This window comes from Delphinapterus leucas, chromosome 9 (assembly GCF_059928025.1).
Source record: "Delphinapterus leucas isolate spDelLeu-1000000601 "Yukka" chromosome 9, BTC_Dleu_Yukka2, whole genome shotgun sequence".
NCBI lineage: Eukaryota > Metazoa > Chordata > Mammalia > Artiodactyla > Monodontidae > Delphinapterus > Delphinapterus leucas.
The window spans coordinates 23738165-24314880 of NC_143137.1; the positions used below are offsets into that span (position 1 = coordinate 23738165).

The following is a 576716-nucleotide window of genomic DNA, read 5'->3' on the forward strand; positions in this document are numbered from 1 at the left end:
AAAAATAAATTTCTTTATTTTTTGGATGCGTTGGGTCTTCGTTGCTGCACGCAGGCTTTCTCCAGTTGTGGCGAGCGATGCCTACCCTTCGTTGTGGTGCACGGGCTTCTCATTGCGGTGGCTTCCCTTGTTGTGGAGCACGGGCTCTACGCACGCGGGCTTCAGTAGTTGTGGCTCGCATGCTCTAGAGTGCAGGCTCAGTAGTTGTGGCGCACAGGCTTAGTTGCTCCGCGGCATGTGGGATCTTCCCGGACCAGGGCTCAAACCTGTGTTCCCTGAATTGGCAGGCGGATTCTTAACCACTGCGCCACCAGGGAAGTCCCAGGACACATCACGATTTATCCACTCTCCTACGATTCTGGTTTCTCATTATTACAAACAATGCTGGGGTGACAGTTCCTGTTTACAATCTCCTTATGCATATGCATAATGATTTCCCTAGGGGATGTGCCTGTGAGTAGAATTGTTGGCTGTAAGGATACACCCCTAAGCTCTGCTAGATTTTGCCAATTGCTCTTGAAAGAGATTATACCAGTTTACACACTTAAAACTGTAAACATGTATTAATACTAAATGTTTAATAACTGACAATGTCATGATGTGCAGTTAATGTGCAAATTCCTGATTAATTTTGACATTGAGCAGTTTTTCAGATTGGCATAGTGACCACTTGGGCTTCCACTTCTGTGAAATGCCTGTTTGCATCATTTGCCATTTTTAAATTATACCTTTTTAAAAAATGATTTGTAGGACTTTTTAATATATTCTAGATGCTAACTCATTGTTGGTTATTTGCATTGCAAAAACATCTGTGTCTTGTCTTTAATTGTGTTCATAGTATCTTTTGTTGTACACAAGTTCTAAATTTTAATGAGGTCAAATTTATCAATCATTTTTTGTAAATGGGAGGTTTTGTGCCTTGTTTAAGAAATCCTCCTGGGGACTTCCCTGGTGGCGCAGTGGTTGAGAGTCTGCCTGCCGATGCAGGGGACACGGGTTCGTGCCCCGGTCCGGGAAGATCCCACATGCCGCAGAGCGGCTGGGCCCATGAGCCATGGCCGCTGAGCCTGCGCGTCTGGAGCCTGTGTTCTGCAACGGGAGAGGCCACAACAGTGAGAGGCCTGTGTACCGCAAAAAAACCAACAAAACAAAACAAAACAAAAAAAGAAATCCTCCTAAAAAACAACAAAAAAATGAAAGCCTTCCCCTCCTAACTGGAGATCACGAAGATACTCTACTATATTTTCTTCTAAGTATTATGAAGTTTTGCTTTTCACATTAAAGTCCACATAGAATTTTTGTATGGTATCTATGAAGACTGATTATCCCATAAAGATAATAATTTGTCCCAGCATCATTTATTAAATAGTCCTTCTTTCCCCACTAATGTAACAACCTCTCTCATTTATCAAGTTTCCAAATATGAGTGGGTTTATTTTTTGGACTCTAGCCTATTCTAAGCCATGGAGTTACTTTTCTGTCTCTGTGCTAATACCTCACTGTCTTACTATATAACTTTATAGTAAATCTTCATATCTACTATGGAAAGTCCGCTCCACCCCTTGTCCCTTGTTATGCCTCTTCACAATTGTCTTAGCTCTTCTTCTTCTTCTGTTTGTTTTTTTGTGGGTTTTTTTTTTTTTTGGTCTTCCATAATAATATTTGAATAAGCTTGTCAAGTTCCACACACACAAAAAAATTCACAGGAATTTTCATTTGTACTGCATTGGATTTATAGATTAAGTTCAGAAGAGATGACACCTTTATGATATTATCTTCCAACCCATGAATATTTTCCATGAACATTTAAAAATCTCCATTTTTCAGATCTTCTTTTACGTCCTTCAATAATATTTTGTCATTCTTCTCTGTAAATGTCTTACGTATCTTTTGTTAGATTTATTCCTAAGTATCTCAAAGTTTATTGCATTGTGAATTACTTCTTTATTGTATTTTCTAATTAGTTATTACCTATGTATGGAAATAGTATGGATTTTTCTATGTTGACCTCTTTCAGCAATTTTCTGAGTTCACTTATTAGTTCCATTTGTTTTTCTGGATATTTTCATGGTAAAGAATTCCTGGGACTTCTATTTCTAGAAGAGGCAGCCTAGATACTGTGACAAGACTTGTGGCCACAATCATGATTATCTTTCTCAAAACAGTTCTTATTGCACAGCTGGGATTGCAGCAAGTAAGGGAAACTTCTAGGGGACCAAGTGAGCTGAAACCAAAGTGTGAAATTATAAGCATACAGGAATGATGGGATTGCCTTGAGTGCCAATGTCCATGCATAACTGCAACAAGATAAACTTTGCAAGACTAAACTTTCATCCAGCAGCAAGGAGGAGCTGAACCCAAGACACCTGCAAAGAGCTCAAACACCGATAGATGGCTAAAGTGGCTACAGCCCTGTGTTGGTACATCCCTTGGCATCCAGAAAAAACAAATGCAAATCTTCTCTAGAGAAAGTCATCTTCAATTAAGGCCCAAAGATTTCCACAGATTAGTATCCCTCAATGTGAACTCACAGTAAAAGATCTCCAAAGACACAAGGAAGAGCTCCCATTAGTGAGAGTCAAGAGAAAAACCAACAGTAGGGGCTTCCCTGGTGGCGCAGTAGTTGAGAGTCCGCCTGCCGATGCAGGGGACACGGGTTCGTGCTCCAGTCCGGGAAGATCCCACATGCCGCAGATTGGCTGGCCCCGTGAGCTGTGGCCGCTGAGCCTGCGCGTCCGGAGACTGTGCTCCGTGACGGGAGAGGCCACAACAGTGAGAGGCCCACGTACCGCAAAAAAAAAAAAAAAAAAACCAACAATAGAATTAGGTCCTTAAGGATATTGGATATTGGAATCTTTAGATAAAGTAGCTGTAGCAAGTGTATAAAGATATGAGAGACTGAGTCATGAATATAGGCTAGCAATGAAAGACTATCAAAACTGACTGTGAAGAGTTGCAATTACTGATAAACATATAGTACTTTTAGAAATGAAAAATGAGATTTTAAAATTAAAAAGTCAGAGTGGGGTAAATAGCAGATTAGACCCAATTGAAGACTTAGTTGAAGAGAGAATTAGTGAACTGGAAGAGAAATACAAAGATATGACCAATAATTCAGCACCAACTAGGACATAGAAGCTATGAAAAAGATTAAGAGATATGAAATAATCTGGTATATGTCTGACAGGAGTCCAAGAGGAGATAATAGAAAGAATAGAGGAGAATTGAAGAGATAATGGCTGAGAATTTTCTAAAATTGGTGAAAGACATCAATCTTCACTTTTCCTAAGCAAGATGCATTAAAAAGAAAAATCCACCCCTAATGTGTTGGATGGAGCATCCATGCATTCTTCAACACTTCACCCTTCAAAAGGTGAAGACTAATTCCCCTTCCCTTGAATGTGGGCTTACTTTTTGACTTTCGTACCTCTTAGTTTTGTTTTCTATTTTATCTCTCTGCCTTTACACAGAGGAAAGGCCATGTGAGGACACAGCAAGAAAACGGTTGTCTGAAAGCTGAGGAGAGAGGTCTCAGCAGAACCCGACCATGCTGGCACCTTGATCTTGTACTACCAGCTTCCAGACCTGTCAGAAAATAAATTTCTGTTGTTTCACACACTTAGTCTATGGTATTTTGTTACAGCAGCCTGAGCAGACTAACACAATAAGGATTGTATTTCTTTTCTTTTAATCATTACCTTTATATTTTTAATATGCATTTTAGTAATAAATTATTCTAGCAATGTCAAAATTTAGTACTTCTACTCTCCTAAACATAAACCCATTAGCTTATTTTAACCACCACTGAACACCACACCTCCCTATGACTTTATTGTCTTTTTAAAATTTGTTTCACCCTTTTTAAGTCACAAAAACTATCTTTTTAAAGTTTAATAACTTTACTAACACGTTTTATCAATGTCTGGGCTCACCATTGTTTATTGCATCCCACATCTTCCTTCTGGGTTCATTTCTTTTCTCACTGAATTGCTTTTTCTTGTGGTGAACATCTATGAGAGGAAAATTCTTTTTGTCTTTGTGCGTCTGGAAGTGTCTTTATTTTATCTTTGCTCCTGCATGGTAATGTAGCTGCATGTAAACTCAAGGGGTTGAAGATATTACTCCATTGTCTTCTGACAGATAGTACTGTTGATGGTAAGTCAGCTGACAGTCTAATGGACTTGCCTTCAGTTGTATTTTATCTTTTCTTTATAATACTGCAGTGGTCTGAATGTTGAAAATCCTATGTTGAAATTCTAACCCCCAAAGGTGATGGTATTTGGAGGTTGGGCCTTGAAGAGGTACTTAAGTCATGAGGATGGAGCCCTCATGAATGGGATTAGGGTCTTATAAAAGACACTTCAGAGAGAGCTCTTGCCCCTTCCACCATGTGAGTATACGATGAGGTCTGTGACCCAGAAAAGGGCCCTCCCCTAACCATTCTGGCACCCTGATCTCAGACTTCCAAATGGGCTCAGAACTGTGAGAAATAAATCTCTATTCAGTCTGTGGTATTGTGTTCTAGCAGCCCCAAAGGACTAAGACAATAGCTTTTACGATTGTCTTGTTATTGTTCCTGTTCTAAGTTTCAGTACAGTGTGTCTAGGTGTAGACCCATTTTTTTTAACCTTGTTTGGCACCTTGAGTGCACTTATGATCAAAGGATTCATGTCCTCTTCAATCTAGGAAATTCCCAGCTTTATCTCTCCAGATATTACTTCTCCCCCCTTCCTATTTTCATACGTTGGAGCCTCTTCCTATCATGCATGTGTCTTAATTAGCCCTTATTTAAATCTCTTCATTCTCTGCTGCATTCTAGGCTAATTCTTTTGTACTATCTTCAAATTCACTAATATACCCTTTGTTTCCGTTGTGGAATTTATCTTATGACATTTTTATTGGCTAATTTTTCTCATTTCCAAGATGTCTATTTCTTGGCTCGCTTTTCCCTAATAGAATGTCTTGTTCTTTTAAAAAATTTTTATTTAATAGAAGTTATTCTTTCAGTCATCTCCTTGAGTCCCTTCAACATATTTACTTTAAAAATTTGTCAAACTATTCTATAAGTGAATGCAATCTTCAGTGACTTTGTCTTGTTTCATTGCTTTTGTTGTCTTTCTTAGCATTAGAATTCCTCATATGCTTCATAATTTTCAGTAGAAGGTTTCAGTGGTTTGGGGTTTTTTTCCCTCTCCCTCTTTGGCATTTTTTGTTGTTAGAGTCTCTACTTGGCATTCCTGGAAGCCCCAGCTCAGAACTAAATCTTTGAATAAATCATTGCCCCTGCCTTTGTGGGGAATGTTAATGGGAAAGAATGGACAATAAATAAATCTATAATATGCCAGGTGGTAATAAGCGCTATGGAAAAAATAAAGCAGGATAGGGGACAAGAATCACAGAGATGGGGGTTCATTTGAGCAGAGGCCATCACGCTTCCAGGAAGCAGGCTGAAGCCAGACTGCAAGAGCGCTGGAGAGCACCATTCCTTCCGGGCCGGGCTCAGCTCTCAGCCCCACGCCATCATGCAGCCCTCTCCTACTGTTGCTAAACCTCTGTCAACACCTGTGTTCAGACTGCAGTCGAGAGCCACGCATTTCAGAGTGCGCAAGGAGCGGAGGACCGGGGACCTCCACAGGATTCTTCACTCTAAAGTGGAGCAAGGGGTCAGTGGCGGAGCCTGGGTGAAGTGAGGCGGGTGACAAGGGAGCAGCCCTCCAGGGTGTGGGTCCCCTGCTGGGACCATCTCATGCAGAGACCAGGAGCTGCTAGCAAGGATGGGTCACGAGAGCCTGTGGAGTTGAGGAGCTGCTGGGCTGTAGGCTGTGCAGCTGGCTTGGGGAAGAGAGAGGGCAGAAGCAGGGGGTCGTTCTAGGACCTCAGCAGGGACCCAGAGAACCTCTGGGGGAGGGGGTGGGCAGGAGCTGTGAGAGGTCCTGCCCGGGTCAGCCTGGTCCCAGGTAGGACATACTGTCTGCAGTAAGCATTTACTGAGCCTGGCCCTGGGTGCAGGGCACTGCTCCAAATGAGTACAACAGCCACTGCCCTTGAAGGGCTTACATCCACTGACGAGACAGTGGATGGAGACCTGTCTCCACCAGAAAGAAAAGGTACCATAGCATTCCCAGCTGAGGTTAGTCAAGATATGCCAGTTCCTGTTCTAAAGTCTTAGAGCATCTCATGGCTACTCTTGTGGTAGGTAGGTCCCATTTCTTGGTGTAACTGGGAAGAAAAAGAGGATTAAGTAACTTGCTCCAAATCACCCAGCTGTTAACAGGGATTTGAACTTGGGTCTGTAGAACTGCCCATCCCCCATTGTCAACACAACAGAAGAGGGGCCCTAACCCAGACTGGGCGTCTGGGGGAGCTGGCTAAGGACTCTCCTGGAGAAGTGATGCCCAAGCCCCATAGAGGGATACGCAGCCAGAAAAGGCCCACGTCTGAGCACGGGGGTGTGGGGGGGTGTCCCGAGGGAAGAGAGTCCCTGGGAAGGTTGGAAGAAAGATGCCCTACCCTGGCGCTAGCTCACCTTGCCTCTGGCCCTTGGGTGCTGTCCTTAACCTGAAACCAGGAAACCGACCAGGGCAAGGAAATTCCCCGGGGTCTGGGGCCAACCTAGCTGAGCCTTTGAGCAGAAAGAGGTAACACAAGGCCGGTGGGACAGCTGCTCCCCGCGCTCCCCGCCCCCGGCCAGCACATCCCACCCTACCTCTTCAGTCATTTCTTCCCCAGATAGAACGCATAAGGCCGTCTGGGCTTGCATCGCCCTCTTCCAGCAGGCTTCTTTTAATATGTAAAAAGAATTATCCCCGTCTGGGTATAGAGTAAGATAGAACAAGTTAAAGCTCGAAATTCTCAGTGTAATTCGGTTTATGACTCAGTCAACAAAAACTTGTTAAGGACCTGCTGTGCTTCCGAGGTAAAGCCCATCCTCCCGAGGTGCGTGGTTTGCAGGGCACCCACCAGGCCGGGGTCGCCTCTGCGGTCCTCCCGCCGCCTTGCGTGCCTGCCGCGCCGCAGACTCTGAGCTCGCGCGCCCCCTCGTGGAGCCTTGAGACAATGCGCGGCACCGCCCCGGCCCCGACGACCTGGGACAGGCGGCGGCTCACCCGGGGCAGAAGTGAGGCTCCCTCCAAGCCAGGAGAGGGCTGGGTGCGACGGCCTGGCCAAATCCTCCGGCCCCCTTGGGTCCCCAAGGTTCCTTCCCACGCTGCAGATGCGTCGTCCCCGCAGCCCACCCGGGAAGGGGGTGGCAAACCCCATAGCTACTGTGAATGGACTTCTTCCTCCTTCAAACCCAGCCTCCAGCTCACCCTCCCGAGCTCCAGGCGGGAGGTGGAACGAGGGGACCCACGGTCCATGGCCCACCAAGACCCCCCCACCCCCATTCCGGAGTAAACATCTCACTGTCCGCTTTTGACTTGAGAAGGTTCAGAACAGGGGCTTTTCCAAACACGACCCCAAAATGAGGCTCCTGCTTTGAGGGTATCACTCTCTCATCCGTATTTGCTCTCATCTGGCCTTTTAAGACTCACACTAAGGATAATCAGGAATGCTGGTAAAGCTCTAGTTAGGAGGATGGTTGTTCAGGTAGTAAGGATCCCCTGGGTAGGCATTCCCCTCCCCACCCTGCCCCCAGTATCTGTTTGTGTCCACATTTACAGGAGGGCTGAGACACCTTCTAAAGCAAATCAACCTGACCTTGTCTGAGCTGAGGTGCTGAGGCTGGGACACACTGCTACGATCTGTGGGCTTTGGCAGAGGGGGCTGCTGGATGGGACCGCACTACAGGCAGAGACCATGGGGGTCTTGTACACAGGCCTCTCTAAGAGAGAAGGGAGTTTGGACCAGCCAGCCAGATCAGCCATGGGTGTCGGCACCAGCACGGGCCGGGTGGCTGCTTGCCCTGGAACTTATCTTGCTTCATCCACCCCAGGAGCGTGAGTGTGCCCTGGAGAGAACTAGGGCTTCGGGATGAGTTGTTCCCTGACTCTAACTCCTCAGAACCCAAGCCACCTTGACCTAACTCAATGTACCCCTGAAGGAGCACCCTCCTCCCACCCAAAGAGCCTCCCTGAGTCTATGGCAGAGGGTCCCTAGCACTAGGTGCTGCAACCCAGCCCAGGGGCAGCTTTGCGCAGCCGTCAGGCCAGCAGCCATAGACCCCCGGCGCCACCGGCTGTGACAGTGAAGACAGGGGCAGTTGTCTGGCTGAAACAGAAATGGCAAGGGCAGCGGCTGGGGAGGGCTGCGGCAGGATTCAGAGCAAGGACAAGTGATGGCGAAGACTGGTGTCTAATCAGTCCAGGACACCCCTTGGTGAGTCCAGAAATGCCTGCGGAAGGGATCTTTGCAAATAATAAAAATTCCTGTGTGAACAGGTGGAAACATCCAATCTTCCACTGAGGAGATTTATGAATAGATGATTACATGAACACAGTTTAGGCTCACCTTAATGATGTCTGGGTCCTTTAAAGACCATATTTTTCAGAAGCAGAAAAAAGTTTTAATTTTTAAGACTCCCTGACTAGTTAAATCTGGTCCAGGATTTAGTAGGACACTGAAAACCAGCAATGTTCAACAAGATGTTGAGAGAGTCCAATAAATAGCATCTCTCTTCTCTGACTAGGTTCTAGAGAAATTGAAAAATAAGACAGGAACAAGGAGGTGGAGAAATAAAATGTCACCTTTCCTGATGACCAGGCCTGCCTAAATTGCAGGACTCAGCCTGAGAAGAAAAAGCCTCACTAACTGAACCCCAAAGGGAGGCAGACTCGCTTACTCATTCCCGGGCTGGGATGAGCTCATGTCCAGGAGGAAAAGAGAGTAAAGGGTGTTGAAAAGCTAGCAGTTACACCAACGGAGCCTTCCTTACACACCCAGGAGTGTGGATGAGTGTTCCCTGTAGTAATAGGGATAGACTTCACACTGTTTTATATGTTGGTTGGTCCTTTTTTGGAATCCAGAATGTATTTTCTCCATATGAACTGTTTTACATATGACCTTGAAAAGTCTGTTGAACCTATAAAGGAATAGACTTTTAGTACCAACTAAAGCTCTGGCCCAGGGGAGAGAAGCATGCAGAGGGAAGAGACAGTGGTAGCCATCCCAGTGTCCTTATTCACCCCAAATGCCCACCTGGGACACTGTTTTCCAACATGTTTCCCTTCCACTCCATCAATTCGACTCTTATTCCTCAGGGTGGGAAACTTTGACTAGGAAGTTAAACAATTTCACATTAAACCGTAATAACTGACAAACCCTTCTCCTTTTACAGTTAAAAAAATGTTTAAGCAGAACAAATATTATTAACTCAAACAAATTTCTAATACAATTAGTAGAATTTCAGAAAGAGTGTAAAAGTGAAGTGAAAATTCAAGCAGTTAAAAGAAAAGATCTTTGATAGCATATGGGGAAGGAAAGCAGATGCCGCCCAGAAGACCGAGTGTAAAAAGGATGAGAACAGGGAAGCTCTGAGTTGAATAATTAAAGACCTAAATAAATGGAAAAACATCTGTATTCATGGGTCAGAAGACTTAATATTGAATATTGTTAGGATGACAATACTCCTCAAGTGGTCTTCAGGTTGAATAAAATCCATATCAAATCCCAATGGCCTTTTTTGCAGAAATGGAAAAGCTGATCCTAAAATTCATGTAGGATTGCAAGAGACCCCCAGGAGCCAAAACAATCTTGAAAAAGAACAAAAAATGTTGGAAGATTCAGACTTCTGGTTTCAAAACTTACAACAAATTTACAGTAATCGAAATAGGGTGTTGCTGGCCTAAGGATAGACATATAGACCAATGGAATAGAATTGAGAGTCCAGAAATAAACCCATACATCTATGGTCAATTGGTTTTGACAAGGGTACCAAGGCCATTCAATGGGGAAATAATAGTCATCTCTTCAGCAGATGGTACTGGGAGAACTGAAAATCCACAAGCAAAAAAAGAAAGAAAGAAAGAAATGTATCCTTACCTCACACTGTATACAAAAATTAACTGAAAATGGAGCAAAGAACTAAAGGTAAAAGCTAAAACTATAAAACTCTTAGAAGAACATATGAAGGTAAATCTTCATGACTGGGCTTGGCAATAATTTCTTAGATATGACACCAAAAATACAAGCAATTAACAACAAAGATAGACAAATTGGACTTCATCAAAATTAAAACTTTTGTGCATCAAAGGACACAATCAAAGAAGCAAAAAGACTCTTAGAATGGAAGAAAATGTTTGCAAATCATTAATCTGAAAAAGGTCTAATATACAAAATATATTAAAAACTCTTACAACTCAACAACAGAAAGACAAAGAACCCAATTTTAAAATGGGCAGGGAGTTCCCTGGTGGCATAGTGGTTAAGAATCTGCCTGTCAATGCAGGGGACATGGGTTCGAGCCCTGGTCCAGGAAGATCCCACATGTCACGGAGCAACTAAGCCTGTGCACCACAACTACTGAAGCCCACAGGCCTAGAGCCTGTGCTTCACAACAAGAGAAGCCACCACAAGGAGAAGCCCGCACACTGGAAAGAAGAGTAGCCCCCGCTCACTGTGACTAGAGAAAGCCCACGCACAGCAATGAAAATCCGACGCAGCCAAAAATAAATAAAATTTAAAAAATAAATAAATAAAATGGGCAAAGGAGTTGAATAGACATTTCTGAAAAGAAGATATACAAATGGCCAACAAGCACATAAAATGAAGCTCATCATCATTAGTCATTAGGGAAATACAATAAAAACCACCATGAGGGGGCTTCCCTGGTGGCGCAGTGATTGGGAGTCCGCCTGCCGATGCAGGGGACACGGGTTCGTGCCCCGGTCCGGGAAGATCCCACATGCCGCGGAGCGGCTGGGCCCATGAGCCATGGCCGCTGAGCCTGCGCGTCCGGAGCCTGTGCTCCGCAACGGGAGAGGCCACAACAGTGAGAGGCCCGCGTACCGCAAACAAAACAAAACAAAACAGACAGAAAAAAAACACAATGAGAAACCACTTCACATCCACTAGGATGCCAATAATAAAAAAAAAAAAAAGAAAGAAAGAAAGAAAAAGGAAAATAACAAGTGTTGATGAGGATTTGGAGAACCGTTATACATTGCTGGTGGGAATGTAAAATGGTTACAGTCACTATGGAAAACAACTTGGTGGTTGCTCAAATAGTTAAACATAGAATTACTGTATGACTCAGTGATTCTACTCCTAGGTATATACTTAAGAAAATTCAAAACATGTGTCCACACGAAAACTTGTATGTGAATGTTCATAGCAGCATTATTTATAATATCCCAAAGTAGAAACAACCAAAATGTCCCTCAATTGATGAATGGGTAAACAAAATGTGGTATGTCCATACAATGGAACATTTCTCATCCATTAAAAGGAATGAAGTACTGATACCTGCTACAACATGCACGAGCCTAAAAACATGCTAAGTGAAAGAAGCCAGACACAAAAGGCCACATGTTGTATGATTCCACTTATATGAAATAATTGCAAAAGGTAAATCCATAGAGACAGTTAGCACATTAGTGGCTACCGGAGCTGAGGGGAAGGGGAAATGGGGAGTGAATCCTTCATGGTTTGGGGGTTTCCTTTTGGGGTAATAAAAATATTCTGGAACTAGATGGTGATGATGGTTGCACAATATCATGAAAGTACTAACTGTCACTGAAATGTGCACTAGTATGAGAGAGCATTAGGAAGCTGTAGGGCCAACAGCTGGGAAGTAGTGATTAACCCAAGAATTAATAAGCAACGGCAGAGGTGGCAGAGCACACTGGAAGGAAGGGAAGTCTCCATAGCAAAGTCTCCAGTTCAAGGCATCAGACACACACTTATTTCTGCCCCACCTAGATCCCATTAATATGATGAAATGCTGATGAAAGAAATCAAAGAAGACCTAAATACTTGGAGAGGGATATTGTGTTCAAAGACTGGAAGACTCAACATGGTGAAGATGTCAGTTCTCCCCAAACTGCTCTTTTGCAGAAATAGACAAGCTTATTCTAAAGTTTATCTGGAAGCACACAAGCCCTAGAATAGCTAAAACAATCTTGAAAAAGAATAATAAAGTGGGAGGAATCACCCTACCTGACATTAAGGTACTAAAGTAATCAATACTGTGTGTTATTGCCAAAGGGATAGACACGTAGATCAATGGGACAGAATAGGGAATCCAAAAATAGACCCAACACAAAGATATTGGACTGATTTTTTTTACAAAAGTGCAAAAGCAATTCAGTGAAGGAAAGATTGCCTTTTCAACAACTGGTGCTGGTGCAGAGACCAAAAAATGAACTTTGAGCTGTCTCACACCTCATACAAAAATTAACTCAGAACGGATCACAGAGTGAATTGTAAAATGTAAAAATTATAAAAGTTTTAGAAAAAAAGTAGGAGAAAATCTTCAGGATTTAGGGCTCGGCAAAAAATTCTTAGGCTTGATGCCAAAAGCAAGCTCCATAAATGGAACAATTGAACAACTGGACTTCACTGAAATTAAAAACCGTTGCTGTGAGAAAGACCTTATTAAAAGGATGAACAGACAAGCTACAGATTGGGGGAAAATATTTGCAAACCATATTCCTGACCTGCAAAAGGGGGCTCCCTAATCCCTGGCATTCCTTCTCCATTTCCGTGTTCAATTCACTCCCCACTCTACAGCTGAACAGTTCATATTTTCTCTCCTCTCCTCAAATTTCCAACACTTCCTCACCCTTTTTTTAAAAAATAATTTTCTGATAGCTTTTATTTACTTTTATTTATTTATTTTTTGCTCATTAAAGTTTTTTAATTTTATTGAGGTGTAGTTGATTTACAATGTTGTATTAATTTCTGCTATACAGCAAAGTTACTCAGCTATACATATATATATATTCTTTTCCAGATTCTCTTCCATTATGGTTTATCCAGGATATTGGATGTAGTTCCCTGTGCTATACAGTAGGACCTTGTTGTTTATCCATCCTATATATAATAGTTCGCATCTGCTAACCCCAGACTCCAAACCCGTCCCTCCCCTACTTCCCTCCCCCTTGGCAACCACAAGTCTCACTCTTAACTGATGGATGCCCTTGCTTCTTATTTCACTGAGGAAGTGTAATCAACCGGAAGATGATTTCCAGGTTCCCCAGCAGCAACTACCCCCCTGCAGCCTGCCCTTCCGGTGGGCAGGACCTCCATTCCTATCAGAATATTCCAACCCCTTTGCCAGCTCAGAGACTTTCGTCTGCAATTGTCACCTGTCTTCTCCATGGTACATCAAATTTTTCTATTGGATCCTTCCTATTAACATACAAATATGCCATAATAAAAGAGTCATTTTAAAAGAAAAGTATTACGCCCTTGACCTCGTATCCCACCTCCAGGCATGATCTCGTTTCTCTGATGTCTTCTGCAGCAAAATTCCTCAAAAGATACATCTTGGACTTCCCTGGTGGCACAGCGGTTAAGAATCCACCTGCCAATACAGGGGGACATGGGTTCGAGCCCTGGTCCAGGAAGATCCCACATTCCATGGAGCAACTAAGCCCGTGCGCCACAACTACTGAGCCTGCACTCTACAGCCCATGAGCCACAACTACTGAGCCTGTGTGCCACAACTACTGAAGCTCACGTGCCTAGAGCCCGTGCCCCACAACAAGAGAAGCCACCACAAGGAGAAGCCCGCGCAGCAACTAGAGAAAGCCCGTGTGCAGCAACGAAGACCCAACGCAGCCAAAAAAAAAAAAAAAAGATACATCTGTAGTGGCTCTCTTCACTTAATTTTTCCTCATTTGTTTTTATGATGAAAAAATTTTATCGTGAAAAAATTAAATACTCAAAAGAGCGAGAGAATGGTATAATAAACTCCCATATACCTGTTAAGAGATTGAATTGTATTCCTCCCAAATTTGTATGTTGAAGTCCTAACTCTCAGGACCTCAGAATGTGACATATTTTGAGATAGGGGCTTTAAAGAGGTAATTAAGGTAAAATGAGGTCATACGGGTGGCCCAGTTCAACATGACTGGTGCCCTTACAAGAAGAGAAGATTAGGACACAAACACAGACCAAGGGACGACCAGGTGTGGACACAGTGAGAAGGCAGCCTCAGAAGAAACCAAACCGGCTGACACTTTGATCTTGGATGTCTAGCCTCTACAACTGTGAGAAAATTAATTTATGTTGTTTAAACCTGTGGTATTCTGTTATGGCAGCCTGAGCTACCTAATACAACGCCCATCACCCAGATTCAGTAATTATCAAAGGTTTTTCTCTACTTGATTCGTTTATCCCCTCTTTCTGAAGTATTTTAAAGCCAACACCGGACTTCAAGTTATTTTATTTCCATGTGTATCTGGGGAGAAAAAGCACATTTCCTTATATAATCACAATGGCTTCTTCACACTTAGAATATTAGCAAGAATCACTTGATAATATCTGACACTCAGTCTTTACTCAGATTTCCCTGATTGTCTTTAAAGTGTCTTTTCAGAGCTGTTTTGTTGAAATCAGGATCCACACTGGTTTATTGTGTCTCTTAAATCTCTTTTGCCTAGATTAACCCCTCCCCCTGAATCCTGCCCTTTTATTTCTCATCTCACTGACATTGAAAAAACCTAGTCAGTTGTCCTTTACAATGGCCCATATTCCGCATTTGACTGTTGGCTTTCTCATCTGTGTATTCTTTCTTGTGTTTTTGTTCGTTGTTTTCTTTTTGTTTTCAAAAATATTTCAAACTTAAAGAAAACGTGCAAAAATAGTATAAAAAACTTTTTATTGAACTGTTTGAATGAAAGTTGCTGGTATCACGCCCCATCACCCAGGATTCCTTTAGTGTACATTTCCTACAAATAAGAACATTCTCCTACAACACACCAGCAAACTGAAAACGTTAACATGGATGCATCACTGCCACCTAATTTGCACACTCCATTCAAGCTTCACTGATGTCTTTATATATGTCTCAATAATGTCTTTTCCATCAAAAGGATCTAATCCAAGATCATGTGTTTCACTTAGTTGTCATGTCTCCTCCAGTCTAGAATAGTTCCCCGGTCTTTCTTTAACCTACAGGACATTGTCAGTTTTGAAGATCACAGCCAGTTATTTTGTAGAGGTACCTCAGCTCGGATTTGTCTGATGTTTTCTCATGATTAGATTCAGGTTATGCATCTTTGGCAGAAGTATCACGGAAGTGATGCTACATTCTTCTCACTGAGTCCTGGCAGGTGGTACACGATTTCAATTAGTCTCATTACTGATGATGTTAACCTTGTTAGTTGACTGAGGTAGTGACTGCCAGGTTTCTCCACCGAAAGCCACTCTTTCCCTCTTGGTAATCCATAAGTACTTTGAAGCTCTGTTATATCCTGTTACTTTTCAAACTTTCACTCACTAGTTTTAGCACCCATTGATATTTCTTGGCTGAGGTCGTTATTACTATGAGGGTTGCCAACTTTTCTAATTCCGTCATTCCTTCTGTATTTATTAGGTGGCATCCTATTATTAAAGAAAAGCTTTGTCATCTCTATTCTTCCCTGCCCCCAGCTGCCTTGTCTCTCCCCCTTTCTCTGTCTCCGTCTTTCTGTGTCTCTGTGTCTCTCCCTCTCTCTGTGTCCCTCTCTCTCTTTCTATCAGTATAAGCTCATGGATTCCTACTTTATTCACTGAGTTATAATCTGTTGTTATTATTATTTTATTTAATAACCAAATAGTCCCAGATTTGACAACTGAGCGCTCATTCAGGCTGGCCTCTGTGTCCCTCTGACATGTTTTGAGCACGTCCTTACTTGCTGGTACAAGATGTTCCAGGCTTATCTTGTACTTTTCTTGCTTCTGCCTTGGAATCAGCCATTATCTCCAAGGAACTCTGGTTCCTTTTAGGGGACAGTGGTATTTAGAAACCAAGATCTGGGCAGTCAGTGTGCTTTTTGATTTTGGATTGCATTACTTCCAGGGCCTCTCAGTAGACAGAGTTAGAAAATCTCTCTCTCTCTCTCCAATATGTCAGCATCAATAGGAGATTGGTTACATACGAGAATTGATCAAATAAGCAAATATATTGAGGATGATGGGATTCAGAGTTCTCACAGGTGGAAAAAGTTCAAATACGAAAAAGAGAAAATTAGAAAGAACCCTATGATGTTGGACTGTAGTTAGACACATCGGTATGAACTAATGGCTTTCAACATAGATATGGAAATAAGTATAGATGAAAATTTGTGTAGAGAGAGATATATATACAAATAGGAATCAATCAATGACAAAGTAGGGTTGTTGCAGAAGAATTTGCAAGAAAAGAGTTGAATAAATAAAAGCTATACCATGTTCTTGAGTGGGAAGGGTCCACATGGGACTTGGACGTTTTTTATTAGGTTTATGCTAGATACTTTAGAGTTCACATTGCTATTAAGATGCCATCCCTGGGAGTACAGCACATCCTGAGTCCAAGAATATAAAAGCCACATGCTAAAAAAAAGTAGAGAAGAAAGAAGTTCAGTTTCTTGTTGACATCGTGGGGTCTTTGCACCAGCTTTGGTCTGCATTCTTGTGAATTTACTTATGCAAAACTAAAATTTATATTATGTTAAGTGCCTGTTGCCTCTGTTACTCAAAGTTGGTAGAAATCCCAGTTAAACTTCCAACAAGATTTTTTTGTGCAACTTGACAAACTAATTCTGAAATTCTTGTGAAAGGGTAACACACTTGAATTCTGGGCAGTGAAAGAAGTGAGAAAGAGGAAAGGGCAGTGCCTATAGCAGGAAAGTAAAACTTTCCCCTAAATTCCCCTGTAGACTTCTGCTTGCTTCCTCTAGACCAAAACTAAGTCCCATGGAGCCCTTACCTGAAGAGGAGGCAGGGAAGTATAGTTTTACCTGGATGTATTATTGTCATAAAAATATGCTCCAAATGAGTTAAAGACCTAAATGTAAAAAGAACTGTTTTAAAATTATTAGAATAAATTATAGAAGACTATCTTTTTTACTTTATAGCAGGGAAAGCTTATTTAAACATGACAGAAAGTCTACACGTCAAATCATAAAGGAGATTTCTACATAAAGGAAACTTTACAACTCAAAATTTAAGATTCATACAGGGTACAAGGTACCACAGACACATTTAAAAGGCAATCAACACACTGATGGCAAACATTTTAAATATACAGAAAAGGAATTAAAATCTAGCATTTGTAGAATATCTTTATATCAATAGGAAAAAGGAAAAAACATCCAATAGAAAAAAATGAACAACGGGTATAAGTACCCAATTCACAAAAGAGAAAATATAAATGCTGATAAACAAACGATGTTCATCCCAGGAGTAATCAAGGAAATGCGACTCAAAACTCCACTATTTTAAATCACCAACTTGGAAAAAAATTTTCTTTGTAATATCAAGTGTTAGTGAGGGTGTGTGGAAATGGGCATGCCCATATAGCGGCTGGGGGAGGGGTGTTAATTGGTGCAGCCACTTTGGAGAGTGATTTGATAGTATCTATTTAAAATGGAAAACGTTCATATCCTATAACCTAGTGATTATGCTTCTGTGTCAACACTAGAGAGACAGACACATGTGGAAATACTCACAGATGTGCACACAGGCATGCACAAGAATGATCATTGAGGAATTTTTGAAATAACAAGAGTGGTATAGGGACTTCCCTGGTGGCGCAGTGGTTAAGGATCTGCCTGCCAATTCAGGGGACGTGGGTTTGACCCCTGGTCAGGGAACTGAGATCCCACATGCCACGGGGCAACTAAGCCCACGCGCAGCAACTAGAGAGCCTGTGTGTGGCAGACTACAGAGCCCATGCACTCTGGAGCCTGGGCACCACATCTAGAGAAATCCACATGCCATAAGGAAGAGCCTGCACACCGCAACGAAAGATCCCGCATGCTGCAATGAAGATCCCGTGTGCTGCAACTAAGACCTAATGTAGCCAAATAAATAAATTAATTTAAAACAAAGAGTGGTAGTATTTTTTAAAAAAGAGTGGTAGTAATTTTAAAAAAAAGAGCAGTAAAATGTGATACCTTCTTAGGATAGAAGACTACACTTCAGCCAAAAGGAATGAACCAGGTTTAAACGGATCAGTGTGAAAAATATCACTGAGGGAAAAAGTCAGTTGCAGATGTAGGGTTTCAGAAAGTCACCCCCAAAATATGCCATTTTGACATATTGATTATTTTGAATTAAAGGAACTTGAGAAACAGCTGGTGTAAGACGTACACTCTGACCCTCCTTTATCTCCCTGAAAAGCAGGCGATAAATCTCCCATGTGAAAGGTACCTTCTCTGTACTGGGAGGGCAGGAGGTACCCTTATCACCAGAGACAGGGAAGTTAGGGCTGAGAAGGTTGTGAAAACAAACCTTGTTACTTCTTCAGCACTTTATTACCCCAAGTGCAAGCCTCTTTGTCTTGTCAATTCTTCACAAATACATTGTTTCTTTGTCTAAAAGGTATAAACGCTTCCTGCTCTGGTCATTTCTTTGAGTCTCATATCTTTGTGGGGCTCCTATATGTATGTATATAATTAAATTTTTTCTCCTGTTAATCTGTGTTCTATTACCGGGGGAAGGGGAAAGGGGGAAGGGGTCTCAGCCAAGAACCTAGAAGGGTAGAGGGAAAATTATTTTTTCTTCCCTACGTAGAATACCTATGATACCATTTGTATATTTTTATTTTTATTAATTATTATTTTTTTGCGGTACGCGGGCCTCTCACTGCTGTGGCCTCTCCCGTTACGGAGCACAGGCTCCGGACGCGCAGGCTCAGCGGCCATGGCTCACGGGCCTAGCCGCTCCGCGGCACGTGGGATCTTCCCAGACCGGGGCACGAACCCGCGTCCCCTGCAAAGGCAGGCGGACTCTCAACCACTGCGCCACCAGGGAAGTCCCCATTTATATATTTTTAAAAGCACTCTCCCAAAATAATACTATATATATTTTTGTGGGTCTCTCTAACGGAGTAAAAAAAATGCTTTTGACTCTGAAGGACCCACACCCAAATCATGATGGTGGCTTCCTCTGGAGACGGGGAGGAGCAGAAGAGCTGGGCCAATAGAGACTTGAGATTTATTTTGATAATTTTTAAGGTGAATAGATTCATGTATTGATTTGTAACTGAGATGAATTCAAACTCCAAATAATAAAAAATATAAATGTGTATCAGAATGGTTTGCATATTGGCCATAGGTTTTTGTGCATAATTGTGTTCAATTGATAGCATACAGGGTTCTGTATGGCTCTCAGGCCAGTAGTTTTCAATGAATCCTTCTGCTGTCTTCCCAAAAGGCTCCTTCCAGCTCTCCCTGCACACAAGGGCTGGGCCTAATCAGATCCCAGAATAGATAGAGCAGGGAAGCAGGATCCTTGGACATCTTGATGTGACAAGGCCTGTTTTAAGAGGCTACACAGCCTCTGGGTGCCCTGAGGGATCTTGCTTTCCTAAACTGTCCTGATTTCCACAGCTCACTTCCCTGGATTCTCTCTGCCAGTGATCTCCAGGGTTACCTGCTGTGTGTGGCAGCTGAGATGATGGGGCTCCGTTTGTAAGTGTGAGGGCTGGAGGCCCTGCCTGGATGGTCAGATTGATATCCACAGTGCCCTGGGTTCCAAACCCAGGTTGTCTGTTCTGTACCAAACACCCTAAGTCTGTAGCAGCTCTTTCCTGCTGCTGCTTCCACAGAGGGTGGCTCCAGGCTGGGCTTGGGGGTGGGTTGCCCCATCTTTGCCACACGTGCTGGGTCTGCTCTGGCGCCAGCTTGGAGGGTTGGGCACCGAAGCTGCGGGCCTCAGGGGCTTGTGGGCTGCCTGGGGGCCCTGGAGGCCCACTTGATGGTTGCACTGTCCCCACTCCCAGAGTCTCCATTATCCCCAGAACTTTTACTGCTGTCTTCCCAGCCAGGAGCACAGGCCACCCAAGGACCACTGTCCTCTCGGCGCCGGGCAGACCACACTTGGATCACCCGTTTGTCTCCAGCTCCAGGGATAGGCATGACACACCCAAGAGGTATTTGTTGCCTGATGAAATGAGGAAAAGGGGCATAAAAGGAAGGAGTGCTGCACGCACTGGTGCCGCTGGCAGAATGAAAGTCAGAGAGAACAAGAGAAGCTCTGTTATCCGTCTCTAGCTCCTAATTCTCCCCACTGCTCGGCGAGGTAAACTGAGAGCAGGGGGCCTGTCCCTGTGTGAGGGTCAGGGACTGGAGCCTGGGGTCCTCTGGCTACCTTCAATCCCATCCATTCCCTGCTTTTCCCCAGGCTCAGTCATGTGACCACGGAGCACAGCAGAGGTGGGTCCTCACCCACCCTCTTGTGTCTCCCCCTAAAGTGGGGGAGCCCTGCGCCCTGGGCCCGAGCCCTGAGGGGAATCAGGATCCCCCAGCTCTCCCCGAAACCCTGCCCTCGCCTCCCCCTCCCTCTGAGTCCATCCCTGGCAGGCTTAATTAACTTCCAGAGATGCTGATAGCCCTGGGTGATGGGAGCTATAAAATTGCAAAGTCTGATAAAAATAATAATGAGAATGCCTATTAGTCTGTGCCTGAGCCCTTAAGGAAGGCTAATTAATTAATCGTCCTCCTTGCAGCCTGTGGAATCTGGTTTGTTTGGGTCTGAAGTGCCCATGGTGGCCTGGGAGGGAAGGCTCAGCTGAAGGGTCTGTGCCCTGCAGAGTAGCTGGGCTCCACCACACCCCAGTCCAAGTTAGGCCTTAGAATCCCAAGGGGTCAAGATGATTGCAGACCTGGTGGTGCTCTAGCCCCACGGCTGCTAATCAGAGATGTACCTCCTCCAGCCAAGGGACCTGGGAGTGGAGATCATCCATACTGGAGTCAGTATGGTAGCTACCTGGTAGCTAATGGTGGAAGCAGACAGGATGAAGGAGGTAGGGGTGGGTGCGACCAGCTTGGAGCCTCTGGCTTCCTGTGCTCCCCCCCAGCACCTTCCTCAACCAGGAGGAGTCGCCAGAGGGCAGGTGGGCAGCTGAGGGCCCCCCTGCACCACCACTAGGAAGTGCTAGAATCCCGCCCAAGGATGTCTCTTCTGCAGCCCGAGCGCTCCACAATAATTTGGCCTGAGAGATGAGCACCGGAAAGTTGCCCATTTAATTTAATTTATTTCAATTTAATTTTAATTTAAGCTAGTCCGCCTTTGCTTCTCCAGCTATCTTTTTTCACTTCCAGGGTTGTTAAATTATTGCAGCTCGTGAAGAAAAGGAAGATGGAAAATGGTCAGAGAGCCCAGAGGAGCCCAGCCCCTATCCTGAGAGCCCCTCCCCTTCCTGCACCCCACAAAGTGCCCCTCGTGTCCCCGCGGGACCCTCTAGGCCGGACTGAGGTGGGGGTGGGGAACCGGCACCTCTGACAGACCCAGAGCCCCATTTTCTACCCCAGAGTGAAAGCAGTAATATTACTAACAGTTCATCGAGCCTCTGCTATGTGCCACCCCACCTTACCTCATTTAGTTCTCACTACACCCCGCTGGGAAGCAGACATCATTCCCATCTTTCAGATGAACCACCTGAGGCTTTGAGGCCGAGTTGTTTGGCCAAAGACACACAGCCTCTAAAAGAGGACAGGGAGAAGGGACTGGCTGTGTGTCCTTGGACACGGGAATTGCCCTCTCTGAACCTCAGTTCCCAAACTGCAAAATTGGGGTGATAATAATCATTCCTAAAAGGGTTTCACGGGTATACTGGCCTCAAAAAATTCAGTAAGTGCAAAGAAGTTACCAGAAAGACTGGACTTAAAATGTGGAATGTTAGGAAGATTTTTCTTCTAGGATTAAAAGCAACTTCTGGGGACTTCCTTGGCGGTCCAGTGGTTAAGACTTCGCCTTCCAATGTGAGGGGGTACGGGTTCGATCCCTGGTCAGGGAGCTAAGATCCCACATGCCTCGGGGCTAAAATAACCAAAACATAAAACAGAAGCAATATTGTAACAAATTCAATAAAGACTTTAACAATGGTCCGCATCCAAAAAAAAAATCTTTAGAAAACAAAAGCAAGCAACTTCTGCCTTGGAGGGTGGAAACCTGGCTTTGTCTTTGGGACCAGACTTCCCTTTGCTCTGAAATGAGCCCTTCAGGAAGCCATGTAGTTGTGTGGGTGAGACAAGGACCTGCTCCCTGTTGGAGGATCGGGTGTGCAGACACTTGCTGACCTAAAGGCCTAACCCAAAGTGGAGGCTTGGTCTGTGGTTTGGTCCTCCCTCATCTCATCTTTGGAAGAACCTGCCCTTGCAGAGGTAGAGAGATTTTTTAAAAAATATTTATTTATTTTACTTATTTATTTGGCTGTGCCAGGTCTTAGTTGCGGTACACGGGATCTGCGTTGTGCCATGTGGGATCCTTCAGTTGAGGCATGAGAACTCTTAGTTGTAGCATGTGGGATCTAGTTCCCTGACCAGAGATCAAGCCCGGGCCCCCTGCATTGGGAGCGCAGAGTCTTAGCCACTGGACCACCAAGGAAGTTCCAAGAGATTTTTTTTTTAATCTAAAACCTAGAAGATATCTTCGTCTTTGTCCAAAGCCTCAGAGCCTTTGCATGAGCTTCTCCCTCTGCCCAGAAATCCCTTCCCCAGCTATTCACATGGTAGGCTGTCTCCTGTACTTCAAGATTTTATTTAAATGTCACCTTCTCAGTGAGACCTTCCCTGACCACCGTATTTAAAATGGTAGCCCCATTCCCCTCCTCCCATAATATCCACCTTTTCCCTGGTTTAGTGCTCAGCCCCCGACCTCGGCACTTGGCACCTTCTAACACACTGTATTATGTATTGATGTGGTGTCTCGTGTGTCTCCTCCACTAGAGTTTTAGGGCCATGAGGGCAGGGATTGTGCCTGTTTGGTTTACTGCTGAATCGGCAGTGCCTAAAATAGTGCCTGGCGTTACGTAGCAGGTGGTCAACAAATATGCAACTGAATTAAACAGAAGCTTTTGCTCATTAGAGATGAGGAGCAGAAATGGGAATATGGTTGGGGGATGAGGCGGCCAAGACCGACATTCACTTCGCCTCACATTGGAGGAAAGACCTAGTCCAGAACTCGGATGGGCTTCACCGGCACGCCTGGGACGGATGGTCGGTGACCACATGCAGGGATGTAACCGCATAGACCCGGCTCTGGAAGGACGTGTCTGGACTCTCAGGATGGTCTTGTCAGGACAAGGTCAACCACAGCCTTTTTGGGTTGCCTGTAAAAGGTACGGCTGGTCCCATAGGAAACAGGGCAAGTCTGAGAGTGGGGAGGTTTCTGTTGAGTCAAACCTAGCTCTCATGGAACATCCTTAGGGTGGCAGAGAGCTGGTCTCTGCCATACAGTGCAAACTGTGCCAGTCAGAGGGCCAGCCCACCCAGAGCAGGTTAGGGTCTGTGGGCTCCAAGGACAGCCACTTCTAATGGCAGTTGGCAAGTCTGTCCAGGTTTCAGAGGAAGAGCCACAGCAGAGAAGAGTGACCCCTTCCTAAGGTTGGAGTGAGGGCCTCAGCCGTAGTCACCAGCAGAGACCTAGGGATGCAGAAGAGTGGTGACTGGAAGGAGAGGCAGCAGTGCATCAGAAGATGAAAACAGAGCCAAGACACCCAGAAGGGCCTTTTCCAGAGTGAATGTGTATAATGTGTGTTGGCTGGATTGTTTAAGAATATCCAACTCTGATAAAAAAAAAAAAACAACAACATAAGAGAGACTATCAAAGCAAATAGCTGGTGAAACATTTTGAAGTATAGAGAATCTATGTATGTGAACAGAGAGACAAAGAATGGAACAAATAAGAGTATTACTGATAGATAAGAAAGATTAAAAACACAGGCGTCAAATACCCATGATACACTAAATATACATGATGCTCCCAATATGCTCAGTATTCGCAAGGTCTTAATCTGGCTCCCCACCGGTGACACTCATTCTGGCTCCATGTGTGCTATGCCCAAGAAAATTATTAAGTTCAAGCATCCCAGATGCTAACTTCTATTAACACCTACTGTGGAAAATACCTTTAATAATCTAAATAAAGCACCAAGTGGGTTTGAATCTTTAAAAACATGAATAGCTGCTCTACAGGCTCATTGGTGAGCCAGCCTTGCCTCTGCACGTCTCTGATAGAGCAAGGGTTGGCTCCAGGCACCGCCATCCACTGAGCCCCTTTGCTCCCCTGACCATCAGTGACAAGACTGATGCAGCAGGGAGAAGCAGGACATGTGAACACTGGCACCCAGGATTCAGTGCTGTGCTCCTTCTACCCGCGGGCACCCCAGCCTAAGTGCGCTGACTTACCCATCTCTTTCCCCATGCTTCTCACGGTGCATTTTTAATTGATTTAATAAGCCATGTAATTCGAGAATGTTTATCTGGTCTGTGAGCCTTTCTGTCCCGTGAGCTCTGGGACAGCTAGTCTGACCGTGCATGGAGGTAATTTCCTGTGTGACAATGTGACATGGAGTACCTTTGGGATACTCCCCAATAAACCTGGGGGAGGGAGGGCTTTGGGGAACTCAGGGCATGATAACTTGGATTTGAAAGGAAGGGCTAGCTCCTTTTGTGGGCATAGTCTACAAGTGTGGCAGACTGCCCTTTCCAGGATGGTATCTCCCATCCCAGATCAGGTGGGGAATCCATGTCCCCTGACCTTGACCCCCAGTGCACCTTTGTGGCTGGTGAGGCTGCAAGGTAGTGTTGGGCGAGGACGGTGGAAGCGACATTACATGGCTTCCAAAGCCAGGTCAGAAAGCGATAAGGCTTCTGTTCACTGGCTGGAGTGAGTTCTCACTCTGGAAGTCTTCAGTTGCCACATAAGCAGTCTGACTGCCCTGAGGCTGCTGTGCTGTAAAAAAGCCCAAACTGACTCACAAGCAGAAAGGCCACAGAGAAAGGCCATGTGTGGGTGTTGATGGAGATTCCAGCCTCTGTCAGCTTCAGCTGCCAGACACGGGAGCCAGTGAGCCTCAGAGCCCCCAGCCCCCGGCGTCCTGGTCGGGGGAGGCCAGGACCCACCGACTGCAAAGAGGTTTGTCCCTGGAGCTGCCCTGCGTGCCCCTGCCCAGGCCTCCTCCCTGCCAGCCCAACGCTGCAGGCGGGAGAGGAGTGCTCACACCCTTGGCAATGTCCCTTCCTGAGGGGCGGCCGATGCCTCCACCACAGGCCCTGCCCAGCCAGCACCCCTGTGGCACTCAGTGGCCCTCACGGGGAGCGTAGCCAATTCTGATCAGGAAGTGGCTTTTTGGGACGCATCTCTGACCCCACGACTCTCCCAGCCTGCATGCCTCCCCTCAAGGTTGGTGGCGCTCGGTGACAGCGGAGACCTGATGAGTGAACCAAGGAGAGCCGAGGCCTCTGCGGGGCGCTGGGCCCTGCTTGGAGCACACGTGCTGTTTCCTATCTGTCCATCTCTCCATGCCCTTCTCTTTCTTTCCCTTCAAAATAATCTTAAAAACAGCAGCTTCCAGCCCCATCTTCGGCCTCTCATTTGCTCTCAGCTCCGTGTGCATCTCTTGGTTTCAGTCCATTTAATTTACCTCGAGGTGTCTCTCTTGTCCCAGTTCCCCATCCCCGCCCCTGCCCCAAGTCACTCCGGGGGATTCTACTGAGCACCACACAGAGAAAACTGCTTCATGGCACACCTTGGGGACTTGCCCCATCTCGATCTTCCCAGTTCTTGGTTAAAGAGTTGCCCAGAGGATTCACCGAGGACCTCTGAGGAGTACAGGCAGCATAAGAGAGGGGTTACAAACATGGCCAGGTCCAGATCCAACCTCACGGCTCACCAGCTGTGTGACCTTGGGCAAGTTACTCAACCTCTCTGTGCTTCAGCCTCCTCATCTGAAAAAAGGGGTGTAGTGAAACTATTTCACAGGGAAAATGAGTGAATGCCTGTGAAGCATTTGGAGCAGGGCTCAGCGCACAGTGAATGCTGTGTAAGTGCTATTACTATTATGCTGGTCCCTGTACTGCCAGTGGTGGAGGGTACAGATGGGGCTGGAGGCTTTTGCTTCTGCTGGAGGGGTCCATGTGCCTGGAATTCTTCTAGAAGAGGACAGAAGTACCCTACCTTAATATTCACCATTAACAACCCTCCCCCCACACCTTCGCCTCCACTGAGCCCAAGTCTCTCTCTTTCATTGCTCTGGCCCGGCTGGTGGTCTCCCCACTTTCCAGGTGAGGAAGAGGCCATGCAGCGATGGGGCGGTGGCCTGCTCCAGGTCAACCAGTTGCGTCAGCTCCCGCCTCCGTACTCCACCCTCCCCGCCCACCATTCTTTCTGCCATCGCCCCATCTCCTGCTGCGGCCACCGTGGGGGCAGGATTCCCGGGAGCTCTGAGTTCTCTGTTCACGCCAGCCCCAGAGCCTGGAGACACCAGCTGTCTGCAGGACTTGATTCCTCCCCCGTCCCCTATTTCTGGCTTTGGGGTGCTGAGAGCCTTGGGAAATGGCAGCCCAGGAGGGAGTCTCTCCGTTTGGGGACCATTTCCAGCCGAGCCTGGAAGGAGGCTGCTGACGAGGCCTGGCCCCTCCTGGGATGAGTTGGTGAGGGAACAGCTGCTGTGGTGGCAATGAGACAGTCACAGTTTTCCACACAGGGCGTGTCTCCCATTTGGAGAGGGGCGCCCGGGATGCCTCAGTCCGCCCTCGCCTCCATTTATCCAAGCCCTTGCCATCCTTCCAGCCCCTTTCGGGTGCTCCCTGGAAGATGCTGACCTCCCTTCCTCATGGGATCTTCGGCTGGGCAGCTTTGAGGGTCCTGTTGATACGTGATGCGGTGATTTGCTCGCCTCTTTCCAGTGTCCCTCTGACCCCAGCCAGGCTGGAATGCAGGGCCTGAGCCACCCCCAACTCTGAATCCCCACAGTCTCTGCTTCCTGGGGATGTGGTACAATGACTGTCCGCTGATGTGACCGAAAAGGAGGTGACCTGGAGACTTCAAGAATCTTGTCTAGAAGCTGGGGGTCTTGGTAGCGGGTCTACATGCCTCATAAGAGCCGGGAAGACGGAGCCATCATCACCAGTGCCACCTCCATCCCTTGCTTTTGTCAAGCCCTGCCTTTCTGAGCTGTGACTTACTCTCTCTCCATGATGAGAGGTCCATGACAGGAGCCAGAGAGCCGCTCGGTTCTTGTGAGGGAAGGCGGGGCACAGGCTGCTACCAGGCCCTCGTGACACATCAAAGATCAAGAGGAACCTTGATGGAAAATGGCAGAGGAAAGCTGCCTCCCTCCCGTGGAGCTCCTCTCGACAGATACAGCTCATGCTGTGTAGAACCAGGCAGAGGGCCGGCGAGCTGGACCAGGGATGAGGGGCAGACGATGACTGTTTATAATTAGTCATAATCGTCTACCACAAACACTTGTGGAACCCTCACCACCCGGCAGGCACTGGGCTTGGTATCTATTCACTTGCTCCTCAGAACGGCCCCATGAGACAGAGACGATTTATCATCCCTATTTTATAGATGAGGAAAATGAGTCACTCGCCCAGAGACACACACATGGCAGCAAGTGGCAGAACAAGGACTTGAACCTGGGAGGTCTGACTCTTTATCGGCACGTTAAGAGCAACCTTACCCCACCCCCAACATCAGTACTCACTCGCTCACCCTGCCTATGGAATAGCTCTCTGCCAAGGCTGCATGCTCAGTCCCGTACTGCTCCCGTCTCCCTGGACCCATTTGTCTCCATCAGCTCTTGACATAATAATGCTGTGTAACAAAGCACTTAAAAAAAATCTCAGTGGCTTGCAACAAAAATCATTTATATCATGAATCTACAGGTTACTGCAGCTTGGCTGCATTTATTAGATGCCTATTACATGCCAGACACTCTTCTCAGTCAGGGACCTTAGGATCTAGCCATTCAGCAGGGAAGATACACAAGACAGTCATTATAATGAGAAATGTAGGCGCTGATAGAAGTTGTCCAAAGTGACACAAAGAGAAGTGACCAGTTTTCCTTGGGGATGAATTGAGGATAAAGGGTCACATGTGAGCTGGTCTTTGGAAAGTCAGAAGGATCTCAAGACAGTGAAAGTGGAAAAGAGTGTTCTAGAAAGTGGGAATTGCCTTTAGCAAAGGCACAGGGGGACAAAGAGACCGGGGTGTTTAACTTTCTGAGGAGCAGGGTGGGTGGGCAGGCATGGGTGAAGGACTAGGTCAGCCACAGATAAGGAAGGGTCAGGCCGAGCAGTCTGAGAAGCCCTTGAGATTTTTTTAACCTGTAGAGTGGAATTAAAGAGGAGAGAAGGCAGGAATATGCTAGAAGAGATTGGCAGTTCTCCAGGTAAGATATATTGGGAACCTGGGGCCAGCTAGACCCAGCGCTGGGCAGATGGGAGCTGGGTGTGCGTGATCCCAAGGTGGGAGGGGACAGAGGGGCTCCATGTAGCGAGTGATGGAAACGTGACACAAGGAATATTTCTGTTTCAAAATATCCCTGTTTCAAAAGATGCATTATTGAAATGTGTTTCATCAATGGAAACATAATTGAGATAAATTCATGTTCCAACCGCTGATCCCAGGGGGCGATGCTTTGCAGAACCCTCGCTCACCCAGTTCCTTACTAGAATGTTCATTCTTTGCTTGAAAGTGAAACAGCAACTCATTCTTTCTTTAGAGGCACAGGTGTACAGGCTGCACCCTTCTAGAGCCTGGGGCCCAGTGCCCACCGTGGGGTCTCTTCTCCGTGGGTCATAGCCCCCGTTCAAAGAGAGCCAGTGAGGCGAGGGGTCTGCGCGTGTCTCCCCACCAAGTGCAGACAGATGGATCCCAGGACCTTTATCTTTGGGCTCCTTAGGTGCCCAGCTCCAACACGGGTGCTCAGAAAGCACCCTTTGCAAGTGACGGCTGGATGCTCAGAGCTGCCGGGAAGCCATCTGGGGCCGGCTGAGCCAGCCAAGGGTCCCAAGGGAGCCCCCACGACCACGACCCCCACCCCCACCCCACGCCCCGGCCCCGAGCCGGGAACCTCCCACCTTCCCCTTCTCATCCCTGTGCCTCTGCTCCTCCACTTGGCCGCCGCCGCTGAGCCTGAGACTGGCTGTGCTGGGGACAGACACCTGCTTGGAGATGCGAATCCCAAACCCACAGCCGCAGCTGCGGGGAAGGAGGGTGTGGCCGCCGCGGGGAGAGGCTGCTGATTTTCAGCCCGTTTATTGGCTGGGGCTCTGCAGGCCGAGCCGCCGGGCTCCCGCCTCTCCCCGATGCTGTTCTTTCTCCCCGCCAGGGTTGGGAAGGGGTTGATTTTCCAGGCAGCCACTCCAGCACCGCCCGCTGCAGCGGCAGGCCCGGGGGAGGCTGCCGTGTGTCTATTATTTATGATTGCCTGTCTCACGGGGCATGAAATCACCACGGGGGGATGCGAGCTCCGGGCTGCCCTCGTCTCCCCTGGCTGAGGCCGAGGGGCGGCAGCAGGGTGGTGCCACTAAGGGGTCCCGGGCTCACGGGGGCTCCCGCTGCTTCACGCCCTCTGACCCGGAGGGGGCACCTGAAAGGCAGGCACTGCGCAGCAAGAGGCCGGTGTCAGCTGGGAGGCAGGGCTCCTGGCTGGTGCTGTGTGCGCCCAGCCCTTCATGCCCACCCCCCTCCCAGGTGGCTCGGAGCCTCAGTTGCACGTTTCTGCCAAGTCCACAGGGCCGTGCTCCCTCTTAGGGAAAGCTCTAGGGGAAATTCCTTGCCTATTCTAGTCTCTGGTGGCTTCTGGAGTTCCCTGGCTTGTGCTAGAATAACTCCAGTCTCTGCTTGCTGAAGGGTAGCCCCAAAAGACGACTGGAAGGGTTCAGGATGTGCCATTCTAAATCCGCCACTCGGCTGTATTGATTATTTTAAACTGTAGGCAACTGAAAAGCAGCAGGTGCAGGAAGAGGCTTTCCCTGAACTCCCCCTTACCTGCCTAAGACAGGGCCTCCCAAAGGACCTCCGTTGTCATCAGTCCCCTCCCCAGGGGTTTCCTCAATCAAGGGGAATTGACTCTTATCACTTCCGTTTGCTTTTCTCTTGTTAACCCGTCTTTGACTGGGGGGCCTCAGCTAAGAACTCAGAAGGGTAGAGGGAAGGTGATTTTCCCCTCCCACACTGTCTCCTTCATGTGGCCTTTTCCCTGTGTCCCTGTCTCACATCTCCCTCTCCTTCTATAAGGACACCAGTCAGTGGATTTAGGGCCCACCCTGAATCCAGGTGATCTCATCCTGCAATCCCTCCTTAACCCAAGTACAAACTTTATTACATCTGCAAGGATTATTTCCAAATAAGGTCACACCCATAGGTTGGGCGTGGGGAGGGGGGTGGACTTGGACATATCCTCTGGGGGACACTATTCAATCCACTACAGCCAGGTCCTCGTGGAGATGCTTCTTAGTCCTCTCCCCTAGCTGCAGTGTGACAAGGTCAGAGGGCACAAGGCTGCTCGATGAAGCTGTTTGCCCGAGAGCTGCTTCTATGCTGGGCTGCTCACTTACCTCCTAGTACTGGTGCAAATGAGAAGTAGGGCCAGTGTCTTGAGCCACGAGCTCAGAGGAAGGGCTTACAGCAAGCCCTTCTCCTCCTCCCTGCTGGCAGAAAAGCCAGAAAAAATGAAGAGATAGGAAGAAAGGGAATTGAATTAAAGAAATACGAGGCCATCCCCTGGCGGTCCAGTATTTAGGACTCAGCACTCTCACTGCCAAAGGTCTGGGTTCAATCCCTGGTCAGGGAACTAAGATCCCAGAAGCTGCAGGGTGTGGAAAAGAAGAAGAAGGAGAAGAAGGAGAAGAAGGAGGAGAAGAAGAAGAAGAAATCCAAGCCTTACAGAATGCATGGCCTCCTGGAGTAGAAGGGGGAGAATAGAGAAAGGGGCAAGTGGGGAGACCTCCAGGCATAAACCCACCGTGATGCTGAAGCTCCCGGACCCACCCCTACTGGGCAAGGAGGGGTCAAGTATGAACTGACACCTTGGGACCCCTGGGCAGCTCCTGGCAAAACTCAGACGCCTCCATCATAGACCTTTTAAACTGAGATACCTTCCCTGGAGAGCCTAGGACCTCCCCCTCTAACATCTTACCTGCTTTGAGTGGTTCCCTTCGGCAATCGCACACCCCAGGAGCTCATCCTGCTTTCTCCCATCAGAATGTATCCAGCACATGGCTCATTCCCTTAAGCCTTCTTTTTTCAGCTTTTCAGATGAGAGGGAGCTAATCCTATAAACAAATTCAAACCAACTTGGGAGTTAAAGACAGAAACTGTTAATGACTGTTAACAACAAAATGGGGCAGGGGGGCGGCATATTTTATACTTTAGTGGAGAAGAGACAGAGAAAGGAATCAAGGAATCCCTAATGGTGGCTTTCTGTCCTGCCATAGGTGGTGAGGCATATCTTTTCATTGAGGGACTCTATCAGCGCTCTGGACACTGTCCCCTGTGAGCTGGCCATACACGCACAGCTGCTGTGGGGCAGCCACCAGCTCCCCTGCCCTGCACATTCCGGCCACTTTGTGGACCCTCCTGCCCCAGAACAGGTCTTGTTGGATCAGTATCTGGTCCCATAAACACGACTCAGGATCTAGTTATTACTGTTTCCTCCGATTTAAAAAGATGAAGCAGCTAAGTAACATGCCAGGTCACACAGCAAAACTGCCTTGATTCCAGCCCAGGTGTTCTGACTCCGGAGTCCCTGCCATTTTCTCTGATTTAGGGTGTTGTTTATTTATCCCCTGTCAATGGCACTGTCTCTCCTGCCCAAAGCCAACCATTCTAAAATGTAGAAGTGCTGGCAAAATTTTTATTTTTTGATGTGCATGTGGTTTTTTTTTTTGTTTTGGTTTCTGTTTTGTTTTGTTTTTGAATTTTATGTTTTTTATACAGCAGGTTCATATTAGTTAACTATTTTATACATATTAGTGTATATATGTCAATCCCAATCTCCCAATTCATCCCACCTTCACAGCCCCCCACCCCGCTTTCCCCCCTTCGTGGGTGTGCCTGTGTTTTAATCTTGAGTGCTTCAGAATTATGGATCTCATTCCCTTTCTCGCTTTTTCTACTCAGCACTGCTTTTAAGACTCTTGAAAGTTTTTGTGAACAGCGATTTCCTTGCTACTGCAGAGGACCCGTGGTTTGCTTCCAATGCATTTTGCCCATCCAGCCTCCCAGGGATGGGCTCTCCATCTCCCACCACAAGGAATGCCGCCATGGGCATCCTCACATCCGTCCCCTTGTGAGGCTGTGTGTGAGGAGTTTGTGGGGGGACATGCCAGGAGCAGAAATGCTGGAGCCTGCATTTGCCTCAGGACTGCCGTTGCCCTCTCCAGAATGGCCATTTTGGTCTACACCCCACCTATACTACTGCATGGATTCTCTTCCACCATATCGTATAGGCTCTCTGGCCATGAAATAGTGTGTGGTGTCAGGTCAGAGTGTCAAGGCTGATGTTGAATATAGGTTCTGGTGAACCAAAAACGTGAGAAGAGAAAAACTACAGAGATTTGCTGCATAGAAATAGTAATCATAGTCATTGATATCCTGCTACATTTTGGCCAAACTACCAGCCTGTCCAATAATTCCCAATATGTGCCAGTGCTGGACGTCTTCTGTTTGCACGTCCAGATCTACTCTCCACCCTTCTCCACTCGGCTGTCTTCTCTGAGGCTGACCCATCTGGGCAGTACCAACAGGCTCCCTTGGTCTCTGGCTCCTGGTTTGGGGTGGCCGTTGGGAGGCACTGGCTGGAGACTGGAGGATGGGAGGAAAGTAAAGTAGGCTACTATATCCCATTAAAACCTTTCTCATTCCTTTTGACCTTCCTTCTTTCCTCAGCTTTTCAGGTGACAGTGAGTCTGGTCCCCTATCTGATGGCCTTCGTCATCCAGTGACTCTCTCAGGGTTCCGTTAACTGCCCCTGCCCTTGCCCTCCAGGTTTTGGGTAACAGCTCCTCTCTCTTGCCAGCCCTGGGGTCCTGCACCATCTCTTGTTGATTTCCCTAAACTCTGCCCACACACTTTGTGTATATGCCTTTATTGAACAGAATGTGTCACCTATTTCCAGGGTCCATAGAGTGTTGGGTTAGACTAGGTGATACTGAAGGACAGTTTCAGCACTCTGCATTTATGGACAGCTACCAGGTCCTCTCACATGCCTGTCTCAATGCCCCAGTTAGAGACATTGCCTGGGCTGTGACCTGCCCTCTAGGACACACTTACCTTCATACCTTCAGCTCTCTCACTTGCCCCTTTCCCCAGTGGAGGCCTCTGGTCAGTGCCACGCCCCACACCACTCCATCCCACCCCCAACTCTTCCCTTGTGTCCCTTCGGCTCCCTGGGTTTACTGCCATAGCTTTCACCCCCTGCCTGCATCAGGACTGTCACAAGATTGTGAGCTCTCCAAGTCAGTTACGGGGTCCCAGGTTCTTAGCACAGGGTCTGGGCCATAGCAGACCCTCAGTGTCTGTGGAGGGCTTGCTGGTCCTGTGGTGTTTTCTCTAAGCACTGGGCTCCTTTCTGGTCCAATGAAGATGGTGGTCAGCATCTGTCTGCCCCCTCCACTACCCTGTCCTGGACCCATGGCTTGTCCCATCTTTGGGAAGGAGTCAATGACAGAAGCTGGAAGATGTTGTTGGAAGATCATGGTGGCGGGGGATGGGGGTGGACAGCTGACACTTTAACTGCATAATTATTTCCTCAATACCGATGGTGCTGTGGAAGATGAGGCCTGCTGCCTGCAGGATGGATGGTGTGGGGATGGGTGAGTTATATTTTCCCAGATAAAAGCACCGATTGCCTATAAACTCTGATTCGGCCTGGTGTAAAAGCCACTTTATTGCCCATCCAGAAATTACTACCCATAAAAAAGCACATTATTGTGATGTAAAAGTAGATTTTTATATAATTTTTTCATGCCACCACCTTGTAATTCCTCACTTCCGAGCACCCTGAGATTGCGCTGAGGTTTATTTTTCTCTTTTAATTGTTTGCCATGGCATGCCAATTTATGATGAGATATTCTCCCTGAGATCAGAGCAAGGCCTGGGCATAAATAACAGCCATTGCCTCGTGGCAGGCAAGGTGCTGGGGCACCCCAACTGCCATGAAGCAACATCAGGCTCCACGTGATGCCAGTTTGGAGCGTGGCGGGGTGCAGATTCATATTCATTTGAAGCCCTGCAGGAAGGCAGGAAATGGGGAGGGACTGCATCCCTCCCACCTGAGCAGAGGGAGGGTGCAGCATACCCCCACCTCTCTGGCCCCCTGCTTGTGCGAATGCAGCTGAGGAGAACTGGCTCTGGCTGTGTTTCAGCCCTGGTCACCTGATCCATGTGTCTGATGGGTCTGTGACCTCCTTGTTCTCCCATTGCATGGGGAACCCATCCCATCTCCCCATGAAGCTTCCCCTCAGAACTCTGAGCTTTTCCGCATTGAATCCTTTGGTCTGGGTTCCCTCCCAGGTGGACAGCCCACAGGGGCGCTTACTTTGGGAGATGAATGACTGCCCTCCTCTGCAGAAAACCCCGGTTGCCCACCCAGTCAGGCTACCGCCTCTCTGCAAAGGGCAAAAGACTGCTGACCCTCCAGAGACTTCCTTGCTTGCCAAGGGCAGAGGAGGTCACTTCCCTGTCCTTACAGCTTTGATGGTGGGTGCTTTGAGTACAGCACCAAGGCAAACCCGGGCAGCTTCTCCCACACTGCACCCCAGGGGACCCTGGGCAGCCATTCACTTCCCTTCTGGCCTGAACCTGATTTCAGGTCTGCACTAGACCAAGGAGGAGTGCCTCCATCTGCCATCCAAAAGCTACTGGACAGTATCTTCTACATGGTCAGCTAGTGGAGCACCTTGGTGCTTCTGGTTGCCTCTCCTCCATCGGTAGAACTGCTGCGTTTGTTGGGGATGAATGAGTAAATGAAAGAATGTTTAGATCAAAGGCCCTCAAACTTTGGCATGCATCACAGTCACCTGCTGGGCTCCACCGTTTCTGTTTCAGTTGGTCTGAGGTGGGACCTGAGAGTTGGCGTTTTTAACAAGTTCCCAAATGCTGCTGTTGCTGCTAATCCAGGAACCACATTTTTAGAACCACTCAAGTCATTTGTGTCTCTGTCACCCTGATGGGTAGGAGGGGTTACTGAGAGTTGGGAGTGGGAGATGGAGAGTAACTGGGAGCCTGCATCACAGTTCCTGGGATAGATGTGGAGAATATGCGGGGAGAGGGGAGAGGAAGAACAATTACCGGAAGTGCACAGAGACGGGGGGGGGGCGGGGGGGGCGGAGCGGAGCGGAGGGGGAGGGGAGGGGAACGGGAAGAGGATCTGAACCAGGAGACGGTGGGCCTCTCTGGGGCTGGGGTCGAGGGCTTCCGGCGCCTGGTGGAGACTGCATTCTGAGAGCGGCCCGGGGGCAGAAGCAGCAGAGGGCCCAGCCTCCAGCGCCCTGCCAGGGTCGGGCGGCTCAGGCCCCACTGTGCGGGGACGGCATCCCGGACACGCCTGGCTGAGGGGATCGAGCACGCGGCAACCCCTGCTGCCCGCACCTGCTACCCTCTTCTGCTGCCGCCCAACTTGAGGTGGGACCCGAGGAGTCGGTGAGGGGAGAGGCGTCCTGGCCAGTCTCACGCGCCACTGCGCCCGTGGGCCGCGTCTCCGTCTGGCGCGCGCGAACACTTGCGAGCGATCAGCCAGGTGTCCATCGTTAGGTGCATGGGCCCGGGTGCAGCACCCATCTGCGGATGGGGATGGGGGTCGGCCGAGGCCCCCCGGACTCAGGGTGGAAGGCGGAAGTGGGAGAGATGGCGGCCAGCGGGGAGAAGGCGGCGGGCCATGGGCGCACATGCGGGATGCCAGACGACAGGTCCCAACTCCGGCCCTGCAGCGAACTAGTTCTGCTACCCTGGCCAAGTCACCTCCTCTCCTCGGTCTCAGTTTCTTCATCTGTAAAATGGGGCGATAATGATTTCCGGTTCTAAGGCTCCACGAAATTTTGATGTGGGAGGCCCAGAGAAGCTCCCACACAAACCAGACCTGTGATGCCCTAACCTTTGCTCGCAAGCCAGCCGAGGGTGTCCTCAGAAGAACCGTCACTCATGGCCTCCCTCTGGCTGCTTCTCACTGACAAGGCATGGGCTAGCAGCACCCAGCTGCATCTACCTGCCTTCCTCCAGGTCTTGTCTCCCGGCCGCCTCGCCTTGGCCCCGAGGGGGCGCTGTTTACCGAGTCTGGGCGTGGTCACCGGGGTTGAGTCTTAGTGTCTGCGGCCTTGGACCGGGTACGATCTCGGATCACAGCAAGGTGGCCGTGGGATGCAAGCATGTGATGTGCTTGGCACAGAGCCTGGCACAAGGGAAGAGGTCCACGTATAAGACCATTTGGATAATGGGATCCTGACCAGCCCTAAGCTTTGTCAGGCCCTGCTCTGCCCCCTCAGCACAGTGGACCTGGATCCAGAATTTTCCAAAAAGAACTAGGGAATCATCAACCTGGAGCAATATAGAGCTTAAGGATTTCCCTTTTTTCCAACAAGTAAAGGCTGGCCACTGACTCCCAGGCTACCCTGTTCAGCATGAGTCTTGCTGAGGCCTGGTGAGAAGGTAAAGGGGGCGGGGGTAAATTGATATGGCATCCTGGGGGCTCTGACCGTCTTTCCTCTCTTCCCTCTGGGCCTGGTCCCATACAATACCCCCTGCCTGGGTTGAGCTGCACTTTAGCTTTTCATTCATTCATAAATCATTTATCAAATACCTGCTACTGGTAGAGACTGTGCTGGGGATAGGGAGACAGATGAATAACGCACGGCCTGCCTTCTAGAGGGTTTCTGTGACATGGAGGCCAAAAGTCCTTCCTTCATAGGGCTACCCATTAGTGCTTAGCCCAGTGCCAGGCACGTGGATGGTTGGCTGTCGCTCACATCACGATCACAATGGGGCCGTAGAGTCTAGAGAGAGCCTGCCAACACTCTCAGCATCGTCCCTGGCACTCCTAGGGCAGAGAGATTCTCCCCTAGGTCAGGTTGTCCTGCAGAGCCATGCTGGAGCGTGGCTCCTTCCCTCAGATTTCTGGCTCTAGGTAGCATGAATCATGTTCTCGCCCTGTCTCCAAACTCAGGCCTTGGTCACCTCACTGGTGCCCTCTGTGGGGGCCAGGTGTGTTCTCTACCTCCCTCCTCCTGGTAGGCTGGTATGGGGCAGGGCTTGCTCCCCACAGATCCTACTGCCTAAGAATCTCCTGCGCGCTTGTTAGAAATGCAGACTTGGGGCTTCCCTGGTGGCGCAGTGGTTGAGAATCCGCCTGCCAATGCAGGGGACATGGGTTTGAGCCCTGGTCTGGGAAGATCCCACATGCCGCAGAGCAACTAAGCCCGTGTGCCACAACTGCTGAGCCTGCGCTCTAGAGCCCGTGAGCCACAACTGCTGAAGCCTGCGTGCCACAACTACTGAGCCTGTGCTCTAGAGCCTGTGAGCCGCAACTACTGAAGCCCACGCACCTAGAGCCCGTGCTCTGCAACGAGAAGCCACTGCAAGGAGAAGCCCGCGCACCGCAACGAAGAGTAGCCCCCGCTCGCCATAACTAGAGAAAGCCCGCTGCAGCAACGAAGACCCAACACAGCCAAAAATAAATAAATAAAATAAATTTAAAAAAATGCAGACTCTTGGCCTTGCCCCAGACCTACTGGATCAGAACCTGCATTTTAATAAGATTACAAGCATGATAAAGTTTGAGAAGCACTGTTTTGGGCCTGCTGACCTGAAAGGCCTGCCCCCGCCAGAGGAGAATGGAAGATTGGTCTTCAGGAGATGCCCACAGCTCAAGGACCAGATCCTTCCAGGTTTGGGGCCTAGCTCCCCATCTCTGCCTTTAGGGTCCTCTCCTGCCCCAAGAAAACTGGTCTTACTGTAGTTGACCAGATGCAAAGATCTGAAGATGACACCCACCCGGCAGGGCAGGGGACTTGATGGGCTCAGCTACGGGTCTTTAGTGCTCAGCACAGAGTAGGTGCTTTTGTTTTTTTTTTTGGTTGCGCTGGGTCTTAGTTGTGGCATGTGGGATCTTTGTTGGGGCGCACAGCCTCTTCGTTGTGGCACTCGGGCTTCTCTCTAGTTGTGGCATGCAGGTTTTCTCTCGCTAGTTGTGGCTCGCGGGTTCCAGAGCATGTGGGTTCTGTAGTCTGCGGCACGTGGGCTCTCTAGTTGAGTCGTGCGGGCTCCGTAGTTGTGGCACGTGGGCTTAGTTGCCCCGCAGCATGTGGGATCTTAGTTCCCCAACCAGGGATTGAGCCTGCGTCCCCTGCATTGGAAGGCAGATTCTTTACCACTGGACCACCAGGGAAGTCCCTAGGCGCTTAACTCTTGTTTATTAAATTGCAACACATTCTTTGTGACTGGAACGCAGTACAGTAATAGGGTAAGAACTGGCTAGGTTGGGCACCACTGCCTTGAGAGGGAGTTTCCAGGCTTCTGTTCTAGGAGAAGCCGATGCCTGCTGCCAAGGATGCTATGGAAGTGACTCCTACTTTGATGGAGTCAGAGGATTCCTGAATCCCCTCCCCATAAAGCACCAAGACAAAGACAGCAAATATGTGGGACACATATGCCCACCCCCCCTTCTTACACTCTTGGTAGACATCAATAATTGATTGCAGTTGACTTTCTGGCATGACCTCAGAATCCTTTTCTACACAGCACCCCAGGGAGCCAATATCACTTGATCAGATGCGGCATCATTTGAGATCTCTGCCTCAGGCCTCTCCTCGGGAGCTGCCCTCTACAGATGAGGCCAGACGGGACAAGGAGGCCAGGCCAGTTCCCAGTGATGCCCACTGCTCCCGCCCTCCCACTGCACTGCCCAGAGTGGGTGCGCTGCTGCCCCTGCGGAGACCCCTCTGTAAATCTCCCCCCCCAGATGTTCATAGCTGGGGGGTGAAACCCAGCCCCAGACCTGTCTCGATCACACAGGCAACTGTCCCAAGTGTACGTGACTCCCACCTCCCACCACTCTGCAAACTGGAGAGTCAGGGACTCAACCGAGTGACCTCAGCTCCCTACCCCTCCTCTGACACCTCTGGCTCCCATCTGGCCTGAACCCCACAAGGCTCTCACGAGCAGGAGGCCTTTACGTGCCTGGATTTTGTAGCGTCATCACGAATTCCTTTCACCCAAACAGTTCTGCCCAGACTCCCACCTTCGTCGGACACTGGCTACCCAGGCACGGGCAGGCTGCCGACGCTGTGCCTCCCTGTGTCAGCTGGCATCACGAAACACTGGTCTGTTTCGGGGTCTGCACAAAGGGCTGTACAAATCTCTCATTGAAATCGGATAGCAACTATAAATGCAGAAACGTTTACGTTTTTACCTTCAGTTTACAGATGAGGAAACAGCATCAGGGAGGTTAATTAGCTTCCTGAGCCTGAGGCTCCGCAAGAAGTTTGAAACCCAAACTGTGAAACATCCGCTGCAGGACAGGCTGGAGAGAGGGCAGCCTGAGGGGCTGACACAGGCAGGGCGGGTGCCTGCGGCGGACGCGAGGGAGGACCGCTGTGCAGCCTGCCCTTTCCTCTACTGTGAAGCCTCTGAGGCTCAGAGACACTCCTGACCACAGGTGAGCCGTGCCTGCGACTACATCGCAGAGCCCAGCAGGGTACCGCTTGGACTCACCACAGCTCTGGCCTCTCCTTCCATGCAGACAACTGAGAACACGGGCTCTGTCCCCGGGCACTCACTTGGCCTGGACCAACACTCAGGTGGAGACAGGAGACCTGCCCCAGGGTAGAGGGGGTGGTGGCTTCCTAGGCCCCGGGCACCCAGATGACTCTATGGATTGAGGCTGCCTGCTCGCTGAACTGCCTCAATGTCACTCGCTCCCATGGCACAGCGGCTGGGCCCAGGGCCTAGAATAATGAATGCGTCAAGCTGGGATGATGAATCTGCTGCCAGCCCGGCAGCAAAGCCCTCATGCAGTGGGAACAGGGGCCTCCCGCTGGGGCCTTGTCCAAGGTCCTGAAGCAGCCGTGGCTGGGCTCTGAAGCTCGGATTCTGCCCAGTGTCGATTCAAGCCCCGAGCTTCGGTGCTCTGGCAAAAAGACTGTGTGCCAAAAAAACAGTCTTTTAAAAGACCCTGGCACCAAGAATAGCCAAAGCTATGGGGACAGAGGTAAAAACTGTCATTATCTTGGGTGGCAGGGGCCTAGGGAACGTTCTGGTATGCTGACCTTCTAGTTTGAGTGATGGTTTCAGGGATGTATAGACGTGTAAACGTCCAGGAGCTGTACACTTACAATCTGTGCACCTTACTCTAAGTTTTACCTCACCTTGAAGTTATCCAGCGACTCTGAAGTCAGATGTCTTACGCTTTTTCCTAGGGGGTGGTGAGGCCTTACTGGTCAGTGCCCAGGGCTGGCGAGGGCGGGCCTGAGCTTTGGTCTTTGGTTCTGTGGCCGCACACACAACCCTGGAACCTGGCACGCAGCCTCCCCAGCCAGGGGAGGGTTTCACTCAGTGTGTTCCCTTACCTAGACCCACTCTCTACCTGGTAAACTGCAGAAGCTGTCACTTTGTCCTTGAAACCTTCCCTGGCAGAGTGAAGTGCTCCTTTTTTAGGTTTCTCTGACCATAACTCCACTTAACTCCCAGGAAAAATTCACTTTCTCTCCTTTGAGCTCCCATGCCACCTTACTAATAAACATCTATAAACCCACCTCCCAGACTGAGTCCCGGGACATTCCCAGTAACTGACATCCTTCCTTATCCCACCCCCAAAGGGTTTCCTGCTCCCTCTGGAGGTGACCACCACCCAGACTTCTGTGTTTATCACCCCTTTGTTTTGGTTTTGTATTTTATTACATACATCAAAGGTGTCAACGTGTACCAGTTTGCTCAAAGAAGTGCCAGTTTACATTTGTGGTCCAAATGTAAGGAGTTAAGTGTCCCTTTACATTCTCAAAAACATCCCATAAATCTTATGATCGCTCAACATACACATACGTGTAAGCAACGTATTACTTGATTTTGAACTTTAGAATAATGGCATCATATGGTACGAAGTCCTCTGAGATGCGCTTACTTTACTGTTTCCAAAATTCACCCGTGTTGTTCTGTTACCACAATTCATTCATTTTCATTGTGTGGATATGCTTGTGGTGTCTGTTGTGCCAGTGATTTGAAGTAGGAACAAACCTGCATCGACCACTCTTGCACGACTCCTGGTGCGGGTTCTTACGGTGCAGGCGGCCCTTGGCCAGACCCGGCAGGAACTGCTAGCGCACGGGGCGTGCACTCCGTCAACTTGACAAGCGACCACCACAGCATCTGTATAGACCTCTATCTACTTCCATGAAGTTAACGAGGCTTCTCTATCACCAGTACCTACCGTCCTCATAGACTGTAAGCCCCACGAGGCTAGGGCTTAGTCCTCTTTGTATCCCAGCCCTCAGAACAGTGCCTGCAACTGGTAGGCGCTCAGTAGATGCTGAAGGCCTGAATGTTCAGGGGGCTCTGGGTGGCTCCCCTTCTGAGAAAACAACTCAGACACTGCTGCTGGCAGGGCAGCACGAGCAGCAGCTTTGCACAAACCGTGGGTGTTGTAAGCCCGCTGCAGTTACAAGCGCTCTGCGCCTGTGACAGGAGGGGTCCCCTGGCCTCCCTCAACTGAGCCAGGTCCCCAGCTCGCTTCTGGGTCTCTGACGGCCAGGCCCACTGAGACGGGTACCCACCAAGGTGAATGCTAATGATGTAGAGAAATATCACAGGCCTGGGGACCTGTTTTCTATTTCTGGGCCTGCCATTAATAAACTGGGTGACCTTGGGCGAGTTACTGTCTCCTTCCTCATGCTGCAAAATGACTTTGGACAGTGATAGCCAATTCTTGAACTTGAGAAGTCATCAGAATCACCTAGGAAGCTTGTCAAAAGTGCAGACTCCCAGGCCCTGGCCCACAGGAACTGAGGTCTTGGAGTGGGAAGTGATACATGTATATTTACCTGAGAGTGAATTAAAAAAAGATAATGAGAAATGCTTGTCTCCGGTGAAAAAACAGTACACAGGGATTTATAAGATACACTCCCCACCCTCAGTTGTGCTACCTACAGGCAACCGCTTTTAATCATCTATTTTAGATCTTTCGGTGGTTACCACCTTATTGTTAAACAATAGGCCAGTTCTTGTTTTATCAACTTCAAACATTACCCATTGTCTTCCTGTGATGAGAGATGAGGCTTGAGCTCACTCACCCCACCCCCATTCCCAATATAGTCCTGGCACTATTCTTGGAAGCTGTTTTTAACAAGCACCCCAGGTGATTCTGAGGTAGCTGGTCTGCCAGCCACACTTAGAGAAGGAGTGACTTAGCGAGACGTCTGGGTAGAGACACTGAAGTCCCCTGTGACCATCTCTTAAACCCCTGGTTTTTCTGCTTGGCTTCTAGAACTTGCTAATAGACCCTTTCCCCACCGCTGAGAGCTCTGAAAGGCCGGGTATGGGAGACACGCTGGCAACCACACTGTTCTGGGTTTGTGGTGGGTGGAACTGCCCTGCCCTGTCATCTTGCTACACCTTCTCAAAATGTGTCACCTCCTGTCCCCCAGCTGTATAATTAGGACGAGCAGGTCTCCCCTTTAGGGACTGGCATGGCTCTGGCAAGATTGCTGAGCATCTCAGTTCTTTACAGCCACCAAAGAGAAGTATCTTCACACAGCGGAGCGCACAGAGATGAGAATGCACACACTAAGGCTAACGTAGATGGGACGAACCTCCCAGACAAGCCGAGCGAGAGAAGGCAGGCACGTAAGGATACATACTGCACGACTCCACTTACGTAAAACTCAAACCCAGGCAAAACCAAAAAACAAAACCAAAAATGCAACAAAACAGGTGAAATTCATCCACTGGGATAAAACGGGACTTGCCTTTGGGGGCGATAGTGACTGAGGGGCAAGCTTATGAGGGGCTGGTGATGTTCTAGGTTTTGTGTGTTTACATGGCTATGTTCACTTTGTGAAACCTGAGCTGCACAGTTACAATTTGTGCACCTTTCTGAATGTATATTTCCTTACAGGTGTTACCAATAAAAAGAGAGGGAAAACCGAGCAGCTCTCCTTCCTTCCCCCTGAACAATCCCCTCCCTAGAATGGGCCCGGGCAGGCAGAGGTGGCACAGTGAGGGGCAGGGGAGGGGCTGGCTGCGATGTATCTCAGACTTCCGGCCTGGTGCCCCGTAGAGCGGAGCGGCCTGATGGGTCAAGGAAGTGGCTGGAAATGAGGCCCACGCACGTTCCCTGGGAAGGCTGACGAGATACTAGCCGACCAAGACTCAACGTGCCACCTTCCCCACCTGCTAGCAGCTAAGCTGTCTGGGGGAAGGGTGGCGTATGGGCCCCGGGCCCGCCTCCCCAGGCTGCCGGCCAACCCAGTGTAAATATTATTACCCTCCTACGCAACTGAAGGGCGTTAATTATTAAAACACATGCCACCCAGGGTAGTGCACTGTAATTAGGTTCAAATTAAATTAGCATCCTCTTGTAATTAGGACATCAATAACCACTCTTGAGGCACCAGTTCTCCAGCCCCTCCCTGCTTCCCATCATGGGCTAAAGCAAGAAAAGGGGTCCACTGACTCTCTCCCTGGGATGGAGAAATAATCAAACCAATAAATAAAGTGGAGGCAGCCTTGCGAGCCCTTCCCTCCACTGCCTGCCTTCCCTACTGGTCCTGCCCACTAGCCGGGAGGAGGGAGATGAGTCACTGGGGAGGGGTCTCGGGCAGCAGTACTTCTCCCTAGTGGCTAGTCTAAACCCTAGAGTCTGCAGCATCAGCCCTCAGAGACTAGAAAACTTCCAGAGCCTGCCCAGATTAGCAATGCTGCTCTCCTGCCATCCATTAGCCCAACTCGGCCCTCCTCCTCTGTGATGCCTCCCCAGCCACCAGGCGAGGGCCTGGCCCTCGTCCTCGTGCGCTGCCACTACTGTGGCTTGTTATGGGTGTTTCAGCATCTGGTTCCTCCTCCGCACCTCAATTGCCACGCCCCCGAGCCTGTGGAGGTTGTCTTGGCACTCACTAGACCCATCGCTGTGCCGGTGCTGCTGGGTCTTAATCCGTGTTTGGTGGGTGGATGGATGGATGGATGAATGATAGGTGCTCAAAAGATTCTGTTGTTCAACTGGAAAGGTGGATGGGAAGGCAGAGCTTATGATCCTGACACCAACAGCCATGTTTTGCAACTCTAGCGGGAGAAGGACCTTTGGAGGTTTTTTTTTTTTTTGGTGGTACTTGTGCAAGTGCTGATGCTGACTGGCCTCAACTGGGGATGAAAATAAAATACGCCAATGCACCTGCACGCTCTTGAGTGCCTCCTTAAATTCTGTACCCTAGGCGCCTGGCTCGCCTCACCCTGGTCCCAGCCCTGCCCAGGACAGACCTCAGCAACTCAACCGATGTCACTGAGCTGGGGCCAAAACCAGCAGCAGCAGGGCCTTCTGGCCTGGTGAATATTCTGACCTTTGTCTAAATCAGCCTTGGAGAAAGGTTCAGGCATCATTTCAATTGGAGAACCATGAAGGGTTTATCCTTGGGCACAGATGTAACCAAGGCAACTGTTAAGACAGTGAGATGACTTCAGACCCTTTTACAAAAGAGTGAGCTGGCATCTCGCCCCTCTGCCAATTGCGTTCAGATGAATGCACACCGACCTACCTCTGGGCCCTACCAGGAGGTAGAGAAATGGGTGAAATGGGCATTTTCTTTTCCATGACCAGCCTCCACGATGCAGAAAAATGAAATGAGAGACCATGGTGGGAGTGGGCCTGCCTGCGGGGGCAGAACAGCTTCTCCGGGAGTGGAGACAGATGGAGAGGCTCACACCCATTCCTGCGGACTTCTCGGGCCGCACAGGGGCTGTACAGAGTCACGGAAAACAGTTTACTGGACCATAAAGGGGTTCTGATTCGAGGAGCATAAACACTCGTTCTGACCAACCCAGCGGTTCCTGAGGGGATCCACGTGCAGATGAGTCAAAAAAAGAAGATCCCCAGCCTTCTGCATGATGGCCATGGTGCCAGGTACACCCACTAGGCCCCAGGAGTTGTTTGGAGCTCTGAAGGCCTGCCCTGCTCCAGGAGTATAGGAAGACAGGAAGGAAGGAGCATAGGAAGACAGGAGTCCTGGATAGAACCCCACGTGACCCCTGGGCCTGAATGAGTGGGTGTGGGGCAAAGCTGCCAGGAGCCAGAATTTTCTGGGACCCAGGACCTCGTTTAGGAATGAGAGCTGGCCAGCCAGGCCCCATCACCTCCACTGACTTTCCCCGAAGACTTGACCAAAGGACCAATCTTACATGGCAGCTTGGAGCATCACCCCAGATCAGAATGTGGGGGGGGGGGAGGGGGGGAAGCGGGGCTGCCAAGAAGACGGGCCTCCGTTTGACACCAGAGTATGTGCCTGGGAAGGTCAGAGCCACAAGGGTGGGGCCCTGGGGTTTGGGAGAAAGGGCAGGTCCCCTGGACACTGCAGCTGCTGGAGTGGTGAGCCCCCAACACGCGTACACCTGCTTTCGTGCCCTGAGAAGCATGCAGGCCCCTCACTGCACACACCACGGTGGCCGCTCTCAGGGCTCCCCCCTCAGGGGCTAGGAGTAGCCTGGGGTTTCTGAGCTCCGTGGCCAGCTCCACCTGGAGGACTTGGGAGACACCCTGTCAAGTCAAACAGACCCAGAGCTAACCTGGGGAGACGAGCTCTCCTCAGCCTGCTGCCCAGACCCCTCTCGGAGCCCTCATCCTCCAGCTCCATTCTCCAGTGGACACACGCTGGAGGGAGCTGGGCAGGGACCGGGGGCCACTGACCTTAACACATGCTGTGCCAGCCTATCTGGCATTAGCCTTTCCTTCTGCTACAGCAAGAAGAGGGGAATCCCCTCATCTCCCTCGGCAAGTCCCTTCTGGCCCCCTGCGGGGGCTCTGGTGGGTCCTGCCAAAGGACAGGCCCAGCAACTTCCCGCCTGGGCCTGGCGGGGCCGAGCCTGGCCTTTCCTGCATGGAGTGTCCTGGGCACTGCTTGCCGAGCTGCTAAGGTTCTTGAGGGCAGCCACGTGCAGATGAGTCAAAAGAGAAGATCCCCAGCCTTCTGCATGATGGCCATGGTGCCAGGTACACCCACCAGGCCCCAGGAGTTGCTTGGAGCTCTGAAGGCCTGCCCTGATTCCCACGACGGGCTATGTTTCTAGGGGGTGTGGCCAGGCATATGGACTAGACCTCAGGGGTCATTCAAGTGCCCAGGTCTCCGGCTGCCTGGGGCTGACGAAACCCTGGGCTCTGGCCTCCACCATGACCAATAAGGGCTGCAGACAGCATGTACTATTTTATTGGGCCTCAAAAGCTTTAAATACAGAAATGGGGAGGGCTGGCAAAGGGGCAGACGTGGACACGCTGGCATTTGAGAATGGACGTATCAGAGAAATCACATAATCAACAGCTGGACAGAGAGCTGGGGAAAAGGGGAGTCTGGGATAGAAGTGGGGTGCCAGCTGGCCTTGGGTGCCAGGATCATGCCCTCCATAGGACAAAGTCTTTCATGTTTCTTCCTGATCTGAGGACAAGTTTTAGAAAACAAACCCCTAAAGAGAAACAAAATCAGCTGGGAGAGACAGCGGCTGGCAGTGCCTGTCCTCGCAGAAGACAGTGGCCTGTCCCCTGAAAGCCTTGGGCTCCCCCACCCCCCGTCCCCAGCCCAGATGCCACCCTACAAGACATTCCCATACACTGAAGCAAAGCTGGACCCAATCTATGCCCCCATTTGAGGGCTGGAGCTGAAAACCCCCTCCCGGCAGAGGAAGAGGTACTGGCGTGAGTGGTGATGGGGGCCAGACCCGATTCCCTCCTTAGCGGCTGTAGCCAAACTCATCTGCGTCATCGGCTCGGAAGTCTCCGTAGCGCCACAGGTTCAGCTGCGAGGAAACAGAAAATGGCTCTTCAGGGAGGTGGGACCTGCTGGGACCCAAACGGCCAAGCCCCTCTCTCAGCACCCTCTGGGGCTCCTGAGGCAAAAACTCACCCTGGCGCTCTTGGCTGACTCCTGGGCGTTCAGGTATTCTGTGATCTGGCGGGACAAGAGGACAAAGGGGTGGTCAGGGTGAGGCCCAGGTCACGTCACTCCCCTGCTCATCGGGTCCCTCCACGTAAAATCCAAGTGCAGAGTCACAGTCTCCTAGCTGTTTCACCCGTCTGAAACACGCTTCCCCTTCCTGTCCACCTGGCTACCTATCCTGCCCCTTCACGTCTTTGGTCAAGTATCGCCTTCTTAAGGAGGCCTCAAATGACCCCATTTAAAATCACCACCACTCCCTCCGACGTACTCCTGAGACCCTTTCTTTACTTCTACTTTCCCCTTTTCCATTGCACTTATCGTCTAACATTTAATTTTGTTGACTTATTATATTTATTTTCTTTTTTGTCTCCTCATGCTTGAATGTAAGCTCCATGGAACGTTGTCTCTTGTTCACTGAGATCTGTCGGTCCTCAGTAAACATTTATTGAAAGAATGAGTAAGCGAACGAATGAACACATTAGGTGTTTCTAGACACCAGCGACGTTATGGGTAGCTTCATATGGCAGACACTGAGAGCTCCAATTTTATAGGGAAACTTAAGCTAACTCCTAGGAGTGACCTAGGAAACTGGGGGGAAGACTAGGGTCAGGCCCCTCCTGTCCAGATGAGGCACAGAAGTGACTCACACTGAGGTCTTGTTCCAAATGAGTTAATCAACTTGCAGAACCAGAGCCATGGATCCACAAACCACCAATCATTATGTGGGGAGAGAGGAAAGGCAAAAGACGGGGGAGAAGGGGAAGCAAGGCCACAGTGGAGAGAGAAGAACAACTGGTTTCAACCCTGCCGCTCGTGTCCCTCCACTCAGGAGTGCGGGGGAGCTGGGCGCTGCAGAAGGGCACGAGCTTCCCACCGGCCTGGCCCGTCCCTCGAGGCTGGCGTGTCGTGGGGATGAGGCTGGGGGAAACTGGGATGGGAGCGGGGCCGAGCGGGAGAGGCCTGGTCCTCGTGATCAACAAATGAGCAGTGCACGGAGGTTTCCCAGGCGTCAGCCCCCGATCCTCGTGGCCCACCCTATCGAGCAGCCGGGCTGGCTGTGCTCTCCTCAAGTCATGAATGGGAGACTCCAAAGGCTGATCTCTAGGGCCAGATGTCTCATGAGCGAGGGAGGCAAGGCTCAGGCCCAGCTCTAAGCCCTGCGCCTCTCCAACAGGCTGGAGGGGTGTCGTGGCAGAGTGGCGCTGAGTGCTGGGAGCTGGTTATGGACTGGGAGAGGAGCAGGTGAGGACGGGAGACAGCACAACAGGCTGTGACCTTCTCCATGCCACCCCTGGCAGAGCTTCCTAGCCTGTCACCGGGGGTGCGGGCAAAGGCAAACTTTCCGCTCCAGTTTGCAGCTGTGTTTTCAGCCAAACCGGCAGCCAATTAATTTGGGATGTAATTAGCTTTTAAAATTTTAAACCCCAACAAACCCAAATCCATTATCTTTCCCCAACAGGAGCAGCAAGACGGTGGGTGCCCCACTCCCCCTCTGGCTCCCGGTGCAGTTCCCTCCCAGTCCCCCCATGACAGCGGTGGGAGGCGCGAGGGACACCCCGCATCCGCAGCACGTACCACCTTCTGGAACTGTTTCTCCTTGCGCACCTCCACCATGACCAATCCCTCCTTCACCAAGCCCAGCCCCACGTCCCCCTTGGAGTCGGCAAACTGCAAGGTGACGTGGGGACAGCCGGCGCTCAGGTGCTCCACGTTGAGCAGGCACTGCGTGTTCTGGATGTCCCGCACCACGCTGTCCACGGCGTCTGTTCGAGCATCCTCCTGCGGCAGGGACACACCCCGGTCAGCGTGAGAGGCGAGCGCCAGCCACGAGCCGGTGAGGGCCCCAGGTCCTGTTCACGGACTTCAAGGAAGTCTGCCCAGCACGTGCCAGCATCACCTCACTCCCCGCTCAGACCCCAGCGGGGGAGGAAACAGGCTCTGGACGTGGAGGGTCCCCTTTCCCACAGCCCCTTCCGCCTACAACACGAAGAATAACCTCCCTGCCCAGGCAGACAGGGCCCGACATCTCCTGTTACTGCCCGCAGGGCCCCCAACACCCGGCTGCGGCCGCTGGACCAGTCTTCGCCCAACGTGCCCTGGCCCACCAGGCCCCCCGTTTCTCAAGAGCCAGCTCAGAGGCTCTGACTCCACCTTCCCTCAACCTCCTTGGCCACACCCCTCTCTCCCGTGACTAACAGACCATCACCATTGTTTCTACTCCTCCCATCAGCCAGTGGGACCTCAGTGGAGGATTTCCGGCAGAGGTGTGACATGGTCAGAGCTGTTTGGGGGCAGTTACTTCTGGCGGCATCGTCTGAGCCTGGAAGGAGTGCTGGGAGACCACCGCAGCCGAGAGCCCAAGAAGCTAGAGACAGTGGCCACTAACCAGGGACGTGCTGGGGGCTCAGCCCCGTGAGAGGGGGCCAGGGTGAGGGAGGGGTGGGATCCGGGACGGGGCTGGGTTTCTTTCGTGCAGATACGTGCTGGGACTGCAGCAGTGTCTGAGCGTCATGGCACAGTCCCCGCTGGGGAAGGAAGGCGTGGAGACTCACGTCTTGGGGCACCTGGATGAAGGCGAAGGCATACTCCGTGGCTTGAGCTGGCAGCACGCGAGTGCTGAAGGCAGGTGGCAGGGTGCCCAAGCGGGAGGACGGCAGGATCTCTCTCTGCAGAGGACACACCAGGCCACAGCATCACACACTCGGAGCTCCCTTGCTCTCGGGGGACAACTCGCATGGCCAGGCCCCTAGGGATTCTAACTCAGCGCCTCCATCCCCCACCCCATCCCCCAGGGCTCGTTTCCAAGTAGCCACATACACAGACCTGCCCAGTCTGCGAAGCCTGGGAGGTGGGAAGCTGGGCCTGGTGGTGGCACACCCGGTGGCTCCTACGGCATACCCAACCTGGTAGCTCAACTCTAATCACCGTCTCCACTTTTCCCCAATACCTTTCCTCTGTGACATGGGCTCCCTGACCCCTTTCCCACAGGCTGGGGGGGGGGGCCCTGGCTGGAAGAGCGCTCCAAGATGAGGGTCCAGGCAGCACCCCACCTGCCAGTGGTTCTGGCTCAGGTGTGTGGGGCAACCCCAGCCTGGCAAGACCCCCTCCTCTGTGTATTCCCGGGTGGTAAGGTGGCAGCGTGGCCCAGCCCTGGGCTTTCTATTAACGGCCCTTCCACACTAGTCCTCGGGAGCGGCACGGCTCTGAACGACAGCGTTCTCTCCTGCTTACTGCTGGGAGACTCCCAGGCCCAGCCCAAGGGGCATTTCTCCCAGGGGTACCAGCCCCTTCCCAGCAAGCCTGGGTTTGGGATGTGCTGGGGATCAGCACACAAGGACCCAGCTGAGCACGTGGACCAGGGGCCTCGGGAACCCACTCTTCAGAGACGCTGGGCAGAAGAGGAACCGGGGCTGGGGCCTGGACAGAGGACCACTCAGTGCTCACAGGCCTCGGACCAGAGATGCCAGTTTTGCCCAGTCACTCAGGGGTCCGGGCCTGTTACAGGAACAGTAGAGAGGCCCACACACTCATCATTCTGTCAGGGGGGGAGGGAGGGAGGGAGCCTAAAGCTCAGAGGGACCTTGGAGAGAGCAGATGGACTTGACCTAGGGGCCTACTGTGTTGAAGGGTCCCTGGCGGCACTTGGGGCCCCTCCCTTGCGTACTCGTCCACCTCCTGGCCCCCACACTCACGTTGCCGTAGTCGATGTAGAAGACGTGTACTTTGGCAGGAGACTCGACTTTCTCCACTCGGGCGCGGTACCTGCAATGGCATCACAGGCAGAACTCAAGGGACAGCCCTGAGGAGGCTGGTCTCCCTGGAGCGCCAGCGATGGCAGGGCAGGGGCTACAGCATTCCCCTGCCCAGGGCTCAGAGTGAACACCCATGGGTGCCACAAAGGGCAGTTCTCGGACTCCACAGCTCGGGTGCTGTGGCCACCATTTAATGGAATCAGAGCATAGCTGGGAGCAGAGGAGGGAGAGGGCAGCGTGTGGAGCGGATTAATGTGTCCTTGGGGCATAAAGCGACAAGACTAATGACTAGGTTGATGCCTGCCGTTTAAACGCAGCACACTGAACAGCGGCTGTAACTAGCCAGCAGGTCTGCCTGGGAGGCCAGAGCAGGGAACGCATCCACATCACCTCGTCACCCCGGGAAGGCCATGGGCCGCACGCTTGGTAGATCAGACATAAGTGACCTTCTTGCAGCCTGTGAGCGCTGCCGCTCACGTCCCAGGCAGCTGGGGTGGAGGGTGGCGGCTGGTCCGGGCTCACTGAGCACCAGCCTCCACCCTCACCCCACCCCCTAGCCCCACCCTGACGTCATTTTTCCTGCGTGGGGTGAGGGGGGTGTTGGAGAGCTCCAGCCAGCCAGGGCTCCCCCAAAGGAGTAGGCCAGGAGAGAGAAGGAGGGACACTTCTTTATGCCAGAGGCTGACTGCAGAAAAACCACGGGTTAAAGCGCAGGCCGCAAACGGGCTGTGGGCAACAAAGAGGGCCACTCCGGGGAGCGGCCAAGGTGAAGAACAAGCACCCAGTGGAAAGCGGCCACTACGGCAAATGCCTGAAGTCTGGCTAGTGGCTCTGCAGGCCTGGGCCCTGGCGACAGAACTGCTGTTGCTCCTACTTTAGACTCTTTGCCTTGCTCGGGTCCAGGTGGCCTACCATTCTCCGTCTACAAATTTGGCAATGCAGAATTCGCCCCGGCGGGGGGCATAGGAGCCCTCGACGGGAGGGTGGCTGGAGATGTCATTGCGCATGTTCTCCATCAGCTTCTCCAACTGGGTGCCTGTGGGGAGGTACAGGGAGTGAGACCTGGGTGCCATGTGCCTTGGAGTATCATCTCTAGATGGGGCTGGGGAGTGGGCAGGATGTGGAATGCTGTAGGGTGCCCGTGGCACTGGCTTGCCCCCGTCCCACAGGGAAGTCCTCTTTGGTCCCTGGTCGAGGAGGTTTCACAGTATCTTGCTGACACTTCAGGCCTTAGAGGCACCCAGTCTTCCAGTCTCGGCTCTCCAATCTACTGGCCATGGCCAGAGACGCCCTAGGGAATGTTCCTGGGCTCTGGTTTAGGAGGTAGAGAAAATGAGTGGACACTAAACAAGGCCAAGGCCAAGCAGCCTTCTCCATTGCTACCAGGGCGGGCCCTGGCCTGGGCGACAGAGGCGGTGACGGACAGCAGCCACTCTGCAACGTCTCCTGGGGGCAACAGTGGAGCTGAAGGATGGGCCCCACGTGACCCCGGACAAGGAAGGGGCCTCAGAATCTGCGCCGGGCAACGTGGGGAACAATCCTGGCAGCAGGGCCCGGTCTCAGTCCATTCAAACGTGGACACTCTGACCTGACGCGCCCCGTGAGACACACGCTGAACTGAACCTCCAAGTGCTGCCAGGCTGGGTCCCCACCCTCCCACGCCAACTCACTGCCCTGCTCGTTTGGGGGGAGGGAGACCCCTTCCCTGCCTTGTCTTTCCCGAACCACTGCCCCTGGGTCATCGGTCCCTGCTGCTGGTCTGTTTTTCACTGGGTGTGGCAACCCCCAAGGTCTTCTCAGTGCCCTCCCCTGGCTCCTTCCTGCCACAGCCCCTCACCCCTACTCTGCTGAGCATCAGCCCCCAGTGGCTTCTCCTTTGTGTCCCTCTGGGCCCGACTCAAGCTCTCAGCAGGCCCTTTGCTCCCCGTTCCCTCTCTGAGGCGAGGGCGGCTGGTGGTGGTGAAGGACTCGCCCCCCATCCTCAGGGCCCCCGGCCACTCTGTTACAGGGACCTGACACATGACGGCCGTTGGTACGCTTGTCACAGTGGGCCTTATCCATTCCCTGTCTGGTTTATGTTTCCGCCACTACACTGGGAGCTCCTTCACGGCACAGACCATAGCTCACTCGGTTCTGCTTACTCTCAAGAGACCCAGTAAAGCCCCGGCTGTGCAGGGTGCCTGATGATTGCAGTGCTGAAGAGGGGCCCGCAGGCACGCGCCCTGTCCACACTCTCGGGCCCCGATGCCGGTGTTCACAGGACGGTTTCAGGGACTTTTCAGAAGGCGCCGCCCTCCCCCCACCCGGCAATAAACCCTCCGTTCTCCTGCACCTGCGTTCCTTGCCCAGACAGTAAAATTTCAGGGAGTAAGAAGCTACCTCTACACAGACAAGGTCCTGCCATACTTGGTCTATTTTTATTATTATTGTTATTACTTTGCTCCAAGGCAACAGTTCTGCGAACAGGCAAAGCCCTCTGGGAAGTCCTTACACAAAGCCCGGTTGGTCATTTAGAGCCAATGGCAATGTGTTCATCATTTCACCAGATCCTTCCCGAAGGCAGCCTTTAATTAAGAGAAGGGAAACAGGGCCAGAGGATGTCCCTGCCTCCAAGAAGGGTAAAAGGTTTCAGGAGAGGGAGGCTGTGTACGCTGAGGTTTGTTTTCACGGATCTGATGGAAGGCAGGGTTTTCTCTGGAGCCTACACCTAGCCAGGTGGCGTGCCACACAGCACCTCACTCGCTCCTCCAATCTTCCAACAATACACGGTTTCCCCCAAGTTCTCCTTCTCTCCCTATTATCTGTCTTGGCTACCACTCAGTGCAGTCCTGGCTTCCGAGAGCAATCAGAGAAAGGCAGGCAGGGTACAGAGCTGGCACGGGAAGCCTCTGAGATCACAGCCAGTACGCGGGCAAAGGCCTTGAGCCCTCAAGCTCTGTCTCCTGGAGACTCCGGGGCCTGTTCTTACTCAAGGCAGGTCTACCCAGCAGGACCCAGAGGCCAGGTGGAGCCTGCCTGGGAGCCGGGGTACCCTGGGCAGGGTCTTCTTTGAGTTCCCTTTCCCCAAGCTCTCCAAGGGCCATTCTCGCTGGCTCCTGTGCTTAGGAATAGCTCTCCTTCCTATCTGGGCCAGCACCCAGACTCCCCCCAACTCCACACCACCCAGCCTGGAGGCCCCCTCCCGGCTTCAGTCCCAAGGCAATGGCTGGGCCCCCTCTCACCAGGATTACAGCTGGCCGGCCACAAGAGAACTGAATCCTTCAGGCTCATCATTTCCATCTCTGCCCCTCCCTGGCTTTGCTCCCCTCCCAAGTACAGCCAGCCCAGGGCTCGAGATGGTCAGTCTTTCCCGGTGAAATGACATTGCCACAAAAGCAGGTACCTGCCTGGGAAATATTAGAGGGGAGGTGGCTGAGGCGAGGCTGTTGACAATCTGGAGTGGGCCTGGAGGTGAGGCCGGGGAGGGTGGGCAGAGCCGCACCCTGCCACCTACGGGGCTGCGTCCATTGTCACCGACACCTTCAGCCCCCTCCGCCCTGTAAGGATCTGGCTCTGTGGACTGAGAGCTGGCTCTGAGAGCTTTTTCCTCTGACCTCAACTAAAACGTTTCCCTGCAGAGGGTGGCAATGAGAGGAGGGAGGTCAGGATGGCGAGAGTGAAGGGAGTAAAGGTGGGAAGCTGGGCTGGAGGGGCCCCAGCGCAGCTGCTATGAGAGCCGGCTCTACTGCCCTCTCTCCTCCAGAAGCCTGAGGTCTCTGCCGAGGGGACCCTGGCCACGGTGCGCTGCGCTTGAGGGTAGGAGGAAGGAAGGCGGTGGAGAGGAAGGGTCCTTCAGAGAGACTTTCTGGGGATGACTTCCCCTAGAGTGCCGCCAGTTACCATGGCAACTGGCTACCACTCAGGGCTGTGGCAACCTCTGGAGAAGGAGAAACCCCAGCAGAGGCGAGCCCAGGCTCCCCCTCCTCCCCTCCCAAGGAAGCTGAGGGGGAGAGGCACTGAGCTGAGCCGGCTTGTGCTTCCTGACCACACAGAGCCAATCTGTCCGTTGCTTCCTGATACACGTTGAGGGCTACAAATCCTCCTGCACAGCCCTGCCAGGGGTGTCTGGGACTAAAACAATTACCTAAGAGTCTCCAAGTACCACCCAGACAAAACTGGTTACCTCACCAGTCCTCAGAGGACCTGCTCAGCCTCGCCCGCTCCGGGGCTCACTTGCAGTTGATAAAACGACCTCGGGCCCGGGAGGTGGGCAGCAGCCGCAGGCTATTTCGGGGAGGCCCCCGGAAGCCCTGGGCTGTGTCCCTCCCTCCCACTCAACAGAGGGGCCCTGAGGCGGGCCAGGTCATGGCAGCAGCCGCAAGGGGCCGCGCCTGTGCGCTCACCCGTCTCCACATCCTGCACGTAGAAGTGCAGGTCGTCGGTGATCTCGGTCACAAACACTGGCTTGTAGCTGGCCGAGCGCTCCTTCTCCTCCAGCACGGGCGCCACCTCCTCCACGGGCTGCTCCTCATAGCGGGCCCAGACCTGCGTGTGCCGTCAGCACAGGGGAGGAGGGCATGAGGAAGTGAAGTCAGAAAGGGTGCCAGGAAAGGGGCTCTGGGCAGGGGGAATCACTGCCCCGGTGAGTGAGTGTGGAGGTGATGTCACCACAGGATGAGCCCCTGGAACCCTCCTGCCCCTGGCTGGGGATGGGAAGAGCACTTCCCATCCAGCGGCTCTGACGGGCATGAGAAGCTTATTGAAAGTGTAGGTGCCTGGGTCCCACCCCAGCCTGCCAAATCAGGATGTGCTCTCAGTGTCCCAGGGAAAATGAGTCAAAACCAAAGTCTCCCCAGCAGTTCCCATTCCCACGCATACCAGCGTGTGAGAACCTCGGTGCTGGAGTGGTGCTGGGTCCCCATCTCCCTCCCTCATACCACCCTGCGGGGGTCACTCTGAACTCTCCAGGCCCTCCCACTGTCACAGGGCCACAGGCGCTCCTGAGACTCTCCAAGTGACAGCCCCGGGCCACGGAGGCGAGGGCTGTCACTGGGCGAGGATGCCTCCGTTCTCACCTCCAGCAGGCTGCTCTGACCCCGGCTCAGAAGCTGGGCCACACCCCTCCACCCTTCCCTCTCCCTCCCTCCCCTAGCCCTGCACTGTCAGGGCTGTAGCGGCTCAGAAGCTGATTCGGGGTGACAGCACGTCAAATCCAATCCTGCGGCCAGGAGATTATCCCAGTAGTGAGGCCTGTCATAGCAGGGGAGGGAGGTGGCTCTCCATCTGAGCGCTGGAAAGGGGGTGGGGGAGTACGGGGGACTGGACCACACACGGGGTCCCACAGACACACACACAGGAATGAGTGGGGTGGTGATAAAATATTAGCCCAAACCTTACATGCTTACTAGGTACCACACTAAACGTTATCCAGGTACTGGCTCATTTAATCCTCACAGCAACCGTTTGAAAAGGTATAAACGTTACCCCTGTTTTTACAAATGAAGAAACTGAGGCACACGGGCTTGCAAGATGTAGCAGAACCGGGATTTGAACACAGGTGGCCTGGCCCTAGAGCTCTTCAAGGGGAATTTTGGCAGTGACTGGGCCTCTGGACACAAAAGATAGTACTGAGCAATGGGGAAAGTTGTAGGTGGGGAGATGTGGACTCCGGTCTTTTCATTTTGCCCTTTACTTTGCTGTGTGACTTTTGTCAAGTCACATGCCTTCTCTGAGTCTTTTCTTTTCTTCCCTTGCAAGAGGTGGCAGAGTATGACCACATGATCACGCAGCTGACACACGGACTCCTGGGGGGCATCAGGAAGCAGCTGAAGGGCAGGAAGGCTGGAATTACTGAACCACTTTGGGCCACACCCGCAGAGGCCATGCTCCTGCCTTTAATGTGGCACGAGTGTGTGTCCTTTCACTAGGAGAGGCAAGGGCGCCGAGAACTGGAACGAGCAACAGGGACTTTCTGAGCCCGGGCGAGACTGCCAGAGGGTGGTGGAGAGGGATGGGAGAGACATCAGCTGGCCCCAAACTTCTGCCCCCTCCCCAGCAGTGGCCCTCCTGACCCGGCAGTCTGTCCTCTGCCCCCTTTTCCCACCACACCACCCTCCAATCTGTCTGCACTCAGTGCCCCTACCCGCTCCAGACCAAGTCAGCGGCCCTCCCCTCTCCCATCGTGCTCCCTCCTTTCCCAGCACACAGCGGGTTGGAGAGGCAGGGCCCCTGTACTGCCTCCTGCGTGGGCCCCCATCCTAACCCCACCCGGCTTCTTCTTCCGTGTGGATGAATTGGGAACAGACTGACAGGCTGAGAGCAGAAACTGCTAACGACTCCTCAAGTAAAGGTGCCTCAGGTGACAGCATCAGGTTTCCTCCTGGGAGAGAGGAGGTGGAGCATCTTCCTGGGCAGGTGCAGGGTGGGCAGCGGGCTAGAGGTCACAGATGATGTAAACAAAGCCTCGGGTTGGCCCTCAGGCCCCTCTCCTACAAGGAGGCAGCAATGGGCCAGTCCCGTCGGTGTCCCACAGCTCCCGGGGCAGCAGGAGGGGAGCACAGGGGTGTATACTGCTGCCTCCTGAGGTGAGAAAACACGGGAAGCACGAGGTTGCTAAAGGGCAGAAGAGGGAGAGCTCCTCCTCAGATGGAGGAGCTCCACTTGTAAGACAGGACGGGCTTGGCCCTTCAGTCGTGGAGCCGTGCGGGGTCCCTGCCCAAGCTGGTCAGTGTGGCTTCCTGGTGGGAAGGAGTCAGTCAACTGGATGGGCTTGGCCGCCCAGGTCCCCACCCTTAGAACAAGGGCCTGCTTTGCCCACACTGGCTTCTGTTGCCCCCTGCAGAACCTGGGCAGGGAGGGGACAGACACATCGGCAAGACACCCTCTGTGACCCCTCCATGGCCCTGGCTGCAGACACAAGTGGGCAGTGGGCAAGGGAAGCCCCTCCCTCCTCTGCTACACGCTGCTCCGTCGCGCCATTTCCTGTCCTGCTCAGATCGCTTTTGCATTGCGGGGCCAGGTCAGGAGTAGAGGCTGTCTCCCCTCCTGTCCTCACCCTGCCCCTGGCCCTCCCTCCTCCCTGGGGAGCCCTGGGTGCACCTCCTGGCAAACGATGGGCAGTGTGGACCGAGGCTCCACTGGCTGGAGCCTTTCCTTTCTAAATCCTATTTAATATCGCTGCTCAGGAGGCTCCGGAGGTGGGGCTGGCATGGGGCCAGGGGGGTGGAGGCCTTCAAGCCTGCGTCGGGGAAGCCAAGCTCAGTAAAGGCCAACCAATGGCCAATAGAGCCCTGTCAAGGGCCCTGCTGGGGCACAAAGCGGGAGGGGTGATGGCGGAACAGTCCAGACAGCTGCCATCTGCGGCTCCCTCTTTGGTCCTCAGACCTGCCCAGGATCCCTAAAGGAGGCGGAGAGGGGAGCCCTGCATCAGCCTCCTACAGAGGAAGGGGAGGGCCTGACTAGCCTCTTCATGAGGAGAGGCGTCTGCAAGGCACAGGGAGGGATTAGGCCTGGCAGGGAGGCAGCTAAATTCTCAGAGCTGGGAATACAGCACTGCGGGGTTTCCCCAGACAGACCTGCTCAGAAATGTACACGCACATAATCACACCCACCTAAGACTTCTGCTTGCTCCTCGTCTCACAAAATCTCTCCGTATTACTTTCCTCAGTCAGCTCATAGGTACCACGATGATCTTTTAACCCCAGATGTGCCTGTCTCTCGACAGCTAAGGCAGCTCTCATGGGGTAACCAGTGGCGCAAGGCTGGGGATCCTGGGGACACCTCAGATATATAGTTTACTGTCCCCCAGAGGACCACCAACTTCTCTGAGTGCAGCTAACTGTGAGGGCCGCTGCAAGGCTCTGCCCACACTATTCCTGGGTCCCGGCCCCACCAGGATGAGGCAAGTCATGTGAGGTCACCCCGGGATCCTCGAAGAGGCTGAGATGTGCAGGAGAGGGACCCAGGAGGCAGGCAGGCCCCCACCCTGAGGTGGTGCGCCGCATTTTAATTGGACCGGAATAAAACCATGCAGCCTGAGTAAGTAATTAATCACTAGCAATTACTCCTCAGCACCATCACGTGGCACCCGCGAAATGACGACTTGGGTTCTTTCAGACAAATCCACTGCGTAGTAAACAGTGATGCCCAGTTCAGCACCTAAGCAAGGGACCACCCTCCATCTTTGGCCAGATTCCCTTCTCTGTCCTCTCCTTGGTCCCTCTGGGGTCTCTACTCTCAGAGGGTAGAAGATCACTCAGATCTGAAGAGATAGCTTCTCAGCTCAGGTGCCGAGTAGCCAAGGAGCAGGGCCGGGGGGCAAAGATGCTTTCAGAATCTGGGCCTTAGAGGCCGGTGCTTGCCACGCTGAGACCCAGCTGCTAACTTGTTCAGCCTTTGCACGTGAGGCCCAGCACCACGTCTCCTCCATTTCCACGTGGCGAGCAGAGGACATGGAGGTGGCAGTCTTAAGTTCAGCTGCCACAAACAGGAACTCCAAGAGGAAGCTCCTCTGCTGGAGCCAAGGCTGTCTGCCTCCCCATCAGTCTAGGCAGAGAGGGTTTAATGTGAGCAGAACTGGGACAAGGAAGGGTGGAAATCTCCTTGGGGGCCCCATGGTGGCCTGCTCACTCCTCCAAGGCATGGACAGTCCCTGTTACCTGTCTTGGCTTTTGGGGCCAGCTCTCCCCGGGGTCCTTCAGCCTCCAGTAGGATCGGTCACCTGCCCTAATCTCTAGGGGATGGGAATAAGACATACACAGAGATCCAAGAAGGGGTCCCGGACCGGGCCCCTGGGGGAAGTGATGTGTCCTCTCTCAGAGGACAGGTGGGAAGAGCCGGAGTGGGGGCGAGGCCGAGGGGCCTTCCGGGCCCCAAAGCCCTGACTCCCTGTGGCAGGTGCCTGGGCCTCGGCTCTGAGAGGCGAGTTGTAAGCCAGATGGCTGCCCCATGGGGAAAGAAACGTTTATTCCTGGAACAAATTTATGGCTCAGCATGGCCGTCCCATGAAATCCTCCTCAAACTCAGAGAAGCCCTGACACATTGGTGGCCAGCTGATTTATCCCCATTATTGGTGCTGGGCTGTAAGTCAGTGGCGACAGGCTGGGGGCGGGGGGTGCCGAGCCCGGCTCCCATCACCCAAACCACTGGGTTCTCTAATCGTCCATTTGTTTCCAAAAGCTGCTTTCCGACCCGCCCCCCTTGTCTCTTCAGTGCAGTGTCTGCAGAGACTGATGGGCTGTAAATCTGGGTTCTAAGAGCTTTATGCATCTCCTGGGGCAGCTTCCAAAATGGGCTTCCCTGCAGGGCAATGTGAAGGAAACTCAGACGTGGGCTGCAGGCCAACGGCCTCTCTGAGAGCACCGGAGGGCAGGGTGCAGGAGGGAAGGCTTCCCGGTCTCCTGTGGCCCAGGGGCTCCAAGGTCACCTTCCATGCTGCTTCCTGCTCCAGGGCCACCAGAGCTGGCCCAACAGGGAGTGCTCAGAGCGGGTCCGGGGCCATCTCAGCGTGCGGTTCCTGACATGGGGTCTGAGACCAATGCCAACCGGGGTCACTCAGTTGAGGGGTGACAGAACCGCTTCTGTCTGTCGTATGGAGACAGCGGTGCTGGTGCATGGGGGTGGAGGGGAGGGTGAGAGAGGCAGCCGCCTCCTCCCCGGCCAGGCCCAATTCCACAGCCTACCTTCTCTTTCTTCTGCTTGGCGGCCTCCTCGGCAGACAGCAGGGACTTGTAGTAGGAGCTGCGCTCAGCGGTGAAGTGGACCTTGGAGAGCGCGTGCTCCACCAGCAGGACGGACAGGTTGGCGCTGTCGATGTGCAGCCAGCCGATGAAGTTGCCAGCCTTGTCCATGCCCTCCACCTCCACCTCCACCTGGGGAGCAGAGACAGGGAGCGTCAGCCTGCAGCAGGGGCCCAGGGTGGGCAGCGGAGGAGAGCGGCCCTGGGCCACTGCCACCACCGTCACTCCACGGGACAGGAGTAGCTGCAAGGATGAGCCAAGCAGAGTAGGAGCTTGTGGGAGGCTCTTAGAACACTCCACTTGAGTGCTGTGAGCTGGTCTATACTTTTCAGCCTCTTGCAGCCCAGAACCATTGTTGACAGATACGTCACTGACAAAGCAACTTCAAAACTCCCCTCTCTTCTCAAATCCCCTCCCCTTCCTCTTGGCAGAGAGCTACTAGGGTAAACTTGACTCTCCTTAGCTTAAGCAAGCTCTCTCTCTCTCTCTCTCTCTCTGTGTGTGTGTGTGTGCGCGTGCGCGCGCGCACGCGCGTGTGCACAAGCATGTAGATAAAGGTCGGGGTGAGACAGGCAGCGGCTGTAGCTGTGGGGACATCCCACTCTTCTTCAGCACCCATGGAACCACAGCTCTGCCCTGAAGACAGGCCCTGGGGGAGCAAGGCAATCCCCGAGGACAGCGGAACTTGTGTTCTTCCCGGAAGAGCTGAAAGAAGTAATGCTTAATGAAGGTAATGAAAGAGGTGGGATGAAAGCCAGGTGAGGAGAGGAGGGAAGGGGACACGTGAGCAGAGAGATGTGGGCAGGAAGTACACTACCACACGGGGGCGGGGCGGCTCGGGGGTGATTCCAGCAGGAAGTTATCCCTAAAAAAGCGTAACTGGAAGGGTGTGCTCACCATCATCAGCCCAGACCTCAGGGCCCAGTGCTATGGCTGATCCCCAGACCCTGCAGGATCCCTGCAGAGCCCAAGGGCTCCCGGGCCTCCTCCCCTGAGGACTTCCCCAAGACCCAGGACCCCAGACCTGGCATGGACTCTGCTCCCGCCTCACGAAGGCAATGGCCCAGGAGGAATTCCTTCTTTGATCCTCTCCCAACCTCTTTCTTCTCCTGCTAAAGGGGCCTGTAAAAGCCTTTGCTGACAAACGTAAAAACTTGTATTAATTTAAACGGCTTCAAGCTCGATTAAGCAATAAAATGAATGTCTAAGTACCTGGGAATTCTCTGAAGCCTGGGCTGGAGCCAGTGGCAGAAGCCAAGGGCAGAGGGCTAGGTTCGAGGGGCGAGGGGGGAGGAGAGCAGCCCGCCCACCTGGCGGAGTCCTGACTCAGCAGGGAGAGACGCAGAACACGACTCCCTGTAAGCAGACAGAGGCGGCTTGGGCGGCGGAGGGAAGGCAGTGGGGGTGGGGCCCTAACTTCTTCCTACTCTTGAACACCCTTCTTCCTACTTGAGGCCCCCCCGTTACCCCTTCAGGTGGAACGCAAGTTCAACGACACCTGAAGTGGGGGTGTGGCACAGAAGGGAATACGCAGAGTTTATGAGAGCTAGAAAAAAAGAGATGTTATACCCATCCAGTCCAACTTGATTTTGTCGGCAGGGAAACTGATGCACAGACAAGGGAAGTGGAGCTCGCAAGGGTCAGAGCTGGGAGCAGAAGCCAGGCTGCCCTGTTGCCTTCTTTCCCTACCGCCCACTTGACTTGGGAGCAGAAAAGACCCTCCCCTCCTCTTCCCCCACAGCCTCTGTCTCAGGAGCAGTCCTTCCTTCCTCCAGGCACACCTCTGACGCCCCTTCTTCGCTTTCCACTGGGTTGAGGCCGGCTCCCTCCACCACCCTGCACTTCCCTGGTACAGCTGGGGCGGGCAGAAGTGTTGGGCTCTGCTGGGCTGGGTCTACCCCACGCGGGCCTCACACCGCTGAGGGCTGGAGCAGGGAGAACCAGCGTCCAGCACCTGGAGGTGGCAAAACGTGTCTCTCCTTTCTCGAATTCTGGCAATCAATTTACTGGAGGACCTGCATTTGTGGGAGAGGTCAGGTGGGCAAAATGGTACTTGATAAAAAAAACAGGGGGCCCAAAAGCTCATCAGCCAATAAGCCACCTAAATTCACTTGAGGTGAGTGACAGACTCCCTGAGGAACCCTTTGTCACCTTTTAAATGCTCGGGGCGCTGAAGCACTGGGCGCCCCTACAGTGGGAGGGCTAAGGATGGAGGAAGAGGCTGCCAGGCTTGCAGCGGTCAGACAAGAACAGGGATGGGCAGATGATACATGAGAAGACCATCTCCTTCATTTGCCGAGCTTTATCACATGCGCTAAGGCCAAGCAGCAGCAGGTCCCAGGAGAATTCTGGGAAAAGCAGAGGGCTGCCTGCCTTGTGCCTGGGGGCTCATGAGACAACGGGTAGAGTACGGGGTATTGACGCAGGCTCCCACCACCAAACCACTGGGCTCCTTTGCATTTGGGGGCTCAGGAGACACCTGCTCATGACCAGCTGAAAGCAAATCAAACTGGAACAGTTCCCGGACTGACACTGAGCCCAGGCCCATGCCAGCACCCGCATTCCCGACCTCTTGTCTTCCATGTGTTCACTGCCAGGTGTCCTTTTCCTAAAACTGAGGATGGCTGCCCTGCTCGAGCACAAGGCCTCCCTCCAGCCCGAGGGCTTGTGGTGGGCCGGTGTGACAAGAAGCTTGATGGCTTCTCTTGGCACCAGATTCCTGGGATGGAGACAAGAACCTCAGAGAGATGATTTGCAGAGGCAACTGGCCAGGTACAACCCTTCTCTCCTATAAGGTGCCCGCGCTCAGATCCCACTCTACAAGGCCAATGTCGAATTCACATCTCACCCTGAGGCCACAAACCAGATGCCAGCCTCTCAAGGCTCCCACTAGAGGGCGACCCCGGCGACTAGCAGCCACACCTGGGGCCAAAACTGCTGGGGAGCAGCCAGGCTCTCTTGGCAGGTGAGCTCTGGCTTTACACTTACCCAGCCGTTCCCTTCCTGCAATCGATATGTTAACTTGGGCTTGACAAGCCCCTGGGCCCAGCCAGCTGCAGAGGAAAGAAATCTCTGGCCTTGGGCACTGTGCTGCCGTCCAATCCATCCTGCGTTGTAGAGGGAGATAAAGCTGTCGCCCCAGGGTCTCTGCTTCCCCTTTTATTACAGCTGCCGCCACCACAGTAATTTCTCAATCAAACAGCTGGGCTCAGGGGAAGGTGGGCTGGGCTTAGTGGAGGGATAGGGCTGGGCCAGTGTTCCCGCTGCTCCTGAGACGCTGGGCTTTCACGCGCAGCCTCTCTGCCCTCACGCTGTGCTATGTCTATCCTTCTGGCCACGCCCCAGCCTGGATGGGCACAGGGGTTCAGTCTGAAGATCAAAGTCTTGACTCTTTAGCTCTGGGAAAGTTGCATGGGAACCAAGCAGAGGGTTCAGCAGGGCGCTCCCAGGTGGGTATATGTGTTCATCCTTCATCATGTCTCTTTTTCATACTGACTGCTAGGAATTTGTGACTTGACTATAACATTATGTGGGTCCATATCTGTAAAAGCTCTGTTTCTGTGTTCAACTTTAAGACTCAGCCTAAAGACTCAAATTTCTGATATTTTCTCCTAATTAAAATATATATATACATATACACACGCATAGGCTTATATACAGTTACTTGGGGTACTTATCTCTATAAAGTCATCATGAACAAGGAATTAGGGAATCCTGAACCACTGCCCCCAGGGGAAACACAGGGTTAGGTTCCTACAAGACTCTTGTCACATTTTTATCAACTTATCAAAACATAACCTTCTTCTATGAGTGTTTCTGTTTAAAGTCACTGCATTTAATACATATTGATGATTCATTAACACTGAACTCACAGCCAACAGCACTGTAACTCATGCCTGAATAAAGCTTATCTAACACATGGATTTTCTCCTTAAGGCGCATCACAGCCTCTTGTACTCAGGAACACTAGACAGCACTTCAGCGCCATGCTTGGAGGCCATTTTTAACTACAACAAAAAGTGCAAAAACCGGAAAACCGTGGCACTAAGTAGACCACGAGGAGGGCACTTGTTTGCAGAATGAGAGCTGAAACAAGAAGGCAGAGCCACTGCCTGTGCAGCCTTAGCTGGGAATGTGCTCACTAGGAGACTGTGCGCATCTACAAATGATCCAAAAAGCACCAGGAGTACTGATTGAGGTTACAAATAAATTTTAGTAATTAAGTGAATTCGCAAATATGGACTCACGTGTAATGAGGATTGACTATATACAGATACATAGACAGCAATTTCCTACAAGCTGCCTCGAACTGTAGACAGGAGTTAGGGGAGGCTCATTCTTGTCAAACACACAAGAAACCTCTTCTGGTTTCTTTCTGCTACCGCAGCATTAATGAGATAACTATTCATGGAGTGTGGTGTAGAGTGCGAAGCGGTATACAGCATGGCTACCTGTCTCTCTGGCATCTTGGAATGTTCCAGGAAGAGATCTGGACTCACCGTCTTCCTTGGGAGGCCTCCTACAGCGGCATGTGACCTCAGGTAGGTCAGGCCTTGGGTGACTACTACAGGCTGCCAGAACACTTCATAAGCATGTGGGCATTTGGTGTGTACACAGGTGGGCTGATAATGGCCTTGAGGGGACCACAGGGTATGTGTACATGTGGACACAAGCAATGTCAGCAAGGGACAGATGATGGCTCTTCTTCTCACTCCCCCTCCTCAACGCTCATACAGAAGCCGAATGCCGAGACCTAGCAACACACGGAGCTGGAGGGAGGAGACTGCCTCCGGAGAGGCTATGAGAAGGGGTGGTGCCACGTGGAGGAGGCGGCTTGGTGATAACTCTGGTTAAGACAGAGCAAGAGGGCTTCCCTGGTGGCGCAGTGGTTGAGAGTCCACCTGCCGATGCAGGGGACACGGGTTTGTGCCCCGGTCCGGGAAGATCCCACGTGCCGTGGAGCAGCTGGGCCCGTGAGCCATGGCCGCTGAGCCTGCGCGTCCGGAGCCTGTGCTCCGCAACGGGAGAGGCCGCAACAGTGAGAGGCCCGCGTACCGCAAAAAAAAAAAAAAAAAGAGCAAGAGCCTAGATGTCCAAAGGTCACACCTGATCCTTAGGCACTGAAGGACACGGAGGTGCTGCCTCACTGTGCACCCCTGCTGGTCTGGTCACCTGCCAACATCTCTTGTCCTGTGCTCTTGGTACTGGCAGAGTGGGTGGGGATTTTGTGGTTCTGAACTACGCCCCGTGAGGTGAGCTCTTCCAGCTTCCACACCACCCTCCTGTGAAGGCTTCCCTAAACCTCAGCCTGCAGTGAACTGAACGCCTGGTCTGAACATCTATGGGCTTACTCTCCCTTTGGCACGTAGGGGCCAATGTACAGCACAGAGGTCAAGAGCACCAACTCTGGAGCCAAACAAATCCACCCACCACCTGCGTGAGCTCTGGTGAATCAGTTACCTTGGAACTGCAATAGTACCTACCTCAAAGGATCTGTTTTGACGATAAATGCACTAATGTAAGTGTGCTAAACACTTAGACGCGTGCTTGACATACAAATGCTGCTTCTTCATCTTCATCAATTATTTACTTCTGGGGAAGGGCAGTTATTTCATTTCAAAATGTCTTTACTCTCCACCTAGACTGGCAGCTCCAAGGCAAGTGAAGCCTGTTCTCTGAATCTGCTCCAGAGCTGGGTGTACTGACTGCGCCATGAGGTGGTAGAAAGAGCATGAATCTTGCAGTCAGACAGACCTGGGTTCAAATCCTAAATCTAGCCGTGAAGTTTTGGTGACGTAAAACTGCTTCCTCTTCCTTCAACTAAGGGCCAGCTGACAGCAGCCAGGCCGGTTACAACCAGCAGCAGCCCTGTGTGGCTGAGCTCAATTCCCTTGGTTCTTAACACCCAGAGTGGGAGCTGAGGGAAGTTCAGGCTGACGGGAAAACCTAATGAGTGACTGTCCCCAAACCCAGCTGAACAAACAGATGCCTTTCTAATCAGTGGAGGGGGGAGGGATCCTTCTCCACCACAGGGCCGATAGGGATGTGGCCCAGCCAGCCATGCCCAGAGGGGGAGCAGCTAGCCCCACTGGGCCCGGGCTGCCTGCGGGCTGGGGCAGCCAGCAGGCCCTGCTGCCTCACAGCGGGACACATTAAGGTGCCACTAATGAAGCTGTTCTGGCTTATTTACCAAATTAATACAAATGGCACAGGCTGTTAATTTGCACGTCTCCTAATTACTGAGGAAGCACTCCCGTCCCAGGCAGCACACACACCTCAGTGCCCACCCCAACAGGCTGTGGTCTCCCCCTTCGCAGCTGCGGGTGCGCAGGGAAGGGCAGGAGGGGAGGAGGAAAGAGGAGACCCTGAGCAGTTCCTGCCCTCCACGGCTGGAAGCAACCAGGGGAGGGAAGGTGGCGGTGGCCCTGAACGTTTTGTTTCCCACAGCCCTCTTCTCAGCGGCTGGAGCGTCCTGGCCTCCCCCCGCCCCCCGCCACTGGTCCCCTTCTGGATTCTGTCCAGCTTCTTAACGCAGCGACTACTTCGATCAAACAGGCGATGGGGGCGGAGTCATTCTTCCACTCCAGGCAGCGAGACACAGTCTGCCGGGGTGCAATGCCGGGCCAGCCAGGTGAGGGGGTGTGCAGGAAGCAGGAGAAACAAAAGGCAGACAGGGGCTGATGTTCTTACAGAGCCGACGACGCTAACCTCTCCTGGCCCCCCAGCCAATCAGCCTTCTGAAAGAGTACTGTGTGCTGGGGAAGAAGACCAGATAGCTCAGCTGTAAGACCACAGAGGAAATTTCAACCACCTTGGGGGGTTCATTCAGCTGTCCCTCTCCTGCTCCAGGAGCCAAGCTGGATGCCCAGGGCTCTAAGTCTGGGGCAAAGCTGGAAACACGCAGGTCCCCTCCTGTAGCCTTCTTCATGGTGGGGTCGGGGGGAAGTGAGCTGGAGGCCGCCTCCACGGAAAGGCCAACCTAAATGAGGCAGCCAGGGGCACTTAGGGCAAAGGAATTTTAAAATATTAGACCAGGTAGGACATACAGCAGGGGGCGTTACGCTCCACGTGGTGACTCAGGGCAGCCAAAGGAGGCACAGCACAGAGGCGATTTTTGGCAATGCGGGAGGGTGGGGAGTCTCCCCTCCCATATAACCCACCTTCCCCCTTTTATGCTTTGGGAGGATGGAAAAGAGGTACAATCTGCCCCGGGAGAGCGTCTTGGGCTCTCTCTTGTGCAGTGCCTGAGGCAACACAGGAAAGTACTGAGCCCCGGCCCCAGAGGCTGGGAGGCTGTATGCAGACTGCCTGGAAAACAGCCAAGGGCAATGCTCCCTTCCCCAAGGGAGGTGGCTGCCTCGGGTAGGACAGGTGATGTCAGCTGGGCAAGAGCAGCAGCTCAGGACACGCCTGCCCTGGGGCATCTGGAAAGGAAGACTTCCTGCACAAGGGGTGGCAGAGCGGGAAGGGGAGAGGTGCCGGCTGCAGGTTCCTCCAGAAGGTGCAGCAGGAGCGCGGACACCTCGGGGGAGATGACATCACCGGCCCCAACGACAGGCAGAAGCCTCCGTCCTTTCCATATGCTGTCTGGTCTCCTAGCCCTGCTTTAAATAACCCCAAAGCCATCAGTAACAAGCCTGGAACTGGGAACAAGACAGGAATGAGGCTTGGATGGGGAGAAGGCATTGAGAAGCATAGCAAAAACCCTGGACTGAAACAGCGATCCAGGGACCAGCTCTTCTGGGCTGGGGTGTCACACCCTCCTCCGGGCTCAGTTTCCCCACATGTTAGTGAGAGTTGAACCCGGTTTTTAAGGTCCTCTCTGCTCAGAACGTCCTAAGGTATGAGCTGGGCTTAGGGGTGGTGGCCCTGGTGGCGCACCAGTATGACTGGGAGTCGATGAGGGAGAAGACAGACAAGGGGTTACGTGGGAGAGAAGGGCAGGGGGGAGGCCCACAGGCGCATCGGCAAGCCCTGAGGGAGAGCCTGCAGAGAGGAAGAAAGGCACTCCAGCTCTTCCCAACCCGCACGTCCCATCCAGAGCTTCCTGCAAGAATGTGAGCAGAGATGCAGGGCGACCAGAGTGCAATTGAGCCTCCTTTTCCTGCCCCGCAGAGGTAGCCACGCCGCCGGAGAGCTGGGCTTTCCACCATCACTGATGCTGCACGAAGGCTGTAAGGTGCTGCCCCAGCCGGAGCCGTGAACTTGAAGAGACACCTCACCTTCATATAGTAGCAGCCTAACACAGCGAACTCGTCCCCTCCACTCTCGGCCACACGCAGACACAAGGTTGTCCTTCAGAGACGATGAGCATTAACACAATGCAATTAATAATGTAACGCTCCGGAAGCCGCAGAGGCAGTGCCTATGAAATGCCTCCTGGGTCTCACTACCGCCACCCGCCGGTGGGGAGCGGGCAGGTGAGGGGCAGAAGCGGTACCGAGCTCCCCTGTGCCTGGAGTAGCAGGGCCCCAGTCCCCACCGGCGCCGCTGCTACTAACCCCTCATCACCTCCAGACAAAATTATGCTTTCAAGCCTGACCCGCAGCGCCAGTTGTTCCCAGAAAACCTCTTTTCTGACATTTGTGCGCTCATCTAAGCCAAAGCCCTAGGAATGCCTGGAAATCAGGCTCGGGTTGGCAAGAGGGGCCGAGAGGCTCCTGGAAATTGAGGGAAGGCCGGAGCACTGGGCAAGGTGGCTCAGCCAGAAGTTCGGGGCTTCCTTCTCTCTCTCCTTGAACACCTCAGGGATGGGGGTGGGACGACAGAGGTGGGGGGTCGGGGGGCAGCTCCCGGTCCTGCCTGAGGTGGAGAGGCAGGAGCCGAGGCGATCAGCAGCGTCTGAGTCTGCTGGGAAATGCAAACCTGCTGACTCCAGGCCTTTGCAAGCGGCAACGCAGTTTACAAACTGACGCAATCTGCTCCTTTGGTGCAGACAATAAGGAAGGCAGACTGTTCATCTTCCCAGGAAAACCCGGGGCTGGAAGCTGGAGGGAAATTTAACTCTCTCTTCCCTGAGGTTCATGTAGGGAATGTGGCGGAACTGGGGGCCCTCGCTCTGCCCCACCCCTGTCCAGGGCACCACCGCTGACGTCCTTTCCCACAGGTTTCCCGAGCCTGAGGCAGGCTTTGGAATCCCTTCTGGAAGTGGGGTGCACCTGAGCGGCCCCACTCCTCCTCATGTTCCCCGGCTGATGCGGAGAAGAGCGGTCCCAGCCAATAGGAGCGGCAAGGACTGCTCTTCATCTGGGGCCTCACACAGTATCCTGGACCCCGGCCCTTAGCTTGGGCCAGGGAGCCAGCCGAAGTGGGTGTCCTCCCGAGCCCGGCCAGGGTCCCTGAGGCTGCCCCCGAGCCCTGCAGGGACTGAGCTAGGGGTGAGAAGTCAGTTGGCCTTTTCTGTCAGAAGAAATTAGTGTGTGTAGGACCTGTGGAGGAACTGTACGAGGTTGTCAAATCTCTGACCTGAAAGTAACCAAATGTTGTCCAATCGGGTCAAATCCGAATGCCAGTTCCCTCTCTGTAGGCACTTATATCTTCCTGATGCCAAGGCCTGCTCTGGGGCACGTGTACTCTGCTTTGCTGAGCCCAACTCTCAGGCTTTATGTGAACTGCTGTGGGTTTCTATGCGGACCCACACTTTGCCTTCATAAAGCACTTACGGTGGCATGAGTAATTGTTTCTTTCCCTTCCAGCCTGGAGAAAAAGAACCTGGCTCTAGGGAATTCCCTGGTGGTCCAGTGGTTAGGACTCCACGCTCTCATTACCAAGGGCCTGGGTTCAGTCCCTGGCTGGGGAACTAAGATCCCGAAAGCTGCGCGAAGTGGCCAGAAAAACCCACCTGGCTCTAGATCACACCCTCACCTGCTTCCTGGGGCACCTGTTCCTACAAGTCACCTTCTCCTATAATCAACCACCCTGAGTCCCTTTCCATCAGCATCTACCTCTTTGCCTACAAATATCCTGCCCATCCTAGAAAACCTTGCTTTGACCTTGCGTCCCATCCACTCGACCTCCTTCTCTTTACCCATGGACTATTCACCTCACCTCCTTTCACTTCTCCATCCAACACGGCTGGTCATCACTGTCGACATTCCAATGTGACTACCACTTCAAAGGTCACTCAAGACCTCTTAACTGCCATTTTATTAATTTCTTTTTAGGTATCTGACAAAGCTAAGCACTCCCCCTTCTATTTTGAAACTCTTTTCTAAGGCCTCTGTGATTCCCAGTCCTGGCGTCTTCTCCGTGATTTCTTGGTTTCAGTTGTGAATTCTTTCGCACCAACACGCCTCTTGAATATGGATACTCCCCAGGGGGCCATCTGAGGCTGCAGACAATTTCCGTCCTGCATGGCTCAGAGCTATGGCACCACCACTCCTGTTTCCAGCCCAGACCTCTCTTCAGGACTCACCTCCACCAGATAAATTTCAACGAGTCCAACCCTGAATCTACTATCTTCCCGACAAAAGCTGCACTTTCGCCTGCATTTCTTATCTCACTCAGTAGCACGAGCAGCTTAGAAATCATCCTCGACTCCTTTTATATTCACAGTCAATCTCCAGGTCACAGTGGTCCTACTTCATAGACATCTCTTGAATTCTCCCCCTCTTCTTTAATCTTATCGCCACTCCCCGAGTTCAGGTCCTGGCTGTGGGTGACAGTCCCCTCACTGGCGTCCCTGCCAGCAGCCTCGCCAGTCCCTAATGGCCCCTGGATGATGCTGCAGTGTGCGGTTTATCACAGGCTGTGCAGTACAGTGGTTAGATGCGGGCTCCGTAGCCAGACCATCTGGGTTCACGTCTTGCTCTACTACTTACCAGCTGTGTGGTCCTGAGTGGGTTTTTAACCTCTCTGGGTCTCAGTTTTTTCCTATTTGTCACATGGGCATAATAATGGCACCTACCTCAAAGGGTTTTTTGTTTTGTTTTTTTTTTTTTTTGGCTGCGTTGGGTCTTCGTTGCTGCGCGTGGGCTTTCTCTAGTTGCTGAGAGCGGAGGCTACTCCTTGTTGTGGTGTGTGGGCTTCTCATTGCGGTGGCTTCTCTTGTTGTGGACCACGGGCTCTGGGCACGAGGGCTCAGTAGTTGTGGCTCGCGGGCTCAAGAGCGCAGGCTTAGTAGTTGTGGTGCACAGGCTTAGATGCTCCGCGGCATGTGGGATCTTCCCGGACCAGGGATAGAACCTGTGTCCCCTGCACTGGCAGGCTGATTCCCAACCACTGCGCCACCAGGGAAGTCCTCAAAGGGTTTTATTAAAGGATAAATGAACAGACCCAAATTAAACACTTAAGAAGAGTCTGGCACATAGTAACTTCTCAATAAACGTTGTTACTTTGCAAAAAAACCCCAAATTGGATCAATTTTTCCTTTGCTGAAATCCTTTTCTTGTTCTCTACCAAAGTTCAAATTCCTTAGTACAGTAGAGGATAAGCTCCTTATAAAACTGGGTTCTTCCTGGTCTCATCTTCTACCATTGTGGCCCTCATTCTTTTGCTTTAGTCACGCCAATCCACCTCCAGCTCCACACAGATGCATCGTCCCAGGCCTCTGTACAGGCTACTCCCTTTGGCGAGAATGCTTCTTCCTATTACTACACCTGTGAACTCCTACTCTACCCACCATTAAGATTCTGCACACTTGAACCACTCCTTTATATACTTAATGCTTTTCCTCACAGCACTTTGTTCATACCAATATTAACTATAGTATCATATGATGGGCATTTATTAATGGTACACCTTATTAATGGCACATGGTAGGCACACAACAGATAGATGATGAAAGGTAAAAGGTCCTAGCTTCTCCAGACCCCTGGCAGAAGGAAAGTTCCTGGGACAGAAAACTGTCTTTGGGGAAGTCCAGTGGCACCCACCTGACTGGAAAAGGCCTGTTTCAAGAACCCCTCTAAGGTGACAAGGCTGTCCCACAGCTGCCGCGTCACAGCAGGTCTGCTCATAGGAGCCAGAGGGGCAGAAACTGGCTTCGGTCAGTACGGCCAGCAGTGATGACTCAGAGGCACCCAGACGTCACAAGCGGAAGGGGCTGCTTCGCACTTGGCTTTGCCTGTACTGAATATAACTGCAGCGAGCCTGGGTTCTTCTCTTTATCCAGGCAGGAGCGCAGGCAGCAGCTGCATGGGCCTCCCCTGGTCTCCTACACACCCCCCACTCCTGGCCACCACCCCTCAGCGAGGCAGGGGTAGAAGCGAACGCTAGAGGAAGAGTTACGAGGACAGGGCAGGGCCCTGACCATCGTCAGGTGCTAAATCCTCCAAGCCAGGGGCTGAGCGTGCCCGTCAGGCCACGGTCAGCTGAGGGAACATCTGAGCACAGGGCTGAGAAAGCCTCAAGGTCTCAGGCCCTTCTAGGAGAACACGGACCCCACCGAGGAGAGGCAACTGCGGCTGGAATGGAGGAATCTGGGGTGTGGACTGGGAAGCCAACTCCTGGCTCGGACTCTTCAGAGTCGTCAGAACTGGGCTGTGGCTGGGGAGGCCACCCAAAGGCGGTTGGGCTTGGGCAAGAGGGTCCAACGCTGAGGGAAGGGGACATGGGGCTCCTTCTCTTTCACCATCACCTGGTCTCTTGGCAACAGGGCCACAGACACCAACCCCTCTAGCAGGCCAGAAAAAGGCACCAGAGAGAAGGACTGAACAGAGAGAAGTTCCACACTGGCAGCCAGGGACCAGGCAGTTTACTCGTTCCATTGAACTGAACATAGGAAATGGCAAACAATGCCGACACAAAAACACAGAATGCTCATCCCTGACTAACGTCAGATCAACTGCATGAAAGCACAGCTGAAGGCACTGAGAGGATCAAGGAGCACTGTACCCAGAGGGGGAGCCCCTGCCACCCCGCCTTTCCTTTCCTCCTCATGTCTGCCTCATCATCTGGCCAGCTAAGAAGGTACCATCTCCCCTGGGCTCCTCTTATGCAGCCCCCCACTCCTGTAGTCACCTGTATCCTTCCTTAAACCCGTCCCCACCAGGCTGTACATCGTGTGCGCCGTGTGCGACTACCCAGGTAGGGCACCCTTTTCTGATGCACGTGAAGGCCGTGCGCTAGGGGGCCAGAAGCCCTGCTGACCTACGTCCCTGGACGGGCCACAGAGAAAGAGTCCTGTCCTCTCACCCCACTAAGGAGCTGCTCTCTCAGGCCCAATAGAGAGGAGATCTGGGTGGGCATTTGGGGGGACTCTGCCCATGCCTGATGCACGTTCCCAAACTCTGTTTCAAACCTACTGTAACACAGTAAGGAAAATAAAACACCTCTTGAGATGCTACAGAGCCCCTGCAATTGTAGTCTTTGGGTCCTGGCAGAGCCAGTGGGCTAGGGCTGCTGTGTGTTCACCCTCCTGTCACGTGGGAGAACTGGAGTCTTGCTTTGTATGACCTGGAGGGCCTGTGATCTCTCTGACTTGTCAGTAATGCAAAGAAAAGCCCGTGGGTAAAAGCCACCCGTTATAAGGTCTGAGTGTGTACAGCTGAGATTGGGATAAATGCAGCCTGCCAGAGGCTAGATCGGCCTGGTTAATGACCCTGGCCCCTGCACTCTTCTATGGGTTGAGGCTGGGTTTCCTCACTGCTAATGACGATTTAAAAATGGCACCGCTTACACCGTCAGAGTTGAGCTCTCGTATGCCATGAAGCCTCCCCAAACTTCCCGGGCAGGGCTAGAGTTTGCTCCCTGGCCCCAGCTGCCTCTGCCCAAAGAAAGGCTGCGAGTGATGGCCAGGGGCTGGCGTGAGTATTCTGACCCCTCTGCTTCTCCACGCTGGGACCACATTCCCACTTCCTCCTCCACTGGCAAAGGCTCCTGATGCTGCTGTGGGCCTTGTCGTCACCTCCTGAAAGTTCCCAAAGCCACAGGAAGGAGATCAGAGCAAGAGAGGGTGGAACATTAGTGGTAGGAAAGGACAGGATGTAGGATGGGTCAGCAGCTTGGTCTTGACGCGATTGTCTGTCCATCCTCTTGACGGGAGTCAGGGTCCCATTAATCACAATTATTTCTCTTGCTCCCATTTCAACCAAACGTCCCCAGTACAATTCAGCTTAATGAGGTCCCAGTAGCTAGTGGGTAGCCCCTCAGTGCTACCATTTGCTCAGGCTGACTGTGCCCTGTTCCCAGGCAGGGAGTAGCTGTCCTGGGTCCCCCCCGGCGGGGCCAAGGCAGCCTCATTTGCCCTGCTCCACCTCCCAATTTGGCCGCACGAAGCAGACTTCCACTGACAACTGCTCTCTGCTCCACGTGGGGAGCCCTCCTCCAAGACAGGTATGTTCTAAAGTGGGGACAGGAAATGAAAATGTTCCCTATCTCCAGCTAAGATTTCCCAGAAGTCACAATGAAGAGGTTTTAAAGCGAATCTCTTTGACTCGGAGAAGCCCAGTGAGCCTGACCTTTGCCTAAGCCTAACTGCCTGTTGAAGGCCGTTCCGATACAGCTACTGCTGCCAGTGTGGCTCCTCCCACCATGGATGGACTTCCTGCCACAGTGCCCTCGGAAAAAAGCTTCGAGACTCCGCCACTCAGTGGAAATACCATTTAAGAATTTGATTTCTTTTAATGCTATTCGGAGGTGCTCTCAATTGCTCGCTGCTCCTGAGGGGCTGCCTAGAGCCAGTGGGCAGGAAAACACAGAGAGGGAGGGTCAGGAGGAACAAAAAGGAAGTGAAAGGCCAGCCCTGTCCTCTAACTTAAGCAGGTCCTCACAGGGATGCCTCAGGGAGGACAGAGAGAAAAAGAAAGGCTAAGAGGAGATTCTTAGCATCTTGTACCTTCTCAAAGAGAGAATATACAAACCAGGGCTCACATCCCCCCATCTCCCCAACCTCATTTCCTCTTACTCCCCATCAAGGACCCTCCACCCTGGCCCTGCTGATCTGCTTGCTGTGTAAGCTGCCCAACCCCACCTGGCCTCCCGTAACCCTGGCTGTCCCTGAGGCCACGACCCTGCATCACAGCTGGAAAAGCCAGATGAGCAGCAACCCCTGCACTGCCAGGGGAGGTGCAGAGGTGGCAGAGCCCACCCAGAGACGTCTGCTCGTTTACCAGTAAAGAAATGCTAAGGCAGGAATTTCCTGGCGGTCCAGTGGTTAGGACTCCACGCTTTCACTGCCGAGGGCCCAGGTTCGCTCCCTAGTTGGGGAACTAAAATCCCACAAGACCTGTGGTGTGGCCAAAACCAAAAACAACAACAAAAAAAGAAATGCTAAGGCAACCCCTTTCAGGAAGTTTCTGCCCAGGAGTGGAGAATGAAAACGTGTGAAGCTTTGTAAGGGGTGACCTCACACCACTTCTGTCCTCCAGGAAGCCTTCCCTGATTCACTCTTCCTAACAAAGAACTCCATCTTACTGCCCATGTCCCGAATCAACTGCTCTACATTGTCAACCCATGAGCTTTTATGTTACGGCCTCTGAATGAGGCTGTAGGCCTGGCTCCTGTCAACCTACCCCCAGTCCCTACAGCCTGTCCTGAGCAGCAGGATTCTAGGCAGTGCTGGAAAGTGCATGATGGAGGAGGATCCTGGCCTCCTGGGAGAGGATGTGCCTGGCAGGGCTCTGTCGTTTCTGGGCAGCATCTTCTACATGGCTATATTCCTGGTTGTTGTGCAGAGCTTCCCTAACAAAGACAGCTTCCAAGGCCAGGAAGGCAGCAGAAAACACAGGTTAAAGCTATAATGGGGTACAATGTACCCTGCAAGGGGAGATGGCTGTGGTTCAGCCTTGCATCTCTGAAAAGACCCAGCAGGGCTGGAGAAGGACCAGGAATGCCGAGTTGAGCTGATTAAAAGAGAGGAGAATGTCCAAAAGTGATTAGGATTCTTCAAAATGGGAAGACAAATGCTGAAGGAACTGAAATGGATAACAAACATGAAGGATATTGGACTTCCTTGGTGGCGCAGTGGTTAAGAATCCACCTGCCAAAGCAGGGGGACACGGGTTCGAGCCCTGGTCCAGGAAGATCCCACATGCCGCGGAGCAACTAAGCCTGTGTGCCACAACTACTGAGCCTGCGCTCTAGAACCCACGAACCACAACTACTGAAGCCCGTGTGCCACAACTACTGAAGCTCGCGCGCCTAGAGCATGTGCTCCGCAACAAGAGAAGCCACTGCAATGAGAAGCTTGCGCACCGCAACGAAGAGTAGACCCTGTTCGGCGCAACTAGAGAAAGCCTGCCCACAGCAGCGAAGATCCAATGCAGCCATAAATAAATAAATTTATTTAAAAAAAAAACAAACATTAAGCATATGTAAAGAGCCCTAGGAATTACTGTCACCAACCAATCAAGAGTTATTTGGCATCTACTAAATAGAAAAGCAATGCATCAGGCACTGCAGTAGATCCAAAGGGATAAAAAAAATAACTTCTGTCTTCAAAGAACTTAAGATATGGTGAAGCCACATCATGGCAACCAGTGACAGAATGCCACATGACCATCGAGTGGTAGCACAGACAGCAAATACTGGAGGGGCTCAAAGAAGAGAGCCAGCTCTGAGGGCTGGAGAGTCGGGACACTCTCCAGGGAGGGGAGGGGCCGGGCATTACAGGCTGGGCGGGACATCACAGGCAGGGGCAAGGCAAACACATGCTAGTGTGCAGAATGACTCAGGCCACACTTTGGAAATAATGCATGACTGGTAGGAAGGAGCAGGAAGGAGGGTAGAATTTCTGGATAGAAAGGGAGGCTGAAGTCAGTGGAGGTGCAAGCAGATGTTAGAGGGACGAGAGAGAAGGGATGACAGAGAGAGCAGAGGCCACGAGGCGGTGTGTGCAGACCAGAAGAAGAGCTCAAGAGGATGACATGGAGGGACAGGGTGGGGGGTGGGACAAGTCATCCCTCCTGACACAGGTCTGGGACCGATGAATTGGGGGTGGATCCTGTACATTCTCAGGGAGGCAGAAAGGAAAGAAGGAAGGGTAGAAACCTAAACAAGATGCACAAAAACCCTGTTACAGTCATGACAGTTGGGAGGCAGGGATGAGAGAAATGAAAAGGTGTAGTGGCAGCTCTTCAGTGGGCTGTGCTGACTAGAGTCAGATCGCACTGGGGGGGAGACAGGAGGCAGGAGGAGGGGACAAAGGCAGATGTCCCAGCCTGGACCAGGCTTGGTCTGTTAGCACGAGTTTTTACTCCTTCCTTGCAAGACAGACAGCAAAACGCTTTGTGCTCAGTCCTACCTCCACCCATCTGCCTCAATCCCAATGTTTTCTCCTGATTTGGGGGACCTCATCCACTGGCAGAACTGTACCGTGGTTACCAGTGAGAGCTCTGGAGCCAGACTATCTGGGCTTGAATTCGGCTTCTGCCATTTAGTAACCCTAGGTGAGTTATTTTAAGCCTCTGCTTCAGTTTCTCCAAACTGTGACACGGCAGTAATAAAACTGAATACCTCCCTCCTAAGGAAAATGTGAGGTTTAAATGAGGCAGCCCTCAGAACAATGTCTTGCACACAGAAGGCACTCAATAAATGTTGGCTCTTCCTATTGGGTCAAGCACATAGAGTGACAACAGAAACACATTTGGAGTGTACCCAGGTCACAGAGTGACTAACCTCTGGTTCTCTAAGGGAAAAATTGGGGGCCTTTGGCCAATATACATTCTAGCTTACTCGGTCCAAGCCTTGGCAGGGCCTATGTGACTCACAGAGCCACATGGGAGCTTTCCTTTGAGAGAGGAGGGGGTCTGAACTAGGGGTGCTGAGTTCAGCCTGGTGCCCCGGCAGATGCCACCTGACCAGCCTGGTCTGAACCCTGGCGATTGCCCCGTTCAGCTGAACCAGCAGAGCTTTCCAAAGCTAGTGGAAAATGTGGATTTGCTTCTCTAGTCTCATTTCCTACCACCTCTTATCCCTCTTCCACTTACTACTTGGACTCTTTGATCTGGGCACACAATGCTATATGTTCCCTAAACAGACACGGAAATGTCACCTCGCTGTGCCTTGGCACATGCTGTCTGTGGCACAATTTCCATTTCCCAATTTCCACTCTTTCTTTCTTCCTTAGTAACAGGCATCCTTTTAGTCCAGACATCAGCGTGGACAGCTTAAGGACTGTCCCCTCTCTCACACCACTGAGATTCAGTTGAGACATTTTAAAAAATGTATTTATTTTATATTTTTGGCTGCGTTGGGTCTTTGTCGCTGTGCGCGGGCTTTCTCTAGCTGCGGAGAGCTGGGGCTACCCTTCGTTGCGGTGCGCAGGCTTCTCGTCGCAGTGGCTTCTCTTGTTGTGGAGCACGGGCTCTAGGCGTGCGGGCTTCAGCAGTTGTGGAGCGTGGGCTCAGTAGCTGTGGCGCGCGGGCTCTAGAGTGCAGGCTCAGTACCTGTGGCACACGGGCTTAGTTGCTCCACTGCATGTGGGATCTTCCTGGACCAGGGATTGAACCCGTGTCCCCTGCATTGGCAGGCGGATTCTTAACCACTGCGCCACCAGGGAAGCCCTCAGCTGAGACTTTTAAGTGGGACTTCTAAGAAAGTATTTGCTCTTGCTGGGCTTTCTCTCTTTCCCTTGGCATCCTGTCAAGAAGGAAGATGTGAATGGCTGGAGCTCCACAGCCACCTTGGATCTCGAGAATGGAATTCACGTGCTAAGGGGAGCTAAGCAGGAGTTTGAAGGGGCTCAGATCCCTGTTGACACTGGGAGTCACTGTACCTGTTCAAGACTGCCTGTGTCTGGACTTTTTTTTTTTTAAACGAGAAAAGAAGTAAACTTCAATCTTGTTTGAAGCAAATGTGGTTTCTGGTCCATATCAGCAACTGAATGCAATTCCTAACTGATGCACTGGTACCTCTCTCTGGAATCCATGTCCTCCTTCTACCCTTGGCTTGGCTGATGTCTACTCATCCTTAAAAAATTGGCCTCAGCAGTACTTCCTTCAGGAAGTCTTTTCTGAATCCCCTGTTGTACTCTGAGAGAATCCTGTGAGTTGCAGAGCACGTATCACCCTGCACTCTGATGAGCTCTTGAGCCTGCCAACTCCTTGATGGCAAAAAAAAATAGCTTACTTGACTTTGTGGTCCCAATTCCTAGCATGGCACCTGACACAGTAGAAAGTCAGTACATGCTTAGTAAATGAATTAAATGAAAAGCAAATCCAGATGTCAATCACTGGCACTCAACTATTGATTTATCTTGGGCTTTAAGAATGTTTGATTCAGAGAACATAGGAGGAAGATTATCACAGAGAAACAAGACCTTTCCTTCTTCTTCTTACTGATCCAAACATAGTCCCTGCATATAGTTCTGGGGAAAAGGCCTGCTCTGAGGACCCACCACATTATGGCCGTACCCTTCTAGTTACTGCCTTGAACACAGGTTCTGTCCGACAGCAGGGCTAGGCAGGGGGTAGATCACAAATGCCCCAGGCGAGAAGGTACCACAATTCCCACTTCCACATCTGAAGACCAACAGCTCCGTATCAGAGGGAAGAGGGAGGGGAATTAACATTTATTGGGTACCTGCTGTGTGCCACACACTGAATTAGGTTCACAGTCATGCATGTTGCCTTGTTAATCCTCACAACCTTTTTATGCAGTGATTATTTTTAGTCTCACTTTTCTGATAAGGAAAATGAAGGCTCAGAGAGGTTAAAGAAATTATCCAAGGTCATTTGGTAAGTACAGAAGCCAGAATTTGAACACAGTCCTGCATAACTGCAGAGCCTGGCTCCTGTCACTAACCAGAAGGCAGAATGGTTGCTGACATGCAGGAGAATGGCACTCCCAGATGTCTAAGAGTTTTCTCGAACCCTGCCCCAGGGAATGGTTGGCCCATTAGAGGCCGGGAGGGGGGATGAAGGCATGCTGAGAAAGGCCAGGAAGTGGACCTGGGGAGAGGCGTCTGTCTTTCTGCCGGCCCTGTCTGCTCTGCTCTTGGGCTGAGGGGTGATGTGTCAGCAGAGAGGAAGAAAGTCATTAAGAAAGCCGAGGTTCCCCTCCGCACAGATCTGCCCGAGCTTGTTTCCCCAATGATCCCACGCTGAGCACTCTGGTTAGTGGTGTTCTGGGCTCATTACCCTCTGGGACTCGCTGCATCTCCTCTCTGTTGGTTGCTCAGCATGAGCCCAGCCTTGGGGAACTCATCACTACCTCTCCCACTGCCTGGGAGAGCCACGGGCTGTAACCCATTCTCTTGGGCCTGCATCAGGAGGTGGTCAGGCTAGAGCACCCCCTTGCCGTGTGTCCTGTAGGTACCACTGCTCCCATTTCATTCCACCCCTGCTGCCCTGGACTCCACAGAGGAACGCTAGAGCAGGCTCTCACCTCTGAAGCTACAGGGGCTCCTTTAAAACCCTGTGGTGGGAACATCAGCCACACTGAGAAGCCAAGGACACGGGAAACTGGTCTGGGAGAGCTGCGGGGGGAGGGCCACAGGCAGTGGAGAAGGTAAAGATGAAGGACGAGGTGAGCCTGGCACACCTTTCTGCCTGCCTCCCAACCCCCGATTGGATCTGCCCTTTCAGTCCTTTGACCAAAACAAAATCCTTCTGGCTTCCCCAACTGAAAGCTAAGTTTATAATTGAAAAGCCCAGAGAATTTATTGCCGTGGAGATGAGGAAATGTAAACCTCATAACCTTCCCGCAGGCCAATAGATCAGGCAGATATCCATCCTATTAGAATAACCCTCCTCTGCAGACATCCATCTTATTCAGCTAAATGGTGAAGAAAGCCTGTCCCCACACCACAGAGATGCTGTGGGTATTGTTCTCTGCTCACCTCTCTGAGTACATTCATCAGCCCATTTTGATTCCTCTGTTGAAATCGGCCTCAGAATTACAAACTGCCGAGTGGCAGCAGAAGTTTTAAGTTAAGCATTCCCGGGCGTAGGTGAGCTCGGGAAACGGCGGGTCGAAAGGCAGGTGGGCAAGATTTAGTGCTTCGTGTGCGGGGTGGGGGAAGCTGAGGCTCATCCACAAGTCTGGATCCAGCTGGGGATGGGGGAGCCAGGGAGAGGGGGCAAGGAAAGAGGGCAGGGAGGAGGAGTTTAAAAGCTCTCTGGTCAAAGGGCCAGACATGCAGCATGACAGAACGGAAACTACTGGAGACTGAACCACTGCTAATGCTAACCTCCATGCAAGGCATAAGTATCTGCCATGCAGAACGATGTATGTGCGAGGTGGGGACCCCGGGAGGACAGTCGGCCAGGTACTGGTGCCTCCCTCTGCTTCCCTTTGGGCATTTGTGGGTCCCACGACTCCAGCTAGTTCTGGGTATGGGACAGCAGAGGTAGTACTATCAAGGCTTGTCTTGAGGTCGGTTTGCATTAGGAGGTGAAAGCGCCTCTCTCTATCCCGTCTTACTGCCCCTGGAGTGGTCTACGGAGCCTGAACCAGGATGCCTGTGTATATATGCTGCTGCTGTTGCTGCTACAACTGACCACCGCATGGGTGGGTCACTCAGCCCCAGAAAGGAGGTCCAGGGGACCGCAGATGACTTACTGACAGCGGCCTTAACGGTGCTCAGTGGTGCGGGGAAGACGGGCAGCAGCTAGCCCAGCTCTCTGGGAGCCCGCCCCTGCACCAGCCATTCCCACTACCTTGGTTTATTTTCTTTTACTGCAGAGCGGCTCCTGTGTGCGGGCAATGAAGGTCTGACTGCTGTCCTCCACAGGCCTGGGGTGGGGGAGCGCTCAGCTTGCTGAAGTAGGGCAGCGCGGGGCGAGGAGGCCCAAGAAGGGGCTGATTCCCTCCGGCGCATCCCTAGGAGAGCAATACCAGAGCATCCTCCCTGGGCGTGAAAGGCCCTTTGAGGACCAGCAGCCGAAGGAGCCACTCAAACTCTGGCTTATCCCTAGGCTCCTCCTCCAGGATCCCCATCCTCTGCTTGCCGGGTTTGCAACCCTCCCCCTCCCCAAGCACCTCATCTTTCTCAGCTGCTATGTTCCATCCTCTTGCTCCTGGGCAAACCTCCTTCCACTGCCATCCAGACATCCCACTTCTATCTTTTGAACGATTTTCTGTTCCACAGTCTTCTAGCTACTGGGGGGAAAAAATATTGCCTTCCAAAGTGACTGGCCTCCTGCAACAATTTTCTTTGACACCTGTGAGTCATTCAGACCCCTGATGGGAGGGCAGGCAAGGGGGGAGAATTACTAGGGATGGCCTCGGACAGAGGTGGGGAGCAGGGTAGAGTTCTTCACTTAAGAGCCAGCAGCCTTGGGAAATGGAAGTGCTGGAGTGGCAGAGGGTTAGAGAGGGTCTTCTTGAAGTTTCAGGTACAGGCTTGTATGGGATAAAGGAGGCTTTAGGGAGAGGAAAGAGAAGCTGCTAGCTGACTTACTGCCAAGGCACAGGGTGACAGTTCTCATAGCCCAAAATAGTTTACAAACACAGAACCTTTGCCAAAACTTGTCCTTAACAATTTGAAAGCCTTAAAACCCTATAATTGCCTCTCTAATGAGAGCTTTTAAAAAGACCCTTCTCCACCAATTGTCTACAACATACTAATCTGGTCACACTCTGCTCAAAACACATCTGCAAAATTTTTAATTCAATCCATTTGATTTATGCTCTATTTTATGCCAATCAATTCAAGATAACTATGGGTCAATTCTGTATGCATTAGACCCACATTGCTCATTACAGCAGCCACCAGCTCTAAACTGGAAGTTCCTAAAGGGCAGGGGCTGGGACGGGTCTCTTCACATCACTTTTCTGACTATAATTCTTCTGCTCCAGGGGACCCATCACTGTAACACTGAAGTCCCAGAAGGAATGATTTTCAAGGCACAAAGTAGGGTGGGATATAAGACTGGCATTCCAGGCACAGCCCATCGGGCCAGGCTTTGGACAAGGAGATGGATTTTGTCTGATTTCCCTCGACGGACGAGATGTGTTCAGCAAACAGCCCGGCCTGTGGCTGTCACTCTGATGGCAAGCTCCGACAGGCATCGATCAGGCTGCAGTGTGAGCGTGCAGACATACACCCAGACCTTGCCAACGTCTTGGCCTGGAAGATGGTTCTGTCCGGACCTGGGATGGCCACACCCACCATGGGGGAGGCTGCTGCAGAGCAGACTGTACTGATGGGGGGAAAGGAGGCAGGATGGGGCCTCCTCAAAATGCCCATTCTTGGTTGGGAAGACAAGCAAAAAGGGGCACTGGGCGAAGGCTGGTGTAAAAGGCCCAGTAAAGCAAAAGCAGAAGAAAGGGCGAGCTGGCGTTCCTAGCCTCCTCCACTTCCCCTGCCCAGCAGCTCGTCTGTACCTGGTGCTGCCCTCGGGCAGCCCGCGGGAATTACAGAACAGCCCATCTGAACCAAAGGTCATCTTGGTCTCCTTCCCAATCCAGATGTCTTCCTCATACTTCTGGGAGATGGTCAGCTTCTAGCAAAATATTCCCTAACAGGGAGTTCTCAAAGAAGAGTCCATTCCACTATTTAGAAAAGTCATCTTTCAAGTTCAACCTGTACTTCCTCTTACTGGTCTTAAGTTTTGTAGTCTGGAGCAATTCAGAACAAATCTGATCACTTTTTCTTATTTACCTGCAGGTAATTTTGGGAAGGTTCTCTGAGCCCAAATACCTCTCTGAGGGCGGCTTTGAGAATTAGATGAGAAAAGACTCAGGTGTGAGTGACTAGCACAGGGTTTAGCAAGTCCACAGAAAGCATCCGTCCCCTGCCTCCTTCCACATGGCAGCCATTCATACTATTAATATTTATTCTGCTTTTTCTTTCCATCCCTAGTGATTTCTATTACTCCCTGGTCCTGGATCCCAGCCACCCTGTATACCACCTGGTCCCTTCCTAGGAATGCGCCTCCATTTATCAAGAACTCTCTAAAAACAGAACTGAACACAGTTTCCCAGATGTTGCTTACGCACAGCAGAATAATTACATCCTTTGAACTATACTATTTTCTATTAAAGCAATTTTTATCCGTCATTTCACACTGTTGTAAGTACACAGTTTGTAGTAAACCAAATGCCCTGGGGTAATTTTCAAATGAACTGCCATCAAGATAGGTCACCTTCATCTTGTAATTGTGTAACTGATTTTTTGAACTTAAACACAGGACTCTGCATTTGTTACAACTGGTAAATTACATTTCACCTTGTAAGTTACAACCCATCTCTCTTCATACTTGCAAGAAATTTTGAACCTTGATTTTCTGTCCTAGCAGAACACAGTCTTGTATATCTCAAATGTCATAAGTATGCCTTCTGGGCTTTCACCTAAATCTTAGGAAGGGCAGACAAACCCAGGGTCAGTAACTTAAACTTGTATTGTGGCTCCAAGATGCTCCGTAAGTAAGGACCTGGTGAATACTGTTGAGAAGGAAAACCCTATGGTGGGAGCCTACGGGAAGTCCTGGAGGCACAGCACAACAGGCAGAACCAGGGAAGGACCAGGTCTGAATTCTTCCCTCCAGAAGCTCGCCTTCGTAATTTAGCTTTCAGATACATGAAGCTACTGCCTTTTACAAGGATCCAGAGATGGATTTGGGGTATGAGTCTACATTAAAAATGGAGACGAAGCAGAGAAGAGCTTAAAAACATCTTGGCAATGATGCTCTTCCTCAGCTCGGGAGGGCTGACCTGGCTCTGTCCCCTCTCAGGGCCCCTCATATCAGCGGCTCTGCCTATCTTCTCGGAACAATGGTTCTCGCAAATACTTACAGGAACTCTCGGGGGGAGGCTGGCTGGGTCATAGGTAGATGGCTACAGGAATGCAGAAAAGGAACTTGGCGGCAGCACAGAAAATGGATTTGCAGGCGACATGATAAATGGAAGTGGGATTTGGGCCCAAAGACCAGGGGAAAACAGTGTGATGGAAGACCAAAAAAAATAAAAAATTAGCCAGGAACTGGAAGATGAAACAAGTTTTTGTTCAAAGATCGTTCCAATGGCATCTGAGGGGCACGTGGGACTCTCCTGGGGTCCAATTCCCTGGATTTTATATGGCTATGAGGTCCTCTTTCTGGATGGTTCAGCAGCAATGATCTCCTCACTATGGTGCAATAACTGAATTGCTCGAGTCAGGGAAGGAGAAACTTGTGGAGGTCTTTCCTCCGTGTGAGAGTGGGGACTATGAGTGTGAGCTACCTGGGGGAAGGCGGGGGGAATGGTGAGGTGTGGGGAATCTCATCCAACTTTTCTCTTCAGGATCTGCTGGGTCGCGCTGACTCAATCTATGATATAAAGATGGCCAGAAAACAGTGTTTTTTTTTTTTGTTTGTTTGTTTTGTTTTTATGCGGTACGCGGGCCTCTCACTGTTGTGGCCTCTCCCGTTGTGGAGCGCAGGCTCCGGACGTGCAGGCTCAGCGGCCATGGCTCACGGGCCCAGCTGCTCCGCGGCATGTGGGATCTTCCCGGACCGGGGCACGAACCCGTGTCCCCTGCATCGGCAGGCGGACTCTCAACCACTGCGTCACCAGGGAAGCCAAAAACAGTGGTTTTTGTAAAACTTCTTTGTCTACTTACAGACATTCATACAGAAGAACCCTCCACATACAAAAAAGAGGAAGGAGAGAAAGAAAAGGGTGAAAACCGAATAAACAACTCTTTCTGTTCACGTCTCTCTTACACACGCATACACACAAGCACACACATGCACGTGCAACTAGCTCCTGATTCAGCCTTCTCATGAAGACTGGATGCGACCAATTATGTGGTACCCGAGGCTATCTGCCTGGGGTAGAGGGTGTCCCTGAGGTTAATTGTTCTTGATACAGAATGCAGTGCTCTCTGGTAAGCCCTTCCTATGTGTGTGTTTACCCCGGCCTCCCTGGTTTTAGCCAAGCTTTCATTTGATGACCCTAAGACATCAGCTCAGAATCTCTTTCACCTTCACATCACCTGCAGAGATGCACTGTTCCCCTGACTTATTCTCTCCCTTACTGCACTCCAGGGCTCTCAGGTGACTTTCTTCCCACAACTCTGCTTACTTAATGTTTTATGGATGAGGATAGTAAAGGTTAACGAGTTAAGTGTCTCCTGTGTAAGGCCATGCAGCCAGCATGTGAAAGGGCCAGAATTCAGAAGCGGGCCTCTGATTCCCAAGTCCACATGCCAACAACCACAGCATCCCGCTGCACGAACGTGGCAGCAGGCGGGAAGCTCTTCCAGTCTTCTGGTCTTAGCAATGAATTGAGAGGCAGAGGGTGGTTTGAACCATGGTGGACCCAAGAGGAAAGGGAAGGAAGAGGTGGACCCTGTGTCGGGATGGCAACGGAAGAGAAACCTGTCCTCCTTGGGAGGCCTTGGAGGAACAGGGGAAGCTTGGGGAAGTGAGCAGCTGTGAGAGGAGGGGCCAGGAAGAACGAGGGCTGGGAGATGAAAGCCCGGAGCAGCCGGGCCTTGTTTCTTTTATCCAGAGTGGAAAGAGAAAACCTTCTGGGGGACGAGGCACAGCGATAGATCAATCACTGAGCCCTCCACAGTGCTGGGAAACTCAGACCTGGAGAGGAAGGGTGGAATGAAAAGCTCTGGGGCTTGAAATGATCCTGGAGCTGCTCATGTTAGGGTAGCAGAGAAAAAGGGGTAAAGAGAAGAGACTGGGGAGGGCAGAGACTCACAAGTAAAGGTGCTGACCCCACCTCCATCCCCGGGAAGGACTGCAGGGTGAAAATACCTGAGGCTGCTCAGAAGATATGAAAGGCTTTGCAATGCTGCTAACCTTCCCCCAAAGGTCTCTGGCGGACAGCAAGATGGACATACAAAACACCCGCGTGAACAGCTGGAAGGACTGCAAACCAGAGCGCATCCTGACACTGGACTAAACCAGTGGGCAGAGGGGACACGTCGCGGAGTGATTAATATTTTATGTGGAGGATGGAAGATCTCTTACAGCAGCAGGGAAATTACACAGACACACCTACGTCACCTCTCTAACAGCTTCCTGCTCTTGCCCCCAAAACAAAAATCGGTCCCGGCAGCTCTCTCCCCCATCCACACAGAGGGACAGGCCACCCCTGGGAGCTGTTTTAGTCGGTGACACCTTCTCTCCCTCCCTCCCTCCCTCCGTTCCTGAGGCTGTTACCAAACAGCCTGAGCGTTTCCCCAGTTCATCCCACTCTTTCCAATCAGTGCTAATTGAACCACTTAACTCAAAGACAATAACATTTGTCGTTTCAAACCATTAAGAAAAGCGTCTCAGTTCTGCAGAAGGCCTGCTCTGGGGATGGCAGCGCCTGCTCACATACAAACATGCCCATAAGGCACACTCAGCGTGTAATAAACGTGCACACAACTAACAGCTCCAGGAGAAATTTTGCACAAGCATGGTCAGCAAGTGTCAGCCTGTCCTTCACAAGGGGGTTGCCTGAATTATTAAAAAAAAAAAAAAAATCACTACCAGTTCTAATTCAGCACCTGGAAATTGCAGCTGTGGTCTCATCCCCTTCCATCCAGAGCTTCTAACCTCTTGTGTTCTCGGAGGTCCAGAGATGAACAGGAAAGAAGAGAAATGTAGACCCCAGGCCTCCCCACACTTGGCAACTAGAATCTTTGTGGGGGAGATGGAAGAGGGGAGATGGAAGAAGTTCTCTCTGAGCTCTCCTCATCTCCCGTCATAAAAATGCCCACCAGCAACAGCATTACATCACGAAGAGGTGCATGCGGCACAAAGGTTTGACATGACCAGAAAGAACATTCTCTGCTACAGTTTCAACACCAGTCCTAAAAGGCCCCAGAAATGAGAGAGGGCTCGGGAGAAGCAGAGCTGCAGACATGGACGAGGGCCTGGAGGTGCAACGGGAAGAAGGGGTGAAACAATGACCGTGAGGAAAGGGAAAGGAGAGCGGAGAAGGGGAGGGTGGGAGAGTGACCCCCAGCCCTGTTTTAACACTGTGAACGGAAGGAGGAGAATGTACTTTTAGTACCTTAAGAGTGAAAATAGCGCAGGGGAGGGGTTCTCATCTCAGCTCTGCCACTACCGTGTGCCAGTGTGACTTTATGGCTTAACTTCTCTGGGTTTGTGATTTCTTATCTCTAGATGGGGGATGGGATTAGACTTCTGAGCTTCCTTCCAGCTCTCAAATACTCCGATTCCAACTCTTGGCTCTGCACCCCGAAGTTGCATGCCCAGTTCAATCCCCTCTGCGTGTTCCTCTCCTGCTGGGAGCAGGGCCAAAACTACTCTGGTGCAGGCCCCTGTCTTCTGACTTTTAGGGCCTCTGCTCACCTAGTTTGTCCTCTTTGAGCTTTGGGACTATGCCAAGAGGGGTTGCCTCTTCTGCCACCGGGTTCCAGAACTGATGCCTCCCCCTAAAGTCCCACTGAGTAACATCAAGCCTCATCGATTCTCTGATAGCTGCTGGATCTGCGAGAACAGAAGAGATGCTGTCAGAATGGAGACAGGCAAACGCTAGTCTGACCTTTAAAAAGGGAAAAAAGAATGGAGCAAAAGAAAAGGAAAGATGGTGAAGTCCCTGGACAACAGGTAAGAAAGCTTAAAGTCTGTCCTGGACCAAATCCCAGAAGCAGTTGTTGAAATGTAGTTTGTGAGTTCTTAGAAAGCAGCGATCATTAAGAGATGACATGTTCATGAAAACTAAGTCCGACTAACCTCATTCCCTTTGTAGGTAGGGTCACTTGGCATCACCCTGCTTTTTCCAAGGGAGTGAATTATTTTAGATGGGGCAATGACAGGGCACTGAATGACAACCACAAACTGTGCTGTTCCATTTTCAATTATTTCTCAGTGATTCTGAATAAATTAAGGAGAAAGTCTTGGTTTACTGCTAATCTGTCTTTAGCATCTCTTTAACAAAACCGGGCAGACCTCAGGCTCAGAGCCTTGCTGGCAAACAGGATTTAGCCAGAATTCAGTAACACTGTCCTGCATTCTCCATAGTTATTTTTAAAATTTCCTTTCATTTATGATAAGTGATGTGTTTCCATTTTTAAAAGTTCCAAAATAGTTTCAGAAAGAACAGAGTGATTTAAAGAAAAATATTAAGGAGATAATAGTATAGAGGGTACCTGGACTTGGCAATAGCACATGGACAGTATAATGAACGCCTCAAGTTCAGGAGACCCAGCTGTAAATTAAACGCAGCTGGGCAACAGCAGGGCCGGAACCACTTGGTGGCACTTTGGCTGCCTGAGTCTATGGGCACTTGCTGGGGAAAGGCCCGATGGTTGCCACTCAATAGCCATTTCCCCTTCTCCCTGCTGGCAAGTCTCTGTCCTTTTTCCTTGTGATATCTATGTGACTCAGGAAAATGTGACGATCTAAGTTATTTTTTTGTGCCATGGGACTTGCTGGCAGTCGAGGGAAACCTATGGACCCCTTCATAGAATAATAATATTTTTGGATACGTTAATTAAAGTACATAGGATTGCAGAGGAAACCATTTACACTGAAACAGTTACTAAAATATTTTTTAAAACCCACCCAAATCAGGATATAGCAAATATATGTACTTCTTTATTAACACACCAAATAACAAGATCTAGCAGCAGGTCTGACATCTATAATCTCAAGGCAGTGATAAGAGTAAACATAATGTTGAAATTCCTGCAACTATTATAATGTGATATAAAAATACTTGTGATTTCCATTGGTGACAAAATCACAGATACACTAGTTTTACTATGATTTTTGGCTTACATTCACATTCAAAGGACATGCTAAATTTGAGTTACAGGCTAATAAAGACATAACTTTCTCCCCATCCAAATTCATGGACCCTATGAAACCCTGGTCTCACTCAGTCCATCACTGGGGAGCAGAGTTCTCTTTCCTGGTGCCACATCACAGTTTAGTAGTGTCACCCAAATCTGGACAGTGAGATATAAGAGGAAGTCAGGTGAGAGGCACGTGGGGAAGGATTTCTTTGCTTTTAAAAAGAGATGCAGAAACACACTGCTTCTCCTGCCTTTGGAGATTGGTGTGTGGGCATGCAATGCCTGGTGCTATGGCAACCATCTTGCCGCCAAGAAAGAACTGTGGTCACGCTGAGGGAATGGTTCAAACACAGAAGAGGAAAAAAACTAAGGTACCTGATTCTGACCTGGGGCCTCATCTCAGTTAAACTAACCCACCCTGGAGCTGCCTTACTTTTTGGGACTGACTTTCTATGAGAGGTCAGTCTCTTGCATAGATGGTCTATTGCAGCACGAAGCACCTATAGCCTACAGTGACCCATGAGCCTTTTCCATAGTTACCTGTGTCTTTTTTAACCTCCACAACAAAACTAGGTGGCTGCATACCCTAATGTTTCTGAGTCACAGGAGTTGCTCTGTGTCCTAAGCCCATCTGTCATTTTTTTCCAGCTTCTCAGGGTCCTCAATGTACAACTGAAGAGCTGCTGTCTAATGAGAACTGACAAGATGGAGGCCAGAGGGATGGCTGATGCCAGGAGAGCTCTTAGCAAAGGCTGCCACCCACAGCATCGGCTCAGGGTTCTATTCCGGTGCAACAAATGAGGTGGGTAGGGGGAGGAGTCAGGGTTCACGAAAAGTTGGTCTAGGAAAGAGGGCACAGGTGGAGCAGAGTCATGAAATCAAGAGGTAGAAAGTCTAGGTTCCCAGATTCTTAACTGGTTTTGATTCAAATATCAGGACTGATACCACGCCAGTTCTTCACACGAGATCCTTTTTCTCTTTTCCCTCATCGGTCCATCTCTGCCTGTAGCTTCTATTCTGTCGATGTACAAATCTCTCAATTCATAGCCACAAATCTGATAGAAGGCTTGGAGAAGACATCAGACAGACTGTATAATCTCTGCTAATCCTGTAATCAGAAGCTAAACCCAGGACACAAGTGCACTTGCAAAGCAAGGACTTTAGAAGCTCAAATGGCATTAGCAGGCCAGAGAGACCAATGTAGACAATGACTGAATGAGACTCATCAATCCAGAAACAGGTTCATTCCTTCCACTCCATGTGAGTTATGTGGAAAAATAACAAAAAACAAATGGGAAAAGGCTATTATACCTGAGGATGAGAGCAAGGCCATCCCTAGTCCCTTCTCGAAGGATCTCTTAAATTATAAGTTTGGGAGTAGCAGTGAGAGGAGGAATAACAGATGGGAGAGGTTAGGAGCAAGGGAAGACCAGCACATTCCTTATTCTAAACCCCATTTTATTATCTTCTCTGGGAGAAAAACAACAAATGATTCCAGCAAGGCGAGAACAAGGAAGGCTTTTAAAAATAAGCATGTTGTACATGCACAGGGCCCATGCAGAACATTCCTTGGTAACCAGCTTTCAAGTCACTGGTTTCAGAATTTCTGTTCACACCTGGCCTGCTCCAGGGGACAAAGGTCTCTGTGAAACAGGCAGGGCTATATTTGCCTCCAAAGCCTGTTTTGTCAGGAGCCTGCCTGCCTGTCCCTTTGTGGATGGGGTCTGAAAAAATCTTTCTGCACTTCGCATCAGGGCTGCAAAGCTCCTTGACGGTGCTGCATGGAGGAGCGATTAACACACCAACCAAAAGTGCCACAGGCCCAAGAGAGGCAGAGGGGCACTGGAGATGGGAGTGGGCCTGGGAGACACTTTCCTTCAGCTGAATGGAAATAGTTCCTTGGTTTTCTTCTCCATGAACCCCGATGTGACGGCACTGAGTCTGTGGGTGGGTCGCTGTGTGGGACCACATCCCTATTCCTTTTGGGGGACCAAACGTTCCTCAGGAGAAGCTGAGTTTGGGCCAGTGCAGGAGACCCTACTCTGCTAGCTTTGGCCCCTGATACAGCCTCTCTCAGGCCCACAGCCCTTCTTAGAGGCTTCTAAAAGAGAAAGATTTAAAAATGTGGTCGGGTTACACTGTCCTATTTAATGGGCACCCTATAAAAGTGCTGCAATGTTTAGTACATCATTTCGCTGGACTAAATATGGGGAACCATATTTTTTGATATTTTTGTCCAGAGAGTTGGATATCAGGCCCTTGGTCAATATCTTAAAAATGAGACACAAGGGGGGTGGTGGTGTTTATCCCTGGCAAAGGTGAAACCAGAATGAGAAACCCAGTAGCACTGAAATACGAGGGGACAGGCTCACCTCTGAGACGGACCACGTGATGGGACAAAATTCAGTCAACCTCTCGGCTTCTCTCACAACAAATGCAGCCTAACACAGAGATGCCAGACCCCTACCCCATGCTTCCCAGCGCTATTGCCCTCCAGGCTCACACATGAGACTTTAGGAAAATCCTTCAACACCTGCTTAATTCTTCTCCTTCCTAGAAAACAGTATTTAACAAGAATGGTCTTATTCACCTAAGCAAGCAAGTCCAGGTTATGTGTTCAGAAAGCTCGTTAATAACAAATAACACTCTTAAAGAGATAGACGCAGACTGAGACCGGAGCTGGCAGGAAGCCCACCCCTAAGCTGTGCTGAGAATGGGCAGGGCTGTCGACAGTGGTGCTGGAGGCCAGAGGCAGGCCTGGCCTCCGATCAGGGCGGGAGCCCCTCTTAGTCTCAGTTTGATAAAGACATTTACCCTGCAGCTCTCAGGTGTGCAGGAGCAGAAGGTCTGTCGCTGTTCAGACAACGGGAGCAAAAGACTGCTTTAATTGGTTAGGAAATCAAAAGGCTCAGGCCAACACAGGGTCCTGCTGGCCGAGAGAGAGATGCAGCAGCCCCCCCGGAGTGTTGGACACAGGCTCCATCTTTCTCTGGAGGTTTCCACTAGAAGGAAGAATTAGAATGCCCTCAGTCTGTTGGTCAGTTGGTCTTTTCATATTCATCTCTCTCTCTTTCACTTACTGTCTCGTGGGCACACATGGCCTTGAATAGATCCCACGGACTGGCATTTGGAGGCAGACTGTCAGATGCCAGGGCAGGAAGGACAGAGCTGAAGTCGCTCTGTGTGCCTGGGATCCCAAGATGGTCTCCCCTTCGGGAGTGAACCCCAAGGGCTCGGGGCCAGCTCAAAGCACCACCGAGTTGCTGGGCCAGCGAGGCCAGCTTGGGGGGAGGGAGGGCGTCCAGCGCAGAGACTGCTCACTTACACAAAGAATCCTTTCAGAGTTATTGGCTGGCAAGGCCCCTCTCAGACTTTTTTTTTTTCTTTAGGGCTTGTGCACTGAATACAAATCAAGCAGCCTCACTGGGCTGTCACACAAACTGGCCCCAGTCACCAACAAAGTGACACAGAACAAGGGCTCCTCTAGCCAGGCTGTCAGTGTCCAGGCGTCATGGTAGCTGACTCCCAGACCCCCAACTGGGGGCCCCACAAAAGTGGGGCTCCAGCACCCCTTATCAGCAGCAGAGCCATTTCAGTCTGGCGTCCATCAGAGGAACAGTTTAAGGTAGACCAACACGACAGGTTCCCGAGCATGCCGCTTAGCATTCGTGGCTGGTAGTGAGGAAAAACTGAAAAGGCAGGGATTCATGGCCAGGGGCAGTGTTCTGGGGTAAAGGAGAATGAGATAGTCGTGTTACCCTTGTGTAAAAACAAACAAATCTACCTATCCGCTCTGGCCAAATTCCGAACTGCATGTGAGAGAGACAGTAAGTGAAAGAGATAGAGAGAATAGGAATATTGCAGACTGACGAACCAACCAGCTGGGGAATTCTAATTCTTCTCTCTACAACTGCTAGAGGAGCTGAGGGTCCTAGCTCCCTTATTTCACATTTACCCACCCCAAATTCCTCTAGGTATAAAGGTGATTCCCACCGGAAGCATGTGCAGATAGAACTGCATCTAAAACCATGGATCAAGGGCAGGCTGGAGGCTGGGGAGATCTCACTCCTGAAGAGGCGCACGTAATGCAAAAGGAACGCAGCACCCAGGAACCTGGGTGTCAGCCAACCCACCCATCGGTCGTTTGATGACTCATGGAGAAGCCAGTGGTGTGAGCTCCAGGCTAGGCTCCTGTTGTCCCCAATTCTGCACACCCCTCCACTTCTAAGGGTAAGAGCCTGGCCTTTTGCTCAAGGATGGGGTGGGCTGAGGATGGTCACAACAGCAACTAAGAGACAAAATTCAAGCCCACATTTTCATTAGGAGTCCTCCAAGTCTCCCTCAGAAACTCCTCAGATCAGACAAATGAACCCACCTTATCAGGCCAGTACTGGATGATGAAGTGAGGCCATACCAACTGGAAGTAAGAAAACCCGAGCTATAGCTGAAACGGGCAGCATAAAATTGAAAACAATTAACAAGTCGTGCGAGGCAGCTTGACGGCCACAGATGCTGATCCACAAAGAGACTGAACAACAGATAAAGAAGCCCGGGAAAGAGAAGGCAGTGCCAACATGGCACTGCTGTATAGGCCATGGAACAGCTACAAGAAGAAACAGCAGAAAAGGGCACAACAGGTTTCAAGCCAAATTGAACAGATTAAAAACACAGAAAAAGTTCCAAGCTGAGTACATTTCTTAAATTCAGTCAGAAATGCCCTAGGGTAAGCATAGAAAGTGTGCTCCCATCTTGTTCACTCTCTCTAAACTATAAGGTCTTCTCTGAAGCAGTGACCTGCTCCTTAAGGGGGGGGGGTCCTAGAATATTCCCAGGAGAATAGCCCTAAGCCATGTGACTATTTTTTTTAAAAATTTATTTAATTTATTTATTTTTGGCTGCATTGGGTCTTCGTTGCTGCGCGCAGGCTTTCTCTAGTTGGGGCGAGCAGGGGCTACTCTTCGTTGCGGTGCGTGGGTTTCTCATTGCGGTGGCTTCTCTCGTTGCGGAGCGTGGGCCCTAGGTGCATGGGCTCCAGTAGTTGCAGCACGCAGCCTCCGTAGTTGCCGCATGGGGGCCCTAGAGTGCGCGGGCTTCAGTAGTTGTGGCGCATGGGCTCAGTAGTGGCGGATCGCGGGCTCTAGAGCACAGGCTCAGTAGTCGTGGCACACAGGCTTAGTTGCCCCGCGGCATGTGGGATCTTCCCGGACCAGGGTTCGAACCCGTGTCCCCTGCATTGGCGGGCGGATTCTTAACCACTGTGCCACCAGGGAAGCCCCATGCGACTATTTTTTTTTTTTTTTTAAACAAAATCTGTGATACATCCATGGTCAAGGAAAGTGGAGTCACAACAGGAAGAATCATCTTCCCTCATGGGAAAAGGGAAAGAAAGTCAATAGCAAAGCTGGGGAAGGACCCAGGTGGCCAGGCTCCCAGTCAGATTCTCCAAACAGCCCGTTTGCTTCAATCTCCCCCCTGAGTGTTTTAAATTAAGAGTCTGTTGATGGAACTGTTTGTTCTTTAGTCATGCAAAATTTAGGGACTGCAGCTAATAGAGATAAGGACCCTGGACAGAAGCTCTGGGCTCCTCTCACCGCCCAGCCAGGTGCCCACCGACTGCACTAGAGCTCCAGCACTCAGTGGGATAATTATTGCTGCCTTTAAATTTACCCAGCTCTCCATAAAGCGAGGTAATGGGGCGCCCTTTACTACTGCTAGTGGTGATTGTCCTAACGTTCTTTAATTAGCGTTGGCATAGCCACTTTCAAAGCATTTCATCTTACAGTCCTGGTGTTCCCTATTTCAGGCTCAACAGCCCTCACTCCCTTTGGAGAAAATGCACTTTAGCAAATTTGAAAATGACAGGCACGTGTATCCATGAGCACAGATAATCGTATTTGTGTACCTGTACTCGCTCTTCTGCTCACTCTTCACATATCCACAACTGCCAAGAACCCGTGGGCCTTGATGATACCTCCATAAAACTCTTGCTCATAAATCTGTCAGCAAGGGGTTAGGAATTTTAAAAACTGAGGACTGGCGAAACCTTATGATCACTAGGATCCTCCTTAAATTTCCCAGTATTTAAAAAAAAAAAAAAAAAAAGCTGATTTTTTTTTTTTTTTTAATTACAAGGTTCGGGGTCTTTTTTTTGTTGTTGTTGTTGCACCAGGTCTTAGTTGAGGCAGGCGGGCTCCTTAGTTGAGGCAGGCGGGCTCCTTAGTTGCGGCACATGGGCTCCTTAGTTGTGGCATGTGCATTCTTAGTAGCGGCATGCATGTGGGATCTAGTTCCCTGACCAGTGATCGAACCTGGGCTCTCTACACTGGGAGCACAGAGTCTTATCCACTGCGCCACCAGGGAAGTCCCAAAAGCTGGTCATTTTTCACCTATCTTTTCAAAGGTTTATGGAGTAGGGCTAGGGCTATTGATACACCATTAGGGAGGCCTGAACTCCTATTCATTTGGGTCAAAGAACAGTCCTCTTTCCTCTGAAATAATCAATTCATCACTATGATCTAGGTGTTGGGCACAAGATGGGAAGGGCCTCTGCTTTCATGGGGTGTGCAAGTAAACGAGAATTTCAGATGATGGTATATCAAATAAGAAAATAAAACCCAGGGATGTGACTATGATTGCTGGGGCTACTAAAGTAGTCTAAAGGACAGGGTAGTCATGGAAAGTCCCAAGAGACCTGCTCAAGAAGGAGCCAACCACCTGAAGATGTGGGGGAAGAACATTCCAGACAGAGGAGAGAGCAGAGGCCCTAATGGGGAGAACCAGCTTAGAGTATTCCAAAAGAAAGAAGAGCAGCATACCTGAAGGGTAGGGGGTAAGCAGGAAGATGATAAAACACGAGGGCATAGGAGCAGGCAAGGCATGACAGCTTAGGGCCTGTGGTCCATGGTACACCATTTGGTCGTTATTTGAATTATGAGGGGAAGAACACTGGAGTGTTCTAAGCAAATCAATAACATGATCTGTCATGGTGTCACAAAGATGGCTTTGGTGGCTGTGGAGAATAGATTTAGAGGGAAAGAGTAAACATCTATGTCTTGAATCCTTTAATTTCTAGTTTTGAGTAAATGTTCTGTGATATAAGATGTTAACATAATAGTAAGCTGGGTGAAGACCATATCCTATAGTCTGAGTATGTTCAACCTGTCTCTGAGTCTAAAATTATCTCAAAACTAACTGTTAAAAACAGTGAGAAACACCTTATATCTTAAATGAAGAACTGAAAGGTCTAAATTAGGTGCAATACCAAGAGCAGAGAGGGAAAAATAAAAGAAAAAAAAGGATTCTCTCAGTAATTGACTCTGGATAAAAATATTTCCCTTCTATACTAGTTTCCTTATTTTAAAAACTGAGGACTGGCGAAACCTTATGACCACTAGGATCCTCCTTAAATTTCCCCATATTAAAAAAAAAAAAAAAAAGCTGATCTTTTTTTTTTTAATTACAAGGTTCTGGGTATTCTTTTTTTAAAATTTTATTTATTTTTTATTTGGTTGCACCAGGTCTGTTACTTATTAGAAAGTAACAGCTGCTGCTACTATTACTATTAGCTAAGACTAACTGATTTTCCTTACTTGCTTCTAGTCCAATAATACCACAGAATAAATAGTTATCAATCCCACTTTACACATGAAGAATCTGAAGCTTAAAGAAGCAACTTATACACACAGCATATATTATACACAGTAGGCAAGAGAGAACCATGATTTGAACCCAGGTTTCTCTGATTCCAGAATATTTTCATAACCTCCACTACGGTATAATGCCCACTAACATGAATGTATGAATGCATGCATACATGCATTCACTCATTCTTTCTCTCTCTCCCTCCCTCTTCCGTGTAGGACTCAGTTGGGGGGAAAAAAGTGTTTGGGCTTTCACCAACCAAAACATGAATAAATTTATAAAACCATTGTGTATGTGTGTGTACCTGCAGGCGTGGACTCTGGGTTAAGGATCAAATTTGTGCTGGAGATACTCGAAAAGCCATTTACTCGTAACTCTCGCTCCCACATCTGCCTTTGTATCTGCTGGGCTCTGATCTTTAGGGCTTTCTTAATCTCCAATGAGTGGGAAGCTCAACACTTCTGTGACTTAGTTACAGGTGAGCCAAATTTTGTAGCAATGCCAAGACGTACCTCTAATATCACTGGTAAATGCTTAGATGTTCCAAGATCTTTGGGATAAAATCAACAGGCCATGTAAAGAGTGAGAAAATTATCAAGAAAAGGAATCAAGGCAGATTTCTTGAGCTTTTCTGGTCCACATGCCCCCTTCCCTCGGCTCACGTGATGTTTCCTAACCGTGGCACTGACTGAGGGAACCCTCTCTCCCTTTCCAACGGGAAGACCCAATGGCCATACCGCTGACACCTGGTTCCTCTCCTCTGCCCCTCACAAGCACAGGTACACAGAGGACGTACCTGCTAGAGGTAAGAGGGAGGGTGTATCTTAAGTGGCACATCGCAGCATCACAGTGGTTTAACATTTGAATGCTGAATAGATTTGAGCTCTGTCACTGCAGTGAGCTGAATGAGCCCCAGACAGATAATGCCCACGCCCCCATCCCCAAACCTGTAAATGTTACCCTATTTGGAAAAAGGGTCTTTGCAGATGCAACTAAGGATCTTGCAATGACATCACCCTTGATTGACCAGGTGGGCCCTAAATCCAATGGCAAGTGTCCTTTATAAGTCAAAGCGGAGACAGACAGAAAAGGAGGAGTCAACATGACCAAGGAGATTGATGTGATGCAGCCACAAATCAAGGAATGGGACAGTCACCAGGAGCTGGAATAGGCAAAAAAGGCCAGGCACAAATTCTCCCCTAGGGCCCTTGGAGGGAGGATGGTCCTACCAGATTTTGCACTTTTCGCCTCCAGAACTGCGAGAGAATACATTTCTGATTTTTTTTTTTTTTTTTTTTTTCGGTACACGGGCCTCTCACTGCTGTGGCCTCTCCCGTTGAGGAGCACAGGCTCTGGACGCGCAGGCTCAGCGGCCATGGCTCACGGGCCCAGCCGCTCCGCGGCATGTGGGATCCCCCCGGACCAGGGCACGAACCCACGTCCCCTGCATCGGCAGGCGGACTCCCAACCACTGCGACACCAGGGGAGCCCTAATTTCTGATGTTTTAAACCACCAAATATGTGGTAATTTGTTATGACAGCCTTAGGAAACTGATATAGTCACTTACTAGTTCTGTGATCCTGAGAAAGCGTCTTAAATTCATCTGCAAAATGGGGAATCTAATGGTACCCACCTCACAGAGCTGTTGTGATGATTAATATGGGTACCGATCAATGCCCCAGGAAATGTTGCTGTTAACATCATTATTGTTACTGCTATACAAAGGCAGTTAAAGGGAAGGATAAACCACAGGGCCTGTAATGGGCTAGTGCGCCTCAAGAGTACATTTCCAAGGCTTTTGGCTGGACCTCTCTGGGCTGTTTGACCATACAGATGATTGTGGCTAGAATGCGCACCAACTGTCTATTCCAAAAGAGGTGGCAGTTGGGGCCTTGGGAGGTTTCTCCCTTCACTCAGGCCTGGCAGCACGAAAAGAAACGGTTAAGCCCCAGGAAACCAGCCTCAGAGAAGAGGATGAGGCCCTTCCATTCTATAGCCCTTTGCCATTCTTATTAAGCATCTTTTCTTTTCTGAGGTTTTCTACAAATTGCTCTGGATGGGACCCAGAGGGAGAGTGCTTTTCTGTCCACTTCCTTCCGACTTCCTTAGAGAGCAGAGTTCTTAGGGGAAAAGGACAGTGGATTTTGAGGCACTAGGAAGAGTGGGTAAGTCTAGAACAGCTGTGTTGCCTTGAATCATCAGGCTCAAGGAATAAAATCCATTCCCTTTATGACTGTGGGTAGTAATGGCATGGTCACAGGCTCACTTCAGGACCACAGGCAAGAAAAATAACCTTATTTTTTTGCAATGGTGACTTTATCCATTAAACAGAAACCTCATGACCAGTTGACCCTGGAAGAGTATCTGTACATGTGGGTGGGAGTGAGAGATGCAAATACACACACACACACACACACACACACACACACAATGTGTTCATTGCCTTAGGTAGGAGAAGGTGACTTTTTCCATATAGACCATTTCTTATGTTTTGTCACTACTAATTCACCAACCAACTGATGTCTTTCCCTTTGTGGAGGTCAATTTCCATACTATTTTTCTTTTTCTTTCCTCCTATTTTCCAAATCGCTTTTTCTCCTTTGCTCTTGTTCTTTTCTTAGTTAAAGCGGCAGCGTAAAGAGTATAAAAACAGATAAGGTACTTGAGTAGGGTTTGGCAGCCGAAAAATATTGCAAATAGGAACTAGAGTTCCAGGGGGTACATATGCGATCTTCCTGCCACGGATGGACCCACCTTGCGGGGGCCGAAAGCCTACTGGAGGCAAGGTAGCAGCCTGCTCACTCCTGGCAAACCCTGCGAGGCATTATGGACATCTAGTGGCTGCCGGGGATAATGCCTCAGCGATGCATGTCAGGCTGAGGAATGGCCTACCATGGGCTTTACTAGGCGCCCAGTTATCCTGGGTCCCCTTAGCCAGTCCCCTGGATGGCCATTTCTTCTCAAAAAAAATTTTTTAACACTTTCTTTTATGGGGGGGCCATGCTGCACAGCTTGCAGGATCTTAGCTCCCCGACCAGGGATTGAACCCGGGACCTCGGCAGTGAGAGCACAGAGCCCTCACCGCTGGACCAACAGGGAATTCCCTCCACTTCTTGTTAAGGGTCCAAAGTCACTCTGAATGGCTCTATCGAAGACCCATCGTTAACCCAGCCCAGCAAAGTATAATGATAGCATCTGCATACAACAGCACAGAAGGCAGGCATTTGGAAATATCTTGAAGCCCCAGGTTTAAATGCCAATTAGCCACATACTGTCATCTTGACTGAGGGGGTGAGCTCAGAAGGGACAGAGACTCTGATGTTAATTAGTAGTGTGGCTCTAGGTAAGTCACTATGCCTCTCTGAACTTCATTAACGACATCTGTAAAATGAGAGGTTAAGTCCAGATGATCTCCAAGGTCCCTTTTAGCTTTAGCACTCTGTGATCTGCAGGCCTTTTTAGTAGCTGAGAAAACAGTCTGCTGTGCTCTGGCACTGTGGATTTCTCGATTCAACTGAAGGAATCATTCGCTTCTCAACTTTGTGGTGCGTTACCAAGACTTGACTACAACCCCAAAGGATCAATCTTCTTCACAAAGCTTTACATCTGAGGAGGGGTGGGAATCGTGGACGATGAGAGCTGGAAGGAACTTTCTAGTCCATTCTCTTAATTTTAGAAATGAAGAAACCAAGGTTTAGAGCTGTCTTAAGATTTGTCACATGTCTAATCAGTGGCAGAAAAGGGACTAGAACTCAGGCATCCCAGTCTTAGTGCAGGTAACAAGCGGCTGACACAGCCTTGCCGGATCACTGGCTGGCTTCTTCAACTCTGCTTTATCGCAGCAGTCTCTCTGTGGGAAACCACAAGTGAAAACACTCTCAACCCAGGGTTTTTTCCTTCTCTCCTCTCCCAAGTTTAAGCCTTCCTCTTCTTTTTATTCCCTGGTGGCACCACTCCAAATCAAGGACGCAGTCAGAAGCAGGGGCTGTGAGGAGCAACAGACAGATGGCTAGACGACACTCGAGCGACAGGATTAGAGGCTTCAGTGCCACTTCCAGTGCAAAAGGGCTGTGTGTGCTGCCATGGTCCCACAGCCTCCTTGGTCCAGTTGATGGTTTCTATGATGCTCCCTTAGCCTAGCTGGCCTACAGAGGGCAAAGTACCCCTATCTAGAACTCCATGAGCTGCATGAAGCTTGGGCGATATCACTCACAAATATTTACCACGAGACCACCCCATTACTAAGTACCGGTTTGATCCTACCCTTCCATCCACCTACACAACATTTGCTGGGCCTGGAGCTGAACAGATGGGTTCTGAGTTTGCCCGCACCAGCCAGGCAGGCCCCGCTTCTGCCTGAGGGGGGAGGGGCAGCCATATACCAGGGCGCCATCCAGACCCTGGCCGGGGTCTCTCTGGAACCCTACCAGCTCAGTGCCAGCTGTGGCAAGGAGAGAACTTCTCAACAGCGGGTGTTCAATTCTCCTCCACAGATCCCTGTCAGGCTAGACTCACATCTGGGTATAAGATGGGTGTGTCCTGCTTGAAGCTGATGGTGTGCAAATGGGGCTTAGTCAAGAAGGGAAAAAGAGCCCAGATGGAACTCAACCTCCATTTCTCTCTTTGATTAGTAATTGTGAGTCAAACAAGTTAAATAAAGGATCTATTTTCTCAGCCCCTCCTCTCCCACCCTTCATTCTAGTATATTCCATATACCCTTCCCTGAAATGTTTTATGCAGGCTGTCCCCCCACCTTGTCTCCGCCATTTACTCCATGCAGAGTGAACACACTGGGCATCTTTGTGGCAGCGATGACAACACTGGACTCAGGGTTTGAAGACTGGATTGAGATACTGCCTCTGTGGCTTTCTGGGTGTATGACCTTGAGCATGTTATTCGCCTGCCAGAGCTCAGTACCTCCATCCATAAAATGGAAACAACTATGGCAACTGTGTCACTGGGTAAAGGCAGATTAAACAAGAACAGATCTATCCACCCACCCATCCATCCATCCTTGGTATAGTGGAGAGCATACAGTAGACAAACATCCCAGTAAATGTTGAAGTAAATGAATGAAACCTGAGTTCTTATTGACTGGGAGAAAACTCTGCAGAATCACTTTTACTGTCCAAGTTCCTAGACATCTGAGCTCTGCCAGGGTTCAAGGCCTGGCTCTACCGCTTACTATGTGATCTTAGGTAACATATTGACTATTAATGTTGTTATTATTTGACTGCAAATACATAATAAAAAAGTTGGTAAACGACAGGGAATCCAAATTGCCTACAATGAAGCTGTTTCCATTCCCTCCACGGACTTCAAAAATTCCCTGGCATATTTAAGGAGGTTTCAGATTACTGGGCAGCATACAATATTGAGATAAGGGTGTGGCAGAATCCAGAGAGCTAAGAGATCCCGGCCAGGACCTCCTCTTCTTAAGCAATAGCCCACGTGCAGGTAGGTGATGGGCAAGCAAGCTTGCCAAGCCAGAGGTGGGCGGGCACAAGGAAAGGAGACTGGAGGTAGCCCTTGAAAAGAAGCAACACTAAACCAGTGCCATATTCTGCCAGCTGGCTTCCCAGGGCTTAGCCACAGTTGGCCTCCGCCGCACCAGGCAGAGAAAGAGGAGTCATTTTCCCCGGTGGGAAAACTCTGAACAAGTCCTGTTCTCGATCCTACACTGGTCCATCAAACGCCCCGGGGTCGCCTCTCACCGGAAGTAGGGGCAGGATGCTACGCAGTTCTTCCCAGGGACTCCCAGAAACAAAGAAGAGCTGGTGGAGCTCATGGGGCAGAAGCTTTAAGACCCACTCCCTCCAATCTCTGGGTGCACGGAGGGGAAGGGGCGCGGGGCTGCGAAGAGTGAAAAGCCGCGGCTCCGGCTGCTTAATGAACGGGTTGTGCCCTGGCTGCTGGGAGTTCACCTCAATCCTTCCAGCTGGTTGTCGCGCTGTCCCAGGTTGTTACTCCCCTAGCTCCCCGCACTTGGTCTTTCCTTCCACGGTTTGCCTCACCCGCAACCCTCATTAAGAAAATTATCAGTGAAAGACCTAGTTAAAGCCGACGACGGGTGAGGAAATTTGCGAGGGAAGGGGCAGGACGAACAGACACATGTGCAGCAGCGCCCCGACCGCCCCCGCGTCCCCCAGTGCAGCTCAGAACTCCGAGCGTGCAGCCCGGGCCGAACGGCCGGTCGCCCCGTCCGCAGTCGCCGGGGGTGAGGATGACGCGGTCCGGGCGGAAGGCCCGCCAACTGCAGCAGCCCCGCCGAGGGCCGCCGCGCCTCCGGCTCCCCAGGCCCTGAGCCCAGCGCGCCCAGAGCCCGAGGGTGCCCGGTGCCCGGTGCGGGGCGGGGGCGGGGGCCGGCGCGATCCCTCCGCAGCAGCAGCCCCGCGCCGCTCCAGCCTATCAGCGGCCACCCGGCGGCTCCCTGCGATCGGACCAAAATAGCTGCGCACGCCTGCGACTTGCGCGCGGCCCCCCACTTGACGCTCACTCCTGTTCCCTCGCCCGGCCCGCTCCCAGCGTCTAGAGGGGGCGGGGAGGAAGCGGCCGGGGAGGGGGGTGGGGCTGGGGGAGAGAGGAAGGAAGAAGGAAGGAAGGAAGGAAGGAAAGGAGGAAGGGAGGGAGGAAGGGAGGGAGGAAGGGAGGGAGGGAGGAAGTCGCACGGAGGCGCACAGCTCGGGGCTGCGCGGCGCGGGCCGGCGCGGCGCTGGAAGGCGCCGGCGTTAACCCCTCGAGGGCAGGCAGCGGAGGGGGAGCGGTGTTAATACATAAGAGCACTGCATCACGCTAATCTTCTCTCCTCAGAACAGTATGCGTCAGCAGTACATTCACGTTCTGACTGAAGGACAAAAGGATGAGAGAGCAGTCTGCGTGGCTGCTGCCTGCAACACCGCGAGCCTGGCGCGAGGAGGAGACGGTGGGCGCCGTGCACAGGGGCCCCGCTGCTGCTGCTGCTGCTGCCGCCGCCGCCGCCGCTGCTAGCGAGTGGGGACCATGTTCCCGGGCTCCGGAGCGTTCCCCGCAGCCGCGACCCCCGCTGCTCACGCCGCCGCCAGCGCCGGGGCCGCTGCAGCAGTCCGCGGGCAGCGCAGCCGCTGAAGGCGCCGGGGGCCGGAGCCCTGAACTCGCTCCCTCTGCACAAAGCCAGATCCGGCGGCACGCCGGGGGCCCGGCTGCGGCGGGCGATTCCGCGCCTCCGGGGGCTGCAGCCGCCCCCGGACTCCCCGAAGGGGCCTGCGGCGCGGGGCGACCCAGCCGCCGCGCGCTCCTCTGGCCGGCAGACCAGGTCCCGGCGCTGCCTCCACGCCGCTGCCCCTCGGGGGGCTGGACGGATTACTGCTCCTCGCACCAGCAGCCGGCGGACTGGGAAACTGAGCCCAGTTTTTGTCTTTTTAACCCTTAAGAGAAGAGACGAGGAGAGAAGGGGGTGTGTGTCGGAGGGCGGGCGGGCGGGGGGGGCGAAAGACCGGCGAACACCTCCTCTTAACTCTCGCAGCACCGCGAGCGAACGACTGCATCAGCTGCCTCGGGCCGGGAGCGGCCGACACAAGGAGAGGGGCCAGCGCGGCGGCAGCTTCGGCAGCGAGCGCGGCCTGGCAGGCTGCGGGGCGCCCCCTCACTCCCCGCCGGGTGGCAGCCCCGGAGCGGGCGGGGGGCGCCGGAGGCACACTCCGGCGATGAAGCGGCTTCCTCCTCGGCTGGTGCGAGCCGGGGCCAGGGTCCAAGGACAAAGCCGGGAAGCGCTGGTGGCGCCCCGCCTCGGGCTGAGGGGGGGGCATGCACCTGCATAGCCCGCCGGGCTTCGGCTCTCCCGGCGCGCCTCAACTCCGCGGCTCCGCTAGCCGGCTCCGGATTTACTAGAAGCCATTTTGTCTCCCCCACCCCTCCCCTCCCCTCTGCCCTCCCCGCCCCCTCTACTTCCCCCTTTTGTTAATTAAAACTAAGAAGTGAGAATGGGAACGAGGTGGCCAGCTCCGGCGGCGAACGCTTAAGGACACCGCGCCAGTTCTTCCCTTCCTTCCTTCCGAGGTAGGTGAGAGCGAATGACTGGGTGGGGATGGTCGCAAAGGGGGAGAGAAAGTCCCAGCTTTCCGAGGGCTGGCCTCGAGGGGGGGCTGGTAGACGAGGGGCCACTCTTTAGTTTGGCATGATTTTTTTTTCTGGCCGATCTGCTCCGTCTCTCTAATCGCCCCCTCCCCACCTCCTTCTCCAGATGGAAAGAGGAGCTCCTAGCTCACTTAAGCCGGGGTAGGGCTGGTTCTCCTTTCCGAGCCAAAATCCCAGGCGATGGTGAATTATGAACGTGCCACACCATGAAGCTCTTGTGGCAGGTAACTGTGCACCACACCTGGAATGCCGTCCTGCTCCCCGTCGTCTACCTCACGGCGCAAGTGTGGATTCTGTGTGCAGCCATCGCTGCTGCCGCCTCCGCCGGGCCCCAGAACTGCCCGTCTGTCTGCTCGTGCAGTAACCAGTTCAGCAAGGTGGTGTGCACCCGCCGGGGCCTCTCCGAGGTCCCTCAGGGTATTCCTTCCAACACCCGGTACCTCAACCTCATGGAAAACAACATCCAGATGATCCAGGCTGACACCTTCCGCCACCTCCACCACCTGGAGGTCCTGCAGCTGGGCAGGAACTCCATCCGGCAGATCGAGGTGGGGGCCTTCAACGGCCTGGCCAGCCTCAACACCCTGGAGCTGTTTGACAACTGGCTGACAGTCATCCCGAGCGGGGCCTTTGAATACCTGTCCAAGCTGCGGGAGCTCTGGCTGCGCAACAACCCCATAGAAAGCATCCCCTCTTACGCCTTCAACCGGGTGCCCTCCCTCATGCGCCTGGACTTGGGGGAGCTCAAGAAGCTAGAGTACATCTCGGAGGGGGCTTTTGAGGGACTGTTCAACCTCAAGTACCTGAACTTGGGCATGTGCAACATTAAAGATATGCCCAACCTCACCCCCCTGGTGGGGCTGGAGGAGCTGGAGATGTCAGGAAACCACTTCCCTGAGATCAGGCCTGGCTCCTTCCACGGCCTGAGCTCCCTCAAGAAGCTGTGGGTCATGAACTCACAGGTCAGCTTGATTGAGCGGAATGCTTTTGATGGGCTGGCCTCCCTGGTGGAACTCAACTTGGCCCACAATAACCTCTCTTCTTTGCCCCATGACCTCTTCACCCCACTGAGGTACCTGGTGGAGTTGCACCTACACCACAATCCTTGGAACTGTGATTGTGACATTCTGTGGCTAGCCTGGTGGCTTCGAGAGTACATACCCACCAATTCCACCTGCTGCGGCCGCTGTCATGCTCCCTTGCACATGCGAGGCCGCTACCTGGTGGAGGTGGACCAGGCCTCCTTCCAGTGCTCTGCCCCCTTCATCATGGATGCACCTCGGGACCTCAATATCTCTGAGGGTCGGATGGCAGAACTTAAGTGTCGGACTCCCCCCATGTCCTCCGTGAAGTGGCTGCTGCCCAATGGGACAGTGCTCAGCCACGCCTCCCGCCACCCACGGATCTCTGTCCTCAACGACGGCACCTTGAACTTTTCCCATGTGCTGCTCTCAGACACCGGGGTATACACGTGCATGGTGACCAACGTGGCGGGCAACTCCAATGCCTCGGCCTACCTCAACGTGAGCACGGCCGAGCTCAACACCTCCAACTACAGCTTCTTCACGACTGTCACAGTGGAGACCACTGAGATCTCGCCTGAGGATACAACACGAAAGTACAAGCCCGTTCCTACTACGTCCACTGGTTACCAGCCGGCATATACCACCTCTACCACGGTGCTCATTCAGACCACCCGTGTGCCCAAGCAGGTGGCAGTAACCGCGACGGACACCAATGATAAGGTGCAGACCAGCCTGGATGAAGTCATGAAGACCACCAAGATCATCATTGGCTGCTTCGTGGCAGTGACTCTGCTAGCCGCTGCCATGCTGATTGTCTTCTATAAACTCCGCAAGCGGCACCAGCAGAGGAGCACAGTCACAGCTGCCCGGACTGTTGAGATTATCCAGGTGGATGAAGACATCCCAGCGGCGGCATCTGCAGCAGCAACAGCAGCTCCGTCCGGTGTATCAGGTGAGGGGGCAGTCGTGCTGCCCACAATTCATGACCATATTAACTACAACACCTACAAACCAGCACATGGGGCCCACTGGACAGAAAACAGTCTGGGGAACTCTCTGCACCCCACAGTCACTACTATCTCTGAACCTTATATCATTCAGACCCATACCAAGGACAAGGTACAGGAAACTCAAATATGACTCCCCCCCCCAAACTTATAAAATGCAATAGAATGCACACACACACAAAAGACAGCAACTTTTGTACAGAGTGGGGAGAGACTTTTTCTTGTATATGCTTATATATTAAATCTATGGGCTGGTAAAAGAAACAGATTATATTAAAATTTAAAAAGAAAAATCAAAACAAAACTATTTTCTAACTTGTAAGTTCTATTTAAAGGGGGTGGGGGACCTTGGGAATGCTGTGGGATAGAAGCCACAAGTCAGTCTGCTGTGCTGCCAGGAGAGCTTTCTGGTACAGGGCTGAAACTGCCAAAATAAAACAAACTACAACACCAACCAGTATCCCTAAAGAGTTAGGGTGTGGGCTGCTGAGGCGTGGAGGGGAGACTGAACTGTCATTTTTTAGAAGATGCTTCATAGGACACAGGAATACCCATTTCTCTAGACATCTTTCTTAGGCTGAGAGCTGTCTTTGCAGATTTATCTTATTTAAACAAAGAATACAAACAAACGAAAAAAAGCACTAAGAATCTGTACTGTGCTTAAAATGTTGAGAGGCAATAATCTTTTCTTCAGAGGCCAAGGGAAAGACAGACCTGTAAAATGTATTTTAAACAGGAAAACCACCAAAATTCAACTGAAACCTTAAGGGACTGAGTATGTGCATCCCTGTGCACAAGTCTTCTTGGTTTGTGCAGTGGGACACAGCGTGACCCGCCTGACAGAGGGCTTCGGGAAGGAGCAGAGAAGGAAGGGAGCTGGCGTAGCTGTCAGTCAGGCGCTTTCACATTGCACCACATTCCTGCAGTTGGGCTTAACCCACTCTGTGCAAGGCATGTGTCTATTCAGGGCTTCCCAGGAGAAGGAGGTGGCCCCTGGGGGGGCAGGGGGGCGTGGTACCAAAGGGGGATGGGAAGGGAGAGCAGAGGCAGAGAGAAGGTATTCGCAGGAGGCCATAACTCAGCATTGTGCCATGTCCACCTGTTGTTCCTGGTATCTGACAAATGATTGTAGACAGTGATGCATTTGATGATCTTTTTTTTTAAAGGATTGGTTTAAGGTGGAGAAGGGGGGAGGGACTGGGAGTGGGACGCTTGGGGGAGCGGAAGCTTTTCTCATGCCTGTGATTTGGTGACTATTCTAAATGCTGATTCATTAGGGATTATTACTGCTGATGTCAACTGGTTGTGGTGATGGGGAGGGGGCAGGACATGAGTAGAGAAGAAAGAGGAGAGACAAAAAGGGCACAGGCTCATTGAAAGTGATGAAGCCTTTCCTCACCAGGATGGTTCACAAAAAAGATGTGAAATCCACAGTTAAAACAAAGTGATACACGCAGAATGAGTGCGGCATGGAGTCCTGTTGAATGTAGCACAATGGGGGGAAATGCTTCCCTCTCCCAGGGCTACCTCAGGAGGGGGAAGAGAAAGGGCGGGCCTGGGTGGGGAAGGCAGAGATCTCTGTTATTCTGGTCCATTTAATGATGTAACTTCTTTCATTTATTATTTTAGCTTTAAAAGGAAATAAAGGGTTCAGATTTGAAAGGGGGTGGGGTGTGGGGGGGAAATGCCACTGATTGTAACGTGAGAAAAGTGTATTTTTGTATTTTAATAAATATTGTTCAATTTTTAATTCAGTGTCCCCAAAGGGTTAAATTGAGTAAGACCCTGAACCTATAGCTTCTTATGAGCACTGACCAAATAATTTCTATTTAAAGAAAAAAAAGGGGAGGGGAGGACAATCTTCCATTTCTTTAAAGTATGGGAACACGCTAAAGCTGTCAGCCACTTTTCCTTAGCTTAAATAAAAGCACCCTGATACTAGTGCACCGTTCACAAGCTAAGTGTGTTAGTCCCTGGCTCTGTTGGGGGGTAGAACTGAATTCCCTGTGTCCTGGAAAAGCGGGGGAAATGGGTCAGCCTCAGCTCCTGGGACCCGGCCAGGAGTTAAACGCCACCTCAGCAGAAGCTGCTGGTCAGGCAGCACCAGCTCTACACGGGGACCCCGGGGGACCTGGATTTAAGGGCACTGCAATAATGTTGTTGTGCTTAAAGATCCCACAGGCAGTGTTGCTTCTGTTCTCTGGGTGCTGAATAGTCAGTCAAACGTGTCTTGGTGGTGGTGGGCATTGGTCTCCTGATGTGTAGCCGAGGGACGTGGTCCAGGCAGGCTGCCTGAACTGGGACCCTGCGTCTCTTCAGCACTAGTATTTATACGAGTGGGGTGCAGGGAATCGGGACTGAGTGGGTGTGATCTCCCTGGCGCTGAACACAGAGAGAGAGAGGCAGGCAGCCCTTTGCAGCAGTTGGCTAAGAAAGGGCCAATTCTTAATCCTCCTCTGGGTGTTTGTGTATTTCACATACACAAAATTTCTGGGTGTCGGTGTTTGTGGCAGTGTGTATGCATGGGCTCACACTTTTAGAAACTGCCATTCATGTCTCTAGGCTACAATGATATGTTCCCTCCGCCCGTCCTTTAGTACCCTACCCCCAATAAAAAGAAAGCTGCAGCCGAGAAAAGGGTGGGACTTGGCGAGGACCAGTTGAAAAATGCAAGAAGTCACCCCCTTTCCTAGTGCCATAAGACACAGCTCAGGCTGTTTAGAACAGCTTCCTGGGTACACATTCAGAGGCAACTGTGAAGGAAGGAGCTGCTTCAGAAATAGAGGATGTGGAGCCCATTTCCTTACACCCCTCCTCTTTTTGACAGCTATCTGGGCGGCCAGGGAACTATGCAGTAGCTGTGGAATGACAAAGCCTCTGGGGCTGAACAAAGATCTGAGGGGAGAGGTGAAGAAATGGGCCTAAAACATTCCTGGGGAAGAGTCCTATGAACAAATGCACTTGTCCTGGGGGTGGGGCATATTCAGGTCTTGGAATCTGAGGGAGAAGTGCTTTCCAGAAGGAACCTCAAAGGAGGTTCCTGGGGGAGAGAGAATATGGTGCCTGGGTGTGAGTGTCCTTAGAGCTGCAAGGGGAGTTCCTTTCCCCACTGGGCCTACTCCCTGACCTGGGCACCGGTTCAGCATTTAGAGCGGCAACTCTCCCCCGCCGTGATGGCGGGTACGCCCTCCTTTGTAGCAGGCACTTGGGACAACTTTTCAGAGAGGAGTCCCATGAGCACCGAAAGTGCAGCCTTTAATGCTGGGCGGGTGACTCATCCTCGGCCTGGCCAAGCTGTAGGGTTGGTTACCTGAGAATGGAACATGGGTTGGCAGCTCTTCGGGAGGGGAGTCATAGCAACACGTTACAGGGAAAAGACTGCCGCTGATTATATGGAGTTAGAGACTTTTCATTACAGAATTTTTTAAAGGCCGTGAAAAACCATGTAGTCTAATCCCTTCACATTTTACAGTCAAGGAGACCGAGCCCCAGAGAAACTGAAAGATACAGTCCAAGGTCACACTGCTAATTAGTGGAAGAGGTGGGACTGAAACCCAGGTCTCTTGACTACCCAAACCAATGTGCTTTCTCATAAAGGCTCTTACTGGCTCTCAAGAACATCTCTCTTTCCTGGCCAATATGCAGTGAAAATGGGACCTTCCTATAGCTATTGCTGTGTTCTCTTCTCCCTCCTCTTGGAGCTGTCCAGTCTCCTTCAGAACCAGCTCTACTGCCCTCCGGGGCCTGAGCAGAATTCGGACCACAGGGGCCCCAGAGGTGGCCCAAGGGCCACGTGTGCTGACTAAGGAGTTGGATTCTCAGGACTATACCTAATAGCTTCCTGATTCTTAGGTTCAATGGCAGGCAGAAACCATGGGATCCCACAGAGGGCAACGGCTGCTAGGGAAAAGGTGAAGTAGACAAGGCAGAGTGCTCACAGTGGGAACGATGGATTGGCCTTCTCCCAACCTTAGCCTTGGAAGCTTGCAGAGTAAAGGATTGACAGAGGCCTTAGAGCACCTCTCAAGAGCAACTTCTCCACAGCGGAGTGGTTTCTGCTTATTTGGCTGAACAATGAGACTATTTGGGGAGGCGGGGGACTCTTTAACTCCTCTCCTCCATTGCATCTACCCTGGCCCCAGCTCTAAAATCATGATCTGGTCGCCACTCCCACAATTTGTTCTAGGGCCTTTTATCACTCTTTGGTGTAAAGCTGCATTCTACTATCAGTGAAGATAGAGCAGACAGGCTAGTTTCTAAGGCCTAGGGACATCCGCTCTATCATGGCTGTTAACATGTACTGTAGCTAGCAACTTTTTGGGACGGGGGCGCTGGTGGGGGGAGGGCAGCAGCCTAGTAAAGAGTCCCTTGAAGACAATGCCTGTTAATGGGGAAGAGATGCAGAGTCCATGCCGTTAATGGTGGAGATGGGTAGAGATTAAGAGAAGGCTAATTGGGCCTTACTCAGCCCAGGCTACTACCTTAGGGGGCCAGAGCCCACAATTAAGGCTTCAACATTTTACTGCAACAAAGGCTTAAAATTAGAGAAGAAAAAGAGAGAGAACATTTATATCCAAACATATGTCTGATTTTATCTCCTCTGCTGGCACTCAGCACTCCGTGCCATCGGCTAATGCAGGCACCGTTCACGCCATTTCTAAATCCTGCCTCAGCTAAACTGCAAGGCAGCTTTTGGCTCAAAGCACCTCTCTTGGTTTCCGTCCATTCAGAAAGCACCCTTTTCCCCGGAGGGGGGAAGAATGGTTTGGGTAGTGGATTAAGGTTGTTTTCATCTTTGCTTTAAATTGAGATGAAGTAAATTGCTTCTTGGAGCAGGGATAAAGGCTTCAGGAACCGTCAGTGAAATATACATATCTGCAAAGCAATATAGCATAGTGCTTACAAGTATGGACTCTGAAGCCAGTCTTCCTGGGTTGAATCCCAGCTCTATCACTTACTAGTTATGTGACTTTGGACAAATACTCGTTTTCCTCATCTGTAAAATGGGCATAATATTGGTATCTACCTCACTACTCCGTAGTTGTTGTAGGAATTGAAATTTGACGATAAGGGGACAGACCAACTGACTAGCCCCCATCACCAGCTCTATTCTTGAACCTCATCCATGTCCAAAGAGAGAACATGCCTACTGAGCTACTCTAAAGAGGAAGGATAATTAATTATCCAGAAGTCCTGGGCAGCACGACAGCACCATCTACAAGCCCAAACACTGTGGGAAAGATGGGGTGCACTTTTCTTCCCAGGAAAACACTGCCTTGTGCTCTGTTCTTTAATCTAGCTCTTTAGATGGCCCAAGGCACTGTCTTATTAGGCCAGGAACGGATTACCTTTTCTTATGGTGGGTCAGGAGAAAGGAAAGATGCTGCTGCTGGAGGTGCACAAGCTGAGGGCTGGGACAGGAAGCACCTACTAAAAGTCCTGGTCCTTTACCAGGAGGGTGAGCTTCCCAGTGTCTCGTCACCTCGCCCTGTTTCCTCATCAGGGTGCTTTGCCAAGGGAGGTGGGCCCACGGAGGCACCAGGAAGGAGAAGGGAGCACAGAGAGGGCTGCTGGGGCTTCAAAGCAGTATTGGAGGGCTTGAAGGAAAGAAAGGCAGGAAAAAGCACCATAATTTGAGCAGGTGAGAGCAGGATGGAGCTGTATGGCAGATGCACAGGCTAAGGGGCTGCAATGCAGTTAGGGAGGAGAGCCAGGGAGATCCTCTGCCCTAGCAAGCAGGAGGCTGGCTGGACCCTGGACGGGGGGGAGGGCCGCTAGCGATATTCATGGCACGGAACAGAGCAGAAGAAAAGCAGGGAGATCAACTTTCCAAGAGAAGCCTAAGAAAGAATGCATTTGATTTCCTAATGAGAGGCTAGAATTAGATTTTAGGATGATCACAGGTTTCATCCTCTGGAACATGCCAGCTTTGCTGTCAGTACTTGGGCCAAACCACCTGCCCACGACAGTCCTGTTCCCGATGCTGGAGGCTGTCCACTGCTTGGCAAGGGGGCGGGGGGGCAACCCCACCCTCAGGGCTGTAATCAAATTCTGATCCTGACGGGCTCCCTCAGGGCCTCCCTCATTTCTGTGAAGGCACAGTCATGGGGGGAGAGGAGAGGAGAGGAGAGGGTGCAGCTCACTGTTTATCCACGAAAAGAGTGTTATATAAATCGTGTTTTCCCATAAAAATAATGACGACTGTTGAGTTCAGTGCACATGGACCCTGGCAGTGAGTCAGAAAGGTCAGGCCCGGGCCCGTGGGGGAGAGCCCTCGGAGAGGCTCTCCTGGCAAAGGAAGTTAAGCATTTGAGAGGATGGCGCTGTCTTCTCTAGCTTATCCTGGTAAAGACTCTTAAACCTACAGCAGGGAGGCACTGAGATGACAGGCTACTCTAATGCCAGGTGTGGGGATTGGATGGACCCAAGTAGTACCTGGCCTTCCGGGTTCATCCATTCTGTGTGCCTAGGAACAATACTAGAGCAATTACTGAAGTTTAGATTAATTACTAAATACCAAAGGAACAGCCCTTGATCTACTTGCTTCTTTAATATCCACCCACCTTCTTATATCTCCCATTAATAAAAAGCACCCCCCCGTTAATTCTCCTATCAGATTCCCCCCCCATAATTCCCATTTGCGTACAACCGTCTGCCATGATAGGACCTAGGATATCCCGCAAGATCCTTCCATTCTAGAAGCCTGATGGCTCTTTCTTCCTTCTAACAGTTCTGCTTCCTCTCCCAAGGCAAGTCCTTAATCTGTAGTCTCTTACATTTCTTTAATAAGGTCTCAACCCTGGTTTCCCTGTCTCTGCAGGTACTCATTTAGTTACCAGATAAGCCACTCTACCCGCTCAGTGAGTCAGCAAAGATGAGGGAGAGGTGCTTTCACACACTAACTGTTCCCTGTGCAAAGTTTGGTTTCCTGGCCTCGGGCTACTTCTTCCCAGGCTTCAAGGCCCTACCCACTCACCCAGGTTCATTAAGAACATTCATACAGGTCCTCCCACTCAGGTTCCACCCTGGAGGTGAACTGAATCAGCTGTAGGCAGTTCCCTGGATAGTGCCGCTGTGTTTGTAGGAACACACAGCGCACCCCTCACAACAGGCCCATCACAGTCCCAGAAATGGAGGCCAGGCCTCATACTAACAGCCTATTCCTGCAGCCCACCAGCTGCAGTGGATACAGTTATAATCTATTACCACTGCAAGACGACTTAATTTCTGGACTTAAAGGAAGTCGGATAATACTTTATCCTATTAGCGTTTGCCTGTGTGAATTGACACTGGCTTCCTTCTGACATGACAGCATATTCTTCCAATTCATCTCTTAAGGGGATGAATTGGGGAAGTCTGGAGTAAGATACGAGGGAGGGCCAAGGAAGAGACTGCTAAAGGAACCAGGGGAAGGGAAGACAATCTTCAAATTAGGAATGGGGAGAGGAGACTTAGAGGGATATGGCAAGACTGAGAGAGCTCAAAACATGTTTGCATTTCATTTTGTTTCCCTTGTGAGGGAAGCGACAGCAACTACTGGATGTGTCGTATGCTTGTGTCTGAGGAAAAAAGGTTCTGAAGCCACAGAGAAGCACAAACACAATAAGGAGTTGGCCTATTCCGTGTGCCTCTGGTTTCAGCTCATTGGTCTGCAGGGTAGCTTTCCCTTTAATCCCTCTTCCACCTTCCTGTTGTAAGTCCACGGCTGCTCTGACCAGCGAGTGGTATCGTATCAGCTGAGGGCAGCTCCACAGTGTGTTCTCACCGCTGGCCGACCTTGGAATGGCAGTGGCCACTGAGGACAGAATGACGGTTTACAGCTTCTAACTTCAGGAATGTGGAGACAGTGAAGGGAGCTTCCAAGTTAATTCAGAAAATCTAGTTGAACCCTCTCATTTTATTTGTGAGGAAAACGAAGCCCAGGGGGGTTGTGACTGCCAGTGCCCGCTAGCTGGTGATGCAGAGACCAGGTCTCTGGGTTCTCAGCCTAGCACCGGCAGGGCCACTGTGACTTACAACTCCAGGGGGCGTCACTGACAGAAGCCACAAAGTGATTAGTGCCCCCTGGAGTTTGCAATTTGGTGCAGTCCCTTACCCTTCGCTTCCAGGGAGGGAGGGAGAGAAGGGAAAGGCCTTTCAGGCCAGTACTTTATCTGTGCTTAATGCTGTCAGCCAGATGGTGCCCATTCCTGACTTCACTCAAACAGCTAGAGCTGAGAAATCAGGCAACTTTTCCTTTCTCTTCAGCCATGAGTGTTCCAGGGCACGGGAGTTCTGATGGCTGCCCAAACAGCTAACAAATTAGAAGGAGCACTTGTGGCTGAGGCCGCCCTCCCCATCCCTATAAAAGTGAAGAGCTGTAAAGAACAGGTATCCCTGTGAAAGGAAGTTTTGCAGAAGCTCAATCATGTCAGAGGTCCGTTCAAGGTCAAGTGGACCACTGGAGAAGCAGGGACGTCTGGAGTTCTGCTTCTACCTTCCCTGGTACTGTAAGCAAGGAGACCCTCACAGGGAAAGCTCAGGCAGCCCAGGCTGACTCGGGGCCTGCAGCTAGTAAACGTCTCCTCTTCCCCCATCTCAACAAATCCCCCCTTGGGAAACGGAGTGGCCCTGCCTAGAATTTTATCACATATATTTAATTAGAATCTATCTCCTTCATGATGGTTTCAAGTGAAGTCCCAATAGAAACATTCTAAAAGACAGCCGCTTTCAGCCAAGGATCTCTTTTAACCAAGTTAATTTAGCAGAAATTTGCCATCTTGGATCGGGTGGAGTTACCTCTCTTCTCAACTTCAAAGCTGGGAAGAGAGGGGAGGTGGGGAATGCAGAGAAATAAAGAGGAGGGCGGGGGCTTTGAGCAAATGAGTTTCCGTCTATTAAGGAGCAGTAATTTCTGCTAGCTCCCCTAGAGACTGGTCCCCTCCAATAATGGCCTGACTCTAATGATTCCCACTCCTAAGCAACAGCCTGTGTTCTGCTGGTGTTGAGATGAACAGTGCCAGAGAAATTCCCTTTCTCTCGGAGGTGCTGCTATTATCATCATGCAGGAGAGATTACCAGCCAGGAGGATGTGCTGCTGTTGGGGGGACAGAAAGATAACCAGAGAATGTACCTCTCCAAGGCATGGTACTGCTGACCTAGGACAAAAAAAGGCTGAGAGATAGGCTAGAGGTTAGTGATAAGATGAAAGGGCAGACACTCTGGACAGGAGGGAGAAGACAGGACAAAGTAAAAGCTTAGGCACCTCCTGAGGAGTTGATAAACTTAATGCAAGACTAGCAGGCACTGGCTGGGAGGCAGGGGGAGGTCACAGGGGTGCCGGGTGTGTGGGAACGAGTTAAGCTCAGGCATAATGAACAAAAACTGATCGCCATTTGAGATATGCAACATGGTAATATGAAAGCTGAATCAATTTCAGGTCCCTAAATACTGATCACCTTCCGGGCAGAAGCACAGGTGTGTGGGCTAACACCGAAATTGCGGGGATAACTGAAGCTGCAGTGTCAGTTGAGGGGTGGGGTCCTCTCATCCTGCCCTCTCCCTTCTCATACACTGAAGACGGTGGGGAAAAAAGCTAATACCGTGGCTCTAAGTACTGCTGAGGCTGCTGCCAGCAGGTCTTGAGTAGGGGGTGGGGAGTCCCCTTATTTTGCCCCCAGTGGCTTCCCTGTGATGGAGATGCACTGCTTCCAGAGGCTGCCTTGCCAGATGTGCCAGCAGGCAGCCCGGCCACAGAGCCTGCAGTGCAGACAGATGCCCTGGGCCGTGTTCAGGATGGCGAGACCCTTTATGGTACTGCGGCTCAGCTCTGGGGCAGTGCCAGAGCAGCAGGGTAATGTTCCTCAGCCAGATTCATTTCCCCCCCCCCCAAACCTCTTCAAATATGTGGGCCATGGAGAGAAGCAAATTTAATTAAATTACTGTATCGTGGGCTGCCCTTCCTGGGCAAGGGCTAAAAACAGGCTCATGCTGACATGCAGACCCATCTGTGTATACAGAGCACGCGTTTCTTTGTGCTTGGCAGCTGGATAGGGTTGGCAGTGCCCACTGCTGGCCCCGGTGAGCCGGTCCCTTTGCTGCAGCAAGGCAGAGTCAACACTGATGTAGCCCAGGCCCCGTGTGGCTCCGCTGACCTTTTCCTTTCTACTTAAAAGATGACTGAGTGGCACTCCCCCTTCCTCCATCAGTTCCTTTCTCCTCAAACGCCTCTCTTGCTGACACCCAGGACTTTCCCGTAAGGCGGTACCCTAGCTGAGCCAGGGAAGGAGGAATGAATCTGCAGGGAGGTGTGATTCAGAACCGTGCAGGACAGGGTTTGTTTAGCTTGGCAGGAGATGGAGGGGTCTCCCTGGCGATTCTCTAGAGTGTCACCTCAGCAGTTCCCCACTGGCAGCTCCGTGCTGGAGACAGAACCGTTTTCAGGTGCCAGAGCACAGCAGCAAAGCTCTCCGTCCCTGCACGGACTTCATGGTTGATATAGAACCTGGCCATCACACACAGGGGCAAGGAAGTTCAGTGGCAGTGGCAACGAGAACCATTTAATATGTGTAAATCAACACCCAAAACAAATGCTGGCTGTGCTGTACCTGTCGGCCCCACGAGATCATCTCATCTCACTTCTGGAAGTTTGGGCCTCACTGCTCCAGCTTACAAAGTACCACGAGGGTAAAGAGTTTGCCCCCAGTAGAGCTGCGGCTGGGAAATGGCCTGAGGCAGAATCGGGTGTGCAGAGTGGGAGGAGATGACGGGTTGGGGCGGGGGGCGGGTTGTGCTTTTCCATTTGGAACTGAGACCCAGGAAGACTCAGCTGGGGAATCTTTTCCCTACCTGTCCCCAGAGATAACAGTGCCATCTCTCATGCCTAAAGTTACAGTGAATGTCACACATGGAGCCTGAGAGGTCACCTTGGGCTGGGACAACAAGAACAATCTAGCTGGGCAGCTTGCAGCTGTACTTATGCAGCCTCCTCGGGCCCAGGGCATCCTGGCGTCAAGAAGACACCCAGATGATGGGGGCAGTGCAGGCAGCTCTCTAGGTCCCTAGCTCGGCAGCTTTACAGGCAGTGCCACAGTGAGTTGAGAGGGCGGAACCTCCCTACCCCAACCTCCAAGCCTCTGAGCCGCTGTTACAGGACGAGAGGCTGGGCCGGAAGGAGATGGCAGCATCCCCACATCCCCCGCTGGAGCTCTGCTGCCCTCTAGACACTGCGCTCAGCGGCTCCAAGGCTCCTTTGTCACTGCGGGTAAGGGGTGGGGTGGGGGGTAGTGTATCTGCTAAGGTTTCTGGCTACAAAAAGGTTACTTTAAGGGTTTAGACAAATCCTGTCAATTTCAGACCCTTGGGACCCAACTCAAGAACCTGGACTGCGCCCGCAGGTCACCTTAGTCCAGCGATTCTAAATGACGAGGACGTGTGGATCAAAAATGAAAGCAGGCAGGTCGATAAAACGTGGTGATACTTGAAGAGAAGAAAATGGATCCAAGAGAATAAGTTTCCTGGGGCTAACAGGCTAAGCAGCAACTGTAGCAGGAAGAGAAAGCAACATACCTTGTTGGACAGTGGCCCCGGAGAACGGGGCCAGTCCTGAAGAACAGGAAATCGACCAGTTTGGTGATACCTATCATGTGGCTTTAGAGACACAAAAAGTTTCCTAGGTACTGGACTAGGGTAAAAGATCTTTCTTCCTTACTTAACAAATCAGATAGAAGAGAGTAGACCCCAACCCTAGGCTGTAGGTAACCATGATATTTGGAGTGGAATCAGCCCCCTTAATTCCATCCCATCCACCGTCTCACGTTCACTAGGACATGAGAATGCTCATCAAATGACTGGTTCTAACTGGGGGGATAGAGGCTCTGCAGGCAGCCTCTGTCTTTAGTCAACTATGTTATTGGTCCTTGGGTGCCAATAAAGATACCGTATATCTCAGTCCTGATATTCCCGCATGAAAAGGGTTGGCTTTAGGGGCTGTGTTGAAGCAGCCTCAGACTGTTTCCTCGAACGGAGAAGAATTCTTGGAAATAATGTGGGTAGCAGCTAAGCCTCAGGGTAAATCACGTGAATATTGGTATTGCTGGAGCAATGGCATGCCAATAGCTGCCGGGGCCCCTTAGGTTTACAGATGACCTGAATGAGCCAATGTGTCTGCACTGATTGCCCCATCCAAAGCTGTACCGGTGGCTGAGGAGCCTGCTGCCGCAGCATCCCTCCCTGCTGCAGGCTGCTGCCAGAGGGCACGGCTGCGGGTCTCACTCAGGCCGAGCCTGCTAAATGGGACCCTTATTCCTGTGCGTCTGCAGCTCGGCAGGGACCTAGCACCGGGAAAGGCAGAGTGAGGCCAGCCCTGGTGCGGCGTGTCTTTCTCGTGTACAAGGTCACCCACGACCCGTCTCACATTTGTCACCTGCCACTTCATTTCTCTTGGAGAGGGACAAGGAGGAAGGAAATGATTACAGTGGGATGTTACAGGGCACCACCTGTCGGCACCTGGAGCCGGTCTGAGAAACCGAGGCGCTGTAGAGAAGGTGCCCAGCCTACATTAAAGGGAGAGAAGGGGAGGAAAAGGAGGAACACTTATTTCTGCTCTCGCCTCATTCTCTCTCAGCTCCCAGGGATAGTTAGGAAGCAGAGTGGGTAAAAACTAAGGCTATTTGCAAAAACAGATTCGCTCTCATGCAGGCTGCAAAGTGTTTCCTGCATAATCTGAACTTAGACCTTGCTGTACCCTTGTCCTATGTGGTTCAGATTAAAAAAAAAATATATATATATATATATATATATATTTTTTTTTTAGCGTGTTGTCTGGGTGAATATGCCAGAGCATGAACTAAGAGTGGTCTCCGTGGCAGCCCCAGGTTGACCTGCAGGCCAGGCCTGGCCCAGCCCCTTCATCGCTGGGAAAGCAGGACAGGAAGAGGAGGGCAGTGGCGGGTGTCACTGGATAAGGCCGGGGCCGTCTGCACTACTGTGTCAAGGTTGGCTCAGACAGGAGACGTGAGGGGGGAGGTGCAGCTCCTGACGGCTCCGACAGCTTGGACCTGTCCAGGCCAACAAGCCGCTCAAGTGCAAGAACAGCCAGCCAAGTAGGCAGAGCACGAGTAAGGACTTAAAGCTTGAAATATCTGACAAGAGATGGAGGGAGGGGAGGACGCCGTCTGGGATTTCAACTGGCGTCTGGCCTTGCCTCTCACTGCTGAGGCAGACGCTTCTGCTACTGCAGGGCGGGATGTGGCGCCTGGGAGCTGGTGGGCGTAACCCAGGTGAGAATCCCTTGAGCTAGATGTTTTCTTTTTAAACCTTCATTTCGACAAATTGCAAAGACAGCTCTGGATTGTTCTCCCTCACTAATGCCCTCCGAAACAAAATCGAACTGCTGTCCACAGACACCTGTTCCCCTCTAGTCACCTGCCCGAGGTTAAGCAGCCTTGGGCTCTGCGTGTGCGTGTGGGTAGGCCTGCACCGTCAATCACACGGCCTGGGATGGCAGCTGCGTCTCAGAGCTAGCTAAGGGAGGCGACACGGGGCGCCCGGAAGCGACAGACACTCTTCTGCTCTTCCACCTTCCTGTGGTTGGTGGGGGTGGGTGAGGGGGGAAGGCCAGCAGTGGGGTGCTCAGTGCCGTACAGCTCCTCCTGGTGAAGACGCTTTGAAAAGACAGTGGTTGTCAGTCCCAAGTACATATTCCCCACACTGAGGGAGCTGTTAAAAAATACCAGTGTCCCGACTCTAGATCACACATGGAGGAGACAGCACTTTGATATTTTCAAAATGTACCCAGGTGATCCGAGGGCACGCCCAGGATGACAGCCTCTGCTCTAGACTTGAGAGAGCAGGGAGAAGACTCAGTGCTGAGACAGGACTGTCCTGTCACTAACTCCAGAAGCGCCTCCTGTACATGGTTTTGCTTAAGCTGAGCCAGGGGTCCTGAGGTTTCATTCAGGTTCAGGAGAGTAACTTCCAAGAAAACTAGCCAGGTACCACTCGACTGACGGCCCTGAAAAAATACAGGGAAACCCTCCTACAAACATGTCGGCCTGCTTAGAGCCCCCGGCAAGGAGGGAGAGAGGACAGATGTTCAGAGGCCCATGAATATCAAATGGGAGAAATCGAGGCACAGAGAGAATACCATTTATTCCTGAGGAAGGTGGGAAAAGAACAGAAACCTTCCCTCATCATAGGCTGCTCTACAAGCTGATTCAGGCAGGGCTCCAGATCAGCACCCAGTTTAGGTTCAGAAGCCTAAATGAATGAGAAACTACTTTCTTAACTGTTAGGTTTCTGACCCTTAGCTGATGGCACTCCCGGCCGTAGCCCTTCTGGGGTTCACTTATTCATGTGTGCGCTTACTTAGAGCCTGTCTGGCGACCAGCACTGTGCCAGGCACTGGGGAACAGCGGAGATGAAAGGCTTGGGCCTTGCCCTTGAGGAGCTCAGCACAGTGGGGGAAACAGTTACGATGGATGGTCTGAGCGTGGCGATGGGAGATATGTGCCAGGGAGCAGCACAGAGTCAGGGACAGCTTCTGCCCCCTCCCATCCAAAGAGTGCCTCCCAGGCCGCTCGTTCTTATGGGGAAGCAACTCCCCCCATTGGAATTCTGGATGTAGGCACCGGACAGCAGCAGGACCAATACTGACTCAGACCCTGGGGGGACGACCTGCTCCAGGCCCTCCTAGAGGCGCAGGAGGTGACTTCGCACTTCTCTCAAGCTGGCATTTGCTGAAAGGACCATGTCAAGGCTTCCCCTGGGAGTGGGAAGGAGGGCACCCAGGCTCTCAGTAAATACTACGGGTAGTGAAGCTCCGGGCTGGTTGACCTTGGCAGTCTGTAGCCCACTCTCTGCTTCAGCTTCCCTTAGCGACACACAGACTCACTGAACGTTGAGGTGTAAATAGCAAAGCCCCCTGAACGAAGAGCTGCTAAGCCAGGGTCCTAAGCAAGGCTGTGCTGTGTAAACGTAGCATGGAAGCTTCTAGCTTGAGTTCCATTTAGTGTGGCTGCAGCAAGCTGCTATTTGCCCCACCTGCTGAGCAGCCAGAGCAAAATCCTGCTTGGGAGTTGGAAGAGGCACTGAGGACACAAAAGAGCCATCACAGACTTGCACGCAGAGCTGAGAACACGGGGGCTCCTGGGAGCAGGGGGAGGGGCAGGTTTCAGCCCCTGCCCCCCGCCCCCCGCCGCTTCAGCAGAATCCCACAGTGTTGAACACGGAGGAAATCAGGACCCCCCGTGGCATGTGTCACAATGCAGCTGTCTTCTATCTCCTGTGTGGTGAGCAAGGTCCTCAGGCTGGAGTGTGGGAGCGCTGGCAGGCAAACTACACGGCACAACAGCGCTCGGGGCTGGGTGGCACTGAGGTCACTGGGTGCAAGAGGCAAAGCGGTCCAGCTGTCCACTGTGAACTCTGACGACAGACACAGGTCTGCTTTGTTCTTTGTGCCCACCCTGCTCCTCACCTACCCAAGAGTTTGGGGTCCAGATACTCGTAGGAACTCATCCTGAAAGGTCTTAGGTTATCCAAAATCAGAGCTGATCTACGGTGTGGGGATCCAAATTTAATCTCTTAAACCACTGCTTCTCAACCCGAGATGAGCATCAGAATCACCTGGGGAGCTTTTTAATTAACATTTTTTTTCACTATTAGAAAAACCTTTCAATTTGAAAAATGTGAAACACTGAAAATAGAGAATTGTCATGAACTCCCATACACCAACCATCCAGGCTTAACAATTACTGAACTTGTCATATTTGGTTCATCTATCCCCCCTTCTCTCTGCTGAAGTATTTTAAAGCATAGCCCAGACATGATGTCATTTTGCCCTTCCATACTTCAGCAATGCATCTCTGAAAAACACAGCCATTTTCTTACATAACCACAATGCCACTGTCGCACCTAACACGATTCATAAAATTATTCCTTGCTATCACCTAATATGCCTGGAGAACTTAAAGTAACAATCTGGCGCTTGATGAAGCCAGGGAGGCCCGGGTATTAGGATCTTTCCTAAGAGCCTCCCACAGCTCCCAATCCCAGTGTGCAGGTGGGGCTGAAAGCCACTGCCTCATCACCCCAGGACTCCTCTATGGGGTCTGACACAAGCTCCACGAATGTCCTACAGACCCCCGTCACATGGTATACAATAAAAAAAAAAAAGGCAAGGAAAAGGTGAGTCCCAGACCAGGATGAAGGAAAGGAAAACGAAAGCATTAGGAAGTCAGCAAGCCACAGGACGGAATCCCTCGTTCAAGGCAAGGCTGTCCTAACTGTGAGGCCCACTCACTCGGTCCCGCAGACCCATTAAAGGTCTGAAAGGCTTGGAAGGAGAGTTGTTCCCAGCTGCCCAGAGGGCCCTCAGCACCTCATAGCAGGCCAGCCTGCATTAGGCCTGCTCTATTTCTGGTTCTCCTCCCTGTGCACACTGTCTCTCCGGCCTGGTATTCTGGGCCAACTCCGAGCCTCAGCACCTGGCTGTAGGCAGGATTAATGAGGCCTCTGGTGAGTGGGGTGCATCAAAACTTCTTGGGTGTGGGCGCTGGGGTTTGGGACCCCAGTCTTCAATCTTACTTATTTCATTAAAAAAAAAAGCCCTACACATCCTGCAAAAAGATGAGGCTGTATCACTGCAGCTAAAAATACCTCTATTGAGGGCGTCTGCTCACCAGCTCCTCAGTCAGAGATGCTACAGGGCCCTTTGTGAGCTGTGTGGTGTTGGCAGCTCCACAGGGGCTCTGGGCAGCTGGGGACAATCCCTGAAGCAGCGAATAGTGACTGCTGGGAGGAGGCGGCTGGCGAACAGCTAGCCAGCCAGGACGGTTGGCACACATCAGGCAACTCCCAAACTCTTCTTTTCTTTATGGACCTACTGCCTAAGCCAAGAAACTCCTGCCGCCTTCTGCAGCAGGCTAAAACACCATCTCTGAGGATGACCCACAGTCACTGGGGACAGTTGTCGACTCCCCAAGATGCACAGGAGTATGACAATAATTGGCGGGGGGACGGGGCACGCCACCCATTCTGGCTCAGGGCGTGTCTGTGCTGCTGGACAACTTCCAAGTGTGAGTCAGTGGTAATCAGACACAGGTGAGGCCTCTCGGTGGCCTCAGGAAAGGGGTGCTTTAAATGCAGGCTTGACACCTGAAGGGGTAACGGAGTGGGGGCGTAGGGCTTCATGGCAATGAGGGGCTCTTTTCTCTGGATCTCTTTTCTAGGTCCTCTCAGCACCCAGAGGGTCATTGAGTCTAGCCGAGTCATTTTTATGGGGGAAGATGAAGCCCCAGGGAGGTACGGTGATTCTCGTCAAGGTCACAGGTTTAGTAAATGGAGGAGCCAGGACTTAAACATGGGGTTTTTGACGGCCAGTCGAGCGCTCTGCTCCACTATACCGTGGCACTGCGATAAGTGGGCTCATTCTAAACGCTCAGCAGGTGCAGAAAGAGCTACGGGAAAAGGTGTTGTCACAGTTCAGGTGCCGCAGGGGCCACAGCTGAGTGTTCCCTGGATGACCCGGGAATTTTGAAATCCCTGCAGGTTCTGGGGAACTCAAGGGTCAGATTCAGCAACTGAATCAGATGTTCAGTGGGGACAGTGACAGCGCCGTAGATCTGATCTTCAGCCAGAGATCTAAAGCCATTCACTTCTTTTCTGCCTGGGAGAGTGGGGAACATCTGGTATTAGCTTGACTCTGGGCTGTCAGAAGAAAAGGGGGCAAGGACAAGGCCACGGCCTGTTTGATGCAGGCGTTGTTCTCCTTTCTCATCTCTTGGCCTTGCGTGTGACCCTTATGAAAGAATTTGGAAGCTTAAGTCAAAAGCGTGAGAAGACTGGGTCAAAAAAAAAAAAAAAGTATTGAAAAAAACAGTGTGAGGTGTGGGAGAAGGCACAAATTGGTTCAGGAAGGAGAGTGCCAATCGAACATCTCCTGAGTGCTCAGTGTGGGCAAATGTCTGGCGTTGTCCAGTATGGTAGCCAGTAGCCACACGTTGCTATTTAAATTTCATTAAAGATTCTGTGCCTCGGTTGCACTAACCACATTTCAAGTACACAGTACTCAGAAGTGGCTAGATGCTACAATACTGGACAGCACACGTAAAGAACACTTCCGTCCTCACAGAAAGTTCTATTGGACAGTGCTGGTAGATTGCCTGGTTGTGTCTGCTCATTTCTTACTGGCCACAGTGAGTAGTTTCTGAAACCCTTTTGGGGAAGAACTGCACTGAGGGAAGCTGGAGGGTACCATTTTTCACTCTCTGGCAAACCTTCTAAACCTGAAAACTCAAAAGCTTAGAGCAACTAGGAGCATGAATCCACCAGTGTGCTAGGCTCACCGGGCCCTAACCCCTCTCTCCCCTCTCTCGTCTGCACGTTCACAGCCACTCTGAGCTTTGCATATTTTATTCCATTTCTATTTTACGCTGTTTTAATTGATGTTTGATATAGCTTAACTCTGTGTGGTGCTCACAGCCCCCTGTCACCAGGGGGCCATTCACAGGCAGAAGCACAATTAATAGCAATCCCCAGAAGATTATGCCCTGTATCAAAGTTGTCATTGCACCGTATAAATGATTATTACTATTGAATTCTCCAGCCCTGACACCTCCCTGTGTTTACTAGGTAGCAGACAATCCTCTATGTTTGTGCCTTCCCTACTCTACAGCACCATCAGGACCAAATATAGCCCTTGTGTGTGTGTTTAGCTCCATTCAGTTGTGCTTTGGAAAAAGGGGGAAAAAGTCAGAGTTAATAAAGTTAAGTTGCTGGAAAATGTAATCTGTTCCTCCCCCACTTGACAATCCCAAGAAAGACAGGCAGGCACCACCGCTAACAAGACGGGTAACCTGCCTCAGCTATAGGGTGGAGGTGAAGCCCAGACCCTGATACCACGGCACGGCTTTCGGATCAGCCTCCTGTGACAGTAGAGGGAGCAGGTCTAAGAGCACGGGATGCTGGGAGGGCGGCTGGGGGGCTACCCTGTGCCTGGGCTGAACGTGACCAGAACCCAGAGCTCAAGCCTGGGGGGCAATCCCAGCTCCCCAAGGAGCTCAAGGGCAATCCAGACAGGAAATCTGACCCCTACGCCCCTCTCTCAGTGAGAAAAGCGAAGCAAAGCAATTCTGTAAACCGCCCTCCTCATCCCCAACACACGCACACAGAGGAAAAAGAAAAAACCCTCGACTTGGCACTCCGTGGTTGCTTCTTCTGGGCTCTCGTGAAGCTTAGTTTTTGGCAAGACAGCTCTTCTACGATTCACATGTCAGGAAAAGCAGTGGACGATTCCAGGTGGGTCAGACACCTGTCCTCCTCCCGCTCTGGCAGGCCTTCCCGTCCTGTTTGCCGTTCTCGCGGCACACTTGTCTAGCGAGTCTCCCTTACAGAACGCAGAGGCCCCGGAGGACTTCCTCCTGTCTTAGCTTCTTGTTCTTTTCTCACAATGGAGCGCAGAGAACACACGTTGCTTACCACTTCTGTCCACCTGTCACATTCACCTGACTCCCTTTTACACGCCACCGATGTCACAGTCTCCAGTTATTGCCACCTGTACTGCGAGTGGATGGACAGGTGGCGGTGGCTTTTGCCTGGGAGGCGCAGAGGGGAGCAATACAGTGGGAGCGTGGAGACAGCAGGTCTGAATTACCGTGTGAACGTGCCCTAGTGATTACCTTCCTCCGGCCTCAGCTCTCAACCACTGTGAACCGTTTGGATTGGACAGTATAACGCCTAGAGGCCTCATAGCTATAAAATGCTCCAAGGCAGTATTCAGAAGGCTGTATGCTCAAGTCCTTGGAAGCTGAATGGGTCATGCTTATTTCTATTTATAATCCCTTTTTTATTTTTGCACTCAATGCTCTACGGAGAAATGTAGATTTCTATTCTAAATTCTTCTGACAAAGGAAAAGCTCTATTTTAGGTTGTTTGACGGGGCAGTGTTTTTAACTAGACTGAGTTTCCCATATTTTATTTGCTTTGCCTTCTCCCATCTTTGCCTAAAAGCTTCTAAAAAACCAGAAGTGCTTTCTGTACTCAGGCATAGCAGGAACTGAGGCTGCCTTGGCTGAAGGAAGAAGATGGTGCCCATCCAGGGCCCTAGTGGAGCCGGACTATTTGCCACCTGCTGCACTCGTTGCCTCGTCTCCAAACAGGGCCCGTTCTGTAGTTTGCTGCAAATATATTAGGAGCTGAGCCACTAGCACTTCCCACCCATGGCAAGCCTCGAACCCTCCGTACTCTGGCTGCCAAGACGATCTGAAAGCAGGGGGCCACTTTCCAGCTTAGGAGAAAAACACGTGCATTAAGTGGAAACTTCTTTTCCCCCCTCTCCTCCTCCCCAGCCATTTTGAAAGCTTTAGACTGAAAGGGAGGAAAGGAAGACCTGTCTGATGAAGCCGAGAAAGGTGATGGAATTATCAGACTTCCCTTGCCCCATCTATGCAGGCCAGGATGGTTTACTAATGATCCATAGGAAAAGAACAATCATCCTGCTGGCAGCCTCACATGTAATTAACCAGCTTCACGGAGAGCTGGCTGCCTTCTCCGGGTCTGGCACCTGCAGACCGCAGAGCTACCTGACATAGTGGCACTGGGTTTCTAGTGAAATCTCCCTACTGGGAGAGGGGCATCCAAAATAGTGACCTTGACCCACTGGGCACTCACTCAGGATACGTGACTGCAATGGCAGTACTCCTCTGCAGAAGCCTGGCCCTGTGCTCGGGCTGACACGCAAGACTGCAAGCTGCCTGACGGCAACCACAGCTCTGGGAACCGCGACTCCCATGAAGTGCCTGCTCAGGTAAGTGGCTCCCTCTGCCGGGTGGCGCAGGTTACGGAGCAGGGGCAGCTTCTGGGCGGCCCTCCAAACATTTGCTGCTCCGCAGTCAAAACTCTACTGACTGGAGTTTCTGGAACTGGCTCATGCTGTGGAGGGACTGAGAGGGCTTAACGACCCTGCGGGGCATGGTGGACAACAGGTGCCTCTGTGTAAAGGTACGTGTTAGAGAACCAACAAAATTCAGACCACCACACACAAGGGGGAAAAGAGGCTGGGTGAGCCGAGTGCTGCCTCTGCAGTCAGGGCCAACCTCCCTCGTAAGTGCCCTGGGATTCAAAGATCCTTGGCGTCACACCAGGTGAGTGACGTTATAATATTTGCCATTCGAGACGCAGGTTTTAAAAACCAACTCTTTAGTGCTTGGCGCCTGAAATGTCATGAAGGGGCTGGGCCTGGGGAGGGTGTCTCCATCACCTTCCCCAAGTGAGAGCCAGAGGGTGTTTCCACTGAGGGAGAACAGAACAAGGCACACGCACACGTGCACCCACCCTTCTGGGGCTTGTTTCTAAAGGTGAGAAAGAAAGCAGCTGGTAAGAACTGTCCCCATTCTTCACCCCTGGTGGAAACAGAGTCCTCCTAACATAAGAACCCTTCCTCCCCCACTCCCCACGCCACTAATTCCCTCGGGCTGAGCCAAAGTTAAGGCTCATGGACAGCAAAAGCAGCCAGTTCACAGGGGTCATGGGCTTTTCACTCAGCGTACTCAATTTACATTCCGTAGAAAAATGTGTAATAAAGGCAGGCTGTGCACTTTAGGAGAACAGGGGGAGGAAAGTGTTGGGGGAGGCAGCCACGCCACGCCGCCTCTACCTGAGAGTACAGCCCACGTGGCCAGCCCCTCAAATAAAACCACAAGTCAAAGAACAGGCTCCCCAGGCTTTTCCCGCTCACTGCCCGCAGTCTCCTTCCCCACCCAGCTTTGGTTCTACAAGCCAAACCCAGTGGTTCTCTCATTCCTTTATACCAGCCCAGGAACCAGAGTAGCCCAAGTTGCAGACCAGCAAAGTAACAGGCAGAGGGAGAGGTCACTGACGGCTTGGTAGGAAATGGATCGCTCATGACGAATGAATGGGGACTGCCTGCCATTTGTCCTTGCCGCCGCTTTAATCAATAAGGGAAAAGGTGAACTGCTATTGATCTCTTCAACACCTCTCAATGATACTGTACAAATTACAGAAACACAAGAGGGAGGGTGAAGAAGTGAGAGGGGAAGGGCAGATAGAAGAATTCTGGGCAGTGGGAGAACACGGGGCCTCCCTGGAGGTGGTCTTCCTGTCACGGGGTGTTAAGGATGCTCGGGGGACGTGGGAACGTGTCAACTAGAGCCCTTCCTCACCCGGGGCAGGGCTGCCATGGAGAGCAGCCTCGGGGCTCCCCCCGCACCTCCTGTGCTCGATAGAAGCCACGTGGCTTCTCCTCCTGTACACTGAGAGGCGCTGCTGGTCCCAAGGCCTCATGAATTTCTGACTTTGCCATTCTTCAGTGGTGTTTGGCTAGGTTATCTCGACAACTGACTAAAATTCTGTATGGGGAAGCAAGAACCAAATGCTTCGAGAGTAATCTCTAGCTTCGCTGTACTCACCCCACCCCCTGGGTCAACTGGCAAAACCCCCCCAAAAAACTAGATAGGCAGCAGATAAAGGTGAAACTATCTTGCATCATACTTGCTACTGACAAAGACAATGGCTTCCGGGGTTCAAGCCTGACCCTTGAAACACTCCGGGCTGAAAGACATGTCAAAAAGATCAAAAGGTGAGAGGTTGGATCTGAATCCTGGGATCATGTGCAGACAGGCTTGATGATGTTATATGTAAATACAGTGTTCCCCAGCGAATCAGGAAACAGGGCACACTATTACCACAGACGGGCATATCAACCCATAACAGAAAGACATACGTGTAGTGTCTGATTCTCAGGACCTGGCCCAAGCAGTTGGCTTTAAGGAAGACCGAGAGAATTCTTCAGTGCTTGGGGACAGCTACCGTTTACGAAGTACTGCTTATTAGAACCAAAGTCATGTCAAGTGAGAGGCAATGTAACAGACAGATGGCATGGCAGAGGGAAAGGGGAAATGTGACCCAAGGTTAGCTCCACGAGGTAAAGAATGGTGCGATCTCAGGGTCCAGGAAGGACACTTCTCTTGTTTCATCAACTGGGTCTAACTATTCAGATGCAGATGAGGAAAAAAACTGTCTCACCGGAGCTTCCTCTCCAGGTCACACAGTGCCCTCAGCCTGTGGGTGGTTATCTGTCATCTAGGGCCTGGCAACCCTTTACTGCATACGTGGGAATGACGAGGGGCTCCTCAGGGGTCTCGCCACCATGCCTTTCAGCATTCTCCAGGTGGAACAGGGCTGAGTGCTCCCATTTTGCAGATGGTGAAACCAAGGTAGGAGTCACATGTCAAATATAAAACAGAACCCAACCATAAAAAGCCATGTGTGAAAGCAGTGAGAGCCCTGGCATGATTCTCCAGGGACAGTGACTCAGGGTATGATTGTGTAATTCTGAAATCAATGACAACACAGTTCGCCAGTCTCCCCACCTTCCTCCCACAAATACCTGAAGGGCCAAAACACAGAGCAAAATGAAATGCAAGTTATAAAGCTGCTGATGTGTTTAGAGTGGAAGTGCTGAGATTAGAAGGAGGAAGTGGTTAAGTGCACCCTGGGCGTTTGGAAATGGCCACGTCTGCAGCCCTGTAAACCGATGAAGGATGAGCTCTGGCCGTCTCTGCCAGGCAAACAGAGAGACCGGCCCCACGCTCAGGAGCCAGAGTGCAGCTGTAAGAGGGCATGAAGATAAGCAACAACTATTTAGCAAATAGCAGTATCCTCCTACAAGGAATCTTCCAATTCCGAAAGTGACCCTATTCTAAAATTACCAAGTGGCAAGTGGCCAGGCCAAAAATCCATGTCCAATCAGTGGTAATGGACTATTTGTTGCATCTCCTCATATAAGGTTGCAGTGTTGCTATAAAAATCCTGGGTCAGTAGTTTTAGATTTATTTAACTGGAGAGGTAACGGCATCCCAGCACTGCAAGCACTGGAGAGACTTCTGAAGTGCAAGTGGCATATGCAGGGCTCTGGTTGGGGAAGGACGGACCTGTTGGTTTTCTTTGCATGACCTTCCATCTCTGGGTATATACAGTCAATGCCAAGATCCTTTTCTGGTGACCATTACACAGAATTCCAGTGAACCAAGAGAAGGGAAAGGGAGAAGAGGAAGGCATTATGCTAACCTGGAAAGAAAAATGGCACAGTGAAGCAGCTTCCAATTCGACCTTTCATTCCTGGTTCAATGGATAGCTTTTGTTCTTGCTGCAATGAGTGTCCCAAAGGGTTTGTCGTGGGTCCTTTTCTTATCCATTTTAATCCTGGCTAATATCTAGATCTTTCTTTAGAGCTCCTGCCTGGCACTCCACTCTCCTCCAGCCCTCCAACTGAACACAGATCAAAGATAAACTCAATGGCAATCAGACTGCTGCGGTCACGGTAAGGTGGTATGGAGACAAAAAAGACCACCACTGCACCATCAGAGGATAAGGAAGAGCGGACCAGCCAGGCTCTAAATAAGTCATCCCTGTATCCCCCATTTTCAAGTCCCAGTGACACTGGGAAATGAGTAAGGTCAGAGTCCGGTAGAGAGAAAGCATGGGAGAGCCCCTGGTGTTGGCAGATCATCCTCCAAATACCCCATGGCAGTCGGAGTGCATGGCACAGATACTCAAGCCACTCCTTCTTAGATGTCCACGTGGTATGTATGGAGTCCTGGCTTCCCCCTCTTTGGTGACGGGTGGCTTATCTATGGTCCACAGTCAAGTCTAGAAGAGGCTGTGTGTGTAGGTTCAGGACTTCTCAGCATTAGTGTTTCCACTGAATGTGACCCTGCCTAGAAAGAAGCTGTTCTAGTGTGCAGGAAGATGCAGAAGCAGCGGCAAAGAGACCCTGACTTTTACCTTCTTTGTAGGAAAGAGACTGGCTGACCCCTGATTCTACTTAAATGCTCCCAACACACAGGCCTGTGCCCAGCCCACCCTGCCTGCTCTGGCTATGGAGGTTTATCCTCGGGGAAGTTCCAATCCTAGATTTTAGCTAACCTCCAAGAGAATTTTCATTCATAATAAAAATGATGCTGTGAGCTGTTGCTCACTGAGTGTTTACTACCTACGAGGGCACCAGTGCTGGGCACATTACATATATACATTATTTCCAAAGTAACCCTACAGAGCAAGTGCCCTCATTATCAGTGAGGCACTTAGGTTTAGCAGGTCGGCTGCACTGCATAACCCCAGGGGCACCATTCATACTGAATTCTATTACACACTGAGATTGCCCTGGTTTTAGAGAGGGTAAGGATCATGTCCAACGTCACACAGTACACGGCGAACCTGGAATGAGAACCCAGGTCTGACTGTGCACACATTACTAACAGAGTCTTTATTAAGTGGCCAGGAAGGGAAAGATGTCCTTAAATGGGCAGACATGCTGTTGAGCCCAGGTTAGGGATCTCTGCTGTTAATTCTCAAGCTTGCTCATAATCTTATTTCATACACCACTGCTTTTCATAACAGACCGCTGGTCACTTTCATTTTCAAAACCCATTTAAGTTCAGCTGACCAGAAACTGTCATGGGTAGAGCGGCAAGTGGGGAGTTCATCTATAAAGCCAGGTTTGGAACCCAGAGGATCTCGTCCAGTCCGACAACAGACACAGGCAGTGGGCATGCTAATGGCAAGAAGAGGGCAGGGTTAAGGTTGGCTCATCCACCAGAGCAGTCAGGCTTGTGTCCCTGGGGGAGTCACATGTGAAAAACCAGAATGTTAGTATTACCTGGAGAGCAAATGCAATCTACAGTCCGCTTTTCTTTGCGGGCAGCTCAGGCAGCCCTGCTATTGTTTATTAAGAGCCGTGTTCTAAAATGATATCAGTTGAATTATGTAATTCCAAGGGGAAATCATTAACATTCAGGCAGTGGGCGTGTCTGGGAATAGTGAGGACAAACAGAACAGGGAGGCATGGGGCCTGAAGACCCCTGAATGTGCCAGCATGAAAGCTCACACTCAAGTCTACATGGGCGTGGGCCAATGTGTTGGGGTCTGAGGTGAAGCTCTTCTGGAAACAGAGTGGGCAGTCTATATGAGGCCGTCTTGCGTGTGAAAGGTAAATATGATCTGCTGGTCAGAAGGTATTAATGAAACAGAACTAATTTCCAGATTAGGCTTCCAGAAAGAAGTGGACAGACTTAATAAGGGATTTCATCTGAAAAACACAAATTCTGAGTCCCTTTTCTTCAGCCCTCTGTCATTATATTAAGAATGTTAGCTCCCCCCGCCTTTTTTTTTTTTAAAAAGAGAACCCTAACCAAAGCTTAAGAAGCAGTGAACATCCAGGGTGACTGAAGAGGTAAGAGATATCTAAATTAAAACAAATGGCACCCAGCTCACCCGGCAGGCACCTTTACCTCTGAGGGGTCCACCAGTGTCTTACCTCCTGACAGCAATTCTCCATTTGTTCTGGGTCAGAGGCTCTCCATAGTGCTACAGAAGGTAGACCAGGAGGCTGAATGTGCCTGGCAATAGCCGTCTTCCACAGGGATGACTCATAAAGAACGTCGTTTTATGTCAGACAGGCAGATAGTATCGAATACCATAGGTGGCAGGGGTTCTGCTTAGCAAGGCTCTGTTTGAAGGATTTTTACGACCTTACGTTTGTAGTGATAATCTGTTAGCAAACCAGTAAATGCATTCTCCAGCGGCAATCACTGCCCACTATACTCGCTTCCAGGCCTCAATTTAGATGAAGTTCAAAGTAAGTACTATGGACTATTATAGCAGAAAGATGCAAGGGGAAGTCATGTTTGAGCCTTTTACAGCTTTACTCTGGGACTGATGTGGGTTAGAACTAAAGATGGAAAGGAAAAACCAGCGCCAGGGACTGCCTTAGCATTGCCAAGGCTTCTACTTGTGGAGGAAACAGAATGCAGCAGGTCTAAAGACTATACCTCTGATTTCCTTGTGCTGGAAGGAATATTAAGAAAAACCAAACTGAACTGGAAGAAAAAATACAGAAGTCTGTCAAGGAAGAGTTTACATACAATAGTAGGGACCCATTGTCCAGGGAAAGGAAGAATCCCTCTGCTGAAAAGGATTTTCTTCCCTGAGACAGAATTACTTTCCTGAGACCTTCCTATATATCCTAAGGAGGCTAAATCTCTTGTGGGCCTAAACCTTATTCTGCCCACAATCCCAATAGCCAGGCCGGGATGCGAACGCTAGCCTCTGGAGGGCAGTGAGGCCTATCAAACATATACCAGTCAGGCTGTATGACATAATTACAGGTAATAGGATCTTGGCCAAGCCAATGAAGGATTAGGCCCAGCAGCTATTTCAGAAGAATGGATGCAATTCTATGCTTGACTAGCTATGAAAGTTCCAAGCTGAAGAATAGGGAACAGACGACAGCCAGCTGAGCCAGCAGCTTTGCAGAGAGGAATCCCACTGGAGCCGGCACACTGCTGGCACCCATCAGCGTGCGCTGCTGAGCTTGCTAGGGAAGAGACCGGCGACTGGCTCCCAAGGAGTTTAAAAGCCGATAAGGGAGACCAGCAGCCAGGGGAAGGGGGAAGGACGGACGATGTGACAGTCTTCATTTTAGCCTCACCTATTCTCACTCTGATGCCACTTTTGCTGAACGGGACTAGAATGGGAATTGAAGGCCCTCCTTCTAGAGCTTTTAGAGATAGCTGGCAAGGGCCAGGAGCCCAGAAATGAAGGGGCTGTAAGTGAGCAGATAACAGCCTGGTATTCATGTGGTGCTTACAACCTATCAGTGAACAGGAATCTGAACTTCACAATAAACACTTCACCTCATTTAATAGTTAGATCAACAAAAGCAGAGGATGGAAAACAACCAAGGAGGGAAAGAGACAAGTAGCCTATATTAGGAGAGTGGGGAAGGGACACTAACACTTTCTTTGTGAGCACTGGAATTAAAAAAAACAAAACAAAACATTCAAATACCATTATCTCATTACCCCATCGGTAAGATGAGGAGACCCAGGGAGGTCAGGGTCCCATCGGAAGCACACAGTCAGGTCTGAGTAATGGAATTTTTCAATGAGAAGTTCCTAAATTAGCAGCTGTGTGTCCAACCTCTATACTCCAGAGACTCCCTCTCCGCCCCACAAATGCTAAGCTTAGAGAGCTTTCCCGAAGAACTGTAACAGGCAAGAACAGGCCTTCTTCCCGATCTCCAGAATTAGGTCACAGGGAATCAATTAGTCGATTTAATGAACATTTATTGAGTATCTCTTACACACGAGGTAAGATACGAAGAACAAAGACCAAAGCATGCTTCTTGACCTTGAGGAGCTAACAATCTAGTGGGGAGACCAATACAGACAGATCCCTTCAGCATCGTTGGCCAGTCCATGACAGATGTCTGTATGGACAAGGAGCTTTGGGGACTGACAGAAGGCCATCTCACCCGGCCTGAGATCCAGGGAGGGCTTCTGAGAGGAGGACAGGTGGGAATAAGCGAGCAAAGAAGGGGGGTGGTTGGTATAGTGGGTGGAGAGATGGAATGGAGTGTTATGTATGGGGAATCGTGAGTATAATAAAGTCAGTTCTGATGAGGCACGGATTGTGAAATGAGTAGTGGTGATACATGAAGTTGAGAGGTTATCAAGGATATATGTAAACTAAGGAGGTTAAACTTCATCCCAGACGCACCGGGGAGTTATGTATTTATAAACAATGCACTTAAGTCAAGATTTCTCTTTTAAGAAAGGTTAGAAATAGAAATATGGATACACATGATGAAACCGATACGAAGACAGGTTAGCGAGGAATCATACAAAAATTAAGGCCCACGAACACCAAGCAACAGATGAAGCAGGAATCAGGCAGTCAAAAGATACAAGAACTGTGACAAGAGGAGAGTCGATATTTTGGGAGGCAGGGCCACAGCAAATTCCTCAGATCCCTCTGCAGTCTTGAGAGCCCCCAGAATCAGACTCAGTGGCACTGACCACTCAGTGTTGGACCTCCAGGGAGATCCTTTACTAATTTATTAGTTCCAGACATTTGAGGGTTGAGAAATATACAGTATGGCTAAAAAGAATGACCACCTTCTAACAGCAAAACTGGCAAGATTGGGGGAGAAAAAGCACTCGATTAGGAATACAGACATTTGGGTTTTAGTATTTGTCCTACAATAAGCTCTGTGAATAGAGGCAGTTCACTCTGCATCTTAGTTTCCAGAACTGTAAATCTTGGGGTAATATTTTTCTTATAAGTTTGCTGTGAGATTAAAACAAAATATTATATATGAAAGAACTCTGGCACTAGAAAACGCTATACAAGATTGATCACTATTAAGACAGAGAGTCTTTACCTGAGCCCCCCCCTTCCCCCGTCAAAGAAAATAGTCTTAAATTAATTGAAAAAACAGACTGAAAGACCCCTGGTGGGTGATGAACTGTCAAGAATGTGCGGGGAGGTGAGAAAAGCCTTAGCCCCCAGATAGCATTTAACGCCTTCTGGGATAAAAGAGCTGTTTAGAAAGCTGGCCTTACTGCCTTCCCTCTTTCCTGGGAAGTGGTAGAGATAATCTAGAATAGGGCGTCTTTGTACAAGTAAGTGCAACATTGCTGGACGGCTGGCTTGCTTTTCCAGTAGGTTATTATTCCTGGCTCAGCAAGGGCTACCAAGGGGCACGGCACTGACAAGAGTTGGAGAGCAGTGGGTGTCCTCCACCCTGGTGGATTTCCCCGTGGCTGGAACCATCCTCATCGCCTTGATCCGGAGAAGTAATGTGGCTACTGTTCCACCTCCCACGCGTCTCCTAGACAGGGAAGGGGCCTGCACAGACAGACAGGAGCAGGAAGGGTGAGAGGGCACATACCACAGTGCTTTGGGCAAAACACTATTTACATCAGCGGTGAACTGCTTAGACCGGTTTATTTTTCCGACAAGATGCAGCACACTTAGTGCTGAAACAAAGGAGAAGGAACCACTTTCCTTTTATTTAAGTATTCTTTCCCACACAAACCCCTCCATAAATGTATACCAATATTCACTGCTGAGTCCATGTTTCTCTGAAACATAAATACTTGCTCTTGAAACGGCAACAGTTGCCTGTAATGCTTTATGCATTTTTGTTTCTAAAAGAGCACGGGTAGTGGGAGGGAGGGCATCCAGGACTGAGCCCTGGCCACTGCAGCCTGCAGAATGAGCTCCCCAGGGGGACATCCTCCCTTTTGATGCCAGCAGGAAGAAGGGAAATAGGTCAGGGCAGCAGCCAGAGCTTTCGGCTCACTGTCCAGCACGAGGACGTCATTTTCCAGGCAGCAGCAAAGGGCAGTTTCGGAGATCTCAGGACAAAGGGGTCACGGAGAAAGGCCTTGGAAATGAGCCCCCAGCCCCTCCCCGGGAGCTGCACCCCCTACAGCCTGGAACTGTGAAGAGGGTTCAACTGCGGCGCTGATCTCCTGTAATAATACTTTACACCCCCCTCTCTAAAAGCGCGGGTTTTCCCAACGGAGCTACAGAGGCAGCAGCGGGTCAGTGAGCGAGGGCTGGCTAGGTGGCCTTCCGAAACGAAGGTGTGGAGAGATCCCAAATGACTGTTTTATTCACAGGAAGGGCCTCAAAAGGTAGGAGATGGCTTGGGATTGCTGGATCAATGTTTTAGATAGGAATGCCAAGGCAGAAAAGAATCACTTACCCAGGACCACATGATAACTGGAGTGTGAAAACCTCGGAGTCTGCACTTTTAAGCCAGTTATCTAATGCTCTCTCTCACCACTACTTCTGGGAAGACGCTAGCAACGGGCACAATTCCCCATCTGGGAAATTACACCAGATCTTCCTGTCCTTGGCAGTGTGGCAGGGAATTGCCTGAAAGAGGCAGCTGTATTGGGGGGGGGTGCCTGGCAAAGGGGGTGTCACCAAGCACATGCCGTCCAATGGGACACAATGATCTCATGTTGTGTGGTCCAGAAGTAGCCCAGCCTCAAAGGCCGGGGACATGAGAACAAACTCATTTTCAGGGCTGTACCAAGCCATTTAAACCCAACTTGGCAAAACCTGTACAGCACGGTCAGCAAACATTTTTGATAAAAAGATAGTAAATATTTTTAGCCACTGCAGACCATATATCCTGTTGTAACTGCTCAACTCTGCTGTTATAACATGAAAGGAGCCATAAACAGTACATAAAAAGGTTAGTGTGGCTGTTTCAATAAAGCTTTATTTACAAAACTGGCAGTGGGCCGGGTCTGCCCATCCCTGCTATACACCAGCTGAGTGAGGCTGAGAAGAACTGTTGAAGGCCTTTCAGAGTTTCTTGGCTGCTTTGGCCTTCAAGGTCACAAAGAGAATCAGGTAATGACATGGTGTCTAGCTTACTGTTCATGACCTGAAGCTGGCAGCACCACTGGAACACCCAGACCACTGACCTGGAACAGTCCTCCCAGACTCCCGACTCAGGGAGAGGAACAAAAGCCAAGAGGAACCAATGGCTGAGGAGAACGACCATGGAGAAAAATGGAGAAAAAGAAGAAAGGTGATGAAAGGTGGCAGGGGAGACACTCAGGAAAATGAGCTGAGTGATGGCCAGAAATGTTAGGCGCTCCGTCCTGACTAGTGTCATCGTAAAAACACATTTCAGGAAAGCAGGGCTCTCAGGTCTCAAGATAATGGGGGCCAGCTGAAATGAGAGGAGTCTCGTGTGAGATGGTACAGGATCCACATGAGGATATGGGATGGAAAGACTACAAGTCTGTCTCCACCCCAGACTGAGAAGCAGACAGGCGGCAATTTCTGCTCTGTCTGCCCAAAGCTAAGACAACCCACCTCATAAACAAGGAGTCGCTTTTCAGGGCCAGGCACCCCACACGCCAGCTTTCTGTCTGCTCCCTGGCAGGGGCTGATCTAGGGGCGGTGGTCATTACACAGTCTCTCCCCTACTTCACATCCTTCTCAATTCAGTCTATGGGTTCTGGAGTCCAACTTAATGGCCATATCTCTGTGGGATCACACATGGGGCCCAGGAGGTGCTGTGAAATCATGAGATCCATGTGATACTAACTCCTTTCCTACACGAGAGAGCAGATTTACAGTGACTGGGAAAAGCAGGCAGGGGGTAGAGAAATCCTGGCCCCAAAATAAGATAATAAAAAATAATTTAAAGGAGGGGTGGGGCAGGATCAAGGCCAATCACATCTTCACAACACCTGATTACCTGAGCTAAATGTGATTATCAAGGGAACAGGCACAAGGTAAGAAAACCCATTCAACTTCGGCCAATAGGACAGCAGCTCGGCCGCAGAGGAGTTCCTGGAGTGGAGGCTGCCTTGAAGGTGAGAGCCGTGTGCGGTGTGAGGCTGCGGACCCCTGCTCAGCCATCCAGGAAACCCCGTGGCCCTTCTCCTAAGGGTGGGAAGGACCTCTACATCTGAGGACCAATCCATCAGGCTTTTCTAGATCCCTGGGGGGTGGGGGGGGGGAAGATGGCAAAGAGAAACGCTCCCCAGGACAACCCCTGGAATAAAAATGAAGGTACTATACAGGTAGAAGTAAGTGAATAAACCTATAGCAAAACAAAACCCTCTCTTCATTCCTACACTGTTCAGAAAAGAGTTTTCATATATTATATAAAGGAAAATGCCCGGGAGAGTAGGCTGTAACTGGTTCCTTTAGTCAGAATCTCAAGTTATCCTTTCTTTAGGCCATACCCATCTTTCCTCTGGATAAAGACCTTTCAAAACAGTCAGCCCAAGTAATCAAACAAGCAGCTAAGAAAATGTAGTAAGGTTCTCGATCAAGAAGCCCCAACCCATGGCTATGAAAGATCGGGACATTACAAACAAGAAAGATCAATACCAACTGTGGATTAGACTAAGGATCTGCAAACTTACGTGTCAGAGGCACCAACGAAAATGGGGAAAACTTTTAATCTTTTTCAACAATCAAATATCAGCAAATACACAGACAAAGGTAAGGTCATAATAACCATGAGAGAGTAAAAGAGTTTTGGGCCACTCACTCCTTTCAGTGGTCAGTATTCTCTTTGACCCCCTTGTGCTTTTGGATATCACCAGCGGGCCAGAAACATGATCAGGAAGAAAAGTGGCTGGAGAAACAAGAGTTGAAAAAGAAAGGGAAAGAAGCTTTAGGAGACCGGAAACAACAGGAAGAGGACTATGGTGAGCAACGAACAGAAATGTGATTTAGAGAGTAAGTGACGAGGATGTTACTAACAAATGTGGTAGGCAGCCCAGTGAGGGGATTTCCTCCCCCCATCCGAAGCACAACCAACCAACAAAGGGACTCACCTGCTTATTCCAACAGGGAACAGCTCTGTAGTGCATTATCCAAAGGGGATATTACAGAGGGGAGTTCTAAAATGTCTGCTCCTTCGACCTAATTCCTGTGCAATGTCAAAAAATTTCAACAGCTACTGACAGACAACAGGAGTGTTTGGATTCTTGAAATACTTCCCTAGTGGGAAGCTATCTTTAACTGATAACAATTCAACCTATGTTGTGGAGTCACAAAATAGGGGGGAGGGGAAAGACACCTTGCATGCCAACATAAGGATGGCTTCTTCACAAACAAATGCATCTGACCACGAACAAAATAGAGCGGAATGTGAGGCTGATGAGACAAGTAAGGGCATTAAGCACTCCCCCCCCAATACATTCACTGGCGTTTCAAATCAAAATGAGAGATGCGGAAGCTTCTAAACAGGTATCTGTATCACTTAGCAACCCAAAGAAGACCACGCATCTGCTCCCAAAAACCTACAAAGACTCACGAGCAAGATAACCTCTAGAACCCCCATAATCTTTTTCACTGTGTGTATTACGATATTGCATGAAAGCAGGAGGTACCCTATGGGTTTGTTAAAAAAATAAAAAATAAAAAAAAGGAAAAAGGCAGACCTAAAATCCTAAGCCTGAGCCCAGCACACTCCCCACTGTTCCTTTTTTGTGCCCACCTAGCAGGATGAGTGACTGGCATACTCCTGGAAAGAAGATGGATCTGTTGACTATGACTTGATAAAAATTAGCAGGTAGATGGGCACCATGGCAGCTGAGCAGCCTAACTCCTGCCTGCAAGAGCCAGCCCAACAGGCAGAAACAAAAATACAATTAAATTAAGTCGGAAAACCTGCTACAGAAAATACAATTACTCAAAGATACAAATAAACGTTCAAAGAAAATTGGCCCCTGACAGGGTTAGTCAAGCTTCTAGATCCAGCTGGAGGCAGGCAGCTCAGCTAATTCGTCAAGGAGGAGACTGCTAGGCCGTAAGCTCTCAGCCTTAGGATCCTGGCTGGGCCGGCCTGGTGTTCATCCCACATCTCAGGACGCCCACTGGCCAGTGAAGCAGGGCTCAAGGAACGGGGACGTGGGCAGACACAGAATGGATCATGGCCGGGGAAGGCCGAGCACCGGAAAAAAGGGACAGACTGATCTCTGCCATCAGACCGAGTGAGCCCCACTTTCTCCCCCTCCTCATCCAAGAAGCCCCTGGAAGATGCCCTACCTCTCGCTGCAGCACCAGCTCCTTGGTGAAAAGCGTTGCTTCCTCACTGAACGGCTCTCCCTCCTGCACCAAGCCTGGGAGGTTTCGGGCTCCTCGGGGGCATTCGATGCCTGTGTCAGGAGAAAAGAAGAATTTGTGATGAAAAGGGGTCCACTAGGTCTGGTGTCCAGCAAGGATGGTCCCCTGACCCTTGTAACGAGACAGGCATTTGATCAGAATGCCATGACACGAGGTAGGGCAGAGGCAGTGGTAGAAGGGGAGGCGTTTAGTTTGCCGGAGGTGGGAAAAACTAACACTATCACAGCAGCAACAGCGAAGAGGGGATCCCAGTCACAGAATCTGGGAATTACTAAGACCATCCGGGGAGTTCTAAATAAGATATGCAGGAAACACACATACCCCAACATGTGGCATGAATCCTCATCTTGGACTGCTCACTCCTTACGGGCCTACAGTCTCACTGCTTTAACCATCACTTACATAAATGGCTCTCTCACCTAAATTACACTGATATCCCCAGCCATTCTGCCTCCTGAGAGCCATTCCAGCCATTTTCTCTTTACTCTCTGACTTTCACATCCAATGCAAAAGTGTTAACTTGGTGTCATTTTCCTCTTCAAATAAGCTTCCCCCTCTGTCCTCTGGCTATATTTGGGACAACAGTACCATCAGTATTTCATTCAGAAGGAGAGACAGAAAAAACAGAATCCTGATGAAGTATCAGGTGTCTGGAGCCAGACAGACCTGGATTCACACCCTACGTAACTTATTAGGATCTGTGACCTTGGCCAAGTTACTGAACCCTTTCAAAGCCTCAGCTGTCCTATTTGTAAAAAACCTACTTCACATAGCTTTTGGGTGAACTAGGGGAGATTATTAGGTAAAATATTCAGTACCATGCCCGACATATGGAAAGGTTCAATACATTTTAGCTCTTATTATTTTACCATTATTATCACTGACACAATTACCCACTCTCAGAATCTCAGTCATCTTTCAATCTGCAAACTAGACTGTAAGATTCCGGAGGACAAAATCTTACCCTTCACACTCCTACGTATTCAAGGACAGTATTTTATACAATATAGGTGCTCCTAACCAATGTAGACTGCCTTCTCTTTCTCTTTGATTCAACCATTCATTTTGCAAATATTTATCACCGACAGTGGTCACCTGTGAGAGGCCATGAACTATGTCACATTTTAATGTCTGCATTAGACTTACAAATATTTCCAAAATATTCAAACTGCAGCTGTAATTACGAAGCCAAAACTTGAACTAGGCTAGAGACATAGGAAAAGAAAATAATCAAAATATGCGGGGGTGGGTGAGGAGGGATGTGCACTTAGTGCTCGTGTCTCTAAGTAACTGCCGGCAATAAGGCAGGACTGGAAGGTGTTACCTCTTATTTACAAACAGCCTCAGGTGAAGTTACAAAAGATTTGGCACAGGGAGGCGCGGCAGCAGGGCAGCTAGGCTACTGCAGACACCTGCTGGGAGCCTTTGGGAGAAGAGGGGCCACCACTGCCGGGACAGAAGGTACATCCCTTACGGATGAAGCCAGGTGGCTGCTCATGTTTCTGGCCACAGCACAGATTCAAGGTCATGGAGCTCAGAGGAGAGGTGATAGTTTATACCCTGGTCTTTCAGAAGCTCAAGAACAGAGCTTTCTCTCCAAGCCTCAAAAAAGGAACACACGACATCAAACAGAACACTGGACGGGGAGCACGGCACAAGGAGAGAAACTGCAGCAGGAGAGCAGCTGGAGCTGGTGCCAGGACCACTCTCCCGCTCGCACGAAGACGGGGATGGTGAAAGTCCTACCCGAGTGTCACCTGGGCAAGAGCACCAGGGCTGCCTCACTCCCTCCCGGCACTTCAGTGCCAGGCTCTGAGAGAGAAGTGGAACTGATTTTTGAAAAAGACATCAACAAACTCACAGAACCAAAAAGCCTGAGATTAACCTTGAAAGGAGAGATGGGGGAACAAGTAAAATGAAAGACAGCCATGATTCTTACAACATTAATAGCCAAAAACATTTTTTATTCTGTATCTGTGAACTAAGCAAAAATTATAATTGTCAGAAAGAAAAATAAACAATTCTACTGAAACTTCTGGTCACATAACCATAGGTAAAGCACTGTTGAGGAAACAAGAGTAACGCGACAACAAGTGTTCAGTTTGTGTCTGACTCTTGGATGGGGCAGAACTGGGGTGCTGTTGGTGGGACTGCTGTGTCACTTAAAGGACCCAAAGAGTCTCCCTAGCTGAGGAGATGTCCCCACTCTATTCCTGTAGCTGTCTTGGTATTCGGAAGTCTCAAGAGAGCAAGAGACCCCAGCAGCCCTCTCTGAATCCTGGGAGACCACCAACTGATTAAACTGAGAAGCAAGATGGCCCCGTGAGCCCAGGGAGTTGAACACGTCACGCTGAAATGGATTCAGATCACGTTCCTGGAGAGAAACACATGGGCCCGTGGTGACCAAACACCAACCACTGCATGTGGACCCAGAGGCGAAGGAGGGCCTACGTTCCACTGTCCCTCTATTTGCCAGGAGCTGGGCTCCAGCTCTTCAAGAGGAGAAAGCTGAACCAGGATGTTCCCCTGCCCTTTAAGTGGAAAAAGTAAACACATCCAAGCACATCAATTCCTGTCAGGCAGGTAGGTAAGAGAAAGGAAAGCGAACAGAAAATTTGCTTGAGAACAAGAATACCATCTCTGCTTTTATCGTTTACTTCCCTTTCTGCTGGGCTGACTCTTCCCTCTCTTGGACCTGTCTCCTCTGAAGTAACCCCTTCCCAGTCAAAACCTGTCTCAATGTCACATCTCAGCTCAGGGTCAGGGATGGCTTAGTCGACACTACTTACTAGGATAGAGAGAGGCTGTATCTTAAAAATAGATCCAGTGGGAGCAGGTTATCAAACAGTGAAACCCAGCTAAACCCAGGTATAAGCGCTAGGAGAACAAAGAGCGGGAAAAATGAGTATTTACTGAGCATCCTTGACTATCTATGAACTGACATAAGGACCCAAATCACCAAGCTACTAAGTGGCCAATCTGAACCCTAGATTGCCAGGTGCTAAAGCTACTGAGCAAAAACCCAGTTTTGGAGTTGAGTACTGCTGTCCCCAGAGGGTGTTAGACAAGGTAGGAGTGCAGGGCCTGGGGACTCGATTTCTTGTCGGGCAGGTGAGTGGAGACACAGCTGGGGTTTACATGTAACGGCAGATGGGCCCTCGGCACCGGGTCGTCACCGTAGCACAGGTGCAGGCACTGTTGGACCGGAGCACAGAGGCCAGGGAACCCCTAGGTTCCGGCCCTAGACGGGATCCCAAAACAGGGCGTGTGTGGGCGAGAAGGAATCTATTAGCAGACCAGGGCTCGCAGCTGGGGCCAGGATAGGGGGAAGGGTTTTTATAATATTGGATATCTGAGTGTTAGAAACCTATGAGCCAAGCTACTTCTGTAGACGGACTGTGTAGATGAGCGTTTTTCAAACTTTTAACGTTGATTATGACCCCACCCCACACTTAAATACGGGTATGTACACATATACAGCAAAGTTTCCACAGAGCAGTGGTCAATTGTGACTACATGTGACATGCTGTCTTCTCTGTTTCATTAATGAAAAAAAATACGGTTATGACACTGAATTAACTGAAGACCTCTGGTGGGGCGAGGCCCATGGCTTGGTGAACCCCGGGAGAAGGCTGGGGTGTGAAGACAGAACGCCGGGCGGTCCTGACGGCCCTCCTGAAGAGGTCAAAGTCTACACCGAGTGCTTACTCACCAGCTTCGGGACTTGGCTTTTGTGTCCCAAGGGATCAAGGGACAGGGCGAGAAATATGCTGTCCACTAACAGGGAGCAAGTCAAACAAGGTAACATCGTAAAGCTGGAAAGACAGACACGGCTGCTGAAAGCAGGGGAAGGCCACACGCCATCAGCAAGAAGAGGCCCACCGAGCCCTCCCTTTCCAAGAGCCTGTTTCCAAAAGTAAGGAAACACCATTCACGCTGCACCTTGACTCAAAGGCCACTGCAGTGCTGGGCTGGCTGTGCCGCTTTGTTACCGATACAACAGACTTAGAAAAGGTTAAAGAAAGCACGTCACGGGAAAGAAAGCTGGGGTCTCTGAAAGCAACTGCAGAGGCAGAGCTGGGCAGGCTCACCGGCGGCAAAGGTGAGCGCCCGAGACGGTGAGGAGGAAGCGAGGTGTCACCGGGTTCCAGGAGCCCTCCACAGCCAGGCCAGCAAGAGCCCGCGGTTCTGAATCGTGCACGTCACCACCAACCGCTGTCTTTCCCCATGAGGCCCCGACGAGGGCACACTGAGTCTGCTACGCTCCCAACACCACAGGTGCAGGTCAACCGCCAAGCGCACCCCTGACACGGGCAAGCCATTCATATACCACAAACATTTTGTTTAAAAAACAAAAAAAGTTCCCCAACATTCTTGAACATTTCCTTCCCTACCATGGGGTCGGGGTGGGGGGCAGAATGGAGAGAGAGACCACCCCTGGGGCAGGTGCAGCTGACTTCCGCCAAGGGCAGATGCCGGAGAGGCAGGCCAGACACACCCGCCCCTGCTCCGGAGGCTCCCTGACCTCTTTAAAGGCTGACAGACAGACCTGCCTGTAGGGAAAAACCCATCATTCCTCACACCTTTTCTATGCTTTCTGGGATATGATGGCTGACCAAGACTACTTAAAAACAAGACAGAGGATTTGCCTCATCTTGTTTAGAAAGAGAAAATTCATCACTAGCTATCAGCACATCATTTCTGGTTTCTACTCTGCCACTGACAAAGTATAAAACCTCTCCAAGCCCCAAGGTCTCTGTCTATAAAATGAAGAAACTCCAAATTCTCCCCTGGCCAGAAAATCCTACAATCTGGGTTATGCCCTTTTGAGATTTCCCATCCAAGGCCTGACTCCCTGAGTATAGGGTGCCTCCTTTCAAATGTAAAATGCTGGGCTATAAGAGCATTCTATTAAAAAGAAATTATACATTTAGAGACATTGACTAACTAGGTCAATTAACACAAACACTTTGGTCAGTCAGCTGTGGAACGAGAAGTACAAATTCTTGTTAATGATCCGATAATGGCTATATAAGATTCTATTGATGGCTATGTGAGAGAGTTGTGCATCGTTCTGAATATTTTACACTGTATGTTGAGCTTTATGATAATCAAGCTGGGCTCAAAGCATGGTGGCTTTTTCTTTACTGCGAGTGAAAGGGAAGTATGGCAAGTATGGCAAATCTGCCTCTGCTAGAAGGGACAGCTTCCCAGCAAACAAGAGACCAGGCATTCACAGCAGGAAACAGAACTCTAGTGGAAACAGTAACCAGCTGGAAGGATAGGTTGAGGGTGATTACTGCTTGTCCAGTGTGTGCTCGTTACTACATCGGACATTATGGAGCAAGGGCAGAGGACGCATGCAGACCTCACCTTCGCCCTCTGCCTACTTCAGATACTTGGCGAGTTCCCTCGGCAGACCTTCCCTCCCCCCGTTTCACAAATACGCATCAGTGCCTACTCTGGGCTAGGCACTGGGTTGGGAGGTGAAAACTCAATGATGAAAAAGACTGGCTTTGTCCTAGTGAAGCTTAATTAGCAGCATGACAGTATTATTTTCCCCTGCCATCGTATGAAGTATGCTATTGGTGACAGAATTTACCATTCAGTCTGTAGGGTGAAGAATGTTAGAAATAACACATAACTGGATTATGGCAGGTGGATGCATTGGGAGGATGCACCAGACAAGTCAATCATGGGCTTGCCACTGCCATGTCCCTTGCTAAGGGTCAGCCTCAGGCAGCTGTCTTCCAGCACATGACCCTGGCTTCTGTCCTCTCCCCCGACCAGAAGTTGGGGATGGAGGTCAGAGCAGAAGGTGAGAAATGAGGGAGGGAGGGGAGAGTTGCTACTGCACTTGATTCAAGGATAGTCAATTTATAGCAGGCTGGCAGAGGGGGAAAAAAAAGCTCTGTCTAACGAGAAATGAAAGGTGACAGGTGAGAAAGATTCTTTCTGGAATTTGAACCGGGCAGCATGCAGAACATCAGCCCGTGAGGAAGAGGAGGAAGGAGGGGAGCGCGCTGCACCAGCACTGGAGCACTAACACCAGAGACCTGCAGCGAGGTCCTGGAACCACCAGACCCACGACTGCCCTCTATGTTCTGGGATCTGGGAGATCTGACCTCACCTTGGATGCTGTTTAAGAATTTCATGATGTTCCCATAAATCTGCTCTCTCCTCTCATTGCTACCATGAGCAAGCCTATGTGAGAATCTGGCATTTCCAACCCAAATTAAACTAAAACTAAATTGCTTCTTAGGGTGGGTACTGTATCTTATTCAGATCTTTCTAGCATCTGACACACTGCCTAGCACACAGTGGCATTACAGATCCTCAATCAATGTTGAATGAACATCCGTGAAAAATACTTCTGGGACAGAAGTCCATACACAGAGAAGGAAATGGCTCATGAACAGTCAGGGTCATAGACCTTATGCAAATACCAGGAGAGGGGGCTGACAGAATTCCTAATTACACACATCCCACTTCCCCATGGTGACACAACACTTCAGGACGAAAAAGAAAGCACAGCTACACCCTTTGCCCCATGGGTCTTTGAATCAGCACATTTGGGAAACGAACTCAAATACACAGGGGACGTGGGCAGCACCGACCAGCAGTGCGAGCGAGACCTGAGGCTGCTGCACCGCAGCTGTGTTCAGTTTCCAACTCGACAAAGGAGGAAAACAATTCCCACCCATGACCCCATGTTCGGCTCCAGGCGGCCATGCTCGGAGCGCACTCAGAGAGATGACTCAGGGGTGGGCAGGCCTGCCTGGAAAGGCCAGTTAAAGGTGCTTAAATCTGTACAGCTCGGCTGAGCGGTGACTAAGAGGGTGACACGATAACAATCTGCAAGTATTTGAAAGGTGTAAACACAACAAGGAGGGAAAACGCTTAGTCTAAAAACAGGGGGGTGCAATTATTAGGGGAAAGAAAATCTGGACGAAATGTCGGAAAACCTTAGTGTAGGGATGACTACGGGGTCATCGGTAACTTTCCCAACAGAAATGAAAAGGCAATTATTTGATCCTAAAGCCGAAAGGTGGCCACAAAGCCCATCCCTCTGCTTCTGTGAAAGCAGCCCAGACCAGGGAGCTATGGTTTTACTTCCTATATTTAGGGAGAGACTTCTTAAGTAATATTCAAGTCAAAATACCTCTGCTTTAAATACTGCTCCCTGAAATTTTAACAAATTTTGTTCATCAAACCATAGCGGAGACAAAACGGCCGTTCTGGTGGGGCTTTCAGAACAAACACAGGCTTTATCGGCTAGCACATGGCACATACCTGGCTAGCAGATAAAGTGGAGCTAAGTAGAGCTGGGGGACAGACAGCTGGGAAAGGGACGGAGGACTAGACTCTCATGTCACGGAGCATCTTCATCCCTGGTCTCTAAGACCCTGGGTAAGCATGCTATGAAATGCTGTGCATTTCCCAGATAGGAAACCACGGACACCTCTCCCTTCTTTCTACATAAACACAGTCCCCTGGAGTAAACGTCAAGGACGAGGCGAGGCACAGAAAGAACACCAAAATAAGCTTCCTGTCACACTGACTGCACTCCAATACCTCTGCCTGAGTTCCTGCTGCTGCGGCTGGCCAACTTATACCTCACAGACTCTCAGCAGAGATTTCTACCCCTGCATTCAATGAATTCCACTTCTATACTTTCCCCTAACATCCTTCCCCCCAGTGAAAAACAAAATTAAAAAAACCCCATATCGGGGCTTCCCTGGTGGCGCAGTGCTTGAGAGTCCGCCTGCCGATGCAGGGGACGCGGGTTCGTGTCCTGGTCCGGGAAGATCCCACATGCCGCGGAGCGGCTGGGCCCGTGAGCCATGGCCACTGAGCCTGCGTGTCCGGAGCCTGTGCTCCGCAATGGGAGAGGCCACAACAGTGGGAGGCCCGTGTACCGCAAAAAAAAACCCCACTTCGCACAGGGAGTTAGACATTGAACTCCATATGTAGTCCAAGAAAAGTGCCATGTTCTTACTTTGCTACTCTTGCCCTAAGCACCAAGAACAGAATCCAGAACTCTTAAGCCATCGGCACAGAAGGCAGAGGCAGACAGGCCACCCGCCTAATCTTAAGCGATGTGGTTATCACCTGAATCTACATGCAAAGCCAAACCACTGTACATTGTTGGAGCTGAGAAATGTAATACATCTCGTGTACCAAAAAAGCTTGCTCTCAGTCCTCTCATAAGCTTTAAAGCAGAAATCATTTGGAGGTCTCAAGTTGCAAATGTCGTCAGTGAGTCAGTTAACAATTGAAAATGGCAAACCGTCCCACCTTGGACCAGCTGGTCCTATATTTTCACGTTCCCAAGATGGCCCAAACAGCAAGGCAAATGGTAGGCCAGCGGGTTCCCAAGAGTTAGTTCTACACGATACAAGGCCTCAGTTTGTACTGAAAGGGTCAGAAATGAAACTAGGATTTTGCATTGTCTCAGATTCTTTATTCTCTCCCTTGTTCTCTAAACCGCTATTTTGTTACCTCGGGGGAGGCAGCATCTTCTGGGCCAATTTTGGAACATGTCACTGCTGAGCCTCTTTCAGTGACGAGAATAAAGGGAGAAAAGAAGAATGAAGGAATCCTAATTAAAGGGATCAAACTCCTCAGGTAATGGTAGTCAGGGGAGTCGGAACTGGGCAAAAGCCGAGACTGAAGCTGTTTTCACTTCATAGTTCCAGTTGTTTGGGGGAGATTTTTATTAGGTTGCCCTGATTTGCTAATGTTTGATGCATCTGTTGAAAGACCAGAACCCGAAGTTAATTGGGGACAGGAGCAATGAGACCCATTCTCCACAATGTGCCGGGAATTTCGGCTCCCTCTGAGGAAAGGGGGGATGGAGGGCGGCAGCTACAGAAGGCAGGGGCAAGTTTCTCCGGCACAAGTCACCAGAGTGTGACCACCAGGAGAGGGGTGGCGTCTGGAGTCTCATCTCCAGTTATCAGCCTGTCAGTGGTGGATCCCGTTCTGCACCTATTGGAGGTGAGGGGTATGCTAGTTCTCTCTGGGGCCACAAGTAAGGAGATACTCAGTAATTGTGTGCTAAACAAACACCAGAGAGGAGAAAACCCTAGCAAAAACAGATGCAACAAATCTGTGATAACAATGTCCTCTTTTGAGTTCCCGTATGCATACTAGTTAATGCTTGGTGAGTTCATGAGGAAATCTACTAACTCTTACTTCTGGGACTTTAAGGAGAGTGAGTGTTAGATGCTAAATCACTGACCACTGTCTGAGGAGAGACGAGGAAGGGATGGCTTAGAGGCCTCACACTGGATCGCTGGCTCTCAGTCTGGCAAGACAGGCAGTGTGCAGAACTGGCTTCATCCAACTTGATTTATCATTGGCTTTAGACACCGAAGAATCATTCCCCAAAGGGAGAAGAGCTCTTTCAGGGGGAGCTGGTGTGGCAGATAACAATCGGGCCAGCATCAGAGTAACCTTTTATGATTCTCCCCACTGCAGAGCAAGATCTGAAAACAATGATTTTTAAAGGGAGGAAAAACTCTTGACTGATGAACAAGGCCGTTCCCTTCCCATGACATCCCAAGCGCATGGCCGTAAATGAGCCAGCCAGGCTTTCTCTGGGGCTGTGTTTGTGAAGGGGAGGTTGGGGATGGCAGGCTGCCGGCTTCCCGATCCACATGTTCATTGGGGGTTTGCGGTAAGCACCTGCTGCAATAATATCACCACCAGCTGGGAGCAGAATGAGGCCGCTGGGCCCTCTGAAAATGTCCTCCATTGAGTTTCTCCTAATTATCCGTATCGAAAGAGCCACCTCAGACTCGTTACATAGAAAACAAAGCGTCTGAGGTCAAGAGCTAGGCCCACAGTGGTCTTTCCGGCGACGAGAGAGCTACACGGCTCAAGCTCTTACGTAACACTGTGGCACCATGGAGACAGCACCTAACAAGCGCAAAGCCATGTCTGAGCAGCGAGGGGGAGTTGGTTTCTATGAGAACCTCAACTTTTGCTTTTTCTGACTTATTTTAAACATGTAACTTTATCTCTGAATCAAATGAAACTTAGATTAAAAAAAATAAATGTCATTTTCGGTACCCCCAAATCCCAATCTTGGTCTTTTAAATTCCATGTTCATGGATAAAGAGAGCAATTTGAATCTCCTGTCCAGGCTGGTAGAGAACAGCTCAGGGGGTAGGGAGAAAGCCACAGGAAGCCTGCATGTGGATCCTGCGACTACCAGCTTCCAGAAGGTATCCTGCCACACACCTGGCAGGCAAATGTAAAAGGTGCTTACTCGCATAAATTTAGAGTGACTTTTTCTAAACCAAGCTGTGTTGTTATTTGAACAAAATGGTTCTGAGATGTGTGGAGTACACTTCCAAACCACTGCCTCTGCTGAGCTTTCCACTCATGCAAAATTTCTCTGAGCTGCTTCTCCTGAGGCAAGTGAAATCCCAGTGTCTAGAGATTAGTATGCTCAGCCAGTGGAACTGCAGAAGAGAAAACCCAGCTACTGTCAGGAATACTAACACCCCCCAAAGCAAGGACGATGAATAAAAATCTGAGAGCTCAGAAGCTCTTAGGAAGAGCCTTCTACCTCACTACCTCTATGCTTAAAGAAATAAATGAAAGCAAACCAAAAAGGAGAGGAATTCTGAAAAGCCAAGGTTCTTTAAGGCTGATCTTGGATATAGAAATACATCCTATCCTGCTAAGTAGCTTGAATTACGGGCTGTGGATGAAGACTGGCCTTCACCTTTTTTGGTTAGCACCATAAAAAAGGGGTCAGCAGACAACTTCCTGAGGACTAAATCTAACCCACTGCCTGTTTTTGTACAACCTGTGAGTTAAGAACAGCTTTTACATTTCTGAATGGTTGAAAAAGAAATATTTTGTGACCTGTGAAAAACTGTATGAAATTCAAATTTCAGTGTCTATTTACTCTCTGGCCCTTTAGAGAAGAAGTTTGCCGACTCTTGCTCTAAAGCATGTTGTAAGCTGGGTAAAAAAAAGTTCAGGCCTTCCCTGGTGGCGCAGTGGTTAAGAAACCGCCTGCCAATGCGGGGGACACGGGTTCGAGCCCTGGTCTGGGATGTTCCCACATGCCGCGGAGCAGCTAAGCCTGTGCACCACAACTACTGAGCCTGCGCTCTAGAGCCCGTAAGCCACAACTACTGAGCCTGTGTGCCACAACTACTGATGCCCGCGTGCCTAGATCCCGTACTCCACAACGAGAGAAGCCACCACAATGAGAAGCCTGCGCACCGCAATGAAAAGCAGCTGCCACTCGCCACAACTAGAGAAAGCCCGCGTGCAGCAACGAAGACCCAACGCAGCCAAAAATAAACTAAAAAGAAACCAAAACAAATCCCCTTAAAAAAGTTATATATAAAAAAAAAGTTCAGGCAAGACAGAGTTTAACTTCCCAGAACCAGAAGATCAGTACAGGTAATAGCATAATAATAATAAAGATACTAAAAAAGATACACCTTCTCATGTAGCTGAGAAGGTGAAAAGCAAGCAAATGTGGCTCAAGGGAAGCTGAGGCAGCCAACGTCAAGCACGGGTGTGTGCCCGCACGCTGGCTCTCCTGCACCCCGTTCTAGGAACGTCATCTCTCCTGTACTTGCCATCTGCCCCCTTTATTCCCACTCTACTCCCACAGACCCCATTCAAAACTTTGAAATTTCCGGAGTTGCCCTTCTCTGTTTCTCACCACAACTGCTTCCTTCCACTCCGTGACAACAGACTTTCACTAACATACTTCTTGCTGCTACTCAGACTTTATCTTTCTACTCTACTTGGAAAAGTAACCTCCTCACTGACAAATCTCACCACCTCTTCTCAGCAGGGGTCCTACTCCATCTCTATATGGCGCGCGGCACTGTGCCCCAACCCTGTAGTGAAATTCTTTCCTCCCCTCTACTCGGGTCCTCTCTCTGGGCTGTTCGTCTTGTCTCCTGCTGTTGCCCTCAGTTATGTCTTGGGCCTCTTTCTTTTCACTCTCTGCACCCTTCCTTGGAAAGCCCATCCATTTTCATGTTCTCCATCACTGTGATCACCCAGAACCTACAGACATGTAAGCCTGAACTGTCCTCTAAGCTCTAGACCCAATCCCCAAGTGTCTGACAGATATCTCCCCCTTGACCGTCCTGCCAATACCTCAAACTCAACAAACTTATCGTCTTGCTAAATCGCCTCTGCTCCTTTCCTTGTCCCCTATTCCGATTGCAGTACTAGCAACCCCTCAGTCTAACAATCTCCCTTATCTTTGATTTGTCCCTACTTTATTCACATAAACTAATGATTGCTACATCTTATCGATTCCATTAATTCCACCTCCATAGTTGTTTATATGATCCATGGAATCCTCTCAATCCTCAACCTAACTCTGCTTGTTCAAGCTCCTGTCACTTCTGGCCAAGAATCCTCTGATCCACCTACCTGCCCTCCATTTTCCCCTATCCTGATTCTTCCTGCCTGATTAATTTTCCTAAAGCACAGTATTCTGCTCAAAACCCTTCAGTGGCTTCCAAGAGTTTACCATATAAAATCAGAAATCCACAACCTGACCCTCTAGGCCTTCTAAAATCTGGTCCAGTTCCTTGGGACCACATAAAACATCCATCACCCACTTGACAGCCCTTCAAATATCTGAAGACAGTACAACATCTCTTTCCGCTCATCCTCATGACTTATTTTCTCCAGACTAAACACCCACACAAGACGTGGGTTTTGATTTCCTACCATTCTCCTGCTTTTCTTCCTTAAGCCTAGATAATATGAAGGGCATCTTCCGATAGGAAACACCTTTCTAGTCGACTTAATTAAACGTCTGCTGTGGTGGCGGGGCTCGTTCACCAGGGAGCAACCCTTCTTACATGCTGAGGAGAGAGGCAGCTTTGGAGGGGAAATTTGCTGCCTGAGTTGGACTGATCAGGGAGCAGTGTGCAGAGGCTGTGTACCAGCCCCGTCTCCCTGGGACCAGGCAGTGTTAGACTTTTCCTCCAGGCAGGAGGCTGCAGCAAGAGACAGCTCCACCCGTGCAGGAGGAACCCCCGGTACGTGGGAGCCCTCGAGGGACTGTGGGGAGAGGTAGAGCCCATCCTGAGGAAGGCGGAGGCCCTCATGGCCTCCATTCCAGCCAGCTTCCACTCTGTCTTGGAGACCCCGGTGGTGTGGTGATAAGCAGTCTATTCATTTCCTCCTCTCATGCACAGGGCTATTGGGGATAAAAAGGAACAGCAAATCCAAACCACTGCCTAGAATCCACTTTGCAGAATTCAGGGAAAGATTGTTCTATTGAAGTGGTTATCTTCCCTGTTTGGGAGACCTGAGGGAAAGAAAAGGATTTCTGTGTCCTTTGCCTTCCACTGATGCAGCCCTGAAGAAAGGATGATTTCAGTCGTCACTGTGGCCAGTGGGACAGTGAAAGCACGGCTCGCACTTAATTGAGGCTTTTTAGCTCCTGTCACAGTGTGGCAACAGGGCACCAGAGCACCAGGATTTGAACTGTGACGCCGGGTTCATTTGAAAAGCAGGAGAGAAGGGAGGACAGGGAGGGAGAAAATCAGGGACCTGACAGACAAGCTGCCTGATTTTTTGCAGCGAATGGGAGATATTAACCTGTCTCTTCAGGCTGGGCCCGTCTTCAAGGGACAGGAAAGCTGCTCCAGTGGGCTCATTACTCACAGGTGAAGGACAGGATGAGGCATAAGCCCCCGGATGAGAAGCTCGCCCCAAATCGTGATTTCTGATAAGGGTGCGACTGGTGAGGAAGTGGCAGTGGCGTGTTGAGGGATGGTGGGGACCATCAACTCCCCAAACACAGCTCGCAATAAAGCGCGTTGCCTGATGGCGATTCCGGGTGCTGTGACAACCACGGCGGGGTGTGTGCACGTGCTCACACTCGCATGTGTTCACACATTCAAGGAAAGAGGGCGGGAAGAGGGGAGTTGGGGGAGGCGGACTGAAGAGCAGAGGAAGGAGGCGCTCAGGAGACCGCAGTGGCCGTAATGACGCAAATCAGAAACTGCTATTTGTGGGGAAGTGACACCAGGGCTGCACCCACCTACTGACGGGCATGGACACGCAGCGAGCGTGCCTGAAGGGGCAGAGGCCAGAGACAGGAACGGGTGGATTCCCTGGCAGAGCGTACATGAGAATCAAGCTTCATTCCAGGGACAAAGGAGCAATGAGCCGCACTTCTGCCACCTCACGCCCTGGACATGTCTTCCCGAGCCCTAGGCTGCCTGTAGGTTCCCTTTTATCATCCTGAAAACTTTCGATGCTGGCTTGTTTGTGTCTTCTCATTTCCTTCTGCTCCAAGTTCACGCTTTACCGTATCCCAGCCCCACGCCCCTTCAGGCCAGCCTTGTCCAGTATCACCACCAGAGAGAAATGCCATCAGCCGAAGCCTTTTAGACCATGGACAGCGGCTCCTCTGGGGTGCAAGTGGCAGGGAAGCCATCTCTCTCTCTCTCTCACACGCACAAGCGTGAGCAGTGCTTCTCCTCAAGTGTGCCCCCTTCCACATCTGCCTAGTAGGACCAGTGCTGGGGTATAAGAAGCTTGTTACAAGGCCCCTACGTTTCAAATAAATGCCAGGGGGCACATTCCTGTAAGGAATCTGGGGGGCTCTGAAAAGCTGTATACCCACGTGGTTGCCTGTTTTATGTAACGATTTTTCAGTTTCCATAGTTTGTGTCATTAAATAATTGTTCTCTAAAATATGTATAACAAGATGGACAGTCGTGGATAGGGTTCTTTCTTTCTCTCCGGACCCTCCCTCCACAGCCTAGCAAGTGTCTAAAACACATCTAGCCCAGATGGATCCCTCGGGGTCAGAAGGCAATCAGATGTCCCAGCACATGGAACTCTCCGGCTACACAACTGTGGACCCAGGCAGGAAAAGGGAGAAGGCCTTTTCCATCTCAGTCAGCCATCGCAGGGAGGTGCTGGCTCCTGAATGGCAAAGAGGACAGCTGTCAGCAAGAGGGTGCAGGAGCAACGAGGCAATTTCACAGCATAACAGCCAAGAGGAAACAAAGACACGAGAAGTGCTTCAGATGGAGGCTGTCTCTGCTAATGTCGCTAAACGGGGAAATTCTATATTCTGTAATTGACCCACCCTTCGACAGCTGTTCACACTTAAGTCAGGAGAAAGGTGAATGCTTTGGAAGGGGAAGGAGGGATTTCTCCTGGCCAGCCTGGAACCAAAAGGAGCCCAGTCGCTAAATGATGTGTTTGGGGGCCACAGAAAGGGCGCTCCCTCCTCTATTAAAAAGCCCATTCGCATCCTATACAGCGAATGAGAGCATAATCAAACTGCTGCTGCACCGTGACCCAGGCCAACGCCACAGAAGGAAAGCTGCACGGCCACTTCCAGCCCTCAGGGCAGACAGGACAGAGGAGTATGTGCGGGAGAATCTGGAGGCACTGAGTTCGGTCTAAAGCACCGCATTCACCTGTGTGGACCGGGAGAACTGGCATTTACCATCTGCCAGGACCCTGAAGATTCTTATCTCCCTGTCACCAGTGTTCTGGCTGAGAGTCTGTAATGGATTCATCTTTGTAGATGAGTGATGCGGTTTAAAATACTGCAGGGTTTGGCTGCCATTCCCTCCTGTGGGGTCTCAAAATAACTCCACACAAATCATTTTTGCTAACCACTCACTCAGGCAGCTCTTCCCTGCCAGAACACACACATCTTATGTAACTGAAGGAGCCGCCCAGCTTGCTGAAGAGGAGGGCGTTCCCAGAGCGCCGCTGCTCGCTGCCCCTCAGGCTCTGCAGAGCCCGGGCTTTGAAACCAGCTCTGTTCCTGGGCCCAAGCTCCCTCATCAAAAGACCCCCCCCAGGAGACTCAGGTGTTCATCAGGGAAGGGCATCCAATTCAGGACTGCCTTAGAAATAAGTACAACCTGGACATTCCATGAGCACTTGCAGGTAAAAGATTGACTCTGCTAGATTTTGGAAAGTAATGAGTAGGGGAAGGAACACAGCGCCTTTCCTCTGAGAACTCACAGTTCAGTGTGGACGACAGGCACATATACAGACAGAACATAAACACACAGGAGGAGTGGGAGAGGAGAGGTGCTACAGAACACCTCACAAAGCCTCCTCCCAAATTTCACGCCTTTGTGACGCACACGCTGCCCTTGGCTCGGCTTCCTTGCTGACCCTTCCGCCCAGTGCCCCTCCTATTTCTCTAAGTCTCCACGGTCAGAACCTCTTCTCTCTTTTTTTTTTTTTTTTTTTTTTTGCGGTACGCGGGCCTCTCACTGCCGTGGCCTCTCCCGTTGCGGAGCACAGGCTCCGGACGCGCAGGCTCAGCGGCCATGGCTCACGGGCCCAGCTGCTCCGCGGCATGTGGGATCCTCCCGGACCGGGGCACGAACCCGTGTCCCCTGCATCGGCAGGCGGACTCTTAACCACTGTGCCACCAGGGAAGCCCAGAACCTCTTCTCTTGACTGCTCCTTAAACCTGCACCTTCACAGCTGTGTCCTCCTCTAACCTCCAATCCTAGGCAATCACATTCACTCCCTGTGCTTCAGATTCCATTATAAGCTGTTGATGCTCAAAGTTTTCATCTTTAGTTCTAACCTTTCTACCAAATTCATCTGGACCTGCAAAAATTCACAGGCATCGAATGTTCAAGGTCTCAAAGGTGACCTAATAATCTCCTCCTTGCAAACGTTCTATTATTTACAAGCTAGAAAAGCGACCTCTCTTTTCCCATCCTCTATTATCAAACAACCAGCAGAATTCTAGATCAGAACCCTCCTAACCAGATCTGCTCTTTCCTCTTCATCCTATCCAGACTTCCTGACTGCAGTTTGGGTTCTCCCAATCTAGTCTTCGTATTGCGGTAAAAGTAATCTCTTAAAAATAGATAATGCAGTGGAAAAGGGGGGACTTCCACTATAGCTAATAACACGGATGAATCTCAGACAAAAGCTGGGTGAGATAAAGTTCGGTAAAATAAGACTATGATTCCAGGTATGATGTCCAAGACAGGCAAAACGCATCTATGGCAACAGAAGTCAAAATACTGGTTATCTTTGAGGGGAAGGCCATGAAAGAGCCTGCTGGGATGCTAGAAATATTCTATATCTCGACATGGGTAGTGGTTTACTTGGTTACTTGCAGTTATCTGTGTACTTTTATATACATAAAATGAATCAAGCTGTATACTTAAGATCTGTGTGCTCTACTACGTAATAATCATTTCTAAAACTAAAAAGAAAAAGAACAAAAAGACATAACGCATTACCCACCATTCACTGCTTCCTATTACTCACCTTAGGGATTCCTAACCTGGTCAGGGACGGGGTGGGCTTGGGCTAGTGTTTGCCAATCCAATGAAACTGTATGAAAATCTTTGTGTGGTCATGTATTTTCTGAAGAGAAGACTGATAGCCTTCTCCAGACTCATCATTCACTAAGAATGTTCACGGCTCGAAGTCATCGACGACTTCTCTATGAGGTACAATCTAAGCAGCATGGACACAGGGCCCTTCAAAGATGGGGAATCTGACTTCCCAAACTCATCTTTAACCATTGTCCCTCTTACAGGAGACATGCCAGCCCTATTAAACCATTTGCCATTTTGAATAACAATGCTTTTTCAAGCGCCCGCTCTTTCCTTGGCTGGTTACACCCTTTTTCTCCCGTATCTGGCATTTTCTGGAGAGAAAGCCTACAAGCTTTCTAAGATGGATAAAAATGTTGGTGATCACCCTAAATAGCAAAGAAACTGAGCTACAGGGTAGGGGGACATCTAAACAACTCAGAGCTGAAGTCCAGCAAAATAATCTGGCTACAAAGGGTGGCCTGAAGCTGGGTGAAAGTGCAGTAAAAAGATAGTTAAAGGAATGAATGAATCACAGCACTTGAATTCAGTGCTTTTGTGGTAAAGACATTGAGGACCTGCTTATTTAATATATATCAGATGAGAACAAAGGTTCAATGAGGCAAGAATCAGGGGTCAAAGTTAACAAGATAACATGGAAAAGGGATTAACACCCGGCGTTCCACAGAAGAAGAGGGTTGGGGGACATGGCTTAATACAAGTTCATGTACAAAGGACCTAGAAAGCACACACTGACGACAGTTCTATAACACACAGAACCTAAAGGAAAACTTGGAGAGGAAAACCACACTGCCTATCGCTCCTAGGTTTCCAGCCTAAAACACGAAAGGAAATGACTGTAAGGACATCTACATGTACCACCTAAACATTTGCAGAATTACATTTTACAGCTGGAAAGAACCTTAGAAATCGTTTAGCCCAAACTCTGTATTTTCACAGAGGAGGCAACAGGAAATCAGAGAAATTAAATGACCTACACAAAGTCACATGCCAACTTGGTTATGAGGCACAGATTATAAGCCATATCTTTTGACAGGCAGTTGTTCTTGCCACTGGATCCTATCAGTTGGGCTGAATGCACTTCATCTTACTCAGGCTGCCCAGGGTCCTGGTTTAGCCTATGGAATTCTGTTTTTGGATGTCTTTTCCTGGGCAGACAGATAATCTGATAGGCTATGCTGGCTTTCAAAAAACACATTAGGAAGTAGTTGGTATTATCACAGCGAGGTTTACATATCATTGAAAGGGCTTTTTTTGACATATATCAAGAGAATATAGACTGATCCCAAAGAAATTAGTCTAACAAATAACAGCTACTGTAATCTGAGTGGTATCTTCCGTTGTGGTTAAGCACCGGATTAAGTACTTTAAAAAAACCATGCGTCATGCTATTTAATACTTAGAGCACCCCTAATTTACAGATGAGATAACTGAGGCAAAGACAGGTTAAATAAGTTGCCCTACATAACAGGGTTTATAAATGGCAGATGCAGGATTTGAGTCTGCTTCTGTGAGTCAGAAATTCATATTTGTAATGAATTCACTAAAGTGTCTCCCTAAAGAAGGGGTATTTCACAGAACTCCCGAAGTCAGAGTTATTAAGAGATCCTTGGGAGTACCTTTGTCCACCTCTGTCATTTTATACACGAGGGAGTGGCGCTAGCATCACACCCCAAGCGTTCTGTCTCTTAAGTCATTTACTTTTCCCTACACTCTGCCTTGCTGCGCGAGACTGCAGGCTCTGCCTCGATGCGTGGCGGAAGACCCAGTCAGCACACCCCTTCCCTCTCCTGGCTTAAGGCACTCACAACGACAGGCTAGAGAAAGGGACACGCCACAGTGATGCTCTTCCTCAGGATGCAGTGGTTGGGTAGGCTGAACAGTAGATCACCACCCACCCACCCACCCTTTACTGAGTTTCTACCATGTCCCCAGTGTCAAAACTCCAGACAAAGAAACAGTCACAAGCCAATGCAACGACAAAGTGGTTACAAGGATGATGCAACTATAGAGGCAGCACGGGATGCCCTGCGAACACAGAGGAGGTAAAGGATCTGGACAGGAGTCAACCCTGAAGTTCACTCTTAAAGAGTGAACAATAACTGGCCAGAGGAACACGCACCTAGCAAAAGCGGGGGACTGCTTACTGATGCTCCCAGTGTTTACAATGGCAGAAGGGTGCTACGCAAGGCAATCAGGAGGGGCGCAGGAGCAAAGGACTCTATGGATGTGCCTGGCAGGACACTCGAGTTCCTTCTGAGAACCACAGCCCAGGTCAGGATATCTGAGAGCTGATGTGTTGTGCTTGGGAAAGCACAATGCCAAATCATCCTACTACACTCACTTCTAAGGCAGAAAAGGAACTGGCTTATTAATAACAAAACAAACTGCTTCCTATGCATTCTTTCTCCCAACAAATTTTACTATAATTTCACAGAATCAAAAAAGGTAATAATTATTCTAACACTGTGTGCATACCTACTATCTAAACATGTTTTATCAGTCAGATTTCATGTTATCAGTCAGATTTCTTTTTAATTAAAATTACGATCTATTTGAAAACCATTATCATAGCTTTCCTCTTCCCTCCGTCACTGTCTAATCATCAAACCTCTGCAGAGGAATTCAAAGGGGGCTGAAAGTAAAACGTGGACTCATAACTCATCAGCATGTCACAAAAATCTTTAACTTCCTACTACCATGGAAATGGCTTTTCCCCACATTACATATATACACCAGGCAACAGGGACTGCAGGTCTGTGTTACTGAGACAACTTTCAAAACCAAGAGTTAAAGGGGGACACAGATATTTGATTGACAGGAGGTCACATTTCATTGGCAGAAGAATAAAGAACTTGTCTCAATGGAAGATCGGAATTGAAAAGCTTAAAATATTCCTTTAAAAAAAGAAACATTGTTCTGACATCCAAAGAGGACAAATCAAATTGGTCTCCTCCCTCAGTCCCTGAAAAGGAGGAGGGGGAAATGGCGGGGTACTGAGTGCCAGTCCCGTCCTTAATTAAGCTATGTGACCTTGGCCAAGTAACAGCTTTTCTGAGTCTCACTGGTGATAACAGCAGCCCTTCCTACCTCACAGCACTGTAATAGGCACCCAGGGGGGAAAAGTATGTGAAAACACTGAAAAGTATGTATTACTATACAAGCTAATACTTTTAGAGGATAATCGTCCTGATAAGTTTTAGTATCTTTAACCAAGGTCTAAACCACTGCTTGATGGGAGATCCAATGACCCTCAAAATGCTGTTGGATCTTTTGAAAATATTTTTAGGAACTTTAGTTTCCAGGCGAATGCAGAGTTACCATACCCTTATGTAAAAAGATACAAGAAAAAGAGAACACAATGCTAACACTTTTGATTATAAAGAACATGGCAGGAGTAAGAAGCAGCTGGGGGGATAGGGTGCTGGTTAGGAAGAAACGGTCTGCAGCTCTTAGATGCCAGGGCTTATTTCTCACTGACGTTTGTGAAGCATGAAGAACAGACAACAGCTGGGAATTCAGGAAGGGAGTAAATCAAGCTGCTGTTATTCATGCTCCCAGAAAGAAACAGCATGGATGGCAACAAGTGACAGTTCCATGAAAGCAGAAATTACATCCTTTACTGCTTTTTTCCACTGTGATTTTAGCAAATTTTTCTCCACCACCCCTATCCCTGCCACTAACTTGTGCATAAGGCATCAGGGTGGCATGGGAGTTCTCTTTCTGGATGCCATTGTTAAATACTGATCCTACTGAAAAAGAGAGTGCCAACTCCTAAAGCAGGAGAACCATTTTTCCATCTTCCTTCTCCAACACTGCTACCAACCAATAGACCTCACACTCGGGGGCTGTGCAAACACCACCTGGGAGTGTTTGGAGAACTGCAGGAGTGGTTTACTGATGCGCCCAATGTTTCCCCCGGGAGAGGGTGCTATGGCACCCTGGAGGGGGAGCTAAGATGCTAAACATCCTGCAATTCATGGGAAGTCCAGAAAAGTTCCACCCCAAATGCCACACCTGCCCCCCAGTTGGGAAAGATGCAATTCAGCCCCACCTCCTCGGACTCCCTCACCCGTCATCCTCAATCACCCAAAGCGAACAACTTGCTGCACCCTGCACATGCTTTGCATTTCAGTTTCAAATCTAGCTGCCACCATCTCCTGGTTCATTCAGAACGTAATGATTTTGGCCCATGGCTGTTGAGCAACTTAGAGAAAAATAGATCAAATGGAATGCAGTCATCAGAATAAGCTAAAAAGTAACTGGAGATTTGACGTGAGGTTCTAAGAAGGAAAATACGCTCTACTCCAAACTTTTCTATAGACTCCAAGAGATCACAGTGTCATTTGAACTCATGCTTCAAGTAGCTTTGGCTCTGAGTTGGGAGCAACCTGTTCAAAAAAGGTGAGTTAAGAACATGCTATGCCAGAGCACAAGGTATAGAGATGAAAGTCCATGGGAAGAAGTCCTTGCCTTACGACTAGTACAGCTTGTGACCATGACGAGGCCGCTCCATTTCTTTGTGCCTCTGTTTCCTCATCTGTAAAATGAGGAGTTGGATGGTTTCCAGCACTTGCTCCAGAAAGGCTATCAGAAGCTGCCTGGAGGATGGGGCTGAAAAGAATGAACACGCTGCGCTTGACTGTTGTGATCCACACGATGACCTAGCCTTCCACGATTGGTATATGCTAGCCAGAACTATGTTAAGAAATGAAAATCACATATTAAAAAACAAACATAGGAAATCTGGGGATCCTTAAAGCTAGAAAACCCACCCAAGTCCCACCTGCTAGTTGTCAACATTTGAGAAAGATTACTCTTTGCCATTTGGGGAAATCTGCTCTGCAGTTTTCTTCTTCATGAGTGGATGATACTTTTTGCCAGAGAGATCTGAGGCCACAGGAATGGAAATGCAACAAGTCTTTGCACATGTCAAGAGAAATATACACATATGTACAAAGAGGCTGGTTCTGTTCAGCCTCAACTGAGATCACGTATTCTTTAGCAAACACTTGTGTTTGATTTGTAGTCAGCTTGCTTACACAGCACTGTTTGGGTTTCAAGGCTTAATTTATTGGACTATATTCATTCCCATTCCCCATTTTCCTTCAAGCACAGCAATTCCAAGTAGTGAGAAAATCCATCATACTCTTTATGCAAAGTGTACTTCAGCTTTACATTAGAACTCTGAAATTACTTTTTCTTTTAAATAACGAGAAAAGGCATAAATAATATACACCAGGTTATATATACCAAGGTTATCCTACCTTGATGCTCTCTTAACAAATTCTAAGAGTTATGCACAATGATCTTAATGTGCTGATAGGATCAAATCACTGGAACTCACAGGTTACGTGCTGAGAATGGTCTGGCCAATCAGCTCTCAAAGGTAATGCTAAGAAAGATGCCCTTCTGACTCCAAAGGGCAACACTATTATTGTTGAAGGGTGTCCTGCTTGTTGATTTCAGCTAGCCCGATAAGATATACCCTCCTTTTTCTTCCAAGCAGGTCTCAAAGGCCTGGTAAGGAGCAGACACTGGTATTTGCGCTGATTTATTTTGGTTGAGGACGGACACATAGGAAATGGTAGAGAAGCTTGTTCCAACCCAGGCAATCTTTCTGCTTTCATAAGCCCGAGAGATACTAAAAATGAAGCATCAGAACAAACAGAAGATGATGATGTCAACAGAGGAAAATGAGGCTGATTAGACAATTTCACATGGCAAGAGTAGTATTTAAATTTTGGTTGTGTTGGTTTTAGGTCTTTCTTTCTTGAAAAGGAGTGCTCTTTGCACGTGCTTGGTACAGTGGCAAACAATCAAAGAATTTAATTTTTATTTGTTTTGCTATCATCCTAAGGTTTCTTCTAGTTTCATTTTCAGCTTGCTGCTCAAGCAGCTCAAAATGAGCGTGTCTGAACCCAGAACTCACCATCGTGTAGCTCCATTTGTTTAACGGAAAGAAGGAAGGAAAGGACGTTAAATAAGTACCATCTGTAGACACTATGAAAAAACATGGCCACTGACTGACTACAGCAAGATTTTAGAAATATACCTAGATACTTGGGCGATACGTTAAAATTTCATGCTCCCTAATTACCCAAGTAGGCAATTTAATTCTGCAAAGCAGGTATGCATCTACATTAAAGACAAATTCAGTAACTGTCTGGATAGAATGCTATGGCCACAGAAAAACCTAGAGAGGTCCACATGCGAGGGGGTTACGTGGTCCGAAAGATAGGGACGCATTTAATGAATGCCCTCTCTTGCCAGGAAGAAGTAGAAGTGATTCTTTTATGGTTTAAGGCACCTCTGCCTACACCTCCCAAGTCCATCTGGGAAGGAAAGGACACATTTGGCTCTAGAAAACTCTTCTCCAAGACCTAATTTCCCTTGGATTCCCCTAAAGCTTCATACCAGGATGTTCCTGGGAAGCTGGCAGGCTGGTACTGAACCTCTCAGAAGTTGACCTTTCATTCCAGTTTCACTGTAACACTGCAGCATCTGATATGATCCCTTAAAGGCTCTCAGAGTCTGGCCCTAATCTCCCTCCTAAAATGTAACTCAGAGCAGATGTGAATATAGACGGCAACGTGGTCCATTTTTCTGCACCGATCAACACAGAAGGATCATGGTGAATACAGATTTAATGTCCGTTTTCTCAGCAACTGATGCCCCTGGGGCTGTAGGACATAGCTAAATGGAGTAAGTCATATAACCAGGCTGCTTTCACTTCATTATTAATTCATCTGTACTTAACCTCAGCTGGGGCCTCGAAAAAAGAAAAGTTATGCTGCTCAACAAAACTTCTGCACTCCACCCCATTTTCTAGATAACTATAATAGGATGTTTTCTTTATTCTTCTATGAGAGATCAGTGGTTTTAATCAGAAGCAGGATCACCGCCAAAGGGAGTCTGAAGTATGTGGGGAACGCTTCCGGTTGCTGCAGTGGCTGGAAGGAGGGGAGCTGCTAAGGGCACTTAGTCCTGCTCATCTGCGCAGCCCCACACCATGAACTTACTGTGAATCAATAATGAGGATCCATTCTAGGAAATGGAGGAAAACAGGGCGTCTGTGCCAACAACTGTGATACTGGCCCAGATCCTGTCACGTGGAACTGGGAAAGGGGAAAGCCACAGGAGCAAAGGCACTGTTGGCCCTTCTCTTCTGACCCAGCTGGCTCCAGAAGACGAATGGGCAGCAGCTAGAAGAGCAGATCTATTTCTACTTTTATCTCCACCTGAGTGGGAACAGACAGTAGATTGGAGGGGGCACAAGAACTCGAGGGAGAACACGAACAAATTCTTATGTTGATTGATGTTGGCCAGGACTGAGATAAAATGAAAATCTATACTCACAACATGACTGCCAACACACCTGTCTAGATCTCTGTATCACAGGAGAATACTATGGCTATTAGTTGGAGTTCATTCATCAACAAATATTTACCAAGCACCTACTATATGGCAAGCACTGCTGCACATGTTAGAAATACACATATTGTGGAGGGGTAGACAGGACATACTTGCAGGCCACAATAAGAACTCCAGTTTTGAGTGAAATGGAAGGCCATTGTTAGAATGGCATCCAGGGGTGAATAAATATATAGACAGCTACATGTGAAGAAATGGGTACATAAAAATGATTGCAGTATAGTCTGCCAGGGAGAGACTCCTAAGACATCCCCCTGACCATGAAGCAGAGTCCCAAGGGCCACTGAACGGCTGATGTCTAGATACTGTTTATCCCATCTCCTCACCAAACAAAGACACAGGGCACATGGCACTGCCCGGGGAGGCTGTGGAGGGAACCACCCCCACCTTCTCCTGAACTTGTGGGCTGTTGCTATCACAATCACCACCATACTAGGATGGTGTTAAATTAGCCCATTTAACACCACCAACAACAAGCCCCACACAAATGTAGCTTCCAATGGTATATTCATTTTTATTAACCGGCTAATTTAACACTGCCTTAGAACTGTAATAAGAGCCGTATCAGCAAACATGCCAGCGTGTGGCACGCCCTCTCCCTCTCCACCCCCGTATCCTCAACTCGCACCTCTGGTCCTATTTCCTGTGTGTGCAGAGAACCCAGATGGCTGAGAAGTCACCGGTTCTAGTCTGGTACTTGTGCCCGATGCCTCCGAATCGCCGCGTCCATGCACTCAGCAAAGGCTAGGGGAAGGCGGGAGGGGCGACTGCTGCTCCTGTGCGGGAAGCCCCGCACACCTCTTTCTCAGTGGAGCAGACAGAGGTCGGAGAGCAGGCACACGTGCTCTGGATACTTAGCGATGGACGAAAAAGACGCAGTCAGCCTAAGACAATGTGTTACATTTATCCAGGGGCTTCACACAGGCCTGAATCTCCACAGGGAACGGGAACCCCAGTCTCATAGGACTCTTATTACCACGCCAGCCAACCCTGACCCTCACAGGGAGAGTCAGTCCTAGTTCTGCCTCTCAGGCTACCACGCATGGCTATGTCCTACCTGCCCTGATTCATTCTGAGGACGCCATCTGCATAGACAACTGGGATCAGTATCCTCACCTGAGAAACACGGATAACAATTTAAATGCATTCTAGGATCATTATACATGTTAAATCAGGTAATTTACCATTTAGATGCTTCTACCAGTGTTGGTAAACAGTAAGTGCCTACTGAAGTAATTCAGAAGGGTTAACCATTTCAACCTCAACCCCTGGGTGGCAAGGACCAGTGTGATGGATAGGGAGGAAGCTTCCCATATGCGACCTGACCCTTCAGTCTAGACTGGCCTTGCACTACTGGCCTTCCAGCAGATTCCACCGGGGCCTGTGGGTTCACCAAATGTCCTCATGTCCACTCCCAGCCTTCAACATATGACCCAAGAGGCAGCCAAACACGTGCTGATCATGACTTAATTAGCTACAGCACTATCCTCATCACACAATTCTTAGTCTAAGAATCCTGAGCAACCCTTCTCTGGACAATCCTCTACTATACGGTCAAGACTGACTAGGACAAGCCCACAATCCTGCTGCTGTTTTTAAAAGGTACACACCAAGTGGAATGGAAACAACAGCCTTCTGTGGAACACGATGGTCAGAAACAGAAACTTAGTGGGTTACATATCCTCAGTCTCGGTTTTGAATCAAGACAGCAGCTGTGGCATCAGAAGAACAAGATAAGGGAATGAGTTTCGATTCATCAAAGGCATTTTCACAGTGATACGGCCATCGAATCGACCGCCACCTACATAGGACCAGCGCTCAGAAGGATGGGGCGGGCTCCATAAGTTTCAATCAGGATGCTGAGAACCTCGGCAGTAGAAGTTGCTAGTTAGTGTATTACCACTGGTTCCAAACACGATGCCAGTGTGGTCCTAACACTGTCATTTCTCTAACTCCATTAGCTCAGCAGCAGCAGGGACAACATGGTAAAATAGCTTTGATGAAAAACCACACTTGGACTGACTTTTTTGGAGAGCTGAGAATAGAACTATGGGATCGTGCTTTTTTTTTTTTTTTTTTGCGGTACGCGGTCCTCTCACTGTTGTGGCCTCTCCCGTTGCGGAGCACAGGCTCCGGACGCGCAGGCTCAGCGGCCATGGCTCACGGGCCCAGCCGCTCCGCGGCATGCGGGATCCTCCCGGACCGGGGCACGAACCCGCGTCCCCCGCATCGGCAGGCGGACTCTCAACCACTGTGCCACCAGGGAAGCCCGGGATCATGCATTTTAATTATGTATTTCCAGTTCCCCGGGACACAGACAACGAAGAGCAGATTGGTAAATGCTCAGTTTCCATATGGCCTCTCATACAGGATTTCCTTGTTCTGGGAAATGCTCCCTATTGATTAGAGGCCCACTATGAAGTAGGCAATATTCCAGGTGCTAGGTTTCACTCTATGGTAGCAAACGAAGCAGAGAGAAATCCCTGCCTTCATGGAACTTGTAAGTAGAGGGAAAAGATATTAAACAAGTAAATCGTATAGTGTGACAGAGCGGATGAGTGGTAAAAGCAACGGAGAAAGTACCAGGGGGAAGTTGCCCGAAATGCACGCACACACGCACAGACGCATGCATCAAAGCGCACGGAGTGGAGTGTCCAGGGCTAGGATGAGGAGACGACTTGCTTGCTGAGGCTTGCTCCCATCCTTGGAACTCAGCAGCAGACCAGTAATAATCACTGGCAGACCAGGAAGCAGCCCTCAGGACTTGGCTGAAGCTCCGAGCCCTTAAGGGAGCTCCCCCCGATCACTCTTTGTCCCGTGAACTTCCACATATGTTTTCTAACCGCATCCTCACTTCACTGCTTTGACAATTTTAGTCTGTTTTAACAAGCACACCATCCTCCCCAAATGGACTGGTCACTCCGATGCCATCTGATGTATCCTCCAGAGTTCTACTGCACACAGTGGGGCAATCAGAGCAAGTGGGGTACCTGGGCTCTGCACTTCAGGGAACCTGCGCAGTCACGGAGGAAGGAGATGGGAGCAGAGACCTGGCAGGTGATGACCGTATGCAAATCTTTGTGCATTGCTGTTCATTCGGCATACATGGACTGCACACCTGCTCCATGCCAGGTGCTGGGCTAAGGAGTGGGCATAGAGGTGGGCAAGGAACATACAGACACGTACACAGATAATCAGGATGCTAAACCGAGGTTTCCTTGAGAGCACATACCTAGAGCTGGACTCCTGGGGCTGAAGGGCTGATGATGAAAGGAGAAAAGGGGCCAGACACTCTAAGCTGAGAGAACAAAATGTGTAAAATCCCTGAGGCCAGCATGGCTGGTTCTGGACACGTCAAGTGCCTCTGCTCAGGAAGAGGGCTTGGTGGAGGTGCAGGGAGGCGAAAGCTACAAAGATGAATGGGGCTCAGACCATGAAGAACCTTCAAAGCCTTATTGTGAAGGCAAAAGAACCACTGAGATATTATGAGCAGGGGGACAATGTGAGCAGATGTGCATTTTAGAAACATCTGTTATAGAGAATACAGACCAGAAGGATCACTAGAACACATGAAGGAAGATTCATTAGGAGACTGGGATCCTGCCTGGAAGGAAGATTAGAAGAAACTAATTCTATAAACTCTACAGATTCCTGATAATATGCCCAAGAAATGGGGTGGGTGTTGGTCCCTAAAAGGCTGGGTCTCAGAAGCTCAAAAAGAGCCCTAAATTTCTGCTCAACTACAAATTCCCAAGGGCCAGTACCAAGGAGAATCTAACAACAGAACTCAGCCCGTCTTCCCTCCAGCTCGCTTTCCATTTACTTTTCTATTTTTAATCTCCTTTAAATTTACCAGTCCTATATTTTAAGGATGGAGGAACAGACAAGTTAATCCAAGTTAGTGAGGGCCCTTGCATAAGACATGGAGATCAAACCAGGTCTTTCCTGGCTCTCAGAGCCAGCAGGGAATAGGTTAGGAACACAAGAGGAAAGGAGTTGCGCACAAATGTTGGCGAATGTTTGGGTGATGGAAGTGATTACTCATTTCTAATTTTTCTATTTTCACAAAATCGTCAATAACCATGTTATTTGTTTAACACACAAAAAAACAACAGAAAAAGAAACCACTCGACCATCTCTTTTAAAAACAAATCTATAGGGACTTCCCTGGTGGCACAGTGGTTAAGAATCTGCCTGTCAATGCAGGGGACACAGGTTCGAGCCCTGGCCTGGGAAGATCCCACATGCCGCGGAGCAACTAAGCCCGTGTGCCACAACTACTGAGCCTGAGCTCTAGAGCCCGGGAGCCACAACTGCTGAGCCCATGTGCCACCACTACTGAAGCCCGCGCGCCTAGAGCCCGTGCTCTGCAACAAGAGAAGCCACCGCAGTGAGAAGCCTGCACACAGCAACGACACTCACCGCAGCTAGAGGAAAGCCCGCACGCAGCAAGAAAGACCCAACGCAGCCAAATAAATAAATTTACTGGAAAAAAAAAAAACTATACAGTTTAAAAGAAAAAAAAAAAAAGGAAGCAGGTTAAAACATGCCTCCCTGAGGAGAGCTATTAGGAACTGTATTGTCCTCTCTCCTATCTTAAATCCTTGATTTTCCACCCAAGTCTCCCTGGCATGTGCCACCACGCTTACCCCAGCCCCGCCAGTAGGGGGCGACGTGGCTTCCCGCAAGGAGTCCCCACCCGCCAGGCAGCAGGAGTGATTGGGTGTGCTCTCACTGCTCTCTCTCAAGATAAGGTGCAGCTCTCCATGGGAGATGCAGCAGATATACATCAGTGCCCTAACGAACAGAGATAAATGTCATAGCTCCAGCCCCTGTCCATAAATATGCAGCGGCAGGAACATGCTTAAACAGCCCTCTGTGCCTAGGATTTAGTGGGCTTCCTTACTTGCTCATGTGCTAAAAAGCGCTTTTAGGAGGGTATTAAATAGGCACATTAGGATCACCCAAATCAATAAATAAGGCATTCTAGCTGTGTGGAGAGGCTGTGTGTGCCCTGCTGGGCAGGGAAGGGGAGGGAGAAGCTTTACAGAGCGCCTGCTCTGGAGCCTGGGCGGCAGGGGAGGAGTCTTTATCCGCAGGACCCCACTGCAGACACGGGGAGGCTCGTTCTCAACAGCCTGAACAGGAGAACAAGATTCCTCTTCTCTCGCTCCGCTGCCCATCGTCTCCTGGAGATCTACCATGTCTCGAGTGTAACCGGTGGGCACCTTCTTGGAGCAACACACTTCCTGATTACGGTGGTTCTTCTTTAACCACCTCCCATCATCCGCCCCTGCCTTTAAGCCCAGGCCATCCATTTGGCTTTTCATACAAAGCTCTGCTCCTAAACAAGCAACCGGCTCATCTCTCCAAATCAACGAAGCTCTCCAGCTCCCCGGAGAGGGATATATTAAGTATCAATCATGCGTATTATTTTACAATATAATTACTTTGGCAATTAATCCATAAGAAGTATGGCTCTCCAGATTCGAACTTCTGCCAACAGAAATACAAAGCTCTCGGAGAGCGGTCACAGGGCTGCAGACTGAGTTTCCAGGGGAAGAGAGATAAAGCCGAAGACATAAGAGACTAAAGGATGAGAGGAATCTCCCCAGAGTCTCTCTCAAGCCTTGCTTCGTGAGACCAGCAGACCCACTGCTTCATCATGGAGAAGAAATCAAGCAGAAGTGAGCGAAGGCCCAACGATCCTACTTGAGTAGGTAACAAAGGCTCCTGCTCTTAAGAGGCTCACGGGCTGCATCCTGGGGGGAGTGGAGATACGTATTTTCACAAGTAAGATCTTGAGCACGGCACCCCTAGACAGAAACCCACGGCTAGTTCCAGAAAGGTGGGCCTTTGTCTTGTTCACCACTCTGTCCCCAGAACACAGTGTACATTCAATAAATATTTGCTGAAGGGAGAGAAGAAAGGAAGACAGGTTGTGCCAGACTCATTCCATCGAGAGGCACTCATCTAGCTGCCCTCTGTACTCTCTCCATCAGTCAGCCCATCCATCTTTGCCCACAACACCAAGAAGTACTTGTAAGATAGTGAATTTTTAAAAGTCAATCCAATTTTCCAAACATAACTGTTGTCAGTTTTTGCCTCACAATGATCTCATGAAAAAAAAAAGTAGCAACATTTACTGTTTAAATTTTCTATCCACTCCCCTCTCCATCCCTCTGGTGGAGGAGGAACAGTAAAAAGGCTAAGATAAGAGCAGCAGCAGGAGAGAGCAGGGAAGGAAGTGGTAATTGCCAAATGGGATAAGCAGCCTCTGAATAAATGAAAATTAACAAGACTTGTTTTGCAACAGCTTGAAATCTAAGTGAAAAGAATTCACTGATAAGATGAGGAAAAAATTTCATTTGATTCAAAGCATTTAGAACTTTTCCTTGGTATTTCTTTTACTGCCCCCCAAACGAACATTATGATGATAAATTAAATAAAGGGCAGATTGAGAGGGTTAAGGGAGATTCAATGAGGAATCCACGTAAATGCACTGAGCACAGGCGCTGGTTCACAAGTCCTACCATAGAAAGCTTCCTGCCCACCCCCCTTTCCTATCAGAGGGAAGAGGGAGAGAGAAAAAAAAAAATTAGGGGCAGGAAAAAATAAAAGTATCTTGCATAAATAAAGAGGAAATGGGATTGAAACTACAAAAGACTGGAGTAGGAATCATGAATGAGAACTGTGTGTGGGAGGTGAAGCCAGAGGGGGGAGGGAAGAGAACATTCTAGCACATGGCCCTCTGCTCCCATTAGCAGACCTCAAGAGGCTGGGGGGTGAGGAACTGCCAGAGTGAGTCAAACACCTGATCACAGATGCTTGCTTTCTTAACTGCATGCTTTTCTTACTTGTCTTAACAATCACCCACACTAGGGAAAAAGGTCAAGATATATTGATAAAGATGTTTTACAGGCATCCGCATAAATAAAAATGTTCTAGTTAATTAATGGCCTCAAAATATTGGGTATCTGACACTTTCAATTTTGATAAGCAACTTCAGAAAAAATGTGGATTGCTGTAGCCTGTCATGTCAAAAATGAGCTACTAGCACGCAAAGCTAAAGCAAACAGCCATAAAATCTAACAGAGCTGCTCTCCTTGGTGGCTGATGGGTCTGCTCAGGAATCTCCAGGGGCTGCTAAGGTCATGGGTCTGAAAAGATACAGGAGAGCTAAGAGTTCTTAATTTTCAGCCTAGAGCTAATAGTTTCTCAGTGAAGTTGGCTTTCTCCCGTTCCCCGAGTGTGTTCCATCAGCTTGCACCTTCTGTGGCTTGTTGCCTGACCTTTGGACATAGTGATGATCTCTATTTATGTGCACTCCTGCTTCCTGGAGGTAGAATACGGTCTCGAGAGAATCTTACAAACGCATGTGTCACAAATACAACTACAGAGCAAAAGCCCATGGGCATCTTAAAAATGTGTGCCAAAAGAAACGAAGATCAGAAATTGCTCTGCGATGAACTTTTAAGAACGTAAGGAACTTTCCTGCTCCCTATTTTCCACTGAAGAACGCGTGACTCTCGAAGTAAGTGAAGTTTCCACTTAGTCAACAGAAATTTAGTGAGTGCCTACCGTGTGCCAGGGACTGTGCTAACCACAGTGGGTGCAAGAGAGACAAACAACACGAAGACTCGGGGAGTTGTGAGTCAACTACAGAAGGTCTATATTCGATAAGGATTCTATGGAAGCATAAGGCAGGGAGCTATGGGCAACTTTGGGAACACATTATAAGGGGGAAGGGCTTACTCTAGTCCAAGAGTCAGCAAAGTTCTCTGGGAAAAAGTCAGAAGCTGAGAAGAGACAGATGAATAAAAGCTGGCTGCCTCAATGTGGCAAATGTCGATTTTCCAACATGTGGCCTAAAATAAGGCCAAATAAGAACTAAGGAATCCCGTGCTAGAGAAAGTAGCCTTTTTGTTTTTTCAGTAATAAAATACAAAACCTGAGGCATTTGCTGAGATTCCCACACTCACTACTAAGGAAGAAACCAGGATTTGTGAAAGGCCCATGAACTCAGGCATTCTTCAACCAAGCAGACCTCACATTTCCACCTTCCAATTTTCACCATCACATTCTGTCCCAACAACGTAGCTTTACTCACTAGAAGGAATTCCTTTTCAGACACAGTATCTCTCTGTGTTAAGAGTCTGATGAACCTAGTGGCAGGGCAGGAATAAAGAGGTATACATAAGAGAAGGACTTGAGGACACGGGGAGGGGGAAGGGTAAGCTGGGATGAAGTGAGAGAGTGGCATGGACATATATACACTACCAAATGTAAAACAGATAGCTAGTGGGAAGCAGCCACATAGCACAGGGAGAGTAGCTTGGTGCTTTGTGACCACCTAGAGGGGTGGGATAGGGAGGGTGAGAGGGAGGGGATATGGGGATATATGTATGCATATGGCTGATTTACTTTGTTGTATAACAGAAACTAACAGTATTGTGAAGCAATTATACTCCAGTAAAGATGTATTAAAAAAAAAAGAGTCTGCAACCTAACATACAGCTGAGATTTAACTGGCAACTTCCATTGCTACTGGGCACATTGCTTGGGGATCCTTCACTGAGGGCTAACTGCCCCACTCTGCTATACCACACAGAGGATCTGAATATAGGTATCATGGCAGAAAAGATCCGTTCCAGCTCCACAAGATGCGGCCATGAGGACAGACCAAATGAGGATGCTCCACACCCCTCAAAAAGCAAGGGCTGGGACTTCCCTGGTGGCGCAGTGGTTAAGAATCTGCCTGCCAATGCAGGGGACACAAGTTCAGGCCCTGCTCCGGGAAGATCCCACATGCCGTGGAGCAACTAAGCCTGTGTGCCATAACTACTGAGCCTGCGCTCTAGAGCCCACGAGCCACAACTACTGAAGCCTGCATGCCTAGAGCCCGTGCTCTGCAACAAGAGAAGCCACCGCAATGAGAAGCCCACGCACCAAAACGAAGAGTAGCTCCCGCTTGCCGCAACTAGAGAAAGCCCGCACACAGCAGTAAAGACCCAACGCAGCCATAAATAAAATTTAAAAAATTATTAAAAAAAAAAAAAAAGCAAGGGCTAATGTGAGCAGGAAGAAGGGAACATCACAATAAGACCACAGTTCTAGTCTCAGGGACGGGAAAGAAGGCACTGCCCTAAAATGCCTCAAGGCTGAGGCCTCCCCAGATGACAGCATCTATGTGAACAGAATTCAAATCATGCAATCAAGTCTGGGCTCAAAATGGCCATTTTGGGTTTTTGCTGGTCACTGGATAAGAAGCACTTCACAGGAATGATTTGCTCATTACACAGTAACACCCTTTCAGCCCCACTTTTTAATGGGGAAACTACAAGTATCTAGCAAGTGGGGGAGCCTAAGCGCAGACGAGAGGGGAACTGGTTCCAAAACCTGTTCTCACAGCCACTAAGGATTTGTGTGTGCAATGGAGATTTCATAACTTCCAAGTCTAGGAGGGAAAGAAAAAAAAAAGGAAAACAGATTTAGATCATTTCCAATCAAGACTGGTCTGTCAACAGGCAGCACTGACCTCACCAGGAAACCTGTTAGAAATGCAAGATCTCTGACCCTCCTCCAGACCTGCCGAGTTTGAGAAGCATGATGCTAGAACTCATTGGGAGTGAGTTTCAGCCCTATGTTGAAGTGCCCAGGAACCATCCTGTGTCTCTAAGTAAATATTACCACCCGCAGCAGCCAGTGGTCAGTGCCAGCCGGTTCCCATCTGGGTCCTGGTGACGACAGGCCCCCTCTAAAGTCTCAGTTCTAAATTGCAAATCAAGAATTTCTTCCCAGTGCAGTGAGAGCAGGAGGGATGAGCGGGAAGGGGAGGGATCAGTAAGCACGCTTATCTTCTATTCAGCATAAAACCAGGCTCACCAAACAACCAGGGAAAGAAAAACAAAGTGAGAGCATTAAACACAGCTGGCCATTAGCGCTGACAAAGGCTGAGGGAAGCACCTTTTCCTTCTGTAGAGAATCTAACCCACACTTCACCCCAGGCTGGGGCCAAATCCTGAGCAGGGAGGGAGCTCAGGAAGAAGGGGAAAGAGCTTTTGCTTTGGAACAGGAATTTCTTTCTCAGATGAAGTTCGAAGTAAATAAAGGTGACTTCTGAGTGACTTGAGTAAAGGGTGTTTTGTCTTCTTTTTTTTAAAAATTCAAGACCCTACACACAGGCACATGCTACAGATGAGATGCTTTTTTGCTCAAAAAAACAACAACAAAAATACGCACGCAGGTTTTTTGGTTCCTAAATGCTGCTGGGGGACTGGTTCTGTTTCAAATGTAAGAGTTAAAGCTACAAACATACTTTTCTCACTGTGTATGCGCATCTCCTCTCCTTCTGAGCACTGAGATTAAAATCCACCTCCTCTAAACTTGGCTCATTAAAGGCAATCTTCCTGCTAAGTATTGAACCTGAACTACTTTGAAGCTTGCTGCAAATAAAGGTCAAACTATTTTCCTTCTTTCTTAAAGATTTAGGGGAAACAAGCTTCCACAAGGGCAGGAGCTGAATGAGTACTGAGAACCTGCCATTCGAAGGGATTCAAGAGAAGAGTTTCATTTACTCGCCAGCTCCCTGTCTTATCATCCCTCCCCTTCAAATCTCTGCACATCTGCATTGTTCAGTGTAAAATGAGTCAGGAAATGCAAAAGTGAGGGATCTCATAGCAACGGCTAGCAATCCCACACCATCGTACATAAGCAGTATTGGCAATTACTAATTGGGCTGCTGCGAAAGGTAAACCCTCAATATACCTCATGTGTGAAGTGTGTGAACCAGCATTCTAACAGAATTTGAAACTTATGTATTTCTCAGCTTATGTGTTTAAGTCTCTAGCTTTAAAAAGTGGGCACGTGAAGAAAAACAAACCCAGGATAAACCAATGCTTAGCACAATCAATCTATAACCCCACCGAGAAGAGACCTAAGAACATAAGACAGCTGGGCCACGGAGGGGCACAGGTCCTACATGAACATATGGGAGAAATTTGAGCAAAGGTTGCGCTCTAAAGAAGCAGCTTGCTCCAAAGAAGCCCAAGGCAGCTTCTTGGCTTCTTTGGAGCCATCCTAGAAGCACGTGATCCTCTTCTCGTTAGGGCCCTAATTACTCTTCTGAGAACTGGATCGATTAGCATTAGCCCTTGGCTAGCTTACTTTTAAGCTCAGGATACTTCAAAACTGAGCCCTGCCATCCAATTAGAGTGTTTATCTGATGAACTGAGGGAAGACACCAGCTGTCTTCTAAGCTGTCTTCACCTCCTCATACAGATCACATTTATGTCAGGGCAAAAATCCAATCAACTCAATTTCCTGAGCAATGGGGAAGAGTCCATAAGGTCATGGCATTTTAGGGCTAGAAAGAATGTCAGCTCGCATTTAACATAATCCAAGGCCACGTAAGCTGGGACCATATCCCGGAGTTAACAATTGCTGGGGTAGCGCCTGTAAGCGTACAGCTAAGGGGAGCCAGGAGTGAGGACAGGTACCTGTGTGACCCTTGTTAAAGGCCAGAGTCAGCAGTAGGGTCTGGATGAGAACAAGGTCTTCCCATTTCTCGTCCAGTGAACTTTCTATCATCAACTGTCCTTTAAAATATCTCAAACTCACCTTTCACCAATTTTATTCCCCTAAAATTGGGCCTCCAAGTCCAACTCTACCAAGCTGAATAGTTCCAGCTGTACTAAAAGGTAACAATCTCGTCAAGTCCTCCATAGGATCATGGAAAGCAATGGGGACAAAATGCCTAAGTACAAATGCTAATTATTGGTGGTAAATGTTACTGTGACAATTCTTACTGTTACAAAATCAAGGCCATTCACCAACGAACGAAAAAACACTCTAGTGAAGGAGAAAGAGAGAATCAATGAGAACAAGCACAAATACCAACATGGTATTGTTTCTGTGAAAAGTCACAAAGACATAATACTGGGAGAGGGTGCAGAAGAGCAAACAGGATGACAAGAATGTGCAAAGTTGAAAGAAAAAAGAAAAGAGTCTCTCTTTGGAAATTCTGCGCCATGAATTGTGAGACAAGCAGTCAGGTCCTTGAACGGGAGTGCCAGGCTTTTTACAGGGCATGCTGGGGAATCTCAGCCTTGAGTCTTCTTTCTGTGGTGCCCCCTCAGCTTGCCGCAGGTTAGAGTCCAGATAAATGTAGAGTTCCTCAAGAAATCACTGATATTCTCTGAGCACCTTTAAAAAATAGAACTCAAACATGCTTGGGTGTGTGTATGAATGAGTCACTTTGCTTTAATCAGATCCACTGTTCACTGAAATCTGAAAGGAAGTAAGATTAGAAAGCCCAGATCATTTCTAGGGGCTCAGAGAGCAAACGTGCTGATCTGCTGGGATGAACACCTTCTCAGGGGTGTCCAAGCAGGGCTAGAGACCACCGCCCTAAGTGCTACTTCCAGGGTCCCTCACCTCTGGAAACATCTGGGGCTGACAGAGCCCCCAAAGCTACTATAATGATATCTTTTGAACTAAAAAGACCCATCAGCTTGACACTTGGCCTGAACTTTGAATAGAGCGCTGGAAAGCAGGAGGTCGCCCAGAAAAGCCAGGATGTACGGCGGTAACAGCCCATCTTCCAAACTGGGGCAGTATCATGGTTGTTGCCAGGGAACAAGTTCAGTGACCACATAAGAAAAAAATTTTTAAAGTATATTCTGTATGAGATGGAAAAAATTATCTTTCACTGTTTACAGATGTGAGGGGCAATTTGGCAAAAGTCTTCTGATTCTAAAACTACACTGACAGCAAATGAGGCAATATGTTAACAATTCAACAAAAGTAACAAAGATTTTTGCACAGTTCTTGCAACATTTCTGTAAATTTGAAATTATAACAAAATAAAATGTTACGAGTATTATTTTAAAAAACCCAACAACTTCTGATGCTTAAGTGCTAGATAACCTGGGACATTTAACCACCATAATCAAGACACTGTGAAATATGCATCAGATCTAACAGTCCAGGGAACCTTGGCAGGCATCTCCTCAGAGGAAAGCCCTCTGTCTATCTCCAATATTAACAGTTTTATGCATTATCCGTCAAAACTCTGCTACTTGAGGTAGTCAGTTTAACCCTTTCATCTCCTTATGAGAAAGGAGGATTCCTTGGAGATAAGTACTGCTGCCCCTCTAACCTGTTCTCTCTGAGCTCTACTGAAGAATCACCAGGACTAGGCAAGTAGCTCGGCCTTTTCTTAGTAAAGCCGCTGAATAATTTATAAGGGTTGCATAGGGCCCATTAGAAGTGCCAGAGCAGTAATAACTGGCTTAGGACTTTGCTTACTCAGGGCTAAAGTTTAATTTGTCCATAAATGCCCTGCTCATAAACCCATCCCACAGGTCTGACCTGCTCTCTCTCTCCTCCCCAGTCACATGTCCTAGCCATGCTCTCAGCTTAGGTGTGTTCCTATTGGGGCCAAGAAACAAATCCAAACTCTAAAACAACAACTAAAATCTCATATCCACATTACTACATTTCCTAAAAAGGGCCACCACCATCCCATTCTTAAGCTTTGCTTTTGGTCATCCCAGAAGAAAGGTGGCATCTGGTTGATTCCTAGCCAACAAGAGAGCACAGGCAGATGAGATGAATGGACGGAAGACTGGAAAAACAGAAGAGGTAAGACCTTCAGTACATTCAACGTCAAGTTGCGCAACACATCCTAAATGACAGCACATAGGATAAGATCAAGAAAATATGCTCTGCTCTTTATTTAGGAAGTTAACTTTCCTAGGCCTCAGTTTTCTCATCTATGAAATGGGGATTCTAATGGTATCCACCTAACAGCTGTGGTAAGGATTAAATGAGTTAATTCACAGCATATAATGCTCACTAAGGTTATTACTATGATTAGAGATTCAAATCTCGAGAGAAACCTAATCCGATCCCCTCACTCTCTGAAAAAGTCCAAGGCCCAGGGAGGTTATGTGACTTTGAGGGGCAGTTTTAAGCCTTAGTCCAGTTCTCTAGACAGGCACCCGGTTTGGTACTCTGTTTTCCATTTTAGGGCTGCTGTGGCTCTAGCACCCATTCTCCATGGTAATAGTGCTGTTATTTTGTTTTCAGAATTTCCAAATAAGCTAATAAGTGTTAGCCCAGAACCCGTGTGCATCCATTCATTCATCCAAGAACTGTCCAGTGAATGCTGACTCCGGATCAGGTGCTGTTCTAGGCACTAGTACAGGGATTCTGCAGTCACAAGACAAGGTCCCTGCCTTCAAGCATCTTACACTCTGGTGATACAAAGAGTCACGAAAACATACAAATAAGTAAACTAGAAAATTTCAGACAGTGGCAAAGTAGACAAAATTAAAAGGTGACATGCGAGAACCATGGCAGAGGTTAGAGTTGGGAGGGTGCAAGTCTCTTAAAAGAGGTCATTCATGACAGTTTCTTTGCAGTTTAATCTCTAAGGAGATGGCACTGTAACACCAGTTTCAGCATATGCATACATGAATATGCATGACTGTGTGTGATAAGAAGGAATCATACAAAGTGGCACAAACCCCTAAAAATTTCACTCTTGGGCAATCACATCAGAAATAAACATACCACCCATTAATGACTTTATCAAAATAGACCTTTTCTGGACACTCTGGTACAGATGCGTGGGTTAAGGCAAAAGGACACCAGAGTAATGGAAGTGGGGATCACGTGGCTCTCTTTCAGGTGAAGTTCATTTTTCTGGCCTCGGGAGGTTGGATTCTTAGTTCCTTGGCATCTGCGCGATGTGCCACGAAATTCCTGCCCCAAGAACCAGTTCAGGGGATCAAAGAGCTATTCTTACTGTCTCAGTTCAGGCCAATGGAGGGAGGGAATGGCGGTAGAGGCAGGCCACTCACCCCTCCATTCAGCACCCTCCTCCACAACGGGGCCATTGAGCGGGCGCCACAATCAGGGGCTGAGAAGAAAAGGCCGAAGGAAAGCATACAGAGTACCCGCGCACAGACACGTCATTCATCACCAGGCAAGTGCCAATATCTGGGAACAGCCATCTCAATTTCTGCAAATCCTCCAACCTGCAACAGCTGCTGGTGACTCTGGAGGGCAGCGCTGCTGCTGACGGTGCCAATCCCCAGCCCTGTCCAGGAGCCAAGTCCACATTACTTAGGTTAGAGGCATGCTGGCTGCAGAGAACGGTGACAATGGACTTCACAGCTTATAAAGCAGCTTACAAAGGGCTCCTGTGTATTTCAAAAAGCACTTCAGAGAGCTGGTGAGAGAAGCTATCGGCACAAACGCGTTCAAGCAGTTTATTCCTAACCCACTTAGTTCAAGGTCTCTGTCAGAACCCGTGGACAGAGTGGAGGAAGGTGCAGGGAACTGCGAGGGGGCTGGATGGCTCGGCAGCTGGGGGAGCTCAGGGAGTCAACCCCATCCCTTCTCCTCTGGAGCCCCAGCAGGCTGGGAAGTGATGGGCAGCAAGCAGTCCTTCACCTGATAACAGATGTCATGAAAGAGTCTGTGGGATTCCTTGGGTCTTTAGTGAGCTGTTTGTCTCAACTGTTTCCACCAGCATCCTCATGTAGCATTTACAAATGAGACTCTGAACACTCTAGGTGCCTGCCACCATACAACCCAAAGGAGCCTTCATCTGCCCCGTACTTTCACTGTGACACCAGCCACTGGATCTCATGCTTTGCTTATTACTCCAAACACTCCAGGGACCCGCTCATCTCCTCCATGCCATCTATACTTGCCTTGTTAGACTCAGTTTCTGTTTTTTTTTTTTTTTTGCAGTACGCGGGCCTCTCACGGTGGTGGCCTCTCCTGTTGCGGACCACAGGCTCCGGACGCGCAGGCTCAGCGGCCATGGCTCACGGGCCCAGCCGCTCCGCGGCATGTGGGATCCTCCCGGACCGGGGCACGAACCCGTGTCCCCTGCATCGGCAGGCGGACTCTCAACCACTGCGCCACCAGGGAAGCCCCCTAGACTCAGTTTCTGGAGAACAATTTTGCCAGGTAACAGGAACAGAGATCAAAAGAAACTAGAGAAGGAAAAACATAGGGAAAAACATAAATAAACACATAAACACTGAGGCTCCTGTGTTTGGAGGCCAGAGCTCATGGAAGCCACTAAAGGACACGTCTAACAGAGTACACCAGACATGAAACACAAACCATTGTCATGGAAGAAAAGAAATACAGAGGTAGGTAACAATTCTTCATGAAGTTTGTCGTGCCCATTCAAACTTTTAAACTTCTTTTGAGAAGCTGATGGGCAAGACAGAATGGATAAAGAATTGCTACCTACCTCTGTATTTATTACCTAGAATGCACATCTATTTTCCAGTGTCACTTCCCTGGATTTTTCATGATGTGTTTTAAAAGCCAGAATTCACCAAGAGGAAGGGTCCCTGTGACAGACCTCAGAGAACCAACATTTGTTACCACAAAGAAAGAGCACAATGACGTGAATGCACAGCTATCTACCAGAGCTTTACTTCCGGCCCTCAATCTGCTGCCAGAAACCAGCCAAACCCTGGCTGAAGCAGAGCTGGGCATGCCTCAGCCTAGGAGGCTCCATTCCCAGGTCCACAATCCATGACTGGGCACTTCTGACTTGGTTCTTATGATCTAGGCAGTGGAGTTTCCATGTGCCAAGAGGAAGAGTTCCCCGAAGAGAACTTAACTACTGAATTTATTTAAGTATGTGCTGTATTGTGGTGTAATCTAAATGTTCCTTGTCAAAAAGAAGCTCCTTGAAGGCATATACTATCTCCCTCTCTTTCCCCTTGTAGCGCCAAGCAATAACAGGTGTTAAAAAATAACCTCTGACTATTCAACTATAGAAGAGGGGGGTGTGAGGCTGAATAGAAGCGAAAACAAGTATCTGTTACCACGTCTCCCCACCCACCAAACTGTGGGGAAGAAATTCCCTCCTCTCTAGTCAAAGCAGACTGCTCCTCAGGCGCATCACGTGAAAGGGAAAGAGGCCACTCCATGCGCTAGGCCTCTTTTGATATGAAGGGCTGGTCTGTCATCAGCACATCCAAATCAGCAGTGCTCACAAATAAGGCGAAACTTAGGGGATTTTTAAATTCTTTTCCATCGAACAGTGAGAATCAAGAGTAAAAAAGAAATAGTTTGTTGAAGAAGAGACTAAAATACCTCAGGGGCCTAGAGGAGTTATTTCTGCAGTCCCTGCACATACGACATCATTCATGAAGAAGGCAGTGGTACAAATATAGCATAAATGTCGTCTGCTCTAGCTTGTAATTTAAAATGCAAATGCTAATGAGCAAACTGGTATATCAGTAGAGTTAATAACCGCATGCCTAGCACAGGGGCTGCATCCAAAACACACACAGAGAAGAGACAGACACCATGTTCCAATTTAAAAATAAAAACACCCAAATTAACCCTAGAAAAATCACTAGCAGATGTACAAGCTCAGGAAGAGGAGGCACACCAGGGCAGGGAAATGGGAACTTCTCCACCCGCCATAGACTAACTAACTAGTCCATTTAAATATCTTCCTACATATAGTGAAGGTAAGCATGGGAGTTACTAGGGTTTATTCAGGACTGCTAATTGTAAAGCGTGAGTATAATAAGGAAAACTACAGGGAATCCAAAAAGCTTAAACAGAAAGTTTCTCCAAAGCCCATTTAGAAGCCTGCCAGTCAACTTTGCAGGGAGCTGTATGTCCAGAAATCAAAGGCTGCTGAATAGAGACGTAGATTCTCATTTATTTTATCATAAGCAAAGGATGGTTTAAAAAAAACCTGAAAACGGGCTTCCCTGGTGGTGCAGTGGTTAAGAATCCGCCTGCCAATGCAGGGACACAGGTTTGAGCCCTGGTCCGGGAAGACCCCACACGCCGTGGAGCAACTAAGCCTGTGCACCACAACTACTGAGCCTGCGCTCTAGAGCCCACGAGCCACAACTACTGAAGCCCACGCGCCTAGAGCCCGTGCTCCGCAACAAGAGAAGCCACCACAATGAGAAGCCCGTGCACCTCAACGAAGAGTAGCCCTGGCTCACCGCAACTAGAGAAAGCCCATGTACAGCCATGGAAGACCCAAAGCAGCCAATAAATAAATTAATTAATTAAATAAGTAAATCTATCTAAAAAAAAGAAAAAAACAACAACCCTGAAAACATACAAGGCCTGGATTAAGTGGGTAATTTAAATAAATGGGAAAAAGCTCTAATGATGAAAAACCACGACTGAGAATGCGGTTGTCTCAGACGCCTTCCAAACATGAAAGGAACTTTTGTGAATTGTTCTTGCTCCTACAAGGTCTGTGCTTGGCAGCCCTACATCAGGATCTGGGACCGATCCCATGGCACTGAGACCGAGCACAGCTCCTTGGGCTTCCTCAGAGCCCATCATGATGTGACCAGTGGTCCTATCCAGTTCCTTAAGTGGAAACCCATGGTGCCCCCTCAGGGGCAACAGGAGAGGATGCTTGGGCTAGCTGCCCATACTGGACACCACGTGTTCTAATGCCCATGTCAGTGCTGTTATATAAAGGGCCAGGAAGAGACTCCGGCAAATCCATCCCATTAGTTTGGGGAAGCCTCAGGAAAACTTTCTGAAAGGAACCCAAGGTGTGCAAAGACCCGGGGCTTGGGGGCAAAGACACTTTTCAATGATGAAGAACCTTTTTGCTTTTTAAAATCCAGTCATGGGCTTCCCTGGTGGCGCAGGGGTTAAGAATCTGCCTGCCAATGCAGGGGACATGGGTTCAAGCCCCGGTCCAGGAAGATCCCACATGCCGTGGAGCAACTAAGCCCGTGGGCCACAACCACTGAGCCTGCGCTCTAGAGCTCCCAAGCCACAACTACTGAGCCTGCGAGCCACAACTACTGAAGCCTGTGCGCCTAGAGCCCATGCTCTGCAATAAGAGGAGCCACCGCAACGAAGAGCAGCCCCCGCTCACAGCAACTAGAGAAAGTCCACACGCAGCAACGAAGACCCATCGCAGCCAAAAATAAATAAATAAATCTATTAAAAAATATAAAAAATAAAATCCAGTCATATCTGTTTGAAAGGGGAATGTGAAAGGTGGTTCCCATAGCAACCAAGATTAAGTCTTATGGGCAAAGTGCACACTGTTCACCCCAGGGCTGCCCATTACCAGATTTCTAAGCATTTCCCTTTAATTCCAAATTACCACACCATTTACACTCCCTCTCCTGCATCCAGGACATGCAATTTCCTACTCTTAGGCTGGCCAAATAGACACCCCCTCAGGGTGGGGAAGTGGTGAGTAGCCCAATCGTGGATGCTACTGTTTGCCACCATTACTACTAAATGGCTGGTGGAAAATGCCAATAGGCTGACAAGATGGCATTGAAATATTCACATTGAAATTTATTTTTCTGGGGACGCCACAAGAATCGGATTAGAACCGCATCAGGGCACAACCAGAGACAGGTGCTGGTATTGGAAAGACTCCAGCAAAGAACAGCCATCAGAGCTCTGTAAGCTTTCCATTCCTTCCCCCCATGCCCACCAGGTGGAAGGCAGCCTAAATAATCTTTAACAGACTCAGAAAGAACCTTAGAGTAGGAGGGGAGGAGAAGAAATGGAAAAAGGAACCCTTGGGGAAAAACTCACAGGTCTGACCCTCTTGTGCCACTCTACTGGCTCTCATAAGCACTGCAGAGAACAGGCCTGATACCTCTGCAGGATATTTTCCCCCTATCTCATTGATATCAAAACTCCAGAGCAGCAAGAGTAAAAGGCAGAAGTCAGAGGACTTAGGAGGCAAGGGTTCTTTTCACTTACCTTTGACCTATCCACCCAGAGGCAATCAATGGGCCTATCCAGAAACTGAGGATAAATCAGCATCTTTCTTTCCTTGGCACGGGAAACCCAAATGAGATGGTGAGGGCAGAACATCCCAATTGGGAGGCTGTGCCACCCCTCAGACTGACTCCGCAGAAGGTAGGGCCACCACTAGGACTCTCTCCCCCTCAGTTGCTGGAGCCTCTGGACTGACTGGCTGGGAACTGCCATATGGGCCTTGCTGCTTCCCTCACCTCTAGGTCCCAGCATCACACCAAGATAAGCAGGCCAGTCTAATGGAAATAATTAACTAGGAAGCGGGAGAGCAAGAATGCATCTTTAAGTGTTCTAGCTCCAAGGTCTGTGGCTGCCATTAAACCATGCTGAACAAATCTTATTTTTATTGATGTCTTTATTACTCTGTCTCAATCAAAAAAGAAAATTAAAATGACTACTGAAAAAAATTGAATCCTTGCCTCTTTTACCCTGAGACACTCGACTGTGTCCTGTACGTCTCCTTTGATGCCTCTACTGGTCCTTGGGTACTGGCCTTCCTAGGTCTCTTACCACCCAGGTCACTGTCTTCTGATCCTTCTGCAGTTTGCTGATGTCCTCCTTAAAAGCGTGGTCCTCAGATGGAACAGCACACTCCAGGCCTGAACTGACGCGGCTGAGCCAGCACTTGGCTCTATCCCTCTCTGGATACTGTACTTCCGGGTTATGAATCAGGATTGCCTTAGCCTTTTTGACAGTATCACAGAAGAATAATTTTATAAAAGGCTAGGAATTGTTTCTCCTCCCCTTACACTTCTTACAAATATATTTTTTCTTCATGTCTATATATCCTGTACTTCAGTAGATACAAGTACTTTGCTTGAAGGCTAGCACCATATCTTACGCATTTCAATATTCCTAGCAAAGTGCCCAGTAGATATAAAAAATTATTAAATAGCCATGCGACTGAGTGACCCACAAACATGACGAGGCTCATTCTGGGGATGATTCACAATCTAAAGGTGGAAGATAATCAGGCTGTAATAGTAGGCTTGCACTTCCATCCACGTGACCATGGGTGATGGTCTGCCTGCAGAGACGAGGGGTTAAGGGCAGAGCGCTGAATGTTCCATGGCGGGAGACCCAAGAAAGAGATTTACACGACGAGACAAAAGCAGAGGGAAAAATGATTGATGAGTCCATCCATTTCTTTACGCGACTCTTCCTGAGAGCTAATGATACAGGCAAAGCTGTTTGGCCTAAATGAATCGCACCCAGCTTTTGCCAAAAGAAAATGTTCCAGATCTTCCTGGATGCTCAAATACCACCTCCCTTGGGAAGTCTTTTCCATTCCTCAATTGACTGTTCTTTCCTCTGCATTCTCATGGTATGTTGCCTATACTTTTCATAGCTCCATTTTATTTTTCCCTGTTAAAGTTTTTCGTGTGGCTGTCTCAACTATTAGACTAAAAGACATTCAAGAAAGCAGAAATTATCTGGTTAATTTAAGCATCATCCACAAGCTATCAGAGACTGTGTTTCTTTTAGCGGGTTTATAAAAATCTTGGCCTCATTAAAAAAGTCTCCCCAAACCTGCTTATTGCGCTAATATTTCCTGACAAGTGACCCTAGAGGACCTTCTGACACGAATGTAATTCGTATAATTCACAATGATACCTTTAAAAGTGAACAACTAGAGCAGCCCTAGAAAAGTTTCATGTCAAGCTGCCCATTTCCAGTAATGGGACCCAACTGGAAGCAAGTAGGAGGCAGAGACAGGACCAAATGAGCAAGTCCCAAGAGAAAGAATACTCCACTTTACAAATATCCATTAAGTTGCAATTCAATTAAAGTAACTGAAAAGAATTCATAAGTATCAGCAGACCCTGTAACTGCTTAATTAAGGATAGAAGCCCAGCAAACACAACTACAACAACAGCCTGATTCATTAGCACCTCTGTGATAGCAGAATGGGATTTCTCACTTAAACATACATTGGTGTTGTGTTAATTTGGTTAGGCACTGGTAATCAATGGGGATCCACCATTCCTGGGGCCAGGAGATGAGGACGATATTCCTGTTCACCTTCCCTCTCCTCTCATTAAAGTTCTTGGTCTACTGAAACAGGCAGTTGATATTCCTATTAGGATTGGCTGGAGAAGAGACAATACAGAGACAGAAGGAAATGAGGTACTCTGTTCAAAGGCATTCAGGGTGGAAGGACACACAGCCAACCCTTTAGCTCATCATGCACATTCCCGCCACCATTTATCAAACCCTAGACATCTAGGACCTCTCCTTATTGCCTCCCTTGTCATAAGGCAGCTTCAAGAGGGGACTTGTAATCAAAGAGAAAAAAAAATTGAAAAATGCCAAAGGGCAGGCAAAGAAAAGTCTCATTTTCTGGTCTTGTTTCATATGACTAGGTAACTGGTTAATTATAAGTCACCTGCTGTGATCCACATGGAAACCCCCTGCCAGGTGGCTGCTGCATTCTTGCTGGTTTGTACAGTGAGTTCCACCCCAGGTGACAGACATCCACTCCCCACCATGCCAAACCTGCCTCGGTCCACAATTCCTCGCACTTATTGCCGTCCCACTGTTAAGAACAAACACAGAAATGTAAATGGGGTAGGCTCAGTGAGTTAGAAGACTCCAAATATCTGACACAAGACTCCTTAGATTACTTTACACTGAAACCTCAAATTATTACCCTCTTCTCATTCAGGCATTTGGTTTACAGGCACTAATTTGATACCTGCTATGCTTAGCCAACAGGACAACTTTCTGAACTGTGCCCTCAGCATGACCCAAGTAGCCCAGAGCTAAGAAAGTAATGCAAAATAGGGCAACATAATATAAAGGTCACAGCAATAAGGCACACGCTCCAGGCCCACCGGTGCTGTGAAATAAAAACGTGAATCATGGGCCAAGCAATCTGCAAATATGTGCCTCTGTATCCCTTTAGACGAGATACTAAGTAAAAGGTGACACACAGGACAAGTGAAAATGAACTAAAAATAAAGACTGAAGGTAAACTGCTTTTGTTCTAAGAGGAGGAAATGTATGGAGCTCACTAAATGCTAGATGAGGAAAAAGGGTGCTTTTAAACAAGTGTTGGGGGCCTGAGGAATGCTGACCTTTCTGTTAACTCAGGACAAGAACTTCCTGTGACTGCATCTGAGAATGAAATAAGTGCACATAGGAGGAGGCCACAGCAGCAGGCGGGGGGACCTTGAACCGTCTCAGTTCTGAGGCGGTAAGGTCACCTGCTCACCGGCTGAACCTAAGCCAGGTGCTCAGAGGACTGAAGGGCAAGAGCTCTCAGGAGGCGCTGGCCTGTTAGCTACAGCTGACTTTGCCCAGCCCCACCTGCTATCCCATCTGACCAAGCAATCATTCCACATGCAGGGGTGCAGGAACCATGACGGAGAGGCCAGCTGGCTCGGGCCAAATGCCACTCCCTATCAAGCTGCGGGGCCGTCTGCCCAAAAAAGGCCACGTAATAACGGAAAGTGTCCACCCCACCTTGAAATCCAGAGGGCTCTCCAAAAGGCTGGGAGTGATGATCCCAGCACATATGGGATTGCTGAACAATTTTCTTGACTTTCCCCTTGAGAATCACAACCCTAACGTCATCTCCAGCAGACGTCAACTTTACAGGGTGCAGGGCACATTCCACAGAGAGCTGCCAAGCCGTGCCATGAGGACCACCTTCCAGGTGAGCAGCTGCACGGTGTAAGCATCGTGTCTGTCTACACTGACGTTCAGCTTTGTGGTTGGTCCCAGATGACCGAGGGACCCTTCTCTCTAGGATCCTCCAGCCATGTTCTCCATCGTATTCATTCTGTCTCCGCAGGGTCACTGCCCTAGCAAACATTTACTTGTATCCTTTCTGAGTTCCTGTTCAGACTAGTGCCTCTCAAGTTCCTGATATCTTCTCACTTCATCTCTTTTATATCCTCATTAGCCAAGGAGACTTTGTTGAGTTTTACAGTCTATAACTGGCACTATGAAGACAACAGGTATACCGAATAGCTTTTCCAAGTATCCATGCCACTTTCTGCACCAATCCTAAGAATTCGTTATAAAAGTACTCAAGATGCTGACATCTTCAGAATGTTCCCTTGACCCTTTAGCATTCACTTTTCTGTACTCCTTTTTCCATTCTATTAGACTGCTGTGAAGAGCAGTCTATTTTAAATTCTGTTCCTTATTGCCCACATTTACTCCCCAATCGTACTGACGAAGATCATCTGTGACTTACCAATTAATCAACAGTATAAAATCACTCCCTAGTTCTTAACTACTTGATCTTTTAAAGTAAAATCCGACACTGCTGACTCCTTGGAATTCTCCCCTCCCTTGGCTTCCAGAAGACTGCTCTCTGAGGATTCTCCATCTAAATCTCTGACCACCAACGATCTGTTCCAAGAACCTACTACTCTTAGTGTCGCCCTTGCTGGTGGACATCAAAATCTGCCCAATAACTCAAGCCTTGGACCTGTTTACTTTCTTTCCCATACTCAATGTCATCCCCCATCCTTGACCAAAAAACCTCAGTCATTCCTTGAATTAGGAAGTCTTCCTCTTAAATACTCTTCCAATCTCTCCTCTCCTCCATCACCAGATTTCGGGCCTCTATCCCTCTTGCTTCTTAACCACTCTCCCAGCCTCCAGCCTCACGTATACCAATGTATCTACCAAAATAAACTTTCTTAACACAAGTGTGAGCATGACACACCCCTGATACCTTGAGCGCCTCTGAGGGGCCACAGTATATTCCACAGAAGACTAGCTTCCATCTGTGTTTCCAGCCTTACCCCACTCTTGACTCTTTATACCCCACCAATACCAAAGGATTCATGGTTTCCTGGACACATCAGAATGCATTGTACCTCTGCATCTTTGTATACCTGCTGGTACCTCTATCTAGAATATCCCTCTCTTCCTCCCCTCCCGTCCTGTCCTTACAACATTGCAAACTCCTATTTGTCCTTTAAAACACAGCTCAGATACACAATCCCTGATCTCCACCTAACCAACCATTCTCTTCTCTGTGCTACTTCTGTGCATTGTAAATAATTCTATTTTCTCACCTAACACCCAACACTACAGTTTGTTCATGTATCTGTCTTCCCTCTAGCGCTTAAGACCTAGGACGGTGTCTTACCAGGATGCAGAGTTCCTTGCTCCAGACTCAAAGAGGAAAGCCAGTAGCTTTTCTTTTAGTGAGCATTTTGCTTAGTCAGGAGGAGGCTAGGACAGCTCCTAGTTCCTTCTCTTGATTTACTTGAATTAATGGGGAGGTCAAAGTCTCCGTGGTAGAGCCACAGGTACGTGCACACATACTGCACAACTGTGCCATTCTATACAGAGTTAAGGAAAGCTCTAGTTATGAATTCACTAAGTCTTTGTGAGAGGAACAGGAAGGAAACATTTATTGATGATCTACTTTATGGCAGGCTTGCTCTAAACCTTTATACATCCTGAGCGGCAAGAAACTTTCTCCAGTTAACTGATGTGTAAACTAACGTTTGAAGAGAGTCAAAAAAACAAAACAAAACCCCCAAAAAAACAAACCTCCCTAAAGTCCCCTGCTTGTACAGAGCAGAGCCATGATTCAAACCGAGGCCGGCTTTCTTTTCCAGCTTTTCAATGTCCTGTATCCCTGCCAGGTTTCTAAAGAATCAGAAGATGCATAATACAACTGCATAGAGTACGGCAGGAGAAAAATGGAAAAGCTTATGTTTCTACCAGGAATTTGCTTCTGTAATCTATCTTTCACAGTGTAAGTTAACTCAAGCAATGCCTTTTGAATTGCTAAGCTTAGATTAATGCCAAGTACACAGAGGAACCAGCTGATGCCGAGTTGAGTGATCAGGCTGCTTGTGTTTCAGCAAGGTACCACCAGAAGGGTTCTGCAGGAAAACTCCAGGCAAGACAGGTTTAAAGCTCTGAGCCGGCTCCATTGAGGTGGTTTTAAGTTTGGAAGCCAGAACTTCAATGTTTTCTTTCCCCTACAGATCTGCAGCCAGGTTTCCAGGAAAGAATAATACTGTTTCTCTTTCACACCTCTGGGATAAAGCTCTGCCAGAAGGATGCTTTTGTTTTGCAGGCAGAGAGCAAAGAATGAGTTGAATATATACCTCAAACCCTGTAACAAGAATTCACTGCTAAGAAACTACTCCGCTACAGAAATCTTAAGAGAAAGGGCACAAATGGCTCCATGAAAGGACTCACACACACTGCCACTCTGCCCCTCAGTTTACTTACAACTCATATTCGCAGACACGAGGGCACAGCCCCTCGGCGAGGTATGGACTTCTTGCGGCCTTTCTTCTCTAGAGCTGCCCCTGAGCTGCAGAAAGCCTGCAGAGCTGGGCAGTGATCAGTAACCTCTTAAGAGAGCTCAGGAGCCTCGCGGAGCAGTGAGGGCCAGGCAGCAACAGTGAGCTTCACGGCTTTCTGCTAGGTGAGTGACTAATCGCACTTAACAATCCATTTAGTTGGGGCCTGAGGGAGACCCTTATGGGGAAGAAACCGTCAGTGCCTTCGAGGAGAGCAAGGCTGAGGCGATCTGGCAGGGGATGGCAAACATGGCCCCCAGTTCTCTTCCCCCATGGCAAATTCTACCCCAGGATTCAACAGAAGTAGTGCTGAGGCAACAGGCTGGCCTCAGAGGAGGTGGCGTGCAGTGGGTAAACACAATGGAATACAATCTTTGGGAATGTATATCGGGGTGGGGTGACCCTCTCCCTCAAAGACCACAACTGCGAAGTACTGATGGAAATAAATAACTTTCTTGTCTGCCGGCAGGGAAGAAATGAAACGGTCTGCTCCTTGAATGCACACATGTAAATTTCTCAAAGAGCACAGTTCACACACAGACTTGCTGGCCTGTGAAATGTTACTAGATAAGACAGGATAAGAAAGATGGACAGTCAGTCAGCAAAGTAAAGGACGAAGGCTTGCCCTGGCATGGCACCCTTAGTGCAAGAGGGAAATACCAGGGACGCAGGGGCTTGTGAAGGTAATGTCACATCTGGGGTTTCATAAAGGATTTGGATCCTAAGGACACTTGAAAAGAATAAAAGAGCACAAGTGGCACTGCCTGTGGAGCTACAAGGGCAGAGTGTCTCGGCGCCTCTGTGGCCTTGCCCATGACTAACACAGCAGGGCGGTCCATCCCAAATGGGCAACACCAACGGTGAGCACTCCATCATTAATGTTTTCCTATGTCTGGAATTCCCTTCACTCAGGCTGTGTGAGGATACGGGCTGTCTTGTTAGCTGTCCTGCACTCCTACGTCCTGTGGTTGGCGGGAATGAGAAGCAGGACAGGACCAGTGCTGGGTCTGCAGTAACAGCAGGATCAAACCTAGGAACTCTGTGTTCACATCTCAATTAGAGGCTGAAGGACCTACATGGGCTCCAAGTCCTGTAGAAAGGAGGGCATGTGACCTCCAGGGATGACTTCCGAGCTCCAAGAAGAATTTTCAGAACAACACATAACACAGAAGACTTACCTGCAAGCAAGAAGGTGATAAGGCAAGTTTCCTTTGGCAAATACAGCTTGAGACGAGACCCACTGAACACATACTCCACCACGGCTTCAGAACGACCTGCCCGCTGAAGGAAGGGCAGAAACTGCTTTGCTTTTTGGGTGTCCTGGGGGAGAAAAGAAGAATCGTTAGAAAAGTAATGGAATCTAGGTAAATGTTTCTTTCTCTCTGGTCTAGGGCAAAAAGTCTGGCAGACCACAGGAAGCTGGGCGAAAAACCCTAGAATATCAGACATTTCTGAAACCAGGACAAAAACAAGATACCGATGTGACTTTCATAGGAGAAATATAGTTAATCGAAAGCTTCCAGAACATTCTCACTCTCTTCTCCCCTCTGTTCAATTACTAAAGTGGATATAAAAATTAGGACGGGGCTTCCCTCGTGGCGCAGTGGTTGAGAGTCTGCCTGCCGATGCAGGGGACACGGGTTCATGCCCCGGTCCAGGAAGATCCCACATGCCGCGGAGTGGCTGGGCCCGTGAGCCATGGCCGCTGAGCCTCCGCGTCCGGAGCCTGTGCTCCGCAACGGGAGAGGCCACAACAGTGAGAGCCTCGCGTACCGCAAAAAAAAAAAAAAAAAGGTTAGGACTGTGGCCTGAAATGAGAATTTCACTCCTCTGGAATAGGAAAAAGAGCTCTTCTTCCTTCTACATAAAATCGACGGGAGAAGACCAATACTCACCTTCTTTGGAGATTAATCTAACCTTTAATTTTCATTAAAAAACCCCCAAACAAACGAACAAAAAAAACCTGTGACACCCGGCTCCTGATACAGCCCCTAAAGCCCTTTCCCAGAAAACCCAAAACAGTTCATCTTCAAACTTTAATAGGCTATGTTTTCCTAACAAGGAGGAGAGCGCAGCCTTCTTTGGGCACCGATACCGCAAGCCCTGCTCCCCACGCTTTTGAGGGATGAGCCAGGACCTGGGGCACACTGCTCCTGTTCCCAGCCTGGGAAATCTGCAACAGCAGGATGTGAACCACAGGGACCAGTAAATACTGCATCATGTCAGCGCAAATAATTACAGGAACAATAAAAACACATGAAACTGCACAGGGCTTTTTAAACTTTTTTCACACATCAACACAAACTGCATGCATTCCACCCTCAAGAGTGCCAAATCGTGGACCTTCTGAACCTCAGAGCTCTCAGCTTTGGAGGAGCTAAGAGCCATCAAGTCCTTTCAGTCTCTCAAGCTAATTAAACAGATGACAGAGTAAGCAAGCATCGAAGTATCACACGGCGCGTGCTGGGGGACTAGTCACTGGATGAATTCAGGAGGTTTTCAGCGCAGCCAGCCCACTGGCAAACTCCCTCTGAGGACAGCAAGCTCTGCACACTTTCCTGACTCGGATGACATAAGCCGTCTGCACTCGCCAAGCTCTTCCTTCCTAACTCTGAGCGGCAGAGCTATTGCACCTAAATTCATGCACATCAGATAATGAAAATTTAACAAGCCATCAAGTATTTGAGCATCTTCACAGCAGCCAAAGGGGCTCCTCTAATTCAGAAGCAGTGAGGTAGGCTGGGATGAAAACAATATTTATAGTAATGAGATTCATCCTTCCCTTCAAACAGATTCCCAGAGAAAAGGAGAGGCAGTCATCCATTCTCAGTGTTTCTAAGGGCACATTGGTAAAAGGTAAGGTAACAATGAGCTTTAGTGGGTTGGAAACTCCCCCACTGAACACTTAAACAAATACGCATTCTACTATCCACACACAGTGGGAAAATGCCTTTCTAGCAGTTGGCTGAAGTCCAGAACAGCCAAGCAAGACAAATGCTCCATGGGAAAGAAGGCACTACTACCTGATTAAAATCCTCTTGCCATACTAGAATAAATCTGGGACATTATTCCTGAGCTGAGCCAATAAGTCAACAATTATCAAATTGATTATCACAAATCATTAGGCAACTTAAGGTCTCTAAAGAGAAGGCCTTCCCTCAAGACTGCAGTAATCTATATTTTTCAGAAATAGACATTTGCTCATCACTGTCTCCTGGACGTAATTACCTGAGAAAAAGATGCTTACAGGAATAAAACAGCACATGCACAGGTACACCTTTAATGCAGCAGATTCTCCTATTTCGCTAAATGATTACTTAGTTTATCAAGAGACATACTTACTCAGAGAATCAAGGAGAAACGAAGGGGCCCTACTATTAGCTATGTAAGACACATAGACAGAGAGACAGACAGATAGATAAAAATAAACCAATGGATGTTCCTCACTCCTCCTAAGTCTCAACCTACAACTTAGTCCTATTCCAGAAATACACAGGAGGACAGCAAAGAGAATGTGACATGCCATCGATTATGACAAAGATTAGAAGTGAAAGCCAACTGTGACAATCGAAGGCATGAAAGCAAATTTTAAAAGCCCACCACAATTGGCCATGTCTCTTTCCAGAGGCAAAACTGTAAGACAAGACATGGAGCTCCCCATCCTCTTGAGGCAAATGCTCCAAAGGCCTGGAGCAGGTGATATGCCCGTGGACCACCTGTTAAAGGAAAAGATGGAAATCTTGTCCAAGGTGGTAGAGTTTTAGAAATAAAAAATTCTTATAAAGCCAATTAAATTGAATGTAATCACCAAAAGGTATCAACTCTTTCAAATCTCAGTCACAGGCAGGCAATGGTGTCTGTCTTTCCTTGTCATCTCAAGCTGTTCCTTTGCTTGGCAAATTCCTTTTCAATCCAAAAATTCTTGAAACCTTTAATATTTGTTTCAGTGGCTCAAAAGAAAAGACTGGCAAGGCAGACTGACAAGTTCCCTCAGGTGATGTAGCTGTAAGTCATTCTCTGCTAATTTAGCTATGGAATTTTTTTTTTTAAGGAATTTTGATTATTAGAAAATGGACTAAATGCTATGGCTAAATGACTTGCCTTCCAAAGAGCCTGTGAAAGTATAGCAACGTGCTAGATTCCAATACTCATTTCTAAGGTTACAGCTATAGGTAAATAAGAGAAAGCATGACTATGAGAACCAGTATAAGGGAGTCCAGTTTAGGCCCTACTGAGGGGTTGAAGATGCCAGGTGGATCTCAAGGGCAGCCAAGTGATCAAGTTCAAAGCATGTCATTAACACGACATTTAAAATTTTCTTCCAATAATGCAAAGCAGGACCTTCTAAGACTTAGTGAAGTGACAGATTTCCTTATAACTCCAAACACATTTTTAAAAACAAAGATTAAAGGCCTCAAATTTAAAGAGATAACAACACTGAGACTTAGGGTGCTCACTGCAAGGTAAGACTATTAAATAGCAAATATTTCTGCTTAGAAGTCCAGCTGCGAAGTCCTCATCCTCGGCTTTCCCATGCTGTGGCCGGTTTACATGAGGTCTGGGAATCTATTGGCCATAGTTGTCATAGCTGAGTTACACAGTCTCAAGGCTTTGAGAATCCATGTAGATAAATGAGCTACAGTTTTGTTTTCTGTACTAACATTCCCCTCCACTGGTGTAAATAATCAAGAAGTAACTGCAGTGCTGAGCAGATAAGTGCTCTTTGTTGCACTGGCACTTTTCACATTACCTGTGCTCCTAGAAAAGCTAATTTAAGGTTGTATTAGCTACATTTAACCTGCTATTGTGGATGGCATCTCTTTAAGGAATGTTTCCGCCTCCTCAATGCACCTTGAAATTGAGAAAGTAATGATGTAACAAACATGCCTGGGGTGACTTCATTTCAAAGAATGTGAATATCTATACTTCAAACTTACAGGAGCAGGGTTTTGAAGGACGCTGAAGAAAAGCAGGATGATCCTTAGGGAGTGGAAAAGGTTATAAAGACACCTTAATCATACACTCCTACTCTGCCCTCACTTCTGGATGGTCAGGCTAAACTTCTTGTAAATGTGGGTGCATGTGTCAATGCCTATAAAAAAAAATCCCTACAGCAGTGAGACTGCAACTTACCTCTACAAAGTACCCTCCTGTGTAAGCAAACACACGTTTGAAATAACTGAATGCAATGAATTACCAAGTTTGGGAGAGTGGGAAAGTTGTGAATGGGAGTGGGGTGGGAAAGAGAACAAGGAAAGCAGAATCCTTATATGGCAGGCACAGGACAGAGGTCCACAAGAACACTACTTACACAGCTAGGTCCCCTGCATCCTTGAAGAGCAGAACTTACATAAATCAAAGTCCTCTGAATTCTGGAACCGGGATTTCGGCTGTCCGTTTACACTAGATGTTAGCAAAGTGAATTCTATGATTTTTCCATTGAAAATAGCCATACAGTAGGCATTAACGTGGTTAGGACTGGTGAGAGGCAAACCTCATGGCACACAGAACAGCACAGGGAAATGGGAATCAGTAAACTTATTAGTTAACAATTAACCATTCAGGATTATCATGTGCAAGTCTCAAATGGGAACTGTTAATGATGAAGCTCACTAATTAGTTCCCATCATCACAATCACTCTTTGATTAACATCATAGGAAAAAGAACTAAAACCAAATACATGCAGAGCTTACAATGGTACCATGGGGGTATTCAACTCCACAAGCACTTGAGAAACTGAACTCGAAAGAGGCCCATCAAACGTGATGAAGCTTCCTGCAGGTATAGCTGCGGCCTGAACTGCCCACTCCAGCAAACCAGGAGCGTTTCTCCCCTAAAAGAGCTGACAATCCTGTATCTATAGGACTGACCTGAGGCTCAAGGACTCCAGAGCACAATGCTGTTTGGGTCCAACCAATCTTAATATTGAAGCAGCAAAGTCTATGTGTACACGAGGACAGATGCAGAGAGAAAAAGAGAACATGGAAATCAGAACTTATGGCTAAGGATACTGAAGCAAACACACTCTGTTATTTTAAGCTGTATTGTGGTAATTCATCATCATAGGTATCTATCTTGTCAGGGCTCTCCAGACCAGGTGAATTACCTCTGCAACTATGTGGAAGACAAATCGTAACTACATCCCTGACCAGAAAGGCGAAAAAGTCATCCATCACCGCACACTCTTCCTCCTTCCCGACCACGGGGCTCTATTGGCCCCATGTGAGATTCCAATTCACACAATGAGTTTATGATTCTCTTTGAGGAACGAGCTGCACAGCAAGATAATCTCTTGACATAAATGGGGCCCTGAGAGGAGATACTTGGGAATAGGCCCAGCTCCAACATTACCGCAAAGCACTTAAACATCTGAAGCTCCCCTTCCCTGGCTGGTTATCAATGTTTCGTGGTGAAATGTCTGTAAACGGGACTGGTAGAGGGTGTAAACATCAGTGAGGCGCAAGTTTAACAGGAATGAAGTGAACACAGGAGAGCGCCCTAGAGAAAACCACTCTGGGAAAAAAAAATTATAAAGAAACAAACCATGAGAAAAAAACAGGTGCTGAAGCTGGGCCATCAATAATCTTTCAAGTGTCGTCTGTGGTTTACAGTTTCTCACAGTGTTTAGTTAGCTGGCACAGCACCTCACTCAGGCTCCAACACGTCAGAAAGTAGGAGAAATCATGTTTCAAGCTCCGGGCTCCATTCCTGGGAGCATGAAGCAAGAGGACATTTGCAGGAGTCCTAGGTTGGAAGAAAGCCCTAAACTTGGGAGGCTGCATTCTAATCGGGAGAACACTCAGAGAACATGACCTTCAGTTTTCTTCCCTGCTTCTACTTCTTTACCAATTATTAAGGGAGGACAGCCTTAAAAAGCAGAGACCAAAGGGCAGAGGGAGCCAGTGTGGTGTGCTTCCCACACTGTAAGAAGAAAGCTGTTGGCCATGTCCTTTGTGTCCCCAACATGGAGGGGAAAATTCCTCCGCCATCAGACTTGAAACGTTGAGGATGCGCCTGACCTCTAGAGCCCTGCAAAAGACAGGTGTCTATGAGTATTTTTATTTGGTTGGTCTTGCCCACCATCTAGCTCTGTTCCATGAGGTACAACACTGAGAAAAGAAAGCAGGACTCGGCAAATGTTAAGAAGAGAAGCACAATCATGTGTTTAGAACGAAAACATGCAAAGCAGCATCCCAACAATCGTGGCAGTCCAGCTAAGAGCAAGTCAAATCCTGTCACAGAGATTAGAGCGGCCCCAGAATACGGCCTGGCCTTCATCTGCCATCACTCCAAGCTGGACGTACCTGAAATCTCCCTCAACAGGGCTCTGGATAAACAAAACTGTAGTCCACTCACATGACAGAATACTACTCTACAATAAAGAGGAAGTAGGCAACAACGCGGATGGATCTCAAATACACGACTCCATTTCTACGACAGTCTTACAAAAGTTAAACTCTAAGGACAGAAAGCAGATCAGTGGTTGCCATAGATCAGGGGAAGGGCTGGGGGTTGACTCCAGAGGGGACGGAAGCATTGTGGGGGATGATGAAAGCCTCTTTTCTTGGCTTTGGTGATGGCTTTGTGTATACCTGTTTATCAAAACTCCATAAGTTACACCTAAATTTAAAAATAAACAAGAAGGGCTTCCCTGGTGGCGCAGTGGTTGAGAGTCCGCCTGCCAATGCAGGGGACATGGGTTCGTGCCCCGGTCTGGGAGGATCCCTCATGCCGCGGAGCGGCTGGGCCCATGAGCCATGGCCGCTGAGCCTGCGCGTCCGGAGCCTGTGCTCCGCAACGGGAAAGACCACAGCAGTGAGAGGCCCGCGTACTGCAAAAAAAAAAAAAAAAATTTTAAGCAGAAAATAGTTTGGATGAGAAAGCAAGGGGTTAGAAGAGCGTAGAAAAAAAAAAATCTTAGCCATTTCCCAAAAGCACCATAAGAAAGTATCAATTCTTAGGCAATGGCTAAGAGAAAGCATGATGTCATCCCTCAGTTGGCTATACAGAGGAAACATTCTCATCAAATAATGAAGAGAGTACTACTAAGTACATACGCCTATTGACATTTCTTTTCTACCTTGAAATAAAATCATTCTGTGATCCGGATTAATGTGAATAAAATAATACCCAATTCCCAATCAAATGAAAATTCTGTACAGGCTCAGAGATTATTCTTTTATCAAATGACTTTCAGTTTCCCAAATTTAACCAGCTGAAATTATGCTGTGAGAACTATTCAATTTAACCTTTAGAAATGCAGTTACAGCCTCTGAGTGGGAAAAATCTGCATTTTATCACCAACAGGAAATACAATGCCCTTCGTTTATTCTCTAAGACAAGAAAAAAAAAGTCTACTTATAAGTTTAGTATAGAAAGTGCAGATGGTGGTGTATCTGTGTCTCAGATAAAGAGAGCAGATGTAAATCTGTATCTACTTAGGATGAGGTATCAGCTCTTACAGTCTGCTCTCTTCCTTTCTTCAGTCCTCTTTCTTTAGCGTGGATGACCAAGGCAGGCCAAGCCACATCCCTCCTCAGGTCTGCCATTCCACTCAACTGTCTCAAAGTTATGGCTCATGATTTGTGGTGTTCACAAATAAACTCCACCTTCTTCCCATCCACTATTTCATCCCAAACTGTCCCTATTCCCATTTCTACAGACTCTAGCTCTCCAACAGATTACTATTACAATTCTTGGTTAAACTGATATTCAGCGTTTCTAAAATCATGACTTTTTAAATTACAGCCCTCCCTGGAGCGCTCCCATCTGCCTATTGACCTCTGCATAAATGGTAACCCGTGGGGCCTGCTACACAGCAGATGCCCTGGGCCGACCCTGGAAATTCCCTTCACATCCTTTCCTAGGTTGTATTTCCTGAATCCATGCCTTCCTCCATAAAAATCTTCCTCCTTACAACCTTTTCCTTAAAAAAAACAAAAAAACAAAAAAAACCCCCACTATTTTTTCATGGAGAAAATGTCTTATCTTGGGTCAGTTAAGTAAATATAGGATTGCTTTTGTAGATTTTGTAGATTTTATTCGGGCGAAAGACTATCCTATTCATGGGAACATTGAATCAACACACAAATTCTTTTCATTATCTACGAGCACAGCAATACACTATATTTCTGATACCACTGGCTGCTTAGTTATATGAAGAAAACATTTTACTGTGAAACTTAATTATAACTGCTCAAGAATATGGACATAAGAGACAGTGGTCTAAAATTACCAATTTATAACAAAAAAAAAGTTTAAAAGGGAGCTTAAACGCACTGGAAGGCATACCTTCCAATTATTTTCAGGTTAATTATTTCTCAAAAAACATGTAATTTATCCGAATTGTAGAAAAACCAATTTATATCACAGACAATTACATTGATAAGAAAATAGTTAAAGATAGCATTCCTATTTTAAATTGGTAAAGATAAACACAATCAATGGGGATGTGAAAAAAGGCCATTTAAATTTTTAACAAGTCTGCTGTTACTTTTCTAAGAAAAAAGGACAATAAATTATTATAGGAATACCACAATAAACATCTCGTACGTTACCAGAAAAAGGACGTGAGAATGGTCTAAAAACATAGCTTATACCTGTATGTGACAGTGAGAATAGGGAACAAAGCACTCAACCAGCATCTGTTAACTCTGGATTATCAATTACAAGGCTATGATTAAAAAGTAACATACAGGTTTGGGGCGTCCCTGGTGGCGCAGTGGTTGAGAGTCCGCCTGCCGATGCAGGGGACACGGGTTCGTGCCCCGGTCCGGGAAGATCCCACATGCCGCGGAGTGGCTGGGCCCGTGAGCCATGGCCGCTGAGCCTGCGCGTCCGGAGCCTGGGCTCCGCAACGGGAGAGGCCACAGTGTTGAGAGGCCCGCGTACCGCAAAAAAAAAAAAAAAAAAAAAGTAACATACAGGTCTGAAGTACAATTTTTTCTTTAAAAATTTTAGATCGATTTTTATCACTTCTAAGGTCTCTATATGCAAGAGGTGAGGATTTATTACAGAACCACAAAATGGCTTGAAAGATATAATTAAAATAATACGTGCAGAGTAAAGAATTTAAACGATGGTCTGACAAAGCACAAGTTTTCATTTCATGGGCAAATCAAGAACTCAGAGGCAAGGAAATTGATGCCATGCTAAACTCTGCCCCAACTGAGACAAGAACACACAACTTCAGAAAAGGATGGAGGAGGAAAAAAACACAAAAAACCAAGCAATCTATGACATGCAATAAAAAATGAAAATAAATGTTAAATAAAGGTTACATGATTAAAATAATTTCAACATCCCCTAAAAGTACTGTGAACATTCAGCTTTGCTTGCAGACATACCAATTTAGGTCCAATAAATTAAGTAAAAAGCATTTTGAAGGAGTTAATATTTACATTTTTAAAGTGCTAACGAAAATAATTTTAAAATTTGCAAGGTTAAGTTCAACTTTTTGAAACAGACAAAAAGGATATCCAGTATGGTAGAAATTATTAATTAAGACAAAAGGTGGTCAGTGTTTAAGAATAACAAATGCATAAAACTAAAATCTAATCATTTTACTCAATAAAGATTTATAGGTAAATAATGATCATGCTAAAACATGTCATGCTATCCTTTGGTCTAAGTTTCTGCTTTATGAAATTGTTCTAAGAAAATAACTACAGACTATGATTTAGCTAAGGAACCAATGTTTGTGTGTGTGTGTGTGTGTGTGTGTGTGTGTGAGAGAGAGAGAGAGAGAGAGAGAGAGAGAGAGAGAGAGAGAGAGAGAGAGAAAGGAAAAAATATTCCAAATAAACTAAATATCCAACAATACATAAGACACAATACTAGGTAGACATTAAAAGTGAGGTAAAAGAGGAATATTCATGTGGAAAAAGGAATTAAGCACCTATTATGTGTCACTGTTCTACGCACTGACTGTACCATTAAGAATGAAAGAAAGTCTCTGTTCTGAAAAAACCTTTCATCACTTAAAAAAGAGAGGGGGGAGGAGAGAAAATGAAAAAAGAAAACAACCCCACATTTTGGTGAACAGATGTATTCTTATTGAAAAATTTCTGGTAGTACTAGTAGAGATGATTTTCTTCCTTTGGCTTATTGATATTCAATGCATTTAAAAACAAAAATTTTGACAGAAAACTTGTGCTAAGAACTGTGTACGTTTTTGTTTTTATTTTATTTATTTATTTGGTTGTGCCGGGCCTTAGCTGTGGCAGGTGGGCTCCTTAGTTGCGGCATGCATGTGGGATCTAGTTCCCTGATCAGGGACTGAACCTGGATCCCCTGCATTGGGAGCGCAGAGTCTTATCCACTGCGCCACCAGGGAAGTCCCCAAGTTTTTGTTTTTAAAAGAAGAAAATACATTAATATTCAGGGCTGATTCAGTTTTGCCCAGATAAACTTGCAAATTATTCAGGTCAGATAACTCTCTCCAGTTTTTTTTTTTTTTGAGCCAAGAGTCAACATTCTCTTGAGTGAATTAGTTCTTCATAATTGTTCCACATATTTTGAGACAAATAAATATTATGGACACTGTAATGAAGTCTGGACACTGATTCGGAAAACATCCCGACCTAAAATTGCATGTGAAACGTGCTCCGTGATTCCTTCAAAAACATCATCTAAAGCACAGAGCTTTATGGCACTGAAGACAGCAAACTAAGCAGCTCTTTTCCTAAGGAATAAAAGTTTAACTTAGATAATTATGGTTCAGAGCCAAAAAGGAGTGTCGACATTAGTTAGAAATACAAACAAAAATCACACATTAGCATGACGCACGAATAAGAAAAATGTGTTCCTAGTAAAGCCAGCAGCACGATGTAAAGAGCGCCATGGTTGGGCTCAGAAACAGATTTAATAAAAAGTACCCAGAATTCCACACATACATGAAAAATGTGCAATGATAGGCTAAACAATAAAGAAACTACCCTTAAAGAAAAATAACTTTAAAGTTGTTAGAATTGTCGTCTTTTGGCATATATTTGGGAATTCTAATTCTTCCTAAGGAAAACTACAGATTTAACCCTGCCTCCAACCAGTGACTTTACAACTTTGATATGATGTATTTGCATATGGATATTGTACTGAGGTTCTAAATGTGAGATTCTAAGGATCTAGCCTATCAATTGAACAAGACCTCCAACTAACTCCTCCTTTAGGCCTCATTTTAAAATCACTTAAAAGATGGTCTCTGAGCACACGGGAGAAGGGGTAGGCTGTGAAGATACACTCTCACAGGTCTCTATACTTCTATCACAGCTGTAATTAGAGACCGAATTGTGTATGACCTAGAAGGACTACACCTGTACAGTTTAATATTCTATCCTCAACACCCAGCACTGTGCCTGGAATATAATAAGCTTTTGATAAATACTAATTGTTTGATCATTCATTCATGACTCAACATGACAAATGCATCTAAAACACAAGCCAGATAGCATATGTTAAATGTCAAGGAGAGATAATGGGGCAGTAAAAGAACTCAGGAGAGAAGGAGTATGGTTCGGGACTTGGATAAAAAGTTTGCAATACAAATACTACTGATGAGGATGATGGGTCATTTTAGAGGACTTTCTGTAGGCTAGGCAGGACGCTCAGCCATTTAATAACCACCACCACCACCATATGAACCATGTCAACTGTTCTAAATAGTTTGGATGTATTAACTCATTCAAGTACACCACAACCTAATGAGGTAATAAGGGCCATTATTACCTTCATGTTACAGATGAGAAAACCATGGCACAGAGATGTTAAATAACCTCAAGGTGACAAATTAATAAGCAATCGAGCCAGGACTTAAACTTGGCTTATCTGATACTGGGGCTCATGCTACTAATCATGTACTCCGTACTGCTGCCATATGCTAGAAAACAGGCATCCTTCCTGTTGTATCCTTCTACCCACTTCTAGTTACTAACCAGCACAGTTAACGGTACATCTAAGATCTAGGGTCACATTCGTTCAAACACAATTTCATACTGTTTAGGTCATCTCCTGGCAGATCAAATCTAAATCAGGCTCTGTGAAGAGATACAAAAAAGATCCCATTTTCTCAGGAGTTTATCAACTATTCAGGAAAACCACTGCACATATGTCAACTGAGACGGGTTACCAATCAATATATCAACAAGTACAAAATCATGATAATAAGTGATTGTGTAAATGCTGAAGTAAGGCATGATGAGAAGGCAGTGAGGATCAAAAGGGAAAATTGCCAGGAAGAAGAGAAAGGGCCTGAAGGAGGAGGAGGGCATGGTCAGGAAAGCTGAGACAGCTACTCAGAAACAGCACATCCATAAGGGAGTCGGAGTCAGTGGACTGAGAACTGGAAACAGTGGACTAGACTGAATATGAAAATATTCTCTATGGTGGGTGAAGTAGCCAGGCGTGTTGCAATAATGTCCTACAAGAGAACACAGGTCTTCCTCCAAATTCAAACCCTCCCGAATCTAATCTTGTCTTACGAATTCTATCATTTCTTCCCGAGAACACCCTTTCATGAGGAACTGAGGCACAAAATTACTAGGTAATTCCAAAGCCACCCTGAGGTCTGATTCGAGAATATTTATCTGGACGTCAACACTGCAAGTAGCGTACAAAATTCTGTACAACATATTCCTTAGGGAATATGTTGGAAGCATGCTAAATAATGCCTTAAAACTTGAGTGAGCAGAATGTCTGTGTTAGTAAAATGACTTACTTTGAGATGTTTACATAAGCGATAGCCACAGGACAACATGAGTTCAATCTAGGGCTAAGCAGTGTTATGATGGTGAAGTGGAGAGTGAAGCCGTGGCTGGGCAGAAATATTTCAAGCTTCATCACATCAGTCGGCAGTCACAGGACAGATCAGACAACCTGATCACACACCTGAACCTGGGAATTGGGAATGTTATCAACTGCCTCCAAAATACCTGAATCATTCATTTAGCCAAGTCTGCAATGGGCTCATTCACAGCCAATTTGGACCCATGAAATAGGCTCATAGAACACTCCCCACATGCACCCAGAGAACAGAAAAGAGAACTGAAGAGCATGAACCAGCGAGAGCAGAATCTGTGCTAGAGGCAACTCTCTCTGGAAAGAGATGACATTTTTTTCTTTGGAAAAAATGCTACTGGACTCCCTCAATTTCTTTTCTCCCTTCTTTGAACAAAGGAAGAAAGACACAAAAATTATAGCTCAGGACACTTAAATAAAAGCTAGGACCCTGTTTCTCAGAGCTCATTTGTAGGCGTCCCCCTGTATGAAGTCAGTTAAACAAGGAATCAGAAGGGAACTAGACAAATTTGTGGCAGAAAACTTCCTGAAAACAGAATTCACGGCAGTGACACACCAAGTCTACAGATTATTTTGGAAATAAGATGTTTTACTGAAAGAAGTAACAAATTTTAAGAAATGCTGTCTCTAATAGTGCTCTAACCTCTGGACAAGTCACCTGATCAAACATTTCTTCAGAGGTGCTGAAATTCAGAGCTGGAACACACCCACCAAACGTCAAGACATAGGGCCCTGTGCTCAATGTCCAATCCCTCTACCTCAACCTATTATGGCGCCTGAATTTTCCAACACAAAAGCTTGTCGGACTGTGACCACCTAGAGGAGTGGGATAGGGAGGGTGGGAGAGAGGCTCAAGAGGGAGGGGATATATGTATACATATAGCTGATTAACTTTGTTATACAGCAGAAACTAACAAAATATTGTAAAGCAATTATACTCCAATAAAGATGTTAAAAAAAAAAAAAAAAGCTTGTTGGTGAAAAAACGGCAGACCCAGTAAGGTACAGGATGGAACTGGGCATTCTGCAGATGAAAGAGACGTATTCACTTTGGAACTGTATTTTTTAAAAGAACTTCTACAACCAAATGACTCTTCATACTTTCAGGTACAAAGGAGGCAATAAAAACAATGTTATAAGTAGTTTTGTATTTCTCTCTTGTTTTTGCAATTTCTTCCCCTATCCGCTTAAAGGATAATTTTCAAACAGGTAAAATCATGACTTCTATACAAATATAAAATAAAGATGTGTCAAAAATTTTATTTTAACTAATTCATGAAGGAACCAGAAAGATATTACAAGTGATTCGAAGCAGAGCCTGGAGGATGGATATATATACAGGCAGCTAGAAATGCTGAAGTCAATTTGCTAAAGACGCAAAACTGTACAGCAAAACTATAGAGTGAAAATGTAAAGTTTGAAAATATTTCTTTTACAGAGCAGAAATTAATTGTATCTGTCTATACAGGGCCACATTTGTACAAACAGGAATCATTTGCATCTTTATTAGGTCTTCACAAGTTAAATTCCCTCTCCACAGGGGTGCAAAACATGCCAGTTAAAACGTAAAATAGATAGCTAGTGGGAAGCAGCCGCATAGCACAGGGAGATCAGCTCGGTGCTTTGTGACCGCCTAGAGGGGTGGGATAGGGAGGGTGGGAGGGAGACGCAAGAGGGAAGAGATATGGGAACATATGTATATGTATAACTACTGATTCACTTTGTTATAAAGCAGAAACTAACACACCATTGTAAAGCAATTATACTCCAATAAAGATGTAAAGAAAAAAAAAAGCAAAGGGGCTACAGAATCAGATAACCCCAAAGGGTTTACTAGGCAGCACCCAGCGTTCCACTGAAAGGATACCCAATAATCATCTTGCCAGTTTCAAAGTCCACTAACAATTTCTCCTGATGTCACAAACTAAATAAAAGAGGTGAGAGATTATGTCCTAGATTTCACGCCCTACGGTGCAAAAAAAAATCCACAACAGAAGAACTCAGTTGAAAACTGGATTAAATTTGTAAAAGGAGGTGCTTAAACACAACCACTAACTGTGGTAGAGGCTGAAATACAATCTTTTTAAAATTCCAGCATTTCTATGCAATTTCATTCAGAAACATGTTCAGACTAAGAAAGATAGACTTCTCTCTTATTCCCATGGAAAGCATAAATGCTTTCGGATTTCTTTAGAAGGAGAGAGGGATACCCCTGCAGTTCTGGGGAGTGTGAATAGGAGAGCTTTACAAAACAAGAACTGGCCACACAGGACTCCTAGGGCTCAAAGAACTATGGACAAAAGGCCATAAAGCAACGCACTCAGCCATTAGGGAGGGCGACCAGCTGAAGCAAAGTCCCCCCAAATCAAGGTCTCCTTAACAAACTCCAACTCTTTTGCAGAGGGAGAGGGGAAAAGGGAGCTGTGGGGAGGGATGGGAGGACAGGAGAGGAGAGGGGGAGGGGATGGAGAAAGGAAAGAGCCTCAGCAGCATGGGAGAGAGACTCCCAGGGTAGCTGCCACTCTGCCCTCGCAGCTGCCTTCGCCACAGGGCTACCGTGCACGTTTCTGTGCTGTGAGAGTCCTGGTCACCAAGCTGCACATTGCAGTCCGACTGGAGTGGCTGGAGTTCAAGAACCTTCGGGTGTGGGGAGAAGAACAAAGAGAGCAGCAGCTTCCCCTAAACTGGCAAAAACTAGAGTTGCCAAATGCAGGAGAGATGCAAGAAAGCACCTGAGAGCCCAGCACTAGCACTGAGCCTGGCTTCCCCGTGAGCAGACATCAACCTTATGGAGCACATAAGGCTTCCAGCAGCAAGGTCAGCAGCTGGTGCACTGGCTCTTGCAGGACAAGGTTCTTCTGGGATTTCCCCAGGGGAGCAAATGTAGTGTGAAGGGAGCTCTAGTGCTAAGCAACCAAACTCCCAGTCAGAACCCTAGGCCTTGACCTTGTGTAGTCAGCACAAAAGGGACATTAGAGGGTTAGGAGGTTACTCAGAGGCTAAGGGAGAGTAAAAGAGGGAAGAGCTATTAAAACAAACAGGAAGGGAGCGTCGGTACCATCAAATCACCGGTGATTAGAAGCTGAGAGGAACCTTAGGGTCACGTAAGCAGGAGGCATTCTAAACAAGAAGGCCAGAAGACACACAAGGGAACTGCAGTTTAACACAGGCCTAAGTTATAAAGCCCCTGGGTGACTGTACTGCTTTATACCTTCCTCAGACTTACTGGACAGACCACTTTTTATATCTCTTCAGCCGAACATATTTTAAAACTCTTATATTGAGGCCCAACTCCATTGGGAGCTAAGAAAAGATAACTTCTATAATGGCCCCCAAGACTGATGGACAGGGCTGGCTCCAACACCCCGAGGAAAAGAGGACACTGCTATTCAAGTTCAAAAAGATACTGAAAAACCAGAACCTGAAGGAAGAGGTCAGGAGGACATGCTTAAAATCCTGCTTATTTATTTTAAAGGAACACTTCCATCCTTTATATTTGCATGTGAGACTCTGACTGGGCAACTCTGCAGGTCTTCATGATTTAATGGAGAAAGCAGGGACCTGAAAATCTGACTCCCCCTAATCCCCACCCCCAGAGCTAGTCTTTGGACCATTCTAGGCCACGCTTAAGCACATTCGTATTAGTAATAGTATGTATCTCCAACAAAAACCACCGATGGATAGAGGAGGTTACCAAGCAGTCAGTATGGAACGTGAGCAAAGAAGACAATCTTCAAGGGAGCCCAACCAGAAGGCAAGAAAGGAGAGAAGAGCAGAATAAACAGCAGCAAAATCTGCTTCCAAGTCATCAGGATTCCGCATCATGGAAAGGCAGAAGATGTTCAGGAGATGGACAGCCCCATCCTGGTAATCGGACCCGTCTGGGGCTGTTAGAAATGTGGCTGAGTGGACAGGATGCCGGGCTAGGCTCTAGCCTCTCATGGTGTCGTCAACACACGTCATAACCCCACACGCACCTGAGAGGAAAGAACACATGACAGGAAATAGAGGAAGTCAAATAGACACTATGACTCACCAAGCACCAGCGGAGGGAGGCAGAGGAAGAAATCGGTGCAACGCGGCTACAACCTGAGGAGTGGGAGCCCTCTCCTGCCTCAGAACCGTAATTGAGTTGTCTGATTTACCAGAACAACAGCAAGCCACGCACCAGCCACATTTTATTGCCTGTTTTACACGTTATATCTGCAGGAGACTGTATTTATTACAGAGGAGGCTACGGCAAAAACAATAATAAACCAAAGATAAGCAACGGCCTTATATTCCACTGACGCGCATTCCAACTTTCTGTATGCTGGCGAGGGAGGGAGTGGAGAAAGGAACAGGGAAAAACAAAACCCACTAATAATGAAAACATGGTTGTATGAAGGGAAGCAGTCACCACAGAACCACCCTCCAAATGGAATCAGATCTAGTACCAAGTTGATCAAATTCTTAGCGGTTTCACATTCACAGGAGCATCCCGGCCTGAAGGGTAACCGGACAGGGGTAAAAAGGACAGCAATGACAGGTGCTTGTAATAGGCTATTTCCTTCACCTTCAAAAGTCAGAAATAAAGGAAACCAGTAACTGCTTCAGGACCCAAATTACCAGATTTTTTTTTTCCTTTAGTGGATACCCTGAAAAACAGGAGCAGAGATGCAGAAGAGCCAAGTTTATCCAAGCCCCAGTCAAAAGGTAGGTTCATCCAGTTGGCATTACACACAGACACCATGAAGCTTACAGAAAACACAACAATCAGCTGACGTTAATGTCAAAAATCATCTATATTAACAAAATCAAAACACAACACAACCTGAACATTGGGGAGCCATCATAACATTTTTGAAAAGTCAAAAAACTGTAATGCGTTCTTGATATGGCTTGATATAGTAGGCAACACCTGGGCGGTCCAGTCCTGGGAAAAGCTGATGAATGCACATGAAAAGGCCTGCTTGTTTCAGTACCACGTGAGGAGGCCCGCATCTCACTTGCCGAAGCAGAGTCAGTCTACACCTGGGTTACTTAACTTCCCACAGCAGGGAGTCAGCCAAGCAGGGCTTGCACTTGCTAACTCGCTACAGGAGGCATTTTCATGCACTCTGACCCTTACCTGCTGAAATCATTTTTACAAAATACAACAGAAGGGATGGGAACAAGGGGTAGAAACCTACTCTAAGAGTGGGAGGCCATTAAGACTAGAACAAATGTATGGGTTATTTGTCTCACAATCATGATATAACCTCTTCCACAGAGCATATTTCTTGAGTGTTCAGAGAACAAAACGTGAAGAGCATATGTGTCTTCTCCTCCTGCAAGGATGTGTCCTCGGTTGGGGTGAGAGGTCATGCACAAATATCAGTTCATAGTCAATTATGGTGGCAGCATATTGCATACAGTGTCAGCTCAACAAAAACTGCCATTTACCACGACCTGCAACTAACAGAGGGACCAATGGTGGGAGGGAGGGACACAAGGATTAAAAAAAAAATGAGAAACTTTAATGAAACCATTATATATGCTTGTATTACATGGCCTTTATTCCTATGTTTGTTTCTTCAACCAGATGTAAACTATTGGCCCATCTGACCCCACATGCCTACCTGTCCCTCAGTAAGATAACCAGAATGCTTCAGGAAGCTGAAGACCCATACATCTCACTTAAATGGCACAAGGGCACCCAAAACACACATATACTGAACACGACATTGTGATGGAAAGAAAGGAAGGTTAGAAGGGGGAGACAAAACTCGTCTATTATACAGGGCACCAAAAAACCCTGCAATCTAAGCTGAATAATGTGTTATGAAGGTGGACAAGGTCACTCTGACATCTGTTAAATGGAATAGCTTTTTCACTTCCACTCTCCCACGTGATCTAGCTTTCCTCTTTTATTTATATGGTAAGTGGGAGCTGCATTTATCTATCTATCTATTTATTTATTTGCGGTACGCGGGCCTCTCACTGTTGTGGCCTCTCCCGTTGCGGAGCACAGGCTCCGGACGCGCAGGCTCAGCGGCCATGGCTCACGGGCCCAGCCGCTCCGCGGCATGTGGGATCCTCCCGGACCGGGGCACAAACCCGTGTCCCCTGCATCGGCAGGCGGACTCTCAACCACTGCGCCACCAGGGAAGCCCGCTGCATTTATTTTTGAATAATGTAAGAGCAAACCAATTCGCCAATATCTAGGCAGAAAAGAGGATAAAGGTATGTATGAAACCGAACTACAGTTCAGTGGGGGATTATGAAGACAGGTTTCCTAAGATTCATTGCTACCAAAAACAAACACGCAAACATAAAGAAAACGCATCAAGGTAGAAGGCAGCATGTGATCCAAAGATAGCGCTCAAGATCATTAGGACACTACGCTGGGGGTACCAAGAGGACAGCCCCAAAGCAAATGTAACTCTACCTCAAAAACCTGCTGAGGGCCTCACCTCGATGCCAATAGGAAATCTAAGCAAGGATAGGAACTCCACAGGCCAAAACACAGCACCATCCCCAAGGCTGAATTCAGCTTCTAGACGGCCCTGGAGTATGGGCCAGACATGAGCTTTTGGGTGGGCATATCTGCCATTAGTGCAGGAGTCACCACTATGTTTTCCAAAATAGGTATTTTACAGCGCTGTCCCCCTGCAGTTGAATAACCAAAAAAATTACCCTTTGACTTCACCAAAAGAATGATATTAAAGGAAATATTGTTGAGAATGCCACAGCAGATACATATAGAAATTAATATACACATGAACAATAACACAGCACGGTAAACCACAGAGAAAACTGGTCTGATACCAGCTTGCTGGGAAAGTCACCTGTGAACCATGAGCCTCAGGAGATATAACACAGTCACCTGTGGCTCAAAGGCCATTAGTAACAGGTTTTCTGGGCTTCTCTGGACTTGAGCTATGAGGAACGCACAGTGATGTACCTTGCTCGTTAACAGTGGCACGACGTCTTGATGGAAGTCTAATTAATTAATTGCCACACTGTGCAATCTGTAGTCTGCAGTGACTGCTACAGAGAGGGAAAAGCTCAACAGAATCCCAGTGATTAAAGCCAACAGGGGACGACCACACCCAGGCAAAGGAGAGCTGCCGAGACAGGTTAGAAGCCACCACAAGGAACTACAGGCAAAGCCTGAGCCAGGCTTGGGAACACAACATAAGATACACTGGAATTCATCACTGCTGTGGGCCTGGCTGAGCTTCTGTTTACGGTAGTATTTTCTTCTTGTGCCCAAGGCAAGCTTCCCAAGTGTCCAAGCTAAGGCTGACTACCCTTCCTCTGTCGTGTCCCTTGGGCTGTGTGCTCCTCCCTACACATGACCTGGAGCCCCTCCTTACCCATTAGTGACTATGGGAGTTGAACTGGATGGTGTATGTCCCAGGAACAGAGGGTGAAACTGACAGCCAGAAGGCCTTCCCCCGGCCACCTGATCAAAATCAACCCCTGAACCCTCACTACTGCCTTGGTCTGTTCCATTCCTCAGAGCAGTCGCTGCTGCCTGGCATTGCTATTGTCTCCCTTTCCCGCTTGCATGTAGGGACGTTATCAGTTCTGTTCATTGTTACATTTTCTGCCTAGAGCAGTTCCAGGCACAGTAGGCACTTGCTGAGTAAATGAATAAACCCCCTTAACTAACAAAGGAGTCTAATTCAGCCAATGAAAGTTCCTAAATATGCAAGGGTAGCATCCTGATCATGAAATAGTCGTTTGGACACAGCCTTTAGGGAGCTCAAAAGTATCTGCATCATCTCTTCTCCTATATCATCTAGTATACCTGTTAGCTCAAAGGATGCTCACATACTTCTCCCTAGTTGATCAGGATTAATTAGGATTAATTCCTAAACCTGTCCTAGAACCTGTATTTGACCTTTCTCCACTAAGACTTTCCAGTCACAGAACTAAACAGGGATTTTTTTAAAAAGGTAATTTTATTTTAATACAACTCAAAAGAAATATCTCCTAACTCATGATAATAAGAAAAGGGAAAAGCAACTCAGTAAACATTCAGGTGAAGAGAGAGGCGGTTTTATGCCCTTGTTTAAATTCTGTTTTCCTGGAGTATAAAACGGGATCTCTATAGATGCATTAGGAGAAGCCATGGAAAAATTCACATTCAGTGCCTGAAAACGAATAAGCTACAGAAAACACATCAACTGAGGTCCTTCGGTGAATAAGCAGCCAAGCTCCTGGCGCCTCGGAGCCACACAGCTCCATTCAGGGACACAACTCACCCCAGATATGTCTGCGACACGGTGGATAGGCACTTCCTTCTTGCTATGCAATCCTTTACCATTCTTAATAGCCCTGTAAAGAAAGAAGAAAAAAGAAAAGAAGCCCGATGACAATACAAATCACACTGGGAAGGGGTAAGGAGGGTGGGAAAAGGTGGCAGGAAGAGATGTTGGTCCGATGGTCACATGTCACTACACAGGGCACGCTGCTGAGCAGCCAGTCTCGGCCAGAGCATTGGGAGGTGGGGAGGGTACACTCCTGCTCTTCCCCTATAAGCCCAGTTACCACAAGCTGGCTGCTAGTTACTGCTAACAGTGTGCCTGGTTATCAAAGAGAGCTCCAGAACTTGTTTCCAAAGGAAAGGCATCGTTCTAGGCACAAGAGAAGAATCAGTTGGAAGAGCACATTCCTAAAAAACAGAAGTAATAACGTTTCTTTCTGTGTTTAATCACATGAAACATTTTAAATGCAAAAATATGTAGCTAGTGTTCCAATTCTAATGGAAATAAGTTCCTCCCAAGTAAAAAGATAAGTTGCCCTGAATGAAGCAATACTGTACAGAAAAGTCTTTTTAATAATGGGGAAGAAGGGAATTCCCTGGCAGTCCAGTGCTTAGAGCTTGGCACTTTCACCACCGGCCTGGGTTCGATCCCCGGGCAGGGAACTAAGATATGGCAAGCTGCACCGCACGGCTGAAGAAAAAAAAAAGGGGGGGGGGGAGAAATTAGCAAAGGTACATAACTGACATTAAGCCTCATTTTCAATCAGTCTCAGGTTGTAATAACACTGGGTTTAGCAGGGGACCCTGGGACACACATCTGACCACTGGCTGGTTTGCTCCAATCTCCCACCTTTTGCCTCCTAATCCCTTGAGTGGTAGCTTCAGGGACATGATGATCACTCATGTAACAACGAAGGACCGCAGAATCAAAGGTGACGAGTACATCACTCAGCGATGACACCATTAGTCAAGACCTTTGCGCATACTGCCAGCCTGCAGACCCACACAGGGAACACTGCTGTGTTTAGAGACTGAGGAAGAGGTTCAGGAGTGTGACTGCTCCATGAACTAGACTTTCTAGGGTTTCCATATTCCAGAGAAAGTGTTAAAGTAAACTGCCCAGGCCAGGGTCAACATGTCGGACCCTCACACTAGGAACCACACTGCAACCTTCTTCCCACTCGGGCTCCACTAATGAGCAGGAGTAGAGGCATTACTCTCAGGTCCTAACTTTCTAAAACCAATTCACAAATCAAACTGGGTGGGTGTTGCTGAGTGCAAAGTGGAACAGTCATTTCTCACATACTTGGACCCTTATCACTCCCCACTTGCCCCTTTTTCCAACCCAGGGGACTTGTCTCTCACTCAACTGATTTGAAACACCTTCTGTTCAGATACGACAAACAAAACACTTCCCTTACCACCCAGTTTCCACTCCATGATGAGGGGAAGAAGTCAAAGTACAGAATTAAGAAAAAAATCATACACTCATTCTAATCTGAACTGTTGGCTGAAAGAAAACATTGCCAAGTTCCTTGACTCCCATGATTCCTCCTGAATCTGAATCAAGGGCTTCAGCTTTAGAAATTGCAAATGGGTCACAACTGCTCCATTTAATTTCAGTCCAGTGATTTACTGTTCAGGGTGTCTGATAATGACCACGGACCAGGTTTAGCCCCTCGTCCCTTGGGATCTGCACACTAATGGTAGCTCTAACTCTTCCATCTCCCAAAGCCCTGTGTACATCCTGCTTGTGTCCTGTTTCTACAGCCTCCTCTGCCATCAGCAGGCTTTCCCCATTTTGCTACCAGAAACTCCAAGGAGGGGGCTTGGGAACAAACCCGCAGCGAGGCAAGGCAAGAGCTCACTACCACCCTGAGGTAAGTCGCCTTTCTTCTAGGCGAGGCCTGCTCAGCTTTCTGCAGGTCCCACGTGGGCACGGATTGCCCACAGCCGCCTCCTCTTCTAACAACCAAAATACATGGACCTGCCCAATAAACAGATGGTTCACGGAGAACACTGCTGAACTCCTGGCCTTTCCTGGGGGTTGGAGAGCACCTCATATACTACGAGGAAAAAAGAACAGGGCCTGGGCAGTAAGTCAGAAAACAGGTTCTCAAGGCAAAAATGGTGAGCTGGTAACCTACAATTCTGCTTTCTCTCTGTGACCCCAAAGTAGCTTTGTGCCATAAGCAGAAATTCAGCACTTAAGCAAGATTAAACATACCACCCCAAGGGGAAAAACATAATACCCCAAAGCAGAAAATATGGATAATAGTGTACATATGACATCTGAAACAATCCAGAATTCTTTAAAATTAAGTCTTTTCTGTTTCATTGTTTTTTTGTTTTTTTTTTTTTTTGAGGTACACGGGCCTCTCACTGTTGTGGCCTCTCCTGTTGCGGAGCATAGGCTCTGGACGCGCAGGCTCAGTGGCCATGGCTCACGGGCCCAGCCACTCCACGGCATGTGGGATCTTCCCGGACCGGGGCACGAACCCGTGTTTCCTGCATCGGCAGGCGGACTCTCAACCACTGCACCACCAGGGAAGCCCTGTTTCATTGTTTTATTTATTTTTTAACATCTTTATTGGAGTATAATTGCTTTACAATGGTGTGTTAGTTTCTGCTTTATAACAAAGTGAATCAGCTATACATATACCTATATCCCCATATCTCCTCCCTCTTGCATCTCCCTCCCACCCTCCCTATCCCACCCGCTAGGTGGTCACCAAGCTGATCTCCCTGTGCTATGCGGCCATTCTCTAAGTCTGTGTCTTTATTCCTGTCCTGCCCCTAGGTTCTTCAGAATCAGTTTTTTTTTTAGATTCCATATATATGTGTTAGCATACGGTATTTATTTTTCTCTTTTTCACTTAATTTTACTGTCATACAGTGAAGTAAGTCTTAATATTAAAAGAAGAAATTCTCTTACCTTGTTCCTAAAAAAAATATTAGATACTTGTTTACATTCAGGCATTAATTTTGGAAAAACCTTCAAAGACGTCATCTTTTCACACTTTAGATACAATTGCTAAATTAGATAAATTTCAGGCAACATCATATTTAAACTGAGAAATAGTTCTTAGCAAAACAGAGACAAGGGCTTCCCTGGTGGCGCAGTGGTTGAGAGTCCGCCTGCCGATGCAGGGGACACGGGTTCGTGCCGTGTTCTGGGAAGATCCCACATGCCACGGAGCGGCTGGGCCCATGAGCCACGGCCGCTGAGCCTGCGCGTCCGGAGCCTGTGCTCCGCAACGGAAGAGGCCACAGCAGGGAGAGGCCCACGTACCAAAAAAAAAAAACAAAGACAAAATTGAAAGTTAATAATTTGTAGACACTAAGCACAAATGCTGCCCGCCCAGGAAGCCCTCTAAAGTATAAGTGGTATGCTGGACCCAGACGGCAAAGTGTGAGGGATCACTGAGTAGCTAAACGGTCTCAAGTGCCAGCTTGAGTCTCCCTCCCTGTGCTGAGGTTGCTTTGGTTCTTGTTTGCCAGCTGCTGCAGAAACGACACCAGGTGAGCCATCCCCAGAAAACCTCCCTCAGCCTGACACAAGGCTGATGCCACGGGAGGGGGAGGGGAGGGGGAAGGGAGGGGATCTGGGGGAACCACCCAGTGCAGGAGGCTGGGAGGGAGGTGATATGGGGATATATGCATACATTTAGCTGATTCACTTTGTTGTACAGCAGAAACTAACAACATTGTAAAGCAATTATACTCCAATAGAGATATAGAAAAAAAAAGAAAGAGATTCATGCTTTTATCTCAAAGAGGTAAGGAGCAAACACCAAGAGTGGTAGGCTTACCACAGTGCGGTTAATGAAAGGAATATAATATATACCTTTGTTCCGGGATGCAAGCATCCATATATGACATGCCTGCCTACTAACAGTTGTATATAAGGAAAATAAAAACAGGAAGATCCTCGTTCTGCTGCCTTGTCATTATTTCCTGGTGCGGCTACCCCTGTATCTTACATAACCCACCTTTTCTGGGATAGGTTTGGGGCCCTCTGTCTTTGAGACCTGGGAGGGTATAAAGGTAGCAGGTTTGTTTCCACTGATACCTGCTCCACAGAGCAAACACCAACTCCCCTCTCCATGCTGCCTGCAGGCTGCAACCACGGCTCAACATCCCTTTTCATTAGGCAAGGAATGAAGCTCCTGACTTCTAAGCTTCACCTGCTGTGTCTGCTTAATAGCTGCTTTCTCACAAAGGCAGGCTGGAGCTCAGGCCAGCCAGGAGAAAGGAAGCAGGGGGGCAGAACACAGGCTGCTCCTCTCAGAGGCTTTCTTCTCCAAGCAGCCGCAGGACAAAGATGGCAACAACCAGCAGTGTCAATAATGGACAGAAATCATCACCAGCCAGGAAAAGTGAGTAACGTCCACATACCTACAAAGAGGTAACAGTAAAGGACAGGGATGAAAACTCAGCTTTCTAGGTTGCTTCTAGAAGCTTCTAGAAGCTATAGCGTGGAAGAGGAACCCCATTCAGATCACTGGAAAACTACTCCCTTTAACCAACGAAGTCTGAAATTCTTCTGTATGAGATACTTCTGCCTTCCCACTAGAAGATAAAAACCATCAACTCTGCAAAGGCAGGCAGGAAGGTTGTTAAAGGGAGATTAGCCCGGCTAGCTTAGCGCAACAGAATTAGAACCTAGCACTCTTTATATGAAGAAACAGTTTGCTCTTCGGTTTTGGGGCCCCTTGCACAGGCAGAAAACCTCCTTCTCCAAGGCACAAGCCTTAGCACCACTGACATCTTGTGTCATTAGTTCATCTTGTGCCAACAAAGAGGCCATGACCTTAATTTCAATGTATAGATTATTATTCTGAATATTTTTGTGAGTTTACAAAAAAAGTTCAAAGACTTTGGTTAGATTCAACCTTATCAACCTAGATTCAACCTTATCCCAATCATAAAATAGTTGCCACACGAGGAATTCTTAAGCTGGCGACATAAGTGAGCTTCACGTAGGATGCTGGGAATACCTATTAGCTAACCTGAAGTGGTAGTAGAATTATATATATGAATTTTTCTGGGGCATGGGAACTCCAACAGTTTCCCAGTTCAAAAAGAACCACTTTCATACATAAAGGCATTCAAAGAAAATAAAGTGACTGAAAGCATACCACAGAGAGGTAGCAGGGAAATGCCGAGGAAGATCAGGAGGCCCTGAATTCATCATTCCCCTTTAACAACACTGTCTTGGTAACCAGGAACCACAATGTCCCTTAACTGTGCTTCTGCTTCCTTGCCTGCATCCAAAACTTCCTTCCTAACTGTGCTCACTTGGCTTTTTTGTAACCCCCCTGGGCCAGGCCCACAGCAATTTATTCCAAGATAACATCAGGAATATTTTAAATCCACTCAGGTCCCTTTGAGAGTGCACACCACTGCTGCATGACTTCTCCACAGAATTGATTTTTTCATTTTGCTCCCCTACTTATACCCATAACAAAGACCACCAGCCTGTGACATCCATCGAGTGGAAAGTATAATGCTTGGCTTTCATGGGCCCCAGAGTTTATGTCTTCCCACCATTTCCACATTACTCCTTCTAATTCAATTAGGTCCATCTTCCCCAGGCCCCCTACGTGCAAGTTATTCATTACACTGTCTTTATAGATCCACACTAGAGAAAGAAAAGAATTACAGCTTATCGGTACCACCACCTCACCACAATCATAAAACAATTGTCGTGTAGGAATTGTTAACCTGGGGTCCTAGGTGGGGGGGCTGTTTGAACACTGGAAGTATCTATGAACTACTTTGAAATGGCAGAATTATACATGTGAATGGGTACATGCACGTGTATCACTCAGTTCATCATGCAGTTTAAACTGCAATGCAGTGTTTTCAAATTGTATCATGTGTTCACTTTATTTCTACAGCTAGACTACAGGCCCTTTGAGGGTTAGAATTCTATCCTTAATACTCGTTACGGTACTTAACACAGAGCTATGTCACATAGTTTTAAACTCAGGGTCGCCTAGTTCAATGACCGTGTGTCTAGTAAAGCTGAACAAACGCCCGCTGACTAATGCAGAGTGGAAGGTATTTCAGATTGGAGACATGGATAATGCCAACTGAGTGTAGGGCGCAGAAGAGTGAGGCTTGCTGGCTCTCCTGGAGGTGCAGGTTCACGATATATGCTCCAGGTCGCAGACATCTTGGTTTTGCTACTTGGAGTGGGGCAAGGCAGAAGAGCTGAAAGCCTGGCCTCTAAGCAGAAGCAAAAGTGCATCAAGAACAAAAGCCTCTCACTCCCTTCTTCAAGAGTCCTACAGCTAGAGGAGATGGTCAATAGTCTGAAAGGCAGTGACGGGAGCAAAGCTCCAGCCACCATAAACAGTGAAATGGAACCAAGTGGCAGGATTGTCAGAAACACCTACTAGATAATACAGGGTAAATGACTAAGGAGAAAGGAAAATAATTCCAACGGAAAAGGATAAAAAGCAGAACAAAGAATGAGCAACTTGCTAAACTTCTAAAGAAGCTTTCATTGTGTTTCAGATCATATTGATGAATACAGCAGTGAAACACAGCAAAAAGGAACACCTCCTTTGGTCTTTCTACTGGTTCCTTGGCAGCGGGAAGAAGCAACCAGGTCCTGACACTCGGAAAATGAGACGCAGAGCCGGCACAGGTGCACAACGGTGGGTGGGCCTTATGCAGCTGCATTTTCAACGAAACCAGAATTACTGATAAGACAGAAAAGATGGAGAGTACAGAGACTGGAAAGGAGGAAATTGAGTCCTGTGGTCAACAGGAGGTCAGTGAACTAATGAGTCAGGAGGTATTATGAGGCAGCGGAGCAAATAACAAGGAACTCTGGGCCACCTCATCGAAAACTAATATAAGAAGAAACGAAGACGCATTGCTGTTCCACCAGGTGTGACATCTGATCTGCTGTGCTCAGGTTAAGAGAGGGGGAAAAACTGAGCTCTGGCAGAGAATCACCAGAGAAGACGTAGCCCAATATTAGATTCATGGGAAACACAAGCAGACCACGCTGTCCCAGATTAGGACCAAAGGACTACTAGAGCAGGTAGAAATGGTCAGTGTCAGTCTAAAGTCTTCTTGAAGGGCTTCCCTGGTGGTGCAGTGATTAAGAATCCGCCTGCCAATGCAGGAGACACGGGTTCAAGCCCTGGTCTGGGAAGATCCCACATGCCGCGGAGCAACTAAGCCCATGTGCCACAACTACTGAGCCTGCGCTCTAGAGCCCGTGAGCCACAACTGCTGAGCCCATGTGCCACCACTACTGAAGCCCGTGCGCCTAGAACCCATGCTCCCAAGAAGAGAAGCCACTGCGATGAGAAGCCCGTGCACCTCAACGAAGAGTAGCCCCCGCTCGCCGCAACCAGAGAAAAGCCCGCGTGCAGCAACGAAGACCCAACGCAGCCATAAATAAAATAAATAAATTTATAAAAAATAAATAATGTCTTCTTGAGAGGACAAGACTGCAGAAAGGTGAGATGAGATGAGAGGCAATGACAACTCAAAATTGCCTCAATGACACTGGTTTTATAATTTTTTCATATCCTTTTATTTATTTTTATTTTTTGGCCGTGCCATGCGGAATTCAGGAACTTAGCTCCCCGACCAGGATCAAACCCACAACCCCTGCAGTGGAAGCGCAGAGTCTTAACCACTGGACCGTCAGGGAAGTCCCAAATGTTTTCATGTCTTGATCACAGAGACAATACAGAAATACAGGGCCAGAGAAAAAGCAGGAGAAAGAACGATGCGTAATTCAATTCCAAGATAAAAGCATCATTAACAAAATTTCTAAGTGTTTATATACACATACCCACCCACTTAAATTGTGGGAAAAGTCTGGCGATTGTTTTTTCCCCCAGAAACAATAACTAAATGAACACTTCCTTGTAGTATTAGTTTTATTGCATCATTTTGAATAACTTCACGTAAGTCCATAACATGGATGCACATTCCATAATTTACTCAATTGCCTACTGCTAGATATTTATGTGAATGTTAATAGTCCAGTATAATACTTCCGGTACTATAAATAATGCCGAAGGAATAACTCTTAAACTGTCAGGCACCTCCCTAATTATTCCTTAGAATAAATTCACGAAAGTGGAATGGCTGTGTCATAGGTCAGCAAAGCACTATTCCTGTCTTCCAGCTCCCTTTCCCAAGGCAACCCAGACAGAACACGCCTTGCCTGGTGGACTCTATTTGTGGATAAACCCGTTGATTTAGGTGCTCCGTCCCAGGTACCCACTGGTATCTCCATGCTTATAATTATATTTGCAATTATTTACTTGCTCATCCAAAACCCCACTAGACCACACATTTTTGTTTTCTCCCCCAATGCACCTGATGTTTGTTACTGTAAAATGAATAAATTAGAGAACATTTTAATGCTTTTTCCTCACTCAAAAGACGCAACAGGCTTACTGCTGGGAAAAATGGTTTTTCCGATGTGAGTACACTTACAGGGACCTGCTGGAAAAGATTCACTGCCATCCACTTGAGATCTGGCTCTCTGAACTTGATGCAGAAGCAAGAGGCATGGGAGGTAAGCCTTCTCAACTTCCAGGCCCAAAGCTGGAGGAGGGGAGTCAGGGGCAGCTGAGGAGATAACATATGCATGAGGGAGTTTACAAGAAATTTAGATGCAAAGAGTCTTACAAACGAAAGGAAGCTATGAAGGAGACTTCCCCTTCACAAGTAGCTATAAAATTTGGTGCATTGATGTATTGGTGATTAATTATTTGAACTACAGTCCTCTGGAGAGATTTCCAAGGATTAGAGCAAAAGTAGGATAGGGATATCTGTAATAGACACTCAGCTCTCCGACCCACTCAGCCCCCTGACACCGCAGATGAGGCAAATCAAGCAAGCACAGCAACCCTTAAGGTCGTTTCACATTAAATTAGCCAAGAGCTGGTAGAGGCTACTCAGAAGGAATTCAGTTCAGAAGCCACGAACGCAGGGTATGAGGAAGGGGAAAGAGGAGTCACAGGGAAGGAATACAGAACTATTCAATGGGCTTGGTGAGGAACAAGTATGGCTGGCAGGGAAGGCATAGCTAGGACAGAAATCCAAAGAGATCGAAAGCTTATCCATTCCATGCCTTAGTCTCTATTACCTTTTACACATGGTTACAATTCCAACTATTAAATTACTAAGGTGCCGTAAATTACACACATTTTGATTTTTTCTTAAAAACCAAAACCAAAACAAAACAGTGGTAAAGAATTGTTTAGGGCAGTGGTTCTCAAATTTTCATGCGCATTAGAACAACCTGAGGGACGCGTGAAAAGAGATTGCTGGGACTCAACCCCAGTTTCTGATTCGGTAGGTCTGGGGCAATGGAGATGTGGGGAGACCTGAGAACTCACATGTCTAACAAGTTCCCAGGTGAAAATGACGCTGCTGGTCTGAGGACCATCCTATGGGAACCAGTGGTTTAGGGAGTCAAGTTATGAGACATTCAAAAATGTCAAGGGTCAAATGTTATCACTTTATTATTATAACTGATTTGGGATTAAAATTATGTTCCCAGTATGATAATCTTCAAATGTGTTTTGAAATATGTTGGAAATATTTTGAAACCTCAAATACTTAGGGCTTGTGTGAGAGGAACTAGAGCCTTTTAGCCAAGAGAACAGTGAGATGGTAGAGAACAGACAAGGTGCTGTGGACAAACGGTCACAGCTGGGTGGAGAGGGGGGACCAAGTTAATTAGGAAGGTTCGTCTAGAACAACTTCCTCTGAAAGAACACAACCAGTGCAGATTAATAATTACAGGAAAGACTGGGCAAGGAGGACTTCTTACTGGGAGTTCATTATTTGACCGTGACCTACAGAACTACCCACACCTTGTGTACAACACAGGAGCTGAAGCTAATGGGTTCCGACTTTACCCCAAGCCCCTCACACTAGTCATCAAGACGAGTCTCACAGTTTGAGTTGTATCAGATGGAACTGGGAGTGGGGAGGAAAGACAGGATGAAGAGTGAACAGATCCTCTTAATATCCTGAAAGAGAAAACTGTTTGGAGATGGAGATATTATACAGCTCTCCAGAAGTGGCCATTTGTGCCGCCTTAAATGCAGATTGATTACTGCTATTTGGATGTTGAGTGCATCATCTCTTCCGAAGAAAGGGAAAAGCTAAATTTCCCCACATTCAGCTGTATCGTTAAATCACTTCCCCACACCAGCTCTTTTAATGCATTTTCCTGTTATCACATCCATTGCAGGAGCTGATGTACCCTACCCCCCAACAGTGAAACGCCCCCCAACAGTGAAACGCCCCCCAACACTGACACGTGCTGAATCTCATTAGCAACCTCTGGCCGTGCCACCAGGACAAGGGCAAGCCCCAAATCTAGCGGGGAGTGCACTTCCAGGGTTAAGGAAGAAAAGAAGCCATTAGGATACTGAACAGAAAGACCAGCCTCCTTTCTCACGCTGGCCTCCCATTTGCACCAGCATGATGTAACACAGCCGGGTGAAGAGGGCAGCAGGTAATTCACCCAACTCCAGCTTTCTATAATGCCTGGCCTACAAAAATCCAACCGCACTCTGGCGCTACAGGAATTCAACAGTGAAGGAAAGAGAAAAACTTCAAATCAAAGCTCTGTTTTTAACAGTATTCACTAGGATCTAGTTTTATGCAAAGAGAATTTTCACTTGGTTCAGGTCATTAGGTTGAAAGTGAGAAATCTTGGTTTATTAAAGCTGTACCATTAAACTATTGAGAAGAACAGAGGCTGGACGGAAGAGATGAATTTCAGGGAGATGCCCTCATGGGAAAATTTAATAGAAGTGAGAGATGGAATAAAAAAGATATCAGGCAGGCAGTGTTCATGATGCAGAGGGAGAAAAAGAGGGGCTGAGAAAACAGGTAAGAAAAGAGCATAGGAAAAACAGCAACGCCCAGAGGTCCTATTCAGTCTATACATTGTGATAAGATATATTAGTTTCAAATTTTCAAAACACAGACCCAACCTCAACACCAGTTTTCTCACCCGATCGGTAGGAAGGTGAAACCTGCTTCATACCAAAGGCATTTCGCAAGTCAGAACAGTGTCAAGCCAGTAATGCTGACCTCTTCCAATTAAAACAACAGAGAGCAAAAGAAATGCTGGTAAGTCTTCACGTTTCATTCATAAACAGCATTGTAAATGCCAGTTAAGTTGAAGGCACAGATAAGAAAGACCCTTTAAAAAAGTTTTGTATTTTTTTATGCACAAGTCATTTTTTTCCTCCACCTATTAAAATTTTGTGGGAAAATTCCGAAAAAAAAAAAAAAAAAAAAGTGGAGCTGCTCTGGCTCAATCAGGAGTAGGAAATCAAGCATACTTCTCTCCCAGTGGTATTATAAAAATGCAAAATACATTTACAGTTCACTGCTACAAGAGCATGGAAGTCAGTAAGTCCAATGCACACCCAGTAACTGCAACACCAAGAGAGGTTTGTACTTGAAACAGTTTCCCTCTTAATAATGACTACAGGTATTGGCCTAGGGAAGAGTTACCAACAAGTTTACAGCCTTCTGATCAAAGTCTGTGATGGAAATGCCAACACGGATTTCCTAGAGGTACAAGCAGAGTGAATTCTACAACAGGGAGGGCGCTATCAACCAAGTTGGTTGGGTAAAAGCAAAAGAAATTTGATAGGATTTTAATGAAGGGCTGGTGTTTACAGGGTTTGGAGGTTGGAGATGCAAAAGTCAGCAGACAGTAGCACTAGTTGCTTTTGTTTTTAAAGAAAAGGGAAGTTGCAAGGTTCACTCAATCAGAAACAGGAGGTCCCTGCAGGGTCAGGGAGGACTCGGAGCCCAGGCAGAGCTGAGCCAGGGCAGGCTCACGCTTGCCTCGCCGAGAGGGAGGACAGCACCACAGTTTCCTTAATCTGCAGTGTGCCTGGCAAGAAAGAGAACACACAGGAAAAGATAAGAGAGAGCCTGCCCTTTTCTCTTCTCCCGAGATAACCCTAACCTCATTCTGTATGTCCAGAATGAATCTAAATTCATTTAAATCTGCTCAGACCCTAGGTTGTTCAATACAACTGCTTTCCCACTGTCAAGCTGGGGCATAAATTTCTTTTCTGAATATATACATTCTATCTTGAAATCACAAAATCTTAGAATTAAAGGGTACCTTCAAGGAATAAAGCCCAACTTCTGAACTAACAACTCCTGTATTTTCCTGCAATGAACCACAGACTCACGGTTTCTAGGAAACCTTCAAATATTACATTTTAATATAAAAGTAGCTTTAGGTGGATGCAGACGGATGATATCCTACAGGTCGGGATGTCCAAGGAAAACAGGGCACACAGCCAGGCTTTGATTCCACGCATTGCCAGATTATCTTTAGTGTCCATAATGAGCTCAACAAAAGCCCACCAGGAAGACCTGTAGAATGCTAGGGGAATTCACATTCTGTACTGTTTAAAATCAAACAGGATGTGTTATATCAAATACACAGAGTTTGAGAGACTGTGTAATACCTTAGAAAATAAGAAGGGTCCCCATAATGGCTCAGTATCTTGGAAATACCTCAGAAGAATATGAGATTCTCTGTAGGAGTCAAAGCCCCGCCTGAAGCTTAGAACACTCATCAAGACAGACAAAGCAGCCGGCCCGCTGGCTGAGAAATACTGAAGTCAAACAAGAATGGGAAATGTTGGGAAGCCAATATGGGGGTGAAAAATTAGAACGGTGCAGAAAAGAAATGATGTGACACACTGCCAAAGGGGTCCACATGATGCCCCAAAAGGGGGGGAGACCAAGTTCAGGAGTGGCATCAGAAAGTGTGGGTCAGCTGTACCTAAATTCTTTTTGCTACGAATATGGAGGACACAATGGAGCTCTCAGAAGACTGGGACACAAGCAAGGGCTTTTCAATGGAGCCCACAGAGAAGCAAGGCTCAAAAACACACACGTAAGCGCCAAGGCTTTATTCTGCCAGGACACAGGTAAGGAGGGAGGGACAGCTGATGACAGGCAAGTGAACTAGAAAGGAAGGCCGCCTGTCGGGGATTAGGGGCTCATTTATCCTTTAAACAAGAAAGATGGGGCTTCCTCTAGATGCGCCATGCGTTTGAGGCATGTAGAGGGTTTCCCAAAAGCAGACAGGCATCCGAATGAAGGCACTGAGAAGGGTCAGGCACACGAAACAGAGCTGCTGAGGGGGGTACGATGAGCTCCTTTCTGGCGGGCAGGTGGATACGCCTGAAAGCATAGGCAGCCGCAAACTGGCATTCTTCTTCCTCTTCTGTCTCACCTGGTCTCCCAACACACGCCTAGCGCGTCATTCTCTGAGTTCCCATCAGATGATCTGAGAAAGGCTGGCAGATCATACGCCCTTGCAGAGGAAGCAGCTGCGGAGCCCTGAGAAAGCTCATCAACTCCCGCGCAGGCAGCTGGCTGACCCGAAAAGACAGAGTTAACAGGCTGCCCTTCCCCCAAAGCTTACAACGTCCTCTTAAAGGATTAATGGCCAAGCAGTGCTCTGGAAAGCAAAGTCAATGGCAGAGCACTGGGCACCAATGCCTAGATCACTAGCGATAACCAGAGAGAACAACAGGGATCCAGGGGACAGGGACAAAGAAGTCTCTTGGAACCACCATCCCTGTGGGCAGGGACTCAAGAGAATGCTGGCCTTGCCATGTTACGTTCACCCACTTATTATTGACCAAAAGACTTCCAGGATGAGTGACTTGCCATGAACACAGCAGATGTTACTAATTTGGCCTTTGCTAAAGCATTAGATACAGTACCTCAAGAAATTTTACTTGGGAAATTAATTCGAATTGGCTTGGTTCAGTACACAATCACTGGAGTTTAAAAAGTGGCTGAAGGATGATAAACAAAAGACAGTTAAGTGACAGTCCAAGCGGTGAAAGACTTGGGGTCAACAGCAAAGCCATTCTTGTTTAGGGGTTCTATTCAGGGCCAAGGAAAGGAGTAAACAACTTGCTAATGAGATCTGCAGAGGACATTCAGCTGGGAGGTAGAGGGACCGCATGGACAGGGGCATAATAATTACAAGGCCGACTGGAAAAAAATATAGCTCATCTATCTAGAGGAAAACAACCCTAAACTCAGATCATATTCACTGGACAGGTAGGATAAGGGGCAGAAGCAGCATGTAAAAGCACAGGGAGGGCTTCCCTGGTGGCGCAGTGGTTAAGAATCTGCCTGTCAATGCAGGGGACACACGGGTTCGATGCCTGATCCGGGAAGATCCCACATGCCGCAGAGCAACTAAGCCCGCATGCCACAACTACTGAGCCTGTGCTCTAGAGCCCACAAGCCAAAACTACTGAGTCCACGTGCCGCAACTACTGAAGCCCGCGCACCTAGAGTCCGTGCTCCGCAGCAAGAGAAGCCCCTGCTTGCCGCAACTAGAGAAAGCCTGCGCGCAGCAACGAAGACCCAACGCAGCCATACATATATACATACATACATACATACATAAATAACTAAAAAAAAAAAAACCGCAGGGAATATCTCATAGGGGCCAGAGTGCTTCAAACCGAAGGCGACCTAAAATAAAGCAGTGTCAGAGAAGAGGTGCTCTTGCGGTGAGGTCGACTATCATTTTCCCAAAAATGGGGGTGCATTCTGCACTGAAAATAGTCTTCAATGGCTATAAGGCCACCATTCCTATCTGGCAGGTGTTCTGGTCTTTCTCGCTGGGGTTGGCATCGGGCTTGTGGACAGCACCGCTCCCAAGGAGGACTCATTCGCAGGTCATGTGGGCCACTTCTCCTAAAGCTTTCTAAGATGTGTACTGCCCCATGGCAATGCAGCAATGACTCACTGGCCAGGGGAAGTGCTTAATTTCTCTCTGTTTACTCCACCTGCAGCAGTGCAATGACTCCGGAGCCAGTTTTTCCACCACCCGTCTGAAAGCAGTGGCTCGACACAATTATCTCTAGGCAGCTCACTGCTTTAACAGGCAAGTGTCTTGTTACATTCTATCAGCTCGAAATGAGTACCAGACTAAAAAGGCTGTTTTCTTTTTAAAACCTAAAAAATGTCACCTATCTCTGCCTCCTCGTTAAACATTGTAGCACAACAGCATAATAAGAGAGCCTGTTGTGGCCTCACTTTCCAGAGCAGCTAGGCAAATTATTTTCATGCTTACCTGCCTGTCAGAGTTAAATATTCACCAGTGGCAGAGTGAACCCAGGGCAGAAAATGGGACTCTAGATCCCACTGTATTGCTAAGTGCTCTTGCTACACTGGGAATACATAACCGCTTCTCCAAGTTGCCACCAGATCAGACTGAGCATGCCCAGAATGAACCTCCCCACCCCCACCCCCCAAACCCCACCTAAAGAACAGTCTAATCATTGCCCATTTCCTAGAATAGCAAGATCATCAAATAGTAGTCAGAGATGTGAAGACACATCTCCCACTATGGGTTCTTTCAGCCCAGTTGGCTTAGTTCGCTGGGAGAGAAGAATAAGGAAGTGAGAAAGGATTGAAAAGAAACACCAGTTATGGACTATACATCATATTATTTTACACTAGACATGAATGAGCCTCAAGCAACCAAAGATACCGAACTTTGTGCTGAAGACCTAGGTCCTAGGCAGGTCCTACTGGGAAAAGCCCACAGGAAAGAATCCAAAAAGCCACAGCAACCTGACAGACTGCTTTCTTAGCTGACATTCTGTGTGACATTCTACAGATGCCCTATCCATCAGGATGTGACATGATGTTAGAGGTAAATGTCATGTATTAGGGCAATGTTCTGGGCCGAAGAGCAAGAGAAGTGATCTCAGTGACGAAGTCTAAAGTATAGACAGCATGTGCTCAAACTCATTCCTCCTCTAACTGTGGAGCATAACCTGGCAATTACCAAACTTCTAGAACAAACTAAGTCCTAGGTCACAGAAAAACATCTGCGTGAGGCAAGCGCCTGCAATCACTTTGAAACAATGGATACATTTTGGTTGAGCCCAGCAGTCTGATAAGCTCTCCGAGTCAGAACAGCGATCATCACCGAGTTCCAGCTCTGTTTCCCGGGAAGGCTGGAGGAATCGCTTTGTTCCCAGCACCGCCCAGTGACACAAGGCCCCATGAGAAAGAGCCTTGAGGAACTCCTGGTAAGAAATACTGCTGAGCAGCACGCATGTCCTTGGGGCAACCAGCCATGGGGATGAAGGACAAAAGGAAAATGTCACAGGGCTTCTCACAAATGCTCTCCTGCCAGCTGTCAGAAGTGTGAAACACAAACTCATTTCCTAATAAATGTTTTCATTTCCTTTGTACATGACAAAAGGTCTAGAGGTGACAAATGGGAGGGGCCGGGGAGCAGAGGCCTCTGCAGGGAAGAACCCGAGGCAAACGTCCTGCCCAGTAAGCAGGGCTCCACTGTTTGTCCCAGGGAAGGAAAGGATGGTGGAGATAAAAATACCACGTATAAGTTTCTCATCTGTCATTCATTTTACGGCATCTACTAGAAGATCGTATCTAATATATGCCTAAATTTTGCAGATTTAAAAATATAGAGGCCCAAGAATGTTTAACCAAGGTTAGATTGTGAGTTTGAAGTGAGGTCCCTTTTCTTTTGATGGGGAAAAGCTGGAATAATAAAAGAACACAAGCTTTCTCAGCATGTTGTTTTCTGTCGCATTCTGCTCAGGGATGGGCAGGACAGTGGGAAAGAAAAAAGTGGGGCCCTGGGACCCAAGGCATTCACTTTAATTTAAATTATGCATCTCACCTGGCCTCGGCGGCAAGCAGTTCATCATAGTGAGAGGACCGCTGGTCGTCATCCTGCCGGTACCTGATCACCGTGGCCAGACCTTTGCTGACAAGGGCCTCGGCAATGTTTCTGCAACAGAAAAGATAGGTCAGTAAGCACTTGAGGTGCATGTGGGGCTCAGTCAACAGCAATAATAAGATAGCACCTGGAGGTCTTAACGCATCCTGGCAGAGGGAGGGGGAAGCCAAGGATTTCAAGACCAATGAGTTGCTAAGCTAGAAATCCAAATAAAAAGGAGGAATAACCAAGTCCCCTGGCTCAGCATTTTTCTGGTTAGTACAGTCAGATGCTATATCAATCCATACATAAAACCTGGCAGAAAATATCTGTAAAAAGCCCACATTACGCAGGGCTATTTACAGAATGTTATAAACAAGCCACTACCCTCAAGAAAAGTCTGCTCTAAAATATCAGGCACGCAGATTAAAAAAAAACAAAGCACATAAAAGCATGACCTAAATTTCTCAAAATCTCCTTTCTAGCCTATATGGGAACTAGAAAACACCGTGTTCCAGTTTGGCAATGTTGGGAACACTGGTTTCACGTAACACTCAAAGTGCGTCTCTCCTCATCAGAACTTCCAACACGGGCTCTCCCCTCAACCCAAAGGGGGCTCGGAGGAGGTGAGGCTAGGAAGGAATTGCGGGGAGGAGGGAGAGGGCGAGGCATTGGGGTGGAATGAAAGATCTTTTAAAAAAAACTGCATGAGTCAGGGAAACAAAGTAAAAAGTATAAACCCTGTGATGACCAGCTTTGGAGCAATACTCCCAACAGTACTTTTAGGACCACAGGATATTCAGATTAGAATCCTGCTTCAAAAAAATTTCTCCAACGTACTGAATCTTTTCCTCACTAGCATAAGAAAGCAGGGTCACTGTGCGTGGCTTCCATCTACTCAGAAGAGGACACTGGAAATGGCGCTCAGACAACTAACGAAGCGTATCTGCATGGCTCCCCCTCCCCCCAACGTGGAAAGGGACCTTTGATGGACAGAAATGAAACTGCGAAAACAAATTTTCAAAAGTTACCTGTAGCCAAGTACTGCAAAGCAAGAGGCATAATATCACTGGGGGAGAGCGGCGGTTATATCTTTCTTTGTGTCTGTCGTAATTACACCAAAGGCCCCACTCAGACCATCTGGTGAGCTGCCCTTTAGGGAGGAGGGACGGTAAGCAATAGGCTACTGTACCATATGCTACGATTTAGTGTCGCTGGGGAATGCAGTTAAATCTAGTGGTTCTTAGACTCTCAGACTGCGGGGATGCAGTGAGCCGGGCTAAGCAGTCTATAGGCATGTTTAAGCCACTTAAGGGTTCTCTTCATCAACGCCCAGGAATTTACTTTAAAAAAGGGGAGGGGGGATATGTGCGGGTAGATAAAGGAGGAGAAGATGCTGTGGCTGATTCTCTTCTCATTCTGTGCCCCTCTGCTGCCTGCTTATCTACTGCCAGCACGATATTAATATCTCCAAACTGCCACGGAATTAGCACTTCTCAAAATCCACTCCCACAAAGAGGCTGCTTTGCTGGCCACCCTGTCTCCTGAGTCACCGCACAAGCGTGCTGGCAAATGCTGTCATTATCACAGAGCTGGGTTTGGCAGTGTGGAGAATGCCAGCAGCCCCAAATCAGCAGCTGTAGATGATGCTGTATGGGGAGAATTTAACTAAGGGTGTCACCAAAGGCCTGAAAGGGCAGGAGAGAGGCTCCGCCCACCAAGAGGCCAGAGAGAAGATGGGCACGAGCCCACCTGTGACAGGTTGAGACGGCTTAGTGATTGGAAATGCCAGAAGAACAAAGACACGTTTGGTACTAGTGCATTTGGAATAACGGTGCATTGACATTTTACAGTCAACACGTGGGGTCTGGAGGAGAAAGTTGGAATGACAGGGCAGAAGAGGGAGAATTCACACAAATAAGCTTCTATATGAAAAGGTAGAGGATACTAAGCAAAATAGCACAAATGTTTAATGATCCACCCTGGTTAATTCTGCTCCAATCAATTCACAGTATTGAACTGAGTGCCTATGTGGCCAGCAGAGAACCAAGGGCACAACCCTTCCCTCTCCTGCAGGGTTTTTGCCCTCCGGATCCTGCCAGCAAATGTCTACAAACCAGTTAGGGCCTCAGATTCTAAAATCCACAGCCTGCCCACCACCTTCCCTCTCTTTTCTCCAAAGCTTCAGTGTGAGCCATATTCCCTTAGCTTCTTTTCCCTAAATACAGACTTCTCCTGGAAGAATGGTTCGATGCTAGTAGTCAGCAGCATGGAGAGTAAAAACACAGGAAACAATGACAGACATCACTATGGGGCCCTTCCTACGAGCCAGGCATGTGAGAATCACACCACATGTATTTTCTTCTTGGTGCGTGCTCCCCTGTGACATCACAGCATATTACAATTAATTCATCATCTATCTTCCGATTTGAAATTACGAAGTCTGAGAGGGCAAGGGCTGTGTCTTTCTTGCTCTGTACCCAAGTATGAGAAAAACATCTGATCGTTTTGGAAATACAGCACTGGAACTTTATTTCTTATCCTAAGCATTTATTAGCCAAGCTTGCCCAGCATAGAATTAAGGACAAAAGCTTTCTACACGCCTTCCCAGCTTTTGTTATTCTCCTCTCCATTATCTAACACTTGTATTTAAAGAGAATGGAAGGGGGCTTCCCTGGTGGCACAGTGGTTAAGACTCCTCCTGTCAATGCAGGGGACACGGATTCAAGCCCTGGTCCGGGAAGATCCCACATGCAGTGGAGCAACTGAGCCCATGTGCCACAACTACTGAGCCTACACTCTAGAGCCCGCAAGCCACAACTACTGAGGCCCACGTGCCACAACTACTGAAGGCCGCGCGCCTAGAGTCCATGCTCCACAGGAAGAGAAGCCCCCGCTCGCCGCAACTAGAGAAAGTCCACGTGCAGCAACAAAGACCCAATGCAGCCAAAAATAAAATAGATAAATTTAAAAAAGAGAGAGAGAATGAAAGGGAGACAACTAAAATGGAATTAGCCTAGATACATGTACTTGACTCTCTCATTCATTTCTTTTGGCCACTAATGAAAGGTCAGGAGATCTCCCCCGGCCAAAGATGGCTCGGAACTCAACACCAGTGTATCGATTAGTTGCCCAGTAAGAAAAGAGAACATTAAATTATGTGCCATGACATTATGCTGCTTTAGACAAATTTATAAGTTCTGCTTTCTTGAGTGTATCGGTAATTCTACTCTAATTATACATGTCTGGTTTGAATGGATAATTCACAATCAGCATACAAAAAGGGACCGACCTAACAGCCTTGGAGTGGAGGTCTAACAGGAAATCATCTCTCTCTGTATCAGCTAGAAACACAAAGAGAATTAGTGCTGGGATTCAAATGCTTCTTCAAACTCAAGGAGAATTTTAGGTTATGTGAGAAGTGAACCGTTTCCACTAGTCAAGATCAGATGTTCCTGATAAAAACACAAGCAATGTCGGTCTTTGCAAGCTTTCTCAAAAGATCTCCATGTAGTTGACATCCTCCCCTCCCACTCATTTCCATAGCAAGCAGGTTGCAGAAAGCTCATACTTTCTCATAAGTTACCTTTGAAACCATGGGGTACTATACTCTGCCAACCTGGAGAAAAGGTGTTCTGTGCCCATATATGAGCATAGGATTAAAGCAGATTTTAGTCACAGTAGGCTATAACGATCTGATCATACCTCTGCCTGCCTTCCCCATCCCTACGCCCCAAACCCAAGATTGGAAGTAATAATCAATACATAGATAGATCAGGTAACTGACTAAAATTACCTAGATTACTTAAAAGTGTGGGAGAGGAGGGGAGGGGGTAGTTTTAAAACAATCTTGCAGAAAAATTGCACATACAGTAACAAAGAACATGCCAACCTTTGATTCGTTTGAGAGTAAATGACCTGTTATACCACCATCCCCAAAACCTTTAGTGTGTATTTCCTACAAACCAGGACATTTTCCGACATAATCAGAAAATAATGACTTGAGCCAGGATATCAGTATGGACACAGTACTGCCATCTAACCCACAACCCTACTCAAATGTTGCCAACTGTTCCAATAGAGAACTTAGGGGAAACCAGATCTAGCTCAGAATCAGGTGTTGCGTTTTGTTGTCCTGTCTCCTCTGCCTGGAACGGTCTACCATGATTAGTCTACCACGACCTTGAAACTTTTCAACAGTATAGGCCAGTAATTTTGGCCTGATGTCTCTATGATCAGAGGCAAGTTATGAATCTTCGGCAGGAATGTCACAGAAGTGATGCTGTGTTGTTCCCATGGCCTCCTTTGAAATGATGTGTAATTTACAGATAATGTTCATTTTGATCACTTGATTAGGGTAGTGTCTACCAGGCTTCTTCCTTTTTATAATAGATACTGAAAAGAGACACTTTGAGCTATGTAATTTTCATCGAACTCCCAAGTTATTCAGTTACTGATTTGTATAGGTATACTGCCATGAAATATTTTATTTAAAGGGTCATATAATCCACTACCATCATTTTTTATTCTGATGCTGGAATTTTTCCCAATTTGGCCAGTGAGAGCTAAGTCAAGCTGGCTCCTGTGTCCTGTCATTCTCTGAGCACTTCCTTGCTTTCGGGCACAATGCGTTCCAGGCTCATCTTCCACTGTTTTCTGCAGCTCTGAAATTAGCCATTTATCCAAGTAGTCCACATTTACATTTTTATCTCCATACATTTATTTCTATATCTATAACTATTGAAAACCATGTGTGGTAGTCATGAAAATGTGCCTCTCGGATCTCTGACTGCAGGAAGCATAACTGACTGACAGCCCAGCTGCTATACTCTGAAACCTATTACTCTCTTTCTGCCAAGGCTATGCTTCCCACCAGCTGCTTCTAGCCAATGACTGGGTGCAGTGGAAATACTAAGGCAGGCCTATTGCTGAGAGACCTGGGACTCCTCTGACAGGCAGCTTTGGCTTTGAGGACTCCTTATCACCTTTGCTGAAACTCTTACAACTGCCCACAGCCCCAGCTTAGGTTTTTCTAATTCAACCTTCCATCCCTCCCTTTTCCACAGAGGTTAGGCATTCACAGCCTCCTCCAGCTCCCTTCCCATTTTCCCTCAATTTTCCCCAATTAACCTCTCTTGTCCGTTTAATCCTGTCTTGGCATCAGCTTTTTGGAGAACCTGAACCAACACACCATGAGCTCACAAAGGTACTAAAACCCCATTCCAACACTATAGGGCTCGTGTAGTTTTCTTCCTTTCCATATTTATACATCCCTTTTGACAGTGGGAAGCCTGCCTTCCATTATCCTTAATTATTTTCCTTACATGAATAATCTTCTCTACATACACACATACAGTGTCTCACACATTCTTTGACTTCCACAGTTCGGTCCTAACAGTAGAGCTAATTTAAAGGGTATACGCTACTTATCAAGAGAACCTGGGGTAAATGGATAAGAATATTTCAAGAGTGGACATAAGGCATAACACCGGAACACACATAGGCGTGTGCGTGCACACACACACACACACACACACACATACACTTCATTCTCCATCTGAGTAAGGATAACAGATAACTCTCAATGGCTTTGGCTCATAGATCTCTAGCTATTTGAACTAAACATTTTCCACTTAAACACCATCAACATTTTGTCAGTCACTGAAGTAGATGTCCATGGAGATTACAAAGCAGAGTATTTCCTTAAGGCAAACAAACACGTGTGGACACATATTCAGAATAAAGTAAGCCCATAAAGAAATGCCTTTACACTATATTTGAGTCAAGGCTAAAGGAAATGGTTGGAAGATAGTTGACAGCTCAATTCAATTATAACGGTCACATCACCTCTAGCAGAGGTACCTATATCTCACGTGTGCGCATACATGCACACACATACACGCATTCCTCAAGACTTCTCTACAATAACTTCAAGGCCCCGTGGGTCAAATTTCATAAGCTGAGCACAGAATGTACCCCATGGCTATTCACTGTGCGAACATGATCCAACAAGACATCAGGCATGTAGCCAGGGCCTCTGTCATCCATGACCCTCAAAGATTCCAGTATCTTACGCTGGGAAACTGCCTCTGCTTTGTTTCCACATTGGCTGGACCTTCAAGACAAGGACAGGTTCCTCAAAAGTGCTGAGATGGAGAGCTCTGGCTGACAGGGTTCCCATATTAATTTCTAACATATCAGATGGCTCATCTCATGTCTCGGCTATATAGGAATGTGCTTCTGTGGGGCTGAACCACAGGGAACCTATGGGGGGCTGATGTCTTTCTTTGCAAATAAGTTAGAGACAAGGAAGGAGGGAGAGACCACCACAAGATTTGGTAATGAGGCAGAAAGCGAGGAGGACTGGACAGCTATCTTCTTCAGAATATTAGGGCCACCTTTACTCATATACACAGAAAACATGGGCTCTCGGTCTAAGAGGGCAAAGAAGTGGGGAAAATGATTAATGGCTACCAGGCCCCAAGGCCAGGTCCCGCTCTGATCTTCTCTACAAGTTCACACACAGACCTCTAATACCCACACCAGGCAAGAACCTGGCAATTTCAAGCTTGAGATAGACTTGGCTTTTATAGGCTGACAAAATAAGACTGTAAAGGGTGAGAGTAGAATTCTAGATGAGAGAGATCTATGACAATGGGCAGTGAACAAGTATCTTTACTGACTACTGTTTTTTCCCCAGGCCTCAAACTAGGAAAAAGCCCAGCAGAGCAACAGGGAGCTGCCACAAGCTAGTATGACAGCGTCTCCAAGGGTCGCACTTTGCCTCTCCCACCCAGTGTCTTCTATCCTCCAATCTTAGATTGAATTCCCAAGAATCTGGAACAATGAGTTTCCCTATTTTTTTTTTTTCTTAAAATACATCCAGGAGGCACTTCCCACATAACCAAGCAGCATATGTAGACAGGAGATTCTGTTTTAGAAGCATCAATAATTAGAAACATCTGAGGTGGCACGACATGCTTTACAGACTTCCCAAATCTCTCTCCCACCATCTTCCCTATTTTTTCACTCGCCCCTTGAACTAATGTTAATTCTAAAAATAACTAAAATATATTTTTTTGGATCTTTTTACTCTTAATGGCTCCATATTCTGTTTAACAAGTCCTGTCACCAGGATAGTCACCAGAGGGTCCGAACGGTGGCTAGAGACGTTCCTGGAACTCATAACACAGATCAAAAGCAACAAAGAAGATTCAAAAGCCTCCATGTCCCTACCCAGGCTTTAGAAACTACAGTGAAATGAGGGAGAAAAAGCAGTGATTAAGAGTCTTAGGGCAGGACATACTCACTCCAGACACAGAGCCAAAGGTGACTGCTTTTGTCAACCCACCAACCCAGCTGTGGTTATATGGAACATGAAACACGGCATGACCCACAAAGAAGCATGACCCCAGAAAGCCGGACTCAAGAACAGGCAAGTATGGAATGGACTGATCTGAACAGCCTTAGAAGCTAATCAAGCAAAGAGGCACCCTTTCAAACAAAATACTCTCCAATAAGTAGCTCATATTTAATGAGCATTCAGAATATATACAGGTTCTAAACACAACTGTTCTACCAATGAGAGCATTCTCTAGAGACTGGATTTGAGATTACGAAAATCAAGAACTCTTCAGAACAAGGACTCTGTCTTTATACTTTCATAAATCCTACTCATTCTCCCTCATGGGGAGGGGATGGAAAGAAACCAATGCAGACTGATATGGAATAAGTCCAGCTGGAAGAATCCAAAAGGATGCAAGGTTAAAATGAAACCAAAGGAGACCCATAAACAAGACTTGCAGGGAAAGAAAGGAGGAACGAGGGAGGGGAGAGGGGAGAGAAAGGGGAAAGAAAAAAAAAAAATCATTCCACAAAAAAATTACTGCTTTGTAGTAAGAGAAATCCTTGAATTGCCAACACAAACATCCATCCAAGCCTCAGTATTAATAGTAGGCTTACCCCTGAGCGTAGACAAAAGCCTCACCAGCTTCAGAGGCCACAACCCACTAAACACCAAGAGCACTCTTCAGTTTGGGAAGAAAAGAAATAAAAGCAAAGATATCTAGGGAGCAGGGTGTAAAAAACTGGGTGATGAAGAGATGTGACTTCTCACTCGACCTGTCAAGAACAGCTATTTCTCTGCTCCAAGATGTGTCTGAGCCCAATCACCCCCATTACCCTATCCTGACTCAAGCCCTACACGAGAGCACACCTACCCTGATTCTCCCGAAAAAACTGACAGAAAATAAGACAGAAATATACTTGGAAGCAGTAGAATTGAACACCTAATTCATTCCCTAATTCTGTCTGGGGAAGAGAATAGTTGAAAATATGGGTCAAAACAATTTTAAAAAGGAAGGGGAAGAAGCATAACACCAAATAGTTATGCTTACTAAGTACTAAATTTTATTCTGCCCCCAGGATTTCTGCAGTACTGTAATCTTATTGCCACCTCTTATATGACAACTCCATTTATTTGGCAATATCCTGGTTATGGCTTTATAAGACAAGGAAAACGTGGTATTATACTCTATTATGCCAGCTCCTCTCTGACTATCGCCGTACTTCCAAGTCAGCAAAATATCAGAGGCGGTTAGGCCAGCGGTGAACCTTGGCTGAGGTATGAGGGGCATATTAAATGTAAGCAACGATGAAACAATGCCACTTCAAATATTCACCCTCATCTCCAACTCTCAAAATAAGGCAAGGAAAAAATGTCTGTTTCACAGACAGAAACTTCATGGACTAACTTGAATCTCCCTCTACTACAGGACAGAATATGGGGTATACACCCAAAGTGACACTCCCTCTATTGGACAGCCATCTTTGTTTCCCAGGAGACAACTAGATCCCTCAAAAACAATTAAGATAATTAAATACTGTATTTAGCTTGAAGTAGGCTGTCTAACAAATATGCACTTCCAATCCAAACTGGTCCACTCATTGCTAAATATGCCATGCATTTACATTTCAAACTATTTGCAGGACATGTGAATTTGCATGACTCATCACCAAGTAAAACTCAGCATTTCAAAAATAAAGCTCACTTCCCCAGATTAAGCTTTTCTGAAATCTACCAAATCAGCTCATTCTCCTAACATCTCTAATTGTGGGACCATCATATTCCCAGTCACCTAGGCCTGACATCTCCGCTCATTCCCAGATAAAATTGGTTGTCCAAACTTTGAATTCAAGTCACCAATGCTTCTCCCACGACTGTTTTGTAATCTGTTCTTTCTCTCTAACTCAGCTGCGGCCCCCACTACTTCTCACCTGGACTGCAGCCTCCCCCTACCTGGCCTCCTAGCAAAGCTGACCAATCCTGAGCACTGTGAGTTGAATCCTCTTAATCGTCATTCTCCAGTCTACCACAATCACAGAAGCCTTGTTTGAAATTTTCCGATAATGATTCCAGATTTAATGAACATCTACTGGGTGTCTACTATAGGACAGGCTTTTTAACACACATTAACCCAATCCTTCTGTAGTAATACAGAGTTAGCATGCATATATTTCTTAACAAAAAAAAAAGTAACCAGTTCTAGGCTTGCTACAAGTAATCCTGTTAGTAAGTGGTAGAGTCTCAATTAGAAGCCAGATTTTTAAAACTTTCAAATCCAAGGTTAAAAAACCTTAATTTAGAATCAATCTGTTATATCACATAATGCTGACACTGTTAGGGAACCGTTGACCAAAACTGCCTGCCTTGGCCAGGCCCAGTGATAACCACTTGCCTGAATTGTCTCGTAACAGGAGATCCCGATGAAGGATGCAGTGCTGTCATGGAAAACTAACCAGGAGGGGTAGAAAGGAGGAGGCAGGAGAGGATATGTCCTGCTAACCTCCCAGAAACCCTCATGCTGGAATCCATCTTGGCTGAAAGATGTGCGCGCTACCTGGGAGGACCCTGAGTCAGACCAAATATGGGCAAAGCAAGATGATTGGCCAGAGACAACCCCGAAACTAACCCCAATACCATAAACCCTGAGACTGCAAGCCACGTGGCAGAGCAGTCCTCCCGGGTTCCCTTACCCTGCAGCTCTGTACCCAGGCGCCCCTGCCCAACAACGTCTTCTGCTTTGTTGGCAAAAATAAATAAATAAATAAAATTACAAATCCAGTTCTCTTTTGACTACAGTGCCATAAACTACAGGTAACAGACTATTAAAGAGGCATTCTACTAGGGAGCGCTCATATACTTCTCTAACCTTATTCTGTTAAATGCCTTTCAACCTCCTGCTTTAGTCTAACCAGTCAAGCATGGCAGTCCCCCATCTCAATTCCTCTGGCTGGGCCATTTGTTTGGCACTTATCTTTTACTGCTGCAGATTATTATCTTCCTTTGTGTACGTATCTTGTCTTCCTAGCCAGATCGTATTCCCTATTGGTCCAAAAAGAGCCACACACTTAGTGGGCACTCAATAAGTATTTACTGGCTAGCTGACTGATTGCACTCTCAGAGTTCCCAGGAGGTTCTGTGGGTGGTTGGATGCAAACAAAGTAAAAACTGACTGAATCATAGAATTTGAGCAAAAAGAGTCCGGAGAGATACACTAATCCAAAACCCTCCATATACAGATGAAGACAGACCCAGAGAGAAACCCTGAAAATTGTTAAATGAGTTGTCTAAAGAAACACAGACCGACACCATCACAATGGGCACCTGATAGCCTTCTGATTCTCAGCCTATTTCCCTTTATTATGCTGCTGTCCTTTTAAAATTCTATAAAATAGCAATAAATATATTGTGCACATGAATTATTCAAGACACTCTTAATACATTAAAAATTTATCAACACATTAAAAATAAACCATCCACATCATATAATAAATTTCATCACTAATACTCATAATCCCAGCCACAATATACATTAAACATTTAATTATAATAATCTGCTTGCCTTCTGGGGATTCAGAGGACGTTTTTTCCTTCTCTATGTTCCAACACAAGGTATAAATGCTGATTGTAGGCATAAGCATGTTTTCTTCATCCCTTTTCTCTGCTCCTCTTTCTTTTGAGAAACTAACATTTTACAGAACAGCAGTGTGAGGTGAACACCTCCCTCAACTTCTCTCCCTCAGTAATGGTGGAGTAATGAACTGACAGTCTGTAGAGTCCCCTACCATCACCCTGACTCCTGAATCAAGTCACTGACCTATGAGAGCTCCTGCTACGCAAGCTCACCGTCATTCCGTACTTCTGTGCATAATATGGTCTTCACATATGTGTCTGAAAGCCAAATTAGTCACATGTTAAAACACTGGCTGTAAAAGGCAATTACCTTCCCCCTTTCCAAGTGAAGAATAACAGCTGGTTTAGGAATATCTATGAACATATTAAAGTGTGGAATATGTGAAAGGTAAATTTCTAAAAGTCAAGAAAATACATATCTGTTTTTACAAAGATACTACTATATTCACATACAGGGATTAGAGGTGATTATAACCAACTTTCTAAAAAGAGACATTCACAGTATGGCAGAGTTAATTCTACAAAGGAGGGCCTAATTATCACATCTAATATCAACACTTTAATAGGGAAAAAATCCTCATCTAAGTTATAAAGAATGAGTGAAGAGACCGAATAACACAATAATGACAGATGAATATGGTAAAACAGAAATGTTAAGAATAAATGTTTATCCAGTTCTCCTTCATCCAACAAAAGACAGAAGTTACACACAGCATTTATATTTATTCTTCAATAGTGAAAGCCATTTAATGTTTCCCACACTTCCTCTCCCCATAGAGAGCAATTATGAGCTCGTTTCATAAAGAACTCACGGCACAGAGCCGTGATTCAGGGCAGAGGATCTGGGTTCTTACTCCAGTGCTCTGGCCATTTAAACTCTTGCTAAGGAGCTACGCCTGCACCAGTTTCCGTATCTATAAAATGAGAGCGTAGATCTAAACGCTCTACAAAATACGTTCCAGCTCTGATACATTCTAATGTAATTTTTAAAGGGAGCTAGGATTTACTGATCAATAGTCTTACATATCTTTATATAGCACTAGCTTATAATATTCAAGGCCAACTAGATTACATACCACTTCAATAAGTATTAAACAGATCTTAGGGTTTATACACGTTTCTGGTTGTGGTTGGTGGAGCACTGTGGCCACGGGTACAATTTCTTCCAGTCCTTCCACTGGGGGCCGTGAGTGCCCTCTCCTCTCTGCACACACTATGGTGGTAAATGCTGGGATTCCAGGCTGCTGGGCAAACTTAAGAGGATTCTTCAACTCTTTAATGCCCACCATGTCTTTAAGATTTAATGTATTACCCAAATGCTATGGAATATAAAAAAGAGGAGGTAATGATGAACAAATAAGAAATATACAGTATATTTTCTACCAGTGAAACTAAAGTCCAGCGGGTTCTTTACTGTCTAGTACCTTCTACTTTGGCTAAGAATTTTTATCAACAGCAAGAAACCGACAGACCTCATTAGTAGAAATGTGTTCAAAGAACTGATTCTAGAATCGACACTTAACAGCAATTTATCATGTTTCTTGTATCTCTGAGGCTCACTAGGTTATGGAGAGCTGGAATCCTACTTCTGCATCTTATCACTGAAAATAGGGAAAAATCAGAGAATCATCTTGACATTTACATGGTTCGCCAAGTACTACTTTGGCCTATCAAGTTTATACCTGAGAAATGTAAGTAGCAGCAATATGTCAATAAAACAATTATGAGATGTTTGAGTAGTCTTTCTGAGCTTAACAACATACAAAAGACTATAGATTACTGAAGAGTAAGTATTAACAAGAAAAGTGGACCTCATTATGATAGGAAAAAAAATCACAAAGACTTCATTCGTTATGATCATGGAGTTCAGAGCTGAAAAGATCTTAGTGTTTTACTCCAATTCCCTCATCTTACAGGTGGCTAATCTGAGACCCAGAGACATAAAATATCATTTAGTGACTGAACTGAACTAGAACTCAGGTCTCAAGTCATAAAACAGGCTCCCTTCCACCAAGTCAGCCCACCTCCAGTTTCCATATACAAAATGGAAAAGCTACTGATACATGCAGCAACTCAGAGGGACCTCAAAATTATAGACAGAAAACAGCTTAGTGTTTGTCACTGATGATGGGAGGGGAAAGGCTTAGGAGGGGGTAGCACAAAAGAGATCTTTGCGATGGCTGAATGGCTGTCAGTCTTGATTGTGGTGGTGGTTATATGAATCTACACACATGATAAAATGGCACAGACCTATACACACACACTGTTCCAATGCCAAATTTCCTGGCTTTGATGTTGTTCTATAATTGTGTAAGACATAACCACTGGTGCGTGGGGGAGGGTAAAAGGTACATGGGATGGACCCTTGTTTGAATCTATAATCACTTCAAAACCAAGTTTTAAAAAGTTTTAAAAAAATGTCAATAAGAGAGGAAGGCACCAAAGATTGGAAACTCCATTCTCAACTAGAATAATAATTCTCAGCCAGAATAATCCTTTTAAGATTAAAGTCCACAGATCTCACCATCACTCCTCTGCTCAAAACTCTTCAGTGTCTCCTGTCTCATTCAAAGTCAAAGCCAAATACTTGCAATGGCCCACAAGAACCTATATGGTCTGCTTCCATGCCCCCGCCCCGCCCTCCCACCTTCCTGGATTATCTACTGGGAATTAAAAGGCAAGATATTTGTGACCTAGTATTTGAGGTGCTGTGAACCTTGTAATTAAGCAAGCACAGGGTCCTGAGGAAGGACATACACAGATGCTGAACTGGGGTCTCGGTTTGGCTGGGTCCCAAAGGTAAAGTTTCACTAAGAAGTCAAGAGCTAAAGGGTGAGTGGGAGCTGGCTAGGAAAATCTATGTTCCAGGCACACAGAGCAAACTTACTTCAAGAATGGTGTGTTTTTGCTTTTATTTATTATTTATTATTATTATTTTTTTTTAACAGAAATGGATGAGAGCCAGGGAATATTAAATATAAACATGGAGAGGTAAGCAAGGGTCAGCTCACGGGTTTGTGTTAATCCTAAAGGCTGTGGGATGATTAATGAAGACTTTAAGCAGGAGAACAATCAGACTCGTTTCAGAAAGCAAATTGCAACAGTAGTGTGCAAAATGGATCAGAAGAGATTCAGACTAGAAACAGTAAGGCCAGTAGGAAGATGGACAGCATAAACCAGGCAGTGAGGAGAAAAAGGCTGAAATGAACCTGAGATCTACCTGTAGGTAATCAGGAGTGGAGAGACAGGTGATAAAGATGACATTTTGATTTGTGGAATAAAAGGCTAAGTAAAAGGTGGCACCATCCATCAAGATGTGATCATTTGAGTAAAGAAACAGCTTTTCAAGGGGAGACCATGAGCTCCGTTTCAGCCATACTGAGCTTCAGTAACTAAGTGGAGATGTTCATCCAGTCAAAAGCTGGATATATTGGTGGAGAGTCTGGTAGGAAGAACTGGGCTAGAGGCACAGATTTCAGGTAAATCAGCAGCATCTACCTGCAAACTGAAGCCAGGGGATGCATGAGACCACTTGGGAGGGTGAGCAGAGGGAAGAAGAGGGTCAAGGATAGAAGCTTAGGAAGCACAAATATTTAAGGAGCACTCAAAGTAGACGGAGGACAAGTATTCAGAGTCGTAGAAGGAAATTCAGTCAAGTATGGTGTACTGAAAAGGAGAAAAAAAAGAAGTCCAAAAAAGATTGTGATGTTTTAAATACCGCAGAGAGATCAAATAAAAGGACTGAATAGTGTCCTTGAGGGAGGCACTGGTCTAGGTAGGCTCAGTTTCAATGATGTGGAGTAGCCAAAGCCAGATGGTAAAGAATGCAGAGCAAATGGACACAGAATTAAAATTGCTTTTAACTCTTAACTAACTTGGCCAGGAAGAGAAGACAAGAATAGGAAAAGCAGATATGGTAAGGGAAGACTAAAGGGAAAATTTTAAAAATTGTTTTTAAAAGGGGGTTGGGGAGAGCTGATGGCACAAAATCCTCAGGAGGCCAAAAGCAACAGAATTCAGGGCGCGTAGGTAGAAAAATTAGTTCGGAAAGAAAGAGGGTGAAATCCTCCAGAGATGGGAAAGGAGGAGGTAAGAAAGCAAGCAGGAGGAAGACAAGTTTGGGGCTGAGAGACTATTAAAGGCATTTTCCTGATAAGCCCGTATTTTATCCAGAAAATAGGAGATGAGCTTGTCTGCTGAGAGTGAGGGGCAAGAGAACGGGGTAGGGGGCTTAACTGAAGATGGCTGTGAAAATCTAAAATAGATGTTCACAGTGAAATAACAGCATGAAGACAGGACTTATGCAAAATTAATCCAGCCGCATTATGCAGGAGGAAATGGAGAGCAGAAAACCAGCAGTTAGAAAAGGCATCTTTTTTCTTTTTAACATCTTTATTGGAGTGTAATTACTTTACAGTGGTGTGTTAGTTTCTGCTTTATAACAAAGTGAATCAGCTATACGTACACATATATCCCCTCCCACCCTCCCTACCCCACCCCTCTAGGTGGTCACAAAGCACCGAGCTGATCTCCCTGTGCTATGCGGCTGCTTCCCACTAGCTATCTATTTTACATTTGGCTGTCTATTTTACATTTATATATAAGTCCGCGCCACTCTCTCATTTCATCCCCTAGAAGGCCAATGAGTTAATATAGATCCGAGTTGTTGATTGCACGGAGCAGAGCGATAGCAACAAGAGACATAGGAAAGGACTGATGAGGGAATTCTTTAACAATAAACAACTAAATCATCACCTAATCACTGAACTGCTTTCTCTCAAGACCCCAAGGGTCACCAAGGCAGGATCAAACATCCTTAATTTCAGCTCCTGGTGGGAACTAAAGCTATGGATGGCTGGTCCCTGGCTGGTTCCTGACTATTAGACTTTCCAGTCCAAAATGGTTGTACTCCTTCTTGAACAAAAACCAACTTACTGACCCATTAAACCTGAATGACCATGCCTGTTTAAAGCACATCTGGAACTACATCCTGCATGAGCGATGATCAACTCTGATTTCAAGCTACACAGTTTGAAAGCCAGTTTTAAAAATCAGCATTATTAGGACATACAAATGGAAATGAGAAGCAGGTATGTGGTAAGCTGGGAGTAGGAATAAGCAATGAGAAATAAAAAGTTGGTAATCATCAGCATAGAGAGGACAGGTGAAGCTATGAATTAACAAAATACTGAAGACAAAATAGCAGGATCAAGATGGCTCTTAGGCAATATGAAGCCAAAGGGCTTAATTAAACCTTTTTTGTTTTAAGTATTATATCAAGGCAAGGTGTGGCACTTAGAGCGCTTGGCATCTCATCTCTGAAGTTCAATTCTAAAGACTGATGAACAATGTTTCTGCTATCTGTATGGCATCTTTTCTCTGAAGAAGCATATGACATAGGTAAATGTGTCTGAAAGCATTACTAAACTGCTTCCAATACTGATCTTCCCAAATTAACCACATGGAAAGAAACCATCTCAGATTCTTTATGTTATAGAAAGAAGCAAAGAGGTATGGCCAAGAATATGTAAACTGTAGAGAATTCAGGAAAACGGCACAGGTGCAGATGTGCTCAGAGGGACACACCAATGCAATCACCAGTAGTGTTTCCCTCTCAATGAAATTCCTGCCTGACTGCTGATCTGGGTGCGAGCTAATTTCCCCCAGGGTGAAAGCTGCTGTTGAGAGGCAGAACTCTCTACCATCTGTTACTGAGAATTAGCATAATGACAGATTATCTAATCCCTTACATTTAACAGTTACAAGGGGTGCTCTTACAACGCCAGTTTGGTCACATCCTCATTCACGTGGCCTATCCCCACCCCATAAAAATTGGTCCTCCCAGCCTGCTGGTGATGAATCTGGTCTGGATTTTACCCCCAATCTTGCCTAAGAGTCCAGGTGCTTTGCCATGAGAAGCTGTGCTAACCCATTTTATTCAGGAATGGGAATGCAGCTGTTATTCCAGATGCATCTGAAAAGAAAGAGAAACTGTCTCCAGGAGACCAGCAAAACTCCTCACGCCAGGCAGTGCCTTCCTTCAAAACGAGACCAGGTTGAAAATTTCAACTGAGACAAGGCAAAGGTTAAGTCAGTGCTGATCTGGTGAATGTGACAGAAAGGAGAAAGACATAAGAAATCAAGAAATTAAGTGGAAATCAAGAAAGTAAAAGACGGCTGTTTTCCCGGTTCAAGTGTGCCAGATAGCGAGACTTAGGTAGCATTTAAAGAATGAGAATCAGAAATCCGGAAAAACAAGGACACGCTTATAGGATCAAATAACCAGGAGTAGATGGATGGCTGCTTGGGGGTACCCAACGCAGGAAGAAAACTGTCCTGTCACCAGTGACCGGCAAAGCAACAGTTCAATTAGAAAGAAGTGAAAACACAAGAGATTGTATTGAAAACAGTTTTCAAATACAGCCATTTCCACATAATCTGAGTCTTGGTAAGGGTCAAGAGAAAACATTACAAGAAAATGTACTTGCATTTAATGTGATACCAGGTGTGCTTTTTTTTTTTTTTGGCAGGGGTGGACGGGTGTTTCTTCATCGTAACTTTTTGGATATAAGTGAAATCAAATATTTATTTATAACATTTATTAATCTAGAAGTATTGTTTTGATTAAAACCCTACCCACTCTTTTTCTCCAACTATGCTCTGCATGAGGGTATTTAACACTAGAATGTACGTTATCGTTAGAGACAATTTTGAGATAGTTCTCTCTCATCCGTCTTAAACTTTTTAGACATGCTCTATGCCCTCAGAAATTCTTTCCTTAAGTCACAAGGATGCATCTTCATAATACTCAGGTGGCTGGGTTTAGTACTTGATCTAGAGGTATCTATTCATATCTCCACAGCTTCTAGAACAGGGGATGCAAACTCATTGCCTCTCTTTATAATTAAAGTTGCATTGGAAGACAGCCACGCCCAATTGTTTGCATGCTGTCTGGCGGCCTTAGCATTACAAAGGTAGAGTTGAATAGTTCCAACACAGACCACATGGCTCTCAAAGCTGAAATACTAGTATCTAGTACTTTATAGAAAAAGTTTGCTTCTCCTGCCTTAGAGCACTGCTTTTTAAAGTGACCTTTAAGAGGGCAATTCCTGTGACACTCAGCTCTCACAATTAGGGGGTCATATTCACTGTAATAATTGCTTCACTCATGTTAAAAAAAAAACAACCAAAAAATCCAACTGGCTCCTTTTTAATAATGCTGCCATGTGACCTTCATGCAGTTATAGCAGGCTAACTGATGTGCTCCAAATAAACTGAGGAAGCACTTTGTAATAATACAAGAGTCTCTGTGAAGATGCCAAGTATTAGGTGACATCCTTTCCCCTGAGCAGTAATTTTGCGGGGGGAGGAGAAAAGAACCTGCATCTATTCATGGTACTAACAGTCTGGCCACAAGATTCCATCGTAAATAAACTAGCCCGTCTCTTCCAAAGAGCACTCACAATGATTCCATTAAGAGTGAGGAAAGCAACCAACACGGGCACCTCTGCTTTCAACAGCAGCAGGAGGTAAGGAGAGAAGCGGCAGGGATCTGGACTTGCTGTGCAAGGTTACCTCACGAAGCTGTTGTAAGGAAAAGAAGTAAATAAATGATGATACTGAGATTGTGCCGGTACACAGTGAGCACTGCACCTTTTGGTGTTCACTCTTGATGCTGTTCCCATTAACACCGGCCTAGTTTGGTCACTCTTCCTGGACTCAGACATCTTGTTTATAAAATGAGGGAGGTGGACTAGATCGTCTTGAACCCTAGACAGTCCTACAAAATTCTAGGACTTTACTAGAAGAAAAAAGGTTCAAAGGACAGATGTTAAAGGTACGTGTACAAGGGAAGCATCTTTGAGGAAACAGCTGAAAAGGTGAGCTCACTTCACAAGTCCAGAGACCTGTCCAGTAGATGAAGCCATCCGTGCAGGCTCCTGCTTCGAACCTGGCTGTCCTGGGAGGAGGGCACCCTGGGCTGATAAAGTTGATGAGCTCCCCGTCTTTGGAGGCAGCACATGGCCTGGGAGAGCGCCCACCCAGCTGCAGCCTCTGCATCACATGCGCCGCTGCAGCGGCAAGATTCATGGCTTCCGCAACAGGCCAGTGTTATCCAATATGCATGAAATCAAAGTTTTCATCATTTCCAATGGTCAACGGCCAGTGGGTGTTAAATCCCAGAATACCAGGGTTAACAAAGGCGTCATTAAAAACCTAGCATTAAATCACTGCTGTAGCCAATGGCGAGAGTGATGTCTGTAATACATTACAAGGCTGATTAGAAAGAAACAAGTTCCAATTTAGAAATGAATTACCGGATTTTTAAAAAAACTGGTTGGATAGGTATCACAACAATTTTGTTATCACAGGAGAATGAGAGGGGGTGACATACAAGTTATGTCATGGGTGGTAAACTATCATCTAAAATCACAGGGAACAGAAATCAGAGGTGAATAACTTCCTAAAGACATAATGGGGGGCTTCCCTGGTGGCGCAGTGGTTGAGAGTCCGCCTGATAATGCAGGGGACACGGGTTTGTGCCCTGGTCCGGGAAGATCCCACATGCCGCGAAGCGGCTGGGCCCGTGAGCCATGGCCGCTGAGCCTGCGCGTCCGGAGCCTGTGCTCCGCAACGGGAAAGGCCACAACAGCGAGAGGCCCGCGTACCGCAAAAAAAAAAAGACATAATGAGGGAGAAGAGAATCCTGACACTCTGGCCAGATTTTACCTCCTCTGTCTTTTTAGTTTTTATGTGTGGGCGGGGGGGGGGGTTCTGAGCTGCAAAGTCGTTATTATTATACTTTGTGCCCTAGAAACAAGTTTACTCTAGAGAAGTTTTAGAACAATCAGTCTGCTTACAGTCCCACTATCCCTGCCAGACTCTAAATAAACTCATTCTTCAGCTCATCCTTCTTGTAGCTGCCATAAAAAAATATACCTTCCAGAAAAAGATGACTCAGCTATTAAAATGGAAGGTAAACTGTGGAGAGGGCCGGATAGGGAGAGGAGGGGAAATGAGTGCTGACCCTAATGAGCTGTCTTCTAATCTACAATGAACACTGTGTTATTGCTGAACATAATCTATCAATGTGAAAACAGTCTAATGATCTAAAGATGAAAAACACAGAACGGGCACAAGTGGGCAAGGTATGACCTACCTATATGCTCCAATTTTCCTGAGTTTCCAGATGGGAAAAACAGCCTCCAGCGACTCCTATTTATTTTTTTATGGATCTATCCTGGGACAGTTCATTTACAATAAAAACACATGTCACCAAGTTCTACTCAAGCTCAGGCTGAAAGAATCCCTTTACAGGCAATGATTCTCAACCACACCCTCTCAAACACAAAGCTCAACAATGCAGAACAAGGTATGGAAAATAGTTCCAATTCAAACTATCCAATCCAAAATAGGAATACTTCTAGTTATTGACTATTCCTCCTCCGCCAACCAAACCCACTCTAAAAACAAGACTGACATCTCCCCCTGAAAACAAGTCTTGCAAGGTTCTTAAAGACCAGACTCAAACTTTTGTGTGTTATAATCAAAGGCAATATTCAAAATATTCAAATATTTAACATTATAGTACTGGCTAGTTTGTTATACATGTGAACACTAGCTGAACACAAGCCCTGCTTATAAATAGAAAGGTGTGAAGGAAAACAGCCAGGGTCATAAATGGGGTTAGACCTAAAAGAGCATCAACACAAAACAGCAAATCACTTGAGGATATTAGTCTGGATTAAAGGCTGCCAAATAATTATGCCTCGGTCACCTAAGTACACATTATTAATTTCAGATACATCAGTCTTATCTGATATATCTACAACTTATCTGAGAGTAGAGGAGTATGTTGGCTTTGGAAACTCCTGTTTCCTCTAGCCTTCCTTTCCTAGTGCTTGTTAATACTGGCAGCACATTAGAATCACCATTCAAAATACCCATTCCAGGCCAATAATACCAGAATCTCTAGGGGTAAAGATCAGTATTTTTAAAACAACAAATATCAGTACCTAGATTTAAAATATGGGGCACCATTATATTTTTAAGAGACCCAAGTGGTTCTATAATGTAGTTTTGTGGAAAACTGCCTAGACAACTAATATAGGCTTCTTTTCAAGAATTCAAGGGGCCAAGAATGATGAAATGCAACTTCAGGGCCCCAGAATCATACATGTGTCAAACAATCTAGCATTCCGCAAAGAACAAGAACCTAAGAATTGTGGGTAGGGAGCACACCAAACTTTGGAACCGGTTCAGGAACAGCAAATTCATTTCTATTGGCTCTATTTAGGTTGCAGGAAGATAAGCAATCAGCTATGGGAGCCACCAGGGAGAAGATTCCTCATGTTTGTCTCCTCAGAACAGAGCTGCCAGTTGCAATGCTGCATTTTCTAGGCAGCTGTGATGACAAGAGGCCCCTCCAAAATGTTGGCACCACTTGGGGAGGGGGAGTTCTCTGCCTCTCAGGGGAATAAGGGACAAATAAGCAAACACGTGGCCATTATGACAAAACCAGGCCTACGTACCCAGTTTATTATTAGCCTGACATTAAACACCACTTAAAAACAAAACAAAACCACCCACCCACACAAACACGCACCCAAGACAGAAAATTACATAATGGCATCTGGAATGATTGGCTCTGACAGTGCAAGGAGAACCAGCCAAATCATAGAGGTCCGGTAAAGACCAAAATGGAGACGGGGTAGCCCCGGAAAGCCTTTTTCAAATCCTCTATGGTTGGACTTCCCTGGTGGTGCAGTGGTTAAGAATCTGCCTGCCAATGCAGGGGACACGGGCTCGAGCCCTGGTCCTGGAAGATCCCACGTGCCGTGGAGCAACTAAGCCTCTGCACCACAACTACTGAGCCTGCACTCTAGAGCCTGCGAGTCACAACTACTGAGCCCGTGTGCCACAACTACTGAAGCCCACACGCCTAGAGCCCATGCTCCGCAGCAAACGAAGCCACTGCAATGAGAAGCCCACGCACAGCCCCCGCTCGCTGCAACTAGAGAAAGCCCGCACGCAGCAATGAACACCCAATGCAGCCAAAAATAAAATTAAAAATTAAAAAAAAAAGATGCATTAGAAAATGGTATTAAAAAAAAATCCTCTATGGTTTTTGCAGGTGCTGATATACATGAAAAACGCTTTGTCCTTGTTTAGAGGAAGGCATTCAAAATAATACTCTAGATTCTGGAAGGCCATCATTCTGCTCTGCAAAATACCAAGCCACAGTTACCTGAAAAAATAACTATCTTCTTCTACCTAAGTTAGAAGAAAACTGTTTTGGCACAGGTTGCTTCTTAGGGTGGATGCTCAAAAGAAGTTCTCTCAGATGGGTCAGCAAGGAAAAACAGGCCCAGTAAGAATTCTACTAACTGCTCCGTTATGGTTTATGGCCCATAACCCAGCCAGCTGGCACCACGGAAACAGGAGAGTCGTGTTTTGTTTCCCAGAATTCATTAGCAACTGGACCAAGCCCAACGTCAGTATGGATAAGGTCTAGAATGTGGGAGCAGCTTTAGACTTCCACCGCATAAACAAAGTATACAACTGCAGCGGGTAAAAGCTCTAGAAATGAGTCTCCACTTATAAAACAAAGTCAAAACAAAAATGCTTCCTGGTAGTCAACGTTTGCCTAAGAATTAGAAGACACAATGTTTTTTAACTGAACAATTCGCAGCTCTAGTAGAAGCAACAAATGAACCCAGGAATACAATAAGGGTTTTGCGATTTCCTACTCTCCCCTTCCCTTGGGGGGAATGTGGGGTTATTTTGGTTTCCAACTTTGAAATACAGTAAGCAACTACAGAGCCTCGGTGGAGAACCCTCACTCAAATGGTCTGATCTCCCCATAGCCACAGCCTGTGCTAAGTGACAAACGAAGGAAAACAGTTTCAAAGCCAGGTTTCTGAGAAAGTGGTGACAAGAAAAAATGATTTACACAGGTGCTTCTTACTTTAGAGGAAAAGGTGATTTTGCAGTCAATGTCAAGATGATTTTTGTTTTGGGAGGAGGTGGGATAGAACTGCAATATAATTAATTCCCCTTGTTGCTGACCTGATACGTGATGGCCTATAAATCAGTTTTAACACAACAGAAGCTCACATTAAGGCAATAGTTTGTTGAATCACAGCTGTCATGTAAACATGTATCAGAAAGCCAAAAGGCTCCATGTAAAACCCACACTGGAAACTTGATAAAAGGCAGTCCCAAGTTTCCTTTGGCCCCTATGAAGCTCATGCCATTAAACATCTCTAAATTCTACGCTGCATGCTGACTTCCAAGGTCCAAATATCTGTTAAATCCCTCCATGTTCCACTTGCTGTGAACACAACGATGGCACAAAACTTCACAAAGGCATCACAGCAGAGAGGGTCAGTCTAAAAGATCCACAAAGGGAATTCCCTGGCGGTCTAGTGGTTAGGACTCTGCACTTTCACTGCCATGGGCCCAGGTTCAATCCCTGGTTGGGGAACTAAGGTCCCACGACGAGGCAAAGAAGAAAACAAAAAAAATTCGGAGAATCGGACTTTCAGTAAGACTTTTAAGGCAGGGGCAGAGAATAGCAGCATTTCCTAAAACACTTAAGTCAGTAGCCCTCTGCCTTTTAAACACCTAATATATACAGGTAGGAAGTAAATAGGTAGCTAAATATGTATACACAACAAGTATACCCAGGGAGGCTGCTTGCTAGCACACCTCTTGGTTTGAAAGATACTATTCAATAAATTGCTTTTACTAAGGAATAAATATTGTCCCTACTCAATGGTCAATGTGTGTTAAACTCCTTGAAACATTAAAAATTACTCATGAATATCTAACTTCTTTTACGGGAGTACTTATCAGTCATTACTGTCTTAGGTGAACAGAGTATACCTTCGATGTTTAGAGGAAAAATGATGTGATTCGGTGGCAAGTGAAAAAATGAGAAAAGAGAAATCCAAAACCAAAGTGTCTGCCATGGAACAATAAGAACAGGCTAGTACAACAACATCTAACCATAATCCCATGGGGTGATTTGTTGTTTAACTAACCTTTGAGCAGGTACTACATACTAGGCATTTTCTACATCTTATTCAAGCTCATCTGTGAGGTAGCAACGTTATCAGTAGATGGGCTTGGGCGGGGGGACTGTGAAGATTAAGAGGGTGGAATATAAAAACATTCAAGAAGAATCCTTAAAAAAGGAAAAAGCTGAGTGAAAAGAAATGGCCAGAGATGTAGGAGAGGTGACAAAGGACAAAAAAGACCCCTAGGTCTGAAATCAGGCCAATGACCAATTTAGAGGCCAGGCTTAGGACTCATTTAACTACTTGACTATTATGGCTTAGTCACTGTGCTAGACATTTTAAATGCACTGGCACATTTAATCCTCACAACAGCCCTCGGAGTGTAGTATTATCATATCAAACTCACATAAGAAAAAAGCCAAGGCCCAAGATTGCACAGCTATCAAGGCATAGAGCCGAGGTTTAATCTCAAGTGTGCTTACCTCCAAAGCCTACTTGAAAATATCCACAGAATCTTCAGATCCAACAATAACTAGTCTTCATCTCAACATTATGACAAACGGTCAAAGTTTTCCTGTTTGTAAATTAAATTCTTAAAAAATAACCAGCACTCAAAAGGCATACCCTTCAAACAACGGTTATGCTAGCATTATTACATAATGGCTGATTCCCCCTATTTTCTAAACTTTTGAAAATGATACTACAATTTTTATCACTTTAAAATATCACTCAATATGAACTGGAGCAAATCCCTGTGAAGCAGCATCACCACTGGGAGATAGAAAAATCTATAAAACTCCATTCCTGCTTCCCTTACCACTGTGTACTGTGCTGGCCACAGGAACTGTAAAGAGAAAGGGGCTGAGATATGGCATTAAAAGACACAATTTGTGCTTACTGGTAATCATGTCAAATGTCCCCTCTCCTTATCACATCAATTGCACTCTCCAAAGGAAGAAATAAAGAATGCTTGAGGGAGGTCAGAATGGCAGACTGAGAACTTATGTCCACATGACATTCTTTACAAGGTCCCACTGAAATGACAGGAAAGACAGATATGCACAAGAATAAAGCCCTAATAGCGCTGGAAAATAAGAAAGTGTGTTAACAGCATATCAGAAAGTTTGCACAAATCCTGAAAGACAGAAAATAGATTGGATCAGATGGGTGGCAAATCAGGGGCGCCTCAAGGGCCTTTATTGACACATACAAAGCACACGGTGAGTAGGCTTTGGGAACATCATCTGAGCAATTAATCAGGAACAGCATTCAGAAGAGCAGGGCCAGCCAGCCAGCCTCTTCCCCATCCATCCCTGTGATGCCCACAGAGCTGCTAGGAGCAGAGTTTTGACCCCTGGTAAAAGAAAAAGGCCCTAACCAGCAAGCACAGGCATTTCTTCCAGCACGTACTTGTTTGTGTGATCCCAAGCAGTTCACATCCCACAAAACCACCAAAACCCCGAAACAAACAGGGTTATACTCAGTCGTCTTAAACCCTATGGAACTTTCTAGCCTAAGCACCAGCAAAAACGACCCTAATAAAAATGGTGCACAATGAAAAATCTCTAGGGTTCGAGTAGCCTTGAACTCTGGGGCTCTGATTCTTTCTCTTCCATCTAGAGAAGGGACTACAGGGCTTTGTTTTCAATAGAGACCATTTTTAAAAAAATTCTTTTTAATTGAAGTATAGTTTATTTACAGTGTTGTGCCATCAATAGAGACCATTTTAATCAAAACAGTCTGATGCATAGTGTAGTCTTCTTCATTAATCCACTGTTTTAATTCTGGAAAAAGTGTCTTCATAGCTTTTGTGACCTCACTGACAGGTTGCTACCGGGCTTAACATAGCAAAAAGCATAAAGGTTCTTGAAGTCACTAATGTAGTCATGACTTACATGAAACGAAATTCCTACTATGGACTCCTCAACTTTACACTTAGATTTTTCTTATTTAAGTCTTTATACCTTGCTAAAGTTCTCCCTTTAAATGTAAGAAAGTTTATCCCTTACTGTTTTCAATACTTCAATGTATTTGGGAACATCACTTATAAACCAATACGACTTCTACTTTATATCAATGTGTTTCCCCAAATTACCGATGTCACACGAGATAATTCACTTCAAAAAACACACGTTATAATAGAACAGAGGGCAGGTGATTTTGGTAGATGGATTTTGTGGCCTGAAAGTTAAGCAGAGGCACCGTGTTTAGAGAGAGTAGGCCGAACACATCACAGCCCCACCCCACCCCTGGTCCCCCCTCATAGGCCATCCCAGGGAAATGCACTAAGGCTCTCTACCAGGTGATGAAAGCCCCCCATGCCTTGACAGTTTTAGTGGGGCCTGAAATTTGCCTGCTTCCTCTATGTTCCAGGTCCACTTTCAGGCACCATATAAGGAAGGCTGCGTCTGATCATTCCTGCTCCCTTATGACTTTTTTATGACAGATGTCTTGGAGAAGCAGACACAGAAAACTGCAGAGGAACAACCATGCCAACTCCAGCCTGGTCCTTTCTTTATAAATATAGGTCAAGCTTCACAAAATGCTTGAGGACTTATGAAAGAAAAAGAACAAAGTAAAGAGCATTTAGTCATGGGGGAAAGCTGGAAGAAGTGCTTAATTTTTAAGTAAGATTCTCAGAGATAGAGAAAATATTATATTCATAGACTAAGAAGAGGATGCTATTAAAATAGAGCACTTAAAGAACAGAAAATTTAAATACGAGTGCTGACATTAAAAAGTAAAATGGGTTTCATTAATACACTAGCATGTAAATTTCATGGGGGCACAAATCATTTCTATTTTAGAACTGCCATATATTCCTGGTGCCCAACCCAGTGCTTAGTACACACCAGGCACTCTCTAAAGACTGGGTACATGAAACAAGTAAGTACATGAATAAGTGAGATGAATGAATCAGAGACAGTATGAATGTAAATGAGTCAATATACATGGCTGGCTGGCTAAGCAAGTGGGAAAACAACGAAGACATCTCCTTGAATATAGGACAAAAATGCAGAGGTGGTCTTAAAAATTTGGAAGAAAAGGTAGATATATGAAGATACAATATTATAAAAGAAAAAGAAAATGATTCAAGAAGTAACAACAAAAAAATCTCTTTAGTGTTCAGTGTTGAAAAGACAATCGAGTATGAAGCAAAAAGGACATCGAAATATTTTGATAAAATTTCAGAAAACCAACAATTAATGGTAAATTGTAAAAACTCTTCCAGAGCCAGAAAAAAATGTTACATTTAAAGAAACAGAAATTGGATTTCTCATAAACGTTGTTGAAGCAATAGAACACAGTGTCTTCAAAGTTTTCAGGAAAATAATTTTGAAGCCATAATTTTATAATGACACTAATATTCAAGAACATAAGCAAAAAAATTTAGACATTTTCAGAAATTTAGAAACTTTACCACCCAACACATGAGAAAAATCAAGGTTCTTCAACAAATGGGAGGAAAATCCACAAAAAGAATGACTTGAGATATAGTGGCAACTGTATATGAAGAAGTGTAAAAAGGAAGAAGGGATATAGACACACACAATTAATTCAACTGTTCTCTGGACATTTAATGACATGGATTTCTTTTATGGTAGGTCTAATCACACTATCATGTTTTTTGGTCCAACAGTAATACTTACACAATTATAACTGCTAGGGGATGCGGGATAGGTTTAAATATTTGGGAACATCTTGCAAGCAAAGGTTAGAAGACAGTGACATTGACAGAGGACAAACTGAATAAATGCTATAAATATTGATAAAAGCAAAAAAAACTTTTTTAAAAGAAAAAAGTGTAAGCATTCTAATTTCCTAATCTTTCAGAGTGGGCAGTACATAGACACTATATAAAGTTAATCAGAAACAGTAACTGAACATTATAAAGTTTACCATTGGTGAAACAAAAATAACGTAAGAAAACTAGGGGCTAAAGGGTAGAAATAATAGTGCAAACACTAAAAAACGAAGAGATACTGTTTAAAGCTAAAAATTTTTTAAATTAGTAGTGTTAATTTATAGGGTTATAAGGATAACCAACCAAAAAAGTGAGAAGCAGTCTCTGTTAGAAGTTAGCATCGGGTCCTCTGCCCGGTGAGGCAGGAGTAAAGTAAGCAGGTCTTTAGGTCCCTAAGAAAACAGGGAGCAGGATGGAAATCACGGTGAATTGTCAGGACTCACAAAGCTTCACCAACACTGAACGACCCAAGAATGGTAATGTGAAGAGGAAAAGGACAAATGGCTTCAGTGGGTAGTCGCTTGAGCATTTCATTTTGTCTACTGACAGGTTAAGTTATTGACTCATCTAAAAATAAAGATGTAAGAGGGATTATCTCTTATTTTTATTTTAACTTGTTTGAGTGGTAGATTCTCTAAAAGTCCCAGGCAAAATCTGAATAGAAAAGAGCCTTTTAAGGTACTGTTTATATAAAGTCACTTGTGTTTCTTAAAGCCAAAATTTCCATAAGCAAGGTTCTGGGGGCAACAAAGCCAGTGAATACCCTTAAGGACTCTTGACATCTCAGCGACCAGAGTCAAGAAAGTTCCTGAGAATGAAGGGCAGCCGGGAGAGCCTCGGCACAGGGAAATGCTTAAGACTTTGTTCACGGCTATATTCCCAGTGCCTGGCGCACAGCAGGTGCTCAACAAATATGTGTTGAAGAAACAAACAGATAAATCTATTGTTCTTAGCAGACAAATATAGAAGGAGCAGCTGGTCTCCTGTCTGGGCCCAGTCCCTCACTAAGTTACTTTGAGGGCCCACAGAAATCGGAATAGATAGCATTTCTACTTTTTCCAAACAGGGCCTTTAACTTAAGATGATTTTGAACACACTTATCCATATCTCTAAACATTCCAGAATGTTCCTCCCTTAGGATGAGTTCCCCTTATTTGGAGAAAAGCCTCACTTTCTCCCGGGCTCTCCCTGGTATACTTTGTGAAATTGATAAGGGGGCCTTCCTGAAGATCAGCTCAGTATACACTGTCACCCAGTACTTGACATTCTACTCAATTGATACTGAGAAAAAAAAAAATAGAGAAAAGTGAAAGAAAGAACACACACTGCTCAGTAAAGGATTCTGGTAATTTGTAAGAGCCAAGTGCTCCATTGTGAAAAGCTTAATTGAACTTCCATATATAGTGATGAGGGTAATACAATAATGAAAGCATCAGGGCTTTACAAAGAAAAAAAGACTCAGCCGCATGAGATTCCCACATATAGACAGCCACAAGATGTTCAAGATCTAACTGAAACTAAGCAGTGTTCCCACCTGAACCCTTTGCCACAGCCAAGTTCCTTCTTATGGTGCTGTATGGGGCCATTCTCTCAAAATGGTCACTGTGCTAAAGCTAGCAGGAGATAGGTGCAGTTATTTAACCATTCTTTCCAAAGTATTCTACGCTAAATGCCACAGATGCTTCCAATGTCTTCAGGATGGTGTATAGGCATAAATAATTCTACTACTCAACACAGCCTGTGAGGTTGAGAAAACAACCTACGGGGCTCTTTTTAGAGGTGAAAGTTGGTTAGGTGTTTATGATTTAGGTGTTTGGGGGTGAGGGGAGAGGAGGAATGTTTCTTCTGATGTCTTCTTTTCCCTTAAAAGCAGGGAAAGGTTGGAGGGGGAAACCCACTAAAGTAGATGAAGCGTAAACAAAAAATCTGTGCAGAAAAGTGGTGGCTACAACCCAGATTTTACCTCCTGGCTGAGCCACTGACATTAATGCTATGTCGGGTACTGAAAGAGTGCCTCTTCAGAATATTGTGGGCCACTTGGTGAGTAAGAACACTAGGACAGAAAATGGGGTTTCAGGAGGTCACGTTCTTCCTATGTTTAGCTTGGAAGTCAGACATTAGTGTGTTTTAAGATTTGACCTGACAGCAAAAGCCTTACAGCTACAGAACTCAAGCCAGAAAAGCTAGGGATGGTATGACACTGCTTCCTACTATGGCTGAGAAAAACTGAACTAGGATTAGAAAAGAATTCTTCTCGAAGAAGGAGAATACCTTAACCTCATGCTCAGTCACTAACAGAAGAGCTGAGGAAGTACGCCTGCAAACTAGAACCAATGAAAATGAAAAAAGGAAAAGAAGTCTGATTCTAGGACATCCTTGGCAGTCCAGTGGTTAAGACTTTGCCTTCCAATGCCGGGGGTGTGGGTTCGATCCCTGGTCCGCGAGCTAAGATCCCACATGCCTCGCAGCCAAAAAAACCAAAAAAACGTAAAACAGAAGCAATATTGTAACAAATTCAATAAAGACTTTAAAAATGGCCCGCATCAAAAAAAAAAAAAAGAAGTCTGATTCGTTGTAAGTGTAATAGTCTGATTTATATAAAAATAATAAAGACAAACTATCTATGAAGAAGCCAGAGAGCCGCAAAGGCAGTTCATAAAGATGGCATTGCTCCTGCTAGATGATGACCATTACAACAGAGAGTAACTAAGATGCTCCAAGCCCAAGAGATCTGCCACAACATCTCTGGTAGTAAGGACACCACACAGGCATCAAGGTGGACAGCAGTGGCTTTACATGAATGTGGCCGGGAGCAGAGATTAAAACAATGTTTCAAAAATCACAGTTACAAAACTCCAATCACCTCTCAAAAAACTGACCTTGTGCAGAAATGAGGCATTTCCCAACTGTTCCTATTGCACAGTTTCATCTCTGTGCCGTCTTTCACTTTTCCAAAATGGGCCATGTCTATTGTCTCCTATTATGGTGAAATACTTCACATAATGAGAAGGGAGCAAAACCTTAAATGACACTATCTACTGGATATGTGACAATTTTCCAGGGATGGGGGACGGGGTGGTGGTAATTATGAGCGTACACGTGTGAGGCTTGACCCCAAGTCATATTTTTAGGTGGCCCTTTATAAATGTGAACAAAATTGTTTTTAACACTTTTCTTTGAAAATGTGATATGCAGAAAAGACATGGGCAATCAGTTAATAGGTAATATGGGTTTGCCAAACTGGAGCTCAAAAGTAATTGGGGGGCTTCCCTGGTGGCGCAGTGGTCGAGAGTCCGCCTGCCGATGCAGGGGACACGGGTTCGTGCCCCGGTCCGGGAAGATCCCACATGCGGCGGAGCAGCTGGGCCTGTGAGCCATGGCGGCTGAGCCTGCGCATCAGGAGCCTGTGCTCCGCAACAGGAGAGGCCACAACAGTGAGAGGCCCGCGTACCGCACAAAAAAAAAAGTAATTGGGAAGTCCAGCACAAGTAAAGGTCACCCCACAAAACTTGCTCCCCAGGAAGGCTCTGGCAATAACGGAAGAATGAGATTTTAATCACTGAAGCTAATTACATAGAAGACTAAATCACAAGAAGAGTTATATAAGTGTCTTAAATACAATAAAAAGTAATTAACAGGAAGTGCCATCTTGACAGCTTCCTGTAACAATCCAGGCCTAAAAGGATCAGCTAATTCCCAACCTGGGAGCCAGAGAATGAGAAACAACTCAAAGTTTGATCTTTTTATTTAAACTATTTTGATTAACAGGTAACAACTCTTGCCAACTCCATAGTGAAGTTAATCAAGAAAAAAATTTTAATCTATTAGAGGAATGATGAACCTCGTTTTCATTGATTCCCCAGAGGGCAAGAGAGGGGGAGTTGAAGACGGTTCCACCAGAGAGGCCTCCCAAAGACCATGTGACTCGACGCAGACCCATACAGCAAGAGAAAACAACAGGAGGATGAGACGGAACCCTATGGAGGATAGGGATAATTCACACACTTTGGCATGTGAAATACACTGAAAAATCTGCTTTGAAATAATCCTGAAAGAGGCCATCTCATCTGTCTCTTCCTTCTCTTTCCCCTGGAATGAGTAGTTTGAGAAAAGCTATTCGAGAATCGATCTGTTTTTTTTTTTTTTTCTTTTGCAGTACGCAGGCCTCTCACTGTTGTGGCCTCTCCCGTGTGGAGCACAGGCTCCGGACGTGCAGGCTCAGCGGCCATGGCTCATGGGCCCAGCCGCTCTGTGGCATGTGGGATCTTCCTGGACCGGGGCACGAACCCGTGTCCCCTGCGTGGGCAGGCGGACTCTCAACCACTGCGCCACCAGTGAAGCCCCAGACATAGTTTAGATTGGGTCGTTTAGACACAGTTTAGATAAGATCATTAATTCTGCAGCATCTCTACAAGCTGAACAAAGCCTAAGACCTCTCACGAGAGAGGCAATGAATTACTAGAGGAGCTCTCCTAGCAACCTTTCTTTAACTGGCCCACATGTTCCACGATCTCCCCAAAACCCAGAGGCTGATACCAGTTAGTGACTGAGGGACCACTCTAACACACCTGTGCACTTCTATCCCAATCTGTTTCTGTCCCCAGATTTATACTGGTCATTTTTATTATGTACTTCACTAAGTTTTATATCAATAATTGAAATGAGTACCAAAAGAAAGTGTCTTTATAAAACATTGTTTTAAAAGGTTTAATAAGAGGAATGGCTTTTAAATGGCTGCAACATGTGCAAAAATCAGAGCAGGAAAACTATAACAGATGAGGGGGATGTAAATCACAAAGATCTAGGATTCCATAATTAGTGTTTTTAAGTCATCATTCCATAGAGAAAGTTATGCAACTCACAGTGGGTCCTTGCTGCCCATATATCAAAGATTTGGAGATATAAATACCTTTTTGTGTTTAAAATGGAATTAAGGGGTTTCCCTGGTGGCGCAGAGGTTGAGAGTCCGCCTGCCGATGCAGGGGATGCGGGTTCGTGCCCCGGTCCGAGAGGATCCCACATGCCGTGGAGCGGCTGGGCCCGTGAGCCATGGCCACTGAGCCTGCGCATCCGGAGCCTGTGCTCCGCAACGGGAGAGGCCACAACAGTGAGTGGCCCGCGTACCGCAAAAAATAAATAAATAAATAAATAAATAAATAAAATTGGAATTAAAACATTTGGGATAAAAAAATTAAATCCCCTGCTCTAGCCAACGTTTCTGAATAACCATTAAAAGCAGATAGAAGGATTTCGGTATAATTCTAAATATAAGCTGAGTATTTTGGACATTATTATTAATACCTCAACTCTCCTACAATATTATTTGGAATGATTTAAGTAGAGAAAATTCAAGAAAAAATGAAAACAAAATCAAGGCCATGGGAAAACAAAGAGAAGCCATGAGGAAGACTTGAACATCAGAAGCATGCTACCAGGAAGACTTTCTAGAGATGCCCTATCTTTGGCACTGACCTTCCAATAACCAAATAAACAAGGAAAACTATCAGATACAAGGGTGTTTTTTTTTTTTGATATTTATCAGATTAAAATAAACCTGTAGCTCAGGAGAAACAGCTGTCCCAGGTAATGAAACATCTAAGTACTCCCAGTTTTATTTCATAAAGGGACACTGTGCAATACAGTAAACAATCACTCACAGATTTATCGAACTCCTACCAACTGCTGAATACTGAGACTACAGCAGAGAATAAACAAGACAAAAATCCCTATCTTCAGGGAGCTTACTATCTGGTGAGGTTTGGTCTCAAAAATATTAGTACATCCCCACATTTCTCCCAGCTACCGCCCAGCAGTTTACTCATAAAGTCTAGTTTAGTAGAAACAAATCTATGAGGAAACTCAATGCACCCAGGGTACCCTGCCAAGCCGGTCTAATCCAAGGTAAATACCTTGGTAAATAATGCAAAAGTAATACTTACGATCTAATTACAAGAACTGGGAGATAGAATGGTCAATGTTAACGCCCCATAGAACATTTCCAGAATATCTAATTTTAAGCAGTGTAAATTTATTTTGAAAATATACTTCAATGGTAACCAAATGAAAAAAAAAAAAAGAAAGAATCCGCTCTAATGGGTCATTAGAAAAACACGAATAGAAGCCATCTGCCAAAAATAAAAAGATGTGCATTTTGACAGCAGTGGTGTTGTTTTAACCAGTAAGTAGATAGAAGGAGCAGTTATCGGAGAGGACTCCTTGTATGTGGCAGCGTAAATATTAATCTAGGGGAATACTAACTTTCCAGCTTTCCACAGGAGGAAAGCATGCATCAAGCTCCTAAGAATTGGTGACAAATTGGTAATAATTGTTGTTGCAAGTCATACAGATGGAAGAATGAGCAAAATATTTCCTAGTTTCCCCCATTCCAAAAATATTATCTAATTTCTCAAGAACCTGCTTCTAAAAATAACCTGATGCCTGTGATGATATTAAGGTAATGACATCAAAAGCCTATATTCAGTTCCTCTCGGCAAAAGTGAAGTCTCCGATTGCTGCGTGAACATCAACAACATTAATACCTATAGGAGCCGCAACAGTAGCTAAAAATACATGTTTCCAAAAGTGACAACACGAATGCGGGCAGGGGGAGCGGGGCAACGGATGGGAGAAGCTCCTGTTTGGCAGGAGAGCTTCTGGAAAGTAAGTTAGCCACCAGATCCTCTTTCTTTCAGGGGCATGCTATAGCTTACAGAGAGGTGTTTCTCCCAATGGGCTTCACTGTACTTTCAACAAAACAATCCTTGTTTTGATGAGAAGCCTATCCTTTTCTTCCCCTCCACCATGCCCTTTTAAAAGAAAAGAAAAATACCAGTTTGGTAACAAACACCATTTAAGACTGTGAAATAGAGAAGGAGACAATTAGCATGCTGGTGTCTTTTACGCAGGGTAAGAATTGCTCCTGGGGACTGACTGTTTTAATATTTATTGTGGAAGCACGGCCCAGCAGGCTTCCTACTGCCCCCATCAGATAGCTCCTTGGAAGGCTGTTCCTCAACCGAGCTCGCAAAAGACTTTGGAATGGAACCAGGGTAAGGCCAGCGGAGTAGAAGAGGGAGACCCTGTCACCTACTGATTACATACATCTATACAAAGAAAAGGTCCAATTAACCTCTCTTCTCTTTCTGGCCTACAATTAAACTAATATGCAGAGAATCTTTCTAATTTTGCACAGTACCTAAGGGCCCGATTGACACTCAATAAACGGCATTATTAATAGTAATAATAAGTGCTACATAGTGCCAAGCACACAGAGCCCAATAAGTCTTAAATAATGACAATAATGAAAGTATATGATTAACTAATGAGCGATTATGCAGTACTTTGCACACAAAGTGCTACACAGGCACATAACAATTATAAGCCACTGAGTTAAGAGTAACGGAAAGCAAATCAGGACAAAAGGGAGGAGAGACTTGAATGAGGAGAGACCTCTCAGCTATGGCTGAGTTGCTACCAGGCAGAACACTCACATTCCTCCAATGGTGACAGTGGCACAGGTACGCTCTGAAAAGGCAGGCACCGTCTCTGTGGCTGGGCTGGCCGGTCTAATGTAGTCCACAGTCACGTTGACCTGAAAATAAAGAATCAAGGTAGACCACTGTAAAGTAATTACACTCCAATAAAGATGTTAAAAAAAAAAGCATCAAGGTAGTTAAGGCTGAGAATTTGCAACACAGCTCACTAGCAGCCCCCTGTGCCAGCACAACTGTAAAAGCTGACCTCACTCACAGTATGACTTTGTGGGTCTAAGATTTTAAAAAACAACTGAAAGAGAGCTGAACCACACACAGGGAGAAAATATCTGCAAAAAGCCATCTCTAATAGAGGACTGTAATCCAAAATATAGAAGAGCTCTTAAATCCCAACCATAAGAAAATGAAAAACCCAATTTTAAAGCGGGCAAAAGACCTGCATACCTTACCAAGGAAGACATACAGATGACAAGCATATGGAAAAGATGTTCCACACGTGTCACTGGGGAAATGCAAACTGAAACAACTATGAGCTACCACGACGCATCTATTAGAATAGCCAAAATCCAAAACACTGACCACAAATGCAGGTGAGGATAGGGAACAAAAGGAATTCTCGTTCAGTTACTGGGAATACAACACAGTACAGCCACTCTGAGAGATGGCTTTGGATAGAACAAACTTTTACCATACATCCCAACAGTAAAAAACTTATGTCCACACAAAAATCTGTACGTGGATGTTTTTGGCAGCTTTATATATAGGTGCCAAAACTTGGAAGCAACCAAAACGCTCTTCAGTAAGTGAATGAATAAACTGTGGTTCATGAACACAACTGCATATTTTTCAGCCCTTAAACAGAAATGAGCTGTCGAGCCATGAAAAGACATGGGGGAATCTGAAATACATATTACTAAGAGAAAGAAGCCAGTCGAAAAGCTATATATTGTATGATTCCAACTGTGACGTTCTGGAAAAGGCAAAAATACGAAGACAGTAAAAAGATCACTGATTGCCAGGGGTTAGCAGGACGAGACAGGATGAACAGCTGTGAGGGCAGGATTCTGACAGCAGTGAAACTATTCTGTATAGAAGTATAATGATGGATACATGTCATTTACACATTTGTCAAAATCCATACAATGTAGAACACCCAGAGTGAACCCTAGTGAACTATGGACTCCGGATGATGCTGTGTCCATGTAGGCTCACCAATTATAATAAATGTACCACGCTGGAGTGGGATTGTTGATGGCAGAGGAGGAAGTACGTGGGGGGCAGGGGGGAGAGATACGGGAATTCTCTGTACTTTCTGTTCAATTTTGCTTTGAGCCTAAAAGATGCTGTGAACCTAAAGGATGACTGATATCAAGAGAGAAGGAAAAATGGCTGAACCTTTAAGGCCTTACATAAATTATACTCCACAGAGAAGAGATTTGGAACATTCCTGGAGGACTCCTAGACATTATGGTAAAGCAGTTCTCTAACCTTTTCAGACTCCTTTGAAAATCTGTTCAAAAATATGAATGAATGCCTCTACAGAAAAACTGCATGTAGTTTCAGCCCACCATAAGTTCTCAAGGCCTGTGTTAAGAACTTTCAAGAAGAACAAACAAGATGGCAGTCACAGATATTCTTGGGACTGGTTTCACAATACGTGAATCAAAATGATGCAGCTAACTACACCCAGTACCAACAGAGCTGGAGTTAGGAAATTGGGGGGGTGGGGGGGGGGAATGGACTGGACCGGAAGAACCTTTAATACTAGGTTAATCCTAGTATATACTAAACATATGGATATGGACACACTGAGCGATGCTTTTCCTTTACAAAACCTTTCAAGAGGACGTGTGTGTGTCAAAAGAAAGTTGTAAAAAATAAATAAATAAATAAAAGAAAGTGGTATGTGGTATCCCTTAGCAAACACACAGGGTCTGTATTATAGCATTAAGGCAAATGCTTGGCTTTGGTCATGGCCGAGGTTACATACCTGTTACATACCTGTACTGAGGAGTCAAGCACCCTGAAGCCAACCCCATGATCTGAAAGTCCAGAATTCCCTTTCCTAACTACGACTTTAGTTCCCACCGGTCAGCTTAGAGACGGCACGTTGTACAAGCATCAAGTTCAGCCACACTGCTGGTGAGCAGCATCAAAATCCTTTCAAACTGCCTGTTGCTCCAAAAATCATTTTATAAATCAATATGGAAATTTCCAGAAGGACAGCTGCCTCCAAATTCTGACTGTCAGATCACTCACTTGAACACTCCATCTAATCATGTTTTATAAAGCAACAAGGAGCCACATCAGCGAGAAAAGCCAATTAAGGGCTGAAAGTAAGGTAAATCTTTCTCATGAGAAGTACTATCATCATACAACAACACAGAAAGAAGAAAATATAAAGAGGACTCCTTAGGTCAGATGTCCACACTGACACTACTGCTCAGCCTTATCTGTCTAAAGCTAAGGAGATGGATAAATGTGAGGAATGTGAACAGCCCAGGAGCGGTGGTAGGGCTGAAAAACTAGTACCTCCAACAAAGAGGTTTTCATAGTTTCCCTGTAGGCATCTGGCCAGAGTTATTACAGGCCAAAGACAGGGCAAGGAATGGGAGGTCTACACACACAGAAGCAAGGCTGACTCAAATCCCTGGGAAGGAAGGAGTCCTCTGCATGTTGTCTGTACTGACCCACCCTGGAACTCTCCTCTGGCAAGGCCTGATAACTAACCTACGGAAGCAGAAGAGGGCCGGGAAAGCACGTAGACACCTGTTGAAGTTCTGGCAAAAATCACACAGGAAATCAGTGTTGTATAGGAGGTAAACCTCAAGGGCGCCCGTACCATAGGATGTGAAGTAACTCAGGACCAAGTTTAAAAAGGGCACAGACACAGGGTATGGTCCAATTTGGGGCATTCGGGGGGCAAGTCAAAAATTTGTGGAGATGTTCACCTGTTTTTGTGTTTTCACCCAATCCATCTAGTAACAAACTCAAGCCCTCAATTCCACTACGAGGGAGAAAAATTCATCCCTGCTTAAACATAAACTCAGTGAATCTCAAGATTACCTTGCACCTGCCAATGACAAGCCTCCTCCTCAGCAGACAGGAGTGGGACAGCAGCTCATCAACGCAAGTACATGGCACAGAGTAACATTAGCTCTCTACCCAGAGAGCAGCTATTCATCTGGAAGGCCACTTGAGTAGCGCTGGTGGTGCTGGTGATGGGGGTAATGGTAACAAACAAAAATGAACCCTTAGCATCTCATCTTCCAGGCCAAAAGGTATGCTATCCCCAAGCTGTCTTTAAAGAAAATCAGTGGGAAGACCCCCCTCCCAAAAATCTTTCATCTTCAATAACCAAAAGAACCAGTAACTACATTCACCTGCCAATTAGTTTTTTCCTCTATCTAGAGAAAGAACTGAAAGTCAAGAGATTAAAGAGCTCATTGGAGAGGTAACATTATTAAAGAAATTCTCAAATACAAATGAGGCCCTGAGAATAGTCCACAGCCAAGACACACACCTGCAGACAGCTATGACAAACCAGGAATTAAAGTCAATGTGTAATTGGCATTTATGTCCCCCTCCTGGGGACTCTGAGATCTGTTCTCCTGCCTTGGAGTTTTTCATCTCTAGATACGTATCCCTGACTTGTCAACCACTTTTGGAAAAGAGCAGTTTCAATTAAAACTGCAAATCTTAGCAAAGTCTTCATCTGAATAGTGGATAACCTGAATTTTGTGCTTGGGGGTAATTACATAAGGAATGGCATGAGTTGAAAAGAAGTAATGGGTTAATGCAAATGTGTCCTTCATTTTTCCAGCAAAGATACTCCTGGAACACTGGGTATGCAGGAATTTACATGTACAGGACACAGGGCAGGGCCTGATCCCTCTTTACAGCAAGGACCACAAGGAGTCCGGGGCTCTCTGCTGGTTCCACCTGTCATTCTCTTATTGAATGAGTCACACATCACATCTTTGGGCCTCACTTTTCTCACGTAATTCACCTGGTAAATGAGAGCACCAGACTACAACTTTAGAGCATCACTGAACTCTAGAATTCTACAAAATAACTTAGCCAGACATGGTGTGCTATGTAGTGTTTTCTTAGACCGGTGTAATTCCTACCTTACATTTACTACTATGAACTAGTACGGATAGTGTGTAAGCGCAAGGAGAGGGAAAAAAAACATGCCTTCTATTCATGGAAACTGCCATGATAGGGCCTGTACGGTAGGAGCATACACAGTAAATATTTGTTTCATGAATGGATACGTGTAATCAGGAACCCTTTCAGACATAAAATTCTGGAGGATACTTTTGAAATGAGGTGGTTAGGCATTTTGAGGACCACTTAGTCAAGCTGTTAACCATTCTGTTTCATATATTAATTTAAAGCATGAAGGAGGGAAGACGTATATTGAAATTGGGATAATGCTTTAGATTAAGAAAAATATAATTTCCTGTATTATTTCTCAAAGAGGTTCTCAAAGACAAGATAGGGTAGCAGGTAATCTGATTCCTCCTTGGTGCATTAGATGGTGGAATATTCCTTGAAAACAATTTCAAGGACCCTTCGGAGGAACTAAGATGAGAACTTAAAACCAAATTTGTATCCCAATCTCTTATAAAGTCTGGAAACAGTTTAGTACAACAGAATACACTTGGGCCACACCTAAGGAATTCTGACAATCTATGGATACTCTTCACGTAACTAATCGTTCACTAGAAAAGTGACAAACCACCAGAGAACTGCATAGACATTATGATGCTGATGACAATGAAATGACAACATCTGAATGCCTAAGCATAAAAGATACATAAGATTTCCAGGCCACAGTCTGAGTTTAGGCTGTTACGTGAGGTTATTTTGCATAATTACTATATAATCCCACCCACTATTCCATGTGGCCAATCATAAATTCACAAAGGGCTGTTCAAAAAAATACCCTGGCTTAAGAAAAAAGCTCTCGTATGGCCCGTCATTCTCATGACAGAAACAGAAAACACATCATCTGGGCAAGTCTGGCTAAGGCAGCCGGGAGACAAAAGTAAGTGGAACAAAATATTTTACGCAGCTTAGATAAGAGCATGGACTCTGGGAGCTGCCAGACTGCAGGCTTTGGTTACCAGCAATTCTACATATGAGCTGTGAGAACTTGGAAAAGTTACATCACTTCCGCGCTTCAGTTTAACATGGATAACTCTACCTATCTCACTGTTAGAAGAAGAAATGCGTTAATATACATGAGGCATTTAGAGCAGGGCGTGACTCATACGAAGCTGTGTCAGTTATTTTTAGACAAACATATACTGATTTTCTTGGGGAGAGCCTGGCACAGAGTAGGTGATAAGTATCTGCGAGATAGATACATAAATACATACATGCATAAATAAGATGCATGTTGACTTTAAATCATTAGGCAGAAACACTCAATTAAATATACTTTTCCCCTTAAGGAGTCACAGCAAACAGGAGTATGTACCTCATACATATTTCATCCCAACTTACAGATAAATATGGGTTATTTTAAAGAATGATACACTATTTAGTACTTATTTAGACACTTTCCAGATTAATTTTGCAGGTACTAGTTGGGGAGATTTTATTTACCAAAGGTAACTGAAGTAGAGTGTGGGGAATCACCTCATCGAATAGGTTAACTAGAGGAATTTGGGGAGGACACTCCTTGCCTTACAAAATCAGGAAGACAAGGAACAGAGAGCAACCAAGTTTCCATTTGCTGTGGGCATAATAGGACAATACTTAATTTATGCATCCTTGACCTTTTACTGCTAACAAGCAACGTAGGTAATCATTCTAAAAATGTGAGATACCTTTTTTGTTTTTAATTTGAAACACAGTTCAGTCACCTGTTCATCTGGATACAGGATGAGCTTCAAAACAAAATTGCCAAGGAGCCTCTTGGTCCTGCTTCTGGGCACACTGACCTCCCAGCTGAGCCATCTATTCAGACATAAGCTAAACTCTCATAAAACGATGTCAAACGTACCCTGTGCTGTCTAGGAGGCAACAACAATAAGAGCCACAAATGAGAGCAACATATGCACATTGACATTTTCTAGCAGCGACATTAAAAAAAAAAAAAACATAAAATTACTTTTTTTTTTTTCTTTTCGCGGTACGCGGGCCTGCCACTGCTGTGGCCTCTCCCATTGCGGCCATGGCTCACAGGCCCAGCCGCTCCGCGGCATGTGGGATCTTCCCGGACCGGGGCACGAAACCGTGTCCCCTGCATCGGCAGGCGGACTCTCAACCACTGCGCCACCAGGGAAGCCCTAAAATTACTTTTAACGCTATTTTTGATTTAACTCAAAATATCCAAAACATTATCATATCAACATATAACCAATATTATTTTTAAAGTATTGGGTTTTTTTTTTCTTTCTTTCACTGACAAAGTCTTTGAAATCCGGTGTGTGTTGTGCAGGAACAACACATCTCAGTCTGGACCAGCAATACTTCAAATGCACAATAGCCACACACACAGCTGTGGTGGCGATACTGGACTGTACATGCCCAGACTGTCCATTAAGGGACCAGAGTCTTAGCCTCAATCCTCTATTACATGATCCTACCTTTTGTGGTTATACCTTTCTCTAGTTTCTACGGGGAACTTTTGTTATCTTCTATTTTAAGATTCCTTGTAAATACTCTTAAACCAAGTATGAAAAAACATGGTATAAAAAATGTTTATCATTCATTTTCTTACTTAAAAAATCTATTATTTAACTAGACTAGAAAGGCAAGCTATTTATGTAATTTTCAGTTCCAGAAAACAATTTCAGGGGTGAGAATAAATGTGCACACAAAGGGAAAAAAATTCCTCTAATTTGTAACTACCGTTGTAAAATATATTCTGTTCAATATTTGATGAAGATACTTTTTCAGCGACTTCTCTACCAACTCAATGGTTGGACTTAATCAGTGAGTTGCTGACGTAAGTCTAGAATTCTTCACCTTAGTGTTTGAAATGTACTCTAATGGTAACTATAAACTCACATTAAAGAAATATCTGCTTTTGTAATTATGATCAATGCTTCTGTTGAGTATTGGTATCATTAGAAAGAAAATGAGCAATTGGTAGATGTGAACTGTTTATGTTTATGTTCAGCACAATCAAAAGCTGAAATCTGGGCTTCCCTGGTGGCGCAGTGGTTGAGAATCTGCCTGCCAATGCAGGGGACGCGGGTTCGAGCCCTGGTCTGGGAGGATCCCACATGCCTCGGAGGAACTGGGCCCATGAGCCACAACTACTGAGCCTGCGGGGTCTGGAGCCTGTGCTCCACAACAAGAGAGGCCGCGACAGTGAGAGGCCCGTGCACCGCGATGAAGAGTGGCCCCCGCTTGCCACAACTAGAGAAAGCCCTCGCACAGAAACGAAGACCCAATACAGCCATAAATAAATAAATAAATAAAAAGCTGAAATCTCTGTGTCCCATTAGGAGATCGTTTAGCTCTGGCATGTCTTAAATTAGAAGAACTTTTACAGATACACTGACAAAAAATTATATATCTACACTGCAAAGAGAAGGAGACAAACCAATGATCCTTTCCTACCTCTCCAAGCCACAGCCTAGATGTATTCGGTAACACCCCCTTCAAAATCATTGTAATTAGGTGTTAAGGCTGTTTATTCACATGTATTTATGTTGCTCTCTCTGATCTACAATCACCCTTTCCCCCTTCCCCCTCCCACAAAGTCAGGACTATTTTGAGCACATTTCACTTTCATCAATGGAATGTTAACCTCTACTGCTTCCCAACCTCCATGAGCAGAGTCAAGGAGCTTTCTTATTTGATGCACTTCTGACAAAATGAACCCATTACTCCCCACCCCCTTGTCGGATGGGCAAATGCATTTATCTGTTTTGAAAGGAAAGGTAAAATCCAGCTTCATACGGGGCCTATGGAGATGCTAAGAGTCTCTACCTGACATTAGGCATTCATTTAAGTGGACATCACTACTCCCCGAGAAACACTCAGTTTGGTAAATATTTAATTAGAAGCATACACAGGCATGAGATCCACAAGTAAATGTGAAAACATTTTATATAAAGGGCCATTAGAGCTGGGCAAAGATTTCTATAAGTAGCGATAACACCCTGACAAAAACATAACATTAAAATGGTTGCAAACATGATGCATAATTTACGTATGACGTAGATACCGAGCACATATAAAATAATCAGGGAAATGAAGTTCTGACCATTGAAAATATTTCAAGTAAATCTGATGAGGATCAAAGACAAATAGAAACCACTATGTGAGAGTAACCTTGCAGCTGCAAGCATTTTCATTAATCCTCTTGATTCTTAAGTCCTTATAAACCTACAGATATATCTAAAAAGTGTAACCTGTTTGCATTAGTGCTCCAACCTCTATATTACTCATTACTGCATCATGGTTTAACTCATCCCAATACCTAATTTTAATACCACAGTGTCTGTACCAAAGAATGCCAAAGGCCCCCCAAAACACTACTGGAAACTGTCCCACAGGTTCCCTGCATGTCTCTTCTTACTTCTCCTCAGAGCCATCACCTCCACTGCTTTCCTCTGGAGGATGAAGGTTGAGTGTGGGTCATTTTTCTCCTCTATACAAGTGTCAGTCATGGTCATCTGTGTCCAAAGTTTCCCAGATCAGCAGCAGTCAGGGGAAATTAAATCACTCCGCCCAGAGGTCTCCCTGGAGGAGTTCCAGCCACACAAGCAGCACAAATACACAGATACTCATGCCTTTGTGTAGAATACACACAATGTCAGCCAGTCTTGAAAATAACAGCTGTAATAAAGCTAAGATGAGAGGCTCAGGGATATGAAGAAAGGGGATTTGCTTAATGGCATCTAAGAAGTATTACTGGAGGAAAAAGGATGCTTTTAAGACATGGATAAAAATAAAAAGGTTAAATTACATTTTCTCTACAAACATAATATGTGCCAGTCTACAAAGGAAAAGGCCACTCAACAAAAGGCCAAACTGGGAAAACAAAGCAATAAAAGTGGGAGCTAAAGTAGTCACCCAGCCAAGAGTTCCAATCAATTCCTATTGCTCCGGGGGTTACGTATTGCAAAGTCAGTACAGAAAAGCCACCCTGCATTCACTACGTTCAGAGCACACCTATTTCTCCAGCATGCCCGCGAGCTGCCATTTAGAAGTCACTCAGACAAAGGAAATAAACGAACACTCAGGTAAGTTAACTTAAAGGTGAAAGTTAGAATGGTGAATTGGACTAGTAGAAGTGTATCTTGACCTCAAAGGAGAATGATGAAGAAAAAATATAATTCTTAAGGAATACCTGCCAATGGCACAAAGAAAAACAGCCCAAAGATACAGCCCTTCTGTTGTATAAATTATCCTTGCTTTCGTTGCTAAGAAAAGATTCCAAGAGAGTCAGATGTTAACATCATAGGCCTTTCTTCCTTTAGATATACCTTCCTCTCCCTGTATCTCACACAGAAGATAGAAGCCTACTAAATGAAACGAAGTCCCTTGATCAAAGGCACAGCGTGCCCCCAGCAATAACACCTAAGGTCAGTGTCTGAAACTACACACGGACACTGATCAAAGACCATCCTGACTGCATCTGTGTCCACCTCCAAATCCAGGTCTCTTAACAAAAACAGTGTACGTCTATGCACACGGCCAAGTCCCCAGCCTGCAAATACGTACTAGGAAATTAGGTGGTTAGCGCTGGATTATAAACCTAGGTCAGAGGCACCAATTACAGCCTAAATTCATGAAGCAAATTGCCTCTCAGCAGCCGCATCGCCAAAGAAGCCCTCTGCCAAAGTTCTTCCATTTCCATTACTAACATAGAGATACAAAGTAAAGAAATTTCTCTAGTTCTTCAAAAAATTAAAAATAGAATTACCATAAGATCTAGCAGTTCTACTTCTGGGTATATTCAATCCAGGGTCTCAGAAATATTTGTATTCCATGTTCACAGCAGCACTACTCACAATAATCAAAAGGTAGAAGAAACCCAAATGTCCACTGATGAAGAAACAAAATGTGGTAGATACGCACAATGGAATATTTTTCAGCCTTAAAAAGGAAGGAAATTCTGACATATGCTATGACTTGAATGAGTCTTGAGGATGTCATGCTAAGTTATATAAGCCAGTCACAAAAAAGAAATACTGTATGATTCCACTTAAATGAGGTACCTAGAGTAGTCACACTCAAAGAAACAAAGTAGATGGTGGTTGTTAGGGGCTGCTGGGAGGAGGGAACAGGGAGGTGTTGTTTAATGGGCATACTTTCAGTTTTGCAAGGTAGAGACTGATTGCAGGACAATGTGAATATATTTAACACTACTAAACTGTACACTTTAAAATGGTTAAGATGGTAAATTTTATGTAATGTGCATCTTGCCACAATTATGTGTGCGTGTGTATGTGTGTATTTTTTAACTTGGGGTAGTCTACCCATGTAAGCGAGGCAGAGGCCAGACAACTGCAGAATCTCCTTGAAGAATTCAAGAGGATACCTCTATCACTTTCCCAAGAAAATAGATGGTTACCCACAGGCAGTTGTGATTAGAAGTCCTGTACCAAAACCCATTAATAAAGGAGTAGAAGTCTCAGTCATGGAGGACAAATCATTCCATCTTTCTCAGGGTATGAAATATCTATTTTCTTGCTTTCTAAAAAGAGCCAACTGAAGCTGCATGTCTAGGTGCCACAGGTCTAACTAGATGTACCTGCTTTACCATTTCTCAGAGGCAGCTGTAGAATGGGATAGAGTAGGCTACAGCTCACTGACTTCCTATAAAATTGTCACATAATTTTGGAAGTCTTGCGCTCTGACACGTTCCCTCTCTGAGGAATAGTCCTCCGTGGAGATCTGTCACGTGTAGATCTACCCTTTTGGGGAACTTTTTACTGCCTCCCACCATAATTTCCCACCTCTATCTAGTTCTCCAGAGGAATTTAATCACTGTTGTCCATGCTCTTCTCTAATGAACATTCAGTTTTCATATGCTTCTCTAAGGGGCATTTTTACTGTTGGCAGAAACCTAAATTGGTACATCTTTTGCAGTCAAACTGGCAATTGTACTAACATTTAATATGTGGATGTCTTTTGACCCAACAATTCCACTTCTAGGAATTTAGTCTATAGAAACAAAGATGTATGCACAAGCATTCTGTCCTTTGCATTCATGGTAGTTTAACACAAATGCATAATTACAAGTTGTGATCTAACTCTGACACTAGCCCAAGTTCCAAGTTGGCAGTCACCACAGCAATTTTTTCCCTCTATATTACAAGCATGTCTCAATAAATACGCTGTAGCTGTTGAAAACAAGGGAGATCTATATATTCTGCTATGATAACATGTTCAAATTTTAAAAAGCAAAGGCACAATGGTAGCTATAATCTTATTTGGGGGAACTCAGGGACACACCTAGAAACAATCCGGTGGAACTTACCCAACACTGTTAGAAGGGCTTACACCTTCAAAGGTACTATCATGGGGCACGTTGAACTTTTCTCACCATAAATTTCTAAGATTTTAAAATTACATTTGGAGGAGAAAAAACAAATACGATTGAGTTAAAAATAGAAACAAGTGGTAGCTGGAATAAAATATACAACGGAAACACGTACTTTTATTTAAAAACAAACAAAAAACTGGCCTACTCACAACCAGACTTCAATGTTGAATATCTATTTCATCAGACCAGTTCCCAGGATGAGGCCAGGGTCACCACTTAGTAGCGTCTGCCAACCAATACGGACTATGCAGGGCAGGCTATACGCTGTTAGAAGGACACTTCCAGGGGCCCAGTGGTGCACTGTTTCCATAGCAGGTGGGCATCACTATCTGCAAGTGAACTGCACTGATAACGATGCTGCCGCCACCACCTGCCCGCCATATGTCTCCCCTACTTGTCACGTAACAAGGAACTGCATTTTGGCATGCTGATCACTGACAAGTCTGATACTACTGCTCAATGTTTGTTATAACCAGCTGCAGCACTCATATAGCCGAGGCAGCTACATGATGCCTCACAGGATGCAGGACATAAAATATTACTTTGCCAACTGACCACTGACTAAGCCCCCCAATTTTTTTTAATATGAATTTATTTATTTTTGGCTGCCTTGGGTCTTCGTTGCTGTGCGCAGGCTTTTCACTGTGGTGGCTTCCCTTGTTGCGGAGCACAGGCTCTAGGTGCGCGGGCTTCAGTAGTTGTGGCTTGCTGGCTTCAGTAGTTGTGGCTCACGGGCTCTAAAGCGCAGGCTCAGTAGTTGTGGTGCATGGGCTTAACTTGCTCCGAGGCATGTGGGATCTTCCTGCACCAGGGCTCGAACCCGTGTCCTGTGCGCTAGCAGGGGGATTCTTAACCGCTGCGCCACCAGGGAAGCCCCCAACATTTTACAGCAGACTACCCTGTTGTTCTTCCTTTACTTCTAAGTCCAAGAGCTGCTAATCGAAGGGCTGTGCCCCATCCCCAATTCACGCCCTGTGATCCTGTTTCCCATTAGTGGAATAAACAAGGAACATAGACTTCCCACTCTGATACTGAATTTGTTTTGTCTCCCTCAATCAACATGGTATAATCAATAAAGACTGATGACAACCCCTGGGATTTCCATTTTTAGCTCTAACATAATGCGCAGATTAGCCAAAGGTATGACATCATAGGTCAAGAACTGGTGGTGATGGAACACTGTCTCACAGCAGCAGGGAATCTGAAGATAATGAAATATGGTAAACCATGTTTGGTGTACCGGTAATCTGCCTCCACAGTCACTGCTCCTATTAGAACTCTAACTCATGCACTCCTCTCTGTATATATCAGAGAATCTCAAAATATAACGCTTCTTATCCACACCTAACCAACAGACTGGGAACTCGTTTCCAAAATGAAGAAAAGCAGATTTTCAGAGCCTGACATTATCTTTTTAGGTAAAAGAAAGTGAACACACAACTGTGAAATCAATCAAGCATGTGAACCAAACGTTTTTTCCCATTAATGATGAGAACATAAAGGTAATTATCCAACAGCACTTTCTATGAATTAGCAAATCATTGGACAAGTATATGCTTCCCTTAATGAGGGGACTCATCGCACATTTCAGCTGCCACTCCCATCCCCACTCTCACCCACCCCTCAACTCACTGGATAAAATGCCACCCAGCAGTAACATCAACAAAGAAACACCAAGTAGTGCTTGTCATTCATTCAGCAGCCATTCCACCAACAGTCAACAACAGTCAAAACTATACTAATTTAGTAAATGTTAGTATAACCACAATGCTGTGCAACCACCACCATTATAATTCCAGAATACTTTCATCACCCCAAAAGATACCCTTTACCCATTGAGCACTCATTCCCCATCCCCTGGCCACCACCAATCTACTTCTTGTCTCTTTCAATTTGCCTGTTTTGGACATTTGCTTTAAATGGAAACATACAATAAGTGGTCTTTCATGTCTCACATCTTTCACGTGGTATAATGCTTTCAGGTTCATCCAGGTTGTTCCATATGTCAGTACTTAATTTCCTTTTATGGCAGAGTGTACACAGTGTGTGCATATACAATATTGTGTTTATCCATGAAAATACACGTTTGAGACTGCAGCCATAACAAAGTGCATTGAGAACCACTTGAATAAAATCTCATTATAATGATAAAAATAATTTTTTTTTTATAACAAGAAAGTATCTTGAGAATCAGTTGAGAGCAGCTGATACCATATGCAGAAGAGCCTACTATCATTGACACAACTAACTAAGCCATCGGAGTCAAATCACATAAGGGAAATATTTGAATCTCCCAACCTGTCTGGTTCAGAGAACCTCAAGCAAATCCATATATTTTTTCTTTTTTTTAAAGCCACTCTTTCATAAAGAGGAAGAAGAAATCTCTCAGGGCCTAAGTATTGTGGGATGGTTCAAATAACCAACCAACCAGCCACTCCAGAGGAAAGCAAACTTCTTCCCAACAGGTCATGTGCTCAGGACAAACAGCAGAGGCACTGTGTAGAATGCCAAAAATTATACAGATACCATCTATGGAAATGTTCTTCCAAAAGACACAATCCTGTAAGGCTTTAACCCTCCTACTGGCTACAGCTGCTTCCCAGTTTCCTTGCACACACTCACTCATGATGAACCAGACTGTAACTCTGGTTTCAGGGATCCTCATATCTTCATTACTTAGCCTGTTTGAATACATCCTTGGTATCCACAGCAGTGCATCTCTCTCTGACCTGTCACATGTGCTCATTTCTATGTGACGGTCTGCATACCAGCTGACCCAATTCCTCTCCTGCCTGCACCAATTCCACAGTGGAAAATGAATGATAAATTCTTCTACAGCACAGAAGGAAAGGAATAAACAGAAAGACTCAATGAGCCCTCCTCCATAATTTAGCACGGAAAGATTTTTTTATTCTTCTGCTACTAAAGAAAAGTCTCCATGTCTTTTAGCACATAAGATAATCTCAAAATAGGAAAACTGGTTTACTCATTACATAACTGTTTGAGCTATAAATTTATTAACCTGATCATCAAAAGACGAGATTAAGAATATAGTGAGGATATTTAGCAACATTCTGCCACTGTAGAATTACCACAGAAGTTTAGACAACTCTGTGGGAAAGAATTTAAAGCCAAAACTTCTAGCAGCTCTAGCCGGTAACAGAAAAATGCCCAGTGAGTATAAGCAGAATATACCGATACAACCACCTGGATCACACAACAGTACCAACCTCCAAACACTAGAAAATCACCAACTGAGGCTTCCATCTATACCCGAGTTTATTGCGATCATTGGCCAAGGTCTTTATGCAAACTACCCTAAGGAGAGACTTCCTTTTTTGTTTGTTTGTTTTGCAGTACGCGGGCCTCTCACTGTTGTGGCCTCTCCCGCCGCGGAGCAACAGGCTCCGGATGCGCAGGCCCAGCGGCCATGGCCCACGGGCCCAGCCGCCCCGCGGCACGCGGGATCCTCCCGGACCAGGGCACGAACCCGCGTCCCCTGCATCGGCAGGCGGACTCTCAAACACTGCGCCACCAGGGAAGCCCAGGAGAGACTTCTTGAACAATCTCAGAAGAATTGTCTGAAGCCCAATCATTTCACTTCATTCAGTACATTTCAGAACTAGTAGGTATAGGAAATGGAAATCAAACTTACTGTATGAGAGAAAGTGCAGGCAAAACTGCTATAGATACATGCTAAATTTCATATATATGAATGAAATCAAACAGAACAGTAACACATATCAAAAAAAAACAACAAGAAAATTTCAGGTTAATTAGGTGAAAAAGAAACAATGAGTCCATAATATATTGTCTATTTTCTCTGTAAAAGATAAACCAAGATGCATAGGTATGTTTAAATCAAATGAAATGATGCACTTATAAATAGAACCTGCATAACAAATGGTTGTAATTGATAGGTTATAAGTTGAAATATTTAATAAAATGAGCATTCTGTTAGTGACATCTGATAAAATTCCTGTGAGTAAATGTCATGATAAACATAATACACTAATTAAATCACTAAAATATTCAATGATAAGTGTGGGGTTCAAAAGCCTAGAAAAACATCCCATAGTTAATGGGAAATTATAGGCATGTTAGAGATACCCTGATCTGGAGCAAATGGGGAAAACAGAGAAGAATTAACTGGCATTGATCTAATAAGCAACTCCCAAACCTGGAAAGAATGAACATAACCAATTTTTAATAATTCCACAACATATCAGCAACCAATCTATCTGTGAGAGCTTTTTTTTTTAAATACACATTTTTGCTTCTCTTGAATATTGTGAGACTATATTTTAGCTGCTTAGAGGTGTCTGGGCTGTGGAGCTGGGGGAGTCACATTAATAACATCTACAACATAACAGTTATTCAGAAAGATTAAATAATCTGTCCGAAAATTATGCAAGACAGGGCTCTTCTGCAATACGGAATGGCAAACTCATACAATTTGGAATAGGGTAGCTTACAAAGACTGAAAATATCTCAGTAGTAAGTTACTTTTTAATGTTTAAGTTAAAATTTTTATTACTATACAAAGATTTTTTTTATTCCAACTCTTAGTTAGCTGAACTTTTAAGGGATAAAGTAAAATGAATGACTATTTAAAATCAAATGAAAGGAATCACAGTTATTACCTAAGGCAAGCATATACCACTATGTAAGAAAAAGCAGATTCAGAGGAGTTATGTGAATTACCCAAATTTAAAGAGCAATTCAATGAAAGAGTTGTAACTACTAGAACCTTAATATCAGAGCAAATAAAATTTGAAATTATAAGAACAGTAATCCACAATAAAAAGTCATTTCAGTAAATGAAGCCTGTTATATGCCTGGAGAGATTTACAGTCTAAGAGCCCAAGGCCTTCCAAGTCTGAGAAGCTACCCTTTCAGAAGCTACACTTAAATACAGGATACAATGCAGGGGGCTGAAGGGGTAATCCATGAGAAGCCTGAGACAGACTTCCAACTTTGGTTATTGCCTCTGGTTCTCTCCAAAACTATCCAGCTTATTGCTGTATCTCCTGCTGATCTATAAGAAAATCAAAAATAAAAATACAAAGAAATGATTTTGTTGCGATGTTGCTTTAAAATAACTAAGGAAATAATGGAAGGTTAAAATTAAGCATTAAGAACTAGACTAAATGAAATATATGGAGAAGAATAAAATTAAAGTTTAAATTAGAATTAAAATCTCAAAAACCATTAGTATGACTTTTTAAATGGGAGAAAATATATGGGACTTAAAAGGGGGGAAGCTATCATACTTCTTAAATGACCAAATCCTGTGTAAAAAGGCACTCAACATCAATGAAGACTTATTATATACGAATTGTAATTATATATAAATTATACATAAAAGAAGCTTTTTTGCCCTTAACGCTTCTAAACTTAAGATCCTCCCAAATCTAGAAGCCTGATTCTGTATGCTCAGTGAATCTAGTTGATTATACAGTATGGCATGTTTAGCGAAACATAAAATAAAGCCACCGTACCATAGTTCAAAAAATTAAGATGAACACAAATTGGTGAAATAAATTATCATACAATCACGGAATAAAATGACACAGCCATTGTAATCATTACTTTAAGAAATTTCATTTAAGGATGTGAGAAAATGTTCAGGTTATGCTGTCAATTGAAAAAATAAGGACATATAGATTTATTTGTATGTTTATATTTGAAACAGAGAAAATACCTCAAAATGTTAACAGTGCTTTGAATTACTTTTAATTTTCCTTTATGCTTTCCAAATTTAATATAACAAACATACATTGCTTTTATAATCAGGAAACAAAAACCCACAGAAGGAAAACAAAAGATCATCACAGTTAAGGTGTGGTCTAAGGTAACAGGAGTCACACTCGTAAAAAGCATAACCTGTGTGTCAAAGATAACAAATTGGATCCTCTGGCTCCAATTCTCCAGAAGGCTTGGAATCAAGTAAAAAAATTTTATTTTGTGCTCGCATGTTCCTACTTCCCTATTTTCAAAAATAACTTACAAATTGTAGTAACCAAGTCTAACATTCTAAAAACCAGAGAAAGAATGTGGCAAATACTTAATCTGAGAAGGAAGTCCATGGGGTCACTCCCAAAGAAGAAAGGTCAAGAAAGAGGTCTGTAAAGCTTCCCAAAGTGAAGAACTAAAGAAATAAGATGATCAACAGTAGGAAGATGACTAGAGGGACTTCCCAGGGGGTCTAGGGTTAAGACTCCACCTTCCAATGCAGGGGGTGTGGGTTCCATCCCTGGTAGGGGAAACTAAGATCCCACATGCTGTGCAGTGCAGCCAAAAAAAAAAAAAAAAAAAAAAAGACTAGAATTACTCAAAATAAAGACACTCCATGGCTCAAGAAGACAAAATACAAATCGCTTTATGCATTCCCATTTGTATCTGTGGAAACTGCATAGGAACCCTTCATCTTTTCCTAGCAGTGCGAATGCTACCTCTACTAGAGTGATGACAAGACCAGCACCATGAAAACGGATGAAGACCAGAATTTACATTCTAGGCTGTATAGCCAAAGTGAATCCTAAACCTATATTGGTTTAGTCCTTAGAACTGGCAGGTAATTTTGGAGGCCAACAAATGACAATAGTGCTGAGGATGTACCTGGCCTAACTCATTTCAATCAATTTTGGTTAATATGCACTTTATTGTAAAAAGGACACTATTTAGAATCAGTGGAAACTTGAGAATAACACTACGGAGAAATGACAATATAATATGACACTAACTGAACAATCGGTTTATCTACATCTTTTAATAAAGCCGCATTTCTACTTCATTTTGTTCTCAATATACCTCTCATTTAGTACTAGCATAAATCATTAATTGCTATAAGCAACCAAGAATTATCCCTCTGTAATACAAAAAATAACAAATCTCTCACCTGAAGTATCAGTGAAGTACTTTAAACAAAACATGTTACCTATGGGATGAGAAATAAACCCATTTCACAATATTACCTCAAATGTAATCAATCTTTGAATTCGACCTCTTAATAGTAAACCAAGTGGAAATAATATTTTGAAATGCTGGATTAATTAATCGAGTGTTCATCTGGGAGCTGAAAAGCAGGACATCCAACATCTATTTCTAACTGATGACCAAACAGCTGTGCTTGTTGGATAGGTAAGTTCAGGAGACAGAGACTTCAATTTAGGGCTTCAAGCTTGAGACTTTCAGAGAGACTGGGGGTTAAGAAAGAATGCTGGATGGGGCATACTTTGTATTTTATTTAGCTTACTTTGGGTCACAGTAAATTAAGTTCTCATCATATCTCCTGCCACTTCCCAAGGAAACTCTATCAAGATATGAAAAATGTACCTGAAATCTCAGAAAAGAAGCAAACTGGATGTTAAGAGTACTCTCCAAGCTCTCCCTTCCCCAGGTCCACTCCCACTTCCTCTGAGTCAGGCAAATCCAAGTCAGTGTCACTGAGCACTTGGGGATTAAAAAGGTTTTCTTAAAAAAAAGGGCAAGCAATAGACTCTCATCTTGTTAGATTGGCTTTTTTTTTTTTAGAAGATGTTGGGGGTAGGAGTTTATTTATTTATTTATTTATTTATGCTGTGTTGGGTCTTCGTTTCTGTGCAAGGGCTTTCTCTAGCTGTGCCAAGCGGGGGCCACTCTTCATCACGGTGTGCGGTCCCCTCACTATCGCAGCCTCTCTTGTTGCGGAGCACAGGCTCCAGACGCGCAGGCTCACGGGCCCAGTTGCTCCGTGGCATGTGGGATCCTCCCAGACCAGGGCTCGAACCCGTGGTCCCCTGCTTTAGCAGGCAGATTCTCAACCACTGCGCCACCAGGGAAGCCCTAGATTGATTTTAAAGGCAACAGAGGGGGGTTTCCCTGGTGGCGCAGTGGTTAAGAATAGCCTCCCAATGCAGGGGACACAGGTTCGAGCCCTGCTCCAGGAAGATCCCACATGCCACAGAGCAACTAAGCCCACACACCACAACTATGGAGCCTGTGCTCTAGAGTCCACGAGCCACAACTACTGAGCCCGCGTGTCACAACTACTGAAGCCCGCGCGCCTAGAGCTGGTGCTCCACAACAAGATAAGCCACTACAATAAGAAGCCCACGCACTCACTGCAAGCAAGAGTAATCCCCGCTCGCTGCAACCAGAGAAAGCCCACATGCAGCAATGAAGACCCAACGCAGCCAAAAATGATAAATAAATTAAATAAATTAAAAAAATAATAAAGGCAACAGACGCTAAAGAAAATAAAATGACAGCCGTCTTTCTCTCATTCAGCCTTATCAGGACACAAAAGAGAGCAAGTTCACGTTTTGTCATATTTTATACTGCTCCCTGTTCTTAATTTTCCTAAGCCCTGACTCAGTAGTTTGCTATTATCGATTGAGCTCTTACAATATGCTGAGCACTGCACTAAGTGCTTTCCATATATTATCTCATTTAATGCTCATGACTGGACTGAATTACGTAATGCTACCCCAGAGATTCAAACACATGTCTATGTGGATCCAAAAGTCCGTGTGCTAAACAACGACAAATAGCCAAAAATAGGATATTGATTATATACTCACTAGATATTAAATGATAAAAGTACCTCAAGTAGAAGTCAATTTAATGACACAGGGAAACCATCATACTGAAGGTTACAAAACACTAAGTACCATGTAATTATTAGCTAAGTTGAAAATTATGCAAATACCCAAATGCATAAAAAGATTGGAATAATATACACTCAAGTATTAACAGATGTTACCCCTGGGTGGTAGTTTCTTTTTGCTTTAACTTTTCTTTCAAAAACATTTCTTTTCGAATGAACAAGTGTTGCTTTTGTCACTGATAAAACAGGCAGTACATGTTATTTAGAGCAAAACAGCAAAAACAAAATACACTATCATAAACAAGGACAGAATGGACACTATCCCCAATATTAGCAGATTTCATAATTACATTTTCAAATAGGAAAATTATAGTCACAGAGAAAACTAGGCTGAAAACAGCAACAACTCGTTAGTACTTTTAAGCATATAAAATGAAATACAAATGCAGAGATACCATTTTTCTTAATACATATGAAATTTTAACTATTTATGATACCAGTATTTGAAGAATATCCCCCCACAAACACATCTGTCTATATAAGCCTAAAATATCTCTGGAAAGATTTACAAGGAAATCACACTAGTTGTTTCTGAGAAGGTAAACTCAATTGGTAAAGGAGCAGGATAGAAGGGAGCTCTTCGATTTTATAGCATTTATTAGCATTTAAGTTTTGAACCAAACAAATGTATAACCTACTCAAATAATTAACATAAAAAATAAGCAAGGACCTTCAAGATGCTGGAGGAGTAAGACATGGAGATCACCTTCCACCCCACAAATATATCAAAAATACATCTACAAGTGGAACAACTCCTACAGAACACCTACTGAATGGTGGCAGAAAACCTCAGACTTCCCAAAAGCCATGTGGCGGACAGGGTCTTGGTGCTCCGGCCAGGTGTCAGGCCTGTGCCTCTGAGGTGGGACAGCAGAGTTTAGGACACTGGTCCAACAGAGACCTCCCAGCTCCACGTAGTATCAAACGGCAAAAGTTCTCCCAGAGATCTCCATCTCAACACTAAGACCAGCTCCACTCAATGACCAGCAAGATACAGTGCTGGACACCCTATGCCAAACAACTAGCAAGACAGGAACACAACCCCACCCATGAGCACAGAGGCTGCCTAAAATCATAAGAAGGTCCAAAACACACCACCAGACGAGGTCCTGCCCATAAGACAAGATCCAGCCTCATCCACGAGAATACAGGCACCAGTTCCCTCCACCAGAAAGCCTACAAAACCCAATGAACCAACCTTACCCACTGGGGGCAGACACCGAACACAACGGGAACTACGAACCTGCAGCCTACGAAAAGGAGACCCCAAACACAGTAAGTTAAGCGAAATGAGAAGACAAAGAAACACACAGCAGATGAAGGAGCAAGGTAAAGCCCCACCAGACCAAATAAATTAAGAGGAAACAGGCAGTCTACCTGAAAAAGAGTTCAGAGTAATGATAGTAAAGATGACCCCAAATCATGGAAAATATACAAGAAATGTTTAAAAAGGACCCAGAAGAACTAAAGAGCAAACAATGATCAAAAACACAATAAATGAAATTAAAAATTCTCTAGAGGAATCAATAGCAGAATAACTGAGGCAGAAGAAAGGATAAGTGACCTGGAAGATACAATAGTGGAAATAACTACCACAGAGCAGAACAAAGAATAAAGAATGAAAAGAAATGAAGACAGTCTCAGAGACCTCTGGGACAACATTAAACACACCAACATTTGAATTACACGGGTCCCAGAAGAAGAAGAGAAAAAGAAAGGGACTGAGAAAATATTTGAAGAGATTTTACTTGAAAACTTCCCTAATGTGGGAAAGGAAATAGTCAATCAAGCCCAGGAAGCACAGAGACTCCCATACAGGATAAAACCAAGGAGAAACATGCCAAGGCACACATTAATCAAACTATCAAAATTAAATACAAAGAAAAAATACGAAAAGCAGCAAGGGAAAAGGAACAAATAACACACAAGGGAATCCCCATAAGCTTAACAGCTGATCTTTCAGGAGAAACTCTGGAAGCCAGAAGGGAGTGGCAGGACATATTTAAAGTGATGAAAGGGAAAAACCTACAACCAAGATTACTCCACCCAGCAAGGATCTCATTCAGATTCCAAAGAAGAATTAAAACCTTTACAGACAAGCAAAAGCTAAAAGAATTCAGCACCACCAAACCAGCTTTACAACAAATGCTAAGGGAACTTCTCTAGGCAGGAAACACAAGAGAAGGAAAACCCCTACAATAACAAACCCACACAACTAAGACAATGGTAATAGGAACATACATATCAATAACTACCTTAAATGTAAATGGATTAAATGCTCCAACCAGAAGACACAGACTGGATGCATGGATTCAAAAACGAGACCCATATAAATGCTGTCTACAAGAGACCCACTTCAGAAATAGGGACACATACAGACTGAAAGTGAGGGCATGGAAAAAGATATTCCATGCAAATGGAAATCAAAAGAAAGCTGAAGTAGCAATACTCATATCAGACAAAACAGACTTTAAAATAAAGACTATTACAAGAGGCAAAGAAGGACACTACATAATGATCAAGGGATCAATCCAAGAAGAAGATATAACAATTGTAAATATTTATGCACCCAACATAGAAGCACCTCAATACATAAGGCAAATACTAACAGCCATAAAAGGGGAAAGCGACAGTAACACAATCATAGTAGGGGACTTTAAAACCCCACTTTCACCAATAGACAGATCATCTAAAACAAAAATAAGGAAACACAAGCTTGAAATGACACATTAGACAAGATGGACTTAATTGATATATATGGGACATTGCATCCAAAAACAACAGAATACACGTTCTTCTCAAGTGCTCCTGTAACATTCTCGAAGAAAGATCACACCTTGGGTCACAAATCAAGCCTTGCTAAAATTAAGAAAATTGAAATTGTATCAAGTATCTTTTCCAACCACAACACTATGAGACTAGAGATCAATTACAGGAAAAAAAAAAACTGTAAAAAAAATACAAACACATGAAGGCTAAACAATACACTACTAAATAACCAAGAGATCACTGAAGAAATCAAAGAGGAAATCAAAAAACACCTAGAAACAAATGACAATGAAAACACGACGACCCAAAACCTATGGGATGCAGCAAAAGCACTTCTAAGAGGGAAGTTTATAGCAATACAATCCTACCTCAAGAAACAAGAAAAATGTCAAATACACAACCTAACCTCACACCTACAGCAATTAGAGAATGAAGAACAAAAAAACCCAGGGGCTTCCCTGGTGGCGCAGTGGTTGAGAGTCCGCCTGCCGATGCAGGGGATACGGGTTCATGACCCGGCCGGGAAGATCCCACATGCCACGGAGTGGCTGGGCCCGAGAGCCGTGGCCACTGGGCCTGCGCGTCCGGAGCCTATGCTCCGCAACGGGAGAGGCCACAACAGTGAGAGGCCCGCATACTGCAAAACAAAACAAAACAAAAAACCCCCAAAGTTAGCAGAAGGAAAGAAATCATAAAAATCAGATGAGAAATCAAAAGAAATGAAGGACACAATAGCAAAGATTGATAAAACTAAAAGCTGGTTCTTTGAGAAGATAAACAAAATAGAGAAACAATTAGCCAGACTCATCAAGGAAACAAAAGGGAAAGACTCAAATCAACAGAATTAGAAATGAAAAAGAAGTAACAACAGACACTGCAGAAATACAAAGGATCATGAGAGATTACTACAAGCAACCCTATGCCAATAAAATGCACAACCTGGAAGAAATGGAAAATACAAACAGAGCAACCACAAGCACTGAAATTGAGACGGTGATTAAAAATCTTCCAACAAACAGAAGCCCAGGCCACATGGCTTCACAGGCGAATTCTATCAAACATTTAGAAAGAGCTAACACCTATCCTTCTCAAACTCTTCCAAAATATAGCAGAGGGAGAAACTCTCTCAAACTCATTCTATGAGGCCACCATCGCCCTGATACCAAAAGCAGACAAAGATGTCACAAAGAAAGAAAGCTACAGGCCAATATCATTGATGAACATAGATGCAAAAATCCTCAACAAAATACTAGCAAATAGAATCCAACAGCACATTAAAAGGATCATACACCATGATCAAGTGGGGTTTATTCCAGGAATGCAAGGATTCTTCAATACATGCAAATCAATCAATGTGATACACCATATTTACAAATTGAAGGAAAAAAACCATATGATCACCTCAATAGATGCAGAAAGAGCTTTTTACAAAATTCAACACCCATTTATGATAAAAATCCTCCAGAAAGTAGGCACAGAGGGAACTTACCTCAACATAATAAAGGCCATATATGACAAACCCACAGCCAACAGTGCTCTCAAGGGAGAAAAACTGAAACCATTTCCTCTAAAATCAGGAACAAGACAAGGTTGCCCACTCTCACCACTATTATTCTACATAGTTTTGGAAGCCCTAGCCACAGCAATCAGAGAAGAAAAAGAATCAAAAGGAATCCAAATTGGAAAAGAAGAAGTAAAGCTGTCACTGTTTGCAGACGACATGATACTATACATAGAAAATCCTACAGACTCTACCAGAAAACTACTAGAGCTAATCAATGGATTTGGTAAAGTAGCAGGATACAAAATTAACGCACAGAAATCTCTTGCATTCCTATACGCTAATGATGAAAAATCTGAAAGAGAAATTAAGGAAACACTCCCACTTACCACTGCAACAAAAAGAATAAAATATCTAGGAATAAACCTACCTAAGGAGACAAAAGACCTGTATGCAGAAAATTATAAGACAATGATGAAAGAAACTGAAGAAGATACAAACAGGTGGAGAGATATACCATGTTCTTGGATTGGAAGAATCAACATTGTGAAAATGACTATACTATGCAATCTATAGTATACAATGCAAACCCTATCAAACTACCAATGGCATTTTTCACAGAACTAGAACAAAAAATTTCACAATTTCTATGGAAACACAAAAGATCCTGAACAGCCAAAGCAATCTTGAGAAAGAAAAACGGAGCTGGAGGAATCAGGCTCCCTGACTTCAGACTATACTACAAAGCTACAATAATCAAGACAGTATAGTACTGGCACAAAAACAGAAACATAGATCAGTGGAACAGAATAGAAAGCCCAGAGATAAACCCACACACATATGGTCACCTTATCTTTGATAAAGGAGACAAGAATATACAATGGAGAAAAGACAGCCTCTTCAATAAGTGGTGCTGGGAAAAGTGGACAGCTAAATGCCAAAGAATGAAATTAGAACACTCCCTAACACCACACACAAAAATAAACTCAAAATGGATTAAAGACCTAAATGTAAGGCCAGATACTATAAAACTCTTAGAGGAAAACATAGGCAGAACACTCTATGACATAAATCACAGCAAGATCCTTTTTGACCCACCTCCTAGAAAAATGGAAATAAAAACAAAAATGAACAAATGGGACCTAATGAAACTCAAAAGCTTTTGCACAGCAAAGGGAACCATAAACAGGACGAAAAGACAACCCTCAGTATGGGAGAAAATACTTGCAAACGAAGCAACTGACAAAGGATTAATCTCCAAAGTTTACAAGCAGCTCATGCAGCTCAATATCAAAAAAACAAAGAACCCAATCGAAAAATGGGCAGAAAACCTAAACAGACATTTCTCCAAAGAAGATATACAGATTGCCAACAGACATATGAAAGGATGCCCAACATCACTAATCATTAGAGAAATACAAATCAAAACTACAATGAGGTATCACCTCACACCAGTCAGAATAGCCATCATCAAAATATCTACAAACAATAAATGCTGGAGAGGGTGTGAAGAAAAGGGAACCCTCTTGCACTGTTGGTGGGAATGTAATTTGACACAGCCACCATGGAGAACAGTATGGAGGTTCCTTAAAAAACTAAAAACAGACTACCATACGAGCCAGCAACCTCACTACTGGGCATATACCCTGAGAAAACCATAAGTCAAAAAGAGTCATGTACCACAATGTTCACTGCAGCTCTATTTACAATAGTCAGGAAATGGAAGCAACCTAAGTGTCCATCGACAGATGAATGGATAAAGAAGATGTGGCACATATATACAATGGAATATTACTCAGCCATAAAAACAAATGAAATTGAGTTATCTGTAGTGAGGGGGATGAACCTAGAGTCTGTCATACAAAGTGAAGTAAGTCAGGAAGAGAAAAACAAATACTGTATGCTAACACATATATATGGAATCTACAAAACAAAAAATGGTTCTGAAGAACCTAGGGGCAGGACAGGAATAAAGACGCAGATGTAGAGAATGGACTTGAGGACACGGGGAGGGGGAGAGGTAAGCTAGGAAGAAGTGAGAGAGTGGCATGGACATATGCACACTACCAAATGTAAGATAGATAGCTAGTGGGAAGCAGCCGCATAGCACAGGGAGAGCAGCTCGGTGCTTTGTGACCACCTAGAGGGGTGGGATAGGGAGGGTGGGAGGGAGACGCAAGAGGGAGGGGATATGGGGATATATGTATACGTATAGCTGATTCACTTTGTTATACAGCAGGAACTAACACAAAATTGTAAAGCAATTATACTCCAATAAAGATGTTAAAAAAAAAAAGCCCCCCAACACACACACACACACACACACGAGAAAAACTTAAGACAATGTTATTGGTTTCCTAGCAAAGAGGAACATCTAGAAAAAAATACCTAAAAGATAAAAGATATGTTATCTAATTTAAATGTCTGCCTATTTTATACAATAGTTTGTCAAAAATATCCTACGTTTCCATACTGGCTTTCCTCAAATGTCTTCACAATGTCTGTTTCAGCAAATGAAACAACAAAAAGGATTTAGTTTCTTGATTTGACTTTGAAAATCTTTAGGAGAAAATAAAAAAAGATGCACTGCTTTATCCATATATGTCCTTTCTAAAAATGACACCTCCATCTATTTCTTTTTTTAAAGTTAAGAACATGTTATATAAAACAACCAAAAAATGTTTCAAATTATGTCTTCCTGGCTGTTTAAAAATTAAATTTAAAAATCCTGTAAGGAAAAGTATCTTTGCCTCGCCATAGGTACACATCAATGCAAAGAGGAATCTCTGCAAGAAAAGGAAGAAACAAGAACCGAAAAAACATCAACCTGGACACACAGGGGTGGAGGACAGGGATAATGACTTGAAGTCAAGGAAGAAACGATCAAATCCAAATGCCAGTTCCAGGAAGGTAAGACCATCCAAGGAAAACACACTTCCCACAGATTCGGAAGCAGGTCCCAGTGTCATCCAAACAGTTATTCTTTTCTTAGTGAGTACAATGTGCAAGCACCCCACAAGGTCTTGTGCTTGGGGCAGCATCAAGCTGACATATTACCAGAGCACCTAGCAAGGACACACACACCCTGGCCCACTGACTACAATCCCCCAGGGAAGGGCAATCCAGACTAAAAGCACTGACCAACAGTTTCTTCCTCATCCATGTTTTCCCTTTTCCAGAAACAAGGGAAGTAACAGTTAAAGCAGGCAGACAATTTAAAATGTATCACAATATCATCTAGCCTGTCAAATTTTGTGTTCATCCGAGATGGCCCAAGGAGAAACTAGAACTGCCAAGCAAACCAAGTGGACCTTGTTCAGAGAGAAGCTGATGCTTTGTCAGCTTTGGTCATGGACCAAGTTCCATGCTGGTGGAAGAACAGAAACAAGAAAAGATGACATTCAGCACATCACTTTTTTTCCTCTTAAGGCCAGAAAGGTCCCAGGGATCCAGGGCAATGGCCAAGTCAGACAGTACGGCAGATGGGTTGTGTGTATTGGAAAATGAGAGCTACTACAGGCTTGGAATTTTGAAGCTGCTCGTGTTGCAGGTCTGACCACCTTTGAGGAGGGGGATGGTAAATGCAAGGTTGGAAGGAGGGGAGGGAAAAGGAAGGAAAACCACCAGAAGTTTAGAGAGACGGAAGGAAAGGAATGGGGAGTATGTGTTGGTACAGGAGGAGGTATTAAAGACTATCAATACCACGTTCGCTCTCTGAACGGCAAGAGAGACGTCATAAATCTACCTAGACTTAGTGATCTTATAACCATTTTCCCTTCGGGAAGCTATGATGAGCGACCACCAAAGCAGAAGCACAGAAGAGCGGCAACACGACTCATCTTTGTCTCTCATCTTCAAAGACTCTCCCATGCTGGGGAGCTCAAACCGCACACAGCTTTTCTTCCACACAGCTGGCAGCACCACTGGCAATGGGAGAAACTAGTAGAAAATGTGAAAAGGCTCCAGGCTGCCTCAGAGTCAGTCACTGTGACGCGCTGGGTTTCCCAAGCCATTATTTCAAAATGTAGCCAACTGATGAGTGATGGAGGGAAACAAAACACCAGCCCCCCAATGGGAGAAAATCATTTGACGACAGAGGTCCCAGAAAACGGAGAAAAAAGGTCCTTGCCCCAATGGGAAACTTGATTGTGACCACAACCATAACAGTTTAAACTTTAAATTTCAGTTGAAAAGATATAAAAGATACTGTGACCATAACTCAGTGACATAAGCATAGCAGGAAAAGAATGAATTCAATCTCCTAGCTTTCTCTTGGGGAGGTAGGAGTCTGGTTGGTAAAAGATAATTAAAGCCACACCATAAAGGTGGTGGAGATTTATCTTCAACACATGCGAACATAACCCTCAAATCTTGTGTTTTGGCTACCACAGGTATCCCCATTCATTGTTATTTAAAATAAATCTTTGGTGTCAAAAGATTACACTTTCAGAACTATAAAAGGATCAGGTAGATCAATTCAGCAAAAACAGGGCAAATAAATGTTCACTCCCCTTTTACCGACAAGGAAATTAAGGAAATATAATAAAATAAAAGGAACAATCATCCAAGGTCATGGAGTTAGGTGAACAAGGACTAGATGTACTTCATACTTCAGGTCCCTTAGTTCCAGGAACCCAAGTTTTCCCACCTCCATCCCAGGCAAGGGGAATCCACCTGCCCTCCCCAGGGTGACTACCAGGAAAACTACACAGTGATCGGTAGATGACCGTTACGTCAGAGAGTCTGCTCAGAGATACCAGGATGACCAGTTGACCCTTTCCGGATTCTTTAAGATCTTACAAAAATATTCCTTTGTAATTTACGAGTGAAGAAAATAAGGCAGACTGGAAGAAATAAACTCATCCCAAGTGTAAGAATTTGAACATACACAATATTCAGCTGCATATCTTCTAGCCTCTGAGGTCACAGAAATGTCCTACCTCTTCATTGTAATGTGGGCTGACAATTGTGGACAATGCTACAGGTCTGCATTTGAGGTATTAGTTTCTATTTCCATCCTAGGAACTTACAAGGTTCCATCCTTTGTGCCCTGCCCAAAAGTTATTCCTAATGCAGCTGTCTGCTTCCATGCCCTCCCTATCCTGGCACACCTGAGGAGTCACAGCTGTCAAAATAACACGCCCCTTTTACAAATGAAGAAACAGAGGCGACATGAATGCACAGACCACACAGTTAGGGATGCATCTCTCAGCTCTTAAGATTCACTAGGAAAGTTAAGAAGCTTCCCCAGCTCACACCAACGGCCTGAGGCAATATTTCACCAAAATGTTCAACCAATTTCTAACTAGGGCCCAGGTCACTCCGCCTTACATTCCCTCCCCCTCCCTCTTTTTTGGATAAAGGGGTGTCAGAGATTTACAGGCTGCAGAAACTGGGCCTCGTGAGGGGAAAATCTGATGCTTAGCGCGCCTCTCCTGTCCAGTCCCCCCGGCCCAACCCTCGCATCGAAGTCCAGCCTGACAGGCTCTGAGGACCTGGGCTCAGCAGCGACCCGCCAGGCTAAAAGGTGCCCGACACGCCGCAGAAATGGCCAAGCGGAGCCAGTTAGGGACTTATTTACTTCCAATACATCTGGACTATTGTTGGAGAAGACGGACATTATGAAGCCCAGGTCCCAGGGAATGGGAATGTCAGGGAGCAGTCAGGGGCCATCAAGCGTCTGTCACTTAGAGGTTTAAAATCAAAATGAATGATCCAAGTGAAAAATATTAACTTATTGCCTACTAGTTGGGTAAATCCCTCTGTCAAAAATCATTTTTCAAGAGAACGAATTATAAATGCTGCACATTTTCAAAATGACGCAGGAACGGCCCCAAAGTTGACCTCCCGCACTAAGGAGTGGCTGCTTGGGCTGCCTCCCGAAGAGCCCACAGGGAGGGTGGCCCCGTAGGCATCCAGCACACTGCCAGTGGGGGAGCGATTAGTTCATAACCATAACTCATATCCAGAAAAACAAAAACATCCTTATTCTACCTGTTGTTTTTTTTTTTTTGCGGTACGCGGGCCTCTCGCTGTTGCGGCCTCTCCCGTTGCGGAGCACAGGCTCTGGACGCGCGCATGCTCAGCGGCCATGGCTCACGGGCCCAGCCGCTCCGCGGCATGTGGGATCTTCCCGGACCGGGGCACGAACCCGTGTCCCCTGCATTGTCAGGCGGACTCTCAACCACTGCGCCACCAGGGAAGCCCTCTACCTGTTTTTAAGGTCTTGCTTTTTATTTGTCAGACACAGCTATGCCTGAAGTCTCGTTGAAGTGGGGCTCGAGGTCTATATTGTACGAGGAAATTAAAGAAGACAGGTGACAGGAAAACCATCTGTCCAGCTTAGAGCTACGCCATGAGCTTTCTACATCCCTTCTCTATATTCAAAGACTTCCAATCTTTCTTAAGAACTGCCAGATAGAGGACAAATCCCACCACCTCTGTAAAGACTTATTGGGGGATCCTAATCTGATTCCTGACATCAGGAGCTGAGAGCTGAAGAAAGGGTCAGACAGGCTCTTTGCCCCATAGCGGGTGAGGGAGGTCAGACCTGGGAACAGATACTCCAGAAATGGGCACAGGGGAGTAACAGGACAGACAGCCCCCGACTTTACACGGGGAGCCAGCCAGGAATAAGGAACCGTGCTAAGATTCTTACAGAAAAAGAAGTGTGAAAGCAAGAAGCTGTGAAAGGGCTTGGCGTGTCGACACAAGGGTGAGAAGTTATTTGTGACGTATCATATGGAGGGTAGAGTAGGAAGTAAGACTGGAAATGGAAACATCCCTAAATGACATTATGCTATTTTATATACAACCGGCTTTCCTTTACCTTCATTTAAGGAGTCAGATGCTTTTCTGCAGCCATCTGGGTGTCCCCAGAGTCTGTGAGATGACCATGACTGTGCACATAGAAAGCGATTCTGACAGCAACATGAAAGATGGCAGAGACTAGAAGGAGAACTACTTAAGAGGCAGTTGCAGTGACTGAGAGATAAGGAGCACACAGGCCAGTAGCCATGGGTAACACTGTGAAAAGGAAGATTTGGAAGTGATAACTATGGCAGAATCAGATGAAATTGGGATGGGGAGACTGCTGATACTAAAGTTTGGGATAACAGGTGGGTGGTGACATTATTTAAGACCAACAACAAAGGTAGCCTAGCCAAGGCAGTTTGTGAGCAGGGAAGAAAATCGTATGGAAGCCAAGAACTACATTTTAGACATAATAGATGACAGCTGTCTACTGGCATCTGTATTTGGGTATCTCGTATTCAGCAGCTGGAAACTGATCTTAAGGCAGAGAAAGAAATCAGGGGTGGAAATATTCATATATAAGAGACAGCTGAAGCCATTAAGTGCAGAAGGTCACACAGCAGGTGTGACCTCTCGTCTCTGAAAGACAACTATGATCTGTACAATTCACATTAATATTAATCCAATCCTGCCAAGAGACATGTTTCTTATCTCAGTTATTCAAATCTGTTCTTATTCAACTTCACACATTTTGATGTAATCTTATCGCAGTTAGACTGTAGGCAATTTGTGACAGAGATGATATTTTATTCATATTTTTCCTCCAAAAAGGTACCCAACCACCATGTGCCTTTTCTAAACTATTAGTTCCATGAGAACAGGTGTTCGTAAGGCTCAATCCCCAATGTCTTGAACAAGGTGTGGTATGGAGCAGTTGCTCAAGAAATAGTTCCTGAATAATAAAAATGAGTTGACTTCCCCAGGCTGCCACTTCCGGCCTTCTCCTAGGGACTGCCTCCAAAAGGATAAACCTACTCAACCTTTGTCTTCAGAAGAGGACCACCTGCTCATCAGCCCAGCCCAATCACTTTTTGCAGTCAGAAGAGGTGGGAAGGCAAAGTTGCAGGAAAATTTTCTCGTCCAAAATGACCAGATTAAAGACAAAACCTGAGATTCCTGTAGTTACAGAAGAACACTCATGCACAGCTCCCCATAGCACACACCCTGAGCAGGCGACATGTCACACATGGTGCTTATTACTCCTAATGTCCTATTCATCAGCCTTAAATGGGATGAGCATGGTTCATCAAAAGCTCCTGCCAGGAATGATTTCTCCCAGGCTGAGCCATATTTCAAAACACTAATGATCGAAGTCCAAGTGATGGAGGCCCCGTGACTGTGGCAGCCCTCTTAAGTGGACATCAGCACTCATCCTTCAAGGAAGGGAAACAGGACAGAAGCCCGAGGGTGAGCCTACCGACAACACTAGAAATGTGCTCTCAAGTATTAATTACTCTATACCAATTATCAGCTGGTCTGAAGATGGGACGGCATTAAAGCCCAGGAGGAGTAACGACGGAAAGAATAAACACAAATACCGAAAGACAAGACAGTCTTGTACAAAACTGAAAAACGAGAACTCCAGCCAAGAGTCAACTGGCAAGATAGACAAAGAAGCTAACCTGGGCTTCCCTGGTGGTGCAGTGGTTAAGAATCCCCCTGCCAATGCAGGGGACACGGGTTCGAGCCCTGGTCCGGGAAGATCCCACATGCCGTGGAGCAACTAAGCCCGTGCGCCACAACTCCTGAGCCTGAGCTCTAGAGCCTGCAAGCCACAACTACGAGCCCGTGTGCCGCAACTACCGAAGCCTACACGCCCAGAACCCATGCTCCACAACAAGAGAAGCCACCTGAAGAAGAAGCCCGCGCACCGCAACGAAGAGTAGCCCCCGCTCGCTGCAACTAGAGAAAGCCTGCATGCAGCAACGAAGACCCAATGCAGCCATAAATAAATAAATTTTAAAAATTTAAAAAAAAAAAAGGAAGCTAACCTACATTTCCGCTGCTTTACTTTCCTAGGGTTGCTGTAACCCAAGCACCACAAACTGGTTGGCTTACAACAGAAATTTACTCCAATGACTTCGGAAGCCTCAAGTCTGACTTCAAGATGTACACAGGGCCGATGCGCCCTCTGAAGGCTCTAGGGAAGGATCCTTCCTCGCCTCCTCCTAGCTACTCGTGGCTCTTGGCCGTCTCCTTGGCGTTCCATGCCGCAGCTGCGTCACTTCAATCTCCATCTCCACTGTCACGTGTCCTTCCTTCTCTGTCTGTGTCCTACCCTCTTCTAAGGAAGGCACAGGTCTTTGGGTTCAGACCCCACCCTAATCCAGTAGGATTTCATTTTAACCCATTACATCTGTGAAGACCCTATTTCCAGATAAGGTCACCTTCTGAGGTTCTAAAAGGACATGAATTCTGAGGGGACACTATTCATCCCGCTACACCCATCATTATGAAAACACCAGGAAAGACCATCCAAGCCAGAAATCCTCATGGGGTAGAATTGCAGCTCTTTAGGAATACCTGAAAATTTGCCAGAGAAAAGATAACTGGTAAGTGAAAGCAAAATGGCAGTTCCACATATCAACAAAAGAACTCGATTCAGTAAGAACCAAAAGTTTCGCTCAGATTTTAAACGCATGAAAACAAGGAGCCTTTGAGCTCACAAGCGCATGGCCTTAATTATGAAGCTGCAGCCCTAAGACACCACTTCAGTCACCCAGCTGTAAAGAATTGGAGGGGACTTCCCTGGCAGTCCAGTGGTTAAGACCTTGCCTTCCAATGCAGGGGGTGCAGGTTCGATCCCTGGTCAGGGAGCTAAGATCCCACATGCCTCCTGGCCAAAAAACCAAAACATACAAAAAAGAAGCAATATTGTAACAAATTCAATAAAGACTTTATAAATGGTCCACATCAAGAAAGTCTTTAAAAAATAAAGAATTGGAGGAATTTCCACCTTAGAACCAAGAGACAATTGTGCATACTACCTTCTTGTACACCCACACGTTGTTCATGCCCTTGGGAAAGAAATACTCAAGCAACGGAAATATGAGCCTAACTTTCTGGACACAGCAAAAACAGAGGCCACAGAAAGAAACCCTTAAGAGCCTGTGCCTAAAAATTGGACTCACTACTTCCGAATGATGTCTTATTTTGCAAAAACACCAAACCCTTTTTCTTACTAGCAAAGTTATATGTGCTAACCCTATATAGACCCTTGTAAGATGAAACTACCGAATAAAAAAATATTGTGAGAAAAGATAGCAGGAGTTGGGTTTCCTTCCCAACTGGGCACATCTGGACAGTCTCACTTTACTCTATACACTATCATTGAGCCTAAGCTCAGAAGAATCTATTTGCTGTAAACCAGGAGGTATAGGAAGTTGGAAGATTTGCAATTCAGCACATTTTATAGGGTTTTTGGCACATAAGGGTTATTTTTAAAGCAGGGAAAAAAAGCCTGTTCTCTCCCTACCCCCAAACACAGCTGAGCTGATTCAGCACAAATCTCCCCCTAAAATAAAATCCCAATTTGCAGAGAACAGGCATGGAAAGTTCCAGCCCCAAGGACGGCATTTCAGAATCCTCGTTGAAAAGATCAGGAGTGGGTGGCTTCACCACCCACTGACCAAAGACAAGCTGACCAAAAATCAGTTATAAATGTAAGGGTTTCACCAGAGCCTACGAGCGACTTGGGAGTCCAGGGAAGAGAAGTCTTTAAACAACGTGATGCCCAGTAGTAACCAAAGATAGGAGATCCTGAGGGTTCTGGTAGCTAATAAATCATTTCCCATGGGCGAGCATACAGAAGACATTTCCAGGAATGCAGTTTAAAGTTCCAGTTTCTTCATTTAACTAAGAGGTCCTTTCTGAAGAAGGCATTACAATATACACCATACAAATACCACATTTCGCCAAAGAGCTATATGCTCAGCTCAGCACCCTGATGGTTCCTAAAGTACAGAGGTACTCTGCATAATCTGCAGATAAAAAAACCAAAAACCCATCAAGAAGAGCTCTTAAGTGGCAGCAGGGCGAGCGCTACCTTGCTGAGAACAAGTCTCCAGAAACAGGCCATGCTACTGTCATTTCTGTTAATTACCTTCACCAGACAAGGGAGTTGATGAGTCAAGCCAAGGGGTCGAGGGCATCTACAATGACCCTTGGTCTCCAGTGCACACTGACACACTCCTGGCCCGTCTAAGTGGGAGAAGTCTGACCTGGAAAAGGCATGGTCAGAAAATACAAGCCATTCAAAATATCACTCGATTTGGTGAATATCTTCAAGCCATTTATTCAAAAAATTTACAGCCACATTGATGGTAACAGCTGGCACTGAGAAAGCAAGGACAAGCAACCTCGCATAAACCTGTCGATTTAAATCACAATGCATTCACAACCTTAGGGCCTGTTTTGATCATTAATGTAAAGGACTTTTCCATAGCGTGAGTGTATCACATTAATATGAAGTGGAAAATGTGGACGTGACTAAGGAAATGTTTACAAAAACCAAACTAAAATACATTAGAGGTAATTAAGAACAAGAATCCCCAGACTGCCAGCTTTGTACTTAACACAGCGTATTAAGTAACACATGGAAAAAGTATTTTTAAGCAACAGGACAGCCCTGTGATATAGCCCGTGAGAAGAGTGAAAGAATGCTCCTCAAAAAAGCTCCATGACCTTCAAGAGCTCTCACCGGCTGAGTGGAGCACGGCTTCGGCTGAGGAAGGCTACACCGGGTATCTTCAGGGACCAGTCCTCAACCTGTGCTCCTCAACCTGGGCGCGGCCCTGGCCCAAGATAAAAGAGTGACCTGTCCTTCCCCTTCTCCCAGAAGCCTCACCTCTGCCAAGAGATTGAAGAGAAAGGACAATCAAGCTCCACACTTGCTTAGCACAGTTACCTATGACCTCACATTGTCTGCGTAACTGAAGAACATGTAATCTGACACTGGTTTCTCTGAAGAACAATCTGATGAAACATCACTTCACCGGGACATCTCTAAGACTAATGAGATAATGTCTAGAGGGCTGAAGGCAATCAGAGGGCTGATCCATGGTGCTCTTACCACCTGCGGCTATCTGTAGATGGGGACGATGCGGCTGAAGAGGATCAACTTCTCATAGCAGGTAGAGTACATGTTATACACAAGAACTGGCGTATCCCAAAAAGCACTGTGACCCTGGCTATCTACCCATGATTCAGTACATACAACAGGAAAGCGGGCCTTTCCAGATGCCTTTTAATTCAAAATCATGATTAAAAGCATAGACATCTGGGGGTAAGATACCTAATTCCTATGAGTTTCAGTTTCTATGCCTATGAAAATAGAAATGATACATATATCTTTCAGGGTGGAGGTGAAAATTAAGTAAAGTGAAAACAAAATTCAGTATTTTTCCATCAAGAAACAACTCAATAAACGACAGCTCTACTCTTTAGAATGAGCATTATATGAAGTGCCTTAAAAAATAGAAGTCTTTAGGTCACGCTACATATTGGAATAGCATGAAAATCACACATAGGCAGCCACCACCAAAGAACAAATGAGCCCTATCTTTCATAGCTGATTTAGACATTCAGAATATTTTATCCCATAGAAACAAGGCTATTAACAGTGGTTGGGTTGCCGGCCTCCTTCATAAAGGCACATTAACCTAGAATAAAGATAATATCATTTACATACAATACCAACCATTCTAGACAGACCAGGTTTACCATGAGTTCAGTTTTGAACCTGCTGGAACTGTAAATCCGGTACACATGGAAATCATTTCCACCCACCCCAAAGAGCCCCACGTCCCCAAAAGTACAACCCTCAAGTAAAATAGGTTTCCAAAAAAGAACAATCTAAAACAATATGAATTAGAAATAATTCCCTAATTCATAGCCCAATAACTTCCCAAATGTCTGCATTTATCAAGAAAATTACCTAATTTTTAGTGCCTAAAGAGTCAACCTAGTTTACGGAACAAATTTTAATGGCATAAAAATCATACAAAGTCAGCCGTTGATTTACAAATGAGCCGCATCCCCCAAATTTACTTATATCAACAGAAACAGTGACAAAACCTTTAGGGAACAGACGAATTGGGGGGTAGAGTTTCTGGAGATAGATGCTCATCCAGGCTCTCCTATCTATTGCCAGGGCTGAAGCTTCATCGCTTCTTGCAATTTCATCTCATCGACCATTTTTGACCCTTCAATTGTCCAAACAAGTTACAACTTTGAACACAATGGTTCCCATGGTGATAGAAATTTTGCAATCAAGGGACAGGAGTTACAGTGATTCATATGTCATTTATAAATGCTGTATTAAACAGATTAAAAAATATTTAGAGATTTTATGAAATAGCTGGAGAAAATTCCCAGTGAAGATCCCAGCTATTATTACTTTATTCCACTGAGAGCAAAATGACTTAGGCACACAAACTCTTGCTTTCCTTGGGCTGACGGTCTCTAAACATTAAGGAAAAAAATGTACACAGAGAAAGAAACTGCTCCTGCTATCAGAAGAGGACCTTAGCTCTGGTTCTCTTAGGAGGGCATCTCACCATTTTATTCTCACTAAGGATGCCATTCTGGAAAACGAAGGGACATGTCGAAGTTACCAAGGATTCCATGCGTCCACTACACTGGGACCATGAAGAAACCCAGAAGAAATTAGCAAGACAGTTCTCTCCTCCATGCATATTCCTTAGTCATATTTTAGTGAAAGCACAGATGGAAGATGGTAAACAAGGGATGGGGAGGGCATTCTACCAGGCAGTATAGCAATTCAGACAGCTTCTGAAACACTTCCAGGATACGCACATATCCTACCTCTCCCTTAAACCAGATAACACACACACACACAAATACACACTCCAATACAAGCAGATACACATTTTGTGGAAGCTGGAACCAGGTGACACCCAAATCTGCACAAGGGGTTGATGGCAGTCAAATTAGTTGCGCACTGATTCACATATCTTGACCTCAGACCTGAGAAAGTCAGGCAATGCTAGATTCTAAACGAAAGCAGTATTATTAAACAAAACCAAACCACATAATGCAACAGGCACCTGGAAAAACATGAATGACTAGTATTATCCTGGATTCTCATCCATGAGAGAGGAAAGGCAAATAATATTCCCAGTTCACAAATGCTAAAACCAAGGCTCAGAGAGGTGCCTGGTTACTTTAAGGCATTTAGCCAGAATTGCATCTTGGGAGTGAACCAAAGTGAAGTTCCATAACTGAAATGGAGGCCACTGAATCTAACAAAGCACCTCACCACTTTACCTTCAATCCCAATGCTCTACAGTCTAGAAACCCCTCCAAACTTCTTATTATAGACTCTCTGGGATGGTCCAATAATAGCCTGGGCAGAGAAGATGATTTTTACCTCCATTATCTTGTTTAAGCTGTGACAGGCTGTACTAACCAGCTTTCGCGCACAGGCACACACAGGCACACATGCTCTCTCTCGGTGCCTCTTAATCACCACGTGCTGCACTGAACAGCTGCAGAGGTCTGAAGGGAATTGGCAGAAATGTGTGATGATGTGCTAGCCGCCCCCCTGAGGCAGCCACTGCCCTGTCTGCTCCCAGACTCCAAGGCACATGGGTGTTCGCTGTCGCAACTGATGGGCCCAGAAGACAGGCAAGTGGTTTCAGGTGGTGAGTCAGGAAAAGCAGTTTGCATCAGGAATGTTCCAGCCCAGCAGAGCTTAGCTGCATCCTTCTCCCTAGGCAGGGATACAGTATTCATCGTTTACACAGTGTCACCGTGGGGGACAAAACTTGGGCTCAGCACAAATAGAATCCAATCAACTCTGATGCAGAGGAAACAGTAAATGAGTTTTCTCCCACCAAGAAGGAGCCTAATTGCTTAAGAATTGCCACCATATCTGACACTGGAGGTCAGTTCCTTTATCCTGAGACAGAGGACTTTACAAAGGCCCAGCAGGCACATAGCGTTTGAGAGCAGAGGCCTGGGCTAACTTTCTAGAACCATTCAGCAGCTGCTACCCTAAGCTGTGATCTCTGCTCCTAGGGACAAAGCACAATCAGGGACGGGCAATATTCAAACACACCAGGTGGATGCCAGAATACACACCACACAACTGGCTGTGCACGAAGCAAATACGCGCTGCCACTCCTTTCAGTGTGGTTTTGGATGGATTTCAATAGAAATGAACACGTGCAGGGGGAATTCCTTGCTTGTCTCTATGCCATTGTTTATGAGCCAGTAAATTAGTGATATGGTATCAACTTGGTGAAACAGACGTCAGACATTCAATCAGATAACAAGAGATCTAGAAATTGAAAGAGTCTTAAAGCCATCATTTGCACTACACTTCATGAATGAATACAGCATTCTGTCATGTTTTACACAATGACAAATGAGCCTATTCTCCCAAGGAATGAGGAGATAAATACTTGTTTTAGGGAATCCGGTTTGGTTTCTCTACCTCAAAATCAGCAATTTCATCTTTTGCCCAGCTTCAAAATCTCTTGCAATAATTTATCATGCTAGTAACTACGGTACTTTGACAAACCTCTCACAACTCCAATCGTTTAGAAACCTGCACGCAGGTAAAGAATGCTAATATGGCTTCAACATGTCGAGGTCAGACTTAGAAACAAATGGCCTTACCTTTCTGAACCTATAATAAAAGTTGGCCCAAAACATAACATTTCCTGGAAGGATCCCCACCGACGGAAAGTAAGGAGAACACAAATCAGTCTTTCTCTGAACAGATTTCCCTCAATTACCGCAGGAATTATTCTATTCGTTTCCTCTGTTTACCCAGGACACAAAGAAATGTCCAGGATATGCAGGTTGGGGAGGTCAGGGAAAATCAGTGGAAGATCAGAGGCTCATTATCAGCTTCCCAGAACAACAAGTTCTGCAGCAGGTCATAGAACATTCTGCTCTAAGAACACAAGGAAATGCCCTCTGAGGGCCTGAGCCGCTGCACTACACCAGAAAGTCTCCCAACGAACCAGCAGGAAACCACACCCTCTTTTCCACAAAAGGCAGGCTCCTATTCCAGAAGCCCTCTTCTCCTCAGAAACAGGGAAGTCAGAAAAAAAAGCAGCCGCTTTCTTTCATTAGCAAATCCCACAGCCCCGACTTTTAATGCAAGTGGCTGGAGAGAAGCAGAGAGCTACTCTGCTTTAATGGAAGTGGATGGAGCTCAGGGCAATATGCAATTACTGAGACTGGAATTGAGCCTGGACCCTGGAAAGAACATGCCGTGAGAGCCCTGGAAATCACACTGTGGTCAGGGCCCCAATTTTAAACTTCTCCCAAGGGATGCCACTTCCTGAGACAGAGGCACGCCTCTCTTCATACCAAAGTAATACTACTTGACTTGGTGGAGGAGAGTCATTTGCTGGTCTCTGGGATTTCATCACAAGAGCCCACATTAAAACAACCCCTAACCACTTGCAAATTATGTTTCTGCCATCACTTACCTTTTTCCCAATAAGCTTCTTTCGCAGAAATTCCCGGGCTTCAAACATATAGGGAATGTCATAGAGGGGACGCAGTTTCTTGTTCTTATCCTTAAAGCAAAATAAAATACCGCATCAGGAATGAGAAAACAAAGCAAAAACTGACACATGAACACAGCCAAGAGTGCGAGATAATGACAACACACCTGAAATATGCTCTAGCTCCCAGTATCACAAATATTGAATAATTCTAGATATACAGTAAACGATTAACAAAGTATTTGGTTGAAATGCTTTACAGGGAACAAGACCATCTTTTTCCAAACGACAGGCTCAAAAATAAGCAATGGAATGTTTACACAACTGGAAACAACCTAAATGTTCATCAACAGGGAAAGAGCTATATAAACTGCAGTATAGAAGCAGCTCACTGAGTATTAGGGCCCTTCTAATATTTACAGATATACTATAAATCTCATTCTATTACTCTGTAAGCCTTTTTTAAGCACCTACCAACTATTAGCCTCAGACAAAGCACTATGTAAATGTATGTTATACTCTTGGACGTAAAATCCTTGTAACCTAACAATAACAGAAGAAATCCTGCAGATATGAAGTAACACAAAGCAGTTCTGAATAAGTGCTAAATTATGTGATATAGACTAGGGACTAAGTGCTATTAGAATTCATGGAACTGGAAAGAAGTAATCAGGAGATGTTTCATTGACAAGGTGGGACTTAACATGAGTTTGCAGGATAGGAAAAAACTAGAAAGAAAATTAGAGTTGGGGGGAAAAAAAAGACAAGCAAAAGGAGGGAGGCAGGAATAAACAGTATTTCGGCACACAAATACACAGCCAATCCCTTCATTATTTCTTGGGGCCCAGACTTCCCCCAAAAGAGGGGCTCTGAGCAATATAACAGATGGTGAGAGAGGGTCCGGATGAAGGCAACAGAACTGGGAATTGACAGGAACTTAAGAGCCAGGAGAATCTCTTTAAAAAATAAATTAATAAGTGACTGACAAGGGAGTGGATAGAGGGTATAAAAGCGAAGGAACCCGAGAAGTTTGCAGTCGGGGGAGGACAGCGTATGGAGGACTAGAGCTTGTGTACAAGAAATTGGGAGATGTTGGCTAAATTGGTTGGTATGATTAATGTCTCTCCCGCTAGCTCCTAAGTTGCATGAGAACAGAGACTCTGTCCTTTTCTGTTGTCCTTTGTGATCCCAGACCCAAGTATACAGTACTTCCCTCACAGTATAAACTCAAATGCTTAGATGTGCTACCACAAAAGAAATATGCAGAATAATATACCAGAGCAAGTATGCTAGAAGGACAGGACTGCCTGAACAGATATTTGGGCGGGGGGGGGGGGTGGGAATCAGAAAAAAAGGAGAAAATTAAGCCATAACCCCTAACCTAGATGCACACCATTGCTTCCCCATCCTGTATGACTAGCTCACCTGGCCTCAACTTTGCTTTGCCATCTTTTACACACCTGACACAAGATCTCTACATAATTCATTCTATACTTAAAGTATTCAAATTATGTTTTCTTAAATAGCCAACTACTCTCAAATAAAGAACATTTATCATTTTAATACCCCCATATTTAAAGTAATACTAATGACAATTCTGAGGTCAAGGGCATCGAAATAGAGGTTTCCTCCTAGACCCAAAGCAAGCCTTGGTGTCCAAAACACATCATTTAAACATTTCAATTCACTGATACCACCAAGAATGTGCATAATTATCTGAGTTCGAGCTTCACATTCACCATCCACCTGTCTTCTAATTTCTCTGGCTTAAAAAAAAAAAATAAAGGCAGCAGCACCATTCTCATGCTCTTCAAAGAACTTAAGGCACCTTTAGAACTGAAGGTGAATCTTTATCCTTTCTCAGAGTTGATGTGTGGGAATCTCCACACTCTGAACAGGAGCAACTGGGACTTCCAAACTGATCAAAGTCATGGGGAACCATGATCACTGCTAATAAGTGAAGTACGGCCCGAAACATGAACATCTTTAAAGAAATAACACTGAGTTCTCCTTAACAAGGAAAATGGGACAAATAAGAGCTGCCTGGCTAGAGGGAGTGCTGGCCAACATAAGGGCAGACGTATAGGATTATGGATATTTTATAAGCATCCAGGCAGCCAGATGAAAATAGTGGGTCACTACTGAGGAGCCCTACAATAGTTTATGATGACACTAATGATAGTGTAAGAATGCCTGCTAGACAGAAGATGCTAGGTGCCAGTAATGAACAGGATTTTTAATAAAGACAAAAATCAATGGTCACCAGAATCAGCCATCAGGAATAAGGAAGTCCCAATGTATTCATATTCCCCTAGCAATACAGGGCAATCTATTCAGAGAGGAGCTGTGTGATTCACTAACAACATTTTTTAAAATGAACTGAACAAAATAATTGACATTTCCCTTACACAGCCTTATGATGTGCCACAGAACCTGATATCAGAACCTTACCCTATTTATTCTGAAACACCACAGAGGTTTAAGGCAATGTCACTTGTTTGGAACTCCAAAACAAGGAATGGTAAGAAATAGTTTCAATAGGCATTCAGATGAAGATCATGGGATGAGATACAGCTAAATGTGTGAACATGGCAGTGTGAACAAGAAAGATGCTCGACAGGACTGGGCCAAGCCAAGATACTCTCAAAAGAAGGAAAGAAAATAAATACTATACCAAACGTTCCAACAAAAAAACAGGGTGACTTGAGTCTGATTATATGTCTCTCATGAAGCTCGGAAAGAACTAATAGCACGAGCAGAAAACAAGATACCACAAGTGAAAACAGAGTCATTTTGTTACTCTAACCCTGAAGATCTAGTAGCTATTGACATCTGCAAACATCTTACAAGAGAGATATTAGAAGTCCCTAAGAAACTACAAAATAAAAGCAATTCCTCCAAATTACCAGGTACATAAAAGCCTTTGAAATCTCTAAGAGGCAATTGAGGTATGGAATGTATTCTGAGAAAACAAGACTTTAGCTGAATCTTGCCTGCTAAAAAGGACTACCTAGTTTAGATTCTAATCTACATGGAGATACTTTAAAATTAAAAATAGAAAAGAATGCTTGATTTATCTGGTGGGCGGATAATACACAAACCAATATGTGCTGTAGTCACTGTTCATCCTGAGAAGTGACATTGTATGTAGGCCCTGCAATGACTCACGTTAGAGATAACTTCAATCATCTTTACCTCTCCTTGGTTTGGGAAGGAGGCCCAATCTCAGCATCTAAAAGGCATGCCTGTCTTTTTTTTTTTTTTTTTTTAACAGGAGCTTATCATGCCAAAATGAGGTCTCTGTTTAATGCTCATCTGGAGGGAATGGAAGGGACTCCTAATCAAGGTCTTATTCTCAACTCCGTTTCAGGCCAAATTTAATCTAGCCCATCTAGCAGCCAAAAAACTGTAGCCAAAAAATTTACTGGGCCCTAGGATCCTGCAGGATTTCTTAAAACAAGGCTGAATAAACACAAACTATGAAAACATTGATGAATGGGGCTTCACTAAAATTTTAAAGAGTTCTTTACTGAAAAAGCATCATGAACAAACTGACAGGCCAAAGCACAGACTCAGCATCTGATAAGTGAAACAAGATAAAGACAAGGCAGAACAGGGTGAGAACTGGAGTACTGAGCCACAGCTGTGAACTTCTCAGTGAGGCCTACCCCGATGACATCACATTTCAGCAAAGACTCAAAGGAGGTATGGGATGTAGTCATCTAGAGACAGGCAGAGAGGACAGCCAATGCAAAAGCCTTGTGTTAGGAGATGACTGGTGGGCTCAAGGAACAGCAGAGACATCACTGTGGCTACAGCTGAGTTCTAGACGGGAGAACAACAGACAAAGTCACACATCTGACTTAACATCTGAAGGAATTACTTTGGTCAATGTGCTGAGAACAGACACCACAGCAAGGAAGAGAAAGAACAAAGGGAGACCAATTAGGAGATTATGGCATTAATCTGGGTGGGAAATGATGTTAGATTACATCAAGGAAGAGCAGTGAGGGGGTAAGAAGTGGTCAGAATCTGGGAATATTCTGAAAGTAGATAGATGAAATGTGAGATGAGAAAACAGCGAGAAATCAAGCATGACTCCAAGGTTTTTTTTATCTGAGCAAATGGAATAATAGGTGGGGTCATCACCTGAGATGAGGAAGACCACAGGTAGAGGCAGGTGGGTGAGATCAGGAGTTTGGTTACGGGCCTGCTAAACTCTCAAGTGGAGGTTTTGAGTAGGCAGTGTGGAGTTTGGAAGAAAGCTCTGAGCTGGTAATTTACATTTGGGAGTGGTGGGCATATAGGTGGTATTTAAACCTACGAGATTGAAAAGGTCAGAGGACTGAGGCATTATAACATTGAAAGGTAAGGAATAAGAGACGGAATGTATAAAAGGAGACTGAGAAGGAGCAATCAGTGATCTCAGCAGGAGGAAACAACCAATGTTATGTCCTGGAAGCCAAGGAAAGAAAGTGAATTGAGGAGGGAAAGACCAACTGTGTCCAAGGCACAAGGCAAGGCGAATGAGCTGAGGACTAAGATCCGCTTGTTGGATCAAGCTAAGTGTGGGTCGGCCGTAACTTGGCAACATTAATTTTGGTGGAGCAGTAGGGGCAAGAGCCTGACTGGAACTAGGAACGGGAAGAGGAGAAGTGGAGAAAGTGAGTACATACGATACTTCAGAAAGTTCTGCTACAAAATACCAAGAGATTATGTGGCAGCTGGCAGAGGAAGCAAGGCGAAGAGAAGGGGCTTTGGTTTTTGGTTTCAGAGGGGCGAAATAACAGGCAAAGGTCCTGTGGAAAGCAAATAAGTGATAATGCAGATGGAAGAGGACAGAACTGTTAATGCATAGGTAAGGAGGGGATGGCTTTCCATAGGAGCTCCAATAATTCACCTTTAGGTGTGTGGATGCAGGTACCGTTAGGTGGGTACACGTGGTAGTGAGAGTTGCTGGAAGTTCTCTCGTTACTTGGATTTACTCAGTAAAGGAAGGAAGAACAAATCAGTAAGAGAAACTATCTAAGAGAAAAATTGGCCAAAAGGTACGAACAGGTATTTCACAAAAGAACTGCAGCTGGACATTAAGTGTATGAAAAAAGGTATCACTTCATTAATAATCAGGGCAATGTAAGCTGAGATACTATAGGACAGCCAATATATTGTCAAATTTTAAAAATGAGGATGAGGGGAAATAGGTGTGCTGTAACCACTGATGGGAATATAAAATGGTTCAACCACTGTGGCACTTTCACATGGTGCTACTCGGCATCATCTGGTTAAGGCTGAAGATATGCATCACTATACTTAGGCAATCCTACTTACAGGAGGGTATATACCCCAGAGAGGTCTCACTCATGCAAGACAAGGACCACAATGCTCATGTTAACGATGTAAAATTTACAGTCGGCTCTGTGCAGTCACAGAGCAGAACAGAGAGCAGTGAGTCTGCGAGCAATGCAATAAATGAACAAATTTGAAAAACAACACTGAGCAGGAAAACAAGCTGTAGAATGATAATGATTTAAACACAGGCTAAAAAAAGACACAAGCAACACTATTCCTAGAGCTATGTAAATAGCCAAAGTATAAAAATACCTAGAAACGAAAGTCAATGGTTAGTGAACTGATGCAGGATGGGCAGAGAAAGAAACAGAATGGGAAAGAAACGGGGTCAAGGATGAGTCCACAGGGACTTTCAACTTCATCTGCAAGCTTGTCTCTTTAAAAGAGGATCTGAAGCAAATGTGGTATAATAAGAAATGTTTGTTCTGTATCATTCTATAATGTTGGGGTTTTTTAAACCAAAAAAATGTTTAGGGATAGGAAACCCCCAAACCTTGTTTGGCCAACCTTTCCCTTGGCTCACAATGTCTCCTACTTTTATTTCTCTCAGAGGCAAAATAACCTGCCATTCTTTTCCTCACAAGAAATGCATGAAATTCCTTTTTCCTTCCCTCAAAATGAGTTTCTTTCATAGATGTATCTTTCCATGAAGCAGAAGGGAATAATTTAACTACCAACATGCTCTCAAATAACCAGGGTCAAAAACAAGTTTGATTTTTTTTTTATAGGAGGCTTGAAATATATTAAAAGTAGCCAAGCAGAATTATACTCTACAGACATCTTAAAACAGACTGCTGAATTAAAATAAGAACAGACACGATCAGATTTAAATGGATAAAATTTCAAACAGTAAATGGACCAGTCCCAGTTGCCCCGCCACACAAGCTATGTTAATAAACAAAGGCTTCAATTTCCATCTGAATTATAGACTTAAAATAGGAACATTACCACATGCCCTGGGCATATTTACAATCAAGGACCGTTCAAGTCCCTTGGCAGCCAGGAGACACAATCCACAGGGATATCCACTATTTATTATCCTTAACATACACAATAGCACATTTTTATAAAAGGCAGATCTAACTAGATAGAAATCTATAGTCAGCAGCTGGGGAAAGGTTCAAAATCGTAACCACCTTGGCCAAATGGAAGATATCTTGCACCACTATGCCTACAGGACCACACACAGAAGATTCATATACCCAAACACTCCCCAGGAGTTGTTTCAAAGAAAAAGACACTTTCACTTTATTTCCCAATTAGCTCTTATTTCTTCCTCCTAAAAACCTCTCTCTTAAAGGTAAATAGGGTCTATTAAAGAGACAAGGTCTGGGAAAGTCCCAAATTCACAACAATGAAATACACTTCAGACATATCTCCAAGGAGGCAAAGGAGAACGGTAAATAAAAACAAATCAAATTGAAAAAATATTTTTTTAAACCTGAGATGTGATTATAAAAATTCACAAGCGTGGGCTTCCCTGGTGGCGCAGTGGTTGAGGGTCCGCCTGCCGATGCAGGGGACACGGGTTCAGGCCCCGGTCCGGGAGGATCCCACATGCCACGGAGCGGCTGGGCCCGTGAGCCATGGCCGCTGAGCCTGCGCGTCCGGAGCCTGTGCTCCGCAACGGGAGAGGCCACCACCGTGACAGGCCCGCGTACCACAAAAAGGAAAAGAAAAGAAAAAAATTCACAAGTGTGAGAATGGAAGAGGGCTGGACTTTGAACCCCGTGCTTATGCAAGATACTTGGCCCCTGAAGTGCCTTGCTGCTTTTATAGAACCCTTAGTTTACTACACTTCTCTCATACTCTGCGGACCCACTGTTTCTACAACCGCCCACTCTTCATCAGACCTAGGGAAAAAACACTCGGGTCTGCTTCTTAGAGTGTTCAATTCATTATGAAATGGATTATGATCCCCAATTACAGCAAGGAAAGTGAGGCTTACAGTTAAGTAACGTGCCTCACTTCTTGTTAGCAAGCAGAGCAGGGATTCTGATCCCAGCTATCCCAGGGGCTGAAGCGGGGCGGGGGGGGGGGGTTGGGGGCCCGCGGGGGGTGGCAGACACTACCCCCTCCTGGCTTCCTAGTGCCAAAAGGCAGTCATCTCCGGTCAGTAGTCGTCAGGTTTAGTGTGGGAGCTTGTAAACATGCAGACTGTCGGGCCACATCAGGTATTCTGATTCTGCAGGTCTGGGGTCATGTCCCCAATTCTGTATTTTTAATAAGTAGCGAGAAGGACTGTGGGCCACACTTTGAGAAACGCTGCGGAGTGCCTTTTGAGCACTTTGGACCCACTTAAACCAACGGAAATAGAAGAAAAGGGACTCCAAAGGTTTAAAGAGTCACAAAGCAACACAGAGGAGCTTGATAAACATCAAAGTGGCTAAATAAGTAGGCAAGTAAGTAAATACCTGGGGAACTCTCTTTCTGCACATGTAGCTGGAGGTAACTTGAAATACTCCTTAAAAGTCTTTACAGCTAAGACAGTTGGGAACATTCTAGTAACGGTGGGAAAACAAGATTACCAAATATTTCTCTACCTGCCCATGCCAGGGAACAGCAGGACGGGCACACCCTCCCCTCACCCCCCCACCCCCAGACACCAGTGGTCTAGACCTACACTAGCCACAGTGACAGCAGAGGAAGGGGCAAGCCCTAGAAAGTGCCAATCTTCTGACAACTTGCCAGGAGGAGCCGGGTTCTGCAGTATCCAAAGAGGGAAAGAAGGAAAGCAGATTCCGGCAGCCTCACGTCCTTGAAGGGACTCGCCTGTCATCTACGGTGTACAGTGCAGGATTACGTTCCAAAGGAACTCACTCTTCCCCAAATCAAAGTACCTTTTCAAGACCATCATGCAAGTGGGAAAGTATCTGTCTCTGGAGGTTGTTCTCCTACTCAATTACGTCAGCCAACTAAGAGCACTTGCAGAAGTTCTTGCTATTCACTGCTCAGATGCAGTGAGGACGGGCGAGGGAGGGGACAGCAGGAGGAGGCCAAACAGTAGGTCTTTTCACCCCCCCAAGACCCTGGGTCAAGACTTTAAAGAATACTTTTAAGGCTCTAAGGGCTCCAAAACCATTATCCAAGGCACCACATGGGGTGCCTGCACTTAGCTACAAATTCTTCTGCAGGCATAGGGTCTGCCCCTCACAGATCTCAAGGCAAAAGAAGGTGAAGGCTCCCAAGTAAGAAGCTGTGCAACCAGCAGCAAATGGGCTCCAAGCCCAAGAAGAAAAGGGAAAGTGAGAAAGCCCTCAGGGCCCCACCTCATCTTCTTTTCCCAGCGCGGGGACAAAAACTCTCCCCGACCCAGTGCTCTGAAAATAAAGATCTGCTCCAAGGGTGAGTGAAGCCTGTGCCACCTTTCCTGGAGGAACGGTGAGGATGCGGCCGGTAAAGAGTGGGATAATGAGACAGAAAGGGCATCGAATCCTTGAAGAGAACAAAGCTCAAGTTCAGCACTCCTGAAGTTAGACAAAAAGAGCCGTCCTGGACATGAAATCAAACATTCCTCAAGCATTTGATGGCAACGAATGATCAAGAGTAAGTGGGCAGCTTGCTGTCATCCAGAGAAGAGAGGCCTAGGTTCTCGACAATGATTCTGGCACCAGCAGCTCCTGCCTGCCAGCTTGCCTCAGTTTCCTTCCAAGAATCAGCAAGTTAAGAATTACCCGGCATTATATTAATACATAACTTCGCAGTGAAAACCCATGCAAAAAATGACTTGAAAATCCTGTAAAAATCAGGAAGGGACTAAATATATTAGTGCAAAATCAGGCAACTCTTAAGTTTACATTCCAGGAATATTTCAGGTAATATGAACCCCATGGGGAAAAAACAGATCTACACGTGTTACTAAGAAACAAAGCGACTTAGCTAAGTTTTACAACATCTAATATGGATGTTAACGAGAGCTAAAATATCAAGAGACAGAAGAGATAAACCGAAGTTACAGCACTAATCACTTTCTGCCTCGAGTTGCTATAATTTAATTGCTTCTTGTAGGTCTTACCTTTCCTACCAGACCACAGGAGGGAATATCTGTGAGAGGAAAAAAGAGCTTAATAATAACTGTGAAGTGCCTAGTATAGTGCCATGTTCACAGAAAATGCCAACACGCAGAGAGAATAAAACGGGGAATGCAAAAAGGCCTAGCTAAAAGATTTTTTTAAACTCAAACTGCACTTCTGATTAGGGGAATAAGTTGAACTGGTCAGTATATAAAAAGAACTTTCAAAGAGATGGAGGAGGCAACATCACTGTGGATCCATATCACATTAGTAATGAATGTCTCATATAGCACCAGGTGAATGTGAACTGTTTCTAATATCTCTACCTTCTGGCAACTTTCACCAGACATGATTCTATACTACACAAAGGTAAGTATATTCCTGAATGATTAAAAAGATTCTAGACTAGATATCTCACTGTACAACCTTATAAAATCTAGGCTCTTTGTAAGCAGTGATGCAAAAGCAGTACTCCTGGCAGTTTCAATGTGTTATGTTAGAAAAAAAACCCCCAATTTTACAATATCTAAATAATTAGTGTTTTCTTTTGACCTGGCCAAAACTTTAAGGCAATCCTCTTCTCGCTACAAATTTGACGTAATGAATTCAATTACTTGTGACCTTTGAAGTAACACACGCGCAAATCTATTATTAGCTAATAGTTATCCTTACAGAACATATATAATAATTCAAGTAAAGCTGAACTGTTAAAAAAAAATCAAGTTTGAGGGTTCAACACTAAATAAAATGATAGTAAGCTACAATATAAAAAGGGATAATTCCATTAATGTGGACTCCAATGTACCAGCATCCCACCTCCCCAAAAAATTCACGAATTTGAGACGACACTAAGCCTAAATTGCCGGGGTAGTATTTTTTTGTGGTTAAGATGGAAGAAAAGGATAGTGAAAGATTGTGCAGCCCTTCCTTTGTCCTCAAAAGGCTGGTCTGTGACAATACTAAGATGTGTGAAGTTTTGCTGAATGACGCACCCTTCACATGCTGCTCAAACGAGCAAACGAAGCTGAGAAGAAATAAAAATAGTGTCTCTCTATTAAGGCCTCTATTCTACAGAGCTAATAGTTCTGAAATTCGTGCAAACACGAATTAATGTTAACATGGGAAACACCTTCATTGGGGAGAACACAAAAAAATCTACAAATAAGAAACCAGAATTTATAAAGCAGAAGGGAAAATGGGGGTCTTCAAGGACCAGAGCAGGCCTGGGGGTCTGCAGGGTCATGGAAAGTCGCAGGGACCGGCATATCTCAACTGGCTCTGCCCCTCTGCAACTTCTTTCCTTTTCACTGGAAGCTCATAATTAACCAGTTGGCCCCAAATCTTGTTTTCTAGTAATGGAGAAATCGTCTCCCACATTTCTCACCCTTCATCCCCAGGCTAAAAATGGAGATCCAGTGCCCTCAGAAGAGACAACTCTGTTACTTAAAGTACAGGCTGCAAGCCAGATGAAATCCATCCAGCACGGTGATGTGCCACCGGCCCTCCCACAGTTCTAGAAGAGGAGGAAGGCTCCGGAGGAAAAGGAAACAAACCTCTTGCAATAGGAAGGCAATTTTCTCTGTAACAGACAGCAGGCTCGGGTGAGCCCATTCAGAAAAGAATACCATTTTGTTAGAGAAATGCTTCTTTGTGAATGCCTTCCCTTCTCCACCGTATTAAAAAATAATAATTATTATTAAAAGTTTCTTCCTGGAACAACACAGAAGGGAAAATGATGCTGGGTGTGACATCATTATTTAGCTGGTGCCAGTGGAACCTCCAATTGAGCCAGATTTCCAGTCAAATTTGAGCAATAAATTGTGGTGCATTTCAGAAGCACAGGACTGAATTATGTAAGTGCACAGCTTAGGCCTCCCTTTAGACACTGAGATCCTGCCTTGCCAGCTACATCACTCCAAGGTCTAAATCAGGCTGCCAGGTCTACTGCCACATATTTTATCTACAAAATTTAAAGTACTCTCAGCCTGTGTTTAAACACTCAGCAAAACGGGGCCTGTACTTTCTTAGGACAGATATCATTCTAACCCTACAAAGATGACTCTTGTACTGTCAGTGTGTCATCAGTCAGAAAAATACAGCATCTATCACCAACTACCACCATGACGAAGTATGGGCAAATGAAATTACCAGAATTGTGAACAGCACAGACATTCAGAGGCAGCACCCAGGTGGCAAGGCAACGTCATTATATATACATGGCATGGCTTGGCTGACGGCAGAAAGGGACCTTGACAAGGCTGAATCCAGACCCGGTGGAGGCTGCTCCTGGGAAAGAGACTAGCCCTCCACCCACATGAAAGAAACATACTCAGGAATGTGTTGGGATTGTTTTGTGACAGTTGTTGGCACCTGGTGAACAAGTAGACAAGTGACCAGATCTCCAGAACAGCCAGGTAAAGTTCAGAGGCAGGAGGCGTGAGCAGGGGGCATCTCGCCCTGCACCAGTGGGTGGTACCCACAGCTCTTCATCTCTGTGAGGAAGGACAGGGTACCTGAGACCAGGGCCTCGGTCTGTGACAAGGCAGTTTTAGCTCCTGCTTTATGTAGTGTCACTTTAATTGTGCCTGTTTAACAATGTTTTTAGGTCAATCACGTCACCATCCCGTTTTGATAACCACACACTTTCCTCGCCTATAGCTGGCCTTCCGACCTAACCCACTTCAAACAAAAGGCTGTCTCTCTACCTTAAATTTCTATGCTTCATATTATTTCTAATCCCCACGGCAACCAATAAAGCTGGAACTATTAGCTCTTCTCAACTGAGAAGTTAGGTGTCCAGAGAAAAAACATGCCCAACATAACATCATGCCAGAGCAAAAGACCCCAAAAGAGCCCAGGCTAGTATTTCCCTACCACCTGCCTCCCAACCACTGAGGTAGCAGGAACCGCCATCACGCACAGGCTTTTCACTCCCATCCGGTTCCACAGGCACCTCCCACACAGACCTGAAAGGGTCAGTTCATTTCAGCACGGAATGTAGGCCTACCCAAGGCCACCAGCTCCTGAGAAGCTCAAGGAGATTAACTAAGTTGGACACACTATTTGTGCCAGTTATGAAGCTATTGTCACTCAGTTTTAAACCGAGCCTTTTTAAAATTCCACTTTGTGGTGCCGGGGTGGGAAAACTGCCAACCACATTTCTGCTTTGCCAGCTGGTTCCCTGCTAGGCTCTGCCAATAGGGGATGTTAAAGGGAGAATGGACAGGAAGAAAAAGGGACAAACTCTTTCCTATTCCAGTCAGCTTCTCCACAGCAATTCTTCTTCTTCTCAGCAATGGCAGCTTGTTCCAGTAGCGCCAATGGATTCCAGCTTGCAGTTTTCCCAACACGCCCAGAAACAGTCTCAACACACCTCCCTCCGAGTCACCAGAACCAATCAACTGGCAGCCCCTCCTGGGAGGCCTGGGGCCCAGCTCCAAGGAGTTACTCTTCCCCCCTTCAGCGGCTCAACAGAGATCTGAGGCCCACTCGGTCCATCCTCCAAATGCTGAAGTTTTCATATCTCAATCTTTTATTGAAAGAGATTACCCAGAGGTTGTAGCTGTGTCGTGTGGTTAAAACCTCCATTTGACCCTCAGGGTTCTCTTTTTACCTTTTTAGTATTTCCATACCTGATTAATAATTCCTTATGTAAAGTCATCTCTGTTAAAATAACTGCTGTGGTTTCTTGACCTGCCACTGTGGCCAAAAGCACCTCTCTATGTAACTAGACAAAATTTGTAACCATTAGAGAGGAACAGTCCAACTCTCTTGATACAAATCAACCGTCTCCTGAGAGAATACTGCCTCTTACCTATTCCAGATACCTCTATACCTGGCCAATCCCAATATAGCAGGACTACCTACAATGTAAAATGTGCACCAAAAAAAAAAAAAAGAAAGAAAAATGGTTGGAGTGCACACGAAGAGCTTCCACAGTTAAAATAGTTGATGAAGAGTAATGCGTGAGTATTTAATGGCTGGTAGCACAAGCATCACACTAGAGTAAAGGGAAGACTTCCAAGCCAGTAGCTGTCGAATCCACAGAGCCTACAAGATTAAGAATTTAAGCAGTAAGAGAACAATGTACCCTAATTTTTTTTCCAATATTTTGCTAGACTCTCATGAGTAGTGAAACATTTTGTGATTTTAAAGACCAACCATAACAGGTGTATATTCGTGGTTTAAGTTGGGATCACAGTAAAGACAGAAAAGTAAAAACCTTACCTGTGTCAGTGCGGTTACCATACTGTGTGAATAAGCACATACACACAATGTGAGGGTTAGTGGGGATGGCCAAACTCACAAGAACACCAATGAAATGTCATTTTTCTACTATAGCCAGATGGAAAAATGAGATAAATAACACCAGATTTGCTATTACATAGTTTATCATGCAATGTTGCTAGATGAATTCTAGAAACTTCTCTTAAGCCACCTGTGAAAAAAAGTGGAGCTAAATGGTTACCAGAGACTGAGGGGAAGGGGAAAAGGAATTGATTAATGGGTACAGGGCTTCAGTTCTGCAAGATGAAGTAGTTTTGGAGATTTGTCTCACGATAATGGGAATATCTTAAACACTTCTGAATCATACAATTAAATGGTTAAGAATGTAAATTTTATGTTATGTGTTTTTTAACCACAAGGAAGAAAAAAGTGCAACTCATTCAAGGTAATATTCTAATTTGGGAGAAGCCATGGCATGTTAACAAATTCAAAACCAAAATAAACATGAGAATTTTCTGATATGAATCCTAATCTTTTGTTGGCTACAAAAAGGTATTAATTACGGATATAATCAAACATGCTAGCCCACTTCTGATCCCAACCACTATATTCCAAATTGTTTCCTTCCCGAACAAGCCCCATAACCGAATCTTCTACTCCCCTTTTTACGTTATTCCAGCGCCTGGATGTGACTGCAATCTCAATGCTAAACACTTTGCTTACTAAAATGCCAAACGTGGGCTTCCCCGGTGGTGCAGTGGTGAAGAATCCACCTGCCAATGCAGGGGACACGGGTTCGAGCCCTGGTCTGGGAAGATCCCACATGCCATGGAGCAACTAAACCCATGTGCCATAACTACTCACCCTGCGCTCTGGAGCCCGTGAGCCACAACTACTGAGCCCAAGTGCCACAACTACTGATGCCTGCGTGCCTAGAGCCCGTGCTCCACAAGAGAAGCCACCGCAGTGAGAAGCCTGCACGCCACAACGAAGAGTAGCCCCTGCTCACCGCAACTAGAGAAAGCCCTGCACGCAGCAATGAAGACCCAACTCAGCCAAAAGTAAATAAATAAATTTATTTTTAAAAAATAAATCTATTTAAAATAATAAATAAATAAAATGCCAAGCGTTCTGCAAGGCCATACTCAAATGCCACCCACCATCCTCAGGAAACCTTCTGAGCTCTCTAATCAAATATCCCGTCTTCTCTCTTGGTTCATCTGGCCCAAGTCAGTATACATGTGTCTTATATCTCATAGGTGATTTGAAACTATTTAAGCTTAAAAACAGCATCTGACTCATACTTTTAATCCCACTGTACTCATTTGATCCTCAACAGAATTCAACAGTCAGCAAATATAATATTTTTGTTACGGATGAAGGAAAAGAGGCTCAGTGTAATTTAGACTAAAGCTCACAACAGCAGAAAATGGCAGGGGCAAAAATTGAACTCTAATTTAACCAACTTCGAAATCCATGACCACTGGATTCTATTACAAGGCATCTAAGGACCCTATGATGCCTCTCCAGCTTAAAGCAAGAGAGAAGTCATTTTCTTCTTCCAAGTAATAAGCTCTTTGTACTACAGGCGTAGAGTTCATATGCAAAAAGAAAAGGGAAACCAGTTTCATCCTGAGCACTCCCTACAAAGCACCCTGCCGTCAATGGAGATGTGCACAAGGTGACCTCCTCACCCGGCACCCCAGCTCTGCCTCACCCCTAGGTGACAGGGATGCTGGTGGCTCCTAACAAATGTTGCTGAATGTGAGAAAATTGTCCAGGGTGACTGCTAATGAGAAGACAGAACATCTTGCCACTTAGCTACAGAATGTTCACCTAATAAATCTTACAGATTTGAACACAACCCAAGACCAGGAGGTTACTGGAAAAGACAAAGTATTTGGAACCAGCAGCTTAAAAATCCACATCTCCACTGCCATACTTCCAAAAAATAAGGTATAATGCATACAGTTTGTTATCCGTACTAATCAGAAATAAAAGGCTGTAAGTAAAAACAAAACAAAAAAAATCACCTAATATTTCCTTCTGAACAGTTTAACGGTAATATATGGTCACTTATTCTACCGAGGACAATCCTCTTTTTTCCTTGATTCAGCTTTATTGATCTAATTTTAATCAAGGACAAGTGTACAGCAAAGGATAAAGGGTCAACAACCCAAACGCAGTGGGGAAACAAGAGAAAAACATTCTAGTTCAGCAAATGCATCAGCTTATTAATGGGCCTAGAAGTCCTATCACGGCCATGTGACACAGAGAATTAGGCACTGTGGAAAACCAATCTGCATGCTCTTTTTTAATTGCGGTACACTATATTTCCTTAAAGACAAATACACTTTTTGCAGGATGGGATGCTGCCCAACACACCCGAACCGTAGATGCTTAGGTTATAATTAAATATGGAAACATTACCATTATGTAGGATATTCACTACTGTGTTGAGAACTGGAAAATCCCCTTATTTTATCTGTGAAAAATTTCAGTTAGTTGTCTTACACTAATTATGAACTAAGATTTAATCAGGCAGGAATAGGCTCAAGTTAATGCACGTATAATTTATGAATTTTTTAAAAAGATTTACCAATCGATTTGAGTGTAACTAAGGGTTATGTTTAAGCGTCTTAAGTGAATTAATATACTGACAGTTGATGGCACTATAAATCTACCATTAGCAGCAGGTCACCCACAGGTCATTTCTTGTCAGCAACGTACTGGCCTAGCACACAGAACCCAGTAGAGCACAGGAGAGAGAAACAGAGGGATGGACTGCTGGGGAGGGGAGAGGTGGCTTGAGCTAGAAAGAAGTCTTTCTGCATTAAAGTACGAAAGTAGCATCATGTGCCAGTCGCTGGAAAAATCGTCCCTGCTCTCCAGAGAGAAAAAAACCTCAAAAGGAGAAGCTTGATATACAAACCACAAAATTACAGGACTGGTAAAGAAATACAAGGGGCTGTTAAGAAGTGCCTCAATTCTTCCAAAGGTCAGCTATGCTTCATGAGGAGATGAGATGTGAGCTGAGTCTTGAAGGATGACCAACTGCTACAGAGATGTGCGGAAGTGGCCCATTTGGGCAAGTAAGAAGTGGCAGTGGAAACACAAAGGGAAAACAAAAAAGGAGAAGAGGTAGGAGAATCAGGCCACCAAGGAACCAAGGGAGAACGGAGTTTAAGAAGAGAAGACAGAGTCAGCACATTCAAAGCGGTCACAATAAGGACAGAAACGTGCCCACTCAAGATGGCAATAACTTCAGCAAGAGCAATTTCAGTCAGTTTTCGCAGGCTGAATAGTTGATAAAATGGGGGTGGCTAGGGTACACTAATCTTTCAGGAAAGAGTGGTCCCCAAAAGAAGGAAGCCAAGGGAGAACACCAGATTTAGTCCCACAAAATAAGTAAATAAGTGAAAATCATCTTTATTGGATGATTTAATAAATTAAAGGTGAGGGGAAGGACAGAGGGTTGACATAATTTTCATCATATAAAGATCTGATTATGAATGATTCATAAATATTCTACTTCCTATCCTTCTAATTACAAACTGTATGATCTGAGAACTACGTATTTATCTCCAACAGGAAATTAAACTTATTCATCTCTGTAGCCCCCAGCTCCTAGGACTGGGTCTGACATATGGTACACATTCAATTAATGTTTGTTGAATGAAATTACTTAATCTCTCTGGGCTTCATTTTCCTCCTGTTAGAAAAGGGGGGAAAAGTGGCTGGGGATGAATGCTAAATGTTCCTTCTATCTCTAAATGCCCATCAGTCTGTAAATGTTACATAAAATGGATCAGTTCCCTATGATTCCTTGAAATTTTGCCATGTTTTAACATCACATTCAAGTAAGGCATGAGAACATCAAAGCTGCATCCATCCACCTAAAAATGAAAATATATGGTATTCTTAAGATCCTCCTTTGAGGTGGAAATATCTTCACCAAATCAGGTCACAGAAAGGAAACAGAAGATGATCTCTTTAGAAAATGTTTTGAAGAGTCTCTTTCGCCCTCCCGTCCCTCAAGGTCACTGTCAGTCTCCAAAGATATGGGCAGTACTTGGAAACCTTAAAAATGTAAAAGAAACCTTTTAAAGTTCATTTTTAAAAATTCAAAAGTAATAAATCTGCAATTGTGTAAATGTCTTATTTCTTCTAGGCCTAAGCTGTTTAAGTTTTAATCCAAATTGGGAGCTAGGAAGCAGGAAAGAACAGAGAGAAGGAAAATAAATGAAGCCCCAAATTTCAGAGTAGAGATGCCCCTGGGATCTGCAGACAGATAATAGAAATACTTGTGAGACATGAAAACATCAACACTAATCAACAGCACTCAAATGAATAACCAATTTCCCATTATTATCAAGAAAGCCATACAGCCTTAAAAATCAGAAAGTAATTATGTCTGCTATTACTGTGAAATGCCAGATAGAAACAGACTGAGGAGAGGATGACTCAAACCTGTGGCCCACCTCGCCACCACTGCGCGCGTGCGCGCGCGTGTGTGTGTAGGGGGGCGGGGGAGGGGGGTTAGCAGCTGTAGTTAAGACAAAGGTATTGATTCATCATCATCGCCACACCCTACAACCCTAAGTCCACTGGCCCCTCAGATCTCTCCAGTCTTTTCTAGAACTTCCATTCAACCGGCAAAATCAGAATTTAAATATAAAATAATAGGACCTCATCCACATGAATTCTGAACACATGAGACAAATAATTTAATCTAGCCTAATCCACAGGAAATATTTAGATTACAGGCTTTAGTGATAAAGTTTTGGCCTGAGACTATTTCCAAAGAAATCAGAATTAATCCCCAAGTGGTGATGTGTTCATACTCGGTAAATTAACACTTTGTCCTGTCCGCATTTAGTTGACTATTCTGTTGATGGATCCAAACTAAAATCAAGTAGAACTGTTTAAAATTTACTGCAGGGGAAAAAAAAAATCCCAATGTAACAGAATACTAGTGATTATTCATGGTTTTAAAAGACTCTCCTCTCTATATTAAGAACTTAAAAAATCGTTTTACAGTTATTCTCCCAGTGCTTCTGCAACATAAATTGATTTACCAATCGTCAATTTTATTTGCAGCATTCCAGAAAAATTATAATGAGGAGCTATACCTTTTCCCTTTGTGTTTCCAATGCCTTTAAACTATGTCTTTGTAAAGTTAAGATAATCGTTATTTAATTTAGCACCAGTAAAGCTAAACTGTTCAAAAAGAGAGGATATAAGGGATGAAGAAAACATTAATGGCTTTAATTTTTTTATCCCATTTTTCAACAGCTTTATACAGCGTTCAATGGTAACAGATATTATCCCTCACCATTCTACACCAAGATTATAACCTAAGAATTATGAGTGGCAGGGTAGAGGATTCAGTAGAAAGGGTTCCAGCGAGCAGATGGACGCATGACAAGGAAGGGAAGCTTACTGTGTATACCAGAGGCACCCTCGCAAAGATATGGTGGAGAAACTATAAGCAAATATGCAAATTTTGGCCTATCATAAAGGGGAATCTTATTCAGACAACCCATATGGGTTATGTATGATATTTATCCATTTAATCATTCCAACATTCCTTGTAGTTTGCATATGCTCATACTTTTCTAAGAAAAAATAAACAAGCAGTTAAGAAACCTACAGCAAAGGATGAAAGTAAAGCCAAAAATAGATCAAAGAAAAAGCAGAAAGGAAAGAGATCCATCCACAGTCCTTGAATTGAAGAGGGGCTGTTACCATAAATCCAGATCTCCGTGGTTTATTTTAACTCTTGTGCAAGTCCCCATACTACAAAACCAGCAGGATATATGGTTAACAAAGGGTGGACAGAGAAATTGTTCCAAATGAGATTTTAAGTGAGTCATGCTCCGTAACCCAGACAATTTCATTTACTTATCTAACTGAACAATGTATTTTTTCCAAGGAGCCATTAAGAAGACATTGCATATGCCTAAAATACAGTGGTCGGTTTAAAATGAAATTCAAGACAAAATGATATGGGTATGAAACAGAATATCCTTTACAGCTGCAGCTTGACCAAATTTAGCCTCAAAATTTTAAATTGAAATGTGGTGAAACCTTGGGTCTTGAAGTATAATCAAAGGAGGCAAACATTAGAGAAGGAGGAAAAAACAACTGATGTCAACAAATCACAAAAAACTGGTGTGCCCCAGGCTTCAAGAAGCGTCCTGAAAATGTCCCTACCATTTTTTAAAGACATCTTTCCTAATGCAAGTAGATGTGAAAGTACAAACCAAAACTGTTTTATTTTCTTCTGTACATGCTTAGAAAGAAGAAAGACAAGAGGAAGGTCCTGGGACTAAATAAACATGCTGCATAGCTTGGATTATTAAGGCAGCCAGATCTGCAATTTCAGTACCACCTAAATTCAATGATCTGTGCCACGAGTCTGATAATAGACAAATTTAAGTATCTAATACATATTGTTCTTAAACACTATCCAGTCAGCCACCATTAAATATCACTTTGCTAGCCTGTAAAACTGATATTTCATATCTAGGGAGTGTACAATGGATAACTTGGGAATGCATTCAAGGCTTTGGACACACATTTAAGGTTTTACAAATAAACATTAAAAATCAATTCAACAGCAAGAATGCTAACTAAATTTCATGACTATCGAACGTCTAGCAATTACAGTTACCCAGAAAGATACTGACTTGTTAAATTACTTTCAGGCCAAAAGGCTTCGATGGCTCAAGTTCCCCAGTGGCCACCATGGATGATATTTCTTAAAGAATGTCACCTCACCACTAATAAACTTATATAAAGGATTGTCTTTTTTTCCTCTTTGAAGAGCATGCATCAGAACACACAAGATGAATCAATATCATTTCTGTCTCTGTATAATCAGGAACCAACTCACAAAATTCAAGTAGTCATTGAACAATCTTGGGGAGGGCTTCACGTCTCACCGGTTTCCTCAGTGCTGTTCATCTTCCAATTAGTTTCCCCTCTGACTAACCCTTTCCTCCCTTCCACTGGTCAATTACAATGCCCTCCTTTAAGTCATCCCCCTTGCATGACTACCAGATTTCTTCAGTTCTTTCCATTCTCACACTGCACTTCCAATATTCTACATTTCAATAAACAGAACCTTTAAAAATTTTTCCTGCTTCGTTCCCATCCTCACATTTCCAGCCTTTCTGTCAAATTTCACTACATACACGAGACTCAAAAACACAAGTCTGTAAAACTAGGGCTTGTGGTGAAGTTTTCCCCAGTTTTCAAAAAATGAAAAAAAGGGGACAGCATAAGTCTGAATTTGACCAAATTTATTGTAAATTATTCCAGATTGAAGGACTGTTTATTATTCTTAAAAATACGTGTTACACACACACACACATACACACACACATATTACGTTTTGGGAATTAGTTTTTCATTCTTTTAAGGAATAATAATGTCAGAAGAGGTGAGGCACTTTTCTCAAGTTTTAAAACTGGAAGGATGAGTTAGTGTTCCAGAGAGAGAGATACACAAGATAAGCAGTAGGAAAGAATGGAGAGTTCAAAAAGGAGGTAAATGCTGCATAAGGAGGCAGGGGAAAGTTCAGCCAGGGTGCTTGCCAGGCAGAAATGTTAACCTCTAGAATAGAGGAACGAAGAGAACTTTCTGGGAAGGGGACAGACGTGCTTGGAATTTTACAAAGACCACCTGAGCAGCAGTGTGGACAGACAGACTGGAGAGAGTGATATTTGAAACTGGGGCCCAAAAGCTTGTGCAATGGTTAAGACAAAGATTGAAAACTTCAACAGCAGGGGGAGGAGGAGTTTTGAGACAGTATTCTAAAGCTTAAATCAGTTAATATGTATAAAGTGCCTAGGTCACTACAATATGACCCATACATAGAAACTCAAGTCAGTACCTTTCTGTTCACTTTGTTTTCCTTATACCTAGGAATACCATCTGGATATGGTATAAAATAACCATATCTTTCATTAGCCATAAATACCTGAGAACCCAAGGTTTCAGCTTAACGTGTTTCCTCTCCATACAACCAAAAAGGCAAAATAACTGGTGTTTGTGCCCACCTTCATGAAAACTAATTATCCAAATCCAAACTACAGCCGTGTTACGACATGACTAAAGTCATAACCAAACCAGGGAAAATTTAAGAAGTCTTCAAGGCAGAGCATAAAAAGATCTGGGCACAGTAGGTGCTCAATAAATACTTCATGACTGAGGATAAATTACTCTCATGAAATATCACATAAAGCAAAACAGCAAGGAGAGGCTCGGGCGAAGTCCAAGTTCACCTACTACAAGAGTCCCCAGGAACACAAAAGTATGCTTGACCTACTACCACTCTCTTTAGAGGTGGTAACCTTGATGATGAACATGTTAAGAGCACTCAACCTCTCTAATAAGTACAAGCATACAAAAGCTAAAAATGGAAGGAAACTCATCTCCTTATGACACCAAACAACTGTGCTTATAGCTGCTGTTAGTCTGTTAACACAAACATTCACCAGGGGAAAAGGAGAATCACAACATCCTGCTGATCACTGTCTGATGACCAGTATCTTGTCAGCCAACGAGGAGGAGAAGCCCGTTTCTTTGGGCAAAAATTGTTCATATCTAAGAAGGTTGAAGTAGATAGAATAAGGATATTGAAAAGGTTAGGTAACAGCTGTCAGACTTCACTTCTATAACAGCAGGCACATCTGCTTCAACGTCTGCTGGGAACAGTAACTCTACATATGTCCTGGAAAGTGCTTCGTGTGGGCCTCAGAAGGTGAGGTGATAACTGCCCTTTAAAGGAAAGAGAGCCAGAATTGATATCCCTCCCCAGTTTTCTATGAGCAGGGGCTTACCACCAGTCCCCATACCTCAGCAATATCTTTGTTGAATTAAACATTCAACAATGTACATTACTATACTGACCCAATGGGTCTCTTTCCTATTTAGTGAAAGCAGAAACTCTGAAGTCAAAAAGAGGAAGATAATGCCTCATCTGCTAAACAGTTCTAGTCCTCCGCATTTCCACAGCAAGTAAATATTATATAGCAGTTGAAAAAGTCAGCGAACATGTTCATTGGCACTCCTCGGAGGAAGGGCAGACACTGCCCCTCCAGCTACACAAATGGTCAGAAGCCCCACTGTGCACAACCCACAATCATACCTGGTTTGCATAGGAGCAGTGGTCCAGGTGGGGTTTTAGTTACATTTTCTAACTTCCATACAACCTTAAGGACCTAATAGGCTGAATGAATTACGACTCTCTTGTCAAATTAAAAATCAGTACTTGGTACGGTAGCCAATTAAGTTCTATTTTCAGCAAACTAACAACCCACATCTGCCCCAAAGGATTGTAACCTATGACAGAATGAGGTTTAAATAGAAAAATAAGCCATCTTTAAACAGCTCGGAGAGCTTAACCTCAAAGGAGCTGCATATCTCACCTGAAGACCAATACCATATCAGAATGCAGGCACAAGAGTGCAGGCCCATGTCAGGATGCAGGGTCCTAGTATTGGTTTTCAAACTCATACACGTGTGTCACAAAAACTACTACTCTGATTAAGATCCTTCTAAATTAACTTCTCTTTTCCCCCTGGAAAACAATGAGACCCCAATGGTAATCATTCTCAACAACCATAAAGGAGGTGAGTGTGTTTAAATTAATCTCCCTGGCCTGGGAAAGGCAATCAAGAAACAACAGGAGGGCTTCCCTGGTGGCGCAGTGGTTGAGAGTCCGCCTGCCGATGCAGGGGACACAGGTTCGTGCCCCGGTCCAGGAAGATCCCACAAGCCGCGGCGCGGCTAGGCCCAGTGAGCCATGGCCGCTGAGCCTGCACTCCACAATGGGAGAGGCCACAACAGTGAGAGGCCCGCGTACCGCAAAAAAAAAAAAAAAAAAAAAAAACAGGAAATCAGACAGGTAAATAAGGTATTGACTGTTACTTAGGATCTTGCCAGGCAGGGCATGAAACTATTCTCTGCCTCCTTGACAAAAGATGTGCAGCCTTGAGGAGACACAGATACCGTAGCTTGATCACAAAGATACCCGAAAGAAACTGGTAAGAGTTTTGTGGGAACTTGTCTTAAATGGAAATGGGAATCTGGACTTGGCTCTGCAAATAATTCTCTAATTTCAGTATCTTGGGTTTCCCCTCTATGAAATGGTTATTGTGAATAATCCAGGTAATTATCATCATGTATTTTATGAGATTACAAATCTAAACATACTTTGAATATTTTCATAATTATTAGAATGACATTTCATTATGATTCCTTTTTTTTTTTTTTTTTTTTTTGTGATACACGGGCCTCTCACCGTTGCGGAGCACAGGCTCCGGACGCGCAGGCCCAGCGGCTGTGGCCCACGGGCCCAGCCGCTCCGCGGCACACGGGATCCTCCCGGACCGGGGCACGAACCCGCATCCCCCGCATCGGCAGGCGGACCCTCAACCACTGCGCCACCAGGGAAGCCCTCATTATGATTTCTTTTACTTTAATTATTAGTAAGAGAAAGGAAAGCGCTATCTAATGTATAAGCATCTGGCTAATTTGCTCTATGGCTAGCCAAAAGTCATTCCTGGGATAAACAGAAGTACTTATAAGTCAAATCATGAAACAAGGTTCCGACTCCGATTTCTATTCCAAATGAAAACTTCAGAAGAACAAAAGTTTTCTTCCTTTCTTAATTCCTACGGAACCACAAATGCTGCTATTCCTTCTGCCCCAGCAACTTGGTATAACTGGAATGAGTTAGAATTAAAAAGGAAATTAAATATCATAGGCAGTAATAAACCAGCTTCCATTTTTCTTGATGTATAGTTCAATTATATTCATCAGTATAATGAAGGGGGAAGAAGGCAGAATCATTGCCACATGGTATAAGCAAGCTTCATTAAGAACCACCTACCTCACTTATGAGGAATGTATAGAAATGTAAGTGCAGAAGCATTGTTTCTATGGGGACCTAATCGGTCTAATCATTTTCACGAATTATAAGCCATAGAATCACAAGGCCTGTGGGTTGGAAGGGAACTTAAAAGTGTACCCCTAGCCTCCTATGCACTGTCAAATCCCCTCCACAATATTCCTACCATCTGGTTATTCAGCTCATGTGTCAAGGCCTTCAATGAAATGAAACTAACTTCCTGGGACAGCCCACTCTCTCTCTCTCACTGAACACCTTTCTTAGAAAGTTCTTTTTTCATATTAAGCTAAAATGTTTCCCTATAATTGGTTCTAGTTTTACTCCTTAATGTCCAACTCACTGCTGTTCTGGCAAAATCTTCCGTGGGTGGGACTATCCCCTCTAGCACTTTTGGCCCCCTACCCAGTAAAAGTGTCCCCCAGTGATGCACACCAAGGCAATGTCTGTACACATTTCCAACTTCCCACCATTAATAACCACCGTAAAAGTATTACAGAAAGGAACTCTGGAAATTTAGGCCACATCATGGGACTTTAGAAGTTTGGCCCTTTTCGCCAGGAAATGGGGAGCTTTTTAAAAAGTTGAGGATAAGGAGATTGACAGAATCAGAGGTATGTTTCAGGAAGATTAACATAGCAGCCATATATAGAACTGGATTAGAAGGGGGACAACTGGAGAGAAGGAGGCCAGGTAGGAGACCATTACAGTGGTAGAGGAAAGATGTAATTAGGACCAGAACTACTCACAAGGTGCTCTGGTCAACAGCACACTGTCCAAACCAATTTTAAATGACTCCAATCACCATGTAGCCCTAGCCTTCATGATGTATGCTACCGTAATGCGTCACTATAATTCAAGTCAGAGAACAGTCTTCATGTGCTGCAACAATCCCCCCCACGGTGTGAAGCTGAGCTAAGGGTTTTTTGCATAGAATATTTAATATGCAAGTATGCAGGTGGGTACCCTGCCTTATTACATATGGGCCAATTAGGAAGCACATTATTTGTAAGGCATTAGCATAACAAATCAACTTAAAATGACACTTGAGAATAGGCCATTCAAAGTGAAAGCCAAGATTATAAATCTAAGTCTTTCAACAGGAAAAAAAACCCACCTGACCTAAGGGAAGCAGGCAGCTCTCAGCTAGATGGATGTGCAAAATGAAGTCAGGCACCTTATTTGGGGATCCAAAGTGAGCTGGAGCTACTAAATAAGCTTGACTGACAAGAACAATTACTAACTACATAATATTTGAATATATAATACATAAGGCACGATATGAGTCCCATTTAATATTCACAAAGACTAAGATTTCAACAGTATCATCATTTTACAGATGAGGAAACCAGAGCTCAAAGGTCCTGAATAACTCACCCAAGGTTAGTCATTACCAAGTCACAGACTTGAAAAAGACTTGAAACCCAGGTCACTCTGACTGCAAACTGTCCTCTTGCTATAGCACTCAATTCAGAGATTACTTTAACAAGATAACCAGAACAAGGCAAACGATCTGAAGACACACGTAAAAGGGACTGTCAAGAGGGTGGACAAACATGACCAGTTTGGGTCAAGAAACCCTACACAGAAGGTAAGGGGCAGAGTATAACCTCAAGGGCAAACTACTGAGAAAGGCTGAAAGAGCTACGAGGCTGAGCAAGAAAGGCTACAAGCAAAGGAAGGTATCAATATCTTTGTTCAGCAAGGTCTTTGGGGTACAGACAGTGGACAACAAAAACAGTGTCTTTCTTCTCTCGTGAAACATGGGAAGGCTCATCATGTGTTCTGCAATAGTCAAAAATGTCTATCATATGGCAGAAAAATTTCAAAAGTCAACCAATTTCCTTCTGTAAGCTGACAAATACATTGGGCTTTCCCTTTCACCACCTTGAAATACATTCTACTCTGGAGTATACCGTGGTTATGCCTTTTTGAAGTCAAAAAACGTTAATACCCAATATCATCATCCAGTATGGCAGCTGTACTTTTCTTACTGCCCATTCCTGTCACTGTCCCCAAGCATGGACACCCAAACTTGCTCTTCCAAGTGTCCTAGTCAGCAGGTGGAGTACAGACACCCAAGTCTGTGTTACAGGCTAAAAGAATATCAATTCCAAAGCGGTTTCCTCTGCCAAACCCTCCCCTAGGTCAATCAAACTTCACCAGCTCTTCCTTAGAGCTCTTCAGCATTTATTTCTACTAACTACACGATGGTATTTTGCATATAATGTTAAAGTATCATTCTAACAATATGGTTTTTCCCTAAGTTCAATCCCCCTTCTGCCACATGAAGGCCGTACTTCCTCTTTATAGGGAAGTGTTTCCACTTGCTATTGGCAGGTGTTGAGAGGATTGCGAGGAGGTGTAGTGACGGCCTTGATTCTAAAAGAAAGCTGCAATGACTGGGACTTTCGTCTTAACAAGCTGGGTCACTGGATATAACATCTTAAGAGTTACAAAATTCACTATTTGTGAACAAGGATAAGAAGGGGCCTACCGGCTAAAAATCAGGAGGTGAGCGTGCGGAAGACTACAGAAGAAATGTATCCAAATTCAAGGTTGACAAAAGAATAAGAATGTGCTTTGCCTGAAGCCACAAATCCCAAAGGATAAAGGGCAGGCACATTCTTAAAACTCATCTGCCCGTGAGCAGACATTGCTGTTCTGAGCTACAGTAAAACAGAGCCGTGTTCGAATAAGCACCAGTGTGGAAGTGACTGCCACCCCAGCATCCTCCTTCCTGTGGTCTGGCCATAAACGTCTTGAACACTTGATTTTAAGAAATACCTACTGTTTCAGACTACCCACCGCACTTAGATGTCTAAATGGCACAGTGACACATTCTCTCCCCTTAATTTCCTCACTACACCCATATATACAAGTAATACTACTTTCACACATTTTACTTAACCCTTATAATTATAGGCCTTTGCTACATTATGCCCAAGAAAATGAAGACTAGGAGGATAATATGTCCTGGGTCATAGGAACATTTTATAAGAAGATTCTTATTTTGCCCAGGAAACCACATACTGCATAGTCTGACCTCCAGGACACAAAACTTCAAACACACTCCACATCTTCTGTTTAAACATCACTGCCCCATATATTTCCCGTCTTTTTAAAAACCACCACCACCACCACTGAATCTTACATTAAACAAGAAATGTAAATTGTTTGTTTCCACAGATTATCAAAGTTGGCACATAAAAATCATGAGGAAAACTGGCAGATTCATTTATTTGGGCAATTTCAAAAGTTACCCCTTGCTTTTGAAGATCAACCCAAATAAATGAACTTTTCAGATTCCATTAACTTTTGCCCTAAAACAACAGAACAGGGGCCAATGAGATGACGATTTTACGACAGTTTGACCAAAAGATAAAATGGTCAATATAAATTCATGGGTTGATTAGAAAGCAGAGTTAGAAATACCTGTTCGTTATATAGGCCAGTAAATTTCTATTAAGATGATACAGAATGGGACTTCCCTAGTGGCGCAGTGGTTGAGAATCCGCCTGCCAATACAGGGGACATGGGTTCAATCCCTGGGCCAGGAAGATCCCACATGCTGCAGAGCAACTAAGCCCGAGAGCCACAACTACTGAGCCCACGTGCTTCAACTACTGAAGCCCACGCACCTAGAGCCCGTGCTCCACAACAAGAGAAGCCACTGCAATGAGAAGCCCGCGCACCACAATGAAGAGTAGCCCCCGCTCGCCACAACTAGAGAAAGCCCACGCACGGCAACGAAGACCCAACGCAGCCAAAAATAAAAAAACAAGAGTTGAGTCCTTTAAAAAATAAAAAAGATACAGATTATAATCCTAACAACGTTCAGTTTCCTACAAAAAAATATTTGTATTCTAGTTTCAAAGGAAAAGTGAACCAGTATGGGAACACTTGTATTGCATCACTCAAGGCTTACACAGGGTATCAGTGGCATCTTGTTCATACTCGAAGGTCAGTACACTAAGTAGAGTTCTTCCTGCCTACTGTCCTGCTGTGATTTTTTTTTAACTGTTTTTCACCTTGAACAATGTACAGGTTTCTAGCTGTTGATCCTTAATTTTTGTAATTCTACACTGCAGTCGAGACTCAAACTGGGGTATAACATGAGAATAAATTTATTTTTACTCTTCAAACTTTAGTAGGTGCCACTCCTTAGCAGCATTATCCTGGGAAAATTTAATCAAACCATCTGTGCCTCAGTTTCCTCATCTATAACCGGGGAGCATAAATCCCTTCAGTCACATACTGTTACGAGGATTAGATCTACAGCAACTGTCAAGGACTTAGAAGCAGCATTTAGCACAGTGGGAGCCATCAACAAATATTTGTTACTGCTATTCAAACCTAAGCCACTCGAGAGTTCCAAGTAGCAGCAGCTAGCAACTTGAGGAAACGTGCACACACCTTCTAACAATGGAAACAACGCTCAGGGCCATTCCAGCCAGAACTTTCACGCCTCATGGAGGGCCCACCAATGTCCATGTTAAAGCCAATTTTCACTTCAGGTATGATTAACCTTCTGCACTAAAAAACAACACGAGTGTTTTCTCACCAAGAAGTTCTTGAAGTTCGGGAGGCTTCCAGAACATCTGTATGACTGTTTCAAAGCAGCAGCTTGCGGAATGAAAAACCAGGGTTTCAACAGTTTTAAAAGTATGGTTTGAGTCGAGGGACAGAGCCTAGGAGACAAGGCAGAGCCAGGCAGCGCGGGGAGTGCTGAGGGCAGGCAGAAGCACAGGACCGCCAGCATGTTCTCCAGAAACCACCGGAGCCGGGTCACCGCGGCCAGCGGCTCTGCCCTGGAGATGGAGTTCAAACGCAGCCGCTGCTGGCTCAGCCTCTTCTGCGACCCACCGGAGGACACAGTCGCAAAGAACGCTACACCATGAGACCCAGATGAGGGAAGGGGCCCGCCAGCTGCCGGTGGCCTGCTCCCAGCCAGAGCGTGCTGGTGTGCAATAGCCGCACCCCCGGCTACACGGGGGAGCTGCAGCGGCGCGAGGACACGCAGGTGCTGAGGTAGACAGGCCAGCGGCCTCCTGATAGCGGGCCACCTGCTGAGCGCTCCCCCTGCCGCAGCCAGGTCTGCATTTCTGACCTCCGGATTCCACTCATGTGGAAGGACACAGAAGATTTCAAGAACGAAGGCGACCTGCACCGTCGGGCTGTGTTCTTGCTGCTGCAGATCGGGGAATGCACTCAGGACACGGAGATGATCCTGGTGGACAGGACCCTCACAGCCATCCCCTTTCACAACAAGGTGCTCTTTGCCGAGGCCGGGCCAGACTCTGAACTGCGGCTGGAGCTATATGGGGCCTGCGTGGAAGAGGAGGGGGCCCTGGCTGGAGCCCCCAAGAGGCTTGCCACCGAGCTCAGCAGCTCCCTGGGCTGCTCCTCGGGGAGGCGTGTGCGGGCGTCGCTGGAGACAATTAGGGGCTCGGGAAGCAGTCCCACCTTGCTCCCCACCCCAGCTAGTGGTGGTCGTTACCACCTGTTGGCTCATACCACTCTCACCCTGGCAGCAGTGCAAGATGGGCTCCACACACATGACCTCACCCTCACCAGTCATGAGGAGAACCCCGCCCGGCTGCCCCTTGAAGGCAGCGTGTGTTGCCACCTGGTGGCTCAGCCCTTCTACATGACTCAGCCTACTGCAAGTGGCACCCGCAGAGCGCAGCAAGCTGGGGAGCTGCAGGACTGGGTGCGAGCACATGGAGTCTTGAGAGGCACAAACAGCTGCTGTCACCGTCAACCTGAAGACACAGACACTGGGGAGGAGCCGCTGTTTACTGTTGTGATCAACAAGGAGACTCAAGTTGGGGCAGGTGAGCTGGACCAGGCAGTGGGCCGGCCCTTCACCCTGAGCATCAGTAACCAGTATGGGGAGGATGAGGTGACACACACCCTTCAGGCAGAGAGTCGGGGAGCCCTGCAGAGCTGGACGGAAGCTCTGTGGCAGCTTTTCTTTGACGTGAGCCAGTGGAAGCAGTGCCGTGATGAAATAATGAAAATTGAAACCCCCGCTCCTCGGAAACCACTCCAAGTACTGGCCAATCAGAGTTCCTGGTACCATGAGATGGTGACAGGTGATGCTCAGGGCTGAATAGGTCTGGGGCCTAAGCTCTGACTAGCCTCCTCCCCTCAATCCCTTCCTGGTGCCACAGCTATTGAGCCGCTGGATGACATCACAGCGGTGACAGACAGCCTGGCCCAGCTGGAGGGCACGAGGCTGGAGACACCCCCAGACTGCCCTGCCTGGCCCCTGCTCGCCTGCTTCAGTGGCCCCAACCCCAACCCAGACCCATTCCCTGCCCCGGAGGAGACCCCGAACGGTCTCCCTGGATGCTGTCCCCGAGACCACTCCCCTGGGGCTTCTCGCTCAGTTGCCCCTCTCCCCCTGAAGTGGTCCCCACAGTCCAGAGGCCTCTGCAGCAAAGGCCCACCCCACACTTGGCTCCAGTCACCAGTGTAAGATGGTGTGCTGGCAACAGGATCTGGCCAGAAGAAGAGGTGGTCTGTGTGCATCTGGGCTCTGGATTCGGTGCTGTTTGTAGCAGGTTGGCCAGCTTGGCCTCCCCTTCCTCTGCTGGACTGGGGATAGGCTGCGGAGGGGGAGCAGAAGCCCCTTTTAAGCTGTGGTTGCCATGGTGCTGAGGGACTCTTCCCCAGGGCTGGCTGGGACCCCCTAAACCCTTCCTGGGAGAAAACTGGAACCAACACTGCCCTACCTCCCTGCACTAACCAGCTTTGAGGATGGCACTGAAGAGCCCTGGGAGGGAATGCACCTCCCTTGTGACTCCCACATTGACCATTAAAGTTATTTAACATCAAAAAAAAAAAAAAAAGTATGGTTTGAGTTGGGCTGGAATGAGTTGGCACACCAATCACTCCTCTGTCAGAAGAGTTGGTTTCTAAAAAGCACTTTGGTTAGTTCACCAAGGCACTGGTGCCAATAAACTTCCCGTTGTATCTCATAATTAAGCATTAAATAAATGGGGCATAGGATGGAGAAAGATTTACGATTTAAGCCCACCCGAGGAGACAATTTATGAAATAAAATGATCAATGTTCTAGAATTAAAAAGTAGTTTTACAAAATAAAATGTATTGAAAAATATCTAAATATAGAAAAATAAACAAATAGTAAAAAAAAAAAACATCTGAAAGTCATGCAAGAAGATACACTTATAGAGCCAATAAACTAATTCTACTTTTAAAGTAATCGAAGAAGATGAATGGTTTACATGAAGGGAAATCAAATGTAAATTACATGAAAAACACATTCTTACTAGTAATCTTTTATGCAGATGAAAACAACTCTAAAGTCCAGTTAATCTAGGAAAACAAAAATACTGACAAAACAAAAACTCGATTATATGTAGGAAAGTTTAAGTATTTATGTGGTACAGTCTGAAAATTCGCTTATATACCTTTAACCTATTAACTCACTTTGTGGATATAGTTCTAAAATAAATAATCCTAAATAGGAAAAAAAAAGTACATGTTTAATGCTATTAAGAAAAAAAGAAATCTAGAACATGGACATAACTAGAAAATAGTATATTTGCTTAATGGAATATATGTGTGTTTAAAATTAAAAGTGCCATAATTCAAGAAAAATGTGCAACTTCCATTTCCAACAAAGATGAAACAAGGACCAAATCCACTGTCCTGCATAAAATCAAAAAAAAACCAAACATTTTGAAACATGGTTTTCAGTAAGATAGGTGACAGGCAACAGAGATCAGTGATCCCTAAGAGACAGGACACAAATGAGCCCTACAACTGCTTACTGCCTAGAGTTTCTAGTGGGAATGGACAAGGGTTTGGGGGAGACCAAGCCTGCTAGAGCTCTTGGCACAAAGGACCAGGGTGGAGAGAGCAGCACAGAGAGATGACTTCTGAGATCCGCACAGGGCCTCTCTTGAGCACAGTACTGATCAGCCCAGGAGTGTGCTTCCACCCGAGGCCAGGGGAAGAACCATGAGAAAGCATTAGAAGCAACAGTGCCCACCATCACCATAATGACCCAACCATTTTACTCCGGGGTATTTATCCAGGAGACAAGAAAATATATATCCACACAAAGACTTGTACACAAATGTTCATCAAAGCTTTATATACAAAGAGCCAAAAATTGGAGGCAACTGGAAACAGCCCAAATGACCACCAGAGGTAAATGGATGGCTAAACCACGGTATATCCATACAGTGGAATACTACTCAGCAACAGAAAGGATGAACTATTGATACAGACCACAACACAGATGAATCTCAGGTAATTAGACTGAGTGAAGAAAGCCAGATTAACAAGAGTAGATACTGTAATGATTTCATTTATATAAGCTCTAGAAAATGAAACTAATCTATAATGAGAGAAAGTAGATCAATGGCTTGGGGGTACATGGGAAGGGACAGAATGGGGCACAAGGAAACTCTGGGTGGTAATGAGTATGTTCACTATCTTGACTGTAGTGATGGTTTCATGGATATATATATATACATTTCTCAAAGCTTTCCAAATTGCACACTTTAAAAATGTGCAGTTTTTCCTGCATATCCATTATGTCCCAATAAAGCTGTTTGTAAAAATAGACAAAACGTTGGGATTTCCCTGGTGGTGCAGTGGTTAAGAACCCGCCTGCCAACGCAGGGGACACGGGTTCAAGCCCTGGTCCAGGAAGATCCCACATGCTGCAGAGCAACTAAGCCCGTGCGCCACACTACTGAGCCTGCGCTCTAGAGCCCGCGAGCCACAACTACTGAGCCCACATGCTACAACTACTGAAGCCCATGTGCCCTAGAGCCCGTGCTCCTCAACAAGAGAGGCCACCACAATGAGAAGCCCGTGCACCACAAGGAAGGGTAGCCCCGCTCACCTCAACTAGAGAAAGCCCACGCGCAGCAATGAAGACCCAACGCAGCCAAAAATAAATTTTTTAAAATATGTCTATTTCATGAAACGTGGTTTCATGAAGTTATAAATATCAGAATATAAACTAACACGTATACATTGGCCACTATCATATGATTAGAGAGATCTACATAAATGAAATTTGTTAAGGTCTTTGGAGTTTTTACTTTTGTAAAAATTTACACCCACTGAGTTTATCTAAACGGCCATTCTTATTTTCTAGAAACAAGAGCTAGGAGACAGTTTGCCCATGATCATATGAAAAGGTCACACAAAAGAAACAGACCACACAACTCATAAGATGCCAATCTCTGTTTTACATTACATTCTACACACTTATAGAATAACAAGATTATTGGAAAAGAGACAGATAGCTCCTTCAGAAGAGTCGTAAACCAGGGAAACTAGAGCAATTTCACTAGGGTACCCGGGGTGTTCCCAGCGGTGAAGCATGAAGGGAAACCCTGTATACAGGTGGGACGACAATGTGTGGAAATTAGCCCAGTCTCAGCATTCAAAGCAACCTTTCAAAAATCCAAGTTAACATGCCTTGACATACATGATGTTCACTTAAAAGCCGATTGTATGGTTTTTGTTCAAAACAAGGGAAAGCCATTTTTCATCATAAGACATAAAATGTTGAAAGAAAAAGAGGGGGAGCCGCAGCTATGTATTTGCTAGGGCTACCATAAAAAATTACCAGACACTGATGGCTTGGAACAACACGAACTTACTCTCTCCCAGTTAAGAGCCCAAAGTACAAAACTCAAGAGTGTTGGCAGGGCCATGCTCTCTCTGAAGGCTCTAGGGCAGCCTCTTTCCAGCTTCTGGTGGTGGCCAGCAATCCCTGGCAATGCTCAGCTTACAGCTGCATCACTCCAGTCTCTGTCTCTGTCCCAGGGCCTTCTTGCATCTGTGTGCACCTGATCCTCTCATGAGGACACCAGGCATTGGATTTAGGGCCCAGCCTCATCAGTTATGACCTCCTCCTAACTGATTATCTGGAAGTAAGGTCTTCACAGATCTAATGTCATAGTCATAGGTTCTTAGTGTTACAACTTTAACATATCTTTTGGGGGGGGGTTCACAACTCAACCCACAATAGGGGGACAAATACCTAACATAGTAAAATTCTCTTCAAGGAGACAGTAACAAAGGAGAGTAAGATTTCAGTTAATGTATCAAGTAATGTTTTCACTTCTAAATAAACAGCTGTGCCCATTTCACATTGAATCAAAACACGTCAAAGTGGCTAACAAAATGCAAAAATTGGTTTCCTTTTCTTTTTCAAATTTGAAAATTATATTTTCAACAAACATCCCTGACCCATAACTCCCTCTGATTAATAATATTTTCATTAACAAACACACTGCTTCAATTTGGGGGGCTGAGACCTTTTTTTTTTTGAACAACCAGAAAGGAAACTTTTTTAAAAAAGTTTCATTTAAGTCAGATGTTAATTTGCTTGTAAGGGGTCTTGTCCTTTCAAGCCATCATCATCATAGAGGCGTTTTATGATCTTTAATATAATGTGTATGTACTGGTACACTTAATTTACACTTATGCACAACACTATTGTTACAGTGTACACATACATTCTTATAGAGCTAAGAGTAAATGATTTAACCGCAGTTCAAACATTCTTTTCTGCTAGGTGTCTAATGTGTACCAACCATATAAGCTTAGCATAATTCAGAACATAATAAAAATTTGATTCCTATCCTCTAATTTATAAATGAAAAAAGTTTCACTGTTAAACAGTAAAATGTATTAACTGAAACTGATTAAACCCATCATATCACTAAGGAAGAAACTGAAGACTAAGATACAAGTCACCTGATATTCAAATGACCTCTCAGAGATGGAGAGATGACAGAGGGTTCATTCTGCTTTCAAAGCGTATGTCTCTGGTTCATATGCTTTGCTTGCCAGACAGTGCCTAGAGATGTCTGTTTAGTATATTACTTGGTAATTAAAAAGAGGAAAACTACATGTTTCATAATCTGCTTATTTTTAGGCAGCATGTGAACAGCAGTATCAAAACCGCCCCCATACGTACCTCTTTTAACATTTGCCAGCATTGTGGCAGCACAGAATAGGAACTGGGGGGATAATTTTTTGATGATTTCTAATGATAAGCAAAATATGGTTAATGTTTTAGGAGTGGATCTAGATCTGGTATAAGCAGACACCAGATCTGATACAGTCCATTTTTTCCTATCGTAAGAATTACCATCAATAATGGAAAATACCTAAAAACATTACACCATGTTTTAAAGACATACACAGAGAGGCCTCTCTAGAACTGAGGTCAAAGGCCACTACCTACAGTAAAGATTTTGCAAGCACAGGAAAATATTCTTACAGAATGGGTGAGGAAATACCAAACCTTTGTACACATGGAAAAGTATCATGCATCTGAGATACTTAAGTCCAATTCTGACAAGTGAGAAAAGTCCCCTCAAGGTCTAAGTCTCTAAGATTCAAGGACACAGCTACCTCTCTTACTTTCTCTTGGTGAAGGTAAACAGCATTAAATCTAAATGAGTTTTCACTGAAATATATGCTCCGCTCTACTCCCCTCCTCTCACGTCCCTCCTGCATTGATTATATTTGTGAGACTATGCTTCCAGTGCATTTAAATTAAGACACCATCTTTCCCATCACCTACAATTCTCAAATGTCACATAAACTCTGAAGTGTTACATAAATTATCCAGTGGGTAGCAAACCACCAATGATGAACACTGAATAACACATCTTTTGAAGCAAATGGTCAGGCCAGAACCAGAAGAACTCAGGTGTTCTAAATATACTAAGTAATTTACCAAGTCAATAGAAATAGAGAGGACAGTGGGGATTAGAACCAAATAAATATGATAGCTCTACTATGCATCATTAATTCAATCTAAGATGCCACTTATTTTAAGACACAACATTTTATACTCCATTAAAAATAAAGCCGTCAGTTATGACTAGAAGTTTTGTCCTGAAAACAGATGTTAAAATTTGTGGATGGGAGAGATACATCTTTTAAGAATTAAGGAGATGTGGTACGTTTCCAATAAGGGCAAGTATTGGCAAATACTACCTCATAGCTATTCCTACCTCGAATGTTCACTGTGTATCATTCATATCAATTATAATCACTCAACCAGCAAGTGGACCTCAAATAGTTAAGACTATATTGTGCCAACCATATAGAAAAGAACATAGAAGGCGCTCAACTAGCTTACAGCTTTGCCAAACATCACTCATCCAAATCACTTACACCAATCTAGGGAAAATAAACTTATATTTGGTCCTTTGGGAAACCAATAGCATGTGGAGGCCAAGTATTGCCCTTGTGGCCCCAAAGCTGATCATTTTCTTTGCATTAACTCAGGGTGAATAATGATCAAAAGGCAACTCGCAGAGACACAGCCTCCAGCTCTGTTTAATGCACAATCCTGTGACAACATTATTAGCAAGAACCATTTCTCTTGCACCAAAATACTGAGTCCAGATGTCAACCTGGTGCCTGGAAAATATGCTGCACAGTGACAGCTGTTTGATGCTTCCATGCTGAATAGCTGCATTCTGACCAGACACATCCTTTAACCAATGAGATATCAGTGCATTCATAAAGAAAACATTACCAAAAAGAACTCTGGCCACCAAAATTAAATTAGCACACACTTCTTTTTTAATCTGCTTAAGTCATAATAAATAAGGGGCAGTTTTGCAGAAAGATGATAAAGGGACTACTGCATTTTATGTAATTAAGCAATAAGCATATAGAAGCAATTAAGTGTAGAGCATGAAATAGCAATAAGCATTCAGCACAACACAAATTACTCAACAGATTCATTTCACCACACTTTTTTTTTTTTAATGGAAAGAACTGGTGACCTAGATAAAGCACTGAATTAAAAAATCAAAAGAATTTGAACAGCAAGATGTAGTGGTTAACGTACAGCCCTTGAGCCAGGCCTGGAGCCTATTCCCAAGGGTTCCACTTGCCAGCTGTTTGACCTTGCACAAGCAACCTGACCTCTCCTTCCAAGTGCAGTTTCCTCACATGCAAAATAAAGGTAATAAAACCCTCACCTCATAGGACCTTGGCTTTGTGAGGAATGAATTAGATAACGCAGGAAAATGCTTACCCAGTGCCTGGCACAGGGAGAAGGGTACAAAATCGTGTGTGCTCTTTATCATTAGTACCAGTTATAACACTATCAAGCCATGTATTTCCCAACCCTGAAGCATGTTTCTTGCTCTGAATTTCACTAGTTCTTTGCTTCTGTGCCTCTAACATTTTTGCTCTACCTTGCATTGTCTTCATTTGTATCACCTTGACTCAACCCACCCCATCAACATCTTTGAACATCCCTCCCCCTCAGTAACTAATATGACATCAAAAAATATTTAAGTTCTATAGTGCTGATAAAGAAATATCTGGGCAATGAATGAATGAAGCGTAAGTGAAATAATTCTGTGGGCTTGAGACCTCATATCCACTGCCTGGCGTCCTGCACTCTGACGATGGTGAGTGGCACAAAGCTGGGAGGCGAGGAGGGCCAGCGGCAGCAAGAGGCCCAAAAGCATTTCCATCTCCCTCCATTCAGAAGGATGCCTCTACATAAATGCTTCAACTCAAAGGAGACACTAATGTGCTTTTGTGGAATTCTGCCAGTCTGACGCATAAATATCCTTATCAGGGAGAGTCAAAAACTATTTAATTCATTACAGGCTGAGAGTTTAAAAAGCAAGGGAGGATTAAGCAATGCACACACCAGTAGTGAGCTACAAAAGGGCACTGTTCCAGTTAATACAGCTGCCTCTGCAGTGGAAGAGGAATAGAGAAGATGCAAGATACATTCATATGGAATTCATATTAAAATATATATACACATATATACAAAGAAAGATTAAAAAAAAAAGTCTGCCAACATTGAGTAAAAAAGGAAAGACATTTCAAAGAACCCTCTCCGTAACAAGATGCATGGAATGAATAGACCTGGACAAGGAATATAAGCTGGTTAGAATATACCTAACAAAATAAATACCAGGCAGGAACTGCCCCCCAAAATAAGTAACCAGAATTAACTGGGTATGTTGCTAGAGAGAAATCAAAACAGCCTTCAGAAGTCAGCCATCACTCGATACCCTAGGGTAGAAAGTCACCCTGTAATGGCACAAAGGATCCAACAGAGCTGGGCAAACATGCTTACAGCCCGCCTTGGACAAATGAGAGCAGGCCTGCCTGACCAGTGCGGACAGTCCACCATCCTGAAAAAGCAGAGTTCAACACTGCCACTTCTGAAAAAACGCTCTAATGCTCCTGGTCCTCTGGAAACCAACCCAAGCCCTCCCTCTTGACCACTGTTAGTTGTGGGTCTGCAGCTGACACGTTTTCACCAGCAGTACCAAGACCTTGTCTATCCCCGTTTCAGTCTCCTTCTGGGATTTACTTCTCCAGGGGCAGTTCCTTATCAACTCCAGATGTGCAATGAAGACAAAGAATTTGCCTCCAATACATATTTAACATACTGGAATACAACCGTTAAGTCTCTCAGAAAGAAAGACAGGGGTTGGGTGGGGTGGAGGTATAGATATAACTTTAAATATTGCTAGCTTTCTATCCCTGTTCCCTCCCAATTCCACTCAGAGAAAGGACTTGATTTTAACCTGGTCCTGACCATCCTGAAGCACTACTTTCTGTTTGTGCAAAATGAAGAGATTTTTCTTCAATAAAGAGACAATAAGAGACAATAGAGAGATTTTTAAGGATAATTTTCACTATACACTATTTTTCTCTCATACTATGACCTTAGACTCTAGTTCCCAGCAAGAGACAACAATTTGCCTCTTGACAAACTGAAATTTTTTTAAACTCCCCTATATTTTATTATACTAGCTTAGAGAATATGAACACCATCTATACAAGTTTGAAACCAGAGAAAAACTATTCCGCCAACAAAACGAATGTTCACACAAAGACATGACACCACCTGCAAATCTTTTAGTTTTATCCTTTTGTTTAAAGTTATTCCTCAAATATCAAGATCATTAAAAAACCTTTGTTCTGTAATAATCCCCAATGATTCCACTCATATGGCCACTAACAAAGCCACCATATAAAATGGGATTATGGATTGCAGATCAAGATGACCCCAGTTGAAATCTTGGTGCCTTTAAAAAAAAAAAAAAAAAGAACCTAGGTAACAAAGAAAATTGGGGGACCATTCTAAGTCACTGAGCATACCCAGGGCATTTATTTGCCCCTCTAATGTCTTTGTAATCCTCTCGTACTAGAGGGGTTATGCTCTGCCTCAAGTTTGTTATGTAGGGAAACTGATACAAAACACACACTTAGGTCCTGAGGGAATGAACAAGGTAGAAAAATAGACAGTGAAAGGACTTAATAAAATCAGAGAATGCGAACACTGACCCAACTCAGGAAAGCTGGAGGGTGTCAGGCTGTTAATGAGGTGCTGAGAGAGAAACAAGGCAGCCCACCTCGGACAACTATTCTAGCTCAGTACCTGTCCCAGATTACGCTATAGCATATTCACTTATTCAATCCAGTTTTACCAACAAATCCTCTTCCATGTTGTTCCTTGAGGCTCTGCAAGGAAGAACGGGTCTGAAGAGGCTGAACGCTCTAGAAAGGAGGCTTTAGATAAAGCCTAGTCTACAAACAATTGTGGTTGTGTTTACTGTCCTTTCCCTTCTCACACCAAAAACCAACACTTGCAGGCCTATAAATTCCAAGTTTTGAAGGCAATTCCAAACATAACACTGAAAAACCATAAACTCCTGTCGATTCCTTAGAATTAGAGAGAAGAGGAAATGGTTGGCATTAAGAACCCTATATGATGTCATCATCATCCAGAATTTGTGTCTTCTTGGTCTCCAGCATTATTCATGGAAGATAGCTAACAGATTTGTTAGAATCATTATTAGAACCTAAGAGTTATTAGAACCTCATTAGCAGAGTCCAATTACAGAGAGAGAACCATGCTCTTTTAGCTGAATATTCATACCAATGGAAAAAAATAGAGCCTTCTTAATCACTTTCATTATCAAAACAAACTCCCTGCTGGAGCCTTTTAACTGGAAGTCAACCATTTTAAAGACATTTGCATTTTATCAAACTATATTGACAGGGCCAATAGAAATAGCTTCTAGCTCCTAGCTTCACATCTCCCAAATATGTGATGACATCTGTAGCGATCCACTGAAAAATAAAATAGGAAGACCAGGATAGGAAGCTAGGCCCCTAGCACACAAGCATCTGGTTGGAAATCTCACTGAGCTGGCAACCTGTCTTTCTCCAATCATCTCTGTTATGTTAAAAAGAGGGAAAGGATAAAGAAGAGAAAGGAAGGGAATCACACCTAGTTTCACAATAAAATGTCCCAAAGATAAAGGGATGTCATTTACTAATAAACGAACAAAAATCAGAAGCAGTACTGATGTGTATGAGGAGATGAATAGGTTTGCATGCTAGACATGTTCTACCCAAGATAAATGTGTCTCTCTCCCTTTCTCTCTTACACACACACGCTCTAAACGTGTAGGGTGCCACAGTGTTATTGCCAGGAGCTATATTTTGCTATTTATAGAGGCTATAAAAGTACTCAGCACTTTACAAACCACAGAACATAGGCACTAGAGCCTGGAGGAGCTCAGCCTAAATTAGACATGGACAGAGTAGTGAGGAAAACAGGAAAATATTTACTTGTACCAAATTCTTGGCAAGAATAGTTCTGGGAGGCAGTAAGAAAGGGACTATTAAGCAGTGATCTGTAGGAGAGTTCACACAAACCAGAATCAACTCATCAGTAATCCAAAACCTTAACTCTTGAAGGCAAAGAGTTGATATCATCATAGCAATTCTATGGCAATTTCCACCTCTGGAATTGTAGTTGTTTAAACATGAATTTTAGTTGTCTAATATATGATGCCAAATTCACCCAAGTAATATTAAAATGTGAACACTGAATAAACATCCAAATATTTAGGCAAGAAAAGAAAAACAAGTCAAAAAATGATCTTATGGCCTGGGTAAACTGCAAACCTAAATTACATTAAATTCAGCTCTTACAAGTGATGGTTACAGAATTTGCATCAACTGAAGAAGTCATCAAGTCCTTTATCCTCCTAGATAAGTGAAAGATCTGGGCTTCTAAAATGTCTATGAAGTATTTTCCAAGAAATAAAGAACTAAAACACAAGAAATTCTCTCCACAGAGAACACAGACATTCACAGTGTACCCTCCCATCACCTCAATGAGCCACAGCTCAGGAAGGCCTCAGACTCACAGGGTTTAAGGGTTTAAGGCTGGACCTTAATTTAGTGTTCTCTACACTTACCAGGGATTCAGCACAATGGACAGTTTACAGCACTGAGTTTTATTACAAAACACTTGATAGTGTCACACAATTTTGTGATGTTATTATTATTCCCACTTCGCAGGGAACTTGAAGGACTTTCTCAAATACACAGCAGGTGTCTGGGAAAGACATGAGCCAGGCCCTCAGAATACCAACCACATATACTTTGTTCATGACCTCTATTCCCAAATAACACCATAACCAGTCAAAACCAGCCAAGTTCATTTTTCTAAAGGTAAAACAGAAGTTCTCAGTAGTTGACTATCACGTAGAAATTAACAATAACCTAAGGAATCCCTCCCACCTCTGAGGTCACTGAGGGCATACACAAGTTTCTTGGTGCTACCTATCTATAAAGTACTAGACAGTCTAATATGTTCATGGTGTGTTCTTAGGTATCATTTGTAGCCAATATTGAAAAGAAATCACCTAACTTATTCTGATGGTCTTTTCATAAATTTCTCTTTAGCCTACCAAAAATTACCAATTCATTGCAAAAAAAAAAAAAAATCAGGCTTCAGTCTCCTCTCATTCATCAACAGTGACATCAGCCCCCTTTCTCTATTCAAGGGGGAAACCATCTGCAATAGTTCTGCCCGATTTCCCCTGGAACTTTAACTTCGACTGCCTGCTTTCTGAACCCTCAGCGATGGGAGCAATTTACTTCCATCAACTTCACCAGTCACTGTTGCAATTTAGCTAAGACATTTCCCAGGGGCCCAAAAGAAAAGGTTCCAATTTGAAAAAGTCACATCTGATCCTACAAACCAGTCCTGGAAACATCATTTGGTACCAACAGATTATTTTTTCTGATCCCAAATTCTTCACTTTGACACAGAAATGCAACAAGGAAATAAGGAGAGGATTTTCCGAGAATTCTCTCAAATATATAAACATTAAAAGACATTCTAGGGGGCTTCCCTGGTGGCGCAGTGGTTGAGAGTCCGCCTGCCGATGCAGGGGACGCGGGTTCGTGCCCCGGTCCGGGAGGATCCCGCGTGCCACAAGGTGGCTGGGCCCGTGGGCCATGGCCGCTGAGCCTGCGGATCCGGAGCCTGTTGCTCCGCGGCGGGAGAGGCCACAACAGTGAGAAGCCCGCGTACCGCAAAAAAAAAAAAAAAAAAAAGACATTCTGGGGATTTCCCTGGCAGTCCAGTGGTTAGGACTTCACCTTCCAATGCAGGGGGTGCAGGTTCGATCCCTGGTCAGGGAGTTAAGATCCCACATGCCTCAAGGCCAAAATACCAAAACATGAAACAGAAGAAATATTGTAACAAATTCAATAAAGATTTTAAAAATGGTCCCCATCAAAAAAAAAATCTTTAAAAAAAAAATAGACATTCTCATAAAAACCACAGCCTGACTCCATGCATGTTAAGGTTCTGCTTTGCTTTGGTTTTGTTATTTGACTCTACACCAAGCAAACTGAAGATGGTGGCCCAGGGCAGAGGAAGCCCTTGGCAGCATCTGCAATACAGCAACATCAGAAACCCAGTGAGGATGTGAAGTTCCTTCCAGAGTTAAGGACCATGAAAAGCCAAATCGCCCTATTAAAGTATTTCACACAAGGGCACACACATTGCACCTACTCAGTGGAGTTAACCAAAAGCAATGTGAAAGTACACATTACGTGGAAATTGGCAAAAGGGTGGGAGAGAGCTCTAGCAAAAGAAATGAAACACTTTATATCAATAGGTAAAAAGTTAGCTGCTACCTTCGTTACTGTTGCAAAAGCCATAGTGTTCAGATTGGAATTAAGTCTTATCCCATAAATAATTTTATCATTATCTGAAATTAGACTTAATAGGCCTTGACAACGTATTTTAGTAGGTCTCAATCTGCTTTTCTAGGATACTGGTACTTCTCAAACAATGTAGAAAAAGTGTCATCACCACTAAAAATGTTACCAAAAATTAACTTAGTAACTATAATAGTCTCAGTTTGAGATTTTTGTCCATAAATTTTTCTTTAATAAAAAAGTGTGTTTATTATCAAATGTCAAACAGCAATAGATCAACGAACCAATATTAACTTAATATTGCTATTACTATTAATTACTATGAACAGAATGCATACTTTGGTGCACACATATGCTTGATTTTACATAACTTACATAAAGTGTGTTCTCTACTTGGAGAATTATCCCAAATCAAAATGATGGTATTAAATATTCCTATGTACTATGAGTTCCAGAAGGTTTGTCACCTGAATATGTTTGGAAGCCAGTGCTATATTTATAAAACTTAATGGTAGCAGGGTCCCACGTGTTTAGGAAAAAAAGCTCACATTAGATATTAAACAAGGGACTCAACAAGGTAACACGATTCTAGAGTCATTATTTCTCTTCTCTGACAATAGGGGTAGGCTAAAGATTCCAGGGATTTCTTATCTTCCCCAAGTATAACTGGAGAAGGCATTTGCTCTTTCGGGCTATTACTTTCAACTAAGTTTCAACAGTAAGTGAACAAAGTTAAGTGGACTGTCAGAAGATACTGATTTACAGATGATACTTTTACTTTATCAACAGTACCACCCACAATCTATAGCCACACACACTTCAAGCCAAAAGATTTTCTGCAAGGTTCAGGTAGTACAATCAATGTGATTTCCAGTGTTACTCTGGAAATACTGTTGTTTTAGAGCAGCGGTTCTCAAAATGTAGACCAAAGACCCCTGGGGCTCCTCTCTTTTCCTCCGTCTCCAACTACTTGTGTGTGAGGCTAGAATTGCTTTAAAATGTCAACCAAAACAACATATCAAAACAAAGAAAATGCAGAAGCAGATAGGATTCCAGCTGTCTTCTATTAAGTCACACAGTAAACAGATTTGCATAAAAATGTAATGTGTCTCTCCTCATTTTATGGAAAACAGTTATTTCTCATAAAACTTATGTTAACATATAATGGGCTTTTTAATGAATTAAGTATTTTTAAATGTCAGTTTTCATTGCTAGTTATGTACTGAATGTATCAACAGATATAAAATAAACAACAGCTTTTTGGGCCCTCAATATATTAATACATAGGAGCCTTCAAACCAAAAAGGTTGAGAACCACTTTTTTAGGGGAACTCAAAGATTAAACTAGTTACTGACAGCATAAAAATGGCCCAATGCAGGAGAGCCTTAATGTGAAGCTCCCTCATCAAAAATCTTTTAAATAGAAGAGTCTTTCTACATAGACAAATCTAGTAAAAAGAAATCCTTCAGGGAAATCAAAACGAAAAAGTTCACCTTACTCTTTGTCCAAACAATTATTTAACGCTGCTCTAAAAACAGATCCCTTTTGGTCTCACCCTATGCTCAGGTTCTTGTACAATTATAATAGAACAAATAGAACAATCTTTGCCTTTTTGATCACTTAACATTGTATCCTAATCTTCCCAGTAGAAATATAATCTTTATAATTTTGATAGATACAGAATTAGAATGCATAGTTATATACAAATATGAAAATTCAAACTGTACACTTAAGATTTTACTGAAAGTAATAATTCAATTTATAAAACTTTTTAGTCCAGTGGTTGGGACTTCACCTTCCAATCCAGGGGGTGTGTGTTCAACCCCTGGTCGGGGAGCTAGGATCCCACATGCCTCACAGTCAAGAAATCAAAACACGGAACAGAAGCAATATTGTAACAAATGCAATAAAGACTTTAAATATGGTCCACATAAAAAAAAAAACACTTTAAAAAAATTTTAATGGACCATTGATATTCAAGAATTTACTTAAGCTAGCCTCTATTTCTGGCTAGACTATTTCTACTTTTTCTGAGGGATTGTGCTACAGTGAACATCTTCAGATACAAAGCTCGACTCTTCCTTTAAGCCCTTTCCTTAAATAGAGCTTTAAGAGGTTGACGACTCTGATACAGATTATGCACATTTTATGAAGCCACCACATCTTGAGCCAGTTTGACTGCTTGGTCCCAAGAGCAAAGGATATTACGCCACTGCATATCCAATTTCTTTCACCATTATTCCTTGAAAATAAAGAGGATTTTATAAACGTGAAACCACCGTAAGTTCAATTTAGAAGTTGCTTAAGAGTGTCAACCTTTCTGCGGATGAGAGTCAGCATCATGGGTCAGCCTGATGTGGAGTTCCGTCTGAGCAGCAGACAAAGTCTAAGGCAAAGTCTTCTCTCTGCCAGACTAAGCTGCCTGATACATCTACATTACTGGTATGAGCTAAGATGTCCCCCCAGATTCTTATGTTGAACCTCAGAATGTGACTCTATTTGAAGATAATTACCTCTTAAAAGGGCCTAAGTTAATGACAGTACCTAGGGTGGGCACTCATCTGATCTGACTGATGTCAGCGTAAGAGGTGAGAAGCACACACATACAGAGGGATGACCATATGAAGAGGAATCAAGACGGCAGCCACCTGCAAGCTAGGGAGAGAGGCCTCGAAGAAACCACCACCAACACCAACCTTGGATCTGGAACTTCCAGCCTCCAGAACAGTGAGAAAATAAATGTATTGTTTAAGCCATCTAGTCTGTGGTATATTATGGCAGCGCTAGCAAACTAAGTTAGCAGTCCGATCCCTAAGGACATTTCCATGCTCCTCCCGATCTACTCCAAACCCTTCCATTTACAGATAATGGAACCAAGCTCGATGAGGTTAGGTTTCACCTGAGACTGCAAAGCAAGTGGAAGATCAAGAGAATCTAGATCTCTTCTCACACCAAAGCGCTTTCCACTATCCTAAAAGAATAATTAGGAGACTCCTAGATAGTTCTGAGCACTAATATCAAAGGTCTGCAATTCAATCCTAAATCAGTTTCTGGAACACAATTCTTGAGGACACTCAAAAACAGCCAATAGTTTTTAACAACAACAACATATCCAGGTGCAAGCCTCTGCAGAATACTACAGCAACCATACCTGCTACACAAAAGCTGTGCTTTCAAAGAAAAACTGAAATAGGATAATTTAAAAGAGACATGAGGGCTTTGAACAATTAAGAGGAAGGACTTGCTTTTGGCAGGGAGGTGAAGCTAATTTTAACAGCAGGGGAAAATGGATGTTGAATAAGGTCAAACAGCTAGTAAGACCAGATAGATCCTAGTTTTGAACCATGGATGAAGAAATTCAATCAAAAAGCTAAAGACTTAGGGACTTCCCTGGTGGCGCAGTGGTTAAGAATCCACCTTCCAATGCAGGGGACACGGGTTTGAGCCCTGGTCCAGGAAGATCCCACGTGCCACGGAGCGACTAAGCCCGTGCGCCACAACTACTGAGCCTGAGCTCTAGAGCCCACGAGCCACAACTACTGAAGCCCGTGCGCCTAGAGCCCATGCTCCGCAACGAGAAGCCACCGCAAGGAGAAGCCCTCGCACCACAATGAAGAGTAGCTCCCGCTCCACAACTAGAGAAAGCCCACACGCAGCAACGAAGACCCAATGCAGCCAAAAAAATAAAAACAAAATAATGAAATTAAAAATTTAAAAAAAAAGCTAAAGACTTAAAGTTCCAGTTGACAACCTAATAGAATGGAAGAGGCTGCTTGCTGAGTGTAACAGGAAGAGTTTAAACATGACTATGTATTCCAGATGTTTATGTCTCTGTACATCATCTGTCCTTAGCATGTTATTTCTTCGTTTAGCTTTCCTCCCTTAGTTGAGACTTTCTCAGCCAAATGAGAAAGTAAAGGGCCCCAGATGAGCTGGTGGCCAGAGCTTTCCCACCTTGAAATTCACCAAAAATAATCCACAAAACTACAGCTGGTCAAATGATAGATAAGCATGGACAGCATTAGTTATTAACCCCTCTAGTCTAGGAATTTGCTTTATAAAGGAATTTACATACAAATGTTAAAAGCACTTTCCTCCCCCTTTCCTCCCCCAAATCCTTCACCCCTCACAAAAAAAAATCTGTTTGGGGATGATTAACTTAGTTGAAGTAAGGGACAGTGAGTTGTAATTAGAGGCAGGCAAAATATTCAGGTTCTTCACCACGCTAATCTTACACTTGATGGCCAAAATGGTAGTGGCAGGCGGCCTAGAAAACCATATGGAGATAAGATGAAAACAGTGATTTCCAGAAGTCCTCGTTAAGGTATACACGGAGAGCAACCACATGAAATCTATCTTTGAAATCTTCCTGTACTTTTTAAAATGTGATCTAAAAATTATATTGTGCTATGAACACACTGTGACGACATACAAATTTGTTCAGAAGACAGTTTGCAATTACAATGCAGTTTCTAGTTCATCGAGTCCATATTGTTACAATATCAGCAATTAGTAAATGCCTAGACACACAGTAGAGTTTGAATGCTTGAAAGGTATGAAGAAACAACCAAAGGGGGAAGCTGTTAGACAAAAAGCTAGCACTTCAAAGAACTATTGAATACAGAGATAATTAGGTTAAAATTTTGGAGAGGCTTGTCCCTTAACAGCAAAAAGAAGACAGAATGATGAAACATAGCAGAGAGGTGCCTTTTGAGACTCTTACATAAAAGTTATACGTTAAGCTCTTTACTAATTTTTCTCATTAGTCATATATGCACATAGATGACTGTCCTAGGCAAAGGTAGAAAAGTTCAAAATTAATAGTGCTAAAGTCAAACAAATACTTTCCCCTTAATTAGCTATAAGCAGGGGATCAGATTTCTCTAGAAAGGAATGTTTGTTAAATAAAGGTCTCCTATGCATTGTCTTATTCAACCTCATTTACTACACAACAACCAGGCATCGAAACGCCTATCTTCTTACAGATGCAGAAACAGATTTAGTGGTGGGCTGGTTTCAGGCACCAACTAGCCTGCCTACTCCCTTCAAGTCCATTCCTCTTCCATTCAGCATCAGGTCTCTGAAGTAATAAATAAGTAGGGCAAATTAACGAAGCTGTAAAGTAAAAAAAAAAAAAAAAAAAAAAAAACCTCAGATCCATCTACATTCATCTGCCCTGTGACCCAACAAAAGCATTCCTAGGTATACAGGAGAAACAGATGTGCATGTCCACCAACCACATATACAGGAATGTTTATCAGCATCTTTATCATAATAGCTCCAAGCTGCAAACAATCTAACTGTCCAGTAAGAGAATGGATAAACAAAGCATAGTTAATTCATACAACAGATTATACACAAAAATCTTATAGGCATAATGTTGCATGAAAAAAGCCAAACACAAAAGGGTACTTAATGTATGATTACATTTAGTGAAGTTCAAGAACAGGCACAGCTAACCAGTATTGATTAGAATAGTGGTTACCTCAAGACAAAAAACACTGTCTGGGAATAGGCACTTTCTGGGATGCTAAAATATTCTCTATGTTGATCTGGGTGGTAGGTACATGAGGGTGTACATACCTAAAAATTCATCGAGCTGTACACTTAAGGTTATTGCATCTTATACACATGACTGGGTGTTTAACTTCAATAAAAAGTTTTCTTTAAAAAAGCTTTCAGGGGCTTCCCTGGTGGCACAGTGGTTGAGAGTCCGCCTGCCGATGCAGAGGACATGGGCTCATGCCCTGGTCCAGGAAGATCCCACATGCCACGGAGCGGCTGGGCCCGTGAGCCATGCCATGGCCGCTGAGCCTGCGCGTCCAGAGCCTGTGCTCTGCAACGGGAGAGGCCACAACAGTGAGAGGCCCGCATACCCCCCAAAAAAACAACAAGCAAAAAAGCTTTCAGGGGCTTCCCTGGTGGCACAGTGGTTAAGAATCTTCCTGCCGATGCAGGGGACACGGGTTCGAGCCGCGGTCCGGGAAGATCCCACATGCCGCGGAGCAGCTAAAGCCGTGCGCCACAACTACTGAAGCCCGCGCACCTAGAGCCTGTGCTCCGCAACAAGAGGAGCCACCGCAATGAGAAGCCCACGCACCACAATGAAGAATAGCCCCTGCTCGCCACAGCTAGAGAAAGCCCACGCACAGCAAAGACCCAACGCAGCCAAAAATTAAAAATAATTTTTTAAAAAAGCTTTCAGAAAGTGGCAAAGATAGGCAAAGTAATACCATTTGCATTTAAATGAAGAATAACTTATTGTACTCGAAGTATAATAGGGAAGAACCTTCGTATTCTATTACAAGTTAATCACTCAACAGGTACTGCCTATTCTCAAATTATACATAGGCCCATCTCTGGGAAGCCTGCCTCCCAGGTAATGAGTGTTAAGCTAACATACCTTTGGTATGGCTCACAAGAAACATTCTGACCATGCCCACCTGTGAATGGCTGCAGGAAAGAAGAAATTAACACATCCCCTCCAGAGTCTGGCGGGAAGCAGGATATTTCCCCCCTCCCCTTTTAGTATAAAAGAAGCCTAAATACTAACTCGGGGAAGATGGTTCTTTGGAACACTAGTCCACCCATCTTTTCAGTCTGCTGGCTTTCTGAATAAAGTCGTTATTCTTTCCCCCAACAACCCATCTCTCAGTTTACTGACCTACCATGCAGCGAGCAGTATGAGCTTGGACTTGGTAACAGGAGTAGAATCTGAAAATTACTTGATATTTGTACCATTATGTAAATATACTGTTATTTCTGGTAGCAGCTGGCAATTCTACCTCTTAGAAAATTAAGCTGTATATCTAATTTGTTTGGGGGCAAGCAAAAAAGTTGGAGAAGCCCAGATTTTATGTTGCCACTGTACCTGGGAGGAGATAAGCCTTGGAGGGCAAGACTCTCAAGAGGAATGGCTAAAGCAGAGACTGGTGGTAAGTAAAATTGAAGACATGCAGGTCTAAGATACAAGGGGCAGGGGCAGGACACTGGAAGAACTAGGGGCTCTACACTCTGGGAACACAGCTTCTGCTTCAGAAGAATAAAGACAAAATGGGAAACACCAACTAGAATTCTCTAGTTTGTGATTTTTTTTTTTTTTTTACATTATACAAAATGTACTTACAGAACTTACCTGCTATCACCCCCTGCCCTGTGCCAATCTGCTTTAAAACAATACACAGGTCTGAAGTATATAATAAGCTGCTCTGAAAGCAGATGTTGTGAGGGAGGCACCAGGGAGAGAGGAAAGGAGGGCGAACAGGCAGCAACGTCACAATTGTTGGGGTGCAAACAGTGAATAATCCCCAAAGTGTGATACATAAGGTTGACATTATTAGGGCAGAAAGCCTCAATCACTTGCTGCTTTAGATTTACAATGATTTATTAAGTGATTTTTTTTTTTGATGCCAGTGCTCTAAATTCTTGAGTGCCTGCTGCATTAACCTAGCACAGTTCATAGCCTGCGCTCTAAATGTCTGGATGTTGGTAGGCTACACAAGTGATAGGGACCTGCTACGTTGCTACATTCCTTACCCAAGGTCCTGAAAGGAGAGGCCACTGTCACTGTCTCTGAAGCTCTGCAATATAACCACGCTTGCTGAAGTTACCCCACTATCCGTGTACTCTGACAGATTCTGAAACCCCCTGGTTCTTATGCTGGATCATTTTCCATGCTGGGAACACATCTCTCAGAAGCCAAAAATCAGATTACACAGAGTTCATAGGAAACCTCTTCCTTATCTGCCTAAACTAACCCTTTCTCTTGGATGATGCATTCCTTTCATAAACACGGTTAATCAATTCTAGTCAGCAATCCAAGGTTCAACTGCCTCAAACTGTCAAGTTTATATATAAGAATATGAGAATTTGACATTAAAATACTGCAGATCAGAGGCCACAGAAATACAATCCATCTCCCCATAGGCTCCAGCACTCTCCCAACTGAAGACCAAAACTCCAGACAGGTTTAAGACAAAAGCTCCTCTGGTTCTAATTGGTTTGTAAAAAACAAAAGTTTATCTACTGCCCACCAGCATCTATTAGCTCTGATACTTCAAAGCCTGATACAATGGCTCATTTGATTTGAAGCTCTATAAATCCCTGAACATTTCTATGTATTTTTCCATTCAAATTCAAATGAGTATTATTTTATTAAGCACAAATGGAAATACCAAACTTTTTTTCAAAATGAATAGGCTGTTCCCATTACCAAACCCAGAGGATGAGTATTTGTGGGGTTGGATACTCCCGTATGTGTGTATAATCCTCCTACATTCATATAGCGCTGCAATCCCATTAGCAGCAGGCTTAAATTAATAAAATTGTTTGTCTTGTCAGCTTGTGTTACACGTTGTACAAACTTGTTAGATAATCAGCAGAGGCCTGACAATTCATTATCCTACAGGGAGCCAGTCTGAAACCTGCAGCTTCCGCGCTCAGACGGAGCCACCACATCAAATGAGAGCAGCGTCTGCAGACAGCTGCTGCACACTCTGAAGGGCACAGACACAGAAACTCTGCACACGGCCTACCGTTCACCAGCAGCCAAAGAGATTTTCTATTTCACTCCCAGATACAGAGCACCTACGGCTGCCAGGCATCCGCAGGATCGCCTTCTGAGAAATCTCTGAAACAAGACAGATTCGACTTTTTTCTGGTCCTCAGACTGACTGGCAAGGGTTAAAACTGTGGTCAGATTTTACAGGGTGTTTTAACATCAGTGCTTGGCTCATACTAAACCACCAAATGTTACTCTTCTCCAGCAAAGATGAGGGAGGGGGAGGCGGTGAACCCCGCCTGAACAGCAGAAGGTCCTTTCGGTTTCGCTTCCATCAGATGCCTCCACAGGGCAAATGCACACAAGTAGGCATTTAGTTGTCAGTCCATCGGCTGTGGCAACACGAGGTGTCACTCTTCTCGGGCTCCGTGTTACCCAATGCAAGCAATGCTGCACTGAATTAAGTTAGCAGGAACTTACTTGGGTATCTCTGGTGAAAGGAAGTAGATGTCAGGTGCAGAGTATACTTCTTGGCATCACTTATCCAAAATACAAGTTGGTGGCAGATGGAAGACTGTATTCCAGTTGCTTTTTGTAGCCTACAGAGATCATCCCTACAACTCAGCCCCAGAGCTAAGAACAGCTATGCAAATCGGAACAAGCCCGTGGACCCCAAGGAATTTATTCAGGTCTAAAAGAAATGAAGCTTTGAGGAAAGTGAAAATGCTAATGAAAATAAGACCCACAACTTGAATACTATTTTCCCTTAGGCTTTTAATGCTTACCATTACTGACCCATCAGACCAGTGAAAGTTTTGCAGGCCAAAAAGTTTTCCCAAAGTGAAGAATTATGGGTTTCCCATTTGGGGCTGCAGAAATCTGGCCATCCAACAAGTCTGTGGTTCTGTTTCAGAATAGTGTCCCTTTCTCTCTGGGAGAGGATAATAATCTCCTACCTCGCCATCAGGCTTGGCCATGTGGTTTATAACGCCCTTCCCCACAGAAGGCTTACTTACACACATGGCTGTTCTGGTGAACTTGGGGGGGGCTAGTTAAATCGCAATGAGTCAGTGCTTGATTGCCATGAGGTCTCTTTTCCCTCCGATATGATATTGGTAAAATCCCAGATAATGAATGATCCTTCAGCCTGATTCATAGCCATAGCCTACCTATGATGGATGGATGTATGAATGAGAAATAAACCTCTATTATTGTAAGCTACTGAGCTTTTGCTACTGAAACAGAATTTAGCTTAAGTGGACCAAATAAAAGCTATAGGAAATTTGGTCCCAGCAAGGATACTGATGCTACAGTGAAAAGCAACAAAACATCCAGAGAGGCAGAATAGAATCTTCCACAGAATGATGGCTCACTTTAGGAAAGCAAAATTCTTTTACTCCACCTGACCTCCTCAACCGGAGTCCCATTTTCACTCAAGAAGATAATCTATACAATTCCAACAGTGAAATCATTTTCTGTCCTCAAAACAGAAAATACCGTGGCACAAAATGACATCACATTCAGAGTGTCTAGTATCTATTTCATCTTTCTCTGCTTCCTATCTTGCTGTAAGGCTGCTAGATACAATTCACTTCTAACTGATAATCTACTTTGGGCTAAGTGTGAATAAAATATAAACAAATAGGCTCTGAGCTGTCAAGGGGGCTCTATTGAAAGTTAATTTTTAGGAAGACAACTAATTTTGGCTCTTCAGCAGTCAAAATTCTACCTTCTCACCATGATCTGGATGGTGAGGTACGACAAAGAGGTGACCATTTTAGCAGGATTCAATTGGCACAAAACTGTATTCGCTGGGCAGAGTTCAAAGATATAATAATAAGAGTTAAAGTACATTTCAGTGCCAAAAAAATTCTTCAGGGTCCTAAGAAGGCAGGATACAACAAACAGTACCTTAATGAACATAGCGATGAAGGAAGGAAAATCCACAGACCAAACTGTTCCACTTTACTTTGCTTATACATTTTGTGTTTTCTGCCAAAGAATCAGAAGAATACGTCCAGGCACCCTAGGGGAGCCTGTGTTGTCCTGCCCTCATTCCAGCCCTGTTTTACAACCAATAATCAGAATAAGCAAGGCTTTAGTTGGAGGCAGGGGTGTGGGAGTTTGGGGTGGGGGTGGGTGGCGACTTTTTCAATTTAAAAAGAGAAACATCAATTTTCATGCCCAGCACACCTACATACAACATCTGGCTACCAGCATCCAAGGCTCCAATGGGCCTGTTGTACACGGCCTCTGCTCTTGGAGAGATTCAAGAATACTGTTTCCTGGGCTTCCCTGGCGGCGCAGTGGTTGAGAGTCCGCCTGCCGATGCAGGGGACATGCGTTCGTGCTCCGGTCCGGGAAGATCCCACACGGCACGGAGCGGCTGGGCCCGTGAGCCATGGCCGCTGAGCCTGCGCGTCCGGAGCCTGTGCTCCGCAACGGGAGAGGCCACAACAGTGAGAGGACTGCGTACCACAAAAAAAAAAAAAAAAAAAAAATACTGTTTCCTATTATCATTACGGCTGTTAGTAAAAAATTCCACTCAGATTACCCTCCCCAAAGCACAAAGTACTCCAGTAAGAATTTGAAACAGGTCGTTCTGAACCCAGCCCCTTCTACACGAGGCTCTGAGCAAGACACTTGACAGGATTCATTATCCAGGAGGAGGCACTGAACCTCTGGCCCGCTGCAGCCCTGAAGAGGGCTGCTATCTGTCCCTTAAAACAGCTGGGTGTGAGTTAAGACCACTGGGTCAATACCATGTTTGTCTGCAAGCTGCCAAGGCACATAAACAGGAGTTCAGAGGGGAAAAGCACCCAGCACCTGATCAATGGCAAGCCAGCTGTCTTCGAAGAGCCACTCCCGAGACAGGAGCGGAAGCAAAGGAGGCCAAGTCAGAGGCCAAAGCCCAACGGCGGGCCCACAGACTTCCGCCCCCTGGCTAGATCTCTCACCTGCTACCTGTTTTTGTGTGGCCTGTCAGCTGAAAATGGTTTTTATATTTGTGAGGGAAAAGTCAAAGAGGACTATCTGAGGACAAGTGAAAATTCTATGAAATTCAGATTTCAGTGTTCATAAATAAAGTTTTGTTGGAACCTAGCCACGGCCATCATTTAGGTGGTGTCTCTGGCTCGTTTCAGCTACAACAGCAGAGCTGATAGCTGTGACAGAGACTGCATGGCCTGCAAAGCTTAATATTTACTAAAAATATTACTATCTGGCCCCTAACAGAAAATTTTAAAGTGTGCCAATCCCTGCCTTTGCTCTCTAAATTCCCCTTCTGCTTCCCCCCGGGGAAATAGAGTGTACAAGCCCAGCGCTCACCACTGGAACCACCAAGGAACACAGCAGAGCAGCCTGTCTGGCAGCGAGGGGCTGGCTGGGACTCCTGAGGACAGTGGGCAGATTCATCTTTAGATTCCCCATGCCTGGCACACGAAAGGTGTTTAATAAATGCGTGTCACTGACTGGCTTGTGAACCTAAGCATTATGATGGTTCCACAACAAACTCATCACACAGGGTTTATCGACACAGCCACCCCCTCCAAATTTCTACCCGCTAGTTTTTAGAAACCACAAGACACCAAGAAAGCTGAATGAAAACCACTCTCAATTTACATGGAGACCAGCATGCCCAGTACCATTCCTGCTGGAATCAACTCTTCGGCTCTATTAGGGAGACAATCTCCTAGGACGCTGACAGAAAGGAGGAGATAAGAAGGCAAGGCTGAATGCTACCTCTAACAATATGGCTGGCTCGGCTCCATCGATCAGATAGTCACACAGCAGTGAGCAGAAAGGAAAGCGAGCGGGGCAAACGCCAGCCGTACACTCGGATGCTACTTGTGATTCAGGCGACAGCTGCACACTGAGTAATGCTCCCACAAGCAGTCGGCTGGGGAAGTGCCGGGCCTCACTAAGAGCTCCGGCTGCAAACCCACGCACGCTCTTTGGACAGCCAATTGCCCGTGACCAGGCCAGTGTCCAGAGGGTGCTGAGGAACCAGGAATGCAAAAGGGTCATTTGTTCGTAACAATCCTGGAAATCTGCAAGGACACCCCCTATTTTTCCAATCCTGTCCTAGCCAAGGATTTGCCAGAGCAGAAATATTGCCTTGAGTCCCACAGAACCCCACAGCATTATCCTTCAAACAAATGAGGACACTGAGGCCAGTCTCTCTAGAAATAGCGCCCCTAGGCCAAACGAGGCTATAACCCAAGCTTCCCTCTGCCAAGCTTCTTTTTCCTTTTTTTTTTTTTAAAATCAATAAATCTGTCTGCATTGGAAACCCTTCCCCATTTTAACCCATCCCTCAAGTCATATTTATAAAACCAGGGAAAACACTGTGGGTGGTACAGAGTTTGACGTGGGCAGTGCACAGGCAGGAACACAAGCTTCCACTGCTCACCTGATATTCTCAACAGTGCAGACCTCTACACTGTCCTAGCCCAGGCGCTATGCTACCAAACGTCTCATGTGCTCAGAGCCAAGCCAGGCTCTATGATAGTCACCTCAAGGAGCTAAAAACGCTTCTTTTGAACCAAGTCTGACCATCCATAACCAGAGGCCTAGGTAGGCTTCAGCTCCCTTCAACAAGAGGAGAGACTGAACAGGCTTTGACAAATAATTCTGCCAAAAAACCAATAGCAACTTAAAATGGATTTGTTCGCTTACGTTGCCGATAATTCTTTAGATTGGCCTCCATAACATCAGTAAAGCACCTAGAATGGTCTGCCTTATCTGAGTCACCAGTAAACCAAAAGAATTCTACCACCAACATAACTATATATTACCATTACATACAGCCCAGAAGGAAGACTAACTTGAAGGGAAGCCAAGTGTGGAGTCCAAAGATACTAGTACAAATTCATCCCTTTAAAAGATATTTCCTACCTTATATTTTGACTTTCTGGTTTGGGAAAGGTAAGAAGGTAGATGGTGGTGCTGACGTCCTTTCCTTGTCAAAATTCTCTAAAAGAGTAACCTCAAACTACAGGTCTAAAATCCCTTATCCACAACTCTGAACTCCAAGAGGCTCGGAGCACCAAAATACTGCTTTTTATAACATATTTGATAGTAAAACTCAACCTAACCTGAACTTACTTGCTGCAAAACCTCACCTGATCAGATGTAAGGTTACTTTAAAGTCTTTATCCCATTTAGTGTGAACAACACAGGTTTCACTGCAGATCTATTAATGTGTTTAATTATGGGGTTGCTACCCACAACCCCCCTGAGGGGGATATATAATTAATATATATACCATACTTGGACCGTATCACCTTTCTATAACCCAAAAACTCCTGAGTTCAGACACATCTGACCCTAAGGGTTTTTAAACAAAGGGTTGTGGGTCCACGTTTCCTTAAAACTTCCCCATCCCTCCCACCAGTGGCCAGCTCTCAGTCTTTCCATTCCTGGGAACCAGCACACTGAGTGCCTCTAAATCCTCTATAACCCAACCTTCAAGCCTTCTCAAGATTTCTTCTTTGACCCAGCTGCAGCGTATGTAACCCGTTACTGGATTAAAAATAAACATCTATGCAGATGAGTCAAAAATTTTTGTCGTCACACAAGTTGTCGGGTTCCACCTCACTTATTTCCAACTCCCTACTTTAACATTCTCGCTTGCGGGTTGTGCTCACTTGCCTGAAGCAGAACTTCTTGTGGTTACCCAGTCTCCCAAACCAGCTCCACTTCTGTTACCCTACCTAATTTCATTAACTAAATTCTTAGTACTCTGGATCAAAATCTTAAGTCTCAACTGACAAATTCACATCCACTGATCTACAACTTAACCACTCCCTCCCCAGATTTAATCGATCAATCAAACCTTGCTGACTCTTCCTGGCATGAACATTCTTGCATCCTTTCCTTTCCCATGCCCACCACCTAATTCAGACTCTCCATACCTCATCGTTCACACCACCAAGGCCACCGCACCAGCCCTCCACTTCAGTGTCTCCTCCTTGCAGCTAAAGGGCACTCTGAGTACACCCACCCTTCTCTCTTCTCACAACGCCTGCTCAAAAACCTTCAAAGCCTTCTCGGTCCACAGAATGAAGCCAAAACTATCCTTGGTGTAGCTAACAAGATCGTTCAATTTTGGTTCTAAGCAACATTTCGCAGGCTTATCTTAAGGCTAAACGGACATCTGAATCAACAAGGGGAATTTTCAGATCTAATATACACCCATGTCTCTGTATCCCCCTCCCACCTCAGATATTTAGGGTTAATTAGGAGGGGTACTGCATCACACTGTTTCTGTCATTGCTGCTCTCTGTATTTGTTCCTTTATTTTTTAGAGCTCCTCCATGATTCCCACGTGCATTCACAATTTGGGGGCCACTTATAAGAAAAACTTTAGTCCCAGCACCTGTGTACGCCTTGCACCTTTCACTCACCCACCCTCCCGGTCTTGCTAAAATACCGTTTCATCTACTAAGCCCACGTCTTGCAGCCCATCTTGAAACACTTTCTCTTGCCTCTCAACAACTATAGCAATTTCCAAATAACTAATTAATAGCTTAATTCTCACACATATAATTAGGGTATCTTTTGAAAATCGGTAAATTGACTTTAGAATTACTTCTGCCATATATCCGATTAATAGACTTCATGGCTACTAATTCAGATAGTAACTGCCAGGATACATACACCTGGCCAGTGTGGTTGTAGCCCAGTACCCAAAGGGGGTCGGCAGTACCCTGGAACTATACTGCTATGTGTACCAGCTTTGCGCACAGGGCACATCCTATGAAAAGGTGCAAAAACAGAGTCAGAGAAAACGTGTTACCATGTATTGTGGTCTGTCTGCATGAAGTCAGAAGACAAGATGTCACAAAATGGAGATTACCAGGCCAGGAAAGCAGAGAATCATAGGCATAGTCAGCCAAGATGGAACGGCTCCCCTGAGCGCCAGCTACTAGCTTTGATATCCTGTTTTCACACAGGCTTGTGTTTTCACTGAGCTAGAAACAAGGTCAAAGGAACAGGCTACACAGATAATAAGGACCTACTATATAGCACAGGGAACTCTACTCAATACTCTGTAATGACTTATATGGGAGAAGAATCTAAAAAAGAGTGGATATATGTATAACTGAATCACTTTGATGTACAGCAGAAACAACACTGTAAGTCAACTATACTCCAATAAAAATTTTAAAAAATAAAAAATTTTTTAAGGAACAGGCTAGCACAACACTGACCTTAGCAACTGATAACTAGACATTTAAGAAACATAAAAGATCAAGATGTTTCCTAATCCAAAGCAATAAAACACACACACAGAAAGAAGTGGGGGGCGGGGGTGGTGGGGGGACAATGGCTACCTTTGGGTCATCATCATACTAAAATATATTAATTCTACAATCATCAAGACACACTGTTCTCCCCTGTTGTCTACCAACAGTTTCTTCCTACATTAGTCAAATAAAAGGCAAAGAAACAGGAGAAAGCCCAAGTCACGATACAAGGCAGTGACTCTGATAACAGAAAAACATGAGCTGCCTTTAGCTAAAGCGCTGCTAAAAATTACTGCAGTGGCATGTCCTGAGAAATTAGTCCTTGTAAGAAAGCACCATGCTGTGGGCCTGCACAAGCCAGAGCCCCTTCCTCGAACCACTGACGGTCAGCATCATCAAATGGGTCAACCGGGCTCTGATAGCTGTTGTCAGGTGGAAAAAAAAACTTTTTTTCTAAAGGATCTTCCAGGCTGAGCATGAAGTTTTGGGGATTATCTGACTCCAATTTCCCTCTAGACTGTAGCTAGAGAAATTCATATGCAGAGTACGCATGATCACAGAAACATCCCTCAATTCCCAATGCCAATTCCTTGTAATACCCTGCAAGTCTGGGACAATGACTTATGGTAACTGGCCGTGTCAGTACAAGAGTTGTGATCTGAGTGAAAAACAGAAGCAAAAATTATTTCAAGTCCATGATTCCTCAGAGAGACAAGGGCAGGAATTGCCATGGACAATCCTACACGTAAGAGCCCTTTTACAGCCACATGTGCTACTATATCCAAAGCATGAGATACAGGGTCCCTGGCCATTTAATGAGGGCACACCAACATGTCTATAATTTTCAAAGGAACGGAGATGTTTGTCACTTTGAAGAACTTGGCCAACCTGGAAAATAGCCCTGGAAACCACATTTTCCCTTCATTCTATATGAACCCTGCCACCCAAGCCATACCCTCCACATACACAATCAAAAGACACCCTATATGTACTGAGTGCAAAGGTTTTCATAAAATGTCTATTATTCCAACATCAGCTTTTTCAAAAGTTATTTTTAAGACCAAAGAAAATACAGAACAAAATGTACTGGCAAAGAAGTACAGCACACCTTGCCTCCAAGTCATATTGATTACCTACCGTCACACGTTGACTAGCATAGGCTGACTACTCAGATGCTAAGATAGAACGTTAGTAGCCTGTTAGCCATTTCTGCAACTCACTGAATAGAGGCTCAAAGTGGCCAGTCGTTGCTGGGGACTGAACGTCAGTAAAGCCACATAAGGTGTGGCTTAATAGGTGTTTCTGTACTACCAGAAGCCAGCCACCAGTTACCTAGCCTACACCGCCACCGCACGCACAGGATCCAGGTTCACAGGATGCAAGGAAGAGCAAGAAAAGGGCAGCCACACAGAGCAATCCAAGCGTCTCCCAATGAAATAAGGCACGGAAAATCAGGAAGGAGGGAGACTTTCACTCTACCAGCAGGATGTCTGTGTTTCCATTCTTTCTTTCCATCTCTCATGCCCTCCTCTGATGAGTCTGTGACATTACAAACCAATTTCTCATTTAAGCATTCATAGGTTCCTGCTATTTCCTCCCACCTCAAATCACAATCCCTAGAGTTTGAGGCACCAACAACCCCTTGTTATGGAAATGAATGTAAGACCACTAGGGCTCAAAAGCTAGGTTAGCTGGCCAGAAAGAGCTGAATGGAATGTGTAAGAAAACGAAGACCTCTGCCTGATTCTTTAAGACAGTGCTATGACCAATACTAGACATTTTTAAAATTATTTCTAAAATTCCGATGCATTAAAATTGCAGGCAGAGACTGTGCTCTGAAACAAAAAGGGATTTCTAAAAATGCCTAATTCTCTACCACGACCATTTCCCTCGAGTACTCCTGACTATTTGCCTACAGATGCTTAGGAGTAAAAACAACATCAACACTCAGGTGTGCCCACAATCACAGCCTCCTCGGCGGTAAGGGTGGAGAACCCCCAAATGGCCTCAAAGCTGCCTCAACATTGGAGCATGCGCTCGGAGACCAGACAGACAAGAGCGGAGGCCGGGGGCTGTGCTGCGGGCCCCCTGGCCTGATGTCGCCCTCAGACATTCAGACACTTAGTGGCTCAGGCCATCCAGGACTATTAGTGATCATCAGCATGTTATCAAGACAATACGACGTTTCAGGACTTGGAAGGGTTATCACAGACTTAACTACGTCTACGGTGGAGCTACTCAGTGTGCACAAGAAGATAAAAATCACTTAGGCAAATTTGTGACAGCCCCTCGAAGGAGAACAGAAAGTGTGCAGTCATAACTTCAGATAGTCAAAGAGATGGAATCCAAACCCATTTATGCTTGTGCTAAAAAAGATGTCTCCCCCTGCATCATTACAAATCATCGATGGCATACTACAAAAGGCATAAGACATCGAAGATTCTGGTAACCAAAGCAGTAAAATTCTGAAACTAAGACATAGCGACATCCTTAAAGCTTCTACCTAAAGAAAAAAAAAAAAAAAAAAAAAAAACCTGAATCTACAGGACAAATTAAGTCCCTTGTTTCCATCTTTTTCCCAAATCTTCACACAGTTGAGTAAGTGCCTCTTCCCATGAGTATCCTTCCACTTACCGAGGGTATTTAAAGGATTAACAGTAGTACTGTTCTATAATTTAAGGTTCTTGGAATTCATCTTCCTAAATATCAGTTTATGAATGTAATTGAAATTTTAAAAAGGAAACCCTACTCAAGGACTACATAACCTGCAAGATACAGAGACAAGGCTTAGAGAAAAAAACAGTTGCACTTGTGGTCATCTTAGAATTTACTTGAAGCGGCCATCTTAGCATTCAGAGGGAGGTGTTCTGTTTTGTTTTAAATAAACAGGAGTCTTTATTTAATCTCTCTAAACTCTGCCTTTCTACTATCCATTTGGGGAATGAGCGCGTCATCATTTACATATTCACGTGGGAAACTGAGTGACCGTCAAAACGTTTCTTGGGCAGGATAGGCCAAGAGACAGACAAAAGTGCCCTATCAGGCAATAACATTTACTTCACGTTCACTGTGTGTGCAACACCTCTACCTTGGTCGTGCAGGGGTGGCCAAGAGTAAAAACCAACTTACTTAGCAAATAAGCACTTCATCATTAAGTACCCTGATTTTAATATAACTTCAATACACAAAGGGAAGCAAACAGAACGTATAAGGTCACCAAAAAGAACAAAATGAATTAATAGAACAGTGAGGAAATGGGAAAGAACAGGAGACTAAGTATATTTAGCACACCTTCAATATCTATTAATTATAAATATAGATCTTCCCTAAATCAGTGTTAACTGCAACGGGAATATTCATGTTCACTTTGCTAAACAGATGTTTGACTAAACTTACAACTTAATCACCATCATGAAAGATTATAATCTATCATCATAAAAAACACCACATAAAACTTAATTCAAAAGGGCTTCTAGGGCAACTCTGAGTTCATTAGAACCAACATCATTACACATTTGAAAAATATTTGTATCTATGTGTAATTTACATGCCTGTTGATAAAAGACAGGTGTAAGGACTGGGAAATGAAATGGAACCTCAACAGCAGGTGAGACTGCTCCCACTCAAACCACCATGATTACCTTGGCCAATTTCAATAAGAGAACTACTCAAAATTACAATATGCTCAAGCTGTAATAGTCCAAGAATGACAGGCGTACATGGTTAAAGTTTAAAAAGCAAAACGAAAGACACACCTTAAAAAAAAAAAAAAGTCAGTACTACTTTCTTCCAAGAGCCGGAAACCATAAATAATCAACTTCTTCCTGAAGACCAAGGTGACCATCTCAAGCTCACAATCAACACAAGAACCTTCAGACTTACTGAATCCATTCTCTTTAAACTGTGGCTCCAGTGCTTTTCTCACAAAAACAGCTTCCAGAAGGGACAGGTTATAAAGATGACAGTGAGGACAGAGGAGACAAGAGAAGGAGGGAGAGGGTGCTGACCTTTCAATGTAGAGCTACCAAAAGGCTGGGGGCTATTTTGCTAGAAAGTAAAAACATCACCTTTCTCCCTGGCATCGGCATTGGAGTAATGACAGCAAATGCTTGCTGACATTCAGCAAAATGACAAGGGCTGCCTGAGGAGTGGCCTTCACAAAATGTCTAGGTAAAAAGCAGAGCTTCAAGGGAAAACACCTTACAGACTAAGGTTCCTGGACCCTGCAAAAAGCACCTCTTCAAATGGAAGACATACAACGAATGACCAACACCTTGCAAGTTCGTGGGGCTTCCGACAGGCGTACAATTCAGTTCCTGCCCTAGCATTAAGCCCTGCACCAGTCATACATGTGTCTTTCTTTTCCCCAAGAGGAAAGTTTAATAGTTGTTTGATGAGACATTGGGTCCTGTAACACTGGATGTGACTGAAGGGTTTAAACAGAAAGCCCTGAAGCAAAAATAAAATGGGGGGTGGGGTGACGTGTTACCTCCACAGCCCTGCCCAGTGACAGGTCTGTGTCTGGGTTTCTACCTCATGAGAGGTACAAGCAGGACCAGCACCAGAACCCAAGTGGAAAGAACAAGTCAAGCGTGATTTCTCTCTCCTTGGAGTCCCCCCAGCACTTGGTTATACCCCTTCCGGCGCATAGCAGATGCTGCCTTGTTTGACGCGTGCTGGAGTTATTTCCACTAGCAGACTGAATTTCTGACAGTGGAGGTTTTATCGTGTACCTCCGGAGCCCTCCTCAGCCCCAACGCAATACATTGTTCAAAGTAAGGACTAAGTAACCACCTGAAACACTGTACGGCTAGAAAATGACTAGTCACTGCGAACATCCCTATGGTGCAGGCTTTTCAGAGCACTTTCATACAAGCAGTAGTACATGGTACTTGCCACACTCCCCCGCCCCCCGCATACCTTCTGCTCTTTTAAGTATGACAAACAGGAGTTAACATGAACTTCTTACCACAGGGTTTAAAAATATATATATACTGCAACACAGATGAGTAGGGTTCAGTGGACCTGGAATAATAACTCTCTGAAGAAGTTCCTCCAGATACGTGTCTAGCCTCTTTGGAGTGAAATGCTGAGTTACTATACTACCCTTAGTGACCCTCTGAGAGAGTGACAGTTCCAGAAGCTCAAAGCTGCAGAAAATGACACTAATTCCGCCCTTTGGTGACACCACAGTGGAGAACGAGAAATACCCTTTAATTTGATGCAATTTAAACATCAGCCAGATACACATCTTGGAGGCACATGATGTCCTCTGGTCTCACGGGTTCCGCCTGGGATCAGTCCAGCTTTCACGCCCTTTTTCACACACTAACCCTAACATCACAACACCCTTTGTCTAAGGCTACCCACACTCAGCCATCAGCTGCCTATCAAGTAGATCTCTTCACCTCAGATTAGAAAGAATACCTTTCTGAGGTTCCTGCAAGACTTACCTTTAGGCTAAAGACAAGCTGGGTGGTGAGTCTTCCTGCTCAGACGATCAGAAAGGCAATCTGGGAACCTGTCCAACCCCAAAGTGGTAGCATTCAAATTGAGAACAACTGAGAACAGGACAGCAGAGCCCAGCAATTTCAGGGTAGTAGATTTAACAATAAGGAATCCCTTACCTGACTCTAGGGAAACACTGGGGAATTAATTACAAGGCTTTTAAAGATATCCAAACTCCCCCAAAAGAACACTAAATAAGTACACAGTGTTATCATTTATTAGGAGCAAAGTTCAAAAGTAGAGAAATCTACTGTGTTCCATTCTAACAAGGCGGCCTTTTAAAGTCACCCGCAGAAGAGAAATATTAGGTGTCTCATAAGGGCCGTAACAGATACACAGCTGAAGGCAATGTTAAAAAGTGAGGGGGGGATAAGTGCTGGCCAAGAAGCAAACGGGCAAGCAATAGGAAAAACCCGGGGGTTTGCAATCCAGTTTGAGAATTAGAATCACCTGTGGTACAAAGCCTGCTCCATTCCCGGAGATCGATTACTCTGGTCGACTCCCGGGTGTTGCCGTTGTTAAGTCCCACAGGTAATTTTAAGGTAAAGCTCTAACAAACAATGTTTAAAAAAAAGAACAAGCAAACAGAGGACAAAAGGAAAGGGGCATTTCAAGAAGCCATCTTGTAGAAGAGGAAACCAAAACAAAGAAAAAAGAAAAAGAAATTGAGATAGTCTGGGACCTGGGACCCTCTACCTGAGTGCTTGCACCTGGACAAATGTCTCCTGAGCAACAGAATACAAACAAACTATAAGGGACTAAAAATAACTGTCCAGCATGGGCAGTTGGGGCAATTATGAACAATAAGATACAAAAAGGCCACCAACCAACCACCAAAGGTGCAAAAGCTCTTGATCCCCGCGTAGCACCACAAAGGGGATGGACAACAGACCACCCAAGGGACTTGGGCCTCCTGCCCAAGCCACTGATCCCCCCGTGCCCTCACCCCATTTAAGGGATGAGCTCACCCCCAGCCCACCTCGGGAAGCAAGCAAGGGTACCTGTTTCTTGTTCTGGCTCCCTCAGGCTGCAGCATGAGCCCCTAAATCTGTCTGGCCTCTTAACAGCTTCTATTGACTAAACAGTCCAAGGACCCAGGTCAGTAACAAAATCATATTCAACAGTTTTAAAAGAGTCATTTTAATTTCTTGAGGAAGTTTGCTTTACATAGGACAAGTCAATTCCGGGATGAAACACCCACTGAAGTATCTGAAACATTATGGGCATTCCTAAAAGAAAATTAAAGTTTCCCAGACAAATTTCATAAATCAGGTCATACTATAGCTTTTAAGGCAACTACTGGCCCAAATCACAAGACAGAAAAGTCAGACACTACTACTATTAGTGACTCTTGTGCCAACCCTAACGTACAGGGAGAGGGTGGGGGCATGGTGAGAGGGGGGTGGAGGGGTCCCTATGGCACCAAGCAACTTCGTGACGCCCGCTGTGTCCTACAACTTAACTCTGACACGACCTGGAGGCAATGTCAGATCCCACAGGCTAAGGGCGAAGCCCTCCAAGACTGCACCCTCACCTTTCAGATGCCAATCACAAGTCTAGGTTGTCACCTGTGCTTCTTACCGAACAGCTATGAACTGCAGGTTCCAACAACCTCCTCCTTGGGTTTGATTAATTTGCTGGAGCAGCTCACAGAACTCAGAAATATTTTACTCACTAGATTACCTGTTTATTTTAAAAGGATATAACTCAAGAACAGCCAGATGGAAGAGACGCACAGGGCAAGGTCTGGGAAAAGGGCACAGAGCGTCCATGTCCTCTCCAAGGGCGCACCACTCTCCCCCAATCTTCAGCGTTCACTGACCCAGAAGCTCTCCAAACCCCATCGTTAGGGTTTTTATGGAGGCCTCCTTAAATATGCACAGCTGATTAAATCATTGGACACCGGCGATTGGTTCAACCTCCAGCACAACCCTTCCCCTGAGGTCAGGGGGTGGGACTGAAATTCCAATCTTCCAGTCACAAGGTTGGTTCTCCCAGCAACCTGCCCCCATCCTCAGGTGAGCCCAGTCACCTTATTAACATAACAAAAGACACCTTTGTAGCGAAACAGGGCTGAAGACCAAAAGATATGTTTACTATAAGTCACGACATCACAACTAAAATTTTCTCTCCCTAACTATGAATTTCTCTCCCTACCTCCAGAGAAAACAGAATATGCAACAATGCTTTATAGGGAAAGAGCTTTCCAGAAGGGAAATATTTAAACTTTTAAGAAATGAGTGGCTATGACACCTTTATTATGGAATAACTGAAAATTCCCCAAAGCGTTAAAAGAATATAACTATTTCAAACATTTCTTAAGGCAAGCTTAACAAGATTTACACCTACAAGATTTTATTTGGGTTAGATGCCATCGCTTTTAATCTTAAGACCATACCCAGAACAATCCCACCAGATCCCCACACATACCACAGCCACCCAGGAAACACCGACACAAAAAGGTTGTTCTCAACCATACCTGAACATCAGAAGCATTTGAAGAGCTCTGAGGGAGGGAAGGGGGGAAAAAAGCTATCTGGGACCCATACTTGGAAATTCTGATTCAGTAGACCTGGGGCACATAAGGTTTTTAAGAGATCCCTAGGTGATTCTGATGTGCAGTCAAGGGCTGAAAATCGCTGCATTAAAAACCTCGACACTTAACATTTCCACTCCGCATTGCTCTGCTGATTGAGCCACGTTGCTCCAGAGTCAGACCATAATCAGTTCTGTTCCATGACACACAGATGAGTTACTGTAATTCTTTAGGGCGATGATTTAGTGGAATTGAGACACTGATGAGTTCATGGCTTTGTTTCTCATTAACCTTTTACTGTGTTCCAAGTTGTGTGTGCTTTTCTTTCCACAATTCCAAGTCAACACGTAAAAAATAAGTGTTTAAAAAAGTACCCAAGCTACCTTTTTTTTTGTTAGCCTTCTGCATTCGAAAGATGCTTGATGAATAAAAGATACCCACCCCCAAACACAAAGGCATACCAAGCATGTGTCCATTACAAACAAATGTAGCCAGTTCCCTTAGAGCAGGAGAGACTGCAGAAACCTGTTTTGCCCTGCATCTTAACACCTGAGATCTGTGCTTGTAGGCAACAATAAGAATTTAATTATGGAGAGCAACCTGAACCAGAAGAAATGTGCCAGAAAGCTGTACCTGTGCTTTGGGCTGGCAAATATTGGGGGTTGCGGCGTTGGGGGCCGGCAGGGGGACCACATGTGGGAAGGTTGTCAAGCCCCACTCAGAGGCTCTCTTCTGACTAATCTTTTACCACCATGATTTTAGGACTTAGAACCCAAGATTTGTTATCCACTTCCAGAGCAACATCTCAGAGGCCATGCTCATCAGTAATTGCTCAAGCAGACGCAGGTGCTTAAGAATTTCCAGAGCACCTTGGCCAAGAAATCAACTGTGAAAGAAACCCTCAGACCTCAGACAAGACAGGCTCACAGAGCAAGAAGTCCGGGTCCAATCTGCTATGTGGCATTTTCATTTCTACATCTCCTGCATAGTTGTTCTGGGATCTGGGGGTCAGGATGCCGAGCCTTATCCACTAATCAGCTATATACCCTCAATGAGTTACTGGCCCTGGGAGGGGGCATTTTGGGTGGATTTATTATCACCCACCCAGGGGGAGGGACAGCTAGAGGCGTCATTAAATCCGGAAGAGCTCAAAGCAGTCCCTTGAGGATGCAGGTCAGGGGCTGGCAGACGATTATTACCAAAGAAGTCACGGTGGTTGTCTGGGCCTCGGAAAGCACCCAGCACTAGGGAGAAGCAAGTTATTAAAAAAGACAATAAAATAAATAAATCAGCCTTCTGGGTTCACATAAATATTTTGCTAATCAGTTAAAGGACAGTAAAGGGAATATAGAAAGAGTGCCTAACATTTAATGGGATTTGGGGAAAATATTACACTTTCCGAAAGTTACTCAAGTGCGACAGGGAGCCTGTGAGCTAAAATTACTTTTTCAAATGACCAATATACTAATTTCTTCTTCAGAACCACAGGGAGGGACCCACACAAATGACACAGTATCACAAAATAATCACCAGCCCTGCCTATTCTTTCCCTTCCTGAAATTGCAGCCACATTTCAGCACAAACCAACCACTCTCAGTTTCATCAGAATCAAACCAGAGGGAGCCGATGTCCCTGCAAGCTACACACCTATGCACAAATTAAAATCTCTCCGCTTACACTTCCTGTGCACAGACACAACTAACCCTGGAAGTGTCCTTCCAAAGCCCTCTACTGGCTCTTACAGCTAGCTCTCCAGAGCCAGAGGGGAACAGGGAGAAAGTTTATCAAGTGGAGGCAGGAAGTGGGGTGGGGGGAGAGTCATACAGGACATCTGCTATAGGCAGACTGGTAACTCAGCTCTTATTCCTCCATCCTCCCCTGGTCTCCTGTGTTCCCTGGACCAGGATTTATCTGAAGAGATGGTCATCTCTAAAGGATGGAGAGGCACAAAGAGAAAAAAAAAAAAAGTAAACAGATGCCAACACTTTAATCTGGGATCCTCTCACCTCTGCTGATGGAGTTCTCCCAGATAAGCAGCCGATCCTTAAAGAAACAGCTTTCAGTGTGACCACAACTGTACTGCCTGTGCCTGAGAGGACCCCCTAGGAGTAAACAGTGGGCCGATCTTGAGCAGGGAACTGGGGGTGGGGGCAGTGCAGGTGGGGAGATGCTTGCCAACAACAAGTACTGACTCTCAGAGAAAACACACACAAAAAATAAGCAAGAAGAGTGCAAAATTGTGCGTTTGAACAATTTAGAGGAACTCTTAGTGCCTTCTAATTATTCCACATAGATGTTAACCATATAAGGAGTTAAAGTAACTGCTGGGTTGGTGCATAACATGCTTTATGCTCCCAAGGCACCAAACCAGAGTTTCTGGCCGAGTAAAGAATGCAGTTCGCCTGCTGAGGGGCAGGGCACACAAAGAGTACACTGCACACCTGCGCCTGCATGTCAGGGGCTGCCTTTTTGCCTGAGCGTATATTTGGGATGCTGACTGTCGCTTATCACCTCAGTGATCTGAGCCATAACTCTCCGCAAACACCACACCACTTCTTGAGATCAGACAAGACTGTTGCCAGTGCTTAGGTTTCAAAGGGAGACAGCAGAGCTGCAGAGAACCTGCATTTGTCTCCTTTCCTGGAGCCCTGAATGGGCAGCATCCTCCTCAGGGTGGCAGTGTTGGTAATATTGCTGCAAATTATGACAGTGATTTGAACATCTGCTGGCCACCAATGCTGCTGTATTTTAGTTACAGCACTTACCTGGGGATGGCGGTTCTGTCACAGCAGGCTGCAGTGTAATAATCTGCAGCGTAATTGTGCAGGTACAGAAGCGCGCACAGTGCAAGGAAGTCACCGACAGAGCGGCGCGTGGGACGAAGCAAATAATCACTGCCGGCCACACTCACAACGCTGCCACGGGGGCCTCTGTGTTCCCGTTAAAGTGTCTCATCATGTCCTAGCCAGGGCAACAGAAGACAGCAGTGGTCCCCCGGAGAAGATCTACCATCTAGTCCACACTTGATTTCAGAAGCAGCAAGTTCAGCTGTTGGGGGGGGCAGGGCAGGGAGCCATCCTGGCAACAAGACACAAAGGGCTTGGATTGCCGCCTGCTTCTAACACAAACAGGTAAGGAATTAGGTGATTAGAGAGCCTTCTGCCAGCAGGGCGAAATATCAGCCCCTCTGGGAATGCATGTCTGTGGTGGAAATTCCTTGCACTGTGTTACAGCACAACCTGCCCAAGAGCTACCTCAGCTCTGAATGGACTTTTTCCTACTTTCTACTTCAGGCAAACCTTCTCTTTTAAGAATGAGGATATAATAATTGTAAAGACAGAAACAATTTATCCACACAAAAATTGGTGGAAACTTGGTAAATTACAGGATGTCCACATTCTGTAAAACTGCACAGCCATTAAAAATCATGTTTTAGAAAATTATCTAAAGGCCAGGGGAAGTGCTCTGTTACAAAACAGGAGCACAGAAGCAGCTAAGAAGGCCGTGAGATATTAACAGTGTTGATGCTGCCTCTGGATTGGTGAGATATAATATTTTCTTTAAAAATTTTCCAAAATTTATGAAGTGAACATGTTTCATATATAAGAAGGGAAAAATGTCTATGGTAGAGAATGTATGTAAAGATGAAATCAGAAGCTTAAGCCATCTAATAGAGTTACTGTATGAAAATAATGAATGAAAACTAAACAAATAATAAAGTATCCAGGAGCAGATGCTCAAGGGGCTCGGAAACCTGTACGAAGAGGACGAGTACTGAGACTCTACTAAAGAGAGAATCCAATCTCTTCATAGAGTTGGCCTGACTGTTCTAGACAGTGAAAGTACTGCCGGGAAAACGTCATATAGGAGACAAGACCATTAAGGAGACACAGCTCACCCACTTTTCTGATGTCAAACACCCATTGGAAATATAAATTTGGATCTCTCTTGATATCAACTATGTGCCTCCAAAATAGCTGCGGGAAATATTTTAATTTGTAAAATACATTGAAATAAGAAAGCAGAACCAGCTGCTGCTTCTGGTAGCTGGCAGAAATTCTGAAAAACACGAGCTCGGAGAGAAGTCCACCCAGTGTAAGGGAGAGGGTCACCAACCTGCCCAGTCAACATCGAAGTCCAGAGGACATGTTTGGAGACAAGTAAAACAGATCTCAGTTAGAATCCTGGTTCCTGCACTTACCAGAGAAGGAGACTTGAGCAAGTAACCGAATCTTCCCAAGCCTCTGTCTCCTCATCTCTCTAACAGAGACGGGGAGGGGGGAGCTGACACACGCGCTGGGCCACACTCTGCCTGGGCCACGTGGGCATCCAGGGCACCTGAGCCTTCCTCAGTATCCAGCACCCCCTTTACTCCAATTCTGTAAACAATAAACAGACTTCCTCTACAAGAAAGAGAACACGTTGCCCCATTAGAACCTTCCAGTCTACTTGGCGGCTGGACTTCGTATCGTGAATGAATACATCCACAAACTGACTTTCAGATCACATCTTTGTGAGTTCATTTAGCATAAATCAATTAACTCAGCCAAACAGACTGCACTTCTCAGCCTGTGAAGCTCAGAGCTGAGCCCTGAAAAGAAGCCGGGCTGAGCAGAAGACCTTCTCTAAGACCTTAAAAAAAGAAGTGTCCCTCCTCCTCGGTCTTAATAGAGTCCTCACCACCCAACACTAAACATGCGCGAGTACTTTTGTGCGCCTGTCACGATTCACAAGGCGCTTTAGGATCTTGCTATGCTGTGTCCTGAACCGTGACCAAGCTGTGTACGTGCCATAAAACACCTGCATTTTCTTGCATCCGTCTGAGTGCTGCCTGCACGTGCTGAAGGCAGGCACACTCCTCTTCCTGCACCCTTCTCTCTGCCTTGCAAATCCAGTGAATACAAGCAAGCGCACGTGAGGTGTGACTCCAGCTCTAACAGCACCACCTCTAACCACTTCATGAATGTTTGCACTTTTTATCATGAAGTTCACCCAGAAACTGCTAACAGGCCCCACCTCAACTAAACAGCAGCTCAAATAGTATGTCATATACCCCAAGAAATTCCACTGCTCCCTAGAGAGCTCTGTCCTCCGAAGCAGACAAATTTCTTCAGGCGGAACTCTCATATCTCCTTTCACTGGGATCCTCAGGAGATGTTCTAAGCTGAGAAGGGATACGTCTGGTTTCACAGTTGGCTCTGAAACCTGGGGGGAGAAAAGCTCATCCAGGAAACAGCAGAGATGTTACTGCGTTTAAGTCCGGCTCCAGGAAGAAAAACAGCACCGTCAGAGACCAAAACCCTGGAAAAGTAAACCGCCACTTTGCCACTGCGAGGAGCAACAACCCAGAACACTAGTCTCAACAGAAACACCTGCAACTGTGAAAGACGAACACCCCAGGCTCCAACCGCAGAGACTCGAACACAAGTAGCTTACAAACCACACCGTGGCCTAGCCTCTACTCTGGGGTTAATGCCTGGATTTCACGTGAGAACCAACAGGGTGCGTGCCTCTGCCTCTGCGCTGGGGCTTGGAGGGAGGGTGGGAGGAAGGGAAGCCAGGAAGAGAAGGGCCATGGCAGACCCCTATCCACACTGCAAGTTGACTGTTCGATTAAAAGATATGGCATCAACGGAGATCCACTTAATCTTTGTCCTCAGAGCAGTCCTGTGCAAACCCAGAAGGCCAGAGCTCATCTGTAGCAGATGAGAGGCGATAATGTTGGCAGCCATATTTGCGGTGAATCTAACAATTAACAATCAAATGATTTGCCCTTGTAGAACTTCCCATCGGGGGATACCTTAGAACGACACATATGAACATCATTTTCCTAGCAGGGAAGGGGGCAGAGGTGGAAGAAATGTACCAAGGTTAAACAGAAGCCAGAAAGAGCAATGAGTCCCTACTCCCCAGCTTCTGAATTCCAAGTCACTTCAGCAACACCACCACGCTTTAAGGTATACAAGCATGGAGCGGTGGGGAGGAGTCAAAAACTGCTTCCTTAGGTTTTATACCCTCAAGTCTCCTGCCGCATTAAGCTCAGTTACCTCTACTACCACAGGGGGCTCTGCATCCCTGAATTAGCCATGGCAGGAGTTATAACTGAGCAGAAAAGACACAGTCAGTGTAGACTGAAGGTAACAGGAGAAAAAGGGAAATGAAACTATCTCCTTAGGTCCTGGCTTCCTCTTATTAATCCTGACCACCACCAAAGACAAGGACCGCGCCAGAGAGAGAGAGAGGTCAAGATGGCAACGGAAGAGGGAATGAGAAAGCTGTTGGGAAAAGTATCTTGAAGCTACAATTGTCTAAGGCTTGCTTCCTCCCACAGGCACCATGGAGGTGAACCATACAGTCTCTAAAGAACTGGGAGTTTTGAAGCCTTCTACCACTAGTTTCAGACACCAAGGTTGAAACCTGACATCACAAATGCCATTCTCTCCTTGACCAAACACTATTCAGGTTCCCTTGAACTCTCTTCGCAACGAGACCCTGCCTTTCGGGCACTGTGTTCATTGCTGCATTGTCCATTTTAGTAAGAATCCAATTTTAGCCAGATTTCCCCACCTTTGATATCTGATCACACTGGATATCTGATTGGGCTTCTTATCCTCCACCATCCCCAAACCCCACCTGCTCCTTAATTAGCAACTCCCACCCTCCTTGTGGTACCCAGAGCCCAATCACTCTCTTCCACGCAAAACCCCATTGCAGTGGTCCCTACACCTATCATAAATGTGCTGAATCGAGTGTACCTTACTGTTCTTTAACAAGTGTCATGAAGAAGGAAAAACTCTGCCCCGCCACAAGCACCCTGCACAGCCTCATTTTAAAAAGCAAAGACTCAACTGCGATCAGTCAGCCACCTGCTTCAAATCAGTATCTATCAGCTATAGATTTAGAGACTTGACCAATGAAGACATAAATTATGTAAATTCTTGGAGCAGAGGGATATTGGCCTGGCTTCAACCACGCCAATGTAGTTTTCTAGAATCTAAAATTACATTTAATAGGGCTTCCCTGGTGGTGCAGTGGTTGAGAGTCCACCTGCCCATGCAGGGGACACGGGTTCGTGCCCTGGTCCGGGAAGATCCCACATGCTGCGGAGTGGCTGGGCCCGTGAGCCATGGCCGCTGAGCCTGCGCGTCCGGAGCCTGTGCTCCGCAACGGGAGAGGCCACAACAGTGAGAGGCCTGCATACTGCGCAAAAAAAAAAAAAAAAAAAAGATGACGCTCCTTCTGGCTGAACCAAAAGCAAGGCAGCTAAAGGGAGACAGTGAACTTCAACTCTGCAGAGGTGAAATGAGGATTCATTTGCAGGCTCACGCAGCATCCAAAACACAGCCCAGAGAATTTCAGAGCAACATTCAAGACGAGGGCGACACCGGGGGCAGTCAGGAGCTCCTCTGTAACGCATGAGAGCAGTAACAGGACGACCAAATTTCCTGTGCCTGGAGTGACGTCATCATTCAAATCAAAGCTTACAAATTTCCTCTCTGCACTCTGGGAGGGAGGGTGGTAGGGGGAATGGGAGGCACCACAGCAGGGATAGGAGAGGTAACTGAAAGAACTCCAGGGACTTCCCTGGCAGTCCACCTCCCGATGCAAGGGGCGCGGGTTCGATACCTGGTTGGGGAGCTAAGACCCCACATGCCTCGGGGCCAAAAAACCAAAACCATAAAACAGAAGCAATATTCTAACAAATTCAATAAAGACTTTAAAAATGGTCCACATCCAAAAAAAAGAGAAAAAATTTGTTTTTTTTTTTAAAAAAAAAGAAATCCAAAGGAAAACTAGAGTGGCAGGAGCACAAATCCATACTCTCACCATTCAGATATTAAAGAAATACTTCCAAGTCAAAGCACAAAAGCAAACAAAAGAAAGGGCACCAGCTTGTATTAAAACTTTTGAGGACCCTGAGGTGGGGGAGATGATGTCGGGAGAGGGCAAGAGGGTAGAGACACAAAGCAACAGGCCACAAGTCTCCAGAGTAGCCACTCGGGGATGGGCACAGGAGCAAGGAGAGAGCACGTTCCCACTTGAGCACATTCAATTATAGTTCAAGACAGAGATATTAAACACTATCAGCTTCTGCCCTGGGAATTCATTTCTTGAGGGATGATGAGGGTGAGAGATGAAAGGCTGTAGGATTTTATTGCCCTGAATTTTCAGTTTGTCAAGTCCCATTTACTACCGCAGGTACCTTAGGGCTAATCTGTATCTCTGGGGATGGAGACATCTCTCTCAAACAGAGCCCCAGTGACTCTTCTCTCACTGTGGGATTTTATGGATATCTAATAATAACCAGGGGCCCAAATGGTGTTACAAGCAGAAGCCGCCTTACGGCTTCTCAACTGAGAAGCTTACATTTTCTGTAACACTGATATTACGGAGTCCATGCATCTCCAGAATAACTGTAACTTCTTGGTATGCAAACAGGACCGTCTAGACTGAGAGAACCATCACTCCTCCCAGAGAAGAGGGTTGGAAGGGGGTGAGGGAAGAAGAGGTGAAGCCAAAGGGCTTTAAGAGCGAGGAGGCAAGCGCCACAAAGGATCTTCGAAGGTGAGGCAGAAGCTGGCCAAGGGCAGGGAGGAACCCGGATGTTTTCCTGAAGAAAACACTGAGCTGGTGGTAGCTTAATACACACTGAAAGGAAGAGCAAAGGGCTGGGATAACTTTGCGCTTTATAAGAAATAAGAAATAAATAAATAAGCTGCTTTGAATGATGTCAAGTATCCCTCATCTTAAAGTACAAACTGGCCTAATAATCCTGGCTGTCCCAATGGCCAAAACCAGCAAGGGGAGCCGGCTGCCAGCCCTCCCATGCAGAACACAGTGTGTGCACTCCCTCACAGCAGCTGCACTAACAGAGAAAGGGGAAAGGGGGGCCCATGAGACTAGTGTGGGTGGTACAGTCTGCACCCCCATCCGTAGGGACCTGCTCTAGCCAGAGCCTGAGGGAGCCAGCCTGGGCATGGGGGCACACCAGCCACCCCTCCGCAGACACCCACCTACAGCTTCTGCAGGGCAGGCTTTCTAAAACAAGCCCCTCCAGCCGGATGAGCAGATGCTAAAGGCAGTTCTGTATGAAAGAATGCAGCTTTCTCTGAATTCCAGACCACCTTACAAAAGACAACAGCACATTAAAAAAAAAAAAGAAAAAAAAACCTCAAGCCTTTCTACCAGCCTCCCTAGTACTGATGGGGAAAACATCCCAGGAAAGATAGAGCAGTAAACTCAGAAAGTCAAGTGTCAGGTGTAGTCTGTCCATTCCGCACATTCCCAGATTATGAACAACGAGATGAGAGCCGATGAGAACGAAAGGAGACATTATACAACAAACACGTGAGTATCAACTATGGGCCGGGGAGTGAGCTGGCAACAGATCTGAAGAAATGTGAAATCTACTCGCCCCAGAAAAATCATACAGAGTATGAAAGGGGGACGAGAGAAAAGGGTATTTTAAAGCAGAAACTAGAAACTACAGGAACTACAGGCGACCCTTACGTGGGTTATCCAGAATTGGCAGGACAGCAGAAGGAACCAGATTCTGGTACCGATGTCTGAACACAGAGACGCAGCAGATGCCCACATAAAGGGGAAGCTTCTGCTCAGCCTTACGAAGGGCCCAATACAGTGGGACAAGGATGAAGGAGATTATATCCACTGGCTTCTAGCAGAGAAGTAAGGAGCACAAAGTCTCCATGATGTCTTCACGGCTAAACCGAACAGAGCTCCTCCTGTGAAATAGCAATATGCCAAGGTGGCCACCAACACAACCCTGAACCACGCAGAGGCATCCGCAGCCGAAAACAGGCTCGGATCACATGAGATGTTGAGATGAAGGCCTAGAAAAATGTGAACAACTCACAAACTGGCCGAGGATTTCAAAGGCGGGCTGAAATGAAAAGTGACGTTAGAAATATGCCTAAGCAATAGGCCTGTAATTTGCAGGAGGACAAAAAGCAGCCGTCTGTGTCCTTCAGCTTCCCCTTCTAGTCTCAGTTCTGAAAAGCCTTTTCCACAGCAGTGACATGACCTGATCCTGCTTCATCCACAATCTATCACCCAGTCTAAAGTCTACCTTGTGACCACACCGTGCACAAACTGGTCAGAATTTGAGACTCGATTTCTAAGATTATAAGCATCTTACTAATAAAAATAATTTCCCAGGTCCACAGCACCTGTAACACATGAGGAACTGAAACGTTTGGGTTTTGAACTGAACAAAATTTTCCCAGTACAAAGCTAATCAGTCCACCAAGGAAAGAAACCTACAACCCTGGCCTGCAGAAGTGCAAGGCACTGGATGACTGCACTAAACTTGCCTTGCATATAAATGTTATGCAAAAAAAAAAAAAAAGTAATTTATCTAAACACAGTGTAGGTAGCTCTGCAATCAGTATCTCATAAATAAAGAAAGAAAGATGAAAGGAAAGCTTCTCTAATTGATTTAAAATTTTTTTCCAAGCAAAGAAATAATCTGACAACCAACAAGGTCATCAAGAGTAAAAAAAAAAAAAAAAAAAAAAAAGATAGCCCTCAGGGGAAAAAGCGCACCTAAAAGCTCCAATGAATCAAGACATCTGAACTGCTATCTATGAAAGAGGGATAATTTGGGAAAACCTGAATAAGAGTAGAGGTGTTAAAAGAAAGTTAGTTGGGGACCAACCTGCAGAAGCACTTAAAATCCTGAAATTAATCCCTCTGGTGGACTGAACCCAATCTGCCCCAGGCTACTGGAATACCACTATGAGGAAAAAAACCAGTGCCCAGGGAGAGGCAGGGCTCGTCACCCCAATGGCGGCAACTAGATTGAAACTAGGAGTGGGGAAGAGGAAGTACCTACAGAAAACCAAGCCATGTGTGACCTGACCATCAAAACAAGCAATCCAATTAGGAAGTAGGAAAAAACCCGACTGCAAAAACTCCCTCCTGGGGCCTTCGACACCAATACACTGGCTCAAGTTGCAATGGCTAGCAGAAGCAGTCACAGATATTAGCGATGGATTAGGAGCGCTAAAAATGATGTCGCTCAAAAATAATGTATGGATTAGGTCTTCAGCCTCAGCAGATAACGTCGATTTAAACATTTATTAAATGCCTACAGTAGTCACAGCACTCTGCAAGCTTCGGAAAAAGAGGGGAGAGAGGAAGCGGAGAAAAACATACCATTCCTGCCAGCAGGGGAGTTTAGGCTTCACGGTGGAAAGCAGGCCTGGACATCAACAGACAGAACAGGATGATACAGAGAAGGAAAGGACTGGGTATGGAAATCCCTGGCCTAAAGAGGCTTTCGAGAACCAAGGCAAGAAAGAGGGTTACCTCAACATAGCAGCTATGTTAAATGGTCACAGGACAGTAAATATGATGGGGCTGTCAACTCTGGAAACAAAAGAAACTTACTGCAGCTCACAGGACTGAACAGAGACAAGAAATATGAACATAGCAGCACTGGGAAGATTTAGATAAATTGAAAATACAGAACTGGTAACAGTGATGATTAAATGAACAGAGAAGAAAGACAGAGAGAGATGGATTGAAAGACATAAATGCACAAGGTTTGGGAAAGGCTTAACCAGCAAGACCCACTAGGAGACTGTTAAACTCCCACAAAAATTATTTGTAGGGGAGAGGCAAGATCATGGGAAAGGGGATGCATTAGCTAAAGGACACAAAAGAAAACATAATTTGTAATAGAGAGAAAAAAGTAAACCAAAGGGAAATAGATAGGCAATTGCTGTCTTCTCCAGGTTATAATTCACTTATAAAGAGCGGTGGAACATACATTTTAGGAAACTGGATCCACCCAGATATGAAATGTCTTGACTCTGGTGACCACTCCAGCTGAACAACAGGTATTAATCTTTAAAAAATGACTGGATATATACATCCTGGAATCTTAAATAGATGAGCTAAGACCAAGCCATCGTCTCCTAAAGGTAATTTTTTCAGTCCTCTAACAAAGAAGTTTCAAGTGTTCTCAAAAATGCCCAGATCAAACAAATCTGAAGCCGGTACAGAATGCCTCTGCTGGCGCTCTGACATATTCTATGTCCTTTGATCACATTGCTGCAAGTCCCCAAATCTCTCCATTGGAAACCGGTGAAATGCTATATCCACTTCAGAGAGCTTCTGCTTTTCTCCAAGGTCCGCAATGCCAGGCTGGAGTCCCTCTGTAATCTGCTATTTGCCTTACGCTTCCCAGTCACACATGCAAGATCACAGTCAGTGGGTTTACTGGTTTGCCCCTGCTACACTTAGGGACTGCAGCCCCAGAGCTTCCTGTTGGTATGCATCTCAGCTGGCAGCATCGTCTGCTCTAGGGTCCAGAGGGACCACTCATCGTGCTTTCAGAAATCTAACCTGGAGGAAACAGGTTGAGAACCACCTTCAATCATGTCAAAATGGCAAAGCACCCCTGGGGTCCTGCACAACAAATGGTGATATTAGCACCTGAAACCACCCTGCCTCTGAGAAAAAACCCTTAAGCATTGCGAGGTATCACTAATAATGTGCCTACCTGCGGCTCCGTCTCCCATCACCTGCCTAAAGAGGAGACCCAGTGGGCTCAGGCCTGGGAAACAAACCCCTCAAACAGGCAGCGAGGACTCTGGGAGATTAGGCAGACTGCAGCTTTAACAAAACTGATCCTACAGTGCCCAGGTCTGAATATTTAGAGGCCGTGCTGTGAAAGAACATTTATATGGTGGGTGAGTAAGTTCACAGGGAGGAGGCTGAAAGACAGGGTGATGGAAACCAATACAAGTTGAAAGCATGAAACCACAGATGAGAGATGAGGGGAAGGGTTTCCACACTTCCCGGGGGTGGTGTGTGTGTGTGTGTGCGCGCGCGTGCTGTCTTTGCCTACTACAATAGCACCGCAAGATCGGACTTCATGGGGAAATAAGTCAGCCCCTTCATCAAATGCCCAGGGGTTGTGTTTCCTTTGTCATTAACACTCCAAGTGTAACACAAAGCCCGCAGCAGCCCTGGGCAATAGAGCACTAGGTTTTCCAGTTTCAGATCAAAGCCAAAAGCTCTCCAGGAAGTCCTGAGATGCACAGTGTGTTATGTCCTTTAAGGCAGCAGCTCAGAAAACTCATAGCCTTTCTCCAAGATTTAGCACTTGTATCTTTGTGGCAAACAACTGGATAACACACACTACACCTTTAGAGAAACCCTGATACATGTTCGGGTCACAGGAGCGCCACATACCAGTGTCCAAAATGGATCTCAGCCTGAAGGAGCTACATCTCCAAAGAGATGACGCTGGATTCGCCCTAATAATCCAAAAGCTTGGTGCCACAGAAACAGAATCAACAGCATCAGACATCCAACTGTACTCCTTCTGAGGGAAATACTACACACTCTAGCTTTTAACTCTGTCACATGTTCCAGCAACAAATCAAGCTCTAACCAAAATCTGGGAGCCGTGGCTAACCCATGAATTTCCGGGTGCTACTGGAAAAGAGCTGCCTAGAATGCAAACAGTTCCTTTGATCGTGCAGTTTTGTCCAGAGCCCTTCCTCTGGCTACAATTAGAAAGTAACCAAAAGGGGGGAATGGAAGTACACCGTTAGCCTTGGGCAAAACCTCCTTGCCTTCATGTATAATTTAATAGAATGAATTTGTCTCTGTATTTAAAAAAAGGAAAATCCAATTTGCCCTACTATCCCCACAATATACAAAGGTGTCTCAGAAGATCTGTATTAGCTGATGTCACGTTAATTTTTAGGGTAGGGGGAAGATAAACATTAAAAGAACCTCCCCGTTCTTACCTGAAGGGCAAGCCCCACTGGGTCATCATCTGGGAGCTTGTAGGGAGGCCCACCCACAGCAGGAGTCTCTGCACACCACCCGCCTGCCCCTGAGGAAGCTCATGCAAAGACTCTCCCTCTTCATCTCCTCCTCCAGTTCCTTAATCTGCACCTTATCCCACTCTGTTCTTTTGTGTAGAATGAGCTCCAATACCATAAGCTGCCAAGTTACTTTCTCTCCATTTCAAAGCCACTGACACCCCCTCCCCCAAAATGTCCCCAAATTCGAGAGAAGGCAATCTCCTGAGGGTTTCATTCAGCACCCTCCACGGTCCCTCCGTCATCTCCAAACAACTGTCAAGCATCCTTTGTTTCTGTGATACGAGACCATTACCCAATTCCCAAAACATACCCTCGACATCTTCTTTGGAGAGTCCATCAGCCCTGTTCTAACTAGGACAGCTGCATCGTCTTGTACACATTGTGCCGTGCACGAAGGCACCAGGCCAAGTGGACCGAGGGAGAGTGGGAGCTAAAATTCAGCCTCCACTCTACTTGCCAAGCCATGTGCCCTGACATGAGGCTGCCTGAAGGAAGGGGCACCCTTGTCTAACCTGCACAAGGGTGCAATGTGGCCTAACAGAGTTCCCGACATCCAAGCCTTGAGTACTTGACTGGACTCCCCTTGTAGTATAGGAACTGCTGGTATACAGTAAAGAACACTAGGGAAACCAAAGACTCCAAGGGGACTCCTGCTTGCCTAGTCATTACACACATATAGTTACAGCCTCACTGGGATCTCTGGGTGATTTCTATTCCTACACCCATACTGTAAATCTCTTTAAGATAAGCAGAGAGCAGAATCTCCACTCATTGTGAGGGTTCCAGGGAGAATTCTTCAAGTAGAAAGACTCCTCCAGGGTGAGAGGCTACTGGAGCCACATCCACAGCCTCTCCTTCCTCATACCTTTCACCCCCAGGTGAGCTTTACCAAAAACAAAACCAGAACCCCTCGCTACAGATCAGTTTTCATCTAGCATGATCTTCTTTTATAGACGCAAAGTACTTTCATGTTTTATAAATGAAAGCCACCAACACAAGCACACTCAAACCCAAAAGGTGCCATCCCTTAAAATCGTTCAAGACAAAAGCCTACAAGGCATGGCAGACATGTTTTCAACACGTGGCCTCTGCCTAACTCCCAAACTCATTTCTTACTAACCCCTGGCATTAAGTATCCTCTATTCCAGTCATACAAAATTACTCACAGTTCATCACATGCCCCACATTCTCTCTCTTTTCATGAGTATCCGGGAATATTCACAGGACATGCATGATCTGGCCCTGCCCATATTTTGGACCACACAGGCATCACACCACTCATGCACCATCCACAGAGGCCATCCATTCCCTATTCCCAAACTCACCCGGTTCTTGTCATTGCTACTGTCTCAGTCAGAAATTGTCTTCTCCTCACTTTTTACCTAGCTAACTCCTAATCAGCCTTCAGGCCTTAAAAGTCACTTCCTCAAAGAAGCATTCCCAGATTATGCGTTCTTATAAACGCTAACCTTTCCTTTCATAACACAAGACATAAACGTGATTACTTGCGAATTTCCCCTACTAGATTTTAAAGTTCCATGAGAGTAGTTCCATGAGGGTTTATTCCCCACTGCAATCCCAGCATAGCATCTGGTACAAAGTGGGTACCCAGTAAGTATTCATCAATGACAATGAACCTATTCATTTGAATTCCTAAACCTGTGCTGTCCATTACAGTAGCCACTACACACCTGTGGCTACTGAGCCCTAGAAATATGCTAGGATGAACTGAGATCCGAGTATAAAAATATACATCAGATTTCCAAGACACAGTAAAAATAAAAGTAAAATATCTCATGAATTTTTTACATTCATTAAATGTTGAAATGATACTGTTTTGGATATAGTAAGTCAAATAAACTGCATTAAAATTAATGTTCTTTAAAACATAGCTACTAGACAATTTTAAATAACACACAGAGCTCACATTTGGGGCTTGCATTTGGGGCTTGCATTATGGGACAGTGCTGGTCTAGAGTGCCCTTTCTCTCATCTGCTCACTTCTCGTCTGTGAGCACTCAAGAGGTATACGAGCTGCTCCTGGGAAGACTTCCCAAGCACCCACCACAACAGGGCTCTTCACAGCACCCACCACCACTGTACTCAAAGTGTATTATATTAATTTCTTATGTGACCCTCATTAAAATCTTCCAAAGGAATTTAATGAACAAATAAGGGAAATCATTCTTCATTTCACTCAAAAGCCATATGTTGACTCTTAGAGCTGAGGCTCACTTAGAACTTTCTTAAAATGGAGTAAGATCTCAGGAGTGAACAGAAGTCTAACAAATAAAATAAGAGATAACCTGCCTTGGTAAAGAAGAAGAAATTCTATAAACATGATCCTGCCTAAACTGCGAGATGTATTCCAACAACTTTTGTCATCCGCTAGGCTAAGGGAAATCCATCCATTACCCCGTGAGGAGTTCCAAAGGATCCAAGAAAAACGAAAACTTCTCAGTGGCAGTTTAGTTCTTACTCCAGAAAACTTGCTATCGTCAGACCTAAGCTATAACTCCCCCACGCCCCTAAAAACTGCTTAAAATTCAGCTACTGAGTCTCCTTAATTCCAACTGCATGGCACAGATGCAGAACTGTGGACTACTCCCAGCGCTGACAAAACTGGACATGTGTATTTACTCTGTGCAATGAGGCAGAGCTACAGTTACCGAGAGAACCTTATTTTGGCATTTCTAGGCTTTCGTGCATTTACATTCTCAACCTTACCACAATCCTGCTTGCTGCATTAAATTGCCTCCTCTGTGGGAAAGAAAAGGCTGGGGGGTTGGGGGTCGAGATGAACTGATTGGCCAGACATTCAAAGAACCCATCTTGTATGGGTTTCTTACGCATGATCTGACTCAAAAGACAATCACAATATTTTCATTTGACTCTTATGGGCTGTCTCTAAACTCTCACACAAATGAAAACAGGGCCTGAATTTCAACTCATGAATGCACCAAGACGTGCAAAACATCAGAAAAGCAAATTTCAAGTCTCTAGAACTACAAAAGGGATACATTAAAAAGCCACACAGCACTAACTTCAACCACACTGTTCAGTTTGCCTGTGGCACCGGCTCTCACTGAGGACCCAGTTCTATAACCAATTGACACAGTTACACACTTTAGTTATCAGAAGGCAAAAACAGGGGCTAAAAAGATGTCTGTAAAAACAAGACAGCCAGACAAACAAAGAAGTTCAACCACAATCCCTTTCCCCAACCTCTTATAACATAACAATGGAAAGAAAATGACCACAGAATTTAAAACAAAACTGCCTGCAGTTTTCAGCCTAAACATAATTTCTCAAAGTTGACATACCAAAATCATACACATTGGCTAGGCAAGCACCCTTGCTGCCAAAAGATCCAACAAACAGCAAGAAACAGTACAGCTAATGATTCTAGTTACCACTTGGAAAAGATGAGTAGGTGGCCCCAGATAATATATATACCAAGATGCATTTCTTCCTAGAGCAAAAACGTACAGATCAAATCAAAATGACCAGCAGAACAAGCCTTACTATCATGCATGTGAGACACAGATCTTTTCTTCCCCTTATCCTCAGATAATAAGATCTCGTTAATAAACAAAACTCATTTACCACCTAACATATAGCAACCTTAACCCCTCCCAAGCCCCTTAGGGAGGAGTGCCGGCAGGGCCCATGGAAAATGAAGGACAGTAGTGAGTGTGGTTCAGGAGACATTGAGACCTGCCCAATGGCAGCTAGGCTGCAAACGCTAGGAAGTAATACTCCGGCGATTTACACTACTTGTCCGTTAGCGTTCTCCCACACATGGACCACATCTAACTAATTCTCCACCTCCTCCCCTTTGGTTTTGGAAAAGAGGCTCTGCTGCTCTTCTCATCTCACCTGTGTATTCTCCCCCTCCAGCCTCGGTGGTCGGATGCTGGACAAGTGGATGGTCTTGTAGTCCCCAGAGTTCAGCTTCACAACAATGGCATCGGCATTCAGCACCTGCATCACCTGTGGGCGAGAAGGCAAAAATGCTTAAATGTTGCCTTGATAGCCCAAATCTCATAGCACACATGCTGAGGAGCAAGGCACACCCAGTTACAGGAAGAAGGATGAGATCAAGAGCCATTTGGGGTAGATCCAATATCTTTCTTTATGGTACAACAATGTTGAAGAAAACTATCCTATAATTATCAGCCCCCAAAGAGATGGTGATTTCTCATCGAGGCAGGATCTGTGTCATTCATAAAGACAGTCAAGCTTTTTTTAAATCTTTTGCCCTGACCAAGATTTGTGGTTAACTACAAAGCTTACGAACTGGAAATCCAGTCTCTACGTGCTATTGAAGATTTTCCTTGAAACAGGTTCTAAGCTACAATCAAAATGCCTATCATAACATGATTCTAGGAAAAGAGGCAAGGGCTGGATTAGAAGAAGGTAGCAGCACTAGATGAGAAAGAACCAAAATAGGACGCCCCAATGCAGAGCAGAAAAATCAAAGGCAAGTGAAGGGCAAAAAGAATTGTCATCTCAGCGTGCAAAAGGAGATGCTCAGCTGTTAATCTCACCAGCAGAAACATTAAATTGCTAAGATATTACTTCAACTACTCTGAAAGCCTCCTTTTCAGAGCACTACTATGGGCATCTCTGTTTTGGAACCCAAAGTCAGTAACACTGGACCCCACTCTCAGCCAATGATTAATTCCCAATCTGGGGTAGTTTACGAGGATATCTATTCAAGGGCAAAAGCACAAATATTCCTCTGTGGAGGTTATTAGAACACTCCACCAATGTGTAGAGAATAAAATTCCATTGAAACCAGACTAGGACCACATCAGGGTTGCAACTAGACCTCATAATTCAGCCAGCAGTCTACAATTCACCCAATTATATTCAGAACCTGTTGTTACAAGGCTGTTTGGATTTTTTTGCAAGTAACACTTTGCTATGAGGTAGCTCTTGACTACAAAACACAGTCACTGTATACAGAACCAAAACTAACTCTCCTAGGCTTCAATCAGACCCCAACAGGAGCAAACAGGTAGCTGAACAAACTACTGGGGTCAGCTGCACCGTGAGTGTAGACTTGCAAAATTCCCTTCCTCTTTTATATGTGAAACAAAAGGAGCCAGCCTCTCCTTTGCTGTGGTGGGTATCACACTGGTAAGTATCCTAAAAGAGCCTTCACTAACTATTCCCTGGAAGGCTCACAACCTTTTACAACAGAATATACCCATTTATTTGCAGACTCCTGCAAAAGTGGCTAGTCACTACCTTTTCCAGAGAACCAGCCAACCACACACAAAAAAAGAGTAAAGAGTAATTTAAGGGACAATCTGAAGAAGGAGCAAAAAGCAAAACCAAGTGAGAAATTTTACATGACAGGAAATAGCAGGAGGAAAGCGCCATCAAACAGAATGAATGAAAAAAGAAAGATGACAGCTGGAATCAAGCTATAAGTCCATGGATGGCTGACTACCGCTCGTGGATGGGAAGACATCCTGGGGTTTTAACACGGTAAGTAATGGAAGCAGTGTAGAGAAAAACAGGCCAGGGCCAAAAGAGTAGTAAAAAGTCTGAGAAAGAGCCGTGTAGATTAGGAGAGGGGGTGATTATTTTTAATTTTCAACTATGTCTAAGATTAACTTGCAAACCTGAATGCAGGGGAAAAAAACAGGCTCAAATAACCACAGCCATTCTGCTATAACCTTTTTCATAGATCTGAGAGTCACATAAAGGCTAATGCTAAAACTCAGACAGCCAGAATCCAAAACTCATCTGACCAGAAAACCTTAGTGAAATCCAACGATAATCAAAATCATGATGTGTGGTCACAAGAGGGCCAAGTCAAGGTCAGGAATGATTACCTAGGTATGAGTGGTGCCAAAGTGTAGGACCCTCCAAATCAAAGAGCCCCTTACACCAGGCCCAATCATTTTAAGTGTAGATCTTAAAAACAGCCAAGAAGGTATAACCGAGAACACAGGCTCAGTAACTGCAAAAAACAGAGTACATCTTGTTCCCATTATCACCTAGACACATTAATGCCAAGTAAAAATGCCCATCATAATGGAATCTCCCTCTCACTCCCTAAAGACAGCAGCAGTGGCTTGGCCAACTGACCAAAAGAAAAAGACCTCAGCTAATGATTTCCCTATGCTTCAAAAATCCCACATTTGTATGACATGGATTACAGCACATGGGGGTAGGGGAGGGGGCCACGAGGTATCCATGCTATGTGCTATACTGCTATCCCACCTTCAAACCAAAAATTCCACAAAGCCATACCAAGCAAAACAGCTCGTACAGCAAATCAATACCGCTCCTCCCTCAAAAGTACAGGACCACTGCCCAACAGAGACAGTAATCAGCGGGCATCTCAAGTGCACGCACATCACAGTGTTTCCTAAATCCCCACGATGGACCAAGCTACACATTCCTCTCACTGCAAAACTAACTCCTATTAAATCGTCAATTGCCAAAAACATAGGGAAGCGTCCTGTAATCAAGACATGAGAAATATCTAGACATTCTCTACTCCCTAGTCATGCTCGGAGAGAAATACAACCAGGGAAAGTATCACAGTGCTCGCACCTTCACCCCCTGATTACAGAATGTGAAGATCTAAGCATGCCCCGGTGACAAGTTACTGGGATTCGTCACCCCTTATGATGCGTTAGCAGCCGCGGCAGCAGCAAACGGCTTCTTGGAGCTGTAAATTTCAGGCCTCAGCAGCAGACTCTGCTCGGCATCTCCCTGATTAGCAACCTCCTCTTCAGGAACCATACACTGACACTGCCAGCTAAACGAGGTCTGCCCTTCTGAAGGGGCGTGAGCGTGCGTGTCTGTGTGTGTGTGTGTGTGTGTGTGTGTGTGTGTGTGTGTGTGGTTTATGGTGTTTTATTCCTCTGTAAATTGTGTCATTACTGTCCGGAGAACAAGCAGCTCCTGGGCAGAGACATGGAAGAAACAATAAAATAGTAGTTACAGTCACACACTGTGCAATAAGTAAAATGCAGAGCGGATTACTACCCAAAGCCTGCTCGTCAGCACCATCACAGACCACATTTATAACAGTAATATTTCTGACGGTGCTTTTCATCAGGACATTCTGAAGTATGCCCACATCATCGCTTACTTTCTCCACAAGCTACTGATCCCTAGTCAAAACACACACACACACACACACACACACACACTCACACACACACCCTACCCTACCACACGCTCCAAGAGCAGAATCAACACAGAAAAAAAGGTCACTGGCTGGACTTGAGATATATGCCCTAAATCCAATTCCCTCCCCATTTCTTAGACCTCAACTGTAAAAGGAAAAATGAATGGCTTGATGACACACGCAGACTAAGGGCTGCCAAAAGTCAGGAGAATGGCAGCGTGCTGTCAGGGGCAAGGGACGTCCATCCCTCACCCTGGCCTCCTGCCACACTCCCCATCCGCGGAGCCCATCCACAGTGCTGTGCTCTGGATGCAAAAGGCTGCTGCTGCTCAGCTTGTAAAAACCCTGCGGCATCCATGCAATGAACGTAAAGAACCAACAACAGCCTCCTGAGCTAGAGACCCTCAGAAGAGTCCCCAGACACAACCACCAGTGCTCCCAAAGCTGCCTAAGTTATCAGTACCAGATAGGAAGAAAAGGAACATCAGCCCAAACAGGGCTCCTTCAGGCACCACCAGCGAGCGCCCTCGATGGGGCCACTGGAAATGGGACACCAAACACCCTTTCTACTGACATCCGGCTGCCTCTCCTGCTCCCCGAGGCTGTCTGCCAGGTCTGTTCTCCCCAAGCTAATCCTGGAAACACTAGTGAAACAACACCAAAGTGGGGGAAATACGGAGCACCCCACCCAGTTACAGCAATGGCCGGGGCTCACTGCACAGATCCCTTCCCCAGCCCCCAGAACAGCACAGCTGCCACCCTTTGTCCTCACACAATACAAAGCGCCACTTTCTGATGCAAATACCCCTAGGCACCTAAGCGCAAGCCAACAAACTGGACACCTTAAGGGGTACTTAAAAGGAAGCCAAGCATCAGACGAATTCCCACAGAGGGGCAGCCCACAAAATACCCAACCCATACTCCTCGTAACTGTCAAGGTCATCAAAAGCAAAGAAAATCTGAGAAACCATCAAATCCAAGAGGAGCTTAACGAGGTATGACAACTAAATTTAGCGTGCTATTGAGGATGAGATTCTGCAACAGAAAACAGACATTAGAGGGAAAGTAATTTTAGTTGATAATAACGTATCAATGCTGATATACTACTTACAATCGATGTGCCATAATCATGTCAGATAATAATAAGGGAAGCTGGGGGGGAGTGGTGAAAGGGGTTAATGTGGGAACTCCATAGTATCTGTTAATTTTTCTGTAAATCTAAAACTCTTCTAAAAATAAAGTCTCAATTTAAAAAGCTAGGTAAATGTTTACAAGTCTTTCCTAATTCAATCATTTTCTTAGCAAATTAGTTTGCTAACTTAGGCTACAAACCAAGTCTTGACCTCGTTTTGGTATAGGAGGGGCTACCTTCCTAGCCAGACCATCCCCAGAACTTCCTTTTCATCTGAAAGCCATATGACAAAAGGTCAAGGAAGTAGCTAGTATTTTTTGTTCTCTCCACGTTGCCAAATAGGAATATAAAAGTCTAGCCAAAATTACTAAATATCCTTGCTTAAAAACCATCTCAGAGGGCTTCCCTGGTGGCACAGTGGTTGAGAGTCCGCCTGCCGATGCAGGGGACACGGGTTCGTGCCCCAGTCCGGGAAGATCCCACGTGCCACGGAGCAGCTGGGCCCGTGAGCCATGGGCGCTGAGCCTGTGCGTCTGGAGCCTGTGCTCCGCAACGGGAGCGGCCACAACAGTGAGAGGCCTGCGTACCGCAAAAACAAAAAAAAAACCATCTCAGAGAGACATGATAATGAACTCCATTCAAAGCTATGACATTTTTGCACAGCAAAAAATCATCAGGGCCAAACCAAATAAGTACTAGAATCCACTGCATCCATGGATAGCTTATAACCTGACCTCCAAAACTGGACATGGCCAACAATATCACACAGTTAACTACTTAGGGTTATCTCCCGGATGAAGCCCTGAAGGGTAATAAGCTCCTTGAGAATGGGAACCACTTCTCATTCTTTTGCATCTTCTCAAAGCACCTAGTGTGGGGCTCTGTTGGTTAAGCAATCAATTGGTACAGAGAACCAAGCTAGCGGCCTCTATCTTACCAGGCTGGGCAGTGAGAAGACTCCACCCCCTCTCCCCACCCCCAAGTGTTATTCAGGTCTGTGAAATCTGCAAGGCCCAAGCATCCAGCAGCAGGGACAGGGAAGCCAAACCATGTGCTCAAGGGACCATATGGCTACCAACAGCACAGATCAGCTAAAACGCCACAGGGAAGGCAGGCAGGAAACTCGCCACAGGGAAGGCAGGCAGGAAACTGGCAAGCCACGACAGGCACAAAGTCTCAAGTAGGCTCAGCTAATCGCTGTGAACATTCCTCTCTGCTAACCTGGAGAGACAAGGATAGCCCTCCCTAGCATCTCCTTCCTTAAGTAGAGAAGCTGCTTAAGCAGAGAATGGAAACCAGTCTTTCAGTGCCACAAGTATCCAGAGAATACTTTGTTGAGTTTCAAATTTCTCAGAAGTGAGACTCTCGGCCAACATTCCAACCTACAGCTTTGCATCAGTTCCAGAAGTCACCCAGAGGGTCCCAGAAGCACCTGGTTAAAGAGTTCACAGGTCACCTTTAGCAGGCTTTGCAGGCTATTTAGCTGTTCCCTGTACAATTAACTCCTGAGAGAGAGTGGTCCTCTCTTCAGCAGTCACTCTATTTGTTCAGGCCTTAGGGTCACATCAGGCTCAGAGCAGAATCCTTCAGCGAGAACTTGCATGACTGTCAGACTATGTTAGGGAAGGCCCAAGGCACGTGCTTAGGACCTTTTAAGGTTTCCTTGAAAGAGTAGTTTGTCATTAACAAATGTTTTAAATTAGGCAAAATGACTACAAAACTGCAGCTGGGTTCTAGCTTGTGAAAAGAAATACAGATCATTTTCCCTTTTACATTTAATGCTGATATCCTATGTTCTACAACAGGGTTTGGTAAACTGTGGCCAAGGGCCCACCACTTACTCTTGTAAATAAAGTTTTAGTGGAACACAGCCACGCCCATCATTTACATATTACCCACAGCTGTTTTCTTGCTACAGTGGCAGAATTGAGTAATTGCAAAGAGACTGTATGACCCAGAAAGCCTAAAATATTTACTATATAGTCCTTTAAGAAAAAGTTGGTCAAGCTCTGCTCTACAACATATTAGAAAATGAACACACATGGGATACACGCTAGTTACCATTCCTGGGGAGCAAATATCCTCCAAAATACTCCTAAGGAAATAACTGCCATTTACAGAGAGATTTATTCCATTTTCTAAAAAGTGGAAACGTGATAAACTACATAATAACTTACTGGGGACTAGTTAAATAAATTATGATGCAGCCTTATAATGGAACACTGTGAACTAAAGCAAGTTCAAATATTTATTTTGTTACTCTCCCTAAATAACTCTGCACAAAAATAAAGGGTTTGGGGGGCTGTTTTTTGTTTTGTTTTGTTGTTTGCCAAAAGCCCAAAAGGACAAAGATAATGGGAGAGAAGAATATAGCAACAAAACCTGGAAGCTGGAAAGCAGAGGGATGAGTGGTAACTGACTCCACAGACTCACAAAAGCTAAATCCTGAGCTAGTGGTGAGAAAAGAAAATAGCCTTTCTGATTTATACTGCAGACTTCCCCTACCCAAGAGGAAGAAACTATCAAATCAGGAATCTCAAGGGGGGATGAAAATAAGGCCCAAAACTAGGACTGGTTTAAAATCTATGTAAGAAGCACCTGGATTTCAAGATGTATACCCTAAATCCCATACATGAGTTCACTGCTCCTAAGCCAGGGTTGAATACCTAATTCTTTGAGAGAGACAACCAAGGATCACCACATATCTGAGGAAAGCCTCTAATACGGAAAATAAGGGATCAAAATAACCAAAGAGAATTAAAAACAACTTAGACAACAAAGACTATGCAGGGAGAAACAAATCTTCAAAAAATTATTATTAATTCCTCAAAAACCTAACAGATGATATTCATCTCTGAAATAAGTATTACATGTTATATTTTAAACAGTATAAGAGAAACATTCAGAGAACAAAGAAAGCTCTTAGAAATTAAAATACAGCATCATAAATGAAATGTCTAATAGAAGAGATGAGAGACATATATGAAGATATCTAGAAAGAAAAGACAAAAAGATGAAAAATATTAAGAAAAAATTAGAAGACTAGTGCACAAATTCAAACACCCAAACAGGAATTCTAGAAAAACAGAGAGCAGATAAACTAGATGGAAATCAACAACAAAATAGTTGAAATACCCAGACATAAAGGACTAAAAATTAAACCACAACGTGCTCACACATGGGTAAACAAAGAGCATCATTGTGAAATTTCAGAATAAAGAAGAATTTGCTAACAGCTTACAGAAATAAAAAATATATCATAAGGATGAGAGATCAGACCACTAAAATACATGGAAAAAAAAACTCCAATAGATAAATGACAGTGGAGCAATGACTTCATAATTCTAAAAGAAAATAACTTCTAACATAAAATTCTATACCCACCTAAACTATCATGTGTAATAACAGAGTAGATATGAAAGGTCTCAAAAAATTTACCTACCAAGCACTCTTTTCCCAAGAAGCTACAGGATGTGTGCCACCGAAATAAAGTAGTAATAAATCATAAAGAAGCCAAAAGATCCAGCAAACATAGTACCAATCCAGGAGAGAGGCAAAGAAAAACTCAGGATAATGGTAAAGAAATCGAAAGATGACAGCTTTATAAAAGTAAAAAAAAGAACTTATCCAGGCTGGTACAGGTTACAAGGCTCCTGGAAAGTAGTATTGAAAAAGATAAAGGATAACAGACTGAATCAATGTCTTGAGAAGAGATTTAGACAGCCAGAATGTGGGGGTTGAATAAACATGTATGAGAAAGATATATACATAAATTTTAAAATAATTATTACCTCCAGGGAAAACAAAAAATCATGCAGGAAATGAAAAGTATTCATAATATGCTATATGGCTCGGAAGTGATTAGCATTTACAAAGTAAACATTGAATATTAACTGAGCCAGAATTATGGTATAGTCCTGTTAGAAGGCATAGAGAAAAATACATGCACACCCATGTGTGAAAAAACTAAATCTTCACCTTCCATGGTGTGAAGGAAAGGGGGTTATGCCTGAAAAATCAAGAGTGAGCAATGTAACATTTTATTCCAAGACATGGATTAGCAAAGAGTTGAAAATGGCTGCCTCGAGGGAGAGGGAAACAGACAGTACATTTCTTAAGCAGAGAATAGAGTTCTTTAAAAATGTTTACATAAATGGCTGCCTCAAGGGAGAGGGAAACAGACAGTACATTTCTGTTTTTCTTTTCCTTTTTTTTTAAAGTGACTCAGCCTTTGCAGTGTTGTTTTGGGAGGTCACCACTCTTTTTTTTAAATTTTATTTATTTATTTATTTATTTTTGGCTGCATTGGGTCTTCGTTGCTGCATGCAGGCTTCCTCCAGTTGCTGCGAGCAGGGGCTGCTCTTCGTTGCAGTGCGCAGGCTCTAGGAGCACAGACTTCAGTAGTTGTGGCACGTGGGTTCAGTAGTTGTGGCTCACGTGCTCTAGAGCACAGGCTCAGTAGTTGTGGCACAAGGGCTTAGTTGCTCCGCGACATGTGGAATCTTCCCGGGCCAGGGATCAAACCCGTGTCCCCTGCATTGGCAGGTGGATTCTTAACCACTGCACAACCAGGGAAGCCCCCAGACAGTACATTTCTTAAGAAGACCCTAGAGTTCTTTAAAAATGTTTACATGTTAAAAATAAAAACTTACAAACTTAAAAATTATATACAAAGGAATACAAGTCAGGACTATTCAAAAGTTGCTGCCAGTCTGCAATGAGATAAGGCACTTGTAGCAGAACATAAATCAACTACATCACCGAGAACATTTTTTCTGTAGCAAGATTTCTTGATGAAAGCAGCAATGCCTTGGTTTACATTCTGGCTCAAGCTCCTTATATCATATCAAGGTACTCTGAGTAGGACTGGTATAGATCAAGGGTCAGCAGACTTCTTCAGTAAAGGGCCAGATAGCAAATATTTTAGGCTTTGCAGGCAATATGGTCTCTGTCACAACCATTCACCTCTGCCACCGTATCACAAAAACAGCTCTAGACAATATGTAAACGAACAGACATGGCTATGTGCCAACTTACTCATGACACTGAAATTTGAATTTCATATTATTTCAATGTGCCACAGAAATTTTTTTTCTACGTAAAATCCGTTCTTAGCTCACAGGCCACACAAAAACAAGTGACGGGCCAAATCTGGCCCGTGGGCCATAGTTTGCCAACCTCCGAGATTGACAGTATGATCAACTTTGTTTTTTAAAAAAAAAAAAAAAACCTGTGTCATAGTAATTCCATCTAGTATGAGTGTTTTTCCTTCTTTTTTATGTTTTTTCCTGTTTTAAAAACAAAAATAAGGCTGAAAATTTTCCAAAATTCAGTAAGTTTCAAAAACCATTTATCTACCTATAAACACCTTTTTCTCTCTACTCTCTGAACAAGTCTATATCCAAATGACCTAAATTTATGTTTAGGATACTACAGGATCCTTAATCAGTTGGCTTTTGGAGGCAATCTCCTCTACTCTGGCATTGTAACAAATAAAACTTCACTGTAATTAAAAACAAAAGCAAAAAAAATGCCTCACCCTGTTTTAAAACAAAAAAGACAAAACATAGATTCTGGGATCCTGGATTTTTTAAAATGGAAGAAGTGTCCTATAAATGTCCTAAAGTTCTCCTTTTTCTAGTTATCAATAAAATCATATTCAAGATAAATGCAAAGCCACTGACTTAATTGTCTAATCCTTTAGCTGAAGAATTTTTCTTCATCAATGCCTTAGGTTCCCCAACCTGCCAAGGCCAAAAAACCCTTCAAAATCTTCTAGGTTTCTCTACAAACTCAATTTCAACTGAGGAGGGGCTGCTAGGGACAGTACAGGATAATGAGACCCTCCCAAGGGTCATCTACATCACTAATATCACAGATGCCCAAAGTGATGATGGTGAAAAATGGAAGGCCTGCCTCCTTGGTGAGTGAATTATCATCCTTTCATTGTGCAGTGTAGTCTTTAGAACAGATTATAGGAAACATAAACACACCAAGTAAGTTTCAGTTAGGCAGAGCAGCCATGCCCAAGTTCCCAAACTAGTATGGTCCTCACACAAAGAAGCAAGGGTACATTCTGATCTTCATCAAGATGTGGAAGATGCATAGGGAGTATCCAACCAGGGGCTCCTCCCACTAATGTCCACTAAAAGTCACGATTATACTTAATCTTACAGGTGCTCAGAGACCATCTACCAGAAGAGGGAAGGGGCCGCTTGAACATTCTGTGACCTACTACTTTGGGCATCATAAAAAAGAAAGTGAAGAAATTCAGCCAATTCCTCGGAGACTTGTTAAAATTTTACCATTCTAAGAAAAAGCATTCCAGGATTTTTCAGACTGACAGTGCCACCTAGTGGCTTTGCATCTTAAACTCACTATTAGAAATTTTTAGCACAGCCACTTCTCAAGCTCAAGGATATGGATATTTAACCACTTTAAGTCCATAAAGACAAAGCTTCCATTATGTCTTGCCAAAATTAACAAACAGTTAAAAACACTAGCAATTTTGGGAAAGTGAGGTCTACTACAGGTTCTAACACTCAAGGTACCAAACCCCACAATGAAGGAAAAAACACTTCTACAGCACTCCTGCTGGACCCAAACAATCTACACAGTAGCTCTAGTTCACATCAGAGAAATCCATCCCAGGACACATCAGTGGAGAGCCCTCAATAAAACACATCACTAATTATTAGAGAAATGCAAATCAAAACTACAATGAGGTATCACTTCACACCAGTTAGAATGGGCATCATCAGAAAATCTACAAACAACAAATGCTGGAGAGGGTGTGGAGAAAAGGGAACCCTCTTGCACTGTTAGTGGGAATGTAAGTTGATACAGCCACTATGGAGAACAGTATGGAGGTCCCTTAAAAAACTAAAAATAGAATTACCATATGACCCAGCAATCCCACTACTGGGCATATACCCAGAGAAAACCATAATTCAAAAAGACACATGCACCCCAATGTTCATTGCAGCACTATTTACAATAGCCAGGTCGTGGAAGCAACCTAAATGTCCATCGACAGATGAATGGATAAAGAAGATCTGGTACATATATACAATGGAATATTACTCAGCCATAAAAAGGAACGAAATTGGGTCGTTTGTAGAGACGTGGATGGATCTAGAGACTGTCATACAGAGTGAACTAAGTCAGAAAGAGAAAAACAAATATCGTATATTAACGCATATATGTGGAACCTAGAAAAATGGTGCAGATGACCTGGTTTTCAGGGCAGAAATAGAGACACAGATGTAGAGAATAAACGTATGGACACCAAGGGGGGGAAGCCACGGGGGGGTGGGGGGGGCTGTGATAAATTGGGCAATTGGGATTGACATGTATACACTGATGTGTATAAAATGGATGACTAATAAGAACCTGCTGTATAAAAAATAAATAAAATTAAATTAAAAATTAAAAAAAAAACACAAAACACATCACATTAGAAAAAGTTCAAATCCACAAGAGTCCCAAAACAGAAAGGAGAGAAATTTGAAGTCATATATACTTGGGCATAAGAAATCTAAGAGAGGGCGTTCCCTGGCAGTCCAGTGGTTAGGACTCAGTGCTTTCACTGCCATTGGCCCAGGTTCAATCCCTGGTGGGAACTAAGATCCTGCAGGCCATGCAGCATGGCCAAAAAAAGAAAAGAGAAATCTAAGAGAATGTCATTTGCTAAATGGACAGAACCTCCAGAATATAAGAGACATTTCAAGGGGTCAATGTCTACAACTTTAACCCATGAACTTCTAATGAAGTTATGCAAATTCAAGGCAAGAAATTTAAGTTCTTATGGTTTCTAAGTCCGCTACAATAAATACACACGTGCATGCAATCATGCACACACATCCATGCAAGCCATGCAGTGGTTTGCCTAAAATAGAAATGCTTCAGCTCTTGACTGATTATTCAGAGCTCTGTATTATCATTAGCCTGACATCGTCCACAGTGCATCTCCAGATGCTGAGAATGACTCACCTTGGCAACAAACTGCTTGTCCTTTTGGTCCAAATTAGCAGTGGGAGCCACATAGTCTCTCCATATTCTCAGCCTGCGCTCCTTGGCAAACCTGGCAACAAAGCAAGGATGCAAATCACTCAGATGGACTAGGTCAGCAATGGAATCCACCATCACCACAGGAGCAAACAGCACAGAATCCTACCCTATCTCATAGACAAGGCACCCAGCAGAAACGGCCAATCAAACCTGAACAAAGCATGACAGCCACAAGAAAAACTGTACAGCAACTGGAACTATCCAAGATGCATATATACCATAAACCCATGGCTGATAGACTGAGCTCTGGGTGTACACTTTTCTGAGTCTGGACAGTACAAGTCCCCCTCAATAATTAGCTCTTTTGGCTTATCAAGTACCTCCTGAGCTATTACTAAATGCCAGGCGCTGGGATGACGAACACAGAGCAACTACTCTCTTAAATGGGAGGGAGAACACACACATCTAACAAATATATTTTTTAAAAAGCATAGGCCTGCTCAATTTCCATTTGAATTATGAAAAGGTTGTCAGCAACCCAAAGCCCATGTGGAAAACAAGAACAAAATTGTCACTCTAGTGCAACTAATGATTATGAAAAATGGACAAAAATCCAATAGAATTTCACTGCCAAAAGGTAAAAAATCATGCTGGCAGGAATTTGTTTTAGAGTAGTAAGCCCAGGAGACATTTTTTTGAGTCAGATTAAGAGAGGGAAAGGGAATATGTGCAAAGATTTTCTTTTCAATCATATATATATACGCACACACATATATCATATATCAGTAAAAAACTGTCAAAGTATTTATTGAGAAATAAATGGATGGAGGGGAAAGGGACTATTAAACTATTATTTCTGAAAACAGTATTGCAACCTTTAAAAGCAGCACGTAGTAGCTGTAAAGCACGTGAAATACTTCAATACAGATTTACCAACAATGCAAGCAAGTCTATAACACAGCATGCAAAACAACAGGCAAGTAATCATATCACTGAAACATGATTTGCATTCCTTGGTCTAAGCCTGTTTTTTAATGATGAGCACTCTTAAAAATCTCTTATAGATGTTATAAAACACGTAGAAACTACTGTCACTGTAACTCACTTTCTTCAGAGAGAGGCAGGAACTTAATGCAAAAAGAACTACCAACCAAAACAGTATTTAGAATAATAGACTTACAGGATTTTCTGAACAACAATAAAAAAATTGAGCATCATGAAATAATCAGAGGTATCTGGAACGCTGTGCTTGATAAGGGTATTGTATCTTTTGAATTTAATTGTGGAACATAAAAATACTAGACAATTTGTACAACCATTGTGTTTTTTTCAATCAGTCTACCTTTGTCAGGCAGGCCATATCAAATGGCCCAGATAAAAAATCCCAAGTATTTCTGCTTACAGGTACAGAAAGCTGTAAAAGAGCTAGCAAAGGGGAAATACAGTCATTTAATTCACCTTCTTGCACATCTCCTATCTGTGCACCTCAAAGGCAAAAATGTGAAGTTATCAAGACCGTTATAGTCTTATGACTCTGAAATAAGCCACACAGGCTTGAGTGGAATGTTGTCACTAATGGTCCTGGCCTTCTACCTAAATGTATCCTGAGAGACAGTTGCTGGGACTTTGAGAACATCATCTCTATTCATCTACCTGCTTCATTTTCTTCCATCTGCCCCATCAGGAGCATCAAGTTCACCTATATACCTGGAAACATTTTGAAACAGCCACTGATCTTGGCAATATCCAACTATCATTTGCCTGGAAATCAGTTATTGCTACATCTGCTTTAACCATGAGGCACCTAGCCAAAAACACCTCACAGCTGCATCAGCATTTACAACTACAACATACTGTTAGATAAATTAGGGCATCAGGCCTCACAACAACATTGGATAGTTCTGTTTGGGGACCCACGGGCTCTATCTTTCCATCATATGCCTGGCTCCAGCCTGTATGTCGGGAAGTAGCTGATTAGCTATTTCACTGTCCTCAAATAAGCCTCAAGTTTATTTCATTTCAAATGCCTAAAACCTGGAATTTAAGTGAGGGTCTTGGAGAAACAGTGCACCGAAAACGCTAAAAAAGCAAGTCAGGTGAAGAATAATGTCTGAGTGAAAAATCTAGGCCCTTAGTATACAGCACTGAATTAGACTGAACCTGGAGACTTATAAGTAAGCCACTCCTCTCTGAGATCCTGGCCTCTTTTGGAATTTCCCTAATCCTTTACACTGACATGGATGGGTGAGAGAAGATCCCTAGATTTCTTCCCCTGAAGATCCCTACCAAGATCCTTGGCTGGAAGGCTTCCCCGAAAGACCTTACCTCTCAGCCGCCCTCAGCTTTTCTGCACCCCGTGTGTAAACTGCAATCGACCAATCCACACAGCGGGCAAAACCTTCCTTCAGGAGGAGCTCTGTGATGTTGCCATTCTGAAAAACGAGGCACGTGAGAGAGCAGGCATAGGTTAGATTCTATTGCAAGAGAATCTGTTTCTCTAGACTTCTGACATGATTAACATTGCCACAATCTACTTGGCAGTTTAAAAAAAAAAAAAGAAGAGCCATTTCTCTCATTAAGAAATCAGCCATAAGAGGGGAGATGCTGCTCTGCGACTCCTTTCAACAGCCTTGGCTTCACATCCCACAACACCCAGCACAGTAACTCTCACTTAACAGGAGTAGGACAAATGTTAGTGGCATTGAATGGAATTGACATTTCAATAGTTCTTCTTGTGGGCAGAGGATGTTAATCTTCAGTAGAGATTATACCTATTATTTCCTTCCCTGAGATCAGCACTTACTCCCCTTTTCATAAGGGGAAAGCTAAAGAACAGGCTGAGTAAGGGATAACTTAAGTTACATTTTGCCCAGTGAATTGTAATTCACATTCTACTGTGACACAGAGCCATCTGGCAGGGCTCTGGCAGACAGCTAGCACTCCAGAAGAAACAGACATGACCTTGGCACATTCCAAACCAAGCCTCCCAGCCTTCCACAACTGCCATCATGGAAGAATTCTTTAGCCAAAGAGTAACAATAGTTTATTCTGTATTGGATAGAGGTTACAATAATGAAAATCTACTTAAACTTGGGTGTTAAAAAACAAAGTCATTTCCCATCCAAGAATACCCCACCTACCAAAGTATACAACAGAGTAAAACCCCCAATAGTCAGAACTACAAGAACTTAAAGAAACTAGTTCCTACTCCAAAGCAGAGTTAGGCAGTAACTGGATAAGGCCTGGAACAGTTTTTCCATAGAATGGTTTCCTCTTCAGAGTTCTACCAAAACCCCACATAGCTAACTTCTAGACCTGCATACAAAACTCACCAATCCCATCTACAAGCTTCATCACCACTTCTCACTGATGTGGCAACCTCCCACCTTTCTTATTGGCAAGCTTTAGGACCAGCCCTTGGGAAAATAAGTGCTAGAGTCCTTCCTCCCCTTATAAACCCCGTAACAACTGAGATGAGTTTTCTAAAAGTACAAAGTTGCAGATTCGTCCAATTCTATCAGGTAACTGATAACTCCCTAGAAAAGGCCTCAAAATCAGTAGATTATAATCCTGCCAAGATATTTCAGTGGCTCATGAATATAAAGGGGAAGAAGAAAAGCAAACTACAGCTCTTCAAACCCCAAGTGGAACCCCACACACACACACCCCACACGGCCCAGTCTGCATAGGCACACTCACTGGATGAAGGATGGTACCCAGAACGTTCTGGTTGTGGCAGCTCTCCAGAATGATCTGGACATCTCTCTGAAGCAGTCGAGACTCGGTGAAAAATTTGGCTTCTGCGGCAAAAGGTTCTGGTGTTTCACTGCCATCTGCTTCCCGTCGAAAAGTTGGGCACTAAAGCAAAAGTAAGGCGAGTGGGTGACGCAGCCTAATGGGAGTGCTGGGCTCGCTCAGGCCACAGGGAACCGTCCAAAAAGCACAAACCCCACAAAACTGAGCTTGGAAAGGTCTCAAATCAGGTCTTCCAACCCTTTTTAAAGCATACTGATAAAATGCAACTAGAGATACATCATCCCACACTTTTTGGTAAAGCAAACAAAACTCACGTTACCATGGGGAAAATCATCTTAATTATATCAATACTTGAAAATGACCCCTTGCCAAGAAGAGATTCACCACTGCCTCGCTTTAATCCCTGATTATTTCTTTAATCAAAATGGGTATTTTATAATGACAAGCCACACTCAACAAACTTCAGAGCCTCCCATCCCCTCCTCCCTAGGTTTCAACAATCTCAGCGCAGCCCACTCCAAACAGACCCTGAGTACTTAAAAAATAACGTCTTATTTGATCTAATTAGAACTGTCCAACTGCAAAGTTTAAAGTACTCTAGTCAATGTTAACGGCCCATACAAGAAAGAAACAGTACATACGAAGTCCCCAAGTAGAAGAGTCTGTCACTGAACGCTTCCACAAACCCTATCACCACCCTGTAGCCCAATGTATGATCTGACCTTGATCCCTGACAGCATGACCGTGACCAGGTAGTAGTCGGGCAGGAGCAGGGCCCTGACCACACTGCCGTCCCGCACGTGCTCGATGATAGCTGCATGACAGAACAAACGCCTTGAGTCATAGCAAAAGTCGTGCCGAGGATAAACAATGCCCAAACAAACTGCCTGGAATGCAGTTCCTCTCCCCCAAACCCCAAGAAAGCCTCCCTCCAAGAGGTGACGAAGCACCGGCACATCACGAGTATTCACACAACAGACTCCTGCCCAAACTATTCCTGGGGGATTTGGTTCAGACCAACTTCTACGTCTTTTGAACCCTCTGGGACCTCATGGCTTATACCTAAGCAACCTAGCTTACGGATAACAAAGCTTATCTGTGTACTGAGTGCCTGGCAAAAAAATAACAACAATTCAGGATTGGTAATAATTTTATTTTACTGAGTCTGTAAGTTAATATGATCTCAAAGTAGGACCAAGAACTATAAAGAACGTGTGTGTGTGTGTGCATGCATGCACGCACATGGGCACACGCATATGTGTTTCGCTATATACAGAATACACATGTCTACCTTGAAGTTTTGGGGACAGTATTTAGGTAGCCATCTTTTAGAGAAAATAGGAAGATCCCTCATGTGCAAAATTACCAGCAATTTACTAGCTTGTAGCCGCAAAGAAATAACCTCAGCAAAATACATCTGATGCAACCTATATGAACTGGATTCAAGCTCCCTTCCAAAATACCAGGTGTTGTTTTACCCTTAACAATTTCCCTTGGGCACTAAAGCAGAATTGGTTTTATTAACCTCAAGGAGCTCAAGAGCAGATAGAGAGAAATCACCCTGAGTCATATCCGTCTTTTCCCGACAGCCTCACCATTGACAGGCTTCTGGTGGTGTGAGTCCACAAAGTGCCTTGGGTTCTCAATGGTATACTTGAGGTCCCGAAGAGTATGTGAACCATTCCCCTCACTCCACATTCCTTTCTTAGCTGCTTTTGCTTGCTCCTCACACTCCGAAAGCCGGTTCTGCTCAGGACTGGGACGTGAGAAATAATAAACACATGTAGTTAGTGAATTCACAACAGAAATATCAGGCTCATCTTTGATTCTGGGTTTCTTCAGCAACTTCTCCCCTTGAAAAGACCAAGAGTTTGTTTCACATCTGTGGCTTCAGACCCAGGCCTATAAACAGAAACCCATCATGAGTGCAGCTTCTGGATTTCAGACTCAACAAACAAAACAAAAGATTCAATCATAACAGCATTTAATGAGAGTATCCAAAGAACACACGTCTCGGTACTGCCACCATCAGTGATTACAAGAAAACAAGCTGGTGGCTCAGAAGGGAGCCGCTCCAGGAGGGAGAGCTTCATTTAACCACCCCAGATTCAGGAACTAGAATCCGGGCAGAGCTCAGCAGGACACAGCGCAGGGAAAGTGACTAAGAACCACCCTTACTCCCTGTTGTCTGCAGAACAGAGCTGGGGAATGCAGAACAAATACCATTACAGACAATGTCACCCCAAAACTACTTACACATTCAATAAGGCCAGCTAAGCAAAGCAGTCTGAAGATGAAGACTCCTTCATTAGACAGAAAAACAAACTACATACAAGAGCAGCCAGAAAGTCAGTAGACAGACCGGAAAACAAAAACAAAAAAACACCCAAAACAACCAAACCCAAAAATGGCTCTGCTCTTCTCTCTCTCATACGTATCTGAGCTGAAGTGAACCTGGAAAGTCTTTCCACGATGTCAGCGCCTCGTTCCATCAACAGCCTTCTGCAGAAACTGAAGCTCCCACCATGATCAGTAGGGATTTTCAACAGGGACTCCTAACCTACAATTTCTCAAGCCAGAAATCCTCAGTACTGCTCTTTCCCTCCTCCCCACAAAAAAACACAATCATCAGCTTCAGAGATCCAAAATTACTGCCAGAATTCCACAGGGGAAAAAATGTAGCTTGAGATAGAAGCAAACATTGAAACTGAGAAACGAAGGCCTTAAATCAAGACAACTTTGGAGAAAAAAGGACTGGGACTCCAGGGGAGATATCTTTGTTGAGATGGTACAATACTGCTTTGCGTTTTTTAAAAATTCTTCATTCTGGTTGCAAACTGGATTCCAAAAAACACTGCAACAGTAATCATGCCAGCAACTGTCCTTAAGACACAACTTTGGCGTGCTTCCAAAATCAGGACCTAAGACAAATGTCGGAATTCAACAAATTCCCACATGCTCACACCCCAATTATAAGCTCTAGCCAACGACTCTTTGGAGTCATAAAGGACCAAAGAAGTATATGGTGAATGACTTGACCACAAAGTCTATGAAGGCAGGAAGGAGGCAAACTGTACATTTTGGCCTTTCTTCCTCCCCATCATTGGTACAGTTCATGCAAAGATTTATCTAAAGCTTCTTCTACAGCTACAGTCATAATACAACAAGGATTTAATGATTTAAACAGCATCTTTGGGGAATTCCCTGGCAGTCCAGTGGTTAGGACTCTTCACTGCCACGGTCCCAGGTTCAATCCCTGGTCAGGAAACTAAGATCCCACAAGCCGTGTGGTACAGTCAAAAACTAAAAAAATAAAAAAAAAAAAGCCAGGATTGGTTCAAGATGGCAGAGGAGAAGGACATATTCTCACTCTGTCTTGCAAGAGCACCGAAAGCACAATTAACTGCTGAACAGTCATTGACAGGAAGACGCTGGAACTCACCAGAAAAGACACCCCACATCCAAAAACAAAGGAGAAGCCACAATGAGACGGTAGGAGGGGCACAATCACAATGAAATCAAGTCCCATAACTGCTGGGTGGGTGACTCACAAACTGGAGAACACTTATACGACAGAAGTCCACCCACTGGAGTGAAGGTTCTGAGCCCCACGTCAGGCTTCCCAACCTGGGGTCTGGCAACGGGAGGAGGAATTCCTAGAGAATCAGACTTTGAAGGCTAGCGAGATTTGATTGCAGGATGTCAAGAGGACTGGGGGAAACAGACTCCACTCTTGGAGGGCACACACAAAGTAGTGTGCGCATCGGGACCCAGAGGAAGGAGCAGTGACCCCATAGGAGACTGAACCAGACCTACCTGCTAGTGTTGGAGGGTCTCCTGCAGAGGCGGAGGGGTGGCTATGTCTCACCGTGAGGACAAGGACACTGGCAGCAGAAGTTCTGGGAAGTACTCCTTGGCATGAACCCTTCCAGAGTCCGCCATTAGCCCCACCAAAGAGCCCGGGTAAGCTCCAGTGTTGGGTCACCTCAGACCAAACAACCAACAGGGAGGCAACCCAGCCCCACCCATCAGCAGACAAGCAGATTAAAGTTTTACTGAGCTCTGCCCACCAGAGCAACAGTCAGCTCTACCCACCACCAGTCCCTCCCATCAGTAAACTTGCACAAGCCTTTGAGATAGCCTCATCCACTAGAGGACAGACAACAGAAGCAAGAACTACAATCCTGCAGCCTGTGGGGAAAAAAACACATTTACAGAAAAACAGACAAGATGAAAAGGCAGAGGGCTACGTACCACATGAAGGAATAAGATAAAACCCCAGAAAAACAACTAAATGAAGTGGAGATAGGCAACCTTCCAGAAAAAGAATTCAGAATAATGACAGTGAAGATGATCCAGGACCTCGGAAAAAGAATGGAGGCAAAGATCAAGAAGATGCAAGAAATGTTTAACAAAGACCTAGAAGAATTAAAGAGCAAACAAACAGAGATGAACAATACAATAACTGAAATGAAAAATACACTAGAAGGAATCAATAGAATAACTGAGGCAGAAGAACAGATAAGTGACCTGGAAGACATAATGGTGGAATTCACTGCTGCAGAACAGAATAAAGAAAAAAGAATGAAAAGAAACGAAGACAGCCTAAGAGACCTCTGGGACAATATTAAACGCAACATTTGCATTACAGGGGTCCCAGAAGGAGAAGAGAGAGAGAAAGGACCCGAGAAAACACTTGAAGTGATTACAGTCGAAAACTTCCTAACATGGAAAGGAAATAGGCACCCAAGTCTGGGAAGCACAGAGAGTCCCATACAGGATAAATCCAAGGAGAAACATGCCAAGACACATAGTAATCAAATTGGCAAAAATTAAAGACAAAGAAAAATTATCGATAGCAGCAAGGGAAAAACAACAAATAACATACAAGGGAACTCCCATAAGGTTAACAGCTGATTTCTCAGCAGAAACTCTATAAGCCAGAAGGGAGTGGCAGGGATGAAAGGGAAGAACCTACAACCAAGATTACTCTACCCGGCAAGGGTAGAATTGAACGCTACCCGGTAGAATAGAACTCTACCCGGTAGAATAGAACTCTACCCGGTAGAATCTGAATGAGGATTCAGATTCAATGGAGAAATCAAAAGCTTTTCAGACAAGCAAAAGCTAAGAGAATTCAGCAGCACCAAAAGAGCTCTACAACAAATGCCAAAGGAACTTCTCTAAGTGGGAAACCAAAGAAAAGAAAAGGACCTACAAAAACAAACTCAGAACAATTAAGAAAATGGTAATAGGAAAATACATATCAATAATTACCTTAAAGGTGAATGGATTAAATGCTCCAATCAAAAGACACAGGCTCACTGAATGGATACAAAAACAAGACCCATACATATGCTATCTACAAGAGAACGACTTCAGACATAGGGACACATACAGACTGAAAGTGAGGGGATGGAAAAAGATATTCCATGCAAATGGAAATCAAAAGAAAGCTGGAGTAGCTATACTCATATCAGATAAAATAGACTTTAAAATAAAGAATGTTACAAGAGACAAGGAAGGAAACTACATAATGATCAAGGGATCCAAGTAGATATAACAATTATAAATATATATGCACCCAACATAGGAGCACATCAATACATAAGGCAACTGCTAACAGCCATAAAAGAGGAAATCGACAGTAACACAGTAATAGTGGGGGACTTTAACACCTCACTTACACCAATGGACAGATGATCCAAACAGAAAATTAATAAGGAAACACAAGCTTTAAATCACACAATAGACCAGATAGGTTTAATTGATATTTACAGGACATTCCATCCAAAAACAACAGATTACACTTTCTTCTCAAGTGCGCATGGAACATTCTCCAGGATACATCACATCTTGGGTCACAAATCAAATATCAGTAAATTTCAGAAAATTGAAATCATATCAAGCATCTTTTCTGACCACAATGCTATGAGATTAGAAATCAATTACAGGGGAAAAAACGTACAAAACACAAACACATGGAGGCTAAGCAATACGTTACAAAATAACCAAGAGATCACTGAAGAAATCAAAGAGGAAATTAAAAAATACCTAGAGACAAAAGACAATGAAAACACGACGATCCAAAACCTATGGGATGCAGCAAAAGCAGTTCTAAGAGGTAAGTTTATAGGAATACAAGCCTATCTCAAGAAACAAGAAAAATCTCAAATAAACAATCTAACCTTACACCTAAAGGAACTAGAGAAAGAAAAACAAACAAAAGCCAAAGTTAGCAGAAAGAAAGAAATCACAAAGATCAGAGCAGAAATAAATGAAATAGAAACAAAGAAAATAATGGCAAAGATGAATAAAACTAAAAGCTGGTTCTTTGAGAAGATAAACAAAATTGATAAACCATTAGTCAGACTCATCAAGAAAAAGAGGTAGAGGACTCAAATCAATAAAATTAGAAACGAAAAAGGAGAAGTTACAACTGACACCACATAAATAAAAAGCATCCTAAGAGACTACTACAAGCAACTCTATGCCAATAAAATGGACAACCTGGAAGAAATGGACAAATTCTTAGAAAGTTATAACCTTCCAAGACTGAACCAGGAAGAAATAGAAAATGTGAACACACCAATCACAAGCAATGAAACTGAAACTGTGATTAAAAATCTTCCAACAGGGGCTTCCCTGGTGGCGCAGTGGTTGAGAGTCCGCCTGCCCACGCAGGGGACACAGGTTCGTGCCCCGGTCCGGGAAGATCCCACATGCCGCAGAGAGGCTGCGCCCGTGAGCCATGGCTGCTGAGCCTGCGTGTCTGGAGCCTGTGCTCCGCAACGGGAAAGGCCACAACAGTGAGAGGCCCGCGTACCACAAAAAAAAAAAAAAAAAAAAAATCTTCCAACAAACAAAAGTCCAGGACCATATGGCTTCACAGGTGAATTCTTCACAGGTGATGGCTTCACAGGTCAAATATTTAGAGGAGAGCTAACACCCATCCTTCTCAAACTCTTCCAAAAAATTGCAGAGGAAGAAACACTCCCAAACTGATTCTATGAGGCCACCATCACCCTGATACCAAAGCCAGACAAAGATACTAAGAAACAAGAAAATTACAGACCAATATCACTGATGAATATAGATACAAAAATCCTCAACAAATTACTAGCAAACAGAATCCAACAACACATTAAAAGAATCATACACTATGATCAAGTGGGATATATCCCAGGGATGCAATGATTCTTCAATACACACAAATCAATCAATGTGATACACCATATTAACAAACTGAAGAATAAAAACCATATGATCATCTCAACAGATGCAGAAAAAGCTTTTGACACAATTCAACACCCGTTTATGATAAAAAATCTCCAGAAGTGGGCATATAGGGAACCTAACTCAACATAATAAAGGCCATATATGACAAACCCACAGCAAACATCACTCCCAGTGGTGAAAAACTGAAACCATTTCCACTAAGATCAGGAACAAGACAAGGATGTCCACTCTCACCACTATTATTCAACATAGTCTTGGAAGTCCTAGCCACGGCAATCAGAGAAGAAAAAGAAATAAAAGGAATACAAATTGGAAAAGAAGAAGTAAAACTGTCACTGTCTGCAGATGACATGATACTATACATAGAGAATCCTAAAGATGCCACCAGAAAACTACTGGAGCTAATCAGTGAATTTGGTAAAATTGCAGGATACAAAATTAATGCACAGAAATCTCTTGCATTCCTATACATTAATGATGAAAAATCTGAAAGAGAAATTAAGGAAACACTCCCATTTACCACTGCAACAAAAAGAATGAAATACCTAGGAATAAACCTACCTAAGGAGACAAAAGACCTGTATGGAGAAAACTGTAAGACACTGATGAAAGAAATTAAAGATGATACAAACAGATGGAGAGATATACCATGTTCTTGGACTGCAAGAATCAATACTGTGAAAATGACTACACTACCCATACAGATTCAGTGCAATCCCTATCAAATTACCAATGGCATTTTTTACGGAACTAGAACAAAAAATCTTAAAATTTGTATGGAGACACAAAAGACCCCAAATAGCCAAAGCAGTCTTGAGGGAAAAAAACGGAGCTGGCGCTGGAAGAACCAGATTCCCTGACTTCAGACTATACTACAAAGCTACAGTAATCAAGACAATATGGTACTGGCACAAAAACAGAAATATAGATCAATGGAACAGGATAGAAAGCCCACAGATAAACCCACGCACCTATGGTCAACTGATCTATGACAGAGGAGGCAAGGACATACAATGGAGAAAACACAGTCTCTTCAATAAGTGGTGCTTGGGAAACTGGACAGCTACATGTAAATGAATGAAATTAGAACACTTGCACAAAAATAAACTCAAAATGGATTAGAAACCTAAATGTAAGACTGGACACTATAAAACTCTTAGAGGAAAACATAGGCAGAACACTCTTTGACATAAATCACAGCAAGATCTTTTTTGATCCACTTCATAGAGTAATGGAAATAAAAGCAAAAATAAACAAATGGGACCTACTGAAACTTAAAAGCTTTTGCAAAGCAAAGGAAACTACAAATAAGACGAAAAGACAACCTCAGAATGGGATAACATTTTTGCAAATGAAGCAACGGACAAGGGATTAATCTCCAAAATATACAAGCAGCTCATGCAGCTCAATATCAAAAAAACAAACAACCCAATCCAAAAATGGGCAGAAGACCTAAATAGACATTTCTTCAAAGAAGACATACAGATGGCCAAGAAGCACATGAAAAGCTGCTCAACATCACTAATTATTAGAGAAATGCAAATCAAAACTACTATGAGGTATCACCTCACACCAGTTAGAATGGGCATCATCAGAAAATCTACAAACAACAAATGCTGGAGAGGGTATGGAGAAAAGGGAACCCTCTTGCACTGCTGGTGGGAATGTAAATTGATACAGCCACTATGGAGAAGAGTATGGAGATTCCTTAAAAAACTAAAAATAGAATTACCATATGACCCAGCAATCCCACTACTGGGCATATACCCAGAGAAAACCATAATTCAAAAAGACACATGCACCCCACTGTTCATTGCAGCACTATTTACAATAGCCAGGTCATGGAAGCAACCTAAATGCTCATCGACAGACGAATGGATAAAGAAGATCTGGTACATATATACAATGGAATATTACTCAGCCATAAAAAGGAACAAAATTGGGTCGTTTGTAGAGACGTGGATGAACCTAGAGACTGTCATACAGAGTGAAGTAAGTCAGAAAGAGAAAAACAAATATCATATATTAATGCCTATATGTGGAATCTAGAAAAATGGTACAGATGAACCAGTTTGCAGGGCAGAAATTGAGACACAGATGTAGAGAACAAACGTATGGACAACAAGGGGGGAAAGTTCTGGGCGGGGGGGGGGGGGCAGGTGGATGAACTGGGCGATTGGGATTGACATGTATTCACTGATGTGTTTAAAATGGATAACAAATAAGAACCTGCTGTATAAAGAAATAAAATAAAATTCAAAAATTCAAGGAAATAAATAAATAAAATAAAAATAAAAAAACAAACAACAACAACAACAAAAAATCCAGTATCTTTAGCCTCCAAATTACTGATGTAGCTTAGACTTTTCAGAGACTAAAGTGTTAATTAAAGCCAGCTGCAACCCATCCTACTGAGTGAAGCTAACATGATATATGTACTATAAACCTTACATACCTAAAAATCATTTCTAACAAATTCACACTGACATTAACAACAAATACATTTTACCTATTACTTAAGTATATACAGATCCATAAACCAAAACAGGCTTAAAAGGCTTTGGAGAGAGATAAATTTTCCCCGACCTTAAAACATAACCACTGAGCCCCTGTCAGTTTTGCTAGATTCCAATCAGCAGATTTTGCCTGGAATTTGATTTATTCAATGTGCTTTATTTTACATTTACTTATTCCTTGTACCTCATATAATATCGTACATCTACTTGTTTGGTTTGTTGTCTGTCTCCCTGTTAAACTGTTAGCAGAACCTAAGTGTCTTTTTTCACTGCTATATTCACAGTGTCTAGAACACACCCTGGCATATAGTAAATGCTCAATAAATATTTGGGGATGGATGGATAAATACTCTGGAACTCAACATCTACGGTGTAAGGCATAAGTCTACTGATTCTTATGAATATAAGAACATCACTGCTTCGTCTCCAAGTCTGTTTTTGAATTACACACATCAAATGCCACTAATGAATGCTGAGTAACCTCCTCGCTCAGAAAAATACACACGTACACCTGGGCAGGAATATCCTAGAAGCCATGAGAACACCAGATATTACCTATTTTATGTCGGGGGCAGGAATGAAAATGCAGCAAAGCCAGTGTAGAGTCGACTCCCCCAGTTCTCACTGTGGTGTGAGAGGAAGTCAGACAGTCAGAAGAGTAATGGACACTTACTTGTTCGCTCTCATGCCTTCTCTCCGGGTGGCCAATCCCTCTGCAACCAGAGATTCTGCAATGTTTTCCCCATTGGTATCTGAGGAGGAAAAAAGAGGTGCGAATTTTGTGTTTAAATCCAATAGCTCCATGAACAATAGCTCCAATAGCAAGAGAGCTCTCATGGGACCACTTTCACCCATAGCTCTTCAAGGAATGATGTTGCCAGCGAATGGGACAAGGCAGCAAGGTAGGGTTGGGTTTTCCGAAAAACCTCTTCTCCCCCAAAATGTCTAGTCTCTAGGACCCAGAGGTCTATAAATCTTCTCTGGACTAATTTTCTAGTGTATCTCCAGAGCCAAAGGCAATCTCAGGAACTCCAGGAGACTGACAGGGAAGCAAGACACATGCAGCAGCCCAGGAAAGGATAACTAACACTGACCTAAGGAAGAGAGGTCTGGCACCAAATGCGAATTCTGCCGCTTAATAGGTCTTTCAGCATCTTGATACACGTACTCATCTATAAAATGGGAAGAGTACCTGCCGAGATGGGTTCTTGCGAGAATTAAATGTGTGTAAATCGCCAAGCGCAGTGCCAAGCACACGGCAGGAATTCACACAACAGATTCAAAAGGCAGCCCCCCCCCACCTGGACAGTCAGACAGATTCACCTAGGACTGCCTACGATGTTTCACACTAGCAAGTCCAGTTCCTCTCAGGATGTCCTGTTCTCTGCTCCAAGAGGCCACCAAGACAAGCAAGCCACACCATTTGACAAACACTTTCTCCTAGTCTCAGAGATGCAGGGGACAGCATCTCGATTTCCAATCTCACACGGCAGCCTTCAGAGCAGGCAACAAAAATGAAGTGAAACATAAAACACAAGCTGATTAGACGCCCCCTGAGCACTTGAAACATTAATTGCATTTCCACACTGCTGAAAAAGCTTTTAGGCTCTCTGTATTCTCTGAAATCTCTGCTTGTCAGCCAAAATGATAAAAGAAGACAGCTATGAGGGAATCGCCACATAAAAATCTTTAATACAGCAGAGAACAAGCTCCTAGATAAACTGAAACACAGCAGTCTAGCTGATAGGTAACGTCAGCATAGAATAAAATTCTCTAGGGTTTATGTATTCAGTACACTATACATAGACTTCCACAAGCAACAACAAGTTTACATACCACTCCCAAACTCAACCTAAATGCCTTGCCATTAGCCCTGTCCAAATTTATGAAGCACATAAGCCCCTGTTCCTACTGCCAAAAACAAAAAAAGTTGAGATGAATGCTGTTCACGCAAAAAACGTTCAGGTTCTGAAGCTGAGCGTGGATCACAAGAACCTTTCCACTGAGGTTACTGCTGAGGCCAGACACAGACACACACAGCTACCTGACATCAGTAAATATTACATTCGTTCTTTCAAAGCAACAGGAATAATCCCACAGAGTGGAAAGTCAAAAGGAAAGACTCCACAATGATGGGGAAAGTTGAGCAGTAAGGTACCAAGAGGTCGGGGGTAGAAAGAATGAAGGCCTGGTACACACAAGGCGAACGGCCATAAAATCTCCAGTCAACAGCAAACGCAACAGCTCTCGGACAGCTCCTTGGCACAGAGTGCTTTGAAAGGGCTGCTGGCTGGCCCACTTCTAAATGAGTTCATTGCTCCTTCAAAAGGGAGAAAAATACAATTCTCTGGGCCAAACTCCCAAAGAAGGTAACAAAATGCGGTGGATAGAATACTGAAAACAGGGAATTTGTAGGGAAAAGATCTGATGCTTGCTTATTACTAACCAAGGTATGATTGTGATCAAGTCACAACTGGGGCTGGTACTCAGAGCAGGTGGGTGACTATATTTTCTCCAAAAGTTGAAGACTAATCAATCATCTCTCTCTTTTTTTTAATAAGTTCTGGGTTAACCACAAACTCTCAAATTCTGTCATTCTCCTCCATCATAAAAAGAGTAGCCACGGGGCTTCCCTGGTGGCGCAGTGGTTGAGAGTCCGCCTGCCGATGCAGGGGACACGGGTTCGTGCCCCGGTTCGGGAGGATCCCGCATATCGTGGAGCAGCTGGGCCTGTGAGCCATGGCCGCTGAGCCTGCGTGTCCGGAGCCTGTGCTCCGCAACGGGAGAGGCCACAACAGTGAGAGGCCCGCGTACCGCAAAAAAAAAAAAAAAAAAAAAAAAGTAGCCACATAAACAACAGGGATTTACTGTATAGCACATGAAACCATATTCAGTATCTTATAATAACCTATAGTGGAAAAGAATCTGAAGTTACACACCTGAAACACAATATTGTAAATCAACTATAGTTAAATAATTATTTATCTATCTACATATAGCAAAAGAAAATCTTTTTTCTAAACAAAAAAGAACAAAAGACAGAAAAGAGAGTAGCCATAAAATAGGCTAAATATATGAACACTAATTAATTAGTTAAGGCACTGTTTCATTACAGTTGACAGTGAGAGTTGGTTAAAGTATCTGAGTGAAAATATTAAACTTTCAGCCATTTAAGCCTTTAAAACTGAAAGATGTAGATGATTTCAATCATTCTTTCGGTAATTTTTTTTTTTTTTTGCGGTACGCGGGCCTCTCACTGTTGTGGCCTCTCCGGCTGCGGAGCATAGGCTCCGGACGCACAGGCTCAGCGCCCATGGCTCACGGGCCCAGCCGCTCCGTGGCATGTGGGATCTTCCCGGATCGGGGCATGAACCCGTGTCCCCTGCATCAGCAGGCGGACTCTCAACCACCGCGCCACCAGGGAAGCCCCTTTCAGTAATTATTTATCAATCACCTTGTATGCGCCAGATTCTATTAAACACACTAGTACGTTAACATGCTAAATTACATCCACTCTGTAATTTACATCAGTTTGAAAAACAAACTTTCTAAAAACAATTTTAAATGTCAGCTCCTCTTACCTTAAATAGACTTTTTTATAGTGGGAGACTAAGGTTATTTAAATGAACACTTATAGGCGGTCTCTCCATAGAGATATCTGTACCGAAAAAATGTTCTATAGTCCAGTGAGGTCTCTTGTCTGGTAACAGAAGATTGACCAGCTCTTACAGAATTGTATTATTTTGGGTAATGAAATTCTCGAACAATTGCATTTTGAAGACAGTACACTTCTATTTGTCTTACATTCTTTCTAGCCAGTAGCCCTCCAACAATAATGCTCAAGTGTTTTATTACCTACTATATTATTTGAATTATGGGTAAAAGGCACATTTATTTACTTCTCTTTTTGAAAAGATTCCATATATTTCTATAATTTCCCAATCAGGATGCAGATAGCCATTTGCTAAAAGGGCTGTTTCTCTACTGGGTAAATTGGACAAGAAGGCTCCAAGGTCATCCACAACTCACTTGTCTAAGACCTCTACACTTAGAATCCTAAAAGGATATTGTTAGCCTTATCATATACCCTGCTTGCTTACTTCCAGCTTACTAGTCACCCAAGGCAAATAGATTATCTAAAGCAGCTCAGTTAGAAGGCCAGTTTATCAAGAATCACAGGAAACTTTAAAAGGTGTCTGCTCCCAAATAATCCAGATGAATATAAGTGTTCCTGTTCATCTGACTGCTTTATGGAAAACATTCTACCAATTCTTTCAATGTCCTATTTCTGTTCAAACTCCACTGTGCAATCTTACTCTCCCTCTACCTAATGCAAAAAAGACCAGAACACCTAATATCCTATAAGCTATCCGGCCCAGCTAAACAACAGGCATATGTGTGCACACACACATATTTATTGAGTGCATTCTCTGTCGGAGTGAGATGCTTTACACATAGCATCTCTTTAAACTCTCTCTATAATTTACAAATGAAACTAGGGCTTAGAAAGGTTCAGTTACGGGTTAAGTAAGAGTACATGGTAGAAGAGCCAGGAATCCACACCTACACCACTCCAAAGCCTGTGTTCTTTCCATTCCATTCCATTCCAAGTCATGTGGCTTACAAAAAACCACAAGCCCTAAACAAATCGTCCTTTCCTAAAGAGAGTCCCTAGGAGGAGAAGAAAAGCCACAAGATAGATAAAGCAAACAGAAGATGCAATAGGAAATCTATAGGAATTCAATTAGCATCTGACCTAGAAGCACAGAGCCAATGAGTTCCACAGGCTGACAGCCTAAATACAGGGGAAAATAATTTTACGCTTACACGCACACCTAAACCAAGCCAGGAAAGCGGGCACAGGAGTAAACTAGGAGCAGGAGTACCAGGGCACCTACGTGCCACGAGCTCTGTGCACTTCCAATGAGACCTACAGCCAACCCTCCCAGAGCGGCCTCCGCCAGACGAAAACCAGTCTTTGGAGGAACTTCAGACTTGGAGAAAAATGTACCTTTCCCCCTTGGTACTCACCTTTTCCAAGGTAGATCATGCCATACTCTCGCCCCTGGGGAGTCTTGTTTTCTATCGTGAAGCAGACTTCCTTCCCAATCAGCTTCTTCCGAAGGAACTCTCGAGCAGGAAATGCCCAGGGCTGAAAGATAAAATAAACGTGTTCAAGAACTAGGCAGTTGTCACACGACACAATCAACATCCAAGCAACTTCACTCCTTCAATAGCCTGGCCATGCACTAGGCCCTGAGGAGAATATAAAAATGAAACATACACAACATGGATCATACGCTTAGGGGGCTCCTAAAAAAGGCAGATCGAACAGTTGGTTTAACTAGCACGAGCCCTAAAAACAGGCATCATGGTTTCCCAGACACCAGCACTAGGAGTTCCCCCCATGCCCACCCCTCCATCACCCCCATCACTGTCTACTCTCCAGCTGTCTGCTGTCTACTGTCTACTGTCTAGCTGGTAAGGGATCAGCTTGACAATGGTGGTTCTTCCCTGTCCCTCATTAAAGACCCAGATACAAGGAGTGAGCCACACATCCACAATGGGTACAGAGTCTGCATGTGATCGCAAGATACTGTGCAGGGACTTCCCTGGTGGTGCTGTGGTTAAGAATCCGCCTACCAATGCAGGGGACACGGGTTTGATCCCTGTTCTGGGAAGATCCCATGTGCCGTGGAGCAACTAAGCCCGTGCGCCACAACTACTGAGCCTGCGCTCTAAAGCCTGCGAGCTGCAACTACTGAAGCCCACGCACCTATAGCCCGTGCTCCTCAATGAGAGAAGCCACAGCAATGAGAAGCCCACGCATCACAATGAAGAGTAGCCCCCGCTCGCCACAACCAGAGAAAGCCTGCGCGCAGCAAGGAAGACCCAAAGCAGCCAAAAATAAAAATTAAAAAAAAAAAAAATATATATATATATATATATAAAAAGATACTGTGCAAAGGGATGGTTTTACCCCATCACTTTGGGATAGTACAGACAAAGGGAGATGTCTCCTCTGAAGCAGCACTGTCATAGTCAGTAGTCACTAGCACTTGAATTTACAGTCTGGACCTAGCTCAGTGCCCCAAGTTCCCTTAGAACAGAAATGAGGAAGGAGAGGTAAGAGCTCAAGGAGTACATGATCTGCAGAAGTTCGTGTGCAGGAACAATACAGCGTATAAAAGGGCAGAGTGGTATATGTCTATCACCAATTGGAGCCACAGAACATGGACTACACATAGTAAAGGCAAAACAGTGTATCAGTGACCTGAAAAGGAAGCGCCTGCCAACCTTTTCAGTCCATGAAGATTATTCCATGGGGTTAGCCAAGAAGCTTTTCTAGAAGAAAAACATCCATGACTTCCCAGAAACCAGAAACCAGTTTAAATGTGGCAGTCTACCAACCCACTGGGCTTGTATTCACAAAACCAGTACTGTTAGAGAACGACAACTGTGGATAGTTCTAGGAAGAACTAATCCTGAGTAAGTGCTCTTGAAGACACAAAAACAAGCTTATCCTCATTCATCTAATGCGCTCTCTTCAAAGTGCCAACAAGCAAAAGAACCAATCACTCAATGGCAATATGGAGTTCACCACATTTTAATCTCCCATTTCTACCCCTCTCCTCATTCATAATAATGAAAACAGATACTGTGACCAAAGAGTATGATGACTGATAATGAGCCCAACTACCAGCCACATCACAGAAACAGTACTAAACCAATTAACACAGCCTCATACATTTTTATCACCTTAGTGATCCACTTACTCTAAAAACATCCTCAGCTATAGATCTAATGTCTAGGCTTCAGTTTTGAGTAATACACTAATACCTAAAATTCAGTAAAACACTGCTTTCCTAAATGCAAAGCTCTGACAAAACAAAGTACTCCTAAAGGAAGGCAAGACTTCGGTAAAAATTCATTTATCAAGGGTCAGTTCACAAGGAAGTAGCTAACCCCTGTGGGGAAACCTCCAACTTCTACCGACTAGGCAGAATTACTAAAAGCTTTTAAGGCTTGAGGAAGGAGCACCCTTCTCTCAGGACCTCATGTTTTACAGCTGGTCAGTCACTGGGCAATAAGAGAAAGCTACACTGGAGGTCCTGAAAAGGACATACACCTTATCCTAGAGAAAGGTAGCCTAGGTTCTTTAATATTCCAGCCTTCTCAAGTTGTGTTCCATCCAGAGTCAGGCAAATTCAATAAATGGACAAGATACAAGCTATGAAGAGAGACGATTAGAAGATTCGGGAAAGCGAGTGACCGCATCACTCCTGCCGAGGGCAACAGAGCACTCCAGGAGAGAATCCTGCGCAGGTGTCCACACAGAGCACAGCCAGCAGAGGGCTACCTAATGGGGAAGGCCGTCCCAGCAGAGCCTCCCAGAACGGCCCTACGTATACAGAAACTGACTCAAAGCGCTCATCACATTAGGGCCACAATGACCCAATAGGAAGAATCACTGGTCTGGTCAAATGATGTGCCAGAGTTCCACCTAGGAAGCAATGGCTGTTAAGTAGCTGAGACTCAAAACTGCCTCTTCCCTTTAGAATGCCCAATGGCAGGTGATCTAGCAGCTTGCTCCCCACTCCCAGACCCATGCAAGGTTCTGGTGTCTACCACGACAAATGGAATTTTAATTCCCATCTTTTCTTTGCACCAGGTAGACTCCTAAACTACTGAAACAAGATTAAATCCCACAACAATGTAAACCCTCAAAGCTAGCTACTTTTGTACTTGGCCCAGTGCTCGATCATCCCACTGTCCCACCTGCGCATGTAATTAACCCCTCTCTGCTGCAACCACGCCACCACCCCAACTTTCAAAAGCTCCACTGAATGTAGAACGACTGTGACATTCATTTCTGTATTTCACATGAAACCAACATACAGCTTCACATACAATGAGAGCTCAAGAAATCTGTGGGAAATAAATATATAATTCCCACAGTGCCCATCAATGCAGTTATCTAGGCTGTGTAGAGTAGCTAGGCAATGCTGGGGATTAGGCTGGAACAGGGCAGTATGGTTGGGGACACACAGCAGAGCTGCTTTTATTGTCATGGGACTTAGGAGAGAGCTAAGTTTCCCTGAAAGCAGATATGAAAGAAGGCGGAGAATAATCAAGTGCCTGATATTTGGGACAGTGATACAAAGGGAAGCAAATAAGCAATCATGTCCTTGACTCTGTTTGAATGTGACAAAACTAGACATGCTCCAAAACAACAGAAAGCCAGAGAGAAAGTAGTGCTACATTCCACAATCCACTGATCCACAAAAGGAGACGCTCGGGTTCTTTTCCTCATTATTCACTGTACACCTGCTTTGTGTCAGGCACTGACGAGGCAGAAAAACACAGATGTCCCTCCCCTCGAGGAGCCGACAACCAAATATAGAGACATATAAACATGGAATAGGGTGACAGCACAAAAAAGGGATGATGAAAGGTGATGTCAGGTGTGACTTCTCCAGAGGATGAATCACCGGGGCACAAGGAGGAGATGGAGCTTCCGCTGGAAGGGGCGGTTGAGCCAAGGCATGAGCAGGCAGGACTCAGGTGGCCTGTTAGGAGACCCGAACACTTCCTCAGGGTTGGGACTTAGCATCCCAGAAGGGGTTCAGTAAAAGAAGACTAAAAGTCAAATCACAAATGGGATTGTAACCCAGGCTAAGGCATTTAAATTTGTCCAGCGGTAATGAGGAATCACTGAAGTATCTGGCAGTAATACTGAGCCAGGGAAAAAAAAATGACATTATATCTCAAAAACATCTGAGAGCATACAGAGAAAGAATCAGAGGGAAGGAAAATGAAGGCAGAAAGACTGTTATCTTAATATTCCAGAGTTGAACAAAGCACTCTCTCAGAGTTGAACAAAGAACAATAGCAATTGTAATGAAGTTTTGAGAAGAGAGATTTTGAAAGAGGCAGAATCTCTAGGTCTCGATAAAAGCCTGGAGGTTGGCGGGGGTGTCTGGAATTGGGTTACCACTTGGCGTCACTGCTAACTTGAGCCAGAGCACCTTCAAGGGCATGGTGGGGGGAAAACCAAATCACAGCAGGGCAAGGAGAGACTAGATTACTGCACACAGAAATAGTGACTGTGGCTGACGAAGGGTGAAATCTGTAGCTCTCAAATACTTCATGTGACAGGGACCTTTGAAGAGTTACTAGGAGAAACTGAGTTGCTCTGGAAGAGACAAAAACCACTAGGCTGTATAAATATATGAAACTCCAATGAGAGCAGGGATCAGATTACATGGTATTCTTTCAGGTGGGATAGTTCTGGTAAGATTTTATTGTACTGTTACATAGGCTACAGCTAAGATACTTCAGAACAAGCTCCAACTGGCCTTGATTCTCATCCACAAAACAGAAAATTAAAACCCAACCCTTCTTCCCTACAGGCAACACTGCTTCTTCCTTCTGTGGAAATGAACTTGACTGGCTCTAGCCAACCAGGGTCAACACTCTTCTCCTCTTAGAAGCAGGCAAGCTGTTACACAACACAAAACTGAAAGGGAAAGAACTATTCAAAACGTTGATCAAGAAAAGCACTTAGCACCCAAAATTTGAAAAGTGCTGAGAGAGATGTAATCTTCAGCACTTGGACTAACAGTACGAGAAATGTCTGTAGTAGCAGAAATTAAATAGCACTAGAGATTACCACAGCTAACATTTGTTAAGTAGCTTACAGGCCCATGCTAAACATTCCGCATTATCTTGTTTAATCCTCATTGAACAACCCTGAGGTATAGAGTGACCCAATACTTGTGCTTACTGACAGAGGACCAATGGAAAATAACTGATTTTGTCTATTTAGTCATTATCCCAAGAATCTAACTGCTGTTGATAGAATTTGGGGTGATTTGTCTCTATTTCCTATAACACTGCTTTACTACCTTCTTAATTCAAACAAAATGCTTTTTATTATAGATGAAAAAAACTGCATGTTTTTCCTTAAATGAAAGAACCCCGTGAGCTGCTTTTTTCCCCGCACTTCCATGGGAGGAAAACAGCAGACGGAAGCTGAGGTACCAACTTGCCCATCATCATCAAGCTGAGGCAAAAGACAAATAATTAGAATCCAGAAACTTCATTTTTGATAGCCAAAGCACCACTGAAGAAGAGACAAGAACTGATGTTTCAAAGTACAGGAGCCAAGAAGACTCATGGCAGCTGCCTGGAGAGGTAACTTAAGGAGTCCCAGGCAGACCACAAAGAAGGCAAGGTGGCCAGGTATTAGAGATGTGGGAGAAGGGGGCTGGAGGGGATGGTGGAACAAAAGCTCAGAAGCTTGTCAAATCGCCATAACACATGGTTCTTGACAACTACTGAACCAAAAGTTGCCCTAAGAAACTGATAACTTCCTCCCTTCAAAATGCATGTTTACACAAAATTTTGCAAACAATTTCATAGGGTTCACAGACGTCCTTAGGACACAGATCCCAGATTAAGAATCTATAATAAGGCACATTCCTAACATTTATAGTCTATGCTACCATTTATGAAAATGAGTGTCTACGGTATAGCACAGTGAACTATATATACTCAATATCTTATAATAACCTATCATGGAAAAGAATCTGAAATACATATAACTGAATCACTTTGCTGTACACTTGAAACTAACACAACATGGTAAATTAACTATACTTCAATTAAAAAAAAGAAAGAAAGAAAAGAAAATGAGTGTCTGCTTGTATAGGTGATAAATGCCTCTGGAGAGTCAAGCCTGCCGTAACACCAGTAGTCTCCTGGGAGAAGAGCTAGATTTTTCACTGTGCATCCTTCTGAATTTTGAAGGTAAATGAAGAATTCAAACATAACTAATGCCAACCTCAAACAGCGGAGACTACCTAGGAAATGTACTAACCTGTTTCCAGAGAAAGAGGCATGAAACACTGATAAACCTGAAAAGGCTCTAAACCTATGGGAAAGTGTATGACGGAAAGAGACTGGGATTACTGGGATTAAAGGTAGTGAATGTATAAACTGAAGCAAGCCACTGTTGATTTGTCATCAATCCTGTGATATAAAAATACTTGAAATAGGGAGCCTACCTCAAGATGGCGGAGGAGTGAGACGTGGACATCACCTTCCTCCTGACAAATGCATCAGAAATATATCTACATGTGGAATAACTCCTACAGAACACCTACTAAACGCTGGCAGAAGACCTCAGACTTCCCAGAAGACAATAAACTCCCCACGTACCTGGGTAGGGCCAAAGAAAAAAGAAAAAACAGACAAAAGAATAGGGACGGGACCTGCACCTCTAGGAGGGAGCTGTGAAAGGAGGAAAAGTTTCCACACACTAGAAGCCCCTTCACTGGCAGACATGGGGGGTGACAGGGGGGAAGCTTCAGAGCCACGGAGGAAAGCACAGCAACAGGGGTGCGGAGGGCAAAGCGGAGAGATTCCCGCACAGAGGATCGGTGCCGATCGGCACTCACCAGCCCGAGAGGCTTGTCTGCTCACCCATCGGAGCGGGCGGGGCTGGGAGCTGAGGCTCGGGCTTCAGAGGTCAGACCCCAGGGAGAGGACTGGGGTTGGCTGCGCGAACACAGACTGAAGGGGGCTAGTGCCCCACAGCTAGCCGGGAGGGAGTCTGGGAAAAATTCTGGACCTGCCTAAGAGGCAAGAGACCACTGTTTTGGGTGTGCGAGGAGAGGGGATTCAGAGCACCACCTAAATGAGCTCGAGAAGGGTGCGAGCCGCAGCTATCAGCGCGGATCCCAGAGATGGGCATGAGACGCTAAGGCTGCTGCTACCGCCACCAAGAAGCCTGTGTGCAAGCACAGGTCACTATCCACACCCACCTTCCGGGGAGCCTGTGCAGCCTGCCACTGCCAGGGTCCCGTGATCCAGGGACAACTTTCCCGGGAGAACACACGGCGCACCTCGGCTGGTGCAACGTTACGCTGGCCTCTGCCCCTGCAGGCTCGCCCCGCATTCCATACCCCTCCCTCCCCCCGGCCTGAGTGAGCCAGAGCCCCCGAATCAGCTGCTCCTTTAACCCCGTCCTGTCTGAGTGAAGAACAGACGCCCTCAGGCGACCTACATGCAGAGGCGGGGCCAAATCCAAAGCTGAACCCCAGGAGCTGTGCGAACAAAGAAAAGGGAAATCTCTCCCAGCAGCCTCAGGAGTGGCGGGGTAAATCTCCACAATCAACTTGATGGACCTGCATCTGTGGAACACCTGAATAGACAACGAATCATCCCAAAATTCAGGCGGTGGACTTCAGAAGCAACTGTAGACTTGGGGGTTTGCTTTCTGCATCTAATTTATTTCTGGTTTTATGTTTATCTTAGTTTAGTATTTAGAGTTTACCATCATTGGTAGATTTGTTTATTGATTTGGTTGCTCTCTTCCTTGTTTTATTTTTAATATATATCTTTTTTTCCATTTTCTCTTTCTGTGAGTCTGTGTGTGTATGCTTCTTTGTGTGATTTTGCCTGTATAGCTTTGCTATAAAGAAACACAAGCTTTAAATGATACATTAAACAGGATGGACTTAATTGATATTTATAGGACATTCCATCCCAAAACAACAGAATACGCTTTCTTCTCAAGTGCTCCTGGAACATTCTCCAGAATAGATCATCTATTGGGTCACAAATAAAGCATTGGTAAATTTTAAAAAATTGAAATCGTACCAAGTATGTTTTCCGACCACAATGCTATGAGACTAGATATCAATTACAGGAAAAAAACTGTAAAAAATACAAACACATGGAAGCTAAACAATACACTACTAAATAACCAAGAGATCACTGAAGAAATCAAAGAGGGACTCAAAAAATACCTAGAAACAAATGACAATGAAAACACGATGACCCAAAACCTACGGGATGCAGCAAAAGCAGTTCTAAGAGGGAAGTTTAGAGCAATACAATTCTACCTCAAGAAACAAGAAACATCTCAAATAAACAACCTAACCTTACACCTAAAGCAATCAGAGAAAGAAGAACAAAAAAACCCCAAAGATAGCGGAAGGAAAGAAATCATAAAGATCAGATCAGAAATAAATGAAAAAGAAATGAATGAAACAATAGCAACGATCAATAAAACTAAAAGCTGGTTCTTTAAGAAGATAAACAAAATTGATAAACCATTAGCCAGAAATCAAGAAAAAAAAGGAGAACACTCAAATCAACAGAACTAGAAGTGAAAAAGGAGAAGTAACAACTGACACAGCAGAAATACAGGGATCATGAGAGATTACTACAAGCAACTATATGCCAATAAAATGGACAACCTGGAAGAAATGGACAAATTCTTAGAAAAGCACAACCTTCCGAGACGGAACCAGGAAGAAATAGAAAATATAAACAAACCAATCACAAGCACTGAAATTGAGACTGTGATTTAAAATCTTCCAACAAACAAAAGTCCAGGACCAGATGGCTTCACAGGAGCAATCTGTCAAACATTCAGAGAAGAGCTAACACCTATCCTTCTCAAACTCTTCCAAAATATAGCAGAGGGAGGAACACTCCCTAACTCATTATACGAGGCCACCATCACCAAAACCAAACAAAGATGTCACAAAGAAAGAAAACTACAGGTGAGTATCACTGATTTGTTGAGTAATCCTCAACAAATTACTAGCAAACAGAATCCAACAGCACATTAAAAGGATCATACACCATGATCAAGTGGGGTTTATTCCAGGAATGCAAGGATTCTTCAATATACACAAATCAATCAATGTGATACACCATATTAACAAATTGAAGGAGAAAAACCATATGATCATATCAATAGATGCAGAAAGTTGTGACATAATAGATGTGACAAAATACAACATCCATTTATGATAAACACCCTCCAGAAAGTAGGCATAAACAGAACTTACCTCAACATAATAAAGGCCATATATGACAAACCCACGGCTAACATTATCCTCAATGGTAAAAAACTGAAACCATTTTCACTAAGATCAGGAACAAGACAAGGTTGTCCATTCTCACCACTATTTTTTTTTTTTTTTTGCGATACGCAGGCCTCTCACTGCTGTGGCCTCTCCCGTTGTGGAGCGCAGGCTCCGGATGCACAGGCTCAGCAGCCATGGCTCACGGGCCCAGCTGCTCCACGGCATGTGGGATCTTCCTGGACCGGGGCACAAACCCGTGTCCCCTGCATCGGCAGGCGGACTCTCAACCACTGCGCCACCAGGGAAGCCCTCACCACTATTATTCAACATTGGTTTGGAAGTTTCAGCCACAGCAATCAGAGAAGAAAAAGAAATAAAAGGAATCCAAATCAGAAAAGAAGAAGTAAAGCTGTCACTGTCCGCAGATGACATGATACTATACATAGAGAATCCCAAAGATGCTACCAGAAAACTACTAGAGCTAATCAATGAATTTGGTAAAGTAGCAGTACAAAATTAATGCACAGAAATCTCTTGCATTCCTATACACTAATGATGAAAAATCTGAAAGAGAAATTAAGGAAACAGTCCCATTTACCATTACAACAAAAAGAATAAAATACCTAGGAATAAACCTACCTAAGGAGACAAAAGATCTGTATGCAGAAAACTATAAGAGACTGATGAAAGAAATTAAAGATGACACAGATGGAGAGATGTACCCTGTTCTTGGATTGGGAGAATCAACATTGTGAAAATTACTATACTACCCAAAGCAATCTACAGATTCAATGCAATCCCTATCAAACTACCAATGGCATCTTTCACAGAACTATAACAAAAAATTTCACAATTTGTATGGAAACACAAAAGACCCTGAATAGCCAAAGCAATCTTGAGAAAGAAAAACGGAGCTGGAGGAATCAGGCTCCCAGACTTCAGACTATACTACAAAGCTACAGTAATCAAGACAGTATGGTACTGGCACAAAAACAGAAATATAGATCAATGGAACAGGATAGAAAGCCCAGAGATAAACCCACGCACATATGGTCACCTTATTTTTTATAAAGGAGGCAAGAATATACAATGGAGAAAAGACAGCCTCTTCAATAAGTGGTGCTGGGAAAACTGAACAGCTACATGTAAAAGAATGAAATTAGGACACTCCCTAACACCTTACACAAAAATAAACTCAAAATGGATTAAAGACCTAAATGTAAGGCCAGACACTATAAAACTCTTAGAGGAAAACATAGGCAGAACACTCTATGACATAAATCACAGCAAGATCCTTTTTGACCCACCTTCTAGAGAAATGGAAATAAAAACAAAAATAAACAAATGGAACCTAATGAAACTTAAAAGCGTTTGCACAGCAAAGGAAACCATAAACAAGACCAAAAGACAACCCTCAGAATGGGAGAAAAATATTTGCAAATGAAGCAACTGACAAAGGATTAATCTCCACAATTTACAAGCAATTCATGCAGCTCAATATCAAAAAAAACAAACAACCCAATCCAAAAATGGGCAGAAGACCTAAATAAACATTTCTCCAAAGAAGATATACAGATTGCCAACAAACACATGAAAGGATGCTCAACATCATTAATCATTAGAGAAATGCAAATCAAAACTACAACGAGGTATCACCTCACACCAGTAAGAATGGCTATCATCAATGAATCTACAAACAATAAATGCTGGAGGGGGTGTGGAGAAAAGGGAACCCTCTTGCACTGTTGGTGGGAATGTAAATTGATACAGCCACTATGGAGAACAGTATGGAGGTTCCTTAAAAAACTACAAATAGAACTACCATGCGACCCAGCAATCTCACTACTGGGCATATACCCTGAAAAAACCATAATTCCAAAAGAGTCATGTATCACAATGTTCATTGCAGCTCTATATATAACAGCCAGGACATGGAATCAACCTAAGTGTCCATCAACAGATGAATGGATAAAGAAGATGTGGCACACATATACAATGGAATATTACCCAGCCATAAAAAGAAACAAAATTGAGTTATTTGTAGTGAGGTCGATGGACCTAGAGTCTGTCATACAGAGTGAAGTAAGTCAGAAAGTGAAAAACAAATACCATATGCTAACACGTATATATGGAATCTAAAAGAAAAATGAATGGTTCTGAAGAACCATGGGGCAGGCAAGGAATAAAGACGCAGACGTGGAGAATGGACTTGAGGACATGGGGAGGGGGAAGGGTAAGCTGGGACAAAGTGAGAGAGTGGCATGGACTTACATATACTACCAGATGTAAAATAGATAGCTAGTGGGAGGCAGCCGCATAGCACAAGGAGATCAGCTCAGTGCTTTGTGACCACCTAGAGGGGTGGGATAGGGAGGGTGGGAGGGAGACGCAAGAGGGAGGAGATATGGGGATATATGTTTATGTATAGCTGATTTACTCTGTTATACAGCGGAAACTAACACACCATTGTAAAGCAGTTATACTCCAATAAAGATGTTAAAAAAAAAAAAAAACTTGAAATATACAGAAAAGAAAGAGTACATCAAATGTGCAGTCAAGGAGGAGACTGGGCTATAACCTGGGTCCACAGCCTCTGGGAGGGGAAGCACCTACCTCATCCGGGGTGTCTTTTGCATCAGGTTGTGTGGCAGCTGCCCTGCGGGCAAGGTTTCCAGCGCGAATGTTGCTAAGGTTGATCTGCCTCTCTGGAGGAGGCCCACCACGAGGCTGCCCGCGCACAATGATGGCACACCCTGAGAGGACCTAGGTAAGGGGAAAAACAGAGAAATTAGCCGTCTAAAGGTAACATCACCACAATACAGATGGTCCACTCCTGTATCCCCAACATCTAGAAAACTACTCGGCCTCTTGAAGGCACTCAAATATTTGCTGGATGACTGAATGAACAAGACTATTTTTAAGTTTATAAGAGAAATACCTACATAAAACCTTGGGCTAGATTCTGAAGTGACTGACCCAGCAATACAAATAAGAATTACACAAAATGATAGAAGACTCAAAATAGACTAGGGTGAAGAGGCATGCGAGACATGGAGATAACCTTTGTAATTTCATCCCAGCAAGCTGACCACCACCTGTGTTCTTTTCAGTATTTAAGAAGTTAATGTCTCCATCCACACGTGCTGTTCTACGGTGGAAAAGGCAAGCAATGGAAGAAGGCCAGAGAAAAGTGGAAGCTGAAGGAAGAAGCCCCGACACGCCAGCCACACCAGCCAGAAGGAGCCGAGGATGCCCAGGGCTAACATGGAGGCAGTGCAGCCAGAGCCCAGTGCTCCCACTTCCTCCGTAGACAGTGCTCAGACTCTAGGCTAAGAGAGAAATACAGAAGAGAGAATCTAGAAACCCCACGCCCTCGGTGATTACAACAGGGGCATCGAAGAAGCACCTTAAAGCTCCCAAATCCAGCAGATCCTTCCCTCTCTCTCTGAAGGATGCCAGGCGTAAAACCCACTTGGCAACTATGGAATGAGCTCTAAAGCTCACTTAAAATATTTGCGGGGGTAAGAAGAAAGGATTTCACGTGGGAGAAGAGAAGAGACGGCACACAGAAAAACATGAGAATCATCGCCCAAGCTATTCAAATTCTTTGCTCAGCGAGGCACGATTTAATCAACAGGGAGCCTTGAGCACTGGCTTCACTAGAGCTGAAAGGCTCAATCCCACCTTCAAAACAAGAAAAAGCTGCTGAATGAAAAGTTAGTAGATAGAAGGTTGGAGAGTCCTGCCAATGCAGAACTCCGCGGCAGACAAGACCACGGAGTTTTCTGTAAAGGGAACAGTCCTTGGAAAGGAAGCTGACTCAAAGGAAGAAAGGAAGGAATATGAAGGAAGCCACTTCGATATGCATTTGCTTAGCTGACTTGTCTCCCTCACCTCTCCACCTTAACTCATGCTCTAAATCGTGGATTATTAATATAAATACAGAAGTGCATTAAACATATATGTACATCTTAAAGAATAAGAAGCAAACAACTATGTAACCACCACCCAAGTTAATTACCAAAACACTAGCAGAACCTTGGATCCCCTGTGTCCCTCTCTACTCGCAGCCCCTTCTCCTGACCACCACCACTATCCTGACCATTGTGATAACCCCTCCTTCCTTGCTTTTCTGTACAGTGTTACCATTTACGTATACATCTCTATGCAATATGGTGGTTTTGTTTTTCCTATTTCTGAACTCTATAAACTGAGTCTACTGTGTGTAGACAAAAGTGTAGACAAGTGACTTGCTTCTTTTGCCCTTTTTTTGGGTGAAACTCATTCATGCCAGAACACTAGTTTATTCACTTTTGTGGCTGTACAGTATTGCATTGTATGAATCTACATAGTCCAACAAATATACATAGTCCATTTTTTTTTTAAATTAGTGCTAAGATTAACATCTCATTATCCCCAATACCTCAAGCATATATACCTTGGTCTAAATGGTTCCTCCCTGGCTACACCATGACACACATAACAAAAGACTGTCTTCCTTACGTAGTTACAAGTCATGCTTTTCATTTTTATCCTTTGTGATCGAGTGTTACCAGCAATTAAACTCTACAGCTTCCAACCAAACAGTCTTGCTAACAGCCTTTCTTGAGAACCCATGTCCTGGACATCATCCCAGGGATCTGACATTCTAAAAAGACAAGCCCTCAAACAAAGCAAAGCCAAAGAAGAGATATACTAGGGCACAGGATGGTTGGTGTCCCTGAAATGAGAAGGGCCTAAGGAAGAACAGGAAAAGAACCTGGAAATGATTCATTTACAGTCAGTTCTTCACAAGTGGCGGGAGAATAGCACATTGTTGAATAACTGCCTTGAAATCATTCATGTACAGACCGCAACGGGACTGAGGAGCATAGAGCATACAAAGCAGAGCACCCGTCTCAAAGGGCTATTCCTTGATTTTTGTCAAGTTTTCACAAAAAGTAATAAAGCACTCCCAGGAGACCCAGTACCTCTTGGGAAGCCCCGCTGGAAACTCACGTTGGCTAACCAGTGAGCACTGACCCAGGCTAGGAAACAATCCTTATTTCTCAAGTCTGACGAAACCCGCTGAAAAGCTCAAGAACAGAATGACTGATGAGCACCCTCTTATTCCCCCTAAGTATCAGCAAGGTGTTGCCTCTAATGCCTTGACCTAGTAAAGCAGATCCCTGGGGGACAGTGGGTCTATAACTATTATCCCGGGCCCATTAAGGGCTTTAGTAAACAACTTGTACAAAGGAATTTTGAAAAACCTCGTTTGTACACTCTCCCCTTGCCCTGAAAGCTATTCTGAAGACTGCCGTCAGAGCTTCTTTGCATTACTGCACCAAATATGCCATTCAGACAACAGTCAGTACTTGAATTAATATTAGAGAGAGGTGATTTTATAGGCTGCACAACACCTTTTATACTATTGAGGATACAAATGCAAACAGCAGCCACCAAGTCAACCTCCCAAGCAACAAGGACAGATATTCACTGTGGCAGGTACTGCTATTCCTGTTCCCCCAGGAGGAGAGGACTGGCATGGCTACATCCTTCCTCTGAAACTCTCTCCCCCTCATCCATTTGGCCACAGCCTTGGCGATGAGGTAGGAAAAGACTGTCTGCAGACCATTATGGAAGGAAGAGACCTATCTGTATGGGAAGAATTTGTTTCCTTCCTATTATTTATAGGAACTGAAATAGTTCAAAACACACTCCACCTCCTTTTTTGCTCTTCCCATTTCATCTTCCAAGTACTGTTCAACTCCCTCCACCTGCCTCACTTATCAAAAGTCTTTATTCAAGTTCTTCCTCAATAAAAATATTTAATGGGCTTCTCTTGTCTAAGGTTCCCCACCAAATAAAGCCAAGGGAAAGACCTTCTGGGGGAAAAATACTTAAAATGTCTTTATGTGGGGGGGGCTGTGTTTGGTCTTCATTGCTGCACGCAGGCTTTCTCTAGTTGCAGTGAGTGGGGCTACTCTTCTTTGTGGTGCGCAGGCTTCTCATTGCGGTGGCTTTTCTTGTTGCGCAGCACGGGCTCCAGGTGCGCGGGCTTCAGTAGTTGTGGCACGTGGGCTCAGTAGTTGCAGCACGTGGGCCCCTAGAGCACACGGGCTTCAGTAGTTGCGGCGCGCGGGCTCAGTAGTTGTGGCACGTGGGCTTAGTTGCTCCACGGCATGTGGGATCTTCCAGGGCCAGGGATCGAACCCATGTTCCCTGCACTGGCAGGCAGATTCTTAACCACTGCGCCACCAGGGAAGTCCTTTAAAATGTCTTTAAGTAAAATATGAAAAAGACCAAGGGTCTATATATCAAACTTAACTTGTATCTCATATGGCATGAAAACAAGTCATTTTTCCTCTGTAAATCACAAGACCTGACATCTGAAGTTGATTACTTATAATTTTATCCATTGATTGAGCCATTTATTTATTCATTCATTTATTAATTCAACACAAATTTATTGAGTGCCTTCTATATGTCAGGCATTGTTCCAGGCAAGTAACATACTTCAGTGAAATAAAACAGACAAAAATGTCTGCTCTTGGAGACAGGGGTAATTGTTCTGCCAAAGCTGTACTGATTCATGTTGCAAACTTTCATGGATGCGGTAATTATCATTAATTGCTAATTTATAGGGCATAGAAAGCAAGTCATATGGTAACTGCTTTATCCAATTATATTAATAAAATGACATATTCTAGAAAAATGATCTTAGCCCTACCTGATACAGCAGGAGGCTTGTGAAAACAGCTGTCAAAATGAGTCAGTGTGATTGAGGTTATGAATTAGACAGTTTTCATCTCTGACAATAAAGGCTGCAGAGAGACGTGGTGTGATTCAGAGGACCTGGCTTCAGGGCACAAGTTGGATGGTGACAAAGGCTGAAACAAGCCAGCTGAGAAGGAAAATGGGGACTCAAACTGCTCAAACCCACTAACAGGTTTACTGGGAGATTTACCTACAGTGAAACACTTTATGGGCAGCTATTAAAATACTGCACAGCAACAGGAACACCACCTTAAATCTTCACTAGATACTGATAAATGACTTGGTTTAACTCTTAAGCCCCTAGACCACGAACACCAAAAGATAGAAAACTTCTTATACAAAAACCTACCCAGGGCTTCCCTGGTGGCACAGTGGTTAAGAATCCGCCTACCAATGCAGGGGCCATGGGTTCTAGCCCTGGTCCAGGAAGATCCCACATGCCGCGGAGCAACTAAGCCCGTGTACCACAACTACTGAGCCTGCGCTCTAGAGCCCGCAAGCCACAGCTACTGAAGCCCGCGTGCATAGAGTCCGTGCTCTGCAACAAGAGAAGCCACCACAGTGAGAAGCCCCGCGCACCGCAACAAAGAGTAGCCACCGCTCGCTGCAACTAGAGAAAGCCCACGCGCAGCAACAAAGACCCAACACAGCCAAAGTAAATAAATTAAATTAATTAACTTTAAAAAAAACCTACCCACACTATACTTAGGGCAAAAAAAGTGATGGTATAGAAATCCGTGTCAATAAAATCAGCATTCTTTTTCACGGCACCAAGAGCAAAAATCATCTTGGCTTAAAAGTCGTATCTTCTTAGCTGAGAGCATCTTGTTAGCTCTACAAGGAGGACTAGCTTAACAGGTATACCTGCCTGATAAGCTATGACAAGAATATCTTAGCCATATCTGTCAATATGAAGATCCAATATAAAGAATAAGGACAGTCACCTGATGAACACCAAAATGTTATGAAACGGAAGCCCAAAATAAACTCATAAATTTATGGTCAACTGATTTTCAAAAAGGGTGCCAAGATAATTGGGAAAGAACCTTTCAACAAAACTATGCTGGGAAAACTGGATATGCACGTGCAAAAGAATGAAGCCAGATCTCTACCTCACACCATATACAAAAGTTAACTCAAAGGATCAGAGACCTAAATATAAGAGTTAAACTATAAAACTCTTAGAAGAAAACATGGTGACCATGGATTAGGCAATGGTTTCTTAGATATGACACCATCTTAGAAAGCACAAGCAACCAAAAACATTGTGCTTCAATGGACGATATCAAGAAAGTGAAAAGACAGTATTTACAAAACATATGTGATAAGGGTCTAGTACCTGGAATAAGGAAATACTGTAACTCAACAATTAAAAATGGGCAAGGAGGGGCTTCCCTGGTGGCACAGTCGTTGAGAGTCTGCCTGCCGATGCAGGGGACACGAGTTCGTGCCCCGGTCAGGGAAGATCCCACAGGCCGCAGAGCAGCTAGGCCCATGAGCCACGGCCACTGAGCCTGCGCGTCCAGAGCCTGCACGTCTGGAGCCTGTGCTCCGCAACGCGAGAGGCCACAACAGTGAGAGGCCCGAATACCGCAAAAAAAAAAAAAAAAAAGGGCAAGGATTTGAACAGATATCTATCCAAAGAAGATAGACAAATGGCCAGTAAGCACATTTATTAGTAGTCATAAGGGAAATGCAAATCAAAACCACGATGACATATCACTTCATAGCCACAAGGGTGGCTATAATCAATAAAACAGACAATAACAAGTGTTGACAAGAATGTGTAGAAATTAGAACCTTAATACATTGTTGGTGATGCAATCACTTTGGAAAACCGTCTGGCAGTCCCTCAAAAGTTAAACATAGAATTATCATATGACCCAGCAATTTCACTCCTAGGTACAAAGCCAAGAAAAATAAAATACATGTCCACATAAATTTTGTACACAAATGTTCATGGTAACATTACTCATAAGAGCCAAAAAGAGTAAAAACAATCCAAATGTCCATCAAGCGACCAAACAGATAAGAAGAATCTAGTATAACCATAAAATGGAATATTATTCAGAAATAAAAAGAAATGAAGTACTGATTGATGCTACAACATGGATAAATCTTGAAAACATTATGCTAAGTGAAAGAAGCTAGACAAAAAGCCGCATATTGAAATGATTCCATTTATATGAAATGTCCAGAACAGGCAAATCCACAGAGACAGAAAGTAGATCTGTGGTTCTCAAGGGTGGAGGGAGAGAACAGGGAGTGACTGCTAATAAGTCCAGGGTTTCTTTTTCTTTTAAGTACCAATGAAAACTGTTCTAGAATTAGACAGTGGCAACAGTTGTGTGAGTAATTTTATGGTATGTGAATTTATTTAAATTAAAAAAATTAAGATCCAATATGGAAGTACAAAAATATGACATAAAATGTCTATTTCCACAGGGGTATTTCCATATATTGTAGGAAGATTAGACCCTTAGCTGAACAACACTAACAAAGGTTTTTTAAAAGGCAGCTGACTCAGACCCAAAATTCAGGCATGGGGATTCACAACAGAATGAAGGGCTTCTGTAAACTTTCAAGTCCTGGAGAAATAACAAGATAGAAGTCACGGGAAAGAAGCAGAACTTTAGTGAAATCTACAAAGCCCTGAAAAGGAGAAAGATGGCCAAAAACAATACAAGCTTTTTCTGAGAAACAACACAGCAAGTAGAATGAACTCCTTTCCCTCTGTGGCACAGAAAGGAGAACCAAGAAAATCATTAACAGTCCAAGAACCAAGAACAGTCCATAATGCCATCCAGAAGTCTCCAAAGGCCACAACCCAAAGGCTGCATGTTTAGAGGACAAAGAGCAGGCCAGCGACTCTTCTCTGGACAAGGTGTTTTCTCCACCTAAAAATACCATCAGGGGACGGGAAAGAACTGTTGTGCACTTTAATGAAGCAAAAAACTCTAAAGAAACGGAATTAAGGCACAAGTAGAACTTAAAAAAAAAAAACTGAGATTGGAGAAAATCTTAGTATATCAGAAAAAATGCTTCCTGGCAGCCAGAGCTGTTGCCTCCACAGGAAGAATCATCTCTTGAAAATTAAAACGTCATTTAGACAAGAAGCAAGCAATCCCAGAAGAGCCTAAGCCGTGTGGTCTGGGAGGTCTTTCCCAGCATATGCGCCAACATGACCGGCTTTTTCTTTCTTTTTCTGGCGAGAGCAAGAGGCAAACCTAAATGAAAGGGCCCAGCATTCAAGCACAGTGACCTGGAAGCCCATGGCCTCGTGGCAGGCCATTTCACTTGTGCCGGGCGCACCAGCTCTTTCAGGAGAGACAATCCAGGGCCAGCTGTACCATGAATTGGGCCTCAGTTTGGAAAGAAGCAAGTTCAAATCCCAAGGGGACTCTAACGATCACCTGCAGAGAGAGGGCAGCTAACCGAGAGCATCTAATCAAGGCCCTTTTATTTTACAGATGAAGAATCTGCAAATGAGACAGGCTAAAGTGACTTTTGCTTAAAATAAAATTGATGGCAGAGCAAGTACTAGACCTGAAGTCCCCAAACCTGAGGTTCTACTATGCCACAGGAAGAAACAAGCATTTGGGGAGCTGCTATCTGTTAAAACGGTAGGTGAGGTTACCTACTGATTAAATCTTTTCCTCAGTTAAAAATCTCCATTTCCGTGTGCCAGCAGAGCAGGTGTCAGAGACTAAATCACTAAGCCAGCAAAGCTTCCATGAGCTGGCTCCCCAAACCAAATCAACACTTATTAAACACTACCATATGCAGGGAAAGCAGACTTGCAGTCTCAATTTTATCAAAGAATACCCAAAAAGGAGACACAAAGGAAGAAAACTTCAGAATGATAAAAAGCAGGATTGGCAAACTACAGCCCAGTGGCCAAATCCGCCCTACCACCTGTTTCTGTACAACCCATGAGCTAAAAATGGTTTTTACATTTTTAAGTGGTTAAAAAAAAAAAAAAGGATATTATGTAACACATGGAAAGAGTATGAAATTCAAGTTTCAGCTTCCATAAATAAAGTTTTGTTGGAACATGGCCAAGCTCATTCACTTATGTAATAGTCTATATGGCTGCTTTCACACTGAAACAGCAGAGCTGAGTAGTTGATACAGAGCCCACATGGCTCTCAAAGGCTAAAGTATTTACTACCTGGCCCTTCAAAGAGTCAGTTTGCCAGCCTCTGATATAAAACACTATGACAAGGAATGAGATGAAAACTAGTTTTATGGCAGGTTAAATGGTACGTGCACAGCAAAAATAAATTCTGGACGACCACTTCAAGTTACACAGACTGCTCATCTTTATCATCAGGGAAGGGGCAGTGGTAAGTGGCAATAAGAATTTAGTTTCAGAATCAAATCCATGTCAGTGGTGATTTTTGAAAGTTCACTGGCTCTATTAGCTTCAATTTCCTCATTTATAAAATAAGTATATCAGAATATCCATGAGAGGTGTGATGAAACCTAAACAAGGGAATAAGGCCCTTGGCACAGAGGGTGGCCAAAAGACCCAATAAATAATAGCCAATATCGTTTTTATAAGAAATGGCTTGGGAGTTCCCTGGTGGTCTAGTGGTTAGAAATTCGGCACTTTCACTGCCGTGACCCAGGTTCAATCCCTGGTCGGGGAACTGAGATCCCGCAAGCCGCTGGGTGTGGCCAAAATTTAAAAAAAAAAAAAAAAAAAAAGGCTCAAAGTGTGGTCTGAAGTAAAGACTGTAAGTATATGTACCACAGAAAAAGAACCATTTCCTCCTGGGGTTTACAAGTGAATATCAAATTCATGGAAATTCTCCCACCACTGAATTCAACCAGAAAGAATTAGAGAAATAATCCATGATCTCGTTTCCCTGCTTTATCACCTAAAATACCCACTCTCTAGGAGAGTGGACTTAAGTGATTTCTGAACCTCCGTCCTCAGAGATCATGGCAAATAAGTATCGTGTCTTAAGTTTATTCTTAACTTCAAACTTGACAAAGTGTCTTGACAATCACAGCCTCAGATGACCATGAATCTGAAATCAGATAGTCTTAAGTGTGAACACAAACTCAAGTGACAAGCATTCCGAACACTGTGATGACATTCCCTCATCTATAAGTGAGGACAATACTACTGCCATCTTCTCTGGACGTTATGATTATTAAGCGAGATGCCTCACGGTACCTGACACCTAGTAGGTACGCAAGAAATGTTAAGGGCACGCTGGTCTCTCTTCTCTTCCCTCCCTACTGTCCACTCCTCTCCATCCTCACAACAAACTGTGGCACAGTTAGATGATGGCCACCAGGACTAGAACACAGGTTTTCCCCGTGCACTTTCTAATAAACCCCAAATATTAAACATCTGATATGAGAACTATGAATCAAAACAGTCGTGACTTAACATAAAGAACACAAGGCTGTAACCTGCACAAATGCAGCCTAACCAGAAAGGAACTAGCTCAGTCTCCTAGAGGCCAGAAGCCCAGTGATGATCCTCTGCAGAGCCAAGTCCTCACCACCCCAAGGCTCAGCTCCACGGTGGTCAAGGAACCAGAGTTACTCAGAAATAAGAACTCAGCAGGAACTATATGGCAGGCAAACACAAAGTGTCATTCCAGAAAAATCCATTCCAGTTGTCAAAAGAGTTTATCAGAGTAAACGTCATGTGTGAAAATTACCAAAAAGGGAAAAGAACGAAAAACTGACTCCAGAAGAGCATAAGAGTGATCATCTGATCACTCCAGGACTTGACCCCTCGACCAAACGTTTAGGGTCAAGTACTCAGACTATTAAAGCTGAAGGAAAATTACTGCAGTGATCAGGGCTCTTGGGTGGTGATTCTGCTGTTTAAAATGGCCCACAGGCGTAGTCATGAAGTTTTCTTAAGCACAAAGAAAGCTGTTATGATGTGCCCTACAGAGAAAATATTAGGTAATTTTCGTTTAGGCACAAGTTATAGTGCTGTTGCTCATATGTTCAAAGTTAATGAATCAAGACTACATATCAAGTAAGAGGTCTTTTTTTTTTTTTTTTTTTTTTTTGGCTGTGTTGGGTCTTCATTGCTGCGCGCGGGCTTTCTCTAGTTGTGGCGAGCGGGGGCTACTCTTCGTTGCGGTGCGCGGGCTTCTCATTGTGGTGGCTTCTCTTGTTGCAGAGCACGGGCTCTAGGCGCGCGGGCTTCAGTAGTTGTGGCTCGCGGGCTCTAGAGTGCAGGCTCAGTAGTTGTGGCTCATGGGCTTAGCTGCTCCGCGGCATGTGGGATCTTCCCGGACCAGGGCTCGAACCCAGGTCCCCTGCACTGGCAGGGGGATTCTTAACCACTGAGCCACCAGGGAAGCCCCAAGTAAGAGGTCTTTAAACAAAAGCACACAGAACAAGGTCATATATCTATTACTTGATGAAAATGTGGTGACCAGAGGCTCACAGGAACTAACTCAGTATTTCTCACAGGAGCGATGGTTCAAAATTCACTAATTCAGTGCTTGTGACTTGACAGAACAGAACTACCACAAATAATGACTATATGTTATAAATACAAAGAAGATGATATGGCAACCTCTGCGGGGAGAGTCACAGGAGTTACTTGCACTATTCTTGCAACTTTTCTGTAAGTTTGAGATTATTTTTAAATAAAATTTAAAAACCTTTTGAAAAAGGTGCAAAACATACTACCAGCTGCTTTAGAGCCTCAAAGACAAAACAAATCCCTAGAACAAGAACTCCTTGGTGATTCTGAAAATCTGTCTTGCTCCCCTCCCAAACCCCCTCCGCACAGACAACTAAAAGAATGAATGTCAAACTGAAACCAAGCAGGATGCTGTAGGGCCCTCCCGGGTACAAAAGCCCCTCCGTGTCCCCCATTTCTTGTTTATAGAAGGCTTTAGTCTCCTAGGCCTTCCAGAGTTCCAAACAGCAGGCTCCAGCAGTTACTCATTAGGGGAGTGAGGGAATGCAGAAACAAAAGGCAGTTAAACAAGAGAAGTAACGACAATAGTTCAGTGATAAAACAGAGTTCTAGTTCCTCCTCAAGGGATACACACAATCTAACACATATCTCTGAGTTGTTCTGCAGAAACTAAGAACCCCCCCACCTGGGTAGAGGACAGTGACTACACACTGTATACCCCCACACTGGCTGGCAGGCAGGCACCAGAACACTGATAATTAAGATTCACATCACCCTGTTACCTCACCATCAACCAATCAGAAGAAGAAAGTCATACACCCTGCAGCCCTCTCCCCAAATGTTGCCTTTAAAAATCATTCCCAGGCTTCCCTAGTGGCGCAGTGGTTGAGAGTCCGCCTGCCGATGCAGGGGACACGGGTTCGTGCCCCGGTCCGGGAAGATCCCACATGCCGTGGCGCGGCTAGGCCCGTGAGCCATGGCCGCTGAGCCTGCGCATCCAGAGCCTGTGCTCCGCAACGGGAGAGGCCACAACAGTGAGAGGCCCGCGTGCCGCAAAAAAAAAAAATTAAATTAAAAAATAAATAAATAAATAAAAATCATTCCCTGAGGGAGGGATAAATTGGAAGATTAGGATTGACATATACACACTACTATATATAAAATAGATAACTAATAAGGACCTACTGTATAGCACAGGGAACTCTACTCAGTACTCTGCAATGGCCTACGTGGGAAAAGAATCTAAAAAAGAGTAGATGTATGTGTATGTATAACTGATTCACTTCGCTCTACACCCGAAACTAACACAACATTGTAAATCAACTATACTCCAATAAAAATTTAAAAAAAGAAAATCATCCCCTGAAAGCCATCAAGGAGTTCAGGTCTTCTGAACACGAGCCACCTTGCTTGGCACCCAGCAAATAAACATACTTCACCACAACCTGGTGTCAGTAAATTGGCTTTGCTGTGTAGCAAAGCAGACCCAAGTTCAGTTCAGTGACAAAACCATTATTGTGTTGCAAGGACCATATCATCCCATATGATCCGTTGATCGCTTCATGTTCTTCTTCCAAATGAGATAATATGCTAGACACATTCAAATCACAGAATTCCAACCTCTGAGCACACAGTTCAAAAAAGCTATCCCTGGGGACTTCCTTGACGGTCCAGTGGTTAAGACTTCGCCTTCCAATGCAGGGGGTGCAGGTTAGATCCCTGGTCAGGGAGCTAAGATCCCACATGCCACACGGCCAAAAAACCAAAGCATAAAACAGAAACAATATTGTAACAAATTCAATAAAGACTTTAAAAATGGTCTGCATCAAAAAAAAAAAAGAAAAGGCTATCACTTCCAAAAAGGATCTTGAATTTTAGGGAGATGTCCTCTTCCTTCCAGTGCTAGTTATCTGGTGGGGATTTTAAAAACCTACATGTGTGATCTAATTAGATTTTATATTCAGAAAAGCCAAAAACCCCTTAATGTCTCAAAAGTTTTGAGAAACAGTGGATGAAAGTTCAGAGTCCTCTATTGAGAACATTCTCTAAGAGGCCAGAGCACCATCCATATTTTTGGTTTAAATCCTGTAATCTTGATGGTAATCCCTTTCCCCAGGAGCTGGCCTTCTTTATTAATGAAGAAGAATCTGATTATCAAAAACAATGCCTGGGTCCCCCACTCTAGTCTAGAAACAAAGGGAAAGATGTTTTGGTAAATGCCAAGAGAAATCTATTAATTTGCAAGACACTGGATCCCGAGTTTACATTTTATTTTCTTTTATCCTTACCAAATCCTGATTTCCTCTTCCGCAAGAGTAAGAGTCTCTACAGCTAATCAACTATACTTTGAATACACTGAAAAGTTAAATCACTGCAGCCACCATGGCTACAGATGGAGGGAGGCACAGCGCGGGGCGGGGGGTGGTGCTGACCCATCATCTTTCAACTGAAACAAAGAATGGGGAGAAGGAGGATGCACAGAAAGCCTCTGAAGGCAATTACAGACCAGCAGTCACCTGAGAGCTTGTCGGAACTGCAGACTCAGACCCTACCTGGACCTCCTGATTCAGAATCTGCATTTTAATAAGATCCTCAGGTGACAGGTATGCACAACGAGGTTAATCTCCCCACACACACACTTTATTCCCCACTGTGCCTGGGGAATCTGCCTGGCTCAAACATGTCCTCCGGCAAATTCAGCTTAAACTTTTTACTCAAAGAGGCCTTCCCAATCCCCAGACTAGGTCAGCTATATGCCATATATGCTCTGAGCCTCTGTATTTCTCTCCCATAGAATTCATCACAACATTAAATAGCATAGTGAATTGTATAGTATCAGTTTTCCACTCCATGGTGCAAGCTCTCTCCGGGCAAGGACTACATCTCTCTTATTCACCATGGTAGCCCCAGAGCCCAGAACAAGACCAGAGACAAAGTAAGCATTCAGTAAGTGTTTTTTCTGAATAAATGAATGGTCCTAGTATGTATCAAGCACAAGTATCAAGTGCTAGACTTTGGAAAGAAGGGACAAAAACAATTAAAACACAGTCCTTGTCCTTAAGCAGCTCATAGCTTAGTGGATTTTTGTTGAAGCTAACGAGAAAGCCAAGCTCTTAAGAGTATGCGCTGCATTCACAGCTGTTTTTCCTGTTTTTCCGACAGATGACAACAGGTAACCCAAAGGTTCTCTAAGGCCCTACAGGGAACCCCCCCCTAGCATGACCTACAGGCAAGCGCGTCCTCACCTAACCCTCCCCTCAAAGATTCTCCCCTCCCAGAGTTCAGTACTTTGTCCAGCCCTCTCTCTCTGTCCTCTCTAAGGCAACTCCAACAAACTTCAGTATCATTTTATTCTCCGCTAAGAAGTTTGTGTTTCCTCTGGGAACATTTTCTTCAACCCGCTTTCTTCATCAGCCCTCTTATTATGAAATGTCAAATTTCCTTGTTACATCCTTTAAGAATGTTTTACCTAACTCATTTCCAACCACTCAATTATTTCCTGCGAGCTATGAAGTCTATTGTCAACAGAAACCATTCAAATCTATGTCCCAGACCACACTGGAGAAATCTCCCGATTAACTATTCGATACGCAATTGTCCTCCCACTTTCCTCAGTCATTTCCTATATCCCCCAAAGAGATACTCTGTCTGAACAAGTACTGTCATCTCTTCTAGGATTATATTTTCGATGATTCTTATATTTATTCTTGTTTAGTAGACAAGAATCTCTTGAGAGATTCACATCCCAAAGCCAAATACCACGGTAACAAAAGTGCCTAAACTGACAGTGATGAGAGTAACATTTTTTCATTTTATCTCCAGGGAAGAAGCTCACAGAGAAATATCAGTGGAGGCAAAGAACACATTGACAAGGAGGGAAGTGCTCAGTGGAGAAGACAAGCTGAAGCTACTATCAAGGCACCTCACAGCCCTGTCCAAGGGGCTCAGAACCCACCCCGCCTTCCCAACCAGACCCCAGTTAGAGTATAATACAGCCACTAAAAACACCGAATTCTAGACACTAAGGCTTTGATGTAAAGATCCGTTCTAAGCACCAAGTATTACAGATATGTTCACGTGCCTGTCATGAATGGGATTAAAAATTCCAAGGGCATGCCTTCTGAATATTTTCCACATCCCACCCTGTAACACTGTTTACCAAACAATGACAAACTGGAACCCTAGCCCAAAGATTTGGTTTGTGGACTGTGAGAAATTTTAAGGCACTTCAAAAAGTCACCAATTGTTTTCTTAAATGCTTCAAAATACACACTTCTAGGGTGTCTGGTCTTAGCCTATTTTGTGGGTTTCAGATCACCAGTGCCTTTTTTGGTTCAGATACACTTTGCATATCTGTCCACTCCACGTTTCAGAACTGCTAAAAAATGTGAGAGGGAGGTTAAGGTCTTATTTCTCTTGAATTGATGCACTGGCACTGCAGGTATCGGAGGCAACTCCCCAAAGACAGGTCTTCTGTTAAGGAAGCTCAAGAAAAAATGTGTTCTGAGGCCAAAGATTTTTCCTCCCCGCTTCAGGGGCAAATGGAGATGAAGCAAGTTGCCAAGCAAGTTGCCAAGGCAGGGTGGAGAGGCCTAGGTTGCATTCCAGGGGCTACTCAGTTAACGGGGTCTGTACGTCCAGCCCTCCCCACCCTTTAACTCTCGTGCCTCCTCCCCAACTCCAGTGCTCAGAGGAAGGACAGAAGTGTAACCACAGAACCTGATCCAGAAAGGGGGAAAGCCCAGCTACTGCTTTCCCAGCCTCAATGGCCACAGCTGCTGTCATCTTATTTCTCCTCCTCAGAGCACTGCCATCACTGCATCTCTGAGCAAAAGGTACACTAGGCAAAATAGCAAATCATAACCCCATGATTAAAAAGGGGGTAGGAGGCCTGCACCAGACAGATACAGCTAAGTGAAAGTATATCAGACTCTTGCAACATTCTAGAGGAATGAAGATTATTGCATTTACTGTTCCTCAGGTTTGCTTCTGTAAAGCCATGCACATTTTTTCTTAGAACTAATTTATAGCAAACGGATGCTGGATTATTGAGCATAATACTCAATACTGTTCAGAATGAATTGTCTCTCAATAATACCTAATATATTTATTTTGGCTTATATGTAGGACTGACTGTAGAACTTGGGAAAGTCAAGAAACTTCTGTGCTACCCATGAAAAGCATTGATGTTCCCATTTTATTGTCCAAACTTCTTTGGAAACTTTTCCTATTTGAAAGGTTGATAGTCAATTTTAGATGTCAAAATAAAGAAGTACAAACCACAAATCTACCATAAACCTTTCAGAGTCCTTTATTGCTAAATTAATGTACCACCCCAAGATTCCCCTTACTATTAAAATCCTTCAGAGAGTGTGATGGACGCCATTATCACCTAACACAGCTGAAGATTACAAGTGGTCATTCCTTCCCCACTATATGCTGGTGTGCCCAGCCCACCCCCATCCTTAACCATAATGCACAGATCTGCACACCTCTTCAAGAAGTTAAACTAAGGCTATCTGGCCATGATCTGGAATTTGCTTACAAGTACTGCCCAGAAGAGACTGCTCCTCCATTTTTATTAAAAAATGCCAATAATATTCTACTTACCCTATACTATCACTAAAGCCCAGCTCTTTGATTCCCCTCACCGTTTTTTTTCTTTTGGATTTTTTTCTTTCAAAATAAATGAAAGTTTGTAACACATAAAGCATAGAAATTTCACAAGAAAGTTTATGGACAGCTCAGGGGCATCTTTACTATGTTTAGCCTTGTGCCATCAACCCCTTTCAAAAACCGATTTTCCCCGTTCCTCAGATAATCTTGAGTCCCAAGTTTATTATTCTCTCTACACTGGCTTTCACCTTCATCCTGTTGATAATCAGGGAAACACATTTTCTTCTGACACGAGAGTAGGAGAGATACTTTCATTCAGAGCACCAATCCGGGGACGCTGAAGAATTCAATGGAAGCCGCGCAGTCTGGCCGGCAGCCCCACACTGACTGGCTCTGTGACGCGCTGGCATGAGATGACTAACACCCCGGCAGGGCAGGCAGAACCGGGAGCCGGGCCTGGGCTCCAGAGAGCCTGCGGGAGGTCTCAGGAGAGTCTAAAGCTCTCACAAGAGAGGAGTTTAACAAGATAACTCGGCTTTTAAGTAACAGAGGCAGCCCCCTGGCCTCTGGGCTGCAAAAGGGCTCACCTGCCAGGAGTAATAACACAAGCAATTACTGCACACAGAATAATAAAGCTCAGAGGGATTCCCAGGTACTCGGATGGAGTCTCCCTCCCCCTTACTTACACAAAGGGGGAAGGAATGGGAGGAAAAAATGCCCCACCTTCCATGAAGACCGGGGACAGTACTGCTAGGTAAGCAGCTAAATTACACTCGACAGAGTAAGTCACTGTTTTGGGTGGTTGCCAAAAATAAAAATGCCCCTGGTATTAAAGGTTATATATAAAATAATGCATCCTCCCTCTCCTGGAACAGAATTCATAAAGTTTAAAAGTTCACTAACATCACATTCCAGAGACTGGAAACACAGACTTAAATGTCTCGCTTCTCATTCCTTTCTCTACCACAAACTTCCAGGAGGCCTTCCTCACTTTAGGCAAGTTTCCTTCAACTTGCACATCGACAGCAGATTGCTCACAGCTGCTTTCACGAACATCCGAGTATTCCCACCTGGACCTACCCATTTCTGCTGCCTTTTATCTCATCGGTTTTATTCCTCTGCCTCTGTCAAGACCTGTCACTTTCACCGTCTCCCCAGAAGAGATGTTTAAAACAGAGAAACTGATCTGAAAATATCACATCTGATTTTTCCAACCCATCCATTCTCCAAGAAAACCTTCAGCATTTAACTTCACGAGGTCCCGCTTCCACCATAAAACAAGGTTACCTGCCTCTATTTAACAGCATTTTAATGAGAGGGACACCTAAAATCTCATCAGCCCAAAGCTTTACCCAGAATCAGGTGCACAGCCTGGTCTCAAGCCTGGGCTGCCTGTGCTCCATGAAAGCCTGGAGACCCTCCACCCTGCCCCAGGCCATCCTAGCAGCTACTTAAAAAACCATCTACCTTCTGTTTATTTTGGCCCCTGTTGAACTATGCCAGCCCACACTCTTTCTCCCAGACTTGACTCTTCTTACTAAACCCATTAAACATACATTTTATCACTCAAATCAGAACACTTTTGAGAGTGAAAATGGGGCGTTACTGATAATTGTGCCAAGACAACGGCCCTGGGCAAACTGTGATGTAAGTTGCCCTGTCCTTACAAAGGTGGGAGGCCAGGTAAGGGGCTGTTCCTCACAAATAACCAATTTATGCTGGTCCTACACATTGTTCCTCTCTGCCAATCTCCCAAAGAGGACCAGAAAATGCCCAAACAAACTAGTCCACCTCGGGGCAAAGAAAACAGAAAATGTTTTATGTTGTAGTGGAAAATTTTTTCGAAATATATCAACTTCAAGTTTTGATCCTTTGGGGGTGGAGACGAAATGCAGCCCAGTCCTAAAGCACCAGAGGCTAGAGGGTTCCTGGGAGGATGGGGCAGAAGTCAAAGGAAACCAAAACTTTGCCCGTTGTATTTTTGCCTGATTAACCTCACCTGCGCCGCTGAACCACAACTAGTATTCACATACAGCTGCCCTTTTCCACGTGTTACCTAAATTTGTTTAATCTTTCCTAACGGTTAAATTAATACCTCCAAAGCTCAGAAGGTTACACATTTGCCAGTGCACAGTTTCTGCTAAGCCAGGGCTTCCCAGACTTTTAAAGATTCCAGACCAGTAGAGTTTCCCCCACTTCCAAAAATTAAGGACATGTTATACATTTTTTATTTGTACCGAGGACATGAAAGAAAACAAAGGCCATCACATCATTTATAAAGTAAAGGACATTTTAGCCAAAAAAAAATAATAGTAAGACTATAATCTCAAAATTAAAGCCAGTCCTTCAAATTGAACCACCTTAACATCACAAAACTTGCCAGGCGCCCTTCTTCCTCTCATTTTACCTCAGCTGGTTCCAATTCCAGTCCCATCTAAGCTGGGGACAGATCCGGAAAGTGCTGGACTACTAACACCAGCCAATGGTCAGAACACCGCTTTCTCTCACTCATTCCATCAGCAACAACCCCATGAGGTGAGCACTGTTATTATGCTCGTTTACAGGCAAAGCTGGAAGGTAAAGGGTAAAGTCACTTGCCCAAGGTATTGTGGCTAGTAGCCAGTGAAGCTAATGACGTGGGCCACAGCCATCCCAGAAAATCAGTTCGGTTCGGCCTCAAGACACAACTTATGTGTCTGTTTCCCAAAGTGTGGGCTTGTTTAAAAAACAAACCAAGAAAATCTGGTTTAGGTGGTATATGATCCCTGTATGTATGTACCAGCATTTAATATTTATACATAAATAAGAACTGTCTCCTGTCCCCTTTTCAATTCTCTTTCAATCCTTTCTATTAAACGAAGTTTCAGTTTGGCGGCAGGAAGCCCTTAGCACATCTCTACCACTTGTTACACACTTCCTTGAGAGCCCGCTGCGAAACGCTGTACCTAGCTAGAATTTAATAACATTCGCTGTTTAGTTTTCATTGTGGGGTTTTTCTAAAGGTACTTTCTAGTAAGTAGTAACCAGGAAGTAATACTGGCTTCCCATTTTCAATGGTGAAATCATTTCCTTTTAAAATAATATTTCAATTTTTAAAATAGCGGATTGCCCCAAAGATTTTCAAACTAAATAAAAGTAGAGGCAGTGTTCCAATATGCTAAAAATATGGTCGGGGCACACACACACCGGAAGCCCCGGAAACTGGAGGTAAACCATCAGCAGGGTTGAGATGAGCTGGACCAAAGGCTGAAAACAAGACTCCCCTGGTTCAGCCTCTCCGAACAACTCTAAAAATGGCTGACTTTCCCCGTGCAGGATGTGTCAGGCTCACCACCACTACCACCCCACCTGCTAATCCAAGAAGAAAAATGAGGAAGAGCTATGTACCAGACTGTAGGAAAGAAAAGTCAGGCCTCTCACAGGACCTTGCCTCTGACCTCCTCCTGTCATCCATAGGTAGGTAGTTGCACCCTTTCTTAGCCAGGGAGCTCTCTAGAACCCAGAGAGAGCCGGTAAGGCTAAAGCTCTAAGAGCCTACTATCCTTGAAGTTCAAGACCTCAAAACATCTGGGGGCCTTCAACCAATTAAAGAGTAGTGATTTAATGATCCCCAGGAGCAGAGCCCTGCCCTCCACTGAAAAGATAGTGGTTTTCAAGGATACTCACTGGGGAAATAGACTACCAACCGTGAAAGGATTAATGAGTGTAAGGAGAGGATAAGCTGTATTTTGCCCTAAATCTAATCTAAGATGATCCTGGTAGGATATAAAAAGGTGAAGTCTAAGTAAAGCGCCCCCTACAGCTACCGAAAACATTAAGTGCACTTCTAGGAATCTATCTTAGGGAAATGCCGACACAAGAACACGTCAAAGAATGTTGATATATCAACAGAAAAAGAGCGGATAAGCAAACACACCCGAACTATGGAATACTCCTCAAACATTAAAGAATGAGGTAGATGTATAATTATGATACAGATAGTTATGACAATTTAAAAAAGAAAGTTACAGGACTCATTACGACCTCATTTCTGTTTGTTTGTTTAAAAAGGGAGGGTGTACATATCTGCATGAAAAAACTGTGGGAAGAACATTTACTTAAGGGAATGAGAATGAATGGTAGAAAACTCATAAGGAGGGCAGAGAGAGATTTTTGCATTTAACTTTACATACTTCTATACTGTTTGAAGTCTTAGGACCAAGCATGAAGTCGAAAATTTAAATACCAATAATTATGAAATTACTAACACTGGATGGCATTCACCTGAGCATGTGGAAGTATTTCAGGGATGAACTAGAAAACTGCTGGTCAAAAGAAGGAAAGGCCACCAAGGAACTGCAAACGTGACCCTTAATCATAAGGACCTCAAAGACTTGAGAATTACAAGAAAGTTTTATTTACAAATTAGACAAGCTAGTGGAATAGAAAGTAAAGACTGGGCTTCCCTGGTGGCACAGTGGTTAAGAATCCGCCTCCCAATGCAGGGGACACGGGTTCAAGCCCTGGTCTGGGAAGATCCCACATGCTGTGGAGAAACTAACCTGTGTGCCACAACTACTGAGCCTGTGTTCTAGAGCCCGCGAGCCACAACTACTGAGGCCGTGTACTACAACTACTGAAGCCTTTGTGCCTAGAGCCCGTGCTCTGCAACAAAAGAAGCCACGGTAATGAGAAGCCCACGCACCGCAACGACGAGCAGCCCCTGCTCACCGTAGCTAGAGAAAGCCCGCGCACAGCAACAAAGACCCAACACAGCCAAAAATAAATAAATAAACTTTTTTTTAAAAAAAGTAAAGACTAGGGCTTCCCTGGTGGTGCAGTGGTTGAGAGTCCACCTGCCGATGCAGAGGACACGGGTTCGTGCCCCGGTCTGGGAAGATCCCACATGCCGCGGAGCGGCTGGGCCCGTGAGCCATGGCCGCTGAGCCTGCGCGTCCGGAGCCTGTGCTCCGCAACGGGAGAGGCCACAACAGTGAGAGGCCTGCATACCGCAAAAAAAAAAAAAAAAAAAAAGTAAAGACTAAGACCACCACAGAGGTCATTGTCATCTTGGGTTTTACGGGTGTTGTTCTTGTTAAGAACGGAGCTTATAAACAAGAAACAGGATGGATATAAATAGAGAAACCAAAAAGCCCATATGTGTGGTTCTGCAGGATTCTAAGAGCAGAAAGTGAGGAGCAGAGAATCTTCATGTTTGTAGATGACACTAAAGACTTCCATAGTAATAACGTGCCAAGTTATGGGTGCCAAATTATAGGAAGATCTGGGGAATCTATGCAAATAGAAGGAGAAGTGGCAAATGAGTGTTAAAATGAGCATATGGCCTAAATCAGGCATATAAAACAACTCCTCAGCTGTCAGTTATGACCTAGGAATAGGCTCTCGGAGTCACTGTAAATGGACCCCTGAGGACATCAGCCTAATATTGAGCTACAGATTAAAAGCAATGCAAAGTTTCCTGGGAGCCATCAAGACAAGTGCTAAAAAGAAAAAAAGAAGTTACTAACCCCTCTCGTATAAAATTCAGAGGCACTGGCCCCAAAAACATACACTTCTTTTGTCATTTATGTCCTGCCCCTTCAACTACATACAGCACAGGAGTTAAACAAGATCAGTGGGTCTCAAATGCCAGCCCCTGGATGAATCCCAAACAGACTCTTTCAGAATCACTTAGGAGTGGCTTTTTTAAAATACGTATTCCCGGGAATTCCCCGCTCATCCGGTAGTTAGGACTCCACGCTTCCACCGCAGGCAACTAAGATCCGCGTGGTGCGCGGCGCAGCGGGGGAAAAAATAAAATAAAATACGGATTCCCAAACCACACTTGCAGAGATTCTAATCCAGTGCCTCAGAACGGCCTTCTAGGTGTTTAGAAACGACCTGTTTAGAAAATCACTGGCCTCCTTCTCTCTCTCTAAATCTACTCCCAGAAAGGATGTAAGAAAGCTTACAATAAAAAATAAACTGAAGAAACCATGGGAGGAACTACCAAGAATAGATTAAGATGATTCCTATACTAGCACATGAAATGGAAGTGGGAAAGATCTGCAAGACAATGAGAATGATCTAAAGGAAGAGGCTTTGGCTTCAGAGTGTGAAAGCCAGAGCTCAGAACCCAACCAAGCCCCATGCTCCCGCCAGACTCCCACAAACAAGAGCAGGCTCAGAATAAACTCTCCCCATGAGTTACAGGTTCCCTGAGTGTCCTCTTCATCCCCACCCTTCGCAGGTCTAGACCTGCTGCCCCAGGAGAATGGCTGGGTGTTCGGAAGCAGAGGTGAGACTGCATAAATAAAACCCACTGGTACCATGTTCCTCTGGGTCCCAAGCAACCACTCCCACTAGCCTATCCCGACACCACCGCTGAAGCCAGGACTCTCCATGGCTCAATTCTATCCACCCTCCAGCCGCTCCAGTGTCTGATCACTTAGTCTGCTTCAAATTCTAACTCTGGTCTTCCACACTAGAAAACCATAATTCAACTAATCTACCTTCTCAAAACAAAACAAAACAAAACAAAAAATAAGCAATGGGAACAGAAAATATGTCTCCTGCAGGATAAGCAGCAATTCAAAGTGAAGACTACCAGAAGGCATAAGATTTCTCAGCTTTGATTCATGCCTGGAAGACACGTGACATAGGGCTTCCTTCTTATACATTTGCATCCTTTGGGGGCTGTAAGGAGCTTAGAGACGATGAGTCCAACCACTTCATTTAACAGAAAAGAAAAGAGCCTGAGAGGCAGACTACCTTACCCCACAGCACACAGCTGCAGAACAGCAGCATCTGGCCTAGAACCTGTGTCCCCTTAATCCCAGGTCCATGATCTCTCTCCTCTTCCAGGTTGCTTCCCAGGGACAATGTTAATGCATTGGATTTATTAACTTGAAGCACAGTTCCCCAAATCTCCTCAATTCCCCCTATTACACATGAGGTTGGTGTTACAAGACCATCCTGAGCAGGCTACTTCCCACATACAGAGAACGCAAAGCACCTCAAACTGTGTTAAGGCATAAAGAGAGAGGAGATGGTGCCTTAAAGTCTCCGTCATAAGCATGTAAATGGAGAAAATGTGCCAAGCCCAGTTTATATCAGAGACTGAACATCTCAAAAATGACATCTGAAAGTGTCGTCTAAATTTTCATTAGGTTTATTTTCCCTGTAAGTTGCTTAACTTCCTAATTTTTAAAAAAGGCCAACTGAAATCTCTGGGGTTTTTTTCCCTAAACATTAGAGCTAAGTGAGAAAAGCGTGACGTTAATTTATCATATTGAGTCTCACTGAAAGTAAGTGAATCCCCACAACACTCCATCTGCATCAAATGTTCACAACCTGTGATTCTGCATCAATTTCCGCTGTAAGAACAAAAAGCATACGTCAGTCTCCCAAGAGAGGAATTAGCAACAGAAACCGGGGCGGGGCAGTGGGGGGACCTGGGTGGGTATCCATCTCCAAACAACAAATAAGAGGAGAAGCTACCTAAGCCCAGAAAGAGTTGAATCCCTTTACTTCATTCCTTGTCCCTGATAAGGAAAAAAATTTCCTGCAATATTTAGCTATGCTCTCCCTTGAAAAAATGAAACAAAATAAATCCAAAGACCAGATTCCAAAGGATATCTACTGAACACCCTGCTAGAACCATACCTATCAGCTGGACTGCTAGCCCGCGCTGATAAGTTTCGCAACAGGCCTTAGAACCTTCTTACCGGGATTCAAAAACCTGGTCAATTTTCTCTTCTGAACTTACTGATGAAAACTAAAATGTTCACTTATTTCCCAAATTTCACTGCCCAAGTAAACTGCGGCATAGACATGCCAAATCATTTGCCTCGTTATTACCAGCACTGAACCCTACCCCACCTCAGGAGTCCCCACTCCTGTTAATGAGCCACACTGCTCATGAGCTCTTCTCTCCTGACCATTAGTTTGAGCTCTGAAGCATGCTACTTTGCTTTTCACCATCACTGTTACCTAAAGCTTGCTACGTTAAAAGTGTTGTCAGAGGCCAGAGCTACTACATTCCAGGCAGTAAAAAAATGATGTCAGGAGCATAAACACTGACAGGTTCTAGCTGCTATGTAACTCTTGCTAAGCCTGCTCTTGGCATTTATCTTCTCATCCAGGTCCCGTCCACTGAAAGGTGGGTACCTTGGGAATACACAGGATTGGTTGATAGGAAGTCAGAAAACCTTAGTCTTGGGACTTCCCTGGTGGTCCAGCGGTTAAGATTCTGCACTCCTAATGCAGGGGGCATTGGAGGGTTCCATCGCTGGTCAGGGAACTAGATCCCGCATGCCACAGCTAAAGATCCCACGTGCCACAACTAAAGATCCCACGTGCCACAACTAAGACCCAAATAAATAAATAAATCTTAAAAAAAAAAAAAACCTTAGTCTTGGCCCTGTAAGAAACATGAATATGACCAAGAGCAAGTATTTTTTTAATCAATCTCTCATCAGTTATATTTATTCAGTAGACTTAATGTCTGCTACTGATCTCACCAGGATACCAGAACAACCATCACCTCTGCTGCCTTTCCACCTTTTATCACCGTAAAACACATATATTAATAGCTCAGGTTAAACCCATACCATTTATGTGAAACAATGAACTTGAAGAAACTGAAGAGCTACTATAAAAATTCTGAAAATTATCACCAGTGGAGACCCCTAGGACCTTTGCACTTGCTGTTCCCTCTGCCGGGAACTCTTCCCCTATGGCTGGTTCTTTGATGTCCATCAGATCTCAGCTGAGGGAAGCCTTTCCTATCTAAAGGAGCCACCCCTCCCTTCCTCCCAACCACTTTGTCCCATTCCCCTACCGGAAATCACTATCTTATACTATCATCTTCTTGTTTACTTGTCGATTGTCTATCTCCTCTAAGAACCCGTAAGGGCAGGAATCTGATTTACTTTTTTACCACTGTTTCTCTAATACCCAGACAGTGCTTGACACAGATGATCAATAAAATTCGTTCAGGAAAGGAAATATGATTGCTCATCATTCTATATCATTAGTTAGTACATGGCAGCAGCCACTGTTAGCATGACTAGAGCCAGATGGACGCTTCCTTTTCATACAGGAAAAATGACAGAAAGCCTTTAAGACATAGCAAAAACTTAGTGCTCCTTTACTTACAATTTTGATTGAAAGCTACCATGCTCACATGCTGGGAAGTGGGCAATTTTAAGACTAGAGGGAAAAGCCTTCCATCCTATTCCACCCACTTCTTTGCAAGTGGCCCTACTAAAATATTGTTATTCGGCTACCTTGTCCCTTTGAACAGTAGAATAAGAGTGTTTTAAGTAGCTTAGCAAAGGTGCTTTTCTTTCACAGTCTGCATGAGCTAAGTGCACATAGGAAGGAACAGATTAATAGACTACTACTCTATCCCCACTACACTCTGGAAAGACACATACTTCTTAGCTCAGAAATGTAGGAAACACTTAGCTATAATGATCTAAATTATAGGCAGCATTTCCTACAAGCTGTACACTGGAGAAATTTCCACTAAGCTACTCACCAGGAAGCCTACATCCCGCTTCACAACAACCTGGTAGCACAATTCCTGTCAAAGGAGGAAATTGTGGCCATCTCCTCCTTTAGGTGTCCCAAGGCTTAGGCATCGAGTGGGAATCTTGGTTCTTAGCATAAAACCAAAGACTGGCAGAGGGATCCTTTTCCCCTTTCAAATGGGGCAGGGTGAAATGGGAATTGAGATTTGGCCTTCCACACCATAAGCAGGATAAGATATGCTGCTTCCATGGCTGCTTCTGATAAGCACAGAAGATTCAAGAACTGCGGTGGCTTTATCCTGCTACGTGCTCCTGCTTGAAAAGACATGCAGACATAAGACAGGAGGGTTAGAGTGAAGACTTCGAAAAGGGCTCTATCCCCAAGACAGAAGTAAATGGGGACAGCAAAACCAGCGAAAATAGCCATCTCTAAGTAGTTGCTAAGTGGGGTGACTGAATTTTATACTCAGTACCCCAAGACTTCTCCCAACCTCTATTTAACATGTGCTGACAATATTCTGATGCAGCTAAAGAAAGTCTAGTAATTACTCAAGAAACCCAGAGATAGAATCCTCTAGGGTTTTGAGAAAACATCTGATTTGACAGAGACATTTACTTTCCCAGGTCCTATTCTGTCTGCCCACACAATTGCCAGTCTTATCCCAACTCAAAAAATATACAAATCCACCTTCGGTTTTTCCATCATTCTCACTGCCTTCTCAGTAACAGAAGGGCCCCACAATGCTTGTGTCAACTTACTGCCGACTTCCTCCTTCAACACATTCCAGAACCAGCTCTGTCCCTTGGCTCCCACTCTCAATAGCAGACGCAGGCTCTACCGTCATTTAAAAAAAACTGGGCAAATGCAAAAATTTTTTACAACTTCATTCTCAGCTCTTTCTTCTTCAACCTTAAAAGAAGGAATGCAGGACTTGCTAGGACGGCAAGGCAGAGACCAGAAGAAACTTGCACTTGCCACGGCCTTTCCATGGTTCTTTGGCCAAAAAAGAGGAAGGGTGAGTACTCCTCTTCACTGCAGCAAACCTCAACCCCAGACCTTCAGACCTTCAGCTCAGCCTGAGTCCAGACAAATCTCAGCCTGAAAGGCCCGCCTCTGGTTTGTCAGTTTCTGCCCCTCAACCCAAAGGCAAGCAAAGCAGTGGCCACTATTTTCCTATTCATCAAACTATTTCCTCCTCACTTTCCTCTGTCACAGAGCCCCATCTTCCCTTGCAGTTCTTACGAAGCGGTTCCTGGTACCACTGGAAACGATTACTCTCCAGGAAAATACAACTTTGCTTAGCAGAAGAACTTCACACAGAGCAATTGGCCAGGGGTTGATTTTTCATTCCAGACAGGCTTTGAAGCCTGGCACAATTCTGCCTGTCGCTCTGCAGTTCACCCAGCTTCCCTCACCTAATCCCTGCCTGGAACTCACCCACCCACCCCTTGCAGCTTGGTCACAGAAAAACAGCAGTATAGGTGACCCTACCACGCAATCTTCAAAGCCTCCGTCCAACCCTAACGTGTCTTCCACACCACACTCCTTTGCACCTAAGGACCATAAGCACCAAATAAAGTCACTTAGCACAACAGCAGCTCCCGGACAAGGCAGGAGTAACGTCTAATCTTTCCTTCGCTCAAATACAGTCAGCTTCACTTTCCTGCCATTCTGCGGCCATGCATCACCTGCCCTGCCCTCTGCTAACGACATGCCCTGGAGTCAGAGGCACTGTACTATGATGTTCAAGAACCTGTGCTTTAGCAGACAGGCCTGGGTTCAAGTCCCAGCTCTGCCTCTCATTACCAATTAAAAAGTACCTGTCCTGGGGTAAACTACTCTTTCTAAACCTCAGATTACATTCCAGTAAAATGTAGCCAATGATCCTATCTACTTGTTAGGTATTATAAATGAGATAATACAAACAGAATACTCAGCTCAAGACATGAGCCTTAATAAACAAGTGATTGTTGATATTGAGTATCCTCGGGAGTAATCTGTGGGCAGACATCATCACCCCATAGAATCCAGATGCCCTGGAAACCTCCAGCATTTGTAGAAGCAAAAATGTGTTCAGCTTCCTTCCACTCCCACCCCACAAATAAGGGGGGCCTTTAAGAAAAATTCAAGCCTTAGCAAAGGAAAAAACTCAGAAAGATTCACTCACTCAGTGCTGCCAATTCCACTACCAGACCGCCAAGCACTGCTCTGTTCCTATGGTGAAGGGAAAGATCAGTGCAAATGAAAAAGCTAATTTAAGAGGAGCCACTTTAGGATAATCCTTTCATAGGTCAAGTCAGTATTTCAAAGAGGTGAAAATATGTGGACCTTGGAAATTCCCTTCTCTTTCAGTTCCTGATAAATTCTGACTCTCCGTTTATGTATAAATAAACGGGAAAGCAATATTGAAAATCCTAAGAATCTCAGCTGGAGGCAGAATATCGCCTAAGAAATGAATACATAAGCATCAGTGGGGAAAAAAAAAGTCTTGAAATCTAATTCATACACACAAGCTGAAGAATACTTTAATCCTGTGAAAGACAGTAAACCACTGCAGAGCTTTGGGACAAAATCTCATAAAGAATATTTCCTGACGGAAAAGTCAGAATTGCAGTCTGAAATGCAATCTGGAAGTCTGCGGTCATCACAACCAGAAATTCTAGTAACAACCAAGAAGTGTCAGGTTCCAATATTAGGGAGTGTTGGGGGGAGGCCAATAGAGGGGACAATTGATATAGAGAATTTATACTACAAAATTATCATGGAGCCGGGGGTAAATATTTTTTAATGACACTTGCAGGGTTTAAATTCACCATTCAAAGATGTAGGAAGGGGATATATAATCAGGCAGAATCTACGGTGTTACAGCAGTGGACTGGGAATCAGAACACTTGGGCTCTGGTCCTGGCTCCAATCCAAACCACCAGGTGACCTTAGGGAAGTCACTTGCCCTCTTCAAACTAGTCTCATCTGTAGTGAGGGAACAATAATGATGGCTAAGATTCCTACCGGCCTAACATCTTAAGAGTCAAAAAGAGGGGGAGCACAAATATGAGGAGCTCTCAGGACTACAGACGTGACACAAGAGGTGGAGGGAAAAGGACGGGAAATGAGGGCCAGAGCGCGAGAAAACTTGGCGTAAGTAACTGAGCGTCGGTGAAAATATAAAAGCTTCAAGAAGACCAAGTACTCCAAGAGTTCCATGGAAGAGCGGACGTCAGGATCTTGAAAAACTGCAAACTACTCAGCATATGCCAAAACGGACAGAGGACAGGGGGATCAGAGGACAGATACCAACAAATTATCCCCCTTAACCAATCACTAATCTATCTGTCCTGGTAAACAGCCAAGAGACTGAGTGCCGCGATCACGGAAATCACTGTGACCCCCTAATGCCACGGTGTCCAGGAGGCAAGGCACCCAGGGGAGTCCGTATCGGCTTGTGTCTAGGGAGGGGATTCCGAGAACGGGTGAAAAGTGAGGAAAGAGGCAGAGGAAAGAGGATCTGGGAGACCATGCAGGCTGGCGGGAGGGGAAGGAGCCAGCGCCAGGCTCCCGCGCGGTGGTGGCCTGTGGGATCGGTGTCCCGGTCCCCGCTCTCACCATCTTGACGATGCCCCGCTGCACGGTGGGGACCGCGGGTCCCCCGGAGGAGCCGCCGCTCTGCGCGGAGGAGGCCATGTGTAGCAATGGAAAACCAGCGAGTAAGACGGTAGGCCGGCTTGGAGGTGTCAGTGTGGGTGTCGGTGTTGGTGAGAGGTCGCCGCGGAGAGGAGCAGGCGGGCGACCGGCTGTGGGCGATGGACGAGACGGACGCGCCGGGCGCTCACAGGAGCAGCAGCAGGACTGCCAGCGAAAGAGACGCGATCTCCGCCGCCGCTACACGTTCTACTCGCCGCGCAAGCGTGCCAGAGCGCCACTGCTCTCCGGCCAATTAGAGCCCAGAGCCCGCCGGACCCCAAGCCAATAGACACCCTGCTCGCGGAACCCCGCCCCTTGCTCCCCAAACCTGTGGAGAACTTCAGGAAGCGCTGAAAGAGCTGATTTGCGGTGATGGGCTAAGTCTGGGGCGGGACTTCCGGGGCAGCGGTAGTAGGTAGTGTCGGGAGGTGTAGTGGAAAGGAAAGGACACGTCAGCATCTGGCCGCGGGGCGCGGTGGGCCATGGGAGCCCCAAGGGCGGAGTCAGCCTCGCCCTCCGGCTTCGCCCCGCCCATTACGCCCAGCCCCGCGGGCCCCTGGGGAGCCCACGTGGAAGCCAGTTTTCCAGGAGGGCGCACCAGGGCTGGGGAGAGCGGACTGGGACCCCGAGCCAACGAGGCCGAATCCTAGACGGATCTCAGTACTGGTGCACACCGACTTCCGACATTTTACCTCAGCTGAAAGTGTGGGAAGAACTTGGAAGAGTCTGAACGCCGTGAAACCTACCAATGTTGGCCTTGACACAGAACGTGGCCGCGCGCCCTTCCTGTAGTCGGGAGTGTATCTCGCTCGCATTTGTGTCTTCGGTGACTAGCACTTGTTAGGCACTCGATTAATGTTTTTTGGTGGAAAGAATAAATCTCTCTTACGGGGTGATATGTCTTGTGCGCCAGTGAAGTTGCTGAGAACCTTGCTAACACTCTCTCCGTTGACGCAGGGTGAAGAGCCACGCCTCCTCCAGCCGCCCGACCCCATCCCTTCACCTAGCCCTAGTCTCTCTTTTGAGTAAAGTGATGGCGGGGTAGAGAGGCGCAGAGCAAAGACATAAATGTTTACGTGAATGTTGAGAGGCAACTAATATTCGTCGAGTGCCCACTATGAGGAGCCAAGGATCTTACTTTCATGCCATTTAATCTTAATCTTGAAACTTGGTCCTACGCTGAGGACACTGTTTCCCCTGTAGCTCTTTTGAGAAGAGGTTATTCTCCCACGCTTCACCTTTCCCAGAGGCAAGTTTTGGGGTGAACATCTTCCAAGATGCCTAGTGCCCCTTCCATACCATTAATTTGCCATCCTCTTCAAAAAAAAAAAAGTCTCTGTGGTGGCTCATCCCACCTAATTATAGTACTCTCCTCCTCACTGGGGTTGTTGTCTTCTCTGCCCCAAATGCCACTTTGTCATTCATTGAAATTGACACCTGGTGCACACTCTTCTCCACCCAGTGATCCTGAGCGACTTTAACCTTTATGTGCCTGACTTATCCAATACCCTGGCGTTGACCTCATCTTTAGTGAACTTGACCTCAGCACCCGTTCAGCTACCCTCTTTAGGACAGATGAAGCATTACAACTGCTCCATAGCTGAAACTGTAAACTCAAACGGAGGGGATATGGGGATATATGTATATGTATAGCTGATTCACTTTGTTATACATCAGAAACTAACACACCATTGTAAAGCAATTATACTCCAATAAAGATGTTAAAAAGAAAAAAAAAAGAACTCCCTCCATTTCCCACCACAAAAGCTAAAAACTTATCTTCCTTCTCATTCTTCTCCTTTTCTCCCTTGTTACAAAGAAAAAACTTCCTACTGCTTAGGCTAAACTCTCCGTCTATGTCGTGGATCCACCCCCTCCACCTTCTCAAGGGTGCTCAGATAATTCCCTCTCCTGTTTCATAGCCTCTCAGTTTATCCTGGATTCTTCTCATTAATATTTAAATACTCTCAAATGTCTTGCATAGTAAAAATAAATTAATTAAATTCATCTTTACTCCACATCCCTCTCCAGATAGCTCTCCTCCCTTCATAGGCAAACCCTCTTGGCGAAATTCTTTGTTTGTTGCCTCTACATCCTCACCCTGCATTCAGTCCTCAGCTCCCTGCACTCTGACTATTGCTCTTATCAACTTACTGTTCTCTCCCAGGTCACTCATTAGTGACCTTCTTGTGACTACATTCAATGGACACTTTTCACATTGGGCAGTAACTTAGCTGAGCTCTCCATAGCATTTGACATCGTACTCCTTGAAATGTCTCTTTCCTTCCCATGTTTCTTATATTCCTCCCATCTATCTCCATTGTAAATGACTCTCCTTTTGCCTACCCCTTAATATTGATGTTCCCCTGGGTTCTTCTCAAAGTATCTTCTTTTCTAGTGCAAAACATTCTTCCTGAGACATCTAATCCATTCTCATGGCTGCATGCTAATGATTCCCAAATAGATAACTCCTGTTAAAATAACTCCCTTGCGCTCCAGACCCATATGTACAATGATACTCTGGATATCTGCCCGTGGCTGTCACCTTGGGAATTCAAATTCAACATGTCTCACAAGGAGCTCATTATCTTTCCTCCCTAGCCTCCTCTTCCCTAGTATGGGTCTCAGCCCAAATAACGAGATGAAAAACTACCCAGTTACAAGCCAGAAATCTGGAGATCGTCTGTGACTCCTCTCTCTACCTCATTCCTTAATTTTTAGTCAATCTCAGAAATCTGTTAGATCTACAGCAGTGCGGTGTAGCGCATAAGCCCGACCTGGAGCAAGACCGCCTGGGTTCACATCCCAACAGGATATAACCTTGAGCAGGCTGTGTGGTATCTCTGTTCCATGGATTTCTCCTCTGTAAAATAAAGATGATAATAGGACTTGCCTCCTAGGGTTGTTCTGGTCTTGAGGATTGTATGCGTTAGTATATGCTAAACGCATAAAACACTGCCTGGATATATGTGTTAAATTTGCTGTGATTATTATTAAGTATCTCCTGCTGCTTAAGCCTGACATATTTTCACCAGGGTCGCTGCACTAGGCTTATAATAGAGCTCCCTGACATCAGGGAGCTTCCTTTACCTACACCCCACCCATTCTTCCTACTGCAGCCTAAGTGATATTTCTAAAATGCAGATCTGATCAGGTCTTTCTACGCCCTAAGCCCCTCCCGTGATTTCTCTACACCAGCTCTTCTCTCACAGCTCTACCCTTCCACAGTGTGCCCAGGCCAAGTGAACTTGGTTTTGGCCATTCAAGACCACACTCCTTGGCCTCCAGGGCTTTGTGCCTACTTTTCTGTCTGCCTGGAGCACTCTTTCCATCCCTCTTTCCTCCTCCCTGCCCTGACTCACTTCCCCTGTTTCCCCATCCTTCCAACTCCCCACTTAGAATGTCTCCCCTAGAAGACATTGGGAAGAATGCCTTTCCTCAGGGTAGGATTGTTTTGTTTTTTCTCCTACTCTTGGTCTGTTAGAGCACTTATGAGATTGTAGTATCATTGTCTCTTTCCCTTTGAAAATGTCATCAGACTGTGTCTAATTTCCTTACAGTGGAATTCTGAGGCCATGCCTGGCACAGACAGCTGCTCAGTATATATCTGTGAATAAGTGAATGACAGGGACTTCCCTGGTGGTCCAACGGTTAAGACTCCGCGCTTCCACTGCAGACAGCACAGACTTTGATCCCTGGTCGGCGAACTAGGATCCTGCAGGCTGTTCGGCACAGCCAAATAAAATACAACAAAATAAATGAATGACAGAAAAGTATTATCATATTCATTTCACCTGTAAGGAACTATAGATTCAAGTAGGATGTTTGTTGAAGGTCACACGGCTAGAGGATTAGTAGAGAAGGGATTTGACACTAGTTCTTGTGACTCTAAAACTCATGTTCACTCTGCCATTACTAATGGAAGGAGACTTAGAAAACCTTAAAGGTGACTCCTGTGTGGTGGAGAACATGAACACATACCGCCCCCCCCCCCACACACAATGTAGAGATGGACAAGATTCATTTAAACAAACAAACAAACACCCTATTTTCTGTACTCCTTTGAGAGTAAATCTAGGAAATATATCCCCAGTAGTAATAGTGGCCAAAGTATATTGAGCACTAAATATTAAACAGACTCTATGCAGAATGCTTTTCCCTACATTACACAATTTAATCCTTAGAACAAGGCTATGAAATAATCAGTCTCTTTCCACAATGGAGGACATTAATGCTTTGAAAAGGTGAGCAACCAACTGTAAGTCAATTGGTAATAAGGGATGGAGTCAAGATGTGAACGCAGAAATTTCTGACCATAGTCTACTCTCAACCATTTAACTACCCTGCTTCTAGGGTGGCCAGACATGCCCCCTCAACCTCGATCTGTACCTGTAGAATCCAGAGGCTTCAATGAAAGAGTTTTCAACTCTCCAGTGAGCTTCCTTTGAGTAAACGGGAGGAAATTCAGCACTAGACTAACTACCTGCTTCCATTCTTTTTGTTTTGTTTTTGTTTTTTTTTTTGCGGTACGCGGGCCTCTCACTGCTGTGGCCCCTCCCGTTGCGGAGCACAGGCTCCGGACGCGCAGGCTCAGCGGCCATGGCTCACGGGCCCAGCCGCTCCGTGGCATGTGGGATCTTCCCAGACCGGGGCACGAACCCGTGTCCCCTGCATGGGCAGGCGGACTCTCAACCACTGCGCCACCAGGGAAGCCCCCTGCTTCCATTCTTCCAAGCCCCTCTCCAACTTCAACCCACCCTCCTTACTGTCAATTTGCTGTTCTTTCTGAGATGCACATTTCAATCACACAGACTCCCTCCTTACCATTATAGTGGCTCCCCTTCTGCTTCAGACAGAGTTTCAACTGCTTAGCATAGCACAGGAGGCCCTCGCCTTCCGGCTCAGACTTCCTCTTCCTCCTCCTTCACCTCCTCTTCTTCCTTCTCCTTCTTTTTAAACTTTGTTACAGACTGAACTGTGTTCCCCAAAATTCATAAGTTGAAGCCCAAACCCCCAATGTGACTGTATTTGGAGATAGGGCCTTTATGGAGGTAATTAAGGTTAAAAGAGTGGTTTCCTAATCCAATAGGATTGGTGCCCTTATAAGAATAGGAAAAGGAACCAGCTCTCTCTCCATCTCTCCCTCCCCCCGCCCTCCCCGCCTGCAGGTGTACAGAGGAAAGGCCACGTGAAGACACAGCAAGAAGGTGGTTGTCTGCAAGCCAGAAAGAGAGATCTCGCCAGAAATCAACCCTGGCGCCTTGATCTTGGACTTCTAGCCTCTAGAACTGTGAGAAAATAGGTTTCTGTTCCTCGAGTCATCCTGTCTGGTATCTTGCTATGACAGTCTGAGTTAATACAACACTTTACTGTACTATGCTTATCTAAAAGAAAAGTCTCATATGGGACTTCCCTGGTAGTCCAGTGGGTAAGACTCTGTCCTCCCAATGCAGGGGACCCGGGTTCGATCCCTGGTCGGGGAACTAGATCTGGCACGCATGCCACAACGAAGATCCCACGTGCCGCAACTAAGACCCGGCACAGCCAAAATAAATAAATAAATAAATAATATTTTTAAAAATAATAAAAGAAAAGCATCATAAACCCAAGTTGTCTAGACCAGCCCTGTCCAAAAGAACTTTCTGCAGTGATGGAAACATTCTATATATGCTCTGTCCAACACAGTAGGCAATAGCCACATGTGGTCAATGAGCACCTGAAATGTGGCTAGTGCAACTGAGGAACTGAATTTTTAATGTTATTTAATTAAAATTAATTTAAATTAAGTTTAAGTAGCCACCTGAGGCTAGTGACTGATGTATTTAATCACCAGTCTAGGTGATCAAACTTAAATCTTGCTGTCATATCTGATACCAGAATCTTCTATGTTGGTTTTTTTTAATTAATTAATTAATTTATTTATTTATTTATTTATTTTTGGCTGCGTTGGGTCTTCGTTGCTGCACGCGGGCTTTCTCTAGTTGCGGTGAGCAGGGGCTACTCTTCATTGCAGTGCGCGGGCTTCTCATTGTCGTGGCTTCTCTTGTTGTGGAGCACAGGCTCTAGGCACGCAGTTGTGGCACGTGGGCTCAGTAGTTGTGGCTCGCGGGCTCTAGAGCTCAGGCTCAGTAGTTGTGGTGCATGGGCTTAGTTGCTCTGCAGTGTGTGGGATCTTCCCTGGCCAGGGCTCAAACCCATGTCCCTTGCATTGGCAGGCAGATTCTTAACCACTGTGCCACCAGGGAAGCCCTATGTTGGTTTTTATTTTTATTTTTTTAACATCTTTATTGGAGTATAATTGCTTTACAATGATGTGTTAGTTTCTGCTGTATAACAAAGTGAATCAGCTATACATATACACATATCCCCATATCTCCTCCCTCTTGCATCTCCCTCCCACACTCCCTATCCCACCCCTCTAGATGGTCACAGAGCACAGAGCTGATCTCCCTCTGCTATGCAGCTGCTTCCCACTAGCTACCTATTTTACATCTGGTAGTGTATATATGTCCATGCCACTCTCTCACTTCGTCCCAGCTTACTCTTCCCCCTCCCTGTGTCCTCAAATCCATTCTCTACGTCTGTGTCTTTATTCCTGTCCTGCCCCTAGGTTCATTAGAACCACTTTTTTTTTTTTTAGATTCCATATATACATAAAGTCTCTGGAGTTCCCTCATGCTCTAGTGGTTAGGATTCAGTGCTTTCACTGCCGTGGCCCAGGTTCAGTCCCTGGTTGGGGAACTGAGATCCCACAAACAGTGTGGCACGGCCAAAAAACAAAAAAAAGAGTCTCCTTCCCAGTAGGTATAAAGCTTTTGAGCTATTTCCCTCTGCCTGGAGTTCTGTGCCTGCAACAGGAACAAGATAGACAACATCTCTGCCTCCTGGAAGCTTACATTTTATTTTTTAAATTAACTAATTTATTTTGGGGGAAGCTTACATTTTAATATCAGAAACTCAGGATGGGATCATTATGATGGCTGAACTTTAAATTTGGATTAGAGGTACTGGCAACCAAGGCAAAAATAAAAAAAAACACATTAGGTTATATAATTATCACTGTGTAATCAAAGGAAGTATATTATTTTATGGGAAAAAACAAACTTTTCCCTTGACATTGAATTCTAGAAGGTTGTCATTACATGACTCTTTATCTAAAGAGCAATGAGTAATATGATGGCAATGTTTGCAGTGGAGTTTTATGAGATGAAGAAATGTGGCTTTTTCTTATTAAAAGGTCACAGAAAACTTAAAGGAATACTATTGGATAGTAACTCAGTGAAAGGTTCTGTGGTAGAAAAGAGGAAGCATTATAAAGAAAAAAATCTGCCCTAAAAAAGGGGGTCACAATACCTATTTCTTGGGAATTTTCTGTGGTCCAGTGGTTAGGGCTCGGCGCTGTCACTGCCGAGGGCCTGGGTTCAATCCCTGGTCGGGGAACTAAGATCCTTCAAGCCACGCAGGGCAGCCAAAAAAAAAAAAAAAAACCACTAAGGGGAAATACCTAATTATTTCCTCCCAGGTACAGATAGTCAACCAAAACAGTTAAGAAAGGGAAAACAAGACCCTCTAAGATATTCTAAATAGGTCAAGTATAGAGAATAATATTTAGGTATTCCCTAGCCCATACCATTTTGGTGAGGGAAGTCATACAGAGAGACTCTAAAATTGGAATCCATAAACTTGACATGATCCTGACCCTTTATTAAACCCTCCTGATATCGGTGTACTTTGGTTCAGGGTGTATAGAGAACAATCTGGAATATTCTAAAATTGTTTCCGCCTTTTGACCTGGCAATTCCACTTTTGGAAATCTCAAGGGAAAAAATGTCCTGGGGCAGAGTGGGAGGAGTCCAAAGCAAGTATTAAGTCAAAGGGGTTGAGAGGAAGTGCTCTATAATGTGTTTGCCAAGGTATGAATTGTTTGTGGAACCTATACTTTGTGAATCTTACAAGTTACATAACCTAAGTCTCAGTTTCCTCGGCAGTAAAAATGGGAATAAAAGTCGTGCCTGTCTCATTAGGCTGCTGTGAGATGATGAATGAAAAGTTCTATTTACAGTGCCTAGGATCTAGGGAGTTCTTAATAAGGTGAGTGATAACGATGATGATCTAGAGAATTTGAAGTTACTCATAGCCCCAAAGATATCAAAATAGCTAAGAAAACTTATGATATGTAAACAATGAAATACTAGGTAGCTTTAAAAAATGACATGTATGTAAACTATCTTTATAGTGCAATGTAAAAACCATGACACGAAATAGTTTTGCATGTTGATTTTAACAAGGTAAGAAGACATGTATAACTTAAAAAGAACCCAACAGAATTTTTAGAGATGGAGACAGAGTTTAATGTTCTGTTGGTTTGCTGGGTATCATTTCTAAAGTTCAGAGTGAATTCTTTTTCAAATAAACTTAGTTTTCAGTGCCAGAAGATTAATTTCTTACCCTTTTTCTTGTGAAATATAAGACAGATGAAAGTGCTCCAAACAAAAATGTACACCTTAATGATTTATCACAAAGTGAACACTAATGTAATTACCACCTAAGTCAAGAAGATGAATGGCCAGCATTCCCAGAAACTGCCCTTTTAATTGCTGCTCTTCCTAAGCCTGTATCTTAAAACACTATAATTTTGCTTGTGTTTTTTAAAATTTATAACTGAAATTAAACAATATGTATTCCTTCATGTGGTTTCTTTTGCTCAGCGTTATGTTCGTGAAATTCATCCACATTATTACATATAGCTGTTGTTTGTCATCTTCATTGTTGTATAGTATTCCATAATAATGACTATACCATGCTAGGTTTATCCATTCTCCTGTTGATGGATAGTTGGCTTGTGGCAGATTGTGTTTTCCAAAGATGGCCACAGAAATATCTCTCAACACACATGCTGTTTTTATAAAGTGACCTCAACATTCCTCCCATTAAAAGGTGGCATCTATGTCCCCTCGCCTTGAAGGCCTTTGCTCTGCCTTAACCAACAGAGTGCGGCAGAGGTGACTTCTAAGTCACTTCATAAAGTATGCCTTGCACTTCCACCTTGTTCTTTGGGGATGCTTGCACTTGCCACCAAGCTGGGTGAAAGCCCAAGCTACACCATGGAGAGGCAGCATTCAGGTGTGCTGGTCAACTGCTCCAGCTGAGTTCCTGGCCAACAGCTGGCATCAACAGCCAGTGGTTGCCTAGTGGTTAGGAATCTGGGCTCTCACTGCTGTGGCCTGGGTTCAATCCCTGGTCTGGGAACTGAGATCCCACAAGCCCGCAGCCAAAATATATACACATATTCTGTTCCCTGGTGGCCGAGTGGTTAGGATTCTGGGCTTTCACTACCGTAGCCGGGGTTCAATCCCTGGTCGGGAAACTGAGATCCTGCAAGCCGTGTGGCGCAGCCAAAAAAAAAAAATCCAGAAGCATGCATATATTTGCGTCTTCCATGCTATTTTGGGAATTCTCTGGTGGTACAGCTGTATGAGGAAGAAGGCTTTAGATGATTTCAGCCCCTCACCACTGAGCCACAGCCTTTGAGTCTCCCCACAGAAGTCACAGACATTGCAGAGCTGAGACAAGCAATCCCCTCCAGGCCCTTTCTGAACTTCTGACCCACAGAATCCGCAAGCATAACAAAATAAGAAACGCATGTTCATGAATGTTTATTTATAGTAGCTGAAAACTGGATACAATCCTGTTCCTGGCACTATTGCTATAAAATATATATATATTATGTGTTTCAAACTTAGCGCATAAAACCACGAACATGCGTTTCTTTGGGGAATATATAGGGGTCATAGGTTATGAATATCTTTAACTTTGGTAGATAATGCCAAACTTTTTTCAAAGTGGGTGTGCCAATTCAGACTGTCTCCAGCAGTACACGAGAGTTCTAATTATTCCATATCCTCACCAGCATTTGATATTATCAGTCTTTTTTTTTTAATTTATCATTCATTTATTTGGCTGCGTTGGATCTAAGTTGCTGCGTGGGAGCTTTCTCTAGTTGCAGCAAGTGGGGGAGCGGGGGCTCCTCTTCATTGCTGTGTGCGGGTTTCTCATGGCGGTGGCTTCTCTTGTTGCCGAGCACAGGCTCTAGGCACGCGGGCTTCAGTAGTTGTGGCACGTGGGCTCAGTAGTTGTGGCGCGTGGGCTCTAGAGCACAGGCTCAGTAGCTGTGGCACACTGGCTTAGTTGCTCTGCAGCATGTGGGATCTTCCCAAACCAGGGCTCAAACCCGTGTCCCCTGAATTGTCAGGCGGATTCTTAACCACTGCGCCACCAGGGAGGTCCTTATCAGTCTTTTTTAATTCCAAACAGTTTGGTCGAGGGGCAGTAGTATTCTCATTATGGCCTTAATTTGCATTTCCCTGATTTCTAATGAGGTTAAGCATTTTTAAATATGTATAACTGGTATTTGGTCATAAAGGTATTCTCCTCTATTATCTTCTAGGAGCTTTATTATTTTGCCTTTCACATTAATAGCAACAATTCCTGGAGGTACTGTGACATCATTTCGTTTGTCTGCCCTCAAGTCATCTTTTGGGATTGTAGTCATTTCAATGTTATCCTGATCCAAAATGAGAGGATCTAACCCTGGAACATTCTCCTGCTCCCAGAACTTAGAAAGTCTTCATTGCAAACCAAATGATAAAGTCAAAATCCTGAGGCTCTAGAAGAGTAAAACACTTTATTCTTCAAGCAGTCTAATCCCACCAACTCATTTGGGACCAAGCTCTACAGAGGAGTACCCCACTCGCTCTGTGCTCCCCATCACACACCTCGCCTCCAAACCAAGTGCTTGAAGCCATGGCTCTCCCCCTTTCTCACTGTGCTGCCAAACAAGCATAAGTCTCCCCACTCCCATCTGGCCCCTGTGGCCAGGACAAGGTCATTAAGAGGAACGTCTCTCCTGAACTCTGGATTCCCAGATTTAGGGGCAAACATGAGGATGTCAGCACATTTTAACTGTGACTTTAGACCTTTCGAGCTTGGTGTTTGAATTCCCCTGGAAGGATTAGGATGGCTTCTCTTCCTGGGAGTTACTACCCATGGAATTGCAAGGCAGTTACATTTCCAACCTGCTCTTCTCTAAGATGTGAGACCAAGTTCTTCCTAGCCATGACAGACAAATGGGAAGGTCTGTCCAGTTACCCTAATGTTTACTGCTATACAGATTCCACTAAGCATTCATTTCCCTTCTCCTTGTTTATTCTCTTTGTCCCACCCACCTTCCTTCTTGCTTCTGACTTCTCCACATTCCTAAATGAATTTGTCTCTTCCCCAAAACTAAAAATAAACCCATTATAATTAAACACCCTTGGCCTAGCCAAGAGGCCCTGAACACACCAAGGTGAGAGATAAAGCACAGAGCCATTTGGGATCGCAGCTCCGTGGACAGAGGGCATTGGAGTTCAGTTAAGTTCCTTATATCTTCCCCTGAAATTGCTTCCCTCTCATGGGGGCAAATGAAAATACAAGACTCTACTAAAATCTATAAGGGCTGCAAAGTGCAGTCAGGGGGAAGTTGGGCTGGAAATCGGAGAGAGACAGAACTGAGTATTCTCCTGGTGTGCAGCCTGCCGATGCGAAGGAAATTGTGGAGACGGGTGTGCAGACCCTTGCGATTGGCTGAGGGATGAGTGAGGCCTTGAAGGTACCGCATCAACTCTGGAGTACCTCGGGAAAGAAGGCACTGATGTGCGGGCCCTCCAGGCAGAGCAGGCAGTGAAGGAGGATAATGCCTTGGTTACCCAAGGTGCCAGGGTGGGAGGGGTCTTACATTCCACCTGCTGATGGAAACTTAAGAGGATAAATCAGGAATTCCCTGGCAGTCCAGTGATAAGGACTCGACACTTTCACTGCAGTGGCCTGGGTTCAATCCCTGGTTGGGGAACTAAGATCCCACAAGCCATGGGGCACGGCCAAAAAAAAAGAGAGAGAGAGAGAGAGAGAGAGAATAAATCACTAAGCAATGAAAAAACAAAACAAAACAAAACAAAAAAACCCAACCCACCCTTAATACAAAAATTCCACCCCATGCATTATTTTCCTTAAGACTTTCAACCTCCGTCTCATATCAGTATAAAAACGCTTTAGGGCCAGGAAATGCAAAGGAGCAAAAAGGAGTCAGAACGTGGTGGGAGCATAGTAAATGCTTACAGAAAAGGGTTGTAACTGGTTAGGAAGTAGGCGGTACTCATGAAGTTTTCCCCAACAAGGCAGCCTCACAGAGGCCCTGGCACCCCTAGCCTCCTTAGGGAGGGCATTTCTGAGGGTTCGTACGTACCCCACAGTGGGTACTGGTTGTATAACGCTAGGGGGGAGCCGAGAAGTTCAGCTCTAATCACTCATTCGGGTGATAGTGATGCAGCTGCTCTGCAGGACTGGGTCCCACCAGCCCTGTCTACTGGCCAACATACACAGACTGCACCCTGGAAAGACAGCACATTGCTTCTCTTAGGGGACAGCACGATTGACAGTTATACCTTTCTAGCCTCCAGGCCAGAATTCATCTGGGTGAGAAAGAATGAATAGGCGTGAGCCCCATGTGATCATAAACCAACAGCCCAGAAAAGCAGCCGAAGTCTCTTTCTCATTTGAGTTTTTGCTTAGTCTGTATTTATTTATTTATTAATTTTTTTCCCCCTCAGCCTGGTTTTATCACACATCACTTCAGTATGCCTGCATAGCCATGTGTTCATCATTTTGGTAACTAAGAAGCCCCATTTTGCCTTCTATTGGTGCTTAAGTAAATTATAAACACTACCTTTTGCTCAGTCTCTACAACGGGCCAGGCATGGTACTAGATATTTTGTATATACTATCATATGATCTCATGAAATTGCTATAATAATCCCCCATGGGAGAAATGTTGTTTCCACTGTAAAGGAAATAAAACTGAGACTCAGGAGGACAGGATTCCAACCCAGGTCTGTGTGACTCCTAAGTTCAAGCTCTTGGTCCTTCTGTCAATCTATCCATGAGGCATGGTTTTGGAAGCATCTTAGAGGCCATCCCACCTCATACAAAGGCTGAGGTCGTTGTCAAAGACATCCTTTCAGTAACATTTAATAACATTCACCTTATCTACCCGTTTTTTTCCTTATCTCACAAGGTCTTCTGCCCACCCAGCTTTTATTTTCCCCATCAAATGATTCTTGTTTTTTCAGTCCTAGAAACAAAATGCTGGGCTAGATGAGTCACTGTTTCAAGCCACTGTGACAATTTTCTGTGTTCCTCCTACAGAAACTGTTATCTAGTACCTTGGGTAATTTTTTTCTCTTTTATCCAACTTGATTGTCCTTTGTCTCCCAAGAAAATTTCTGTTCCTACAAAGTAGCTATTAGAGGGAGTCTCCTCTAAGCTCCTAGGGTTAAGACAGAGCTGAATATATCTGAGAAGGTTTGGAAGTCCTGAAAATGATTATTAAAGAGGGGATTTGCTTTAATAGTCCCTGCTGGTCCCAGCCTCACCCCCATTTCCAGGGCCTTTGCCCCTTCATAGGGATTCCTCCCTCCCAGGTTCTAGGTAGCCAAACACTGCCCTCTGGCTGCCCAGTGGAGGCCTTATTGGCAGGCTAGGCCCAGTAGTTGGCCCTCACCTCCTTCTCCACCCAGCTCACATATTCTGGATGTCATAGGATGGTCAAGTTGTTTGCAGGAAGCAGCCAGATAACTTCAGGGCTTGTTTATCAATGGACCGTGGACAGCTCCTGATCGTCTCCTTAACTTCCGGCCTAGAATTTCCAGGGAGAGACAGGATAAACCTAAGAGGAAATCTAAAAACATTGACAAGAACATGACAATCAGCACACAGTGATGGTGGCCCCATGGAGTGGTCCACAAACAAGAACTTGCGGTGAGAGTATGAGGAGAAATGGCACCTTGGTGAGAGCCAGGAGGATTATTGTCTTGCTGGGCATTTGCTCTGCAGTCCCTACCAAGGGTAAGAACTCATTTTTGGGATCAGATAGGACAGGGTAGAGTAGAAGATGCTCCCTTCTTGGGATATGTCTTGGAGGGGCATGATTATCTCTCTCCAAATCTCAGTGCTGAGAGGTTACCATAGGAAAGGTGCTAATTAAAACAATGGGATCATTCCTGTTATGGGTTGAATTGTGTCCCTGAAAAATTCATATGATGAAGTTCTCACCCCCAGTACCTTATAATGTGACTATATTTGGAGATGGGGTCATTGTAGATGTAATCAATTAAAATCAGAGGTCATACTAGAGTAAGGTGGGCCCCTAATTCAATGACTAGTGTCCTCATGAAAAGAATGCCTTTTTTGAAAACACACACAGAGGAAGGACGTCATGTGAACATTGGAGCCATAAGCCAATGAACTACCAGAAACTAGGAGAAAGACCTGGAACAGATCCTTCCCTAGAGCCTCCAGAGGGAGCATGGCCCTGCTGACACTTTGATGTCAGACTTCTGCCTCCAGAGCTGTGAGACAATAAATGTCTATCATTTAAGCCACCCAGTTTGTAGTATTTTGTTACAGCAGCTGTAGTGAATTAATACATCTCCCTATGACAAAAAGAAGCAGGTAAACTAGGGTTAGTTTATTCATTAGAAAGATGAGGTCCCACAGCAAATAAGTGGCCATTTGGCCTAAATCTCATTTTTTTCCAAGCAATGTGCTTCCCTCCACACACGTGCCAGTGGTGTCCTCCCACTCTCTCTTGATGGAGCAGGACAGAAGATGCCACGCAGTCAAGAGGCTAGATTTCCTATGTCTTCTTTCCCATTTCCTTCCCACATACTACTTCCTTCTACTTCAAACTTTCCCCTTTCATCTCCTACTCCATAAATTTTTAAAAGATGTAAGTGAGTTAGGAGAGGAAGAATGTAGAAGCTAGGAGGCAGGAGTCACTTGGGCATTTTATTTTTTATTTTTTTAAATTAAATTAAATTAATTAGTTTTATTTATTTTTGGCTGTGATGGGTCTTGGTTTTTGCACGCGGGCTTTCTCTAGTTGCGGCAAGTGGGGGCTACTGCTTGTTGCGGTGCACAGGCTTCTCACTGCAGTGGCTTCTCTTGCTGTGGAGCACGGGTTCTAGGCGCACGGGATTCAGTAGTTGCAGCACGCAGGCTCAGTAGTTGTGGCTCTTGGGCTCTAGAGCGCAGGGTCAGTAGTTGTGGTGCACGGGCTTAGTTGCTCCGCGGCATGTGGGATCTTCCTGGACCAGGGATCAAACTTGTGTCCCCTGCACTGGCAGGCGGATTCTTAACCACTGTGCCACCAGGGAAGTCCCACTTGGGCATTTTCACTACTCTATTTTGACCCTACCTTCTTGTCGCCTTTCCAAGCGGACCAGAGCTCAGGGGATTCACCCTCCAGTACAGAGAAACCCCAGCATCTGGAAGAGAGAGACAAGCTGTCGTTTTCCTATTTGAATTGCTTGGTATCTCTGTGGACTGGCTGATGAAATTCTCTTGCCTTGTCTTCGCTCTCAACTGGGGCTCTCCCAGTGCTCAAGATATGTGAACTTGGAACTCCAGGGGAGTCTGCTCTTTACAGACTTGCTTTGCTTCTACCCTTCATCTTCATAGACTGACATCTCCATTATTGCCCAGGGATCATAGACTGACAGCTCCGTTCTTACTCAAGCCTCCACCAATAGTTTCAAAAAGAGCTTTAATTTTTTGAGATCAGGGTGATAAAGAGAAGGGAAGCATGCATAAGAACTTCCTTTTCAAAGACATCGTTCTAAGTGAAATAAGCCAGACACGAAAGAACAAATATTACATGATCCCACTCATGTGGTACCTAGAATAGGCAAATTAATAGAGACAGAAAGTAGCATAAAGGTCCAAGTGTTAGGGGGAATGAGGAAAGGGGAGTTATTGTTTAATGGGTACAGAATTTACGATGATGAAAAATTCTGGAAATGGATAGTAATGATGGATATACAACACTGTGAATGTACTTGATGCCACTGAATTTTACACTTAAAAATGGCTAGAATGGTAAACTTTATGTGGTGTATATTTTCCCACAATGTAAAAAGAAAAGTAAAGAAAATACTAGAGGTAAAATCAGCATTCTTTATTACTGATCCAACAGAATCATTTTTTTCTGAGTTACTAAGATTGGTATCTTTGGGCAATTATGTTAGATAGTTTGACTGATATTTTTACTGGTTGGTTTAAAATAAATTCCTTCTTTTCTCCTGAAAAAAGAGAATTCTATTCTCAAACCCAGCTTCCTTAACAAGGCTAATAACACCCAAAGGATTTTACTCTGTTGGGTTCCAGAGCATGTATTTTCAATTCCATCCCTGGAGGAAGTCAGACTCATGGTGTGGAGAGCGGCTATTGGACGATACGGGATTTAAAGGAGAACTGGTGTCTCAGAGCGCTCGCAGGTGCCAAGTCTTTCCCAAGTCTGCATCTCTTTTTCCCCTTCTGACCTGATGCTGACTCCCCTGCCAATCACAGTGCTCGGACTCTCAGGGGAGAGGTGATGAAGGAAGCCTGGGTTATGAACAATTACTATCAAACTCAGTGTCCCTACGAAATGCAGAGCACTGGGCAGGCTGCAGGGGGAGCCCACGTGCAGACCCTGCAGGGCCACCTGGCTCTCCCAGGCAGGCTCCCAAGTAGCTGATCCCCCGCCGCTGAGGTCAAGCAGCTCTAGCCAGCGTCTCTCCAAATATAGCTTGACTGGGATAATTATTATTATATATTATGAGAAACAGAAAGAAAACTAAGAGAAAGAACTCAAAGTACCAAGAGACAAGAGAAACCGGCATAGTGGGTGGAGAAAGTGAGGGCTTTGGTGAACCATCTAAATGTTGAATAGTGGGAGAAGAAAAGAGAATCAGAGAGTAAACAGAAGCTTCCATGAAACATCATGCTGCTGCACTTTCTTCCACAAAAGAGAGAGAGAAAGAGAGAGAGAGAGAGAGAGAGAAATGTGGAGCCGTCTAGGGAAGGTTAAAATAACTGATTTCACGTAGTGGAGATTTGAGAGTGTAAGAGCAAGCAAGAAGTGGGCCTGAGGACTACAGTAAAGAGAAATTAGGTAAGCTGAGGGTTGGTGGTGAAGGGATGCCAGCTGGGCTGATGATGGAACCTGGGACGTGGACCATTCAAAGCCTGGTTACTGTGCTTGATGGTGCCAAGCCAGAGACAGTAATGAGACTTGATTTATAATTACCTGTCTTTACACAGCTTGTCCTCTGGGTAGTAGAGTGACTTCTGTTGGGCTGAGCAGATGTTGCTTTGGGGGCCTTTGTGGACACAGTAAAGATGACGAGCTCTGGATTCCTGGGACAGAGGTAAGATCCTTATCCTTGGGGAGGGAGCTTTCTTCCCCGTTGCCTTTGGGTCTTGCTAAGCAGCGGAAAGTTACCCAAGCTGGAGCACTGAGCTTTCCTAGGTAGGACCTGTTACAGACATAGTTTCAGTGATGACTAGATCACATTAAAACAGTTCAGTCCCCTCTCACTCTATAGTGAGACAAAGACCAAGATCCCACAACCTTCAAAAAGCATAGAGGCAAAGACCTTGGATCATCAATGACTCATGTTCCTCCTCCCCTTCCCTTTCAAAAGTGCAGAAGTTTGTGAATATTTCAAAGGCAGCAGAAAGATAGCCACCCCACTGTCTCCAGATAAGGTGACTCTAGGTCAGAGAAGGAATTTCATACAGTAGGCTTAATGAGCCCAGAGATCAAGAGGCTAAACTGAAGAGCAGAGAGACAGAAATGACAGGAGTGCAGAATTAAGGCAGCAAGGGTCGGGCTGGGAAGGTCCTAGGCTGGAACGGGTGACCTCAGTCAATAGATAACAGCGTCACCTGTTGGCACATAATAGTAGTAGTAACAGTAGTAACAACAATTATAGTGTGATACTTATATTGAGTGTTCTGTACATGTGCATGATAAACCCTGTCCTCACTCTCAAAGCTGGATCTCTGAGAGAACCCTTCTTAACTCATTTTATGAGACCAATATTAATTACCCTAATATCAAAAGTGTTAAAGACATCATAAGAAAGGAAAACCGAACACCAGTATGTTTCATGAACATAGATGAAAAAAATCCTCAGCAAAATATTAGTAAATCGTACCCAACAATGTCTAAAAAGAATCATACATCATGATCAAGTGAATTTATTCCAGGTATGCAAAGCTGGTTCAACATTTAAAAATCAATGAATACAATCCATCACATCAACAGGCTAAAGAAGAAAACAAAATCACATCAATTGATGTAGAAAAGGCATTGAACAAAATCCAATGCCCACCCATGATAAAACTCTCATCAGACTGGGAATAGAGGGGAACTTCCTCAGCTTCATAAAGAACATCTACAGAATTTACACCTTAGGTTCGTCAATTGTAACGAACTGGAGATATTGAATAGGGGAGAGGCTGTGCGTGTGTGGGGACAGAGGGTAGATGGGAAATCTCTGTACCTTCCTCTTAATTTTGCTGTGAACCTAAAACTGCTCTAAAAAAATAAAGTCTATGGGTATGGTAACGCCTTTTTAGATACAACACCTAAGACATGGTTCATGAAAGAAATAATTGATAAGCTGGACTTTATTACAATTAAAAACTTCTGCTCGTGTCCCGAGACTGTGCTCCGCAACGGGAGAGGCCACAATAGTGAGAGGCCCACATACCACACACACACAAAAAACAAACTTCTGCTCTTTGAAAGACAATGTGAATAGAATTAGAAGGTAAGCCACAGACTGGGAGAAAATATTTGCAAAAAACATATCTGATAAAGGAATATTATCCAAAATATACAAAGAACTCTTAAAACTTAACAATAAAAAAACAAACACCTGATAAAAAATGGATCAAAGCCCTTAACTGGACATCTTACCAAAGAAGATATACAGATGGCAAATAAGCATATGGCAAGATTATCCACATTGTATCATTAAGGAAATGCAAGTTAAGATGACAATGATATACCCCACTAGACACCTATTAGAATGGCCAAAATCCAAAACATTGACAACACCAAATGCTAATGGGTTTGTGAAGCAAAAGGAACTCTCATTCATTGCTGATGGGTGTGCAAAATGGTACAGCCACTTTGGGAGACAGTTTAGTAGTTTTTTTTACAAAACTAAACATACCCTTACCATGTGATTCAGCAAGTGTACTCCCTGCTATTTACCCAAAGGAGTTGAAAACTTATGTCCACAGTAGGTGAATGGATAAATAAACTGTGGTTCATCCATACAGTGGAATATTACTGAGTGCTCAAAAGAAATGAGCTATCAAGCCATGAAAAGACATGAAGGAATCTTAAGTGCAAATTACTAAGTGAAAAAAGCCAGTCTGAAAAGGCTACATATCGTATGATTCCGTTACATAATGTTCTGGAAAAGGCAAAACTATAATGATGGTAAAAAGATCAGTGGTTGCCAGGGGCTTGCGGGGAGGGAGGGGGGTTGAACAGGTGAAGCACTACGGATCTCTTAAGGCAGTGAAATTACTCTGTGTAATACTGTACTTGTGGATACATAACTTTATGCATTTATCAAAACTTATAGAACTTTACAGCACAGACAGAAAATGAAACTTAATGTATACAAATTTTAAAAAACTACCTAGAGGTCAGGGAATCCTAAAATGAATTGCAGAATATGACTAAATAATCTAAGTGTATTACAAATGAATGAAACAGCTTCAGGGACGGGAGTGGGGAAAACCAAGTTACTTGATTTAAGTAACTTTGGAAATGAGTGGAGTCTGTAAGACTAAAGGTAAAATAAATTGTACTTATGTATTATACAGACTACACAGGTAAGCAAGGGAGGAAACCAGAATGATCCATGTGATAATGGATTGGAGTTGGAGACATCAATATGAACTCATGTTTAGTTTAATATCGATACAAATGGTTACATATGGAACTATTTATAGATATGTCTATATACATGGATTAGTACACTCATGTATATTTCTTTGCTCTGTCAGCTGAAAGAACCCAGAAGCACGGACACCCCAGTAGCAGCAAGCATGCCTAGTGCCCAGGTCTTTGTTTCTCATACCATTCTCCAACAAAAGGTACCAGAGCTCCTTGGAGAAATGGCTGATTCTAGGCCTGGGGCAGGAAATATACAAGATAAATAAGGAGATACTCAAACATACACAGACACACACAAAACAAAAACTGAGTCCCATGAAAATGGGGGTATGTCAAAGGGACACAGGAGGCAACTGAAAGAGCTCCCAATAGCCAAAGCTAGAACGATTTGAGCAACAAAAAATGTAGTATATTGGACAATAATATTCCAAAGAATAAAGTAAGTATCTGTAGTCCATATTGACAGACATACATTACTGAACAAATAAGTGTGAGAGAAGTAAAAAATCTCCTGAGCAGAAGAAATCCAAAATCAATGTAGATACTTCACTCTCAAGCAGGTGAAGCATAACTCCCCACTCCTTAAGTGTGAGTTGTACATAGGACTTCCTTCAGAAAAGTACCATATGGAAAAGAGGGAAAAGATTAACTTCCGTGGGGAAACCCAATAAACGCTACCTCAACCGGATGATCAAGGTCAGCATCAACAGAGGTAAGTCACACTGACGTGTGATGTGACATGATGAGGACTGCACTTTACCTTTTTCGGTCTTCTTCTTCAAAACCCATAAGCCCGGTCTGATCATGAGAAAAACATCAGACAAATCCAAACTAAGGGATGTTCTACAACTCCTCAAAATTTTATACGTTATCAAAAACAAGAAAAATCTGAGAAACTGTCACAGCCAAGAGGAGCCTCAGAATACCTGGTGACTAAATGTAGCGTCCTGGATGGAGTCCTGGAACAGAAAGAGGACGTCAGGGAAAAGCTGAGGAAATCTGAATAAGGTATGGACTTTAGTTATTAATAGCATATCCATCTTGGTTCATTAATTATAATTAATGAAGATGTTCATAATAGGGGAAACTGGGTATAGGGTGTATGGGAACTCTCTGTATTATCTTTGAAATTTCTCTGTAAATCTAAGACTGTCCTAAAATATAAAGCCTATTAAAATAAAATGTATTTTAAAAATGGAATGCTATCTTCCTCCCCAGATCTTCCACCTCATGCAAAATTGGGCAGGATGGAGTGGGGAAAATTTGCAGAGCGCAGAGCTAGCTGTCCCCAAGGAATAAATGGAACTTTGGGTCACCAGGCGGGTCTGAAAACCCCAGTCAGGATGCAGCCCCTTCCTCTTGGGCAGGTCTGATGTGCATTTGGACCCAAGGACGCACTCTCCACAAGTGATGGGCCACTGAGGTCTGAGGCGCACAGTGCCAGACCTGGCAGCTTTGGGCTGGGCTCTTCCTCACCTGGCCTCCTGGAGCCCTTGGCTCTAACCCCTGAACTCCCCAGCTCTGCTGGGGGTTGTCTAGGGGAATAAAGACTCCCCACCCCGTCCGGCAAAGCCTGGTCCTAGGTGAAACAAGGGGAGGGTTGAGCTCAGAGGTTAGGGGCCCGTGTTGAAAAAGAGGGAAGAGGGGGGCATTTTCTGTGTCCCCAGTTGGGAGGAAGTGCTCTTCACTCTCTCTGTGGCACATTCAGAGGGAGGGAGCTGAGTAGCCAGCGTTTCAGACGCTGAGAGGAAAAGCGCTGGGATTTGCAAGTGTTATAGCGAGGTGTGGGCTGGGAGAGTAGGGTTGGCGGTGCGGGCAGTTGCAGATTTAGCACCAAGCTTAGGAATATCCAAGGAACTTGAAGATACCCCACATTTTTGTAGCCAGGAAACGACTATGACTTTAAACTCGGAGGCACGTGCTGCCAGCGAGTGGTTTAGGAGAGGTGGCCAGTGCGCTCTGGAAAACTGAGGGCTGGCAGGAGATGGGGCTCGCTGGAGAGAGGGAAGATGGGAGCCAGAACCCCACAGCCTACAGGGAGGTGCCACAGGGAGGGGCGGAAACAGCCTGGAACTGGCGTTTCCACCCCCAGTGAGTGCCCAAAGGCCGGGGTGAGGTGTCAGAGGGAAGCCGTCGGTCTCTGTTCTGGCTGCGCCCTGCCCTCTCCAGCTTTACGCACGGGCTTGTCTTGTCTGCTGTCCCCTTGAAAAGGGCAGGGGAACTCCAGCGGCCTCTCCCGAGGACAGATCTTTTCCCATAGCTACAGGGCTTTACACCAGGGGCTCCCAAGGGCAGAAGAAGCCAGCTGTCAGGGCTCTACAACAGGGCGAGGGACAAGCAGGAATGGCCATGGGCGGACCGGAGAGGGGCGCACAGGCTGGCTGGCGGGTGGCAAGACCTCTGAGTTAATGTATAATTGACAGCAGATGGCAGGGGCTGGCGGCAGCCTGGGGCCTGGGCCCAGTGAATGAGGGACAATTAGCCCCAAGCCCGGGGTTGGGGGGCGGGTGTGTAGGTTGAGAGCCAGACAGTGAAGGCAGATATTTGCTTCTCAAACAGTCTGGTGCGTTGGGCAGAGGGCTGAGTGGCTGGGCCTCTGGGCTGGCTAGGCCCCCCTGCCACAGCCCTTCCTCTCTTTTCCCTCCCCCCATCACCTCTGGGTCGAAAGCCTCTGTTTGTTCAGACCCAAGAGTGTGTTGTAAAGGTGGGGGGAGAAGGTAGTTTATGGGGGAAATCGCAGCCACCACCATCTGCCAGGTCTCGTCCCTTCTCCCCCTGACACCCCTATCGCCACCCTCACACAGCTGTCTATGGGAATAGTGGGTCTGGACATGGAGCCTTTGGCACCCAGATGCAGGGGCAAATCAAGAGGAAGGGATGAGGCAGGAAAGGAGGAGTAAGATTAGAGCTACCACATGCCTTCCTTGGGAACTCCTCTCACCCAGGCATGGCAGAGTCCAGGGACCAGCAGTCCCAGCTGCCCTGGGAGTGAATGGCCTCTACAGCCACCAGAGCGTGTGCTGTCCTGCCCCTGGTGCTGAAACCGCCTTCTGCAGTCTCCCCTGTCCCCGAGGGCTCCAGGCTAGTCTGAGGATGCTGAAGGAGGCTGGAAGAGAAGGGCAGTACATGTCAGGGTAAGGTAGAAAACCCACTTCTGTGATACATTTGGCCCTGCTTTGAGAATAAGAGTTCCCAATCCTAGGATCAAGCTGAACATACAACATCAACACCCCTGCCCCCCAAACCAAAGCATTTACCATTGAAACCTATTCTTCCCCGCTCTGGGTCTAGTGTTAGAGCACCACACCCTGCTTACTTTCAGCCTGACTTCTGAGAGGGTTTCACAGACTCCAAGGTATGCGATGGACCCAAAGAGCTTTCCATGCCGGCTCCTTCACAAGGGGTCTGCCCGAGACCATGGTGGCAACAAAGCTTCCATGCGCTGGGGGCTTTGTTTCCCTTCCAGCTAGTGCCCCCCCCCACCACCTGAACAACAATCCAGATAATCTGTGGTATTCTCTGCAGGAACAGGAGTGTCATTCATAGCTCAGAGTCTAAAAGCACCAAATCCCTCGTAGAATGGAGCCTGATAAATCGAGAAATGGATAAACACCCCACCTGCAACCTAACTCCCTTCAGAGGCTCATTCCCTCCATCGCTCCTGTTGCCAGTGTTCTAAAGTCCAGGGTCCCCCAGTTTCCAGGCAAGAACTCATCCTGGGCGTCACCTCAGTCAAGGAGCCAATCGAAGGATTGGTGAGGACACTCTTGGGAAGAACTGGTGCTATGTGATACTCTCTCTATGCACACTGCATTCTCTCAGAGATCCATGAGCCAACTTGGCCGGTATTTAGGTGTTGGTCTATATACCCATTGACCTTTTATAGCAATACACATAGGACCCAGCAGTTGACCCGGAACCCAGAAGTGCATTCTGGCTGGGAAGCTGTGTCTGTGGTTCTGGAATTCATGTTTGGGCTTCTGTGCATTCAAAGCCTTGGGGACACAGTCTGAAATTCCCCATCCTCCTTATTCCCCATTCCCTTCAGGAGTACTGGCCCCCAAGTGGGTGTGCTCAGGAGTCAGGGGGCCTGCATGAGACTGGCTCTGTACCTGCTTCAGGGTGGCAGGTAGGCGCAAGGTGGGCTCTGAGGACTTCCAGTGGAAGGACACAGTGGGTCACTGGCTGTGGTTTGCCCTGACTCAGGGCCGGTGTCAGTCAGCCCCATGCACACCTCCCTCCTCCCCTCTCCTCTGCTCATGGCCTGTGACATCACTGGCTGCTCCCAGAAGGCTGCCCTCTGCTCCTGAGCACGGGCTTTCTGTGGCTCTGGACCCCCTGGCAGGACTGAAGCAGGAGCAGAGTGGAGGCTGTTAGCAGGACCAGACCACCACCATCCCTGGAGCCTGCAGGGGTCTCAGGAGCCCAGGCCAGGAGACTGAGACGCCCCCCCACACCAAACAGGTAGCTCACTGTAGGCTCATTGTCTGCTCCGCTCTCATGCTGGTTCCATGTCTTTGTGTGGCCAAGCCAACCTCTCTCGTCCTTTGTCTTTGCAGCCACCACCCTCCTGCCCCTTCAGCCCCCTCTCCTGCTCTCCCATCTTGTGAGGACCAGTTCTTTCATCAGACAAGTTAATATGAACGTTGGAAATGTGTGGTGTGGTGACCGGGGATGGCTTTCTGTTTTGAGTTGGGGTGATTTTAGGTTTGGAGATGATTTAGGTTTGGATGTTGAACCTGAGACCCCACAGCTCCTCTGAGCTCTGATCACTCAGGGGGGACTCAGTCCTATCAAGGATTCAGGGTTCGGCTGATTTTCTGAGCTTCCACCTGCCCCCGCTATCCCGGCATAGCCTTTACATCCCCAGATTGACTTTCCTCTCTCTATTGCTTTGGAGGCAGCAGGGGTGGAGGCAGAGAAAGAGAGCCTCGGGATTAGAAGCTGGAAACTGCAGCTTCTGAGGAGGGACTGGCTTCTAAACCTCCTTGAGCTTTACTCCCTGGGTGGCCCCTGATTTGTGGGAACCCCAACCTCTGCCTCAGTTTTCTTTTTGGAGAAACCTCTGCCTTCCTTCCTGACTTTCTGGAAAGATGAGAGCATGCAGGGGAATGTGTCTCTAACTGTCTAGAGAGGAGTGAGTAAAAGCTGATTTATCTCCTGAAATTTATCAAGTCGCTCTGGCTGCCATAGTCTTTGTGAGTTCATTGTTGTTTCCTTCGCGCTCGTCCCCTCTCCCTGGTTGCACTGTAATATCTTGGAGGGCGAAAACCTTGTCCCTATTCTTTTTACTCCCTTCATCTTAAACAACCAGCTATGTGCTCGCGATTAATACCTTATTCAGTAAATAATTGCAGATTAGTTAACTGAGCCAAGATGGCATGGTTATTACAGGAAAGTTCTATGCATAAGCTATTCTCTGGAGGGACCTCCAGCCCTGCCAGGGGTCTAGGCATAAAAGGAGGCGGCTTCAACTCCCATTACTAGCAGATAAAAGCAAGACGGACATGGTGGCCCACGACCTGTGTCCTGGGCTGCCAAGAGACTCTCTCGTGCTCGCACTGGCTTCTATACAGGTCAGAGACAGCTCTCTCCTGCTTCTCCCTCTCTCCCTTTGACATGCCTTCGGTAAACGGTAGTTGCAAGAATGATTGTCTGGTCCCAGAGACTCGGCCTCTGAAAGTGTGAGATCTAGACCTCTCCAGAGTTAACAGGGAGCAGCAACCCCAGTGGGTTAGAAGCTGTCAAGAGAGGTGTCTTCCGGGAGAAACCAGGACTTCAGGCTTGTTCATCTCTACTTCCAGGGGGTGGAACCCAAGCCTCAATGCCTGGGGGTAGAGCTGAGCCCTGGTGTTTCCCCAGACCTTCTTGGAGAGTATCAAAAACCAGAGCAAGACCCTCCCATGAGGTGCTCTGAAGGAAGCTTTCTGGCTGGTGGTTTGGAGAACATAACATCAGGACCTGCATGAGAGTAAAGGCAAAGCCTTGAACCTGGTCCCCGCCTCAGACCAGGGAGATGGAGATCTTTGGTCCCTGGTGCCCTCTCTGGCTGGGCATAGCATCCTGAGCTTAGGAGGCAGGACTTGGTACCAAGCGTATCACCTGGTGGCTGATAAGGCTTTTGAGTGGTCAGAGGCGACAGTGGTCCATTTGGAAAAGGGAAAGCATCATCCATTTTTACCTGACCTCTTGTATGGAACATGTGAGAAGGAGAGCCCTCCCACCCTCCCAGGCCCTTATCAGGACATCCAGAAAGATCCAGTCCTCTGCTGGCTCTGTGATGTTTTAATTCAAAGATTTAGTAAAGAGAAATTGAATTTTCGTAGCCAATCTACTGGCAAACTTTAGAAACCTTATCCTCTACCACAAAACACCCCAAGGCCATTCTAAGCAAGAGATTCTGCCCAAGGAACCCTCGATTATGGCAGGTCCAGCCTCAAGAACAAAAAAGGAGCTCCCAGGAGGAACTCCGCTCCCCAGTCTTCCCAGTTCCTGCCCTTCTGTGAGGAGGCCCAGCCTGGAGCATGCTGCAGGACGGTAAGATGCCCAGGAGAAGTGGGAAGAACAGGGTAGCATAGGAGGGCGGGAATGGCTCCGGGCTCTGCTTCCATCCACGTAGGTTCATGTGCCCTCAGCCAGCGTTCTGGGGGAGCCCCTCCCAGTCACTCCCTCCCCGCTCCACCCTGCTTCCCTCAGACAATGAGGGCCAGTGCATGTGGCCAAGGAGCAAAGACTCACACATAAGCCAGCTCCCAAAGAAAGTGGCATGTCTGGGGGACCCTGGGAGCAGAAGGGGGGCAGTCCCCTGGAGAGAGGATTTTCTCTGTGGTGGCAAGCCAGGCTAGCGGGGCCTGAGTAACCCTCTCCCAGGAGGGTCCTGCACGCTGCAGGTGGGCTGGGGAGAGGGGAGACTTCGGGTACGATGCTCCTTCTCCTGCCCAGGGATCAGCAGTGTGAATCAGCTGGGGGGGCTCTTTGTGAATGGTCGGCCTCTGCCCCTGGACACCCGGCAGCAGATCGCGCGGCTGGCCGTCAGCGGGATGCGGCCCTGTGACATCTCACGGAGCCTTAAGGTAGTGTGCTGGGACCTTCACCCAGTGATGCGCACAAGCAGCAGGGAGAAGCGGCCCCTTTAAGGCAAGTCTGGGGCTGTTGCAGACTCGGAGGGCCTTTGGGGCTTGGGCTGCCTCCTTGAGGGCTGGGATAGGGAGCTTCAGGGTTCCAAAGGTGCGGCCAGACTCGACTCTGGGGCCTGATTCAGTCAGTCTCACTTTGCCTTGTAGCTTCCTTCTGTCCCAGGGACACTCACCCTCTGCCCATCATGCCTCACCTGTCCCTGCTTCTCACCTGACCCAGGTATCTAATGGCTGTGTGAGCAAGATCCTAGGGCGTTACTACCGCACAGGTGTCTTGGAGCCCAAGGGGATTGGGGGAAGCAAGCCGCGCCTGGCCACACCACCTGTGGTGGCTCGAATCGCCCAGCTGAAGGGTGAGTGCCCAGCCCTCTTCGCCTGGGAGATCCAACGCCAGCTCTGCGCTGAAGGGCTTTGCACCCAGGACAAGACCCCCAGTGTAAGTGCCCTCCCCTCCCCAGAACCGGAACTGCGGCTGCCAGACTGGTTGTCTGGGGAGGCAGAAGAAGATCCCTTCTTACTTGGCAGTGGGGCCTCCCAGGATGGGGGCGGGGCTTCTGGGCTCTCTTCTGACCCAAAAGTTTCTCTTCTGAAAAGCGGTGGTGGTGAGACAGGTGAGAAGAAGAAAGCGTGGGGCTGAAAGGAGGCTGCCCTTGGGAACGATGTGTGGGCCGGGACAGAGGAGAGAAAGGATACTGGGGAAACATCCTCAGGATGCAACCTGGGCTGGGCACCATTTCCCCACTCATCACCCCACATCCTCAGGTCTCCTCCATCAACCGAGTCCTGCGGGCGATACAGGAGGACCAGAGATTCCCCGGGGCACAGCTCAGGTTGCCAGGTGGGTCTTGGAGCTGCCTCCAGGGATGTTCAGAGCCAAACCTAAGCATTTTACAGTCCTCAGATTCCTTTCTTGTTCTTTCTTGGATCACCCTCACAACAAGACAATAACGTGGGCCTCACAGGGGGTCTTATTCTCTCCTAGCAGGAGAAAATGGAGGCTCAGAGGAAGGGAAGTAACTTACCCAAGGTCACCAGCTAGTTGTTGGCAGGTCCTGGAACAGAGCGCAGCTCCCTAGGTCTCTAAGTTCACAGGATCTGCCGAGGAGACAGGACTCAGAGCATTTTTGAGGTGCTGGGGGATCAGGCAAGCCTGGCCCATCCTTGCAGCTGTCTCCCCCCACATGCTAAGCATGCTCCCACCATGGCTGCGAACCCTCCCACCCAGTGCCCCTGCGGCGACCCCCGAGTAACTGTGGATGCCCCAGCGGTGCGGCTCCGCTCTCACCCTGCATTGTGCCCTGCCTACAGCACCAGGGACGTGGGGACTCCATTCGACCAGAGGAATCACCATCACAGACCCGCACCAGCCACTGTCTCCCTTTGCAGCTGTTTTGGCTCCAGTTCCTCCAACGCCACCTAGTGGCTCCGAGGCGCCCCGGGGGCCCCACCCAGGGACAGGCCACCGGAATCGGACGATCTTCTCCCCAGGCCAAGCTGAGGCGCTGGAGAAAGGTGCCAGAGCTGGGGCGGACGGTGGGCCACGGAGGCAACGGCCCAGAGGCCTGCGGGCCGAGGCTGAGAGCTGGAGGCTGTGGATGCCCCTGCGTCGGGGAGTAGGGCAGTTCAGGGCTGGCACAGGCGGGGAGTGGGGCCTTGCTCCTCTCCCCGCTCCCTTGCTGTGTGAGCCTCCATCTCTGCAGAGTTCCAGCGTGGGCAGTACCCTGACTCAGTGGCCCGCGGGAAGCTGGCTGCTGCCACCTCTCTGCCTGAAGACACGGTGAGGGTGAGTGAGCTCTGCCACACAGCGTCCACGCACCACAAGGACAGAGCGTCTGGGCCGGGCAGGCTTCCGCTTCCGGTGACGGTGACGTAGAGAAGGCGGCCAGAGGCGGAGACGGGCTTGTTCGGAGCAGGAAGGAGACAGGCTCCTCCCTGTTGCGCTTCTGCTGAGCTTTCTCCTCCACGGCTCGCTCCACGCCTTAGCACTGAGGAAGGGGACAGAGAGCCCAGGCCAGAGCAGCAAGGGGGGACGGCAGGGCTGAGGAAGGGTCTGCACTCCAAGTCCAGGTCAGGAGCACGTGGTGAGAGCAGTAGGTGCTGGGCCTTGGAGCGCACAGCCAGCTGCATCGTTTCTGCCCTCCTCAGATCTGGTTTTCCAACCGAAGAGCCAAATGGCGCCGACAAGAGAAGCTCAAGGGGGAAATGCGGTTTCCAGGTGATTTCTCTGCCCATCCATCCACTCACCTACCCTTCTTTCCTCCCTTCCTTCCTTCCCATCCATCCATCCATGCAACCACCAAACATTACTCGGCCCCTCCCATGCACCAGACCCTGTGTTAGATGCTGGACATACACAATCCCTGCTCTTCAGGGCTGCACTGACCCCACTTTACCATCCCTGGGATTTAATCCTTCTTCCCCAGTCTCCCAACACCCCGCCTTGGGAAGGAGGGCAGTTTGGGGCTGTAGCATCCATTTCGGCCCCCCCCCCTCGAGAAGTCATTGCCTTTCCTAGAACCTCCCTGCCTCTCACCTCCACTCCCTGCTCCCCAGACCCCTGTTCCTCCCTCTGGTGCATCCACCCTTACCTTGTAGGTGCTTCCCAGGACCTGACTGTACCAAGTGCCTCCCCAGGGACCGTCTCTGCACAGGTATCCAGGAAGAGGGGGAAGACTGAAGGGATCACTGCTTGTCCCGTTCCCAGTGGGTGCCTGAGCTAGAATGCATGACTCCCCTGGGCCCTCACAGTACATGTTTCTAGAAAGTGCCATCCTCAGAGTTTACCATGTGAATGGCTCCCTCTGAAGTTGTTCAGGATACAGCCCTGGGGGTGGGGTGGGGTCGTGCAGCCCTGGGGTCCCAGTTGTGCTAAACAGGAGGCATCACTGGCAGCTGAGGGTTTCCTCTTGCTTTTTCTAGCAACCCCCCGGCAGTGTGTCCACAGCGGTCCTACCTGCCCTGGCATCCTTGGCTGCCTCCAGCTATCCGCGGTTCTGGGGGACAGCATCAGACAGATGTCTGAGTGACACTCCACCACAAGGGTGTCTCAAGCCCTGCTGGGGTGAGAATCCAGGCCAGGCCTCACTCCTGCAGGGTGTAGGGAAGGCTAACTGACTCCTTGACCCGCCGGAGGGCATGGATCCCCAGTCGGGGTCATCAAAGGAACCTCAATACAGTTTTCCTCATTCTTTGCATGGCCCATAAAGTTGGGGAGACTAGTACCCCCGAGTCTATACTATCATTGACGGTCAGAGTGGGCAAGGGGGCTGGGATGGAGATTCAACTGTGTATATCCAGTGTAGAGAACTGATGTCCGCCCCTCTCCCCATCAGTGACTTTGAGGGGTGGGGTGGCAGCAGCGAGCCCAAGCTCACCCTCTCTTCATCCCTACAGGCTACTTGCCCCCCACAGCCAAGCTCCCTGGATTCACTCCTGCTTTGCCATCCTTGCCGTTCCTTCCTCTGCCCCCATCGCCAGTCTTGGTACCCATCAGGTCTTGCTCTGGCCTGGCTCCCCACTTCGAGGCCTGGGATGAGGGAGGCGGTCCAGAGTGGAAAGGAGATGGGATGGGAAGGATCTGATACCGCCTGCCCAAGCAGAGCATCGCTCCTTCCTCCTTCCTGTGTCTCCTCCTCATCTGTGGACCTTGCCCTTCTTATGTGTCACCTGATTGCAGAAGCCATGCCCACCCACTTCTCACACTGGCCTTAAGACGCTTCCAGTTGGCAGTGATAAAAACATCTTTTAAATTAGCAGTAGTTCTGTTGTCCATCATGTTTTTCTCATGAGCACTCATAATCCCACCCCTATATTTAACAATTATAAAGTTTGCCATCGGGCTTCCCTGGTGGCGCAGTGGTTAAGAATCCGCCTGCCAATGCAGGGGACACGGGTTCGAGCCCTGGTCCAGGAAGATCCCACGTGCCGCAGAGTAACTAAGCCCGTGCACCACAACTACTGAGCCTGTGCTCTAGAGCCCATGAGCCACAACTACTGAGCCTGAGCGCCACAACTACTGAAGCCCACGCACCTAGAGCCCGTGCTCTGCAACAAAAGAAGCCACCGCAATGAGAAGCCTGCACACCGCAACGAAGAGTAACCCCCGCTCGCTGCAACTAGAGAAAGCCCGTGCGCAGCAATGAAGACCCAGCACAGCCAAAAAAAAAAAAAAAAAGTTTGCCATCTATCTAATTTAGTTATCTATGTAACTATCTAGTTATCATCTAATATATTTATGTGTCTATATAACTAGGTATCTAGCTATTATCTATCCAATCTATCTAATCTTTGTATTTATCTATGTATATATATCTACATATGTATGTAGATATGTATCTATCTTGGTGTTTGGGTGCTCATATACCCACATGTATGCACATATAACACATACACACACTGATAGTACCTCGTGGCACGTCACCCCTGAGTCCTCCAGCATGCATCTCCAAAAAATAAGGGAAATTTTCTTACATAACCACAACACCATGACCACATCTAAGAAAATGTATAATAATTTCTTAATCTAAGAAGAGAGACATGGGGCTTCCCTGGTTGGCGCAGTGGTTGAGAGTCCACCTGCCTATGCAGGGGACATGGGTTCGTGCCCCGGTCTGGGAAGATCCCACATGCCGCGGAGCGGCTGGGCCTGCGCGTCCGGAGCCTGTGCTCTGCAACGAGAGAGGCCACAACAGTGAGAGGCCCGCGTACCGCAAAAAAAAAAGAAGAGAGACATGAACTCCTTAATTGCATATGTATATATATATTTTTGCACAACAGCACAGAGTGGAAATGACCCTTTTTAAATTCTGCTTATCCCTTTATATGTGCTCCTGGGGCATGTTTGCTTGCTTCTTCTTGGCTGTAAGTTCCAACTCATCTCAATTTTGTCTCCCTGCAGAGAAATCTCTAGGCTCCTCCTGGGAAGCCCTGGGATGTAGGGAAAAAGAGGGCTATGGGGGGAAAGGGGGACAGAGGAGCTATTTGGAATGGGGGATGGGCTCATCCCTCCAAATTCTTTCCTTTTTGAAGAGCAGGGGATGGAATGATGATGGTGCAAAGCAGGGTAGGGGGGGACTGGGGGCATGTTTGTTTACTCCCATCTGTGACAGGTACAAGTGCAGAAGTTGTCCTTCAGGAAGTCTCTTTATCATCAAATACTCTAGAGCTGTGGGGCTCAGTAAATAGCCACCGACCACATATGGCTATTAAAGTGCAATTAAAATGAAATAAAATGAATAATTCAGCTCCTCAGTCACACTAGCCCCAAATCAAATGCCCAGCAGTCACATGTGCCCGAGGTTACTGTATTGGACAGTAAATTTTATAGAACATTTCCATCAGCACAGAAAGTTCTATGGGACAGCACAGCTCTAGAATGAAATTCCGAGGGTAATCCAGTGCAGCCTGCCCCGCCCTGCCTTCTCTCCCTTCAAGCTGGGGACCCTGCTGGACAGACCGCTCAAGGAAATGGACGAGGTTTTGTGGGGTGACAGCATTCACAGTACAGCTGAGAATATGCCCTTCACTTCAGCAACAAAACTGACCTCAGCAATGGAAGCAGCTGTCATCCAAGGCTCCATGGCTGAGCACCATTCAAGTGGAGGATGGATGACCACTTTCGGGGAGCAGGGCATACCTGTGTGTGTGTGTGTGTGTGTCCCCGGGCACATGCATGCCCGTGCATCTCAGTGTGTAGATGTATTTATGGAAAACTGAGGAAGGGGTTCTCCACTAAATGACCCCCAACGTCTTATCTCTGAAGACTATATTCCACTCCACATCTTTGGCCTGTTCTTAATGTTCTGCAGGAAAGGAGATGCCCTGGTCTCTAGAGTTTGCAACCTTTTTAAATTGGATTAAAATGTTTACAAAATTCTTTCATATTCTTGAGGAGAAACATACTTCCAGAAACTTGACATCATTTTCCTCTATCCAAACAGAACCTCTCTCATGTTCCGGTTTCAGGTTCTCTACTCAGTGGACTTATAAACCAGGCACTGATTATGGGATGATGCAATAGGGGTCAGGCATCACTGGTATTTGAGAAACTTTTAGGAACTGTCTGGATGCCGCTTTATATAATATTGGGTTAACAATGAGAAAAATTTTCCCTTTTCCACTCCCTTTCAATTCTGATTGTGTCAAAGAGAAAATTTTCATTTTGGTCCTATGCTTTAGCCCCTCTGTAACAGTTGCTAATCTACTTTTTTAACAGAGGGAAAGGGAGTCTCTGAGCCTTGGTCAAGGAAGGGAAATCTAACTAAGATTTGAAACATCACTTTGTTTTCATTGTATTTCTTTTCATGGTCACTTTCTATTCATGGCAAGTGATTCTGGTCTTCCATTTTATGATAGTGATCAAAATATCCCTTTTAAGATAAATGTACTTAAGAGTGTATGTCAAGAAAGACATTAATAGGGTAGACGGTAGGTAAATAAAAGCCAAAGTTATGAAGACAGTGCAAGAATGACAGTCATTTTGGAAACTGTTTTGATGGAAAGAGCCATAGATGTTAGGGTCTACTCTAATTGAAGAATTGTGTCAGAGGTCCCAGTCATGGGCAAATCACTTCAGCTCCCTGTAAACAGTGAGGTAGGCAGTGATGGGGAAAGTACCTGTTGTGTCCAACTGATTGGATCAAAGGTAATGGTAAGGTGGGATGGTTGGTAAGCTTTGGAGGGAGGGTGGGCTATAGAGGCATAAGCTGTTATGACCATTAATAATCCTTCCTTTGTTCTAAGCCAAAAGAACATCTAGTCATATCTGGTTTCTGAATCCTTCAGGGCAAGGCTGGATCCTCATGGGATCACTGGGAAAAGTCTAGTGGTTCTGGAGGGGATGCAGAGAATCAATAGAAGAATAGGTTACCATTTGGTCTCCCCTCTTCTGGATAGAACTTGGAGTGACCGAGGTCTCAGTCGCCACCCACATCCACACCCCTACTCACAAGTCAGAGGCACACCAGGGTCTTGGGGGTGGACTTTTGTGATGTATTGTTACTCGCAACAGGTGTTTTGCTAAACTGGATAGGAAAAGTTGTGGAACAGATATTCTTCTCATGGATCTTGACTCTGGGGTTCCTGTTCGGTTTAGTGTAGTAGTTTCTCCTGGAGGATTTGGATTTTGGTAGGTGGCATCCCATCGACCTGGGAGGCAAGTGGAAATAGAAACGTTCAGTCGGTCATTTGCTGATCTTTGGCTTTTAGGAAAAACCTGGTGAGATCCTGTGGGAAGAGAGAGAATAAAGTGATTTGTTCCATTCTTCATGAGGGATCACAAGGACAGAGGTAAGGTCAGTTTATAGGAAAAGGCAGTAGAAGTGATTTTTTTAAAATCCAATGAACGGTGCAAAGTTGCATCAGAATTCACAGGGAGACTACAGTCAAGAGGTTAGGTTTACTAAGAATTCAAACTGGATCCGGAGAGACGTCTGATGGAGTGAGAGTGTGCTAGGTGCCAGGCTGTTTACTAAGCATTTCAGTATCAGCAGCTCATGTAATACAATAATACCACGAGATAAACACTACGTTGCCACGTTACCCACAAGAAGCAGACTTTGAGAGGTTCGTTTGCCCAACATCAAACAACAAGTTTAACTGATAAACATCGAATTAGAACCCAGTTCTGAGTCCAGAAATGAGCTCTTAACCACTTTGATACACTGTCTACTAGAATGTTAGGCCTGGAAAGAGCCTGAGAAATTTAGTTCGATCCAAATACTTCATGGAATAGATAAGAAAACAGGCCCAGTGGGATTTCATTGTATTTTCCCTAGTTTGCCACAGTTAAAAGTTTTGTGCAGAAAACTGGTAGAAAATGAAGGAAAAGAGTGAATGTACACAGGGATCTCTATCTAGAGGCATATGGTCATTGAACCTTCACACCACTCTATGAAGTAGATATTATTCCCATTTTACAGATAAGGAAACCAAGGCCTAGACATGTTAGAGCAATTTCCCTGGGGTTACAGAGCTAGTAAGGACCACACCTTGTTAGTTTTGGTTCCAGGTCTAATACAATATCAAAATCTGTCTCTTTCTGCAACATCCTCATGAGTTCCCAAGCCAGGAAAGCGAGGTCGATTGTGAAGGGACAAGGCTAAGAGCACTGAGGTGCCCTGAAGAGCTGTGAACAGGGAATGATGGAATGGAGGCAGCATCTTAGGAAAGTGAACTTGGGGTGGAGAAGATACCGCGTGGGAATGGGCCTGGTGGCAGGGAGTGCTGCTGGGGAGCCCTTGTTGCAGTGTAGGCTCTTGGTGGAAAACTTGGAACCCCGCCGTGGCGATGGCAATGAAGAAGGAGCAAGCACTCAAGAGGCACTGTTAAGGAAGTACCTGAGTTTTCAGGGTTTGGTGAAGGGAATGTAAGGGAGGAAGGAGAGATGGTGCTGGCGTCTTGAGCCTGAGAGTTTGCGAGGACGGCAGTGCCCTAGATGGCCGTGGGGAGGGCAGGAAGAATCACTTTTGAAGGGGAGGGTGAGGAGGCTCATTTGGAGGGGATGGCAGGATGAAGTCAAGCCAACTGTCAATCAGGAAGTTGGGGGCTTCCCTGGTGGCACAGTGGTTGAGAGTCCACCTGCCGATGCAGGGGACACGGGTTCGTGCCCCAGTCTGGGAAGATCCCACATGCCGCGGAGCGGCTGGGCCCGTGAGCCATGACCGCTGAGCCTGCGCGTCCGGAGCCTGTGCTCCGCAACGGGAGAGGCCACAACAGTGAGAGGCCCGCGTACCACCAAAAAAAAAAAAAAAAAAAAATCAGGAAGTTGGAAAGAGATAAGGTTAGACTTCAGGAGAAGGGTCAGGGCTGCAGATAAATATCTGGGTGCCATCAGCACCCCAAGGATCCAGGGACATAGGGGTAGAAAGTGCCTAGGGTGGAAAGAATACCCGCCAAAGTTACCCGCCTTCCCTACAAAGGGGGCAAAACTCCACATCTTAATGAAGAGAGCTACACAGGTACACCTCATCCTGTGCCCTGCAGCCTGGCTGGCAAGCACAAGTGTCAGCGTGACATAATAGTGAGAAACCTAGATCTGAGTCCTCTCTCCAGCAAGTCTCGGTCTAGAAGCCCTGAGAGAAAAGGCACAGATTCGCAATAAATGTGTGGAGTTGATCGAGCTGTCAGACAGAAATCAGCCTGGGCTGCCTTTTGGTCTAACTGCCACCTGCCTCCCCACCCTCCTCTCTTCTTCTCTTGTTCCTCAGCTCCTGGTCCCAGACCCCCCGGTCCTTACACGCTTTACCTTACCTAGAATTCCCAAATACACTCTTTGGTAATGTCTCTGCTGTCTGCCAACAGGGTGCCACTTCGGTCAGATCGCATGTAGAAGCCATTGGGTGCCAGCACCGTGAGCAAGTTGCTGCCCTGAAGCTCTATACTGAAGTTGAGGGCAAACTTTCCCCAAGGGCGAAAACTGCCAAAGGGTGTTATTGACCAGAAGGACCCACCCTGTGCTGCGGAGGGAAGAGATCAGGTTGGTGGGCCATTCTGGAGGAAAGCCTCCCCCAGTACAGCCTCTGAGAGGCTCCCAGGAGGCATGCCACCCCTCCTGGACCACCCTACACTGCCTGTGTTGGCAGGTCCCTCTCTAGAAACACAGGAGGGCTGGCTTCTGTTCTGCACCCCCCACCCACTCTGGGGGCCTTGAAGTGTAAAAGCAAACAGAAACTCTGCTTTTCCTTTTATATAAGTAGGCCCTGAGTGGCAGGCCCTGAAGTCTGAGCTGGGGCTAAGGCTGGGTTAGACCATGAACCCAGGGGTGAAGAAGAAGAGCTACTCACCCTGGAAGTGGTAGATGCCCCGGCGGCAGGGCAGCAGGTAAATGCAGTCGGGCTGATCCATATTGCACTGCAGGAGGTCGTGTTGTGATGAGGTGCCCACATACCCATACCGTCCCCTCAAGGCGAGGAAGGGGCGGTTGGCTAATTGAATCCCAAATTCCTCATTTGGGCCTGGAAGAAACAGGAAGAAGTTATCTGGATGGGCCGCCTCTAGGTGCTTTCCCAGATGGAAGCAGGAAGACGGGCACTAATGGCAGAAGGGTGTCATCAATTATCTTAATATTTAGTGAACACTTACTATGTGCCACGTCTCACGCTAGGTGCTTGTGAAATGTTTGTGAAAGTACTTAGTACAGCGTGGAGGCCAAGAAATTTTAATATTCTTCCTTCCTTTGAGATGTGTGAATCTATTTAATCCTCAAGATAATCCTGTGAGGCAGGCAGGTTGGCTGTCACCTCCACTGATGATGGAGACAGTGAACCTGAGCCTCAGAGAAGTGGTTTGCCCAAGTGATGATGAAAAGTCAGTGATTCAGCAGATATACAGACCCAAATCTTCCGACCCCAACTCCAGTGGTCTTTCTATCATAACCCCCGCTCCCTCTGAAAGCGTCTCTGACTTGGAATAACCTGGCAAGGGCTGCTTCGCTCACCTGGATTGGTGGCACTGGCCACCAGCAGGCCATTGGCTGCGATGCCCAAGAAGCATCCACTGGGAGACTGCAGGATGATCCTGCCACAGTGCCAGTGCATACGAAAGAAGGTTTCAGCCTCCAGCTGGTGCCCATCAGCCATCACTGTCCTATGGCGCCTCTGGAGAGAAGATCGGGAACAGAGAAGGGAAGCAAGGACCCCAAATCTCAGCTTTCTTCTCAGTATTTTTATTTTAGACCCTCTTTTCCACATCCCACCCTCTAGCTTTTTTTTTATTCTCCCAGGGTACGCTTATGCCTTCAGATGCTTTTTGGAAAACATGTTGTGACCTCAGCTCTCCCACTTCTCCAGTCTGTGCTGTATCCCATATGGACAGAAACGAACCTTGGCCCAGACTCCAAAATCATTTCGAAGTGGATCATAGTCATAAACGTGAAAGCTAAACTATAACCACAGTTTAACTATAAACATCTAGAAGAAAACGTAGGAGAAATTCTTTGCAACTTTGGGGTAGGCAAGGATTTCCTGGGGCAAGAAAAAAGCACTAACCATTTATAAAATGGAGAAATTGGACTTCATCAAAATTAAAAACTTGCTGCTCAAAAGACACTATTAAGCAAATGAAAAGGCAAGCCACAGATTGGGAGAAAACGTTTACAATACATAAATCTGGCAGAGGACTGATGTTAGAACACACAAAAACCCTTACAACTCAATAACAAGACAACCCAATAACAAAGAAACAAAAGATATGAATAGACACCTCACAAAGAAGATATACAAGCGGCCAATAAGCAGATGAAAAGATGCTTGGGGACTTCCCTAGTGGCGCAGTGGTTAAGAATCTGCCTGCAATGCAGGGGATATGGGTTCGAGCCCTGCTCCAGGAAGATCCCACATGCCGCGGAGCAACTAAGTCCATGTGCCACAACTACTGAGCCTGTGCTCTGGAGCCACAAGCCGCAACTACTGAGCCCACACACCGCAACAAAGAGTAGCCCCCGCTCACTGCAACTAGAAGAAGCCTGTACGTGGCAACGAAGACCCAATGCAGCCAAAATTTAAAAAAAATAATAAAATAGAATAAATTTAAATAAATAAAGGGCAGCCACCAAAAACACTGGAAAAAAAAAAGAAAAGATGCTCAACATTATTAATTATAAGGGAAATGCAAAGCAAAGCCACAATAAGATGGCATTACACATTTAATTTTAGAGTGGATAAAATTAAAAACACAGACAATACCTAGTATTGGAAAGGATGTGGAGCAATTAGAACTCTCATACATTACTGGTGAGAATGTAAAATAGTGCAATCACTTTAGAAAACTGCTTGACATTTTCTTAAGAAGTTAAACACACATTTATCATATGACCCAATAATTCCACTCTTACGTATTTGCCCAAGATAACTGAAAGTATAGGCCCACAAAAAGGCTTGTACATGAATGTTCATAGCAACTTTGTTCATAATGGCCCAAACTGGAAACAACTCAAGTGTTCATCAACAAGTGAAAGGATAAGCAATTTATGTTTGTGTTTATGAGTAGAGTTATGGAATACTACCCAGCAATAAAAAGGAATGAACTACTGATACATATGACATCATGGACAAATTTCAAAAACATGCTGAGTGAAAGAAGTATATATACTGTAATTACTGTATGATTCCATTTATATGAAATTCCAGAGTAAGCAAACCTAATCTATAGTGACAGAATATATACCAGTGGTAGTGGGGAGGGCAAGAGGGGGGGGATCTGACTGAAAAGGGGCAAGAGGGAATTTCTGTGGTGATAGAAATATTCTCTAACTTGTGATATGATTGTAGCATGATTGCATACATTTGTCAAAACTTATTGAATTGTACACTTAAAATGGGTGCATTTTATTGTATGTAAATAATGCCTCAATAAAGTTTAAGTTTTTTTTTTTAAAGAGGCCCCATTGAATGAAGGTGGGCCCATTGGATGAAATGAATGTTTATTGACAAGGACCTCCACACTTTACCTCACCATCTGATCATCTGCCTTGAAGAAGGAAAAAGTGTGTCTGGAGAGGGAGAGCTCAGGGCTTAAGGGTTCTCTTACTCAGAAAGTCAAGGTCTCACCTGGGCTAGGTAGCAGCCATTGGCGGAACGAAGCTGCAAGGTGGGGCTCTTGTTGTCACATTCAAACTGGAACAAGGACATTGGGGTTACGTGCTCAGAGGCGGCAGACACCTCCACGTCTGCAGGGGAAGAACACATCAGAAGAAGCCTGAGTCTGGCCTCAGCCCCAGCCTCAGCCCCTCCTCCACACTTCATGGCTGGTATTCCTTCTGCTTTCCCTCCTCAGGCTTCATCACCTTCGGTTGCACCATAATGGCCTGGAGAAGACCCAGGCCACTTTCTCTCCAAGCCCATGCCCCTGGTTTAAAGCCCTTCTCCATGGCAGCAGAGATCCTCTTGGGACCTCGGGATCTTCCTTAGCATTAGTTTCAAAAATCCTCACTGATCCCAAACACACTTTCCTCTTTTCAGCAGCCAGCCCTCCCTCCCTCTATGGCCGTGTTGGACCCAGCACTTGCCATAGACAACGGAGAGAAACTTCTGAGTCTTGGACCTGAGGCTGACCCAGGTAGGGCAGTGCTGTAGGATGAGCCACTCCTCGCCCCCATGGGGATCAGAGCCCAGGCTCAGGAGCAGGCGTGTGCCCTGTGGATACAACATGCCTCCTTCTCCATCACTCAGCACCACAAACCCTCCAGGCCGCACTTGCATGTGGAAAGCTGTCTGTGTTGAGGGTTGGGAGACCAGACCGTCTAAGTGGGACAAGAAGGTGTGTGCAGAGGTCTCCAGGTGGTAGCATCCGTCTTGGAAATGCAACAGGAAGCCACATTCCTTCAGGCAGGGAACTGGTGCGTCCACCCAGACTCGGCCCATGGTGGGGTCAGCCCGGGCATAGCAGCGGTTGAGGGGGCTGTAGAGGATCACGTGGACATGCAGGGCTGGCCGGGGGGTCCACATGTGGTAAGCTGAGAGGGTCCGGGAGGTGCAGAAAACATCCTCGCCATCAGATTCCAGATAACGGCCACTGATGATGCACTGGAGGGTCCATTTGCCACTGCGGTGGAAGTGGATTAGGAAGCATCCATGATGGCTTGTCCTTGGCCGGCCATAGCACAGAGAACCATCCGCCTCGCACAGAAGGTAGAAGCCCTGCAAGCTTCTTAGTCGTACCACAGCCTGTGTGTCATGCTTACTGCTCACTAGGATCTCCCAGGTCTGGAGGCATTGGGAGGGAGAAGAAGGAAATCAGTACTGCCGAGAGACTAGACCGAGGAGCCCTTCAACTATCACCCCTGGCATCACTCCAGCACCTTCACTGAGGGCCACCACCTTCCCTCCACATTGGCCTCCTTGCTGTCCACTCTTCTACCCTCTCATCCAGTGGTAATCTAGAGATCTCAGGACTCTTCCACCACTGGAGCCACAGGGCTTCTCAAGATCCCAAGAGACATTCTAGATGCCCACTCCTCCAGATAATGGAGGGTAAAACTCCCTCTCTCTTCCTTGGTTGCTTCCTTAAATACCTAACTTTCCAATAAATGCTTTTGTTTAAGTCTTACTTCTCTCTTTCTCACTGTCGCCCCTGGACAGCACACTCAGACAACACGTCCGCCCCCCAAAACCACCTCTCCACCATGGCAGGAGAAAAGAAAGACCTCTTACAGGCAGGCCCGGGCTCTGGGGATGGAGATGGGAGCACAGACAGTTGAGATGGAATTGTCTGTTTCAGCTGTGATCAACCTTGTTATAAGTAAGAGGAACTTGCCCCTACCTTGCTCTATAGCACCATCCCGAGAGGCGCCTACATCACTCTCTAAAATGAAGACCAAATCTCTGAGGGCTTCTGGAGTACCCCAGTCTCAAACTACAACCGGAACATAGACTTTGCAGTAACCCCGCTGGTCCAACTTCCCGGGCGCCCACAATTCTGCCTTCCAGCCTGGCCTCTCCACCTCTCCTTTCTGTGATAACACACCCACTGTGCTGGGATAGAGGGGAGGGAGCAGCCAGAGCAAGACAAGGTAGCAAAGCCAGGGCTGAGGCTTCACCTGCTAGAATAGGGTTAGAGAGGGGGAGATGGAGCAATGGAGACCTGTGAGCAAAAGCCTGGCTTGCCCTGACAATGGCAACACACCCACCCCCCCCACCCCCACACACACACGGCTTGGGAAAAATGGTTCCAGTGCAGGTTTGCTTTGTTACCTGTCTCCGGCCCAAACCCTTTGCAGTAGCAGTGACAGTATTCTTATATGTCTCAAAAGTGAGGTAGGATCCCGCCCAGCTGATGAGCCCAACCCTTAGGCCCTTGGCCTTGGGTTGTCTTGGCATCCACTCCACGTCATCCATGGGGCCAGCACCACAGGTGATGACTCAGTCCGGCCCAGCCTTCCCCGCCAGTAGTGAGGTTCTACAGGCCATAGGGCTCCGAATCAGGCCCTTAGTGCCTACCGGAAGATGTTCCCAGACGGAACTTCCTAGGCAGAGGCTGTCCTGGGGCCCAGCACCTCTGTGACCCGGGAGCATTGTGACTGAGGGTTGCCTCTTATCCCACCATAGAGGAGAAAGGGCACTGGCTCAGCAACATCAATCCACAGCCCAGAGGAAGTGGGTCCAGGGCCACTGGCACTAGCCTCCCCACATCACTCCAGGCATCGAGGTAATTGACTGGGAATCAGAACTTCAGCCTGTGCCAACCACCACCTGTGACTACAGGCAAGTCCCTCCCTTTCTTCACTTGTGTTCCTCATTTTAATCATAGGATAGAAATCAACCTCTTTCCTCCCTAGGAAGTGGGTTCTGCCTGGCTCCCTTGGGGCTCAAGTGTTTTTAGAGTTCAAGATACCTAAGAAAAATCTATTAACTTCTATGGCCCTTGGGAGGATGAAGCCAAAACATCTCAAAAGGTACTTTTCAGGGAGTGTGAGGAAACCCTAGATAACCAGCAAGGATCCGATTACTCATGCTAATCAGGAAGGGCTGGCTCAGGAGCAGGGTAAGGAGACTGGCCTTGGTGGGGGGACCACAGAGCACCCTCTTCGGTCCCCAGTTGCCCTGCTGCTGGGCAACCAGCAAGGGCTGCCCCTAAGGATATCAGTCCTTCCCTCACCAAAGAGTCTCTGTTGTCCAATAGCCTCCAGGACCCACTGCCTACTTCTCTAAGTAGCTGGGAGATGGATGGGAAATGGGCGTTAGGTGGTTTATAGACCCATGAAGGTAGAGCCTGTTACAGCAGCAAAGGTCCCTTGGAATTGGGGAAGGAAGGAGATTTCCTCCATTGGAGCCCCTAAATACTTCCAATCTCAAGAGTAAAGGAGGAGAAGCTGAACTAGATGAGGGCAGCGATGTGTGTGTGTGTGTGTGTGTGCTGGGGGGATGGGGCAGGCCCTGCAGCCTTAGCTGCTTTGAGCCTCCCCCATATTGTCTCTTTGCAGCCAATAACCCAGCCCCCGACCTCTAGGCTACAGACAACACCATGTACAAACCACAGCAAATTTATTACTCAATATCCAGTGCCACATCATAGCACCACCCGGAGCCCTCACCTTCCCTCCCCACCTGGCCCCAAGGGTACACCCGAAACGGAAGAAACAGAAGTAAACCCAGATCCCTGCTCCTCCTCTGGCAGAAGGGGCCCTGGCCCCAGAAGCCCCTTTCCACAGGTCCCAGAAGGCAGGAGAGCGGAGCCCTCCGTGCCCAGAGAGCGGGGCCCCAGGCTCCAACAACAGAGACAACATGCAGGCAGGAGCAGAGACCACTGTCTGCCGGGGAGGAGGAGATGGGGGGGAGGGCACTGCCTGAGGAGTCCAGGAGTCTGGTCATCCTGGGATGCACGCGGGAGCTTCTGGGCAGCAGGGGCCGGCCCCTGGTTGGTTAGCGCTTTGACAGCTCATGGGACAGCCAGTCCAGCCCATCATACAAACCCGTGCCTTGGGTGGCACAGGTGGCCTGGACGTACCACTGTGGGGAGAAGGAAAGAAAGAGGTCAGTAGCAGGGAAGAAAAGGAGATGCCTTTATTTCCTGCCTGGCCTGGGGCCCCTTTGGGAGAGGCAGGCCCTCACCGTGCGGCTCCGCAAGTGCTGTAGCCCCAGCTTGTCGGTCAGCTCGCTCACGGGCATGGCGTTGGGCATGTCCTGCTTGTTGGCAAACACCAGCAGCACCGCATCCCGCAGCTCATCCTCCTGCAGCTGGGAGAGGCAAAGGGGGTGGAATCCAGCTGTGTACAGGAGCCCCCCCTTTTTCCCTTCTAGCATATTTGTGAGAAGAATAGAATATTGTGTCATCTACTGCTGAACCCAAGACAGAGTTATAAACTAGCTTGAGGCCATTTTGGCCTGAAGTCCAGAAAGGGTCTTCTTCTAATTTGACTCCTTGCCCTAGTCAAAATGACAAAATTTCCAAATGGAAAAATAAGAACGTAAGATGATATTTCTCTCCACCACGTAGAACTTCCCCCCTCCCCACCAACTTCTCAGAGTCAGTTGTGAAGACAGGAGAGAATGCAAGGAAAAAGTAAGTCCTATACTTTTTACCTGACCCCGATTCAAAACAGGGTGAGCTACTTCTTGTGACTGTGTCCACAAAGAGAATCACACATTCAGGGCCTCTGAGGCGTTTCCTGACTCTCACACCAGCACAGAGGATTTCTCTGTCCCAGGGCTCTGGGTGCTCACCATCTTCTGGAGTTCATCAGCAGATTCCTGGACCCGCTCTCGGTCATTACTGTCCACCACGAAGATGAGACCCTGGGTGGGAAGGAAGAAAGGAGGAGCAATCACTCGAGCCTGGGACACATACACCCTAGTCTGGCTCTTTCTCTCTTCTGCCCACGTCTAATTGTGTCTAAACCCTTCTCATCTAGTAAACTTCCACTACGGCTTTGCAGATGTTCTCGCACAAACTGGAGACACCCAGCAAAGGATACAGCCTCTGCCCTCAGGCAAGCAGTCTAGCTACAAGATGTGCCAGGGAACAGGGAAAGACATGTGATGAGAGCTAAATCAGGCAGTGTAGATTCAGAATTCTGCTTCTCAGGAGACGCTTACGGTGGCTAAGTCTCAGAAGTCTGAGGCCAGTTCTGAAGGATGAGGAGAGGCTAGCCTACAAATGAGGGTAGAAGGAGGTAAGGGTTTTTTCCTGGCCTGGGCCAACATCTCAGTCTTTCTAACCTTAACCCCCTTCCCCTGGGGTTGGGGAGCCCCAACCTGAGTGTTCTGGAAGTAGTGCCGCCACAGAGGCCGAATCTTGTCCTGGCCTCCCACGTCCCACACTGTGAAACAGATGTTCTTGTATTCCACTGTTTCCACGTTGAAGCCTGCAGATAATTGGTAAAAATATGAGGAAAAAATCCTGAAAGGAAGGAACTCACTAAAACTAAGTGGATTCAGCAGGGATATAAAACTAGAAGGCAACGAAGGCCCAGGGGAAAAGAACCCCAGAGGACCAGCTAGCCCACAGATGGGGCCGGGCTGGGTCACATCCATCCCGCCTCATCTTGCACGTAAAGATACCCTGACCCACTTCTCAGGTAGCAGTATCTGATGTCAGGGTCAGCTCCGTGCACAGAAATAAGGGCCTGGGGCAGAATGCAGAGCAGATCCTCAGAAGGGCCGCCGCCGCGCTCCCGCTCCTCCCGGTCTCGCCTCCGGACTCACCTATGGTGGGGATGGTGGTGACAATCTCCCCCAACTTCAGTTTGTACAGGATTGTGGTCTTGCCAGCTGCATCCAAGCCAACTGCAACGGAGAGGGGCACAGGGTTGGAGATGGGAGCGAGGGAGCCCCCTAGAGCCCAGGAAAGGGGAGAGGCCAGGACAGCTGATGGTGACGGGGGCGGAGAGCCCGAGCGCCTCCAGGTGCGCGCTGTTATCTACTTTCGGGGCCTTGAGTGCAGTAGGGTGGGGAGCGCCAACTCCTGCCCCCAAAGCGGGGGAGGGGCGGCAGAGGATTGAGGGGAAAGAGGCGCAAAAGAAAGGCCGCGCTCCTTTTAAAAGTCGTCTCCAAGGGCGGAATCCTCCCTTCTTACGAGCCGGGCTGGGGCGAAGGAAGCTTCACCCCACCCAGGCCCGCAGCTCTCGGTCTCAGGCCCCGGGGACAGTGCTGCAGACCGCGACCCACCCGAGAGTAGCGGCCCCGGGGGGTTAGGAGGTGGGTGACTCGGGGTCAGAGACCGGGGTGAGCTGGGCTGGAGGGACGCAGGGGCGAGAAGGCTGCGCGGGGGCTGCTGCTCCAGTCCGGGCCGCGCGCTTGATCTGCCTCACCCATGAGGATCCGCATCTGCTTCTTCCCAAAGATCCGCGAAAAGAGCGCGGACACGGTGAGGCCCATGGCGGGGCCCGGGGGAGGGGGCGCGGGCACGGACGCGGGGTGCGGGCTGGAACCGGCCGCTGGGGGATGGGGCCCAGCAGCAGCAGAAGGAGGAGGCGCCGCCGCGGCCTCCGCGCGTCCCGGCCGGCCCTACGTCACCTCGGGCCGTCCCCCGCCCTGGCCCCGCCCCCGCCCCGCCTCCAGACCGTGGCTCCGGAAGACACTGAAGTTGAGCGAGCCTCCGCATCCTCCCCCGGTCCCGCGCCAGCTTTAAAGATGGAAAGGGCTTGGGTCTCCCCCAGTTCCTAGCGCGCCTGTCAGGTGTATGGCGCTGAACCGGCAACCCGGGCAGGGCCGAGGAAAGCCTACAACGCTCCATAACGGCCCTCCACCCCCATCTTCAGTGGCCGGTCTCTGGGCCTTGGTTTGTTGCGTCCAACGCACTCTGGGCTCCGGTTTAGCTCTTGGTGACCTCCAGCCTCCTCCCCGGGAGAGCGGAAGTTCTGTGCAAGTGTCTTAATCCTCCCTTTTGTCCTCCCAGCTCCCAGCGAGGGACTCTGAACGTAGCAGGTGGTTCAGTGACCATAGAATCTCGAGAGGAGTACGCCAGAGGTGGAAGAAGATGCACTTCATGGTTCCTTCAAACGCCACCTTCATAGATCCCCAATCAGCAGAAACAGTGGAAGATCCCCAGTTCTGGCGGCGGGGTCGTAGACCCTACTCCTGTATACTGGAGAACTCTGCCTTCCCCTTGATGGCCCTGGAAACAATGCCTTTCAGTCGAAGAGGGCAGCCTTTCTAAAGTTCCCTCCTCACTCAGCCACAGACCTGGGAACCTGGATTTTCAGTGCACAGCTATCTAGGATTTTGTGAGGCTCTTGCCAAAGAGCTTCATAAGTTATTTCCGCACTCATCTTAGCATCTGAGGCGAAATAGCAAGATAGGAATTAATTTAAATTTCTTCTATGGCAGAGACTGGGTCAATGCCAGGCACCTAATATATGCTTAACAAATGCTGGCTGGGTTGAATGGACTAATTGGTTGCTCAGTGGAGCAAGGGCAGGCGTTTTGCCTATTCTGGATTTGCAGTGGGCTTCTAGGATCAGTTGCTTATGGACTGGACATGGTGAAGTGAGCTGGGAATCAGAGAAAGTTCCTTCCTCCCTCCCTCCTTCCCTCGCTCCCTTCCACAAATATTTACTAAGTACCCACTTTGTGCCATTGTTCCAGGCCTCAGTTCAATTCTCAGTTCTGCCTTTTTTTTGGGGGGGTGGGGGCTTGACTTCAACAATATTCACAGCCTATCATTTTCTCATCTATAAAGGGAGACTAATATCTGTCCTGTCTCATGAGGTTACGGTGAAGATTAAAATGATAAGATAATGTATCTGAATGTTTTGTGTGATGCAGATGTTATCTGGGCCACCGAGAATCTGGGTCTGAACAGACTTCTAGTGTCTGCCCCATCCTGACCCTCAGTCTGTAAAAAGAACAGACTCTGGGCGCCAGGTATGAGTGAATACATGACTTTTTTACTCTTCAGTCATAGACTTGCATTCTTAAGAAGGTTTTTACAATGTTGAAGAGCACATTTAAAAGAGTTCCAATATAATAACACAACTAGTGGTGACCAAGTCATCTTTAGCTCTTTCAATTAGCCTTTTTCTTTCCATCCCTGTTGTCACTGCTCTATTTCACTACCATCTGATCCCCATGAATGAAAATGGCCTTCTGCACCTTGGTATCTTCACCTTGTCATACAAGACCTGATGATGCCACTCTTGCAATGAAAATCCTTTAGTGTCTTATCACCCAAGATAAAATCCAAATGCCTTAATTTGGGTCCTCATCTATTGTGTCAGCCCCATCTGTTGCCACCTCCTTCGCATACCCTAAGCTACTGCCTTGAAATGATTCTCATTGCTTCCAGGGTGAGCCAGGCTCTCTGATGCCCTAGGAGTCCTTGCATTTTTTTCCCTCTGCCTGGAAAGTTTGTTTCCCTCATCTCTAGTTAGATGGGCAATCAGTACTCATCCTTCAAATCCCAAAGTATTTCCACTGAGAGCCTTCTCTGTCTCCCCTAGACAGGCCTCCCTCCTCTTAACTTCTGTACCACTTTGAATATACTGCTGTTTGCACGTCTGCTTCCTCTCTAGATGTGGTCTCCTTGAGGGCAGGACCTTGTTTCTTCATGGTGATCATCTGGCACAGCATTTGGTTATGTTGAGACTCAGACTGATCCAGATAGGATTCTAAACTTACTGGCTGTGTGACCTTGGGCGTGTTACTTAGCTTCTCTGTGCCTCATGTTTCCCTATCTGTAAAATAGTGCTAATAATACCCACTCAGCAGAATTACTGTAAAGACTAAATAGCAAAACTCCTGTGAAGCTTCTGAAATATAGTTGGCACTTAGGATGGACATCATGGCTATATACAGTCATCTATATATATTTGTTTAATGAACTCAGCAGAACTCAGGAAGGATGCTAATAATTATACTGTACACCTACTAGGTGCCAAATACTGTCCTAGAAAGGGTTGTCATTTTCGTGGTCCGAAAGGGAGTCTTAATTGTTGCTCTTTAGGGACACAAATGCACTGAGCCCCCAAACAGTGGGGTCGTGTCGCTCACCTGGGTCTTTGGTAAGGACACAGTGCGACGTCACCCCCGTCCCTCGCTGATCGTAGCGCTAGGGCAAGATCAGGCGCCCTCACCAAACCAGCATTACTTCCGTGTACTCGACTTTGCTTGCTCTGCTCTGGTGGAGAGTGACCGACTCGTGGCCCAGCTGGGCTCGCGACAGGCGGCTTCGCGCCCTTCGACTGAAGTAGCTCCGCCCACCTCGCGGCCGCGGGGGGCGGGGCCTGAGGCGTCGTGCTGTCGTCACTTCCAGTGGCCCCGGAAGCGCGGTTGTCTAACCGGTAGAGTTAGGAAGTCGGAATGGGGCTACGCTCAGCTTAAAGCTTTGGCCGGGGGGCCGGCCGGTGCTGCTGTGGCCCGGGCGAGCGGGGAGCGCGGAGCGCGGAGCGGCTTTTGGGACAGTGCGGGCGAGCCCTGGCAGTGTGCTCCTCTCGTGCCAGCGTCGCCGCGCCTCTAGGATAGGACCCGCCCCTGCCCTGCTGCCTGGGACCTGGCGGGCGCTTCTGTCAGGCTGCCCCGCTGCCCTGCATCCGGTCACGAATAGCTGTGAGGAGCGGGTGTGCGGCCTTAGGGACAACTCTCTCCCCGCCAGCGTCTTCGTGACCCTCTCCCAGGCTGTCCGAACACTGACGTGGAACAACCCGTTCTGAACCCTCATGGAGAAGTTTGGGATGAATTTCGGGGGCGGCCCAAGCAAGAAGGACCTGCTGGAGACCATTGAGACCCAGAAGAAGCAGCTCCTCCAGTACCAGGCACGTCTCAAGGATGTAGTCCGCGCCTATAAAAGTCTGCTGAAAGAGAAAGAGGCGCTGGAGGCCAGCATTAAGGTGCTGTCGGTATCCCACGAGGCGGATGTGGGCCTTGCAGTTGTCCAGCCTCAAGGCCTCACCTTTCCTGACTCTGTGGATGACCTATGCTCCACTCACAGCGAGGATAGCACTGGGACCGCCACCAGCTTAGATACTGCGGCCAGTCTCACCAGCACCAAGGGTGAGTTTGGGGTAGAAGATGACAGACTGGCCCGTGGACCACCACCTCTAAAGTCCGAAGAGGCCAGTGGATCGGAGAGCGGCGTTAGCAGTAGTAGTGGGGATGGACCGTCTGGGAGTGGGGAGGTGGACAAACGACTGCACCAGCTGAAGACTCAGTTGGCGACTTTGACCAGCTCTTTGGCTACAGTCACCCAGGAGAAGTCCCGTATGGAAGCTTCTTACCTGGCTGACAAAAAGAAGATGAAACAGGACTTAGATAATGCCAGTAAAAAAGCAGAGGAGGAGAGGGGCCGGCTGGAGGGAGAATTGAAGGGGCTGCAGGAGCAGATAGCAGAAACCAAAGCCCGACTTATCACGCAGCAGCACGATCGGGCCCAAGAGCAGAGTGACCATGCCTTGATGCTGCGTGAGCTCCAGAAGCTGCTGCAGGAGGAGAGGACCCAGCGCCAGGACTTGGAGCTTCGATTGGAAGAGACCCGAGAAGCTCTGGCTGGGCGGGCCTATGCAGCCGGTCAGATGGAAGGGTTTGAATTGCAAACCAAGCAGCTGACCCGTGAGGTAGAGGAGCTGAAAGGTGAGCTGCAGGCTCTTCGAGATGAGAAGAATCGGCCTGACCCCCGGCTGCAGGAGCTTCAGGAAGAGGCCGCCTGCCTTAAAAGCCATTTCCAGGCTCAGCTGCAGCAGGAAATGAGGAAGGTAATTATCTTCATCTCCTTCAAACATTAGTCGTTTAACCTGAAATGGGGAAATATTAGGGCTTTTTTTCCTCTTTTGATAGTTAGAACTAAGTGGCTGCACTGTCAATTTTATTTTTAAATTATTTATTTATTTATTATTTATTTTTGGTTGCATTGGGTCTTTGTTGCTGTGCGCAGGCTTTCTCTAGTTGCGGCCAGTGGGGGCTACTCTTCGTTGCGGTGCGCAGGCTTCTCATTGCGGTGGCTTCTCTTGTTGTGGAGCATGGGCTCTAGGTGCGCGGGCTTCAGTAGTTGTGGCTCACAGGCTTAGTTGCTCCGCGGCATGTGGGATCTTCCCTGACCAGGGCTCGAACCCGTGTCCCCTGCATTGGCAGGCAGGTTCTTAACCACTGTGCCACCAGGGAAGCCCTGCACTGTCGATTTTTGATGCTATTCAAAAACTTTCATTTGTGAGTCCTGGGAAATCCTTTTCTATGTGGTGTTGACAGTATCCACAGAGTGTGCTTCCAATAGGATGTGGAGTTTCTGAGTGTAGGCCAGGTTGGAGCCAGACAGCTCTGAGCATCTGGGCATTGGCATCTTCCCAGCTGTGCTCTGTGAAGCAGTGTAGTGGCGGCTGTGCAGTGAAAGGTGGAGTGTATGCTTGTAGGAATATGCCTATATATAGGTAACAGTGTATTCCTATAGGTAGTGTGGCTGAAGGGGGCAAAGGGAATTTTCTCAGAAGAAATAACCTGTTGTATTGCTTGCAGTCAACATTTGCCTTGTGTGGAAGGGTATGCTATTTTACAGTGCCACCTTTCAGTGTGGGGAGAGATCCAAGTCAATTTTGAACTTCCAGGAATATTGGAAGTGGAAAAGAATGTCATATGGTTAAGAGCACACTTCACATGTGAGGTTGGTGTATGAGAACAGAGAGCAGAAACACTAAAGCCGAACAACAGCAGATCTACAAAGGTTCTTAATGTTGTTTGGTATAATGTGTGTCTGGGAGCAGGTTACAGGAGCTTGGGTTAGCTCCCAAACGAACAGAAAAATTCCCAGTTCCCATTTTTGCCGGGCCACCTCCGTCCCGTAACCCTGTTGCTCCCCTCTCTTGCTTTCTCAAAGTTTGCCATCGGGCCTTGTGGCTTTTCTGGATGCATCTCCACCTGTTCCCTTGTTTTCCAGACAGCCGTCGCCGAAGATCAGCTACGACAGCAATCGCAGTTGGAAGAGCAGAGGGTGGCGGCCCTGGAGAATCAAATATCTGAGGTGTCAGAACTGCTGGGCACCTATGAGAAAGCCAAGCAGAAGGACCAGCTGGCCATCCAGAAGCTGAAGGAGCGCATTCTTCAGCTGGACCTGGAGAACAAGACACTGGCACTAGCGGCCTCTAGCCGGTCCCCTCTGGACAGCCATGGAGAGGAGTCCAGTCTGGATGTCAATGTCCTGAAGGACAAGATGGAGAAGCTGAAGAGGCTGCTTCAGGTTGCGGCCAGGAAGAGCCAGGTGACCTTGGACGTGGAGAAGCTCTGCAACCTGGAGATAATGCCCAGCTCAGAGGCTGCCGACGGGGAGAAGGCCAGTGCGCTCTACTACCAGCAGGAGCTGAAACAGCTGAAGGAGGAGTTTGAGAGGTACAAGATGCGGGCCCAGGTCGTCCTCAAGAGCAAGAACGTCAAAGACGGGAACCTGGGCAAGGAGCTGGAGGAAGCCCGGGAGCAGCTGGCGGAGCTGAAGGAGAAGTACATCTCGCTGCGGCTGTCCTGCGAGGAGCTCGACTGCCAGCACCAGCAGGAGGCTGAGGGCTGGAAGCAGGAGCTGGCCCGGCTGCAGCACATCCACCGGCAGGAACTGGAGCGGAGCCAGCTGGACTTCAGGGACCGCACGCTGAAACTGGAGGAGGAGCTGCACAAGCAGCGGGACCGGGCCCTGGCCGTGCTGGCCGAGAAGGACCTGGAGCTGGAGCAGCTGCGTTCCGTGGCCTTGTCCTCTGGGCTGCCTGGACGCAGAAGCCCTGTGGGCAGTGTGGGCCCCGGGGATCCGGCGGACACATCTGCTCCGGACAGCCTGACCCAAGCCCTGCAGCTAGCTGCGGCCAACGAGCCCACTTTCTTCCTTTACGCCGAGCAGTTGGCCCGTAAGGAGGTGGAGATCACGTCACTGAGGAAGCAGAAGCACAGGCTGGAGGGGGAGGTGCATCAGCTGCAGGATCGGCTGCTGGAGGAGGGGGAGCGGCATCGGGAGGAGGTGGGAGCCCTGCAGAGCCACATTGCAAAGAACATCAGGGACCAGAGTCGGGAGGGAGCCAACCTGGAGTACCTCAAGAACATCATCTACCGCTTCCTGACCTTGCCGGACACCGTGGGCCGCCAGCAGACGCTCACCGCCATCCTCACCATCTTGCACTTCAGTCCGGAGGAGAAACAAGTGATCATGCGGCTCCCAGCCGGTGGTAGTTGGTGGCCTTCTGGCAAGAGATGATGCCATTTTCACTAACTCCTCAATTTTCTGTGCCTCTTCTGTGAGAAGGGGCAGGCTCTGGTTTCTCCTGCCTCTTCTCTTACATTATCATTTATTTCTTCACTGTGTTGACATGGGAGGAATCCTCAATGTGGGTTGGGATTTTCTGCCAAATGCCATTAATGCCATTTTATCCTTGGGCCCTAGAGGTACTAAAAGTGTTGGGACAGCATCTTCTGGTGGTGTGTGTGAGGAGAAGCGGGGGGAGAGGTTAGGACTCAGAGGTGCAAAAGTTGGGGAAGTGAGAGTCTTTTAAAATAAGGTGTTTTTGGTTTTAATATCATACTCCTAGTGCAGAGCTAGGAGTACATATGACTCCAAAGGGAGTTCAGTTAATTTCTAAACATGCACAAGGACCAGCTATTTACTCCATCTCATCAAAATCTTGAATCTGGTCAACTGCTGCCCCAATTCTCTGGGGACAGAAATTCAGGCTGGAGAGGGACCAGGAAGTTTGAAATAGTGACAGATTGTCCCCTACTCCAAACGGCCAAGGAATAGTGAACTTGGGAAGTTCATCTTGGAACTGGGAAGCTTGGAATACTTAGGGCTAGGTATGACCTAATCAATCTGGACAAAACACACCACTTGTGATCATCCTAGAGAGAACCCTGAGCACCAGTTGGATCTTAGGGATATCCTGAGCGACCTGCTTTTGGCCTGGATAGGGTTCTAGACCTCTCACATTTGTCCCTGCCTTAACCTGTCTGCCCAGGGTTGGCCTGAGATTGTGAGTGAATGACTTTGCTAGCTTTCCCTCAATGTTGAACTTCCATTAAGAAAAAAATTCTACCTTCTTACAGAGAGGGGTCTGATCAGGAAGCTCTGATCCTGCCTGGATATAAGGAGTTAGCTCAGAGATTTACACCCTTCCCCCCCAAGCTGTTTCTGCCTTTGTAGGGGCAGGGAAGAGGAAGACGATCTGCTGCAGAGGATCCCAGAAGGATACTATGACCCTCACAGGAAAATGGTGGGAATTCAGCTGAGGCCGGGCTGGGGTATTTGCTGCTCCGTGGATAGCATTCTGGCTAAATCTCCACGTCCCTGCAGCCAGGGTGTTCATGCATTACTGTCACCAGAGTACTTTGCCCACTCACTTAGGGAGGTCATAGAGTTTCAGTCCGAAAGCGTCGTCTTCCCACACATGTTACTACTAAAGGAGGAGCTCAGAAAAGTTGGGTTCAAACAGTATCACTTCCCTATTCTTTGCTTTCCCCCATCTGCTCTTGCTGGTTGTAAAGATCTTTGGATCCTAAAGACCAGTGCTTTGCCACTGACTGGGCTGATATGTATCTTTCTGTTATTTCATCATAGTAGTCTGTTTTGTGAGGGTTTGGGGGTGCAGAGACTGTGATTAAATGTTCTGATTGGGAGGCTGGGTGACCTGGACTGTTTACAGTAAGCAGACTTAGCGGAACAGAAGTGATGTGTTCAAATGATAATAACAATAACCACGGAATCATTAAAACTGACCAACTTGACCTGTGTGCTTCCTTAATGGTATATATATATATATATATATATATATATATATATATTTATATATACACACACACACACACACATATATATATATAGAGAGAGAGAGACATAAATGGAGTGTGAATGTAAATGGGAAATGAAAAAGATGTAAGAAATATTTCATCATATTAATCCATGAGCTTGAATCTAGGGAGGAATACCTCAATGCTTTAACTGCCTCAATTACAGCCCAAATTTCTTAGCCTGGAATTGTGTATGAGTGTTTGTGTATAGGCAACTACACTGGAAAAAGCCTTCTCGTGGGTTTAGTGGGTGAGATTGAAACTTCCATAATTACTGCTTTAAACTTTATTTTATTTATTTATTTTTAAAAATTAATTTATTTTTGGCTGCGTTGGGTCTTCGTTGCTGTGCACGGGCTTTCTTTAGTTGCGGCGAGCGGGAGCTACTCTTTGTTGTGGTGCGCGGGCTTCTCATTGCGGTGGCTTCTTGTTGCGGAGCACGGGCTCTAGGCGCGTGGGCTTCAGTAGTTGTGACACATGGGCTTAGTTGCTCTGTGGCATGTGGGACCTTCCCGGACCAGGGCTCGAACCCATGTGCCCTGCATTGGCAGGCAGTTTCTTAACCACTGCACCACCAGGGAAGCCCTGCTTTAAACTTTAGAAGTAATCTGCTTATGAATGCTTTATTATACTTCAAACCAGGATTCATAGTATCCTGGAAAAGTTTCTCAGGATATCAAGCTAAACTAAATGATGATGATGCTCATGATGGTGGTGGTGGTGGTGGTGGTGGTTATCATCTCTTAATTTTCTTACCTGATCCCGTTAAATGTAGGATATACTATGATTGTTGTTATTCCTAGGTGGTTTTGGACAGAATAGAAAGATCCATAGTCACAGCTGCTTTCCTAGGACTAATAATTCTGTGCTTTTGACTTTTGAGGCGATATTAAACGAGCAAAGAAGCAAGGCAGTTTCACATTAATAATTTTAAGTGTTGATATACATAAGGCTGCGCGAATGCGCCCAACTGAAAGGAAAAGACTTGGTCCCTTCCTACCCTTAAGGACACAAGTTCCTTGTCTTCCCTCCCCTTTCCCCCAGATAAGTTTTCCAGTTATTTGACTGGTATTCCTGTTCTAGATACTCTGAGAAAGGAAAGGGAGAGAGAGAGAGAAAGAATTTAGATGAGACACAAAGAAAAAAATTTTTGGTTTATTACAAGATATTGAATATCTTGAATATAGTTCCCTGTGCTATAGAGCAGGACCTTGTTGTTTATTTTATATATAGTAGTTTGTATCTGCTAATCCCAAACTGCTAATTTATCCCTCGCCCCCTTCCCCTTTGGTAATCATAAGTTTGTTTTCTGTGTCTGTGAGTCTGTTTCTGTTTTGTAAATAAGTTCATTTGTATCATTTTTTCGATTTTACATATAAGTGATACCATATTTGTTTTTCTCTGACTTCACTTAGTATGATAATCTCTAGGTCCATGCATGTTGCTACAAATGGCATTAATTTCATTCTTTTTTATGGCTAAGTAGTAGTCCATTATATATATATATTATATATATATATATATATATATATATATATATATATATACCACATCTTCTTTATCCATTCATCTGTCAGTGGACATTTAGGTTGTTTCCATGTCTTGGCTATCATAAATAGTGCTGCAGTGAACATTGGGGTACATGTATCTTTTCAAATTACAGTTTTCTCTAGGTATATGCCCAGGTGTGGGATTGCTGGATCATATGGCAACTCTATTTTTAGTTTTTTGAGGAACCTCCATACTGTTCTTAATAGTGGCTACGCCAATTTACATTCCCACCAACAGTGTATGAGGGTTCCCTTTTCTCCACACCCTCTCCAGCCTTTATTATTTGTAGACTTTTTGATGATGGCCATTCTGACTGGTGTGAGGTGATACCTCACTGTAGTTTTTATTTGCATTTTTCTAAATAATTAGCAATGTTGAATATCTTTTCATGTACCTATTGGCCATCTGTATATCTTTTTTGGAGAAATGTCTATTCAGGTCTTCTGACCATATTTTGATTGGGTTGTTTGTTTTTTGTTATTGAGTTATATGAGCTGTCTGTATATTTTGGAAATTAAGCCGTTTGTTGCATTGTTTGCAAATATTTTCTCCCAGTCCATAGGTTGTCTTTTTGTTTCTTATATGGTTTCCTTTGCTGTGAAAAAGCTTATAAGTTTGATTAGGACCCATTTGTTTATTTTTGTTTTTATTTCTGTTGCCTTGGGATACTGACCTAAGAAAACATTGCTGCGATTTATGCCAGAGAATGTTTTGCCTATGTTCTCTTCTAGGAGTTTTGTGGTGTCATGTCTTATATTTAAGTCTTTAAGCCACTTTTTACTTTTGTGTTTGGTGAGAGGGTATGTTCTAACTTCATTGATTTACATGTGGCTGTCCAGCTTTCCCAGCACCACTTGCTGAAGAGACTGTCTTTTCTCCATTGTATATTCTTGCCTCCTTTGTCAAAGATTAATTGACCGTAGGTGCGTGGGTTTCTGGGCTCTCTATTATGTTCCACTGATCCATATGTCTGTTTTTGTGCCAGTACCTCTCTGTTTTTGATTACCGCAGCTTTATAGTATTGTCTGAAGTCTGGGAGGGTTATGCTTCCAGCTTTGTTCTTTTTCCTCAGGATTGCTTTGGCAATTCTGGGTCTTTTGTGGTTCCATATAAATTTTAGGATTATTTAGAACTGGGATCATTTTAACTAAATGAGAGGAGGATATCAGCTCTTACTATACTGTGTTCCAATAATAACCTCCAGTAAAGCTGGGGAAACAGCTTTGGGAATTGGAAATAGAACTGTAATGAATTGGTCACCTTACCCAACCTTCAACCACCTCTACTCTCTCCCCTCCACTCTCTTCCTCTACCTCCCCCAGGCAGCCTGGCTTACTCGGATTGATGATTTTTGGAGCAAGGAACTAGATTCAGACATTTTGGGCTAAAATCTCAGTCCAATCTCCTGACAACTGTATAACCTTGATTAATTACTTAATCTCTCTGAATTTAATTTTCTTATAATGGCAATAATGATACCTATTTCAGGGTTATATTCTCAGGTTATAAAGAAATTAAGTACAGAAAGAATCAGCACAGTATCTGAAACAAAGTAGGTGCTAAACCACATTAGTTTTTTTCCCCAAGAATTGGCAGAATTGGAAGTTAGACTGAGCTTTTCTTGATTTCTTAGCCACAAATATTTCCATAAACAAAAGGAAAAATGACTGTCTTTTATCAAGTGCTTGCTCTGAAGCTGACTGCGTTATTTTACTTAATCCTCACAGCAGTCTTGTGAAACATATCTATTTTGCAAATGAGGAAATGGAGGCTTGGCAGGATGAATTGCCCAAGGCCCAGAGCCAGGGATGGTAGAACCTGGATTCAAACCCATTTATCTGAACCGAGCGGCCCAGCTCTTTCTGCCATCTATGCCGCCAGAGGGCAACGTGGAATCCTGAGGACGTGGTGCTTGCCCAGGAGTTCAGGCGGCTGTGTTTCTGGCCTGGGCTGGGGAGGAAGGAGTCCTTGTCCAGGTGGTCCTCTCTTCAGTGGCAACAAACTGCCTTATAATTTCTCTGAAGCCTCATTTCTTCGTAACAGCAGAAAAACAGCAGAGCTCTTTCACACTGAAAGTTCTGAAAAGGACTCGTTGTTACTGCTCAGTTTTATGTGAGTTTGAGCAGTAACAGCCTGTTTTTTCCTGGGACCTGGATCTCTGAATAACCTAAATATCAAAGCTTCTGACAAACCCACAGGTCAGGGAACCCAGAAAAGTGAAGGTCACCTGCAAGCCAGTGACCCTCATGGGTAAACCCTGTCCGTTGACTTCAGCAAGGAGACCATCTCTGGTTCAGTGTAAATTTGTCCATCCCTATGGGCTGCCGCTGAGGGACCACACTGTCTTTCTTATTTGAGAGAATGAATCTAAAGGCTGATACCACTTTACTTGAACATGAGTTTTTTAATGCAAATCACATGCAAATTTTTTATTAGCTGAGGCTGTGCTGTCCGTACAGTCAAAATATTTTGGGGGTTAATATTTAGAGTAGGGTCCATTGTCTTTCCTTTAGTTCAACAGCTATCAGGTTTTAAAAATGAAGCCTCAGCCTGGGGAATTTCATGCCCCTTTGGGTGGATATCTTTGCTCTGGCATCCTGTATAGTCCACTGGGATATCTGCCCAACTTGGAGCCTTAGCCAGCTGAGAGGAGCTTTGAAGGAGTCTGGAAGCCAAGCTTGTTTGTGTTGGTTTTGAACACTTACACTGTATCACCTGGTTGGATTACATTTCCCAAACCTGGGATCCTTAGGCACACTGTTTTCTCCACCTTCAAAATCCACCCCCCAACCCTATCCCAGCCACGTGCAGTATGGTCCTATCCTTTCAGACTCAGCTGAAACATCACTCCATCCATGCTGATTTTTCCGATACCCAGGGACGCTCAGGTACTTCCCTGAGGTCCTTTAGCACTTTGTTCATACAACCTTGGGCACAGTCATTTCTTGTACTTTCATTTTAAATTTACTTCTCTGTCTCTTTGACTACTCTATAAATCTCTCATGGTCATGTCCCAGGCCCCATTCATCTTTGCAATCTCAGGACTTTTCATAGTTTGGCACATACTAAATGTTCAATAAACAGCTGAATGAATGAACAAGAGACTGAAAATACCAATCTTGTACATTCAGAGTGAGAGATTTAATTTTTTGCTAGTGTTGCTTTCTCCCACTGTGCTGTTTACCTGCTAGTTGTCTCTTCGGCCATTTTAGTGGCTGTGCTGTTTCTCTCGGTCTCTGGGAATATGACTAGAATTGAGTTTAGGTAAATTAGCTTCCTTTGGTTGTTAGAGGATTTGGGGAGTTCTCTTCAGAGCTATGAGGAAGATGGCTGAGAAAAGGAGGATATAGGATGTGGCGAGTGCTCTGAGGCTCAGGTGCTGAGCCAAACTTTGGGCCTGAGGTCTTGCTCCTGATGAGGACCCCTGCAGGAAGCTTCTGGCAGTGTGTCCCTGTATTTAAGAGACCCCTGTACTTGAGGGGTATGTAGAACAGGCATCGCCATTCCCTTATCTCTCAAGGGGATTAGGGACTTCCTTTTCTTCTATCGTCATATCCTTTTATGGTTGTGGCAAAGTTCTTGTAAATGAAACTTTCTCTGCTGCCTAGGTTTAGTCAGGAACAAAAAAAGTTGATTTCTTTCTGTGAGTTGACACTTGGTCCTTCAGACCGGCACCCAACTTCTGGAGAGGGAGTAACCAAGATAACACTTGTCTGGAAGGAGGTTAAGAGTCGAGAGTGGCACTATCTTTCTTTCTCTTCAGCATCTTCCCAGGGAGCTTTCCGGGAGCCTCTTCAGCACCTTGGTCAGCACTTGTGCATGGCTCATGGTCAGTGAGTCAGCCAGCCCCATGGGTACAGAAGGAAACAGAATTTTCGACAATTTGTGAACCATGATTTGGAGACACCTGGGGCCAAAATTGTTCACGTTAGCAATCCCTGGTCATTCAGCTGTCAGATGATTCAGGCCGTATCTGGATGCTGTACAAACCACAGAGGTGACTCTTGGGATCTTTCCCAAGTTATGGTGGCAGACTTGGCCAAGAGGCCTAGGGAATCAGAGGCTGATCCAGCACCTGGCATGGGTTCACTAACCACCTCTGTCTCCTCTCTCCATTTCAGACCTGTTGCTCCTCCAATAAAAATGATTCCTGCCTTGAAGTTGCTTAGAGTCTGTTGGGGTTCATATAGCATGTTTATCCAAACTGCAATAGCAGGAGGACTCTGTACACCAAGAGTGGGTTGGTCAATGGATGATGACGGTGAAGAGTCAGGGAGTGATCCAGAGTGATGAGGGAAGGCTTCAGGATATGAGCCTGGCCATGAGTGATGATCTGCCCTTCTTTGGTGGCTTAGGTGGGGAAGTGCACCCCACACAGGATGAAAGCATGGACCAAAGACGTGGACTGTGCAAGTCCATCAGAGCATTTATGGAATCACAGAATATTCAGTCCGAAAGGGATATTGGAGCTTGCTTGGTATGCTGCTCCCTTAAGAGAAGAGGAAACCAAGACCCACACAGGACAGATTGGCTCTATCACAAGTTGTGCCTTAAGAGTGAAGTAGAGGCTCTCATCCAGAGTAGTGGCTGATGGGTAGTGGCTGGGTGGCAGGCAGAGTGGGGCATCGGGTGCACGGTGGGTTCATGCAGTGTGGGTCTGGGTGAGCACAGCAGCGGCCGACGCTGAGGGCAGGGGGCAGTGAGAACTGCAGGCAGCAGCTCTACTGGTGTCTGAGGCTGAGCCTTCCCTCTCTTCTCCGGCTCCTGCTCTGGGCCTCTTAAAGAGATGCAAGAAGGGAAAAGGGAGAGATCCAGGAGGATGATGCTATTGGTTCAGCCGACTAAGGGTAACTTACCCAGTAACTCCCACCCATGGGTGCTAGTGTTTATGGACCTAAATTTTAACCCACTTGTAGGTGAAGTCTGGAACGTGGAGGTTATATCACTGTTTATTCATCAGTTCAGCACACACATAGTGAACTTTTACTCTATCCCAGGCACTTTGCTGGGCATTCAAAATATACTCAATGTTTAGCACAGGATATAGGTTCAGAGTTGAATGATTATAATTCGGTGTGGCAAGTGCTGTAATGGAGGAGTAGAAGGGGAAGACAGGACATTGAACTCAGTCTGCAAAGAATCAAAGAACTAAAGTGAAGGTGACACTTCAATTGAGCTTTGCAAGACTAAGACAACTGGCATTATCCACATGGACAGACAGTGGTGGTGAGAGTGGGCATGGGGGCATGTGGTAGATATAGGAGATTAGCTCATTCAGTGTCCTTCTAATCCCCTTTTGATTCAATCTTCCTGAACTGCAGAGATGAAAAAGCTAAAAACGATATTTGTCAGTTTCTTTTGCAACTAGGATTCCGGAGGTACTTGAGACTCCATCTGAGATTGGAGCTGGGAACGGACTGAGTGGGTGGCATGCACAGTTTCTGTTTTTCTGGCCTGGCTGTAACAGAAACGTGGCTCCAGAGCCAGCAGCTGCTGTGTCTTCCTGTTGCCCAGATCCTGGCAAAGGGGGTGTGACTTCCAGCTTCCAACCTGAGCAGCTGGGAGGGACACGGTGCTCAGCTTAGAGAAGAAAGAAGATGATTTCAGGGAGAAGAGTAGAAGAAAATATCAATGTTAATGTAAATATAGCCATGCAAATAAAAACTTCTTTTTTAAGTCAGAGGTTATTCAGAAAAGTAAAACACTTCTGTATTCACGGGTTATCATAGTAGGTGCATAATTTAAGAATTAAAATGCAGAGCTCTCAAACTTTCCATTATCCAAGTCATCTCAAATTATGTTAACTGCTCCCACTAGTTAGTTAGAGGCCCCCTCGACTGTCATAGAGTTTGGGACCTCAGGAGCACAGTGTGGAGTAGAGATGAAGATTTGGGAGTCTGCAGCATGACACAGGCACTAGTGTGCATGCGATTACTCGGGGGATGTGTAGACTTTGGAGAGAAGTGGGCCAGGGGTGGCACCCACCCCCTTTAAAAAGATCTTTTTCGAAATAACCTCATATTTACTGAAAAGTTTTTGGAACAGTACAGAGAACAATCATACCCTTTACCCAGACTCGTCTGTTGTTCACCTTGTGTTCCACTAGCTTTATCCATTGCTCTCTCTATGTATGCATATATATTTTTTCTGGACCATCTGAGGGTAAATTGCATGCATCATGGCCCTTTACCTTTTACCAGTGACTATTTCCTAAGATGTTCTCTTACATAACTACAATATAGTAACAATCTTCAGTAAATTTTAACATCCATACAATTCTATAATCAAATCCATCATCAACATTCCAATTTGTCAACTAACGCAGTAATATATCCTTTATAGGATTTCCCCCACTCTAGTATAGGATCCTCTCTAGGATCACATATTGCCTTTAGTTGTCACGTCTCTAATGTCCTTTAATTTGGAATAGTTCCTTACCTTTTACTGTCCTTTATGACAGTGACATTTTAAGAGAATACAGCCCTCCCCCACTTTTTAAAATAGAAGAGTCCTCATTTTGAGTTTGACGTTTCTTCACAATTAGACTAAGGTTATGCATTCCCTGCCAGAATATTGTATCAGTGATGTGATTGTTGAATGAAAGAAAATTGTACAGCGTAAGAGCTATGAGTTTAAATTTTATTCAGGGTCTTGAGGACTGTAGCCTGGGAGACAGTCTCACAGTAGCTCTGAGGAGACTTCTCTAAAGGGGTAGGGGAGGAGCCAGTATATTTATGATTTTTGGCTAGGGAGTACATGCAATCAAGCGTACACCTTGGTAAAAGGTTACTGCTAGTCACAAGGAAAAGATACATCAGTTAATGATTTTAATGCTTTACCATGCATGGGAAGATCCAAGAATCTGGGTTCATTAAGGTTCTTCCTGAGATAAACATCTATCTAAGGGGCCTATTTTCCCGAAGCACAGAGCACCTCATCCTGTTTTCATCCTGAATTCCTCCCAGGGTACACTGTTGGTCAGCGACTGCAGTGGCTAATAACTTAATCCTTGTACAACTGGATGGTGAGCAACATTCTTTGTTTTACATGCTCTTCTCAGGGTATCACTCCCAGAGGCAAATTATCATTTGCTCCTCATTGGTGATGTTAATTTTGATACTCAGACAAGGTGTCTGATTTCTTAACTGTATAGTTAATATTTTATTTTGCTACTAATAAACAATCTATGGGGAGATACTCTAAGTCCATGCAGATATCCTGCTTCTTTTCAAAATTTCCCCCCTAAATTTAACATCAACTGATGATAATCCAGTCTTTGCTGTGACGGTTGAAAAATAATGATTTTTCAACTCCAGCACTGCTGCCGCATTTATCTTTTGGTCCTTGGCATTTTCTAAGCAAGAGCCCTGCCTTCTCCATCACTTATTTAACATTTATTTATCTATTTATTATTAGACTGATGGATTCCTATTTTTCAATGGTTTATTATTTACTATTTTACTTAATTGTTTTGGCTCAAATTTCCCCATATTGGTAAGAGCCCCTTCAAACTCCCATGTTCTTGTGACATGCTCCCATCATTTTTTGGAGTACTTCCTTACTTTCTGGCTGGAAAACATATTTTTGGCTCATCTTATGGTTTCTGTGCCCTAGTCCTGGAATCAACTATTTCCCTGGGGATGCCTGGTTGTTTTTTGTGGAGGCTGGTATTAGAAACCAATATCTGGGAGCTATGCGAGCTCATTGCTACTGGGGTGTCTTTGCTTCTAGGTCCTTACAGCAGACAGACTTAGAAAATATTATGTATTATATATACATGTATACATACATGTGTGCACATGTAGCTATTCATGCATAAATACACACTTTAAAAATTCCAAATTTGGGGACTGCCCTGGTGGCGCAGTGGATAACTCTGCGCTCCCAATGCAGGGGGCCCAGGTTCAATCCCTGGTCAGGGAACTAGATCCCACATGCATGCTGCAACTAAGAGTTTGCATGCCGCAACTCAGGAGCCCGCCTGCCGCAACTAAGACCCAATGCAACCAAATAAATAAATATTTGAAAAAGATAACTCAAAATGGATCATAGACCGAAAATGTAAAAACACAAAAACTGCAAAAAAAAAAAAAAATTGCAAGTTTGCACCAATATCTCTATTCCAATCCCTTTCCACTCAGTTTTTCCCTACCATCTCCTATCCCATATATGTTTCTTCTACAGCAATAACACAAGGATGGAGCCCTTTAGTATTTCATTAATGTTAAATGTTTCTTTAACATTTAAAAAGTAGGCAGAATAAAAGAGCACACAGAGACAGATGAGGAACAACCAGAAAAGAAGTGGAAAACTAGCAGAGAAGGTGTCAAAGAATTCAAAGGAGAAATGAGTTTTATCATGGAGAGAGTGTTCGGCCCTATCGAATTTAAATCACTTTTCAACAAGATTTTTAAAAGCTTTTAAACATCCATGCATATCCCGGCTATGTAACTCAGCAGCTGTTTTCATTTTGATGCTCCCTTCCAATATCTGTCCATAGGAATTCTATCCTTTATTGAAATTATAACGATGCATTATAATTTTGTGTTTGCTTTTTGCTTGAGATAATCTTACAGCATCTGTTCATTCTCCATGTGTCCTCCCACCCTTCATTCTGACCTGTTTTAATGGCTGTACTGATTAAAGTGGGAAGAGGCCTCCTTTCTTCCATCTTCTGTGGCTTCCAGAACCACTCCTTTGCCCCTTCATCTGCTCACTCTCCCACCACTCTGCTGGAAAGACAGTGACAACACTTATGTAACGTTTGCTAAGATTAAAACATATGGAGTTGCTGATATCCAACCTATAACAACAGCAATTTCATATGGTCTAATATATGCCAGGTACTATATTTACATGTATCAAAAGACCTGATTTAAGAGTGTCTCTGTGCTATTAATTTAATTAATCATACCTTATGAGGTATTATTATCATCATCCTTGTTACATCTGAGGAAATTGAGGCAAAGGAAGGTTAAATAACTTGCCCATAGCTAGCAAGCAGCAGGTGCAGGATATGGGCCCAGGAAGTCTGGCTTTGGAGCCTAGGTTCTTAGTCATTACACTATGATGCCCCTCTAGAATGGCATCACTAAACTGAAAATAACCAAATCCACGCTTATGAAGGGAGCTGGAGCCAGTCTCCTTGTTAACTGAGTGCGGGTGCCCTGTGTTTCCCCCTTTTTAGGGTTTGTTATTTAATGTATGTGTGCATTTCCCAATAGGTGTCAGGGCCAGAGGCTAGGGAGTGGGCCTGCTCTTCACTACTTCATCCCAAGTGTCTTGTGCAGTATGCAGAGTAGATGTGCCCTTAATACTTACTGAAGGAAAAAAGGAAGGAAGGAAGGGAGGGAGGGTGGAAGGTGGAAGTGGGGGCATCGATTGGAGACTGGGAAGGCTGGTGAGATGAACTGTAGAATATGTCTGACTTGTGTAGAGTTGGGCTTTGTGGGGCCACAAACAGGGTAGAATTTTCTACTTCTGGCATCCAGAGTAGGACGGGCCAGAGGGATGAGTTCAAGCCAGAGATTCATAGTGTCAGTCAATGGCGAACCCCTGGCCAACAAGGCTGCTGCCAGGCTTCAGAGGATGGTGGAGGCTGGGTGGGAGGGGAGAGGAGAGCCAGTGAGGAGTGAACCGTTGAAGGAGGAGCCTACAGTCTGAGAGTCCCTTTATGCTCTGGGAACCATAAGTCGTACAACATAAGGTCTGAAATACCTAGACCTGCCTGCCTACCAGGCTTCACGTCATTGTAAGCCCAAGGTAGAAACTTTCAATTAATGTCTTTGAACTCTTTCCCTAAGTGCTAGATATGGTGGAAGAATGGCTGCAAACATACAGATGTCCTTAGGAAAGTGGGCTTTTGGTTTCTAGCACCCAGGACCCTAGTTCTTTGAAAGAGTAAGATATTAAAGGCCAAGGACCACCCTGGAAGAGATGAAAACAAAATGCTGATTCTGTCCTTACCTCTCTCTGGGACCTTCTTCGTGACTCATTGTTTTTAATCTGTCAAAAAGGGAAGCAATGCATTTGCATAGCTTCTCAAAGTTATTGTGATGACTTTTTGTTTGTTTACTGATCAAATCAGACAATGTATTGAAAGCTCTTAGAAAAGTGTAAAGTACTGTAAAATGTAATTATTATTAATGTCTGACATCACATATACTAGACAACATAATACAATGATAAATTAACTCTGTGTGGGTCAACTATTACCTAACTCCTACTTTGGCTCCCACATCCCACTGTCTTCCTAAGAAGTAGATTCCTACTTTTTAAAAAAATTTTAATTTTTGGCTGCGTTGGGTCTTCATTGCTGCGTGCGGGCTTTTCTCTAGTTGTGGCGAGCAGGGGCTTCTCTTTTTGCGGAGCATGGGCTCTAGGTGCGCGGGCTTCAGTAACTGTGGTACGTGGGCTCCGTAGTTGTGGCTCGCGGGCTCAGTAGTTGTGGCGCACAGGCTTAGTTGCTCCACGGCATGTGGGATCTTCTTGGACCAGGGCTCGAACCCGTGTCCCCTGCATTGGCAGGTGGATTCTTAACCACTGCGCCACCAGGGAAGTCCCAAGATTCCTACTTTTAAAAAGATGAGGCGGGGAAAAATAGTATTAGGATATGTATTGACTTTCTATTGCTGCCATAACAAATTACCCCAAACTTGGTGACTTTAAAACAACACAAATTAATCGTCCTACAGTTCTGGAGGTCAGAAGTCTGAAAGGGGGTCTCACTGGGCTAAAATCCAAGGTGTTCCATTCTGGAGGCTCAACAGGAGAACCTGTTTCCTTGCCTTTTTTCCTTTTCTAGAGGCTGCCTGCGTTGCTTTTCTCACGGTCCCCTTCCTCCATCCACAAAGCCAGCAATGTCAGATCTCTCTGCGCCTTCTCTATTGTCACATCTCCCTCTGACTCTCTTCTGCCTCTCTTTTCCACTCTTAAGGACCCTTGTGATTAGGGTTAGGCCCACCTGGATAATCCAGGATAATCTCCCTATCTTAAATTCAGCCAATTAGCAACTTTAATTCCCCTTTGCCATGTAACCTAACAGATTCCGGAGATTAGGACATGAAAATCTGCGGGGGGGGGGGGGGGGCGGGGATATTATTCTTCCTACCACATTATATACTTTGTAAGTATTTCATCTGGAAATAACTTTGGCAAAAGTGAAAATGGAAAATCTAAATTCTTCCTAACTTGTTGGTAATAAGGGCTTCCAGTATTACTGGATAATTCCTAGCAGGATTCTTTTTCATGGGAAACTAGCAACACCTAGTGTCTCTCCAAATAAATTTCAGCAGAAAACTTACAGTGTCCTGTAATTAAAAAGGTAGAATAGAAGGTACAGCTCAGTGACTGATGGTGGAAAAAGGAAATTCTCACCATTCATAGAAGGAGAAGACTGATTCTGTCTTCTGTATGTTCTTTAGACAGTGTGAACCCCTACACCCATGTGTACATCCAGAAGTATTTAAATCAATTCTGTTTTGGGCCTGGCACCATGCTGGACTCTGTGATAGATGCAGAAAGATAAGAACATGACCCTCATCCTCAAATTGCACCCAGTCTTATTGGCAGTCAAGACACGCCCTGGCAATTAAAGCATATGTACCCATTTACAAAACACTGAAGACTTAATGGCCAAGGGTACCAGTTATAATTAGGCTCAGTTGTACATACATCAAAACCCCAAAGAACACTGGCTTAAACAACAGAGAGGTTTATTTCTCGTTCTTGTGAAAGAATTGGTATAGCCCTGGTTTGGCAGTTCCTCAAAAAGTTAAACAGAGTTACTATATGACCCAGTAATTTTACTCCTAGGTATATATCCAAGAGAATTGAAAACATACTTCTATAGAAAAACTTGTACACTAATGTTCATAGTAGCATTATTCATAAGAGCCAGAAAGTAGAAACAACCCAAATGTTCATCAACTGATAAATGGGTAAACAAAATGTGGCCTAGCCATACAATGGAATATCACTCAACCATAAAAAGGAATGAAGTACTGATACATTCTACAACATGGAAGAACCTGAAAAACATTATGTTAAGTAAAGAAGCCAGACACAAAAGGCCACATATTGTATGATTCTATTTATATGAAATATCCAGAACAGGCAATTCCATAGAGACAGAAAGCAGATTAGCGGTTGCCAGGGTCTGGGAAGTGGGGAGGGAAGGATGGGGAGTGACTGCTAATGGTACAGGATTTATTTGGGGAGTGATGAAAATGTTCTGGAATTAGTGGTGATAGTTGAACAACTTTGTGAATATACTAAAACCCCTAAAAACCATTGAATTGTACACTTTAAATGTGAATTATATCTCAATAAAGTTACTAAAAAAATACTAGGAGGGTCAAGGAGGCAAAAATGGGTGATGACTAATTAGAGACCATGAAGAAGAGATGGGAAAAGTACTTTCCATTAGTTTTTTGCCCCCTTCCCCCCTGTTCCTTCTCCAGGCCTCAGAGAGGTTTACCCTTTTCTTTCCCATATATTAGGTCATCTCTTCCCCCACCACCACTGCAGTCAGCAAGCTGTTTACCATGTGAGGCTGACCTGGCCCCAGACAAGGAGAGAGATGGCAGTTCTGTTCCCTACAGAGATAAAATGGTGAATAAGCTGATGGAAATAGAGCACGGAATAGAACTCACGCCCCATCCCTCCTGAGGGTGTCCCCCCATGACAGGTACCTCTGATTCTGGGGAACAAATATCCTTTGGGGCGTCCCTGGTCCTGATGGCACAGGGAAGGGGCTTTGTGAGCCTGTGGCCCACCACACAGTTTACCCATCTATCTGGAGAATGAAAAATCTTGGGGCAGAACACTCGAGGCTGCCTGTGTCCCTGCTCCCCACGGGAGGTGTGAACTAGCAGCGTCTGCATCTGCCCCCGTGGCGGCCTTGCTCTGGGTCCTCAAGCTACTCACCCTCCCGTCTGTTCCACTGATAGAGCAGTTCCTCATGTTCTGATGTTTCCTTCACAGCCATGTGACTTTATTCTTGATCTGTTCCCTGTTCCTCCTCTTGTGCTGTACAAGTACAAGATAGTACAAACCGAGGTACTATTTCTTCCAGGACAAGATACCACTCCTCACACCACTGTAAGAGTTATTTTACTTATTTTGTAGTCATCTGTAGACATTGCAGGTTGGCTCAGGCTCTGTGCGTTAGCCTGAGTGACCCATGTTTGCCCCAAGAACTTCCTCCCCGTGCTCGTGGGTTCTGGGGATCTAGATAGTGGGATATGCATGGATGTCGAGCCTGAGACAGCAGAGCCATTGTAAAAGATAGTAGCCCAACTATCACACCCAGGAGAATTAATCAGGAGAAGTGGGGGGAGACGTGATGACTAAATGTAATAAGGTATTCAGATGGGATCCTGGGACAGAAAAAGGAAATTAAGTAAAAATTAAGAAAAAAAAAAGTATGGACCTTAGTTAATAATAACAAATCAATATTGGTTCATGAATTGTGACAAATGTGACATACCAATGTAAGAAGTTCATCAGAGGGAAAACTAGGTTTGGAATATATAGGAACACTTTACATTGTCTTTAAAATTTTTCTGTAAATCTAAAATGATTCTAAAGTTAAAGCTTTATTAAATCCTCCAAAAGTATATTGTCTCCACCTCCACGAGAGCACTCCGCTCTGACCTGGCCAGACCATTTTAAAAGAATAGTGTCATCCAATATGCCCTCTTTGAAGGGTAGTTATCAGATATCACCTGTATCATCAGTGCAGCCTGGAAGAGTTCCATTTACCTGTGTATAAAAGATAGACTTTTAAAGTCCTGGCTGAGTGGATAGGAAGATGAGAGCATTGGAGCAGAAGTACACATTCTGGTCTTAGGCTGAGTGAGGCCTTCCAGGGCAATGAGTGACAATGAGTGAGCCTGTGGTAGCCCTGGACCGTGTCCCAGTGGCCTTTAGGGAAGGACCAGCCCACGAAGACATCATCTCAGGGGGTCGAGGTACGTTTTGCATCCAGGGCAGAGCTAAAAGTCAGGAGCTGAAAGTGTAGCCACATCCATGATCTGCTTGATCATTATGACCTCTGACACCATGAGCCATCCCTTCCTGAAACTTCTCTCCTTGGGAGCTATACCTGTTTCTTCTTTCTCCTGTGACTTCCTCTCTTCTTAGCTGTGTGACTTGTCTCTTCTTCCTCCACCCATTAGAAAATGTTGCTGTGCACTCGGGTTCTGTATTTGATATTCTCGCATCACTCTGAAACTCTCTTGGGTATCCATCCAGTTTCCTCGCTGTCACTGCCACCGCTGGTGACTCCTGAATCTGTGTTCTGGTTGGGAGCGCATCCTTGTGCTCCAGCTGCATGCGGTCAATGCAGGGTTTCCAGGGGAGGGACGGACACCTGAGACTCAGTGTGTTCTAAGCCATGTATTGATTTGCCTCTTCCCTCAGCTGGAATCACAGACCCTGCTCTTTCAAAATGATGGTTTCATGCAGAGTTTTAATTTTTTCTTATTTTTAAACTTTTATTATTATTATTATTTTGGCCACGCTGAGTGGCTTGCAGGATCTTAGTTCCCTGACCAGGGATTGAACCTGGGGTCCGGCAGTGAGAGCACTGAGTCCTAACCACTGGACCGCCAGGGAATTCCCACATGCAGAGTTTTTAATTAAGATAAAAAAGATAGATATTGAGCAGTTTGGGAGGAAGTAAAACACACCCACCCACACCCACACCCACACCCACACCCACACACACATAGAATTATGGTTGGTGGCAGTGTAGGAATTACCCAATCAATACACTATCAAAGCTTGTTTACACGAACTTTTTATACAAGGGGACACAAAATATACATTTAAGGAAATTACAGGTGAAAGTATAATACATTTTACAGCTCCTTCCAGCTCCTTTAGTCTCTCTCCTTTCTGGTTCTCAGCCTCGACTTAGGGGCCACTCTTCTTGGTCACCTTATTTTGTCTTCAGGCCAGGCTGAGTCCTTTGAAGTCTCCTAAGTAGATGGAAAAATCGGCTTTTCTTGTCTCCATCCTCCCCGTGCAGCTAGGTTCTGTCCTTGCTCTCTGTGATGACACCCTCCTGGCCTTGCCCTTCATCCGATCCAGCAGGCTGATGAGCCTAGAGCCTCCCATGTGACCCGAGTCCTGAGTCCTTAGCCTGGAGGCCATGGCACTTCTCTCTTCGCTCCCTGGCTGCTCGCAGAAACTGCCTTGCGTCAGAGTACAGGCCAGCAAACACCTCCATGAAATCATAAGAAAGACCAAAATTCTGCAGTGGCCCAAGGGCCATTTCTTTTCAAAATTTAAAATCTTTATGGATCCAGAAATGGACTGAGGGGTTTAGAGGTGGAATGAGAATCCACATAATAAGATTTATGTTCAAAAGTGGTGTCAGGGCTTCCCTGGTGGCGCAGTGGTTGAGAGTCCACCTGCCGATGCAGGCGACACGGGTTCATGCCCCGGTGTCACACCCTCTCACGACAGTGAGAGGCCCACGTACCGCAAAAAAAAAAAAAAAAAAAAAAGTGGTGTCAAATTGTCTAATTTCAGCACTCTATTGCTTACAGTGTTAAAGTCCTGACACCAGAGGCTCAGGGAGATGTACTGATGAAGATACTTGGATGGATAATACTGGCTATTTCCCTTGGTACATTAATGCACAGTTGGTTTTTGAGACATCCAACAGTGATGAGAAGTGTGCCCCTAAGCATTTCTGGGCTCAGCTCTGGCACTCACATCTTAATTAGGTGGGTTTTGACTCATCATTATTTAGTTGCCCATTTTTCCTTAACACAGTGCTTTAGTTGTTTTATGCAATTAGAAGGAGGAAGCTTGCAAAAGTCATCACATTACAGAAGAGATATGACAGAAAAAATCATTAACTCCATCTTACTGTACGAATCCCAGCAGTAGTTAGGGACTTACGTAAATAGCACAGCTTAAATTATTTAGCCTGACAGCCCCTAGTAACAATACCAGCACTTGATTCTTCATAAAAGCAAAAGTGATTAGTCTGCTATATAAATTCATCGTCGGAAAAATGTATTTCCCATTATAACATTTGTCATGATTTCCTTGGGAATGGACAAATTAAAAACAGAATTTTGACACGTCAAATTGTCCTGCAGCATGAAAGCCAAAATGAGTGTCTCTTCCACTAGAGGCCTGGGGTCCATGCTGCCTTGGGGAATTTTTTGCCTGGGTGGCAGGCAGTGTGGAAGAAGTTGGGCAGAACTTAATTTTCAGCAAGTTCTTATTTTTTCACAATCTTGATGAGTTCTAGGAATAATGCTGCAGAAGCTAATTCTTTCAGGAGAAGAGTGGTTCTAGAAAGATGATTGAGGTTCACGCGGGAGATCTGGGTGAATTTTAAAACTTTCCCTTTGGCAAACAGTTTAACTTAAACAGTTAGCAGACTCCTTAGGTGTGTGAGGATGTGGGCCAGATGCCAGAGGCCAAGGTAGTGAGACACTGCTTCTGGCCTCAAAAGCTTCTTTCTAACCCTGGACCATCAGCCATTGATGTTTCCAATTCTCCCGAGCACTTAGTTACCTGCTAGAAGGTAGGCGTGGTCATGTCCCTTTCTTTGACCTATAGGAACTCTAGTGTGATTCCTTCACTTCCCTATCCCCTTCCCAACAAGTGACAAGGAATTTTCTCTTTAACTGCACCCAATCTAGCCCATCCTGACTATTACAGAAAGTAAGATTTCCTACCACACCTGATGGTGGACAATCAATGAGATGGCAGATGCAAAGGCACTGTGGTTGGCACATAGTAGGCCTTGGTAAAGGGTATTTTTCTTCCCGCCCTTTCCCTTTAAAAGTCTGATGAAAAATGTGAATTCTTATTCCTCAAAAGAAAGCTGATTCCATGTACATTTTTACTACAGCAATGTCTAGAAATGTTTACGTAAGTGATTTCTTCATTTGGGGGTTGGGTAATGGCGGGTATGATTTTACAATTGCAATGTGTGATAAAATTGGCTAATTGTCTCCCAATATTTATTCCCTTCTTCTCCCTTAGTAATATCTGAGTGGGCACATTGTGCCTTAAGCTAAAAGACATTTGCCAGCTCCCTTGCAGCTATGAAAAACTATGTGACTACTGGATAATGAGATGTTAAAAGGAAGTGTTGTGTGGGATTTCTGTGAAGCCTCCTTTTAAGGGAGGGAGTACCCATGTCATTTCCTTTACTCGATACTGCTGCCTGGGATGTAGATGCAGTGGCTGTCTAGCAGCCCGCTTGGACCATGAGGACAGAGGTCCCACACTAGGGATGGTGGAGAGTGAGGCAAAAGGCACTTGAGTCCTTGGCCACTTACTGGAGGACCATACAGGTCATGAGCTCTCTGTTTCTGCATTTGTTCTAGATGAAAGAAAAATTTCTAATTTGCTCAAGCCACTCTTTTTTTTTCTTGGCTGCACCTCGTGGCTTGCGGGATCTTAGCTCTCTGACCAGGGGTTGAACCCAGGCCCAGCAGTGAAAGCACTGAGTCTTAACCACTAGACCTCCAGGGAATTCTAAGCCACTGTATTTTAAATTTAAAATTTTTTAAATTTATTTTTAATTCTGGTAAAAAAAAATAACACAAATTCACCATCTTAACAATTTTTAAGTGTACAGTTCAGTAATGTTAACTATATTTACACAAACTATTGTTGTTTTACATTTTTTATTTATATAAAGTCAACCCTAATCCTAACAAACACAGTAGAGTGCTTCGCTGGTGGCACAGTGGTTGGGAGTCTGCCTGCCAATGCAGGGGTCACGGGTTTGAGCCCTGGTCTTGGAAGATCCCACATGCCGTGGAGCAACTAAGCCCGTGTGCCACAACTACTGTAGAGCACAGGCTCTAGGCGTGCGGGCTTCAGTAGTTGTGGCTCGCAGGCTCTAGAGCGCAGGCTCAGTAGTTGTGGCTTGTGGGCTCTAGAGCGCAGGCTCAGTAGCTGTGGCGCATGGGCTTAGTTGCTTCGCGGCATGTGGGATCTTCCTGGACCAGGGCTCGAACCCGTGTCCCCTGCATTGGCAGGCGAATTCGTAACCACTGTGCCACCAGGGAATGTTTTGTCCTGTTTTGTTTTGTTTTGCTTTTTTGCTGTTGTTTTTGGCTGCACCAAGCGGCACGTGGGATCTTAGTTCCCCAACTAGGGATCAAACTCGTGCCCCCTGCCGTGGAAGCGCGGAGTCTTAACTACTGGACCGCCAGGGTATTCCCAAGTGAACCCAATCTTTAAAAAACAAACAAAAAAAACCTTTGGAAAATTGGCAAACAAGTGCATGCTTAAACATTTTAAATTAAAATAGCATTATAAACTAAAATAAAACATTTAGATAAAAATAAACTCTTTAAAGTATATTCCCTGTTTCCTTGCTTTTTTAGTTAACTGATGGTCTTACCCTAGTTTACCCAAAATTCAGAGCCTGTGGAAAAGGCTTATATGCTATTACTTTAATCGGGATACAACCCAAGCAGGATGCAGGAAAGGAGAGTAAGTCCAGGAAGGAGAGAGAGCTAATATGAAAATGCCCAACTGAGCCAGCCTGCACTTGGAATCAAGTGGGACTGATTTCTTATAGGACAGTTTTCCGAGAAACTACTCTTCAGGACAGTATGTCTGGATTAAGAAGGGAGAAGAATTTACTTGTCTCCCATCTCCCATTGGTTAACAGCTTGCTCCACAGGGTGTTAATTGTGTTAATTCTTTTACACTCCCATTTGGGCACGCATGGGCACCAGGGCCGGCTTCCTGGGCTCGTGACCAGTGAAGTCATAACCGAGCTCAGAAGGGGGCCCACTCTTGAGGTTTAATGCTCTGTAGTCACTGCCTGGAAAGTCTTAATAATTTTATTTCTGAATTTGTGTTTTGTAAGTGAAGTCTGAGGGACAATGCAGCCTGCGCTGAGGGACTTGGAGCTTCTGCTCATGGTGGGCTCTTCTTTTCCCTGCCTCTCTGAGATGGGTTCTCAGTGTCCAGCTTTGTGCCACTGAGTCATTGGCGGTGCCCTGGATACTTGAAAGGGTCTGCACTCACCCGGTGAGTACCTCTCTGCCTGAGGGAGTGCAACATGAAGTAGCAGGTAAAATATACCTTGACAGGTCAAGAGAGAGACTGTGGAAGAAAGAAAAAAGCTTCTTTCCTGTTTTTGAACAAGCAACTTCACATTTTCATTTTGTACTGTGAATTCTGCAGCTGGCCCTGAGGGGCACTGAGTGGGTCTGTGTGTACCGTGCCTTGGTGTCAGTAGGGATGCCTCAGGGCAAAGGATGGGAGTGTGAACCATAGTGTGGAGCAAGGTGCTACTAGGTTTTCTCTGCCTGAAGTGGGTCAGAGGCCATATGGACGAGGTCACTACAGTTGCAGCTATGTCTGGAACAACTGGTCAAAGGCCCTGTGGATGGTGAGACCATGAAGATCTGGACTGGCACATGAGAGGTGCTGATACAGTTCTCCTCCTGCATTTCTCAAATCAGCTCCACCCTCCCACTGTATCTGGCTCTCACACTGTGATCTGTGGCCTTCATTTTTGTGACGTGAAGATGTTTCCATGTCTTCCCTGAGAAAGGAGGGACACGTTCAATAATTCACAACTTGATGGCCAGCCATAATTTCTGAAAAGATTTAAGGTAGCAGAGTTAGCAGAATGGTCTACAGTCCCTGATGCTGCAACCTGTCCCTTGGCTGTAATAGATATTCATCATCATTTCCCTCCACCACTCTACATCCCTCTCTCCCTTGGCCAGCACTTGGCTGGTCTGAGTTCCTTTGCTGGTAGACTGACCTAGACCTTCATCTTTGAGGGATCTGAATCCTTAGTTGCCTTAACTTGGTCAGGTAGTGGTTGCTCAGTTGTCCATCCATTGTTATCAAAGGGCAAGGAAGCACCAAGAGATACTACAGCAAGCCCCCTGGGTTTCAGACATACTCCTTCCTGACCCCATGTGTAGCATCAATGCTAGCTCATCATGGTAATTAGAAATAAATTCATGTATTTGCCTGTTGGTCTACTGGAATGAGGAGATGAAAGTGACCAAGTAGGGGTTGGGGCCTCGAGGTTAGTAGAACTCTTACTGTGTTCCCTGGTGGAAGTATCCTCACCCAGGACCAGGACTGCTAATGCATCAGAGCCTAAGGCTAAAGAAACGGGAAGCACAAATTCTGTGAGTGAGTCACTGGGAGTGATAGTGAGAAGGGTTAATCGTACCTCCACTCATTGGTTCTTGGTCTTGGGTCTTCTAGCTGTTGGACACACAGAACCAGGTTCTGCCTGTTGATTCAATACGTACAGTAAATCCTGGAATAGAGCATAATAATTCCAGCACCTTAAATGAGTCCTAACAGGCCGTTACACTCACTACCAGCCTGAATGTTTCAGGGTGAGGAGGCATAAGGCAGTGGAGCCTGGTTATGTGTCCCTTGTCACACTTCCTCTGCTGTAAAATTGATCCCTTGGACCGAGGCAGTATCATGTGTGATATAATGTTTTTAGAAGAGGCATTTGTAAACCTTAAATGGCGGTGCTGTTGGAGGCATTATGAAGAGGAAAGGCAAATCTCATCTAAAGCAGGTGTCAAATCTGGAAAGAACACCTACTCTTCCATGTAGGGTGGAAGGTGATATAAGTGTAATTCCTGAGCCATAGCGCCATATCAATAGCTCAGTGTCAGACTCTGCTCTTGGCAGGTTGGGCATTCAGCACTGGTAGTTGCTACATCAGTCTTAGTGAGGGCAATTCATGCTGTGTAGCCCACCCATAGCATGGTAGCATGAATGAAGGCGATAGATATAGCATGGGTCTATTGCACAAGCACTGAGGTAGCCAAGAAAGAAAGGCTGGCTCATGTCCATAAGACATGTCATCCTGTCCATCTGGTTGGTGAGAGCCTTAACTGGGAAGAACACCCCCTGTGGGCATTAACATGAGATTCAAAGATCTAAACACTTAGGGTCTACTTCCACAGATCCACCCACATACCTCTTCCCCAGACTGCCTTCTTTCTTCCTTCCCTCCTTCCTCCTTCCCCTCCTTCTCTTCTTTCCTTCCTTCCTGCATGCCTTTCTTTCTTTTTCATTGAAGTATAGTTGATTTACAATGTTGTGTTACTTTCTGGGGTACACCAAAGCGATTCATATATATATATATATATATATACACATACATATATACACACACATATACATATAAGTATATTCTTTTTCAGATTCTTTTCCATTATAGGTTATTACAAGATATTGAATATAGTTCCCCGTGCTATGAGGTAGGACCTTGTTGTTTATCTGGACCTCCTTATTTCTGATATTCCAATCTTGTTCCTTTCAGGACTTGACCTTTAAGCCATTTTTTGAAACTGTTTAGGAATCTATGTATATCTGTAGTTCAGGCCACTTCGTATGGAGTGGATGACCAAGTATACTGCTCAGAGCTCTGCCTACAGGGAGAATTTGCCATCATCATCGCACCTTAGACCCACTCCTGAGTAATGCAGCTGCAGTATTTATTTATTTTTTATATTTTTAATTTAATTTGTTTTATTTTATTTTGTTTTTGTACGAATATATTGTTATTGACCCATCTATGAACCAGGCCTGAGTCCCTTCCTCTTGTTAATTGGTGTCAAGGAGTCCTCTATGAAGCTGTGGGAGTGAGTTGAGGAAGAGGTGTTAATGCAATAGAGAGAGGTGTAGGGGAATCTGGACCACCTGTTCAGGTGGCTTACTCATACCTTCTGGACTTGCTCAGGCTCAATCCTGAATACACCATTTTCCATCATATGGTGAATTGCCGCACTTCCCTGACCTTATAGTCATTTGCATAGTCAATTCATGCACCAAGATCAATCAATCTCTACTAGGTCTCAGTGGTACCAGGAGCTGTTTTTTCAAATGGAAAATAGTTGTTGGCCACAGAAGGTCTGGCCTTGCTCCATAACCCTCGTGTTTCATGCTAACTCTCCCACTGAGGCTTTCCAGAGACTCTGCACTGTGTTCTTATCCACTGCAGATCCTTCCAGCACCGCCAGAGCTGCTGAGCAGTATGATGGCAGAGCAGCTGCACCTCTGCTTGGACTCCTGCCTTCTGAACCCAATCCCAGGGAGAAGAGTGAGGGCAAAGGGGGAGTGATGCAGGAGAGGAGAGTGAGGGAACATGAGTGCGCATTAGTCAATGGGCCACCACTTGGATTTAAAAATGTCTGATTTCGGGCGTCCCTGGTGGCGCAGTGGTTGAGAGTCTGCCTGCCGATGCAGGGGACACGGGTTCATGCCCCGGTCTGGGAAGATCCCACATGCCACAGAGCGGCTAGGCCCGTGAGCCATGGCCATTGAGCCTGCGCATCCTGAACCTGTGCTCCGCAACGGGAGAGGCCACAACAGTGAGAGGCCCGCGTACCGCAAAAAAAAAAAAATAAATAAATAAATAAATAAATAAAAAAAAATGTCTGATTTCTCACAAGGAAAATATTTTTTCTATTTCTTTAATTTGTTGTTATATCTATGGATGATGGATGTTCACTAAACCTATTGTGATAATCATTTCATTATGTATGTAAGTCAAACCATTATGCTGTACTCCTTAAACTTATACATCGCTGTTATATCAATTACATCTCAATGAAACTGGAAGGACAAAAAAGAATGATTGATTTCTCAATCTTGTGAGGTCATTTCCTGGCTTTGATTTTTTTTTTTTCAGAGCAGTCCATATGGAGGTGGAAGGGAGATGAATTTATCTGTCAGCTGCCATCTTGCCTTAGTCAAAGACTCACCCATGGGGCATTAATTGCCTCACATATGTGGGAGCTGAGGAAGTCTGCCTCAAAACGGAGGTCCTCAGGCAAAACCTGGAGGTTGGACGTGAGAGATGTGGGGTGTGGGCACAAAGGAAGGCAGCTGGGTCACTACCCTGCATAAAACTCCCTGTGTGCTCCATCCTATAATTAGCATAAAGCCCAGTGACGTACCTGGTCTGGTTCCTGCTCACCTCTCCGACTTTATCTTACGCCACTCACTCTCTCCACCACTGCATTCTAGCCACACTGGCTTTCTTTGTGTTTTTTGTTTTGTTTTGTTTTTTTGCGGTACGCGGGCCTCTCACTGTTGTGGCCTCTCCCGCTGCGGAGCACAGGCTCCGGACGCGCAGGCTCAGCGGCCATGGCTCACGGGACCAGCCGCTCCGCAGCATGTGGGATCCTTCCGGACCGGGGCACGAACCCGTGTCCCCTGCATCGGCAGGCGGACTGTCAACCACTGTGCCACCAGGGAAGCCCCTGGCTTTCTTTCTGTCCCAAGTTTTCAGGATTTTGCCCTTGCTGTTCCCTCTGCCCAGAGTGCTCTTCTCCCTGATCTATGCTGGCTAGTTCTTTTAAAGAGTTCACTCAATCCAGTGTAGCCCACCAATTTCTGTCCCACCACTCTACTTCTAATTCTGTTTTTGCTTGTGTATGATCTTTCCCTGGTCCTGCGCTAGGGTTTGAGCTCCATGAGAGCAGAGAACTTGTCATTCTTTTTCACTCTTGTATTTACTGCACCTGGACTAGTGCTTGGTGCAAAGTAGGCACTAAATAAATATTTCTTGAATGAATGCTTGGATAGTGATACTAGTAATGGAAGTATTTATGACTAAACCAAGACTTCCTCTTTATAAATACAAAATACCTAAGAGATATTTGTCAGATAATTTTTAAAAATGGTATCCTGTTTTCCCATTTGACTGAAGAAAAACATAGAGGCTGTTTCTAGAGGACTAAAAGTTGGGGCAGCTAACTGCCAGAAACTTCATGGCTAATTTCCTATTGATCACGTTGAAGTTCATTCATATGTGTATCATAGAGATGACCAGAGCCTCTAATAGGCAAAAAGAAAGCCTTCCAAGCCCTATCCTGTGCCAGTGAAGCTATTCTGTCACGTAGAAAGCACATAACATGAGACTTATTTTAGAACCTTTGTCTGCAGTCTCCAGAGGAATCTTCACATCACTCTTTGGTGTTACATCTGGAATGGTCCTTGGAAATCATGTAGTTTAGTCTTCTCATTTTATAGATGAGGAAAGTAAGGTCCAGAGAGGGAAAGGGACTAGCCCAAGGTCATTCTGTTAGTTAGAGGAAGAGCCAGGACCAGAATTCAGATCTCCTGACAAAGAGTTGAGGATTTTACAACGTACTGTGACAAATTCTCCCTTATTCCTCTGCTTCCCTAAAACAAAAACCAAAAACTCAAAGGATTTACCTTAAACAACGTGCTTGTGAGTCCTGATGGGATCACCATGGGTCTCTGGATCCTGGCAGTGGTGGTAATGATGAAGTGCTGATCTTCCTTTCTTATTTTGCTTGGAATAGTTTCTGAATTATCATCAAACATTACCCATCAAGGGAAGTAATTGTGTTTTCATTTAGGGCTCCAGTGAGACCTACATAAAAAGTCACAGGAACACTTCCATTGCAACTAGGTAACAAACGGTCTATTGAAGTTCACTAGAAATAAATTACTGTGGATATGTTTTCTCCCAGTGACAGTTTTCTCCTAAGGAATCAGTAGACATGCCTGTCTTTTCCCTTTGCTTTACAGGTGAAGGTTTGCAGAATTTCAGAAACTTTATCCAGGTCTCAGAAAACCAGAACCATTTTTCTTTGTACTATGATGCTGTAGTTAAAATTTAGAACTATCAGGAAAAGACTCCAACTAATTTGGAAAATCTGGGGGAAAAAAAAAAAAAAAAAACAATGTTTACCTCGGCTGAAAGCAATTTGAGTCTATAGTCCCTTTCCTGTAAGACTTCTTTCCCTGTCTTCCTGCCTTCAGAGGTAGGGCAATTTCCAATTTGCAGAGTTTTCTGTCCACGTTTGTTTTCTCTAGATAATTCTCAGGATGATTATGAGGATTTAGTTGTTGCGGGGTGGTGCACACCTATGTGCCATTTGAATAACTTAGTCCTGTGCATTTCTAGCTGAGCATGTGACCAAGAAGTTCTGGACCAGTGCTTTATGGTTGGAGCCCCTTGGTAAGCGTGCCCTTTCTAAACATTACGTGGGATGTGACCAGAGCAGCATGATGCTCTTTTGTCTTAAGGGTGGGTTTGGGGAACAACAGGACTTTGAGTTCATCCTTCCGGGTGGGGGGGGGGCGCAAAAGATTGAACTGAAACTACCGGCTGGAATTGCCCCTGTTTCTCCTCCCTCGTGCAAATCACTTTCACATTTGTTGCAGCTGGCCCTGCTCGGTCCCTGAAGAGGCAGTTGCACAACTTGCTGCATACGTCCTGTAGCCCTACCTTTGTGCCTCCGATCCCTCTTCGGTAAAATGTTCTCAGCGCACAAAAGCGGCGGCTGAAGGGAACAGCTTTGGGCACAGAGGGAGGAGGGAGCTGGCCGGCTGAAGCGCCGCTGCACCATCTCCAGTGGAAACGGACGCTGCTAACCCTGCCTAGGAAACTAATGGAGCGTCCCTAAGAAACCCAAACTCCAGCTTGGCTCACACCAGCTATCTCCCCCACCTCCAGACCCCCAGGTGAGACTAAATCCAACCAACCAACCCCGCGGCCGGCAGTCCAATCAGCCTGCCTGTAGAAGGCGGGCTTGCAGCATGCTTCTCATCCTTGAATTCGACCTGAATCTTAGCATGTTTTGTTTTGTGCAAAGAAAGGCCATCACCCCCGTTTTCCTTTGTTTTCCAGCAATTTCTTGTCTTGTAGTAACTTAAAATATTTCCTCTGGGGATGGGGTGAAAAAAACTGGATATAAGTGTTTATAGTGCAAGTCCTCTGGCTTATTTAGTGTGTGAGACATCAGAGATGCCTGCTAACTAACTGGGTTACCCACACGAGGCTTCCAACTGCCTCCCGAGAACGATGGCCGAAAGGCAAGGGTACGAATGTGATGCTGCTATTTGCGGGCATCCGTGTCAGCATTTATATTTAAATATATTTCCCTGTAAGAATTTTAATTGGAGATTTCGGCTCGAGGTGCTCCAATAAAACAGAGAAGGAGCCAAACCGAGTTATTTCGCTTCATAACCAAGCTTTATTTCGAGGCTTTCTTTCCCCTGCGGTTCTTGCCCCGAAGCGATCTGTAAAGCGAACCCACTCTGATACAGTTTGAAAAGTGCATTTTGTACTTGGCTCTTTCTTTGATCGAATTAATCTGGGCTTTTTTGTAGTTCTAAATGAGGCCTATGGGCTGACAATGTAGCTGTTTAAAGGGGATTTTAGGGGATAATAATAGCCAATGCAAATAGTGCCATGAGAATGGCAACTTGCTTTTGCACTTTCAATCACATAATAACTGCAAAGAAAGCTTTTAAAATGAATTGAAATTTTGTGGCATGCCATCTGGGATTATTTGGGGAAACAGTTCTGAATACTTCAGTTGGGCAAAAGAATGGTGGTACGTCTGCTCTTAAGCTGACATGTTTCAGATGGCAACCTTATGCTAACTGGTGCAAAGTTGGCTAGCATTATTTTTTTTAATTTTATTATTTTCTTTCTTTCGGATTATCTGCAAAAATTCTCTTTGATTGCTGGTATTTGGGTCTGAAAAACTTTTCCATTGTTGGAGAGTTCAATTCAACCCCTTGCAGCTGCTGATCCCTTCATTGTTCCTCTCGTTATGTGTACGCGTCTCAGATGAATGTAGCCAAGCCTTTTAGTGCCTTAATGGGTGTCTACATAAAGGTCATTTTTTCTGCCGCACTTGTTTTAACAAAAGTTTATACACAAACAACAACCACAGCTAAAACATTCACATTAATCAATTTCCTCCTGATTGCAAAATGCAAAAACTGCCTTAGGCCAGAGCCCTGGCATGAAAAATGTTTTCTGTGTAAGATGTTTTCTGTGTATGATGTCATAAAGCAGAAAATAGTTTAAGCAGTTTCATCAAGGGCAAAAGCAGGACAAAACATCATTGTGGCAACACAGTTTCTGAGATCTCCCCTTCTGGTGTTTCTGTGTCTATGTAGCTATGTCAGGTTACTTCGGATGTAGCTATGTCAGGCTCTTAGGATGGAGTGAGTTGAGGTTTTAGCTCTGCCTTTGATGTTCACCCTGGTTTGGGAGCTGTTCTCTCTGAACTTCTGGTGGGTGTCAGGTATTGCCTCTGTGGGAAAGTGTAGGTGTTAATCAGAATCTGGAGAAAACTGCATAAACTGTATCTACAGTTTGCAAAAAATAAGTCATTTCCTTGCTGGTATAAACCCCCCCCCCCCCGCCGTTATACAAAAGAAAAGACGACCACTGTCATCCCTTTCCACCTGCAAACCCCACAGAAGGATGAAGTAAATGATGAAAATAACAGCCACCAGTCGTAAACGCTGGTAAGGATGCTGCCATGCTAACTAAACTGCTAGACGTGCAGACAGACAAGCAAGGGTTTCTAAGGGATCTTGGTGCTGATCTTTGGTGCTGTGAGGGGACTGCCCAGCACGGTGGACGTCATGTGGGAATTACAGAACTCTGGCCACGTGGGGGAGGAAGCGAGGAGCCCCACCCACCCCGCCTCCCTGAGCAAACCCCGAAGTGTTTGCCTCAGCCGCTGCCGCCGTAATTCAGAGATGTGACCACATTCCTCAGTCCATCTCAGGATGATACCCAGTACCTGTTCATGGCTCTGCCTTCACCCAGATCCTTCAGGAAGCAAAAATAAACACACTATAGGGTGTCCATAGGTTATTCTCCTTTGCTGTATCGGTTTGCCTGCTCATTGATCTTTTTAGCTCAAGACTTACACTTGCGAACTTAAGGATTCAAGTCCTTAGATTCTTCGGAGGTTTTATGAAGGTCAAAAAGCTCTGTGAGTTGGGCTCTGGGTGTGGCTCCACTGCTTCCCCCAGCCTCATCTGAGGGTCTCTTCCCTTCCCCGTATACATCTCCCGGGCTGAGGACCTTCCCAGTGGAGCCAGCTGGTTCTCTCAGCCATTTGGGTTAGATGGGTACTTCTCAAACTTTAAAGAGCATGTGAATGACCTGAAATATTGTTAAAATGCACATTGTGATTCTGTTGTTTTGGGATGGGGCCTGAAAGTCAGCATTCCTGCTGATGCTGATGCTGCCAGGGGCTCGAGATTCTAACTTACCCAGAGATGAGATGTAGCTCTCACTGTCCGAGAGCCAAAGTATCTGTCTGTAAAATGATGGTAATAAAAATGGCCATTGGGGGCTTCCCTGGTGGCGCAGTGGTTGAGAGTCCGCCTGCTGGTGTAGGGGACACGGGTTCGTGCCCCGGTCCGGGAAGATCCCACGTGCCGCGGAGCGGCTGGGCCCGTGAGCCATGGCCGCTAAGCCTGCGCGTCCGGAGCCTGTGCTCCGCAGCGGGAGAGGCCACAACAGTGAGAGGCCTGCGTACCGCAAAAAAAAAAAAAAAAAAGGCCATTGATGCAATCTTGGATTTCTTGACTTTTCAACAATAGCTTTTGGGAGATTGGGAAGGGTTTGGGGACAGACTAGTTATAGGGAGGCTTATCTTGCAGTTTATCTTGTACCTCATTTGATTCTTTGGTTCCAAGCAGGAAAGACAAAGTAAGTGATATTTGGTCCCAATCTATGATCACTTCTATTTTAGGCACTCATTTAAAAAATTACCAAATATATATCAGATGCCTACTATATGCAGGCATCATGCTAGATGCTGTGGGTACAGTGCTGGCAAACAGATTCCATCCCTGTCCTCAAGTGGTTTATACTCTTAGAGTCTCCAGCAGGCAGCCTCAACCTTGGCTGCACACTGGAATCACCTGGGGAGTTTTTATAACTAATGGATGCCTAGCCCCACTCCCAGAGAGTCACATTTAATTGGTTTGGGATGGGGCCTAGTCATCACTATTTTTGAAGAGCTCCTGAGGGGAATCTAGTGTGCAGCCAGGACTGAGGACTCCTGGCCCAAAGGGTTGAACTAGATGAAGAAGGATGTGGGTGGGCATTGTGAGAATTGCTGCCTCAGTACAGACTCCAAAGTCAGGGGAGGACAGTGGGATGCCCATGCAAGTGGAGCTCTCTTTCCAGGTTAGCCTGCCTTTCTAGAGCATCATGCTTATCGTAGTGAGAGAGGAAACGGCAAACGTACCATGTGTGCACATCACGACTTTGTAGCATCACAGCTACTTATGTGTCAATGACTTCACGTCCTGACTGTAAGTCATAGGATGTGGTGTCTCCCTGGCACTAGCCCTGCTGCCATTCAGCCGAAGCTACTTTGGTCCAAAAGAGGGACAGGGTTCCATTGGTTTTAGTTATGGTGACCAACTGTCCTGGTTTGTCTGGGACTGAGGGGATTCCCAGGATGCGGGACTTTCAAAGCTAAAACCAGGAAAGTCCCAGGCAAACCTGGACGAGTTGGTTACCATAGTTCTAGTGCAATGGCTCCTGCTGTGGGGTTCTCTAGCTTGACACAAAAAAGCATGATTCATAAAAGAAAAAATTGAGAAATTGGACCTCACCACATTGAAAACTTTTGCTTCTTGAAAGACTATGTGAAGAGGATGAAAAGGTAAGTACAGACTGGGAGAAAATATTTGCAAACCATATATCTGATAAAGGACTAGTATCTAGAATATATAAAGAATTTTTAGAACGCAACAGTAACGACTAAACAGTGCAACTAGGAAATGGGCAAAAGATATGAACAGGCATTTCACTAAAGAGGATGTACAGATGGCAAATAAGCCCATGGAAAATGTTCAACATCAGTAGCCATTCGAGATATGCAAATTAAAACCACGATAAGATATTACTACATGCCTGTCAGAATGGCTACAATGAAAAATAATGACATTTCCAAATGCTGGTGAGGATGTAGATAAAATGGATCAGCCTTACATCGACAACGGGAATGTAAAATGTTCCAGCCACCCTGGAAGACAGTATGGTAGTTTCTTATAAACCTAAACATGCAACTACCATACACCCAAGCAGTTGTACTCTTGGACATTTAGCTCGGAGAAATGAAACTTTATCTTCACAGAAAAACCTGAAAGTGAATATTCGTAACAGCTTTATTTGCAATAGCTAAAAATTGGAAACAACCTAGGTATCCTTCAACAAGTAAATGGTTAACCGATGATTGTATTTCACTAGATAAAATCTTTTAAGACATGTTTGTGGGGAAAGAAAATAAAAGGAGCTCTTAGAGGTGAAAATGTCGGGAACTACTTTTTCAGTGCTTACTAGGTCCGGATGTTTGATTTTGGGATGCTACATTCAGAGAGTAATTGGTCTGTGTGGTGTGATGCGGAGCTGGGTAAATAATGCATTCTCACAGAAAAAGAGGAAATGATGAAGTCCTCATTGCCCAGAGTCCAAGCAACTGGAAAATAAAAAAAAGTAGAAAGACACACAAGTGGTGAGTAAATATACTCATGTCAAGGATATTTAGTAAAAAAAAAAAAAAAAGACTACTTCCAGGATGTAGTTGAGGCAAGTTCAACTTTGTTATTCTTCTCTGTCTGCACCTCTACAGTATAGTAATAACTGATGTTCATAATAATGATTCTGAAATATTATTGGATCTTGAAGTGCTTTCTGAGTTACCAAAATTTGTTTTATAAATGTTATTATAGGTAGACTGTACAGTATCACAAATTTTCTGCAAGTTGGTAATACACGGATGGTCTCCTTACGGCGTTTCTTAGTTAACGTTGCGGATCCAGTGCGTGCTCTTCCCCATCCCCTAGATGTTTAGGAGTTGGAGGTACCTGGACAAAAGAGAACTCATGAGCTCTGCCTTAAATTGCTAATAGAGGGGCTCATCTATTGGTTCAGATCATCAGTCAGGTTGGATTTTGGGGTTCAAGCGTCCAGAAGTGCCAAGCCAAGGGGCTTATTTTGGGTTGGTTGTGCTAACATGGCACTCTACTGCTACCCCACCTCTAGTCTCATAGAGACAATGACAGCTGACTCCTATGTAATGCTTCCCATGTACCACACACTATTCTAAGTATTTTACACATGTTAACTTATTAATTCTCCTTACAACCCTACAAGATAGGTACTATTCCTGTCCCCATTTTACTGATGAGAAAACTGAGGCACAGAGAAGTTAAATTGCCCAAGGTCATACAGCTTAGCAGAACCAAAATTCCAACCCAGCTCATCTGGCTCTGGAGTCCATTGCCTTTCAGAAAAGCATGCAAATGCATAGCCTTTATACTTCTATTTGAATGCTAAATATTTTTATTTTAATATGTCCCAAATTTTCTAGAATTTGTTTTGGTTCCCTTTACTGAATCAATTTACCAATTAAGTGTCTATATCACAAAGCCTGTGGATCTATATGCAATATTCCAGTTTGATGAAATGGTAAGTCACGAAGGTAGGATGCATTAACTGTGGAGCCTCACAGATGGCAAAACAAGATCAAGATGGAGTAATGTTATTCTAAATGTCATTGTGCATGTCAGCTGTTTTGATGAGGCCTGCATAATTTACTAGCTACTGGTACTATGGAATAATTTGTTGAATGGTATTCTTTTCATTTATTCAAGATTATGATTCAACATAATGTGTCATTTGTTTGTGTTCACGAGTTGCTCTTTCCTGTGGGCACCTTCGAAGATGAAGGACAAGCTTCCTATAGAAACCCTAATAAGTTTTAAGGGATTATCTGGAGTATATATCTGTTCTCTCCCTCCCCCAGGTTGTCAGATTACTACAGATGGGCTGACCTATGGACACCAGAATGTTTTTTATTTTATGGTATGTTCACAGGCTTGGAGGGATTTGGTTGGCTCTAGATTTAATCACAGGCTGCTGTTTCTTGGTGTAGTATGTATTCATTTAAAAATGAAATGAGACCTCATTATCTTACAACTAGGTCTAAGGGATTTTGCTTGCAGGAGTTTGTTGTTGTCGTTGTTACTATTATTAGTAGCAGTATTGCCAAGACTCTTTTTTTTTTACATCTTTATTGGAGTATAATTGCTTTACAGTGGTGTGTTAGTTTCTGCTTTATAGCAAAGTGAATCAGTTATACATATGTCCCCATATCTCTTCCCTCTTGCATCTCCCTCCCTCCCACCCTCCCTATCCCACCCCTCCAGGCGGTCACAAAGCACGGAGCTGATCTCCCTGTGCTATGCGGCTGCTTCCCACTAGCTAGTTATTTTACGTTTGGTAGTGTATATATGTCCATGCCTCTCTCTCGCTTTGTCACAGCTTACCCTTCCCCCTCCCCATGTCCTCAAGTCCATTCTCTAGTAGGCTGAGACTCTTTTTAAAGTATTATTTCTGTTTCTCTATTTTTTGAGAAAAATCAGTGGCTGTACTTACGTAAGTTATATGATTTCCCCCTTTTATTCACTCTGAACTTAGAATGCTGGGCTAGCTCAGTGGGGGAGCTAATGGCTGATAATTATCTCTTCGATAAATTACTGCTAGAAGAAAATGGAAGACACCTTGAGAGCTAGAAGTCAGTCTATTAAATAGTTAGTGGAGATGTCCCTGTAATTTTGTCATTTTGCAAATGATGTCAATAATGTTTGCTTGGCAGTCTAAGAAATAGCCCTTCAAGCATGTGGGCATCAAAATTAGTAGGAAAAAACCCCTGAGCCATCATCAAATTGTCTTCTCTTTGACTCAGAAATAAGGGGCAGCGAGAACAGCATCTGTCCCTGTGGCTTACCATAGACTTACCTTGTACATCATCAATTATGTGATCCGCCAGAGCAATCTTAAGTATGATAAGAAAGTCACGCCCCAGCATCTAGCCAAATTATGGAAAGAAATCTTTGTGTATTCAGAAACAACTGAACTATCATTGGATACTCTATTTTATCTGAGAAATCAGGCAACTGGCAGAAGATGGGAAAAAACATTTAAGGACACATTGTTGTAATGGAAGTGTTTGTGCAGAATGACAAGAAGACTTCAACTTTTTCTTATTATTTTAAGCTCGCTCTGTGTCAAGTCAACTTAAGCTATTATTCTGTGTTTGTTACTATTTTTATGACGTATACTATTTAAAGCTATTTTTCTGTGTCTGTTACTATTTTTATGATATATACTATTTAAACTGTAATTCTATTTGGCATCTTAGAGATTTTAGAACTGGAAGGAGATTTGAGCTAATAATAGCTGCAATTACAGAGTGCTTCCTCCCTATCAAGGACCCCAATAAATGCTACGTATACTTTTTTCATTCTCTACAATCTAAGTTGGGTACAATTATGCCCACTTTACAGTGAGGATAAATGAGGCCTGGCAAGGTTAAATAACATAACCAAGGTTTAATTCCAGCTCTAAGAAGGTAGAGCTGGGATGAAAATAGTAACTGCACTGACCACCCCGGACCGGGGCACGAACCCGTGTCCCCTGCATCAGCAGGAGGACTCTCAACCACTGCACCACCAGGGAAGCCCTCTAATGTATACTCTTAACACTTGGGTTCTAACTCCCTTGGGTGAATACCTGAGAAAACTGAGGTCAGGAGAAGTTAATTTACATAAAGTAACATCAACACATGGTCTATTTTCTGAATTAATTCAGTAGAGGAAAAAGGGGAAGGCCAGGGCGAAGCCCCTGGATCTCTGGATGGAACCCTATCCCCTCCAGGTCTTAGACACCAACCAGTCCCCGTCACTGGGAACTCCTTTGCTGATCAGAGCATGAAGCACTTCCTAGCAATAAGCACTTATAAAGGAATAACAGCATATTGAGATATAATTTATACTTTATAATATTCGCTCTTTAAAAGTATACAATTCAGTGATTTTTAATATATTCACAAAGTTGTACAAGCATCACCACTATCTAATTCCAAAATATTTTAATCACTCATCTACGGCCATACCACCCTGAATGTGCCCGATCTCATCAGAATATTTTAATCATTCCAAAAAGAAATCCCACACCTACTGGGAGTCACTCCATTTTTCGCTGCCTCAGCCCCTGGCAACCATTAATCTGCTTTCTGCCTCTGTGGATTTGCCTATGCTAGATATTTCATATAAATGGAATCATACAATATGTGACCTTTTGTTTCTGGCTTCTTTCATTTAGTATAATGTTTTCCAGTTTCATCCATGTTGTAGTATGAATCAGTTGCTTTTTATGGCTGATAATATTCCATTGTAATGAAAATATCACATTTTGCTTATCTATTCATTAATCATTAATGGACATTGGAGTTGTTTCTACTTTTTGGTTATTGTGAATAATGCTCCTGTGAACATTCATGTACAAGTTTTTGTGTGGATGAATATTTTCAAATTTTATGGATGTATGCTCTCAAACTTTTAGAAGTGGAATTGACGGGTCATGTGGTAACTCTAGGTTTAACTTTTTGAGCAACTGCCAAACTGTTCTCCAAAGTGACTGTACCATTTTACATTCCATTTGCATGTTTGAGCGTTCCAATTTTTCCACATCCTTGCCAACACTTGTTATTGTCTATCTTTTTGATTGTAGCCATCTTAGTAGGTATGAAGTGGTATCTCCTAGTGGCTTTGATTTGTATTTCCCTAATGACTAATGATGTTGAGCATCTTTTCATGGGCTTATTGGTCATCTGTATATCATCTTTTGAGAAATAGCTATTCATATCCTTTGTCCATTTTTAATTAGGTTGAGTGGTAAGAGTTCTTTATATATTCTGAATACTAGACCCTTATCAGATATATAATTTGCATTTATTTCTTCCATTTTGTCAATGGTCTTTTCTTTCTTGATGGTGTCCTCCAAAGCACAAAGTTTTTAATATTGATGAAGTCCAATTGACCTATTTTTCTCTTTTATCACTTGTTCTTTTTGTGTCATATCTAAGAAACCATTGCCTAATCCAAGGTCACAAAGATTTACTCCTCTGTTTCCTTCTAAGAGTTTTGTTGTTTCAGTTCTTATTAATCATAGTAAGAACTGTAATCTTAGGTCTATAATCCATTGTGAGTTAATTTTTGTATTTGGTATGAGGTAATAAGCATATTTCTATACAAATTTATGGGAGTTAATCAAGTTGGCACTTTGGTTACTGAACTAATGTGTACTAGAACAATAGAGTCAATTACTTGAAATTATGTAACTACATTAATCTGATTGGGAAGACATATTAAAATTTTGGCTCCACATTTAAGATTGATTCTACCCCATCTTTTCTAACTTTAATTTTCTTAAAGCTAATAATAGTTAAATATTCTATGATTCTTTAATTCATATCTGTTAAGCCATTATAGTGGGGATGGGAAATACTTTTTTTTGAAGGGACTTTTGCTAACTCACAGGAAAAAAATGTAATTCATGAGCCACAGGAGTAAAATTAGCTTTAATTATTATTTTAAAGAAAGTAATAAGGTTAAGAAAAAGAGTCCATGAATCTGGTTCTTGCATTAGGAGCTGGCAATTGAAAGGACTGTTTAAGCACTTCAGTATTAAGTATTTAAGTGCCAACTGCTGAGGAAGAGAAAAAAGATAGATGGGACTGGAGGGAAGGATAAGGGAAAATGAAGACGGGAGAGAGATGAATAGTTAGGAAAGCCATACCCAGATGGCTGGTAGGACCTGGCAGTTCATTTGGGGTGTGAACAATGGGGAGCGGGGGACTGTAGCAGAGGGGAGACCCGCTCAGATGAATGGCCTCAGTTACAAACATGTAAAACTTCCTGTGCTCTTAAAGATACAAAGGTAGGCAGAATAAAAGAGGAAAGAGAGGCTGGCATAAACATGGGAATTGTTCACAGGAGTGAAGAGAAAACCAGGTTTCATAAGTAAGAAGTGTTTGGGAGACAGTGGTTAAGTCATTTAAAAGTGGGGGTGGGAGGGCTTCCCTGGTGGCGCGGTGGTTAAGAACACGCCTGCCAATGCAGCGGACATGGGTTCGAGCCCTGGTCCGGGAAGATCCCACATGCCGTGGAACAAATAAGCCTGGGCACCACAGCTACTGAGACTGCGCTCTAGAGCCTGCGAGCCTCAACTACTGAGCCTGCGTGGCACACCTACCAAAGCCCGTGTGCCTAGAGCCCGTGCTCCGCAATGAGAAGCCACCACAATGAGAAGCCCACTCACCGCAACTAGAGAAAGCCTACGCACAGCAATGAAGACCCAACAAAGCCAAAGATAAATAAAATAAATAAATACATTAATTTTTTAAAAAAGTTAAGTGGTAAAAAAAAAAAAAGTGAGGGTGGGAGGGTTCCGTTTACACAATCCAAAGCATTTAACAAAAGGTATCTTATCTTGGTACTATTACCCTGGGTAGGATGACTTTAAGTTAAGGGCCAGAGCCAGCTTCACAGCTATGTCTTTTATCCTGGGAGGTCTCGCTCCTGCATCACAGCTAGACCACAGTGCAGAAGATGGAATTTCTTCTAGGGAGTTCATAGGCATCATTGTTGTATATTATTCTGCTTATTTAATATACTTCATGCAGCCTGAGCACACCAGGCACTTATTAGGATCATATATAAATGACTCCTTTTTTATTTTTTGCTTTCAAGGAACTCACAGCTCTAATGCAGGTCAGTACGCAAAAGATTCTAGGTCTTCAACACAGCATTAAACATGTAATATTACTACTGCAAGCTTTAATTCAGATTATAGACTTACTAGAATTCAGTTGTACCGAATTGACAGGAGCTACAGGCTCTGCAACTTGATAAAGGGGTTTGAAATGATTAAAACGAAATGTTAATAAATAGCCAACAATGGGAGACTACTCTATCAGTGTGTGACAAGCTTTAAATTTAAGAACATTACATTCGTTTGTATCAATTCCTTCAATAATATTAATTTTCAAGAACATTAAATTCTGTCTAGTGTACTGAAGCTGGTAATTATAATGTATAAAAATAGCTGAATAACCAGGGTAGTGCCAATTACTCTGTCACTCATGAGTAATCAATTATTTTTGTGCAGCACAATATATATATAGTGCCTTCACACAGAGTGATAATGTACAGCACATAAATGAAAAATAATTTTTCAAAAGCGTGGTGAGGCACGCCTGAAAGCCTTAGCAGATTTCCTTGAGAGCTAGGTTATGTCTCTCCGAGGAGTGCTCAGTCAAATGGTTTGAAGAGATTTTGGTCCTGGGCTGGCTGATGTGTCAGCATCCCAGGGATCCTGGATACACAGCTTCCCTGTGCTTTAGATGACCCACGATGATTGGCCGACCAAATGTCGGCTATTGAGTTTCTGTGTGATGAGTAGACTGTGTGATGGAATGGGTAAACTACAGTGGGGATGATGGTGTCTGTATTAGGAATAGTCATCGTACCTCCAGGATTTCCCTGTAACTTCCCAGCAGCCACGCTATGAAGATAGGAGATTCTTGTCTGAGGCTGGTCATCCCCGGTGCATCTTTTTCATCTATATTCTTTTTTTTTTTTAATTTGTTTATTTTTCTTTATTTTATTTTTGGCTGCGTCTTCATTGCTGCATGCGGGCTTTCTCTAGTTGCAGCGAGCAGGGGCTACTCTTCCTTGTGGTGTGCAGGCTTCTCATTGTGGTGGCTTCTCTTGTTGCGGATCATGGGCTCTAGGCATGTGGGCTTCAGTAGTTGTGGCACGTGGGCTCAGTAGTTGTGGCTCACGGGCTCTAGAGCACAGGCTCAGTAGCTGTGGTGCATGGGCTTAGTTGCTCTGTGGCATGTGGGATCTTCCCAGACCAGAGCTCGAACCCGTGACCCTGCATTGGCAGGCAGATTCTTAACCAGGGAAGCCCTCACCTATATTCTGGTGTACTCACCAAACCCTTGACTTTTGGAAGCCCTCAGCAGGGAGCCTTTCAGATGTCTCTACACAGTCCCCTTCCTCAGTTACAGGCTTTTTAAGAAAGGAAGCTCAGGAAGAAACTGATACAATTCAGAAACAACAGGAGGACCACTTTATAGTGTTGTTGTTAGAATTAAGTAAGATGTTTACAGAGCATTTACTATGTGCCAAGCACTGGTTTAATAGACATAAAATTATTATTATTACTATTACTTGTTATGAATGATAATTATACACTGGACCTAATTGCTTATTTCATGCTCTAACAATCGATTTCCCCTTTATGGAAAACTACGTAGTCACAAAGGAGGTAATAGATACTTCTTTTTGTAAGTGCTGTGTTTAATTTTCATTTTATGCATAATTTCCATTAAAACCCCTCAAGTTGAAGTACACACACAAAACATTGGACCCAGAGGTGCCCTAGAGGATGCTAGGTAGAGGATTATACAAAGCAAATTATTGGATTCAGTGAGTGGTATTTATTTTTTGTGTTTTTTTTTTTTTTTTTTTTTTTGCGGTACGAGGGCCTCTCACTGTTGTGGCCTCTCCCGTTGTGGAGCACAGGCACCGGACGCGCAGGCTCAGCGGCCATGGCTCACGGGCCCAGCCTCTCCGCGGCATGTGGGATCTTCCCGGACCAGGGCACGAACCTGTGTCCCGTGCATCGGCAGGTGGACTCTCAACCACTGCGCCACCAGGGAAGCCCCAGTGAGTGGTATTTATTGAACATTCACTAAGGAGCTCTAATAAAAGAGTGAACCTCTATTCTTCCCTGTGGGAGTGTGTACTATAGCACAGGGGAGGGGAAAGTGTGTATGTCAGATACAAAGGATTTATTGCAAATGCAAGCAGAGGTCTAGGACAAGGTACACAGAACAACAGGATAACTAATGTTGGGATAATCCGTCCTAGATGAAGCTAGACAAAAATTCACAGAAGCTGAGCTATAAGCAACTTGAAAGGGGGCGTGGGTAGGAGGGAACGGGAGAGGCTGGGATGAGGGAATTGTCAGCATGAGGACTGGGATGAGGGCTCAAGTCAACCCTCTGTGAGTGTAAGTATGAGTGTGTGTGTGTTGGTGTAAGAGAGAGAGAGGCATTGGGTATTAAAAACCAGGAGAGGAGATTATGAGCTAGGGAGTAATTGGGAGGAAAGGCTTCTGGTTGTTTTTGTTGCCTGGTAAGCACTGAGCAACATGATGGGGATCCATGATGTGAACAAGCAGAGCCAGACTCTGCCTTCATGGAGCTTACAATCTAGAGGGCACCCAGATATGACTAAAGGCACAGAGATCAGCTGAGAGTCACCTGCAATAATCTGATGGTGGCTTCAACTAGGCAGTGTCAGAGGGCGCTTTAGGCACTGTAAAAGATAAGCCCAGAATTCCCAGTGGCTTGACACAGTAATAGGTTTTTTCACACTGGGTCACAGCCCAATAGGTCTCTTCCTGGAAGACAGCCTTCCAAGTGCTCATTCAGAGACCCAGTCTCCTCTGTCTCGTGGCCCCATTATCCTCTGAGACCTAAGAGCCTACTCCGTTCAGCTGGTGGATGGGGAAAGAGCCTTGGGAATGTACACCGGCTTCGTAAGTACTAAGTGGCACAAGTAACATCAGCTTACATTCCATGGGCAAGAACTAACCATATGCCTTCTTCCGCAGCCCAGATGCTAGGGGCTTAGGAAGTAGTTTCTGTCTGGACAGCTCCTCCCCTGTGACAATTCCACACTACAGAGGAGGAGCTCAGATCTTGGGTTGTCAGACAGTGGTCTCTACTACAGTTGGGTTGGTGAGACATGAATGAAATAGAGAGTAACTCAGGGGCTGGAATCCACAGGGCAGTTAATTAAGCTTCTGTGATGGATTGGATAGGATATCTAAGGGGAAGGTGGGAGTTCTGGATGACTCCCAGGTTTTTGACTTGGACAAAAAAGTCAACAGTCTTTACATTTACAGAGATGAGAAACAGAGGACAGGGAGGCAGGTTGTTGGGGGGAGAAAGGAAAGAACAGAAATTTGATTTTGGATACGTAGAGTTTCAGGTACCTGGTGATATCCAAGTGAAGGTGACCAATTATGGATTCTGTGGGTCTGAAGTTTAGGGGAGATATCTAGGCTGGAGAAGGGGATGTCTTTAGAACGTAGAACGTAGATGGTGGTTGGTGTCATGGAAGAGGTTGAGCATTCTACTGTCTTTGTCCAAGTGAGAGGCAGTGGGGTCAGGGATCAGGGCCCCTGCTGTGGGGATGGATAGGGAATGTTGTAGGGGAGAAGAGGCAGGAGCCAAGCCACAGCACCACATCCAAAATTGCAATTAAAGGGCCGGAAGGATAGCACTGCATTTGATAGAAATGGGGGAATTGGAAGGAAGTGGTGATTCAGAAGCGGGGATTCATTAAATTAAATTTAATGCTTTAATCCATAGCATTAAAGAAGGGACGTTGCAAGTAATCCCTCTTATTCTAAGTCATTGAAACCTCAGGAGATACAGGAGAGGAAAGGTCAGGGAGTGCTTCTTCTATGGAATATTGAACCATGTGCTTAGATACAGTCCCCTTGATACTGAGTGTTAGAAGGAGGGCTCTGGAGGACTGCACAGGGAGTCTTCGTGGATGCTCATAGTTCATGGGTAGAGGAAGAAAAAGAGTGTGTAGGACCACAGAGAAGAGAGGAACACAGTGGAGGATGGCGTCAAGAACGGAGGATTAAAAAGGAGAGTCAAGTGAGAGAACAGTTAGCAGGGTGAATGGCAGGAGGCATTTACATGGGGGACACGCGACACATCAATAAACGTGTAATCTTCATAATTTGCGTTTCAAAATTGTATCAGTAAAACGACAGTTCTCATTTATGGAGCTTGTGCATGGATTAACGGGGCTGTTGTATACACGGATGTTTGATTTTTGTTTTAGAAAAGAATTAAAATGGCCTAAAGTCTTGTTTCATAAGAGAGTTAAAGGCTAACACGAGAAGCCATGAACATGAGTTTGCAATCTGTTAGAACTGAAGGACATAACATACCTCAAATGGCTCAGGGCCAGTAAGAGATTTGGTTTAGGAGTTGTTCTGCAGCCAGAGAGAAGGGAGATAGATTCAGTACACTTGTAGCCAACAGATGTCAGTGTTGTGATGCGCTACACAGCCTGGTTTTGGTGTCTCCTCTCATGTCATACTTCAGGCTTTGATTTAATATTATGAATATTGTTAGCTACCTCTCCCCCTTAAAATACACCAGCAAAAGTACATTATAATGAAAGCTCTTCTGTATACAGAGAACTGCTTCTCACACTCTGGAAGTGTCATCAGATCTTGAGAATGAACAAGAGTTAGTGTCATTTCAATGCATCTCTTTGCAACAACTGAAAAATGATGGCACTCGGGTGACATTGTATCTGATAATGAACGTCTTGGAATGAACAGGGGAAATAGTCAATGGTGAGGAATATATTGGCTAAATGTTAACACAGATCTTTTTTCTTTTGACACAGTCACCGGCTCTAAAGAGTATCAACTTTATTCTTTCATCAGGCTCCATTGTATCCTTTGAAAATTTATGCTTGTTTAAGAGATGCAACAGCTACATAGCATATGCTCCATCCTTCTCACTGCATGCCTGGGTGTCATGGAGGCTGGGATCCAGTTGTTTTGTGTGTTCAAGCAACCCCGAGAAGACTATGTGTTGGGCGGGCAGTTGATTTCTCCTTATTCTTTGGAGAGCCTGACACTGTGACCAAAAGCACATGTTGTCAGAGGCTGGACAGAGCTACACGTCTCACCAGGCTGCTTGTTTGTTTTTAGACCTTTTCCCAAAGTGGTGGCTTGGATATTAAACTTTTAACCCAATGATGTTGAGCTTACAGATGGAATTCTTTTTGTCCCAGTCTAATTTCTTTTTTCCCTGTGGATGTGACAGAGTTGCTGACAATGTAAACAACTGTCTGGTGACAGCACAGGTAAGGAGAGGAGATGACACAGGGGTCAAAGTCACAAGAAGAGAAGCTATACTCCTGAAAAGCTGCAGCTGCCTAGCCATCTTGTATTTTCAAGTCTATTCAGGGATTTGGCCTTCCGTGTCATCTGGCTTCCTAGATATGATCGTCTGCTCTTTTGAGCAACGTTCTGCCGAAAGGAAGGAAACTTGAACTCTGACTGTTGGTACTGGAGAAAATAATTCTGATTTCCAGGACTCAGTTTACCTAGTTCTAATACAGAGGCAATAGTGACTTCTCAGCAGTTGGAAAGATGCACACTTAATCATGATGACCATGAAATTGCAGAATGTAGTGGGAAGATTCAGCCTTAGAGAGTAAGGAAGCTAAAGGTGGATGCTGATGACAACATGGTGCTTTCTGAGATATTGTATTGGATGTGGCATTGGGTCTCACTCTCTCATTTTCACTGTTAATGGCTGAGCTTGTGATAGAAACCAGAAGTCTGGTTTTGGCTTTCTGAGTCATAATCAGAATTTGGGCACTTCTTCCACAACTTCTGGCAAATTGCTGGACTTTCTAGTATTATCCCAGCAAAATTCCTGGTGCTAAATGTGGGCAGTTGTAACTTTAAGGTCTATCTTCAGCGTCTGTTACCAGATTCCTGGTGCTGAGTGTGGGCAGTTGTAACTTTAAGGTCTGTCTTCAGCGTCTGTTACGAAATTCCTGGTGCTGAGTGTGGGCAGTTGTAACTTTAAGGTCTATCTTCAGCGTCTGTTATGAGATTCCTGGTGCTGAGTGTGGGCAGTTGTAACTTTAAGGTCTATCTTCAGCGTCTGTTACGAAATTCCTGGTGCTGAGTGTGGGCAGTTGTAACTTTAAGGTCTATCTTCAGCGTCTGTTACGAGATTCCTGGTGCTGAGTGTGGGCAGTTGTAACTTTAAGGTCTATCTTCAGTGTCTGTTAGGAGATTCCTGGTGCTAAGTGTGGGCAGTTGTAACTTTAAGGTCTGTCTTCAGCGTCTGTTATGAGATTCCTGGTGCTGAGTGTGGGCAGTTGTAACTTTAAGGTTTATCTTCAGCGTCTGTTACTAGGTTCCTGGTTTTGCCCTTTTACAACCCCAGCCACCGCTTTCCCTCCTGCTGCACCTTCTGTCCCTAATATGTGCTCCATGAACAAACCTACACAAACCTACACACGATGCAACTGTACAGAATCCAGTACACACACACATAGTAGATATAAAGCTTTCAGTAGAGTAGGGCATTCAGAAATGCATATGTGGCAAAAATAAAAGCAAATACTTAGAGTATTAAATCATATCTGACTTAAGAATAGTTTTCTTCTATTACTAAAAACTCTACATTCCCATATATAATTATTTATAATAAATGCAAAAGTAGTTTTTCGAAAATACTGATAGTATTTGGTTGTATGAGGGACATAAATGCCTATTAAAGAGGAAGATATTATTTTAGTATACGGATTATAATAAATGCCTCTTTAATTGAAATTTTATTCAGTTAATTGTAGATTCGCATGCAGTTGCAAGAAATAATACAGAGAAGTCCCATGTACCGTTTACTCATTTTTTCCCCAATGGTAGCATCTTGCAAGACTGTAGTATACTATCACAACTAAGATATTGACATGGATAAAATCTACCTTTCTTATTCAAATTTCCCCAGTTTTATTTGTGTGTGTGTGTGTGTGTGTGTGTGTGTGTGTATTGGGTTCTATATCGTTTTATCACATCTATGTATCCATCACTACCGTCAAGATCCTAAACAATTCCATCACAAGGATACTTCCAGCTGCCCTTTTGTAATCACACCGACCTCCTTCCCTTCTACCACACTTTCTGTCTCTAATTTGTTCTCCATTGTCATTATTCTGTCATTTCAAGAATGACAAATGGAATTATACAGTCTGTAACCTTTTGGGATTGGCTTTTTTCACTCAGTGTAATTCCCCTGAGACTCATCCAAATTGTTTTGTGCATCAATGGTTCATTCCTCTGTATTGCTGAGTAGTGAGTGTTCTGTGGTATGTATGTACCACTGTTTGTTTAACCTACCTATGGACGGGCATCTGGACCATTTCCAGCTTTTGACTGTTACAAAGCAGGTTGCTTTGACCCTTTGTGTACAGGTTTTTGTGTGAATACAAGTTTTTCCTTTCTCTGGGATAAACACCTAAGAGTACAACTGTTGTGTCATATGGTAGTTGTCTGTTTAATTTTATAAGAAACTGCATGTATTAGTTTCCTATTGCTGCTGCAAATTTAGTGGCCTAAAACAACACAAATGTATTTCTTATAATTCCTGAGGTCAGACCTCTGAAATCAGTCTTACAGGGCTGGCAGTGTTAATTCCTTCTGAAGGCTCCAGGGGAGGATCTATTCCTTGCCTCCACCAGCTTCTAGAGGCTCATCATGGTCCCTCCTTCTATGTTTAAAGCCTCTGCAGCATCTTCTCTTCTCTCTGATGTTTGGCTTTCCTCTTATAAGGACCCTTGTGTTTACACTGCACTCACTAGATAATCCAGGATAATCTCCCCATCTCAAAATTTTAACTTAGTTACATCTGCAAAGTCTCTTTTGTCATATAAGGTAACATTTTCAAAGTTTCTGGAGATTAAGACATGGACACCTTTTGCGGGCCATCATTCAGCCTGCCATATTGTCAAAGTGTTTTCCAGAATGACTATGATTTGACGTTCCCACCAGTCATGTATGAGTGATCCATTTTTCCCTGCAGCCTCAGCAGTGTTTGATGTTGCTACTATTTTTCGTTTTAGTCATTCCGGTAGGTGTGTAGTGATATCTCTTTGTGGTTGGTTTTAATTTGTATTTCCCTGAGGGCTGATGATGTTGAATACCTTTTCACGTGCTTTCATGTCTTTTGCCCATTTTCTAATGGATTGTTCATTTTTTTAACTGTTAAATTTGGAGAGTTTAAAAATATTTTTTTACGTACTAGTCTTTTGTTAGATATGTCATTTGCAAATATTTTCTCCCAGTCTGCACCTTGCTCTCTGTCCTTGTCACATGTTTTTTTGCAAAGCAAAAGTTCTCAGTTTGATGTGGTCTGATTTTGTCAACTTTTCCTTTTACGGATTATGCTTTTTGTGTCAAATCTAAGAACTTGTTGCCTACTCCTGGACCCGAAGTTTTTCTCCTTTTTTATTGTGTTATGTTTTTTGTTTTACACTTAAGTCCGTGATCCATTCTGAGTTAATTTTTGTAGGAGTAAATTCTTGTAATAGAAAAAAATGGAATGATATGAACAGATTTCAGAGTCTTTTGGTTCCCGAAGCTTGTATTCATCTTGTCATTACTTTAGTAAGACTGTCAATTGGTGCATCCACTTTGCAGATAAACTGTGCCTGATGGTAGGTTTTTGTTTTTGTTTTTGTTTTTTTTTTTGCGGTACGCGGGCCTCTCACTGTTGTGGCCTCTCCCGTTGCGGAGCACAGGCTCCGGACGCGCAGGCTCAGCGGCCATGGCTCACGGGCCCAGCTGCTCCGCAGCATGTGGGATCTTCCCGGACCGGGGCACGAACCCGTGTCCCCTGCATCGGCAGGCGGACTCTCAACCACTGTGCCACCAGGGAAGCCCAGGTTTTTGTTTTTTAAACGAATTAATTAATTTTTGGTTGTGTTGGGTCTTCGTTGCTGTGTGCGGGCTTCTCATTGTGGTGGCTTCTCTTGTTGCGGAGCGTGGGCTCTAGGTGTGCGGGCTTCAGCAGTTGTGGCACGCGGGCTCAGTAGTTGTGGCTCGTGGGCTCTAGAGCGCAGGCTCAGTAGTTGTGGTGCATGGGCTTAGTTGCTCCACAGCATGTGGGATCTTCCGAACCCGTGTCCCCTGCATTGGCAGGCAGATTCTTAACCACTGCGCCACCAGGGAAGTCCCCTGATGGCAGGTTTTAATAACTAAACAAATCTAAACCATTTCTGATTCCCCTGAGCAGAGCCCTGGGCTCTTTTTCATGTGTACATCAAAAAAAGGAATGCAGGCTTTGTAGTCTTTTTCTGAAGAAAAATAACAACAACAGAAAAAGATTCTATGACATCCTGCTAAGTTTATTTTGTTATGGGCCTGAGTCATTTTTAACTGTTGCCTTATTAGGAAAGAGCTCTGTGAACTGGTTTAATTTTCTCGGCACTGGTTGTTTCATTACGTATTCTCCTGGCTTTGGAAGTGGGAAGTGCCTTTTTCAGTGGTTAAGCATCCAGTTATGTTTCATGTTATATTGTTGGACTATGGCTGGAGGGTACTGCTGAGGCAGGTAGAAGAGGGAATTTTGGAAAGGGATTAGGGAGAAACTGGTAAAAGCTTAAAATAAGTATCTCGAAGATTGGGACAAAAACCTCAGTGTTATCAGTATTATTGGTGAAGAAGACATCCGGTGAGGGTCTTTTACTCCACTGTGGATTTTTATACTAAAGAAGTAAGTATAAACTTGTATCTCCCTTGGAGACATTCAGGAGTGTTCACTGTCATCATAAATCCTTGTTCTGGTAATTTTATATTACCACTTCCATGATGGATTTCATACTCTGCCTATGGAAGGAAGAAATTCAGAATATAATGTATGCATTCTGAGTTTCAAACAGTCAGTATGGGAAATGAAGTGGCTTTTGTAATAAATATAGTAACTGGATTGGTAAAGATAATTATGGAATGATTCTGCCCTTGGCCCTTGAAGACAGATTCCACTGAAATCAATGAAATTACATGCATGGATCAAAGATCGAACATTGATTAATTTTCACACGTCAAATTAAATCAGCTCACAAACTAGTTGCTACGTGTGCTATTTTTAAAATATATAATCAGATCTTTATACTCTTGCAAAAATTATTAGTTTTAAAGAGAATATTTTATACATGTTATTTTGTTGTCAAAAATATGATAAAATAATATGAATATTAGTACTGCACACATATCTTGAAAATGATGAATGCACAATTTCAAGGACCTTGGTGATGTACTTGGTCTCCTCAATTGTAGCTTTGATTGTAGATCATCAAATGAAGGGAATAAGCCTCTAAAAATAAAGATGGCACTGTTGTAGTCTTTCTTCTTTCAAAGCAAAGAAGGAAGTGAATATACTAAAGGAAGGCAGAAAACCTGGATCTTCCTGAGCTCACAGTATCATCTCCTCCAGCCACCTGCACTCAACTTATATTGTCATCGCTCCACGTTCTCAGCATGAGAGAGAGCATGGAAATGTCATGCATATCATGACCTGCAGTCTCCTCCCTACATGGCTGGATCACACCTCCTCAAATATCCTGTTTCAGACTTGAATCTAGAGACAAAGAGGCCCCATGTGACAAGCTAACCTCTTGACCAGAGTCTCTGCTTTTTTCTTTTTTTTTTTGGTTGCTCCGCAAGGTGTGCGGGATCTTAGTTCCCCAACCAGGGATTGAACCCATGCCCCCTGGAGTGGAAGCGTGGAGTCTTGCCACTGGACTACCAGGGAAGTCCCCAGAGTCCCTACTTTTATCTTTTTGGATTACCTGATCATATTTTCTGACTTTGCCTCATTTTCTTTTGCTTACAGACATTTCTGTGATAGGTATACCCTTCTTTTATTTTTGTATAATTTGTGCAAAACTTGGTATGAAAGAGGTGGGACTGCGTTCCTGCCCAGTGAATGAGTGTGACAGATGTTCTCTTTGGCTCAAAAGGGCCCCTCTTGAGGTCCACACACTTTCATGGCTTTCCTTGGCCTTATGGTTGAGGGCTGTGTTCGTCTTCCCTGGTCTCTCCTTGCAGAAGTACTAGCTCCCTCCTGTGAATTTCCTCAGCACCCTGTCTGATTCCATCTTAGAGAATGTCCAACTCTTTACCTTCCTCTAATTACCTATGTGGCAGTCATATCTCTCAATAGACTGGAGGCCTCTAGAGGGCCCAGGTCATGTCACAGCTACTTTTGTGGTTTCACGTGGCATGTGTTTGCGGCCCAGAGCAGACCAGGCACAGGATAACAGTGGACAGGTTGTGTTAATGCTTTCCATATATTCTAAAGTCTGAGTGTGGCATATCATGGCACTTAGCTGAGCTACATATGTTATAACATTTAATGACAAGAATTTTGTTGTTCTGGATTAGAGCTTTCAGATCAGTTGGTCTACTGTCCTTATGATCAAATGTTCTGTATTTACGTCTTCAGAAGATATAAATTATCTCCTCTCTTTGCTCCCGGTTTTTATCTCCTAGGATGAGAAACATGCATATACATGCCCTTCTTGCTAATCACTACTTTGTGACTAATCATCAGGGACCTTAAATTTAGAAGAAAATGTGTAAAATTCATGCCCTGAATTTGTTTCTAGGGAGCCACTGGGGTATTTTCTTGAAAAAAGAAAATCACAGTCTCAATCCTCTTATTATTAATATGAGATGATCCTTAGAATCAACACGTTATATAACGAGCATGAAAAACAACATGATATTCTTACAGAGGCGTTATCTTCCATAAAAGAATGCCTTCAGCTTTCAGGCAGAAGTATAGTATAAATCCAAAGTACAATTATTATTTTATGTGTTTAATTATTATTAAAAGTAGGTCTGTAAAGCGAGGAAGATATGTTTTCCAAGAAAACAGGAAACAAATTTGCTTTCACTAGTCATACCTAGTAGAAAGCTATTAATGTTCTTCCAAGAATAAAACAGGATTGCAAGCGGGTGTTTAAAAAATGCATTAAAATGGCAATGTGCATATAATTTAAATGAGCCAAGAGCTGCTAATTATTCTGGCATGTGTTCAGTTACTTTTGTACTATTACTCCTCTGATGTAAACAAGAGAAATCCTCTTTAATTGTCAAAAATAGCTTTTAGTAGATGTTGCTTTTTTCTATTTTTGCTGTTCTTTTAGTGCAGTTTGCATATCTAAGAATTAGTCACAAAGTGTGATTATGCAGAATATTAAAAAAAAGAATGCACATTACTTATATTTTTCAGCTCTTAAAATCAAATTAAAGAGCTAATTAAGCTATTCATTTACTAGAGCGGAAAATAATCATGCAATGTGTATCTGGAGGGAAAAACGGCCTCATGTGCATCCAAATGAGGTAGAAGTGGGCTGAGACATACTTGTGTAACAGGGAACTTGGAACACGATGCATAATGAAGAAGACAGGTCCTTCACTGTAGTGTATGTGATCATTCTTTTCCAGAAATGACGTTGATTTGGGGGTGTGACAGCAGTATTCTTCACAGCTCAGGGCCTTCAGAACATGACTAAATACTGCAGACTTACTTTTTTACTTTTTTTTAACTTTTTATTTTATACTGGAGTACAGCCGATTACCAACGTTGTGATAGTTTCAGGGGCACAGCAAAGGGACTCAGCCATACATATACGTGTATCCATTCTCCCCCAAACTCCCCTCCCATCCAGGCACTGCAGCCTTATTTTTAAGGCATTTTATCATACATTTACAACATTTAAATGAGTTAAGTTTATTAGCACGTGCTCCTGCTTCCTCCGGCGTGATGTACTAAATACTCAGCTGGTTCCCGGATAAAGCATGCTCGCTGATGAGTCACAGCGTGTTGGACTGAAATTCTTTCCTCTGGGTTTTGACTCAAACACCAATATGGTGGCTACCAAAGAGAGTTTGAATATTCTGTGAACAATGTGCATGAAGTAGTAGGTCAAGGATATGAAAAGGGCTTATTGCATGGAGCGAGGAAAGGAGGATCCCTTTGGAGAAACCTGGGGATCCATTGCACTGCCCACCCCCACCCCCTAGGTGGAGACACTTCCTTTTTTATTTCAGGTCTGTAGCACCACCTGGAGGGCTTTGATGCATGTGGGCTGGAGTCTGATTCTGATGTCGGAAATCTGGAGGGCAAGAGAAGGGCTGACTAACCACTCTTGTGGCAGATGTGGGGAGGGATTGGCTTTTTCTTTTTCCCCATATGCTGTCTCACTGTTTCAAAAAATCTAGATGTAGGCATTGGGAAAATGAGCCAGTGTGGTTTCTCTCAGAGCCTGCCATCTGCGAGAGGTGAGAAATCAGAAGATAGAGGCTGGTAATGTACCACTGGTGTACAAAGTCTAGGTGGGGAATTATAAAGACCACTCAGGTTAGAAATGCACCCACCTGGAGCCAGAAGTTGCAAGAGAAAGATGTCCATTGATAATAACCTCTGAAGAGCTCACTGACCCTCAGATCATGAGGATATCAGTGAAGTGAGAACATTTTGTCCCATTCCTCTTCTCCATCCTCCTACTTTGACCCTGAAGGCATCAAAACTTCAGCTTGGAAGAGGGAAGACAGAAGAAGAAGGATGAGAAGAGAAGCACAAGGCAGTGAATTAGGGAAGAAGCCAATCAGCCCCTCTTTCTTATGGAAGGCTTGTAGCCTGAAGCAGAAGCAAGCTGGGAGAAGAAGAGATTGACTGCTCAGTCACACCCAGAGTTATAATTATTATACAGAATCGGACATCCTAGTTACTGAATCAAGACTGTGTTTTAATCCAGGTGCAGGGAAACATTACCCCTGCTCAATAAAACTTGTAGGAACAGTGGGACGCAAAAATAAAGTTGGGTTTTGATTCTATTATGATATATTATATATGTACTTAAGTAACATCACAACTTCAAATGCAGGGCTAGGTTGGTAGGAAATGAGGGAAATGTCCAATGGTGAAAAAAAGAGAATAGTTTGTTGAAATGTGAGTAGGAGATGCAGTGAGCAGTAACCAAATGTGATCAGGAGACTAAGTTTTGTACCCAAAGCAAGGTGAATGAGTGGAATCTGAGACTATTATGTTAGTGAAACCCTGGGAAGGGGATAAGGTAGCCCAAGGTCTAGGGTCCTGGGCCTCCAGCAGAAGAAGGGGAAACCTGCTCTGGACGAGGGCAACCTCAGTGGGCCTTCGGGATTCCTATAGGTTAAGATCTACCAAATATAAACTCACAACCAAAGATCACCAAAATGGCAGAAGAGAAAACATCTGTCTCACCATGAGGAAAGTCAGCAGAAACAACGAACGAAGGATTCAGAGCATTAATGAACTCAGATTTTGGAATTATCAGATGTAGAATATCAAATGATAAGGTATGAAATGTTTAAAGAAATAACATGGCATCTTGTAGAAATGAGAAAGCAATAAGGAACTACCCAAAATAAGTGGGAAGATTTGAGAAGAAACCAAATAGAAATTTCCAAATGGAAAAATACAATGGTTGAAATTTTAAAAATCGATGAGTTGGTTAAATAGCAGATTAAACAATTGAAGAGAGAATTATTGACAGGATTAAAAGAAATTATCCAGAATATAGCACAGAAAGACAGGGAGATGGAAAATATGCAAGAGTTTATCACAACAAGCCCTCAATCAAGGAACTTCTAAAACAAACATTTTGATCTCAGATCCCCTTTACATTTTTAAACATTATTGAGGACCCGAAAGTGCTTTTGTATATGTAGGTTATATCTATTGATATCTACCATATTAGAAGATAAAACAGAATTTTAAAATATTTTATTAATTCATTCAAAAATCATAAATCCATTTGACGTTAACATAAATAACATAGTTTAAGAAAAATAGCTTATTTTCCAAAACAAAAATATTACTGAGAAACTGTGTTATGTTTTTGAAAATCTATTGTCTGGGTAAATAGAAGACAGCTAGATTCTGATATCTGCTTCTGCATTCATTCTGTTGCTCTATGTTGTTTGGTTGAAACGTATGAAATAAATCTGGCCTCACACAGATATGTAGCAGGAAAAGGGAGAAGTATTTTAATACCCTTTTCAGATAATGGTGGATATTACTGTTGATATTACACCAAAACTCAGCCAATGGTAGTTTTCTAATGGTTAGTTGCAATGTTGAATTTGAAAGCCATATCAGTAAACTTTTCATATGCTTGTTACATCAAAATGTATTTGCCTATGTTAAACTTTAAATGGATATTTCACTTATGTATGACTTTGTAACATCGTGGACTGGTGATTTGGAAAATATTGGTTCATTGGATAATGCAGATCTTCCAAATATTGGTGCAAAAATCACACTCATTAACATCACCGCCGATCTTGATAGAAAAGTCCCTCCACTGAGAAGCTGTCATGCTCATGGTGGGAAATCCAAGTTTTCTAAAATTCTAACTTTTGCGTGTAAACTTGAATTTTATCATTGGCAAAAAATTCTGTCAGTTGTTTTCCTTGAAGTAACAGGCTCAACTTCGTTCAATTTTGAGAAAATGTCTGGCAGTTATCCAAGTCTGAATAGCCATAGTTCATCTGTCAGTCATCCTTTTAAGTAAAGATGGGGTTCCATGAAAAAACTGGTTACGTCAGCTTGAAACTCAATCACACAAGTGTTTTTCCTTGAGACAACCACCATACTTTGGTATTCAGCAGAAGTGCTTTTTGTACTTGCCCTTTGGTCACAGAGAGTATTAAAAAGACATTGCTTACCGGTCAAGACTTAATAACATTAATATTATTTTTCCTGCTTCACCAAGCACACTGTTAAGTGAAACTGGCATTTTAGAAAATTTACTGTGAGGGCGTGACAGTGACAACACAGTGATTCCTAGCCTAGTTTGGTGACACTGCCTTGATTTGTGCTAAGGCACCAGCACTTTTAACCGTTGCTTTTGCACCATCAGCGTGTGTGTCAACGCAGTAGAAAAGACAAATAACACCTCAGTATTATTATGGAAGTAGTTTTGACCTTTCGGACCCCTAAAAGTGTCTCGGGGATCCTATATGTCCATAAATCACACTTTGAGCTTGCTGTTCAAAAGGAATGAAAAAAATGTCTCCAGAAGTAAGGTCTGAAAGAGAAGAAGGTCTGATGAGAAGAAAACGGTAATCTAACAGATCTTAGCTATATAAAATAATAATGTTTTATTTGTGGGGATTAAAATATTAGAGTTAAATTATAGGCAGCAGAGCCGTACAAATTGGGAGGGGTAAAAATCGTTTGTGAACTGGGAAGGATGAAGGATATTCAGGAGGGAATGTTACGGTATTGGTTAACTTTTGGATTTTGTTTAAATATGAAGGAAAAAATTTTAAGGATGGGATGTCTAGTTAAACCTTATGGACTGATTGAATGCATTTATTTTCACTCTCTTCTCAAAATCACAAGCATGACAATAAATGGATGTTTTTAAAAGATACAAGCCTATAGGAACAAGTGAGAAGCCAAATTTAGGAAGGTGGGAAGCAGTTGGGTGCATGGTAACTGTCTTAGAGAACCTGGGGAGGCCGAGTTCCAAGCTGCTTGAGGAATCATTGGCAACAATGAAAAATGATTTAGATTCCTAAGAACTTCAGATTTTAGAATTGCGAGATGCATAATAGAAACTGTATGAAATTGCTTAAAGAAATAACATATGATCACTTCATGATGTGTGTAAGTCAAATCATGATACAGTACATCTTAAACTTATACAGTGCTGTATATCAATTGTATCTCAATAAAACTGGAAGGGAATAAAGGACATAACATGTATTCACATAAAAGGAAAGCAACAAGAAACACAATGTGGACCTGGAAGAGAGAAATGGAATCGTGTGCGTCCAGATGGAGAAAGCTGAGGAGCACCTTATTTGTGCTGAGGGATTCACAAAAGGTCCAGGAGTGGGTGTCATTAGGAACTTCCTGGAGGTGGAGGTTTGGTGAGGGTGCAAAAGGAAAAGTGGTTGAGAGGTTTTCTACGAAGAGGCTAGCCTACCAGCTTTCCTTCCTACCCTAAAGATTTCCTCTGGATGGGATAATTCCTGTGACTTTTGGGATGGGCAGTGGTAGGCATAGTTGGGAGTGGAGTCTATTAAACTCTGTATACTGAAGTGTAGGTACTAAATATGTGTAAAACAGCAACCCCTATCTAAAATTCAAATAGGGACCTACCTGGTGGCTCAGTGGTTAAGAATCCACCTGCCAATGCAGGGGACATTGGTTCGAGCCCTGGTCTGGGAAGATCCCACATGCTGCGAAGCAACTAAGCTCGTGCGCCACAGCTACTGAGCCTTCACTCTGGGGCCCTCAAGCCACAACTAGTGAGCCCACAAGCCACAACTACTGAGCCCGCATGCCACAACTACTGAAGCCCATGCGCCTAGAGCCTGTGCTCAGCAACAAGAGAAGCCACTGCATTGAGAAGCCCACGCACTGCAACGAACAGTAGCCCCTGCTCACCGCAACCAGAGAAAGCCCACGTGCAGCAACGAAGACCCAACACAGACAAAAATAAATTAATTAATTTAAAAAATTCAAATAGCTATATTGTGAAGATTGAAGGGTAGTGTTTGTGTGTATATGGTAGGTTTATGAGGATACAGAGTATGTGTGAGAGTGTATTAAGTTCTTGTTTTCCAAGGTGGGAAGGTAATAGGTAATGCCTAAAACAGAAAAACCAAGAAGTAATAATATAAGCATGTTATGTAGAGCTATAGATATAAATATCAAAAGAATCAATGAAGAAATTGAGAGAATTTACCTCTGGGAATCAGGAAATGGGGCTGCATGTAGGGGTTAGGGAACTGCTGTTTTACATAACGAATTCATAGAACTATTTAACACTAAGCTATATCCACATGTATATTTGATAAAAATAAAAATAAAATCTAAAAATTACAAAGGTTACTACTAAAAGAATAGAAATAGATTCTATAATTTCAAACTCATCAGAGGAAAGAGATAGAAAAAGGAAATGAAATTAGTTAAAATCTTCCCATAAAAAAATACCAGGCCCAGATTTTTTTACCAAACTTTAATGAACAAGTCATTTCAGTCTTATACTAATGCTTCCAGAATATAGAAAAGGAGACAATACTTCCTCACTTATTCTGTGAACCTGTTATAAACATAAAACCCCCAAATTTGACAAGGATAGTACAGGAAGGAAAATTACAGGCCAATCTCATTCCTGAACATTCAAAAATTGTACACTAAATATTAACAAGCCAAAATCCAGCAGTGTATAAAAAAGATAATATATTATGATTTAATTGGGTTTATCTTAGAGATGCAAGGGTGGTTTAACATTCAAATATTTATAAATACCATTCATAATATCAAGAAATTAAATGAGAAAAAATCAATTCAATAGATTCAGGAAAAATATTTGATAAATTCAAAACCTGTTTATGATTTTATTAAAAAATCTCATGAAGTTAAATATGGAAAGATATTCCTTTAACCAGATAACAGGTATTAAAAGAACAGCAACACACTTCAGTGAACATTATTCTTATTTTTTAAAACTTGTATTTATTTATGTATTGAACTATAGTTGATTTACAATATTGTATTAGTTTCAGGTGTATAGCAAAGTGATTCAGTTATACATATGCACATATATATATATATATATATATATATATATATATATTTAAAGATTATTTTCCACTATAGGTTTTATGAGATATTGTATAGTTCCCTGTGGTATACAGTAAATTCTTGTTGTTTATCTATTTTATATATAGTTGTATGTATCTGTTAATCCCTTACTCCTAATGTATCTCTCCCCATCCTTTTCCCTTTGGTAACTGTAAATTTGTTTTCTATGTCTATGGGTCTGTTTCTGTTTTGCAAATAAATTCATTTGTATTATTTTTTAGATTCCACGTATATGTGATATCATATATTTGTCTTTGTCTGATTTTCTCCACTTAGTATAATAATCTCTAGATCATCATGTTGCTGCAAATGGCAATATTTCAGTCTTTTTCATGGCTGAGTAGTATTCCATTGTAAATATACTCTGCTTCTTCTTTATCCATTCATCTGTTGATGGACACTTGGGTTGCTTCCGTGTTTTGGCTATTGTAAATAGTGCTGCAGTGAACATTGCAGTGCATGTATCTTTTTAAAGTATGGTTTTCTCTGGATATATGCCCAAGAGCGGGAATGCTGGATCATATGGTAGTTCTATGTTTGGTTTTTTAAGGAACCTCCATACTGTTCTCCATAGTGGCTGCACCAGTTTACATTCCCACCAACAGCACACCCTATTCTCCACACCCTCTATAGCATTTATTATTTGTAGACTTTTTGATGATGGCCATTCTGACAGGTGTGAAGTGATACCTCATTGTAGTTTTAATTTGCATTTCTCTAGTAATGATGCAGTGAACATGATTCTTAATGTTCAAATCTTAGACACATTCTTTTTAAGACCTGGCAATGACAGTTGGCAAAGCCAGTGACATTCACTATTTTCAGTTCTCATCAACATTTTATTGGATTTTTAGTAAGGCAAGAAATAAGTCAGCAAATTAGTCATTATTTGCAGATAATATGATTCTCTACCCAGAAAGTTCAAAGAATCTATAGGCTTGTTACAGAATTAATAAGAAGGTGGTTGGATCTAATGTTATTGTACAAACTATTTGCCATCAACAAATAGAAAATATAACAGAAGAAAGAATATCCCGTTTATGATAGCAACAAAAATATGGTACTTATGAATAAATCTTCCAAAAGATATATGTGACCTTTATGAAGTAAATTATAAGACTTCATAGAAAGACATTAAAAGAGATCTAAAAAAATGGAGAGGTATACTACGTGATATAAGATTCAGTGTCATGA

The 576716-nt window shown here is 45.5% G+C and overlaps 6 protein-coding genes, 1 long non-coding RNA gene and 2 pseudogenes across 9 annotated transcripts; 5 read left to right on the plus strand and 4 right to left on the minus strand.

Moving 5' to 3' along the window:
• Positions 1 to 46237: 46237 nt before the first annotated feature.
• On the minus strand, positions 46238 to 465066 carry SND1 (staphylococcal nuclease and tudor domain containing 1). Of its 2 annotated transcripts, XM_022581894.3 has the most exons (24): positions 464756 to 465064; positions 435466 to 435615; positions 423998 to 424118; positions 419640 to 419718; positions 410807 to 410967; positions 409934 to 410025; positions 409155 to 409313; positions 407781 to 407887; positions 405438 to 405528; positions 393034 to 393147; positions 307927 to 308016; positions 267200 to 267300; positions 231929 to 232039; positions 215189 to 215261; positions 194341 to 194482; positions 142186 to 142295; positions 60394 to 60582; positions 55117 to 55258; positions 51647 to 51770; positions 50675 to 50744; positions 49535 to 49648; positions 48558 to 48761; positions 46950 to 46994; positions 46238 to 46842 (listed from the first exon to the last, which is right to left on the minus strand). In XM_022581894.3, exons 1-24 carry the CDS (start codon positions 464831 to 464833, stop codon positions 46777 to 46779), a joined length of 2733 nt encoding a protein of 910 aa, XP_022437602.1. In that variant the 5' UTR covers positions 464834 to 465064; the 3' UTR covers positions 46238 to 46776. The 2 variants fall into 2 exon arrangements, with proteins under 2 accessions (XP_022437602.1, XP_089773562.1); XM_089917436.1 differs by lacking the exon at positions 307927 to 308016 and having other exon boundaries at positions 464756 to 465066.
• Positions 104209 to 110409, plus strand: LRRC4 (leucine rich repeat containing 4). The gene is made up of 2 exons (XM_022581908.3): positions 104209 to 105698; positions 105883 to 110409. The coding sequence occupies exon 2, from the start codon at positions 105983 to 105985 to the stop codon at positions 107939 to 107941; it is 1959 nt and encodes a 652-aa protein (XP_022437616.1). The 5' UTR covers positions 104209 to 105698; positions 105883 to 105982; the 3' UTR covers positions 107942 to 110409.
• LOC149748362 (uncharacterized) lies at positions 331800 to 393027 on the minus strand. The gene is made up of 2 exons (XR_016394288.1): positions 373204 to 393027; positions 331800 to 372766 (listed from the first exon to the last, which is right to left on the minus strand). It is a non-coding gene; the product is annotated as an uncharacterized LOC149748362 (long non-coding RNA).
• LOC111178818 (rhotekin-like) lies at positions 336603 to 338935 on the plus strand (annotated as a pseudogene).
• A 3985-nt stretch (positions 465067 to 469051) lies between the features above and the next one.
• On the plus strand, positions 469052 to 476741 carry LOC111182350 (mth938 domain-containing protein pseudogene; annotated as a pseudogene).
• Positions 476742 to 491182: 14441 nt separating this feature from the next.
• PAX4 (paired box 4) lies at positions 491183 to 495609 on the plus strand. The gene is made up of 10 exons (XM_089917439.1): positions 491183 to 491210; positions 491616 to 491746; positions 492030 to 492245; positions 492572 to 492647; positions 493196 to 493321; positions 493510 to 493592; positions 493955 to 494024; positions 494405 to 494460; positions 494729 to 494870; positions 495203 to 495609. The coding sequence occupies exons 1-10, from the start codon at positions 491198 to 491200 to the stop codon at positions 495388 to 495390; spliced, it is 1101 nt and encodes a 366-aa protein (XP_089773565.1). The 5' UTR covers positions 491183 to 491197; the 3' UTR covers positions 495391 to 495609.
• A 4955-nt stretch (positions 495610 to 500564) lies between these two features.
• Positions 500565 to 507685, minus strand: FSCN3 (fascin actin-bundling protein 3). Its single transcript, XM_089917438.1, has 6 exons — positions 506497 to 507685; positions 504813 to 505509; positions 504355 to 504473; positions 502260 to 502404; positions 501592 to 501786; positions 500565 to 501264 (listed from the first exon to the last, which is right to left on the minus strand). Exons 1-6 carry the CDS (start codon positions 506638 to 506640, stop codon positions 501059 to 501061), a joined length of 1506 nt encoding a protein of 501 aa, XP_089773564.1. The 5' UTR covers positions 506641 to 507685; the 3' UTR covers positions 500565 to 501058.
• An 84-nt stretch (positions 507686 to 507769) lies between these two features.
• On the minus strand, positions 507770 to 510756 carry ARF5 (ARF GTPase 5). The gene is made up of 6 exons (XM_022581929.3): positions 510552 to 510756; positions 509947 to 510027; positions 509497 to 509606; positions 508966 to 509037; positions 508354 to 508479; positions 507770 to 508251 (listed from the first exon to the last, which is right to left on the minus strand). The coding sequence occupies exons 1-6, from the start codon at positions 510616 to 510618 to the stop codon at positions 508165 to 508167; spliced, it is 543 nt and encodes a 180-aa protein (XP_022437637.1). The 5' UTR covers positions 510619 to 510756; the 3' UTR covers positions 507770 to 508164.
• A 2728-nt stretch (positions 510757 to 513484) lies between these two features.
• GCC1 (GRIP and coiled-coil domain containing 1) lies at positions 513485 to 524690 on the plus strand. 2 transcript variants are annotated; one of them, XM_089917440.1, is made up of 3 exons: positions 513485 to 514928; positions 516101 to 517429; positions 517468 to 524690. In XM_089917440.1, the coding sequence occupies exons 1-2, from the start codon at positions 513897 to 513899 to the stop codon at positions 517394 to 517396; spliced, it is 2328 nt and encodes a 775-aa protein (XP_089773566.1). In that variant the 5' UTR covers positions 513485 to 513896; the 3' UTR covers positions 517397 to 517429; positions 517468 to 524690. The 2 variants fall into 2 exon arrangements, with proteins under 2 accessions (XP_089773566.1, XP_022437659.1); XM_022581951.2 differs by having other exon boundaries at positions 516101 to 524690.
• Positions 524691 to 576716: the final 52026 nt, after the last annotated feature.

What these genes read in the sequence shown, in the direction of transcription:
- LRRC4 (XM_022581908.3), top strand. Translation starts at nt 105,983, where the DNA reads ATGAAGCTCTTGTGGCAGGTAACTGTGCACCACACCTGGAATGCCGTC.
- SND1 (XM_022581894.3), bottom strand. Translation starts at nt 464,833, where the DNA reads ATGGCCTCCTCCGCGCAGAGCGGCGGCTCCTCCGGGGGACCCGCGGTC. An exon ending in CAAAAGACACCCCGGATGAG is followed by an intron (nt 424,119 to 435,465) that starts GTAGGTGCTTCC and finishes TTTATCTTTCAG; the next exon opens with CCCTGGGCATTTCCTGCTCG. An exon ending in ACAAGCAGTTTGTTGCCAAG is followed by an intron (nt 393,148 to 405,437) that starts GTGAGTCATTCT and finishes TCTCGCCCACAG; the next exon opens with GTGATGCAGGTGCTGAATGC.
- PAX4 (XM_089917439.1), top strand. An exon ending in TGCCTGAAGACACGGTGAGG is followed by an intron (nt 493,593 to 493,954) that starts GTGAGTGAGCTC and finishes TGCCCTCCTCAG; the next exon opens with ATCTGGTTTTCCAACCGAAG. An exon ending in GTGTCTCAAGCCCTGCTGGG is followed by an intron (nt 494,871 to 495,202) that starts GTGAGAATCCAG and finishes TCATCCCTACAG; the next exon opens with GCTACTTGCCCCCCACAGCC.
- FSCN3 (XM_089917438.1), bottom strand. Translation starts at nt 506,640, where the DNA reads ATGGATGACGTGGAGTGGATGCCAAGACAACCCAAGGCCAAGGGCCTA. An exon ending in CAATGGCCTGCTGGTGGCCA is followed by an intron (nt 501,787 to 502,259) that starts GTGCCACCAATC and finishes CGGCCCATCCAG; the next exon opens with ATAACTTCTTCCTGTTTCTT. An exon ending in GGGCATCTACCACTTCCAGG is followed by an intron (nt 501,265 to 501,591) that starts GTGAGTAGCTCT and finishes TTCCCTCCGCAG; the next exon opens with CACAGGGTGGGTCCTTCTGG.
- ARF5 (XM_022581929.3), bottom strand. Translation starts at nt 510,618, where the DNA reads ATGGGCCTCACCGTGTCCGCGCTCTTTTCGCGGATCTTTGGGAAGAAG. An exon ending in GCAGATGCGGATCCTCATGG is followed by an intron (nt 510,028 to 510,551) that starts GTGAGGCAGATC and finishes TCTCCGTTGCAG; the next exon opens with TTGGCTTGGATGCAGCTGGC. An exon ending in ACTACTTCCAGAACACTCAG is followed by an intron (nt 509,038 to 509,496) that starts GTTGGGGCTCCC and finishes CTTCCCACCCAG; the next exon opens with GGTCTCATCTTCGTGGTGGA.
- GCC1 (XM_022581951.2), top strand. Translation starts at nt 513,897, where the DNA reads ATGGAGAAGTTTGGGATGAATTTCGGGGGCGGCCCAAGCAAGAAGGAC. An exon ending in TGCAGCAGGAAATGAGGAAG is followed by an intron (nt 514,929 to 516,100) that starts GTAATTATCTTC and finishes CTTGTTTTCCAG; the next exon opens with ACAGCCGTCGCCGAAGATCA.